The sequence below is a fragment of the Dendrobates tinctorius genome, unplaced genomic scaffold, assembly GCF_039654945.1.
Source record: "Dendrobates tinctorius isolate UK_male_01 unplaced genomic scaffold, ASM3965494v1 ptg000021l, whole genome shotgun sequence".
In the NCBI taxonomy this organism is placed as follows: Eukaryota; Metazoa; Chordata; class Amphibia; order Anura; family Dendrobatidae; genus Dendrobates; species Dendrobates tinctorius.
Genome location: NW_027361689.1, coordinates 21,400,179 through 21,976,894, shown reverse-complemented (window position 1 = coordinate 21,976,894; position 576,716 = coordinate 21,400,179). Strand labels below are relative to the sequence as shown.

The following is a 576,716-nucleotide window of genomic DNA, read 5'->3' as shown; positions in this document are numbered from 1 at the left end:
CTGGGCCTAACACCGTCTGAGCCTGCCTCATGCTGTATAGACATATATTTTGAATGTGTACGCTATCCATACATGTTATCCGGGGATACGGTACCCTTTCTAACCTTTGTGCAATGACGTGCAATCCATACTGGGCCTAACACCGTCTGAGCCTGCCTCATGCTGTATAGACATATATTTTGAATGTGTACGCTATCCATACATGTTATCCGGGGATACGGTACCCCTTCTAACCTTTGTGCAATGACGTGCAATCCATACTGGGCCTAACACCGTCTGAGCCTGCCTCATGCTGTATAGACATATATTTTGAATGTGTACGCTATCCATACATGTTATCCAGGGATAAGGTACCCTTTCTAACCTTTGTGCAATCACGTGCAATCCATACTGGGCGTGAGAACGGCTGGCGAGCTGTTAAGCAAGCTACAGCACCTGTCCAGACAAGTACAGGGATTCCCTAGCGAGGAGACTTATTTGATTGTTTTCTATGTTGGGACAGCAATTTTTGGGGAGCACTATACTCTGGAGAATGATAGATGGGGCCCACCATACACTGGAACATTCCAAAGGTGGACATCAGACACTGGAGCAGCATTTACAGGGCCCATTATACACTAGAGCATTAGAAATGGGGCCCATTATGTTTGGAGCATTATTTGGGCCCATAAGACAGTGGAGCTTCATCCATGGGGACCAACATATACTGTAGCATTATGTGGAGCTCATCATATACTGTTTCAAACATTATATGGGACCAATGATTTTGTATGGAGAAATAGATGGGCCTCGTCATGAGATGTAAAAAGTGAGGTATTTTTCATTGTACTATACCGCTATTTCTCTGCCGTATCGGAGCATGATGAGTTGTGGTATGTGTTAAAGGGGCGCTCTTTCACCCAGGGCACATGAAAACCTGCAGCCAGCCCTCCCCCCCCACAAATTTAGCCAAATAACCCCCATTTTTCAGTGCGTAACTTGTATTATGAAGTTAATTAAGGTTGACAAGCTTAAGTAAGAAGAATTGATGCTTTTGGCATTCAAATGAGCACTGTAGGTGTGTTTCCTGTCCTCCTCTCACTGCCGACTTTTATTCCCCATTGACTTACATTGGGTTTCGTGTTTCGGGACGACCCCGACTTTTCCCTATAATCGGACGATCTTGCTCGACCCGACTTTTGGAAACGTCGGGTTTCACGAAACGAAACGCGACCCTAAAAATGCAAAAGTCGCTCAACTCTACTCTTCACGACCCTTTGCCAAGATGGGTAAAGGTTGTTCCGTCTTGTTGTCACTCGGGCTTGGCCGCTGTAAATCTTCGTCCAAGCTCTTCTCCCGCAGAAGACCTTTTACTACTCCTCTGAGTTCTTCCATCTCATCCCTAAGGGTCTTGTTCACGTTTTGCCATGTTGACAGGTGACCTCTGAACTCCAAGACTTCTTTCTCGAGCCCGTCCACCCTGTGCTCAGCAGCTTGTCTCAGGGCCTTGACTGCCGAAAGCTCGGACTTTAGGTGGTGCAGCCGCTCCAACTGCGCGGACTTGGCAACTTCCATACTCGCCACCTTCAAACTCTCCTTCGCCAGCTGTTGACACGTCTCTTCACGCCCTTGCTCCAAGCTTGCTCCAGCTTCTACCTGGTGAAAACTGTCCTTCCCTTGTGTCTGAGTTTCAGTCTGCACAGCATTAGACTCAGTCCTAGTGGTTGCTACTGGCAATAACCTGTCACAGTCACACCACACAGTATGGTGAACCCCCAAGGTACTCTCTAACTGGGTGTCAGCTCCACTGTCATATACTTCCGGGGAACTCAGGTCAATAAGTTGGGCCGACGCATCCCATCTTCCGGTCACTTCTACAACTGAATTGTCCACTTTAGCAAGCGTCACCATCTCAATGTCTGTTAGCACAACAGTAGAAATGTATCCATCCCCCTTATACCTCTCATTAACAGGAACCCCAACCTCTGAGCAACCTACCAGATCTGCAAAGCACACAAAGTCCTGGTTCCTCTCAAATGAGAACGACGAGTCTAGTGTTATACCGCCATCTTAGCACTCGTCACTTCTGGACATATTCACAAGCACTCTGTCCACAGTATAGTCCATAGTGACCCCATGGATACAGCGCACCTTATCCTTTTTTTTGGTCAGGCAGAGAACGAGAGTTTTTCCCATTAGAGTCACCTGACTCTTTGAGTCCAGTGGTCCAGAGACTCCTTCACGGCATAATATCACTGTACACACCTGCGGCGTGTCATCATCCGGAAAGTCTATGCCGCACACGGAATAGGTATAACAGACACACGGTTGTCCCTCAAACATGTCCGCTGCAGTAAGCTATGCCACCCTTTTATAGCTCCACCCCTTTTTGGGCCACTACTCTCTTTTGGGTTACCACCCCGATTTGGGTCACTGCCCCCCTCTGGGACTCCACCCCTTTTTGGCTTACCACCCCAATTTGGGCCACCGCCCCCTTTCGGGATTTCCCCATGTCCTTTCTACAGACCACAGTTCACACCAACATAGTTTGTCTCTTGGGCCCTTACTGGACCTTTAAGTATGATACCACACAAGTTCTTGCTGGCACCACCACAGCTCCTGCTGTCACTGATCTCCGACACCTCCTGCTGCCACTCACACACAGCTGCTGGTGTCACCTTCGTAACCCCACCGAGTTACAGCAAGCCGCTTGTCACCTTTGTAACCCCGCCGAGTTACAGCAAGCTGCTTGTCACCTTCTTGACTCCCCTGAGCCACCACAAGCTGAGTTGAGAAGAGAGAAGAAAAAAAAACACAACACAAAACTCACGTGTCCTGTCTGTGTGCTATTCAGGACGTCCGTCTCCTCCTGAGACCGTCCAACACACAGGGCGCACCGAGTGTTATTCAGGGAGCCGACCATCCTCCCAGGGTTTCCCAACACGCCGGCCTCACCAGGTACAGGGGCTCAGTGGGTGCTGTTCAGGACATCCATCTCCGCCTGAGACTGTCCAACACTCACACCTCACCAGGTCCAAGGTCACAGCACATGTTCCAGGGATCCGATTCTTCTCCCAGAACCTCCCAACACTGACCCTCCAGGACCTTTGCACACTGAACCCTCAAGGTACACAGTCTTTCTCAATGACCCCGGTCAGTACAACACACGGCTTTCACGATCGTCAGCCCTCCTGGCTCAGTGTTGCCAGCACTGCAACATGTGCTGTTGGAAGCGTTGCACTTAGCAACCGAGTTTTGCAGTCCTCATCCGTTGCCCCTAGCAACAAGGCTACAACACTGCCCGCATCCTCCATCAATTGTAAGGTAGCGCTTGTCATTAAGGTAGGGGATACTCGCTAGGCAGCCGATAAATCAGGTCCGGCACAGGTTTCTCAACAAAACTCAGTCCATTCGGTTTATTATGCAGCATAAACCAAAGCAATATGCAACAGAAAGTTCATATTAAACAGCATAGCATCCATGACAGAGCTTTGCTCTGTTAACCCTGTGGTCACACAAGCGTTGCTATCTCTGGTACACAGGCTCTCAAGCCTCACAGGTGTATCGCCTGTCCGGGTTACTCACAGCTGCTTGTCAGTGCAGACATTCATTCCCTCCCCTGGGGACTTTCAGACATGTGCAGCCATTACACACAGTCTCTCCAAGTGCTGTTGGAGCGGCTGCCACATCTTCCTCAGCACAGTCAGGCGAGACCTTCCATACGGACCAATCGGGTCCAAGCATTCACCCATGTGACCTCCCTGGCCACCTTATATGGTGCGTAGCCACGCCCACCACATGGCTATGACCTCATTGCAGGTCCTTCAAGCACACTCACATAGTCTTTACTATAGGCATTTTTAGACACACCCCTAGGTGGATTTGTAGGTAGCTGTTTCGCCCATCTCACCAGCTACCTGAAGACTTCCCTAATACATTGAAACAGAACCTCAGCAGTATCACTGCTGATCAACACATAAATAAGTCTTCATCCCAAGGCCACCTACCTTGGGATACATACCGATCATTCAGCTACATTCCACTCAACCTCTCTCCTGGGACACCCACACAGCACCCCCTAGCGGACACAGTGGTCACTACACCACAATGGATAGAGTATGAATATCCCAGTTCTGGAAAATCCATTTAACATGAGGTAGACCTTTCAGAGAGTTTTTAGGATTATCAGTTTGATAGATTGGCTAATGTCTTCAATAAAGAAAATGGATTGAATAAAGCAATCAAACTTGTTTTTTAAGTGTATGCCAAAAAAGACAGCATTTACATTAGACTGCTGCCTATTAACATTTTTTTCATATGTGAACCAACATACTCACAAAAAGGCAACTTTTTTAATCTTTTGGTGTGAAGAGTTCTTCTTTCCTAATTGTAGTTGCTCATGCTCACTCATTTCCCAAATTCTTATGTAGGCTTCTTGAATCTACAACTGGGCTTTTGCAGACTTTAACATCCTCGTTCTCCTCTGCTTTTTTTCCTCTTTAACCCCTTCACCCCCAAGGGTGGTTTGCATGTTCATGACCGGGCCAATTTTTACAATTCTGACCACTGTCCATTTATGAGGTCATAACTCTGGAACGCTTCCATGGATCCCGGTGATTCTAACACTGTTTTCTCGTGAAATATTGTACTTCATGATAGTGGTAAAATTTAATTCAAATAACTTGCGTTTATTTGTGAAAAAAACAGAAACTTGGCGAAAATTTTGAAAATTTCGCAATTTTCCAACTTTGAATTTTTATGCCCTTAAATCACAGAGGTACGGCACACATAAAACTTGATATGTAACATTTCCCACATGTTTACGTTTCATCAGCACAATTTTGGAACCAAAATTTTTTTTTGTTAGGAAGTTATAAGGGTTAAAAATTGACCAGCGATTTCTCATTTTTGCAACACCATTTTATTTTTACGGACCACATCACATTTGAAGCCACTTTGAGGGGTCTATATGATAGAAAATACCAAAAAGTGACACCATTCTAAAAACTGCAACCCTTAAGGTGCTCAAAACCACATTCAAGAAGTTTATTAACCCTTTAGGTGCGTCACGGAATTTTTCTGAATATTTAAAAAAAAATGAACATCTAACTTTTTTTCACAAAAAAAATACTTCAGGTTCAATTTTTTTTATTTTACCAAGGGTAACAGGAGAAATTGGACAGCAAAAGTTATTGTGCAATTTGTCCTGAGTACGCTGATACCTGATATGTGGGGGGGGAACCACTGTTTCGGCGCATGGCAGAGCTCAGAAGGGAAGGAGCGCCGTTTGACTTTTTCAATACAAAATTGGCTGGAATTCAGATCGGACGCCATGTCACGTTTGGCGAGCCCCTGATGTACCTAAACAGTGGAAACCCCCCACAAGTGACCCCATTTTGGAAACTAGACCCCCCCAAGGAACTTATCTAGATATGTGGTGAGAACTTTGAACCCACAAAGGCTTCACAGAAGTTTATAACGTACAGCGGTACAATTAAAAAATCATATTTTTTCCACAAAAATGATCTTTTCACCCCCAATTTTTATTTTCCCAAGGGTAACAAGACCCTAAAAGTTATTGTGCAATTTGTCCTGAGTACGCTGATACCCCACATGTGGGGGTAAACCACTATTTTGGCGCATGGCAGAGCTCGGAAGGGAAGCAGCGCCATTTGACATTTTTGGCTGGAATTGAGATCGGACACCATGTCGCGATTGGAAAACCCCTGATGTACCAAAACAGTGGAAACCCCCCACAAATGACATCATTTTGGACACTAGACCCCCCAAGGAACTTATCTAGATGTGTGGTGAGCACTTTGAACCCCCCCAGTGCTTCACAGAAGTTTATAACGCCCGGGAGTGAAAATAAAAAATTTGTATTTTTTCCACAAACATGATCTTTTAGTCACCAATTTTTCTTATTTTCCCAAGGGTACCAGGAGAAATTGGGCCCCAAAAGTTGTTGTCCAATTTGTCTTGAGTACGCTGATACCCCATATGTGGGAAAAAACTACTGTATGGGCACATGTCGGGGCTCAGAAGGGAAGTAGTGACATTTTGGAATGCAGACTTTGATGGAATGATCTGCGGGTGTTATGTTGCCTTTGGAGAGCCCCTAATGTACCTAAACAGTAGAAACCCACCACAAATGACCCCATTTTGGAAACTAGACCCCCTAAGGAACTTATCTAGATGTGTGGTGAGCACTTTGAACCCCCAAGGGCTTCACAGAAGTTTATAATGCCTGGGCATGGAAATAAAAAAATTGTATTTTTTCCACAAACATGATCAATTAGTCCCCAATTTTTTTATTTTTCCAAGGGTAACAGGAGAAATTGAAACCCAAAAGTTGTTGTCCAATTTGTCCTGAGTACGCTGACTCCCCATATGTGGGAGAAAACTACTGTATGGACACACGTTGGGGCTCGGAAAGGAAGTAGTGACATTTTGGAATGCAGACTTTGATGAAATGGTCTGCGGGTGTCATGTGCATTTGGAGAGCCCCTGATGTACCTAAACTATTTAAACGCCCCACAAGTGACCCCATTTTGGACACTAGACCCCCCACAGAACTTATCTAGAGGTGTGGTGAGCACTTTGAACCCCCAAGTGCTTCACAGAATTTTATAACGCTCGGGCGTGAAAATAAAAAAATCATTTTTTTCCACAAAAATGATATTTTTGCCCCCAATTTTTTATTTTCCTAAGGGTAACAGGACAAATTGGACCCCAAAAGTTGTTTTGCAATTTGTCCTGAGTAGGCTGATACCCTACATGTAGGGGTAAAATACTGTTTGGGCGCATGGCAGAGCTTGGAAGGGAAGGAGCACCATTTGACTTTTTCAACTCAGAATTGGCTGGAATTGAGATCAGACGCCATGTTGCATTTGGCGAGCACCTGATGTGCCCAAACAGTGGAAACCCCCAATTCTAACTCCAACCCAAACCCCCAACACACCCCTAACCCTAATCTCAGCCCTAACCCTAGCCCTAACCCTAGCCCTAACCCTAGCCCTGACCCTAACCCTAATGGGAAAATGGAAATAAATAAATTTTCTTTTAATTTTATTATTTTTCCCTAAGTAAGGGGGTGATAACGGGGGGTTTGATTTACTATTTATGGCGGTTTTTATTTTTGGCAGCTGTCATACGCTAAAAGACGCTTTTTATTGTAAAAATAGTTTTTGCATCACCACATATTGAGAGCTATAATTTTACCGTATTTTGACCCACTGAGTCATGTGAGAACTTATTTTTTCCGGGACGAGTTGACGTTTTTTTTGCTACCATGATTGGGCACGTGACATTTTTTGATCGCTTTTTATTCCGATTTTTGGGGCGCAGAATGAACAAAAATCAGCGTTTCATGAATTTCTTTTGGGGGGGTGCATTTACACCGTTCCACGTACGGTAAAATAGATAAAGCGGTTTTATACTTCGGGTCAGTACGGTTACAGCGATACCTCATTTAGGTTATTTTTTTATGTTTTGTCGGTTTTATGCAATGAAAACTATTTTAAATAAAAAATAATTATTTTTGCATCGCTTTATTCTGCAAGCTATAACTTTTTCATTTTTTCGCTGATGATGCTGTATGGCAGCTCGTTTTTTGCGGTACAAGATGACGTATTCAGCGGTACCATGGATATTTATATGCGTCTTTTTGATCGCGCGTTATTGCACTTTTTGTTTGGCGGTATGATAATAAATCATTATTTTTTGCTTCATTTTTTATTTTTATTTTTAAGGGGTTCGCTAAAGGGGTTAACTAATGGGACAGTTTTATAGGGCGGGTCGTTACGGATGCGGCGATACCTAATATGTGTACTTTTATTGTTTTGTTTTTTTATTTAAAAAAATGGATTTATTGTGGGAATATTTTTTTTTTTCTAATTTATTTGGCGATTTTTTTTAAATTATTTTAACACTTTTTTTTTTTTTAACTTTATTACATAGTCCCAGGTGGCACATCACTGTCCTGTGACAGATCGCTGATCTGTCACATCACAGATCACTGTGACAGATCAGCGATCTGTCATAGGCACTGCTGCAGACTTCCTCATGCCTGCGCTTTGCAGGCACTGAGGAAGTCAGCTCCCTGCAGGCCCCCGAAGGCCCCCGTCGCCATCTTGGATTCGGGGGCCTGCAGGGAAAGAGCCCCCCGCAGCAGCGCTGCACATTGCGCTGCGGTGGGGGGCTCGGGGAAGCACGGAGGGAGCCCCCTCCCTGCCGATGCTTCCCTTTAACCCCCGGTACACCGCGATCATGTTTGATCGCGGTGTGCAAGGGGTTAACGTGTCGGGGCGGTCCGTGACCGCCCGACACATTGTGCCGGGTGTCAGCTGTGATAATCGGCTGACACTCGGCCACGATCAGCGGCGCTCACCACGTGGGTGCCGCTGATCGCGCTAGACGTACTATCCTGTCCATGGGCATAGGGGCCCGGGTCGCATGGACGGGATAGTACGTCTGATGTCAGAAAGGGGTTAAAGATACAGGTCTTCTAATTCTGAGGAAAGTGTGAGTTGGGCTTTTTAATTAATCTCTTCTAATTCCATCCCTTATAGTATATTATCATCTAATCTAGTTTTGCAGGACATTCATGTCACCCAGTTAGTCTAGCCCTTCACTTGTCCAAAACGTCTGATGAACAGGAGCAAGCAATGACAAATTATTTTTTGTGGTTCATGTCTTTGCTATAAGTAATAATATAACTTTTTTAGATGTTTAGCGGAGGTCATTGGGTTGTTTGTAGCATCAACACCATCACGAATCTAATCTCACTTGTATTTTTAAAGTTTCTGCATCTGTAAAGGTGGGCTGTTTCTAGAGGAACATAAGTAACAGCAGATGATGATGAAGAGGTTAACTTCTAAGCCATGTACTGTATACTCCTAGCAGAAATGGCCGCTTTGATTGGGATAACAGAGAAAAAAGTATTAGGTTATGTGCGCACGTTGAGTGTTTGCTTGCAGAAATTTCTCCAAGGTTTCTGAATCTCTTGGCAAGAAAAATGCTGTGGCAAAAATTCACGTTCATGCCATATTTTTGGTGCAATTTTGTATATGTTTTTTGTATGTGTTTTTGCATGAGTTTTTGTACAGCAGTGAAGGCTTTTTTGAGCTAAATAAATATATTTTAAAAAAAGCTTTGTGATGTAATTTCTTGGTTCAATGCCACATTTTTCATGCTAATGCAGTGTGGCATCTGGGTAATGGGATGAGGGATTGGTGTCAGCAGCTGTCATTGACACCTAGCCCTAGGCTTAGTAATGAAAAGGTGTCAGCTTGACACTACTAAGCCCATAATTAAACACAAACACACACAAACACACACACATTGCCACCAGCCTATGTAGAAAGTTCTCACGCAGTGATGCCATAAGTGAGAGCACCAGAGCTGATCAGCTGATGTACTCCAGTGAACTCTCTCACGGCAGTGTATCGCCAGTGGCTGGGTAGAGCGATCACATCTCCCGATGTGACTGTTCTGCACGTGATATCGCTGTGCAACACTCAGAATTATGTGGACTATGGCAGACGGGGGGGTATATGTTGGTTTATTATTTTATATTTTTTCTAGGAGACGAGGGCTTTGTAAATTTGGTGCTAGGTAAGTATGATGGGTTTTTATTTTATTTTTATTGGAATATGTATGTAATTATTTTACTTTTTTTAACAGTGAGCACAGGTGCCGTCTGATAAGACTGTGTCTCCCATCATTGGCGCCCGCTGTCACTGCTATCAGTGACAGCAGACATAGCCCGATGGGAGCAGTAGTCTTATCAGCCCATGCCGGCTGACGTGCGGTAACCTTTTTACCACAGGTCACTGCTGCGGGTCACAGTCACAGCTGCAGGGTCAATGTTAAGGGCAATGAAAAAAGCTTACCTGGACTGTAAGCTCGCTTTAGCAAAACATTACCAGAAAATCCCATAGTTTTTAAGGTTCACTGGAGAACACAAATATTCCTAGTATCATGGGACAACACTGGTCTTTTGCAATTATCTTTTCAAGAAAGGTCTTCAGGAAGAAGGGATCACTAACTACTGGAAATACTCAACATAATGCGTTTTGGAAAAGTGACAAATTTCACTATTATTTCCTACCCTGTAGGTTAGCTTAGCTTCAGACCCTTAAAAGCTCTATTGCTTAGCAAAAGGAAGCTATTTCCAAAATGCCACTTGGAGGAGGATGCTACCCTGTAAGACAGTGCCCGATCCTTAAAGGGAACCTGTCACCCCCCCCAGGCGCTTTTAAGTAAAAGAGCCACCTTGTGCAGCACTAATGCTGCATTCTGTCAAGGTGGCTTTTACTTAGCGTCCCTTCCACCGCAGAAATAATCATTTTTAAAATTGTTCAAAAATACCTTAATTTTGACAGGGGGGCAGGTCTTTCCCAATCTGACAAACTCCTCGCATCCATCAGTCATTTCTTTCTTCAGTATTTGGCGCCACCTCCTCAGTGTTCTTTTGAAATGCTGGCGCCTGCGCTGTACTATAGGTTCGTGGGCATGCGTAGTTAGCGCTGCCCGATGTACCCATGCTCTCAGATCACATCCCGGCCTTCATATCGTGTGGCCAGAGATCCCGCTGCGGGGCTGGGAATCTTGGTCATACGCAGTAGTTCTCTGCCCTAGGGGGCAGGTCACTGATGGATCAGTTCCCTGTCAGAAGCCATACACATCAATACATCAGAGCACCACATGAAGACCATACCATAGGCCGCCCCAGAGCACAAGCATATCATTAACTCAAAACTGAAAATAAAGATTAAACAACAACTACAAGACAGATTTCATCAACTCAGGTATCCTTTTAATCAGTATAACGGAGCCGACCTGACACTGTCTGTAGGTTACTTGTGATGACACCTGTGGTGTCACTGGTGCTATCAGGGGGCAAGCAAAAAAGTGCAGGGAGTGCAGGAACAAGGCAGGCAGTGCGAAAGGACCTGAGACTAATAAGTGAGCACAGGACCTGGCACTAAGCAGTGACGTGACCAGGGGGCGGAGTCACCACCCGTGAGTGCAGGGAAAGAAACTGATCTCACATAGTGCAGGACACAGTCAGTAAACATGGTCAAGGAGAGCTGAGGGTCAAAAGCCAGATGAGAGCGTAGTACCTAGGGATAAGACAAAGAGTAAACGGAGATAAGCCAAGGGGTCAGATAACCAGAACTGACAGGGAAGTACAAAGCAGGATGCAGAGGCAAAAGTCATGTAATAAACGTGCTGGAATGGTATGTCACCACGGAACAGATGGACCCACAGTTAAAGGGGAGGTTTATCTACAGGGAATTATACAGGCAGAATAACGGTGTAGTATTGTTATAATATGAAACAAGTTAAGCAAGCAACCAAATGAACAGTAATAAAGATAATTGTCCTATGGGGAACTTATCAGACTGCAGGGGTCTTGACTGAAGGGATCACTCTTCTCCAACGTTGTCGATGAATCATCAGCAGCGCTTGTAGTCTGAAGTTCTCTGTATCCTGTGCCTATAACAATGTCCAGCCGGAATATGCGCGGTTACTGCGGGAGCCAGAGGGGCATGAGACAAACAATATCCCCTATGCTCCAAGTCCTTCCTTACAACTCCACGGCACGGTGCTTTCCCACCGGAATCAGGGGCTCTGCATTAACACTCTCTAAGCAGGTCACAGCCCTGTCACTGGGCACAGTCTCTTTGCAGGGAGACGTCTTATCACAGCACACAGTCTCTCCCAGGGGAAACAACACTCCGTCCAATGTTAGATCTCTCAGCACGGATCACTGACTCTACACGTGCTGCTGTCTTCACACTAGCTGCCACCTTCACACTAGACACACTTTACACTGGGGACAGGACACACCTCATCTGTCACTGCAGACTCCAGCTTTACGTAGTCACGGGCCATGGTCTCTGCTCTGGCCTCAGTCTCTTTACAAGGCCTCCGCTTTTCTGTGGGTCTCAGTCTGTCCACAGGTGTCAGGACGCACCACTGCTGCCTCCGCAGTACATAGTTTCACATATTCACGGTCTGCTGTCTCTGCGTGCGGTACCCCAGTCTTTACTCTGTGACCGGGAGCTCTGTCTCTTTCCCAGTCTATGTCAGCGTCCTCTCCCTTCAGCTGCCCAGGCTGCTCTGAGGAAAGCCCGCGCTGTTTTCCCGCTCTCTGCTCTGCTTGCTCCCTGTGCTCAGCCCCTCCCCTGTTCAATGGTTCTGGGCATGGAGCAGAGGAGGCAGCCCTCCCCTGGCTCTTCCTACACTTCACCTCCTTACAGTCAGGGGACAAACCAGGTCATACACAGCAAAGAACAAAGGCACAACGTTTACAGAAGGGTAACCTGGGTCAGAAACCACAAATCGAGTATACGGAATTATCACCGACACCAAATCCAGGAACTGCCAACATTAAATAGCCACCCCAGAACAAAAGCGAGGCAAACTAAAACTAACCCTGCCCTGACCAGGATGGAGGCGGAACAATCCTCTCCAAAGTCATAACAGTACCCCCTTCTCAACGGGGGCCACCGGACCCTCAGGTTTCCCAGGAAACCGGGCATGAAAGTAGAGCACCAGATGATCGGCATGAACCGATCGGGCAGGAACCCAGGATAATTCCTCAGGACCATACCCTTTCCAGTGCACAAGATACTGGAGGGAATGACTGACCAACCTGGAATCCACGATGCGCTCCACCTTGTACTCCTGACTATCCACCAATACAGGTGACGAGGGACTCATTGATGCTTCTTCCACAGCCCCCAGTGGTTTCAGCAGGGCCCTATGGAATACATTGAGGATCCAATGACACTGGAAGATGCAAACAAAACGCCACTGGGTTAACCTACTCCATGATCTCATAAGGGCCAATAAACTTAGGTCCCAATTTTGCCGAAGGAACCTTAAGCTTAATATTCCTGGTAGACAGCCACACTTTATCCCCATCTGAAAAGGTGGGTCCCACAGTCCATGTCCTCTGATCCTCCTCAATATTCTTTTGGATCTCCCGCCATAAATTCCCCGACTGTTGTGCAGCAATAACAGCCCCCAGGCAACCAGAGTCAAGTTGAGAAAACTCCCCAAATTATGGATTACACCCATAATTACAGAAGAAAGGGAAGGTACCTGTAGAATGGTTAACACGGTTATTGAACGCAAACCCTGCTACAGACAATGCACCGGACCAGTCCTCTTGACTGAAAGTGGCAAGGCAATGCAAAATTTGTTCTTACAACTGATTGATCCATTTCGTCTGACCATTGGTCTCTGGATGGTAATCTGATGAAAAGGACAGCTCAATACCCAACCTTTTACAAAACGCCCTCCAAAACCAGGTCACAAACTGCATACCACGGTCAGACACCACATTCAAGGGCACACCATGCAAACGAACCACATGTTGAACGAATAACCAAGACAAGGTCTCACCAGAGGGTAGTGCCACTAAGGGTACAAAGTGTGCTTGCTTCATAAACCTGTTCACCACCACCCAGATGACAGTATTATCCTTGGAGGGAGGAAGATTGGCGTTAAAGTCCATGGAAAAATGTATCCATGGTCTATCAGGAACTGGCAAAGGCACCAATTTCCCAGCCGGCCGGTTATGAGAGCTCTTTGTGCAGGCACAAACTTCAAAGGCAGACACAAACTTCATCACAGCAGATGTAAGCGAGGCCCACCAAAAACCCTCGCGATGGCTCCATGAATAGCCGAAATTCCCAGATGTCCACTCAGTGCCGAATCATGGAACTCCTGGAGGACTCTGAGTCGATGTTGAACCGGAACAATTTTCCCGCCAGCTTGGATGGTGGAGCCTGAGACTGGGCTTCGCGCTTCCCTAATCTCCCATTCCCAACCTGCAGACACATCAGGCAACACCACCCCTGGTTGACGAATGGAGGATAGAGGCTCAGGGGGAGAAACTGGGTCCAGACTTCGAGACAAGGCATCGGCTTTCACATTCTTGGATCCCGGATGAAAAGTGATTGAGAACTGGAACTGGGAAAAAAAGTGCCTGGCGGGTCAACCTTTTAGCAGACTCAATATACTCCAGGTTCTTGTGGCCCGTAACTACAGTAATGGGATGAACTGCCCACTCCAAAAAATGTTTACATTCTTCAAAGGCCAACTTAACCACAAGAAGTTCCCGATTACCCACGTCATAATTTCTTTCCACCGGGGTGAACTTCTTGTAGAAGAAGGCGTATGGTCTCAAATTTGTCAAGGTGGCGGGCCCCTGGGACAACACCGCCCCCACCTCCAAGGCATCAACCTCCACCACAAAAGGTTCAGATGGATCAGGTTGAACCAGGACCGGGGCAGTCATAAAGCAATTTTTCAGAGTAAGAAACGTCGCTACCACTGAGGCAGACCAGTTCTTAACATTAGCCCCCTTCTGTGTCAAGTCAGTGAGGGGCTTGACCACCTGAGAGAGCCCTTTAATAAATCTCCAGTAGTAATTGGCAAATCCCAAGAAGTGCTGAAGGCTCTTCTGGTCCCAGGGTTGAACACAATCTACAATGGCCTGCACCTTTTTTGGGATCCATACGAAAACCGTTACTAGAGAAAATGAACCCCAAGAATGGCAGTTCCTGGATGAAAAATGAGCATTTCTCTAACTTAGCGAAAAGTTGGTTCTCCCTGAGTCTCTTAAGAACCGCCCGAAGGTGACCAATTTGTGTCTGCTTATCAAGTGAATAAACTATAATGTCATCCAAGTATATAACCACAAACCGCCCAGCAAAATCAGAGAACACATGATTGATGAAGTTTTGGAAAACCGCAGGGGTATTGGTTAGACCAAACAGCATAACTAAATTTCAAACATCCCTTCTGAGGTGAGAAATGCAGATTTCCACTCATACCCCTCCCGCACCCGGATGAGGATATATGCCCCTGCAAGTCTAGTTTTGAAAACCATTTGGACCCGGATACATTTTTACACATATTGGGAATGAGTGGGAGGGGAAATGTGTTTCTTACAATAATCTTATTCAGTTCCCGAAAGTCAAAGCATGGGCTTTTTTATTTACAAAAACAAAACCTGCAGCAACAGGAGACACGGAAGGGCGAATATGCGGAGACTCTCAGATATGTACACCTTCATGGAGACCCGCTCGGGACCAGAAAGGTTAAACAATCAGGCCTTAGGCAATTTAGCCCCAGGAATCAGGACAATGGCACAATCAAAAGGGCAGTGAGGTGGTAACCACTCAGCCTGACTTTCCCCGCTCGGGACCAGAAAGGTTAAACAATCGGGCCTTAGGCAATTTAGCCCCCGGAATCAGGTCAATGGCACAATCAAAAGGGCGGTGAGGTGGTAACCACTTGGCCTGACTTTCGGAAAACACGTCCTCGAAGTCCTTTAGGTATTCCGGAATACCCTCCAGATCAACGGACTACACAGACACAGAATTCAGACATTTGTTTTCACAGTTGGATCCCCATTTAACAACCTCCCAGGCCTCCCAGTCAATGACTGGATTATGACATTGCAGCCAAGGAAACCTCAAAACTAAACCAGCAGGGAGGTTGTCCAGAACGAAACAGGCTATATGCTCCAGATGAACAGACCCCACCTGAAGGATGAACTCTTTAGTAACAGAGTGGATCCCGTCCTTGGTGAACGGGGTTGAGTCAATAACCACCACTCTCATGGGTTTGTCCAACCTGACTGTCCCTATCTCACAGTGGGCCACCAACCTCAAGTCAATCAAGTTCAGTGAAGGCCCACAATCCACAAAAGCAGAAGAAGGAAAAAAAACAATTGTTCACACCAACTTCCACTTGTAACAATAGTTTGAAGACTGAGGAAAAAAAAACCTGTGGGTCTGGTTAACCTCCTCGGCAGTTACCCAGACCCAGTCATTTCCCGAGACCTTGGAATTTGGTTTACAGGAGGGACAGTCCTTTATCAAATGACCCAGCTCTCCACAATAGAAACAGAGTTTTTTTTATCTCTGTGGCATCTCCTCTCCTTTTCCTTCATGGAGACAGCCCCCACCTCCATGGGCTCAGACAAAGAGGAAGGCACCAGTTTCACTGGCAACAGAGGAGCACCTCGTTGCACAATACCTTTCTCTCTCAGCCTGTGGTCCATACAGATGGCTGGGGTCATGGCCTCCTCCAGAGAGTCGGGCAGTGGGTGCATGGCCAAGGCATCCTTTAAATGCTTGGAGAGACCTCATCAGAATAGCCCCCTGAGTGCCGAGTCATTCCAGGAAACCTTAGGTGCCCATCGCCTGTACTTGGAAGAGTACCACTCAGCTGAGCGCTTTCCCTGGGTAAGACTCATAATCGTGTCCTCTTCCAATCCCACTCGATCAGGTTCACTGTAAATAAGATCCAATGCCTTGAAGAACCAATCAACAGACATTCTCTCAGGGAAGGTAGGAGATAGAAAGAAAGCCCAGGATTGCAGCCCCTCACGTAATAGGGAAATAACTATCCCCACCCTTTGACTCTCATTACATGGAGTGCAGGAACAAGGCACGAAGTGCGCAAGGATCTGAGACTAAGCAGTGAGCACAGGACCTGGCACTAAGCAGTCACGTGACCAGGGGGCGGAGTCACCACGCGTGAGTACAGGGAAGGAAACTGAGTGCTCAGAGTGCAGGGCACAGGCAATAAATGTGGTCAAGGAGAGCCAAGGGTCAAAATCAGATGAGAGCGTAGTACCTAAGGATAAGACAAAGAGTAAACGGAGACAAGCCAAGGGGATCAGATAACCAGGAGGGACAGCGAAGTACAAAGCAGGATGCAAAGGCAAAAGTCAGGGGACAAACCGGGTCATACACAGCAAAGCACAAAAACACAGAGGCACAACGTTTACGGACGGGTAACCTGGGTCAGGAACCACAAACCGAGTATACGGAAGTATCATCGATACCAAATCCAGGAACTGCCACCATTATGCTACTTTCACATTAGCGTTTTTTTGCGCAGCGCATCGTGCACAATAGAAACGCATGCAAAAAGTGCAGCATGCGTTTTTGCATGCATTTGCGTTTTTTATGCGCATTCGTTCTCTAGGGGTTTAAACCAGTGTCTACACATTTTGATGCCAAAAACGCATGCGCATTAAAACGCAGATGAACGCATGTCCATGCGCACGCCTGCGTTCCCACAGACTGTAGTGCATTTTGTTGCATTCTGTGTGCAAGCGTGCGCATGCATTTTTTTACGCCTTTCGGCGGACCCAAAAATGCAACAGGTTGCGTCTGGCAATTGGCATCTGGCAATTATCTCCAATGCAATACTAAGGAAATGCAAAAATTATGAACCTTATGGATACATGGGAACTGAAGATAAAGAGTTAGGCCACTACTAGGCTAGAAATTCTTTGATACTGCCGCCAAACAAAGGATCTATCAAAACTATGCTGGCTGTGGCTGGGTACTATAGATCCACCCCTATTCATTTAAATAAGGGGTCTGTATTTGGGTCTGGATCTGTAGTACCCAGGTTGCTACCATTATAGAAATGACAGACATAATCTGAGAACTTCCAGCAGGTAGAAATGAATGCACAGTGCCAAGTGTCGCACCCACACAGATCAGATATTGATGGCCTACCCTAAGAATAGACTACCATTAAAAAGCAGTGGCTAACATTTTTAACTTTTTCTAACACCTTCATGACATACACCTACATGGACAGCGCATGTCAGGTCTCTCCATTTGATGTCAGCTTCGGCGCTGAGCCCACATCCTTTGCGGCACATGTCAGCTGATTTCACCAGCTGAAGTGTGCCTCCAAAAGCAGCAGATGGAATTGTGATTCACCTGCGGTTGCTAACCTGTTAAATGCCACTGTTGATCTCCGAATCACTAATCCCGCCCGTGCCACTAATCCCACCCATCAAACATCACTAATCTTGCCCATTGTTGCCCGTTACTAATTCCGGCCATCGGCGCCAGTGTCACAGTCGGGTGGCATGAGGACCCGGGGTCCACAGCAGACCCAAGTGGTTGTCAGTTCTGGATTGCTATAAGTAAGCATTTCTGCTACACAGAGCGGGTCATATTAGTATAATGGCAAATAAAGTCAAAATGCCAGAATTATGTGTTTTTGGTTGCCACAACATTAGATTAAAATGCAATAATAGGTGATCAAAGCATCATATTTATACCAAAATGCTATCAATAAAAACTTCAGCTCGACACACAAAAAATAAGTCCTCACCCAACCCCAGATCCCAAAATAATGGAGATGCTATGGGTCTCAGGAAATTATGCAATTTTTTTAAAACAAATTTTGGAATTTTTTCACTACTTAAATAAAAAATAACCTTAACATGTTTGGTATCTACGAACTCGTAATGACCTGGAGAATCATAATGGCAGGTCAGTTTTAGCATTGGTTGAATGTGGAAAAAAACAAAACAAAAAACATTTGTGGAATTCCACTTTTTTGCAATTTCACCGCACTTGGAATTTATTTCCTGTTTTGCAGTACGCAATATGGTAAAACCAATAGTGTCATTCAAAAGTACAACTTGTCCGGCAAAGAACAAGCTTTTACATGACCATATTGACAGAAAACTAAAAAAGTTAGGGCTCTGGGAAGAAGGGTAGCAAAAAACAAAAATGCAAAAATGAAAATGGGCTGCGACGTGAAAGGGTTAAGAGACACTGGATTTAATTTGGCTTCCCATCCTAAGCCATTTGTTAGTGAATATTTCTCTATTAAGGTCTTAGGTAAACCAAAATTACAAAAAATTAACGAAAATTACAGGAGAGCTGGATTTTCCAAAATGAAAAGTTTTCTAATCTCCATATAAATACTGGAAGATAAGTGTATACATTTTTGGACGATTAAATTATTGAGATAGCTAGCGCACCTCACAATTACCAGCACTTAGTACAATTATCATGGTTGCAATTACAGTCATTGTTGTGATGAGCCGAAGGGTTTTCGCATTCTAAAAGATGGAGAAAGAACATCTTCAAAAACAGCTGAATTGACTCCAGCAGCGCAATATCTGAAGTGACATTTCTGAAGCAGTGAGTGATAATGAAAGCACATTTGACAATGTTTTGTTATGATTAGATATACTTCAAGAGCTTTACGAAAGATCCTGATTTACATCTCTACATGAAAGCTTGAGTTGATACCTCAGCATAATAATGCAGAGAAAAGCAAAACAAATAAACTACATTAAGATGATGATATGTAGCAAGTTTGACACCAAGTATAACACATGCCACTTTGTAATTACGTTTTCGTATCTCATGCGCAGGTTTTCTTAACACATCTTGATGCTTTAGAATATATTTTAAAGAAATCTATTTTTCTAAATGCATTGGATTTTGAAATGTTTTAGGCTTTAGGCACTATTTTTAAATTACTTGGAAATTAACCAGTTCAGAACTGGGCTATTTATCCCTGTTCCTAGCCAGGATAATGTTTAAGTTTTTTTCATAAAGTTTAACGACCAGAGGTATTTCAGATTTTCAATTTCCTTTTTTGCTCCCCTTCTTCCCAGAGCCATAACTTATTTTATCTTTTGGTCAAAATACCTGTGTTAGGGTGTGTGTTATGAATGAGTCACCGTAGGAGGCAAAAGCAGAAATGCAAGCTAAGTCCAGAAAACCAGAGAAGTTGGCAACTATCAGATTGCAGACCCCTGAACCTATCAACACAACTAGCAGTAGCCGTGGGGGGTTCCTACGATGCCCTAGACCCCTCGATCACAGCCGGAGAAATACATAGGCCTAAAGAAAGAAAGGGGAAATCTAAACTGCCCCAGAGCAGACCCCAAAGCAATAGGCAGCCCCCAACATATAATGACGGTGAAGCAAGATGAAAATACTAACACAGACAGAAAGATAGACTGAGCAAAGACGGGGCCCCAAAACTACCTAGACAGGAAAGGACAGGAAGGCTGCTGTCTGCAATCTGCCAAAACCCTATCAAAGACATAAGCCAACCAGCTGATATGAAAAAGGCCCTGAAGCAGCTAGACTTCAAAAACTGAATCAGCACTCAGGTATTTTCAGAAGACAGAGCTAAATGAATTCAGCACACCCCAGCAGGGAATGGCAGAAATCCAGAAAAACAAAGCAAAAACAAAGTCAAAGCACAAAAGCAAAAGGCCGAGCAGCAAACTTAGCTTTGGAGGAGCAGGAATTCAGACTGGTTTCCAAGGATCCCACAGAGAACTCACCCGCAGGGCAGAAGGGCGTCGGCAGCATTATATCCAGTCCGTAACTCCACTCAGCCAGTCACAATCATCAGCCTCAGGTGTTTGACAATCAGGCTCACTACCTTTCTTTACCAGAAGAGGGAGTTCCTCGGGCCTCAGTAATGAAGGGGAAAATGAACTCACAACAGTACCTCCCCCTTGAGGAGGGGTCACCGAACCCTCAACTATGCCACCAGGGCGATCAGGGTGAGCCCGATGAAAGGCACGCACCAATCGTTTGGCATGAATATCAGAGGCGGAGACCCAGGAATTATCCCCCTGACCATAACCCTTCCACTTAACCAAATACTGGAGTCTCCGTCAAGCCAGACGGGAATCCAGTACTTTCTCTACCTCATACTCAATGTTACCTTCAACCAATACAGGGTCTGGAGGTGCCACCCCCCGGAACAACAGGTTCAACAAACCTCTTCAACAAAGATTTATGGAACACATTATGGATTTTAAATGTGACAGGAAGAGCCAAACGAAAAGAGACCGGATTAATAATCTCCACAATCTTGTAAGGTCCAATAAATCTAGGCTTAAACTTAGGAGAAGCCACCTTCATAGCAATATTTTTTGATGATAACCACACCATATCACCAACCTTAAACTGGGGACCAATGGTCCTATGTCGGTTGGAAAACTGCTGGGCCTACTCCTGGGAGAGAGATAACTTATCCACCACTTGGTCCCAGATCTGGTGCATTCTCTCCACCACAGTGTCAACACCTGGGCAGGCAGAGGGCTCCACCTGCCCTGAAGAAAATCGAGGATGAAACCCAAAGTTACAAAAAAAAGGTGACATCAAAGTGGCAGAACTAGCTCTATTATTCAAAGCAAATTCGGCCAAGGGCAAAAATGAAACCCAATCATCCTGATCAGCAGAAATAAAACATCTCAAATATGACTCCAAGGTCTGGTTTGTTCTCTCTGTCTGCCCATTGGTCTGAGGGTGAAAAGCAGAGGAGAAGGACAACTGAATTCCCAGCCTGGAACAGAAAGTTCTCCAAAATCTAGACACAAACTGCACTCCTCTGTCAGATACAATGTTCTCAGGAATCCCGTGCAAACGAACCACCTGTTGTAAAAACAGGGGCACCAACCCAGAGGAAGACGGCAACTTAGGGAGTGGTACAAGATGAACCATCTTAGAGAACCTATCACAAATCACCCAAATAACAGTCATCCTCTGAGAGACAGGCATATCAGAGATGAAATCCATTGAAATATGGGTCCATGGCCTCTTGGGGACAGGAAAGGACAGGAAGGCTGCTGTCTGCTGTCTGCAATCTGCCAAAACCCTATCAAAGACATAAGCCAACCAGCTGATATGAAAAAGGCCCTGAAGCAGCTAGGCTTCAAAAACTGAATCAGCACTCAGGTATTTTCAGAAGACAGAGCTAAATGAATGCAGCACACCCCAGCAGGGAATGGCAGAAATCCAGAAAAACAAAGCAAAAACAAAGTCAAAGCACAAAAGCAAAAGGCCGAGCAGCAAACTTAGCTTTGGAGGAGCAGGAATTCAGACTGGTCTCCAAGGATCCCACAGAGAACTCACCCGCAGGGCAGAAGGGCGTCGGCAGCATTATATCCAGTCCGTAACTCCACTCAGCCAGTCACAATCATCAGCCTCAGGTGTTTGACAATCAGGCTCACTACTTTTCTTTACCAGAAGAGGGAGTTCCTCGGGCCTCAGTAATGAAGGGGAAAATGAACTCACAACAGGTGTGTTTCCATGTAGCAGAAACATTCAGGATTTAACGATGCGTTCTGCCGCAGCATTCAGTCCAGTCCTCAGCGGCCATATGTTCCTGCATAGTGGAGGGGATTTTATGAACTCCCGTCTCCACTATGCGTCCGAATACGCGGGTGACACACCCGCTAAACCGAACATGCGGCGCATCTTTTTAGCCCGCAGCATGTCTGTTTACCTCGTGGAGACGCTCAGTCTCCGCAAGGTAAACAGTCTACTCTATGGCTACCCTGAGGCGATTCTGGATGTGTTCAATGAGCACATCCGGAATCATCGTGTGTACAGAAGGGGGCGGGGTGGATTTTCCGCTCCGTCCAAAGCGCTGCCATTACAGTATGTTGAAACGTACCCTTAGGGCTTGTTTTTTGTGGGACAAGTTGTCCTTTTGACAAGGTGCCAGGAAGGGCGCCGAAACGCGTAGGAGGAAATAAAGGAGTACACTGCTACAACATCTTGTATCCCAGGTGATTTGTGAATCTCGGCTAGCGCGGACTGCAACACACCCTGCTTCCCACAACTTTCTGAAAGTTGTCCTTTTGACCAACACCATTGGTTTTAAAATATTGTCTACTGAAAATGAGAAATAAGTTAGAAGTGCTATGAAATTGCAAAAAAAAGCGTAATTACACGGTTGTTGTTTTTTTACCATGTTCACTAGATGGTAAAACTGCCCTGCCATTATGATTCTCCAGGTCATAACGAGTTCACAGACACCAAGCATGTTTAGGTTATTTTTTAGTTAATTGCTGAAAAAAAATGCAAAATTTGTAAAAAAACAAAGGCACCATATTCCGATACCTGTAGCATCTCCATTTATCAAGATATAGGGCTGGGTAAGGGCTTTTTTTGTGCACTGAGCTGATGTTTTTATTGATACCATGCTGGTGTACATACAGTTTTTTCATCGCCCGTTATTGCATTTTATAGGAATGTAGTGGCAACCAAAAGAAATTAATTCTGACACTGCTGGGAACGCAGCATCAGTGACCGGCAGTGACATCATAGAGGTTACCTCCAGTCACTGAGGCTCTGTTCCCAGCCGGCTGAGCTGTGGTGAGATCCGGTGACATCAATGAAGTCACCGCAGCTCAGCCCAGATGGAAGCGGAGCCTCAGTGACCGGAAGTAACCTCTATGATGTCACCGCTAGTCAATGAGGCTGAATTCCCACCAGTGGATCTCAGCCTGGACAGTTGCATTTAGGACCATCCAGGTTGAAAACTAATTATCCCCCAGATATGGATTACGGTGTGGGACAGAATGACTGACAGGTGAGGGATATTGTTGTTTTCTATTTTATTTTTTATTACTGGAGAATGACGGCTTTGGTGGAATATGCGTTAGGTGAGTAGAACTGTTTTTGTTATTTTTAAATAAATAAAAAAGTAAAACTGTTTTGTTTTATTTCTAACTAGCTGAAGAGCCTGGCATTGCCCGGGCATAGCAACTAATTACGGTTAGTTATTACAAATTATAATGTTTATATATATATGTAAATATATATAAAGCTGAGTGTAGAGCCCCACCCACGCTGCATAGCCACACTCACTCTAATGTTCCACAACATCCCGTCAGCCAGAGCTACCGGACTACTACCCCTAATATCCCACATCATCCTGTCAGCCAGAGCCACCGGAATAATCCCCCTAATATCCCACATCATCCCATCAGCCAGAGCCATTGGCCTACTACCACTAATATCCCACATAACCCCATCAGCCAGAGCCATTGGACTACTACCACTAATATCCCACATAAACCCATCAGCCAGAGCCACCGGACTACTACCCCTAATATCCCACATCACCCATGAGCCTGAGCCACTGGACTACTACCGCTAATATCTCACATCGTCCAATCAGCCAGAGTCATCGGACTACTACCACTAATATCCCACATCATCCCGTCAGAGCCACCGGACAACTACCCCTAATATCCCACATCATCCCGTCAGAGCCACCGGACTACTACCCCTAATATCCCACATCATCCCATCAGCCAGAGCCACTGGACTACTACCCCTAATATCCCACATCATCCCGTCAGCCTGGGGTCAGAACCAGAGCGCTGAGTGGAATGGTCCTAACTTCCATACCGGGGATCCCTTTAAGAGAGGTCTGGCCTCAGAACCAGAGTGCTGAGTGGATTTGCCATGACTTCCATATCGAGGATCCCTTTAAGGGAGGCCTGGGTTCAGAATCAGAGCACAGAGTGGATTTGCCCTCACTTCCAAACCAATGAACCCTTTCGTAGAAGTCTGGGGTGAGAATCAGAGCGCTGAGGGAGTTAACCTAACTTTCATACTGGAGATCCCTTTAAGAGATGCCTGGGGTCAGAATCAGAGCGCAGAGTGGAATTGCCCTCACTTCTATACCGGGGAACCCTTTAAGAGGGGCCTGGGGTCAGAACCAGAGCACTGAGTGGAATTGCCCTAGCTTCTATACCAATGATCTCTTTAAGAGACCCTGGGGTCATAACCACAGAGCTGAGTGGAATTACCCTAGCTTCCATACCAATGATCTCTTTAACCCCTTCAATACCAAGGGTGGTTTGCACGTTAACTTCTGGACCAATATTTGCAATTCTGACCACTGTCCCTTTATGAGGTAATAACTCTGAAACGCTTCCATGGATCCCAGTGATTCTGACAATGTTTTCTCGTGACATATGGTACTTCATGTTAGTGGTAAAATTTCATTCAAATAACATGTGTTTATTTGTGAAAAAAATGGAAATTTGGTGAAAATTTTTAAAATTTTGCAATTTTCCAACTTTGAATTTTTATGCCCTTAAATTACAGAGATACAGCACACAAAAAAATTGATAAGTAACATTTCCCACATGTTTATTTTACATCAGCACAATTTTGGAGTCAAAATTTTTTTTTGTTAGGAAGTTATAAGGGTTAAAAATTGACCAGCGATTTCTCATTTTTTCACCACCATTTTATTTTTACGGACCACATCACATTTGAAGCCACTTTGCGGGGTCTATATGATAGAAAATACCAAAAAGTGACACCATTTTACAAACTGCACCCCGTAATGTGCTCAAAACCACATTCAAGAAGATTATTAACCCTTTAGGTGCGTCACATGAATTTTTTGAATATTTAAAAGAAAAATGAACATTTAACTTTTTTTCACAAAAAAAATACTTCAGGTTCAATTTTTTTTTTTTTACCAAGGGTAACAGGAGAAATTGGACTGTAAAAGTTATTGTGCAATTTGTCCTGAGTACGCTGATACCTGATATGTGGGGGGAACCACTGTTTCGGCACATGGCACAGCTCAGAAGGGAAGGAGCGCCATTTGACTTTTACAATGCAAAATTGGCTGGAATTCAGATCTGACGCCATGTCGCGTTTGGAGAGCCCCCGATGTACCTAAACAGTGGAAACTCCCCACAAGTGACACCATTTTGGAAACTAGACCCCCCAAGGAACTTATCTAGATATGTGGTGAGAACTTTGAACCTACAAGGGCTTCACAGAAGTTTATAACGTACAGCGGTACAATTAAAAAATCATATTTTTTCCACAAAAATGATCTTTTCACCCCCAATGCTTATTTTTCCAAGGGTAACAGGACCCTAAAAGTTATTGTGCAATTTGTCCTGAGTACGCTGATACCCCACATGTGGGAGTAAACCACTATTTGGGCGCATGGCAGAGCTCGGAAGGGAAGCAGTGCCATTTGACGTTTTTGGCTGGAATTGAGATCGGACACCATGTCGCGTTTGGAAAGCCCCTGATGTACCAAAACAGTGGAAACCCCTCACAAATGACACCATTTTGGAAACTAGACCCCCCAAGGAACTTATCTAGATGTGTGGTGAGAGCTTTGAACCCCCCAGTGCTTCACAGAAGTTTATAATGCCTGGGCGTGAAAATAAAAAAATCGTATTTTTTCCACAAACATGATCAATTAGTCCCCAATTTTTTTATTTTCCCAAGGGTACCAAGAGAAATTGGACCCCAAAATTTGTTGTCCAAATTGTCCTGAGTACGCTGATACCTCATATGTGGGAGAAAACTACTGTATGGGCACACGTCGGGGCTCGAAAGGGAAGTAGTGACGTTTTGGAATTCAGACTTTGATGGAATGGTCTGCGGGTGTCATGTGCGTTTGGAGAGCCCCTGATGTACCTAAACTATTGAAACTCCCCACAAGTGACCCCATTTTGGAAACTAGACCCCCCACGGAACTTATCTAGATGTGTGTTGAGCACTTTGAACCCCCAAGTGATTCACAGAAGTTTATAACGCCCGGGCGTGAAAATAAAAAATCATTTTTTCCACAAAAAATAATATTTTTGCCCCCAATTTTTTATTTTCCTAAGTGTAACAGGAGAAATTGGACCCCAAAAGTTGTTTTGCAATTTGTCCTGAGTAGGCTGATACCCTATATATGGGGGTAAAACACTGTTTGGGTGCATGGCAGAACTTGGAAGGGAAGGAGCACCATTTGACTTTTTCAACGCAGAATTGGCCGGAATTGAGATCCGACGCCATGTTGCATTTGGAGAGCCCCTGATGTGCCCAAACAGTGTAAATCTCCAATTCTAACTCCAACCCTAACCCCAACACACCCCTAACCCTAATCTCAGCCCTAACCCTAGCCCTAACCCTAGCCCTAGCCCTAACCCTAATGGGAAAATGGAAATAAATACATTTTCTTTTAATTTTATTATTTTTTGCTAACTAAGGGGGTGATAACGGGGGGGTTTGATTTACTATTTATGGCGGTTTTTATGTTTGGCAGCTGTCGCATGCTAAAAGACGCTTTTTATTGTAAAAATAGTTTTTGCATCACCACATATTGAGAGCTATAATTTTTCCGTATTTTGACCCACTGAGTCATGTAAGGTCTTATTTTTTGTGGGACGAGTTGACGTTTTTATTGGTACCATTTTCGGGCACGTGACATTTTTTGATCGCTTTTTATTCCGATTTTTGGGACGCAGAATGAACAAAAACCAGCGTTTCATGAATTTCTTTTGGGGGGTGCGTTTACACCGTTCCGCGTGTGGTAAAATTGATAAAGCGGTTTTATTCTTTGGGTCGGTATGGTTACAGCGATACCTCATCTATGTCTTTTTTTATGTTTTGGCGGTTTTATGCAATGAAAACTATTTTATATAAAAAAATAATTATTTCTGCATCGCTTTATTCTGCGAGCTATAACTTTTTTATTTTTTCACTGATGATGCTGTGTGTTGGCTCGTTTTTTGCGGGACAAGATGTCGTTTTCAGCGGTACCATGGATATTTATATCCGTCTTTTTGATCGCGTGTTATTGCACTTTTTGTTCGGCAGTATGATAATAAATCATTATTTTTTGCTTCGTTTTTTAATTTTAATTTTTAAGGGGTTCTCTAAAGGGATTAACTTATGGGACAGTTTTATAAGGCAGGTCGTTATGGATGCGGCGATACCAAATATGTGTACTTTTATTGTTTTGTTTTTTTTCCAAAAAATGAATTTATTTGGGAATATTTTTTTTTCTAATTTATTTAGCGATTTTTAAAAAAATATTTTTACACTTTTTTTTATTTTTTTAACTTTATTAGGTTGTCCCAGGGGGGACATACCTGTCATGTGACAGATCGCTGATCTGTCACATCACAGATCACTGTGACAGATCAGCTATGAGCAGGCACTGAGGAAGCCGCCTCCCTGCAGGTCTCCGAAGGCCCCCGCAGCCATATTGAATCCGGGGGCCTACAGGGAGGAGACCCTGGGAGCAGTGCAGCACATTGCGCTGCTCCGAGGGTCTCAGGGAAGCACGCAGGGAGCCCCCTCTCTGCATGATTCTTCCCTATGCCCCGGTACACTGCGATCTTGTTTGATCTCAGTGTGCTGGGGGTTAATGTGCCGGGTGTGGTCCATGACCTCCCCTGGCACATAGTGCCGGGTGTCAGCTGTGATAATCCCCTCGTGAGCGCCGCTGATCGTGGTGACGTACTATCCCGTCCCCAGTCATACGGGCCCAGGTACCGTGGACTGGATAGTACGTCGGATGTCAGAAAGGGATTAAACAGCTCTAGTGAAATGAAAGATGCTTAGTGATTGGTTGCAAGGAAAACTGTTGCTCATAGCAAGCAATCCATAGCTCAGCTTCTTTTAAATAGCTCTGGTGAAAAGAAAGATGCTTTGTGATTGGTTGATGATAGACACATACATACACACATACATTCAGTTTTATACATTTAGATTAAAAGACTTTATTCTGGCTGTATATCAAGATTTGTCCATATATTTCAACAACTGGCACTTCATAAAATAATAACCAACAAGATCGGACTTAAATTAGATTAGCCAAAGAAGAGATCCAGATAATGATACTAAAATCATATTTTATTATACATACTATTAAAAACAAACATAGAATATAAATCAAAAATAGCAGAATGCCCTGAATGGGGGATTTAATCTGCCATCAAAATATCAAAGATGGAAGTATAACTGTGCAAACTGAATGAACCTATTAAATAAACAGCGTTCCACACAATATATCAAAGGTTATCAGTTCAAAGGAACATATTCTAAAATCACACACGAAGATGGGTTAACTGCCTGCCGAATGTTTCTTGAGGCCAATGGGATCCCCTCTGAGTCTGTAATAACACTCACCAGATTCATCCTCACACACAACTTTTTCTCTTTCGGTGAGGAGCTATACCTACAATGCACCGGCACCGCTTTGGGAAGTAAAATGCACCCCAGTACACCAACCTCTTCATGGCTAAAGTGGAAATTGACTTTTCAGCATCCTGCTCAATCAAACCCTCTGCCTATTTCCGTTTCGTGATGACATCTTAATAATCTGACCTGAGCCTGAACAAGAACTTCTAAATTTCCATGACAATTTCAACAAATTTCATCCAACCATAAACTTGACATTGGACCACTCAAAAACAAAAATCAACTTTCTAGACACACCATAAAAGTCCAAAATGGCTCATTCCAAACATCAGTGTACCGGAAACCAAATGACCGTGCCACATACCTCAGATGGGACAGCTTCCATCCTAAACACATTAAAAAGTCCATTGCCTACAGCCAGGCCCTCAGGTATAACCGTATCTGTTCCAGTCCTAAGGACAGGGATGAAAACCTAACCCAGCTTAAAATGTCATTTTTAAATCAAGGTTACCATCCCACTTCCATTGATGATCAGATCATTAGGGCCACAAGGATCCCTAGAAGTCAAGTACTTAAATATAGAAAAAAAGAGGAAAATCATCGTGTACCTCTGGTAGTGACCTACAACCCACAGCTTGAAATACTGAGAAAAACGGCTAATAAACTTCACCATAGCCTACACAAGGATGACCGGTTAAAAATATTATTCAAAGACCCCCCTTGCTATGTTACAGGCAACCTCCTAATCTAAGAAACATCATTATCCGTAGTTCAATGCCCTCAGATTCACCAAGAGGGACACATCCTTGCAATGAGAGAAGATGCAAAACCTGCATTCATATAGAGATCAATGACAAGATCCAAATCCTCAACACACAGCAGGACTATAAGATCCCCTGGACATTCACATGTTCCTCTTCCAATGTGGAGTATTTAATTCTATGCAATATATGTCCTGTGGGTGGCCTCTATGTTGGAGAAACAGGACAGAGACTGAGAGCAAGGATGAGGTCTCACCGTCATACAATTACAGACAAAAAAAACCATTTACCAGTGGCTAAACATTTCTGCGGTCCAGGACACAACATAGACAATATGAAAGTTGTAATTTTGAAAGGCAATTTCACATCACAGAAGCATCTCAGTGTCTGCGAATACAAATTCATTACAATCTTTGATTCTGTTCACACAGGATTCAATTTGTCAGAAGTAGAGTTGAGCGATACCAGCCGATACTTGAAAATATCGGATCAGAATGGATCGGCCGATCTTAAAAAAAAATATCGGTATCGCCGATTCCGATACCGGGAACCAATGCAAGTCAATGGGGCCAAAATATCGGAATTAAAAAAAACCCTTTCTTTCCTTGTAGGTTAATTCTACATGAAGAAAAACAACTAAGAATAATGTAGAATGTATTGTGGGAGGTGGAGGAGACATTAAAGCCATAGAGTTTTAGCCCAATCAAAAGGAATAGCAGGAATTAAACTTTTTTTTTAAAGACGTTAGGAGTTACAAAGATATTGACTATGTTAGCCTCATTTATATTTTGCCAGACATGTATGTCTTGTTCTTCTTTCTTCTTTCTTATTCTTCTTCCCTTTTTTACCTTCTTCTTCTTCTTCTTCTTATTCCTTTTTTTACATTCTTCTTCTTCTTCTTCCTTTTTTTACATTCTTCTACTTCCTTTTTTTACATTCTTCTTCTTCTTCCTTTTTTTGCATTCTTCTTCTTATTCCTTTTTTTACATTCTTCTTCTTCTTCCTTTTTTAAATTCTTCTACTTCCTTTTTTTACATTCTTCTTCTTCTTCTTCCTTTTCTTACATTCTTCATATTCTTCTTATTCAACAATTATTATTCTACATATTCAACTTCTTCATCTTCTTCCTATTCTTCTTCATCATATTCTTGTTTGTGTCAGGCATTCCTGTAGTTGTTATCTAGAAAAGTTAGAAGTTTACACCTTCCGTTCTGCCTGTCACAAAAGATTTACAACAGGATTTGTCCGCGTTCAGTTTGGCCTGCAGCAGCAGGCCTTTTCCAGGGGCACCACGAGGAGGAACGGACTCACCCCCATACACTGCTTAGTCTTCTTCTGCTTATAAATAAGATAATATCATTTGCTCAGAGTATTAGTCTTATGCTTAATGTTCTTCTGCTTTGTTTTTTTTATGCTTCTTTGTCTTCTCTCTCTTGTTGTTCTGCATCTTGGTGGTTGTCTTCCTGTTCCTTGTCCTCTTGAACCAGCTGACGGTACTGGCACCCGGAGGGGCAGCAGAAGGAACAAGAGCCAATGGCACTACCGAGGACCAGCTGACGGTGCTGGAACCCGGTTACTAAGCAGGAGGTACCTGTGCTACAAAGCACTACCAAGGACCAGCAGACGTTGCCGGAACTCGGATACCGAGATGGAGGCACCTAGGCCAAAGGCTCTGACGAGAACCAGCTGACGGTGCTGGAACCCGGAGGGGTAGCATAAGCTGCAAGAGCAAATGGAAATAGCGAGGACCAGCTGACAGTGCTGGCACCCGGAGGGGCAGCAGAAGGAATAAGAGCCAATGGCACAACCGAGGACCAGCTGACGGTGCTGGAACCCGGTTACTAAGCAGGAGGTACCTGTGCTACAAAGCACTACCAAGGACCAGCAGACGTTGCCGGAACTCGGATACCGAGATGGAGGCACCTAGGCCAAAGGCTCTGACGAGAACCAGCTGACGGTGCTGGAACCCGGAGGGGTAGCATAAGCTGCAAGAGCAAATGGAAATAGCGAGGACCAGCTGACAGTGCTGGCACCCGGAGGGGCAGCAGAAGGAATAAGAGCCAATGGCACAACCGAGGACCAGCTGACGGTGCTGGAACCCGGTTACTAAGCAGGAGGTACCTGTGCTACAAAGCACTACCAAGGACCAGCAGATGTTGCCGGAACTCGGATACCGAGATGGAGGCACCTAGGCCAAAGGCTCTGACGAGAACCAGCTGACGGTGCTGGAACCCGGAGGGGTATCAGAAGTTACCCCTGAAAAGCAAAGTTGGCATGCCGCAAGCTGGCCGCAGTTACCGAATCACACAGTCCTACAGGGGGTGCTTGTCCTACTGGCACTATGGAACAAGCCTTTCTTACCAGAACCCGCAGTCCACATAGGAAGCACCTAAACTGCTGGCACCCTAGCCTCGGCTAACCCAACCGCAACACGACATGGCAACTTGGGGTGGCAAACTGACATCGACACTTCCCGGAAACAGCAGGCAGGGCTGGAACCAAGCTGGGCAGGAGGGAGTACCCGTGCCAAAGTCAGTTATGAGCAGCAACTGGCGATGTTGGAGCCCAGGACAAGCACTTAGCAGGCTGAGGCCTGATGTGCTGTCAATTGGGAGGCAGCAGGACAGATTGCCATCAAAACAGCAGGGGAACAGCTGACGTTACTGAACCCCACAAACACAGGAGCTAGTGTTTTACTCTGTGAAGACGGCACTTCCGAGCAACAACTGGCTGTGTTGAAGCCCAGGGACAAGCACGGAGCAGGCTGAGGCTGCATTGAAGAAATTTTAAGATCGGTTGTAGACTACTAATTTTAACCAAGCTCCACTTAGGCCTGTGGCTTCACTGATTTTCGTATTTCCCCTGTCCTCCAACCCCGCCAGTTACAGCTCCGAAGTGGCGTCTGCACAATCCACACTTGTTGCTGTGTTACAGGTGTTCAGTCCGGTCAGTTAATCCCCTGATGTGTGTCCGGCAATGTCGCCTGCTCTGTCCACATTCCCATAATGGGAATGTGGACAGAGCAGGCGACATTGCCGGACACACATCAGGGGATTAACTGACCGGACAGAACACCTGTAACACAGGAACAAGTGTGGATTGTGCAGACGCCACTTCGGAGCTGTAACTGGCAGGGTTGGAGGACAGGGGAAATACGAGAGACAGTGGAGCCACAGGCCTAATTGGAGCACGGTTAAAAATCAGTAGTGGTACGACTGTGTAGGCAGCAGGAGACTTTGCCATCTACACAGCAGGGGATCAGCTGACGTTACTGAACCCCACTTAGACACGGGAGCAAGTGTCTCTTTCCGTGTGGACGGCACTTCCGAACTACAACTGGCTGTGTTGAAGCCCAGGAAATTGGAGGGTGTAGGCAGAGGCCTACTGTATTTTGAATGAGGTGACAGCAGGAGAGACTGCCATCCACACAGCAGGGGATCAGCTGACGTTACTGAACCCCACTGAGACACGGGAGCAAGTATCTCTTTCCGTGTGGACGGCACTTCCGAACTACAACTGGCTGTGTTGAAGCCCAGGAAATTGGAGGGTGTAGGCAGAGGCCTACTGTATTTTGAATGAGGTGACAGCAGGAGAGACTGCCATCCACACAGCACGGGATCAGCTGACGTTACTGAACCCCACTGAGACACGGGAGCAAGTATCTCTTTCCGTGTGGACGGCACTTCCGAACTACAACTGGCTGTGTTGAAGCCCAGGAAATTGGAGGGTGTAGGCAGAGGCCTACTGTATTTTGAATGAGGTGACAGCAGGAGAGACTGCCATCCACACAGCAGGGGATCAGCTGACGTTACTGAACCCCACTGAGACACGGGAGCAAGTATCTCTTTCCGTGTGGACGGCACTTCCGAACTACAACTGGCTGTGTTGAAGCCCAGGAAATAGGAGGGTGTAGGCAGAGGCCTACTGTATTTTGAATGAGGTGACAGCAGGAGAGACTGCCATCCACACAGCAGGGGATCAGCTGACGTTACTGAACCCCACTGAGACACGGGAGCAAGTATCTCTTTCCGTGTGAACGGCACTTCCGAACTACAACTGGCTGTGTTGAAGCCCAGGAAATAGGAGGGTGTAGGCAGAGGCCTACTGTATTTTGAATGAGGTGACAGCAGGAGAGACTGCCATCCACACAGCAGGGGATCAGCTGACGTTACTGAACCCCACTGAGACACGGGAGCAAGTATCTCTTTCCGTGTGGACGGCACTTCCGAACTACAACTGGCTGTGTTGAAGCCCAGGAAATTGGAGGGTGTAGGCAGAGGCCTACTGTATTTTGAATGAGGTGACAGCAGGAGAGACTGCCATCCACACAGCAGGGGATCAGCTGACGTTACTGAACCCCACTGAGACACGGGAGCAAGTATCTCTTTCCGTGTGGACGGCACTTCCGAACTACAACTGGCTGTGTTGAAGCCCAGGAAATAGGAGGGTGTAGGCAAAGGCCTAATGTATTTTGAATGAGGTGACAGCAGGAGAGACTGCCATCCACACAGCAGGGGATCAGCTGACGTTACTGAACCCCACTGAGACACGGGAGCAAGTATCTCTTTCCGTGTGGACGGCACTTCCGAACTACAACTGGCTGTGTTGAAGCCCAGGAAATTGGAGGGTGTAGGCAGAGGCCTACTGTATTTTGAATGAGGTGACAGCAGGAGAGACTGCCATCCACACAGCAGGGGATCAGCTGACGTTACTGAACCCCACTGAGACACGGGAGCAAGTATCTCTTTCCGTGTGGACGGCACTTCCAAACTACAACTGACTGTGTTGAAGCCCAGGAAATTGGAGGGTGTAGGCAGAGGCCTACTGTATTTTGAATGAGGTGACAGCAGGAGAGACTGCCATCCACACAGCAGGGGATCAGCTGACGTTACTGAACCCCACTGAGACACGGGAGCAAGTATCTCTTTCCGTGTGGACGGCAATTCCGAACTACAACTGGCTGTGTTGAAGCCCAGGAAATAGGAGGGTGTAGGCAGAGGCCTACTGTATTTTGAATGAGGTGACAGCAGGAGAGACTGCCATCCACACAGCAGGGGATCAGCTGACGTTACTGAACCCCACTGAGACACGGGAGCAAGTATCTCTTTCCATGTGGACGGCACTTCCGAGCTACAACTGGCTGAGTTGAAGCCCAGGAAATAGGAGGGTGTAGGTAGAGGCCTACTGTCTTTGGAATGCGGAGACAGCAGGAGAGACTGCCATCTCCACAGCAGGGGAACAGCTGGCATTGCTGAACCCCACTAACACTTGAACGAATGTGTTTGGCTCTGTGGAGACGACACTTCTGAACACCAACTGACGCTGTTGGAGCCCAGGATTAGGCGAGGAGCAGGCTGGGGCCTACTGGATTTTGGCAGGTGAAGGCAGCAGGAGACTTGCCATCTCCACAGCAGGGGAACAGCTGGCAGTGCTGAACCCCACTAACACTTGAACGAATGTGTTTGGCTCTGTGGAGACGACACTTCTGAACACCAACTGACGCTGTTGGCGCCCAGGATTAGGCGAGGAGCAGGCTGGGGCCTGTTGTTTTTGGCAGGTGAAGGCAGCAGGAGACTTGCCATCTCCACAGCAGGGGAACAGCTGGCAGTGCTGAAACCCACTAACACTTTAACGAATGTGTTTGGCTCTGTGGAGACGACACTTCTGAACACCAACTGATGCTGTTGGAGCCCAGGATTAGGCGTGGAGCAGGCTGGGGCCTACTGGATTTTGGCAGGTGAAGGCAGCAGGAGACTTGCCATCTCCACAGCAGGGGAACAGCTGGCAGTGCTGAAACCCACTAACACTCTAACGAATGTGTTTGGCTCTGTGGAGACGACACTTCTGAACACCAACTGACGCTGTTGGAGCCCAGGATTAGGCGAGGAGCAGGCTGGGGCCTACTGGATTTTGGCAGGTGAAGGCAGCAGGAGACTTGCCATCTCCACAGCAGGGGAACAGCTGGCAGTGCTGAACCCCACTAACACTTGAACGAATGTGTTTGGCTCTGTGGAGACGACACTTCTGAACACCAACTGACGCTGTTGGAGCCCAGGATTAGGTGAGGAGCAGGCTGGGGCCTGTTGTTTTTGGCAGGTGAAGGCAGCAGGAGACTTGCCATCTCCACAGCAGGGGAACAGCTGGCAGTGCTGAAACCCACTAACACTCGAACGAATGTGTTTGGCTCTGTGGAGACGACACTTCTGAACACCAACTGACGCTGTTGGAGCCCAGGATTAGGAGTGGAGCAGGCTGGGGCCTACTGGATTTTGGCAGGTGAAGGCAGCAGGAGACTTGCCATCTCCACAGCAGGGGAACAGCTGGCAGTGCTGAAACCCACTAACACTCTAACGAATGTGTTTGGCTCTGTGGAGACGACACTTCTGAACACCAACTGACGCTGTTGGAGCCCAGGATTAGGCGAGGAGCAGGCTGGGGCCTACTGGATTTTGGCAGGTGAAGGCAGCAGGAGACTTGCCATCTCCACAGCAGGGGAACAGCTGGCAGTGCTGAACCCCACTAACACTTGAACGAATGTGTTTGGCTCTGTGGAGACGACACTTCTGAACACCAACTGACGCTGTTGGAGCCCAGGATTAGGCGAGGAGCAGGCTGGGGCCTGTTGTTTTTGGCAGGTGAAGGCAGCAGGAGACTTGCCATCTCCACAGCAGGGGAACAGCTGGCATTGCTGAACCCCACTAACACTTGAACGAATGTGTTTGGCTCTGTGGAGACGACACTTCTGAACACCAACTGATGCTGTTGGAGCCCAGGATTAGGCGAGGAGCAGGCTGGGGCCTACTGGATTTTGGCAGGTGAAGGCAGCAGGAGACTTGCCATCTCCACAGCAGGGGAACAGCTGGCAGTGCTGAACCCCACTAACACTTGAACGAATGTGTTTGGCTCTGTGGAGACGACACTTCTGAACACCAACTGACGCTGTTGGAGCCCAGGATTAGGCGAGGAGCAGGCTGGGGCCTGTTGTTTTTGGCAGGTGAAGGCAGCAGGAGACTTGCCATCTCCACAGCAGGGGAACAGCTGGCAGTGCTGAAACCCACTAACACTCGAACGAATGTGTTTGGCTCTGTGGAGACGACACTTCTGAACACCAACTGACGCTGTTGGAGCCCAGGATTAGGCATAGAGCAGGCTGGGGCCTACTGGATTTTGGCAGGTGAAGGCAGCAGGAGACTTGCCATCTCCACAGCAGGGGAACAGCTGGCAGTGCTGAACCCCACTAACACTTGAACGAATGTGTTTGGCTCTGTGGAGACGACACTTCTGAACACCAACTGACGCTGTTGGAGCCCAGGATTAGGCGAGGAGCAGGCTGGGGCCTGTTGTTTTTGGCAGGTGAAGGCAGCAGGAGACTTGCCATCTCCACAGCAGGGGAACAGCTGGCAGTGCTGAAACCCACTAACACTCGAACGAATGTGTTTGGCTCTGTGGAGACGACACTTCTGAACACCAACTGACACTGTTGGAGCCAAGGATTACGCATGCCGCATGCAGAGGCCAATGGGCAGCGGTTTTTATGGAGGTTGTGGACTACTACTGATTCTAACCATGCTCCACTTAGGCCTCTGGCTCCACTGTCTCTACTATTTACCCTGGCCTCCAACCCCGCCAGCTACATCTCTGAAGTGGTGTCAGCACAATCTACACTTGTTCCTGTGTTACTGGTGCTCAGTCCCGTCAGTTGATCCCCTGATGTTTGTCCGGCAAGTTCGCCAGCTCTGTCCTCATTCCCACTACTGGTTATGGGAATGTGGACAGAGCAGGAGACCTTGCCGGACACACATCAGGGGATAAACTGATGGGACTGAGCCACAGGAACACAGGAACAAGTGTAGATTGTGCTGACGCCACTTCAGAGATGTATATGGCGGGGTTTGAGGTCAGGGGAAATAGTAGAGACAGTGGAGCCAGAGACCTAAGTTGGGCACGGTTAAAAATCAGTAGTGGTTTGAATGTTGATGGAGCTGGTGACTTTGCCGTCCACACAGCAGGGGATCAGCTGGCATTACTGAACCCCACTAACACAGGAGCTAGTGTGTTTCTCTGTGCAGACGACACATCTGAGCGACAACTGGCTGTGTTGAAGCACAGGGATTATAGTTCAGGTGGTAGAAAAATGAACACACCAGCAGACCTGGATACAGTTGCCAACCACTAATTTAGTCTGTAAGAGGAATGGCAAAGTCTTTGGAGATCCAGGCCTTGTTCATTTTCAGAAAAGTCAGCCGGTCAACATTATCGGAAGATAGTCGCGTGCGACGGTCTGTTAGTACACCACCTGCGGCACTAAAGACACGTTCCGATAATACACTGGCAGCAGGGCAAGCCAGCACCTCCAATGCATACTGGCTAAGCTCTGGCCATGTATCCAGCTTAGAGACCCAAAACTTGAAGGGGGAAGAGCCATCTGGGAGTACAGCGACAGGGCAAGACATGTAGTCTGACACCATCTGACGGAAGCGTTGCCTCCTGCTGACTCGAGGCGTCGCTGATGGTGTAGACAATTGTGGTGGACACACAAAACTTTGCCACATTTGGGCCATAGTGGTCTTGCCTTGTGCTGCGGCGCTGCCTCTGCTCCCTCTTTGTGCAGAGTTTCCTCCACTGCCTCGACGCACAGAGCTGCTTTTTAAAGCACTAGCAACAATGCTGTCGGGTGGAATGGAAAACATTATGGACTGCACCAGTGACTCTTCGTACTCCCGCATTTTACGCTCCCGGTTCAACGTTGGTATGAGCCTTTGTACGCTGTCCCGGTAGCGAGGATCTAGGAGGGTGTACACCCAATAATCAGCCGAGACGAGAATGTGGGCGATGCGGCGGTCGTTTCTCAGGCACTGCAGCATGAAATCAACCATGTGCTGCAGACTCCCAACTGCCAAAGAACCGCTGTCCCCTGTTTGAGGCGTGACCTCGGCCTGCTCTGCATCACCCCACCCTCGCTGTACATACTGAGTAGAGGTTTGTGTACCTCCCTCCTCTGGAGAGATGTCTTCCTCCTCCATCGACTCCTCCTCATCCTCCTCACAAAGTGTCCCCTGCCTAGGCCTTTGTGAGGAAACACGTAGCGCAGACTGTCCAGAAGCAGATGGCATTTGGGACTCCTCATCCTCCACCTCTTCCGAAACCTCATCCCTTAGTGCTTGCAGTGTTTGTTGAAGCAGGCAGATAAGGGGGACAGTCATGCTGACTAGTGCATCATCTGCACTCGCCATCCGCGTGGATTCATCGAAGGCACGCAAAACGAGGCAGATGTCCTTCATAGAGGCCCACTCAATGGTGCTGAAGTGTGAACGGCGCACAGTGCGACTTGTTTGCGCCTGATGCAGCTGGTACTCCATGACTGCTGCCTGCTGCTCACACAACCGCTCCAACATATGTAACGTTGAATTCCACCGGGTGGGTAGGTCACATATGATGCGATGTTCCGGAAGGCCAAATCGTCGCTGCAGAGCAGCGAGGCGCGATCTTGCCGTGCTGGAACGTCGCAAGTGAGCGCACTCTATGCGGACCTTGTGCAACAGTGCATCAAGATCCGGATAGTCCCTCAGAAAGCTCTGTACGACCAAGTTAAGAACATGTGCCAGACATGGGATGTGTGTGAGGTTGCCTAGGCCAAGAGCTGCCACCAGATTTCGGCCATTGTCACACACTACCAAGGCCGGCTGGAGATTCGCTGGCCCAAACCACACATCGCTCTCCAGCTTGATAGCATTCCAGAGCTCCTGCGCTGTGTGGCTTCGATTCCCCAAAGAAATTAATTTGAGTACAGCCTGTTGACGTTTGGCCACGGCTGTGCTCATATCGGTCGTAACAGGCTCCTGCTCTGCTGTTTCTGAGGAACTTGAGTAGGAGGAGGAGTCTATGTGTACAGACTGGAGTCCTGCAATCCGTGGCGTTGGAAGAACACGTACAGCGCCACTCTCCAGATCCGTACCCGGCTCCACAACATTGACCCAGTGGGCAGTGAGGGAAAGGTATCGTCCCTGTCCATGGTTACTGGTCCACGCATCGGTGGTCAGGTGGACCTTGCTACTAACGGCGTTTAGTAGCGCATGTTTTATTTTGCCCTCAACATGTTTCTGCAGGGCAGGGACGGCTCGCCTGCTGAAATAAAAGCGGCTGGGCACGTTGTATTGGGGGACTGCCAATGCCATTAAGTCCCAGAAGGTGTCAGTGTCCACCAGCCTGAATGACAGCATTTCAACTGCCAGAAGTTTGGCAATGCCAGCATTCAGAGACTGTGCTCGGGGATGGTTTGCCGAGTAAGGGCGCCTTTTATCCCATGCCTGTGCTACCGATGGCTGTGATGGATGGGAACGTGCTGCTATGGGTGTAATCTGACAGGGTCTCCGGACAACAGTGGCAGAGGTTCTTCCTTGGCGATCCTGTGAGGAAGCCGAACCAGCAGTGTGTGAGCTGGAGGAAGAGGCCCCAACACGAACTGAAGAGGTGGTAGGTGGTGCTGTACGTTGGCCTACGTCTTCAGGGTGTCTCTGCAACTCCAACTCGTGCTTGGTGCGCACATGTTTCCACATATTTGTGGTATTGAGGTTGCTGACATTTCTCCCTCTTTTGACTCTCTGATGACACAGCTTGCATTTGACAAAGCAAATGTCATCTGCAACTGTGTCAAAAAAGGACCACGCACTGCAACTCTTGGGAACGCCCGGTTTGCCTTTGGAATGAGGAATGCTCCTAACGGGTGCCGAAGTGGAGGGTACAGGCAACCAAGTCTTCCCCCTCCCTCTGCCTCCTGTTTTGGCCGGTAGGGGAATCTCTTCCTCCGAGCTGCTCCCACCACCTTCCTGTTGCTCACGCCATGATGGGTCAAGGACCTCATCATCTTCCCTCCCCTCTTCAAACAGCTGCTTCTCCGGGGTTGTCTCGCCAGCACCGTACGCACCAGAAAGTGGCAACTGAGTCTCGTCATCATCTGATGCGTACTGAGGTGTGCTGACCATAGGCACTGGCCCACTCGCCTCTTCAGATTCAGAGGGACAAAGAAGTTGCGCATCACTGCATACTCCCTCTTCTTCACATTCAGGAATGCTGCTTGGCTGGCCCCCTCTTTCCAAGCCAACAGATTCCGAGAACAGAAGTAGAGACTGTGATGGCTCCTGTCCATGTCTCTCTGACTGCCTGGGCACTTTGGCAGGTGGTGAAGAGACAGATGGTTGCTCTTCGGTGCTCTGACCCTGAGAGGATGCGGAAGTAATTGAAGTCGATGCGTTAGCTGCCATCCATCCGACAACGGCTTCAATTTGTTCCTCCCGCAGCAGTGGGGTACGTTGAGGTCCTACAAAGCTGCGCATAAAGGACTGTTGCCTGCTAAAACTGGGGGATGCTGATCCACTGGTGCCCGCAGCAGGCCCAGAATCCCCACGTCCTCTACCTGTAGAATCCCCACGTCCTCTCCCTGCAGAATCCCCACGTCCTCTCCCTGCTGAAACTCCACGCCCACGCCCACGCGCCTTACTCCCTGCCTTCTTCATCTTGCAAGACTGCTTAAGATAGGCAGAAAAGTACAAAGGGGGGCCTTAGTGTGCTTATTCCTGAACAGCTGGTTACAGGTACAAGAAACACTAATTTTATGAAGTGTGTGTGTGTGGACTACACTTTAATAGGAGCTGATGTGGCCTACACAAGTTCCAAATGTAGTGTTTGGTGAACTTTTTTTGTGGTTTCTTTGTTGGAAACAAACTCAAAGTATGTGAACAAAGAATTGAAACTGATAGTATCACCAACTTTTTGGAGCTATTACAATGCAGGCAGGTAACCTACAATGCAAAAGATGAGGCTCCAAAAAAATTGGGTAATACTAATCTGGCTGCGCCGGCAGGGCACAAGCCAGAAAAAAAGGCTCCTCTATCTACTCCTATATAGTGTTTGCAACCAACCAATGTTGATGGATACGGATGGATGCACACTAATAGGAGAAGAAAAAATGAGCTGCACTCAAAGACAAATATGTGTGAGGCAGTGACGCACGTTGAGCGTCCTACAACCAGACGTAGCTGCAGGACACTCTACTCAGCGTGAGCTGCACTCACACACAGTCAGAGACCTCTCAGACAGCCGTCAACAGTGCAGCTAAGTGGGCACTGGCACTGACAGGCTGCAGAAAGGCTCCGCTGTGTACTCCTATATAGTGTTTGCAACCACCGTAGATGGAGACGGATGGATGCACACTAATAGAAGAAAAAATGAGCTGCACTCAAATAAAAATATGTGTGAGGCACTGACGCACGCTGAGCGTCCTACAGCCAGACGTAGCTGCAGGACACACTACTCAGCGTGAGCTGCACTCACACACAGTCAGAGACCTCTCAGACAGCCGTGAACAGTGCAGCAAAGTGGACACTAGCACTGAAAGGCTGCAGAAAGGCTCCGCTGTCTACTACTAGTGTTTGCAACCAACGTATATGGATACGGATGGAAGCACACTAGATTGAAATTATGTAAAAAATGCAGCTCAAAAAATAAAAGATGTATGAGGCAGCAGTGATCACACTGGGTGGCCTACAGCCTGACGTGGCTGCAGGACCCACTCCACAGCGTGAGCTGCACTCACACAGCCCTTGCAGACAGCTGTGAACACTGCTGCTAGGGCAAAGAAGGCTACAGTGGTGGTTTATGTAGCCTGGGTAAAGCACTAGATGTTTGGTGGAATCGCTATTTCTAACTGTCCCTCACAGTCTTCAACAGCAGCCTGTCCCTAACTGAATTCACAGCAGAGTGACCAGAAATGGCGGCTGCGGTGGCTTTTATAGTGCATCATGACATCATTTCGGCAGCCAATCACAGCCATGCCAATAGTTAACATGCCTACATGCCTAACAGGATGTGCCCACACTTCGGAGGATTCCCATTGGCTTAATCAAAGCAAGCAGGCTCATAGCATGATGGGAACTTCCGATTCCGATTCCGGAATCCGATATGACAAAAGTATCGGAAGTCCGTATCGGAATTCCGATACCGCTAATATCGGCCGATACCCGATACTTGCGGTATCGGAATGCTCAACACTAGTCAGAAGCATTTGTGGCCCACTACCAAATCTGAGCTATTTCCTCCAAAAACAATCTTACCTAACTAAGGATTCTCTCTTTAAGCTCAGTGTTTGTTTATTGAAATGTCCATGTATCACACCATGCCTGTACTCTTTACTGTATATAATTAGGTTTCTTCAAATATTTTGTTATATCAGCCTGATGAAGAGACGTAAGCAGTCTCGAAAGCTTGCTTTGTAACATCATTCACTATATTATTATTATTTATTATTATAGCACCATTTATTCCATGGTGCTTTACATGTGAGGAGGGGTATACATAATACATACAAGTACAGTAATGTTAAACAATACAAGTCATGACTGGTACAGAAGGAGAGGACCCTGCCCGCGAGGGCTCACAATCTACAAGGAATGGGTGAAGATACAGTAGGCGAGGGTAGAGCTGGTTGTGCAGGGGTTTGGTGGATCGGTGGTTACTGCAGGTTGTAGGCTTGTCGGAAGAGCTAGGTCTTCAGGTTCTTTTTGAAGGTTTCCATGGTAGGCGAGAGTCTGATATATTGTGGTAGAGAGTTCCAGAGTAGGGGGGATGAGCGGGAGAAGTCTTGTATGTGATTGTGGGAAGAGGAGATAAGAGGGGATTACAGAAGGAGATCTTGTAAGGATCGGAGGTTTCGTGCAGGTAAGTACCGGGAGACGAGGTTACAGATGTATGGAGGACTCAGGTTGTGGATGGCTTTGTATGTCATGGTTAGGGTTTTGAACTGGAGTCTTTGGGTAATCGGGAGCCAATGCAGGGATTGACAGAGGGGAGAAGCCGGGGAATAGCGAGGGGACAGGTGGATTAGTCGGGCAGCAGAGTTTAGAATAGATTGGAGGGGTGCGAGAGTGTTAGAGGGGAGGCCACAGAGCAGGAGGTTGCAGTAGTCAAGGCGGGAGATGATGAGGGCATGGACTAGGGTTTTTGCAGATTCTTGGCTGAGGAATGTACGGATCAGTGAAAAATTTTTAGTTGAAGTCGGCTGGAAGTGGAAAGGGCTTGGATACGTGGTTTGAAAGAGAGATCAGTGTCAAGGATAACCCCGAGGCAGGGAGCTTGTGGGACTGGAGAGAGTGGGCAGCCGTTTACTTTAGTGGATAGGTCCGTTGGGGGGGTCACGTGAGATGGGGGAAAGATGATTAATTCTGTTAAGTCCATATTAAGTTTAAGAAATCTAGTAGAGAAGAAGGATGAAATAGCAGACAGACATTGAGGGATTCTGTTTAGTAGGGAGGTGATATCTGGTCCAGAGTTGTAGATCTGTGTGTCATCAGCATAGAGGTGATGCTGAAAGCCATGAGATTCTATGAGCTGTCCGAGGCCGAAGGTGTAAATGGAGAAGAGCAGGGGCCCTAGGACTGAACCTTGCGGGACTCCGATGGATAGGGGGCGCGGTGAGGAGGTGGTGTGTGAGAAGGAGGTGCTGAATGTCCTGTCTGTTAGGTATGATGCAATCCAAGATAGGGCGAAGTCTGTGATACCAAGAGATGAGAGGGTCTGTAGTAATAGGGAATGGTTCACTGTGTCAAAGGCAGAGGACAGGTCTAGGAGGAGGAGAACATTGGTGAACTTAGTTAGGGCGGTTTCAGTGGAGTGGTGTGGCCGGAAGCCAGATTGTAATCGGTCACTATATTTTGTTAGCCATTCAAAGGTATCACACCCACAAGATTCCTATTTTGTTTCTCTCACTGAGAGCACTTTATATATTTTGTTCTACTGGCTAACACGGTACCAAACTACTTTCATGATGTGAGATACTCGCACGAGTCTCTCGCATCAACATCCGGCACTGCCGCCGGCACTCGGATTGGAGCTGCGGCTGCCGGCAGCAGTGCTGGGTGTTGATGCGAGGGACTCGTGCGAGTTTCTTACATCACACACCATAGTGTGATCCCGGCCTAAAGTGGATGAAAATATAAGACATAGTTTATGCACAGCGTTAAATCAGTTTTCATCTATTTCCATTTTTCACTGATATACTGTTCTGAGTCAATGGAAAAATAAAAGTTATGTCCTTTAGTTCTTAAAAATAGATAAGAAAAATGGGTTTAACACACATGTAAAATGGATGAGATATAGATGAAAAACAATCTTTTGCGCGCATGTGAAAATTGAATAGAAAATAAAGCGGGGAAACCAACAATATTTTCAGATAAAGGAAGTTGCTATAAATATGAAAATGGCTATATAGCTGAAGTAATAACGAATATATAATAGTGTTTCCACTTACATTTGCATAATGTAGACCTATCGGATCGCCATCCTGATTATTTAAAGAGATTAAAACCTTTCTAAATGGAAAATAGTTGAAGCCATCTGAATACACAAGTTCATTACAATCAAACCCTCCAATGCCTCTTAAAGACATAAAGACAATTTTAGTGTATTTACTTTGTCTTTTTTTCTTTCAAAAATTACAAAGAAACATAGAAATGACTAATTAAGGTTACGTAGAGAATGTGCTAATTAATTGCTTACAAGTTTGTTCCATCTTCATTAAAATGTTCATTATCTGCGCTGCTTTGATATTGTAAAATATTGTTTCATTTTCCAACTATTTTGGGACATATTTTAGATTTGAAATGTCACAATGATTTATAAGACTTATGAAGTGTGCAAATGAAAGCATTTTTGGCAACTATGGAAAATGTAGTTTTTTGCATTTAAAGGATGCTAAGAGCAGGGGATAATTTTGGGTTAGATAGGATTTTTGTCACCTGAATATGCTGTTTAACCCCTTAGTGCTACATGTCATACAGACTAATTATGTGAAATTATGTCCAATTTGTCCTTTTTCTGTTTTTTTTTTGTGTTTATCCAATACACATAAAGGAAGTAATCATGTGCATAACAAAACATGTGTAATTGCTATAGTTTTCTGGGATAAATGCTTCATTTTCTGGAACTATATTAAGGGTTCCCTTACTTTTGTCCATGGCTCTATATACCAGTCATGAGTGCTTGTTAGTTAGTGCTAAAGTAGACAGCTGGGGGCAGGTATTCTTATACTGGGAAGGGACTGTGGACATCGGCACTCCCCAGCTTAAAAATAGCAGCCTGCGACCGCTCCAGAAAAGGTGCATCCATTAGATTTGCCAATTCTGGTGCTTTGCCCAGCTCTTCCCGCTTGCCCTGTGGCGGTAGCAAGTGGGGTTAACATTTGTGGGGTTGACGTCAGCTGTTTTATGTTCGCTGGCAACAAGCCTATGGGTTATTAATGAATAAGCATCTATTAGACATCTTTATTATTAACTCAATAGTCAAATTTAATAAAGACACACAGAGTAAAGCCCTTTCATTGAAATAAGCACACAAAAGCCCTTTATTTGAAATAAAAACTTCCCGACCCTCTTTTACCAATTTATTCAGCAAAAATAAATAGAAAAACAAAACTATGCTCACCTTTCCACTGATAATTAATGACCATGTCTCATGATGATCCGGATTGTTTGGTGAGCAATTACATTAATGATGCAGCCGTTCTTCACTCCAGGTAGAACACACTGAGCAGAGTGTGAAATCGCAGCTGCAGTGACTGGCAGTAACCTTAATGATATCTGCACCGGTCACAGGCAGCAGCGTTCTTATACTTTGCTCAGTGTATTCTTGCTGGCGTTGTGAAGGGTCACATTACTGATGTGACTGCTTAGCAAACAATCCAAATCATCGTGGGATATGGTCATTAATGGATTATCAGCGGAAAGGTGAGTATAACTTTGCATTTTTATTTTTGTTGAATAAATGGGTAAAATAGGGTCGAGGGCTTTATATTTCGAATAAAGGACTTTGTGTGTTTATTTAAATTAAAGAACTTTACTCTGTGTCTTTATTATATTTAACTATATTGTTTGTAATGGGGGTGTCTTATAGATGCCTTTCCATTACTAACCCCTGGGCTTGATGTCAGCTGACATTATAAAGCTGGTATCAACCTCAGTACTATTACTCCACTTGCCACTGCACCAGGGCAAGTGTGAAAAGCAAGGCAAAGAGCAAAAATTGGCACATCTTATGGAAGTGCCTTTTCTGGGTGGCTGATGGCTAATGTTCTTAATGTGGGAGGGGGCCAATATCTGTGGACTCTTCCTATCTGCTTAGCCTATTGATAACTTTATATCACAGCCTCCAGGTGTTACAGCAGCTGGAAACTCAAGTTATCTTAAAGTGTCCCTCAACATTTACCATGAGGTTTCCGGATCGGGAGACTCATTGGCTATGAACTCATAAATGCCGGAGTGCCAAGTGCCAGACTTAAAGGGGTTGTCCGCCCTATTTTTGATAACCAGCCAAGCTAAAGCAGACAGCTGGGGGGCTGGTATTCTTAGACTGGAAAGGGGCCATGGGTTTTGGTTCTCTGCCGCATAAGAATAGCAGCCCACAGCCGAACCCAGAAAAGGCACATCTATTAGATGCATCAATTCTGAAGCTCTTAACACTTTTTGAAATAAAAACTACACAACCAATTTTCACCCATTTTAGAAAATATTAAATGGGTAAAAATGGGTTGGTGAGTTTTTATTTCAAATAAAAGACTTTTCTCTGTGTTTGTTTTTTTCAGTTAAAGGAATTTTTTCTCTTTGTGTTTTTAACTTAACCTCTTCACGGCACAGCCCAATTTCTTTTTTGCGTTTCTGTTTTTCGCTCCCCATAACTTTTTTATTTTTCTGTCAATATGGCCATGTGAGGGCTTGTTTCTTTTGGAATGAGTTGCAGTTTTGAATGACACCATTGCTTTTACCATATAGTATACAAGAAAACGGTAAAAAATTCCAAGTGCGGTGAAATTACAAAAAAAGTGCAATTCAGCAATAGTTTTTTTTTTACCATGTTCACTAAATGCTAAAACTGACCGGCCATTATGATTCTTCAGGTCATTCCAACTTTATAGATTCCATAAATGTATAGGTTCACTTTTATTTAAGTGGTGAAAAAAAAATTCAAAATTTGTTAAAAAAAATTGAATCACTTTCCGAGACCCTTAGCACCTCCATTTTTCATGATCTGGGGCTGGGTAAGGGCTTATTTTTTGATCGCTGAGCTTATGGTTTTCTTGATATGATTTTGGTTTACATAAAATGTTTGGATCATCCATTTTTGCACTTTAATACAATTTTGCGGCCACCAAAAAAATGTAGTTCTGGAGTTTTTACTTTTTTTCTCATTATGCTGTTTACCGATTGGATTCATTCTTTTACATGCAATTCTGAACACGGCGGTACCAAATATGTATATTTTTTATTTTAATTGCTATAATTTGAATGGGGCAAAAGCGGAATTATGTTTTAATTTTTTTAATATTTTTAAAAACTTTTTTAACTTTTCTTTTGTTTCAATAGTATACATGGGAGACTAGAATCTGCGATCATCCAATTGCTTGTGCTGCACAGAGTGAAGCCCACATCTAAGGGTGAGACCCGACACCCGCTGTACATGTATGGTGCATGTCGAGAAGAGGTTAAAAATGGAGGCATCTGATAGAGGCCTCTCTATTAGTAATTTCTAGGCTTGATGTCAGAGGTCCTTACAAAAGCTGACATTAACCCCAATACTATTAACCCCTTTCTGACATCAGACGTACTATCCCGTCCATGGGACCCGGGCCCCTATGCCCATGGACGGGATAGTACGTTTACCGCGATCAGCGGCGCCCACGTGGTGAGCGCCGCTGATCGCGGCCGGGTTTCAGCTGATTATCACAGCTGACACCCGGCACAATGTGTCAGGGGCGGTCACGGACGGCCCCTGACACGGTAACCCCTTGCACACTGCGATCAAACACGATCACGGTGTATCGGGGGTTAAAGGGAAGCATCGGCAGGGAGGGGGCTCCCTCCGTGCTTCCCTGAGCCCCCCACTGCAGCGCAATGTGCAGAGCTGCTGCGGGGGGCTCCTTTCCTGCAGGCCCCCGAATCCAAGATGGCGACGGGGGCCTTCGGGGGCCTGCAGGAAGCTGGCTTCCTCAGTGCCTGCAAAGCGCAGGCAAGAGGAAGTCTTCTTCAATGCCTGTGACAGATTGCTGATCTGTCACAGTGATCTGTGATGTGACAGATCAGCGATCTGTCACAGGACAGTGATGTCCCACCTGGGACTATTTAATAAAGTTAAAAAAAAAAAAAGTGTTAAAATAATTAAAAAAAAATCGCCAAATAAATTAGAAAAAAAAAAAATAATATTCCCCCAAATAAATCCATTTTTTGGAAATAAAAAAAACCAAAACAATAAAAGTACACATATTAGGCATCGCCGCGTCCATAACGACCCGCCCTATAAAACTGTCACATTAGTTAACCCCTTTAGCAAACCCCTTAAAAAATAAAAATAAAAAACGAAGCAAAAAAAAATGATTTATTATCATACCGCCAAACAAAAAGTGTAATAACGCGCGATCAAAAAGACGCATATAAATATCCATGGTATCGCTGAAAATATCATCTTGTCCCACAAAAAACAAGCTGCAACACAGCATCATCAGTGAAAAAATGAAAAAGTTATAGCTCGCAGAATAAAGCGATGCAAAAATAATTATTTTTTTATTTAAAATAGTTTTCATTGCATAAAACCGACAAAACATAAAAAAACGACCTAAATGAGGTATCGCTGTAACCATACTGACCCGAAGAATAAAACCGCTTTATCAATTTTACCGCACGTGGAACGGTGTAAACGCACTCCCCCAAAAGAAATTCATCAAATGCTGGTTTTTGTTCATTCTGTGTCACAAAAATCGGAATAAAAAGCGATCAAAAAATGTCACGTGCCCGAAAATGGTACCAATAAAAACGTCAACTCGTCCCGCAAAAAATAAGACCTCACATGACTCGGTGGGTCAAAATATAGAAAAATTAAAGCTCTCAATATGTGGTGATGCAAAAACTATTTTTACAATAAAAAGCGTCTTTTAGCGTGCGACAGCTGCCAAACATAAAAACCGCCATAAATAGTAAATCAAACCCTCCGTTATCACCCCCTTAGTTAGGGAAAAATAATAAAATAAAAAAAGTATTTATTTCCATTTTTCCGTTAGGGCTCAGGTTAGGGTTAGGGTTAGGGCTAGGGTTAGGGTTAGGGTTAGGGCTAGGGTTAGGGTTAGGGCTAGGGTTAGGGTTAGGGCTAGGGTAAGGGTTAGGGTTAGGGCTAAGATTAGGGTTAGGGGTGTGTTGGGGTTCGGGTTGGAGTTAGAATTGGGGGTTTCCACTGTTTGGGCACATCAGGGGCTCTCCAAATGCAACATTGCGTCTGATCTCAATTCCAGCCAATTCTGAGTTGAAAAAGTCAAATGGTGCTCCTTCCTTTTCAAGCTCTGCCATGCGCCCAAACAGTGTTTTACCCCCACATGTAGGGTATCAGCCTACTCAGGACAAATTGCAAAACAATTTTTGGGGTCTAATTTCTCCTGTTACCCTTAGGAAAATAAAAAATTGGGGGCAAAAATATCATTTTTGTGGAAAAAAATGATTTTTTTATTTTCACGTCCGAGCGTTATAAACTTCTGTGAAGCACTTGGGGGTTCAAAGTGCTCACCACACATCTAGATAAGTTCCGTGGGGGGTCTAGTGTCCAAAATGGGGTCACTTGTGGGGAGTTTCAATAGTTTAGGTATATCGGGGCTCTCCAAACGCACATGACACCCGCAGACCATTCCATCAAAGTCTGCATTCCAAAACGTCACTGCTTCCCTTCCGAGCCCCGACGTGTGTCCATACAGTAGTTTTCTCCCACATATGGGGTGTCAGCGTACTCATGACAAATTGGACAACAACTTTTGGGGTCCAATTTCTCCTCTTACCCTTGGGAAAATGAAAAAATTGGGGACTAATTGATCATGTTTGTGGAAAAAATACGATTTTTTTATTTTCATGCCCGGGCATTATAAACTTCTGTGAAGCCCTTGGGGGTTCAAAGTGCTCACCACACATCTAGATAAGTTCCTTAGGGGGTCTCGCTTCCAAAATGAGGTCATTTGTGGGGGGTTTCCACTGTTTAGGTACATTAGGGGCTCTTCAAAGGCAACATGACACCCGCAGAACATTCCCTCAAAGTCTGCATTCCAAAACGTCACTGCTTCCCTTCCGAGCCCCGACGTGTGTCCATACAGTAGTTTTCTCCCACATGTGGGGCGTCAGCGTACTCAGGACAAATTGGAAAACAACTTTTGGGGTTAAATTTCTCCTGTTACCCTTGGGAAAATAAAAGAATTGGGGACTAATGTTTGTGGAAAAAATACGATTTTTTTATTTTCATGCCCTGGCATTATAAACTTCTGTGAAGCCCTTGGGGGTTCAAAGTGCTCACCTCACATCTAGATAAGTTCCTTAGGGGGTCTAGTTTTCAAAACGGGGTCATTTGTGGGGGGTTTCCACTGTTTAGGTACATTAGGGGCTCTCCAAAGGCAACATGACACCCGCAGACCATTCCATCAATGTCTGCATTCCAAAACGTCACTACTTCCCTTCCGAGCCCTGACATGTGTCCATACAGTAGTTTTCTCCCACATATGGGGTGTCAGCGTACTCAGGACAAATTGTACAACAACTTTTGGGGTTCAATTTCTCCTGTTACCCTTGGGAAAATAAAAAAAAATTGGGGACTAATTGATCATGTTTGTGGAAAAAATATGATTTTTTTATTTTCATGCCCTGGCATTATAAACTTCTGTGAAGCCCTTGGGGGTTCAAAGTGCTCACCTCACATCTAGATAAGTTCCTTAGGGGGTCTAATTTTCAAAATGGGGTCATTTGTGGGGGGTTTCCACTGTTTAGGTACATTAGGGGCTCTCCAAAGGCAACATGACACCCGCAGACCATTCCATCAATGTCTGCATTCCAAAACGTCACTACTTCCCTTCCGAGCCCCGACGTGGGCCCATACAGTAGTTTTCTCCCACATATGGGGTATCAGCATACTCAGAACAAATTGGACAACAACTTTTGGGGTCCAATTTCTCCTGTTACCCTTGGGAAAATAAAAAAATGGTGACTCAAAGATCATGTTTGTGGAAAAAATACGATTTTTTATTTTCACGCCCGGGCGTTATAAACTTCTGTGAAGCACTGGGAGGTTCAAAGTGCTCACCACACATCTAGATAAGTTCCTTGGTGGGTCTAGGTTACAAAATGGTGTCATTTGTGGGGGGTTTCCACTGTTTAGGTACAACAGGGGTTTTCCAATCGCGACATGGTGTCCGATCTCAATTCCAGCCAAAAACGTCAAATGGCGCTGCTTCCCTTCCGAGCTCTGCCATGCGCCCAAATAGTGGTTTACCCCCACATGTGGGGTATCAGCGTACTCAGGACAAATTGCACAATAACTTTTAGGGTCCTGTTACCCTTGGAAAAATAAGAATTGAGGGTGAAAAGAACATTTTTGTGGAAAAAATATGATTTTTTAATTGTACGGCTTTATATTATAAACCTCTGTGAAGCCCTTGGGGGTTCAAAGTTCTCACCACACATCTAGATAAGTTCTTTAGGGGGTCTAGTTTCCAAAATGGTGTCATTTGTGGGGGGTTTCCACTGTTTTGGTACATCAGGGGTTTTCCAATCTCGACATGGTGTCCGATCTCAATTCCAGCCAAAAACGTCAAATGGCGCTGCTTCCCTTCCGAGCTCTGCCATGCTCCCAAATAGTGGTTTACCCCCACATGTGGGGTATCAGCGTACTCAGGACAAATTGCACAATAACTTTTAGGGTTCTGTTACCCTTGGAAAAATAAGAATTGAGGGTGAAAAGTTCATTTTTGTGGAAAAAATATGATTTTTTAATTCTACGGCTGTATGTTATAAACTTCTGTGAAGCCCTTGGGGGTTCAAAGTTCTCACCACACATCTAGATAAGTTCCTTAGGGGATCTAGTTTCCAAAATGGTGTTATTTGGGGGGGGTTTCCACTGTTTTGGTACATCAGGGGTTTTCCAATCGCGACATGGTGTCTGATCTCAATTCCAGCCAAAAACGTCAAATGGTGCTGCTTCCCTTCCAAGCTCTGCCATGCGCCCAAATAGTGGTTTACCCCCACATGTGGGGTATCAGCGTACTCAGGACAAATTGCACAATAACTTTTAGGGTCCTGTTACCCTTGGGAAAATAAAAATTGGGGTGAAAAGATCATTTTTGTGGAAAAAATATGATTTTTTAATTGTACCGCTGTACGTTATAAACTTCTGTAAAGCCCTTGTGGGTTCAAAGTTCTCACCACATATCTAGATAAGTTCCTTGGGGGGTCTAGTTTCCAAAATGGGGTCACTTGTAGGGGGTTTCCACTGTTTAGGTACATCAGGGACTCTCCAAACGTGACATGGCGTCCGATCTGAATTCCAGCCAATTTTGCATTGAAAAAGTCAAACGGCGCTCCTTCCCTTCTGAGCTCTGCCATGCGCAGAAACAGTCGTTCCCCCCACAAATCAGGTATCAGCGTACTCAGGACAAATTGCACAATAACTTTTGCAGTCCAATTTCTCCTGTTACCCTTGGTAAAATAAAAAAAATTGAACCTGAAGTATTTTTTTTGTGAAAAAAAGTTAGATGTTCATTTTTTTTTTAAATATTCAAAAAAATTCCTGTGACGCACCTAAAGGGTTAATAAACTTCTTGAATGTGGTTTTGAGCACCTTAAGGGGTGCAGTTTTTAGAATGGTGTCACTTTTGGGTATTTTCTATCATATAGACCCCTCAAAGTGGCTTCAAATGTGATGTCGTCCTAAAAATAAAATGGTGTTGTAAAAATGAGAAATCGCTGGTCAACTTTTAACCCTTATAACTTCCTAACAAAAAAAAATTTTGGTTCCAAAATTGTGCTGATGTAAAGTAAACATGTGTGAAATGTTGCTTATTAAGTTTTTTGTGTGCCGTATCTCTGTGATTTAAGGGCATAAAAATTCAAAGTTGGAATTTTCAAAATTTTTGCCAAATTTCCGTTTTTTTCACAAATAAACGCAAGTTATTTGAATGAAATTTTACCACTAACATGAAGTACAATATGTCTCGAGAAAACAGTGTCAGAATCACCGGGATCCATGGAAGCGTTCAAGAGTTATGACCTCATAAAGGTACAGTGGTCAGAATTGTAAAAATTGGCCCGGTCATGAACGTGCAAAACACCCTTGGGGGTGAAGGGGTTAATTCACTTGCCAACCCACCAGGGCAAGAGGGACTAGCCGGGCAAAGTGCCAGAATTGGCACATCTTATAGATGCACCTTTTCTGGGGCAGCTGCAGGCTGCTATTTTTAGGTTGGGGAGGGCCAATATCCATGGCCCCTTACTTGTCTGAAAATATCATTCCCCAGCTGTCTGCTTTAGCTTTAATTAATTTTAAAAAATGGCATTGGGAACCTTCTATTCTTGATGACCAGCCAAGTTAACGCTAACAACTGTGGGGTGCAGCCCGCAGTTGTCAGCTTTATCTGCACTGGTTATCAAGAAAAAAGGGAGCCCCATGCAATTATTTTCTTATAATTATTTATTAACTAAATGCACGTACAGTAAGCTGCACAATTAATTATCTCACTCATATACAGTATTTATTACTATGGACAGGTGCAAGCTGGTGAATTCTCTTATCAGCTTTGCCTGATCTTGTTGCTATCAGTGAGACCAGGAATAGGATAATGAGAGAAGTACACTCATCAGCCAATGCTTGAGACTGGCGGTAACCTTGACTGACTTTGGTCAAAAGCCAGAAGTAGGTAAAAAATGCAGAACTTTTGCACGTCTCTATTATATTTTTCCTCTGATTGTTCCACTCCAGATTTTGGCTTACAGACACAGATTTAAAATACTCATCAAATACTGATCGTGTGAATGTGGCTAGCTAGCCTTGAGTTTGTGAAGCAATCCCATTGCCTAAAAGAGGATTTCATTGCAAAATCATGTTATCCTGATGCATAGGATAAGGTATAACTGTGCATCCAATCTCTGAAACCCACAGCAATCTCTAGAAAGTGGCTCTGGCTCCCAAGAACTGGTTTTGCAGAGCCCTGTCTTAGGGCCCTGTCACACATAGCAATCTCGCTAACGAGATCGCTGCTGAGTCACAAGTTTTGTGACACAACAGCGATCTCACCAGCGAGATCGCTGTGTGTGACAGTGATCAGCGACCGGCCCTCCTGCCGGTATCGCTGTTCGCTGCAAGAAACCTCTTGACTTTTTTTCATCACTGACCTCCCGCTGGCCAGCACGCATCGCTGCGTGTGACAGACGGGAGACCAGCGATCAGCTGGTAACTAACGTACACATCGGGTATCCAAGGGATGCACGTCCCTTGGACACCCGATATGTACGTTAGTTACCAGCGAGTTACAGGTGCCGCCGCCTCACGCTGGGGAACAGGAGCCCGCGGAGTGTGTACCTGCCGCCGCCGCACACTGGGGACCAGGAGGCAGCAGGATGCCACCAGGAGAGGCCAGGGATGCAGGCGCGCCCTCTGCTGGTGGAGGACTGGAACAGCAGGCACACTTGTCCGCTGCTCCCAGGCTCGCTCCTCACCTCGGCGTCGGCGTGCTGATCACTGGTGAAGCTATCTGTGTGACAGCTCACCAGCAATCACATAGCGACTTACCAGCGATCCTGACACGTTGATATCGTCGGGATCGCTGGTAAGTCGCTATGTGTGACTCCAGCGTTAGACTTTGTACACACATCAGAATTTTTGATCAGTATTTCATCAGTATTTGTATGCCAAAAACAGCAGTGTCTCCAAAACACAGAACAGGTGTCATTGTTTTGATATTAGTTTTTCTCTGTGGATTTCACCCCTGGTGTTGGCATAAAAACACTGATGCAAAATACTGACCAACTACTGATCTGACAATAAGCCCTTAAATTGGACACAAGTGCACATGCTGTGCATTTGTCTCTTTAAGGGTATGTGCAAACGATCCGTAAATGCTGCGGGTTTGATGCTTCGTACTTCTGCAGCGCCAACTCACAGCGTCCAGATGTTACAGCATAGTGGATGGGATTTCAAGAAATTCTATGTCCACTATGCATCCAGAGATGCAGCTCACCCACAGAGATGAACATGCAGCATGTCTTTCCACAACGCACCATGTCAATTTCTCTTGCAGAGACGCAAGGCTCTGCAAGATAAATTTCACCCATGCAATGTATTGGACGCTGTGAATCCAAGTGCTTCAGTGAACACATGTGGATTCAACTGCGTTCAATAGCTTGCAGTGCTTTGGACACAGTGAACATGCGCTGTGTCCAATGCGCTGCCAATTCCTGATAGCTTGCACATACCCTTAGAAAGCTAAGTACAGTGCTCTGCTATGTCCAGCAATCCCAATTGCAAAATGGGGTTTAAAGACCAATGTTAGTGGTCTATAACTTAATTCTAGAGATTGCTTAGGGACCCAGCAGTCTCAACACCAGCAATCAGCAATGTAACCCTTTTTCAATGGATAGGGATACCTTGTGCTTTTGGAAAAATATGAAAGGAGAGTCCAGCTTCTGGTAGAAATTTTTTTTTCCTTAAAAATTTCCTTTATTCCAAAGATGATTAAAAATACAAATACAAACAGTGGGGAGCAGCAGAACACATGGCATGGCGTTGTCCATGCATGCTGGACTTCATCGGGCGGTAAGCTGGCTAACTTTTGTTTTTGGAAGAACCCTGTAAAGTAGAGAAAACATGTCAATAAAGCCTTATTCATACCATTGTAATGCAATATTCCCAGTCTAGTAAATCTGAAATCAAGTTAATGAAGAAAAAGAAGTAAGAGACTCCTTAAATTTCTTTACAGAGCACATGAGAAAATTTGGCTTCTTGTGCAATTTGCTTTAATGGTTTGTCCATTACTAGGACAACCTCTTCTTATTCCCCATGTTTGGCCCCGTTAAAGTAAAAACACTTAAGGTACTGTCACACTTAGCGATGTACCAGCGATCCCGACCAGCGATATGACGCGGTCAGGATCGCTGGTACATCGCTAAGTGGTCGCTAGTGAGCTGCCACACAGGCAGATCTCACCAGCGACATCGCAGGGGTCGGGGGTCGCTACTTACCTGTCACACTAGGCGATCCTGACGTCCTCCCACCCGGCTCCACGCTCGTCGCTCGTCTCTCCATAGGAAGCGCCGCAGGAAGCTGACGACGAGAAAAGGTCAAGGACGTTCTCGCGCGATCAGCGATAACCAGCGAGGGAGCCGGTCGTAGGTAAGTATCAGACACAGCGATGTTGCTAGCAATATCGCTATAACGTTACAAGTTATAGCGATATTGCTAGCGATATCGCTTAGTGTGACAGTACCTTTAGAGTCACCTCCCAGGGCTCACGTGAGGTTGTTACGTCACACAAACCCTGCTGCTAATCAGCACTGGCTTCACTCTTCCTGCCATCGAACTTACACAACAAAAAGTGGGTATGATTTTATTTAGTCAGTCATATTAAAATTAAAGTGTTTTTCCACCCCCGTAGTATTTCAAATGAATAGTCACTATACTTATTGGCCTCAGCTCTGCTTCTGGTTCTTTTGCATTCAAAATTGATATCTCTCATATTGTCAAGGACTAAAATGGCCTCTACAGAGGCATATGGAGTGATGTGCAAAGTTTGCACCACGCCTTTCCATTGCTATGGGATGGATCAGGGCCCATGATAATGGTGATGTCTCCAGACTTGCACAGATAAAGACAAGGGAGGTGTGGTTCAGACTTAACATTGTGCTCCCCCAAAAATAAAACTGTCCAATTTGCATGCTGTTAGAAAGTGAAGACTTAGGATTTTTACAGAGAAAGAAGCCGAGCAGAAAGTTGTTGCTATTGGCCGATCCACAGTGAGCAGAGGATCACTACGCAGAGAACTTGCTGTGAGGAGAATGACTAAACATGTGCGTCCACCAGCATTCAGTTCATGAGATGGATGTAAGCTTTGATACAGAATTGGAACACCAGGTGGTGCTATTTTATGAATGCAAAGTTATAACATTTGTGCACTTTTTATGAATGAGTAGTATAATTTCTTTGTTTTTATAAAAAAAAAAATTCTTTTCTGAAATGAAAAGATATTCAAAGACAAATTATCTTTAAATTTTGGCTTTTATATAGAGTTGCTAAAACAGAAAAACAATATGAAAAACACAAGCACTCAGTAGAGATGAGCGAATCTGATCAAATTCAATTTGTTTGATTCTCTCGAATTTGGCCTGAAAATTCCATTTTGTTCAAATGTATTTGATGTAAAATAAATTGCTGGTAAACGTCATTTATTATGTCCTCAATTCTCTCCAGATTCCAAATTATACTATATGTAGAGGTTTAAAAAATAAAAAAAATTTATACTCAGCTCGCCCCCGACAGGTCCTGTTGCCACATCACTCCACCCAGTCCACTGTTGAATCATTTCCTCCTTCTCCAGTCTTCTTTTCAATCTTTATTTTTTCTCGCTCTATGACTTCTTCTGCATTCACTAGTTCTCATGTGATGCCATTACGTGCATTGCCCAGTGACACTGTGGCATCACTTGAAGCCAAATCAGCACCGGAGGTACCAAAGCATTCAGACAGAAAAGAAAACTAGATGAATGGCATAGCGAGCCAGCAAAGGACCAGCAACAGGAGAGGTGGCAGGTGAGGTGACTTTAATGCTTGTTGCTTTTTTCACTAAATCCAGCATATAAATCCAGCTCACCAGAGATAGCATTCCAGCATCAGAGCACGGGACCGATGTGTCCAGGCACCTGATCCAAAGGAATAAAGATAAATGTCCAGCTCCACGATATAGTGAAAATGCAAATCCTTTATTCACTTAGTCCATACAAGTGAGGTTAAAAGCCAGCATGAAATAACAAGGCTTGCGTTCTACGCGTTTCAAGTGACTAGGCACTCTTAATCATGATACGCAGCTTTGTTGCAAAGAGGTCTTATATACTCTATCCGGTCTACACACCGGTAAAATAATTAATTTAACAAGTAAAAGAAAAAAACATATAAAACAAACAGAATAAAATAAATTTTCTTTACAGAATATCAAAGATACTTATGACAAAAAGTGCAATTAGGTCATTTGATGTCGTTAAAAATATTTACAATTGCGATATTATCATGTTAATTTTATTCTCTTTTTATATTTCTTGATTCTTATTTTTCTATTATCATTCATTGCATGAAGCTATTTACCTGGAGAAAGAAAACATGCTTCAATCATCACACACAGAAATTTGCGTGAACAAAGAAGAAAGCAGTTATTTGGAAGAAATGGAGAAAACGCAGCAATCCAAAAAACTTTGCAGCAGCCATTCAAGATATTACTGCAACATTTCGTTAGACAGAAACTTTTTCTCTGACTGAAAAAGCTATAGTTGTTCACTTTTATTTCCTTTTTATGCACAAAATTATGCAAACAAAAGAAGTATAATTTGAGTAAAATTCAATAAACGCCGCGATAAAAAGCTGCAGCTTTTCAACATGTTTCTAGAATTTTCATTGTCTATAGATTTTCGTAGCTGAAAAGAACGAGGGGGAAATATTTCCATTTTTCTTTGCACTTATAAACATATACAAATTCAAGAATACGTACAATTTTAAAGGAAATATACCAAGTTCAGCAAAAAAGTTACACTTATGCAAAATATTTCTACTCTATTCATGGTAACTGCATGCAAACTAGAGGAAAATAAGTGCATGCAACTATTACAATATTTTTAAGAGAAGAGGGGCAAGGAAGCTAATTTAATAGAAAAGCATGTCTCTTTGTCTCTTCCACCATGCCTCCCTGTTCCTGAGCACAGATTCTAAGTCACCACCTCTGACTCGATTGTGAATTTGTTCAACTCCATATACCTTCAATGAGTCTAGTTTCCTATCATGGACCTCAACCAAATGTTTAGACAGCTGAGATATATTTCTATTCATATTAGCGCCTTCTATATCAAGCATATGCTCCCTTATTCTTGTTTTTAGGGTACATTTTGTGCGACCCACATATTTTAATTGGCACAAAGTGCATTCCATGATATAGACTACGTTATTAGAATTGCAATTTATGAAATCCTTGATTTCAAATAAATTGCTATCATCAAACTCTCCAAATTTATTGCATTTCTTAGTGTAGGTACATATTTTGCATTGACTGGCAGCACACTTAAAGAAACCTTTCAATTTTAACCAATTACCTGAACGCTCCTGCGAGGTACGAAGAAAGCTCGGTGATTAGCTATTTTTCAGGGATGGTGCTTTTCTGGAGACTATTCTAAATCCTCTCCTTATTATTTTCTCAATATCTGGATCTTCCTTGAGAATTGCCAAGTTATCCTGGACTATTTTTTTAATACTTGGGATCTGATTACTGAATTGCAACACCATTGTTACAGGATTGGCAGAATTTATAGATATTATTATTATTTATTATAGCGCCATTTATTCCATGGTGCTTTACATGTGAGGAGGGGTATACATAATACATACAAGTACAGTAATCTTAAACAATACACATCACGACTGGTACAGGATGAGAGGACCCTGCCCGCGAGGGCTCACAATCTACAAGGGATGGGTGAGGATACAGTAGGCAAGGGTAGAGCTGGTCGTGCAGCGGTTTGGTGGATCGGTGGTTTCTGCAAGTTGTAGGCTTGTCGGAAGAGGTAGGTCTTCAAGTTCTTTTTGAAGGTTTCCATGGTAGGCGAGAGTCTGATATGTTGTGGTAGAGAGTTCCATGTGCGGGAGAAATCTTGTATGCATTATATGATTCTTTAAAACAAGATTTCTTAGATACAATCTTCTCAGCTCTATCTAAACTCCCTTGATTATACCCTCTTCTGCCCAAACGTTGTCTAATATCAAACACTTCCTTTTTATAATTTGATGGGCAGCTACAATTTCTTTTAGCTTGTGTCATTTCACCCACAGGGATACTTTTAATAGTATGATTGGGGTGATGACTTTTTGGAATTTGGAATCATATAATTTTGGAAGTCACATGAGAAATTACTATATTTTTGCAGATGAAATTGTAACTCATGAATTGCTACTTTATGTGGAATCGATGTATAAAGGGAAATAGCATCAGTAGTTATCCATGAAAATTTAGTATTCCAAATTAGACCATCCATTATACTCAGCAATTCTGTGCTGTCTCTGATAAAACCAGGGACTCTCTGGGCCAAAGGTTGTAAAAGCAGATCTAACCACTCTCCTAATCTCTCACTTACGGATCCTATCCCTGATATAATCGGTCTCATGGGAGGAGGAAAAGTTTTTTTGTGAGTTTTTGGTAACGCATAAAGTGTTGGTGTGACCGGGTTGGAAACCTTTAAATGATCCTGGATCCAGCAGTCAGACACTACCGCTGCTGCTGCTCTTTCATACGGGGGGCTTCACTTCTCTCATACCCCAAGATCAGACAATAGAGCTGGTGGAGGCGTTGGTCTGCTCCTATCAGCAAAATGTACCTTTCAGGTTATCCCTCAAGTACCCTCACTTGTCTTCCCTTCTTTTGAGGTCCATGCCGTCAGACTCTACACCCCCTTCTCCATGCGAGTGGCGGTGGTGTATCGTCCTCCCGGCCCCTCCCATCAGTTCCTGGATCATTTTGCCACTTGGCTTCCACATTTTCTCTCCTGTGACATCCCTACCCTCATCATGGGAGATTTCAACATTCCCATTGCTCTTCCCCTCTCACCATCTGCTACTCACCTTTTATCTCTAACCTCCTCATTTGGCCTTTCGCAGCTTACTAATTCTCCAACGCATGAAGACGGAAACTCCCTCGACTTGGTCTTCTCTCGGCTTTGTGCAGTGGATGATTTTGCAAACTCCCCTCTCCCGCTCTCTGACCACAATCTTCTTTCATTCTCTATCAAGAACTGCCAGGCTGCTCAGGTCACCCCCACTGTCCAGACTTATAGAAACATACAGGCCATTAACACCCAGAAACTTATGAAGAACTTGCAGTCTTCATTGGCCCCTATCTCCTCCCTCTCATGTCCTGATTCTGCATTGAAGCATTACAATGAAACACTTCAAAGTGCCCTGGATGAATTTGCACCCCCTATAAATAGAACACCACAACGCAGACGGCGACAACCCTGGCACACGGTGCAAACACGTTTCCTGCAGCGGTGCTCCAGGTGCGCCGAACGTCTGTGGAGAAAATCCAATCTACCCGAAGATTTCATCCATTTTAAGTTTATGCTTAGAACATACAACACTGCCCTTCACCTCTCCAAACAAACCTATTTCAACACCCTCATCACCTCACTGTCCAATAACCCGAAACGTCTCTTTGACACTTTTCATTCTCTACTCAATCCAAGAGTACAGGCCCCAACCACGGAGCTCCGAGCTGACGATCTGGCCAATTACTTCAAAGAAAAAATTGACTAGATCCGACAGGAAATTATCTCCCAATCACCTCATACCATGCACTGTCCTCCCTCCCCCACTGCATCTAACTCACTCTCTGATTTTGAACCAGTCACAGAAGAAGTAAGCAGGCTCCTTGCATCTTCTCGCCCAACTACTTGCACCAGTGACCCATTTCCGTCACATCTCCTCCAGTCCCTGTCCCCTGCTGTCACCCCTCACCTAACTAAAATATTTAACCTCTCTCTCTCTTCTGGTATTTTTCCCTCCTCATTTAAGCATGCCATCATACATCCACTACTTAAAAAACCATCCCTCGACCAAAACTGTGCCGCTAACTATAGACCTGTCTCTAATCTTCCCTTCATCTCTAAACTCCTGGAACGCCTGGTCCACTCCCGTCTTATCCGCTATCTCTCAGAAAACTCTCTTCTCGACCCTCTCCAATCCGGTTTCCGCTCTTTACACTCCACTGAAACTGCCCTCAATAAAGTCTCTAATGATCTGCTAACAGCTAAATCAAATGGTCACTACTCCATGCTAATTCTCTTGGATCTCTCTGCAGCATTCGACACAGTGGATCATCAGCTCCTCCTCACTATGCTCGGTTCCATTGGCCTCAAGGATACCGTTCACTCCTGGTTCTCCTCCTATCTCTCCGACCGCTCCTTTACTGTATCTTTTGCCAGTTCCTCCTCCTCTCATCTTCCCCTTACTGTTGGGGTCCCCCAAGGATCGGTTCTAGGCCCCCTCCTCTTCTCCTTGTACACTGCCCCTATTGGTCAAACAATCAGTAGATTTGGTTTCCAGTACCATCTCTATGCTGATGACACCCAATTATACGCTTCTTCTCCTGACATCACGCCAGCCTTTCTAGAAAACACCGGCGATTGTCTAAACGCTGTGTCTAATATCATGTCCTCACTATTTCTGAAACTGAACCTGTCAAAGACTGAACTTCTGGTGTTTCCTCCCTCTACTAATGTACCTATACCCGACATTGCCATTTCTGTGTGTGGTTCCACTATTACTCCCCAGCAACAGGCCCGCTGTCTTGGGGTCATACTTGATTCCGAGCTTTCCTTTGCCCCCCACATTCGATCACTGGCTCGCTCTTGTCATCTGCACCTCAAAAACATTTCTAGAATTCGACGTTTTCTTACCTTTGACTCTGCAAAAACTCTTACTGTTTCTCTTATTCATTCTCATCTCGACTATTGTAACTCTCTTCTAATCGGTCTCCCTCTTACCAAACTCTCCCCTCTCCAATCTGTCTTGAATGCTGCAGCCAGGATCATATTCCTCACCAATCGTTACACCGATGCCTCTACCTTGTGCCAGTCATTACACTGGCTACCCATCCACTCCAGAATTCAGTATAAACTTATTACCCTCACTCACAAAGCCCTCCATGGCTCAGCACCACCCTACATCTCCTCCCTTGTTTCAGTATACCACCCTACCCGCGCCCTCCGTTCTGCTGATGACCTGAGGTTAGCATCCTCAATAGTCAGAACCTCCCACTCCCGTCTCCAAGACTTTACACGTGCCGCGCCAATTCTTTGGAATGCACTTCCCAGGTCAATACGATTAGTCACCAATCCCCACAATTTTAAGCGTGTCCTGAAAACGCATTTATTCAGACTGACCTACCGCCTCAACACATTAACCTAATCTATCCCTGTGTGGCAGAGCCAAAAGTTTTACCATAACCAGGTTCCCCGCATCATTCTCCCACATGCTTTATGCATCCATTAGCCCTCTGTGTCCGTACTGTCACACACCTAACATTATGGCTGGTCCATACAATCAGGGCAACTGTTACCACCCACCTTTCATGTCTACCTCTTTCCTCATAGACTGTAAGCTTGCGAGCAGGGCCCTCTTTCCTCTTGGTATTTGTTATAATCTACTGTATGTGATTATTGTTATGCTGTAATGTCTATTGTCTGTACAAATCCCCTCTGAAATGTAAAGTGCTGCGGAATATGTCGGCGCTATAAAAATAAAATTTATTATTATTATTATTATTATCCTTCTCTTTCATGGTAATAAAACACATACTAAATCCTTCATCAATAATTTGAAAAATTCGCTCTTTAATGTTAGAAGAAGGATTCACAGATAAACGTTTGTAAATCATAGGATCATTCAACATATTTTCCATCCAGTTAATATAGACATCTCTATTCATGAGAACGATTGATCCACCCTTATCAGAATTTTTAATTATGATATTCTCATTTTCTTTTAATTCTCGCAATGCCTTTCTCAAAGATGGTTTCAGGTTGCTGTTGGCTAAATTTGCACCATGCGTTTTTTCAGATAATAATCTCAGCTCATTCTCAACAGCACTCTGAAATCTATCCATTACTGGTCTCCTTGCTTTGACCGGATAATAGTTTGGATTAGGAGCATTCATAGTTTTCACTGAAGAAACAGAAGCATCAACATTTGGCATATTTTCATTACAGAAAGTCCTATACCTATTTGCAACAAAGCAGCGTATCATGATTAAGAGTGCCTAGTCACTTGAAACGTGTAGAACGCAAGCCTTGTTATTTCATGCTGGCTTTTAACCTCACTTGTATGGACTGTGAATAAAGGATTTGCATTTTCACTATATCGTGGAGCTGGACATTTATCTTTATTACTTTGCTTTTTTCACTCCCAGCACTAAAAGAATTAAGGAAAATATAAAAAAGAGATAAAATTCTGTGATCCCAATGTATAATCACCTCTCTATAAATCACTTGTGAGTCTACATCTAGTATATGAGATCCAGTTTTGAAATTCATATTTTAAAAAGGAGCAGTCTAGCAATGGGCAACTAGATTATTACAAGGGATGGAAAGTCTCCCATATGATGAGAGGTTGGAAAAGCTGGGCTTGTTTAGCTTAGAAAAAAGACGCTTCAGAGGAGATCTCATTTATATGTATAAATATATGTGTGGTCAGTACAAAAGAAGGGCACATGACTTATTATTTCCAAAAACTATACAAAGAACCAGGAGGCTCTCAGTATGGGTAAAAGAAAGGCAATTAAGGTAACTAAATAAGAAAGGTTTCTTTATAGTAAGAGCTGTCAGACTGTGGAATGCTGACCACAAAAGGTAGTAATGTCAGACACTATAAGGGTACGTTTCCATGTACATTAATGTCTGCACTTTGAATGGAGCAAATGTGACACCCCAGAGTCCGGTTGTCACAGTGACATTACCTCCCTCTAAGAGGTGAAGTCATGCTTGGAGGCAGAAAAGGGACCCCATGCCAGGTAGCATAGATTTAATCACAATTTCCTGCTGCAGGTCAGAGAAGGGAGCTGCCTTACAAACTCTGACCAGCAGAGGGAGTTGGTGAGTCAACTAGAAATCAGCTGAGGGAGTTGTCATGGAAACAAAACGGCTGTGAAGAAAAATGACAGTTAAAACGTGAGGACGTGAGGTAAAAGGAGCTTTCTAGAAGATCCTGTTAGATGAAGACAGGGAGCTGATCTGTGAAGAGGGAAAGGACAAGAGCAGAGACTGACAGACTCTAGGGAAGCTAAAATACTGCATATAGCAGACCCCTGAGTGAAGCGCTAATAAAGAGAAAAGGGACATCAGAGTCCTAGGCTGACAGGATCTCTATGCCCTGATAGCCGAATCTGAAAGTGCAGGGGATTGCAAATTCCTGTGCACATTCATCATCTGAGGGCACAGCAGTGGATAAGGAGGCTGGGGCCGACGGTGAAGAGAACGGTACCTGTGGAATAGGCTCACACTGACAGCCATACAGGTTAGTGAAACCATCACGAATAGAGGGTCGCAGCATAGTTATTATACAGCGGAGACCCACACACAAAGCGCAGAAAGGAAGGTCCTAAATCCCCACCTGGCAAGGTGGATCCCCTGAATGCATCCAGGCAAGCCGGACTCATTCCATCACCTGTATGTGGTACTCCGGACTACAACCTATTACCAGTAAAAGGTAAAGAAACTGCACCTCTCTGTGTCTTTCTCTCATTTCTCTGCACCCCAACATTCACAGCCATTTTTACTATTTATTTAACATCTTTGCCCTGGGACTACAGCCCTACCTGTGGAGGGCTACAACATCATAGCTGCGCCCAACATCCATCCCAGAGCAGCAACACCGCAGCTCTGGTCACCTCTGACTAGAATACCACAGGTTGCGTCACGTAGTTCACCATCTAATAACTTTATTTTCATTTTTACCACATAAATACCACACAATTTTCCCCTATTTTATTATTGGACGCCTCTGGGCCACGGACCGGGCCGCCACCACCATGGTACCGTCCCCCATGGAAGTCGACGGGCCCGGTACTGAGTACCCCCAGGCCCCGCGGGGCGCACCGCAGAAACCCCGCTCCACCCAAAGCCCCGCCCCCTTCTGTACGAGCGGTGATTCCAGATGTGCTCATTGAACACATTCGGAATCGCCGCAGCGTATCCATAGAGTAGACTGTTTAAACAGACATGCCGCATGTCCGGTTTTGCGGGTGTGTCACCCGCGTATTCAGACGCATAGTGGAGACGGGATTTCATAAAATCCCCTCCACTATGCTGTAACATCTGGCCACTGCGCATTAAATGCTGCGGCTGGACGCAGCGCTCAATCCGCAGCAAATACTGAATATTTCTGCTACGTGGAAACATACCCTAACAGCTTTAAATTAACATTGCAGGTTATAGATAATTTAGTGACAAAGAATTTATAATTGATGGAGAAAGTTTGAACTTGATTTACCTAAGTGTTTCTCAAGCTACGTAGCTATGTAAATGGTGGTCAGCAGCCCTTCATTTTGCTTGATTCAAGCTTATCGAATAACGAAAAATTTGGGGTCTTATGAAACAGATTTTTTTTTCTTTAACTTTTTTTTTAGTCATTTTGCAGATTCTCACCATGTAGCATTACTCTCAAGAAAGCCAACTACAGCCTCTGAGACTATCAAACTTTGGTTCACAGTCAAAGAAGGATGCACAGAAGGTCCATTTAATCTTTAAAACTGTGATTTTTTTTTTTGAATTTTACCATTTTATTCTTTCTCATCTCTAACCCTCCCACATTGGCTGAGAGTCCAGGATTATTTTTCGTGCAAGAACATTACCTAGCAAACTGTATTTTTTTATGACCATGTGCCTGGCATATATTACATCGGTTTAATTACGCCATAAAAACATGTACATTTTCGGCACTGTGATATTTGCTTAATAAAATTACATTTTCTTCATTGGTAGAGCTTTATAACCAGACTATATTTTAGGGGCAGGGAAATTTAGATTTAAAATCGGTATCCCATTATAATATAAGAACCTACCTCCCTCGCTTCTCAGAAGGAAAAAAAAGGAAAAAAGGAAACTTTAAACTGCAGAAAGTAATGAAGATATGAAAATACAATAAAGGCTAAAAGCTTTTGCTTCTCACACATAATCACTTACGATGATGAGGGCGATATGTCTTGAGCACCAAACGTTTCTGTTCCATGACTCTCACATAAAGAAGATGAAACCTACTATGAATCTTGTTCTTTATTCGCTTCAATGTTGAGTAATATCCAGTACAGGTAAAATGCTGAGGTAGCTTTTAATTATTCATGTCAAACCGCTTGAGTAGACACATTAAGGCTTGATGTCAATAAAATTGTCTGCCTTTTCTTGCTTCCCATCCGAAACAATGGGGAAGGTAAAAATGAATATTATATATTATAGGGTCATTAATGTCCACAGAAGACGGATACTTTATGAAACATGGTAGAAGACGGCGCGGTGAGGTCCGCTAGTTAGTGTCAAACATATATAGTAATTTGCAATGAAAAATGAAAGACTAAAATAGAAAAGTGACTTGTATTATGGAAGGTCAGGGTCAAGGCATAAATGTAGAAGATCTGTAAATTATATTATTAATAAAAAAAGAACGGATTATTCTCACGCAAGGAAGAAAAGTAAATTACAAAGGGAAGGTACCCAAACCTGAAACGCTGCAGTATACTGCCTAAAAATTGCATGAGGTCATTTAAAGAAAACCTTTGTCTTTATGCTTTACTAGGACATATCAATATCAGACTTATTTCCTCCACTGCTCTATGAGCTGGAGCAGAAAGGCTGACCGGTTACCGATCTGGAAGACCATTCCAGTCATATGATTCACCATTCACGCTGTTTTTGCTGGAAGAATATTAAGATGAGAAAAGCCATCAAACGGGTTTATCTGGGACTATGTGTTACTTTTTTTCTCATGGCGCCAAGAACTGAAAGGCAGATAGTTCCTAAATATCTGCCTGTTATGCCCATCACGGACCACTCCTGCCGGCGATTCTGCAGCTTCATTTGACTTCACGTAAAAAATGCAGCTCTTCCTCGCTGCTCTGTCGACACGACATACAGAGGGTATGGAAAGTATTCAGACCCCTTTAAATTTTTCATTCTTTGTTTCATTGTAGCCATTTGGAAAATTCAAAAAAGTTATTTTTTTTTTCTCATTAATGTACACTCTGCACCCCATCCTGACTGGAGAAAACAGAAAAGTGGAAATCTTTGCAAATGCATCATTCCCAAGAAGACTCATGGCTGTACTAGCTCAAAAGGGTGCTTCTACTCAATACTGAGCAAAGGGTCTGAATACTTATCACCATGTGATATTTCACTTTTTCTTTTTTAATAAATTTGCAAAAATTTCCACGTTTCTCACGTTTTCAGTCAAGATGGGGTGCAGAGTGTACATTAATGAGAAAAAAATGAACTTTTTTGAATTTACCAAATGGCTGCAATGAAACAAAGAGTGAAAAATTTAAAGGGGTCTAAAAACTTTTTGTACCCACTGTAACTGCCAAAGTCATGCTGAATGACAGTTGGCTCTCCGCAGTAGTTAATGATCAGTAAGGTAGTAACATTATTACTGTACATGCTGATGATATGTGGCTATGATCTGGGGGTATGATATGTCTCTTATATTGCATTATTCATGGTAATATTTCTCTTGGTGCAGTCATCTTTGGTAATGATCAGAATTGGGTCATTCTATCTCTATGTGGTGATTATTACTTGGTCATACCATGATCTAACCTTATATAATGGGCTTATTGGTATTAATGGCATTAGAGCAAGCCTTGATTTCCTCCAACATTAAGCATATTTGTAAAAGAGAACCCCATCTGGAGAAGAGGGAGCTGCATGGGCTTGGATGCTTTCAAATGCTAGCATTGAATTTCTATCCTAGTCCGGTCCTGCACATCACTCATCTCAGTCATAGCTGGATGATGTTATCTTTGATAGAGATATCTGTAGAAAAGCCAGGCTATGGTTAAATCCTCTCACTGTATGTCTTGATTAGATGCACCCGACTTGCTTTGACTAAGAACCAGGGTCTGTGTTCACTAGGTGTGTGTCAGTCTGCTGATAGAATCAGTGTCAATTGTACTGAAGCTGGTGAGTGTCCTCTAAAATGTGAGCTTCAGCTGGGAGAGAGGTAAGCCAGGTTCTCTCTCTGAATGGAGACTGCACGGGTCAGCTATGAAAGCTGAGCAGTCTGTGTGTTGGAGCTACAGAATAATGTGTGGAAGCTGCAGTCTTTTCAGTGTGAACTGTGCATAGACCTGAGTACTTCTGATTGGCAATGGAATCTGCTTGAGCTCAGGCTAAAGGAGATACTGAGACTGATATAATCATACCTCTTATTTGAATAAAGTTTGTTCCAGGAGACAGGACTGTAACATTTTTGCATGAGGCAGCACTGACATATATTTGTCTTGCTAAATGAACTGTTTATTTGCTGCTATACCTTTGTGCCCAGAAGAGGCGGTTTTTGGTTTTCAATCCCTACACACCATTACTTTGAGTCAGTGTTCTGCATATTCCTCCTTCTGTGTTTTTGGGACAGTTAATATTTACAGTTATGGACTTTATTTCTATCAATGACATCAGTGCCTTTTCTGACCAATAAGCCACAGCACTCCAGATGTTAAGGAGTGTTGTGTCAGGCAGTGTTTGGACTTTGATGACATGTGGTGAAAGAGGTAATGGGCATAACTTAAATGCCTAGCTGTATTGGTGGTGGTAGTAGTAGTGACACTAATAGCCTTGATGGTAGGGGCAACCGCAGTGGCAGCCAATGTGTTAGTAGCACTCTTAGCTTGGGCAAATCTAGAGGTGAGAAAAGCAGGGGAAGAGAGGACATTACCACACTTAGGGCCCTTTCACACTGCAATTTTGTCCAAAACCGTTGATCATGACGAGCCTTGCATCTGAACCTCCCTGCAAACTGTGATTTGGACATACAGTATGTGCCGACAAGCCCATAGACTATAATGGTGCCGATAGAGTCAATGGGTGCTCTGATGTGTATAATTTTTGGACGTACACACTTACTGGAGGCAGACACTCTGACACAGTCTACAGCTATGGCCCCATCGGCATGTAATGTAGATAACTGGATGCAACACACATAGGACACAAGGAAGGAACAGTCAGTGAACAATATAATTCTGTTTAAATATGTTAGGAGTGACGGAAGGTACTAAATAAAAATATAAATAAAGTACCTTCGCCACTCGGGGTCCACCGTGCAGAAGATGTAATAACTGCTGCTAGGTGACGGCAGAGCAATCTGGCGGTAATGTGCACAGGGGTTAATGGCACCCAATGTGCACTGCTCAGAATCTGTTGAACTCACAGAGTCACAGAAAGAAAACACAAAACGCTGAGTCTGTTTAGGACACAGAACTACAGCGCTGCACCCGCGGTATCTGGTCACAGGAGTAGCACTAGATGGCGGTACTTACTCCGTTTAGACCTACCGACAAGGATCGGGTGTAGAGCGTTGCAACCGAGGACGCACGAAGAGCTGCAACTGCAGCGCGGCAAAGACAGAGCCGCTGTAAATACACTGCTAACTAGCAGGCGCAATGCTGATGCTAGGCTCCTGAGGCAATGGAGCAATAGCGCGCTGGCGCTTATACTGGCAATAACTCAGGCACTCTCACAAACGTAGTATCAGAGGGTAGGGGTTTCCAATGAGTCATTCACCAGTCCATGCATCCATCAACAAACATACAGCAGCAGTATGGCTATACTAGCGCATGGCGGAACAGCCATGCGCGCTTTTTATAGCGAACGGGACCTTCCGGAAATCTCCAGGTCTCCAAGAGGAGCCAATGGGATCCGACACAGGACCTGAACACCGGACTCCCGAACTCCAATGGGAGTTCGTCCCATGCGCATGCTCAGAGGCAGGAGTAGAGGACTTAGCCTCTGGAGAGAGTTGCCGCAAGGCAATCTCCTCTGCAGTCTCCTCTACAGCAGATGAGGAGCAGGAGACTGCACAATGTGAGGATCTAGACTTCAGCAAAGGAGAGGCAGAAATCTGACTCCTAACATTACCCCCCCTCCTAGGCCCCCCCCCCCTCCCTGAGCCTTCCGGACCATCAGCCTGTGCCCTACAGTGGCATAGGGCTCAAACTCGCCCAAAGGCGAGCTTGGTGTCTTAGTGGGTGATACAGTGAACCGGGACACATGGAAGGTGTCAGTGGAGGCAAGGTCACCAGGTTTCAGAAGGGACACCTGGGAGATAGTGGGAGCAGGTGAAGCAACAGAGCGCTGCCGTGAGTCGACAGCCGTCACCACTCTTCGCCTAGGAAGGCTATCCTGAGCACATGAGGCGCAGGCTTGAATAAATGTTTTGATGCCCCGAGCCCTGCGGGGCCACCAATATACGCCTGCCAATAGCTTCATGGTTTGCATATAGCCCCGATGGTTGTGCGCATTGGACGCGTGTGCCCAGGTGAGGACCTGAGCCCTAAGATGAGGAGGAACAAAGTACTCATCGACCGACTCAGAGTCCGACCATTGCGGGGAGCTGGCCTCCTGAGAAGCAGCACACACATGATGACAACCGCAAATGGACACTTGAGCCGGAGCTGTATCAAAACTGGTACAAGCCACCTCCATGGGCTCTGGGGGCAGAACCTCTGGCTCAGGCAGCTCAAGAGGCTTAGAAAATTTGAGAGCCGGACTAGCTCTCCGCTTGGAGTGAGCACGCTCCATACCGCGCTCCGAAAAACGGAGATCAATACGTGAGGAGACAGAAATTAGCTCCTCCAAGGTAGTGGGGATCTCTCTGGTACAGAGAGCATCCTTGACATGCTCCACTAGCCCTCACCACAAAACGGGAATAAGGGCCTTATTGGACCATTCCAACTCGGACGCCAGTGTCCGAAAACGGACGGCATACTGGCTAACCGAGAGGGATCCCTGAGTAAGAGCGAGTAACTGCAGAGAAGTGTCGTGCGTGACCCGTGGGCCGAGGAAAACCTGCTTGATAGCCATTAACAGGTTACCTGCGGTCCGAATATCAGGGTCACCGCGCTCCCACAAAGGCGTAGCCCATTCCAAGGCCTTGCCCGACAGTAGGGAAATAACAAATGCCACCTTGGCCCGTTCCGTAGGGAATTGCATGGCCAGCAACTCCAGGTGGATTGAGCACTGGCTGATAAAGCCCCTACAGGAGGCGCCATCCCCGGAAAACTTATCGGGTAACGGGAGGCGGGTGACTGTCGGTGCGAGGGTAGACACAGACATGCGGCCTACTGCATCAGTTAGAGTCTGTACAGCAGCATCTGTAGCTTGTGCAGCGGCGAGAGCCTTCTCAAGAGTGACTAAACGGTTCTCAAGCTGCCGTATGCATAGCATAAGTTGCTGCTGATCTGCCATCACTAGCCAGACCCTGGCGCTAGTATAATGTTAGGAGTGGCGGAAGGCACTAAATAAAAATATAAATAAAGTACCTTCGCCACTCGGGGTCCACCGTGCAGAAGATGTAATAACTGCTACTAGGTGATGGCAGAGCAATCTGGCGGTAATGTGCACAGGGGTTAATGGCACCCAATGTGCACTGCTCAGACTCTGTTGAACTCACAGAGTCACAGAAAGAAAACACAAAACGCTGAGTCTGTTTAGGACACAGAACTACAGCGCTGCACCCGCGGTATCTGGTCACAGGAGTAGCACTAGATGGCGGTACTTACTCCGTCTAGACCTACCGACAAGGATCGGGTGTAGAGCGTCGCAACCGCGGACGCACGAAGAGCTGCAACTGCAGCACGGCAAAGACAGAGCCACTGTAAATACACTGCTAACTAGCAGGCGCAATGCTGATGCTAGGCTGCTGAGGCAATGGAGCAATAGCACGCTGGTGCTTATACTGGCAATAACTCAGGCACTCTCACAAACGTAGTATCAGAGGGTAGGGGTTTCCAATGAGTCAATCACCAGTCCAGGCATCCATCAACAAACATACAGCAGCAGTATGGCTATACTAGCGCATGGCGGAACAGCTATGCGCGCTTTTTATAGCAAACGGGACCTTCCGGAAATCTCCAGGTCTCCAAGAGGAGCCAATGGGATCCGACACAGGACCTGAACACCTGACTCCCGAACTCCAATGGGAGTTCGTCCGATGAGCATGCTCAGAGGCAGGAGTAGAGGACTTAGCCTCTGGAGAGAGTTGCCGCAAGGAAATCTCCTCTGCAGTCTCCTCTACAGCAGATGAGGAGCAGGAGACTGCAGAATGTGAGGATCTAGATTTCAGCAAAGGAGAGGCAGAAATCTGACTCCTAACAAAATATAGTAGTAATTTACAGTAATGCTAAACAGTTGATGAAAGTAACAAGTCAAATCATCAATAAAACAAATAACGAAAGGCGTGAAATAGCAATGAAAGTTGTCGACTATATAACAATAATATTATCTTTACAAAGGTGTTACACCCATTCATGGACATTAATTTCTTTAACTCTGGCCCTAGAGGGGATCACCAGCTTTTCCTGCTAGGCCACAAGTCATTCTCACAAAGTGTATTAAAGCGCTTCGAGGCTCTCACGCACCAACCAGCCCCCTCCCAACCTGTTGTCCTGACAAGGGCCAATCCGACTTTGGTACAGTATGCTATAGCTGTAAGTGACAGCCCTGCTAACTAGCACTATATCTCTGCAATCACAGTCATGCCTCTCTATTCATCGTCTCCTCTAGTATCTTTGCTGCTTTACCATCAGCGAATGTCTCCTGGACCTGGAGCAAAAAGGACTGGGCCTCGACTCTTGATAAGCGACATCTGGTCTCTTGGCCTTGAGCAGCATAGGGTGCAGGTCCTGGTATCAGGGCCAGCGTCAGCACCCGGCGCACCCGGGCAAGTGCCGGGGCCCTGACAAGACAGGAGGGCCCACTCACGCTGTCTGGGATACCCGCTGGCCGCCGCCACGCCCCCCATGTACTGACCCCATCCTGCGCCCTCCATGAGGGACCCACGCAGCCTTACAGCCAGCAATGATCATCGCTTTCTTCGGCTGTAATCTTGTGTGCGCTGCCGGCACAGGACCTGTGATGAGGTCACAGGAGGGGAGGAGTCAGGGGTCACGTGATCAGGGTGGCTGCAGAACTCTACCGTGCTGGTCGCTTGTCATTATGGTGCTGGTCTGGATGAGGTAAAGTTTATGTGTATGGGACAGTGGGGTCAGGAGGGGTTTACAGGGTGGATGTAGCAGAGCCGTGTGTACTTGTGTGGGGTCAGGAGGGGTTTACAAGGTGGATGTAGCAGAGCCGTGTGTGTACTTGTGCGGAGTCAGGAGGGGTTTACAAGGTGGATGTAGCAGAGCCGTGTGTGTACTTGTGTGGGGTCAGGAGGGGTTTACAAGGTGGATGTAGCATAGCCGTGTGTGTACTTGTGTGGGGTCAGGAGGGGTTTGCAAGGTGGATGTAGCAGAGCCATGTGTGTATTTGTGTGGGGTCAGGAGGGGTTTGCAAGGTGGATGTAGCAGAGCCATGTGTGTACTTGTGTGGGGTCAGGAGGGGTTTACAAGGTGGATGTAGCAGAGCCGGCCCATGTGTGTACTTGTGTGGGGTCAGGAAGGGTTTACAAGGTGGATGTAGCAGAGCCATGTGTGTACTTGTGTGAGATCAAGAGGAGTTTACAAGGTGGATGTAGCAGAGCTGTGTGTGTACTTGTGTGGGGTCAGGAGGGGTTTACAAGGTGGATGCAGCAGAGCTGTGTGTGTACTTGTGTGGGATCAGTAGGGGTTTACAAGGTGGATGTAGCAGAGCCATGTGTGTACTTGTGTGGGGTCAGGAGGGGTTTGCAAGGTGAATGTAGCAGAGCTGGCCCGTGTGTGTTCTTGTGTGGTGTCAGGATGGGTTTACAAGGTGGATGTAGCAGAGCCATGTTTGTACTTGTGTGGGGTCAGGAGGGGTTTACAAGGTGGATGTAGCAGGGCCGTGTGTGTACAAGGTGTACGGAGCGGAGACGTGTGCGTATGAGGTGTACGGAGCAGAGCCGTGTGTGTACGAGGTGTACGGAGTGGAGCCGCATGTGTACGAGGTGTAAGGAGTGGAGCCTTGTGTGTACGAGGTGTACGGAGCGGAGACATGTGTGTACGAGGTATATGGAGCGAGGCCATGTGTGTGCGAAGTGTACAGAGCGGAACCATGTGTGTACTAGGTGTGCGGAGATGAGCCGTGTGTTCAAGGTGTGCGGAGCAGAGCCGTGTGTGTACGAGGCATATGGAGCGGAGCCATGTATGTATGAGGTGTGCGGAACGGAGCCCTGTGTGTATGGAGCTGAGCCGTGTGTTTATGGAGCGGAGCAGAGCCGGGGGTGTATGGAGTGAAGCCGCATGTGTACAAGGTGTACAGAGCGGAGCCGTGTGTGTACAAGGTGTATGGTGGGGAGCATTTATACCTCCCGAGCCCCAACCATCACGGAACCAGCGAGACAGTCCCGATTTTGAGAGACTGCCCCAGCCGGGAGCTTACTTTTCCCGCGGACACAGGAGTACATGGCAGAGCCCCAAGGAGGAATTTAAAACTCGCACGTAACGTTCTACCGGAAGTGATGTGCTGGAATCTGACCAGAAATGAGGTAATTTCGGGAAGAGATTGTGACGGAACCATGGAGGCACTTCAGGGAATGCTTCAGATCCATCACCATGTCCTCCTCTGACAGAGCGGACAGCGGGATCGCCTTGGAATCGGGGATGTTGGCCATGTGAGCGGATCATGATATGTCCTGCACCAGGAGGCTCAGGTGGGCACTACAATGGGAGCTGGGCTGCTATGGTATCTTTATAGAATTTTTCTTTCTCTGTTTCTTTCTCTCTCTCTGTTCTTTCTCTCTAATCTTTTTTTCTCTCTCTCTCTGTTCTCTTTCTTTCCCCTCTTTCTTTGTTTCTTTCTGTCTCTGTTCTTTCTCTCTGTGTCTGTTCTCTCTTTCTTTCTCTCTCTCTGTTCTCTTTCTTTCCCCTCTTTCTTTCTTTTTCCTTTCTTTCTTTCCCCTTTTTCTTTCTCTCTGTTCTTTCCCCTCTCTTTTTCTCTCTACCCCACTGTTCTTTCTTTCTTTACTCTCCTTTTTCTCTCACTCTCCCTGTTCTTTTTTTCTGTCCACTCTTTTTCTCTCTCTGTTCTTTCTTTCTCTGTTCTTTCTTTCCCCTCTTTTTTCTCTCTCCCTTTTTGTTCCTTTTTACCCTTTTTCTTTCTTTCTCTCTCTGTTTTTTTTCTGTCCACTCTTTCTTTCTCTCTGTTCTTTTTCTTTCTTTCTTCTTTCTCTCTGTTCTTTCTTTCCCCTCTTTCTCTCTCTGTTCTTTCTTTTTTTCTTTCTTTCTTTCTCTCGCTGTTTTTTCTTTCTTTACCCTCTTTCTTTCTCTTTCTCTCTGTTCTTTTCTTTCTCTCTATGTTCTTCCTTTCTTTCTCTCTGTTCTTTATTTCCCCTCTTTCATTCTTTCTTTCTCTCTGTTCTTTCTTTCTTTCTCTCTTTCTCTGTTTCTTTCTCTCTCTGTTCTTCCTTTCTTTCTCTCTTTTCTTCTTTCTCTGTTCTTTATTTCCCCTCTTTATTTCTCTCTGTTCTTTCTTTCTCTTTCTGTTCTCTCTCTATGTTCTTTCTCTCCTTCTCTTCTTTCTATCATGCGTACACTACTAATCAGTAGCCTCCTTCACATGAATGTGTTTTGCCACAGTGCAAGTGTCCGTGTGGATCACATGCGTGTCCGTGTGATCCACACGGAGACAAGTCCATTTTTGGCCGTCACCACGGATGTCACACGGCATGAATCGTGGTATGTGTTAAGGGGGGGCCACTGAGACTCTTTCGCCCAGGGCCCTCAAAAACCTGGAGCCGGCCCTGCCTGGTATTGACCGAATCAATCAGAGCTCGAGCTCTTTCTGGGTGTAATCTGAACCTTGTCAGGTGGTGATACACACCCTGATGGAGGAGACTTCCTGCTCGATCACCAGTCCATGTCTGCTCCTCTCATTCTTGGCACCAAATCTACCAGCGATTTGGTGCTCATGACTTTTATATCCTGGACCCTTGTCATTTGAGTCACCTGACCAGGTCTAGCACATGAAGCTGCACCCCCTGCAAATCTTCCAACACAAATTGGTTCCACCCAATGGCAGTCTTTCCTCACTATTATCACATCCTATAAGGTCTTTTCAGGGGTATCACTGCCTCCTCTTGCAGGCACATATGTCCTTATCGCATTTTGCAGGGGAGTTCAGACACAAGCCCCGACAGGACCAATGAGCGTGGACAAAAATTCAATGTAAAAACACCCTTTGACAACTGTCTACTGATGTTGCTGATGATTGTATGGGGAACAGGACCTGTGAGTCATATCTTGGTGGCAAGTAGATGATGTAATCATAAGAGTAGAGTGGTGGCATTGGAGATAAAAAGTTTAGTAGACATACAGCCAAAAAAATCTTCCAGGGGCAGACTGCTTCTTCTGCGAGCAGCTTGGGAGCAGGTAATGCTGTGACTGTTGGTGGTGGGGGGAAGCTCAACAGCTCCACAAAGCTCTGGTCATGATGTTGTTGGTGACGAGTCCTATATGCAGTCACCTTTGCTGTGGGAATTGTTTTCTATGTTACTGGAGGACCAGTCTATTGCAGTTTTCAGGCTATGTAGTCCAAAAATAAGATATTGACGTCCTGGCACAAATCAATTAAGAACTACAGCTCTAGGTCTGGTTCAAAAACCAGGTGTTACTTATGCATCTCCTTCACATCCTACTCAATAGACACTATATATACCTGTCATAAACTGGACAACTTAGCCCGTGACAATGGCAGAAATAATTACTATTTTCTTTACCATCTTCTTACTTTTAGAAAAATTTGCCTTTTGTGGCCATTAAATAGAGTAAATTTCCACAGCAGATTCTTACATATGATTGAGCCCCTGCGCAGGACTAAGCACAAAAGTCTAAAATGTAAAACAAAATAAGGAAATAATTAAAAACAGATGGCTTCACGATTACTTTTTATTTTTAACATAATCCTCATTTTTTTTTAGAAAATCAGGATTTTATTGCAATTAAATAATGAGAAATTCTCGAACAGGGCTTTCCCTCAGTACCCTAACATAAAGAAAATCTCCACACAATGCTCTACTTTACATGTAGAATATTTTGGTGTATTAAGTATTAAGTAAAATATTCAGGATTGAGAGTCCTCAGTAGTTGATACCTTTTAATGGCTAACTGAAAAGATGGTAATACATTGCAAGCTTTCGAGACTACTCAGGTCTCTTCATCAGGCTAGACTAATACAAAATCTGAGTAGTCTCGAAAGCTTGCAATGTGTTACCATCTTTTCAGTTAGCCATTAAAAGGTATCAACTACTGAGGACTCTCAATCCTGAATATTTTTCTATCCACTGGCTAACACGGTACAAAGATATACATCTTTTAAGTATTAAGTTGCACTTATAAAAATATAAACATCTTTACAACAGATACTTTCACCATACTGACCCACGGTGTATGGCATTCCAGGGAGGATGTATGAGTTGGGTTTCCATAAGAACAATCATCACATATTGACTACACTGAGATGCTGCAAGATGGATAAGACTGGCTGCACACCTGTGCGATATTTTCGGGGATGTCCCCTTCTTCAAGCATGTGCAGGTGACACTGTTTCCTTGTTATATAGCCATTTCCACTTAATAAACCAAAATATTTTACATGACTTAAAAAAGTAGATATTGAACTGTGCATGTCTGTTTTTGCACACCTAGTTTACTAGTCCGATTTGACAACTTTGCATACCAAACTGGTGCCTGGTGTCACATTTTTCTTTCTATTCCTATGTAGTAAAAGAAAAAGTGGCAATGGTTGGGGTATAGCAAAAGAAAATAAAACATACAATGCTTAAGATTGTAGGAGCTGCTAGCAGCAGCAGAAGCAGCACCACCACCACTGGCACCAATCATTCATTAAGTGGTACTACCAATCGTAGGTCACAACTGACCTCCTTTGCTTCTGGTGTATTAGTGAGAAGTCGTATGTCAAGGTCAGTAGCACAGGCAAGAGACCTTGATTCAGCAGAGTTGGATAAGCCAGATGGAATGTGGAAATGCAATGAACAGTATTATTATTATTATTATTTATTTATATAGCATAATTGATTCCATTGTGCTGTACATGAGAAGGGGTTACATACAGATTACAGATATCACTTACAGTAAACAAACTAACAATCACAGACTGATATAGAGGCGAGAGGACCCTGCCCTTTCGGGCTTACATGCTACAGGATGGTGGGGAAGGAGACAGTAGGTTGGGGGGTTGCAGCAGTTACGGTGCTGGTTGAAGCGACATCTCCGGTAGTGGTGAGGAGTACAGCTGAATTTTCTGGAATCCACATAGATAGGCAGAGCTGGGTATGCTGGATGGCATATGGAACAACATGCAGAGTACCACCTTGGAACTGCAGAGCTAGATTGTCTGAAAAGCGCCTTGAAATAGCAGAACTGAATGTGAGGACAGCAGCTTGGAAAAGCAAAGCCCGATTGGTAGATAGTCACCTTGATATCGATAGTAGCAGAGCCCAGCAGTAGCAGAGTTAGACTTGATGGGAGACTCAAAATTTTGTGAGACACATAGGTTAAAAATGCTTACTATACCCATATATGAATACCAAATTGCTTAAGCAGTGAAGTTTCCAAAATGGCGTAATTTGTGGGAGGGTTTTGCTGTTCTTGTTTCTTAAGGGCTCTGATAATATCACCCACAATCTATTCCATCAAAATCTTTGTTCCAAAAACAAAATAGTGCTCCTTCCCTTCATTTCTGTGAGCTCAAATAGTAGCTTACAATCACATATAGGGTTTTATCATGTTCGGTAGGAATTGTGTAACAAATTGTGGAGTCCATTCTCTCCTAATACCCCTCATGTTAATTAAAACTTTGAGGCTACGGAAACATTTTAGTGGTAAAACCTGAAATTTTTCAGTTTCATGACCCAACCCTAAAAAAAATTATGTGATGTAGTTTGTGGGATAAAAATATTCACTTCACCCCTAATTCCACATGGGGTTTAGTTTTCTAAGTAGGGTCACTTGTGAGTGTTTCAGCTGTTTTGGCACCTCAGGGGCTTTGTAAATGCAGCAAAGTCAAATATGATACTTATGTTTTCTGAGCCCTACCATGTGTTCAAAAATTAGTTTTCTACCACATATGGATTATCACTGTTTTCAGGAGAAATTATGCAACAACTTAACTCTTGTGAAAACTACAAATTTGGGAAAATAGGAACAGGAAAAGTCTATCAGTGCCGAGTGTCACCTTAATGTAATGCTATTTTCTCAAATGCGAGAATCGAAGCACAAGTATGGAGAAGACTGAGAACTTAATTTTTCCATCTTCTCCGCTGTCTCTGTGGGGATCGGAGTTCGATGTTTCACATGCACCTATAGACTTGTATGGGGGCGTGTGATCCGATTTTCGGATGTACTCGCAGCATGCTGCCATTGTTTTCTAATGCCGAATTGGCATGTGAAAAAATTGCAGATCTGCACTGCTCCATAATATGACTTTGAACCGAATGCTTTCCTATAAAACATCTGATAGCCCTCAGCCATGTGATATGTCAGTGTGAGTGAACCTTAAGTCTGACACTGTGTAATACATGTATGATAAAAGCAACATCTTGTTGCTTTTTAATAACCGTGTAGAAGATTACATGTAGTGAGTGAATGACATCGTATTAGCTTCCCTCAAATACCACAAGTAATTCTAGGTTTTGAGCTTTTTGTTCCTTGAACAATTAACTATAAAATTATGAGACACAATAGAATTACAAATCCAAATCTATTATTCATACGTCTACAATAGAAATTAACAGAAGAGCAGAAAAAATATAAACATATTATTAAGCGTAGTGTTGCAAAATGCAGAGAATTGTATGAGCACCATTCAATTCAAAGTGACCTTAACTCCTACATTCTGTTCCATAGCATCCATGAGCCTTCGCAATTACTATTAGAATTATGGAAAATATAATATAAATGTGGGTGGACATTTCTTCACTGCAGAATGAGTATTTCATGGTTCTGACGACCAGGATAATTACTACTTATGCAGCTTGTCAACTCTTGAATACAGGGGAAGAAACACAGATTCATGTGCAACCCAATTTTACTGCAGGCTCGACAGTATGTACTTAAAAATCTTTAAAGTACTTTAAAAGTGGATAGAAAGTGACAATTTGTGCTACAGCTTCATTGTTAATGCTGAAATACTATAAAAATTAAACAGCAACCCACATTCAACGTCAATGGATGTTTATGATCACTGCAACATTTCCATTATTTACATCACAGGTTTACTGCGGCAGAGAGGAACCAGAAAACCGCAGCGCCTGATTTCTCTGACTCCTGCACTGAATAGAGGCACTTCACCTTCATATTAACTGATGTCAGTTTCTTTTAGCAGTGCAAGGGTTAATCTGCTCAGATGAGAGCTCCTGGAAGCTTTACTGTGTTAAGGTTCTCAGCTGTGCACTGTTAGCTACTCCCATCTCCTATGTAAACTGGGCCCTAGCTAGCACTCATTGTAAGAGGATAGCTTATGCTGCATGGCTGGAGATTGTTGGTAGATGTTGTTGGAGAAGGTGTTTGGTGGATTTATCTGTGACTGTTGATAGGTTTTGAGTGTGTTATATTTCCTTTTCTTCTCCTAACCTGATTTAACCCTATCCTCCACTCCACCCCATCCTCTGTTGTTTATGTCTGTATATTTGTACAATAGGTATTTTCCTTTATCACTGCTTGTATTACCTTGTGAGTGTGGTTGGTATATTAAGGTACACTACTACTCCCCTCTTTCCTGGGTGGGAGAAGGGTATGGACTGAAGGCAGATTCAAGAGCAAAAGTAAGGTACAATACATGCCCTTGTCATCTTCACCATCAGAAGTAATCCAGGGAACAGGGCAAGCTAGGTTGCCCCTAGTTTTAGGAACAGGGAAGGAGATACTGGTCCCGGGACAAAACAGAGTCATTACATATCCCCATGTATGATATGTTTACGTTCAAATCAGATGCAGACATAAAACGACTAAAAGAGGTTGTCCACTACTTTAGCATTGATGATGTATCCTTGGCATAGGACATCAATGTCTGATTGGTCAGGGTTTCAAACCCGGCACTCATGCTGATCAGCTGTTATCAATGTCAGAGGCAGAAACACACACCTGTGGAGCTGCTCCATCTTCTGATAGCAGCTGAGGCAGGGTTCTGCAGATCCTTGTCCTATTGATTTGAATCTCCCGGGACCCCTAGACTGGTAAAGCCAATGGACTAAGTGCAAGGGTTGAAAAGCATTTTCCCTGGAGGGTAAATTATATACTATATATGAGACAATTGTAGATGTAGGCTTAAAGCATATCTTGTAAAAATTATGAGCGAGGGACGCCAGTTTACTCTCTTAAAATTATGACTGAGGTTCACATGATGGCCCTCTAAGTATAATAATAAAGGGCCATATGATGAGTCTCTAAAAATTTGGCGCAAGGCCAGTATGTTGACCCTGTTGGTGTGGTGGAGGAGGACAAGACAAAAAAAACCCAAGAACCTTATACCCTTTTTTGGATGGGAAGGGATGCATGGGAATACACAGCAAATAAAAGGAACATTTTCCTGAACTGCTTCCAGAGGAGAGTGTGCCGAGCATTGCATCACAAAGACTTATATAAGACCCGATGATGCAATGCCGTGACCAATCACAGTGATGCCAGTAGTCAACATTTCTACAGCATTGCCATAAATGGCAGACACTCCTCGAATGTTTATTGAGTGTCTAACAACCGCAATTTTGATACAGGAAAACTCTCATTCTAAATATTTTTCTAACAGCCACAAAACATGAAGGGAGGGGACTTGAGTATGATGCTTGAGCACCTATGATATTTGATTGAGTAATGAGCGTATCTGAGCGCCCTGATGCTCAATCAAGTATCGAGCAGTGTCAAAGCATGCTTGCTCATCTATAATCTAGATGTATGGTGATCACCTTGAACCCGAATGTGCTTCACAGAATTTGAAAATATTGAGGATTGAAATACACTTTTTCCTACATATTATTTATTTTGCCCCAAATTTTTCTTTTTCGCAAGAGTAAACAAATGAAAATGGACCCCCAAATTTAATGTGCAATTTCTCCTGAATACTCCGATATCCAATATGTAGTGGGAAACCACTGTTTGGGTGCACTGCAGGGCTCGGAAGGGAAGGATTGCCATTTGACTTTTGGAGCGCAAAAATGGCTGGAATAGACACCATGTTTGAAGAGTCCCTGATGTGTGGAAACCCCCCTCCATTATGGAAATTACATCCTTCACGGAATGAGAATTTTATAATTTTGAGCTGTGAAGAAAAAAAAATTAAAATTTTCTCACAAAAATGTTGCTTTTGCCCCAAATTTTTCATTTTCACAAAGGTAAACAGAAGAAAACAAATGGTACAATTTGCTGCACATATCCTCTTGTTTATGTCAACAGCCCATGTATGGTTAAAAGATACTTTTGAAGCACAGTGCAATGCACAGAAGGGAAGGAGCACAATATTATAAGGCAGAATGTGCTGGTTTGCGGGTGTCATATAATATTGGCTGAGCCCCTGAGGTGACAGAACAGAAGAGCCCTCTCATAAGTGGCCCCATTTTACAATTTACACCCTCAATAAATTCATCTAAGGGTGCAATGATCATATTGACACCACGGGTGTTCACAGTACCTTATATCATTGAAGAAGTGAAGAAAAAATAATTATATTACTACCATAAAAAATTGTTTTTGTCCCAGATTGTACAAGGAAATTAGTAAAAATGGCACCAACATTTTTCACACAATCTCTGCTGAATGTGGCAATACCCCCTATGTAGGTGTACAGCTCTGCTTAGCCACAAGGCGAGACTCTGAAGGGATGGAGTGCTACTTGATTCCTCAAACAGAGCTTCCTAGAACAGTTTGTGGATTCCATAAGTTCCTCTCAAGTGACCCCATTTTGGAAATACCTTCAGAAAGTTGTGGGAAGCAGGGTGTGTTGCAGTCCGCGCTGCCGAGATTCACAAATCACCTGGGATACGCTACAACATCTTGTATCCCAGGTGATTTGTGAATCTCGGCAGAGCAGACTGCAACACACCCTGCTTCCCGCAACTTTCTGAAGGTTTTTCCACGTGCGAGTGGTTGGTGGAGGTCCTGCAGCAGCTGATTCTGTGTTATGCTCTCAAGCCAGTTGTGGGTTACACAACTGGAATAGGTGAGTGGAACTGTATTATACCGCTCATACTTCAAGTGTCACTAGTGATAGGGCACTATTGCGCCTCTTGTTCCCCCCACCATTTTTGTATTGACCCATTTTGGAAATGACACCCCTCTTGTAATTTATCTACAGATGTAGTGACAATTTTGACTGTATGGCCAGCGTCACACTTGAAAGAAATACGGATGAGTATGAGGCGCTGAAACCACGCATTGCACAAGGACCAATGATTCTCTATGGGGCAGCTCCCAACATGTGTATATTTCTCTGCCGTATTTTACAGGCGAGACATTCGCAGCACAATGTGATTGTCAGCGTACTACGGCCGACATACGCCAATACAAGTCTATGGGTGCACAAAAAATATGCATTACACATGGACCACATATGTGACTTGCGAGAAATACGCAAACCTTTTCCAGGTGAAAGGAAATGGGCCAATCCATTATCAGGAAGCTTAGACATGCTAATTAGCTCAAAAAGTGTTCCAAACATCCCAGGAGAATGCCTCCACGGAGTCCAGCAGTAGAGTTGAGCGACTTTTGGTTTTTAGGGTCGAGTTTCGTTTCATGAAACCCGACTTTTCCAAAAGTCGGGTCGAGCAAAATCGGCCGACTATAGGGAAAAGTCGGAGGTCCGACCGAAACACGAAACCCAATGTAAGTCAATGGGGAATTAAAGTCGGCAGTGAGAGGAGGACAGGAAACACACCTACAGTGCCCATTTGAATGCCAAAAGCATCAATTCTTATTACTTAAGCTTGTCAACCTTAATTTACTTCATAATACTAGTTACGCACTGAAAAATGGAGGTTATTTGGCTACAGTTGTGGGGGGGTAGAGCTGGCTCCAGGTTTTCGTGGGCCCAGGGACAAAGAGCGCCCCTTTAACACATACCACAACTCATGATGCTCCGATATGGCAGAGAAATAGCAGTATAGTACAATGAAAAATACTTCACTTCTTACATCTCATGACTGATATCCATTTTAAGTTCTCCAATACCTCCAAAAACGGACAGTATATAACTCCATACAGTATTATGGCCAGCTCTTAGTGCGCTATACAGAGTAATGAGGCCCATATATTTCTCCATATGGAATCATTGATCCCATATAATGTTTCAAACCGTATATGATGAGCTCCACATAATGCTACAGTATATGTTGGTCCCAATGGATGAAGCTCCACTGTCTTATGGGCCCAAATAATGCTCCATATATAATGGGCCCCATTTCTACTGCTCTAGTGTATAATGGGCCCTGTAAATGCTGCTCCAGTGTCTGATGTCCACCTTTGGAATGCTACAGTGTATGGTGGGCCCCATATATCATTCACCAGAGTATAGTGCTCCCCAAAAATTGCTGTCCCAACATTGAAAACAATTACATAAGTCTCCTTGCAAGGGAATCCCTGCACTACTCTGAACTCCTTGTCGTCCCCATCTTCCATCCTACTGCACTTGGCTGTTTAGGCCCTCCCACCGGCAGAGACACTTTGCGTACTATGCGGTGCCCTGTGCCAGTGCCATCGCCCATGAGTATGCCACCCCACCTGCTCAAGGAACCTGCACTTTCATCTGCACCTTCCTCTTTGTCACCGTGTAAGGTGGTATAGTATGTGGGAAGGGGAACCTGAGTTTCCTCTGGGTCAGATTCTGGCAGTGTAGAGTGCGAGGGGAATGTAGTGGTCTGGGTCAATGTACCAGCAGCATCATCCAGCAGTGGCTGGGCCTCAGTGCACTTGTGGCGTCCCCAAGAGTACGGTCGCCACTGTGGCATTACCTTCCTCCTAGGGAGTGTGTTGTCAAGCTTGGGAGCAACGAAGGATCTCTCTAGCAGTGAAACCAACATACAACACATTTCCCACTCCTGGCTAGCAGGGAGACCTCTGAACCTGACTGCTGAGGAGCTGCTCTCTGTGGTCGGGAGGAGGTAAGTTAGGGCACTCTGTGCAGGGAAGGGGAAGTGTGTGGACGTGAGAAGGGGAGCTGGAGGATGAGCAGAGTTAAGGCTCACTCCTGGCTGGAGCGCATGGTTCTGATTCTGGTCTCCGAGTTTGTAGGGACACTGACGTTCCTGCAGCAGAAACCGGGGAAAGTAGCAGCTATAAATGCTCTGTACTCAACTAAGACTCAGAGGCCCCAGTATCGACGTGTGGGAGCCAGAAGGAAAAGGCTACAGCTGTCTGCCATACAAGTGTTATGGAAATATATATGTATTTCATATAGATCTCACTTGCCTGCTATAGGCTATATACTCATGTACTCTTTTATAGGCTATATACTGCTATATACTCATATATACTGCACACAGATACATATTCACAGTTTGAACCTTGTAACTAGTTGGTGGAAATAACCTGCTACCCAGTCATCTCATTGTCTTGTGACTTTAGAAATATCTAGCAGACAGGGAATGAGGAACTTAGGCCAGGTGGTCCGGCCGATATTGGAGACTTGCTGACAAGTGCAAGACTCCGGACAGTAAATCACGTGGTGTCTGAATAACCCCAGGTCGGACACCATATACAGTGGGGCAAAAAAGTATTTAGTCAGTCAGCAATAGTGCAAGTTCCACCACTTAAAAAGATGAGAGGCGTCTGTAATTTACATCATAGGTAGACCTCAACTATGGGAGACAAACTGAGAAAAAAAAAATCCAGAAAATCACATTGTCTGTTTTTTTTTCATTTTATTTGCATATTATGGTGGAAAATAAGTATTTGGTCAGAAACAAGCAATCAAGATTTCTGGCTCTCACAGACCTGTAACTTCTTCTTTAAGAGTCTCCTCTTTCCTCCACTCATTACCTGTAGTAATGGCACCTGTTTAAACTTGTTATCAGTATAAAAAGACACCTGTGCACACCCTCAAACAGTCTGACTCCAAACTCCACTATGGTGAAGACCAAAGAGCTGTCAAAGGACACCAGAAACAAAATTGTAGCCCTGCACCAGGCTGGGAAGACTGAATCTGCAATAGCCAACCAGATTGGAGTGAAGAAATCAACTGTGGGAGCAATAATTAGAAAATGGAAGACATACAAGACCACTGATAATCTCCCTCGATCTGGTGCTCCACGCAAAATCCCACCCCGTGGGGTCAGAATGATCACAAGAACGGTGAGCAAAAATCCCAGAACCACGCGGGGGGGGACCTAGTGAATGAACTGCAGAGAGCTGGGACCAATGTAACAAGGCCTACCATAAGTAACACACTACGCCACCATGGACACAGATCCTGCAGTGCCAGACGTGTCCCACTGCTTAAGCCTGTACATGTCCGGGCCCGTCTGAAGTTTGCTAGAGAGCATTTGGATGATCCAGAGGAGTTTTGGGAGAATGTCCTATGGTCTGATGAAACCAAACTGGAACTGTTTGGTAGAAACACAACTTGTCGTGTTTGGAGGAAAAAGAATACTGAGTTGCATCCATCAAACACCATACCTACTGTAAAGCATGGTGGTGGCAACATCATGCTTTGGGGCTGTTTCTCTGCAAAGGGGTCAGGACGACTGATCCGGGTACATGAAAGAATGAATGGGGCCATGTATCGTGAGATTTTGAGTGCAAACCTCCTTCCATCAGCAAGGGCATTGAAGATGAAACGTGGCTGGGTCTTTCAACATGACAATGATCCAAAGCACACCGCCAGGGCAACGAAGGAGTGGCTTCGTAAGAAGCATTTCAAGGTCCTGGAGTGGCCTAGCCAGTCTCCAGATCTCAACCCTATAGAAAACCTTTGGAGGGAGTTGAAAGTCCGTGTTGCCAAGCGAAAAGCCAAAAACATCACTGCTCTAGAGGAGATCTGCATGGAGGAATGGGCCAACATGCCAACAACAGTGTGTGGCAACCTTGTGAAGACTTACAGAAAACGTTTGACCTCTGTCATTGCCAACAAAGGATATATCACAAAGTATTGAGATGAAATTTTGTTTCTGACCAAATACTTATTTTCCACCATAATATGCAAATAAAATGAAAAAAAACCAGACAATGTGATTTTCTGGATTTTTTTTTCTCAGTTTGTCTCCCATAGTTGAGGTCTACCTATGATGTAAATTACAGACGCCTCTCATCTTTTTAAGTGGTGGAACTTGCACTATTGCTGACTGACTAAATACTTTTTTGCCCCACTGTATGTTCATGCATTTAAACTGACCAATTAGCTAAGAAGTAAAGCCTTTATGTTAATGAGTAACCACTCCTTTATATGAACTGATAAAAGACCATATAATAATAAAGTTTCCAGAGTTCTGCTGGAATGAGTTGTTGCTAACTAAGTGTAGCTTCCTCTTTTCCTTTGAGCGCTCAATAAGACTCTGTCTAATCAGAACAGGCCACAGTACGCACAGGGGTAAATCTACCCAAATCAAAAATAAATCCACATCAAGTGGCGCCCAACGTGGGGCCGTGGACGAAAACGCAAGGGGATCCTGCTGACCGGAGAGGACAGAGGTGCCGGCCAAGGTCTTGGCTCATGGGAATGGAGATTTGCGCTACTCCATAAGTAAGGTAAGAAAATCTAGTTATCTTACCTGAATGTTCCCTGTGCCCAGTCCGGGTCAGCAACTCAATCCGGTCAGTGTGGTCACCAAACCCAGGTAGTGTTAAAAAGTCCACGCGCAAATCCAAACCCTGGGATAAGCTAAGTGTCTACTGTGGTCCTGTGTGTCTAAGATCCAGGTGGGAGAGTTGGTGGGAAATTGTGACAGATTTGTGTTTATGGTTGATGGTAGACCGATAACGGGGGAGTTTGACCCACTTAGATAGGTCCTCACAAATACACCTGGACACAGGGGGAGGACAGGTGAAGCCTTGCCCAGGGACAGGTGGTGGGGGCCTTACGGAGATATCACAAGGCAAATCTCACATCAAGCTATCACAACAAACACCTGTGCACAGGAAGGGACAACAGCGCCCACCCCAGGCCACGCGGTGGTGTTAGCTTAGGGGAGATCTTGCGAGCCAAACCACTTGACAGGTTGCCACCAACACACCTGGTCACAGGGAAGGACAGGAGAAGCTGGCCCAGGTATCAGGTGGTGGCAACATAGTGGGAGTTATCACATTACTGATACTGACAAGCCAGCCAGGACGTCCGGTACAGCGTGTTAACATTCCCGGGTCACCAGCGCAGTGCACCCAGTGTGGTTAGCAGTTATCGGTTACCAGCAGCTGTTTCACATATGCGTCACAAGACAAGGGCTTTCGATCTCTCTCCCCGGACGTCTATATGTGAATTCATTGCAGGTTTCCGTGAAGATCTGAAGCAGAAAGTGTTTTTTTTTCTTTTGTCTTGTAAACTTCCTCTTTTGCCTACAGGGTGTGCCCCTGATATATATTTTTTCATATTGTTATATTTTGGACTCTGTTTTTCCCTATTTTATGTTTTATTTTGCATTTTTGGTAGTGGTTTTTGTTACTGTAGTATGAAAATTTTCGGCAAAGCTGGGTCATTTTGAGTATGCCACTGTAGTCACAGTCTGTTTTGTTTTTGGTTTTCCATTGTTCTCAGATTTTACAGAGACGCAGGCATAAAAAGAGGAAGTTGGGTGCCTGCATTCTGCATTAACCCTTTTATTATTGGAAGTGTAGTCGTATATGTTTTTTTTAATTTTTCTAAGTGTTTTTTTTTAAAGTTTATATACTTTTTGATTTTATCAATTTTTTGGGTTTCATCCTTTAAAATTCTTTTTTAGGAAAAAAAAAGGAAAGAAAATCATTTTTCCCTTTTTATCTCTTTTTAGTTTTCTTCCACTTTTTGTGACATTTTCAGTTTTTTAGGTTTAGTTTTCACTTCTTTCTTTCAGTTTTGTTAAAAAGAGAATTTTTACCTGCGTTGGGTTATTCACTAAATACTCTTGTTTTGTTCCCTTTTAAGCAGGTTAAAAGGGGTTGCAAAGTGTTTAAAGGTTTAATTACTCACTTTTTTGAAGTTTTTGGAACAGACACAGTAGGTGTTATTCAGAAAGTTAAGCATGTCATTTTCTACGGGCAGCTCTGTATGCTGCAGCATGGTATGATGTACTGAAAGGAAAAAGGGAAGTAGCTAGTTGAGCTCAATTACTGTCTGCATTTTGTTAAAGTGACAGAGGATTTTAACAGCGCAGAAGGTGATAGCAGATAGTGTGAACAAGAAAGGATTGTTTTTTTGTTTTACGTGTAGGGAAAGTGTTTTCAGCGTCATACTAATCTGTGCCATCTGAGAAGGACCACAGGTCTAAGAATGCCTTCCGTGACGGCAGGGGGGGAAGCAGTCCACCCCCTATCTCCTCTCTCCTCACTCTTCCCTCCTCCCATCTCTCTCCTCCCTCTATCTCTGCTATTCTCACAATCCAAAATCTCCTCCTCTCTCTCATCTATCTCTCCTCCTATCCCTCCTCCTCCTCCTTTTCTCTCTCCTATCTCTCCTCCCTTTCCATCTTCATCACCAACGCCCACCTCTCATCCCTCTCATCCACCGCACCCCTCTCCTCTTCCCTCCTCCTTGTCTTCACCATCTCCTCCCTTTTTGTCTCCTCCCCACTCTCCTCCACTATCTCTCACTTATCCTCCTCCCATCTCTCTCCTCCACCCTTCCCTCTCTTTCTTTTTCTTACCCACCTCTCAGTTCATCGTCACCCGCTGGTCCAGTGCCAGATCCAGACAATGAAGTGTCCCTAGTTCCACAGGGCACTCTCTATAAAGAGACAGTTATAACACCGGGAGAAGAAAGTGAATCACCCCCCACACATTACAACACAGGTGCCCTCCCGATACAACAGATAGCAGAAGGGAGGTGTGGGCCATCAGACACTGCACTTGCAGAGACTGAAGATCCTATGTGCCACACGGAGCTCCAGTCTCGGGGGGGGGGAAGTACACACACACAGAAAGACAAATCACACAGTGGCACAGTTACTCCTCTGATGAACATGAAGAGGAGATTTTGCTGCATAGTACTAGGGGCAGATAGAGCCAGAACTCTTACACTATGTGCCCTTCACCCCTAGTCAGGTGTTCAGTATTCTAAAATCATGAAGGAACACTTCAAGCTTCCATCAGAATTAGATGTGCATTCCTGGGAATCAGGATCAAAGCTAATTGAACAGCTTAGAGAGTGTGCCAACGCCAGACAAGCACTCAGCCTGCATAACGTGAGCCAAGCCGAGACAGAGTCTGAAGGCGAGTTTCATGGCAGAGTGAGGCAAGTATTCCAAATTTTAGGCTTCACTATTCATGATCAGATACACGGACAGATGTTGGCACAGGCCTTTGTGCATGGACTAAGAGAACCAATCAAGAAACTACTGATAGTGGCCAGACCTGAGTACAGGACAATAGCAGTAGATGTCCTGCTTACAGTAGCCAGAAGAATTGAGTCCCTCCCAGGAGTACGGAGGACAGGCCCTCCCGTGATGGCCACTATCGTGGAGGAGCAACCACCCTGCAGAGACAGAAGACCTGTCAGGTGTTTCAACTGTGGCAACTTTGGCCATTTCCGGAACCAGTGCACAGCACCCCGGCAACCCAGGTCATCCCGCAGAGGAGTAGGCCAAGAAAGAAACACAGAAGACAATGAAGAACCCTGTCCATAGGACAGAGGCAAACCAGGTCCGCCAGACGTCACGCCCCTGACATGTGAAACCCCATCAGCGGACCCAATACCTCAAATCACTGGGGGCTGTCATATCTTTCCTTGTGGACACTGGTGCAGTCAGAAGTGAAAATCCCCGACCCCACCAGTCTATCAGAACACTCTGTGTCTTGTATGGGGATTTAAGATCAAGACAGACGTTCCCCAGCTTGCAAGCCCCTGAGCATGTGGACACAGCCTGGACACTCCATCCTGTTCCAGTTTACGGTGGAGACCTGCCCACCCCACCTGATGAGCGCAGACCTACTGCAGGAACTGAAGGTGACCAAAGTGTCCCATGAAGATGTGACCTTGACCTCTTCTCCACCTCAGACCCAAGAAGAATCAATCATGCCCATGCTGGAGGTCCTACAAGAGCCTCGCTCGAATAACCAGTGCAAGCCTACCCAAGGAGGTGCTGGACATAGCACCCAGAAGCCTATGGCCCAAGGGAGACTTCAAGTTGCGCCAGTGCAGGTGTCACTCAAGTCTATAACCCCGGACGCTCCGAAGGCCCAGCATCCGCAGCTCATCACCCAGAGCTAAACTGCCTCTGACCAACTGGAAGTCTAAGTGGAACTGCTGTTCAAGAAACGGCCTAAGAACTTTGGCATGGGCCAGGAAAACTCTCAACCCAGAGGGACCACGCCCGCTTTGTGATATGGCTGCACTGCTTCCGGCTCCAGCACCACAGGATCATCTTGGACAAGATTCTGAAGGTGCTCCCTGAAGTTAATCCAGGCCCTGGACCAGAAGGCAGCCACTCAGCTCCTCAAATTGGTTAACAAGATGCTGACCTGAAATCAAGCTGGGTGAAAGGAACTGCTGCTGGCTGGTAAAGAAGATGCCCCAGCAAAAAGACCCCCTGTGAGAGCAAGAAAGCTCGGCTGAACGTCACCTCTGATGAAAAAAAAGGACCCCAGCAAATGGTTTGGTTTCCTGCCAGCCCTGTGCCAGAAGATGGGAGTCACTCACGGCACTGTGAAGAGCAAGGCCAGATTGAGCCGCCTCACCCACGGGAATCATCATGCGGTCCCAGCTTCTCTCGATCAAGAGGAAGACTGTGAAAGGAGAACCAGACCAGATTGAATGGTGCATAACCTAGGGCTGTGAGCGAAGCAACCGTGTTTGAAACCCCAGTTGTGCCAGATCTGCACACTCTGCTGACAAACGTGCCAGCCACAGCAAAGGCGCTCACGGCAATGGATCTGCCAGAAGCTCCCCTCAATGTTCCTCCTCACCTGGACGACCAGTTCCTGAAAACGCACAAGGCGGGTGAGGAACAAATGGACAGTGATGACTAAGAGGGCCCGGAACGGCCTTTCACAGCTCACCAGAGCATTGCCCTCCATCTCCATTAACTGGATTGCGGAGCATGCAGAAGTCATCAACACCGCTACCAGCACAGCGCTTTCCATGTCTCCTCTACTCTGCCTGACGGAGCAGCAACGTAAGTTCTGCAAAAACAGAGTCCAGTGGTGTCAAAAGCAAGTTCCTGAAGACACCATATCGCCCACTGGGCGAAACACTTGACAGATGACCGGAAGACCACGGAGGAGAAGATGGCTCCCTCAACAACTGCGAAGATGCAGGCCTTCCTTAGTCTAGTCTCATACTGCAGAACTTGGATCCCTGGTGCTCCAGACTTAATGCAGCCTCTGTACAATTGCATCAATGCATTGAAACCTTCATCTCGTACAGGAAACTGAAAGACTTCATAGTCTCTGCGCCAACTCTAGGCCTTCCTGACTACGAGAAGCCATCCCGTCCTGACCAAAACGGAAAAAGAAGGACCAAGATGGAGAAGGTCATGCTACTGGCCAGGCTTAAAACAGACCCACGGAGGAAAACCAGAAGGCCTCTAGACTACCTCTCAGACGGCCTGGATCCAGTTGCAAGCGGGGGCCCTCCTGCATGAAAACAATACCCGCAGCACACGCCCTCCTGACAAGGCTGCTCTCCACCACTCTTCAGTGCTCTCAGCCGTTACCTTTCTCTACTCCCACTCTCAAGGGGGGATGCGGATACGGACCCTCAGATGAAAAGTCTGCAAGATACCGTAGATGGCTGCAGTTTTGCAAATGATGAAGGAAGGTTCCACACGGGATGTGCAGCGACCAACAATAAAGACTTTCTATGGTCAAGAAGGTTGCCAGCACAAGAGCCCAAGAAAAGGAGCTGATAGAGCTGACAAAAAGACCTGCCAGATTGCGAAGAACAAAAACTTCCAGGTACTCGCATGACATGGCACCCGACTTCGGACCCATCTGGGCTGCAAGAAACTTCATCACAGCAAGCGGATTGACCGTGAAGCACCATGAAGCCATCAGAGACCTGCTGGACGCCTTTCAACTACTAAAAGTGGTGGCAGTGTTGAAGGTCAAGGCATACGGAAAACTGATCACAGTAGAGACAAGGGGTATCAACATGGCAGACGTGGCAGCCAAAAAAGCAGCCGGAGGAAGACAATATGGAAAATGGGAGAGGTCGTAGAGCCGGACGGCTACTACATGACGACTGAAGACGAGAAAACCTGGCAAACAGAAGTCAATGGGAAAACCATTGAAGATGCCATCTCTGAATTGGACAGAAGTGCTGCCTCCTCCTCCACCAGCCAACAAGCTGAATCACTTCCAGGATGAAGACTCTGACGTGGATATGAATTCTGAGGCAGAAGAATGGTGCCCACCTTTACCAGAAAGGACGTATTTGATGGAGAACATTTCAGAAGATTGTCCTCCACCACCCTCTCGTGGGGAAGCTTCCTCTCCAGCACAGTCCTACGATTGGCAGTCCACGGCAACACTCCCCGAGACGAGCTGCATGAGTCCGAAGGCATCCCAAGGCTACAACAGTTTGACCTTCCCCCTCATCCCCGGAGAATGTCGGCTGGATCGGTACCAATGCAAAGAGTCCCAAGTCCTCCTCTGACATAGTCTAACCCGAGTCTTCATACAGAGGGAGGCGCGGACAGAGACAAAACCTCAGCTAAAATCCAATAATCAGCTCAGAGAATGTCAATTACCACAACCCAGTCAACTAAACCTGACAAAATGACTTCCTGAAACCTGTACAAGAAGTAACAGGATCAGACTCGGAAGGAGGAGAAAGAAAGCTGGACGCTGAAGGCTAAAAGCACTGGGCTCCAAGAAACCGTTTACCTCAAACCGTCTACCTCAAGACAGACCCAGTCTATCTCAAAGTGTGTACCCTACAGTGGTTCAATGGGCACATGGCCCCCACACAGAATTGAAGACACAGATGAATGACCTGATTGGACTCAACTCACACCTCAACAGCGAAGATTCCCAGCAGCTGTTCGGCCACCGACAAATTTAACATCGGAAAAGCGGGAAAAAGTTCCCCCGCATCGTCTGGCCTGAAGACTTCCCAGTAAGGAACCGGTTGGCGAAGACTACTGTAAAGAAGCTACTCTCAAAAATAGTGTGCAGATATGGGGTTTCCAGAAGCAATAGCAAGTGATCAGGGACCCGCATACACACCAAACCTAACACAAGAGACCTGATCAGCAGTAGGGTCAGACTTAGGCCTACACACTACTCACCATCCCACACCATAGACTATGTGGGACACTTAAGAGCAGCATGCTAAAAAATTTGCCCAAGAGACAGACAAACCCTGGCATTAGACACTCCCGTAGGCTCAGAAAAAAGCTGTCACCAATATACTACTTTATTTGGGTAAAAAACCCAGTTTAGGGGTATTCTTTACTTAGCTGTTGACTATGCAATATGATACTTTGTCTGCATGTGTAATTGAATTTATCAAGAATTTTGCTAATGTCCATTCTCGAGTTTTTCTCCCTCATTGCCAGGTCCAGATTCGGTGCCTGGTATGCACGCCCTGAAGTCAGGAGACTGCTGAGTGTTGGTGAAAAAAGTCCGTAAAGAGAAGCACTCAATCCCAGATCCGATGGCCCTTCTCCAAGTGCTGACGCCACCGACCTGGAGGGAAACCCCACCTGGATCCACGCATCGCATTGCAGGAAAAGGCCTTCATACCAGAAGATACACCTGAGCTGGAATGATGCTGTGGATGACCTACCTGACTGAATAAATTACCTACCTGACAGAGAATACACATGCACTGACTGCATAGACTGCTAACTAAGAGACTTTGATCACATTGCACCACACCCCCTTTAGGGACAGATCTCCTGACCGCCCATTTGTGAAAGTCTGTACAGAGGAGAATGTATGCACTAGGCATATGTCAGTCCACTGGCAGCATAAAAGAGTTGCAGCGCTTTGGGCCAGGAGCAGGATTTTAGGGCAAGTGATATCTAAGGGGGATTGTTATGGAAATATATATGTATTTCATATAGATCTCACTTGCCTGCTATAGGCTATATACTCATGTATACTCTTATATAGGCTATATACTGCTATATACTCATATATACTGCACACAGATACATATTCACAGTTTGAACCTTGTAACTAGTTGGTGGAAATAACCTGCTACCCAGTCATCTCATTGTCTTGTGACTTGAGAAATATCTAGCAGACATAGGGAATGAGGAACTTAGGCCAGGTGGTCCGGCCGATATTGGAGACTTGCTGACAAGTGCAAGACTCCGGACAGTAAATCACATGGTGTCTAAATAACCCCAGGTTGGACACCCACATATGTTCATGCATTGAAACTGACCAATTAGCTAAGAAGAAAAGCCTTTATGTTAATGAGTAACCACTCCTTTTTACGAACTGATAAAAGACCATATAATAATAAAGTTTCCAGAGTTCTGCTGGAATGAGTTGTTGCTAACTAAGTGTAGCTTCCTCTTTTCCTTTGAGCGCGCAATAAGACTCTGTCTAATCAGGACAGGCCACAGTACGCACAGGGGAAAATCTACCCAAATCAAAAATAAATCCACATCACAAGTAAAGTCTGAGGAACATCTGTTAGACAGGAGGTGCTTCAATGAACCACGGTCCTGTGAGTGCTTCCCCACAAGCGCTAGAAAGGAGACGTTCAGGAAGGTACATGTTGGCGGAGTGTTGGAAGGGAGCTTTCCATTTTGGTCCCGGAGGTTGGCTGAGGTCCTGACCCGGAGGACACAGCACGGAGGCAGGCATCTGTGTAACCTGCAGACTGTGAGTAAAGCTTTGGAACTGCATGCTCTGGTGTCCTACAGTTATTCCAGCATCGATACATCTGGGTACCAGCACCTACACCGTCTGTGCCTTTCCCCCATCACTACATCTACACTTCCCTGGGACTACAGCTCCACCTGTGGGGAGCTTCACCATCTTTGTGTAAAAAAGAAGAAAGAGGTACATCCAACAAGGGAACTCCAGTACAAAGTATCAAAGTGAAAAGCATGTATAAATTTTATTGAGAGCATGTACACAACACAGCAAGATAAAAACACTTAAAAACACACAAAGAGCATGTCACAATCATATGATGCTGAAAAAGTGACTTTCCCACAAAAAATACCCCTATGAGGCAACAATTTGATTTAGGTATAAGTATAGCAGACAACTGGCCAAAAAACCAAATATGAAATATCTATAACGCTCAACATATGAACATAGATAATATATTGTAAAAAAGCCCCAAAAAGGGCAACACATTAAACACAGCACCATGCAGCAAAGGAACCCAGTAGTTCAGAACAGCCAAAAGATTATATTAAGGCTGTGCAAGGATTGATAACCTTTAAGTTAGAGAAAGGAAAAATGGGAAACCCTTACATATCCAGAGGTGAAGTGTTGATAATGAGCGGTCAAAAAGGGGAAATAACCCAATAACAAATAAAGCCAGTAATCTGCGGGGTATATCAAAGAGGGAACCGCACCCCACGCGTATCGCCACGTAACGTGTGGCTTTCTCAAGGGAGGATGAAGCGCTAGTGGTGTGCATGCATTGTCGTTATTATATACACAGAAACATGACTAATTAATAAGCAATCAAAGTTACAAACCTATGAAGCAAGGGGGCACGGTGTGGCAGCAGCCATCTTGTCAGCGTTCTCAGTGTGGGAATAAAGTTGCTGACACCTAATGAAAGCGCAATTGAATACTACTGCGCAGGCGCGATGTAACGGCGGCCATCTTGTCTATCCCCTGTTTTAATAAAGTTGATGACGTGTAGTGTGGGCACAATAGGAAACTAACGCGCAGGCGCAATATGGCGGCCGCCATCCTGTCTGTTCCTTATTTAAATAAGATCAATGATGTATGGTATGAGCAAAAAATAATGAAAAAACAAAAAAGCAAAAAAACAAAACAAAATAACACAAAATAAATACACAGGCACAGTACGGCGGCAACCATTTGTTATATTCATTATTTAAAAATAAACAAATAATCTTATGTGCAAAAAGAGGAATTCAAAGAAAATCAAAGAGCCCCCCCAAAAAACAATGATGAAAGCACCGCATCTAGAAGCGCATGCACAACTCAACATTAGCTCATTGATCACCAGACCAAAAAGGGGGCTAGGGAAGGATAAATTATTTTAAGGATACAGACAAGTACCCGCGTGCCATATAACCCTTGTAGTTTCCACTACATGTACCCCATCAAAACCAGCCTGCACATTATGAACGGTATTTAGAGCATTTATGCGCATGCATCATGTGCCAATCAGCCATCCTATGTGTGCCCAAGTGGGTAAAAAATGTTGTTACTGCCCAAAACATGATGATACCGCAACTGGCACATATAGAGGCTGAGAAACGTGGATTGTGGAACATTTGTTAAAACACAAAATGTCAATCACCCACCTAAACACATACAGAGATAAACACTACTGTTAATTGTACACCAGGTGCACAAATAAGGACGAGAAGATAGTAAATATAGATCCAGCATTAACATTCCTTTCTAGAGGGGCATGGTGCTGCGAATAATGGAATATCAAAAATGACCATAAACATACTAATCTCAAAAAATATATATATATAAGAGATAACACTCACAAAGTATTGAGATCAACAATACCGTGCCAAATAAAGGCACGGAAATCAAAGCCTAATAAAACATGAGAAATGAATATCCTAAAATCCTCGACAAGAAGAAACAATTCAGAATGAAAAAGGTCATATCTTGATTCGAAATTGGATCAAATTCAAAGTAAAGTCCACAGAGGGCCCACAGATGCAGAAGGGCCAGTCGGTGTCCAACATAGATTTAGCAGGAACAAGCAAGCCCACAGTTGTGGCTATCCAACGATGGAATCTGCCAAATTCATAGGTAAGGGACTAACAGATGGCCAAAGGGATGTATCCAGATTCAGTATCCCAAAGGAGAAATCCTTAACTGGAAAAATCATCACAGCGCAGAACCAAAATCCCAGGATGGCAACAGAAGGATCGACAATCGAGATAACCCTAAGAAAAAGGGGAAACAACATGGATTAACCATAAAACCCAGTAAACAGAAGTTCCTCATTGAGACCTTCTGGAGCTGAACTCCTCAAATTATAGATCCATCGTGCCTCTCTTCGGAGTAGTTCTTTGGTGAGATTGCCACCACGTATATTACCCAAAACCTGATCCAACACTAAAACTTGCAGGTTGAGACATCTGCTGGCATGACAATCAAGGAAGTGGTTTGCCACCGAGGAGATTGGCTTACCCTTTTCACGATCTATCTTGGCTTTATTGATGTTAGACACATGCTGCTGTACTCTGCGTCTCAATTCTTGGCCCGTCTGACCCACATAAATCTTTGGACAAGGACAAATAAGAGCATAGATCACGTTCTTAGATTTACAGTTGGAATAATGTTTCAACTTGATTTCTCCTGGAAAAACAGAAAGAGTCACCGAGTCTGAGGCAATCATAAATGGACAGATAGTACAATTCCCACAAGGGTCTGATAAACCGAAAATGGTGGCTAAGAGAGCAAAAAATCTTAAGGATTTTCTTACTACTAGCCATTTTAAGAGACCTACTACCAGAATTGGCACAGGCCACCGACTAAATGGTTCTTACCCTTGTGGGAATTGTACTATCTGTCCATTTATGATTGCCTCAGACTCGGTGACTCTTTCTGTTTTTCCAGGAGAAATCAAGTTGAAACATTATTCCAACTGTAAATCTAAGAACGTGATCTATGCTCCTTTTTGTCCTTGTCCGAAGATTTATGTGGGTCAGACGGGCCAAGAATTGAGACGCAGAGTACAGCAGCATGTGTCTAACATCAATAAAGCCAAGATAGATCGTGAAAAGGGTAAGCCAATCTCCTCGGTGGCAAACCACTTCCTTGATTGTCATGCCAGCAGATGTCTCAACCTGCAAGTTTTAGTGTTGGATCAGGTTTTGGGTAATATACGTGGTGGCAATCTCACCAAAGAACTACTCCGAAGAGAGGCACGATGGATCTATAATTTGAGGAGTTCAGCTCCAGAAGGTCTCAATGAGGAACTTCTGTTTACTGGGTTTTATGGTTAATCCATGTTGTTTCCCCTTTTTCTTAGGGTTATCTCGATTGTCGATCCTTCTGTTGCCATCCTGGGATTTTGGTTCTGCGCTGTGATGATTTTTCCAGTTAAGGATTTCTCCTTTGGGATACTGAATCTGGATACATCCCTTTGGCCATCTGTTAGTCCCTTTCCTATGAATTTGGCAGATTCCATCGTTGGATAGCCACAACTGTGGGCTTGCTTGTTCCTGCTAAATCTATGTTGGACACCGACTGGCCCTTCTGCATCTGTGGGCCCTCTGTGGACTTTACTTTGAATTTGATCCAATTTCGAATCAAGATATGACCTTTTTCATTCTGAATTGTTTCTTCTTGTCGAGGATTTTAGGATATTCATTTCTCATGTTTTATTAGGCTTTGATTTCCGTGCCTTTATTTGGCACGGTATTGTTGATCTCAATACTTTGTGAGTGTTATCTCTTATATATATATATATATATATATATATATTTTTTTTTTTTTAGATTAGTATGTTTATGGTCATTTTTGATATTCCATTATTCGCAGCACCATGCCCCTCTAGAAAGGAATGTTAATGCTGGATCTATATTTACTATCTGCTCGTCCTTATTTGTGCACCTGGTGTACAATTAACAGTAGTGTTTATCTCTGTATGTGTTTAGGTGGGTGATTGACATTTTGTGTTTTCACAAATGTTCCACAATCCACGTTTCTCAGCCTCTATATGTGCCAGTTGCGGTATCATCATGTTTTGGGCAGTAACAACATTTTTTGCCCACTTGGGCACACATAGGATGGCTGATTGGCACATGATGCATGCGCATAAATGCTCTAAATACCGTTCATAATGTGCAGGCTGGTTTTGATGGGGTACATGTAGTGGAAACTACAAGGGTTATATGGCACGCGGGTACTTGTCTGTATCCTTAAAATAATTTATCCTTCCCTAGCCCCCTTTTTGGTCTGGTGATCAATGAGCTAATGTTGATTTGTGCATGCGCTTCTAGATGCGGTGCTTTCATCATTGTTTTTTGGGGGGGCTATTTGATTTTTTTTGAATTCCTCTTTTTGCACATAAGATTATTTGTTTATTTTTAAATAATGAATATAACAAATGGTTGCCGCCGTACTGTGCCTGTGTATTTATTTTGTGTTATTTTGTTTTTTTGTTTTTTCATTATTTTTTGCTCATACCATACATCAATGATCTTATTTAAATAAGGAACAGACAGGATGGCGGCCGCCATATTGCGCCTGCGCGTTAGTTTCCTATTGTGCCCACACTACACGTCATCAACTTTATTAAAACAGGGGATAGACAAGATGGCCGCCGTTACATCGCGCCTGCGCAGTAGTATTCAATTGCGCTTTCATTAGGTGTCAGCAACTTTATTCCCACACTGAGAACGCTGACAAGATGGCCGCTGCCACGCCGTGCCCCCTTGCTTTATAGGTTTGTAACTTTGATTGCTTATTAATTAGTCATGTTTCTGTGTATATAATGACAATGCATGCACACCACTAGCGCTTCATCCTCCCTTGAGAAAGCCACACGTTACGTGGCGATACGCGTGGGGTGCGGTTCCCTCTTTGATTTACCTCGCAGATTACTGGCTTTATTTGTTATTGGGTTATTTCCCCTTTTTGACCACTCATTATCAACACTTCACCTCTGGATATGTAAGGGTTTCCCATTTTTCCTTTCTCTAACTTAAAGGTTATCAATCCTTGCACAGCCTTAATATAATCTTTTGGCTGTTCTGAACTACTGGGTTCCTTTGCTGCATGGTGCTGTGTTGCCCTTTTTGGGGCTTTTTTACAATATATTATCTATGTTCATATGTTGAGCGTTATAGATATTTCATATTTGGTTTTTTGGCCAGTTGTCTGCTATACTTATACCTAAATCAAATTGTTGCCTCATAGGGGTATTTTTTGTGGGAAAGTCACTTTTTCAGCATCATATGATTGTGACATGCTCTTTGTGTGTTTTTAAGTGTTTTTATCTTGCTGTGTTGTGTACATGCTCTCAATAAAATTTATACATGCTTTTCACTTTGATACTTTGTACTGGAGTTCCCTTGTTGGATGTACCTCTTTCTTCTTCTTTTTTACACAATGTTTTCTTGTACATCCGTGGTGAACCCGTGTTATCGTTAGCTGTGCCCTCCATACCTCATGTTTTTCTAGTTTAGTTTATTTGTGGTTGTCCACGAATGTTCTCCTTTGGAGTTGTGGCACGCTGTATTATTGTATTTATTTGTTATCATTAACCAGTCATTGTCTGGTAATTCTATTTTTTATATTGTTTTTATACTGTTTTTTCTGTTTTTCATATTTTTTCAGTATGAATCTTGAAGCCAGAGAATTGGCTTGGCGGGGCCAGATTGAAGGCATTTTCAGCAGTGGGGTGGTGGCAGGTGCACAGGATAGTTCCTTTCAACGTCTATCATCTGACCTCATTAATCTCCACAAGAACCTAACTAAGACTTGGTGGAATATAAAGAGCCTAGATGAATATGTAAAACTCGGTATTGTCCCTAGGGGACTCCGGATTAAGCTTTTTCCCGCCTGGGAAGCAGATCCTGATTTCAAGGCCACTTGGGAATCTGGTCTTTTAAAGTGCTCGTCCATCTTAATTGGTTTACTAATTGAACATGATCGTAAGCTCCTGACTAGGTTAAAAGAGGATATTCAAGATAAGGAGTCCCAGATGCAGTCTTTTGATGAAGCCACTCTTGTCAAGCCTTTTCAACTGCGTCTTAAGGACATTGTTGATAATTTTGAAACAGAGATTATCCAGAAAAAGAAGAAAAAATTTCTTCGTGACAAGAGTGACTTTGAGAATAAGCAAGTTTTCCAATGGACTCATCATGGAAATCGGAGATTTGTTAGATCGAACAACTTCAGAGCCAGGAATCAAAATTCTATGGTCTCCAATTCGGGGGCAGGCACTGGTGAATCCTCTATGAGTGATTTTTTATCATCAGGAACAAGCGACCCAGAAAGCATACCAGAAGGGGCCAGCGGAAACGTCCAAAACCTCAGAAAGAGGGGACGTCGACATCAGGTCTGGTCACCGACATACAAGAGACAGCTGAGGCAGCCCAAGCAGAAATAGGAACATTTACAGATGTGGCAAGTATGGATCTTGAGTGTCACAAGGTGGGTACTGCTAACACGACTACTACTGATGGAAACTTACAAATAATCAATTTATCTAGTTATGTTTTGTCGGACATAGAGATATCTGTCTTATCAAAAGGTCTTTCCTTTGCCCCTATGGGAGCTTTGGATAAATTTATTTATCCAAGGACTTTATTTACCAAGGACTTGTATCTTTTTTGCAGACAGCTTTCTTTTAAAATGCTGTATCATCAACCGTCCATACTTGATTCTTTGCCGCAGGACGAGAGACAAGCTTTTAATGACCTTTTGGATTTGCTACAAGAAAATGGTCTAAGAAGTAAGGTTTCTCCTTGCGGAGAGTGACATGCCAGCTGTGGCTTGTCAAGGTAAGGAGACTTATTCGCCGTGCAATGCTCCTCTGGGAAAATAATATGCAAATTGCCTCTTCAGAAAGAAAGAGGACTTTTACTCTACAGCGCCACCTATTGGTAGTAGCGATCCTACAAGTCACAATCAACCCTTTAACGAGTCTTGTAGTATGACTTAGGATACAAGCCAAATCAGAATCTCAATTTGCAGACACGGTGTTTCGAGCTGTTAGCTCTCGTCAGTGCAAAGTATGAGATCTGATTTGGCAAGGTGAGAGGCTCTGGACTAGGGTCTAAGAATTAAGGTTTCTCCTTGCGGAGAGTAACATGCCAGCTGTGGCTTGCCAAGGTAAGGAGACTTATTCGCCGTGCAATGCTCCTCTGGGAAAATAATATGCAAATTGCCTCTTCAGAAAGAAAGAGGACTTTTACTCTACAGCGCCACCTATAGGTAGTAGCGATCCTACAAGTCACAATCAACCCTTTAACGAGTCTTGTAGTATGACTTAGGATACAAGCCAAATCAGAATCTCAATTTGCAGACACGGTGTTTCGAGCTGTTGGCTCTCGTCAGTGCAAAGTATGAGATCTGATTTGGCAAGGTGAGAGGCTCTGGACTAGGGTCTAAGAAGTAAGGTTTCTCCTTGCGGAGAGTGACATGCCAGGGTTGATTGTGACTTGTAGGATCGCTACTACCAATAGGTGGCGCTGTAGAGTAAAAGTCCTCTTTCTTTCTGAAGAGGCAATTTGCATACTACAAGAAAATGAGAATCCAAAAAAAGTGTCTGACAAACTGTGGCATCTGCCTTCACAAGCTACGCCGTCTTTTGCCTTGTTTCCTACCATTCAAATTTTCTATAATCTTGTTAGCAAGGACATTGCTAAATTGAACATTACCAGCTTACAAGGTGAGAATTTTGGAAAAAAGGAAAGATTAGCGGTTAATAAGCTTAAAGACAATCCCTCCTTTATAATCAAGGAAGCGGATAAAGGTGGGAACATAGTGTTATGGCCTATGGATATATATTTGAAGGAGGCTAAACGCCACCTTAACAACATCTCTTGTTATCAGGTCCTACCCTCTGACCCTACGAGTGTCTTCAAGAAGAAACTTGACCGGTTTCTTCTGTCCGCCAGACATAATGATATTTTGAGTAAAAAGGAACACACTTTTTTAACCACGCATTATCCTGTTGTCCCTACGCTATATCTTCTTCCCAAGGTGCGCAAATCCACCTTGGAGCCACCAGGTAGGCCTATTGTGGCTGGCATTGATAGCCTGTTTGAGCGTCCTTGTATCTATTTAGATCACTTTCTGCAACCATTTGTCTCTTCTTTAGGTTCCTTTGTGCAGGATTCTTCTCATTTAATTCGGCAACTTCAGGATTTATCAGTGCCACAGAACACTATTCTTGTGACAATGGATGTGGAATCCCTTTACACCTGCATTGGGCATACCTTGGGGATTGAAGCAGTTGCATATTTCTTCAATCAGCAATTTACAGGTGATCGTCGCCATCATTTTTTTTTATTGGATTTACTGCACTTTGTGCTTTCCAATAACTATTTCATCTTTGATCGTGTCTTTTACCAACAAATTTCTGGTACTGCCATGGGGGCACGCTGTGCACCCTCGTACGCCAACCTCTTTCTGGGGTGGTGGGAGGAGACACAGGTGCGCCCCATGGCAGTTTTCCAAAATCATGTTTTTCATTGGTTCAGATATATCGATGATATTCTGATCCTTTGGACTGGCTCAAGGGCTGACTGTTTATCCTTTGTGGATTCTCTTAATATTAACTCTCTCAACATATCTTTAACAGCTTTCATGTCAGAGGTATCAGTCGATTTTCTGGATTTGGAAATTATGAAAGTCGGTACTGAAATAAGGACCAAGCTTTTTCGTAAACCAACTGCGGCAAATAGTCTCCTTCATTTTTCAAGTTTCCATCCCTGGCACTTAAGGAAGAATATACCAAAGGGACAATTCTTAGGGGTGAGGCGCAACTGTAGTAGCGACCAAGATTTTCGCAACGAGTCTAAGAAATTGTCTCGTCATTTTAAGGATAGGGGATACCCACGTGGGGTTATTTCCAAAGCCTTTCAGGATTCACTTGGGGGTGATAGGCTTTCTCTCTTACAACCCAAATCTCGGGGCACGGATAGGACCATTAATTTGATTACGCCGTATAATAATCAATGGCGTGAGATCTACAATGTGTTAGCTAAACATTGGGGGATTTTACTCAACGAACCCAAATTAAAATCATTCTTGTCTGATAAACCGAAAATGGTGGCTAAGAGAGCAAAAAAAATCTTAAGGATTTTCTTACTACTAGCCATTTTAAGAGACCTACTACCAGAATTGGCACAGGCCACCGACTAAATGGTTCTTACCCTTGTGGGAATTGTACTATCTGTCCATTTATGATTGCCTCAGACTCGGTGACTCTTTCTGTTTTTCCAGGAGAAATCAAGTTGAAACATTATTCCAACTGTAAATCTAAGAACGTGATCTATGCTCTTATTTGTCCTTGTCCGAAGATTTATGTGGGTCAGACGGGCCAAGAATTGAGACGCAGAGTACAGCAGCATGTGTCTAACATCAATAAAGCCAAGATAGATCGTGAAAAGGGTAAGCCAATCTCCTCGGTGGCAAACCACTTCCTTGATTGTCATGCCAGCAGATGTCTCAACCTGCAAGTTTTAGTGTTGGATCAGGTTTTGGGTAATATACGTGGTGGCAATCTCACCAAAGAACTACTCCGAAGAGAGGCACGATGGATCTATAATTTGAGGAGTTCAGCTCCAGAAGGTCTCAATGAGGAACTTCTGTTTACTGGGTTTTATGGTTAATCCATGTTGTTTCCCCTTTTTCTTAGGGTTATCTCGATTGTCGATCCTTCTGTTGCCATCCTGGGATTTTGGTTCTGCGCTGTGATGATTTTTCCAGTTAAGGATTTCTCCTTTGGGATACTGAATCTGGATACATCCCTTTGGCCATCTGTTAGTCCCTTTCCTATGAATTTGGCAGATTCCATCGTTGGATAGCCACAACTGTGGGCTTGCTTGTTCCTGCTAAATCTATGTTGGACACCGACTGGCCCTTCTGCATCTGTGGGCCCTCTGTGGACTTTACTTTGAATTTGATCCAATTTCGAATCAAGATATGACCTTTTTCATTCTGAATTGTTTCTTCTTGTCGAGGATTTTAGGATATTCATTTCTCATGTTTTATTAGGCTTTGATTTCCGTACCTTTATTTGGCACGGTATTGTTGATCTCAATACTTTGTGAGTGTTATCTCTTATATATATATATATATATATATATATATATATTTTTTTTTTTTGAGATTAGTATGTTTATGGTCATTTTTGATATTCCATTATTCGCAGCACCATGCCCCTCTAGAAAGGAATGTTAATGCTGGATCTATATTTACTATCTGCTCGTCCTTATTTGTGCACCTGGTGTACAAATAACAGTAGTGTTTATCTCTGTATGTGTTTAGGTGGGTGATTGACAATTTGTGTTTTCACAAATGTTCCACAATCCACGTTTCTCAGCCTCTATATGTGCCAGTTGCGGTATCATCATGTTTTGGGCAGTAACAACATTTTTTGCCCACTTGGGCACACATAGGATGGCTGATTGGCACATGATGCATGCGCATAAATGCTCTAAATACCGTTCATAATGTGCAGGCTGGTTTTGATGGGGTACATGTAGTGGAAACTGCAAGGGTTATATGGCACGCGGGTACTTGTCTGTATCCTTAAAATAATTTATCCTTCCCTAGCCCCCTTTTTGGTCTGGTGATCAATGAGCTAATGTTGATTTGTGCATGCGCTTCTAGATGCGGTGCTTTCATCATTGTTTTTTGGGGGGGCTCTTTGATTTTCTTTGAATTCCTCTTTTTGCACATAAGATTATTTGTTTATTTTTAAATAATGAATATAACAAATGGTTGCCGCCGTACTGTGCCTGTGTATTTATTTTGTGTTATTTTGTTTTTTTATTATTTTTTGCTCATACCATACATCATTGATCTTATTTAAATAAGGAACAGACAGGATGGCGGCCGCCATATTGCGCCTGCGCGTTAGTTTCCTATTGTGCCCACACTACACGTCATCAACTTTATTAAAACAGGGGATAGACAAGATGGCCGCCGTTACATCGCGCCTGCGCAGTAGTATTCAATTGCGCTTTCATTAGGTGTCAGCAACTTTATTCCCACACTGACAACGCTGACAAGATGGCCGCTGCCACGCCGTGCCCCCTTGCTTCATAGGTTTGTAACTTTGATTGCTTATTAATTAGTCATGTTTCTGTGTATATAATAACGACAATGCATGCACACCACTAGCGCTTCATCCTCCCTTGAGAAAGCCACACGTTACGTGGCGATACGCGTGGGGTGCGGTTCCCTCTTTGATTTACCTCGCAGATTACTGGCTTTATTTGTTATTGGGTTATTTCCCCTTTTTGACCGCTCATTATCAACACTTCACCTCTGGATATGTAAGGGTTTCCCATTTTTCCTTTCTCTAACTTAAAGGTTATCAATCCTTGCACAGCCTTAATATAATCTTTTGGCTGTTCTGAACTACTGGGTTCCTTTGCTGCATGGTGCTGTGTTTAATGTGTTGCCCTTTTTGGGGCTTTTTTACAATATATTATCTATGTTCATATGTTGAGCGTTATAGATATTTCATATTTGGTTTTTTTGCCAGTTGTCTGCTATACTTATACCTAAATCAAATTGTTGCCTCATAGGGGTATTTTTTGTGGGAAAGTCACTTTTTCAGCATCATATGATTGTGACATGCTCTTTGTGTGTTTTTAAGTGTTTTTATCTTGCTGTGTTGTGTACATGCTCTCAATAAAATTTATACATGCTTTTCACTTTGATACTTTGTACTGGAGTTCCCTTGTTGGATGTACCTCTTTCTTCTTCTTTTTTACACAATGTTTTCTTGTACATCTGTGGTGAACCCGTGTTATCGTTAGCTGTGCCTTCCATACCTCATGTTTTTCGAGCTTCACCATCTTTGCTGCACAACACCATCAGTCCCAGAGGATCTGCATGCAGCGTCGGCCTAACATCTATGTTGCCGAACACCACAGGTGGCGTCAAACTATCTATATAAACTCTTTACCATTATACCACGCCATTTACATGGGCGCCCAGGGCCACCGTCGGGGTCACCGCTGCTGTGACACATCCCACTGACACCGGCCCGGTACTGAGTACCCCACAGCCCTGGGAGGGCGACCCATATGCCGACTGCTGATCGGGCGGCGTTATTCCCACGAACCTCCAAACAGCGTCCATGAAGGCAAAGTTTTTGGTTTCCGGGGGCAGTATGATTGCAAAGCTGAACCTTAAAGGAATGTCCAAAAGGGCACCACCAGGAGTGGAGCCTGTGGCTTAATTGGACTCCACCCGGGAAACCACAACCATGCCATCTAAAGAAAAGATGCACACTTTGAAAGCTTTGTCCATTCTGTGTGTGGTGTGGTATGTGTGTTTGTAGTTGTGCTAGCGATTTCTCAGCTTTATTCCGTTAACAACCCAGACTCCGGCATGCCCCAGCAGTACGCGTCAAGCTTACTAGAGGGATAAGCGAGGCTCTGGCACGTGAGATCGAGCAATAACAGGTCTAGCATTCCCGTACATTTCCAGGGCTGCATGCACGCTACACTGAAAGGACCAGCTTTTGTCGCTTACAGGTGCAGATAACCTGCTGAACTCCGTTAGTGATGGGGATCTGGGATTCAGATTATTCCCCGCGAACGATGATTTTCCAGTAAGTTCAGGTCAACCGCAATTGTGGAGTTAGGCCTAACCGTCATTCCTGAAAAAATTAAGTGTCCAAACCACAGGTGCTGTAGCTTGCTTAACAGCTCGGCAGCCATTCTCAGGCCCAGTATGGATTCAACAACATTGTAGAAAGTTGATAAAGGGTACAGTTTCACCAGATAACACGTATATACAGTGGGGCAAAAAAGTATTTAGTCAGTCAGCAATAGTGCAAGTTCCACCACTTAAAAAGATGAGAGGCGTCTGTAATTTACATCATAGGTAGACCTCAACTATGGGAGACAAACTGAGAAAAAAAAATCCAGAAAATCACATTGTCTGGTTTTTTTCATTTTATTTGCATATTATGGTGGAAAATAAGTATTTGGTCAGAAAGAAAATTTCATCTCAATACTTTGTGATATATCCTTTGTTGGCAATGACAGAGGTCAAACGTTTTCTGTAAGTCTTCACAAGGTTGCCACACACTGTTGTTGGTATGTTGGCCCATTCCTCCATGCAGATCTCCTCTAGAGCAGTGACGTTTTTGGCTTTTCGCTTGGCAACACGGACTTTCAACTCCCTCCAAAGGTTTTCTATAGGGTTGAGATCTGGAGACTGGCTAGGCCACTCCAGGACCTTGAAATGCTTCTTATGAAGTCACTCCTTCGTTGCCCTGGCGATGTGCTTTGGATCATTGTCATGTTGAAAGACCCAGCCACGTTTCATCTTCAATGCCCTTGCTGATGGAAGGAGGTTTGCACTCAAAATCTCACGATACATGGCCCCATTCATTCTTTCATGTACCCGGATCAGTCGTCCTGACCCCTTTGCAGAGAAACAGCCCCAAAGCATGATGTTTCCACCACCATGCTTTACAGTAGGTATGGTGTTTGATGGATGCAACTCAGTATTCTTTTTCCTCCAAACACGACAAGTTATGTTTCTACCAAACAGTTCCAGTTTGGTTTCATCAGACCATAGGACATTCTCCCAAAACACCTCTGGATCATCCAAATGCTCTCTAGCAAACTTCAGACGGGCCCGGACATGTACAGGCTTAAGCAGTGGGACACGTCTGGCACTGCAGGATCTGAGTCCATGGTGGCGTAGTGTGTTACTTATGGTAGGCCTTGTTACATTGGTCCCAGCTCTCTGCAGTTCATTCACTAGGTCCCCCCGCGTGGTTCTGGGATTTTTGCTCACCGTTCTTGTGATCATTCTGACCCCACGGGGTGGGATTTTGCGTGGAGCACCAGATCGAGGGAGATTATCAGTGGTCTTGTATGTCTTCCATTTTCTAATTATTGCTCCCACAGTTGATTTCTTCACTCCAAGCTGGTTGGCTATTGCAGATTCAGTCTTCCCAGCCTGGTGCAGGGCTACAATTTTGTTTCTGGTGTCCTTTGACAGCTCTTTGGTCTTCACCATAGTGGAGTTTGGAGTCAGACTGTTTGAGGGTGTGCACAGGTGTCTTTTATACTGATAACAAGTTTAAACAGGTGCCATTACTACAGGTAATGAGTGGAGGAAAGAGGAGACTCTTAAAGAAGAAGTTACAGGTCTGTGAGAGCCAGAAATCTTGATTGCTTGTTTCTGACCAAATACTTATTTTCCACCATAATATGCAAATAAAATGAAAAAAAAACAGACAATGTGATTTTCTGGATTTTTTTTTCTCAGTTTGTCTCCCATAGTTGAGGTCTACCTATGATGTAAATTACAGACGCCTCTCATCTTTTTAAGTGGTGGAACTTGCACTATTGCTGACTGACTAAATACTTTTTTGCCCCACTGTATGTAGCCTAGTTTACACATTAAAAATATATGTCTATAGATCAGGAGGCAGACTCAGATGTTCTCAGACCCAGTATGGATTTGACCAGATTGTACAAAGTTGAGAAAGGGTACTTTATCACTGGATAGCAGGTATATATAGCATAGTTTAAACATGTAAAATCTCCGTGTTCTCAGTATGGATTACACAGCAATCTAAAAAGTGGAAAAAAGGAAATGCATTTGAGGCGTACACAACTATATACTTTTGGTGTTATTTTTAAATCTTCAGATATATTTCTGTCTCAGTAATACAGTCCAGCCTCTCCGCAGTAGGAAATGAGATGCATACAATTACTGACATAAAGGCTAGTGATTGCAGAAATCTAGGAATTACTATTCACGGGAAAAACTTCCATCACAATTCTCAGAGGAGATGCTGACCCTCAATTAATTTGTGTGTTGAGACAGTGGAAACATTTTTTGTGAATAAAGTTTTGCTGTATCGCATTTCCGTTGATTCCATCACTGTTACTCATCTCAATCAAATTGTTATCACAGGGAGGGATGTAAACATGGTGCTCACTGGCTATCATGATCTGTCACGTAACTTTGGAGTGCAAAAGACAGAAGCCACAGGCCGTAGGCAATTCTATTTGATTGGCATGAGAGGGCACATTTTAAAATGTGCACCGGAATGTCACACGTTTGTGAGTAGGAAAACTGTGAAAGCTGATGATAAACCACCACTCCATGTCATTGTGAGTTGACGTCCATAAGAAATGGAAGCCATTGATCGTCTGAAGCTAGAGCCCGGCCAGCAGGACAGGGCATAGCTACATCTTAACCATCATCTTTCAGTTCAATCAATTTGTAGTGGCACTCCCAGTGAAGGATTTGACAGCCCAGACTACACAGCGGAGGAGCAGGGAGAGGTAAACATTGCAAATGCTGGGGCCCTGCCCAAGCAAGGGGGGCACACTCGTGGGAGTCGGTACTGGCACTGGGCCCTTCATAGTACGGCGGTGTGTCTGACGGCGGGTGTACACCACCACCGTCAGAGACACTTGATTGCACTATGAGGGACCCTGTGCCAGTGCCCGCACCCAAGAGTCGGCCTACCCACCTGTCCAGGGCAACGGCACTAGCACGGTTTCATGCGCTAGGTGGTGACCCCGGCCATGGGGGGGGCAGCCCAGTTAGGGTGGTTTACAAAGTGGCATATGTTGATGTGGGACATTCAGCTGCTGCAAAAGGCAAAATAAGTCAAGTTCACGGAATAGGAGGAGGACCAAAGCAAGCCATTTTTCTGGCAACCTATGCGTCATCAAGGGAAGGTGGGACAAAATCCTTGGAAACCCATGCATGGTTCATTTTAATGAAGGTTAGATCATCCACATTTTGGGTTGACAGATGGGTCCTTTTTTCTGTCAAGATTGATCCAGCTGCACTGAAGACTCTTTCCAATAGCACACTTGTAGCTGGGCAAGAGAGCTCCTGTAAGGCATATTGTGCCAATTCAGGCCAGGTGTCCAGTTTAGCGGCCCAATAGTCAAAGGGGAATGACTTGTGCGGGAGAACATCGATATGGGAGGAAAAGTAGTTTGTAACCATAGTTGACAACTGCTGTCTCCTGTCACTTTCCATCGATGCAGTATTACCAGTTGTGTGAGCGGTACTTGAAAAATCAGTCCACAACATTGTCATGAAACCCGTGTCTCCAACGCCACTTCTGCTGTGTGCACCACGGACACCTCTGCCAAGCTGCCCCGGCCAGTATGGCTCATGTGAGAACCATCACCGCTGCTGTGTGCTGGGAATGCCTCAACCAACCGGTTTACCAGAGTTGCTGGTTTATTAGCCAATATTAGGTCAAGGTTCTCCTGTGGCATGATGTTTTGTAATTTGCCATTATAGCGTGGATCCAGGATGCTGGCCAACCAGTAGTCGTCATTAGAGTTGAGCGACTTTTGGTTTTTTAGGGTCGAGTTTCGTTTCATGAAACCCGACTTTTCCAAAAGTCGGGTAGAGCAAAATCGGCCGACTATAGGGAAAAGACGGGGGTCCGACCGAAACATGAAACTCAATGTAAGTCAATGGGGAATTAAAGTCGGGAGTGAGTGGAGGACAGGAAACACACCTACAGTGCCCATTTGAATGCCAAAAGCATCAATTCTTATTACTTAAGCTTGTCAACCTTAATTTACTTCATAATACTAGTTACGCATGGAAAAATGGAGGTTATTTGGCTACAGTTGTGGAGGGGTAGGGCTGGCTCCAGGTTTTCATGGGTCCAGGGCCAAAGAGCGCCCCTTTAACACATACCACAACTCATGATGCTCTGATACGGCAGAGAAATAGCAGTATAGTACAATGAAAAATACTTCACTTCTTACATCTCATGACTGATATCCATTTTAAATTCTCCAATACCTCCAAAAACGGACAGTATATTACTCCATACAGTATTATGGCCAGCGCTTAGTGCGCTATACAGAGTAATGATACGTTTAGTAGAAAAACCGTGTGCACTACTGTAGTGGTGCCAAGTTAGGTTCCCAAACCATATATGATAAAATGAAAACCTGGCACTCAACTTAATGCTTGGTGAGGCAGTTTATTGTAGTACCAGAAAACGTTTCGGTCGATATAGACCTTCATCAGTTACTACAGTGTGAAAAAAAATAAATAAATAAACAAAAATAAATAAAGTATGTACAAAAATCACATAGAATGATATATACAATATTATACAAGAAATACTACAACAGAGACCAAAAAATATATCTTGGGTGCTCAGATTGAAGGAGAAAAGGATAAGACATACCGTGCTAGTATGTTTGAAAGTAGCTTGAAGGAGGGCTCTTTTTATGTTATTCACTGCTAACGCCTAAAAAGAAGTGATTAGCGCTGTTAAAGTGTATACATAAGGTCAATGAGGTGGTGTTACAGGATGGTACATACCAGTAATCAAATGGTCAGAAAGCTGCTGTAACGCAGGATAATCTGTAAGGTAAACGTCATGTAGGATGACATAAGACAGCGGTAAAATATGCAGTATATCAAAGTTGTGAGTGTCGCTATAAATGGCGAGGTAGTTACAGTACCTTAATAGTTGAAAATATCAGCGCAGCCTGTTCCTCCTGGACGTGGTAAACACCACTTGTCAGTGGAGACAGAGGCGAGCTGAGCTTAAGTGGAGGAAGGGCGGGTCTATGGCCTTGACGGACAGGAGGGTAGGGCCAATGGGAGAGAGCTGGGTGGTGACGTCAGCTGAACTAAGATGGCTGCGCACTCATAAGCAAAATAGGATGCATTGTAGTGTAATAAAGGGTTATAGAGTCAGGATGCACTGTTTTTCTGTGTGAAATTCATAGTGGTATAGGGGGGGAGACTATGAGGAATGTGCATACATAAGAATATATTAATTATGTGACACTGTTTTTATCCATATGATGGGTGATTATGTATCACTATGTGGGGGAAGAAAATATATGTACATGAATACATGAGAGACATTATTACATATGGAAACAAGTGGGAAAGAGGATGAATAAATAAATACACCAAACAAGGATACTGAGGATGGATCCAAGAATAGAGATGAAATTTCAGCTTTGACTAGGCTGACATAGGCACTACTATTCATAACACACAGCGTTTTCTACAGAGACCAAAGACAGGTACTTTCCCCTGTCTGCATTGTATGCAGTGCAGCAACGTGCTTAAAGGCAATAAATTCCATCATCCCCTTACAGGAAAAAGCTTCCCTATAAATGGATTTTTCACATGCGACACCTCATTTGTCGTGTACCTTATAAAGTGTCCGTGCGGACGACTATATGTTGGCGAGACTACCCAGGCCATTCGGGATAGGATCTCGAAACATAAATCCACCATTCGGTGCAAGAACCTTCTGCTTCCCATTCCTTCTCATTTTATCACCTTTGGCCATAATATCTCCCAGTTACAGTTCCAGGTCATTGAACACGTCCCTCAACCCAGACGAGGTGGCAATAGGATCACCACTCTAAAATGCCGTGAGGCCTTTTGGATACACACCCTTGAGACACTGGAACCTAAAGGTTTAAACCGAGATTATGATTTATTATCTTTTGTATAATAATTTTGTACCATTGTCTCATAAGAATGTTGATTATGATTACGTTTCAAACATGACTAACTTTTATCTCTTTTTTATAGAGTCACTTATATTGATGTGATCTGCACTTATGGTACTGTTGGACTGCACCCATCTTATACTATATGCTTTCCATGGAAAATTTCATCTCTATTCTTGGATCCATCCTCAGTATCCTTGTTTGGTGTATTTATTTATTCATCCTCTTTCCCACTTGTTTCCATATGTAATAATGTCTCTCATGTATTCATGTACATATATTTTCTTCCCCCACATAGTGATACATAATCACCCATCATATGGATAAAAACAGTGTCACATAATTAATATATTCTTATGTATGCACATTCCTCATAGTCTCCCCCCCTATACCACTATGAATTTCACACAGAAAAACAGTGCATCCTGACTCTATAACCCTTTATTACACTACAATGCATCCTATTTTGCTTATGAGTGCGCAGCCATCTTAGTTCAGCTGACGTCACCACCCAGCTCTCTCCCATTGGCCCTACCCTCCTGTCCGTCAAGGCCATAGACCCGCCCTTCCTCCACTTAAGCTCAGCTCGCCTCTGTCTCCACTGACAAGTGGTGTTTACCACGTCCAGGAGGAACAGGTTGCGCTGATATTTTCAACTATTAAGGTACTGTAACTACCTCGCCATTTATAGCGACACTCACAACTTTGATATACTGCATACTTTACCGCTGTCTTATGTTATCCTACATGACGTTTACCTTACAGATTATCCTGCGTTACAGCAGCTTTCTGACCATTTGATTACTGGTATGTACCATCCTGTAACACCACCTCATTGACCTTATGTATACACTTTAACAGCGCTAATCACTTCTTTTTAGGCGTTAGCAGTGAATAACATAAAAAGCACCCTCCTTCAAGCTACTTTCAAACATACTAGCACGTTATGTCTTATCCTTTTCTCCTTCAATCTGAGCACCCAAGATATATTTTTTGGTCTCTGTTGTAGTATTTCTTGTATAATATTGTATATATCATTCTATGTGATTTTTGTACATACTTTATTTATTTTTGTTTATTTATTTATTTTTTTTCACACTGTAGTAACTGATGAAGGTCTATATCGACCGAAACGTTTTCTGGTACTACAATAAACTGCCTCACCAAGCATTAAGTTGAGTGCCAGGTTTTCATTTTATCATACAGAGTAATGAGGCCCATATATTTCTCCATATGGAATCATTGATCCCATATAATGTTTCAAACCGTATATGATGAGCTCCACATAATGCTATAGTATATGTTGGTCCCAATGGATTAAGCTCCACTGTCTAATGGGCCCAAATAATGCTCCATATATAATGGGCCCCATTTTTACTGCTATAGTGTATAATGGGCCCTGTAAATGCTGCTCCAGTGTCTGATGTCCACCTTTGGAATGCTCCAGTGTATTGTGGACCCCATATATCATTCACCAGAGTATAGTGCTCCCCAAAAATTGCTGTCCCAACATTGAAAACAATTACATAAGTCTCCTTGCTAGGGAATCCCAGCACTACTCTCACTCCTTGTCGTCCCCATCTTCCATCTCACTGCACTTGGCTGTTTAGGCCCTCCCACCGGCAGAGACACTTTTGCGTACTATGCGGTGCCCTGTGCCAGTGCCATTGCCCATGAGTATGCCCCCCAACCTGCTCAAGGAACCTGCACTTTCATCTGCACCTTCCTCTTTGTCACCGTGTAAGGTGGTATAGTATGTGGGAAGGGGAACCTGAGTTTCCTCTGGGTCAGATTCTGGCAGTGTAGAGTGCGAGGGGAATGTAGTGGTCTGGGTCAATGTACCAGCAGCATCATACAGCAGTGGCTGAGCCTCAGTGCATTTGTGGTGTCCCCAAGAGTACGGTCACCACTGTGGCATTACCTTCCTCCTAGGGAGTGTGTTGTCAAGCTTGGGAGCAACGAAGGATCTCTCTAGCAGTGAAACCAACACACAACACATTTCCCACTCCAGGCTAGCAGGGAGACCTCTGAACCTGACTGCTGAGGAGCTGCTCTCTGTGGTCGGGAGGAGGTAAGTTAGGGCACTCTGTGCAGGGAAGGGGAAGTGTGTGGACGTGAGAGGGGGAGCTGGAGGATGAGCAGAGTTAAGGCTCACTTCTAGCTGGAGCGAATGGTCCCGATTCCGGTCTCCGAGTTTGTAGGGACACTGACGTTCCTGCAGCAGAAACCGGGGGAAGTAGCAGCTATAAATGCTCTGTACCCAACTAAGGCTCGGAGGCCCCAGCATCGACATGTGGGAGCCAGAAGGAAAAGGCTACTGCTGTCTGCCATGCAAGTAAAGTCTGAGGAACATCTGTTAGACAGGTGGCGCTTCAGTGAACCACGGTACTGTGAGTGCTTTCCCCATAAGCGCTAGAAAGGAGACGTTCAGGAAGGTACATGTTGGTGGAGAGTTGGAAGGGAGCTTTCCATTTTGGACCCGGAGGTTGGCTGAGGTCCTGACCCGGAGGACACAGCACAGAGGCAGGCATCTGTGTAACCTGCAGACTGTGAGTAAAGCTTTGGAACTGCACGCTCTGGTGTCCTACAGTTATTCCAGCATCACTACATCAGGGTACCAGCACCTACACCACCTGTGCCTTTCCCCCATCACTACATCTACACTTCCCTGGGACTCCAGCTCCACCTGTGGGGAGCTTCACCATCTTTGCTGCACAACACCATCAGTCCCAGAGGATCTGCATGCAGCGTCGGCCTAACATCTATGTTGCCGAACACCACAGGTGGCGTCAAACTATCTATATAAACTCTTTACCATTATACCACGCCATTTACATGGGCGCCCAGGGCCACCGTCCGGGTCACAGCTGCTGTGACACATCCCACTGACACTGGCCCGGTACTGAGTACCCCACAGCCCTGGGAGGGCGACCCATATGCCGACTGCTGATCGGGCGGCGTTATTCCCACGAACCTCCAAACAGCGTCCATGAAGGCAAAGTTTTTGGTTTCTGGGGGCAGTATGATTGCAAAACTGAACCTTAAAGAAATGTCCAAAAGGGCACCACCAGGAGTGGAGCCTGTGGCTTAATTGGACTCCACCCGGGAAACCACAACCTTGCCACCTAAAGAAAAGATGCACACTTTGAAAGCTTTGTCGATTCTGTGTGTGGTGTGGTATGTGTGTTTGTAGTTGTGCTAGCGATTTCTCAGCTTTATTCCGTTAACAACCGAGACTCCGGCATGCCCCCGCAGTATGCGTCAAGCCAACTAGAGGGATAAGCGAGGCTCTGGCACGTGAGATCGAGCAATAACAGGTCTAGCATTCCCGTACATGTCCAGGGCTGCATGCACGCTACACTGAAAGGACCTGCTTTTGTCGCTTACAGGTGCAGATAACCTGCTGAACTCTGTTGGTGATGGGGATCTGGGATTCAGCTTATTCCCCGCGAACGATGATTTCCCAGTAAGTTCAGGTCAACCGCAATTCCGGATTTAGGCCTAACCGTCATTCCTGAAAAAATTATGTGTCCAAACCACAGGTTCTGTAGCTTGCTTAACAGCTCGGCAGCCGTTCTCAGGCCCAGTATGGATTCAACAACATTGTAGAAAGTTGATAAAGGGTACAGTTTCACCGGATGACACGTATATATGTAGCCTAGTTTACACATTAAAAATATATGTCTATAGATCAGGAGGCAGACTCAGATGTTCTCAGGCCCAGTATGGATTTGACCAGATTGTACAAAGTTGAGAAAGGGTACTTTATCACTGGATAGCAGGTATACATAGCATAGTTTAAACATGTAAAATCTCCGTGTTCTCAGTATGGATTACACAGCAATCTAAAAAGTGGAAAAAAGGAAATGCATTTGAGGCGTACACAACTATATACTTTTGGCATTATTTTTAAATCTTCATATATATTTCTGTCTCAGTATTACAGTCCAGCCTCTCCGCAATAGGAAATGAGATGCATACAATTACTGACATAAAGGCTAGTGATTGCAGAAATCTAGGAATTACTATTCATGGGAAAAACTTCCATCACAATTCTCAGAGGCAATGCTGACCCTCAATTAATTTGTGTGTTGAGACAGTGAAAACATTTTTTTGTGAATAAAGTCTTGCTGTATCGCACTTCCATTGATTCCATCACTGTTACTCATCTCAAACAAATTTTTATCACAGGGAGCGATGTAAACATGGTGCTCACTGGCTATCATGATCTGTCACGTAAATTTGGAGTGCAAAAGACAGAAGCCACAGGCCGTAGGCGATTCTATTTGTTTGGCATGAGAGGGCACAGTTTAAAATGTGCGCCTGAATGTCACACGTTTGTGAGTAGGAAAACTGTGAAAGCTGATGATAAACCACCACTGCATGTCATTGTGAGTCGACGTCCATAAGAAATGGAAGCCATTGATCATCTGGAGCTAGAGCCCGGCCAGCAGGACAGGGCATAGCTACATCTTAACCATCATCTTTCAGTTCAATCAATTTGTAGTGGCACTCCCAGTGAAGGATTTGACAGCCCAGACTACACAGCGGAGGAGAAGGGAGAGGTAAACATTGCAAATGCTGGGGCCCTGCCCAAGCAAGAGGGGCACACTCGTGGGAGTCGGTACTGGCACTGGGCCCACTCATAGTACGGCGGTGTGTCTGACGGCGGGTGTGCACCACCACCGTCAGAGACACTTGATTGCACTATGAGGGACCTTGTGCCAGTGCCCGCACCCAAGAGTTGGCCTACCCACCTGTCCAGGGCAACGGCACTCGCACGGTTTTGTGCGCTAGGTGGTGACCCCGGCCAAGGGGGGGCAGCCCAGTTAGGGCGGTTTAAAAAGTGGCATATGCTGATGTGGGACATTCAGCTGCTGCAAAAGGCGAAATAGGTCAAGTTTGCGGAATAGGAGGAGGACCAAAGCAAGCCATTTTTCTGGCAACCTATGTGTCATCAATGACCTGTGCGGGAGAACATCGATATGGGAGGAAAAGTAGTTTGTAACCATAGTTGACAACTGCTGTCTCCTGTCACTTTCCATCGATGCAGTATTACCAGTTGTGTGAGCGGTACTTGAAAAATCAGTCCACAACATTGTCATGAAACCCCTGTCTGCAACGCCACTCCTGCTGTGTGCACCACGAACACCTCTGCCAAGCTGCCCCTGGCCCGTACGGTTCGTGTGAGAACCATCACCGCTGCTGTGTGCTAGGAATGCCTCAACCAACTGGTTTACCATAGTTGTCTGTTTATTAGCCAATATTAGGTCAAGGTTCTCCAGTGGCATTATGTTTTGTAATTTGCCTTTATATCGTGGATCCAGGATGCTGGCCAACCAGTAGTCGTCATCGTTCATCATTTTGGCAATGCGGGGGTCCCTTTTTAGGATCTGCAAGGCATAATCTGACATGTGGGCCAATGTTCCCGATGTCAATGATGCACTGCGAGTGCTGGTTGGAGGAGCACTTTCTGGCAAATCCACATTCCTCCAGTCACGCACAAACCCTGTACCAGACCTTGCCACGCCAACATTTTCACTTGCCCCATGAGATGCATCCTCCTCCCCTAAGTAATCATCCCCATCATTCTCCTCCTCCTCTTCTTCCTCCACCTCGTCCAGGAGAGGTCCCTGAGCATACAATGGCTGACTGTCATCAAGGATTCCCTCCTCCTCTTCCTCCTCTTCAACATTGGCTGCAGACGCCTGCTCCTTAAGGTGCGTCAAAGTTTGCATGAGCAGACGCATAAGTGGGATGCTCATGCTTAGGATGGGGTCATCTGCGCTTACCAGCCATGTGCATTCCTCAAAACACTGAAGGACTTTACAGAGGTCTTTCAGCTTCGACCACTGCACACCTGTCAACTCCATGTCTGCTCTCAAAGTGCCTGGCCGTGTATCCTCCCACAAATGCATTATGGCCTGCCTCTGTTAGCACAGCCGCTCAACCATGTGCAGGGTGGAGTTCCACCTTGTTGCAATGTCGATAATGAGGCGGTGGTTGGGAAGATGGAGCAATCGCTGCAGCTTCTGCATACGAATGGAGTGTACAGGCCACCGGCGGATGTGCACGCACAGTCTTCGCACCTTCTGGAGCAGGGCTGTTAACTACGGATGATTGTTGAGGAAGCACTGCACCACCAGGTTCAAGGTGTGAGCCAAGCAAGGTATGTGGCTGAGTTTTGAAAGGGCTATGGCTGCCACAAAATTACGGCCGTTATCACTAACTACCTTGCCTGCCTCAATATGTATACTGCCTAGCCATGACTGTTTGTCGCTGAAAGTACTGGGCCAGCAGCTCCGCGGTGTGTTTGTCGCCCAAACACATCATCTGCATCACAGCCTGCTGACGCTTTCCACTAGCTGCTCGATAGGAGGACACCTCGTGTGCAACAGTGGCAGCTGCAGATGGAGTGCTCGTATGACTGCGCTCTGTGGACGAGCTTTCGCTTCTGGAGGAGGAGGAGGGTCGAACGCCTACAGCCAACTGTTTCCTATACCGTGGGCTAGGCAGCACTGTCCCACCACCGCTGCCCCCTGTGGACCCTGCATCCACCACATTAACCCAGTGCGCAGTGATGGACACGTAATGGCCCTGGCCATGCTGACTGAACCATGCATCTGTTGTGAGGTGCACCTTTCCACTCACTGACTGCTTGAGTGCATGGACAATGCGGTCTTTCACATGATGGTGGAGGGCTGGGATGGCTTTGCGAGATAAGTGGTGACTGGGTAGGTCATAGCGTGGTATTACATAGGCAATGAGTTCGTGGAAAGCTGCGCTTTCCACCAACCGATAGGGCATCATCTCTAACGAGATTAGTTTGGCAATGTGGGCATTCAAACCCAGTGTACGCGGATGAGAGACTGAGTACTTTCTTGACCTACTCATAGTCTCTGGGAGGGTGAGCTGGACTTGAGAGCTGCATATGGTGGAACTAGCGGTGGACAGGGCGGACTGAGAGAGGGTTGATGATGGTGATGGAGTTGGTGTTCTTTCTGATGGCCTAGAATCAGTCTTTCATTGATATAACAGTGGGATTCCCTGACTGCTTTGGCCTTGCAACGACACCTCAACATTTGCTTCTGTGCTAACCGGTGGGCTTACAGTGGGGGAAACAATGTAGCATTGCTGACTACCTTCTTTGTAATCAGTTGCGCATGTGGTACTTGAGGTTTGGTGTTGTGTCCACGCTTGCAAGTGCATGCTGGTTAAATGTCTAAGCATGCAACTGGTATTCAAATTTTTCAGATTTTTCCCTCGGCTAAAGGTCTTTGCGCACTACTTACAAATAACCTTGGCCTGATCATGAGGATTTTGTTCAAAAAAGTGCCACACTGCACTCTTCCTACTTTGGAAGACATTTTGCGGCCTAGCACGCTGTGCTATTTTGACCGTATGGACAAGCTGTCCAGCAACTCTTTTGATTTTTGGAACCTGTCTTTGGAGTGCTCCGGGCCTGCCAGATAACAGCTGTTGCGATGTCGATGTCTGCTGTGGATGCTCCTCCTCCTCATCTGAGCTATTGGAAGCAGCACCCTCTTCCCCCAATGGATGCCAATCTGGGTCAACAACTGGGTCATCCATCACCTCCTCTTCAATGTCATGTGCACCTTCCTCTGTGTCACCGTGTATGGTGGTATAGTATGCGGGAAGGGGCACCTGAGTCTCATCAGGGTCAGAATCTGGCTCATTACACTGCGAGGACAATGTAGTGCTCTGAGTGAATGTACCAGCAGAATTATCTATCAGTGGCTGTGCATCAGTGCACTCCATGTCACATTCATCTTGGCCTGGGTAATTCACCATTTCACTTGATAACCCATGCATGGTATGTGAAAACAGCTCCATGGAGTAATCAGTTGTACGGCCTGCGTCTTCCTTCATTCTTGGTTGGGGTGAAGGACACAAGGAAAGGTGTTGTTCATGAACATGAGCCTCCAATGACGACTCAGTGCTTTTATTTTTTACAACTTCAGAAGAGGAGGCGATAGAGCTGGAGGCTGAGTCAGCAATGTAAGCCAAAACTTTTTCCTGAAGCTCTGGCTTTAAAAGCGGTTTGCCAACTCCTAGAAAACTAAGACTTCGAGGCCTTGTGGAGCCAGATGATGACGCAGGCTCAACACCTCCTGCATTCGGTCCTATTTTGCTTTTGCCACTACCATCAGATCCACCATCATTACCAGCTGGCAACCCCCGCCCAATTCCACAGCCTCTTCCACCAGCCTTCCTCATGTTTGGTAAAAATGTACACAAAATACCACAAACTATATAGTAATGTAAAACAAGGTACAAGGTGTATATAGGACAGGGGAGATGTAGAATTTCTGAACACACTTGTGGACTCTGTTGGATTGTGTGAGGCCCAGTGAATATCACACCGCTATGTCACAGTCTCAATGTCGCAGGTGTGAAAAATGTCACTATAGGACAGGGGAGATGTAGAATTTCTGAACACACTTGTGGACACTGTTGGATTGTGTGAGGCCCAGTGAATATCACACCGCTATGTCACAGGCTCAATGTCGTAGGTGTGAAAAATGTCACTATAGGACAGGGGAGATGTAGAATTTCTGAACACACTTGTGGCCACTGTTGGATTGGGTGAGGCCCAGTGAATATCACACCGCTATGTCACAGGCAGAAATTGGCTAGTGCATGACAAACTACAAGGTGTATATAGAATTGGGCAGAAAAGGAATCTCCCTAGAGTGTAGCTCTGTAAGAATGCAACAAGTCCTCGACTTATCCTTACAGAGTCACACACAGATAGCTTCACTGTGGCCGTGATAACAGCCGTTACACGGTACTGAGAGAGGAGCGTACACCGCTGTATGGCGTGAAAAAATGCACGCTCAGTACCTTACCAGGACAAAAATAAAAAATTTGGATTGTTTTTAAAAAAGCAGTTTGCAGAGCAGTGGGAAAACAGCAATGCAGCTATCAGGAAGCCTTATAAGGCAGCCTAACAGCCAACACAGCTGATCTAGCAAAATATAGCCTCCACTTGCACTGCACACACAGTGACTGGTGTGTTGTACAGGCAAAATCACTAGCAGCAGAAGCAGTTTTTGGTGTCTTCTTCCCTGCCTAACGCTCTCCCTACAGAATCATCATCAGCAGCAGCTCTCCCTATTCTGAGATCAGCATGAGTAACATGGCGGTCGGCGTGCACGCCCCTTTATACCCCCTGTGACGCCCCCCAAAGCAAGCCAATCACTTGCATGCCCTTCTCAAAGATGGTGGTGACCCCTGCCTATGTCATCACGTTGCCCACAGTGTCCGTGGATCCTAATTGGCTGAAAAACGGCGGAAAACAAACTTTTGAAATGCGACTTTGGCGCTAAAGTCGCCGAGCTCGTGGCCGACCTCACCCTAGGGTCGGGTTTCGTTTCATGAAACCCAACTTTACCAAAAGTCGGCGACTTTTGAAATTTTTCGACCCGTTTCGCTCAACTCTATCCAGCAGCATGTCTCCACACATCAATGTGGAGATGTTAATTGTTTTGGTCCAGGAAAGGCCAGAAATTTGAGACCAAAGGGCTGCACATTATTTCGACCGGGCCAGAAAAGAGGTGGCATGGAGGCGTTTCTGTGGGCAGATGTTTCCTGACTTTGTGGAACGTCCACGTGAGAAGCAGCAGGTGTCCTCAATTACCTGTCCAGGGCTGCCCTGGATGAGGGTGAAGAGGCTTATTCCAGAAGCCTGGCCCGGTACCTTCGTCCCCTACCTCGTGAGGTGAGGCTATGTGTGCGAGGATCCATTCAGATCCTAATTGATGCATGCACACACCCCAATACCCTATATGAGGTATCTGAGTTTCTTGAGAGGTGGCAGCTCTCTCCCCTTAACCATCTCCGCCTTACCCCACACCCAGATGTGCATGCTCAATTAGGATCTGAAGCACCTACACCTTAACACATTCCCCCCAAAACCAACCTTTGCCACAAAAGGCCCAAATTGCGGCCTATAACCAACCTGCCCAATATGGCCACTTGTACAGACCCTGTGTTGGAGGCTGGCCCCAACCTGGATTTGCTCGACATGGTCATATTGGGAGTTTGATGGACGGGCCTACAATCAGCCACAGGAGTATAATCTCCATTCACCATATAGCCACTTTGGCGCACAGCAACATGACCTCAGCCACATATTACCATAGGGCCAAGATTATCCACCCCAACAAAGTGATGGTCAAGCTGGGAACCCCACCCACCAACAAAGAGATGAAGCCCTCCCACCCTCGCCTCCACTAACATACCAGCGATTCTAAAAAAAATAAGTTATGTATTTTTTTGCGTTAGCAAATGGTTATTTTTGTTTATATATTTGGTTTGCCAAATAATGTATAAAATATAAATGCCCACATTTTAAGGGCAATATATGCCATATGAAAAAAATATGGTAACCACTATCACAAGTTATCTTTTGCATTTATAAAAAAGATGAAAAAGCAACATTTGGACTCTTTTTTTCATTATTTTAAGAAATGGAATAATTTTCACTTCTTTAAGACAAATTCACAGAATACACAAACCATAATAAAGGGAACAAAAAAATGTATATATACACACATAAGAACATCACAACATAGATACAGCCTGATTTTGCGAGGTAGTAGCACCCTGATGTGAGTCCTGAGAGAGGACGACGTAAAGGGAGCACATGTGGCCTAGGCCTATCCCCATTGTCCACCACACCCTCAGCAACATCAGATGAGGACCAATCATGCAGTCTAGTGAAGTTATGGAGACCACACAAGCTTTGATGACGTCATTGACATTGGCTTCACTCAGCTGAATGGCAGACCGGAGGACCGCCATTTGGCACAAAGAATGCCGAAGGGCATGTGATAGGCGCAAGTTAAATATCATGCGCCGGTGGTCAAGGTTTCTGCACGGGTATGGCCTCATTACATGCCTGGTCAATTGATAGGCCTCACCCCCCACTAGGACATTAGGCACTGCTTCTTGATTGGAGCCTGGAAGCTGACGTGGTGGTGGAAGATCTAACTGGTTATTGCGCAGCCGCCGACGCATAATGGAAGAATTGAAGATAGGGCTGAGCGAGTACTGAAGTTTTCGGACTCGCTATGCTCGTACCGAGTATACCCTAATACTCGGGTATTCGGTACGAATAGCGAGTCCAATGATAGTCAATGGAAAATGCAAGTAATTGTCTGCTGGATCCTTCAAAGCGGTCTGGGGGCTGAGGAAAACATTGAAAAATGTGTAAATGTTAAAAAACGTATGCTGTAAACAAATGTATATAACATGGGGGCACCTGGTCAGGGGCTGCACAATTGTTTTTACACCACTGCTTCACTAGAATGTACAAACACTATTTTAAGTCCTTTAGTTTTTTGCCGGAAGAGCGGGACTCATACGCCACTTACGCATTGCCAGTGATATATCAGAAGAAGTACCGTAAGAGCGAGTGATGATGGAGGCAATCTACTTACACCTAAGTGTGTAAGTGGTGTAAGGAGAGCAATCTGCCCTAAAGGTAGGGGCTGTGTTATGGTTAACGCAGGAAGAAGCCACCCATCATCATCATCATCTTCATCACAAGGGATTCACAATTATAAAGCTTGGACTACTGTCCTTGTTGTGCCACTTCCCAATGTGTAGGCATAGATTTAGTGTCTTCCAAACATTAGCCCTAGGGGCTGTATCATGGTTGATGAAGGAAGCAAGGCAGGTCTGAACAATTAAAGCCAGGACTACTAGCATAGAGGTGGCTGTGCACAGTGTCCAGGTATAGCCATAGTGTCTCCAAAAATTAGCCCAAGGGGCTGTATCATGTTTGATGAAAGAAGCAAGGCAGGTCTGGAGGGCCAAACAATTATGATTAGGAGTCGGACTACTAGCATAGAGGTGGCCATGCCCAGTGTCCAGGCATAGCAATAGTGTCTCCAAAAATTAGCCCATGGGGCTGTATCATAGTTCATGAAGTAAGCAAGACAGGTCTGAAGGGCCAAACAATTATGATGAAGCTAGGAGTTGGACTACTAGCATAGTGGTTGCCGTGCCCAGTGTCCAGGCATAGCAATAGTGTCTGCAAAAATTAGCCCAAGGGGCATGATAGCATGGTTGATGACGGAAGAAGGGTTTCACGCTCATCACAAGTGCCTCCGATGGGAAATATTAATTAACGTAACATTGTTTTTAGCTTATTGACCATGAGGTACATGTGTCAGAAGCAGGTTTTGAAAACATGTGTAAGAAGAAGAAAAGGGGCTTGTATGGGAAGGGAATGGGATGGATGTGATCACCAATTTTTTTTAAAAAAGTGACTTTAGGTTGGGATACTGTCATCTGGAGGGCTTAAATACTGTTGCGAAATCCAGTCCTTGTTAAATTTTATCAGAGTCAGCCTGTCTGCATTCTCTGTAGTCAACCGTGTGCGTGTATCTGTGATGATTGCCCCAGCGGCACTGAAAACACGCTCTGACATTACACTAGCAGCAGGGCAGGCCATCACCTCCAAGGCATAGGAGAGGTCGGGCCAACTATGCAGCTTGGATACCCAGTAATCAAACAGTACAGAAGCATCAGGAAGGACGCAGGTATGGTCACTTAACCCTCCGTCAGGCGCAATATAGATTCTCCTCAGTTCATGCGCAATGTGCCTGACAAGCACAGGTCAGAAAACCATCTATAGTAGCTACATATTTCAATTTCAGGACTATAGAAGTAGTCAGTGACCTTCATAGGAATGTATTAAAAGAGATTACACCAAATCAGATGCAAAAAAAAACATTTGTTAACCATAAACTTATTAAAACTAAAAGTACCACTTTTCGGTAGTACCGCCAAATAGGCTCCAGTTATCTTTACTTAACTATTGCTTAAATATAAAATTATGGAAAAAAACTTAAAGGATATTGCACTTAGATGTTACTTAATTATTTTCTACTCATCTTCAGTGGTTTCAATTGCAGCAGAAGCAGCACAGGTACACTTAGAAAAGCAAGGCTGGCAGACGAAAGTTGCATGGGAAAGGCAGATTGATTCTTTACATATTTTGCAGTCATATTTAGAAAGCCTTCTGAAACCAGATACAAATGAGCAGGTAGTACAACTGCATCTTTTAGAAGGTGGTAGAGTCGGTGTTTGTTCTGGAACGTCCTTGGGACGTCCTTTGTATTTTTATCTTTGCCCAAATAATAAGCTAGATCTGTGTCTGTTTCCTCTGTATCAGTGTCATCACCATCCTGCTCTGTTCCAGAATCAGTGTTACATTCTGCTACCTCATCTTCAGATGAAATGTCACTAGATTCCTCTAAATCCTCAGTTACTGCTGGTTCTTCCTCATCATCTTCTAGCAAAAAAATCTTCATTTCTTCTAAATGAAGGGGTTTAGATGAATCATACTGTTTTCTGGCCATTGCAGCAGAAAATCTGAAGCAAGAGAGAAAGAGTATGTGTTAGGGCGCAATGTGCCTTAGAAGCCACCCTCCTTTTGTCTAAGAAAACAGTACTTATGTACACTAACTTAGCATTAATCCTTCATAAAACAAGCTAAATACACAATCGTGATGAATAAAAAAAGAAAATACTAACCTTTCAATTTGTGTTGAAATCAGGCGCAATGTGCCTGAGAAGCCAAAGTGTTGATATCTGCTCACTAGAAGGTCTGCTGAGTCACTGTGATATCAGGTTTCACAGAGCCTGTAGAGTCAGGAGATAACTAGGAGGGGTGGGGTTTTCTGATAAGTGGGCAAGGAGAGAGAAGTGAAACTAATTACTGTGTGCCTGTCAGATCTATTGCGCCTGAAGGAGGGTTAAATAGTCGTTGACCATCTTGTTCAACTTCTCCCTCCTTGACATTGCTACTGTTGCAACTAGTCCTTGGTGATGAGCCGGTTTATTGAAGATGGCCCAGTTTGTGGACATTTTACCACCACCTCTTTTGGACCTGCTTGGCGTACCTCTCCCCATTAATGCATGCTGTTGCACAGAGCTGGTATCTCTGCTAGCAGTGGTATCTGAGGGTGCTGTTGCCATCAAATTATCGACAACGACCTTCTTGAAGGATTCCATTGTGAAAACCCTTGGTGATTGCAACAGTAGCGAAGAAAATTTTTTCTTGTACCGTGGGTCTAGAAAGGTGGCCAACCAGTATAGGTTGCTATTGAAAATGTGGATTACGCGAGGGTCTTGGCACAGACAGTCAGATATGAAGTGTGCCATGTGTGCCAAGCTGTATAGAGGCAAATTTTCTGTGACCCCTGAAGGAGGAACAATACCCATCCTCTCTTCAGACTGACTTTCCTCCTCCACCTCCTCCTCTTCAGCCCACCCATGCTGGACAGACATGAAGCTGGGGTTTGGATTCGCCTCTGTAGCATGACGTGTCCCCTTGGTACCACTGAAAAAGGAGTCCTCTCCCTCCTCATTTTCATCATCCTCTTCATCCCCCAATGTTACCTGATGATATTGGCTGGGCTGGGTAGGATCACCCATTGTGAAATCTTGCTCCATACCCAGCTGCTGGGCACGCAAAGATTCCATTTTTTGATTCTGCAGCGATTTTTTTTCAGCAGACATGGCATAGGGATGGTTACTCTGATAATAGCCTGATCACCGCTCACAAGCTTGGTGCAGTACTCAAAGTTATCAAGCACCTCACAAATATCAGCGATCCACACCCACTCGACAGTTGTTATGTGTCTTGGCTGAGTCTCAGTGTGATGGGCATGTTTAAGCTGGTATTCAGAAAGTGCCCTCTGCTGCTCACTTACCCTTGCCAACATATGATATGTTGAGTTCCACCGTGTTGGCAGGTCGCAAATCAGTCTTTGGTTTGGCAAATTAAATTGCTTTTGAAGCCCTGCAAGACCGGCAACAGCGCTTGAGGAGTGGCGGAAATGGGCGCAAATGCGGCGCACCTTCTCAAGTAGGTACGACAAGTCAGGGTATGTTTTTATAAATTTCTGCACCAGCTGGTTCAGCACGTGAGCCATGCATAGCACGTATACCAGCTTCCCGAGCTTTAAAGCCACCACCAGGTTACGCCCATTGTCGCAGACAACCAAACCAGGTTGGAGTTGCAGTGGGGAGAGCCACTGATCGGTCTGTTTTATTCCTTACCAAAGCTCTGCTGCAGTGTGTGGTGAGTCACCTAAGCAGATCAGCTTCAGCAGAGCATTTTGCCGATTTGCCTATGCGCTGCTGCACAGGTCCCAACTTGGGAGTGATGTGGAGGGTAATTCAGCATAGGATGACGAGGCGGAGGAGGAGGAAGAGGGGAGACTGGATGTATATTATGAGGCGGAAAGCCTGATTGAGGTTGGGCCCGCTATTCACGGCGTGGGTAGGATATGTGTTGATGGTTCACTTTGAGACTTTGTCCCACCCTCCAGCAGGTTCAGCCAGTGTGCCATGACAGAGATGTATCGTCCCTGGCCACAAGTACTTGTCCAGGTGTCTGTTGTAAGATGGACCTTCCCAGTTATGGCGTTAGTGAGAGCACGCTTTAGATTGTTTAAGACGTGCTGGTGTAACGCGGGGACAGCAAAGCGGGAAAAATTGTGCCGACTGGGAACTGAGTATTGTGGGGCAGCCACAGCAAAAATATTATGGAAAGACTGTGTCCCCACAAGCCTAAACGGCAACATCTCCACGGCTAGCAACTTGGCAATGTGCACGTTCAGTATTTGTGCTTGTGGGTGCGTGGCTTGGTATTTACACCTCCTTTCATACATCTGGGGCACGGACAATTGGAAACTTTCCTGGGACAAACAAGTGGATGAGCTTGTTGTGACCTGTGTCTGTACAAACGCAGCTTGTGAGCAAGAGGTATGATGATCACCTGCTTCCTGCCCAGCAGATTGGTGAAGCCGTACCCTGTTGTTCAGCCCACCGACTAGCGTGCTTGGCTGCCATGTGTTTCGCATACTGGTGGTGCTTTGGTTGCCTTTGCCCTGGTCTCTGCTCAGCTTTCTATGGCAGATGCTACAGATAACAACATTTGGTTCAGAAGGACTATCGGAAAAAAATTTCCAGACAGGGACTGAACGCACCCTTGCCTTGACTTGGGGCACAGAGGGATTGCTCTTGGCAACAGTTGACACACTTCACACTCTGCTCACACCAGTAGCCCTTGGTGCCTTTGTTGGTGTTACGTATCCACCTTCATCCTCTGTGCTGCTGTGCTGGCTATGCATGCCAACGGCCCAGATCGGATTGGTGGTCTCATCATCGACCACCTCATCGTCCATGTCATCCTCCTTCTGTGTTGATATTGGCGACTGGACAGATGGCAACTGTGTGTCATCACCATCAGCCTCCACCTCTTCACCCGGTATATCACGTGGATGAAAGTGGCTTTCTTCTGGATGTGGGGTTTCAAATATTTGGCCATCTTCAACAGATGATACCCCCTCATGCTCCTCTTCAATGTCACGTGGTGAGAGGCCAGAGGCAACGAAAGGAAATGGACCAAACAGATCCTCGGAGTGACCAAGGTTGGGGTCAAATGTTTCCTGTGACTCCTGACCGGGTGATGAACTATGAACAGGTTGAGAATAGGATGACCCAGCGTTATCTGTATGGACAGTAGACTGTTTTGTCATGGATGATTGGGTGCTGCTAGAACATTTCGTGGAGGCCTTGTCAGCCATTCAAGACAGTATCTGCTCTTGTTCTTCTGGCTTCCAGGCCCGTTTATGTTCCAGACTAGGAAATGTCACTAGGAAACTAGATGCATCAACCTTCTTCAATGTCCCAGACTCTGTGCCTTGTTGGGCACCAACGACCCCACGTCCACGTCCCTGCCCTTCACAACAGCCTTTTTAGGAATTTTGGATTTTTTTGCCATAGTTGCAGATGTTTAGCCTAGTACTGTACAGCCTAGAACTGCTTTGTGTTTTACAAACAGCACTGCAGCAGCAGAAAAAAATTGCCCTGAGGTTCAAGGTGAGATTACGCACCCCAGGAACCACACAAGACAGCGGTGCTGCCACTAAAAAATTGCCCCGAGGTTTAAGGCAAGAATACGCACCCCAGACACCAGACAAGACAGTGGTGCTGCCTGCGTGTTAGTTGTGCAGTACGGTGCGCGCCTACTATTTGCTGTTATTATGTGAATGCAGCATGGTAGCAGCACAAAAAAACTGCCCTGAGGTTTAAGGCAAGAATACGCACCCCAGACACCACACAAGACAGCGGTGCTGGCTGCGTGTCAGTTGTGCAGTACGTGCGTACTATTCGCTGTGAATGCAGCATGGCAGCAGCACAAAAAAGCTGCCCTGAGGTTTAAGGCAAGAATACGCACCCCAGACACCATACAAGACAGCGGTGCTGGCTGTGTGTCAGTTGTGCAGTACCGTGCGTGCTATTCGCTGTGAACGCAGCATGGCAGCAGCACAAAAAAACTGCCCTGAGGTTTAAGGCAAGAATACACACTCAAGACACCATACAAGACAGCGGTGCTGGCTGGGTGTCAGTTGTGCAGTACCGTGCATGCTATTCGCTGTGAATGCAGCACGGCAGCAGCACAAAAAATCTGCCCTGCAGGGGTAAATGTGACCTAAAAAAAAGCTGGGAAAATGGTCACTACTCAGTCCCTTACCTTATTCTTTCAGCTCTGAAAAGAGCTTTTGGGTTTCACAGGGGATTTCTGGCTGATTTGAATAAAAAAACACAACTCTCCCTAGCAGCTGCTCACACTCTCCCTACACTAGCTGTGTTCTGCATACAATGTGCTGCAGGCAGGTCTTAGTGCCAGGCTATGATTGATGACTCATAGGAAGCTGGGCAGCCAGCCAATCATAGTAATGCAGCCCACAACCAAGAAGGGTGTGGCATTACTGTGATTGGCAACTGCTGGGTGGGAGAACCGAATAGCGAGGCAAGTAGTGAAATACTCGCTTTGGTTCGAGTACCGTGGGTACCGCATTACTCGCCGAGTAACGAATACCCACGAATATGCTCGCTCATCCCTAATTGAAGACTCTAGAGTCTCCAGATCTTCCATAAGCTCCAATGTCTACAATTATAAACCTGTAGTTACTGTCAACCATAACCAACAAACTACAGATAAATATTGCTTATAATTATAGAATTGGGACCCTAAGTTTGGCGGCTTATGCACACGGATGTGCTTCCCATCCAGGGTTCCAATACAATTGGGAAATTGGCTGTGCGCCTCAAATCCCATAGCAATCCTCAACCAGTCTCCTATCTTGGGCTCAGGCATGACCACTTGACGAAGTCTGTTCCAGATTTGAGAACATGTATCCTGGACTATGCCAGATATGGTCGATCTCCCAATCGAAAACTCCAGATGGAGTGAGACGTAAGAAAACCCAGTTGTGAGGAACCTACAAATAAACAAATGTAGCAAAAATATACATTACAACATGCAAATGTTTGCATACATTACATATAGATCACACAAACAGTGTGTAACTAAGAAGCAAGGCTTACACTACATATACACACATAACATGGCTATGTAATTTGTGCTCAAACATCATAGTATTGTTACTTAGACAATAGATTAAGGATATATTAAGAAGGTAACTCAGCAAAAAAGGGGTCACTGACTAAGAGAATTATTTTTAAAACGAATCATCTACATACAGTCTGCAGCTGAGGAATACATACCGTAACATTAGAAGAAGGCGCTCCTCAGCAGAGATACATTTGTGCATCCTGGTGTCCTGGAAGGTGATCCCTGGGCGCACTGTCTCCAACAAAACATCAAAGGTGGAAGTGCTCATCCGACAATAGAGGACAAACTTGCTGGGATGTGTCTAAAGAGATGCATAAAACCTGTGAAAGTGGTCTTTATTGAGGCGTTGTCTCAAATGCGGATGCACCCACATTCATCTCCTCCTCAGATTCACAATCACTGGGTATGGATGCCCAAAGTTGAGGGACAAAACCCAGTTGTATAGAACACGGTCAGTTGGGGTGAACTGAAGTGTGTCTGACATGTTTGCAAACAACCACCAAAGCACCACCACAAGCACAGCACCAAAATGGGCAGATTGGAGGCTGCCACCTGATGTTGAGGCAATAAATAGGGTTGCTGATGATGATTTAAATTATGTTCAGGCCTCAAAACCATTAAATGTCCATTTTGCAAGATTGCAAGAAAAATACGCTATACGGCTCAAATATGGATTACTTACGGATGCTTACATGAGAAAAATACGCGGCCACACCCTGACAACGGATGACATACGGAGCACTGTTCAGGGACCATTTCTGCGTATTACGACCGTACAATACGGACCGCATTTTTAAACGTTAAGTGTGAATCCAGCCTGTGATTGTTTTCCTGAAACAAACGGCAATATATTTTGCTGAGTGAAAAGTGCAAATCTGTCATTGTGGTGCCCAGTACGGAGTAGTGCCCAGTACATTGTAAAGCTTGAAAAGACATGCATCCCGTAAATTAAGTAGGCTTTCATCGCTACAGTACTGACAAACAATTGGATGCTAAATATGGTGTAGGCACACTGGGACTCGGTAGGGAGCTCAGAATTTTCTTGATTTCTTTTAGGGGAATCAATTTTGCTTTTCCAAAGCCATTTTGTTACCAGCAATGTGGAAGCTTACTACATGCAGTATCCTTTAACATGTGACAGGCCTGAGAGGAGGCAAGAAAGGAAGAACACAAGTCCACTACAAAATAGTATAAATTTTTATTTAGATAATACAAAAAGACACATACGAGAGCAAAAGCCATAAAACCATCAAATACATAGTGTAAAGTGATGAGGGCAATCAGAAATCACTACCCAGAAGTGATATAGACCAGTTGTTAACCCAAAAGTCAAAAGTACAAAGCCAGTAGAGCAAAAGGTCATGAAAGAGTTAAACTGCAACTGGACAAGCATTAACCACTATGGGACTCAGGGGATAAAAACCCCTACTGAGAGAGCAGTAGTGCATACCTCCAGAAATAACAAATACATGCAAGTGTGTCTCATAGCATTAAACCCCATACAGGGAAAATAGTTTAACAATAAAGAAACAGGGAAGGGGCATTAAACTGCTATATACCAGTAGCCCTATGCGTAACAAATTCCCCAAATACCTGCATGTCTTAAGGAAATAAATGACCCTTACCCATTGTGACGCTGACTTAGGGCCCACCTGTCTGACCGGGACGCAATACACATTGCGTCTGTGCGTAAGGAAGGTCCTGTGTCATCTAGCAAGGCATGTACGGCATATGCGCGGAATCACATGATATTCGCCAACCAATGGGAGGAATGATTAGCGGTCACGTGGTCCGGGTAGCGCCAGGTCCTGTCAGGACACTAGCGAACCGGGAAACACCACAGCCCACAGCATATTCCTCAAGGCGGCTCAAAATACCAGCATGCACACTGCCTTTTAATGCTACAACTCCTGTCTTGATAACGGGAACTACATATCGGACAGGAAGAGTAGACACAATAACCCCAAATACATATTGGAAAAAAAGGAATTATGAACACAATAACCCCAATGCATATAGTGCATAAAGTGACAAAATGACCTAGAAAAGTACATCATATTTCATCTATATATAACTAAAAAATCCCATTTCATTATACAAGTAATCATATATTTATATTGCAATTACCTATCACTAACATTAATATCCCTATATAAGAGACTAAAACATTTATAAATAATGCAATAAATACAATATATTTAACATAGCCACCATTATTAAATTTATAAATAATGCAATACATACAATATATTTAACATAGGCACCATTATTAAAATTAAGTGCCACGAAAGATAATGCCACGTTGAAAATACCACAAAATTTTCTTTGTATATACAAATTTCAATATTTCCCCTTTCTTTGTATGCAACCTTTTTCTTAACCACTGAATATCGGTGCCCTCCAATAAAATCAAATCTATAAATATATGGTGACACCGCCCCAAAAATACCATAGATAACACAGATAGCACATATAGGTATCTATAGCCTTGTCAATAATATTTGCAATCATCCACTACCAACAATGGATTATAAAACATATGTTAAGATGATGAATTTAGGTTACAACAAAGGTGATATTGTTGTTTCGTGGTATGTCACCCTTTATTGGGGGTTTAAAATTGAATTGGGCATTTTTTATGAGGATAATCAAAAGCATACAGTCAGACTTGGTTGGATCTCAATAGCATTAGTATATTGCTCCTGCAGTGTAACTAGTCCATCTGAGGTGGGCAAATTTTCCTGTGATAGTAATACTACAATATTTTCTCAACAGGGGTATATCATACATAATTTAAAATGGACAAGGTGCATGGTAAGGGATAGGGAACTGAACATGATGCTGATGGTGAGCGCAGAGGCCGAGGTCGTGGGCAAGGTGAAACTATGCATGCCACTGAAGCACAACAAACACACACATCATGTCGATCTAGCTTCCTTTGCCACTTTGTAAGGGGACATGGAACAACACTTTTGAAGCCAGACCAATGTGAAAAGTTTTTTTGGATATAGAGAATAATCCCTTGGATAGGGAGCCATCTCGGTGAGCAAAATCTTTAAATTTTGCTAAAACATATGGTAGCATTGAGCCTAGGTAGGAGAGAGAGAAGAGATGGTGATTAAGATGGTCACTGATGTATGGATAAAAAACGATATGAGTACAGGTAGTAGAATGTTTCAGAAGGATGATACCGTCATGAGTAAGCATGCAGACAGGTAGAAGAAAAGAGAACAGAAATAAAGGAAGAGAGAAAAAAAGAAGAATGGAATGAGAAAAACTTTTAAGAAAAAAATTAAATAAAAAAGAAGCGAAATGTAAAAAAATGTAAAAAAGTCAAAAAACAAAAAAAAAAATAAAGTAATAAAATGATACATGAAAAAATGGAAAAAAGAGAAGAAAGAAAAAAGGGAGGTAAAAAAGGGTATAAAGTGAAATTGATAATGAAAAAAAGGCTGTAAAGGGTAGGGTCACAAGATGCAAAAATGTAACACTTAAAGAAAATCTGTCTCCCCATTTTCGGTCTATAAGCTGCGGCCACAGCCATCAGGGGCTTATCTACAGCATTCTGTAATGCTGTAGATAAGCCCCCGATGTAACCTGAAAGATAAGAAAAACAAGTTAGATTATACTCACCGAGAGACGGGGTCGGGGCGGTGGGTGTCGCGGTCCGGTCTTGCGCCTCCCATCTTCTAGCGATGGCATCCTCCTTATTACTTCTGCCGCGTCTCCTGCACAGGCATACTTTCTCTGTCCTGTTGAGGGCAGAGTAAAGTACTGCAGTGCACAGGCGCCAGGAAAGGTCAAAGAGGTCCGGCGCCTGCCAACAGGGCAGAGCAGTGAGCCTGCACCGGAGCCGCATCGAGAAGCAAAGAGGACGTCATCTCTACAAGATGGGAGATGCAGGATCAGACCGCAAGACCCATTGGACCCGGGACCGTCCCTGGGTGAGTATAATCTAACTCATTTTTCTTATCTTTCAGGTTACAGAATGCTGTAGATAAGCCCCTGATGGCGGTGGCCGCATCTTATAGGCCAAAAATGGGGTGACAGATTCCCTTTAAGGCACCAAAAGATTGTGCAAAATAGGAAGGGTAACAAGGTACTGGCCAAGTAGAAACTATGCAGCATCAATCACAAGCACTGCAACACTGCCTTGGCCAAACGGTACCAGGCTCTGCTGAAGCTAATCTACTTAAGTGACAAACTGCATACAACTGTAAAGTTGTTGAAAAGTCTATCAGACCAGACTGATCTATGGCTCTCATTCTTGAACCTATAACCAGGCATGGTTGTGTGTGATAATGGCCATAACCTGTTGGCTGGTAGCTCTGAAGCTTGCAACATCGCACACATACCATGCCTGACCCATGGGTTCAACTTTGTGATTTAGCGGTTTTTCATAACCTATCCAGATATATCTGAGCCACTTGTGGCAGTATGCCACTTGTGTGCCCATTTCCATGAGTCAACTATAGCTGCCAACGAGCTAGCAGCACTGCAACTTTCAGATCATCGACTGGTGTGCGATGTCACCACGCATTGAAACTCAACGTTACATATGTTGTTTTCTGCAGGACAAGATGACATTTTCATTGATACTATTTTTATTTTGAGAGGAAAAAAAAAAAAGTTGTCGGATCACACAGGGGTTTCTGGCTGTCAGCCCTTAGTCATAGAATGTGATCCTACAACTTTTTTTTTTCCTCTCATTGTGATCCGACGATCAGATGGAATTTTTTGGATCGCTGCTGCCAAATTCAAGGCTACCAAGCACATTGACACGGTGAGGTATTCCGTTTTTCCCTGTATTTTTATTTTGATTTGATTTTTTGATCATGCTTTATTACACATTTTTTTTTGTATGATGAAAGAGCATGTGTTTTTGCCATTTTTTCTTTTTTTTTACAGTGTTCACTGAAATGGTTACCTAAGGCTACAGTTTTATACATCAGGTTGTTCTGGCTGCGGCAATACCAAATATGTGTACATTTTTATGATTTGCTGCTTTTGCTCAATAAAAACAATTTTTGAGAAAAAATAATTGTTTTTGCATTCTTAAATTCTGATAGCTTTAGCTGTTTTATTTATTTTTGTGGGACAAGATGGCCTTTTCAGTGCTACCATTTTTATTTATATTTGACTCTTTGATCTAATTTTATTCCACTTTTTGTTCAGAGGTATGACCAAGTATTGAGTGATTTTACTGAAAATACATTTCAGTAGGACACAATTTCAGATTTTAAAATGATTTTTCAAGCTGGTGTTATAAAGTATTCTAATTTACTGAGATAATGACTTTTTGGTTTTCATTGGCTGTAAGCCATAATCATCAATATTAACAGAAATAAACACTTGGAATAGATCACTCTGTCTGTAATGACTATATAATATGAGATTCACTTTTTGTATTGAAGAACTGAAATACATTAACTTTTTGAGGATATTCTAATTTTGTGAGAAGCACCTGTCTGAAAAAATCAAAGTACATGCTAGTCTGATCCATTTTTCAGTTCAGACTCAACTTTGTATTTCAATGGGTGAGTAAAATAAAATCTAATGCCATCCATATGCCATCCATATGCATCCCTTTTAAATTGCTCCAATCAAATTTTTAACATAGGAAATTGTATTTGGCCTTCAATATTGTTTTAATTGTTGATGAGTCAGAAATGGACTTAAAGGGAACCTGTCACCAGTTTTGTGACATAGCAGCTAAAAATATCACCTTATTCAGCATCTGCTATGCTTTCCCTAAATCCTTATATAACCCTCTGACTCCCCTTCTATACCCCCGAAAACCTTTTTTAATTGCTTCTGCGCTATATGGTAATTTTCTCAGTCTGATCCGATGGGTGTGGTTTCGGAACTCTACATCCCTCCTCCTCTCATCTTCTGCTCACCGTCCTCCTGACACGGATAACGAACCACATCGCCATGTGACATATGGCACCTGCTCAGAAATATCACGTTTTGCACCTGCAAAGTATGCTTTGCCCAACTGCGGGCAAAGCCGAAAAACAGAAGTGCTCATGAGCTGGCAAACGTAGTTCCGGTACATGAGCCGCGTTTACGTGTGCTGGCGCATGATGCTTCTGTATTTTGGCTTTACCCGCAGTTGGGCAAAGCATACTGAGCAGGTGCGAAACGCAGTATTTCTGAGCAGGCGCAAGACGTCGCACGGCGCAAGAGGCTTCATGCACGAAGTAGAAAGGCGAGCAATAGCCAATGGGAGAGAATAAGAGCCCAGAAACCACGCCTATCGGACCAGAGAGAGGGAGAAATTAAAAAGTTTTTTGGGGCGTATACAAGGGGAGTCAGGGAGTTAAAAAAGGAATTAGGGAATGCAGTGGAGATGCTGAATAAGGAGATATTTTTAGGTACTATGTCACAAAACTGGTGACAGGATCCCTTTAAAAATGGCATTCATGTTGCATATGGTTTTCATTCAAAAGATAAAATGGATGAAAAGTTAGCTTTCCATTTTTTTCCTGGAATTTTAAAAAGCTTGTTTGAATTTGATTGACATTATCCATTTTTTAAACTTTCCTGCTATAACCAGTTGGATCTTTTCACTTAAGCTGATATCAAATTGCTATAAGCTCCGTTATTGATTTTCTGCGAGTCTATTTTTTGACGTGTGACCCTCTTTCTTTAATCAAAGCATCCTCACTGTAATTTTTTTCTGCCTCTGCCGTTCTTTTTATCCCACGACATAATTTTCTACAAGCTCCCCTCCCCTACCATTCCAGCAAGTGATTTCAGAAAACTCACTCGAAAGAAAAATCGACACTGCTCTTTCAAGACCTTGTCCATCAGTGACTTCATGACCCCGGCCAGTCAGTGAATTCAACATTTCTTAAATGTTTCCTTATTTCAATTGTTTTTTAGAAAGAGCAAAGTCGAATCCCAGGTGTTTCAAACATATTTCAATAGCAAATGCAACAAGGCAATTTTTCTGATGAAAGAATTATTGTTTTATAAGGTCACATTAAGTGCACACTGAAAGGTCAAGCTGCAGACAATGCAAGGGGCCGTTTTCTTAAATTACAAAAAGTAACATTTTTCCTTTTTTACAAAAATGTAAAGTCTACAGATTTTTCATTTTCTTATGTTTTGATGGCAATAAATTGGAAACTTTGAAAATGTACTTTCTAGATGAAATTATCTACATTTATCACTATATATAAAATGTTTCCTTTTTCTTTTATTTTCGCCAAATGTCTCCCCGAGGGATCATTTTCTGTATTTTATCATTTGTGGCTTAAGTGAACATTTACAATACATGCTTGGAGTTGACTGCTAATCTTTTGTGTGATTTTATTTTTTGTTCTTCTTAAGGAAATAGGAAGTTACAAGGGTCCAAAAAAGTGAAAGCACTTTACAATTTAAAGATTGCATCGGTTTAAATCAGAGAAATATGGATGTGAGGGACATTCATTTTATGAATATAGGTTTAGCAAGGATTTGTCCTTTCATGACGCTCTACTGTTCTAGGTAACAATCTGCTGGTTTTAGAATATTATTATACATATTGTACATTTTTATGAGCTCGGGTGAATGGTTGTGGCTTTCTGCAGTCTAAAAAATTGAATTATAGTCATGGAATTTCAGAACATATGCAATGCACGGCATACACAATGGATATTACTCAGTAATAGCTAGAAAGTGGTAATGCCATTTGTCACTCATACTTAATAACAATATTTCTTAAGTAAATAAAATGAAATATGGCCGTGTACACTGCGCATTCAGGGATAAGTTAATTTGCTGTACAAGAGGTGGTCATGTTATAGATTTGTGTTGCTAATGTAAATGATGACTTTTGCACACCATCGTGGTGGCATCAGTTCCAGCTCATCCGGCTTTACATTATTTTAATTTTTTAATTTCCTCACTTATATAGAGCCATCATATTCCACAGCACTTTACAGACATAATCATCAATGTCCCTATTGGTGCTCACAGTCTAAATTCCCTATCAGTATCCTTTTACAGTGTGGGATGAAATGCTCATAACTACAAGGAGAACATACAGCTTTTAAAAAAGGGTTGGATGACTTCCTTGATACACATAACATTGCGGGTTATAGTTAAATTAGTGATGAAATGTACAATAGGTGGAGATAGGTTGAACTTGATTGACCTAGCTCTTTTTTTAACTTACGTAACTATGTATACAAACCTCTTGCAGTTGTCATTGGAAGTATTTGAGCCCAAGATCTGAGCATTGCAAAATAACCACCACTGAGCACTATGCTGCCAAATATATGTATGTTTTGCCATTTGTTTTATTTTGCTCCAGTTAATTTTTGTTTTCATTCAGTATGAAATCTGTGGGCCAAAGCTACGGTCTTTACCGCAGGTGCCTTCTCCATCCTTATCGGTGACATCTGTTTCAGGTACAGTGCTGATCTTTGCTTTTCCAGAAGACTGCAGTCTCTCCTTTTCAATGCGTACTGACAGTGCTCTTTTTTGCCAGAGCATCACTTTTCATTAGAGCAATCAAGTGAGCGCACTGTCACTGCTCATTGAAAAGGAATATTGCACAGTGAGCTGGCAGCTCATACTGATCAAACATCGGAATTGACAGCTGACACATGTTCAGTAGAGCACAGACTGGCAAAGCCCTTGAATCAGAGGTTACTGTTCACACATTGCTTCAGGGTGTTGAAAGCAGCTGTGGCAATGACCAAAACCCCGGCCCCCCGATGACATCCCATTTGTGTGTTCCAGTATGTACTAGGGATTCTCAAATGAAATGTAATCAAAACCGAAGTTAAAAAAAAAAAAAAGAATAAATAAAGTGCTTAGGTTAAATAGAGAGAGAATTGTAGGGACTTTCCATTTATGCTATGTTAGAGAAGCAATTAAATGATTGCATTAATTAGATATTTAGAATTAAAATTAACCTTAGTTTCAGACCACCCTTTTAATGTCTTAAAATCCAACACAGCCCTTAAGGATGTTGACATTTTTTGGTTTTGCAGTTGTAATATTTTTCTCTTCTTCCAAGACTCATACTTTTATTTCTATTTTGTATTGTCTTAACCATATGAGGGCTTGTTTCTGGTGAGACATATTTTAGTTTTGAATTATACCATTTTCTATTCCGTATAATGTCCTGAAAAAAATCTAATTCTAGGTAAAATCCAAATTTACTTATTTATTTAAACATTTATTGTATAGACTTTTTTTCCCATGAAATAATAATAAAAAAAATCTATTATTGCAAATCACTAGGGATTAGAGATGTGCAAACATATTTGGAAAACATTCGCCAATCTCAAATTCTCACCAAGCAAGATTTACTCTTTTACTGCACTTAGATAGCGCTCTCTCTCTCTTTCCCCTCATGCTCTATTTCCCAGGGCCTAATTTACATTTACCAAAACTCAGGAGAGGTCTAATAATACTCACTGTACCATTCTATGCCCAAAAAATGTCTTGGGAATACTGGATACTAAAGAAATTTTAATAAAGATTAAAAATGGATACCAAGCTGACTTTTTTCTTAACTATCTTTCTAAAGATGTTGATCTTTCTTTTAAGGATATATTTTGAATGCAGAACCACCAAATATATGCCCCCGAATCTGCTCAACTTGAAGTCCTCAAATGTGTCCATGAGTCTAAACTTGTAGGACCCTGGAGACATGAAAACTCAAGAACTACTGCTTCGTTCTTTTTGGTGGCATAATTGTAGGAAGGATGTGAGAAAATATGTTTACTCCTGCTTAACATGTGCATGGAACATGTAAGAAAAAGTTCTTACTGAGAGCTGGAAGAGCCGGACAAAAATGCAAACGATCCTCTTATCAAGCTGAGGTCGAAGTTTATTAGGAGATACATGGCAGAACAGGTACAGATAGCCAGTAAAGTCGAAGAATGCGGGCACAAAAACAGGAATTCAGATGGGCAGAGATTCGCTGTCAAGTCTGACGATGAAAAGGCCCCTTGCCCTGGCCATGGTGTGGCACAGCAGCATAATGGTGGTGGGATGGTCCCGAGCAACAGTAACAGGGGCTTCCTTTACATAATGCTAACAAAGAAAGCTGCATTTTGCCGCAGAGGGCGTTTACATGATAATTCGAGAGAAACGAGAGAAACATGTGGTTCAGAACAAAGAATATAATGACATAATACGAAGACATTAATTAACGTTTCCCAAACAACACTAAAACCCATAAAAGTCATTGGAATCTATAGCTACTGTCCTTAATCTTATCCCTGCTTCCAGGCTTGATCCATAAATTCATGCATTTGACATTTTAATGAGTTTGTTCTCTACCATCATTATCATATTTACACACATTGAACATATATTTGTTAACCCTATTCCCCTATTGATCCATTTTTCCTTTATGCTCACCTGCCAGATTTGCTAGCAGACATGATCTCCTTTTATATCCTCCATTTCAAAGTACATTTTATTAGTTCTTTTGTAAAAGTTGAGTCTGTATCCTAACTTTTACAAGATGGCTGCCTGGTTCATCATGGCAGCTCAGTATATTATAGCTCTCTTACAGAACAAAACACCAAGATATTCTCATTTAGGATGACTTCTTCAACCTCTTCCAGTTCCATCAAGGCCATGGGGATCAATCTGAATGGATTTTATCGTAGTCCTGCATCCATCCAAAGAAATGACTGTTATCCTGGCTGTAGTGGTTCGGCTGACAAAGATAGCCAATTTTATTACAATTAAAGAGATTCCTACAGCTGAACATACCACAGAATTAATGGTAAGAGAGATATCTAGGCTGCATGGAATTCCTGACAATGTAATTTCCGATACAGGTGTTCAGTTTACATCAAGATTTTGGAAAAGCTTCTGTACAGCATTAAAACTTATTGTCAATTTGTCTACTGCCTTCCATCCACAATCCACTGGCCAGACTGAAAGAACTAACCAAACTCTGGGACAATACATGTGCTGTTTTATTTCTTACCTGCAGGATGACTGGGTGGACTATTTGCCAACAGCAGACTTTGCCTATAATAATTAGAAACACAATTGTACATCCTAAAGTCCATTTTTGGCTAATTATGGCTTGCGTCCAGTACTTATTCCTAATCTTCCATTTAATAATTTGGTTCCTGCTGTTACTTGCAGACTTACAAAATTGCAGAAAGAACTAATCGATATGTTACAAAAGGCCCAAAAAGATTATAAAAAGCAGCAGATAAACATTGCAAAGACCCTCATGCCCTTCTGGTGACTGACAAGGTTTGGCTAACTACAAAAAATCTGAAAACGAACTTACCATCTTCTAAGGCCGGTTACAGACATGCGTTGAGGAGGGCTGCGGATGGCAGCCTACTTCCTCCTTTCTTCCTCCGTGAAGCTCTGCCCACGCTCTGCCTATTGCCATATGCATCCAGCGTTTCCCTGCATACCTACCATTAACATTGGGTATGCAGGGACATGCGTTGTATGTGGATAAGTCTGCATGCGGCGATTGGACGTGTGCGGTGACGGCATGGAAACACAAAATTTTGCAGCAGCTCTGACATATTTATGTAAGTTTTCAGGGTTGTGCGTCAAACCAGCTAGGCCCAGTGCTGCTACAAGATTTTGCCCATCATGCACCACCAGGTCAGCCTTGAGTTTTGTTGCTACCAACCACACATCTGTATATTATTAGATCCCTATTCACAGCTCCTGTGCAGTGTGAGATTTTTCCCCAAACTGCTCTACTTTTCCCCTGACTGTGCTGAAGTTGTGCTGACCGGATGAGTAGACAGATCCACAGCTCCTTCGTGGTGTGGGATTTTTGCCCAAATAGATCAGTTTCAGAAAAGCCTGCTGTCATTTCCAATTATCTATGCTGAAGTAGGTCGTGCAGGGTTTACGTTGACCGGATGAGAAGGAGGCGGTGGAGGAGGCTGTGGAGGAAGAGGAGTCAATATGTAGAGAGAAACATCCAGCTATCCTCGGTGGTGATAGGATGTGCACCAAAACACTACATGCCTCAGGTCTAAACACTAGAGTTGAGCGAAATAGCTTGGTCAAATTCATAAGTCACCGACTTTCGCTAAAGTCGGGTTTCATGAAACAAAACCCGACCATAGCGTGAGGTCGGCCATGAGGTCGGCAACCAGAGCGCCAAAGTCGCGTTTCAAATGATGCTTCCAGCGCCCCTTTTTCAGACAATGATGGAGGACGCACACTGTGGGCAACGCAATGACATGGGCATCGGTCACTACCATCTTTAAGAAGGGCATGCAAGTGATTGGCTTGCTTTGTGTGGCGTCACAGGGGCTATAAAAGGGCGTGCACGCCGACCGCCATCTTACTTCTACCGATCTTAGCATAGGGAGAGGTTGCTGATGATGATTCTGAATAAGGGAGAGCGTTAGGCAGGGAAGAAGAAAAAAAAAACTGCTTCTGCTTGTAGTGATTTTCTCTGTACAACACAACAGTTTGTGTGCAGTGACAGGTGAGGATATATTTTTGTGCATCAGCTCTGTTGGTTATTAGGCTGCCTTATAACGCTACCTGATAGCTGCATTGCTGTTTGCACACTGCTGTGCAAACTGCTTTTTTAAAAGCAAAAATACTTTTCTTCCTCTTTTCTGCACAGTTACCAAGCGTTCATTTTTCCACACTTTTGTGTGCAGCAGTCCTGCTTATTAGGCTGCCTGCTGCCATACTTGGACAGAGAGCATCATTGTCAGCCTCCTAAAATCTCTAGGGAGATTCAGATTCTCCCCAATACTATATGCACCTTGTACCGTGTCATACACCAGCCAATTTCAGCCTGTTCAATTGAGGTGTAATCTATAGTGGGCCTGAGATAATAGTTCAGCCTCCTAAAATCTCAAGGGAGATTCAAATTCTCCCCAATACTATATACACCTTGTACCTTGTCATACTCCAGCCAATTTCAGCCTGTTAAATTGAGGTGTAATCTATAGTGGGCCTGAGATAATAGTTCAGCCTCCTAAAATCTCTAGGGAGATTCAAATTCTCCCCAAAACTATATACACCTTGTACCTTGTCATACACCAGCCTATTTCAGCCTGTTCAATTGAGGTGTAATCTATAGTGGGCCTGAGATAATAGTTCAGCCTCCTAAAATCTCTGGGGAGATTCAAATTCTCCCCAATACTATATACACCTTGTACCTTGTCATACACCAGCCTATTTCAGCCTGTTCAATTGAGGTGTAATCTATAATGGGCCTGAGATAATTGTTCAGCCTCCTAAAATCTCTAGGGAGATTCAAATTCTCCCCAATACTATATACACCATGTACCTTGTCATACTCCAGCCAATTTCAGCCTGTTAAATTGAGGTGTTATCTATAGTGGGCCTGAGATAATAGTTCAGCCTCCTAAAATCTCTAGGGAGATTCAAATTTTCCCCAATACTATATACACTTTGTACCTTGTTTTACAGGACCATATAGCTGGTGGTATTTTGGTTACATTTTCCCAAAAATGAGGAAGTATGGTGGAAGAGGCCGTGGAAGTGGGCGGGGGTTGCCAGCTGGTCCTGATGGTGGTGGTGGTGGTGGTAGTGGTGCATATGCTGGTAGTGGCAAAAGCACAATAGCACCTAAGGCAGGAGGTGTTGAGCCTGCATCATCATCTGGCTCCACAAAGCCTCGAAGGCTCCCTTTTCTGGGAGTAGGTAAACCGCTTTTAAAGCCGGAGCTTCAGGAACAAGTTTTGGCTTACTTTGCTGACACAGCTTCCAGCTCTCTCGCCTCCTCTTCTGAAGTTTCAAAAAATAAAAGCACTGAGTCGTCAGTGGAGGCTCCTGGTCAGGAACAACACATTTCCTTGTATCCTTCACCCCTACCAAAAGTGAAGGATGCGGCAGGCCACACTACAGATTACTCCATGGAGTACTTTTCACATACCATGCCTGGGTTATCAAGTCAAATCGTGAATTCCCCAGTCGAAGATGAATCTGACATAGAGTGCACTGATGCACAGCCACTGCTAGATTTTTCTGCTGGTACATTCACTCAGAGCACTACATTGTCCTCGCAGTGTACTGAGCCAGAATCTGACCCTGATGAAACTCAGGTGCCCCTTCCCACATACTATACCACCTTACACGGTGACAAAGAGGAAGGTGCAGATGAAAGTGCAGGTTCCTTGAGCAGGTGGGGGGGCATACTCATGGGCGACGGCACTGGCACAGGACCCCTCGTAGTACGCAAAAGAGTCTCTGCCGGTGGGAGGGCCCTGTGCCAGTGCCGTCGCCAATGAGTGGGCCCCCCTGCTTCCTCAGGATCACAGCACTTGCAAAGTTGAAATACTTACATCTCCCTGCTCCACCGCCGTGACGTATTCCGTGTTTCCTGACAGTGACATTCTGGTCAGAGAGTGCAATGACATCACGTCTGTACGCCCTCTGCCTAAACAGTCCAAGTGCAGAGAGATGGAAGATGGGGACGATGAGGAGTCCAGAGTACAGGGAATCCCTAGCGAGGAGACGTATTTAATTGTTTTAAAGGTTGGGAGCAATTTTTGGGGATCACTATACTCTGGAGAACGATATATGGGGCCCACCATACACTGGAGCAATCCAAAGGTGGACATCAGACACGCCCATTATATACTGGAGCATTAGAAATGGGGTCCATTATATATGGAGCATTATTTGGGCCCATAAGACACTGGAGCATCATCCATGGGGCCCATCATATACTGGAGCATTGTAAATGGGGCAGATTATATATGGAGCATTATTTGGACCAATTGTACACTAGAGCATCATCCGTGAGGCCCATCATATGTTGGAGCTTTCCAAATGGGGGACATCAGACACTGGAACCGCATTTAAAGGGCCTATTATACACTGGAGCATTAGAAATGGGGCCCATTATATATGGAGCATTATTTGGGCCCATAAGACAGTGGAGATTCATCCATGGGGACCAACATACACTGTAGCATTATGTGGCACTCATCATATACTGCATCGAACATTATATGGGACCAATGATTCTGTATGGAGAAATATATGGGCCTCATTACTCTGCATGGCGCACTATGCGGTGGCCATAATACTGTATGGAGTAATATACTGTCCGTTTTTGGAGTTATTGGAGAATTTAAAATAGATATCAGTCATGTGATGTAAGAAGTGAAGTATTTTTCATTGTACTATACCGCTATTTCTCTGCCGTATCAGAGGATCATGAATTGTGACATGTGTTAAAGGAGCCGAGTGACACTCTTTGGCCCTGGGCCCACGAAAATCTGGAGCCAGCCCTACCCCCCCACAACTTTAGCCAAATAACCCCCAGTTTTCAATGTCTAACTATTATTATAAAGTAATAATAATAATAATAATAATACATTTTATTTTTATAGCGCCGACATATTCCGCAGCACTTTACATTTCAGAGGGGATTTGTACAGACAATAGACATTACAGCATAACAATAATCACATACAGTAGATTATAACAAATACCAAGAGGAAAGAGGGCCCTGCTCGCAAGCATACAGTCTATGAGGAAAGAGGTAGACACGAAAGGTGGGTGGTAACAGTTGCCCTGATTGTATGGACCAGCCATAATGTTAAGTGTGTAACAGTACAGACACAGAGGGCTAATGGATGCATAAAACATGTGGGAACATGATGCGGGAAATCTGGTTATGGTAAAACTTTTGGCTGTGCCACCCAGGGATAGATTAGGTTAATGTGATTGAGGCGATAGGCCAGTCTGAATAAATGCGTTTTCAGGGCACGCTTAAAATTGTGGGGATTGGGGACTAATCATATTGACCTGGGAAGCGCATTCCAAAGAATTGGCGCGGCACGTGTAAAGTCTTGGAGACGGGAGTGGGAGGTTCTGACTATTGAGGATGCTAACCTCAGGTCATCAGCAGAACGGAGGGCGCGGGTAGGGTGGTATACTGAAACAAGGGAGATGTAGGGTGGTGCTGAGCCATGGAGGGCTTTGTGGGTGAGGGTAATAAGTTTATACTGAAATCTGGAGTGGATGGGTAGCCAGTGTAATGACTGGCACAAGGTAGAGGCATCGGTGTAACGATTGGCGAGGAATATGATCCTGGCTGCAGCATTCAAGACAGATTGGAGAGGGGAGAGTTTGGTAAGAGGGAGACTGATTAGAAGAGAGTTACAATAGTCGAGACGAGAATGAATAAGAGAAACAGTAAGAGTTTTTGCAGAGTCAAAAGTAAGAAAAGGTCGCATTCCAGAAATGTTTTTGAGGTGCAGATGACAAGAGCGAGCCAGTGATCGAATGTGGGGGGCAAAGGAAAGCTCGGAATCAAGTATGACCCCAAGACAGCGGGCCTGTTGCTGGGGAGTAATAGTGGAACCGAACACAGAAATAGCAATGTCGGGTATAGGTACATTAGTAGAGGGAGGAAACACCAGGAGTTCAGTCATTGACAGGTTCAGTTTCAGATATAGTGAGGACATGATATTAGACACAGCGTTTAGACAATCACCGGTGTTTTCTAGAAAGGCTGGCGTGATGTCAGGACAAGAAGCGTATAATTGGGTGTCATCAGCATAGAGATGGTACTGGAAACCAAATCTACTTATTGTTTGACCAATAGGGGCAGTGTACAAGGAGAAGAGGAGAGGGCCTAGATCCGATCCTTGGGGACCCCAACAGTAAGGGGAAGGTGAGAGGAGGAGGAACCGGCAAAAGATACAGTAAAGGAGCGGTCGGAGAGATAGGAGGAGAACCAGGAGAGAACGGTGTCCTTGAGGCCAGTGGAACGGAGCATAGTGAGGAGGAGCTGATGATCCACAGTGTCGAATGCTGCAGAGAGATCCAAGAGAATTAGCATGGAGTAATGACCATTTGATTTACCTGTTAGCAGATCATTAGAGACTTTAGTGAGGGCAGTTTCAGTGGAGTGTAAAGAGTAGAAACCGGATTGGAGAGGGTCGAGAACAGAGTTTTCTGAGAGATAGCGGATAAGACGGGAGTGGACCAGGCGTTCCAGGAGTTTAGAGATGAAGGGAAGATTAGAGACAGGTCTATAGTTAGCGGCACAGTTTTGGTCGAGGGATGGTTTTTTAAGTAGTGGATGTATGATGGCATGCTTAAATGAGGAGGGAAAAATACCAGGAGAGAGAGAGAGGTTAAATATTTTAGTTTGGTTGAGGGGTGACAGCAGGGGAAAGGGATTGGAGGAGATGTGATGGAAATGGGTCACTGGTGCAAGTAGTTGGGCGAGAAGATGCAAGGAGCCTGCTTACTTCTTCTTCTGTGACTGGTTCAAAATCAGAGAGTGAACAAGATGCAGTGGGGGAGGGAGGACAGTGCATGGTATGAGGTGATTGGGAGATAATTTCCTGTCGAATCTGGTCAATTTTTTCTTTGAAATAATTGGCCAGATCGTCAGCTCGGAGCTCCGTGGTTGGGGCCTGTACTCTTGGATTGAGTAGAGAATGAAAAGTGTCAAAGAGAAGTTTTGGGTTATTGGACAGTGAGGTGATGAGGGTGTTGAAATAGGCTTGTTTGGAGAGGTGAAGGGCAGTGCTGTATGTTCTAAGCATAAACTTAAAATGGATGAAATCTTCATGTAGATTGGATTTTCTCCACAGACGTTCGGCGCACCTGGAGCACCGCTGCAGGAAACGTGTTTGCACCGTGTGCCAGGGTTGTCGCCGTCTGCGTTGTGGTGTTCTATTTATAGGGGGTGCAAATTCATCCAGGGCACTTTGAAGTGTTTCATTGTAATGCTTCAATGCAGAATCAGGACATGAGAGGGAGGAGATAGGGGCCAAAGAAGACTGTAAGTTCTTCATAAGTTTCTGGGTGTTAATGGCCTGTATGTTTCTATAAGTCTCGACAGTGGGGGTGACCTGAGCAGCCTGGCAGTTCTTGATAGAGAATGAAAGAAGATTGTGATCAGAGAGCGGGAGAGGGGAGTTTGCAAAATCATCCACTGCACAAAGCCGAGAGAAGACCAAGTCGAGGGAGTTTCCGTCTTCATGCGTTGGAGAATTAGTAAGCTGCGAAAGGCCAAATGAAGAGGTTAGAGATAAAAGGTGAGTAGCAGATGATGAGAGGGGAAGAGCAATGGGGATGTTGAAATCTCCCATGATGAGGGTAGGGATGTCACAGGAGAGAAAATGTGGAAGCCAAGTGGAAAAATGATCCAGGAACTGATGGGAGGGGCCGGGAGGACGATACACCACCGCCACTCGCATGGAGAAGGGGGTGTAGAGTCTGACGGCATGGACCTCAAAAGAAGGGAAGACAAGTGAGGGTACTTGAGGGATAACCTGAAAGGTACATTTTGGTGATAGGAGCAGACCAACGCCTCCACCTGCTCTATTTTCTGATCTTGGGGTATGAGAGAAGTGTAGCCCCCCGTATGAAAGAGTAAAGTAAATTAAGGTTGACAAGCTTAGGTAATAAGAATTAATGTTTTTGGCATTAAAATGGGCACTGTAGGTGTGTTTCCTGTCCTCCACTCACTGCCGACTTTTCTTCCCCATTGACTTGTATTGAGTTTCGTGTTTCAGTCGGCCTTCGACTTTTCACGATAATCGGCCAATTGCGTTCCACCCGACTTTTGCGAAAGTCGGGTTTCATGAAACCCGACTCCACCTGAAAAAAGCAAAGTCGCTCATCTCTACTAACCACCACTACATTTACCAAGTCAGCAGTTAAGGAGAGAAGGAGGTCTGGGGAGGACTAGAGATTATTTGGTGGGAGATATCGGGAGATTAATTCATAGCTCTATGGGGAAACAGATTATGAACAGCTTTGTAGGTCAGTGCTACTATCTTGAAGTGGATGCGTTGTGGAATTGGGAGACAATCAAGCGATTTGCAGAGGGAAGAACAAATGGAGGGCTAACTCAGGAGATAAGGCAAGGGTAGCGGCCCCAACATCTTCACCTTCAGACGTATCCCGGGGAATAGGGTGAGCTAGGGCGCCTCCTAATGGTAGGGGCAGGGAAGAAACCCCTGGCCCCAGGTCACCCAACTGCTGAGTCATGATGCAAACACCTTCAAGACTTCTCCCGAGTATTCCTCAACCTGAAGGATTCTGTGGCCCTACACATCCCAATTATCCCCTACATTCAGAACTTTAAAGTGGAACATGAAAACCCATGTATTCTGAACAGCTTACAGCCTGCAAGGACCACACTGACATCTCACCAATACCAGAGCTGCTGCAACCCCCAAACCTACTATCTCCACATTATCCTGTAAAATTTAAGGCCCCAAGGGTTCTCTTCCCTCTGTACCTGATTGTCACTATTAGTTTGTTCATTGTAATTTCTATTTGTTTTTTGTATGTAACATTTCCTCATGTACATTACCATGGAATAAAAAACTAAAATAATAAAAATAAATTATAAGAATAATCCTCCACATGATGTTCCACCCAGTCTTCACTCCTGACAACCTTGATGGTGTACACACAGCAGAAAGCTTCAGCAGTTGGCACCAGTGTTTTGTTATCGGCATCATCAGAGCTGCCCTGTGGTGGTCCGCTGGCTGTTTGCACTACCCCTCCCATGTACTCATCTTACAACAGAACAAGTAGTTGGGCATCAGTGTACTCAATCTCTTTCAATTGTGGGGCAGGGCCAGGTGGATGGCCCATGGAACCACAGCCAGCAGCGTAAATATAAAGCAGAAGTGACTGCTGCATAACTTGTGGTTCAGACTGCCTGCTTTGCAAGGGCGTGAGGTGGGAGACAGATGACCAAGGGCCGCAGGCGCAAAATCTGCACTTTCAGCAGGAGACCAGGTGGAAGACAAAACAAAAGAACTGAAGGCATACTGTCATGTGATTGCAGCAGAGGAAGGTGTGCTCTCTCTCCATGCAGCAGCTACATCACCAGCAACACGGTCACATCTCTTATTTGATGCTCTGCTCATTGTTTTCACCACAAAAAATTGCAGACTATTGCACAGCCTATATACTGAGAGAGAGTGGCCAGCAGATTATTTCACTGCTTGTTTTCAGAGTATCTCCCCAAAAAATCAATAAAAAACCCACAAAAACAGTGTTGGCTTCCTCCTCCTCATATGCCTCTTCCACCTACACCGCCACCTCTTCCTCCTCCTACTCCACTATTCCACTATGAACTCCACCTCCTGGTTCAAGAATAGAACTTTTTATTCTAAGTCATTTCCCTTTCCACATTTGTTTGTAGTTATCTCCATTTAGCTTCCTTTTGCAGCCCCTTAGCTCTTACCATGACCATCTTACAGCCATTTTAACACACTAACGTTCGGGTTCCCTTTGACTTCTATTTATTTTGGATCTGGGGTCAAGATTGGACCAAAACTGAACTTTTAACTCTAGTTCAGCCGAACCTGATGATCCCGAACATCCACGGGTCCCCTTATCCCTGCAATTCACCATTTGATCTCTTATGTTATTCTGTCAAGTTATTAAAAAATGCTTCCATTATAAATCTGGAGGCCGGTTCAGGCAGGATTCCATCATTGGCCATGAAGTGTTTGGACATGTCAGTTCATCCTCCCTCTCCCTGCATAGTTGTGAATGCATAGCCATAAAGCATGCCCACAACACAGCCATTGAAGTTGTGGGCATGCTTTGGATTGAAGTTTTTTTCGGGTTCCTTCTATATATCAAAAATCATTGCAGCTACATTAAAAAAATAAAAAGTATTCTACCATGATGAATTTTAATAAAAAAAAAGTAATGTGATTAACATGTTCATAGAATTAAATTGTAGATTGTGGAAGCGCCATGACAATTACATTCTTTGGTTCCCTCAAGATCACGTATGTGTCCAACTTTTATTTTTATTACTCACATCGGCGTGAACATTTTATTATTCCTGGGGAACATTTCTGAGACATTGGTATTCTGTAAACTCTTTGTTGGGTCATAGACATTTTGATCCTGTATGTGACATTCAGAACTGTTCCTTTAGTTTACTATTGGTTTATATATTTCAGCTTTCTTAGCCACCAGCTCATCTCGGGAAATTTGTAGAAAACCAACTGACATTGACTGCAGACCAATATCTTATATTATAGTCTTCTGCTTCTTTTAAGATGCCAGCTCAGGCTACTCATAGAGAAAGAGTCCATGTGTCTCCCCTCAGTCAAAGGTAGCTCTAAAATGTCCGTGTACAATATAACTTGCACAAAGTGAAGAGTGTGACATGTTTTATTCATCCGCCTTAAATAATTCAGCTGCTTCAGCTGGATGTGATTTCAATAATTCTGGGAAACTTCACTACATGAGCCTTCATATATAGTAGATGTGCTGGAAGAAAAAGAGAAACATGTGGAACATATAATTGGGAAGACATGTGATATCACTGTCACTCAGGTAGCTGGAGGTTTAAAAGAGGTAGCACAAAAACCCCAAATATCTGTGACTGTCAGAATTCACTACTTATGAGTTGGGCTGAAAATCAAGCATTATGGCAAACATCCAGAATTAGCACATCTGTCAAAGGCACACAAAGTTAGGAAAACTTTTATTGCAAAATGAACAAAACTGATGAAAGTGACAAGTGAGAGAAAATAAGACTAGACTTGCATCTAATGATATATCTCATTATATTCTTGTGTTTATTGCCGTCCAAAAAAAGTAACAAGATGACAAGATGTAAACTTACTGATACTTTAATTAATTTATAGTTGGTTCTATGATGGAGCGCGCAGGGTTAGAGATTTGACTACAGCTCGCATTGGCAGATATAAGGTAGTAATGGATTATACATGTGGCAAAAATTTTTAATAATGCAAAGTTAATTCTATTCTGTTTTCTTTTGGCAGGTCTTGAATATTCTGGAGAAATTGGATTTTGCTGCTCGTTTTCATAATTTATTTGTATATATCTCAATCCATATATTTCTGCTGTCTATCGGTCTACGAAAAAAACTGCAAAAATAAAAAACAAAGACTGATCAATCAGCATCTCGTAACAGAATAAATCAAATGTGAACAAGTGCAAGGGGCTCTGACTGCAAATACACAACCCAAAGAATACATCAGACACTAGGTGTCTTCCTCTTACTCACAAAGCAATGCTAAAATAAAATGTAAGTCATGCAAGACGTAAATCTAATACTAGTTGATTTCCAAATTGACTCATTTATTTAATCATTTTTATAGACTTTTTTCCTGTGAAACAAAAAAAATCTGTTGCTGCAAATTATTCATGCATTTATTGAATATATGACAATTAAAAAAGGCTTTACTGCAGTATAGGAAATACTTATAAGGGCTCACACTCATCTGTGTGAAAAATGAACAAATGCAATCCGATAAAAAATTGGATTGCACTCTGACTAATGTTATTCTATGATTCCCTGCTCATCTGCAATTTTTTTCGCAGCTCAGATTGGACTGAAAACAAAATTGCAGCATTCTGTGATTGGCCAATTATATCAGATGAGACTCACAAATGCAAGTCAAAGGGTGTGAGAAAAAATTGAACAGGACATGGACCATGCATGTGCCGTTCACTTTTTACTCATACATCTCCTAGAAAATCCAACATTTCATCAGTCGTGTACAGTAATTTAACTGTGTGACCCATCAGAATAGAATATATAGATAGACAGATAGTTAGGTAGATATCAGTGACATATATAATTAGTGCATTGCATGTGTAGTTGAATTTTCACGTACAGTATTGAGCTAATAATTCAATAATGTAAAGAAAAAAATGGTGTGGGGTCCCCTGACAATTTAATACTCAGCTGACGGAAAGTGGACAGCTGGGGGCTGATGTTTATAGCCTGGAAAAGGGGTAATAAACATGGAGCTTTCCAGGCTATTTGTTATGATTGAGTCACCGTAGGAGGCAAAAACAGAAATGCTAGCTAAGTCCAGAAAACCAGAGAGGTTGGCAGCTATCGGATTGCAGACCCCTGAACCTATCAACACAACTAGCAGTAGCCGTGGGGGGTTCCTACAATGCCCTAGACCCCTCGATCACAGCCGGAGAATTAAATAGCCTAAAGACGGAAAGGGAAATCTAAACTGCCCCAGAGCAGACCCCAAAGCAAAAGACAGCCCCCCACAAATAATGACGGTGAAGCAAGAAGAAAGAACACAACACAGACAGAAAGATAGACTGAGCAAAGACGGGGCCCAAGCTAACTAGATAGGAAAGGACAGGAAGGCTGCTGTCTGCAATCCGTGAAAAACCCTGTGAAAATAAGAGCCAACAGATTGACAGTGAAAAAGGCCCTGAAGACGCTAGGCTTCAAAAAGACTATGTCAGTACTCAGGAATATTCTGAAGACAGAGCAACCGGCAAAAGGAGAATCAGCTCACCCCAGCAGGGAATGGCAGAATCCAGAAAAGCAAGGCAAACAAAAACAAAACACAAATGCTAAAAAGCAAAGCAGAAAACTTAGCTTTAGAGGAGCAGGAATCAGACTGGTTTCCTAGAAGTCCACAGAGAAATCACCCGTAGGGCAGAAGGGCGTCGGCAGCCTTATATCCAGTCCGTGACTCCACTCAGCCAGTCATCATCATTAGGCTCAGGTGCCTGATAATCAGGCTCATTACCTTCCTTTACCAGAATAGGGAGTTCACCAGACCTCAGTGACGAAGGGGAAAATGAACTCACAACAGCTATTATTATCAGCTCACAACTCTATACTTAGCCTTTACTGATTATTAAAATTGGGACCACCCAAAAAAAAATGACGTGGGACCCCCTTATAATTAATAACCAGCAAAGTCTAGGCAGACAGCTGCAGGCTGATATTAATAGGCTAGGAATGGGCCATTTGAATTGACCTCCTCCCAGACTAAAAACATCAGCTCTCAGTTGCCCCTGAAATTGGGAATCCATAAGATGAACCAATTCTGGCACTTAGCCTCTACTTTTTCCACTTGCCCTATTATCAGGTGACATCAAGCTAAGGGGTTAGTAATGGAGAGGCGTCAAAAAGATGCCACCATTACTAACCCCATAAGCAAATTGTAAAAAACACCACCTCAATAAAAGTTCTGCATTTGAAATAAACACACCCCCTCTTTCACCTATTTAATTGTAAAAATGAAAAATAAAAAAGCAATCTTTTACTCACTTTTCCGAAGAGAAGATAATCCCCTGATGCCCATGTCCCCTGTAAAAGATAAAAAATAATAAATCACCATATTCCTCACCTGTCCAACAAGAATATAAGCTATTTGTCCCTTGACAAGTCTAGCTCTTCTCCATCTAGATGCCATGCTGAAAGTTGGCATGATGCAAGTGTTCAGAGACTCTGAGCTGCACATGATTGTCTTGTGTCACTGACGTCACCATTAGCAAGAAAAAAATCCTTACTTACTTTTTCTTTTTTCTCTTTTCCTTTTTTCCTGTCCTTTCTTCTTTTTTCATTCCTTCTTACTTCCTCCTCCCTTGCCTTCTATCTTGCTTCTGTTTCCTCCTTTTTCTTCTTCAATACATTCCTTCCATCTTTTTTCAGTAACATTTTTTCTTTTTCTCAAATCAATCTTTTTACCTTTTTTCCCAGAACAGTGCTGCTCCTGTCAAAGGGTTTTCAGGTTCAGGTACAAAGGGAGTCAAGGGGTGTCAAGTTTATTGCAATAAGCATGCTTTTTGCCTTATGTTGTTATATGTGAGTCTTGTATACCCCTATATAAAAATCATTAAAAGGTATTATTAAAAGGTAATCATTAAAAGGTATCTTGTATCATTAAAAGAAATATCCTTATATTTGTTTGTGTGTAGGATGATAGAAAATCATAGCCACCATGACAGGGGTCAGTCATTCCATACACTTTGTTCAATATCTTAAATCAATTTTGTATTTTTGATTATTATTTTTATTAATGAACAACTCCAATGTTGTCAGTCAACCAAACGGTTAATAAACCGGAAGTTGGAATATTTAAGGAAGTAATAGTGAGCTTTTGTCTTTCTTAGGCCCCCTTCACTTGTTTGATTTTTGTTTCTGTATCCAGTCCATTTTTTAAGGCTCATGCTCAGCATCATGCCACCGCTCAGCCATGCAATCCAGATGAAGCAAAGTTGGGCTATTCATGAGACAAATAGATTGTCGTAGGACAGGTGATGAATATGATGTTTTATTAATTTTAATTTTACAGTAATAAATGGGAGTGCTTATTTCAATTAAAGGACTTTCCCCCTTCTGTGTCTTTTTAACATTGTGTTATGGGGTTAATAATGAGGTGTCTTATAGACGCCTCCCATTACTAAGCCCTGGGCTTGATCTCAGAGGAGATAAAACAGCTGGCATCAACCCCAACCCTATTGCCCAAATTTCCACCGCACCAGGGAAATTGGGAAGTGCAGAGGCTAAGAGCCAGATTTGATGCATCTTATGGATGCCCCCATTTCTGAAGAGGCTGAGGGCATCAGTGCCTTGTGGTGATGTGAATAAGGTGAGCGGAGTTCATAGCCAAAGATATCCGTGGCCCCTTCCCAGGATATTAATATCACCTCATTGCTTTCTGTTTATCCTTTGCTGGTTTGTAATTATAGGGGGACCCTACATAATTTTTTTTCTGGGATCCCCTGTAAACTAACAAGCAAAGGCTTAGCATACAGCTGGAAACCTGTAGGGCTATTAGCCCATTTCTCAGAATAGTAAAATAAGTTCCCTGGCTTTCCCTCTGCTGGTTATAAAAATTATGTGGGATCTCATGTGTTTTTTTTAATTAATTAATTTATTTAAAAATAAAAAACAACTACAGAAAGAACAACACACAAAGCACTGATTAGGTAGCACACTGACATAATTCTATCTACAGTCATGTCCAAAAGTTTAGAGAATGACACAAATATTATATTTTCACATGATCTGCTGCCCTCTGGTTTTTATGTGTGTTTGTCAGATGTTTTTATCACATACAGAAATATAATTGCAATCATATTATGAGTAACAAAAGGTTATATTGACAGTTAGAATGAGTTAATGCAGCAAGTCAATATTTGCAGTTTTGACCCTTCTTCTTCAGGACCTCAGCAATTCTCCCTGGCATGCTCTCAATCAACTTCTGGATCAAATCCTGACTGATAGCAGTCCATTCTTGCAAAATCAATGCTTTTATTTTGTCTGAATTTGAAGGTTTTTGTTTGTCCACCCGTCTCTTGATGATTGACCACAAGTTCTCAATGGGATTAAGATCTGGGGAGTTTCCAGGCCATGGTCCCAAAATCTCTATGTTTTGTTCCCTGAGCCATTTAGTTATCACCTTCGCTTTATGGCAAGGTACTCCATCATGTTGAAAAAGGCATTGTTGATCGCCAAACTGCTCTTGGACGGTTGGGAGAAGTTGCTCTCGGAGGACATTCTGGTACCGTTCTTTATTCATGGCTGTGTTTTTAGGCAAGATTGAGAGAGAGCCCATTCCCTTGACTGAGAAGCCACCCCACACATGAATGGTTTCAGGATGCTTGACAGTTGGCATGAGACAAGACTGGTGGTAGCGCTCACCTGGTCTTCTCCGAATAAGCTGTTTTCCAGATGTCCCAAACAATCGAAAAGGGGATTCATCAGAGAAATTGACTTTTCCCAGTCCTCAGCAGTCCACTCCCTGTACCTCTTGCAGAATATCAGTCTGTCCATTATGTTTTTTCTGGAGAGAAGTGGCTTCTTTGCTGCCCTCCTTGAGACCAGGCCTTGCTCCAAGAGTCTCCGCCTCACAGTGCGTGCAGATGCACTCACACTGCCATTCCTGAGCAAGCTCTGCACTGCTGGTAGCCCGATCCCGCAGCTGAAACACTTTTAAGAGACGGTCCTGGCGCTTGCTGGTCTTTCTTGGGCGCCCTGGAGCCTTTTTGGCAACAAGGGAACCTCTCTCCTTGAAGTTCTTGATGATGCGATAGATTGTTGACTGAGGTGCAATCTTTCTAGCTGCGATACTCTTCCCTGTTAGGCCATTTTTGTGCAGTGCAATGATGACTGCACGTGTTTCTTTAGAGATAACCATGGTTAACAGAAGAGAAACAATGATGCCAAGCACCAGCCTCCTTTTAAAGTGTCCAGTGGTGTCATTCTTAATTAATCATGACAGATTGATCTCCAGCCCGGTCCTCATCAACACCCACACCTGTGTTAATGGAGCAATCACTGAAACGATGTCAGCTGGTCCTTTTAAGGCAGGGCTGCGATGATGTTGAAATGTGTTTTGGGGGATAAAGTTAATTTTCTAGGCAAATATTGACTTTGCAAGTAATTGCTGTTAAGCTGATCACTCTTTATAACATTCTGGAGTATATGCAAATTGCCTTAAGAAAAAATGAAGCAGTAGACTTTGTAAAAAATATTTGTGTCATTCTCTAAACTTTTGGCCATGACTGTATCTACCATGTTCCTCATCACTATTTCTATATCTGAACATTTTTAATACATAATACTCTAGTTTCTTTCCTGTATTTCATTCCATATGGGTCCTACTGATCAAAAAGCAAAAAAAGAGTACAAAGACCTGTATATAATATCAAAAAGTATCAAATTTTATTAATATTACATCATAAAATATTAATAGGACAATACATTGCTCAAAATAACACATGAAAGCTGAAAGCTGAGCAGTGGAGACCTTGATGCCGTGGTAGAGCATTGTCCTGCATAAAAATCATGATTGTGTTGAAAGACTTTTTCCTGTACCGCTGGCTGAAGAAAGTGTATTCTAAAATCTGGCAGTTGATTTTGAGTTCATCTTCAAACTAAAAAGGTCCAACCAACTCATCTTTAATAATAGCAGCCCATAACAGTACTCCACCTCCACATTGCTGGAGTCTGATTGAAGCGGAGGTCCGTGCCCAATGTTTATCCAACCACTAGCCAATCCATATGGTCCATCAAGAGTCATTCTCATCTTATCAGTGCATAAAACATTTGCACAATTTGTCTTCAGATATTTCCTAGCCCAGCCTTGATGTTTCCAATTCTATGTCTTGCTAAGTGGTGGTCGGATTTCAGCCTTCTTTACCTTGGCTATGTATCTGAGCACTGAACACCTTGTACTTCTGGGCCCTGCATCCAAGGTTGCCGTTGTGAAATATGATAGCACTGGTGGTAATTGCTTCCTGGCCATTTCACATTTTATTCTTCTCACATCTTTGGCAATTAAAGTGCAGCTTTTTTTTTTCAACACGTTTTTTGCAACTCTGTTGACTATTTGCAACAAAACTTTTTATGGTTCTCTGATTATGTCGCAATATCTTAGCAAATTCAAGAGTGCTGCATCCCTTCATAAGATTTGCTATAATTTTTGACTTTTCAGAATCAGTTAAATCTCTTTTTTGGCCCATTTTATCTGAGGAAAACAAGCTGCCTAACAATTCTGCACACCCTGAAAAAAGTTGTTGTATCTTTGGCCGCACCCTCCTCATTGTATAAATATACATCACCTGATCGGCTTCTTCCAATTAGAATTCAGGTTTATAAAACTTGGAATTGTACAATCTGCATAAAAATGATGATATGGTCAAAATGCTCAATTGCCTAATAATTGTTCATAGAGTGTAGCTGTTACAATACCAACATTTTTTTTATCATGTGAAGGGAGAAAACTGCTAAAAAACATCAGGGATAGAACATGCTGAGAAGGTTGGAAAACAAGAAAACGAAAAATCTCTGTAGGGGCTCAAAGAGCACAGAGGACTATTACACAGTGCACATTATGAATTCATAAAGTCCCATTCACTCACATATAACATCTGACCAGAGCAGTATTTGATATGTCAATTCCCACAAACAACTTCCAAATACCCTGTGTGAACCCAGCCCTTTGACCTTTAGTAATTTCAATTTTCCTTGTTGCTTACAGAGAATGAGATCTAAAGCTTTTTATGTATAGAAAAAAAATAAGGGAATGTGCAATGTGCACAAAAGACTGTATTATTTTTTTGCAGCAAAGTAAAAATATCAAAGCAGTTTGTAAAAAAAACTCTTGAAAATCTTCGTATGATTCTTTCAGCTGTAAAAAGCTGTCCCATTGGGGCAACCCCTGTCCATTTTATATGGCTGAGTGGTGAGAAACAGTTGCTTGGTACTATCTCTACAAAATTATGATCCATGCACCAGTTTTTTAGTCTCATTCACTACCAATCTGGTATCTGAGGAAAAAGTTGGATCAACTTTGAAATTCATATATAATAACAGCTCTTCATCTACTTGATTTTGGACATTGTTCATCCACTGGCAGCACCCGGAATATATATAAGTTTTTTTTGATTCTCAAACATTAGTCTCTATCAAGTTGCAGTTCTTGGCAGTATTTTATTTTGAGGTTCAAGTTTGGCAACTAATAGTGTTGAGCATTCCGATACTGCAAATATCGGGTATCGGCCGATATTCGCGGTATCGGAATTCCGATACTGAGTTCCGATACTTTTAGCATATCGAATACCGGAATCGGAAGTACCCATAATGCTATGAGCCAGTTTGATTTGATTCAGCCAATGAGGAATCCTAAGAAGTGTGGGCACATCCTGTTAGGCATGTAGGCATGTTAACTAATGGCGTGGCTGTGATTGGCTGCTGAAATGATGTCATGATGCACTATAAAAGCCGCCGCCGCCATTTTGGGTTCACTCTGCTGTGAATTCAGTTAGGGACAGGGCGCTGCTCTTCTGACTCTGAGGGACAGTTAGACATAGCGATTTGCTATATTGTGCTTTACCCAGGCTACTCTAGCAACCCCTGTGTGAAGCTTTCTTTTGCCTTGCAGCACTGTTCACAGCTGTCTGCAAGGTCTGTGTGTGTGAGTGCAGCTCACTCTGTAGTGTGTTCTGCACCACCTCTGGTTGTAGGCCACTCAGCGTGCGTCACTGCCTCATACATATTTTTTTTTTTATTGCTGCTCATTTTTACTGATTTCTCCTATTAGTGTGCATCCATCCGTATCCATCTACATTGGTTGGTAGATAGCGGAGCCTTTCTGCAGCCTTTCAGTGCTAGTGCACAGTTCTCTGCACTGTTCACGGCTGTCTGTGAGGTCTCTGTGTGTGAGTGAAGCTCACGCTGTAGTGTGTTCTGCAGCCACCTCTGGTTGTAGTCCGCTCAGCGTGCGTCACTGCCTCATACATAGTCCTTTTTTGCTGTAGTGCTGCTTATTTTTCCTGAATTTCTCCTATTATTGTGCTTCCATCCATATCCAGCTAGATTGGTTGCAAACACTATATAGGAGTAGATAGAGGAGTCTTTTTGCTGGCTTGTGCCCTGCAGCCCCAGCCAGATTAGTATTAGCCTATTTTTTGGAACCTCATCTATTGCATTATAGGTTACCTTCCTGCATTGTAATAGCTACAAAAAGTTTGTGATACTATTGCTTTAACATCTTTGGTCACATACTTTTTGTTTTTTTAAAAAAAAAACACGTAAATAAAGTTCACCAAACACTCCACTTTACAGTTGTGTAGGCCACATTAGTTCATATCAAAGTGTAGACCACACACTTTATAAAATTAGTGTTTCTCATACCTGTTAGCAGCTGTTCAGGAATAAGCACACTAAGCCCTTAGTACTTTTCTGCCTATCTTTATCAGTCTACCAAGATGAAGAAGGCAGGGAGTAAGGCACGTGGTCATGGGCGTGGAGTTTCAGCAGGGAGAGGATGTGGGGATTCTGTTCCTGCTGCGGGCACCAGTAACTCAGCATCCCCCAGTTTTAAGAGGGAACAGTCCTTTATGCGCAGCTTTGTAGGAGCTCGCCGTACCCAACTGCTGCGGGAGGAAAAAATTGAAGCCGTTGTCGGATGGATGACAGCTAACGCATCGACTTCAATTACTTCCACATCCTCTCAGGTCCAGAGCCCTGAAGAGCAACCATCTGTCTCTTCACCACCTGCCAAATTGCCCAGGCAGTCAGAGAGCCCAGGACAGGAGCCATCTCATTCTCTACTTCTGTTCTCTGAATCTCTTGGCTTGGAAAGAGGGGGCCAGCCAAGCAGCATTCTAGAATGTGAAGAAGAGGAAGTATGCAGTGATGCGCAACAGCTTTTTCTCTATGAATTTGAAGAGGCGGGTGGGCTAGTGCCTATGGTCAGCACACCTCAGTTCGCATCTGATGATGAGACTCAGGTGCCACTTTCTGGTGCATACTGTGCTGGCGAGACTACCCAGGAGAAGCAGGTGTTTGAAGAGGGTAGTGTAGATGATGAGGTCCTTGACCCATCATGGCATGAGGAACAGGAAGGTTGTGGGAGCAGCTCTGAGGAAGAGATTCCGCGAATGGCCAAGGCAGGAGGGAGAGGGAGGGGGCAGACTCGGTTACCTGTAGCCTCCACTTCGGCACCCATTAGGAGCATTCCTCTTCCCAAACCCAAAACAGGCGCTCCCAAAAATTGCAGTGCGTGGTCCTTTTTTTACACAGTTGCAGATGACATTTGCTTTGTCAAATGCAAGCTGTGTAATCAGAAAGTCAAAAGAGGGAAAAGTGTCAGCAACCTCAATACCACAAATATGTGGAAACATGTGCGGACCAAGCACATGGTGGAGTTACAAAGACACACTGAAGGCGTAGGCCAACCTACAGCACCACCTACCACCTCTTCAGCTTGTGTTGTAGCCTCTTCCTCCAGCTCACACACAGCTGGTTCGGCTTCCTCGCAGGATCGCCATGGAAGAACCTCTGGCACTGTTGTACAGAAACCCAGTGTAATTCCACCCACAGCATCACGTTCCCAGTCATCCTCACACTCCCAGGCCACTCTACAGCCATCGGTAGCACAGGCATGGAAAAAAAGGCGGCCATACTCGGCAAACCATCCCCGAGCACAGGCTCTGAATGCTGGCATTGCAAAACTACTGGCCCTTGAAATGCTCTCATTCAGGCTGATGGAGACTGACACCTTCTGTAACTTCATGGCATTGGCAGTCCCACAATACAATGTGCCCAGCCGCTTTTATTTCAGCAGGCAAGCCGTCCCTGCCCTGAAAAAGCATGTGGAGGGAAAAATTAAACATGCGTTACTAAACGCCGTCAATAACCATAGACAGGGACGATACCTTTCCCTCACTGCCCATTGGGTAAATGTTGTGGAGCCGGGTACAGATCTTGAGAGTGGCACTGTACGTGTTCTGCCAACTCCAAAGATTGCAGGAATCCAGTCTGTACACACTGACTCCTCCTCTTACTCCAGTTCCTCAGAATCAGCGCTGCAGGAGCCGTCACAGTCTACCTCCACATGGACCCGTGAACGCTTACCTGTTACGACCGATATGAGCACAGCCATGGCCAAACATCAACAGGCCGTACTGAAATTAATTTCTTTGGGGAATCAAAGCCACACAGCTCTGGAATGCCATCAAGCAGGAGAGCGACGTGTGGTTTGTGCCAGCGAATCTCCAGCCAGGCTTGGTAGTGTGTGACAATGGCCGAAATCTGGTGGCAGCTCTGGGCCTAGGCAACCTCACTCACATCCCATGTCTGGCACATGTGCTCAACTTGATCATGCAGTGTTTTTTAAGGGACTATCCGGATCTTGATGCACTGCTGCACAAGGTACGCATAGAGTGTGCTCACTTGCGGCATTCCAGAATGGCAAGATCGCGCATTGCAGCTCTGCAGCACCGATTCCGCCTTCCGGAACATCGCATCATATGTGACCTACCCACCAGGTGGAATTCAACGTTACATATATTGGAGCGGTTGTCTCAGCAGCAGGCAGCAGTAATGGAGTACCAGCTGCATCAGGCGCAAACAAGTCGCACTGCACGCCGATCACACTTCACCACCACTGAGTGGGCCTCTATGAAGGACATCTGCCACGTTTTGCGTGCCTTCGATGATTCCACGCGGATGGCGAGTGCAGATGATGCACTAGTCAGCATGACTGTCCCCCTTATCTGCCTGCTTCAAAAAACACTGCAAGCACTAAGGGAGGAGGTTTTGGGAGAGGTGGAGGATGAGGAGTCACAAATGCCATCTACATCTGGACAGTCTGCGCAACGTGGTTCCTCACAAAGGCCTAGGCAGGGGACACTTTGTGAGGAGGATGAGGAGGAGTCAATGGAGGAGGAAGACATCTCTCCAGAGGAGGGAGGTACACAATGCTCTAGTAGAGCGAGGGTGGGGTGATGCAGAGCAGGCAGAGATGACGCCTCAAGCAGGGGACAGCGTTTCTTGGCCAGTTGGGAGTCTGCAGCACATGGTTGATTTCATGCTGCAGTGCCTGAGAAACGACCGCTGCATCGCCCACATTCTCAACACGGCTGATTATTGGGTGTACACCCTCCTAGATCCTCACTATGGGACAACTTACAAAGCCTCATAACACCATTGAACCGGGAGCGTAAAATGCGGGAGTACCAAGACACACTGGTGCATTCCACCATGTTCTCCATTTCACCCGAGAGCAGTGCTGCTAGTGCTTTACAAAGCAGCTCTGTGCGTCGAGGCAGTGGAGGAAGCTCTGCACATAGAGGGAGCAGAGGCAGCGCCTCAGCACAAGGCAAGACCAGTATGGCCCAAATGTGGCAAAGTTTTCTGTGCCCGCCACAAATGTCTACACCATCACAGACGGCTCCAGTCAGCAGGAGGCAACGTTTCCATCAAATGGTGACAGACTACATGTCTTGCCCTCTCAGTGTACTCCCAGATGGCTCTTCCCCCTTTAAGTTTGGGGTCTCTAAGCTGGATACATGGCCAGAGCTTAGCAAGTATGCATTGGAGGTGCTGGCTTGCCCTTCTGTTAGTGCATTATCGGAACACGTCTTTAGTACGGCAGGTGGTGTACTAACAGACCGTCGCATGTGACTATCCTCTGATAACGTTGACCGGCTTACTTTTCTGAAAATGAACAAGGCCTGGATCTCGCCGGAATTTGCCAGTCCTCTTCCAGATTAAATAATTGGTTGGCAACAGTATCTAGGTCTCCTGTAGTGTTCATGTTTCTACCACCTGAACTGTAATCCCTGGGCTCCAACACAGCCAGTTGCTGCTCAGAAGTGCCGTCTGCACAGTCAACACTTGCTGTTGAGTTATTGGGGTTCAGTAACATCAGCTGATCCCCTGCTGTGTGTCCGGCAATGTCTCCTGTTCTCTCCACATTCACCCAACATCAGATATTAAACTTGCTACAATTAGGCCTCAGCCTACTCCATGATTGCCCCTGGGCTCCAACACCGCCAGTTGGTGCTCAGAAGTGCCATCTGCACAGAGAAAAACACTAGGTCCTGTGTTAGTAGGGTTCATTAATACCAGCTGCTCCCCTGCTGTGTGTCCGGCAATATCTCCTGCTGCCTACACATTCATCCCAACATCAGATATTAAACTTGCTACAATTAGTCCTCTGCCTTCTCCATGATTGTCCCTGGGCTCCAACACAGCCAGTTGCTGCTCAGAAGTGGGTCTGCACAAAGAAAAACACTAGCTCCTGTGTTAGTGGAGTTCAGTAACGCCAGCTGCTCCCCTGCTGTGTGTCCGGCAATATCTCCTGCTGCCTCCACATTCATCCCAACATCAGATAATAAACTTGCTACAATTAGACCTCAGCCTACTCCATGATTGCCCCTGGGCTCCAACACTGCCAGTTGTTGCTCAGAAGTGCCGTCTGCACAGAGAAAAACATTAGCTCCTGTGTTAGTGGGGTTCAGTAACGCCAGCTACTCCCCTACTGTGTGTCCGGCAATATCTCCTGCTCCCTCCACATTCACCCAACATCAGATATTAACCTTGCTACAGTTAGGCCTCAGCCTACTCCATGATTGCCCCTGGGCTCCAACACCACCAGTTGTTGCTCAGAAGTGTCATCTACACAGAGAAAAACACTGGCTCCTGTGTTAGTGGGGTTCAGTAACGTCAGCTGCTCCCCTGCTGTGTGTCCGGCAATATTTCCTGCTGCCTCCACATTCATCCCAACATCAGATATTAAACTTGCTACAATTAGTCCTCTGCCTTCTCCATGATTGACCCTGGTCTCCAACACCACCAGTTGTAGCTCAGAAGTGCCATCTGCACAGAGAAAAACACTAGCTCCTGTGTTAGTGGGGTTCAGTAAGGTCAGCTGATCCCCTGCTGTGTGTCCAGCAATATCTCCTGCTGCCTCCACATTCATCCAAACATCAGATATTAAACTTGCTACAATTAGTCCTCTGCCTTCTCCATGATTGACCCTGGTCTCCAACACCGCCAGTTGTAGCTCAGAAGTGCTGTCTGCACAGAGAAAAACACTAGCTCCTGTGTTAGTGGGGTTCAGTAACGTCAGCTGATCCCCTGCTGTGTGTCTGGCAATTTCGCCTACTCTGTCCACATTCACGCTACTACAGATCTAAAACTTGCTCCAATTAAGCCTCTAGCTACACTCTGTTTCTACTGTAATCCCTGGGCTCCAACACTGCCAGTTGCTACTCAGAAGTGCCGTCTGCATAGTCAACATATGCTCCAGTGTTATTGGGGTTCCGTAACGTCAGCTGATTCCCTGCTGTGTGTCCAGCAATTTCTCCTGCTCTGTCCACATTCACACTACTACAGATCTAAAACTTGCTCCAATTAGGCCTCTGGCTACACTCTGTTTGTACTGTAATCCCTGGGCTCCAACAATGCCAGTTGCTGCTCAGAAGTGTCTTTGGCACAGGTATTCCCTCCTGCCCAGCCGGCTGTCAGCACGCCAGCTGTTTCCAGGAAGTGTCAACGTCACTTTGTCACCAATACGTTGTCCTGTCGTGTTACGGTCAGGTTAGTCGACTCTATGGTGCCTGCAGTTTAGGTGCTTCCTATGTGGGCTGCGGGTTCTGGCAATAAAGGCTGGTTCCGTAGTGCCAATAGGACAAACACCCCCTGTAGGACTGTGGGTTTCGGTAACTGCGGCCGGCTCGCGGCCTTGCAACTTTGTTTTTCATGGGTACCTTCTGCTACCCATCCGGGTTCCAGCACCGTCAGCTGGTTCTCGGCAGTGCCTTTGGCTTAGGTGCCTCCTTCTCGGTATCTGAGTTCCAGCAACATCTGCTGGTCCTTGGTAGTGCTTTCTAGCACAGGTACCTCCTGCTTAGTTACCTGGTTCCAGTACCATCAGCTGGTCCTCGGTAGTGCCATTGGCTCTTGTAGCTTCTGCTACCCATCCGGGTTCCAGCACCGTCAGCTGGTTCTCGGCAGTGCCTTTGGCCTAGGTGCCTCCATCTCGGTATTTGAGTTCCAGCAACGTCTGCTGGTCCTTGGTAGTGCTTTCTAGCATAGGTACCTCCTGCTTAGTAACCAGGTTCCAGTACCGTCAGCTGGTCCTCGGTAGTGCCATTGGCTCTTGTTCCTTCTGCTGCCCCTCCGGGTTCCAGCACCGTCAGCTGTTTCCGGGAAGTGTCAACGTCACTTTGTCACAGATACATTGTCCTGTCGTGTTGTTGTCGGGTTAGCCAACTCTATGGTGCCTGTAGTTTAGGTGCTTCCTATGTGGGCTGCGGGATCTGGCAATAAAGGCTGGTTCCGTAGTGCCAATAGGACAAGCACCCCCTGTAGGACTGTGGGTTTCGGTAAATGCGGCCGGCTCGCGGCCTTGCAACTTTGTTTTTCATGGGTACCTTCTGCTACCCATCCGGGTTCCAGCGCCGTCAGCTGGTTCTCGGCAGTGCCTTTGGCTTAGGTGCCTCCTTCTCGGTATCCGAGTTCCAGCAACGTCTGCTGGTCCTTGGTAGTGCTTTCTAGCACAGGTACCTCCTGCTTAGTCACCGTGTTCCAGTACCATCAGCTGGTCCTCAGTAGTGCCATTGGCTCTTGTTCCTTCTGATGTCCCTCCGAGTTCCAGCAAAGTCAGCTGGTCCTCGGTAGTTCCATTGGCTCTTGTTCCTTCTGCTGCCCCTCTGGGTTCCAACACCGTCAGCTGGTTCTCGGCAGTGCCTTTGGTTTAGGTGCCTCCAACTTGGTATCCGAGTTCCAGCAACATCTGCTGGTCCTTGGTAGTGCTTTCTGGCACAGGTATCTCCTGCTTTGTAACCAGGTTCCAGTACCATCAGCTGGTCCTCGGTTGTTCTGTTGGCTCTTGTTCCTTCTGCTACCCATCCGGGTTCCAGTACCGTCAGCTGGTTCTCGGCAGTTCCTCAGCCTTCTTGTACCTTCTGCTACATTTCCAAGTTCAAACTTTTTGAAATGTTTTTTTGGTAATCACTCTGGATCTCCCTGACGACAACCCTGAAGACCACCCTAAAGAAGAGCATAAAGATGACCCTGAAGAAGATGACCAAGAGGACAAAGAACATGAAGACAACCACCAAGATACAGCACAACAAGAGACAGAAGAAACAAGAAGCAGAAGAACAAAAAGCAGAAGAACATTAAGCATAAGACTAAAAATCAGAGCAAAAGGTATAATCTAAATTATAAGCAGAACAAGACTAAGCAGTGTATGGGGGTGAGTCCGTTCCTCCTCATGGTGCCCCTGGAAAATGCCTGCTGCTGCAGGCCAAACTGAACGCGGACAAATCCTGTTGTAAATCTTTTGTGACAGGCAGAACGGAAGGTGTAATCTTCAAACTTTTATAGATAACAACTACAGGAATGCCTGTCACAAATAAGAATATGATGAAGAAGAAGAATAGGAAGAATATGAAGAAGTAGAATATGAAGAATGTAAAAAAAAGAATAATAGGAAGAAGGTGAAGAAGAAGAAGATGTATAAGGTGAAGAAGAAGTTGATGAAAAAGATGCTGCTGCTGAGGATCATGAAGGAGAAAGTGTGGGAGAAGTAAAAAAGAAGGTGAAGCGCATGGAAGTACTGAAACATACATATCTGACAAAATATAACAAAGGTTAACATAGTCAATATCTTTGTAACTCCGAACGTCTTAAAAAAAATAAATAATAATTCCTGCTATTCCATTTGATTGGGCTAAACCTCTATGACTTTAATTAGAGTTGAGCGACATTTGTTTTTTTATGGTCGAGTTTCGTTTCGTGAAACCCGACTTTTCCAAAAGTCGGGTCGAGCAAGATCGGCCGATTATAGGGAAAAGTCGGGGTCGTCCCGAAACACGAAACCCAATGTAAGTCAATGGGGAATAAAAGTCGGCAGTGAGAAGAGGACAGGAAACACACCTACAGTGCTCATTTGAATGCCAAAAGCATCAATTCTTCTTACTTAAGCTGGTCAACCTTAATTAGCTTCATAATACAAGTTACGCACTGAAAAATGGGGGTTATTTGGCTAAAGTTGTGGGGGGGTTGGGCTGGCTCCAGGTTTTCATGTGCCCTGGGCGAAAGAGCGCCCCTTTAACACATACCACAACTCATCATGCTCCGATACGGCAGAGAAATAGCGGTATAGTACAATGAAAAATACTTCACTTTTTACATCTCATGACGAGGCCCATCTATTTCTCCATACAGAATCATTGGTCCCATATAATGTTTGAGACAGTATATGATGCGCTCCACATAATGCTACAGTATATGTTGGTCCCCATGGATGAAGCTCCACTGTCTTATGGGCCCAAATAATGCTCCAAACATAATGGGCCCCATTTCTAATGCTCTAGTGTATAATGGGCCCTGTAAATGCTGCTCCAGTGTCTGATGTCCACCTTTGGAATGTTCCAGTGTATGGTGGGCCCCATCTATCATTCTCCAGAGTATAGTGCTCCCCAAAAATTGCTGTCCCAACATTGAAAACAATCAAATAAGTCTCCTCGCTTGGGAATCCCTGTACTAGTCTGGACTCCTCGTCGTCCCCATCTTCCATCTCACTGCACAGTATTTCAACCTTGCAAGTGCTGTGATCCTGAGCAAGCAGGGGGGGGCCCACTCGTTGGCGACGGCACTGGCACAGGGCCCCTGATAGTACGGTGGTGTGTCTGATGGCGGGTGGGCCGAACCTGCACTTTCATCTGCAGCTTCCTCTTTGTCACCGTGTAAGATGGAACTGTATATGGGAAGGGTAACCTGAGTTTCATCAGGGTCAGATTCAGGCCGGGTAGTGTGCGAGGGGAATGTAGTGGTCTGGGTCAATGTACCAGCAGATTCATCGAGCAGTGGCTGGGCATCAGTGCACTTGTGTCGCCCCCAGGAGTACGGTCACCACAGTGGCATTACCTTCCTCCTAGGGAGTGTGATGTCATGCTTGGGAGCAACGAAGGATCTCTCTAGCAGGTTAACTGATTGGGCGGTGTTATTCCCACGAGTCATGACCCTCCAAACAGCGTTCATGAAGGCAAAGTGTTTGTTTTACATGGGCAGTATGGTTGCAAAGCTGAACCTTAAAGGAATGTCCAGAAGGGCACCACCAGGAGTGGAGCCTATGGCGTAATTTGACTCAACACGGGCAACCTCAACCATGCCAGCTACAGAACAGATGCACACATTGCAAGCTTAATTCCGTTAATGAACGAGACTCCGTCATGCCCCGCGGTCTGAGTCTGGCTTACTAGAGGGACACGTGAGGCTCTGGCACATGAGATTGGCCAATAACTGGTGTGTCATGCCCTTACATGTCCGTGGCTGCATGTGCGCTACACTGAAAAGGCCAGCGTTTGTCGCTTACAGGTGCAGATAACCCGCTGAACAACGTTAGTGATGGGGATCACTGATTACAATTATTACTCGCGAACGATGATTTCCCAGTAAGTGCAGGTCAACCACAGTTCCGGAATTATGCCTAACCGTCATTCCTGAAAAAAATGAAAAACTTACGTGTGCAAACCACAGGTGCTGTAGCTTGCTTAACAGCTAGCCAGCCGTTCTCACGCCCAGTATGGGTTACACGTGATTGCACAAAGGTGAGAAAGGGTACCGTATCCCCGGATAACATGTATGGATAGCGTACACATTCAAAAGATATGTCTATACATCAGGAGGCAGGCTCAGATGGTGTAAGGCCCAGTATGGCTTGCAAGTGATTGCACAAAGGTGAGAAAGGGTACCGTATCCCCGGATAACATGTATGGATAGCGTACACATTCAAAAGATATGTCTATACATCAGGAGGCAGGCTCAGATGGTGTAAGGCCCAGTATGGCTTGCAAGTGATTGCACAAAGGTGAGAAAGGGTACCGTATCCCCGGATAACATGTATGGATAGCGTACACATTAAAAAGATATATCTATACAGAAGGAGGCAGGCTCAGACGGTGTAAGGCCCAGTATGGCTTGCAAGTGATTGCACAAAGGTGAGAAAGGGTACCGTATCCCCGGATAACATGTATGGATAGCGTACACATTCAAAAGATATGTCTATACATCAGGAGGCATGCTCAGATGGTGTAAGGCCCAGTATGGCTTGCAAGTGATTGCACAAAGGTGAGAAAGGGTATCGTATCCCCGGATAACATGTATGGATAGCGTACACATTCAAAAGATATGTCAATACATCAGGAGGCAGGCTCAGACGGTGTTAGGCCAAATATGGCTTGCACATGATTGCACAAAGGTGAGAAAGGGTACCGTATCCCCGGATAACATGTATGGATAGCGTACACATTCAAAAGACATGTCTATACATCAGGAGGCAGGCTCAGACGGTGTAAGGCCCAGTATGGCTTGCAAGTGATTGCACAAAGGTGAGAAAGGGTACCGTATCCCTGGATAACATGTATGGATAGCGTACACATTCAAAAGATATGTCTATACATCAGGAGGCAGGCTCAGACGGTGTAAGGCCCAGTATGGCTTGCAAGTGATTGCACAAAGGTGAGAAAGGGTACCGTATCCCCGGATAACATGTATGGATAGCGTACACATTCAAAAGATATGTCTATACATCAGGAGGCAGGCTCAGACGGTGTCAGGCACAGTATGGATTTGACGGCCCAGACTACACAGCGGAGGAGCAGGGAGAGGTAAAGATTGCAAATGCTGGGGCCCTGCCCAAGCAAGGGGGGCCCACTCGTGGGCGTCGGTACTGGCACTGGGCCTCTCATAGTACGGTCGGTGTGTCTGATGGTGGGTGTGCACCACCACCGTCAGAGACACTTGATTGCACTATGAGGGACCCTGTGCCAGTGCCCGCGCCCAAGAGTCGGCCTACCCACCTGTCCAGGGCAACGGCACTCGCACGGTGTCGTGCGCTAGGTGGTGACCCCGGCCATGGGGGGGGGAGGCAGCACAGTTAGGGAGTTTTAGAAAGTGGCATATGTTGATGTTGGACATTCAGCTGATGCAAAAGGTGAAATAGGTCAAGTCCCAGGAAGAGGTGGACCAAAGCAAGCCATTTTTCTGTCACCCTATGTGTCATCAGGGGAATGTGGGACAAAGTCCTTGGAAACCCATGCATTTATCATTTTAATGAAGGTTGGATCATCCACATTTTGGGTTGACAGACGGGTCCTTTTTTCTGTCAGGATTGATCCAGCTGCACTGAAGACTCTTTCCGATAGCACACTTGCAGCTGGGCAAGCGAGCTCCTGTAAGGCATAATGTGCCAATTCAGGCCAGGTGTCCAGTTTAGCAGCCCAATAGTCAAAGGGGAATGACCTGTGTGGGAGAACATCGATATGGGAGGAAAAGTAGTTTGTAACCATAGTTGACAACTGCTGTCTCCTGTCACTTTCCATCGATGCTGTATTACCAGTTGTGTGAGCGGTACTTGAAAAATCAGTCCACAACATTGTCATGAAACCCCTGTCTCCAACGCCACTTCTGCTGTGTGCACCATGAACACTTCTGCCAAGCTGCCCCCGGCCCGTACGGCTCGTGTGAGAACCATCACCGCTGCTGTGTGCTGGGAATGCCTCAAGCAACCGATTTACCAGAGTTGCTTGTTTATTAGCCAATATTAGGTCAAGGTTCTACTGTGGCATGATGTTTTGTAATTTGCCTTTATAGCGTGGATCCAGGATGCTGGCCAACCAGTAGTCGTCATCGTTCATCATTTTGGCAATGCGGGGTCCCTTTTTAGGATCCGCAAGGCATAATCTGACATGTGGGCCAATGTTCCCGGCGTCAATGATGCACTGCGAGTGCTGGTTGGAGGAGCACTTTCTGGCAAATCCACATCCCTCCAGTCACGCACAAACCCTGTACCAGACCTTGCCACACCAACATTTTCACTTGCCCACGAGATGCATCCTCCTCCCCTAAGTAATCATCCCCATCATCATCCTCCTCGTCCTCTTCTTCCTCCAACTCGTCCAGGAGAGGTCCCTGAGCAGACAATGGCTGAATGTCATCAAGGATTCCCTCCACCTCTTCCTCCTCGTCAACATTGGCTGCAGACGCCTGCTCCTTAAGGTGCGTCAAAGTTTGCATTAGCAGACGCATAAGTCGGATGCTCATGCTTAGGATGGCGTCGTCTGCGCTTACCAGCCGTGTGCATTCCTCAAAACACTGAAGGACTTTACAGAGGTCTTTCAGCTTCGACCACTGCACACCTGTCAACTCCATGTCTGCTCTCAAAGTGCCTGGCCGTGTATCCTCCCACAAATGCATTATGGCCTGCCTCTGCTCGCACAGCCGCTCCACCATGTGCAGGGTGGAGTTCCACCTTGTTGCAATGTCGATAATGAGGCGGTGGTTGGGAAGGTGGAGCAATCGCTGCAGCTTCTGCATACGAACGGAGTGTACAGGCGACCGGCGGATGTGCAAGCACAGTCTTCGCACCTTCTGGAGCAGGGCTGTTAACTCCGGATACTTTTTGAGGAAGCACTGCACCACCAGGTTCAAGGTGTGAGCCAAGCAAGGTATGTGGCTGAGTTTTGAAAGGGCTATGGCTGCCACAAAATTACGGCCGTTATCACTAACTACCTTGCCTGCCTCAAGATGTACACTGCAAAGCCATGACTCAGTTTGTCGCTTCAAGTACTCGGCCAGCACCTCGGCGGTGTGTCTGTCGCCCAAACACATCATCTGCAACACAGCCTGCTGACGCTTTCCACTAGCTGCTCGATAGGGGGACACATCGTGTGCAACAGTGGCAGCTGCAGATGGAGTGCTCATACGACTGCGCTCTGTGGACGAGCTTTCGCTTCTGGAGGAGGAGGAGGAGGGTGGAACGCCTACAGCCAACTGTATCCTATACCGTGGGCTAGGCAGCACTGTCCCACCACCGCTGTCCCCTGTGGACCCTGCATCCACCACATTAACCCAGTGCGCAGTGATGGACACGTAACGGCCCTGGCCATGCCGACTGGACCATGCATCAGTTGTGAGGTGCACCTTTCCACTCACTGACTGCTTGAGTGCATGGACAATGCGGTCTTTTACATGATGGTGGAGGGCTGGGATGGCTTTGGGAGAGAAGAAGTGGCGACTGGGTAGGTCATAGCGTGGTACTGCATAGGCCATGAGTTCGCGGAAAGCTGCGCTTTCCACCAACCGTTAGGGCATCATCTCAAACGAGATTAGTTTGGCAATGTGGGCGTTCAAACCCAGTGTACGCAGATGAGAGACTGAGTACTTTCTTGACCTACTCATAGTGTCTGGGAGGGTGAGCTGGACTTGAGAGCTGCATATGGTGGAAGTAGCGGTGGACAGGGCGGACTGAGAGAGGGTTGATGATGGTGATGGAGTTGGTGTCCTTTCTGATGGCCTAGATTCAGTATTTCGTTGATATAACAGTGGGATTCCCTGACTGCTGTGGCCTTGCAACGACACCTCAACATTTGCTGCTGTGCTAACCGGTGGGCTTACAGTGGGGGAAACAATGTAGCGTTGCTGACTGCCTTCTTTGTGATCAGTTGCACATGTGGCACTTGAGATTTGGTGTTGTGTCCATGCTTGCAAGTGCATGCTGGTTAAATGTCTAAGCATGCAACTGGTATTCAAATTTTTCAGATTTTTCCCTCGGCTAAAGGTCTTTGCGCACTTCTTACAGATAACCTTGGCCTGATCATGATGATTTTGTTAAAAAAAGTGCCACACTGCACTCTTCCTACTTTGGCAGACATTTTGCGGCCTAGCACGCTGTGATGTTTTGACCCTCTGGACAAGCTGTCCAGCAACTCTTTTGATTTTTGGAACCTGTCTTTGGAGTGCTCCGGGCCTGCCAGATAACAGCTGTTGCGATGTTGATGTCTGCTGTGGATGCTCCTCATCTGAGCTATTGGAAGCAGCACCCTCTTTCCCCAATGGATGCCAATCTGGGTCAACAACTGGGTCATCCATCACCTCCTCTTCAATGTCATGTGCACCTTCCTCTGTGTCACCGTGTATGGTGGTATAGTGTGCGGGAAGGGGCACCTGAGTCTCATCAGGGTCAGAATCTGGCTCTGTACACTGCAAGGACAATGTAGTGCTCTGAGTGAATGTACCAGCAGAATCATCTATCAGCGGCTGTGCATCATTGCACTCCATGTCAGATTCATCTTGGCCTGGGTAATTCACCATTTCACTTGATAATCCAGGCATGGTATGTGAAAACAGCTCCATGGAGTAATCAGTAGTATGGCCTGCGTCATCCTTCAATCTTGGTTGTGGTGAAGGACACAAGGAAAGGTGTGGTTCATGAACATGAGCCTCCAATGACGACTCAGTGCTTTTACTTTTTACAACTTCAGAAGAGGAGGCGATAGAGCTGGAGGCTGAGTCAGCAATGTAAGACAAAACTTTTTCCTGATGCTCTGGCGTTAAAAGCGGTTTGCCAACTCCTAGAAAACTAAGCCTTCGAAGCCTTATGGAGCCAGACAATGACGCAGGCTCAACACCTCCTGCATTCGGTCTTATTTTGCTTTTGCCACTACCATCAGATCCACCACCAACACCATCATTACCAGCTGCCAACCCCCGCCCAATTCCACGGCCTCTTCCACCAGCCTTCCTCATTTTTGGTAGAAATGTAGACAAAATCCTACAAACTATATAGTAATGTAAAACAAGGTACAAGGTGTCTATAGGACGGGGATATTTAGATTTTCTGCAGACACTTGTGGACACTGGACACTTGGATTGTGTGAGGCCCACTAAATATCACAGCGCTATATCACAGGCTCGATGGCACAGGTGTGAAAAAAGTGACTACAGGATAAGGGAGATTTTGAATTTCTGGGAGATTTTGAATTTCTGCAGACACTTGTGGACACTGTACACTTGGATTGTGTGAGGCCCACTGAATATCACAGCGCTATGTCACAGGCTCGATGGCACAGGTGTGAAAAAAGTGACTACAGGATAAGGGAGATTTTGAATTTCTGGGAGATTTTGAATTTCTGCAGACACTTGTGGACACTGGACACTTGGATTGTGTGAGGCCCACTGAATATCACAGCGCTATGTCACAGGCTCGATGGCACAGGTGTGAAAAAAGTGACTACAGGATAAGGGAGATTTTGAATTTCTGGGAGATTTTGAATTTCTGCAGACACTTGTGGACACTGGACACTTGGATTGTGTGAGGCCCACTGAATATCACAGTGCTATGTCACAGGCTCAATGGCACAGGTGTGAAAAAAGTGACTACAGGATAAGGGAGATTTTGAATTTCTGCAGACACTTGTGGACACTGGACACTTGGATTGTGTGAGGCCCACTGAATATCACAGCGCTATGTCACAGGCTCGATGGCACTGATGTGAAAAAAGTGACTACAGGATAAGGGAGATTTTGAATTTCTGCAGACACTTGTGGACACTGGACACTTGGATTGTGTGAGGCCCACTGAATATCACAGTGCTATGTCACAGGCTCGATGGCACAGGTGTGAAAAAAGTGACTACAGGATAAGGGAGATTTTGAATTTCTGCAGACACTTGTGGACACTGGACACTTGGATTGTGTGAGGCCCACTGAATATCACAGTGCTATGTCACAGGCTCGATGGCACAGGTGTGAAAAAAGTGACTACAAGATAAGGGAGATTTTGAATTTCTGCAGACACTTGTGGACACTGGACACTTGGATTGTGTGAGGCCCACTGAATATCACAGCGCTATGTCACAGGCTCGATGGCACAGGTGTGAAAAAAGTGAATTGTAGAATTGGGCAGAATAGGAATCTCCCTAGAGTGTAGGTCTGTAAGAACGGAACAAGTCCTCCACTTATCCTTCCACAGTGACTCACAGATAGCTATACTGTGGCTGTGATAACAGCCGTTACACGGTACTGTGTGAGGAGCGTACACCGCTGTATGGTGTGAATAAATGCACGCTCAGTACCTTAGCAGGACAAAAAAAAAATTGGGATTGCTTTTAAAAAAGCAGTTTGCAGAGCAGTGGGGAAACAGCAATGCAGCTGTCAGGAAGCCTTAGAAGGCAGCCTAACAACCAACACCGCTGATCCACCACAATATAGCCTCCCCTTGCACTGCACACACAGTGACTGGTGTGTTGCACAGGCAAAATCGCTAGCAGCAGAAGCAGTTTTTTTGTCTTCTTCCCTGCCTAACGCTCTCCCTACAGAATCAGCAACCTCTCCCTATGCTAAGATCGGCAGAAGTAAGATGGCGGTCGGCGTGCACGCTCTTTTATAACCCCTGTGACGCCCACCAAAGCAAGCCAATCACTTGCATGCCCTTCTGAAAGATGGTGGCGACCCTTGCCTATGTCATCACGTTGCCCACAGTGTCCGTGGATCCTGATTGGCTGAAAAAGAGCACTAAACAAACTTTTGAAACGCTACTTTGGTGCGTAAGTCGCCGACCTCATGGCCGACCTCATCCTAGGGTCGGGTTTCGTTTCATGAAACCCGACTTTGCCAAAAGTCGGCGACTTTTGAAATTGTTCGACCCGTTTCGCTCAACTCTAACTTTAATGTCTCCTCCACCTCCCCCAATACATTCTACATTATTCTTAGTTGTTTTTCTTCATGTAGAATTAACCTACAAGGAAAAAAAGGGTTTATTTTAATTCCGATATTTCTGTCCCATTCACTTGCATTGGTTTCCTGTATCAGAATCGGCGATATCCGATACTTTTTGGGTATCGGTCCGATCCAATCCGATCCGATATTTCACGATATCAGAAGGTATTGCTCAACACTAGAAACTACTCATAAACTTTGGCCCAACTCTTAATCAGTTACTCACACAATAATGGTCAGAAAGCTTAGCACTTCTCCAATGGGATACAGTCTATACAGCTGAATGCTGCAGCTTGGATCATATTCCTCACCAATCGTTATACCGATGCCTCTACCTTGTGCCAGTCCTTACACTGGTTACCCATCCACTCCAGAATTCAGTATAAACTTATTACCCTCACCCACAAAGCTATCCATGGCTCAGCACCACCCTACATCTCCTCCCTCGTCTCAGCCTACCACCCTACCCATGCCCTCCGCTCTGCTAATGACCTGAGGTTAACATCCTTAATAATCAGAATCTCCCACTCCCGTCTCCAAGACTTTTCACGTGCTGTGCCAATTCTTTGGAATGCACTACCCAGGTTAATACGATTAATCCCCAATCACCACAGTTTTAAGCGTGCCTTAAAAACGCATTTGTTCAGACTGGCCTACTGCCTCAATGCATTAACCTACATATTCCTGTGTGGCTCATTCAAAATTTTTTACCATAACCACGTTCCTCGCATCATGTTCTCACATGCTTTATGCATTTAATAGCCCTCTCTGTCTGCACTGTTACATATTTAGACTGTTAACTGGTTCATGCAGCAACAGGAACACCCGATTCTTACACTATGGCAGGTCCAAACAATAAAAGCAATTGTTACCATCCACTTTTCGTGTCTCCCCTTTTTCCTCATAGATTGTAAGCTTGCGAGCAGGGCCCTCATTCCTCTTGGTATCTGTTTCGATCGATGTGTTTATTGCTATGCTGTAATGTCTATTGTCTGTAGAAGTCCCCTCTATAATGTACTGCAGAATATGTTGGCGCTATAGAAATAAAATTATTATTATTTTTTTTTTTTTTACTATGGGTCCAAAAACTAACAGGTTGGTAGATGATATCTACCTGCCTGTTGTGTCCAATGCCGATCTCTGCCGACACAGAGTAGTCACTGACTGCTCCTGCTGGTGATTCGATGGATTCTGCTTGTTACGGTTCTAGCCTTTAGTGTGTTTGGGATGCAGTTACTGACAGCTCAGCCGTCCACTCTAGTACAGGATCGTGTTAAAGGTGTCAGCACTTTGATTTGACAACTCAGTTGTCCAATTGTCTCAGTTGGTGCAGGGAGGTGTTGAATTTTCAGTGTGTAGCAATTTTCAAAAATTTCATTTGTATGCCTTTAAACCAGATAATTATATCACACAAAATAATTAATACATAACCTTTACCACATGTCTACTTTACATAAGTGTCGTTTTTTGAACATTTTATTTTTAGGAAGTTAGAAGTTACAAATTTATTAACAATTTGTCATTTTTCCAACAAAATAAAAAAATATTTAGTTTTTAAGGACCACATTACATTTTTTTAAATATCTTTTTATTGATTTTTAAATGCAAAACAAGAAGAACATTCTTTGAAATGTATATAGTCTTACAATGGAGTATTGAAAGCCCTTTCTTGATTAATCATAGGTAAGCATGTCCTTAATCATATTCGTTCAAATATACCGTAATAATTCCTCAGCAGAAATCCGATATCCTACTGTAAAGCAATGTAGTTCGGTCTCCTGTACAATTATTCTCTAGGAAACTAATTCTTTTACATACATTTCTAAAAGCTAAACATTCTAAAATACAGATATAAAAAGAATAAACAGACGATAGGAATGGGGTGATAGAAAAGTTCCCACGGCTGGGGAGGGGGGCGGAATGATGCCTAAATTCAGACTATCTCAGAAGGATTTCAGAGATAGTGTTATCAATGCCTTAGAATCTGGTCTAGTTTTAGTATAAGATGAAGATCATTTTCTTGAATCTTTCAACTTACTATCTTTGAAGAAGTCCATAATAGTCATCAGTCTCTCTAAATGATACCCATGGAGCCCAAGTTTCCCTAAATTTAGCATGGGAGAGGTTTGTATATGCGATTATTTCTACAACTGATCTACTTTTTGTATCCACTCTGAAGTCCACGGGCAACTCTGGGAGTGCCATTTTGGAGGAATAAGTAATTTAGCTGCCGCCACCACAAATAACAATAAGGATTTATACTTTGTTTGCGGGAAATCACTGGACCAGTTCAGGAAAATAAGATTCGGTTGTAGAGGTTTTGTAAGCTTACACAATTTAGTAATAATTTTCTGGACACCTTCCCAGAACGGCTTTATCATATTGCACGACCACCATAAATGAAGTAATGCTCCCTTATCTGTAGCACATCTCCAGCAAATTGGAGGAATATTGGGATACCATCTATGTGTTATCACTAAAGTGATGTACCACCTTGTAACATTCTTATAGGAGTTTTTTTGGACTCTCACACATCCTGACCGGCCATATGAATTTTTATAAATATGTTCAACTTCCCAGTCCTGCAGTCTGATGCCCAGTTCTTTCTCCCATGCCAGTATATACGCTCTTTTAACGGAGATTGAATTCGTCATGAGTACATCTGGTACAGTTTTGCCAGAATACCTCTTGGGAGTTTGGTCTGGGTTATTAATGATTCAAAGACCGTTAATCTCCTGACTGGGACTCCAGGTTTCAAATACAATTCCATGGCTTTTTTGAGTCTGTGATAGTTAAGAAAATTTAGATGGTAATTTGGGGACTTATTTTGTAATTCTGGTAATGGGAGTAGGGTGCCCTCTGCCAAAAAAAATCCTATTTCATCTCTAATTCGGTGCAAGGAGTCAATAGACTTAGTTTTGACCTGATCCAGATACAAACCCGGCAAGTCCACAATTCTGGCTAATGGTGATGGGAGTGGCATTAGTGAAGTCGAATGATTCGCCCAAGTTTGCACTATATTCCTAGTAATAGCAATGGGTATGTCTAATTTATAGATAAATTCCTTGGAGGCGTGGAGTATGGTGGAAATCGGCATGGATATTGATTCCTTTGCTACCTGTACCCATAATTTATGTTCGTAATTTCTCGCCCAGTCAACTACCAGAGACAGCTTTGCTGCTATATGATACCTCTGTGGATCAGGAGGTCCCATGCCTCATTTAGAACGAGGGAGCGATAGTGTCTTAAAATTAAGTCTAGATTTGGAGCTTTTCTATATATACCTCCCAAAAATGGAGCGCACCCTTTGGAAAAAGGTGGCAGGAATTTTAATAGGAAGCATTCTGGAAACATAGATGAACTTGGGTAAGATGAAGCGTTTTAATAAATTCTTACGTCCCATCAAGGATACAAAAGGTGCCTTCCATGCTTTGATCGATTCTAAAGTAGAATTAAGTAGTGGTACGTAGCTAAGTGTAAACACTGAGTGCCAGTGGGGGCTTTGTTTAATTTCTAGATAACTAATGTGGCTCGAGTTCCACTTAATTGGGAATCTGGATTTAATGTCCTGAAGGGACGAATTTTGGATATTCATACTCATTGCTTCTGACTTATCAAGACTCACTTTGAAATTCGAGAGATCCCCAAATTTTTCAAACAGTTCCAGTACCGCTGGAATTTCTCTGTTTGGGTTAGGTAATAGAAATGAGATATGTGTTTCCAGCGTCTGTTTCGGGAAAGTCGCTCCCGCTAGCACTTCCTTGCACAACTTCAGAAGGTGGGGGCTTAAGATCTCATGAAAGGTTTTGTAGTAGAAGGCAGGTGTCAAGATCCTGCCAGCGTCGGCAAACTGCCACGGCTGAGCAGGGTGACTTACCCACACTACGGGAGGGCCCGGGGTCCGATACTGCAGTGAAAGTTCAAGCAGACAGGACCTGCGACACTGAAAGTAGTAAGGAGTACCAGGACCTACGATCATGTGACTGCAGGGGGCGGGGCTTAACGTCCTACTGCTGCTGATGATGAAATATACTAACTGCAGGGATACTGTAGTAGAGGAGAGGGAAGCGCAGGTCAGACAAGCAGAGGTCATACAAGGAGAGGGCGGAGTGGTATCAGAGGGATGAGCAGAGATTAGTCAAGTCACAGGCAGAGAGTCATACACAGAGAGGTAGCACAGTACAAGAAGGACAGGCAGAACTCGCAACAGGGACGGAACCGGATCAAAACCAAGCAAGCAACAAATTATCAGGCACAAGGCACATGTATGCAAGAGGTCAACTAACTCGGCCGAGGGCAGGAGTATAACTGACACCGGACCTAGGTCGAGTGGCCACTAAACAGCCGCCCTCTGCCAGAGAGAGGCAGAAACAATTAACCACTGTCTGACCAGGACGGGCCAATGACAAAGCCCCGTCCTGGATCATGACAGTACCCCCCTTTCAACGGGTGGCCCACTGGACCCCCGGGTCTCTCAGGATACTTGGCATGAAAGGCCCGGACCAACCGATCCGCATGAACCGATCGGGCAGGAACACATGACCCGTCCTCAGGACCGTAGTCTTTCCAATGCACAAGATATTGAAGAGCACGACGGTCCGACCTAGAGTCAACAAATCGTTCCACCTCGTACTCAGACTGCCCGTCTACCAAAACCGGTGGCAGGGAAGACATTGATCCCTCCCCACAGGACACCACAGGTTTCAAAAGGGCCCTATGGAACACATTGGGGACCCGTAGAGACAGCGGGAGACGCAACCAAAAAGCCACCGGGTTAACCGCTTCAGTAATTTCATAGGGACCAATAAATTTAGGTCCAAGTTTCGCAGAGGGGACCTTGAGCCTTATATTCTTGGTAGACAACCATACCTTATCCCCAACCTGGAACACCGGCCCCACGGACCGTTTTTTGTCTGCAAAAAACTTGTATTTAGCCTGAGCCTTCGTAATGTTACTCTGGACCTCCCGTCATACCTCCCCTACCTGCTGGATAGTCTCATCTGCCCCAGGACAAACGGGAGAACTCTCCAAAATGTGGATGAATCCCATAGTTCCAGAAAAAGGGAGATGTACCCGTAGACTGGTTACTGCGGTTGTTAAACGCAAACTCGGCCAAAGGTAACGCAGTACACCAATCATCCTGTCGGGCTGAGGTCGGGCAACGAAGAATTTGCTCCAGAGACTGATTGGTCCGCTCAGTCTGCCCATTAGTCTCTGGATGATAAGCAGATGAAAAAGGCAGACCAATACCCAAGCCTCTTACAAAATGCCCTCCAAAATCTGGAAACAAATTATACCCCCATATCAGACACCACATTCAAGGGTACCCAATGCAACCGTACCACATGCTCAACAAACAATCTGGACAACGTTTCCACATTAGGTAGAGCCGCCAAGGGTACAAAATGTGCCTGCTTACTAAACCTGTCCACCACTACCCAAATGACGGTATTACCCTTGGAAGGGGGAAGATTGGTGATGAAATCCATGGACAAATGGGTCCATGGTCTATCAGGAATTGGCAGTGGCACCAATTCAACGGCCGGCCGGTTATGGGGGGTTTTCGCACGGGCACATACACCACAAGCAGACACAAATTCCCCAACATCAGAGGCTAAAGAAGACCATCAGAATATCCTAGTGATGGCCTTCCGGGTAGCTGAGATCCCTGGATGTCCACCCAAAACTGAGTCGTGGAACTCCCAAAGGACCTTGAGACGAAATTGAGCTGGTACAAAAAGTTTATCCACTGGCTTAGCCGGAGGGGCAAGAGACATCATGCCCTGATGAAGTGAGCTGGGACAGCTCAGGAAACGCGTAGGCACCAATAAAGTTCCTTGAATTATACCTACAGCAGCGCAGTGTATCATTGCACCTTAAAGCCATCTTCACTTACATGTCTTTGGACCCTGTGCAGACTGCAGCAGCTGTTTCATGCGTTTGTAGGTGTTGTGACCGAAGTTTCACAACCCTATCAGGTGAGTCTCTCCTTGCCTCACCATTACAATTGTGTTTTAAAGGTTTCACACAGTGGATGTGCCCTGTTTTGTTTCTTTTATTAGCTCCAACACATTAGAAATACCTGCTACCACCACCCCAGGCTGAAGAATGGAGGATGGAGGTTCGGGGGGGACACTGGATCCAGACTGCGTGACAAGGCATCAGCTCTGACATTTTTGGATCCTGGCCGAAAAGTGATGGAGAACTGGAATCGGGGAAAAAAAGTGACCATCTAGCCTGTCTAGGAGTCAACCTTTTAGCTGACTCAATGTAAGCTAGGTTTTTGTGGTCCGTAATTACGGCTATAGGATGGACAGCTCCCTCCAAAGAATGCCTCCATTCTTCATAGGCCAACTTCACGGCCAGAAGTTCTCGATTCCCAACATCATAGTTTCTCTCCGCAGGGGAGAATTTCTTAGAGAAAAAGGCACAGGGTCTCAAATTAGTCAAAGTGGCGGGTCCTTGGGACATCACCGCCCCCACCACCACCTCTGAGGCATCCACCTCAACAATAAATGGTTCAGACGGGTCCGGTTGAATAAGAAGTGGAGCAGGCATGAAACATTTTTTTAAAAACTGAAACGCTGCTATCTCTGCGGCTGACCAATTCTTAATATTTGCCCCCTTTTGAGTCATATCTGTGAGAGGTTTAACTACCTGTGAGAACCCCCTTATAAGCTTGCGATAATAATTAGCGAATCCTAGGAAATGCTGCAGAGCCTTCAAATCACAAGTTTGAACCCAATCGACAATGGCCTGCACCTTATTTGGATCCATGCGATACCCCTCAGGAGACACAATGAATCCTAGAAAAGACAATTCCTGAACAAAAAATAAACATTTCTCTAGCTTAGCAAAGAGACAGTTCTCCTGAAGCCTTTGGAGAACTGCCCGAATATGACCAATGTGAGCCTGTTTATCAGGTGAGTAGATAAGTATGTCATCCAAATACACAACCATAAAACGTCCAACAAAATCAGAGAACACATGATTGATGAAATTTTGGAAGACTGCTGGAGCATTGGTCAGACCGAAAGGCATGACCAAATTCTCAAACAACCCTTCAGTAGTGAGAAAAGCAGTCTTCCACTCATCTCCCTCCCGGACCCGGATAAGGTTATGCTCCCTGTAGATCTAATTTTGAAAACCACTTAGCCCCAGACAACTGGTTGTACAAATCAGGAATAAGTGGGAGGGGGTAAGTATTTCTCAGTTATTTTGTTTAACTCTCGAAAATCGAGGCATGGGCGCAAACCACCATCTTTTTTCTTCGCGAAAAAGAACCCCGCCGCCACGGGAGAGACAGAAGGATGAATGTGTCCTTTATGAAGACTCTCGGAAATGTATTCTTTCAAAGCAGCCCGCTCGGGACCCGAAATGTTATACAAGCGGGCCTTGGGCAATTTAGCACCTGGAACCAGGTCAATGGCACAATCAAATGGGTGGTAAAACTTCAGCCTCTTTTTCGGAGAAAACGTCAGCATAGTCCTTCAGTTACTCCGGAATACCTTCCAGACCAATGGACGACACAGACACAATAGCAAAACATCTTTCAGAACAATTAGGTCCCCATTTAACAATATCCCGGGAACCCCAGTCAATAATCGGGTTATGCCGTTGCAGCCAGGGAAACCCTAACACCAGGCCTGCAGAGAGGTTATCCAAAACAAAACATGACATACGCTCCTGGTGAAGGGCCCCCACCCTGAGGGTGAATTCCTCAGAAACAAAATGGAGACCATCCTTAGTGAGAGGTGTTGAATCAATGGCCATTATTTTTATAGGAGTCTCCAACCTAACTGTCCCTAATCTACAGCTGGCCACCAGCTTGGAGTCAATCAGGTTCAAGGATGATCCACAGTCAACAAAAGCCGAAGTAGGGAAAAAACAGTTCTTAACACCAAGTTCCACCTTTAATAGTATCTTAGAAAATGAAGAAAGGGGTATCTGAGAGTCTGTGTGACCTCCAAGATGATCACCCAGACTCAGCCGCTTGTTAGTCAGTGGGCAGGAGGGGAAGTCCTTTTTCCAATGTCCAGAATCACTGCAGTAAAAGCACAATTTTCCAAAGCGCCGTCGTCTCCTTTCTTTCTCTTTGAGGTCGATGGTTCCCATCTCCATGGTTTCCAATGTAGGACTGGCTCCCCTTCCTTGGGAGAATAACGGGGTCTCAATCTGCATCACTCCTCTCGCCCGTAGCCTGCGATCCATTCGGATGGCCTGTGTCATAGCATCCTCCAGAGAATCAGGCGGAGGGTGGAGTGCCAAGGCATCTTTCAGATGTTCAGACAGGCCTCTACGGAACAAGCCCTGGAGGGCGGCATCATCCCAGAAGACCTCAGCAGCCCAGCATCTTAACTCTGAGCAAAACCACTCGGCTGAGTGCTTCCCCTGACATACACTCATCACCATGTCCTCAGCCATACGCACCCGATCAGGCTCATCATAAATATGCCCCAGGGCCTCAAAAAATGCATCCACAGTCATACGCTCAGGGGCAGTGGTCGGAAGGGAGAAAGCCCAAGCCTGGGGGGCTCCCCTTAACAGAGACATAATGACCCCCACTCTCTGACTTTCATCCCCAGAAGAGTGCGGCCTTAATGAGAAAAACAGCTTACAGCCCTCCTTCAAAACTTTAAATTCCTTTTTATCTCCAGAAAAGGTATCCAGTAATTTAACCGGGGACTCAGGGGGAACTAATGTAACATCTTGAGCCCTCGATGATAAAGCCCCCTGCACAGTGTCAGCGATTAGCTGCTGAGACTGAGCCAGGACTCGTTGTTCCCCAATGAGTTTCTGAGACATCTGAGTCAGATGCTTTACCTGCTCAGGTATATATTTAGACACACATAAACCACAAAATTAGAACATAGATAAAGCATGCTCTTGCCAAGACGTTTCCCCCTCAGGTGACATAAAGTAATTTGTGAAAATATCATGCACTTTGAGGCCAGAGAGCGGTCTATGTTGAGGGTTGATAGGTGGTGTCACCCTATGCACATTGGCCAACCCACGCACAACACCACCAGAGGAGGAACAATCATCTATCCTGGTGAAGTTATGAAGAACCACACAGGCTTTAACTACTTCATTAACATTTTGTTCACTCAGCTGAATGGCAGACTGGAGTACCCGCCATTTGGCACAAAGAATGCCAAAGGAACACTCCACCAGTCGCCGAGCACATGATAGGCGCAAGTTAAAAATTCTGCGCCTGTGATCAAGGTTGCGCCGGGGATATGGCCTCATGACATTGCGCGTTAACTGAAAAGCCTCATCTGCCACAAGGACATAAGGGACAGATTCTTGAGTGGAGCCTGGTAGCTGGCGTGGTGGTCGTAGATCCAACTGGTTGGTGCGTAGCCGCCGAGCCATAATGGAAGTATTGAAGACTCGAGAGTCTCCCGTCCTTCCATAGGCCCCAATGTCAACAATTATAAACTTGCATTGAGGGTCGGCCAGAGCCAACAATACAACAGAAAAGTATTGTTTATAACTGAAGAATTGGGAGCCAGAGTTTGGCGGCTTACGCACCCGGATATGTTTGCCATCAAGGGCCCCAATACAATTAGGAAACTGGCATTCCTCCTCAAAGTACCTTGATATCCTCAACCAGTCTTCCATCCTGGGCTCGGGCATGACGAGTTGATGTAATCTTGACCATATTTGACTACATGTCGACCTGACTATGCCAGAAATTGTAGATCTTCCAATCAGAAACTCATGGTGGAGGGCGTCATAAGACAGGCCAGTGGACAGGAAGCTGAGGAACATTTTAGAATGCACAAATTAAAAAAAAAGGTACATACATACCAAACTTGTTATGAATTCACATCTAATAACACACAAATTTTGTTGCACAATGACTAAGTGATATTCAGTGCTTCTTACACATAACATTCTGGTCTGTAAGTTTCAACATATCTGGAATAAGATGAGGGCTTTAAAATTAGTCCATGAAGCAAAAAATACATACTTTGGGCAACACATCATCAACATAGAGAATGTGGTTGTGTAGTACATACCGTAATGCATGAGACCGATACATGAGACCGTGACAAAGATGTGCAGTACTGTCAGTGACCGGCTATTTCATCCTAAATGTGAGAGGGAGCAATATTGAAAGTCCTTCCTTCCTGCTGCAGTTAGGCTGTATAACCAGCACTGTCCAAAGCGGAGAATGACCCAAACAGTGAACTGATAGATCCAAAGCTGTGATCGTCCAGTTATATATTTTTTTTTTTTTCGTATATGTACCTACCTACTGTCAATGTAATGCCTTTATGCATCTGTATCTGTTCTTGTTCCTGCCTTGCTTCTGTAATGCTCTGAATTTCCCCATAGTGGGACGATGAAAGGATTATCTTATCTTATCTTATCTTAATGTGAGTAGAAGTCGCTCCTCTGCAGATATAGCTTTGCGCATCCTTGTGTCCTGAAAGGTTATCCCAGGGCGCACTGTCTCCAAGAGTCGATCAAATGTTGCAAGGCTCATGCGACAGTATTCGTAGAATTTAGCTGGATGCTCCCGCAGAGAAGAATAGAGGCGGTGAAAATGACCTCTTGTGAGTCGTTGCCTCAAAAGTAGATGGACCCACATGCATCTCCTCCTCCGCGGATCCACTATCACTGGGTATTGTTGACCAAAGCGGCGTGACAAAAGCCAGTTGAAGAGAACCTGCTCAGTTGTGTTGAAAGTCAGACTGTCTGTCATGTTGCACATACAACAGCAACACACCTAGTGAAGGCAAGGTCACAAATGGACTGAATGGAGGCAGCCATCTGTTCCTGAGGCAATAAATAGGGTGCAGGCTAATGATCTAAATAGGTAGCAGGCCTCAAAACCGTTAAATGTCCATTTTGCAAGCCGGCGAGAAAATCTCGCAATACGGATGCCATACGGATTACATACGGATCACATACGGATGCTGACATGCGCAAAATACGCGACCACACCTTGCTTATGGATGACATACAGAGCACTATTTAGGGGTCATTCATCTGTATTACACATGTAAACTACGGACCGTATTTTGCGTCAGTTAGTGTAACCCCGGCCTTAGGCTGTGTGCACACGCTGCGGAATCTGCTGCGGATTGATCTGGGCGGATTTTGCAAAATCCGCAGGTAAATATCTGCGGATTAACCTGTGGTTTTGCCCTGCAGTTTATCATCTCCACAATGGAGGAGATGGTAAACCGCTGCGGAATCCGCAGAAAGAATTGACATGCAATTTTTTCTGCAGATTAGAAACCGCAGGCAAAACCGCGCTGAAAAATCCGCAGCATCTGCACTGCGGTTTCCATTTCCCATAGGGAATAATGGTACTGTACACCGCAGCAGAAACTGCTGCGGATCTGCAGGGCCAAAACCGCTGCGGATCCGCAGCAGAATACGCAGCGTGTGCACACACATCCTTAGGTGAGTATAACAGTGTTTGTTAATTTTAAATAAAATGGAAAGCTGTATTTAGTCTTATTTCTAAAAAAAGGACTTTATTTTGTCTGTGTCTTTATTTACCATGTAACTATAGGATTAGTAATGGATGGGTGTCTTATAGATGCCTCTCCATTACTAAGCTGTCGGCTTGGTGTCACCTGACAATATAAAGGTGATATCCACTTCACAAATACAAACCTCACTTGCCACCACTACAGGGCAAGTGGGAAGAGCACCATAATTGGCGCATCTAATAGATGTGCCTTTTCTGGGCAGCTGGAGGCTGCTATTTTTAGTCTGGGGGTACCAATATCCTGGCCCCTTACCATGTTGAGAGCACCAGCCCCCAGCTGTGAGCTTTAGCAAGGCTGGTTGTCAAAAATGGGGGAGACCCCATGCCATTTTTTTAAATTATTTATTTAAATAATTAAAAATAAGGCGTGGGACCCCTCTATTCTTCATAACCAGCCTTGCTGAAGCCTTGCTCACAACTGGGGGTTGCAGCCCCCTGCTGTGAGTTTTGCCTGGCTGGTTATCAAAAATACAGGGGAACCCATGCAGGTTTTTTAAAATTATTTATTTACAGCGCAGGAGCAGTTGATGAATTCTCCCATCATCAGCTCCTGTTCTCACTCTTATTAGCGACAGCAGGTGTCTGTTGATAGGAGCTGTAGTCCTATCAGCTGACACCAGTGACTTGAGGTAAACTTTACACCTCCAATCACAGCTGAGTGCTCATGCTGTCTTTTGACAGTGTGGGAACCATAGCTCTTTGACCAATGGGGATGATTTCACCACCAATCAGAAGCGCTATGCCGGTGTTTCCCATGCTGTCACACAGCATGGGAAACACCATCTTTTGTTCTGTGTATGTTTGGCTATATTCGGTGATTGAATCGATGATTAAGTTGGTGATTATTGCAAATTCAATAATCATGAGCTGAACCGAATATTGAAATATTCGCTCATCTCTTGTCATAAACCAAAGACCAAAACTGGTAGCAGAAAACAGCCTTTCTGGCTTAAATGAAAGTAAAAAGTTTATATACAGTAAAGTCCTGCCCAGTATTTCTGGGACAACACCTATGGCAGCTCTCGCAAGAGCTCCAGTCTGGAGTCTTCCTTCCACTACACATCACAGACAGAAAAAAAATGCTGGCTGGACATTTAACAACCCAGTTACATCCTTGAGGTGGAGATGGGGTGAGTAGGTGTCCCACCTGTCTCTTACCTACTCACCTACAAACCCACTCCTGAAGTGCAGGAGTGGATTAAGGGTAGCCAGGGCTCCGGGCTGTTCAGACTCTGTGGGCCCCCCGGTCATGTGACGGGGTCGGGAAGTCACTAGTTTTCATGATGCATACGATGCGTCAAGGGGCAGGAAGGGGTTAAATACTGAGGTAAATAACTCAGCAAATACACAACGTGTGCACGAGGCCTCACATACTGAGGTAAAAAACACCAAATACTCAGCGTGTCCATGAGGCCTTACAAATACTGAGCAAAAAACTCACCAAATACTCAGCGTGTGCACAAGGCCTTATAAATACTGAGGTTAAAACTCACCAAATAGATTGTAGCTTGCAAGCAGGGCCCTCATTCCTCTTGGTATCTGTTATGATCTATGTGATTATTGTTATGCTGTAATGTCTATTGTCTGAAATGTAAAGTGCTGCGGAATATGTCGGCGCTATAGAAATAAAATGTATTATTATTATTATTACCAAATACTCAGCGTGTGCACGAGGCCTTATAAATACTGAGGTAAAAACTCACCAAATATTCACCGCGTGCATGAGGCCTTACAAATACTGGAAGGCTTCCACCCAACAACTAGTCCTGACTCACCTGTACCCAACATCGAAACCAGCTAATAGTCTGCAATCACCTGCTGACATGGACCCATGACCTGTCAGACAAGTTCCTTCACATGAGTCACACAGAGGCTTCTGCTTCATGAACTTCCCCAGATAGAAGAAGCAGCCTCCGGTGTGCAGCCTGTGGCCGGATACACAGGAAGAGACGCTCCTCGTCACAGGCTGTGCCCAACATGGCAGCAGAGGTGTTAACGCCACATACAAGTCACCGTCTCTTCACATAATGGACACGACGCTGCATCTGGTGACGAACAAGCGCACATTGCGCAATGTTAATCATGTCCCAGATGTTCAGCATGTGGAGGACCAAGGGGGGACAAAAAAAGACCCCAGGATTGGAACAGGAGCATGGGAAATTGGACGGCGGTCGGAGGGGCAGGGTTTATATAGGGGTCGGAGTAAGTAAATATATATATATATATATATATATATATATACACACATATTACTACATGCGGGCAGTGCACACATGAACAATCCCCTGGTTTTATAACTTTTAACTGGTCAAAACATTTCTCTCAGTAGGCCAAGAAAGAAATGTGGCAGGAATAGAGTACACCTCATAGTAACTTATGTGTGAGGCAAAGGTGACAAGACCCACCATCTCATGCCCACCTTACTAGAGGTGCCCACATATAGCAAAGTTAATGGAAACAGTCGACTTCCACTATGATGATTGGTTACTGGCTGTCTGTGTATGGACACCTTCCCAGAGAAAGGGGTAAATCCTGGCTACAATGTAACAATGTTACGACCCCTCAGTGTCACCGGCTACTACTGACCCCAGGACCTCCCCACCACTCACTATGGAGATGACTGGACTCCCTGTATAATGCTATTCCACACTGAGGTACCTCCATGACTCGGCTGAGATACACCCTAGAAGAGTAGCATCGCAAGAAGTATCTCAGCCTGAAGTGAGTGAACTTGCAGCTACCACCCCCCTGAGCAGCATGGAGCGGCCAGGTCTTACCTGCACCCCTGGCAGGCCGGGCAGCTCCAGGGACTGACTTATCCTGCTGTACCATGAAACCCTCTGCACAGCCCTGGCCTTGAGCTCCACACTGAGGAGGGGATCCCTCCTACACGCCCGAGCGCCCCTCTCCCTGACAGTCCGGGAGCAGCAGAGATTGCAGGGGGCAGAGAGTTTGGCAGCAAGAAGAGATTTGCTGTATTACTGAGCCTATGATGATGATTTCCGGCTGCGAAGACAACATGTATGACAGCTTGTTCTGGCCGTCGCTCACTGTCATCTCTGCGCTGCTGCTCGATCACAGAAAACTACTGTAGACCAGGAAACAAGGAGAGGGTAAACAAACATTAGGCAGCCATTCCCCGCCTCCTCACTGCCTCTTCCCCTCTCATAGCTCCTCCTGGTAACTGCCTGCATCCATGGCCCTGCAGTGATGTGCCAGAGTTTACATGGGGGAGACATAGTACATCCATTATACTATGTACACTCCAGCTGACTTTCCGCCATAGAGGCGGTGGCGGATTATAATGGGGCAATTTACCTTGAGCCGGTGGGCCCCCCACACCACTGGGCCCTTGGCTGCCACCCAGATTGACCTCATTATAATCCACCACTGCTGAAGAGGAACATATGGGTTTCTAGATCATGGAAAAGAGCAAAGTTCATGACAGATATCTCCCCTCAAATACTGTGCCAGTGACCCTGTCACAGTTAATACTGACAGACATGTGACACTTAGGTTGCACACAGGTGGAATTCCTTTCACTAAGCTTGTGGCTTTTGAAGGTAATTGCTTGCACCAAGTGTTTTTAGGGGCTTCATCGCAAAAGGGATGAATACATACGCACATGCCAATTTTTAGCTGTTTCATCCCATGAATTTAATTTATGTCTATATTTTTTCACTTCACAACAGCAAGTTAGACTCTTTAGTGCTGAATGCTGATGCATCGCACACTGGTCAGATTACAAAAATATTTATACACAGGTACACTGATTGTAAGATTGTAATGTAACAAAATAGGTGAAACCTAAGGGGGTGAATACTTTTGCAATCAACTATATATACTGTATATATACACTATATATATATATATATATATTATATATATATATATACACACAGTATATGTGCAGTATTTGTCATATTTTATACATTTTGTGCTGAATCCTCTTTTAGATTTTTCCGTTTCTGTCATTCATTATGAAATATAGTACCATTCAGGTGATATTGTGTAGAATGACACCATAAAAGTTGAAATCATCTTAAAAGCAATCAATTTTCTTTATTTCAGGTATGTGTTTCAGAATGCAAGCACCATGCACTATGAAGCTCAAAAACTTTTGAGTGACATCTTAACAATCTCATTTTTTACCATTATATGTCACACTTCAGTTTGAATAGCTAAAGTGCGCTTTACATGAGCTGCTTCTAGAACGTCTCAAACCTTTTTCAGCGATCTCATCCTTCTGCTTCATCTGATAACATTGATTTCCTTAAAATGGTTTTGTTTTAATTCCTCTTTAAGACGCCTACTGTATCTGAAAGGCTGGTTTCACATTTGCGTTTTTTAGCGCTGGAAAAAAACGCACACCTGCGCATGCGTTTTTTCCCCTATATTTAACATGGGTGCGCATACCTGCGCGCTGGTAAGCGCATGTATGCGATTTTCATGCGCTGCGTTTTTTTGGGGTGTGCGTTGGGATTTTCCAGACGCAGCATGTTGCATTTTTTGGCCCTGCAAAAAAGCGCATGCGCACATATGCGCACGTTTTGCGCTAAAAATGGCCATTATAGCCTATGGATGCGCATATGTGCGCACTGGCATGCTCATGTATGCGTTTTTTTGCATATGCGTTTTTTTTTTTAAAACCATGGAATTTAGGGGTTTGGGTTAGAGTTAGGGTTAGTTAAGGGGGTTTAGGGTTAGGGTTATGGTCAGGGTCAGGGTTAGGGTTGGGGTTTGGGTCAGGGTTAGGGTTAAGTATGGTTTTGTTAAGGATTAGGGTCATGGTTAGGGTCAGGATTAGGGTTAAGTATGGTTTTGTTAAGGGTTAGGGTCAGGGTTAGGGTTAGGGTTAGGGCCAGGGTTAGGGTTAGGGTTAGGGTCAGGGTTAGGGTCAGGATTAGGGTTAAGTATGGTTTTGTTAAGGATTAGGGTCATGGTTAGGGTCAGGATTAGGGTTAAGTATGGTTTTGTTAAGGGTTAGGGTCAGGGTTAGGGTTAGGGTTAGGGTCAGGGTTAGGGTTAGGGTTAGGGTTAGGGTTAGGGTCAGGGTTAGGGTCAGGATTAGGGTTAAGTATGGTTTTGTTAAGGATTAGGGTCAGGGTTAGGGTCAGGATTAGGGTTAGTATGGTTTTGTTAAGGGTTAGGGTCAGGGTTAGGGTTAGGGTTAGGGTTAGGGTCAGGGTTAGGGTCAGGATTAGGGTTAAGTATGGTTTGGTTAAGGGTTAGGGTCAGGGTCAGGGTTAGGGTTAGGGTTAGGGTTAGGGTCAGGGTTAGGGTTAAGTATGGTTTTGTTAAGGGTTAGGGTCAGGGTTAGGGTTAGGGTTAGGGTCAGGGTTAGGGTTAGGGTCAGGGTTAGGGTTAGGGTTAGGGTCAGGGTTAGGGTTAGGGTTAGGGTTAGTTAGGGTTTAGGGTTTGGGTTAGGGTTAAGTATGATTTGGTTAAGGGTTAGGGTCAGGGTTAGGGTTAGGGTTAGGGTCAGGGTTAGGGTTAGGGTTAGGGTCAGGGTTAGGGTTAGTAAAGTCATGGTTTGGGTAGTGTGAGGGGCCACCTAAAAATGTTGGAAAAAAACGCAAACGCGGTAAAAACGCGCTAAAAACGCATACAAACGCATAAAAACGCTGCGTTTTTTTCATGCATGCTCATAAAAATGCTTGAAAAAAACGCAGCAGTTGTATGCTTATGTATGCGTTTTTTCAATGCGTTTTTTTGCGGGAAAAACGCGCTGCAAAAAAAAACAAGTGTGAAACTAGCCTAAGAAACTCAAAAAATAGGGTAATTGAACATGAGGACACAAGAAGTAGCACGTCAGCAGTGCAATGTAAAAAAAGAAGAAAATTGTTCACAAAAATGTAACATGGACCAATGGTGACCAATGTACCTTTCAGACCTCTGCCATTCCAGCACTCGTATGCCAACTTTATTTTGCTTCCATTTTGTATATCAGATGTCTAGTAACTGGTGCAGTCAATCATCAAAGAAGAAACACAAAGCCTGGGAGTAAGGTAAACCCCAGCTACCACGAGAGGTAGTGAGTTCTCCTAAAATGGAAGTCTTCAAACAGAGGCTGTGCAGACATCTGTCTGAGATGGTTTAGTGAATCCTAAACTGCACTGAGCAGGAGGTTGTACACGATGACCCAGGAGGTCCCTTCCAGCTCTAACATTCTCGGATTCTTTGATAATTAGGAATTGAGGTACCCAGGAACTAAAATAGATAACTATATTTTAAATATGAAATACAGTAAAAAAAACTTTAAATAGATGCCACAAACCATGTGTTAAAACTGGAAATACATGTATTTCCCCCAAAAGTATATAGTCCACTTAATATAACAATGCTTACATGCAGTATGGTCATATATATATTGTTGGCATACATTTTTTAAATTTCTGTGGAAGCATGGTTGAAAAGCAATGTCTGACTTTCATTTGTTCATTTTCATAGATTTTGATTTATTATTACTTTTGTCAGATTCAAGTTATTTCTGTGACCATTTGTGGGTTTTTCTGTCATTAAACGAGGGGCACCAACAATTTTGACCCCATGTGTACTAATAAGGGAAATGCCCTGCATTGGGCAAATACATGTATATCCACTTTGGACACATGCTTTGTTTCCCCTGCCAGGAATAACAGATTAATTAACATCATAGTTTTTCAGTATTCCAGCTATATCTGTGTCTATATTTTTATAGTGCTTTTATTGTATTTCATATTTATTAAATACTAGCTGAAGAGCCCGGCGCTGCCCGGGCATAGTAACTAACAGTGGTTAGTTATAGCAAATTATAATTATCCTCCATCCCATAGTCCCGTGCCCATATACCCATCATACATATCCTCCATCCCATAGTCGAGTGCCCATATACCCATCATACATATTCTCCATCCCATAGTCCCATGCCCATATACCCATCATACATATCCTCCATCCCATAGTCGAGTGCCCATATACCCATCACACATCCTCCATCCCTTAGTCCCATGCCCATATACCCATCATACATATTCTCCATCCCATAGTCCCATGCCCATATACCCATCATACATATTCTCCATCCCATAGTCCCATGCCCATATACCCATCATACATATCCTCCATCCCATAGTCGAGTGCCCATATACCCATCACACATCCTCCATCCCATAGTCCCATGCCCATATACCCATCATACATATTCTCCATCCCATAGTCCCATGCCCATATACCCATCATACATATTCTCCATCCCATAGTCCCATGCCCCTATACCCATCATACATATTCGCCATCCCATAGTCGAGTGCCCATATACCCATCACACATCCTTCATCTCATAGTCCCATGCCCATATACCCATCATACATATCCGCCATCTCATAGTCCCGTGCCCATATACCCATCATACATATCCGCCATCTCATAGTCCCGTGCCCATATACCCATCACACATCCTCCATCCCATAGTCCCGTGCCCATATACATATCTGCCATCCCATAGTCCCGTGCCCATATACCCATCAAACATATCCTCCATCCCATAGTCAAGTGCCCATATACCCATCACACATCCTCCATCCCATAGTCCTGTGCCCATATACATATCCGCCATCCCATAGTCCCGTGCCCATATACCCATCATACATATCCTCCATCCCATAGTACAGTGCCCATATACCCATCACACATCCTCCATCCCATAGTCCTGTGCCCATATACATATCCGCCATCCCATAGTCCCGTGCCCATATACCCATCACACATCCTCCATCCCATAGTCAACCATTATGACATCATAATGAGCGGCGGCAGGGCTTGCAACCTATGATGACATCAGGGTCGCCATGGCAACCATTGTGACATCATAATGAGGGGCGGGGCTTGATACGCACACACTGTTTCCCCAGTATGCAAATAGGGGCATTATGACATCATAATGAGGGGCGTGGCTTGACACGCACACACTTTTTCCCCAGTATGTAGACGGGGGGCAAATTTGTTTGGTGAATTGGAACGTGCGGGGTTAAAATTTCACCTCACAACATAGCTTAGGACGCTCTCGGGGTCCAGACGTGCGACTGTGCCAATTTTTGTGGCTGTAGCTGCGACGGTGCGGATGCCTATCCCCGACATACACACATACATACATACATACATACATACACACTTTGAGCTTTATAATATTAGATGAATCTATTTTATTTACTAGCTCACTTCCTTATTTTTCTAGGATTTACATTACTCCCAAGCTTTGTGATTGTTGTCTCATTTATGTGGAAGTGCAATGATGTAGTGCTTTTGTTCATGAAAAGGACTTTACGTTGTTTGCAGTCAATCATTGCCAAAAGATTGCTTTAGCCAGTCATGTTCCATCTAATCAAGAAGGGAGAGCTAGGAGACTATTTCTTAAATCTGGATAATAAAACAGAAGAACATTGTAGCACAGCTATGACAGTGGTGGGTGTTGAACCACTGTGCCACTGGTCAGGCTTACCCTAGAGGGACGTAACTAAGTGATTACCTGGTCTTTGATGATGGGGATAGGCTTGAGCCATTAGGTATCATCAACTACAACTGCACAGCAGTGACCAGACCTGCAGCAGCTGACCAATGAGTCAAAGGTACAAATCCGAAGCACAGAGTGTATAGACAGAGACATGCTCATAAAGTCCAAGGTTGGGGCAGCACAGTTACAGAATGCGAAGCAGAAGTCAAGTGTGAGATTTGTGTTGGCTCACGCCTGAGTAATCTCTGTACTTTTTGTAAAAAGATTTGTTTCTTTATAGTTAATGTTGTAAGCTGGCTATAAGATGTTGCTGTTGTTTGGACATAGTTAAAAGACTATGATATGCCTATAAGATGTGAGAGGAGGGATTACAAAAGTGAAACACAGGAAAAGGAAGTGCGGCCATCTTGTGCATTGTCTGCAAGAATGAGGGATGAGTGAGTTTGTGCTGGAGAGTAATCCGATGACATCCTCTTTTGACAGCACCCCACTGAGTTAAAAGCAGTGACAGATTAGACCTGAACTGGTCCGGGATCCGGACCTGTGCGGATTCAGTGGAATTCCTGGAACAGAGGAGACCAGAACTTGAAGTGAAAGATGCTGCACCCCATGAAAGAGATAAACCACAAGCATCATCTGTATTGCAAACCACTGTGCTGAACTGCAGGCGAGCCCGTGCTTTGCACTCATTTAATTAATCCAGACATCCTAAGGGTTTAACCAGCTAATGGGCAGCCGGTTCAGACAGGCACACCAACAGGTAAAATTATATAGAGAATATAGCAGAATCAGTTTTCTTGGATGCAGAGCTGTTCATAAGGGATATAGCCTTCAGGCAAAATGTTTGCTTCATGTGTTCTCTTTGTGTGTTTATCAAAAATGAGTAGAAAGGAATATCTTGATTCCTAAGTAAAATAGTTACAGAAAGTGGAGTGTGTGGAAATTGGTTGTTTTCTCGCCCTTGACTCCGTTGTATCTTGAACAACACCCTCGGTGCATGATTTACAACTTGGTGTAGTCAGCAGGATACAGCGATCGTTATGGACAGGAAAATGTCAGGAAACAATTCCTCAGAGTCAGCTCAGAGTTCCATTCAAGGTTCTCCAGCCCAGCAGGGTCAGCTAACCCAGCACAGCCAAGCCAACCAGCCCCTGTGTCACCAATATTGCCTGATTCCATGGTGTCAGCCCAGGTAGGGTATCTTCCAGCAGGAACCCTGCCTCACCACATGGCCAAATCACAACATGGGCCTTCAGGATTGGATAGAGAGGGTTCGAAGTCCAGTCAAGGTGTGTAACCTGACCCCGAAGATACAAGCGGAGGTACTGTAGCTCTGAATGCGATGGAGGGTGATGTCAGATGGACATTGATGGTGCACTATGAATCTGAAAGGGACACCATAGAAAAGATATTAGCTCTGCTGGAAAGTTTCCATGGGACCCATGTGCAGGTGGCACAGCTGAGGAGTGAATTCTTTAACTGGCCACCGTGCGAAGAGGAAACACTGATGTGGTACATTAACGTCATTCATGAAGCAATACAAGAGATCCGGAGATGCAACCCAACAGGCATGGGTGCCTTTCAAGAGCTGGAACGGCTCCTGGAGATGAGTTCATTGCTGTAATTGCTAATACGTCCTTACAGAACAAACTCTGAGTGATGGCTCAAAGTAACGCCACTCTGATGCTTTATGATATTTTCCTAGCTACCCTAGAATGGGAAGAATAGCCAAATCCTGTTATCAAGAAATCTGTAAGCAGTGCTCGAGTCATAGAAGGCCGGAATGGGTCAGAGGAGGCAGCGACCTTGAGATAAGCGGTCTATACTCTGACGACATCAATGCAAGAACAAGTATGGGAGCTCCGCTTAGAGGTAGTTCAGATAAGGACTTAGCCAAACGATGCACTGAAAGCGGTACCATGGCCCCAAGGCCATATGGCAAGACCAACCAGTACGCAAAATCCCGTGGGCCACAGGATTGAATTGGATGTGACACTGTGTATGAACGTGTTCAGGGATTAGGACCACCATCTATATGCTAAAGAAGGGCCTAAATATTGGCAATGGGCTACCACACACCAGCCAAGTTAGAAGATTCTGCAGCAGATGGTGAGAAGCTGAAGCCTGCATAAGAGCACTATGTGTGACCGGTCCATCAGACGGTTGAGAGTGCCGCTTAAGACATCGGTAAAGATCCTACCGCCAGGAGCAGATATTGATGTTGCCAGTGGGAGCAGGATTCCGACTGAGTGAACTTGAGGTCCTGATCGAGCTCATCGCTTGGGAGAGGATGTTGAACAAACCGCTGTTAGGCAGGGCCCTCGTCACTGTGAATGACGGGTGCGTGCCCATACATTGTATTAATGTTTTGGACAGTGAGTTGACCTTTCCCGAAGGTAACCTACTGGCCGAAGTCTATGTGTCTGATAGAAAGTTTTACCTAGAAGAGACTTCATGTAAAAGCCAGACAGGAGATTGGCCTGGACATATGCCATACATGTCCAGAGAAAACAGGCTCCAACTGTGGAGTGGAATGGCCGGGCGATCATGGATCTGATGTGAGTGGACTGCTGGACATTGACTCCATGGCAACAAAAGTTTATCGAAGAAACTTTTTGGGAATATCAGGAGGCATTCTCAAGACATGACGAGGACTTCGGGTGTGCTACTCCTATTGAACATGAAATCGCTACCGGCGATGCTGCATCAATACGAGAGGTATCGACAAATCCCGCCGAAGATGTACCTATAGGTGAAAGACATGGTGTCCAGTATGTTGGAGAATCAGGTCAATCAAGAGAGCCAGAGTCCTTAGGCTGCTCCAGTGGTTATGATGCAGAAGAAGGACCGGTCTCTCTGGTTCTGTGTGGATTACCGGAAGATGAATGCCCAGATCATCTGTGATGCCTATCCTCTTCCATGAATCAAAGAGTCTTTATCCACTCTGAGTCATGCAAAATTCTTCTCAACTCTTGATTTGGCCAGCAGATACTGGCAGGTACCGATGGCTGAGAAAGACAATGCGAAGACGGCTTTCATTCTATCCATGGGACACTATGATTTGAACAGGATGCCATTTGGCATGTCCAATGCCCCAGGAACATTTCAATGGTTGATGGAGCATTGTTTGGGTGATCTCAACTTTGAGTTGGTTTTGATATACCTGGAAGATGTGGTGATACTTAGGGTCTCCTTTGAAGATTACTTGCAGAAGTTGCGGCAAGTCCTGAGGCGGTTGCGAGATCATGGTCTCAAGATCAATCCCAGGAAATGTCAACTTTTTCAACACCGGATAGAATACTTGAGACATGTGATTACTCCAGAGGGGGTGCAATCAGCTACCAGCAAGGTGGATGCCATCTGAAAATGGCCTCGGACGAATAACCTCTGAGAAGTGTGTACTTTTTTAGGTCTGGCCAAATACTATTATTGGTTTACACCCAAGTTTGCTCATTTTGCTGGCCTACTAAATGAGCTACTGAAGGGCACGAAAGCGGAGCCCAAAAATCAACCCATCAAGTGAGGACAGCAGCGGCAAGAAGCCTTTGAAGCTTTAAAGAAGGCCCTGATCTTGGCATATGCACGGTTCGATGCCCCATTATTGTTGTACATGGATAGAAGCTTACATGGACTGGGTTCTGTGCTATCTCAAGTTAAAGATGGATGTGAGAGAACTTGAGAGTGATTGCTTATGGCAGCCGATCTTTTAGAGAGTGATTGCTTATGGCAGCCGATCTTTGAGAGAGTCAGAGCACAACCCTGACAACTATAGCTCCTTTAAATTGGAATTTTTTCACTAGTATAGGTCATGACCAAAAAAGATTGTGGAGTATCTGACAGGTGCCGAAGTGGCTGTAATGACAGACAATAACCCACTAGCCCACCTAGAAAACACCAAACTAGAGGCTCTTGAACAGAAGTGGATGTCTCGCCTTTCCAAGTACCAATATTGCATCTGGTTCCGATCAGGAAGAGAGAACGACAATGCTGATGCACTTTCCTGAGTTCCAGTAGGATCGCCAATTCAGGATAATGACGAGGAGCTGGAGGACAGTCAAACCTCAAATCTCTCTTGTCGCTTGGCAAATCGGAGTTTCAACTCCCTCCATATGTTTTCTATGGGATTAAGGTCCGGAAACTCACTAGGCCACTCCATGACCTTAATGTTCTTCTTTTTGAGTCACTCCTTTGTTGCCTTGGCTGTATGTTTTGGGTCATTGTCTTTCTGGAAAACCCAGACACAACCAATTTTCAATTTCCTGGCTGAGGTAAGGAGGTTGTCACTCAGGAATTTACAGTACATGGCTCATCCATTTTTCCATTGATGCAGTGAAGTAGTCCTGTGCCCTTAGCAGAGAAGCACCCCCAAAACATAATGTTTCCACCTCCATGCTTGACAGTGGGGACTCTGTTATTTGGGTCATAGGCAGCATTATTCTTCCTCCAGAAATGGTGAGTTGAGTTAATGCCAAATAGCTCAATTTTTGTCTCATCTGACCACAGCACCTTCTCCCAATCACTCACAGAATCATCTAGGTGTTCATTGGCAGACTTCAGACGGGCTTGCACATGGCACATGTGCCTTCTTGAGCAGGGGGACATTGCGAGCACTGTAGGATTTTAAACCTCTAGGCTATGTGCACACGTATGCAGAAAATTTCTGCATAAAAACAGGACTCCTTCCCAGAAAACGCGTGTTTTTTTCCATGCGTTTTTGCCTCGATTTTTGCGCGTTTTTGACACGATTTTTTCCGCGCTTCCACAGACACATACAAAATAGCCAGAAATGCGGAATTTTCCGCAAAATTAATGAGCATGCTGCGTTTTTTACCGCGAATCGTTTTTTTCACGGAAAAAAGCGCATCAATATGCACAAAAAGTGCAAAATGCATTAAAATGAATGGGAAGCTTCTTATAAGCGTTTTTAAGTGGATTTTTTGGTAAATCCGTGAAAAAAACGCAAAAAAAAGCTATGTGTGAACACAGCCTTACAGCGTAATGTGTTACCAATGTTTTTTTGTGATTGTGGTCCCAGTTGCCTTGAGATCATTAACAAGTCCCCCCATGTAGTTTTAGGCTGATCTCTCACCTTCCTCATGATCAACGATAGCCCACGAGTAGTGTTGAGCATTCCGATACCGCAAGTATCGGGTATCGGCCGATACTTGCTGTATCGGAATTCCGATACCGACTTCCGATATTTTTTCAATATCGGAATTCGGCATCGGAATCGGAAGTTCAGTGGATTGACGGCCTGACGTCATCATGATGCGCGGTGTGTGCGCATCATGATGCGCCGTCATTTCGGGCCTTCCGGGGGTCTCTGCCGGCCTGCCGGGGGGCTGTGCCGGCCTGCCGGGGGGCTGTGTGGACTGCCCGGGGTCTGTACCGGCCTGCCGGGGGGCTGTGCCGGCCTGCCGGTGGTCTGTGCACCCTGTGGGGGTCTGTACCGGCCTGCCGGGGGGCTGTGCCGGCCTGCCGGGGGGCTGTGCACCCTGTGGGGGTCTGTACCGGCCTGCCGGGGGGCTGTGCCGGCCTGCCGGGGGGCTGTGCTGATGTCCGGGGGTCTGTGCAAGCATCGTCCGATGGGACTACAAGTCCCATCGGGCGATGCCTGCTACCATGACAGTGATTGACACATTAGCCAATGATGGGACAGTAGTAGTCCCATCATCCGGCTAATGTGTTAAATGTTAAAAAAAAAAAAAAAAATACTACATGCATGCTACATACATACTACATGCATGCTACATACATACTACATATATACTACATACATACTACATACATGCTGCATGCTACATACATACTACATACATACTACATACATGCTACATGCATGCTACATGCATACTACATACATACTACATGCTACATACATACTACATATATACTACATACATACTACATACATACTACATGCATGCTACATACATACTACATGCATGCTACATACATACCACATACATACTACATGCTACATACATACCACATATATACTACATACATACAATACATTCATACAATACATACATAGACATACAGTACATATAACATAGAGTAACATACTTACCAATACTTGTCACATTGTTCCCCGAAGCCATTGTCTATTCCGGGATAAATATTAACATAACAAACCACAAAAATACTCACCCACGATCCGAAGCAGTCCACGAGTGTGTCCCACGACGATCTTGGGTAGAGAACTGCAGCATCAGATGATGCTGCCGTTCTCTACGGGCTGCAGGAATCCAATGACGGAAGGTAGGTATCCTTCCGCACTGTATTCCTCCGCCACTTAAAAAAAAAAAGTCCCTAGTCTCACTTTATGCCATTGCTGTGTGGGAAATTCCCACACAGCAATGGCATAAAGTGAGACTAGGGACTTTTTTTTTTTAAGTGGCGGAGGAATACAGTGCGGAAGGATACCTACCTTCCGTCATTGGATTCCTGCAGCCCGTAGAGAACGGCAGCATCATCTGATGCTGCCGTTCTCTACCCAAGATCGTCGTGGGACACACTCGTGGACTGCTTCGGATCGTGGGTGAGTATTTTTGTGGTTTGTTATGTTAATATTTATCCCGGAATAGACAATGGCTTCGGGGAACAATGTGACAAGTATTGGTAAGTATGTTACTCTATGTTATATGTACTGTATGTCTATGTATGTATTGTATGAATGTATTGTATGTATGTAGTATATATGTGGTATGTATGTAGCATGTAGTATGTATGTGGTATGTATGTAGCATGCATGTAGTATGTATGTAGCATGCATGTAGTATGTATGTAGCATGCATGTAGTATGTATGTAGCATGCATGTAGTATGTATGTAGTATGTATGTAGTATGTATGTAGCATGTATGTAGCATGCAGTATGTATGTAGCATGTATGTAGTATGTATGTAGTATATATGTAGTATGTATGTAGCATGTAGTATGTATGTAGCATGCATGTAGTATATATGTAGTATGTATGTAGCATGCATGTAGCATGTATGTAGTATGTATGTAGTATGTATGTAGCATGCAGCATGTATGTAGTATGTATGTAGTATATATGTAGTATGTATGTAGCATGCATGTAGTATGTATGTAGTATGTATGTAGCATGCAGTATGTATGTAGCATGTATGTAGTATATATGTAGTATGTATGTAGCATGCATGTAGTATGTATGTAGTATGTATGTAGCATGCAGTATGTATGTAGCATGTATGTAGTATATATGTAGTATGTATGTAGCATGCATGTAGTATGTATGTAGTATGTATGTAGCATGCAGCATGTATGTAGTATGTATGTAGTATATATGTAGTATGTATGTAGCATGCATGTAGTATGTATGTAGTATGTATGTAGCATGCAGTATGTATGTAGCATGTATGTAGTATATATGTAGTATGTATGTAGCATGCATGTAGTATGTATGTAGTATGTATGTAGCATGCAGTATGTATGTAGCATGTATGTAGTATATATGTAGTATATATGTAGTATGTATGTAGTATGTATGTAGTATGTATGTAGCATGCAGTATGTATGTAGCATGTATGTAGTATGTATGTAGTATATATGTAGTATGTATGTAGTATGTATGTAGTATGTATGTAGTATGTATGTAGCATGCATGTAGTATATATGTAGTATGTAGCATGTAGTATGTATGTAGCATGCATGTAGTATGTAGCATGTAGTATGTATGTAGCATGCATGTAGTATATATGTGTTATGTATGTAGCATGTAGCATGCATGTAGCATGCATGTAGTATGTATGTAGTATATATGTGGTATGTATGTAGCATGCAGTATGTATGTAGCATGCATGTAGTATATATGTAGTATGTATGTTGCATGTAGTATTTATGTAGTATGAATGTAGCATGTATGTAGTATGTAGTATGAATGTAGCATGTATGTAGTATGCATGTTGTATGTATGTAGCATGTAATTTTTTTTTTTTTTTTTTTTACATTTAACACATTAGCCGGATGATGGGACTACTACTGTCCCATCATTGGCTAATGTGTCAATCACTGTCATGGTAGCAGGCATCGCCCGATGGGACTTGTAGTCCCATCGGACGATGCCTGCACAGACCCCCGGAGCCTGCACAGACCACCGGCAGGCCGGCACAGCCCCCCGGCAGGCCGGCACAGCCCCCCGGCAGGCCGGCACAGCCCCCCGGCAGGCCGGCACAGCCCCCCGGAGCCTGCACAGCCCCCCGGCAGGCCGGCACAGCCCCCCGGCAGGCCGGCACAGCCCCCCGGAGCCTGCACAGACCACCGGCAGGCCGGCACAGACCACCGGAGCCTGCACAGACCCCCTGGCAGGCCGGCACAGCCCCCCGAAAGGCCCGTACAGACCCCAGAGAGGCTGTACAAGGGCAGGAAAGGGTTTTTCTTATTCCGATACCGGAAGTCCCATAGACTTGAATGGGACTTCCGGTATCGGAATCGGCGATACCGATACTTTTTTTAAAGATCGGCCGATACCATCCGATACGATACTTTGAAGTATCGGACGGTATCGCTCAACTCTACCCACGAGGTAAGATTTTTGCATGGTGCCCCAGATCGATGTCGATTGACTGTCATTTTGTATTTCTTCCTTTTTCTTACTATTGCACCAACAGTTGTCTCCTTCTCACCCAGCATCTTACATATGGTTTTGTAGCCCATTCCAGCTTTGTGCCGGTCTATGATCTTGTCCCTGACATCTTTAGAAAGCTCTTTGGTCTTGCCCATGCTGTAGAGGTTAGAGTCTGACTGATTAATTGAGTCTGTGGACGGTAGTCTTTTATAAAGGTGACTATGTAAGACAGCTGTCTTTAATGCAGGTAGCAAGTTGATAAGGAGCGTCTAACTGGTGTGTAGGAGCCAGAACTCTTAATGGTTGGTAGGAGATCAAATACTTATTTCTCACTGCAAAATGCAAATAAATGTATATAATTTATACAATGTGATTTTCTGGATTTTATTTTTGATATTCTGTCACTCAATGGTAAAATTAACCTACCTTTAAAATTATAGACTGTTCATGTCTTTGTCAGTAAGCAAACTTACAAAATCAGCAAGGGATCGACTAATTATTTCCTTCACTGTATATATGGTTAGTTTTGGAATATTCTCAATATAGCCAAGGATGGACTTTTCCTCTAGTTTCTTGAGATTACCCTGGCATAGGAAGGGAATATTTCGTTGGAAAATATGAACAGAAGTATATATTCTTAAGCTTGTGTACCATTATGCTGAACTGCAGGTGAGCCCGTGCTATGCACTTATTTAATTAATGCAGATATTTTCAGGGTGTAATCAGGTAACAGTTGGCTTGTTCAGACAGGCACGCCAACAGGCACTGGGGATATAGACTCCTGGCAAAATGTTTGTTTGATATGTTCTCTTCGTGTGTTTATCAAAAACCGAGTAGAAAGGAATGTCTTCATTTCTAAGTAAAATAGTTACAGAAAGTGGACTGTGTGGAAATTGGATCTTTTCTCGCCCGTGACTCCACTGTATCTTGAACCAAACCCTCGGTACATGATTTACACAGGAACAGAAAGATCAGACAAAACAAGTAAACAAAGGTGGGTCAGTAGCATTAGAGACAAAACAATAAAACACCTCGAGATGGAACTAGTAATGAGTTGCAACTAGGACCTAAGGGTCCCATTACATTTAGCGATGCACCAGCGATCCCGACAATGATAGGACCTGGTCAGGATCGCTGGTGCATCGCTAAATGGTCGCTAGTGAGCTGCCAAACAAGCAGATCTCACCAGCGATGCAGCAGCGATAAGTGATTCGTCGGGGGTCGCTCTTACCTGTCACACCGCAGCGATGTTGACAACTTCCGACCTGCGTCCATGCATCACTAGTCAGCACCAGCAGGACGCCAATGAGGAAAAATTGGCCCAGGACATTCCAGCGTGATCTGTGATATTCAGCGGGGAGGCCGGTCGCAAGTAAGTGTCACACAAAGCGAGATCGCTAGCGATGTCGCTATGTGTGAAAGGTCCTTAAGATCAGGCAAATTGTGAAGAGAGAAGCTGTCTAATGTATCTACTGCTGGCAAGGGATAGACCAGGGAAGCAAAACTGTGCTTCACACAGTGGTTTTTATATTTATGCAGATTTTGGCCATGATTCCCTAAAGCCGGATGGAGGCTGGAAGTATTGCACGAGGCTGCTCAGTGTGATGATCTGACCCTGGGAGGAGCAGAGCAGTGCACACAGTGAGTAGGACATCGCTTATAAATCATGCAAGTCACCAGTATGACAGCAGCACAAAAAAATAAACTAAACAATTGCTAAAACAAAGTAAGCTGGGGAAGGGATTGTTAAGAAGACTATGGTATAAGGCTTTACCTGAGCGAATAGTACTTTAGTGAGTGGTGGTCCTTGAAACAAAGAGAATAGGCGCCCATGAGTGTTGATTCAGTAAGAAATTTGCAATTGCAATATGGATATCGGTCATAGAAGCCCCATGAAAACCTATGGGAACACTCTAATCCTAGTCAGACTAGGAGTTAGAATCAAAATCTAATGGTTCAGACTTTTCAGTATTTTTTGTGATATATGTTATGCTTTAATCATTACTAAGTGTGCTACAGAAAACTAGTGCTTGCATGAGATTTACATACGTTTTAGTGGACATGCCACTTATGTTATATATTTTTACAGTTAAAAAAATTGACTAAGTAGATGAGTGCACAACAGAAGATTGTTTGTTTCTCAAAGAATAAATAGTTAATTGCAAAAAAAACAAGAATGAAATGATTTGCAAATCTCTTACAATCATTTTTAAGTTACCACAGAACATAAAACACTGATCAGAAGTTGATTACACATTTTTCCAGCTGCGACAGCTATGGAAAAGGACATCGTGCATCATTGGAGCGGGAGAAGGTAAGAAGAATTTTTAATCTTTATAAATATGTTGGAGAAAAGCAGCCAAACAGGGGACATTATTACTGAAAGGGGTTCAGTATGGGGGACATTTTATAGGAAGGAGCTCAGAATATGGGACATTAGACCAGGATGGGGACATTATACGAGGAAAAGGTCCAGGATTTGGGACAGCATACCAGGAAGGGGCCCTGGAAAGGACCAGGATGCCAGGATGGGGGACATTAATACGAGAAGGGGCTCATGAGAGGGGACATTGTTACCAGAAGGGGCCCATGATTGGGGGAGATTATTACAGGAAGAGGCACAAGATGAAGGACATTATTAATGAATGAGGCCAGATTGGGTAACATTAGTACATGAGGGTGTGAACACATATGTCTTTATAGGATCAAGAATGCTACAATGACCCATATATCTATCCAACATGCAAGTGAGGTCACAGATCCAAATTTTGCATCAAAGTTCATCGTATGCTAGTTATAACACTGCTAGAAATTATTGTTTATGAAAATGCTCTTTGAGCATAGTTCACCATGAAATCCTTTAAAGCAAATTGAAGCTCTATCAAACAAAGAAGAAGCCATATATCAACCTAATTCAGAAAAGCTGCCAAAATCTCTTGGCCAAAGCTCAATTACCATGGAGTGAAGAAAAATGGAAAACTGTTTTGCAGTAACATGAATCAAGATGGCAAAATTCTCTAAACCTCAGACTCTGTGATCTGTGGACTCAGGAGTAGAGATCGGAGAACCCGTACAGTAAAGTTCTGGTTCCATACCAGACAGCTAATGTCCATGCACAGACCCCAAACCCACGGACCCCGGGATGTGGGGTCTTGTTTATTTTTTTCAGCTACTTTTAGGCTGTGGAGGGCCAATATCCATGGGCCTTTTCCAGTCTGAGAGTGCCCAAACCCCAGCTAACAGATTTATCATAGCTGGTTATTAAAAATAAAGGGGTCGCCACAAAGTTTTCTTTAATTATTTAAATAAATAACTTTAAAAAATGGTGTGGGGTCCCTCCCATTTTTGATAACCAGCCAAGCTAATTCAGACACCTGGGAATGAGTTTTCTCATACTTGGAAGGGGTCATAGATATTGGCCCTCCCCAGTCTAAAAGTAGAAGCCCACAGCCGCCCCAGAAAAGGCACACCCAGTAGATGCGGCGATTGTGGCAATTTGCCTGGCTCTTCCCACTTGCCCTGGTGGGGTTGTACGTGAGGTAATATTTTTGAGGTTGATGTCAGCTTCGGAATGTCAGCTGACATCAAGCCCATGTGTCAGCAATTTAGAGATGTCTATCAGACTCCCCCATTACTATCTTCGTAATCAAAGGTAACACACAGAAAAAAATCCTTGACCATGGGGTTAGTAATGATTGTGTCTTATAGACACCTCTCCATTACTAACCCCTGTACTTGATGTCAGCTGACATTTTAAAGCTGACATTAACCCCAATATTAGTACCCCACTTGCCACCACAGCAAGACATGTGGGAAGAGCCCAGGCTGTTACCCAGATTTGGCGCATCTACACTGCGTTCCAAATTATTATGCAAATTGGATTTAAGTGTCATAAAGATGTAATTTTTTGTTTTTCAAATAAACTCATAGATGGTATTGTGTATCAGGGCTCTTTGGATCACTGAAATCAATCTCAAATTCCTGTGATAATTAGTTTACCAGGTGAGACCAATTAAAGGAAAACTACTTAAGAATGATATTCCACATTATTAAGCAGGGCACAGGTTTCAAGGAATTTAGGAAAGAAAAGGGACCTCTCTGTTGCTGAAAAGCATCAAATAGTGCAATGCCTTGGTCAAGAGATGAAAACATTAGATATTTCCCAAAAATTTAAACGTGACCATCGTACTGTTAAGAGATTTGTGGTTGATTCTGAGCACAGACATGTTTGTGCTGATAAAGGCAGAATGAGGAAGGTTTCTGCCAGGCAAGTTCATCGGATTAAGAGAGCAGCTACTAAAAAGCCATTACAAACCAGCAAACAGATATTTAAAGCTGCTGGTGCCTCTGGAGTCCCTCGAACCTCATGGTGTAGGATCCTTCAAAGGCTTGCTGTGGTGCATAAACCTACTATTCGGCCACCCCTAAAAAGTGTTCACAAGCAGAAATTGTAGCAGTGTGTCCAGACATACATGAAGACTATTTTTCATACAGTCTTGTTTACTGATGAGTGTCGACCAACCCTGGATGGTCCAGATGGATTGTTGGTGGATGGCCACTATGTCCCAGCAAGGCTGCGACTTCAGCAAGGAGGAGGAGGAGTCATGTTTTGGGCCAGAATCATGGGGAAACAGCTGGTAGGGCTCTTTAAGGTTCCTGAAGGTGTGAAAATGACCTCTGCAAAGTATATAGAGTTTCTGACTGACAGCTGTCTTCCATGGTATAAAAAGCAGAAATGTGCCTTCAGTAGAGTTGAGCGACTTTTGGTTTTTTAGGGTCGCGTTTCGTTTCGTGAAACCCGACTTTTCCAAAAGTCGGGTCGAGCAAGATCGTCCGATTATAGGGAAAAGTCGGGGTCGTCCCGAAACACGAAACCCAATGTAAGTCAATGGGGAATAAAAGTCGGCAGTGAGAGGAGGACAGGAAACACACCTACAGTGCCCATTTGAATGCCAAAAGCATCAATTCTTCTTACTTAAGCTTGTCAACCTTAATTAACTTCATAATACAAGTTACGCACTGAAAAATGGGGGTTATTTGGCTAAAGTTGTGGGGGGGAGGGCTGGCTGCAGGTTTTCATGTGCCCTGGGCGAAAGAGCGCCCCTTTAACACATACCACAACTCATCATGCTCCGATACGGCAGAGAAATAGCGGTATAGTACAATGAAAAATACCTCACTTTTTACATCTCATGACGAGGCCCATCTATTTCTCCATACAGAATCATTGGTCCCATATAATGTTTGAAACAGTATATGATGAGCTCCACATAATGCTACAGTATATGTTGGTCCCCATGGATGAAGCTCCACTGTCTTATGGGCCCAAATAATGCTCCAAACATAATGGGCCCCATTTCTAATGCTCTAGTGTATAATGGGCCCTGTAAATGCTGCTCCAGTGTCTGATGTGCACCTTTGGAATGTTCCAGTGCATGGTGGGTCCCATCTATCATTCTCCAGAGTATTGTGCTCCCCAAAAATTGCTGTCCCAACATTGAAAACAATCAAATAAGTCTCCTCGCTAGGGAATCCCTGTACTTGTCTGGACTCCTTGTCGTCCCCATCTTCCATCTCACTGCACAGTATTTCAACTTTGCAAGTGCTGTGATCCTGAGCAAGCAGGGGGGGCCCACTCGTTGGCGATGGCACTGGCACAGGGCCCCTGATAGTACGGTGGTGTGTCTGATGGCGGGTGGGCCGAACCTGCACTTTCATCTGCAGCTTCCTCTTTGTCACCGTGTAAGATGGAACTGTATATGGGAAGGGTAACCTGAGTTTCATCAGGGTCAGATTCAGGTCGTGTAGCATGCGAGGGGAATGTAGTGGTCTGGGTCAATGTACCAGCAGATTCATCGAGCAGTGGCTGGGCATCAGTGCACTTGTGTCGCCCCCAGGAGTACGGTCGCCACAGTGGCATTACCTTCTTCCTAGGGAGTGTGATGTCATGCTTGGGAGCAACGAAGGATCTCTCTAGCAGGTTAACTGATTGGGCGGCGTTATTCCCACGAGTCATGACCCTCCAAACAGCGTTCATGAAGGCAAAGTGTTTGTTTTACGTGGGCAGTATGGTTGCAAAGCTGAACCTTAAAGGAATGTCCAGAAGGGCACCACCAGGAGTGGAGCCTACGGTTAAATTCGACTCCACCTGGGAAACCTCAACCATGCCAGCTACAGAACAGATGCACACATTGCAAGCTTAATTCCGCTAACGAACGAGACTCCGTCATGCCCCGCGGTCCGAGTCCGGCTTACTAGAGGGACACGTGAGGCTCTGGCACATGAGATTGGCCAATAACTGGTGTGTCATGCCCTTACATGTCCGTGGCTGCATGTGCGCTACACTGAAAAGGCCAGCGTTTGTCGCTTACAGGTGCAGATAACCCGCTGAACAACGTTAGTGATGGGGATCACTGATTAAAATTATTACCCGCGAACAATGATTTCCCAGTAAGTGCAGGTCAACCGCAGTTCCGGAATTAGGCCTAACCGTCATTCCTGAAAAAATGAAAAACTTACGTGTGCAAACCACAGGTGCTGTAGCTTGCTTAACAGCTCGCCAGCCGTTCTCACGCCCAGTATGGATTACACGTGATTGCACAAAGGTGAGAAAGGGTACCGTATCCCCAGATAACATGTATGGATAGCGTACACATTCAAAATATATGTCTCAGGAGGCAGGCTCAGACGGTGTTAGGCCCAGTATGGATTGCACGTGATTGCACAAAGGTTAGAAAGGGTACCGTATCCCCAGATAACATGTATGGATAGCGTACACATTCAAAATATATGTCCCAGGAGGCAGGCTCATACGGTGTTAGGCCCAGTATGGATTGCACGTGATTGCACAAAGGTTAGAAAGGGTACCGTTTCCCCAGATAACATGTATGGATAGCGTACACATTCAAAATATATGTCTCAGGAGGCAGGCTCAGACGGTGTTAGGCCCAGTATGGATTGCACAAAGGTTAGAAAGGGTACCGTATCCCCAGATAACATGTATGGATAGCGTACACATTCAAAATATATGTCTCAGGAGGCAGGCTCAGACGGTGTTAGGCCCAGTATGGATTGCACGTGATTGCACAAAGGTTAGAAAGGGTACCGTATCCCCAGATAACATGTATGGATAGCGTACAAATTCAAAATATATGTCTCAGGAGGCAGGCTCATACGGTGTTAGGCCCAGTATGGATTGCACGTGATTGCACAAAGGTTAGAAAAGGTACCGTATCCCCAGATAACATGTATGGATAGCGTACACATTCAAAATATATGTCTCAGGAGGCAGGCTCAGACGGTGTTAGGCCCAGTATGGATTGCACGTGATTGCACAAAGGTTAGAAAGGGTACCGTATCCCCAGATAACATGTATGGATAGCGTACACATTCAAAATATATGTCTCAGGAGGCAGGCTCAGACGGTGTCAGGCCCAGTATGGATTGCACGTGATTGCACAAAGGTTAGAAAGGGTACCGTTTCCCCAGATAACATGTATGGATGGCGTACACATTCAAAATATATGTCTATACATCAGGAGGCAGGCTCAGACGGTGTCAGGCACAGTATGGATTTGACGGCCCAGATTACACAGCGGAGGAGCAGGGAGAGGTAAAGATTGCAAATGCTGGGGCCCTGCCCAAGCAAGGGGGGCCCACTCGTGGGCGTCGGTACTGGCACTGGGCCCCTCATAGTACAGCGGTGTGTCTGACGGCGGGTGTGCACCACCACCGTCAGAGACACTTGATTGCACTATGAGGGACCCTGTGCCAGTGCCCGCGCCCAAGAGTCGGCCTACCCACCTGTCCAGGGCAACAGCACTCGCACAGTGTCGTGCGCTAGGTGGTGACCCCGGCCATGGGGGGGGGAGGCAGCACAGTTAGGGAGTTTTAGAAAGTGGCATATGTTGATGTTGGACATTCAGCTGATGCAAAAGGCGAAATAGGTGAAGTCCCAGGAAGAGGTGGACCAAAGCAAGCCATTTTTCTGTCACCCTATGTGTCATCAGGGGAAGGTGGGACAAAATCCTTGGAAACCCATGCGTGGTTCATTTTAATGAAGGTTAGATCATCCACATTTTGGGTTGACAGACGGGTCCTTTTTTCTGTCAGGATTGATCCAGCTGCACTGAAGACTCTTTCCGATAGCACACTTGCAGCTGGGCAAGCGAGCTCCTGTAAGGCATATTGTGCCAATTCAGGCAAGGTGTCCAGTTTAGCGGCCCAATAGTCAAAGGGGAATGACCTGTGTGGGAGAACATCGATATGGGAGGAAAAGTAGTTTGTAACCATAGTTGACAACTGCTGTCTCCTGTCACTTTCCATCGAAGCAGTATTACCAGTTGTGTGAGCGGTATTTGAAAAATCAGTCCACAACATTGTCATGAAACCCCTGTCTCCAACGCCACTTCTGCTGTGTGCACCACGAACACCTCTGCCAAGCTGCCCCCGGCCCGTATGGCTCGTGTGAGAACCATCACCGCTGCTGTGTGCTGGGAATGCCTCAAGCAACCGATTTACCAGAGTTGCTTGTTTATTAGCCAATATTAGGTCAAGGTTCTCCTGTGGCATGATGTTTTGTAATTTGCCTTTACAGCGTGGATCCAGGATGCTGGCCAACCAGTAGTCGTCATCGTTCATCATTTTGGCAATGCGGGGGTCCCTTTTTAGGATCCGCAAGGCATAATCTGACATGTGGGCCAATGTTCCCGGTGTCAATGATGCACTGCGAGTGCTGGGTGGAGGAGCACTTTCTGGCAAATCCACATCCCTCCAGTCACGCACAAACCCTGTACCAGACCTTGCCACTCCAACATTTTCACTTGCCCCACGAGATGCATCCTCCTCCCCTAAGTAATCATCCCCATCATCATCCTCCTCCTCCTCCTCTTCTTCCTCCACCTCGTCCAGGAGAGGTCCCTGAGCAGACAATGGCTGAATGTCATCAAGGATTCCCTCCTCCTCTTCCTCCTCATCAACATTGGCTGCAGACGCCTGCTCCTTAAGGTGCGTCAAAGTTTGCATGAGCAGACGCATAAGTGGGATGCTCATGCTTAGGATGGCGTTGTCTGCGCTTACCAGCCGTGTGCATTCCTCAAAACACTGAAGGACTTTACAGAGGTCTTTCAGCTTCGACCACTGCACACCTGTCAACTCCATGTCTGCTCTCAAAGTGCCTGGCCGTGTATCCTCCCACAAATGCATTATGGCCTGCCTCTGCTCGCACAGCCGATCCACCATGTGCAGGGTGGAGTTCCACCTTGTTGCAATGTCGATAATGAGGCGGTGGTTGGGAAGGTGGAGCAATCGCTGCAGCTTCTGCATACGAACGGAGTGTACAGGCAACCGGCGGATGTGTGCGCACAGTCTTCGCACCTTCTGGAGCAGGGCTGTTAACTCCGGATAATTTTTGAGGAAGCACTGCACCACCAGGTTCAAGGTGTGAGCCAAGCAAGGTATGTGGCTGAGTTTTGAAAGGGCTATGGCTGCCACAAAATTACGGCCGTTATCACTAACTACCTTGCCTGCCTCAAGATGTACACTGCCCAGCCATGACTCAGTTTGTCGCTTCAAGTACTCGGCCAGCACCTCGGCGGTGTGTCTGTCGCCCAAACACATCATCTGCAACACAGCCTGCTGCCGCTTTCCACTAGCTGCTTGATAGGGGGACACATCGTGTGCAACAGTGGCAGCTGCAGATGGAGTGCTCGTACGACTGCGCTCTGTGGACGAGCTGTCGCTTCTGGAGGAGGAGGAGGAGGGTCGAACGCCTACAGCCAACTGTTTCCTATACCGTGGGCTAGGCAGCACTGTCCCACCACCGCTGTCCCCTGTGGACCCTGCATCCACCACATTAACCCAGTGCGCAGTGATGGACACGTAACGGCCCTGGCCATGCCGACTGGACCATGCATCAGTTGTGAGGTGCACCTTTCCGCTCACTGACTGCTTGAGTGCATGGACAATGCGGTCTTTCACATGATGGTGGAGGGCTGGGATGGCTTTGCGAGAGAAGAAGTGGCGACTGGGTAGGTCATAGCGTGGTACTGCATAGGCCATGAGTTCGCGGAAAGCTGTGCTTTCCACCAACCGAAAGGGCATCATCTCAAACGAGATTAGTTTGGCAATGTGGGCGTTCAAACCCAGTGTACGCGGATGAGAGACCGAGTACTTTCTTGACCTACTCATAGTGTCTGGGAGGGTGAGCTGGACTTGAGAGCTGCATATGGTGGAAGTAGCGGTGGACAGGGCGGACTGAGAGAGTTGATGATGGTGATGGAGTTGGTGTTCTTTCTGATGGCCTAGAATCAGTCTTTCGTTGATATAACAGTGGGATTCCCTGACTGCTGTGGCCTTGCAACGACACCTCAACATTTGCTGCTGTGCTAACCGGTGGGCTTACAGTGGGGGAAACAATGTAGCGTTGCTGACTACCTTCGTTGTGATCAGTTGCACATGTGGCACTTGAGGTTTGGTGTTGTGTCCACGCTTGCAAGTGCATGCTGGTTAAATGTCTAAGCATGCAACTGGTATTCAAATTTTTCAGATTTTTCCCTCGGCTAAAGGTCTTTGCGCACTTCTTACAGATAACCTTGGCCTGATCATGAGGATTTTGGTCAAAAAAGTGCCACATTGCACTCTTCCTACTTTGGCAGACATTTTGCGGCCTAGCACGCTGTGATCTTTTGACCCTCTGGACAAGCTGTCCAGCAACTCTTTTGATGTTTGGAACCTGTCTTTGGAGTGCTCCGGGCCTGCCAGATAACAGATGTTGCGATGTCGATGTCTGCTGTGGATGCTCCTCATCTGAGCTATTGGAAGCAGCACCCTCTTCCCCCAATGGATGCCAATCTGGGTCAACAACTGGGTCATCCATCACCTCCTCTTCTATGTCATGTGCACCTTCCTCTGTGTCACCGTGTATGGTGGTATAGTGTGCGGGATGGGGCACCTGAGTCTCATCAGGGTCAGAATCTGGCTCTGTACACTGCGAGGACAATGTAGTGCTCTGAGTGAATGTAACAGCAGAATCATCCATCAGCGGCTGTGCATCAGTGCACTCCATGTCAGATTCATCTTGGCCTGGGTAATTCACCATTTCACTTGATAATCCAGGCATGGTATGTGAAAACAGCTCCATGGAGTAATCAGTAGTATGGCCTGCGTCATCCTTCAATCTTGGTTGGGGTGAAGGACACAAGGAAAGGTGTGGTTCATGAACATGAGCCTCCAATGACGACTCAGTGCTTTTACTTTTTACAACTGAAGAAGAGGAGGCGATAGAGCTGGAGGCTGAGTCAGCAATGTAAGACAAAACTTTTTCCTGATGCTCTGGCTTTAAAAGCGGTTTGCCAACTCCTAGAAAACTAAGCGTTCGAGGCCTTATGTAGCCAGATGATGACGCAGGCTCAACACCTCCTGCATTCGGTCCTATTTTGCTCTTGCCACTACCATCAGATCCACCACCAACACCATCATTACCAGCTGCCAACCCCCGCCCAATTCCACGGCCTCTTCCACCAGCCTTCCTCATTTTTGGTAGAAATGTAGACAAAATCCAACAAACTATATAGTAATGTAAAACAAGGTACAAGGTGTCTATAGGACAGGGGAGATTTTGAATTTCTGCAGACACTTGTGCACACTGGACACTTTTGGATTGTGTGAGGCCCACTGATATCTGAGTGCTATGTGACAGGCTCGATGGCACAGCTGTGACCAAAGTGACTAGAGGATAAGGGAGATTTTGAATCTCTGCACACACTTTTGGACACTGGACACTTTTGGATTGTGTGAGGCCCAATGAATATCTGAGCGCTATGTGACAGGCTCGATGGCACAGCTGTGACCAAAGTGACTAGAGGATAAGGGAGATTTTGAATCTCTGCACACACTTTTGGACACTGGACACTTTTGGATTGTGTGAGGCCCACTGATATCTGAGCGCTATGTCACAGGCTCGATGGCACAGCTGTGACAAAAGGGACTAGAGGATAAGGGAGATTGGATTGCTTTTAAAAAAGCAGTTTGCAGAGCAGTGGGTAAACAGCAATGCCAGCCTGTCAGGAAGCCTTAAAAGGCAACCCAACAACCAACACCACTGATACACCACAATATAGCCTCCCCTTGCACTGCACACACAGTGACTGGTGTGTTGTGCAGGCCAAATTGCTAGCAGCAGAAGCAGTTTTTTTTTCTTCTCAGGACAAAAAAAAAAAATTGGGATTGCTTTTAAAAAAGCAGTTTGCGGAGCAGTGGGTAAACAGCAATGCAGGAATGTCAGGAAGCCTTAGAAGGCAGCCCAACAACCAACACCACTGATACACCACTATATAGCCTCCCCTTGCACTGCACACACAGTGACTGGTGTGTTGTGCAGGCCAAATCGCTAGCAGCAGAAGCAGTTTTTTTGTCTTCTTCCCTGCCTAACGCTCTCCCTACAGAATCAGCAGCAACCTCTCCCTATACTGAGATCGGCAGAAGTAAGATGGCGGTCGGCGTGCACGCCCTTTTATACCCCCTGTGACGCCCACCAAAGCAAGCCAATCACTTGCATGCCCTTCTGAAAGATGGTGGTGACCCCTGCCTATGTCATCACGTTGCCCACAGTGTCCGTGGATCCTGATTGGCTGAAAAACAGCGCAAAACAAACTTTTGAAACGCGACTTTGGCGCGTAAGTCGCCGACCGTGTGGCCGACCTCATCCTAGGTTCGGGTTTCGTTTCATGAAACCCAACTTTGCCAAAAGTCGGCGACTTTTGAAATTTTTCGACCCGTTTCGCTCAACTCTAGCCTTCAGGAGCAAAATCCTCTTCATGCATGACAATGCACCATCTCATGCTGCAAAGAATACCTCTGAGTCATTGACTGCTATAGGCATAAAAGGAGATAAACTCATGGTGTGGCCACCATCTTCCCCTGACCTCAACCCTGTAGAGAACCTTTGGAGTATCATCAAGCAAAAGATCTATGAGGGAGGCAGTTCACATCAAAACAGCAACTCTGGGAGGCTATTCCGACTTCATGCAAAGAAATCCAAGCAGAAACTCTCCAAAAACTCCCAATTTCAATGGATGCAAGAATTGTGAAGGTGATGTCACAGAATGGTTCCAATGATAGCATGTAACTTGGCCTGTTAGGATGTTTTGGAGTTAAATAGCTTTTTTGTTCAGTTAATGTGACCTCCTAATGCTGCAAATTCCACAAATGAACATTTTCAGTTCTTTAAAACAGATCAAATGTTTAGAAATTCTACTGTGCCTAATAATTTGGAACAGTGCAATTTGAGTTTTTATTCATTTTGGAGATTATACTGCTATCATTGGGAGGTTTCTTCAATAAAATTTGATGTATACTCTAACGGGTGATGACTTTTATTAGAATGACTGTCATTTGTACTGACTATTTAGGAAAATCATAGAAAAATATCATTTGCATAATAATTTGGAACACAGTGTAATGGAATACATATTAAAAAAGGCGTCGGGTTCCTCCCAGTTTGGTAACCAGCCAAACTCAAACAGTCAGCTTGGCAGTGTAAGGCTGGGAAGGGGCCATGGATATTGGCCCTCTCCAGCCTAAAAATAGCAGTCCACATCCACCCCAGAAAAGGCATATCTATTAGGTGTGTCAAATATGGTGTTTTGCCAGGATCTCTGTGTGTGTGTTTTTATTAATTTTGACTATGGGGTTACGAGTGGGGGTGTCTGATAGATTCCTCTCCATTACTAATCCCTAGACTTAATGTCAGATAACATTACAAAGCTGGCATCAACCCCAATACTATTACCCCACTTGTCACAACACCAGGATAAATGAGAAGAGCAGAGGCTAAGTGCCAGAATTGGCACATTTAATGGATGAGACATTTCTGGGGTAGCTGATGGATGGTGTTAGAGACTAAAGTCAATACATACTGCAGTGCCTATGCAATGACAGCCACGTTGCCTGTACTGTCACAAGTGCAGGTTACTGGGTGGCCACCCTGCTGGATTCTTGCTACAAGGACCATCATTGCTTCCATCACTGGAGCGTGATCGAAAAATGTGTCAATACAAGAAGATGCTGGTAGAGAAGCTACTGATGACTTTCCCACCTGACAACGTTGGCTCAGTGGAACAACAAGGCAGAGATGGAGGGGGAAGTCATCATCAGAGATGGGGCACCACCACCTCTAAAGGCAGAGTTAGCATTGCCACAATTTGTCAAAACTTTATGAGCACGCGACAACATACACCACCAACATCTGATACTGCCCATATCAGCAGGAGGTAGCGTTTCCACAACATAGTAGAAGAGTATGTGCCCACACATATCCACGTACTAACTGAAGGGTCTGCCCCATTTAGCTATTGGTGACCAAACTGGACACATGACCAGAGCTTGCCCTGAAAACTTTGGAGGTGCTGGTCTGCCCTACAGCAAGTGTCATGTCACAGTGTGTCTTTAGTACCTCAAGTGGCATCATCACAGAGGGCGCATCCGCATGTCCACAGAAAATGTGGGAAGCTATCATTCCTAAAAATGAATCAGGTTTGGATCACACACGACTTGTCCATCTTTGGCTGACTAGACAATTATACCAGCAACACCCAGCCATGGTACACTCTATTTTGCATTTGTTTCATTTTGGTCAGTCAAATTTAAACTAAACAAAACAAAAAAAATATTGTTGGCCTCTTCCCTTCCGCCACATACACTACCACGCCCACCTCCACCCCCCTTCTACACTTGGACCTTATTAGTAGTAAATAAATAAATAAAAAAAGGCTTTGGATTCACTCCATTTTTGATAACCAACCAAGGGAAAGAAGACAGCTGGGAGCTGCAGCCCTCAGCTGTTTGCTTTTCCTTATAGCTGGCTACTACTAATAGGGGAACCAGCACCCTTTATTTATGTATTTCTAAGTAATAATAAATTTAGCAATAAATGTATTTAACACAAAAATGAAAATTAAAATTAAAAGTTATACTAACCTTTTCTCCGATAATCCATTAATGCCCATGTCTCATGATGATCTGGATGGTTTTGTGAGTGGTGAAATCAGTGATGCAACTGCTCATCATGCCAGTCTGAAAACACTGAGCTGAGTGTGAGAACGCTGCCTGTGTCTGTCGGTAAACTTAACAATGTCACCGCTGGTCCACAAAGCAGCGCTCTCACGCTCAACTCAATGTGTCCCGGGTGACATGTTGAGCAGTCGCATCACTGATTTCACTGCTCAACAAACCATCCGGATCATCATGGGACATGGGCATTAATTAATTATCAGCTGAAAGGTGAGTATTACTTTGCTTTCTTATTTTAAGTTTTTGGTGAATATATGTGTAAACGAGGGTCGGGGACTGTTTATTTTAACTAAAGGACTTTACTCTGTATGTGTCTTTGTTAAATTTGACTATGGGGTTACTAATGGGAGTGTCTTATAGATGCCTCTCCATTGCTAACCCCTGGGCTTCATGTCAGCTGACTTAAAACAGCTGACATCAACCCCACAACTAATAATTTCATCTTCCATCTTCCTTATTGTTATCTATATTTATCTTATAACATCTTTAATACATAAAAGTCTTTACGCTCTATGCTGCATTTCATTCCATGTGTGTCATGCTGACAACAAACTGACAGCACCCGGACACGCTGACACATACAGCACACACATGGATGACACATGGACATGAACCATGGATCTCACCAGTACAGTTTTTTCCAGTACCGGAATTACCAGGACTTGTGAAGGGATTTCTAAGTGTTTTGCTCATATTCCATACTGAAAAAGTAGAAATGCTTTGAAAATTTCATTTAATTTTTTCTTCATTTACATATTATTAATATGCTATCCTGGGATTCACATATTTCCATGACTTTTCTTTCTTGTTACAATTTCGATGTTGATGAGTGTACAGTATGTATATACTGTATGTATATGAGAACGCTAAATATTATATAGCATATTCATACACACACCAACTACATCATACCAAATTGGCTCATACTTCTGCTATCATTTCTTTTCTTCACCTTTTTACATTTATACTTCAGCTCACTGTTCATATTCCCACTGACCAATTATGTAAATTCTGCTCTAATTCTCCTCCATGTGAATCTAGAATTCCTGTGTAGATATAACAAATCACAGAAGATTCAGTTCAGAACTTTATCTATTATAAACGCCCGGGGATCCTAAATTCATATAGAGAGGTATTACAGCAGGATTTGCATAATTAGACAATGGGGATGTGTGCAGTTTAGTGACAGAAATGGGCTAGTGTTATGACTGTAGAAAAACAACTGGTAGTACCATTTTCACTGCAGCTTTAAGAGAACAACTAATTACTTAAACTACTTTTTTTAAATGTAAAACAATAGTTTCAAAACATTTCCGAAATTGCTGATTGGAAGACTACAAATGCCATACTGTAAGCGAGGGCTGCTGAGAGGAGCGAGGGCTGCATCTTAAGTTCAGGGCTACAGGTAAGTGCATAGCTAAGCACAATATCATAGTTTAACTCAAGAGCATAGTTTGGTGTTTGTCTGCCTTTATCTTTACGGTTTATCCCCATTAGTATGAGCTCCATGGACAATACTACCAGGTGTGCATATTGTGAGATGTTTACATGCCTTGAACAGCCGTTTGAGGGTGAATATATCTGCACTCGATGTCAACTATGTCAACCCCCTTCTCATGTACAGCACCATGGAATTAATGGCGCTACAGTTGTGGCTAAAAGTATTGCCACCCCTGCAATTCTGTCAGATAATACTCAGTTTCTTCCTCAAAATGATTGCAAACACAAATTCTTTGGTATTATTATCTTCATTGAATTTGTCTTAAATGAAAAAACACAAAAAGAATTGTCCTAAAGCCAAATTGGATATAATTCCACACCAAACATAAAAAAGAGGGTGGACAAAAGAATTGGCACTGTTCGAAAAATCATGTGATGCTTCTCTAATTTGTGTAATTAACAGCATCTGTAACTTACCTGTGGCAGCTAACAGGTGTTGGCAATAACTAAATCACACTTGCAGCCAATTGACATGGATTAAAGTTGACTCAACCTCTGTGCTGTGTCCTTGTGTGTACCACATTGAGCATGGAGAAAAGAAAGAAGACCAAAGAACTGTCTGAGGACTTGAGAAACCAAATTGTGAGGAAGCATGAGCAATCTCAAGACTACAAGGCCATCTCCAAAGACCTGAATGTTCCTGTGTCTACCGTGCGCAGTGTCAACAAGAAGTTTAAAGCCCATGGCACTGTGGCTAACCTCCCTAGATGTGGACAGAAAAGAAAAATTGACAAGAGATTTCAACGCAAGATTGTGCGGATGTTGGATAAAGAACCTCGACTAACATCCAAACAAGTTCAAGCTGCCCTGCAGTCCGAGGGTACAACAGTGTCAACCCGTACTATCCGTCGGCATCTGACTGAAAAGGGACTGTATGGTAGGAGACCCAGGAAGACCCCTCTTCTTACCCCGAGACTTAAAAAAGCCAGGCTGGAGTTTGCCAAAACTTACCTGAAAAAGCCTAAAACGTTTTGGAAGAATGTTCTCTGGTCAGATGAGACAAAAGTAGAGCTTTTTGGGCAAAGGCATCAACATAGTTTACAGGAGAAAAAAAGAGGCATTCAAAGAAAAGAACACGGTCCCTACAGTCAAACATGGCGGAGGTTCCCTGATGTTTTGGGGTTGCTTTGCTGCCTCTGGCACTGGACTGCTTGACCATGTGCATGGCATTATGAAGTCTGAAGACTACCAACAAATTTTGCAGCATAATGTAGGGCCCAGTATGAGAAAGCTGGGTCTCCCTCAGAGGTCATGGGTCTTCCAGCAGGACAATGACCCAAAACACACATCAAAAAGCACTAGAAAATGGTTTGAGAGAAAGCACTGGAGACTTCTAAGGTGGCCAGCAATGAGTCCAGACCTGAATCCCATAGAACACCTGTGGAGAGATCTAAAAATGGCAGTTTGGAGAAGGCACCCTTCTAATATCAGGGACCTGGAGAAGTTTGCCAAAGAAGAATGGTCTAAAATTCCAGCAGAGCATTGTAAGAAACTCATTGATGGTTACCGGAAGCGGTTGGTCGCAGTTATTTTGGCTAAAGGTTGTGCAACCAAGTATTAGGCTGAGGGTGCCAATACCTTTGTCTGGCCCATTTTTGGAGTTTTGTGTGAAATGATCAATGTTTTGCTTTTTGCTTCCATCTCTTTTGTGTTTTTTCATTTAAGACAAATTAAATGAAGATAATAATGCAGGGGTGTCAATACTTTTGGCCACAACTGTATATAAATAAATAATAATAATAATAATAATAATAATAATAATAGCGAGTTACATGTTTGGAAGCCCAGATACTGAATCTAAATGTCCAGTTTGCAACACTCAGGAGCATTGCAAACCTGGAGAGGAGTTTAGATCTCACTGAGCGTGTATTGGCTGGGGCCAGTGATACGGAGAAGGGTGGAGGTGGGGAAAATCAGGTCCCAGAAGTACGTAGCTCGGTGACAGTTACAGGGATAGGAGGAAAAGTGCCAAGGAGCTCATTTGTGATCTGCCTCAACATAGTAAATACGCCTGTTTGGTTGATATTAGGAATGAAAGCCCATTGCTAGGTTCCCTACAGCAGGATGTTGCTCCTAGCAACAAAGAAAACAACTGTTCTAGTAAGAAGGGAGATAGGAGTGCAGAAAAGGCAAAACAGATGTTGGTGGTAGGGGTCTCTAAAATTAGGACAAACAGGGTCATCTGCCGCTGAGACCGTGAATGCCGATCAGTGTGTTGTCTGCCAGGTGCTCAGGATCGGCATATTGTGGATCGGATAGACAGATTGCTAGGTGGGGCTGGGAACTATCCATTGGTCATGGTACACATCGGTACCAATGACAAAACCAGAGGAAGATGGAAGGTCTTAAAACCGATTACAGATAACTAGGAGAGAAGCTGAAGGTCAGAATCTTCAAGGTGGTGTTTCCAGACATTCTGCTGGTGCCATGACCATCACTAGAAAGAAAACGGGAGCTTAGGGAGATAAATAAGCAGCTTAGAAATTGGTGCAGGAAGGAAGGGTTTGGGTTCATGGAGAACTGGGTCAACTTCTCTGTCGGCTATAAGCTCTATGGTAGGGATGGGCTGCATCTCAATTATGAGGATGCAGCTGTGCTAGGGAAAAATGGTCAGATGGATGGAGGAACTTTTAAACTAGGATCTGGGGGAGGAAGGATAGTTGTGCAAAAAAGGGGATAGATAGAGTAGACAGAGAGCGTGAGAGCAGGATTAAATGAGGATTTAGGGGAGGCTGGGACATGCAAAGAACATAGGAAGATGAGAAGGAGTAATAAAATTGCTAATAATATTAAATGTCTGCTGGCAAATGCAAGAAGTCTTGCAAACAAAATGAATGAACTGGAGACCCTTATGTCGGAAATAGAATACGATGTGGTGGGCATTGCGGAAACCTGGCTGGATGAAAGCCAGGACTGGATGAAAAACGTATAGGGTTACACTACATTTAAAAAGGATAGGAAAGACAAAAAAAATGGGGAAGGGGTGTATATTTTTATTAAATATGACTTAAGACTCGTGCTCAATGATGATTTTGGGGGAGCTGTGACAATATTGAGTCAGTGTGGGTAAATGTATATGGGGATGGCTATAATGGAAAGCTGCTAATTGGAATTTGCTTCAAGCTTCTTAATATAGCTGAACAGGATGAGAGGATGAAATGCTGCAACAAATTAAAAAGGTAGCAATTAATAATAAGGTCCTTATCATGGGGGTATTTCATTATCCAGCCATTCAGTGGGACATAGAATTTTCTGATGGTGCTAAAAGCTGTAAGTTCTTATGTGCAATTCAGGACAATTACCTCTCTCAGTTGGTAGATGAACCAACCAGGGGGAAAATCTGCTGGATCTGGTTCTGTCAAATAAACCAGATTCAATTTCAGATCTACATCATTTGGGATGCAGTAACCATAATATAGTAAGTTCCAAAGTAATTTTCAATCAAACATTTACAGTAAAAGGGGAAATGCCAACACATGGAACTTTAGGAAAGCTGATTTCAAATTACTCGAAGAGCTTAAGCGTGTAGACTGAGACCATATTATGGTAACTGGGAATACCGACCATAAATGTGGCATATTTAAGGATATACTACTAGAATCCCATAGAAAACTTATATCCTCTACTAATAAAATGTACAGGAATAAAAATAAACTATTTTGAATAAATGAGAGTACTAAGTTTATTAAGACAAAAACATAGACTTTTCAAACTCTTAGAGGCTGAGAATTCAGAAATTGAATTTCAGGTGTATAAAGATCTTAATAAGAAATGTAAAAAATAAATCAAGCTAGCAAAGTTATGAACAGAGAAACAAATCACCAGCAACATTAAAATAAATTGCCCCAAATTTTATAAATATATCAATGCCAAAAAGAAAAAAACAGATGGTATCGGTCTCTTAAAAGACGTTACTAAGATAATTAAAAGGGACAAAGAAAAGGCAGAGCTATTAAGCAGGCACTTTTCATCTGTGTTCACCAATGAACTGACTCCTTCCAGGGATCATTCAACAAGGAAAGTATCCAAGTTCACCACCTGATATAATTAGTATAACAAAATATGGGATCCAGTTTTGGGCTCCACATTTAACAACGGATATTCATAAGTTAGAGTCAGTTCAAAAGCGGACAACTAGAATATTACGAGGGATGGAAGGCCTCCCATATGAAGAGAGGTTGAAAAAGTTGGGCTTGTTTAGCTTAGAAAAAAACGTCTGAGAGAAGAAATCATTTACAGTATGTGTGTCCAGTGCAAAGGACTACCACATGACTTATTCTTTCCAAACTCCATACTGAGGACCAGGGGGCACTCATCACGGTTGGAAGAAAGTAGATACTGGCAGCTATATAGGAAAGGGTTATTTACAGCTAGAGCAGTTAGACTGTGGAATGCCCTACTACAAGAGGTTGTAATGGTAGACACTATAACAGCGTTGAAAAAAGGACTGGATGATTTCCTCGATACACATAACTTTGCGGATAATAGTTAAATTAGTGACAAAATGTACAATTGGTGGAGGAAGGTTGAACTTGATGCACCTAGTTCTTTTTTTTCAACTTATGCAACTATATAAGAGTTTTACAATTTTTCAGTCATTCCCTGTTTAAATTCCTAAATATTTCAGTTTTCTATTTGATTACTGAGCCTCATAAGTTATACTTCCTGTTCTGAGCTCACTTTCAATAGTCAGCCTATTATCATCCCGAGCAGGGAAAGAAAGGTGACAGCTATATACACTTCTCAAAAAAATAAAGGAAACACTTAAACAACAGAATATAACTCCAAGTAAATCAAACTTAAGTGAAATCAAAACTGTCCACTTAGGAAGCAACACTGATTGACATCTGTGGACGTCTGACACTCAGACCATCCCTATGGAGTCGGTTTCTAACCGATTGTGCAGACACATGCACATTTGTGGCCTGCTGGAGGTCATTTTGCAGGGCTCTGGCAGTGCTCCTCCTGTTCCTCCTTGCACAAAAGCTGAGGTAGCGGTCCTGCTGCTGGGTTGTTGCCCTCTTATGGCCCCCTCCGCATCTCCTGGTGTATTGGCCTGTCTCCTGGTAGCGCCTCCAGCCTCTGGACACTACGCTGACAGACACAGCAAACCTTCTTGCCACAGCTCACATTGATGTGCCATCCTGGATGAGCTGCACTACCTGAGCCACTTGTCTGGGTTGTAGAGTTCATCTCATGCCACCATGAGTGTGAAAGCACAACCAACATTCAAAAGTGACCAAAACATTAGCCAGAAAGCATTGATAATGAGATGTGGTCTGTGGTCCCCACCTGCAGAACCACTCCTTTATTGAGGGTGTCTTGATAATTGCCAATAATTTCCATGTGCTGTCTATTCCATTTGCACAACAGCATGTGAAATTAATTGTCAATCAGTGTGGCTTCGTAAGTGGACAGTTGGATTTCACAGAAGTTTGATTTACTTGGAGTTATATTCTGTTGTTTAAGTGTTCCCTTTATTTTTTTGAGCAGTGTAAAATGTAGATAACACAGGATCCACCATATGCAATAGGTAATGTCCATAGTTCACATCCTCCCCCTCTTTGCACAGCGACCCCTGTACAGATCACAGAGCATGCGCACAACATCAGTCAATGAGTCATTTTCTTATGTTTATGTGGTTCCTCTAAAAGCCTTGGGGCTCTGAAGAAAAACAATTATCGAAAAACTAGTCCCTATTCATATACATTTTCACATATTCAATTATTTTTTTCTCAGATATAACTCTCATCTTTTGGATTATATCCCATACTCATTTCTATTTTTCATACCTGATGATCCACAAAAAAAACAAAGACACGTCTGATTTTGATCCAATTTGCAGATCAAACTCCCCATTCAAGTGAATAGTTTGGCTAAAAAGACAGCACAGGAATGTCATCCCTAGGAAAAGTTAGAAAACTTCCGTTAATTTTTTTTCTGATGAGAAAAACAGATGCCACAAGGATGGTAAAAATAGACACACACAAGCAAAAAATTGATTAAAATTGGATCCACTACGCTGATGAAAAACAAACACTTTTTTTGGCTGTAGAAAAAAAATTGACTTGTGAATTCGCAAACGTACTCTGCTCTGATTGGAAGACCCTGTCCAACCCAGTCATATTAATATATACATGAGGTCTGGAGTCACGGTGGTCAGGCCAGGTTTTCCCATATAGACATGAAGCATGTGAAGTCTTCCAAGAATTGCTGTACGTAAGCAAAAATTGTCAGATGAGTTTGTGCATCCCCTGGAAACTTCACAGTTAATTCCCCATTGTTCCTCTCCTAACGTTATCTCAGAATTCTGACTTATTCATCTCTTTTGAGATTTTTTTTCTTAATCGCCCCACGGCTATTCCTCAGCACTGAAGCAAATCTCTTGAACTGTTCCTCAGCAGCTCAGGTAAGACGGTCTCCCAGGTAATCGTACAAAGAACACAGAATTAAAAAGAAACAGGATCAGAAAATAAAAACTAATTGTAAAAAAAATATGATTCAAAGTCTAATTTCAATTAATAATGGGAAGGATCGAAATGAAACTAGTGTATTGTTTAACCCCTTCATGACCAAGCCTATTATGACCTTAATGACCAGGCCATTTTTTGCAATTCTGACCAGTGTCCCTTTATGAGGTAATAACTCAGGAACGCTTCAACGGATCCTAGCGATTCTGAGAATTTTTTTTCGTGACATATTGGGCTTCATGTTAGTGGTAAATTTAGGTTGATAATTTTTGCGTTTATTTGTCAAAAAATCAGAAATTTGGTGAAAATTTAGAAAATTTTGCAATTTTCAAATTTTGAATTTTTATTCTGATAAACGAGAGAGTTATGTGACACAAAATAGTTAATAAATAACATTTCTCATATGTCTACTTTACATCAGCACAATTTTGGAAACAAAATATTTTTTGTTAGGAAGTTATAAGGGTTAAAAGTTGACCAGCGATTTCTCATTTTTACAATAAAATTTACAAAACCATTTTTTTAGGGACCACCTTACATTTGAAGTCACTTTGAGGGGTCTATATGGCAGAAAATACCCAAAAGTTACACCATTCTAAAAACTGCACCCCTCAAGCTACGCAAAACTACATTCAAGAAGATTATTAACCCTTCAGGTGTTTCACAGGAACTAAAGCAATGTTGAAAGAAAAAATGGACATTTTAATTTTTCCAACAAAAATTTTCTTTTAGCATCAATTTTTTCATTTTCACATGGGAAACAGGATAAAATGGATGCTAAAATTTGTTGGGCAATTTCTCCTGAGTGCACAGATACCTCATATGTGGTCATAAACCACTGTTTGGGTGCACGGCATGGCCCGGAAGGCAAGGAGCACCATTTGACTTTTTGAATGGAAAATTAGCTCCAATCGTTATCGGACACCATGTCGCATTTGGAGAGCCCCTGTGCACCTAAACATTGGAGCTCCCCCACAAGTGACCCCATTTTGGAAACTAGACCCCCTAGGAACTTATCTAGACATGTAGGGAGCACTTTGAACCCCCAAGTGCTTCACAAAAGTTTATAACACAGAGCAGTGAAAATAAAAAATATTTTTTTTCCTCAAAAATGATTTTTAGCACACTATTTTTAATTTTCACAAGGCTAACAGGAGAAATTGGACCACAAATCTTGTTGTCCAGTTTGTTCTGAGTTCGCTGGTACCCCATATGTGGGGGGGAACCACTGTTTGGGCACACGGCAGGGCTCAGAAGGGAAGGAGCGCCATTTGACTTTTTGAAATGCAAATTACTTCCAATCGTTAGCGGACACCATGTTGTGTTTGGAGAGCCCCTGTGTGCCTAAACATTGGAGCTCCCCCACAAATGACCCCATTTTGGAAACTAGACCCCCTAAGGAACTTACCTAGATGTGTAGTGAGCACCTTGAACCCTCAAGTGCTTCACAAAAGTTTATGACGCAGAGGGTACCAGGATAAATTAGACCCCAAAATTTGTTGTCCAGTTTGTCCTGAGTACGCTGGTACCCCACATGTGGGGGGGAACCACTGTTTGGGCACACGTCGGGGCTCGGAAGGGAAGTAGTGACATTTTGAAATGCTGACTTTGATGGAATGGTCTGCGGGTGTCATGTTACATTTGCAGAGCCCCTGATGTACCTAAACTGTTGGACCCCCCCACAAGTGACCCCATTTTGGAGACTAGACCCCCCAAGGAACTTATCTAGATGTGTGGTGAGCACCTTGAACCCCCAAGCGCTTCACAGAAGTTTATATCGCAGAGCCGTGAAAATAAAAAATATTTTTTTTTCCACAAAAAAAAAAAGATTTTTAGCCAGCAATTTTTTTTTCACAGGGGTAGCAGGATAAATTGGACCCCAAAAGTTGTTGTCCAGTTTGTCCTGAGTACGCTGATACCCCATATGTGGGGGATGACCACTGTTTGGGTACACGTCGGGGCTCGGAAGGGAAGTAGTGACATTATGAAATGCTGACTTTGATGGAATGGTCTGCGGGCATCATGTTACATTTGCAGAACCCCTGATGTACCTAAACTGTGGAACCCCCCCACAAATGACCCCATTTTGGAAACTAGACCCCCTAAGGAACTTATCTAGATGTGTGGTGAGCACCTTGAACCCCCAAGTGCTGCACAGAAGTTTATAACGCAGAGACGTGAAAATAAAAAATATTTTTTTCTCCTCAAAAAAAATGATTTTTAGCCAGCAATTTTTTTTTTCACAAGGGTAGCAGGATAAATTGGACCTCAAAAGTTGTTGTACAGTTTGTCCTGAGTACGCTGGTGCCCCATATATGGGGGGGAACTATTGTTTGGGCACACGTAAGGGCTCGGAATGGAAGTAGTGCCGTTTTGAAATGCAGACTTTGATGGAATGGTCTGCGGTCGTCATTACGTTTGCAGAGCCCCTGATGTGCCTAAACAATAGAAACCCCCCACAAGTGACCCCATTTTGGAAACTAGACCTCCCAAGTAACTTATCTAGATGCCTGGTGTGTACTTTGGACCCCCAAGTGCTTCACAGAAGTTTATAACGCAGAGACGTGAAAATTAAAAAAAAAAATTTTTCCACAAAAATATTTTTTAGCCCCCAATTTTTTATTTTCCCAAGGGTACCAGGAGAAATTAGACCCCCAAAGTTGTTGTGCAATTTTTCCTGAGTACGCTGATACCCCATATGTTGGGGTAAACCACTGTTTGGGCACACGTCGGGGCTTGGAAGGGAGGAAGCACCGTTTAACTTTTTGAACGCAAAATTGGCTGGAATCAATGGTTGCACCATGTCGCGTTTGGTGACCCCCTGATGTGCCTAAACAGTGGAAACCCCTCAATTCTAACTCCAGCCCTAACCCCAACACACCCCTAACCACAGCCCTAAACCCAACACATCCCTAACCCTAATTCCAACCCTAACCATAACCCTAACCCCAACAGACCCCGAACCCTAATCCCAACCCTAACCATAACCCTAACCACAAGCCTAACCCTAATTCCAACCCTAATTCCAAACCTAACCCTAATTCCAACCCTAACCCTCTTTCCAACCCTAACCCTTTCCAACCCTAACCCTCTTTCCAACCCTAACCCTCTTTCCAACCCTAACCCTCTTTCCAATCCTAACCCTAACCCTCTTTCCAACCCTAACCCTCTTTCCAACCCTAACCCTAACCCTCTTTTCAACCCTAACCCTCTTTTCAACCCTAACCCTCTTTTTAACCCTAACCCTAACCCTCTTTTCAACCCTAACCCTAACCATAACCCTCTTTTCAACCCTAACCCTAACCCTAATGAAAAAAAAAAAATATATATTATCTTTAATTTATTAGTTCTGCCTACCTATGGGGGTGATAATCGGGGGGTTTATTTACTTTTTTTTTCATTTTGATCACTGTGAGAGTGATCAAAATGAAAGAATGGAATCTGCAGCCGGCAAAGATGGCGGCGCCCATCATCCGGACCCGAGGGACACCGGAAGGGACGGGGGGACACCGGAGGTACCGGGGGGGGTGAGGGGGGGATCGGAGGCTGGCAGGGAGCAGAGGGAATGGGAGGGGGGCAGATGATGACAGCGGCGGCAGATCGCCGCTGTCATTCAGTTGCGGGGGGGCGATCGCCGGTGGGGGGGGTGGAATCGGTGTCTCCAGCCATGTCCGATGCTACAGCAGCGTCGGACATGGCTGGATTGTAATATTTCATCAATTTTCATTGATGAAATATTACTATCGCTCTGATTGGCTGTTTCACTTTTAACAGCCAATCAGAGCGATCGTAGCGATGTGGGGGTGAAGCCACGCCCCCTGTGGTGAATTACAAAGCCCCCTGTATCTGCGGGTCGGGTGACCTTTCAGTGACCCCGGTCACCCGACCCGCAGGGGGGCTTTGAAGTCATGACGCCACATAGGCGTCACTGGTCAGATTTGAACCAGGTTTCATGACGCCTATGTGGCGTCATTGGTCGTGAAGGGGTTAAAGGGGTTGTCCGGGACTTTAACACAGATGCCCAACCCTTAATATATATCATTAATGTGTGATCGGTGGGGGTGCGACACCCAGCACCCCACCCCCGATCAGCTGTTCCCGATGTCAGCGGAGACCGGAACTTCTCAGTTGCGGAGTTGTACAGTACAGCTCTGCCGACAAAATAATGGCCTCTGCCGAGTAATGCACATCCACCCCTATGGGTTTGACTAGGTGGCGGATGTGCAGTACCCTGCTGAGACCACTATACAGTTGACAGAGCTGTGCAGCTCCATAACTGAGCAGTTCTTGCCCCCGACAACAAGGGAAACAGCTGATCAGCTGAGGTGCCGGGTGTTGCACTCCTACCAATCAGACAACGCTGACCTATCCTAAAGAGAGGCCATTAATAATGAAGTCCCAGATAACCCCTTTAAGTCACTTTTTTATGTTAAGATAAGATTTTACTTACATTTTTTGGCTTTTTTTAAAACTCAAGTTCCCATATCAGTTCTTAGTGTATATACAGTGGGTACGGAATGTATTCAGACCCCTTTACATTTTTCACTCTTTGTTTCATTGCAGCCATTTGGTAAATTCAAAAAAGTTTATTTTTCTTCTCATTAATGTACACTCTGCACCCCATCTTGACTGAAAAAAAGCAGAAATGTAGAAATTTTTGCAAATTTATTAAAATAGAAAAACCGAAATATCACATGGTCATAAATATTCTGACCCTTTGATCAGACACACATATTTTAGTCACATGCTGTCCATTTCCTTGTGATCCTTGATATGGTTCTACTCCTTCATTGGAGTCTAGCTGTGTTTAATTAAACTGAGAGGACTTGATTTCTAAAGGCACATACCTGTCTATATAAGACCTCACAGCTCACAGTGCTTGTCAGAACCAAATGAGAATCATGAGGTCAAGGAACTGGCAAAGGAGCTCAGAGTCAGAATTGTGGCAAGGCACAGATCTGGCCAAGGTTACAAAAGAATTTCTGCAGTACTCAAGGTTCCTAAGAAATCTTCCTATACAGCCAAACTGAGCAATCGTGGGAGAAGAGCCTTGGCAAGAGAGGTAAAGAACTATTACTGCAGCCCTCCACCAGTTGGGCCTTTATGGCAGAGTGGCCTGATGGAAGCCTCTCCTCAGTGCAAGACATATGAAAGCCTGCATAGAGTTGGCTAAAAAAACACATGAAGGACTCCCAGACTATGAGAAATAAGATTCTCTCGTCTGATGAGATGAAGATAGAACTTTATGGTGATAATTCTAAGCAATATGTGTGGACAAAACCAGGAACTGCTCATCACCTGCCCAATACAATCCCAGCAGTGAAACATGGTGGTGGCAGCCATCATGCTATGGGGGTGTTTTTCAGCTGCAGGGACAGGATGACTGGTTGCCATTGAAGGAAACATGAATGTGGCCAAATACAGAGATATCCTAGATGAAAACCTCTTCCAGAGTGCTCTGGACCTCCGACTTGGCGGAAGGTTCACCTTCCAACAAGACAATGACCCTAAGCACACAGCTAAAATAACAAATGAGTGGCTTCAGAACAACTCAGTGACCATTCTTGACTGGCCCAGCCAGAGTCCTGACCTAAACTCAATTGATCATCTCTGGAGAGACCTGAAAATGGCTGTTCACCAACATTCACCATCCAACCTGATGGAACTGGAGAGAATCTGCAAGGAAGAATGACAGTGGTTCCCCAAATCCAAGTGTGAAAAACTTGTTGCATCATTCCCAAAAAGACTCATGGCTGTACTAGTTCAGAAGAGTGCTTCTACTCAGTACTGAGCAAAGGGTCTGAATTAGTGATGAGCGAGAGTACTCATTGCTCAGCCAGGGTACATGTGAGGAATGCCTGCTTGTTAGGAATTCCCACATATATTCAGTCTGTCTAGCAGCCGCAAATCACGCAGCTGTGGCGACGAAAACTAAATCCCAGAGCACGCCAAAATACTCGGAAACCAACCGAGCATGCTTGGGAAAACCCGAGCAACGAGTATACTCGCTCATCACAAGTCTGAATACTTATGACCATGTGATATTTCATGGGGGTTTTTTTTTTAGAAAGTTGCAAAAATTTCTATATTTGTTTTTTTCAGTCAAGATGGGGTGCAGAGTGTACATTAATGTGAAAAAATTAACTCTTTGGAATTTACCAAATGGCTGCAATGAAACAAAGGGTGAAAAATTTGCATTGGTCTGAATATTTCCGTACCCACCGTAAAACTATTATTGAACTGTTGCAATTCTCCCCAGGGCAGCACAAAACAAATTGTTCATCTCTATATTTACTAAAAGAGACATGTCAGCCATCAGGTCCTCTACTCTCCAAATGTTTAATTCGGCCATCCCCAAAAATTACTTTTATTTTAAGAAAAAGTTTGCTATGCCTTTAAGAAAGCATGATACATTGTATCTATATAACAAAAAGTTAATAATCAAAGCTAGTAAGCAATATCACAGTTTACAAGGCTAATATAAAAGTTTAGAAGTAGTCATAAAATGAATATACAATGATTGGATGATTATTAGCACAATTTACTGTTCATATGAAAAAAGCGAATAGTCCAATTATAGCCTATACCTGCTATAAGTTAATCACTGCAAGTGAAAAATGTAAAATAATGAATTGTATGGTAAAGCTTTACCTTCATAATATATTTTTTTGATTTTTTAGAATTTGTTATTCTTTTTTTATTTTATTATTTTATATATATTTTGTAACATTATTATACTGGTGTTCTCTTTTACTCAGCAGAACGATTACAGAAAAAAAAAACGAGACTGGTGAGCAAGTCTTAAATCATACACTGTGACACAGCACCATCTAGTGGACAACGCACAATAAACACAATGAGTGTTGTACAGCACACAATCTGTTTTTCGTGAGCTTGTCATAACCTCATATATTTTTAATCTGATTACTTTATATCCTTGATATGATAGAATCGACAAGGAGATGACGAATTCTCATATTTTCCATAGATTGTGTTTTTTCCCCCCAAAGGCAGTTTGAACATTTAGAATTACTCCTATACGTACTATGGACTCATTCACTTCATTATATTATTAATCAATTAGTTGGAAACACCCATCATGCACTGCTCATGTAGTAATAATGGATTGAAAAAAATTGATGTCTCCGATTTTATACAGAGTTTTTTTCACTCAATTTGATCCCTTATTGCATAATTATCTCCTTTAGTTATTGCTTCCGGGGAGGAATATTTCAGTATTCAGTGCTGTATTGTGGCACTAAATGGCGTCATTATATGGCCGCATATGAAATGTCAATGGCTCCAAACTAGAGACCTATAGGACAACAAGTACTGAGTGCACATGACTATGCTATATGTATGACACCTTAAAATGTTACTAGATTTTAGGAGAAATGTATCTTTGGACCCAGGAAACATAGTAGTTCAGAAGGAATTTTCTGAGAAGTGGACAACCCATTTAATACAAATCTGTATTATTCCCTTGACATATTTGTGGTACATACAGAGAATTATCAGTTACCCAGGAGAACGCATTAGGAAACCCACACACACGCAGTGAGAACATGTGAGCTCTTTGCAGATCTTGCCATTGGTGGGATTTGAACCCAAAACCCCAGCACCGCACTGCACAAGGGTCTTCTTTGAACCTTAAATCTATGAAAATATGAACCTCCAAATCTGAAGATATCAGAAATTGAGGGAAGGTCACTGGTAGTTACAGGCACAGGTACATACACAGGTTGATGACTTACGTTTGATCAGAGCTTAACATGGTGGAGAACAGTCTAGCAAATGGAAAAAAGAAAATTGAAGACTATTGTTACACTCCTCATGAGTGGTCAACCAACAATATCACTCCAAGTGCAAGATGTATAATTGTCTGTGAGGTCAGAAAGGAACCAAAGATAACCACTAAGAAACTAAAGGCCTCTCTCACATTATCTAATATTAATTTTCATGAGTACATCATGAAAAGGAGACTGAACTACAGTGGTGTGCATGGCAGAATTTCAAGGAGAATGCCAATGGCTCTCCAAAAAGAACATTACTGTCCAGCACAAGTCAGAAGAATATTTCAGAGTTTTGAGGACAGATTAGCACTAAACAAAGGGATTTTTTATTATTTAAATGAGAAGCATTTTGTTTGGAGAAAAAAAAGACATTGCATTACATAGCATAAAAACGTTATAGTATCTGTGAAACACAGAAGTGGTAATATAATTGTTTGGGCTTGTTTTCTTGCCTCTGAGCCAGGACAGTTTGTCATGTTATCATTGATGGAACAGAGAATTCTGAATCATACTAGCAGATCCTCAAGGAAAATGTAAGGACATCTATCTGTCCATGAGCTGAATCTCAAGACAATGTAGGTCATGCAGCAAGACAAAGACCCTAAGCACTCAATTCGCTCTACAAAAGAATGGTTGAAGAAGAAAAAAGATAAAGTTTTGAAAGAGCCAAGTCAAAGTCTTGGCCTAAAAGGGAAACTATCAGCAGAATTTCACAGTCCAAACTCCTTATATTTGAATGTAGCTCTTTCAAATACAAGTACAGCAATAACTTTACATGGTCAATCCATTCCTTCGTTACTGAGAAGTTAGCTAACATAGAAAAAACTCAAAAAAACACATCATGAAAAATAGCCTCACCAAAACCTTGTCAAATGACAAATGCACTAGCAGGATGCAGCAGGCCCCCACTGATAAAGGCTGAGCAGCACAGGTGCACTCTACTGATGAGGACAACCACTCACTCACCTAAATAATGGAGGGGTTTGCTGCCTAGTAGAAAAAATGCACACAGATAAGGTTTACATAGGACGCTAGTCACACAGGTAAGCGTGATGCAAAGTGTCTGGATAACAGCCTATTGATCACGCCCATAGTATTAGCAGGCGGGCTGTCCAGCACCACATATATGCACCACTCAGAAAACCAGGCAAACATAAAGGGGCCTAGCCACATCCTGCTGCAAAAAATGATAAAAAATGTTAGGATGTTAGTCAAACCAGAGGTGGCAGCTCTGGATGGGGAATAGAAATGGAGTGACAGAGCTTTAGATTAGATCTACAAACAGCTCTTCAGCCTCATTTGCATATCAATTCAAAAGCTGATTGCTCAGTAATGGATGCTCATACTGGCCATGTAAAGATAACACTGGAGTTATCTGTCTCCTTTTTCCTGGACCAGAACTCATCAGGTGACAGAAAACATGACTCATTCCTGTTGGATCTGCTCTTTTTTATATTCCATGAAAAATAACATGGAACAAAGAAGAGATCCCAATAATATTATTAAAAAATCCTTTTATTCAAAATAGTTATAAAATGACAAAAGCATAATGCCATATAGGGGACGCTATGCACACTCACAAAATCATCATGAGGAGAAAATACATAAACCCAGACTAGAACATGTGTAAGCCAATCACATAACAATACATGTCAATGATCCAGATTACATTCTATAAAAGACCATGAGTAATGTCCAAAAATAGATAATATTTAAACAATGTCACTCCCCAAAAGTGAGAACAGTCTCTCTGTAAACTAGAGGCAAAAATACTTAGAGACCGTGTGAGAATGACACAGTCACCATATAAGGCAACCTAATCAAGAAAGTGCCATAGTGCACAGAGAAAATGATGTATCATTACCTATATACGAGAGTGTAGTCCAGCGTCCCCTCACACCGACGCGCGTTTCGCCGCCTGCTTCTTCCGGGGGCGTGTCCAGGGTGGGGGGCGGCAGAGCCTAAATAAGAGTAGAAATTAGGATGTGACCAATGAAAATCAACGGCGCATAATGTTATAAAACACGCCTCCATCACCAATCAGATGAAGCGGCGCATGACGCCGCCGGACACGCCCCTATGACGTACTTCCCCCAGCGCTCAATGAACCGCAAGCTTAAGCTATGCCTGTCAATGTCAGAGCATCGACATTGACATGCATAGCTTAAACCACTTGATCTTTGATCCACTACAGGCAAGTTACAGGCACTGCGATGGGCGCACGTTGTGCACCCTCATATGCTAATCTTTTTTGGGGTGGTGGGAGGTCACCAGGGTGTTCTGTCTTGAGTTGTTTTCCACGCATGTTATACAATGGTACCGCTACATTGATGATATTTTGTTTCTCTGGACAGGCACCCTGGAAGATTGCCAACACTTTGTGGAGAAGCTAAATGATAACCCCTGGAATATATGGTTAATATCACATTTCTCACAAACTGAGGTCGAATTCTTGGATCTCAAATTACGTCTTAGTGGCTCCCGCATCACCACCTCATTATACCGCAAGCCCACGGCTACTAACAGCCTGTTACATTTTTCAAGCTTTCACCCACAGCATCCCAGGAATGGGATCCCAAAGAGACAGTTCTATTGTGTGAAAAGAAATTGCAGTACGCAGGAAGATTTTTTGGTTCAAGCACAAGATTTGACTTGCCATTTCAGGAACAGGGGTTACCCGAAAAAGGTAATTTCATGGGCCTTTTTTGCGGCAAAAAATGTGGACAGGGATCGCCTTTTACATCCTCGGGCTATGGGCCCCCCAAACCATTGGGGGTCATTACTAGAGTTGAGCGATACCGTCCGATACTTCAAAGTATCGGATCGGAATGGATCGGCCGATCTTAAAAAAAAGTATCGGTATCGCCGATTCCGATACCGGAAGTCCCATTCAAGTCTATGGGACGTCCGGTATCGGAATAAGAAAAACCCTGTTTTTGCCTTGTACAGCCTCTCTGGGGTCTGTACGGGCCTTTCGGGGGGCTGTGCCGGCCTGCCAGGGGGTCTGTGCAGGCTCCGGTGGTCTGTGCCGGCCTGCCGGGGGGCTGTGCCGGCCTGCCGGGGGGGCTGTGCAGGCTCCGGTGGGCTGTGCCGGCCTGCCGGGGGGCTGTGCAGGCTCCGGTGGGCTGTGCCGGCCTGCCGGGGGGCTGTGCCGGCCTGCCGGTGGTCTGTGCAGGCTCCGGTGGGCTGTGCCGGCCTGCCGGGGGGCTGTGCCGGCCTGCCGGGGGGCTGTGCAGGCTTCGGGGGTCTGTGCAGGCATCGTCCGATGGGACTACAAGTCCCATCGGGCGATGCCTGCTACCATGACAGTGATTGACACATTAGCCAATGATGGGACAGTAGTAGTCCCATCATCCAGCTAATGTGTTGAATGTAAAAAAAAAAAAAAAATTACATGCTACATACATGCTACATTCATACTACATACATGCTACATTCATACTACATATATACTACATGCAACATACATACTACATATATACTACATGCATGCAACATGCATACTACATACCGGACGTCCCATAGACTTGAATGGGACTACATACTACATAAATGTGTTGTCTTCCAGGTGCAAAAATTAAAGATGTGTCTGACAGGATATCAGGACTCTTCAGACCTACAGATGACTACCCATTCCTGCTACTACATGTGGGGACAAATGACACTGCAAGAAACGACCTGGAAACCATCTGCAGAGACTTTGAAGACTTAGGCAAGAAAGTGAAAGAACTGGGAGCGCAGGTGGTCTTCTCTTCCATCCTCCCAGTGGATGGCCATGGAACAAGGAGGTGGAATAAGATTCTGCAGGTGAACAACTGGCTACGTCGATGGTGCCGTCAGCAACGATTTGGATTTCTGGATCACGGAGTGAACTACTTATACGATGGACTACTTGCTAGAGATGGGGTGCACCTTACGAAGACTGGTAAGCATGTATTTGGAAGTCGCCTTGCTACACTTGTAAGGAGAGCTTTAAACTAGAACAACATGGGAAGGGAAGCAAAAGACCAGAAAAAGCCATACACCTGACAAATGCTATTGAGAACTCTGCTATTAGAAGTGGAAAGGAAGAACAAAGAATACAATTACAATTACAATACATACATAGAATAGAATACAATAGAATAGAATACAATAGAATAGAATAGAATACATACATAGAATACAATTACAATTGTAAGAATACAAGGACAGAACAATGGAAAGGACACCATTGTAGGCATTTACTACAGGCCGCCTGTGCAAGCTGAAGCTATGGATGAACTCTTTATGCATCAAATGGCCAAGTTCTCCAAAAAATATGACATAGTTGTCATGGGAGATTTCAACTATCCAGACATTTGTTGGGAATCTCTCTCAGGCAAAACTAACAGGTCAAGGAAATTCTTATCCTCTCTTGCTGACAACTTTATCTTCCAAAAGGTAAGGGAGAAAACAAGGGGAACTGCTACCTTGGATCTAATCCTTATAAACAGGGAGGAAATGGTTGAGGAGGTAAAAGTGGCTGGGACCCTAGGAGGTAGCGACCATGCTATTTTAGAATTTTGGATAACTAGAGGCGGAAGACCTGTGAAGACTCAGACATCAAGGTTAGATTTCAGAAAGGCAGATTTTAAGGGATTCAGAAAGAGAATTGGAGGGATCCAATGGCTGGATATCCTTAAAGACAAAAATGTCCAGGAAGGATGGGAAATCTTGAAAAATGAAATTCTCAAAGCACAGTTGTTAACAATTCCGAAAAGAGGGAAGAATAGGAAGCAGTTAAGGAAACCAGGATGGATGAACACAGAACTTAAGCACATGCTAAAAAGGAAGAAAAAAATGTTTATAAAATGGAAAGAGGGAGGCATATCTAAAGAAGAATATAATGCTGTCTGCAGAACCTGCAGGGCACAAATCAGATTATCTAAAGCTGAAAATGAATTGAGGCTTGCAAGAGATGTCAAAAGCAATAATAAAGGATTTTGGGGATATGTCAAAAGTAAAAGAAAAGTCAAAGATGCTATAGGATTTTTACAGGATGAAAATGATGAAATGGTAAGACAGGATGTTGAGAAGGCTGAACTTTTAAATTCCTATTTTGGATCTGTTTTCTCTCAGAAAGGAAATGTAACATCAACTGTTATTCACTGTCCTATTAAGGGAATAGAAGAATCCAGGATATCTATAAACAGAAAGATAGTGAGGAAACACTTAGCTAGCCTAAATGAATTCAAGTCTCCAGGTCCAGATGAATTACACCCCAGAGTACTGAAGGAGATAGCAGAAGAAATTTTTGAACCCCTCTCTATAATCTTTGAAAATTCTTGGAGAACAGGAGAAGTGCCAGAAGACTGGAGAAGAGCAAATGTAGTTCCTATCTTCAAAAAGGGGAAGAAGGTGGACCCAGGTAACTATAGGCTGGTGAGTCTGACTTCTATACCAGGAAAGATCTTTGAACAAATTATTAAACAACATGTATGTCAATACCTGGATAAGAATGAAGTGATTAAACAGAGTCAGCATGGGTTTGTAACTAATAAGTCATGTCAGACTAACTTAATTTCCTTCTATGACGGTATCACTGATTGGGTAGATCAAGGAAATGCTGCAGATATAGTATATCTTGACTTCAGCAAAGCATTTGACAAAGTCTCTCATACAATCCTTATTGAAAAAATGATTAAGTATGGAATGGACAAGGCAACTGTTAGGTGGATTCATAACTGGCTTAGTGATCGGACCCAAAGAGTGGTCGTAAATGGCTGCACATCCAGTTGGAAGAATGTCTCAAGTGGGGTACCACAGGGCTCTGTCCTGGGCCCTGTATTGTTCAACATCTTTATCAACGATTTAGATGAAGGAATTGAGGGTAAACTGATTAAATTTGCTGATGACACAAAGCTAGGAGGGATAGCTAATACTAGAGAAGAGAGAGAGAGGATTCAAAAAGATTTAAATAAACTGGAGAAGTGGGCAGCAACTAACAGAATGGTTTTTAACAGGGAGAAATGCAAAGTACTACATCTGGGCAATAAAAATGGAAAAAGCATATATAGAATGGGAGGAATAGGGCTAAGTGACAGCACATGTGAAAAAGACTTGGGTATACTAATAGATCACAGACTGAATATGAGTCAACAGTGTGATGCAGCAGCAAAAAAGGCAAATGCAATTCTAGGATGTATTAACAGAAGCATACAGTCTAGATCACGTGAAGTCATTATTTCCCTCTACTCCTCTTTGGTCAGACCTCATCTGGAATATTGTGTCCAGTTTTGGGCACCACATTTTAAAAAAGACATCAACAAACTGGAGCAAGTTCAGAAAAGAGCGACCAGAATGGTGACCGGTCTGCAAACCCTGTCTTATGAGGAAAGGTTGCAGGATTTGGGAATGTTTAGTTTGCATAAGAGAAGACTGAGAGGAGACTTAATAGCTGTCTACAAATAACTAAAGGGCTGTCACATTGTAGAAGGATCAACTTTATTCTCATTTGCACAAGGAAAGACTAGAAGCAATGGGATGAAACTGAATGGGAGGAGACACAGATTAGATATTAGAAAAAACTTTTTGACAGTTAGAGTGATCAATGAGTGGAACAGGCTGCCACGAGAAGTGGTGAGTTCTCCTTCAATGGAAGTCTTCAAACAGAGGCTGGACAGACATCTGACTGGGATGATTTAGCGAATCCTGCTTTGAGCAGGGGGTTGGACCAGATGGCCCAGGAGGTCCCTTCCAACTCTACGATTCTATGATTCTATGATTCTATGATATACTACATGCATGCAACATGCATACTACATATATACTACATGCTACATACATACTACATATATGCTACATATATACTACATGCATGCTACATACATACTGCATGCTACATACATACTGCATGCTACATACATACTACATATATACTACATGCATGCTACATACATACTACATATATACTACATACATACTACATGCATGCTACATGCTACATACATACCACATACATACTACATACATACTACATACATACTACATGCTACATACATACTACATATATACTACATGCATGCTACATACATACTACATGCTACATATATACTACATGCTACATACATACTACATGCATGCTACATACATACTACATACATACTACATGCATGCTACATACATACTACATGCTACATACATACTACATATATACTACATGCATGCTACATACATACTACATGCTACATACATACCACATACATACTACATATATACTACATGCATGCTACATACATACTGCATGCTACATGCATGCTACATACATACTACATACATACTACATGCTACATACATACCACATATATACTACATACATACTACATACAATACATTCATACAATACATACATAGACATACAGTACATATATCATAGAGTAACATACTTACCAATACTTGTCACATTGTTCCCCGAAGCCATTGTCTTTTAAAGGAATAAATATTAACATAGCAAACCACAAAAACACTCACCCACGATCCGAAGCAGTCCACGAGTGTGTCCCACGACGATCTTGGGTAGAGAACTGCAGCATCAGCTGATGCCGCCGTTCTCTACGGGCTGCAGGAATCCAATGACGGAAGGTAGGTATCCTTCCGCACTGTATTCCTCCGCCACTTAAAAAAAAAAAAAGTCCCTAGTCTCACTTTATGCCATTGCTGTGTGGGAATTTCCCACGCAGCAATGGCATAAAGTGAGACTAGGGACTTTTTTTTTTTAAGTGGCGGAGGAATACAGTGCGGAAGGATACCTACCTTCCGTCATTGGATTCCTGCAGCCCGTAGAGAACGGCGGCATCAGCTGATGCTGCAGTTCTCTACCCAAGATCGTCGTGGGACACACTCGTGGACTGCTTCGGATCGTGGGTGAGTATTTTTGTGGTTTGTTATGTTAATATTTATTCCTTTAAAAGACAATGGCTTCGGGGAACAATGTGACAAGTATTGGTAAGTATGTTACTCTATGTTATATGTACTGTATGTCTATGTATGTATTGTATGAATGTATTGTATGTAGTATGTATGTAGTATATATGTGGTATGTATGTAGCATGTAGTATGTATGTAGTATGTATGTAGCATGCATGTAGTATGTATGTAGTATGTATGTAGCATGTAGTATGTATGTAGCATGCATGTAGTATGTATGTAGTATGTATGTAGCATGCATGTAGTATGTATGTAGCATGTAGTATATATGTAGCATGTAGTATGTATGTAGCATGCATGTAGTATATATGTGTTATGTATGTAGCATGCATGTAGTATGTATGTAGTATGTATGTAGTATGTATGTAGCATGCATGTAGTATGTATGTAGTATGTATGTAGCATGTAGTATGTATGTAGCATGTATGTAGTATGTATGTAGTATGTATGTGGTATGTATGTAGCATGTAGTATGTATGTAGCATGCATGTAGTATATATGTAGTATGTATGTAGCATGCATGTAGTATGTATGTAGCATGCATGTAGTATGTATGTAGTATATATGTGGTATGTATGTAGCATGTATGTAGCATGCAGTATGTATGTAGCATGCATGTAGTATATATGTAGTATGTATGTAGCATGTAGTATGTATGTAGCATGCATGTAGTATGTATGTAGTATGTATGTAGTATTTTTTTTGTTTTTTTTAACATTTAACACATTAGCCGGATGATGGGACTACTACTGTCCCATCATTGGCTAATGTGTCAATCACTGTCATGGTAGCAGGCATCGCCAGATGGGACTTATAGTCCCATCGGACGATGCTTGCACAGACCCCCGGACATCAGCACAGCCCCCCGGCAGGCCGGCACAGCCCCCCGGCAGGCCGGTACAGACCCCCACAGGGTGCACAGACCACCGGCAGGCCGGCACAGCCCCCCGGCAGGCCGGTACAGAGCCCCACAGGGTGCACAGACCACCGGCAGGCCGGCACAGCCCCCCGGCAGGCCGGTACAGACCACGGGCAGTCCACACAGCCCCCCGGCAGGCCGGCACAGCCCCCCGGCAGGCCGGTACAGACCCCGGGCAGTCCACACAGCCCCCCGGCAGGCCGGCAGAGACCCCCGGAAGGCCCGAAATGACGGCGCATCATGATGCGCACACACCGCGCATCATGATGACGTCAGGCTGTCAATCAACTTTGAACTTCCGATTCCGATGCCGACTTCCGATATTGAAAAAATATCGGAAGTCTGTATCGGAATTCCGATACAGCAAGTATCGGCCGATACCCGATACTTGCGGTATCGGAATGCTCAACACTAGTCATTACCACTTATAACAACCAGTGGCGAGATGTCCGTGGGATCCTGGCTAAACACTGGGGGATTCTCCTCAGTGAGCCCAGGTTGAAACCCCATATTGCTGTACAGCCCAGTTTGATAGCAGGAATTTTAAAGATTGTTTAAACCACAGCCACTTTAAATGACCAGTCACTAGGTTGAACAGGGGTATACGACTCATTGGTACATTTCCTTGTGGAACTGCAATATTTGCCCATTCGGCATTGGTGGTAGTGTTCTTACTTTACCCTTTTTTCTGTTTCAGATTGTGACTAAAACTTATTTCAACTGCAAATCTCGCAATTTGGTCTATGCTCTCATCCGTCCATGTCCAAAAATTTATGTTGGACAAATAACTCAAGAGCTGAGAAGGAGGATGCAACAGAACTTTTCCAATATCACAATGGCCAAAAAAAGATATGGAGAAGGGCAAGACGCTCACATCTGTGGCCTCACACTATCTGGCTGCACACAGCTCCCAATGGAACGGAACCAGGATCATGGGACTGGAATCTGTCCAACCGGACATCAGGGGTGGGGACATCACTCTTGAATTTCTTACATGTGAATCCAAATGGATTTTCAATCTTAATTGTTTAGTGCCCTCTGGCCTAAATGAAGACCTATTGTTTACAGGGTTCTATAAACAAATGTGATGTCCCCGGTTATGTCCCCTGTTGGACTATTGTTTTTATTATCTCTTTTGCCCTGTTTGTGGTTCTCTGCCATGGGTTTCCGTATAGTCTCATAGGATTGGATCTATATACCTTACTGTTGTGAGTTCATTTTCCCCTTCACCATTGAGGTCTGATGAGCTCCCTCTTCTTTTTGAAGGAAGGTAGTGAGGCTGATTACCAAGCACCTGGGCAGGATGATGATGACTGGGTGATGGAAATTACTGACTGGATATAAGGCAGCCGACGCCCTTCTGCCTTGCTGGTGATTTCTTTTAGCGATTCTAGGAGACCAGTCTGATTCCTGCTCCTCAAAAGCTAAATTTCTGCTCTACTTTTTGCATTTGTATTTTGGTTTTGTTTTGCATTGTTTTCCTTGATTTCTGCCATTCCCTGCTGGGGTGAGCTGAATTCCTTTTTGCTCTGTCTTCAGAAAATACCTGAGTACTGATATAGTCTTTTTGAAGCCTAGCGTCTTCAGGGCCTTTTTCCCTATCAGCTGTTGGCTCTTGTTTTGATAGGGTTTTGGCGGATTACAGACAGCAGCTTTTCTATCCTGTCCTATCTAGTTAGCTTGGGCCCCATCATTTGCTCAACCTATCTTTCTATCTGTGTGAGTGTTTTTTCATCTTGTTTCACCGTCATTATATGTTGGGGCTGCCTATTGCTTTGGGGTCTGCTCTGGGGCAGTTTAGATTTCCCTTTCTGTCTTTAGGCTATGTAGTTCTCCAACTGTGATCGAGGGGTCTAGGGCAACGCAGGAACCCCCCACGGCTACTGCTAGTTGTTGTTGATAGGTTCAGGGGTCTGCAATCCGATAGCTGCCAACTTCTCTGGTTTTCTGGACTTAGCTAGCATTTCTGTTTTTGCCTCCTACGGTGACTCATTCATAACACCTTACCCTGTATGGACTTTCGTTTCTATCTCTGGTGGCATATATAAACAGCATACCAACTGTTTCTTTCTTCTTTTTGTCCGCTGAGTATATTCATTTGTATGTACAGTTATATCTGTTGCGGCTTATAGTCACTTGCTCTATGTCTGTATTTTGATCGGGCGCCCTCATGTGGATATTAATTCCCTGTACTATTATTACTTCATTATGATATATTTGGTCATCAGCATTGTGCCGTGTCGTATTTATTACAGCTATCTTTTAATAGGTTGCACTGCATGGCAGTCTATCGCATCGAAAGGTTGCTCTTTTGGATTAGCCTATCTTTGGGTCCCATACTGGTCAGGTCTATCTTTATACTCTTTATGAGAATCTACAATTGGTCTATTTCTCTTTTTATGCTACATCTCAGGTATTTCACCTATTTGGGATTTTTGAGGATCAAGTGCTTCTGTGTGATTGATCGCTTACTTGCCATATGGTGCATGTGCGAGTCTCGCCTTTTGGGCTAAGCATCGACACTTAGATAATTTTGCTCTGCCAATAATTCTTGTATTTTCCACCAACACGTTGGCTTCTAAATACGTGACGGCATTTTTTGCTACCTCAATCGGTCTTCTATACGTGTCTAATCAGTCTCTTGACGGGCTCTGTATGAATATTTTCATCTGTAAGCTTTCCGGTTACGGACTTTTTTATATACATTGTGTACATTGTTCACATTCCATCTAGCCTGTAGTGCGCTTTCCCGTATAGCGGGTTTATCTATTTTGAACTTATACCTATAGGTGTGCATTGTGTATATGATGCGGCATATTATCGCATTATACCGTTCCGTGTACCAGTGAAAGCGCATGCGTTTTGGCCTTTTTGTCTACTCTTTTGTGTTGACGAAACAAAGCACTGCTTGGCTATTTTACTATGTAGCGGGTTATTGTACTAGCACTGGAGATGTTTTAATTAGTCCAATTTTTTCTGTCTTGATCTAATTCCTGATATTTGTCCATGTTTGGTTATTAGATACATTGTATCTCTATTTGGTCTTCGCTTTTACCATATATGCTGTTGTATTGCAACTCAATTCATTTGTGGCCATACAACATAGCATTATCTGCTCATTATATTATGCAGATGACTAGATTGCCAGTGCTGGATTAGTTCAATTGGCTCACTGTGTGAGCCGTCGTATTTTAACATCTGATATTTGCTCATGCGAGATTATCAAGGATTCCTGTATTTTTTCCTGTGTTAGCTCGTCCTTATACGCGCTGTTAGCATTTTCCACTTCATTCGCCGCCGCATAACAGTGCTCTACTCATGTGCCTTTTGATGTGATTATGACGCATGTGCAACTATTCTATTGACTCTATATATTAGTTATTATAACAGCTGAGTTGTCTATCTGAATCTATGCCTTTGGTCTCATTACGTTCAGCTCATGCGCAATAGGTTAAGTGGTCTGCTGTGTTTTTTTTATCACGACTTCACTGATATGCGTTGGGTGTGATCAGAGAAGGAAGGGAGCAGGATGAACCCTTCTAGTAAAATGAACAAGCCTGGGAAAGGCTCCTTGAGGCGGCTCCAGCTCAGGATACCATCCCTGAGAGATCGGACTATTCTTGGGGTTCCCCACCTCCTATGCAGTAGCAGGCAATGGTGCAAGTGACACAGTGCGTTGTCACCTATTTCTATATGTAGTGGTCTCTGGCACTACCTGAAACTGAGTCACTTACAGCCCAGGCACCTGGGAGTCAAGCTACATGAAGAATGTGGAGACAGTCGCCCAACCTCCCGAGGAAGGAGAAGAAAAAGTGGTCACTTGGACAGGATTTTGCTCTGTTAGGCGCATTTATACCTGTTGAACAGGAAGGAACCACTGAGGAACTGTTCTAAATTCCTAAGGGCAGGAGGCATTAATGTGTGCCAGGGATCCGAGTGTTGGCCATATCTTATTAAAAGGAACTATTACCAGCAAAAAGGGGAGGGGAGGAAATGATTGACTTGATTATCTAGACAGGTCAGGAGTCTTTATCCCTCTATGGACTGTGTTAATTACACCCCTGTTTTAAAGAACGGTTGAGGGACTATATGTACTGTGCTCATGGACTATTGGGCATAATGTTATGTTGGCCAATGAATGTCTTCTTTATTCTGAGGGTCAGTGAGCAGGACGTGAACCCTATATACTTCAGGAAGAAAGGTTACTAAGATTTTGTGTTGGAATGTATTTGTGGTGCCCCTGAGGCTCAGTCGCCACAGAGGTACTGCACCTTTTCCTAAGGTGTAGTGCCCCACCTCCTAGGTAAGTTGGATGCTCCTTTCCACACTCCAACACTTGCATCCCACACAACAGGGTAGTTCTGCACATCTACAGTGAGGTGTCTCTCTCCTCCTAGACATTAGGAGTGCCTTGGTGGTTCCCTGCATGGAACACTGGATGTGCTGGGAGGTGGGTGGAGTTAAGATCCATATAAAAGGTTTGGAAGGTTTAGAATTACAGGTCAGTCTGAGGGGAGTCTGGACAGTCAGTCAGGAGAGTCTGAGGACGGGTCCGAGAGGAAGGAGATCCCTAGAAGAGGGAGAGAAGAAAGAGTACTGCAGCTGCCTCAGTGATCTGAGCCAGCTGGCACGGGGAAGGAACAGAAGGAGAAGGACGTAGAACTGCAACTTAAGCTTCCATAGGAAAGAGGAGTAGAGAGAACAGAGAGGAGTTGTGGGTTGGAAGAGGAACCCTGCCTATAGGTTCTCAGCGCAAGGCCAGGGCCCAGTCCCCGAGGTTGTATGGACACTTATGGTTCTGCAGCAGACACCGGTGGAGTAGTTGGCTGTAAATGCACTACTCCCATCTAAGACTTGGGGCACAACAGCAACTGAATAGAGAGCCAGGACTCCGGAGAAGGGAGTCCCCAAGAGAGGCTACAGCTGTCTGCCATACGAGTAGAGTTGTTAGGAACATCTGACAGGAGGAACTCACAACCCCCCGAGGAAGCCAACGTGAAACGCGCGTTGGCGCTACGTGTTCTGGGATTCTGAGTAGAGGTACTATGGGTAAGAGTGGTGCTACCAATATTTTGTGGCTACTTTTTGTGATTTATGGGGAGATTACTTGTTCCTATTGGCTTTTTTAGTCATAAGGTTTTTTCCTATACTAAGCCTTGGGTATTGGTCTCTTGTGACTTTACTCCTTATTTGTTATTTTAACACAAACTTTGGCCTCATTTCATATGTGACTTTTTTGTAATCTATGTGTAGTAGTTGCCGCTCCCCCACCTCTTTACATATCCATTCAGACCTGGTGTGACATATACTTTTGCTTTCCCTTCCCCTGTATTATGTAACTAGTCATTTTTGTGATATTGTATTACCTTTTCCAATAAAGTATTGTATTTTTATATGTATGGGATCTACACCTTGTTTTTTTGGTCTTCTAATATCTATGGGTGTCCCGAATGTTAGTTCTGGTCCTGTCTCGTTCCAGTATACTTGATTCTGGGATTGGGAATATGTTTACATTATGGAGTCTGTTCTAATTTGTTTCTGCATACGAGTAGAGTTGTTAGGAACATCTGACAGGAGGAACTCCAGAGTACCACGGTACTGGAGCTCTTCACACCTTAAGGCGCAATAGAGGAGTAGTTCAGGAAAGGTACATGTTGGCGGAGTGTTGGAGAGGAGAACCCTGACTTGCCCGGGAGGTTGACTGAGTCTCTGCCCCGGAGGACACAGCATGGAAGCGGGCACCAGTGTGTACCACGAACTGTGAGTAAAGCTTTGGAACTGCAAGCCCTGGTGTCTGCCATTCATTTGTGCGCTAACACCGTCAGCACCGCTACATCTGGGTACCAACATTCCTCACACCGCCTGCGCCTATCCTCATCCATTGCAATTACACTGACCTGGGGTTACAGCTTCACCTGTGGGGAGCTGCACCATCTATACTGCACACACCATCAGCCCCAGAGGATCTGCATGCAGCGTTGGCTTAACATCTTGCTTGCCAAACACCACAGGTGGCGTCACAAACTATTCTATTTCATTAACTACAAACCACCATTGATTTGGGCGCCCAGGGCCACAGACAGGGTCACCGCCGCTGTGACACCTTCCCATGACACCGGCCCAGTACCGAGTACCCCACAGCCCTGGGAGGGTGACCCATATTAATGTATTAGAACTGTGTGGTTGTCTTGCAGGTTTCCAGATGGTTTAGGATGACCATGTTTAAAGAAGGGAGGAATGTGAGGACTGTCTTACCCCGTCCCTCCATTACTATAGTTATTATTAAAAGCTTGCTACCTCAGAAATCTTCTTCCTTTAACACACCCAGTAAGTGCCTAAACTTCTTTGTCTTCCACTCAGTTCACTCTAAACTACTCTAACCAGTATATAGGCCTCTTCTCACTACCAAAAAAAAAAACGCCACCAAGTTCGTTAGAAAGCTATAACCCCTTCTATCCATGCTCTCTGTTACTATACAGCCCAACATCAGAAGAATTTGAATAAAGCACTGCAAACAGTATGCAGCATCTCTATACAATTAATGAGAACATATGAAAACATTCATATAGCAAATCACAGTATCAAAATAACCATGTCTGCAGAAGGTGTCAGACATTTTTAACTCCTTTACACAGTTTCAGACTGATGATGACTATGCAAAACAGCTGGCATCTGCTTGTCATTTTTACATTTTTTTTTATCATTGTTCTATTAATGTAGGGAGGCAATTAGTATGGCAGATTGATATGTCAGAGGAATTGTATAGGGCCTATGGTTTAAATAATCAGTTGACATATAAGCACGCATAGCTTGTTCAAAGAGGAAGCCAGAAGTCTAAACCCAGAGTCGGGCAGAAGCTGTAGTATTGTGTGCTTGACATATTTTTACATGATTTTAATCTCATTTATTGTTGTGAGTAAAATAAAAAAAATGGAATCTAATTGTCTGAAAGTGCTGCTTTATATGTGGTTGTTCTTTAAAGTAAACTTGTGACTGTAATTTTGGTGGTGATCAGCTGTGAAACTACAATTCTCAGCAGAACTGATAACAACATCAATGGATAAATATGGTGAACCCAGGTGTATGAAGAAGAGGGAAGATTACAAATATTGTGGATTCTGCTTTAAAGATTGTTAATGCGATGAAGTTGTAATAGTGGTTATCCTATATAATACCAGTTCCTTCACAGGTGGTGAACAGGCCTGTGGACATGACTGTCTATTCCACCTATTCCTACTCTCTCTTTCCTAGCTATGAACTTGTAATATCACTTATCCAAATGTACAATGGGTACAGAAACTGTTTAGACCCCTTTAAATTTTTCACTCTTTGTTTCATTGCATCCATTTGGTAAATTCAAGCAAGTTCTTTTTTTCTCATTAATGTACATTCTGCACCCCATCTTGACTGAAAAAAACAGAAATGTAGTAATTTTTACAAATTTATTAAAAAAGAAAAACTGAAATATCACATGGTCATAAGTATTCAGATCCTTTGCTCAGACACTTATATTTAAGTCACATGCTGTCCATTTCCTTGTGATCCTCCTTGAGATGGTTCTACTCCTTCATTGGAGTCCAGTTGTGTTTAATTAAACTGATACGACTTGATTGGGAAAGGCACACAAGTGTCTACATAAGACCTCACAGCTCACAGTGCATGTCACACCAAATGAGAATCATGAGGTCAAAGGAACTGGCCAAGGAGCTCAGAGATGGAATTGTGGCAAGGCACAGATTTGGCCAAGGTTACAAAAGAATATCTGCAGTACTCAAAGATCCTAAGAGAACAGTGGCTTCCATAATCCTTAAATGGAAGATGTTTGAGACCACCAGAAGTCTTCCTAGACCTGGCCGTCCAGCCAATGAGCAATCGTGGGAGAAGAGCCTTAGTGAGAGAGGTAAAGAAGAACCCCAAGATCACTGTGGCTGAGCTCCACAGATGCAGTAGGGAGATGGGAGAAAGTTCCACAAAGTCAACTATCACTGTGGTATGTATGGAGAAATCCAGGTACTGCTCATCACCTGCCTAATACAATCCAAACTGTGAAACATGGTGGTGGTAGCATCATGCTATGGGGGTGTTTTTCAGCTGCAGGGACAGAAAGACTGGTTACAATTGAAGGAAATATGAATGTGGCCAAGTACAGAAATATCCTGGTTGAAAACCTTTTCCAGAGTGCTCTGGACTTCAGACTTGGCCGAAGGTTCACCTTCTAACAAGACAATAATCCTAAGCACAAAACTAAAATAACAAAGGAGTAGCTTCAGAACAACTCTGTGACCATTCTTCACTGGCTCATCCAGACTCCAGACCTAAACCGAATTGAGCATCTCTGGAGAGACCTGAAAATGGCTGTCCACCAATGTTCACCATGCAACTGGACGGAACTGGAGAGGATCTGCAAGGAAAAATGGCAGAGGATCCCCAAATCCAGGTGTGAAAAACTTGTTGCATCATTCTCAAGAAGACTTATGGCTGTACTAGCGCAAAAGGGTGCTTCTACTCAATACTGAGCAAAGGGTCTGAATACTTATGACTAGTGTTGAGCATTCCGATACTGCAAATATCGGGTATTGGCCGATATTCACGGTATCGGAATTCCGATACTGAGTTCCAATACTTTTAGCATATCGAATACCGGAATCGGAAGTTCCCATAATGCTATGAGCCAGTTTAATTTGATTCAGCCAATGAGGAATCCTAAAAAGTGTGGGCACATCCTTAGGCATGTAGGCATGTTAACTAACGGCATGGCTGTGATTGGCTGCTGAAATGATGTCATGATGCACTATAAAAGCTGCAGCCGCCATTTTGGGTTCACTCTGCTGTGAATTCAGTTAGGGAGAGGACGCTGCCCTTCTGACTCTGAGGGACAGTTAGAGATAGCCATTTGCTATACTGTGCTTTACCCAGGCTACTCTAGCAACCCCTGTGTGAAGCTTTCTTTTGCCTTGCAGCGCTGTTCACAGCTGTCTGCAAGGTCTGTGTGTGTGAGAGCAGCTCACGGTGTAGTGTGTTCTGCAGCCACCTCTGGTTGTAGGCTGCTCAGCGTGCGTCACTGCCTCATACAATTTTTTTTTTTTTATTGCTACTCATTTTTACTGATTTCTCCTATTAGTGTGCATCCATTCGTATCCATCTACATTGGTTGCAAACACTATATAGGAGTAGATAGCAGAGCCTTTCTGCAGCCTTTCAGTGCTAGGGCACAGTTCTCTGCACTGTTCACGGCTGTCTGTGAGGTCTCTGTGTGTGAGTGCAGCTCACGCTGTAGTGTGTTCTGCAGCCACCTCTGGTTGTAGTCTTCTCAGCGTGCGTCACTGCCTCATACATTGTCCTCTTTTGCTGTAGTGCTGCTTATTTTTCCTGAATTTCTCCTATTAGTGTGCTTCCATCCGTATCCAGCTAGATTAGTTGCAAACACTATATAGGAGTAGATAGAGGAGCCCTTTTGCTGGCTTATGCCCTGCAGCCCCAGCCAGATTAGTATTAGCCTATTTTTTGGAGCCTCATATAATGCATTGTAGGTTACCTTCCTGCATTGTAATAGCTCCAAAAAGTTCGTGATACTATCGATTTAACATCTTTGGTGACATCCTTTTTGTTTTTTTGAAAAAAACATGTAAATAAAGTTCACCAGACACTCCACTTTACAGTTGTGTAGGCCACATTAGCTCATATTAATCTGTAGTCCACACACTTTATAAAATTAGTGTTTCTTATACCTGTTAGCAGCTGTTCAGGAATAAGCACACTAAGCCCTTAGTACTTTTCTGCCTATCTTTATCAGTCTACCAAGATGAAGAAGGCAGGGGGTAAGGCACGTGGTCGTGGGCGTGGAGTTTCAGCAGGGAGAGGACGTGGGGATTCTGTGCCTGCTGTGGGCACCAATGACTCAGCATCCCCCAGTTTTAACAGGGAACAGTCCTTTATGCGCAGCTTAGTAGGAGCTTGACGTACCCCACTGCTGCGGGATCAACAAATTGAAGCCGTTTTCGGATGGATGGCAACTAATGCATCTACTTTAATTACTTCCCATCCTCTTAGGGCCAGAGCACTGAAGAGCAACCATCTGTCTCTTCACCACCTGCCAAATTGCCCAGGCAGTCAGAGAGCCCTGGACAGGAGCCATCTCATTCTCTACTTCTGTTCTCTGAATCTCTTGGCTTGGAAAGAGGGGGCCAGCCAAGCAGCGTTCTAGAATGTGAAGAAGTGGGAGTATGCAGTGATGTGCAACATCTTTGTCTCTCTGAATCTGAAGAGGCGGGTGGGCCAGTGCCTATGGTCAGCACACCTCAGTACGCATCTGATGATGAACTCAGGTGCCACTTTCTGGTGCGTACTGTGCTGGCAAGACTACCCAGGAGAAGCAGGTGTTTGAAGAGGGTAGTGTAGATGATGAGGTCCTTGATCCATCATAGCGTGAGGAACAGGAAGGTTGTGGGAGCAGCTCTGAGGAAGAGATTCCCCGAATGGCCAAGACAGGAGGGAGAGGGAGGGGGCAGACTTGGTTGCCTGTAGGCTCCACTTTGGCACCCATTAGGAGCATTCCTCTTCCAAAACCCAAAACGGGCGCTCCCAGAACTTGCAGTGCGTGGTCCTTTTTTTACACAGTTGCAGATGACATTTGCTTTGTCAAATGCAAGCTGTGTAATCAGAAAGTCAAAAGAGGGAAAAGTGTCAGCAACCTCAATACCACAAATATGTGGAAACATGTGCGGACCAAGCACGTGGTGGAGTTACGAAGACACACTAAAGACGTAGGCCAACCTACAGCACCACCTACCACCTCTTCAGCTCGTGTTGTAGCCTCTTCCTCCAGCTCACACACAGCTGGTTCGGCTTCCTCACAGGATCGCCATGGAAGAACCTCTGGCACTGTTGTACAGAGACCCAGTATAATTACACCCACAGCACCACGTTCCCTGTCATACTCACACTCACAGGCCACTCTACAGCCATCGGTAGCACAGGCATGGAAGAAAAGGCGGCCATACTCGGCAAACCTTCCCTGAGCACAAGCTGTGAATGCTGGCATTGCAAAACTATTGGCCCTTGAAATGCTCTCATTCAGGCTGGTGGAGACTGAGACCTTCCGTAACTTCATGGCATTGGCAGTCCCACAATACAATGTGCCCAGCCACTTTTATTTCAGCAGGCAAGCCGTCCCTGCCCTGCAAAAGCATGTGGAGGGAAAAATTAAACATGCGCTACTAAACGCCGTCAGTAGCAAGGTCCATCTGACCACCGATGCGTGGACCAGTAACCATGGTCAGGGATGATACCTTTCCCTCACTGCCCATTGGGTAAATATTGTGGAGCCGGGTACAGATCTTGAGAGTGGCGCTGTACGTGTTCTGCCAACTCCAAGGATTGCAGGAATCCAGTCTGTACACATTGACTCCTCCTCATACTCCAGTTCCTCAGAATCAGCGCTGCAGGAGCCGTCACGGTCTACCTCCACATGGACCCATGAACGCTTACCTGTTACGACCGATATGAGCACAGCCATGGCCAAACATTAGCAGGCCGTACTGAAATTAATTTCTTTGGGGAATCAAAGCCACACAGCGCAGGAGCTCTGGAATGCCATCAAGCAGGATAGCGACGTGTGGTCTGTGCCAGCGAATCTCCAGCCAGGCTTGGTAGTGTGTGACAATGGCCGAAATCTGGTGGCAGCTCTGGGCCTAGGCAACCTCACTCACATCCCAGGTCTGGCATATGTGCTCAACTTGGTCGTGCAGAGTTTTTCGAGGGACTATCCGGATCTTGATGCACTGCTGCACAAGGTCCGCATAGAGAGAGCTCACTTGCGGCGTTCCAGTATGGCAAGATCGCACATTGCATCTCTGAAGCGCCGATTCCACCTTCCGGAACATCGCATCACATATGACCTACCCGCCAGGTGGAATTCAACGTTACATATGTTGGAGCGGTTGTGTGAGCAGCAGGCAGCAGTAATGGAGTACCAGCTGCATCAGGCGCAAACAAGTTAGACTGCTCGCCGTTCACACTTCACCACCACTGAGTGGGCCTCTATGAAGGACATCTGCCACATTTTGCGTGCCTTCGATGATTCCATGCGGATGGCGAGTGCAGATGATGCACTAGTCAGCATGACTGTCCCCCTTATCTGCCTGCTTCAGAAAACACTGCAAGCTCTAAGGGAGGAGGTTTTGGAAGAGGTGGAGGATGAGGAGTCACAAATGCCATCTGCTTCTGGACAGTCTGCGCAACGTGGTTCCTCTCAAAGGCCTCAGCAGTGGACACTTTGTGAGGAGGATGAGGAGGAGTCAATGGAGGAGGAAGACATCTCTCCAGAGGAGGGAGGTACACAATGCTCTAGTTGTCAGTATGTAGAGCAGGCAGAGATCACGCCTCAAGCAGGGGACAGCGGTTCTTGGCCAGTTGGGAGTCTGCAGCACATGGTTGATTTCATGCTGCAGTGCCTGAGAAACGACCGCCGCATCGCCCACATTCTCAACACGGCTGATTATTGGGTGTACACCCTCCTAGATCCTCGCTACCGGGACAACTTACAAAGCCTCATAACACCGTTGAACCGGGAGAGTAAAATGCAGGAGTACCAAGACACACTGGTGCATTCCATCATGTTCTCCATTTCACCTGAGAGCAGTGCTGCTAGTGATTTACAAAGCAGCTCTGTGCGTCGAGGCAGTGGAGGAAGCTCTGCACAAAGAGGGAGCAGAGGCCTTGCCTTAGCACAAGGCAAGACCAGTATGGCCCAAATGTGCAAAGTTTTGTGTGCCTGCCACAAATGTCTACACCATCACAGATGGCTCCAGTCAGCAGGAGGCAACGTTTCCATCAAATGGTGACAGACTACATGTCTTGCCCTCTCAGTGTACTCCTAGACGGCTCTTCCCCCTTCAAGTTTTTGGTCTCTAAGCTGGATACATGGCCAGAGCTTAGCCAGTATGCATTGGAGGTGCTGGCTTGCCCTGCTGCTAGTGTATTATTGGTACGCGTCTTTAGTGCCGCAACTGGTGGACTAACAGACCGTCACATGCGACTATCCTCCGATAACGTTGACCGGCTTACTTTTCTGAAAATGAACAAGGCCTGGATGTCGCCGGAATTTGCCAGTCCTCTTCCAGATTAAATAATTGGTTGGCAACAACATCCAGGTCTCCTGTTGTGTTCATGTTTCTACCATCTGAGCTGTAATCCCTGGGCTCCAACACCACCAGTTGCTGCTCAGAAATACCATCTGCACAGAGAAAAACACTAGCTCCTGTGTTAGTGGGGTTCAGTAACATCAGCTGCTCCCCTGCTGTGTGTCCGGCAATATCTCCCGTTCCCTCCACATTCACACTACAACTGATTTTAAACTTGCTCCAATTAGGCCTCAGCCTACACCATGATTGACCCTGTGCTCCAACACCGCCAGTTGCTGCTCAGAAGTGCCGTCTGCACAGAGAAAAACACTAGCTCCTGTGTTAGTGGGGTTCAGTAATGTCAGCTGCTCCCCTGCTGTATGTCCGGCAATATCTCCTGCTCCCTCCAAATTCATCACAATATCAGATATTAAACTTGCTCCAGTTAGGCCTTAGCCTACTCCGTGATTGACCCTGGGCTCCAACACCGCCAGTTGCTGCTCAGAAGTGCTGTCTGCACAGAGAAAAACACTAGGTCCTGTGTTAGTGGGGTTCAGTAACGTCAACTGCTCCCCTGCTGTGTGTCTGGCAATTTCGCCTGCTCTGTCCACATTCACACTACTCCAGATTTTAAACTTGCTCCAATCAGGCCTCTGGCTACACTCTGTTTCTACTGCAATCCCTGAGCTCCAACACTGCTAGTTGGTGCTCAGAAGTGATTTTGGCACAGATACTCCAATATACCCCAATAATCCTTCACTTTCTGCTAATTCCCCTAATCCCTACTCCTAGTAAGGAACTGTTCATCTCTTCTTCAATCCTCCCCATCCACCTCACCTCCGCCTCAAAACTGTTCCTTAACATACAATCCTCTGTCTCCAAACACAGACAGCCCCCTCATGCCCTCTCCTGCTCCCACCTGCTAACACTTTCTCTGCTCCTTCTCACTGCTGGTGATATCTCTCCAAATCCTGGTCCTCCTCACCACATTCCCACAGTCATTTCTACCTCCCATCCACGCTCTATCACAACCTTCCGTAACCTCTCCAACCTTATACCCATTCACCCAGCCCCCGCTTCCCCAGTCCCACTAACAGGAGCTCTGTGGAACGCTCGCTCTGTCTGCAACAAGCTTTCCTACATCCATGATCTTTTCGTTACTACCAAACTCTCCTTCCTCGCCATCACCGAAACCTGGCTCACCCCTTCTGACACAGCCTCTCCTGCTGCACTTTCGTATGGCGGCTTCCACCTTTCTCACACCCCCCGCCCCAGCAGCAAACATGGTGGAGGAGTTGGTTTTCTCCTGTCAGATACCTGCTCCTTCACCCCAATCCCACTGCCACCCTCTGTTACCCTCCCTTCCTTTGAGGTGCACTCTGTGCGCATCTACTCCCCCTCCAACCTCCAACTGGCTGTCATCTACCGCCCCCCAGGGCCAGCCACCACCTTCTTTGACCACTTCACCACCTGGTTACTTCATTTCCTTTCCGCGGACATCCCTACTATCATCATGGGCGACTTCAACATCCCCATTGACACTTCCCTCTCAGCTGCCACTAAACTTCTATCTCTCACTTCCTCCTTCGGCCTCACTCAATGGTCTTCTACAGCCACCCACAAAGATGGCCACACACTGGACCTCATCTTCACCCGCCTCTGCTCCCTATCTAACCTCTCTAACTCACCTCTTCCTCTCTCTGACCACAACCTGCTCACATTCTCTTCCCTCTTCACTCCATGTCTACAATCCCCACCCCACAAACTTTCACACCCTCGCAGGAATCTTAAACACCTTGACCTACACTCATTCTCCGAATCCCTCCTCCCTCTTACAGATATAAGTTCCTTACACAATGCGGATGACGCTGCCGCTCTATATAACACCACAATAGCTGTAGCTTTGGAATCCGCTGCCCCACTTACACATACCAAAACTCGCAAAATCAACAGACAGCCCTGGCACACCAGCCTGACCAAAGAGCTGAGGCGAGCTTCCAGGGCTGCTGAGCGCAGATGGAAAAGATCCCACTCCAATGAGCATTTCATCGCATTCAAACAGTCCCTCACTACTTTCAAGACCACACTCGCCACAGCTAAACAAACCTACTTCTCATCTCTCATATCCTCCCTGTCTCACAACCCTAAACAGTTATTCAACACCTTCAATTCTCTCCTCTGCCCCCCAGCACCTCCTCCCTCCCCACTCATCTCAGCTGAAGACTTTGCCTCATTTTTCAAGCAGAAAATTGATAACATCAGGGACAGTTTTGGTCAACAACCCCCAGAGCCCTTCCTCCCGACTTCCCAGCCCTCCACCTTCAAAACCAACTTCTCCACCATTACAGAAGATCGACTCTCCACTCTACTCTCAAGATCACATCTCACCACCTGTGCACTCGACCCGATCCCATCCCACTTCATCCCAAACCTCACCACAGTCTTCATCCCAACCCTAACCCATCTCTTCAACCTATCACTAACAACTGGTGTTTTCCCCTCAAGCTTTAAACATGCCTCCATCACACCTATCCTCAAAAAGCCCTCTCTTGACCCATCCTCTGTATCTAGCTATCGCCCTATATCACTTCTCCCATACGCCTCCAAGCTACTGGAACAACACGTCTACCTTGAACTGTCCTCCCATCTCTCTTCTTGCTCCCTCTTCGACCGCTTACAATCTGGCTTCCGGTCACACCACTCCACTGAAACTGCCCTTACTAAGGTCACCAATGACCTCTTAACTGCCAAGAGCAAGCGACACTACTCTGTCCTCCTCCTCCTGGACCTGTCGGCTGCCTTTGACACAGTGGACCATTCCCTATTATTACAGACCCTCTCATCCCTCGGCATCACAGACTTGGCCCTCTCCTGGATCTCATCATACCTAACAGACCGGACATTCAGCGTCTCCCACTCACACACCACCTCCTCACCTCGCCCCCTATCTGTCGGAGTCCCACAAGGTTCAGTCCTAGGGCCCCTGCTGTTCTCTATTTACACCTTTGGCCTGGGACAGCTCATAGAATCTCATGGCTTTCAGTATCATCTTTATGCTGATGACACACAGATCTACATCTCTGGACCAGATATCACCTCCCTACTAACCAGAATCCCTCAATGTCTGTCCACTATTTCATCCTTCTTCTCCACTAGATATCTGAAACTCAACATGGACAAAACAGAATTCATCATCTTTCCCCCATCTCACGTGACCCCCCCTACGAACCTATCAATTACAGTAAATGACTGCCCACTCTCCCCAGTCCCACAAGCTCGCTGCCTCGGAGTAATCCTTGATGCTGATCTCTCCTTCAAACCACATATCCAAACCCTTTCCACTTCCTGCCGACTTCAACTCAAAAATATTTCACGCATCCGTTCATTCCTCACCCAAGAATCTGCAAAAACCCTAGTCCATGCCCTCATCATCTCTCGCCTTGACTACTGCAACCTCATGCTCTGCGGCCTCCCCTCAAACACTCTCGCACCCCTCCAATCTATTCTAAACTCTGCTGCCCGACTAATCCACCTGTCCCCCCGCTATTCCCCAGCTTCTCCCCTCTGTCAATCCCTTCACTGGCTCCCAATTGCCCAGAGACTCCATTACAAAACCCTAACCATGACATACAAAGCCATCCACAACTTGTCTCCTCCATACATCTGTGACCTCGTCTCCCGGTACTTTCCTGCATGCAACCTCCGATCCTCACAAGATCTCCTTCTCTACTCCCCTCTTATCTCCTCTTCCCACAATCGCATACAAGATTTCTCTCGCGCATCTCCCCTACTCTGGAACTCTCTACCACAACATATCAGACTCTCACCTACCATCGAAACCTTCAAAAAGAGCCTGAAGACCCACCTCTTCCGACAAGCCTATAACCTGCAGTAACCACCGATCGACCAAACCGCTGCACGACCAGCTCTACCCTCGCCTACTGTATTATCACCCATCCCTTGAAGATTGTGAGCCCTCGCGGGCAGGGTCCTCTCTCCTCCTGTACCAGTTATGACTTGTATTGTTTAAGACTATTGTACTTGTTTTTATGTATACCCCCCTCACATGTAAAGCGCCATGGAATAAATGGCGCTATAACAATAAATAATAATAATAATAATAATACTCCCTCCTGCCCAGCCTGGTTCCAGCACGCCAGCTGTTTCCGGGTAGTGTCAACGTCACTTTGGCACCAATACATTGTCCTGTCGTGTTACGGTCGGGTTAGCCGACTCTATGGTGCCTGCAGTTTAGGTGCTTCCTATGAGGGCTGCGGGATCTGGCAATAAAGGCTGGTTCCGTAGTGCCAATAGGACAAGCACCCACTGAAGGACTGTGGGTTTCATTTACTGCGGCCGGCTCGCGGCCTTGCAACGTTGTTTTTCAGGGGTATTTTCTGCTACCCCTCATGGTTCCAGCACCGTCAGCTGGTTCTCGGCAGTGCCTTTGTGTCCGAGTTCCGAGTTCCAGCAACTTCTGCTGGTCCTTGGTATTGCTTTCTAGCATAGGTACCTACTGCTTAGTAACCGGGTTCCTGTACCGTCAGCTGGTCCTCGGTAGTGCCATTGGCTCTTGTTCCTTCTGCTGCCCCTCTGGGTTCCAGCACTGTCAGCTGGTTCTCGGCAGTGTCTTTGGCATGGGTACTCCTTCCTGCCCAGCCTGGTTCCAGCACGCCAGCTGTTTCCGGGAAGTGTCAATGTCACTTTGGCACCAATACGTTGTCCTGTCGTGTTGCGGTCAGGTTAGCCGACTCTATGGTGCCTGCAGTTTAGGTGCTTCCTATGTGGGCTGCGGCATCTGGCAATAAAGGTTGTTGTGAGCTCTAGAGTTGAGTGACTTTTGCTTTTTTAGGGTCGAGTTTCGTTTCATGAAACCCGACTTTTCCAAAAGTCGGGTCGAGCAAAATCGGCCGACTATAGGGAAAAGTCGGGGGTCCGACCGAAACACGAAACCCAATGTAAGTCAATGAGGAATTAAAGTCGGCAGTGAGAGGAGGACAGGAAACACACCTACAGTGCCCATTTGAATGCCAAAAGCATCAATTCTTATTACTTAAGCTTGTCAACCTTAATTTACTTCATAATACTAGTTACGCACTGAAAAATGGGGGTTATTTGGCTAAAGTTGTTGGGGGGTAGGGCTGGCTCCAGGTTTTCATGTGCCCTGGGCGAAAGAGCGCCCCTTTAACACATACCACAACTCATGATGCTCCGATACGGCAGAGAAATAGTGGTATAGTACAATGAAAAATACTTCACTTTTTACATCTCATGACGAGGCCCATCTATTTCTCCATACAGAATCATCTGTCCCATATAATGTTTGAAACAGTATATTATGAGCTCCACATAATGCTACAGTATATGTTGTTCCCCATGGATGAAGCTCCACTGTCTTATGGGCCCAAATAATGCTCCAAACATAATGGGCACCATTTCAAATGCTCTAGTGTATAATGGGCCCTGTAAATGCTGCTCCAGTGTCTGATGTCCACCTTTGGAATGTTCCAGTGTATGGTGGGCCCCATCTATCATTCTCCAGAGTATAGTGCTCCCCAAAAATTGCTGTCCCAACATTGAAAGCAATGAAATAAGTCTCCTCGCTAGGGAATCCTTTTACTAGTCTGGACTCCTCGTCGTCCCCATCTTCCATCTCACTGCACAGTATTTCAACCTTGCAAGTGCTGTGATCCTGAGCAAGCAGGGGGGGCCCACTCGTTGGCGACGGCACTGGCACAGGGCCCCTGATAGTACGGTGGTGTGTCTGACGGCGGGTGGGCCGAACCTGCACTTTCATCTGCAGCTTCCTCTTTGTCACCGTGTAAGATGGAACTGTATATGGGAAGGGTAACCTGAGTTTCATCAGGGTCAGATTCAGGCCGTGTAGCGTGCGAGGGGAATGTAGTGGTCTGGGCCAATATACCAGCAGATTCATCGAGCAGTGGCTGGGCATCAGTGCACTTGTGTCGCCCCCAGGAGTACGGTCGCCACAGTGGCATTACCTTCCTCCTAGGGAGTGTGATGTCATGCTTGGGAGCAACGAAGGATCTCTCTAGCAGGTTAACTGATTGGGCGGCGTTACTCCCACTAGTCACGACCCTCCAAACAGCGTTCATGAAGGCAAAGTGTTTGTTTTACGTGGGCAGTATGGTTGCAAAGCTGAACCTTAAAGGAATGTCCAGAAGGGCACCACCAGGAGTGGAGCCTACGGCGTAATTTGACTCAACACGGGCAACTTCAAACATCCAGCAACAAAAAAGATGCACACATTGCAAGCTTAATTCCGTTAATGAACGAGACTCCGTCATGCTCCCCGGTCCGAGTCCGGCTTACTAGAGGGACATGCGAGGCTCTGGCACGTGAGATTGGCCAATAACTGGTGTGTCATGCCCTTACATGTCCGTGGCTGCATGTGCGCTACACTGAAAAGGCCAGCGTTTGTTGCTTACAGGTGCAGATAACCCGCTGAACAACGTTACTGATGGGGATCTGGGATTACAATTATTACCCGCGAACAATGATTTCCCAGTAAGTGCAGGTCAACCGCAGTTCCGGAATTAGGCCTAACCGTCATTCCTGAAAAAATGAAAAACTTACGTGTGCAAACCACAGGTGCTGTAGCTTGCTTAACAGCTCGCCAGCCGTTCTCGGACCCAGTATGGATTACACGTGATTGCACAAAGATGAGAAAGGGTACCGTATCACCGGATAACATGTATGGATAGCATAGTGTACACATTCAAAATATATGTCTATAGATCAGGAGGCAGGCTCAAACGTTGTCAGGCCCAGTATGGAATACACGTGATTCAACAAAGGTGAGAAAGGGTACCGTATCCCCGGATAACATGTATGAATAGCATAGTGTACACATTCAAAATATATGTCTATAGATCAGGAGGCAGGCTCAGACGGTGTCAGGCCCAGTATGGATTACACGTGATTGCACAAAGGTGAGAAAGGGTACCGTATCCCCGGATAACATGTATGGATAGCATAGTGTACACATTGAAAATATATGTCTATAGATCAGGAGGCAGGCTCAGACGGTGTCAGGCCCAGTATGGATTACACGTGATTGCACAAAGGTGAGAAAGGGTACCGTATCACCGGATAACATGTATGGATAGCATAGTGTACACATTCAAAATATGTCTATAGATCAGGAGGAAGGCTCAAACGGTGTCAGGCCCAGTATGGATTACACGTGATTGCACAAAGGTGAGAAAGGGTACCGTATCCCCAGATAACATGTATGGATAGCATAGTGTACACATTCAAAATATATGTCTATAGATCAGGAGGCAGGCTCAGTCGGTGTCAGGCACAGTATGGATTACATGTGATTGCACAAAGGTGAGAAAGGGTACCGTATCACTGGATAACATGTATGGATAGCAAAGTGTACACATTCAAAATATATGTCTATAGATCAGGAGGCAGGCTCAGACGGTGTCAGGCCCAGTATGGATTTGACGGCCCAGACTACACAGCGGAGGAGCAGGGAGAGGTAAAGATTGCAAATGCTGGGGCCCTGCGCAAGCAAGGGGGGCCCACTCATGGGTGTCGGTAATGGCTCTGGGCCCCTCATAGTACGGCGGTGTGTCTGACGGCGGGTGTGCACCACCACCGTCAGAGACACTTGATTGCACTATGAGGGACCCTGTGCCAGTGCCAGTGCCATAGTGCTCCCCAAAATTTGCTTTCCCAACATTGAAAACAATGAAATAAGTCTCCTCACTAGGGTATCCTTGTACTAGTCTGGACTCCTCGTCGTCCCCATCTTCCATCTCACTGCACAGTGTTTCAACCTTGCAAGTACTGTGATCCTGAGCAAGCAGGGGGGGCCCACTCGTTGGCGACGGCACTGGCACAGGGCCCCTGATAGTACGGTGGTGTGTCTGACGGCGGGTGGGCCGAACCTGCACTTTCATCTGCAGTTTCCTCTTTGTCACCGTGTAAGATGGAACTGTATATGGGAAGGGTAACCTGAGTTTCATCAGGGTCAGATTCAGGCCGTGTAGTGTGCGAGGGGAATGTAGTGGTCTGGGCCAATATACCAGCAGATTCATCGAGCAGTGGCTTGGCTTCAGTGCACTTGTGTCGCCCCCAGGAGTACGGTCGCCACAGTGGCATTACCTTCCTCCTAGGGAGTGTGATGTCATGCTTGGGAGCAACAAAGGATCTCTCTAGCAGGTTAACTGATTGGGCGGCGTTACTCCCACGAGTCACGACCCTCCAAACAGCGTTCATGAAGGCAAAGTGTTTGTTTTACGTTGGCAGTAGAGTTGAGCGAAACGGGTCGAAAAAATTCAAAAGTCGCTGACTTTTGGCAAAGTCGGGTTTCATGAAACGAAACCCGCCCCTAGGAGGAGGTCGGCCACGAGGTCGGTGACTTACGCGCCAAAGTCGCGTTTCAAAAGTTTGTTTTGCGCTCTTTTTCAGCCAATCAGGATCCACGGACACTGTGGGCAACGTGATGACATAGGCATGGGTCACCACCATCTTTCAGAAGGGCATGCAAGTGATTGGCTTGCTTTGGTGGGCGTCACAGGGGGTATAAAAGGGCGTGCACGCCGACCGCCATCTTACTTCTGCCGATCTTAGTATAGGGAGAGGTTGCTGCTGATTCTGTAGGGAGAGCATTAGGCAGGGAAGAAGATAAAAAAACTGCTTCTGCTGCTAGCGATTTGGCCTGCACAACACCCAAGTCACTGTGTGTGCAGTGCAAGGGGAGGCTATATTGTGGTGTATCAGTGGTGTTGGTTGTTGGGCTGCCTTCTAAGGCTTCCTGACACGCTGGCATTGCTGTTTACCCACTGCTCCGCAAACTGCTTTTTTAAAAGCAATCCAATCTCCCTTATCCTCTCGTCACTTTGGTCACAGTCAGCTGTGCCATCGAGCGTGTCACATAGCGCTCAGATATCAGTGGGCCACACACAATCCACAAGTGTCCAGTGTCCAAAAGTGTACGCAGAGATTCAAAATCTCCATTATCCTCTCTTCACTTTGGTCACAGGCAGCTGTGCCATCGAGCGTGTCACATAGCGCTCAGATATCAGTGGGCCGCACACAATCCACAAGTGTCCAGTGTCCAAAAGTGTACGCAGAGATTCAAAATCTCCATTATCCTCTCGTCACTTTGGTCACAGGCAGCTGTGCCATCGAGCGTGTCACATAGGGCTCAGATATCAGTGGGCCGCACACAATCCACAAGTGTCCACTGTCCACAAGTGTACGCAGAGATTCAAAATCTCCATTATCCTCTCGTCACTTTGGTCACAGGCAGCTGTGCCATCGAGCGTGTCACATAGCGCTCAGATATCAGTGGGCCGCACACAATCCACAAGTGTCCACTGTCCACAAGTGTACGCAGAGATTCAAAATCTCCATTATCCTCTCGTCACTTTGGTCACAGGCAGCTGTGCCATCGAGCGTGTCACATAGCGCTCAGATATTAGTGGGCCGCACACAATCCACAAGTGTCCAGTGTCCAAAAGTGTACGCAGAGATTCAAAATCTCCATTATCCTCTCGTCACTTTGGTCACAGGCAGCTGTGCCATCGAGCGTGTCACATAGCGCTCAGATATCAGTGGGCCGCACACAATCCACAAGTGTCCAGTGTCCAAAAGTGTACGCAGAGATTCAAAATCTCCATTATCCTCTCGTCACTTTGGTCACAGGCAGCTGTGCCATCGAGCGTGTCACATAGCGCTCAGATATCAGTGGGCCGCACACAATCCACAAGTGTCCACTGTCCACAAGTGTACGCAGAGATTCAAAATCTCCATTATCCTCTCGTCACTTTGGTCACAGGCAGCTGTGCCATCGAGCGTGTCACATAGCGCTCAGATATCAGTGGGCCGCACACAATCCACAAGTGTCCACTGTCCACAAGTGTACGCAGAGATTCAAAATCTCCATTATCCTCTCGTCACTTTGGTCACAGGCAGCTGTGCCATCGAGCGTGTCACATAGCGCTCAGATATCAGTGGGCCGCACACAATCCACAAGTGTCCACTGTCCACAAGTGTACGCAGAGATTCAAAATCTCCATTATCCTCTCGTCACTTTGGTCACAGGCAGCTGTGCCATCGAGCGTGTCACATAGCGCTCAGATATCAGTGGGCCGCACACAATCCACAAGTGTCCAGTGTCCAAAAGTGTACGCAGAGATTCAAAATCTCCATTATCCTCTCGTCACTTTGGTCACAGGCAGCTGTGCCATCGAGCGTGTCACATAGCGCTCAGATATCAGTGGGCCGCACACAATCCACAAGTGTCCAGTGTCCAAAAGTGTACGCAGAGATTCAAAATCTCCATTATCCTCTCGTCACTTTGGTCACAGGCAGCTGTGCCATCGAGCGTGTCACATAGCGCTCAGATATCAGTGGACCGCACACAATCCACAAGTGTCCAGTGTCCAAAAGTGTACGCAGAGATTCAAAATCTCCATTATCCTCTCGTCACTTTGGTCACAGGCAGCTGTGCCATCGAGCGTGTCACATAGCGCTCAGATATCAGTGGGCCGCACACAATCCACAAGTGTCCACTGTCCACAAGTGTACGCAGAGATTCAAAATCTCCATTATCCTCTCGTCACTTTGGTCACAGGCAGCTGTGCCATCGAGCGTGTCACATAGCGCTCAGATATCAGTGGGCCGCACACAATCCACAAGTGTCCACTGTCCACAAGTGTACGCAGAGATTCAAAATCTCCATTATCCTCTCGTCACTTTGGTCACAGGCAGCTGTGCCATCGAGCGTGTCACATAGCGCTCAGATATCAGTGGGCCGCACACAATCCACAAGTGTCCAGTGTCCAAAAGTGTACGCAGAGATTCAAAATCTCCATTATCCTCTCGTCACTTTGGTCACAGGCAGCTGTGCCATCGAGCGTGTCACATAGCGCTCAGATATCAGTGGGCCGCACACAATCCACAAGCGTCCAGTGTCCAAAAGTGTACGCAGAGATTCAAAATCTCCATTATCCTCTCGTCACTTTGGTCACAGGCAGCTGTGCCATCGAGCGTGTCACATAGCGCTCAGATATCAGTGGGCCGCACACAATCCACAAGTGTCCACTGTCCACAAGTGTACGCAGAGATTCAAAATCTCCATTATCCTCTCGTCACTTTGGTCACAGGCAGCTGTGCCATCGAGCGTGTCACATAGCGCTCAGATATCAGTGGGCCGCACACAATCCACAAGTGTCCAGTGTCCAAAAGTGTACGCAGAGATTCAAAATCTCCATTATCCTCTCGTCACTTTGGTCACAGGCAGCTGTGCCATCGAGCGTGTCACATAGCGCTCAGATATCAGTGGGCCGCACACAATCCACAAGTGTCCACTGTCCACAAGTGTGTGCAGAAATTCTAAAACTCCCCTGTCCTATAGACACCTTGTACCTTGTTTTACATTACTATATAGTTTGTTGGATTTTGTCTACATTTCTACCAAAAATGAGGAAGGCTGGTGGAAGAGGCCGTGGAATTGGGCGGGGGTTGGCAGCTGGTAATGATGGTGTTGGTGGTGGATCTGATGGTAGTGGCAAGAGCAAAATAGGACCAAATGCAGGAGGTGCTGACCCTGCGTCATCGTCTGTCTACATAAGGCCTCGAACGCTTAGTTTTCTAGGAGTTGGCAAACCGCTTTTAAAGGCAGAGCATCAGGAAAAAGTTTTGTCTTACATTGCTGACTCAGCCTCCAGCTCTATCGCCTCCTCTTCTTCAGTTGTAAAAAGTAAAAGCACTGAGTCGTCATTGGAGGCTCATGTTCATGAACCACACCTTTCCTTGTGTCCTTTACCCCAACCAAGATTGAAGGATGACGCAGGCCATACTACTGATTACTCCATGGAGCTGTTTTCACATACCATGCCTGGATTATCAAGTCAAATGGTGAATTACCCAGGCCAAGATGAATCTGACATGGAGGGCACTGATGCACAGCCGCTGATGGATGATTCTGCTGGTACATTCACTCAGAGCACTACATTGTCCTCGCAGTGTACAGAGCCAGATTTTGACCCTGATGAGACTCAGGTGCCCCTTCCCGCACACTATACCACCATACACGGTGACACAGAGAAAGGTGCACATGACATAGAAGAGGAGGTGATGGATGACCCAGTTGTTGACCCAGATTGGCATCCATTGGGGGAAGAGGGTGCTGCTTCCAATAGCTCAGATGAGGAGCATCCACAGCAGACATCAACATCGCAACAGCTGTTATCTGGCAGGCCCGGAGCACTCCAAAGACAGGTTCCAAACATCAAAAGAGTTGCTGGACAGCTTGTCCAGAGGGTCAAAAGATCACAGCGTGCTAGGCCGCAAAATGTCTGCCAAAGTAGGAAGAGTGCAGTGTGGCAGTTTTTTGAACAAAATCCTCATGATCAGGCCAAGGTTATCTGTAAGAAGTGCGCAAAGACCTTTAGCCGAGGGAAAAATCTGAAAAATTTGAATACCAGTTGCATGCTTAGACATTTAACCAGCATGCACTTGCAAGCGTGGACACAACACCAAACCTCAAGTGCCACATGTGCAACTGATCACAACGAAGGTAGTCAGCAACGCTACATTGTTTCCCCCACTGTAAGCACACCGGTTAGCACAGCAGCAAATGTTGAGGTGTCGTTGCAAGGCCACAGCAGTCAGGGAATCCCACTGTTATATCAACGAAAGACTGATTCTAGGCCATCAGAAAGAACACCAACTCCATCACCATCATCAACCCTCTCTCAGTCCGCCCTGTCCACCGCTACTTCCACCATATGCAGCTCTCAAGTCCAGCTCACCCTCCCAGACACTATGAGTAGGTCAAGAAAGTACTCAGTCTCTCATCCGCGTACACTGGGTTTGAACGCCCACATTGCCAAACTAATCTCGTTTGAGATGATGCCCTTTCGGTTGGTGGAAAGCACAGCTTTCCGCGAACTCATGGCCTATGCAGTACCTCGCTATGACCTACCCAGTCACCACTTCTTCTCTCGCAAAGCCATCCCAGCCCTCCACCATCATGTGAAAGACCGCATTGTCCATGCACTAAAGCAGTCAGTGAGCGGAAAGGTGCACCTCACAACTGATGCATGGTCCAGTCGGCATGGCCAGGGCCGTTACGTGTCCATCACTGCGCACTGGGTTAATGTGGTGGATGCAGGGTCCACAGGGGACAGCGGTGGTGGGACAGTGCTGCCTAGCCCACGGTCTAGGAAACAGTTGGCTGTAGGCGTTCGACCCTCCTCCTCCTCCTCCTCCTCCAGAAGCGACAGCTCGTCCACAGAGCGCAGTCATACGAGCACTCCATCTGCAGCTGCCACTGTTGCACACGATGTGTCCCCCTATCGAGCAGCTAGTGGAAAGCGGCAGCAGGCTGTGTTGCAGATGATGTGTTTGGGCGACAGACACACCGCCGAGGTGCTGGCCGAGTACTTGAAGCGAAAAACTGAGTCATGGCTGGGCAGTGTACATCTTGAGGCAGGCAAGGTAGTTAGTGATAACGGCCGTAATTTTGTGGCAGCCATAGCCCTTTCAAAACTCAGCCACATACCTTGCTTGGCTCACACCTTGAACCTGGTGGTGCAGTGCTTCCTCAAAAATTATTCGGAGTTAACAGCCCTGCTCCAGAAGGTGCGAAGACTGTGCACGCACATCCGCCGGTCGCCTGTACACTCCGTTCGTATGCAGAAGCTGCAGCGATTGCTCCACCTTCCCAACCACCGCCTCATTATCGACATTGCAACAAGGTGGAACTCCACCCTGCACATGGTGGAGCGGCTGTGCGAGCAGAGGCAGGCCATAATGCATTTGTGGGAGGATACACGGCCAGGCACTTTGAGAGCAGACATGGAGTTGACAGGCGTGCAGTGGTCGAAGCTGAAAGACCTTTGTAAAGTCCTTCAGTGTTTTGAGGAATGCACACGGCTGGTAAGCGCAGACGACGCCATCCTAAGCATGAGCATCCCACTTATGCGTCTGCTCATGCAAACTTTGACGCACCTTAAGGAGCAGGCGTCTGCAGCCATTGTTGATGAGGAGGAAGAGGAGGAGGGAATCCTTGATGACATTCAGCCATTGTCTGCTCAGGGACCTCTCCTGGACGAGGTGGAGGAAGAAGAGGAGGAGGAGGAGGAGGATGATGGGGATGATTACTTAGGGGAGGAGGATGCATCTCGTGGGGCAAGTGAAAATGTTGGCGTGGCAAGGTCTGGTACAGGGTTTGTGCGTGACTGGAGGGATGTGGATTTGCCAGAAAGTGCTCCTCCACCCAGCACTCGCAGTGCATCATTGACACCGGGAACATTGGCCCACATGTCAGATTATGCCTTGCGGATCCTAAAAAGGGACCCCCGCATTGCCAAAATGATGAACGATGACGACTACTGGTTGGCCAGCATCCTGGATCCACGCTATAAAGGCAAATTACAAAACATCATGCCACAGGAGAACCTTGACCTAATATTGGCTAATAAACAAGCAACTCTGGTAAATCGGTTGCTTGAGGCATTCCCAGCACACAGCAGCGGTGATGGTTCTCACACGAGCCGTACGGGCCGGGGGCAGCTTGGCAGAGGTGTTCGTGGTGCACACAGCAGAAGTGGCGTTGGAGACAGGGGTTTCATGACAATGTTGTGGACTGATTTTTTAAATACCGCTCACACAACTGGTAATACTGCATCGATGGAAAGTGACAGGAGACAGCAGTTGTCAACTATGGTTACAAACTACTTTTCCTCCCATATCGATGTTCTCCCACACAGGTCATTCCCCTTTGACTATTGGGCCGCTAAACTGGACACCTGGCCTGAATTGGCCCAATATGCCTTACAGGAGCTCGCTTGCCCAGCTGCAAGTGTGCTATCGGAAAGAGTCTTCAGTGCAGCTGGATCAATCCTGACAGAAAAAAGGACCCGTCTGTCAACCCAAAATGAGGATGATCTAACCTTCATTAAAATGAACCACGCATGGGTTTCCAAGGATTTTGTCCCACCTTCCCCTGATGACACATAGGGTGACAGAAAAATGGCTTGCTTTGGTCCACCTCTTCCTGGTACTTCACCTATTTCGCCTTTTGCATCAGTTGAATGTCCAACATCAACATATGCCACTTTCTAAAACTCCCTAACTGTGCTGCCTCCCCCCCCATGGCCGGGGTCACCACCTAGCGCACGACACCGTGCGAGTGCCGTTGCCCTGGACAAGTGGGTAGGCCGACTCTTGGGTGCAGGCACTGGCACAGGGTCCCTCATAGTGCAATCAAGTGTCTCTGACGGTGGTGGTGCACACCTGCCGTCAGACACACCGCTGTACTATGAGGGGCCCAGTGCCAGTACCGACGCCCACGAGTGGGCCCCCCTTGCTTGGCCAGGGCCCCAGCATTTGCAATCTTTACCTCTCCCTGCTCCTCCGCTGTGTAATCTGGGCCGTCAAATCCATACTGTGCCTGACACCGTCTGAGCCTGCCTCCTGATGTATAGACATATATTTTGAATGTGTACGCTATCCATACATGTTATCCGGGGATACGTTACCCCTTCTAAACTTTGTGCAATGACGTGCAATCCATACTGGGCCTAACACCGTCTGAGCCTGCCTCATGCTGTATAGACATATATTTTGAATGTGTACGCTATCCATACATGTTATCCGGGGATACGGTACCCCTTCTAACCTTTGTGCAATGACGTGCAATCCATACTGGGCCTAACACCGTCTGAGCCTGCCTCATGCTGTATAGACATATATTTTGAATGTGTACGCTATCCATACATGTTATCCAGGGATACGGTACCCTTTCTAACCTTTGTGCAATGACGTGCAATCCATACTGGGCCTAACACAGTCTGAGCCTGCCTCATGCTGTATAGACATATATTTTGAATGTGTACGCTATCCATACATGTTATCCGGGGATACGGTACCCCTTCTAACCTTTGTGCAATGACGTCCAATCCATACTGGGCCTAACACCGTCTGAGCCTGCCTCATGCTGTATAGACATATATTTTGAATGTGTACGCTATCCATACATGTTATCCAGGGATACGGTACCCTTTCTAACCTTTGTGCAATGACGTGCAATCCATACTGGGCCTAACACCGTCTGAGCCTGCCTCATGCTGTATAGACATATATTTTGAATGTGTACGCTATCCATACATGTTATCCGGGGATACGGTACCCCTTCTAACCTTTGTGCAATGACGTGCAATCCATACTGGGCCTAACACCGTCTGAGCCTGCCTCATGCTGTATAGACATATATTTTGAATGTGTACGCTATCCATACATGTTATCCAGGGATACGGTACCCTTTCTAACCTTTGTGCAATGACGTGCAATCCATACTGGGCCTAACACCGTCTGAGCCTGCCTCATGCTGTATAGACATATATTTTGAATGTGTACGCTATCCATACATGTTACCAAGGGATACGGTACCCTTTCTAACCTTTGTGCAATGACGTGCAATCCATACTGGGCCTAACACCGTCTGAGCCTGCCTCATGCTGTATAGACATATATTTTGAATGTGTACGCTATCCATACATGTTATCCGGGGATACGGTACCCCTTCTAACCTTTGTGCAATGACGTGCAATCCATACTGGGCCTAACACCGTCTGAGCCTGCCTCATGCTGTATAGACATATATTTTGAATGTGTACGCTATCCATACATGTTATCCAGGGATACGGTACCCTTTCTAACCTTTGTGCAATCACGCGCAATCCATACTGGGCCTAACACCGTCTGAGCCTGTCTCATGCTGTATAGACATATATTTTGAATGTGTACGCTATCCATACATGTTATCCGGGGATACGGTACCCCTTCTAACCTTTGTGCAATGACGTGCAATCCATACTGGGCCTAACACCGTCTGAGCCTGCCTCATGCTGTATAGACATATATTTTGAATGTGTACTCTATCCATACATGTTATCCGGGGATACGGTACCCCTTCTAACCTTTGTGCAATGACGTGCAATCCATACTGGGCCTAACACCGTCTGAGCCTGCCTCATGCTGTATAGACATATATTTTGAATGTGTGCGCTATCCATACATGTTATCCAGGGATACGGTACCCTTTCTAACCTTTGTGCAATGACGTGCAATCCATACTGGGCCTAACACCGTCTGTGCCTGCCTCATGCTGTATAGACATATATTTTGAATGTGTACGCTATCCATACATGTTATCCGGGGATACGGTACCCCTTCTAACCTTTGTGCAATGACGTGCAATCCATACTGGGCCTAACACCGTCTGAGCCTGCCTCATGCTGTATAGACATATATTTTGAATGTGTACGCTATCCATACATGTTATCCGGGGATACGGTACCCCTTCTAACCTTTCTGCAATGACGTGCAATCCATACTGGGCCTAACACCGTCTGAGCCTGCCTCATGCTGTATAGACATATATTTTGAATGTGTACGCTATCCATACATGTTATCCAGGGATACGGTACCCTTTCTAACCTTTGTGCAATGACGTGCAATCGATACTGGGCCTAACACCGTCTGAGCCTGCCTCATGCTGTATAGACATATATTTTGAATGTGTACGCTATCCATACATGTTATCCGGGGATACGGTACACCTTCTAACCTTTGTGCAATGACGTGCAATCCATACTGGGCCTAACACCGTCTGAGCCTGCCTCATGCTGTATAGACATATATTTTGAATGTGTACGCTATCCATACATGTTATCCGGGGATACGGTACCCCTTCTAACCTTTGTGCAATGACGTGCAATCCATACTGGGCCTAACACCGTCTGAGCCTGCCTCATGCTGTATAGACATATATTTTGAATGTGTACGCTATCCATACATGTTATCCAGGGATACGGTACCCTTTCTAACCTTTGTGCAATGACGTGGAATCCATACTGGGCCTAACACCGTCTGAGCCTGCCTCATGCTGTATAGACATATATTTTGAATGTGTACGCTATTCATACATGTTATCCAGGGATACGGTACCCCTTCTAACCTTTGTGCAATGACGTGCAATCCATACTGGGCCTAACACCGTCTGAGCCTGCCTCACTCTGTATAGACATATATTTTGAATTTGTACGCTATCCATACATGTTATCCGGGGATACGGTACCCCTTCTAACCTTTGTGCAATGACGTGCAATCCATACTGGGCCTAACACCGTCTGAGCCTGCCTCATGATGTATAGACATATATTTTGAATGTGTACGCTATCCATACATGTTATCCAGGGATACGGTACCCTTTCTAACCTTTGTGCAATCACGTGCAATCCATACTGGTCCTAACACCGTCTGAGCCTGCCTCATGCTGTATAGACATATATTTTGAATGTGTACACTATCCATACATGTTATCCAGGGATACGGTACCCTTTCTAACCTTTGTGCAATCACGTGCAATCCATACTGGGCCTAACACCGTCTGAGCCTGCCTCATGCTGTATAGACATATATTTTGAATGTGTACGCTATCCATACATGTTATCCGGGGATACGGTACCCTTTCTAACCTTTGTGCAATGACGTGCAATCCATGCTGGGCCTAACACCGTCTGAGCCTGCCTCATGCTGTATAGACATATATTTTGAATGTGTACGCTATCCATACATGTTATCCAGGGATACGGTACCCTTTCTAACCTTTGTGCAATGACGTGCAATCCATACTGGGCCTAACACCGTCTGAGCCTGCCTCATGCTGTATAGACATATATTTTGAATGTGTACGCTATCCATACATGTTATCCGGGGATACGGTACCCCTTCTAACCTTTGTGCAATGACGTGCAATCCATACTGGGCCTAACACCGTCTGAGCCTGCCTCATGCTGTATAGACATATATTTTTAATGTGTACGCTATCCATACATGTTATCCGGGGATACGGTACCCCTTCTAACCTTTGTGCAATGACATGCAATCCATACTGGGCCTAACACTGTCTGAGCCTGCCTCATGCTGTATAGACATATATTTTTAATGTGTACGCTATCCATACATGTTATCCGGGGATACGGTACCCCTTCTAACCTTTGTGCAATGACATGCAATCCATACTGGGCCTAACACTGTCTGAGCCTGCCTCATGCTGTATAGACATATATTTTGAATGTGTACGCTATCCATACATGTTATCCATGGTTACGGTACCCCTTCTAACCTTTGTGCAATGACATGTTATCCATACTGGGCCTAACACTGTCTGAGCCTGCCTCATGCTGTATAGACATATATTTTGAATGTGTACGCTATCCATACATGTTATCCATGGTTACGGTACCCCTTCTAACCTTTGTGCAATGACGTGCAATCCATACTGGGCCTAACACTGTCTGAGCCTGCCTCATGCTGTATAGACATATATTTTGAATGTGTACGCTATCCATACATGTTATCCGGGGATACGGTACCCCTTCTAACCTTTGTGCAATGACGTGCAATCCATACTGGGCCTAACACCGTCTGAGCCTGCCTCATGCTGTATAGACATATATTTTGATTGTGTACGCTATCCATACATGTTATCCGGGGATACGGTACCCTTTCTAACCTTTGTGCAATGACGTGCAATCCTTACTGTGCCTAACACCGTCTGAGCCTGCCTCATGCTGTATAGACATATATTTTGAATGTGTACGCTATCCATACATGTTATCCGGGGATACGGTACCCCTTCTAACCTTTGTGCAATGACGTGCAATCCATACTGGGCCTAACACCGTCTGAGCCTGCCTCATGCTGTATAGACATATATTTTGAATGTGTACGCTATCCATACATGTTATCCAGGGATAAGGTACCCTTTCTAACCTTTGTGCAATCACGTGCAATCCATACTGGGCGTGAGAACGGCTGGCGAGCTGTTAAGCAAGCTACAGCACCTGTCCAGACAAGTACAGGGATTCCCTAGCGAGGAGACTTATTTGATTGTTTTCTATGTTGGGACAGCAATTTTTGGGGAGCACTATACTCTGGAGAATGATAGATGGGGCCCACCATACACTGGAACATTCCAAAGGTGGACATCAGACAATGGAGCAGCATTTACAGGGCCCATTATACACTAGAGCATTTGAAATGGGGCCCATTATGTTTGGAGCATTATTTGGGCCCATAAGACAGTGGAGCTTCATCCATGGGGACCAACATATACTGTAGCATTATGTGGAGCTCATCATATACTGTTTCAAACATTATATGGGACCAATGATTTTGTATGGAGAAATAGATGGGCCTCGTCATGAGATGTAAAAAGTGAGGTATTTTTCATTGTACTATACCGCTATTTCTCTGCCGTATCGGAGCATGATGAGTTGTGGTATGTGTTAAAGGGGCGCTCTTTCGCCCAGGGCACATGAAAACCTGCAGCCAGCCCTCCCCCCCAACAAATTTAGCCAAATAACACCCATTTTTCAGTGCGTAACTTGTATTATGAAGTTAATTAAGGTTGACAAGCTTAAGTAAGAAGAATTGATGCTTTTGGCATTCAAATGGGCACTGTAGGTGTGTTTCCTGTCCTCCTCTCACTGCCGACTTTTATTCCCCATTGACTTACATTGGGTTTCGTGTTTCGGGACGACCCCGACTTTTCCCTATAATCGGACGATCTTGCTCGACCCGACTTTTGGAAAAGTCGGGTTTCACGAAACGAAACGCGACCCTAAAAAAGCAAAAGTCGCTCAACTCTAGTTGGCAGTATGGTTGCAAAGCTGAACCTTAAAGGAATGTCCAGAAGGGCACCACCAGGAGTGGAGCCTATGGCGTAATTTGACTCAACACGGGCAACCTCAACCATCCAGCAACAAAAAAGATGCACACATTGCAAGCTTAATTCCGTTAACGAACGAGACTCCGTCATGCTCCCCGGTCCGAGTCCGGCTTACTAGAGGGACACGCGAGGCTCTGGCACGTGAGATTGGCCAATAACTGGTGTGTCATGCCCTTACATGTCCGTGGCTGCATGTGCGCTACACTGAAAAGGCCAGCGTTTGTCGCTTACAGGTGCAGATAACCCGCTGAACAACGTTACTGATGGGGATCTGGGATTACAATTATTACCCGCCAACGATGATTTCCCAGTAAGTGCAGGTTAACCGCAGTTCCGGAATTAGGCCTAACCGTCATTCCTGAAAAAATGAAAAACTTACGTGTGCAAACAACAGGTGCTGTAGCTTGCTTAACAGCTCACCAGCCGTTCTCAGGCCCAGTATGGATTACACGTGATTGCACAAAGGTGAGAAAGGGTACCGTATCCCCGGATAACATGTATGGATAGCATAGTGTACACATTCAAAATATATGTCTATAGATCAGGAGGCAGGCTCAAACGGTGTCAGGCCCAGTATGGATTACACGTGATTGCACAAAGGTGAGAAAGGGTACCGTATCCCCGGATAACATGTATGGCTAGCAAAGTGTACACATTCAAAATATACGTCTATAGATCAGGAGGCAGGCTCAGACGGTGTCAGGCCCAGTATGGATTACACGTGATTGCACAAAGGTGAGAAAGGGTACCGTATCCCCAGATAACTTGTATGGATAGCATAGTGTACACATTCAAAATATATGTCTATAGATCAGAAGGCAGGCTCAGACGGTGTCAGGCCCAGTATGGATTACACGTGATTGCACAAATGTGAGAAAGGGTACCGTATCCCCGGATAACATGTATGGATAGCATAGTGTACACATTCAAAATATATGTCTATAGATCAGGAGGCAGGCTCAGACGGTGTCAGGCCCAGTATGGATTACACGTGATTGCACAAAGGTGAGAAAGGGTACCGTATTCCCGGATAACATGTATGGATAGCATAGTGTACACATTCAAAATATATGTCTATATATCAGGAGGCAGGCTCAGTCGGTGTCAGGCCCAGTATGGATTACACGTGATTGCACAAAGGTGAGAAAGGGTACCGTATCCCCGGATAACATGTATGGATAGCATAGTGTACACATTCAAAATATATGTCTATAGATCAGGAGGCAGGCTCAAACGGTGTCAGGCCCAGTATGGATTACACGTGATTGCACAAAGGTGAGAAAGGGTACCGTATCCCCGGATAACATGTATGGCTAGCATAGTGTACACATTCAAAATATACGTCTATAGATCAGGAGGCAGGCTCAGACGGTGTCAGGCCCAGTATGGATTACACGTGATTGCACAAAGGTGAGAAAGGGTACCATATCCCCAGATAACTTGTATGGATAGCATAGTGTACACATTCAAAATATGTCTATAGATCAGAAGGCAGGCTCAGACAGTGTCAGGCCCAGTATGGATTACACGTGATTGCACAAATGTGAGAAAGGGTACCGTATCCCCGGATAACATGTATGGATAGCATAGTGTACACATTCAAAATATATGTCTATAGATCAGGAGGCAGGCTCAGACGGTGTCAGGCCCAGTATGGATTACACGTGATTGCACAAAGGTGAGAAAGGGTACCGTATTCCCGGATAACATGTATGGATAGCATAGTGTACACATTCAAAATATATGTCTATAGATCAGGAGGCAGGCTCAGTCGGTGTCAGGCCCAGTATGGATTACACGTGATTGCACAAAGGTGAGAAAGGGTACCGTATCCCCGGATAACATGTATGGATAGCATAGTGTACACATTCAAAATATATGTCTATAGATCAGGAGGCAGGTTCAGACAGTGTCAGGCTCAGTATGGATTTGACGGCCCAGACTACACAGCGGAGGAGCAGGGAGAGGTAAAGATTGCAAATGCTGGGGCCCTGCCCAAGCAAGGGGGGCCCACTCGTGGGCGTCGGTACTGGCACTGGGCCCCTCATAGTACGGCGGTGTGTCTGACGGCGGGTGTGTGCCACCACCGTCAGAGACACTTGATTGCACTATGAGGGACCCTGTGCCAGTGCCCGCGCCCAAGAGTCGGCCTACCCACCTGTCCAGGGCAATGGCACTCGCACGGTTTCGTGTGCTAGGTGATGACCCCGGCCACGGGAGGGGGCAGCACAGTTAGGGACTTTTAGAAAGTGGCATATGCTGATGTTGGACATTCAGCTGATGCAAAAGGCGAAATTGTTCAAGTCCCAGGAAGAGGAGGACCAAAGCAAGCCATTTTTCTGTCACTCTATGTGTCATCAGGGGAAGGTTTGACAAAATCCTTGGAAACCCATGCATGGTTCATTTTAATGAAGGTTAGATCATCCACATTTTGGGTTGACAGACGGTTCCTTTTTTCTGTCAGGATTGATCCAGCTGCAATGAAGACTCTTTCTGAAAGCACACTTGCAGCTGGGCAAGCGAGCTCCTGTAAGGCATATTGTGCCAAATCAGGCCAGGTGTCCACTTTTGCGGCCCAATAGTCAAAGGGGAATGACCTGTGCGGGAGAACATCGATATGGGAGGAAAAGTAGTTTGTAACCATAGTTGACAACTGCTGTCTCCTGTCACTTTCCATCGATGCAGTATTACCAGTTGTGTGAGCGGTACTTGAAAAATCAGTCCACAACATGGTCATGAAACCCCTGTCTCCAATGCCACTTCTGCTGTGTGCACCATGAACACCTCTGCCAAGCTGCCCCCGGCCTGTACGGCTCGTGTGAGAACCATCACCGCTGCTGTGTGCTGGGAATGCCTCAACCAACCGGTTTACCAGAGTTGCTTGTTTAGTAGCCAATATTAGGTCAAGGTTCTCCTGTGGCATGATGTTTTGTAATTTGCCTTTATAGCGTGGATCCAGGATGCTGGCCAACCAGTAGTCGTCATCGTTCATCATTTTGGCAATGCGGGGGTCCCTTTTTAGGATCTGCAAGGCATAATCTGACATGTGGGCCAATGTTCCCGGTGTCAATGATGCACTGCGAGTGCTGGTTGGAGGAGCACTTTCTGGCAAATCCACATCCCTCCAGTCACGCACAAACCCTGTACCAGACCTTGCCACGCCAACATTTTCACTTGCCCCACGAGATGCATCCTCCTCCCCTAAGTAATCATCCCCATCATCATCCTCCTCCTCCTCTTCTTCCTCCACCTCGTCCAGGAGAGGTCCCTGAGCAGACAATGGCAGAATGTCATCAAGGATTCCCTCTTCCTCTTCCTCCTCATCAACATTGGCTGCAGACGCCTGCTCCTTAAGATGGGTCAAAGTTTGCATGAGCAGACGCATAAGTGGGATGCTCATGCATAGGATGGCGTCGTCTGCGCTTGCCAGCCGTGTGCATTCCTCAAAACACTGAAGGACTTTACAGAGGTCTTTCAGCTTCGACCACTGCACACCTGTCAACTCCATGTCTGCTCTCAAAGTGCCTGGCCGTGTATCCTCCCACAAATGCATTTTGGCCTGCCTCTGTTCGCTCAGCCGCTCAACCATGTGCAGGGTGGAGTTCCACCTTGTTGCAATGTCGATAATGAGGCGGTGGTTGGGAAGGGGGAGCAATCGCTGCAGCTTCTGCATATGAATGGAGTGTACAGGCGACCGGCGGATGTGTGCGCACAGTCTTCGCACCTTCTGGAGCAGGGCTGTTAACTCCGGATAATTGTTGAGGAAGCACTGCACCACCAGGTTCAAGGTGTGAGCCAAGCAAGGTATGTGGCTGAGTTTTGAAAGGGCTATGGCTGCCACAGAATTACAGCCGTTATCACTAACTACCTTGCCTGCCTCAAGATGTATACTGCCCAGCCATGACTCAGTTTGTCGCTGAAACTACTCGGCCAGCACCTCTGCGGTGTGTCTGTCGCCCAAAGACATCATCTGCAACACAGCCTGCTGACGCTTTCCACTAGCTGCTCGATAGGAGGACACCTCATGTGCAACAGTGGCAGCTGCAGATGGAGTGCTCGTACAACTGGGCTCTGTGGACGAGCTTTCGCTTCTGGAGGAGGAGGAAGGTCGAACGCCTACAGCCAACTGTTTCCTAGACCGTGGGCTAGGCAGCACTGTCCCACCACCGCTGTCCCCTGTGGACCCTGCATCCACCACATTAACCCAGTGCGCAGTGATGGACACGTAACGGCCCTGGCCATGCCGACTGGACCATGCATCTGTTGTGAGGTGCACCTTTCCACTCACTGACTGCTTGAGTGCATGGACAATGCGGTCTTTCACATGATGGTGGAGGGCTGGGATGGCTTTGCGAGAGAAGAAGTGGCGACTGGGTAGGTCATAGCATGGTACTGCATAGGCCATGAGTTCGCGGAAAGCTGCGCTTTCCATCAACCGATAGGGCATCAATCTCTAACGAGATTAGTTTGGCAATGTGGGCGTTCAAACCCAGTGTACGCGGATGAGAGACTGAGTACTTTCTTGACCTACTCATAGTGTCTGGGAGGGTGAGCTGGACTTGAGAGCTGCATATGGTGGAACTAGCGGTGGATAGGGCGGACTGATAGAGGGTTGATGATGGTGATGGAGTTGGTGTTCTTTCTGATGGCCTAGATTCAGTCTTTCGTTGATATAACAGTGGGATTCCCTGACTGCTTTGGCCTTGCAACGGCACCTCAGCATTTGCTGCTGTGCTAACCGGTGGGCTTACAGTGGGGGAAATAATGTAGCGTTGCTGACTACCTTCTTTGTGATCAGTTGCACATGTGGCACTTGAGGTTTGGTGTTGTGTCCACGCTTGCAAGTGCATGCTGGTTAAAAGTCTAAGCACGCAACTGGTATTCAAATTTTTCAGATTATTCCCTCGGCTAAAGGTCTTTGCGCACTTCTTACAGATAACCTTGGCCTGATCATGAGGATTTTGTTCAAAAAAGTGCCACACTGCACTCTTACTACTTTGGAAGACATTTTGCGGCCTAGCACGCTGTGCTATTTTGACCATCTGGACAAGCTGTCCAGCAACTCTTTTGAATTTGGAACCTGTCTTTGGAGTGCTCCGGGCCTGCCAGATAACAGCTGTTGCGATGTCGATGTCTGCTGTGGATGCTCCTCCTCCTCATCTGGGCCTCACACAATCCAACAGTGTCACCACTTCTTCTCTCGCAAAGCCATCCCAGCCCTCCACCATCATGTGAAAGACCGCATTGTCCATGCACTAAAGCAGTCAGTGAGCGGAAAGGTGCACCTCACAACTGATGCATGGTCCAGTCGGCATGGCCAGGGCCGTTACGTGTCCATCACTGCGCACTGGGTTAATGTGGTGGATGCAGGGTCCACAGGGGACAGCGGTGGTGGGACAGTGCTGCCTAGCCCACGGTCTAGGAAACAGTTGGCTGTAGGCGTTCGACCCTCCTCCTCCTCCTCCTCCTCCAGAAGCGACAGCTCGTCCACAGAGCGCAGTCATACGAGCACTCCATCTGCAGCTGCCACTGTTGCACACGATGTGTCCCCCTATCGAGCAGCTAGTGGAAAGCGGCAGCAGGCTGTGTTGCAGATGATGTGTTTGGGCGACAGACACACCGCCGAGGTGCTGGCCGAGTACTTGAAGCGAAAAACTGAGTCATGGCTGGGCAGTGTACATCTTGAGGCAGGCAAGGTAGTTAGTGATAACGGCCGTAATTTTGTGGCAGCCATAGCCCTTTCAAAACTCAGCCACATACCTTGCTTGGCTCACACCTTGAACCTGGTGGTGCAGTGCTTCCTCAAAAATTATTCGGAGTTAACAGCCCTGCTCCAGAAGGTGCGAAGACTGTGCACGCACATCCGCCGGTCGCCTGTACACTCCGTTCGTATGCAGAAGCTGCAGCGATTGCTCCACCTTCCCAACCACCGCCTCATTATCGACATTGCAACAAGGTGGAACTCCACCCTGCACATGGTGGAGCGGCTGTGCGAGCAGAGGCAGGCCATAATGCATTTGTGGGAGGATACACGGCCAGGCACTTTGAGAGCAGACATGGAGTTGACAGGCGTGCAGTGGTCGAAGCTGAAAGACCTTTGTAAAGTCCTTCAGTGTTTTGAGGAATGCACACGGCTGGTAAGCGCAGACGACGCCATCCTAAGCATGAGCATCCCACTTATGCGTCTGCTCATGCAAACTTTGACGCACCTTAAGGAGCAGGCGTCTGCAGCCATTGTTGATGAGGAGGAAGAGGAGGAGGGAATCCTTGATGACATTCAGCCATTGTCTGCTCAGGGACCTCTCCTGGACGAGGTGGAGGAAGAAGAGGAGGAGGAGGAGGAGGATGATGGGGATGATTACTTAGGGGAGGAGGATGCATCTCGTGGGGCAAGTGAAAATGTTGGCGTGGCAAGGTCTGGTACAGGGTTTGTGCGTGACTGGAGGGATGTGGATTTGCCAGAAAGTGCTCCTCCACCCAGCACTCGCAGTGCATCATTGACACCGGGAACATTGGCCCACATGTCAGATTATGCCTTGCGGATCCTAAAAAGGGACCCCCGCATTGCCAAAATGATGAACGATGACGACTACTGGTTGGCCAGCATCCTGGATCCACGCTATAAAGGCAAATTACAAAACATCATGCCACAGGAGAACCTTGACCTAATATTGGCTAATAAACAAGCAACTCTGGTAAATCGGTTGCTTGAGGCATTCCCAGCACACAGCAGCGGTGATGGTTCTCACACGAGCCGTACGGGCCGGGGGCAGCTTGGCAGAGGTGTTCGTGGTGCACACAGCAGAAGTGGCGTTGGAGACAGGGGTTTCATGACAATGTTGTGGACTGATTTTTTAAATACCGCTCACACAACTGGTAATACTGCATCGATGGAAAGTGACAGGAGACAGCAGTTGTCAACTATGGTTACAAACTACTTTTCCTCCCATATCGATGTTCTCCCACACAGGTCATTCCCCTTTGACTATTGGGCCGCTAAACTGGACACCTGGCCTGAATTGGCCCAATATGCCTTACAGGAGCTCGCTTGCCCAGCTGCAAGTGTGCTATCGGAAAGAGTCTTCAGTGCAGCTGGATCAATCCTGACAGAAAAAAGGACCCGTCTGTCAACCCAAAATGAGGATGATCTAACCTTCATTAAAATGAACCACGCATGGGTTTCCAAGGATTTTGTCCCACCTTCCCCTGATGACACATAGGGTGACAGAAAAATGGCTTGCTTTGGTCCACCTCTTCCTGGTACTTCACCTATTTCGCCTTTTGCATCAGTTGAATGTCCAACATCAACATATGCCACTTTCTAAAACTCCCTAACTGTGCTGCCTCCCCCCCATGGCCGGGGTCACCACCTAGCGCACGACACCGTGCGAGTGCCGTTGCCCTGGACAAGTGGGTAGGCCGACTCTTGGGTGCAGGCACTGGCACAGGGTCCCTCATAGTGCAATCAAGTGTCTCTGACGGTGGTGGTGCACACCTGCCGTCAGACACACCGCTGTACTATGAGGGGCCCAGTGCCAGTACCGACGCCCACGAGTGGGCCCCCCTTGCTTGGCCAGGGCCCCAGCATTTGCAATCTTTACCTCTCCCTGCTCCTCCGCTGTGTAATCTGGGCCGTCAAATCCATACTGTGCCTGACACCGTCTGAGCCTGCCTCCTGATGTATAGACATATATTTTGAATGTGTACGCTATCCATACATGTTATCCGGGGATACGTTACCCCTTCTAAACTTTGTGCAATGACGTGCAATCCATACTGGGCCTAACACCGTCTGAGCCTGCCTCATGCTGTATAGACATATATTTTGAATGTGTACGCTATCCATACATGTTATCCGGGGATACGGTACCCCTTCTAACCTTTGTGCAATGACGTGCAATCCATACTGGGCCTAACACCGTCTGAGCCTGCCTCATGCTGTATAGACATATATTTTGAATGTGTACGCTATCCATACATGTTATCCAGGGATACGGTACCCTTTCTAACCTTTGTGCAATGACGTGCAATCCATACTGGGCCTAACACAGTCTGAGCCTGCCTCATGCTGTATAGACATATATTTTGAATGTGTACGCTATCCATACATGTTATCCGGGGATACGGTACCCCTTCTAACCTTTGTGCAATGACGTCCAATCCATACTGGGCCTAACACCGTCTGAGCCTGCCTCATGCTGTATAGACATATATTTTGAATGTGTACGCTATCCATACATGTTATCCAGGGATACGGTACCCTTTCTAACCTTTGTGCAATGACGTGCAATCCATACTGGGCCTAACACCGTCTGAGCCTGCCTCATGCTGTATAGACATATATTTTGAATGTGTACGCTATCCATACATGTTATCCGGGGATACGGTACCCCTTCTAACCTTTGTGCAATGACGTGCAATCCATACTGGGCCTAACACCGTCTGAGCCTGCCTCATGCTGTATAGACATATATTTTGAATGTGTACGCTATCCATACATGTTATCCAGGGATACGGTACCCTTTCTAACCTTTGTGCAATGACGTGCAATCCATACTGGGCTTAACACCGTCTGAGCCTGCCTCATGCTGTATAGACATATATTTTGAATGTGTACGCTATCCATACATGTTACCAAGGGATACGGTACCCTTTCTAACCTTTGTGCAATGACGTGCAATCCATACTGGGCCTAACACCGTCTGAGCCTGCCTCATGCTGTATAGACATATATTTTGAATGTGTACGCTATCCATACATGTTATCCGGGGATACGGTACCCCTTCTAACCTTTGTGCAATGACGTGCAATCCATACTGGGCCTAACACCGTCTGAGCCTGCCTCATGCTGTATAGACATATATTTTGAATGTGTACGCTATCCATACATGTTATCCAGGGATACGGTACCCTTTCTAACCTTTGTGCAATCACGCGCAATCCATACTGGGCCTAACACCGTCTGAGCCTGTCTCATGCTGTATAGACATATATTTTGAATGTGTACGCTATCCATACATGTTATCCGGGGATACGGTACCCCTTCTAACCTTTGTGCAATGACGTGCAATCCATACTGGGCCTAACACCGTCTGAGCCTGCCTCATGCTGTATAGACATATATTTTGAATGTGTACTCTATCCATACATGTTATCCGGGGATACGGTACCCCTTCTAACCTTTGTGCAATGACGTGCAATCCATACTGGGCCTAACACCGTCTGAGCCTGCCTCATGCTGTATAGACATATATTTTGAATGTGTGCGCTATCCATACATGTTATCCAGGGATACGGTACCCTTTCTAACCTTTGTGCAATGACGTGCAATCCATACTGGGCCTAACACCGTCTGTGCCTGCCTCATGCTGTATAGACATATATTTTGAATGTGTACGCTATCCATACATGTTATCCGGGGATACGGTACCCCTTCTAACCTTTGTGCAATGACGTGCAATCCATACTGGGCCTAACACCGTCTGAGCCTGCCTCATGCTGTATAGACATATATTTTGAATGTGTACGCTATCCATACATGTTATCCGGGGATACGGTACCCCTTCTAACCTTTCTGCAATGACGTGCAATCCATACTGGGCCTAACACCGTCTGAGCCTGCCTCATGCTGTATAGACATATATTTTGAATGTGTACGCTATCCATACATGTTATCCAGGGATACGGTACCCTTTCTAACCTTTGTGCAATGACGTGCAATCGATACTGGGCCTAACACCGTCTGAGCCTGCCTCATGCTGTATAGACATATATTTTGAATGTGTACGCTATCCATACATGTTATCCGGGGATACGGTACACCTTCTAACCTTTGTGCAATGACGTGCAATCCATACTGGGCCTAACACCGTCTGAGCCTGCCTCATGCTGTATAGACATATATTTTGAATGTGTACGCTATCCATACATGTTATCCGGGGATACGGTACCCCTTCTAACCTTTGTGCAATGACGTGCAATCCATACTGGGCCTAACACCGTCTGAGCCTGCCTCATGCTGTATAGACATATATTTTGAATGTGTACGCTATCCATACATGTTATCCAGGGATACGGTACCCTTTCTAACCTTTGTGCAATGACGTGGAATCCATACTGGGCCTAACACCGTCTGAGCCTGCCTCATGCTGTATAGACATATATTTTGAATGTGTACGCTATTCATACATGTTATCCAGGGATACGGTACCCCTTCTAACCTTTGTGCAATGACGTGCAATCCATACTGGGCCTAACACCGTCTGAGCCTGCCTCACTCTGTATAGACATATATTTTGAATTTGTACGCTATCCATACATGTTATCCGGGGATACGGTACCCCTTCTAACCTTTGTGCAATGACGTGCAATCCATACTGGGCCTAACACCGTCTGAGCCTGCCTCATGATGTATAGACATATATTTTGAATGTGTACGCTATCCATACATGTTATCCAGGGATACGGTACCCTTTCTAACCTTTGTGCAATCACGTGCAATCCATACTGGTCCTAACACCGTCTGAGCCTGCCTCATGCTGTATAGACATATATTTTGAATGTGTACACTATCCATACATGTTATCCAGGGATACGGTACCCTTTCTAACCTTTGTGCAATCACGTGCAATCCATACTGGGCCTAACACCGTCTGAGCCTGCCTCATGCTGTATAGACATATATTTTGAATGTGTACGCTATCCATACATGTTATCCGGGGATACGGTACCCTTTCTAACCTTTGTGCAATGACGTGCAATCCATGCTGGGCCTAACACCGTCTGAGCCTGCCTCATGCTGTATAGACATATATTTTGAATGTGTACGCTATCCATACATGTTATCCAGGGATACGGTACCCTTTCTAACCTTTGTGCAATGACGTGCAATCCATACTGGGCCTAACACCGTCTGAGCCTGCCTCATGCTGTATAGACATATATTTTGAATGTGTACGCTATCCATACATGTTATCCGGGGATACGGTACCCCTTCTAACCTTTGTGCAATGACGTGCAATCCATACTGGGCCTAACACCGTCTGAGCCTGCCTCATGCTGTATAGACATATATTTTTAATGTGTACGCTATCCATACATGTTATCCGGGGATACGGTACCCCTTCTAACCTTTGTGCAATGACATGCAATCCATACTGGGCCTAACACTGTCTGAGCCTGCCTCATGCTGTATAGACATATATTTTTAATGTGTACGCTATCCATACATGTTATCCGGGGATACGGTACCCCTTCTAACCTTTGTGCAATGACATGCAATCCATACTGGGCCTAACACTGTCTGAGCCTGCCTCATGCTGTATAGACATATATTTTGAATGTGTACGCTATCCATACATGTTATCCATGGTTACGGTACCCCTTCTAACCTTTGTGCAATGACATGTTATCCATACTGGGCCTAACACTGTCTGAGCCTGCCTCATGCTGTATAGACATATATTTTGAATGTGTACGCTATCCATACATGTTATCCATGGTTACGGTACCCCTTCTAACCTTTGTGCAATGACGTGCAATCCATACTGGGCCTAACACTGTCTGAGCCTGCCTCATGCTGTATAGACATATATTTTGAATGTGTACGCTATCCATACATGTTATCCGGGGATACGGTACCCCTTCTAACCTTTGTGCAATGACGTGCAATCCATACTGGGCCTAACACCGTCTGAGCCTGCCTCATGCTGTATAGACATATATTTTGATTGTGTACGCTATCCATACATGTTATCCGGGGATACGGTACCCTTTCTAACCTTTGTGCAATGACGTGCAATCCTTACTGTGCCTAACACCGTCTGAGCCTGCCTCATGCTGTATAGACATATATTTTGAATGTGTACGCTATCCATACATGTTATCCGGGGATACGGTACCCCTTCTAACCTTTGTGCAATGACGTGCAATCCATACTGGGCCTAACACCGTCTGAGCCTGCCTCATGCTGTATAGACATATATTTTGAATGTGTACGCTATCCATACATGTTATCCAGGGATAAGGTACCCTTTCTAACCTTTGTGCAATCACGTGCAATCCATACTGGGCGTGAGAACGGCTGGCGAGCTGTTAAGCAAGCTACAGCACCTGTCCAGACAAGTACAGGGATTCCCTAGCGAGGAGACTTATTTGATTGTTTTCTATGTTGGGACAGCAATTTTTGGGGAGCACTATACTCTGGAGAATGATAGATGGGGCCCACCATACACTGGAACATTCCAAAGGTGGACATCAGACAATGGAGCAGCATTTACAGGGCCCATTATACACTAGAGCATTTGAAATGGGGCCCATTATGTTTGGAGCATTATTTGGGCCCATAAGACAGTGGAGCTTCATCCATGGGGACCAACATATACTGTAGCATTATGTGGAGCTCATCATATACTGTTTCAAACATTATATGGGACCAATGATTTTGTATGGAGAAATAGATGGGCCTCGTCATGAGATGTAAAAAGTGAGGTATTTTTCATTGTACTATACCGCTATTTCTCTGCCGTATCGGAGCATGATGAGTTGTGGTATGTGTTAAAGGGGCGCTCTTTCGCCCAGGGCACATGAAAACCTGCAGCCAGCCCTCCCCCCCAACAAATTTAGCCAAATAACACCCATTTTTCAGTGCGTAACTTGTATTATGAAGTTAATTAAGGTTGACAAGCTTAAGTAAGAAGAATTGATGCTTTTGGCATTCAAATGGGCACTGTAGGTGTGTTTCCTGTCCTCCTCTCACTGCCGACTTTTATTCCCCATTGACTTACATTGGGTTTCGTGTTTCGGGACGACCCCGACTTTTCCCTATAATCGGACGATCTTGCTCGACCCGACTTTTGGAAAAGTCGGGTTTCACGAAACGAAACGCGACCCTAAAAAAGCAAAAGTCGCTCAACTCTAGTTGGCAGTATGGTTGCAAAGCTGAACCTTAAAGGAATGTCCAGAAGGGCACCACCAGGAGTGGAGCCTATGGCGTAATTTGACTCAACACGGGCAACCTCAACCATCCAGCAACAAAAAAGATGCACACATTGCAAGCTTAATTCCGTTAACGAACGAGACTCCGTCATGCTCCCCGGTCCGAGTCCGGCTTACTAGAGGGACACGCGAGGCTCTGGCACGTGAGATTGGCCAATAACTGGTGTGTCATGCCCTTACATGTCCGTGGCTGCATGTGCGCTACACTGAAAAGGCCAGCGTTTGTCGCTTACAGGTGCAGATAACCCGCTGAACAACGTTACTGATGGGGATCTGGGATTACAATTATTACCCGCCAACGATGATTTCCCAGTAAGTGCAGGTTAACCGCAGTTCCGGAATTAGGCCTAACCGTCATTCCTGAAAAAATGAAAAACTTACGTGTGCAAACAACAGGTGCTGTAGCTTGCTTAACAGCTCACCAGCCGTTCTCAGGCCCAGTATGGATTACACGTGATTGCACAAAGGTGAGAAAGGGTACCGTATCCCCGGATAACATGTATGGATAGCATAGTGTACACATTCAAAATATATGTCTATAGATCAGGAGGCAGGCTCAAACGGTGTCAGGCCCAGTATGGATTACACGTGATTGCACAAAGGTGAGAAAGGGTACCGTATCCCCGGATAACATGTATGGCTAGCAAAGTGTACACATTCAAAATATACGTCTATAGATCAGGAGGCAGGCTCAGACGGTGTCAGGCCCAGTATGGATTACACGTGATTGCACAAAGGTGAGAAAGGGTACCGTATCCCCAGATAACTTGTATGGATAGCATAGTGTACACATTCAAAATATATGTCTATAGATCAGAAGGCAGGCTCAGACGGTGTCAGGCCCAGTATGGATTACACGTGATTGCACAAATGTGAGAAAGGGTACCGTATCCCCGGATAACATGTATGGATAGCATAGTGTACACATTCAAAATATATGTCTATAGATCAGGAGGCAGGCTCAGACGGTGTCAGGCCCAGTATGGATTACACGTGATTGCACAAAGGTGAGAAAGGGTACCGTATTCCCGGATAACATGTATGGATAGCATAGTGTACACATTCAAAATATATGTCTATATATCAGGAGGCAGGCTCAGTCGGTGTCAGGCCCAGTATGGATTACACGTGATTGCACAAAGGTGAGAAAGGGTACCGTATCCCCGGATAACATGTATGGATAGCATAGTGTACACATTCAAAATATATGTCTATAGATCAGGAGGCAGGCTCAAACGGTGTCAGGCCCAGTATGGATTACACGTGATTGCACAAAGGTGAGAAAGGGTACCGTATCCCCGGATAACATGTATGGCTAGCATAGTGTACACATTCAAAATATACGTCTATAGATCAGGAGGCAGGCTCAGACGGTGTCAGGCCCAGTATGGATTACACGTGATTGCACAAAGGTGAGAAAGGGTACCATATCCCCAGATAACTTGTATGGATAGCATAGTGTACACATTCAAAATATGTCTATAGATCAGAAGGCAGGCTCAGACGGTGTCAGGCCCAGTATGGATTACACGTGATTGCACAAATGTGAGAAAGGGTACCGTATCCCCGGATAACATGTATGGATAGCATAGTGTACACATTCAAAATATATGTCTATAGATCAGGAGGCAGGCTCAGACGGTGTCAGGCCCAGTATGGATTACACGTGATTGCACAAAGGTGAGAAAGGGTACCGTATTCCCGGATAACATGTATGGATAGCATAGTGTACACATTCAAAATATATGTCTATAGATCAGGAGGCAGGCTCAGTCGGTGTCAGGCCCAGTATGGATTACACGTGATTGCACAAAGGTGAGAAAGGGTACCGTATCCCCGGATAACATGTATGGATAGCATAGTGTACACATTCAAAATATATGTCTATAGATCAGGAGGCAGGTTCAGACAGTGTCAGGCTCAGTATGGATTTGACGGCCCAGACTACACAGCGGAGGAGCAGGGAGAGGTAAAGATTGCAAATGCTGGGGCCCTGCCCAAGCAAGGGGGGCCCACTCGTGGGCGTCGGTACTGGCACTGGGCCCCTCATAGTACGGCGGTGTGTCTGACGGCGGGTGTGTGCCACCACCGTCAGAGACACTTGATTGCACTATGAGGGACCCTGTGCCAGTGCCCGCGCCCAAGAGTCGGCCTACCCACCTGTCCAGGGCAATGGCACTCGCACGGTTTCGTGTGCTAGGTGATGACCCCGGCCACGGGAGGGGGCAGCACAGTTAGGGACTTTTAGAAAGTGGCATATGCTGATGTTGGACATTCAGCTGATGCAAAAGGCGAAATTGTTCAAGTCCCAGGAAGAGGAGGACCAAAGCAAGCCATTTTTCTGTCACTCTATGTGTCATCAGGGGAAGGTTTGACAAAATCCTTGGAAACCCATGCATGGTTCATTTTAATGAAGGTTAGATCATCCACATTTTGGGTTGACAGACGGTTCCTTTTTTCTGTCAGGATTGATCCAGCTGCAATGAAGACTCTTTCTGAAAGCACACTTGCAGCTGGGCAAGCGAGCTCCTGTAAGGCATATTGTGCCAAATCAGGCCAGGTGTCCAGTTTTGCGGCCCAATAGTCAAAGGGGAATGACCTGTGCGGGAGAACATCGATATGGGAGGAAAAGTAGTTTGTAACCATAGTTGACAACTGCTGTCTCCTGTCACTTTCCATCGATGCAGTATTACCAGTTGTGTGAGCGGTACTTGAAAAATCAGTCCACAACATGGTCATGAAACCCCTGTCTCCAATGCCACTTCTGCTGTGTGCACCATGAACACCTCTGCCAAGCTGCCCCCGGCCTGTACGGCTCGTGTGAGAACCATCACCGCTGCTGTGTGCTGGGAATGCCTCAACCAACCGGTTTACCAGAGTTGCTTGTTTAGTAGCCAATATTAGGTCAAGGTTCTCCTGTGGCATGATGTTTTGTAATTTGCCTTTATAGCGTGGATCCAGGATGCTGGCCAACCAGTAGTCGTCATCGTTCATCATTTTGGCAATGCGGGGGTCCCTTTTTAGGATCTGCAAGGCATAATCTGACATGTGGGCCAATGTTCCCGGTGTCAATGATGCACTGCGAGTGCTGGTTGGAGGAGCACTTTCTGGCAAATCCACATCCCTCCAGTCACGCACAAACCCTGTACCAGACCTTGCCACGCCAACATTTTCACTTGCCCCACGAGATGCATCCTCCTCCCCTAAGTAATCATCCCCATCATCATCCTCCTCCTCCTCTTCTTCCTCCACCTCGTCCAGGAGAGGTCCCTGAGCAGACAATGGCAGAATGTCATCAAGGATTCCCTCTTCCTCTTCCTCCTCATCAACATTGGCTGCAGACGCCTGCTCCTTAAGATGGGTCAAAGTTTGCATGAGCAGACGCATAAGTGGGATGCTCATGCATAGGATGGCGTCGTCTGCGCTTGCCAGCCGTGTGCATTCCTCAAAACACTGAAGGACTTTACAGAGGTCTTTCAGCTTCGACCACTGCACACCTGTCAACTCCATGTCTGCTCTCAAAGTGCCTGGCCGTGTATCCTCCCACAAATGCATTTTGGCCTGCCTCTGTTCGCTCAGCCGCTCAACCATGTGCAGGGTGGAGTTCCACCTTGTTGCAATGTCGATAATGAGGCGGTGGTTGGGAAGGGGGAGCAATCGCTGCAGCTTCTGCATATGAATGGAGTGTACAGGCGACCGGCGGATGTGTGCGCACAGTCTTCGCACCTTCTGGAGCAGGGCTGTTAACTCCGGATAATTGTTGAGGAAGCACTGCACCACCAGGTTCAAGGTGTGAGCCAAGCAAGGTATGTGGCTGAGTTTTGAAAGGGCTATGGCTGCCACAGAATTACAGCCGTTATCACTAACTACCTTGCCTGCCTCAAGATGTATACTGCCCAGCCATGACTCAGTTTGTCGCTGAAACTACTCGGCCAGCACCTCTGCGGTGTGTCTGTCGCCCAAAGACATCATCTGCAACACAGCCTGCTGACGCTTTCCACTAGCTGCTCGATAGGAGGACACCTCATGTGCAACAGTGGCAGCTGCAGATGGAGTGCTCGTACAACTGGGCTCTGTGGACGAGCTTTCGCTTCTGGAGGAGGAGGAAGGTCGAACGCCTACAGCCAACTGTTTCCTAGACCGTGGGCTAGGCAGCACTGTCCCACCACCGCTGTCCCCTGTGGACCCTGCATCCACCACATTAACCCAGTGCGCAGTGATGGACACGTAACGGCCCTGGCCATGCCGACTGGACCATGCATCTGTTGTGAGGTGCACCTTTCCACTCACTGACTGCTTGAGTGCATGGACAATGCGGTCTTTCACATGATGGTGGAGGGCTGGGATGGCTTTGCGAGAGAAGAAGTGGCGACTGGGTAGGTCATAGCATGGTACTGCATAGGCCATGAGTTCGCGGAAAGCTGCGCTTTCCATCAACCGATAGGGCATCAATCTCTAACGAGATTAGTTTGGCAATGTGGGCGTTCAAACCCAGTGTACGCGGATGAGAGACTGAGTACTTTCTTGACCTACTCATAGTGTCTGGGAGGGTGAGCTGGACTTGAGAGCTGCATATGGTGGAACTAGCGGTGGATAGGGCGGACTGATAGAGGGTTGATGATGGTGATGGAGTTGGTGTTCTTTCTGATGGCCTAGATTCAGTCTTTCGTTGATATAACAGTGGGATTCCCTGACTGCTTTGGCCTTGCAACGGCACCTCAGCATTTGCTGCTGTGCTAACCGGTGGGCTTACAGTGGGGGAAATAATGTAGCGTTGCTGACTACCTTCTTTGTGATCAGTTGCACATGTGGCACTTGAGGTTTGGTGTTGTGTCCACGCTTGCAAGTGCATGCTGGTTAAAAGTCTAAGCACGCAACTGGTATTCAAATTTTTCAGATTATTCCCTCGGCTAAAGGTCTTTGCGCACTTCTTACAGATAACCTTGGCCTGATCATGAGGATTTTGTTCAAAAAAGTGCCACACTGCACTCTTACTACTTTGGAAGACATTTTGCGGCCTAGCACGCTGTGCTATTTTGACCATCTGGACAAGCTGTCCAGCAACTCTTTTGAATTTGGAACCTGTCTTTGGAGTGCTCCGGGCCTGCCAGATAACAGCTGTTGCGATGTCGATGTCTGCTGTGGATGCTCCTCCTCCTCATCTGAGCTACTGGAAGCAGCACCCTCTTCCCCCAATGGATGCCAATCTGGGCCAGCAACTGGGTCATCCATCACCTCCTCTTCAATGTCATGTGCACCTTCCTCTGTGTCACCGTGTATGGTGGTATAGTATGGGGGCACCTGGGTCTCATCAGGGTCATAATCTGGCTCATTACACTGCGAGGACAATGTAGTGCTCTGACTGAATGTACCAGCAGAATCATCTATCAGTGGCTGTGCATCAGTGCACTCCTTGTCAGATTCATCTTGGCCTGGGTAATTCACCATTTCACTTGATAACCCAGGCATGGTATGTGAAAACAGCTCCATGGAGTAATCAGTTGTATGGCCTGCATCATGCTTCAATCTTGGTTGGGGTGAAGGACACAAGGAAAGGTGTGGTTCATGAACATGAGCCTCCAATGACGACTCAGTGCTTTTATTTTTTACAACTTCAGAAGAGGAGGCGATAGAGCTGGAGGCTGAGTCAGCAATGTAAGCCAAAATTTTTTCCTAAAGCTCTGGCTTTAAAAGCGGTTTGCCAACTCCTAGAAAACTAAGCCTTAGAGGCCTTGTGGAACCAGACGATGACGCAGGCTCAACACCTCCTGCATTCGGTCCTATTTTGCTTTTGCCACTACCATCAGATCCACCACCAACACCATCATTACCAGCTGGCAACCCCCGCCCAAATCCACGGCCTCTTCTACCAGCCTTCCTCAATTTTGGTAAAAATGTACAGAAAATCCCACAAACTATATAGTAATGTAAAACAAGGTACAAGGTGTATATAGCACAGGGGAGACATAGAATTTCTGAACACACTTATGGACACTGTTGGATTGTGTGAGGCCCAGTTAATATCACACCGCTGTGTCACAGGCTCAATGTCGGAGGTGTGAAAAATATCACTATAGGACAGGGGAGATGTAGAATTTCTGAACACACTTGTGGACACTGGTGGATTGTGTGAGGCCCAGTTAATATCACACAGCTATGTCACAGGCTCAATGTCGAAGGTGTGAAAAATGTCACTATAGGACAGGGGAGATGTAGAATTTCTGAACACACTTGTGGACACTGTTGGATTGTGTGAGGCCCAGTTAATATCACACCGCTATGTCACAGGCTCAATGTCGCAGGTGTGAAAAATGTCACTATAGGACAGGGGAGATGTAGAATTTCTGAACACACTTGTGGACACTGTTGTGTGAGGCCCAGTTAATATCACACAGCTATGTCACAGGCTCAAAGTCGCAGGTGTGAAAAATGTCACTATAGGACAGGGGAGATGTAGAAATTCTGAACACACTTGTGGACACTGTTGGATTGTGTGAGGCCCAGTTAATATCACACCGCTATGTCACAGGCTCAATGTCGCAGGTGTGAAAAATGTCACTATAGGACAGGGGAGATGTAGAATTTCTGAACACACTTGTGGACACTGTTGTGTGAGGCCCAGTAAATATCACACCGCTATGTCACAGGCTCAATGTCGCAGGTGTGAAAAATGTCACTATAGGACAGGGGAGATGTAGAATTTCTGAACACACTTGTGGACACTGTTGGATTGTGTGAGGCCCAGTTAATATCACACCGCTATGTCACAGGCTCAATGTCGCAGGTGTGAAAAATGTCACTATAGGACAGGGGAGATGTAGAATTTCTGAACACACTTGTGGACACTGTTGCGTGAGGCCCAGTTAATATCACACAGCTATGTCACAGGATCAAAGTCGCAGGTGTGAAAAATGTCACTATAGGACAGGGGAGATGTAGAAATTCTGAACACACTTGTGGACACTGTTGGATTGTGTGAGGCCCAGTTAATATCACACCGCTATGTCACAGGCTCAATGTCGCAGGTGTGAAAAATGTCACTATAGGACAGGGGAGATGTAGAATTTCTGAACACACTTGTGGACACTGTTGTGTGAGGCCCAGTAAATATCACACCGCTATGTCACAGGCTCAATGTCGCAGGTGTGAAAAATGTCACTATAGGACAGGGGAGATGTAGAATTTCTGAACACACTTGTGGACACTGTTGGATTGTGTGAGGCCCAGTTAATATCACACCGCTATGTTACAGGCTCAATGTCGCAGGTGTGAAAAATGTCACTATAGGACAGGGGAGATTTAGAATTTCTGAACACACTTGTGGTCACTGTTGGATTGTGTGAAGCCCAGTTAATATCACACCGCTATATCACAGGCTCAATGTCGCAGGTGTGAAAAATGTTACTATAGGACAGGGGAGATGTAGAATATCTGAACACACTTGTGGACTCTGTTGTGTGAGGCCCAGTTAATATCACACCACTATGTCACAGGCTCAATGTCACAGGTGTGAAAAATGTCACTATAGGACAGGGGAGATGTAGAATTTCTGAACACACTTGTGGACACTGTTGGATTGTGTGAGGCCCAGTTAATATCACACCGCTATGTCACAGGCTCAATGTCGCAGGTGTGAAAAATGTCACTATAGGACAGGGGAGATGTAGAATTTCTGAACACATTTGAGGACACTGTTGGATTGTGTGAGGCCCAGTTAATATCACACCGCTATGTCACAGGCTCAATGTCGCAGGAGTGAAAAATGTCACTATAGGACAGGGGAGATGTAGAATTTCTGAACACATTTGTGGACACTGTTGGATTGTGTGAGGCCCAGTTAATATCACACCGCTATGTCACAGGCTCAATGTCGCAGGTGTGAAAAATGTCACTATAGGACAGGGGAGATGTAGAATTTCTGAACACACTTGTGGACACTGTTGTGTGAGGCCCAGTTAATATCACACCACTATGTCACAGGCTCAATGTCACAGGTGTGAAAAATGTCACTATAGGACAGGGGAGATGTATAATTTCTGAATACACTTGTGGACACTGTTGGATTGTGTGAGGCCCAGTTAATATCACACCGCTATGTCACAGGCTCAATGTCGCACGTGTGAAAAATGTCACTATAGGACAGGGGAGATGTAGAATTTCTGAACACACTTGTGGACACTGTTGGATTGTGTGAGGCCCAGTTAATATCACACCGCTTTGTCACAGGCTCAATGTCGCAGGTGTGAAAAATGTCGCTATAGGACAGGGGAGATGTAGAATTTCTGAACACACTTGTGGACACTGTTGTGTGAGGCCCAGTTAATATCACACCACTATGTCACAGGCTCAATGTCACAGGTGTGAAAAATGTCACTATAGGACAGGGGAGATGTAGAATTTCTGAACACACTTGTGGACACTGTTGGATTGTGTGAGGCCCAGTTAATATCACACCGCTATGTCACAGGCTCAATGTCGCAGGTGTGAAAAATGTCACTATTTGACAGGGGAGATGTAGAATGTCTGAACTCACTTGTGGAAACTGTTGGATTGTGTGAGGCCCAGTTAATATCACACCGCTATGTCACAGGCTCCATGTCGCAGGTGTGAAAAATGTCACTATAGGACAGGGGAGATGTAGAATTTCTGAGCACACTTGTGGACACTGTTGGATTGTGTGAGGCCCAGTTAATATCACACCGCTATGTCACAGGCTCAATGTCGCAGGTGTGAAAAATGTCGCTATAGGACAGGGGAGATGTAGAATTTCTGAACACACTTGTGGACACTGTTGTGTGAGGCCCAGTTAATATCACACCGCTATGTCACAGGCTCAGTGTCGCAGGTGTGAAAAATGTCACTATAGGACAGGGGAGATGTAGAATTTCTGAACACACTTGAGGACACTGTTGGATTGTGTGAGGCCCGTTAATATCACACCGCTATGTCACAGGCTCAATGTCGCAGGTGTGAAAAATGTCACTATAGGACAGGGGAGATGTAGAATTTCTGAACACACTTGTGGACACTGTTGGATTGTGTGAGGCCCAGTTAATATCACACCACTATGTCACAGGCTCAATGTCGCAGGTGTGAAAAATGTCACTATAGGACTGGGGAGATGTAGAATTTCTGAACACACTTGTGGATACTGTTGTGTGAGGCCCAGTTAATATCACACCACTATGTCACAGTCTCAATGTCACAGGTGTGAAAAATGTCACAATAGGACAAGGGAAGATGTAGAATTTCTGAATACACTTGTGGACACTGTGGGATTGTGTGAGGCCCAGTTGATATCACACCGCTATGTCACAGGCTCAATGTCGCAGGTGTGAAAAATGTCACTATAGGACAGGGGAGATGTAGAATTTCTGAACACACTTGTGGACACTGTTGGATTGTGTGAGGCCCAGTTAATATCACACCGCTATGTCACAGGCTCAATGTCGCAGGTGTGAAAAATGTCACTATTTGACAGGGGAGATGTAGAATGTCTGAACTCACTTGTGGAAACTGTTGGATTGTGTGAGGCCCAGTTAATATCACACCGCTATGTCACAGGCTCCATGTCGCAGGTGTGAAAAATGTCACTATAGGACAGGGGAGATGTAGAATTTCTGAGCACACTTGTGGACACTGTTGGATTGTGTGAGGCCCAGTTAATATCACACCGCTATGTCACAGGCTCAATGTCGCAGGTGTGAAAAATGTCGCTATAGGACAGGGGAGATGTAGAATTTCTGAACACACTTGTGGACACTGTTGTGTGAGGCCCAGTTAATATCACACCGCTATGTCACAGGCTCAGTGTCGCAGGTGTGAAAAATGTCACTATAGGACAGGGGAGATGTAGAATTTCTGAACACACTTGAGGACACTGTTGGATTGTGTGAGGCCCGTTAATATCACACCGCTATGTCACAGGCTCAATGTCGCAGGTGTGAAAAATGTCACTATAGGACAGGGGAGATGTAGAATTTCTGAACACACTTGTGGACACTGTTGGATTGTGTGAGGCCCAGTTAATATCACACCACTATGTCACAGGCTCAATGTCGCAGGTGTGAAAAATGTCACTATAGGACTGGGGAGATGTAGAATTTCTGAACACACTTGTGGACACTGTTGTGTGAGGCCCAGTTAATATCACACCACTATGTCACAGTCTCAATGTCACAGGTGTGAAAAATGTCACAATAGGACAAGGGAAGATGTAGAATTTCTGAATACACTTGTGGACACTGTGGGATTGTGTGAGGCCCAGTTGATATCACACCGCTATGTCACAGGCTCAATGTCGCAGGTGTGAAAAATGTCACTATAGGACAGGGGAGATGTAGAATTTCTGAACACACTTGTGGACACTGTTGGATTGTGTGAGGCCCAGTTAATATCACACCGCTATGTCACAGGCTCAATGTCGCAGGTGTGAAAAATGTCACTATAGGACAGGGGAGATGTAGAATTTCTGAACACACTTGTGGACACTGTTGGATTGTGTGAGGCCCAGTTAATATCACACCGCTTTGTCACAGGCTCAATGTCGCAGGTGTGAAAAATGTCGCTATAGGACAGGGGAGATGTAGAATTTCTGAACACACTTGTGGACACTGTTGTGTGAGGCCCAGTTAATATCACAACACTATGTCACAGGCTCAATGTCACAGGTCTGAAAAATGTCACTATAGGACAGGGGAGATGTAGAATTTCTGAACACACTTGTGGACACTGTTGTGTGAGACCCAGTTAATATCACACTGCTATGTCACAGGCTCAATGTCGCAGGTGTGAAAAATGTCACTATAGGACAGGGGAGATGTAGAATTTCTGAACACACTTGTGGACACTGTTGGATTGTGTGAGGCCCAGTTAATATCACACCGCTATGTCACAGGCTCAATGTCGCACGTGTGAAATATGTCACTATAGGACAGGGGAGATGTAGAATTTCTGAACACACTTGTGGACACTGTTGGATTGTGTGAGGCCCAGTTAATATCACACCGCTATGTCACAGGCTCAATGTCGCAGGTGTGAAAAATGTCGCTCTAGGACAGGGGAGATGTAGAATTTCTGAACACACTTGTGGACACTGTTGTGTGAGGCCCAGTTAATATCACACCGCTATGTCACTGGCTCAATGTCGCAGGTGTGAAAAATGTCACTATAGGACAGGGGTGATGTAGAATTTCTGAACACACTTGTGGACACTGTTGTGTGAGGCCCAGTTAATATCACACCGCTATGTCACAGGCTCAATGTCACAGGTGTGAAAAATGTCACTATAGGACAGGGGAGATGTAGAATTTCTGAACACTCTTGTGGACACTGTTGGATTGTGTGAGGCCCAGTTAATATCACACCGCTATGTCACAGGCTCAATGTCGCAGGTGTGAAAAATGTCACTATAGGACAGTGGAGATGTAGAATTTCTGAACACACTTGAGGACACTGTTGGATTGTGTGAGGCCCAGTTAATATCACACCGCTATGTCACAGGCTCAATGTCGCAGGTGTGAAAAATGTCACTATAGGACAGGAGAGATGTAGAATTTCTGAACACACTTGAGGACACTGTTGGATTGTGTGAGGCCCAGTTAATATCACACCGCTATGTCACAGGCTCAATGTCGCAGGTGTGAAAAATGCCACTATAGGACAGGGGAGATGTAGAATTTCTGAACACACTTGTGGACACTGTTGGATTGTGTGAGGCCCAGTTAATATCACACCGCTATGTCACAGGCTCAATGTCGCAGGTGTGAGAAATGTCACTATAGGACAGGGGAGATGTAGAATTTCTGAACACACTTGTGGACACTGTTGTGTGAGGCCCAGTTAATATCACACCACTATGTCACAGGCTCAATGTCACAGGTGTGAAAAATGTCACTATAGGACAGGGGTGATGTAGAATTTCTGAACACACTTGTGGACACTGTTGTGTGAGGCCCAGTAAATATCACACCGCTATGTCACAGGCTCAATGTCGCAGGTGTGAAAAATGTCACTATAGGACAGGGGAGATGTAGAATTTCTGAACACACTTGTGGACACTGTTGGATTGTGTGAGGCCCAGTTAATATCACACCGCTATGTTACAGGCTCAATGTCGCAGGTGTGAAAAATGTCACTATAGGACAGGGGAGATTTAGAATTTCTGAACACACTTGTGGACACTGTTGGATTGTGTGAAGCCCAGTTAATATCACACCGCTATATCACAGGCTCAATGTCGCAGGTGTGAAAAATGTTACTATAGGACAGGGGAGATGTAGAATTTCTGAACACACTTGTGGACACTGTTGTGTGAGGCCCAGTTAATATCACACCACTATGTCACAGGCTCAATGTCACAGGTGTGAAAAATGTCACTATAGGACAGGGGAGATGTAGAATTTCTGAACACACTTGTGGACACTGTTGGATTGTGTGAGGCCCAGTTAATATCACACCGCTATGTCACAGGCTCAATGTCGCAGGTGTGAAAAATGTCACTATAGGACAGGGGAGATGTAGAATTTCTGAACACATTTGAGGACACTGTTGGATTGTGTGAGGCCCAGTTAATATCACACCGCTATGTCACAGGCTCAATGTCGCAGGAGTGAAAAATGTCACTATAGGACAGGGGAGATGTAGAATTTCTGAACACATTTGTGGACACTGTTGGATTGTGTGAGGCCCAGTTAATATCACACCGCTATGTCACAGGCTCAATGTCGCAGGTGTGAAAAATGTCACTATAGGACAGGGGAGATGTAGAATTTCTGAACACACTTGTGGACACTGTTGTGTGAGGCCCAGTTAATATCACACCACTATGTCACAGGCTCAATGTCACAGGTGTGAAAAATGTCACTATAGGACAGGGGAGATGTATAATTTCTGAATACACTTGTGGACACTGTTGGATTGTGTGAGGCCCAGTTAATATCACACCGCTATGTCACAGGCTCAATGTCGCACGTGTGAAAAATGTCACTATAGGACAGGGGAGATGTAGAATTTCTGAACACACTTGTGGACACTGTTGGATTGTGTGAGGCCCAGTTAATATCACACCGCTTTGTCACAGGCTCAATGTCGCAGGTGTGAAAAATGTCGCTATAGGACAGGGGAGATGTAGAATTTCTGAACACACTTGTGGACACTGTTGTGTGAGGCCCAGTTAATATCACACCACTATGTCACAGGCTCAATGTCACAGGTGTGAAAAATGTCACTATAGGACAGGGGAGATGTAGAATTTCTGAACACACTTGTGGACACTGTTGGATTGTGTGAGGCCCAGTTAATATCACACCGCTATGTCACAGGCTCTATGTCGCAGGTGTGAAAAATGTCACTATTTGACAGGGGAGATGTAGAATGTCTGAACTCACTTGTGGAAACTGTTGGATTGTGTGAGGCCCAGTTAATATCACACCGCTATGTCACAGGCTCCATGTCGCAGGTGTGAAAAATGTCACTATAGGACAGGGGAGATGTAGAATTTCTGAGCACACTTGTGGACACTGTTGGATTGTGTGAGGCCCAGTTAATATCACACCGCTATGTCACAGGCTCAATGTCGCAGGTGTGAAAAATGTCGCTATAGGACAGGGGAGATGTAGAATTTCTGAACACACTTGTGGACACTGTTGTGTGAGGCCCAGTTAATATCACACCGCTATGTCACAGGCTCAATGTCGCAGGTGTGAAAAATGTCACTATAGGACAGGGGAGATGTAGAATTTCTGAACACACTTGAGGACACTGTTGGATTGTGTGAGGCCCGTTAATATCACACCGCTATGTCACAGGCTCAATGTCGCAGGTGTGAAAAATGTCACTATAGGACAGGGGAGATGTAGAATTTCTGAACACACTTGTGGACACTGTTGGATTGTGTGAGGCCCAGTTAATATCACACCACTATGTCACAGGCTCAATGTCGCAGGTGTGAAAAATGTCACTATAGGACTGGGGAGATGTAGAATTTCTGAACACACTTGTGGACACTGTTGTGTGAGGCCCAGTTAATATCACACCACTATGTCACAGTCTCAATGTCACAGGTGTGAAAAATGTCACAATAGGACAAGGGAAGATGTAGAATTTCTGAATACACTTGTGGACACTGTGGGATTGTGTGAGGCCCAGTTGATATCACACCGCTATGTCACAGGCTCAATGTCGCAGGTGTGAAAAATGTCACTATAGGACAGGGGAGATGTAGAATTTCTGAACACACTTGTGGACACTGTTGGATTGTGTGAGGCCCAGTTAATATCACACCGCTATGTCACAGGCTCAATGTCGCAGGTGTGAAAAATGTCACTATAGGACAGGGGAGATGTAGAATTTCTGAACACACTTGTGGACACTGTTGGATTGTGTGAGGCCCAGTTAATATCACACCGCTTTGTCACAGGCTCAATGTCGCAGGTGTGAAAAATGTCGCTATAGGACAGGGGAGATGTAGAATTTCTGAACACACTTGTGGACACTGTTGTGTGAGGCCCAGTTAATATCACAACACTATGTCACAGGCTCAATGTCACAGGTCTGAAAAATGTCACTATAGGACAGGGGAGATGTAGAATTTCTGAACACACTTGTGGACACTGTTGTGTGAGACCCAGTTAATATCACACTGCTATGTCACAGGCTCAATGTCGCAGGTGTGAAAAATGTCACTATAGGACAGGGGAGATGTAGAATTTCTGAACACACTTGTGGACACTGTTGGATTGTGTGAGGCCCAGTTAATATCACACCGCTATGTCACAGGCTCAATGTCGCACGTGTGAAATATGTCACTATAGGACAGGGGAGATGTAGAATTTCAGAACACACTTGTGGACACTGTTGGATTGTGTGAGGCCCAGTTAATATCACACCGCTATGTCACAGGCTCAATGTCGCAGGTGTGAAAAATGTCGCTCTAGGACAGGGGAGATGTAGAATTTCTGAACACACTTGTGGACACTGTTGTGTGAGGCCCAGTTAATATCACACCGCTATGTCACTGGCTCAATGTCGCAGGTGTGAAAAATGTCACTATAGGACAGGGGAGATGTAGAATTTCTGAACACACTTGTGGACACTGTTGTGTGAGGCCCAGTTAATATCACACCGCTATGTCACAGGCTCAATGTCACAGGTGTGAAAAATGTCACTATAGGACAGGGGAGATGTAGAATTTCTGAACACTCTTGTGGACACTGTTGGATTGTGTGAGGCCCAGTTAATATCACACCGCTATGTCACAGGCTCAATGTCGCAGGTGTGAAAAATGTCACTATAGGACAGTGGAGATGTAGAATTTCTGAACACACTTGAGGACACTGTTGGATTGTGTGAGGCCCAGTTAATATCACACCGCTATGTCACAGGCTCAATGTCGCAGGTGTGAAAAATGTCACTATAGGACAGGGGAGATGTAGAATTTCTGAACACACTTGAGGACACTGTTGGATTGTGTGAGGCCCAGTTAATATCACACCGCTATGTCACAGGCTCAATGTCGCAGGTGTGAAAAATGCCACTATAGGACAGGGGAGATGTAGAATTTCTGAACACACTTGTGGACACTGTTGGATTGTGTGAGGCCCAGTTAATATCACACCGCTATGTCACAGGCTCAATGTCGCAGGTGTGAGAAATGTCACTATAGGACAGGGGAGATGTAGAATTTCTGAACACACTTGTGGACACTGTTGTGTGAGGCCCAGTTAATATCACACCACTATGTCACAGGCTCAATGTCACAGGTGTGAAAAATGTCACTATAGGACAGGGGTGATGTAGAATTTCTGAATACACTTGTGGACACTGTTGGATTGTGTGAGGCCCAGTTAATATCACACCGCTATGTCACAGGCTCAATGTCGCAGGTGTGAAAAATGTCACTATAGGACAGGGGAGATGTAGAATTTCTGAACAGACTTGTGGACACTGTTGGATTGTGTGAGGCCCAGTTAATATCACACCGCTATGTCACAGGCTCAATGTCGCAGGTTTGAAAAATGTCACTATAGGACAGGGGAGATGTAGAATTTCTGAACACACTTGTGGACACTGTTGGATTGTGTGAGGCCCAGTTAATATCACACCGCTATGTCACAGGCTCAATGTCGCAGGTGTGAAAAATGTCGCTATAGAGTCACACACAGATAGCTTCACTGTGGCCGTGATAACAGCCTTTACACGGTACTGAGAGAGTAGCGTGCACGTACACCGCTGTCCAGTGTCCGTAAAATTGTCTAGCTCTGTGTTTTTCTAAGTATACGGACTGACACACGCTGTCTCTCTATAGTTTTGAATGTGATCAAACAGCAAGCATACTTAACTATTTGAAAAGCAGACAAAACTAGAAGGTGGAGTTCTGTTACAACGGAACATGTCCTCGACTTATTCTTACAGAGTCACACACAGATAGCTTCACTGTGGCTGTGATAACAGCTGTTACACGGTACTGTGTGAGGAGCGTACACCGATGTATGGTGTGAAAAAATGCATGCTCAGTACCTCACCAGGACAAAAAAAAAAATTTGGATTGCTTTTAAAAAAGCAGTTTGCAGAGCAGTGGGAAAACAGCAATGCAGCTATCAGGAAGCCTTATAAGTAGAGTTGAGCGATACCGTCCGATACTTCAAAGTATCGGATCGGAATGGATCGGCCGATCTTAAAAAAAAGTATCGGTATCGCCGATTCCGATACCGGAAGTCCCATTCAAGTCTATGGGACTTCCGGTATCGGAATAAGAAAAATCCTGTTTTTCCCTTGTACAGCCTCTCTGGGGTCTGTACGGGCCTTTCGGGGGGCTGTGCCGGCCTGCCAGGGGGTCTGTGCAGGCTCCGGTGGGCTGTGCCGGCCTGCCAGGGGGTCTGTGCAGGCTCCGGTGGTCTGTGCCGGCCTGCCGGGGGGCTGTGCCGGCCTGCCAGGGGGGCTGTGCAGGCTCCGGTGGGCTGTGCCGGCCTGCCGGGGGGCTGTGCCGGCCTGCCGGGGGGCTGTGCAGGCTCCGGGGGGCTGTGCCAGCCTGCCGGGGGCTGTGCAGGCTTCGGGGGTCTGTGCAGGCATCGTCCGATGGGACTACAAGTCCCATCGGGCGATGCCTGCTACCATGACAGTGATTGACACATTAGCCAATGATGGGACAGTAGTAGTCCCATCATCCGGCTAATGTGTTGAATGTAAAAAAAAAAAAAAAAAATTACATACATACAACATGCATACTACATACATGCTACATTCATACTACATACTACATACATGCTACATTCATACTACATATATACTACATGCAACATACATACTACATATATACTACATGCATGCTACATACATGCTACATACATACTACATATATACTACATGCATGCTACATACATACTACATGCTACATACATACTACATATATACTACATACATACCACATACATACTACATACATACTACATACATACTACATGCTACATACTACATATATACTACATGCATGCTACATACATACTACATGCTACATACATACTACATATATACTACATACATACTACATACATACTACATGCATGCAACATGCATACTACATATATACTACATGCATGCAACATGCATACTACATATATACTACATGCTACATACATACTACATATATACTACATGCATGCTACATACATACTACATGCTACATACATACTACATATATACTACATACATACCACATACATACTACATACATACTACATACATACTACATGCTACATACATACTACATATATACTACATGCATGCTACATACATACTACATGCTACACACATACTACATATATACTACATACATACTACATACATACTACATGCATGCTACATACATACTACATGCTACATACATACTACATATATACTACATGCATGCTACATACATACTACATGCTACATACATACTACATATATCCTACATACATACTACATACATACTACATGCTACATACATACTGTGTGGGAAATTCCCACGCAGCAATGGCATAAAGTGAGACTAGGGACTTTTTTTTTTTTAAGTGGCGGAGGAATACAGTGCGGAAGGATACCTACCTTCCGTCATTGGATTCCTGCAGCCCGTAGAGAACGGCAGCAACAGCTGATGCTGCAGTTCTCTACCCAAGATCGTCGTGGGACACACTCGTGGACTGCTTCGGATCGTGGGTGAGTATTTTTGTGGTTTGTTATGTTAATATTTATTCCGTAAAAGACAATGGCTTCGGGGAACAATGTGACAAGTATTGGTAAGTATGTTACTCTATGTTATATGTACTGTATGTCCATGTATGTATTGTATGAATGTATTGTATGTAGTATGTATGTAGTATATATGTGGTATGTATGTAGCATGTAGTATGTATGTAGTAAGTATGTAGCATGCATGTAGCATGCAGTATGTATGTAGCATGCATGTAGTATATATGTAGTATGTATGTAGCATGTAGTATGTATGTAGCATGCATGTAGTATATATGTAGTATGTATGTAGCATGTAGTATGTATGTAGCATGCATGTAGTATGTATGTAGTATGTATGTAGTATATATGTAGTATGTATGTAGCATGTAGTATGTATGTAGCATGCATGTAGTATATATGTAGTATGTATGTAGCATGTAGTATGTATGTAGCATGCATGTAGTATGTATGTAGTATGTATGTAGCATGTAGTATGTATGTAGCATGCATGTAGTATATATGTAGTATGTATGTAGTATGTATGTAGTATGTATGTAGTATATATGTGTTATGTATGTAGTATGTATGTAGTATATATGTGGTATGTATGTAGTATGTATGTAGTATGTATGTAGTATGTATGTAGCATGTAGTATGTATGTAGCATGCATGTAGTATGTATGTAGTATTTTTTTTTTTTTTTTAACATTTAACACATTAGCCGTATGATGGGACTACTACTGTCCCATCATTGGCTAATGTGTCAATCACTGTCATGGTAGCAGGCATCGCCAGATGGGACTTGTAGTCCCATCGGACGATGCTTGCACAGACCCCCGGACATCAGCACAGCCCCCCGGCAGGCCGGCACAGCCCCCCGGCAGGCCGGTACAGACCCCCACAGGGTGCACAGACCACCGGCAGGCCGGCACAGCCCCCCGGCAGGCCGGTACAGACCCCCACAGGGTGCACAGACCACCGGCAGGCCGGCACAGCCCCCCGGCAGGCTGGTACAGACCCCGGGCAGTCCACACAGCCCCCCGGCAGGCCGGCACAGCCCCCCGGCAGGCCGGCAGAGACCCCCAGAAGGCCCGAAATGACGGCGCATCATGATGCGCACACACCGCGCATCATGATGACGTCAGGCTGTCAATCAACTTTGAACTTCCGATTCCGATGCCGACTTCCGATATTGAAAAAATATCGGAAGTCGGTATCGGAATTCCGATACAGCAAGTATCGGCCGATACCCAATACTTGCGGTATCGGAATGCTCAACACTACTTATAAGGCAGCCTAATAACCAACACAGCTGATCCAGCAAAATATAGCCTCCACTTGCACTGCACACACAGTGACTGGTGTGTTGTACAGGCAAAATCGCTAGCAGCAGAAGCAGTTTTTGGTGTCTTCTTCCCTGCCTAACGCTCTCCCTACAGAATCAGCAGCAGCAGCTCTCCCTATTCTGAGATCAGCATGAGTAACATGGCGGTTGGCGCCCTTTTATACCCCCTGTGACGCCCCCCAAAGCAAGCCAATCACTTGCATGCCCTTCTCAAAGATGGTGGTGACCCCTGCCTATGTCATCACGTTGCCCACAGTGTCCGTGGATCCTGATTGGCTGAAAAAGGGCGGAAAACAAACTTTTGAAGCGCGACTTTGGTGCTAAAGTCGCCGAGCTCGTGGCCGACCTCACCCTAGGTTCGGGTTTCGTTTCATGAAACCCGACTCTACCAAAAGTCGGCGACTTTTGAAATTTTTCGACCCGTTTCGCTCAACTCTAGTGAGCTCATTTTCGGGTTTGCCTCTGGCTTCTGGTGAGGGTTATGGAGCTGGCTGTGCTGACAGAGGAGTAGTGAGTTCTCTATCTGGACTCCCTCTGTTGCTGAAGGGAGGTAATGAAGCTGATCTAAATGGCAGAGACCGGCCACCTGAGGACGAGGACTGCGATTGGAAATCAGGAGTTTCAGATTGGATTTAAGGCAGCCGACTCCCTAGTTTCTTGCTGGTGATTTTTCCTGACTGTGGCTCCTGGTTTCCAGTTTGGTTCCTGCCTTCCTAAAGCTAAGTTTTCTCTGCTATTGTTCATATGAGTTTTTGTCTGGTTTACTTACTTTTTGTGTTCAGCCAGCCCTGGCTGGGACTGGGCTGAATCCCCATTTTGTCTCTGATCAGTTGATCTCTTTTGCTCTGTCTTCAGATTATACCTGAGTGCTGATATAGTGATTTGAAGTCTAGCGACTTCAGGGCCTTTTTCTATCAGATGTGTTGGACATTCTTTTTGGCAGGGTTTTTTGCGTGATTGCAGACAGCAGCTTTTCTTTCCTGTCCTTTCTAGTTAGCGAGGGCCCCATCGTTTGCTCAGCCTATCTTTCTACCTGTGTCTGTGTTTTCATCTTGTTTCACCGACAATACATGTTGGGGGCTGTCTATTGCTTTGGGGTCTGCTCTGGGGCAGTTTAGATTTTCCCTTTCTTTCTTTAGGCTTATTTAGTTCTCCGGCCGTGACGAGGCGTCTAGGACCACCGTAGGCACGCTCCACGGCTACTGCTAGTTGTTGTGGATAGGATCAGGGGTCTGCAATCTGCTAGTTACCAACCTCTCCGGTTTTCTGGGCTTAGCTTGATTTTTGTTTTTTCCTCCTCGGTGACTCATTCATAACAAAAGGCTGGTTCCGTAGTGCCAATAGGACAAGCACCCCCTGACGGACTGTGGGTTTCGGTAACTGCGGCCGGCTCGCGGCCTTGCAACGTTGTTTTTCAGGGGTACTTTCTGCTACCCGTCCGGGTTCCAGTACCGTCAGCTGGTTCTCGGCAGTGCCTTTGGCTTAGGTGCCTCCATCTCGGTATCCGAGTTCCTGCAACGTCTGCTGGTCCTTGGTAGTGCTTTCCAGCACAGGTACCTCCTGCTTAGTAACCGGTTTCCAGTATCGTCAGCTGGTCCACAGTAGTGCCATTGGCTCTTGTTGCTTCTGCTGCCCCTCCGGGTTCCAGCACCGTCAGCTGGTTCTTGGCAGTGTCTATGGCACGGGTACTCCCTCCTGCCCAGCTTGGTTCCAGCACACCAGTTGTTTCCGGGAAGTTTCAACATCACTTTGGCACCAATATGTTGTCCTGTCGTGTTGCGGTCGGGTTAGCCGACTCTATGGTGCCTGCAGTTTAGGTGCTTCCTATGTGGGCTGCGGGATCTGGCAATAAAGGCTGGTTCCATAGTGCCAATAGGACAAGCACCCCCTGTAGGACTGTGGGTTTTGGCAACTGCGGCCGGCTTGTGGTCTTGCAACATTGTTTTTCAGGGGTACCTTCTGCTGCCCCTCCGGGTTCCAGCACCGTCAGCTGGTTCTCTGCAGTGCCTTGGCTTAGGTGCCTCTATCACAGTTTCCGAGTTCCAGCAACGTCTGTTGGTCCTTGGTAGTGCTTTCTAGCACAGGTACCTCTTGCTTAGTAACCGGGTTCCAGTACCGTCAGCTGGTCCTCGTCAGTGCCATTGGCTCTTGTTTCTTCTGCTGCCCCTCCAGGTTCCAACACCGTCAGCTAATCCTCGGTAGTTCCATTGGCTCTTGTTCCTTCTGCTGCCCCTCTGGGTTCCAGCACCGTCAGCTGGTTCTTGGCAGTGCCTTTGGCTTAGGTGCCTCCATCTCGGTATCCGAGTTCCAGCAACGTCTGCTGGTCCTTGGTAGTGCTTTCTAGCACAGGTACCTCCTGCTTAGTAACCGTCTTCCAGTACCATCAGCTGGTCCTCGGTAGTGCCATTGGCTCTTGTTCCTTCTGCTGCCCCTCCAGGTTCCAGCACCGTCAGCTGGTCCTCGGTAGTTCCATTGGCCCTTGTTCCTTCTGCTGCCACTCCAGGTTCCAGCACCATCAGCTGGTTCTCGGCAGTGCCTTTGGCTTAAGTGCCTCCATCTTGGTATCCGAGTTCCAGCAACGTCTGCTGGTCCTTGGTAGTGCTTTCTAGCACAGGTACCTCCTGCTTAGTAACCGGATTCCAGTACCGTCAGCTGGTCCTCGGTAGTGCCATTGGCTCTTGGTCCTTCTGCTGCCCCTCCGGTTTCCAGCACCGTCAGCTGGTCCTCGGTAGTGCCATTGGCTCTTGTTCCTTCTGCTGCCCCTCCGGGTTCCAGCACCGTCAGCTGGTCCTCGGTAGTTCCATTGGCCCTTGTTCCTTCTGGTGCCCCTCCGGGTTCCAGTACCGTCAGCTGGTTCTCAGCAGTTCCTCAGCCTTCTTGTACCTTCTGCTACATTTCCAAGTTGAAGCTTTTTGAAATGGTTTTTGGTAATCACTCTGGATCTCCCTGACGACGACCCTGAAGACCACCCCAAAGAAGATCAAAAAGATTACCCTGAAGAAGATGACAAAGAGGAAAAAGAACATGAAGACAACCACCAAGATATAGAACAACAAGAGACAGAAGACCAAGAAGCAGAAGAACAAAAAGCAGAAGAATATTAAGCATAACACTAAAAATCAGAGCAAAAGATATTATCTAAATTATAAGTAGAAGAAGACTAAGCAGTGTATGGGGGTGAGTCCGTTCCTCCTCGTGGTGCCCCTGGAAAATGCCTGCTGCTGCAGGCCAAACTGAACGCGGACAAATCCTGTTGTAAATCTTTTGTGACAGGCAGAACAGAAGGTGTAATCTTCATACTTTTATAGATAACAACTACAGGAATGCCTGTCACAAATAATATGATGAAGAAGAATAGGAAGAAGATGAAGAAGTAGAATATGAAGAAGAATAATAGTTGAATAAGAAGAATATGAATAATGTAAAAAAAAAGAATAATAGGTAGAAAGTGAAGAAGAAGAAGATGAATGAGGTGAAGAAGTTGATGAAAAAGATGCTGCTGCTGCTGCTGCGGATCATGAAGGAGAAAGTGTGGGAGAGTAAAAAAGAAGGTGAAGAGCATGGAAGTAGTGAAACATACATATCTGACAAAATATAACAAAGGTTAACATAGTCAATATCTTTGTAACTCCGAACGTCTTAAAAAAAAAAAAATAATTCCTGCTATTCCATTTGATTGGGCTAAACCTCTATGACTTTAATGTCTCCTCCACCTCCCCAATGCATTCTACATTATTCTTAGTTGTTTTTCTTCATGTAGAATTAACCTACGAGGAAAAAAAGGGTTTATTTTAATTCCGATATTTCTGTCCCATTCACTTGCATTGGTTTCCTGTATCGGAATCGGCGATATCCGATACTTTTTGGGTATCGGTCCGATCCAATCCGATCCGATATTTCACGATATCGGAAGGTATCGCTCAACACTACTTATGACCATGTGATATTTCAGTTTTTCTTTTTTAATAAATTTGCAAAAATTTCTACATTTCTGGTTTTTTTCAGTCAGGATGGGGTGAAGAGTGTACATTAAAGAGAAAAAAATGAACTTTTTTGAATTTACCAAATGTCTGCAATAAAATAAAGAGTGAAAAGTTTAAAGGGGTCTGAATGCTTTCCGTACCCACTTTATATATTCCATCAGTTTGATTCTTCGAAACCAGACCTTAAAATGGGTGGGTCTTATTCAAACCTCACTTCAAAGGGGGATTACTTATAGCTTGGAAATATTCTGGTTTTAGGAAAAAAAAATCCAGATTTTGGAAATGTAAATGTTAGCAAGTATGCAAAACAAGCAAAACAACAGATATTACAGTTCTTAACCCTTTAACATCATATGATATGCAGTGTCCGTCATTGGATGTCTCCCCCTGTTTGGTGGGGGCTTCGGTGATGATCTGATCAGCTATTATGTGCCCCTAACTGCTGCTTGTACATTCCCAATCTACCTGTGGCAGTTACCATGTTAAATGCCGCTGTCAAACTCTGACAGCGGCATTTAACATGCACGCGCAAGAAGCGCATCATTAGCCCCACCCATTGGTGCCCGTGTCACATGAACGCGGGTGGCCGATGGGTTGGCATGACAACCCGTGGTCTGCAGGAGTCCCCTGTGGTTGCCAAAGCCGGATAGCTATGAGCGCCACCCAGCGGTCGGCGCACATAGCAAGTGTGCATTTCTGCTCTATGTAGCACAAGCGATAGGATGATCGCAGCGTCTCACATGGAGACAATTTAAGCAAGTAAAAAGTAAAAAAAAGTTTTTACAAATATAATAAAAATGTAAAACATTTTAAAAGTTCAAATCACCCCCATTCGACCCACACAAAATAAAACAATTTAAAAAAAATCAAATATACACATATTTGGTATTGCCGCATTCAGAATCGCCAGATCTATCAATGTATAAAAAGAATTAATCTGATCGGTAAACGGTGTAGCAAGAAAAAAAATCAAAATGCCAGAATTACATTTTTTTGGTAGCTGCAACATTGCAATAAAATGCAAAAACGGGCAGTCAAAAGATCATATCTACATCAAAATGGTACTAATAAAAGCATCAGATTGGCACACAAAAAAGCCCTTACCCAGCCCCAGATCCCAAAAAATGGAGATGCTACAGGTCTCAGAAAATGGCGACATTTTTTATTTATTAATTTTTTTTACAAACGTTTGATTTTTTTTCACCACTTAAATAAAAAAGAACCTAGACATATTTGATGTCTATGAACTCAAAATGACCTGGAGAATCGTAATGGCAGGTCAGTGTTAGCATTTAGTGAACATGGCAAAAAAATATCAAAAAAACAATTGTGGAATTGCATTTTTTTTGCAATTTCACCGCACTTGGATTTTTTCCTCACTTTCCAGCACATGATATGATAAAACCAATGGTGCCATTCAAAAGTACAACTTGTACTGCAAAAAATAAGCCCTCACATGGCCATATTGACAGAAAAATAAAAAAGTTATGGCTGTGGGTAGAAGGGGAGCAAAAAAATGAAGATGCAAAAATGGAAATACCCCTGATCCTTAAGGGGTTAAATCGATTACTACATAGTATTTCCAAACTAAAATAATCAAACTGTGTATGCATCACCAGAGAAAAGTGCCAGGGGTTGGGGTTAGCTCTGATCACAGCAGTTTAACCTCTTAGATACCTCTGTCAATAGTGACAACAGTATCTAAGAGTTTAGAAATGGGAGGTGTCTGTTCCTCCTCCCACTTACTGATGTGTGCTGATATGAAAGGGTGGAGAGGATGGCGTTCCACCTCTCTGACAACTCCTGACATTTTATATGTATGAAAGAGTGTGTAAAAATGTATCCATTTCCATTTTGCCACAAACGGATGACACAGGATCCATTTTTTGACGGATCCGTTTTTAGCTGAATTTTCATAAATTTAAAGTGACATGACTCTGGAAAAGGAGAGAGAGAGGGAGCGAGAGAGAGATTTTTTTGCTGCCAGAACAGAATATGGGGTTAAAAGCGGATCTGTTTCTATTCGCTTTTTTGACGCACACAAAAAAGTTTCATTGTCCGTCCACTCAAGACAGCGGACGCCAAAATTTTGATGGATCTGTCAAAAAACGGATGCAACGGATGACCATCCGTCAAAATCCGACGCAATGCAGGTCAATGGGAAAAAAAAACGGATCCGCCAAAAAAAATGGCGGATCCGTTTTTTTTGCAAAATGACGTATTTTGACTGACGTCAAAAAACTGAAGTGTGAAACAGGCCTTAACTGTAAGACCAGCCCATAGTTGGGAGGAAGATTGGGGATGAGTGAGTTCCTGTTGTTTAGAAGTTGGACAGTGAGTTAGTTGGTGAGAGAGGGAAAAGGAAGGACACCCATAGAGAGGAAGAAAAATCATCATTGGGTGTGTGTGGGATGAAATCAGTGGCAAAGGAAGCAAGTTTCATCAATAGAGCTTCAGTGGCGGCAGTTTTCTCCTTTACACAGGCAAGTCATGGGAACTACAGTAAGGCTACTTTCAGACATCAGTTTTTTAGCATCAGGCGCGATGTGGCGAAAAATGTAAAAGCCAGATCCGGCACCGGTTGCCACCGGATCTGGCTTTTATCCCATAGACTAGCATTATCACTGCATTGCGCCTGATGGCCATGCGGCGTGTCTGGCTTTTGCCGGATACGGCAAAAAATGCCTGTCCAGCGTCTGCAAAAAACATTCCCTTCAATGTTTTTTTGCAGTGCCGGAACGGCTTTTTACACAGCGCATGCCCGGACACTGTGAGTGTTAACCCCACAAGTGCCCGGCAAGAGAGAGATCTCTCTCTCTCACCCGGACACTTGTGAGAGATCTCTCTCACCGGGCACTTGTGGGTTAACACACACAGTGTCCAGGCAAGAGAGAGAGAGGTCTCTCTCTCCCGGCATTTGTGGGGTTAACCCCACAAGTGCCAGGAGAGAGAGAGATCTCTCTCTTTGTCGCCCGGACACTGAGTGTTAACCCCACATGTGTCTCTCTCTAACCGCCACCCCTTCCCCTCCCCTCCACCCATACCCTTCGGCAGCTGTCTCTCTCGTCCCCGATGTATCTTCCTCCTGCAGCTCCTTTAAATCCTGTCTGAGCCGTATCAGACGCCGCATACACATCCGGTGTCACCGCTGCAGGCCCGATCCGGCAGCTCGGCTTTTTGCCGCACGCTGCCGGACCCCACACACCAGATGTCAGAAAGTAGCCTAAGAGAATATAGTAACACCTTTAGAAGACTGATGGTAATGGCCCTAGTGCTGGACAGACCTGGAAGCTGCAGTCAGTGAGACACTGCCAGCAGGTTTGAACACGTATAGAACAAGGCCGTGAGAAAATCTGCCTTATGTCTGTTCCCAGGGAAGATTAGTGGGAGTGCAGTGCCACAGTGCAACACATTGACCAAAGTGGCGCTACACTCTTATTATGGAGGTCCTTAGATTAGACATTGAATTTACAGTAACATACATCCCAAGGAGGAAAGCAAAGTCTATTGCCTGCTATATAGGTATAAGCAAGCATTAAAATGCTTTGATGCTCATTACTTGAACTGAGCAATTCCTAATGCTCGGATGCCGTATTTGAGTAATGAGTATAATGGGAGATGGTTTTAGGAAGTTTCGTCCCCAGCAGTTCGCCCCCAGCATTTCACCCCCAGCAGTTCGCCCCCGAATATTTCGCCCCCAGCATTTCGCCCCCAGGTTGTTTTGCCCCCGCACATTTCGCCCCCAGCAGTTTGCCCTCGGATGTTTCGCCCCCGGATGTTTCGCCCCCAGCAGTTCGCCCCCGGATGTTTCGCCCCCAGCAGTTCGCCCCCGGATGTTTCGCCCCCAGCAGTTCGCCCCCAGCAGTTCACCCCCGGATGTTTCGTCCCCAGCAGTTCGCCCCCAGCAGTTCGCCCCCGGATGTTTCGCCCCCAGCAGTTCGCCCCCAGCAGTTCACCCCCGGATGTTTCGCCCCCAGCAGTTCGCCCCCGGATGTTTCGCCCCCAGCAGTTCGCCCCCAGCAGTTCACCCCCGGATGTTTCGTCCCCAGCAGTTCACCCCCAGCAGTTCGTACCCGGATGTTTCGCCCCCAGCAGTTCACCCCTGGATGTTTCGCCCCCAGCAGTTCACCCCCGGATGTTTCGCCCCCGGATGATTCACCCCCAGCAGTTCGCCCCCGGATGTTTCGCCCCCAGCAGTTCGCCCCCGGATGTTTCGCCCCCAGCAGTTTGCCCCCGATGTTTCGCCCTCAGCAGTTCGCCCCCGGATGTTTTGCCCCAGCAGTTCACCCTCAGCAGTTCGCCCCCGGATGTTTCGCCCCCAGCAGTTCGCCCCCAGCAGTTCGCCCCCAGATGTTTCACCCCCAGCAGTTCGCCCCCGGATGTTTGACCCACGGATGTTTCGCCCCCAGCAGTTCGCCCCTGGATGTTTCGCCCCCAGCAGTTCGCCCCCGGATGTTTCATCCCCAGCAGTTCGCCCCCAGATGTTTTGCCCCCAGCAGTTCGCCCCCAGATGTTTCGTCCCAAGCAGTTCGCTCACAGCAGTTCGCCCCCGGATGTTTCGCCCCCTGCTTTTTGCCCCCATATGTTTCGGCCCCAAATTAGGCAGGAAATTTTGGCCTTGTGCTTTAGCCCTAAGACTGCTTTCACAGTAGCCACTTTCCCAAGTGCTAAGCACTGGAAAATCGCTAAGAAGATTGCCAATTTTGAATATACTACATGGTGGCCCGATTCTAATGTATCGGGTATTCTAGAAGGCACAGCCACGTGGTATGCTGCACAGGTTATGTAGTATATTGGACAGTCCACGTAGTACATTGTACAGGCCACGTAGTATATACGACAGCCGACGTAGTATTTTGGACAGCGCACGTAGTAAATTGCACAGTCCACGTAGTAAATTGCACAGCGCACATAGTAAATTACACAGCGCACATAGTATATTGGCCAGCCATCGTAGTATATTGCACTGGTCACGTAGTATATTGCACTGTCCAAGTAGTCTAGGAATGTGGGCACTATATTCGTGTTTAAAAAAAAATAATAAAGATATACTCACCTCAGCCACGGGCCCTGAAGTCCTCGCGCCTCTCTGCAGTGCTGGCGGTGGCTTCCGGTCTGAGCGTAGGACCTGCGATGATGTCGCGGTCACATGACCGTGACATCATCGCAGGTCCTGGATGGTGTGCATTGGAGAGAGGCGCGGAGGACAGCGCGACGTTGGAGGGGGTGAGAATAACTTTTTTTTTATCATTATTATTTTTAACATTACATCTTTTCACTATTGATGCTGCATAGGCACCATCAATAGCGAAAAGTTGGTCACACAGGGATAATAGCAGCATTAACGGAGTGCGGTACACCGCGATCCGTTAACGCTGGCATTAACCCTGTGTGAGCGGTCAGCGGTGAGTGCAGGGCAGTGAAGCAGCGGCCATTTTTATGGCAGACTGTGACCATCGCTGATTGGTCGTGGGCGTTTTGCCACGACCAATCAGCGACTTGGATTTACATGACAGACAGACGCCGCGACCAATGGATATACGAATAAAACGTTACAGACAGAAAGACGAAAGTGACCCTTAGACAATTATATAGTAGATAAGTCAATGGCTAGAAAAGCGAGGTGTTGTTTCGGCCAGCTCTTTTAATTTTATTACAGGAGCTATTTTTGAGCACTTAGCCTTCATCAATAGCCTGTATCTTATGGGTCATTACCGAGAGCGCTCACAAAAGCGCTCTGAAAAATGCCAGTAAAGCACGTGCTTTGGAGTTCTAAAACAGTGGCAGCATAAGGGTGCTTTCAAACTTCCGCTACATATGCACTACAGGCCGCCGTTCGCTTCTGTAATGCCGCATTCCGCTAACCTGCAGCGGAACGAAAAGAAGAAAATGCTCTTCTTTTTGTTCTGACACTGATAGCGGAATGCGGCATTACGAAAGCGAACGGGCATCTGCAGATCGCGGAACCCAGCCGTTCACTTCTATGGGCAATGCAAGCGGAATGCCAGCATTCAGCCAGCATTGCCCTGGGGTCAGCTGGATGTCAGATCCAGAGCGGATCGACCTCTGGCGGCCACAAACACAAGTGTGAAACCACTCTAAAATTACAGTGTGCAAGAGGCCTAAAATCTAAACAATTTTGAACTTTTACCTGACCCAGCACTGACCTGCTTTGTTGCAAGTTTTGTTGCAGATGTAACAAGTAGCATGGTCACATGTCCTGCAAGTTACATTAGACTAGCTTTTATTCCATCTGTATATCAGAATATAGCAGTGTCTGAAATCTCCACAAAGAGAGAAGTGTACTGCCACAAAAAATCAGTCAGCTTCCACAGCAATTCACTTTCTACAACTATGAATTCAGTTCTGTCCAAACGTGGAAGGAGGAAGTTGGTCCATGAGAATCACAATTACTTATTTTCCAAACGAACCACTGATGATGTTCATTCCATCTGGGTATGTGAAAAACGGTCAACTTGCAAGGGACGTGTTTGGACAATGAAGAATTTGGCGAAGTTGTGAAAGTAGTCAATCTTCACAATCACGCAGCACAAGCTGCAAGACCTGAAGCAATCCGACTTGGCAATGAGGCACTCACCAGGGCAAGGACAACACATGAGACACCACAACAGATTCTCACAGACGTCGTTTCAGGAGCCTATTCTAATGTTGCAGCACTTCTCCCAAGGAAAGCATCACTGAAGAGGACAATACGATTAGCAAGGCAACTTGGCAATATCCCAAGGTTACCTCAAACCCTTGATCAACTTGTTATCCCCCTCGAGTTCCAGGAGATCAGTATTGATGGTGTCCAGCAGCAGTTCCTTCTGTATGACTCTGGTAAGCTACTTAACCATTTAACATTGTATTAAAACAATTCCATTATGCATAATTATTGTAAAGTTTATTTTGCACAAATGTGAAAAAAGGCTACACTATAAGGTGCTGATATAAAATACTATGTGATTTTTGCCTTCAAGGGAAACTTTGAGGGTAATATAATGTAGTGAGGCCTACTGATTCCAACTAGTGTTGGCCGATCACTGGAAAGATAGGATCAGATCGGGCTGATCATACCGAAAGATTGGAATTAATTCAGATCCAATCTCCAGAGCTAGATGTAGATATATATATATATATATATGCACACTGTACGCCCGAACAGTGTGTGTATGTATATATATGCATATATGTGGGTGGGTGATGGTGGTCTGGCACTTTTGGAACTTTAAAATGCAATAAAGGATGTGTATAGGACTTCAGGAGCGCGGAGGTCTTTCTTCATGGATGCATGTTAAGTACAGGCGGAAGCCAACCCCTGCTCTAGCAGCACACTGAGTCCTCAGCAACAATCTCAGTTGAGCCACTCTTCTTCCAGCTTTCTTGCATATATATAATGGCCTCAAGCTGCGCTGTTAAAAAATAAACAAACCCAGTTATTCAACTCTCTCTCCGGTGTCCAGCGCTGTCTCCGGCGGTGCAGGGAATTCCGAAATCCCAATGCTATGCATTCTGGGTTGTGCATCACCACCTCTGCACATGTGCCGGGCTGTTCTGTGACGTGATGTGGTGCTTTCCCAGGACCGTCTAGTGAGCGGTCCTGGGATCACTCTCCACTGTAGTTATAGTACGGCAGGCACAGAGGCGGCGATGCGCCGCCTGGATTTCGGGATTCCCTGCACTGCTGGGCTAGGAGCCGGAGCCAGTACTGGACACTGGAGAAAGAGGTGAGTAACTGGTTTTGTTTATTTTTTAACAGCGCAGCCTGGAGCCATTTACTAAAGCTAAATATGCACACACGCTGTACACCCGTATAGTGTGTGTGTGTGTGTGTGTGTGTGTGTATATATATATATATATATATATATATATATACACGCACACTGTTCGGGAGTGTATGCCCGGACAGTGTTTTCAGATTACGGAGGATTCCGATTTCTAATTCAGATCATCACCATGATCTGGCTACAAATCGGATCGTAATTTAAAATAACGATCAGCCTGAAAATCGTAATAAATTACGATCTTCAGTGATCGGACCGGCCAACACTAATTCCAAATATGCAGCATTGTACTGGCCATACCTGTCCTGGATGCTGCCCCGGAGTTCAGCCTCGCCTGTCTGCGGCATGCACGGACTGAACTGCCATCGCTGGCTGATTCCTCGGCTCTCGTAGTTCAGTCCTGCAGATCCGTGGACAGGTCGGGCTGAACTCCAGAGCTCAGGTGAGATATGCCATAATTTGCAGATGCGTTTTGCCTGCTGCTTCCAAGCACTTTTTAAGCACTTTGCAAGCGCTTTGGCAAAACGCTTCTGAAAATAGGGGACGTGGCCAAGCTCTGCTATGGGCGTGGCCATGCCCTGCTATGGCCTAAACTGAGCGTATTTGGCGTGGTTTGCAGGCATTTTTCGGGAGGTTTCCCTCTTGCCCATTCCCATTCCTTCCGGGATCCGCCGGAAAATAGCTTTGAAGCTATTTTCCGGTGGGGCGTTTTCCGGCCCCGGCCGGAATCCGCCCGTAACCCGCACCATAGACATGAAAGGGCGGGTTTCAGGCAGGAAACACAGCACGGAATACGCCTGTAAATCCAGCTTGTCTGGATAAAGCCTGAGGCCTCGTGCCCACTGACGGAAGGGGATTGTGGAGCGGCATCTCCGCAGCGGCTGTATTTGCGGTAGCAATTGGAGATCCCACAGGAATCTATTTGTGCCTGCAATTGTGGCCACTATTGTGGTACCCTAATTCTGTATCAAAATCTTCACTTAACTCTATGGATTTAGGTGCAGGTTTTAGTGCAGGATTTCAGCCCCTTGTCTGAATGGCTGGAATTTTGTTTGTATAATGGCAGCATACATTGACATGCTGCACTGCATGTTTTTTTTTGTAAACAAAATTTTTTCATCAGCATGTGGATGGGATTTACACATTAATGCTGCATATGACCCCAGCCTAATGGACCATTCAGTTATGCCTTAGGCCAAAAGCACACTGGTGATTTTACTGGCGTTTTTTGCGTCCTGCACAATCCTCTTAATGAGACAGCATAGGCAGCGCGGACGTCACGAACGTCCGCGCTGCCCACCCGACGACTAGCGCGCCCATCCGCCTGAATGTAATGCCCCATTCAGGCGGGTGGACCGCCCAGTCGTTCATTCAGACGTCCAGCCACACGCAGCATCTGGATGCGGCTGTCAACTAGAAGGCCCGTTCAGCATAGTGGCGATCGGCCGTGCTGAACGGCCGTCTAGTTGAAGGGTCTAAAGGTACCCTAAAAATGTGACCTATTTCAAGTTTGGAAGTAATTTTAATTTTAAACAAAAATATATAATTTTCCACTGGGACAATATATGTTGTAAAAAACTATTGGTTGGCCCCTTCACACTAGATTTTGCTTCAGTTTTTTTATTATGAAATCAGAAAATCTGGAGCAAAATGTGAGTATTTAATGTGAGATATGAACAGAGTCTTCTGATTAGGATATTTTTTTTGTGAATTTATCCCAAAACTCTGTCTGCTGCTTGTTACACTTTTCCTGTTATTTCCTCTACTAATACTTTCATTTTAAATTAGGAAATGGACACAGCCGTATGTTGATATTTGGAACAAGAGACAATCTCCATCTACTGGCACAAAGTAAAGAGTGGTTTGCTGATAGCATGTTTTTCACTACACCAGCCTTGTTTAAGCAACTTTACACAATCCATGTAGTCCACAGCGGCCTTGTTGTTCCTGTAGTGTACACCTTGCTGACAGACAAGAGCCGTTCTACATACCAGAGGTTGCTGCAAGAGCTGAAGAACTTGCAGCCTGGACTGCAACCAGACAACCTGATGTTGGATTTTGAACTAGCTGCAATACAGGCATTTGAAAGTGAATTCCCCAACCTTGTGAAGACTGGTTGCTTTTTCCACCTATCACAGTCGGTTTGGCGTAAAGTTCAAAATGAAGGACTCAAGATGCAATACCAAGGTGACCATGAATTTGCCCGTTGGATACGCATGATACCTTCCCTGGCCTTTCTACCACCACAGAATGTTGTGCAATCATATGAAGAATTGGTGGAAGATCCTGACTTTCCACAAGAAGCCATACCCATTGCCAGCTATTATGAAGATACGTATATTGGTTGAATGACTCGCAGAGGACGTCAAGCACCTTTGTTTCCAGTTCAATTCTGGAATCTGTATGAACGAACATTGAATAATCAACAGCGAACAAATAATGATGTCGAAGGATGGCACCGTAGCTTTCGAGAAACATGTGGTACTCTTTTCCAAAATATATACCAGTTCATTAACTGTCTGAAACATCAGCAAGAGCTCCATAGTTTTGAAATTATTCAGATAATAGCAGGAAATCCCATCGCTGCAAGAAACAAAAAGTATGCTGCAATTTCAGCAAGGGTTAAACGTATCGTGCAAGATTTCGATAATAGAAGCTTGATGGATTATCTGAGAGGCATTGCCTACAGCTTTGATTTTTAGTTCATGGTCACATATTGTATGTTTTGAGAGCAGTGTTTTTAGCTGTAAAATAATTCAAGCATTATAACCTGCAATTTGTATTTTCTCTTTTTCTCTAATCCTTCCCCTCTATACCTTTTTATGTTTCTTGTTAAAACAGTTTTGATAGATACAGTTAAAGCATAACTCTGCAAAAAACATGTTATGTTATAGTACCTGTGCCCATAATATTCATTTCCAAAGGAGACCTTCCAGCAGCTTCACTTCTGTGTGAAAAGTCTCATCCAAGTTAAAGCTCCATGTGCTGCAGGATTTCAGTGGTTGCTAAGGAGGTTGTTTCTCCTTAGTAGCAGTACTTGTGGATGGATTCTAGAGGGCGTGGCTGCACAGGAGCATGCAGCTAACAATATATTCCCTATGATGTATAAAGGGCTGCTGGTTTACAGCCCTCTGCAAAGCCCCCCCTATGTGTTCCGTCCTGTAACGGCTTTACACAGGCAGGGGGGAGCCCTCCTCTTGTCCAGGACAGAGAACGTGAGCGGAGGGTGAAGGGGAGCTTTGCAGAGGGCTGTGAACAAGCAGCCCTGAATGTATCATAGGGAGCCAGGATCCGTTCTGCTCCCAAGGGGGCACGACCTCCTTAGTAACCAATGAAATCCTACTATTTTCCTGTCTGTTTGTAAAATTACTCATCTAGAAAACAAAGTTTGAGAATAAAAAACTAATTTGATCAGAATTGTATATCTTAGACTCATATGGTGTATTATTAGTGATAAGCAAACCTGCCAATGTTCAGTTCAGGCAGGTCTTTCCCGGATGCGAAAGATCCAGGAGCAAATTGCTAGAGGCAAAACATCCAGGGATGAACTGCTGGGGGCGAACTGACAGGGGGTGAAACATCCGGGGGTGAAACATCCGGGGGCGAACTGCTGGGGGCAAAACATCCGGGGGCGAACTGCTGGGGGCGAAACATCCGGGGGCGAACATCCGGGGGTGAACTGCTGGGGGCGAAACATCCAGGGGCGAAACATCCGGGGGCGAACTGCTGGGGGCGAAACATCCGGGGACGAACTGCTGGGGGCGAACTGCTGGGGGCAAAACATCCGGGGGCGAAACATCCGGGGGCGAACTGCTGGGGGCGAAATGTGCGGGGGCAAAATGTGCGGGGGCGAAGTGTTCAGTTCAGGCAGGTCTTTCCTGGATGCGAAAGATCCAGGAGCAAATTGCTAGAGGCAAAACATCCAGGGATGAACTGCTGGGGGCGAACTGACAGGGGGCGAAACATCCGGGGGTGAAACATCCGGGGGCGAACTGCTGGGGGCGAAACATCCGGGGGCGAACTGCTGGGGGCGAAACATCCGGGGGCGAACATCCGGGGGTGAACTGCTGGGGGCGAAACATCCAGGGGCGAAACATCCGGGGGCGAACTTCTGGGGGCGAAACATCCGGGGACGAACTGCTGGGGGCAAACTGCTGGGGGCAAAACATCCGGGGGCGAAACATCCGGGGGCGAACTGCTGGGGGTGAAACATCCGGGGGCGAAACATCCGGGGGCGAACTGCTGGGGGCGAACTGCTGGGGGCGAAACATCCGGGGGCGAAACATCCGGGGGCAAACTGCTGGGGGCGAAACATCCGGGGGCGAACTGCTGGGGGCGAACTGCTGGGGGTGAAACATCCGGGGGCGAACTGCTGGGGGCGAAACATCCGGGGGCGAACTGCTGGGGGCGAAACATCCGGGGGCGAAACATCCGGGGGCGAACTGCTGGGGGCGAAACATCCGGGGGCGAAACATCCGGGGGCGAACTGCTGGGGGCGAAATGTGCGGGGGCGAAATGTGCGGGGGCGAAACAACCTGGGGGCGAAATGCTGGGGGCGAAATGTTCGGGGGCGAAGTGTACCTGGGGGCGAACTGCTGGGGGCGAACTGCTGGGGGCGAACTGCTGGGGGCGAAATGCTGGGGGCGAACTGCTGGGGGCGAAACTTCCAACTCCCATGGGAGATAATGGGACATCTGAGCATTTTGCCAGCAGATCCTATAAGGAGGTCTGGGGGTAGTGAAAATGTTGAAATGGATGGATAAAGTGCTGAATGGAAGAAGACCCTTGGAAGAATCTCTGACTTCTCTGACTCCAAGATTGCTGCTGACTGCTGAGAAAAATGGTGTCACACTTTTACTCTGCTTTAGGGACTGACAATAATGAGACGCCCTTGAGGGTTCAGTCACCACAGAGGTACTGCACCTCCTCCTGAAGTGTAGTATCCCACTCCTTAGGTAAGATGGTGACAACTGACCAGACTCCAGCACCTGCACCCAGCACAGACACCTTAGAACAGCAGAGCACCCTCTATGGCCCCTGCTTTGGTTCATGAAGGGTGCTGGGAGATGGGTGGAGCTTAAATTACACTAGAGGGGAGAGCTGACAGGAAGTTAGAGCAGAGTCCCAGAGAGGGATGGAGTGAAAGGACGTATTTGCAGCAGCCTCCTATGAGCTGGAGCTGATGGCAAAAAAGAAAGAGAAAGATCAGTTCTTCAGAAGAAAGAGAGAAAAGAAAGGAACATGAAGAGGAGAGAACTGGGATCGGAGCTAGAGCAGAGCCCTTTCCTAAGTTTAATGCGCCAAAGGCTGGGCGCCGGTATCCAAGGCTGTGTGTGATGCTAATGATCCTACAGCAGAAACCAGAGGAATAGAAGTTGAGACCACTTTATTCCCACCTAAGACTCGATGACACAGTAGCAATGTGTGTGAGCCAGGACATGGTTGTAATGAGTCCCCGAAGTAGGCTACAGCTGCCAGTCATGTGAGTGGAGTTCTAAGTATCAGCAAGAAAGAGGAACTTGAGTGTAATTCATAACTACAAGTATTTCAGATTAGTGCTAGTAAGGAGACATTTAGAAAAGGCACATGGAAGGGAGTGCTGGAAGGGTGTATTCCATCTGCCTGGGAGTTGGCTGAGCACCTCACCTGGAGAAAGCAGCACTGAAGTGGGCACCTGTCTATGCCAGAAACATGAGTAAAGCTTTGGAATTACATTCAGCTGTGTCATTGCCTTCTTCCTGCACCAACACCTTCAGCACTGCTACATTTCTGTGCCTAACACTACACCATCTACCTCAACATCTACCACTGCTGCCCTGGGACTACAGCTCTGCCTGTGGAGAGCTATTACATCTCTGCTGCATTCCACCATCTGTCCCAGAGGATCTGCACTGCAGCGCTGGTCACCTCTGACCAGATACCACAGTTGGCGTCACAAACTTATCTAAACATAAACGTTATTCATTCCATCTATTTTACATGGACACCCAGGGCCACGGACCGGGTCACCGCCACCGCGACACTTCCCCCTTAAGAGACCAGCCCGGTACTGAGTGAGTGAACCCCACATGCCTTGGGGGTGCTTCAATAAAACATTCAAAATCGTCAAGAAATTGAAGTTTCCATGGAAAAAATTAAGTAAACTAAAATTTAATGTTTTAGCAATTCTTATAAAAATGTTGTATTTTTATTAAAAATTTGGAAATGTCAATGTGATTTATGAAGAAAGCAAGAGCTGGCAAAAATTAGATGTAAGAGGGACTCAGATACACCCTGTATTAGACATATAGGAGGGCCTCATGTTCAAATTGTAATGTAGTGGTGCTCCTAGACTCGTAAAGGCTATGGACTAAGGGCAAAGCCTGCCAAAAAAAACAAGCAGGGTCATCCATACACCCTTGAAGGCACCAACTGTAGTGGCTCATTAAAATATTGTTAATAAAGTGTTGTTGTGGTACTCCTACACTCCTAAAGGTTATGCACACAGTGCAAAGTCAGAAAATAATTATAAGGAGGATCATCCATACACCATTGGAGGTGTCATATAGAGAGCCTCATAAAGAAAATACCAGTGTAGTTGTTGCACTGTTGCATTCATAAAGGCTTTGCATGCAATGCAAAGCCAGAAAAAAATTATTAGGAGGGCCATCCAGCTATCTATAGACCTTTGAAAGCAAAAACTGGAGGGCTTTATTCAAAACTTTTGAAAATGTAGCTGATGTTCTCCAACACTCATAAAGGCTTTGCACAAAGTGAAAAAAATTGAAAAAAATATAAGGACACAAATACATAATCCTCTTTAGATGTCCACTTCTTCTTCCTCAGTAATCTGGAGGGACTGCCTCCACCTTCTTCTAGGAGCCCGAATCTCAGGTGCTTGGGCTGTAAGTGACCCATCTTCAGGTAGTGCTGGAGCCCCTGACTTGCCATGTAGAAATGGGTAACAGACCCCTGTGTCACCTGTACCATCGAATACTCCCACATAGGAGGTGTGTGTCATGATCTGCTTAGTTCATGGGATTAGGTAGTTCAGAGGTTAATCTGGATGGCCTCATTCTGAGATTCTGGGAGGCTTTTTATAGCCTCATTGTGGACTCATTCCTCGTCGCTTATACTCTGATCCTTGGCAGAGTGTTTGTGACCCTGGTGTGCTTTGTGTCTGTGATACTTTATGCTTGTTTGGTTTTGACCCGGTTCTGTCCCTGTTACGAGTTCTGCCTGTTCCTTTTGTACTGCTCTGCTATTCCCTTGTATGACTCTTTTGCCTTGGACCTGACTACTCTCTGCCTGCCTCCCTTGTACTGCGCTGCTATCTCTGTGTATGACTCATTGCTGACATTCTGATTATTCTCTGCTTGCTCCTCTGGTACCACTCTGCCCTCTCTGTGTATGACCCCCCCACTTGTCTGACCTGAGTTCCTCTAATCTTCACTCCAGGATTCCTGTAATAGAATTCTACAGTCATCTACTGCAGCAGGATGCTAAGCCACGCCCCCTGTGGTCACATGATCGTAGGTCCTGGTACTCTATACTACCTTTAGTGTCGCAGGTCCCGTGCTCAGAACTTTCCCTGCAGTTTCGGACCCTGGACCCTCCCGTAGTCTGGGTGAGTGACCCTGCTCAGCCGCGGCAGTCCGCCGGCGCTGACAGGATCCTGATAGTGTGGAACTCCAAGGACAGTATCATCTCTTGGGTTGGTAGCCATGTCTTAAGCCACCTAGAGGAGACTTTCCCAGGCCCATTAATTTCTCAATGAGGGTTCATCCTGCTCCCTTCTTTCTTGGATCACACCCATCGTATATTAGCAATGTTGCCCCTCCAGTTTGAGGAATGTGACCCTGATTCCAGCCTTCAGCTCTGGGAGCTTTTGAGGCAAGGGTTCTCTCTCTTATGCCCGCTGGTTGACCAAGATGTGATGACGGGTCCCAAACTCTTCTATGAACCCACATCTTTGCTGCCTGTCATACGTAACAACCTCCCCCCGTGGTACTCTCAGGACATTGCGGGTATCGGGCCCACTAGTATGTCTCCAGCCCTGGTCCGGGCTTGCCTCCCTTTCTCTTCTGACCAGACTAGGCTCAGCAGTCTACTCACTAGTTGCTGGATCCTGGCTCTCCCAACCGCAGTCCACAAGAACTCCAGTGGTGAACACTGAGGACTGGATTCGGGCCTTTCTGGTTCAGGGAAAGGCTTCTGCCACCTCTGCTGTAGCAACAGCTAGGTCTGGTTCTGATATTCCTCTGGTCACTTCCTCGGTAGTCTCACAAGATTCTGCCACCTTTGTCACCTTGTTGTCCACTAAGCACGGTACACTGCCTGGATTACTAATTCTATCCAGAAAAATTTGTGAACTTTTTTTGAGTGTTATATACCACAGGCATGCAACACAAAGCACACAATACTCTGTGGATAACAGTATAGTCAATTTTTTCACTAAAATCAAACAAAAAAAGAATGGGGTCCTATGCAGTAGCTATATATTTAGCAATGGACTGCAAAGCCCTAAACCCTGCCTAGAGGCTTTTTTTCTGCCACTCTCCCTGCTCCTGCAACTTTCTATATTTAGCAATGGACTGCAAAGCCATAACCCTGCCTAGAGGCTTTTTTTCTGCCACTCTCCCTGCTCCTGCAACTGTCCCTAGGCTAAATGCAGAATATATCTTATGCAGACAGCAAAGCACAGGATTAGCCCTTAGAGGTACTATTAGTTTGGTGATTCAGCATCAGCATCACAATTAATACTAGAGGACTCTAATTAATTAAACTATGCAAACACAGGTAGGGATGGATAACTGTTCTCTCCCTCCAATCAGAACTGTCCTTGAGCTGTGCAATAGACTAAGTGAAGTGAGTGTGGCAAAGCCAGACGCTTTACAACTTTTGATGAGGTAATGTGGCCAGCAAATCACAGAAATGCCACTACAAAGATGGCTATAGCATTACAGTGTCTGGCTGGCAATCCCTGCATGCTTATTGGCTGCGTAATGGGTGTCAAACATGCGGGGCAGGGATTCAATCTTCAAATCAGAGCACCAGCCAATGCTCATCGAGTGCCGAGCATATCAGAGCACCCAGATACTCGAGTGAAATCCGAGTATCACTGAGCATGTTCGCTCATCCCTACTGCTAGCCTTTGTATGAGAGTTGGTTCATTAATAAAAAAGGATTTTGTTTATAACAAATTGTCTGTTTTTTTCATCCTGGGAATAAAAAGGGGTGCGGCCCAAAATGGATCATGTCAAAGCTGAACCTGAAAGTTTCTGCAGCAACATCCCCTTCACACCCCAGGGCCCCCTTTTTTCCATAGTGGGCCAGAACTTCACCTGCTACTACCACAATGATCTTCATTACAAATAGATTTCTAATAGCAGCCAGGTGGTAAAATGAAGGTCCTCATGGTTGCTAAGTTTATATTCCTCTGAAGTAATGGCTTGGTAATTTTACAATGCAATGTAATGTATAAGTGATCAACTGATCCCTGCTTCAACAAATAATAAGCGTTAAAAAAGCATTAATTATTTTTTTTTTTGAAAATTGTATGTTCATATCACGCTCCTTTTGTTAAAGCCAAAATAAAATCTAATAAATAAATAAATAAAATGAACATACAGTATATGTTATAGCCTTGTGTGAACCTGTCCAAATGAATAAAATGTCAGAATATACAGTATGCCAGTATGCACCATACTGCAAATGTCAAAAGGAATGGAAAAATGTCGATTTTTAGTGACTTTGCCTCCCCCAAAAAAACTAAAAATAAACAGATCAGCAAGCTGTATGGACCCAAAATTCCAAAAAATACAAGCTCCCATATAAATCTACTGACTCAAAATAAAAAAGTTATAGCTCTTGGAAAGCGATAAGGAAAAATCCAAAGAAAAGAGAGGCCCACTGAAACTGGCCCAGTGGTTCCGCTTAAACAAGGAGCCGCCCGCATTCAGATTATTTTGTCCATGTATCACTGAATTTTTAAATTCTCAGCGCAAATGCTATTTCCGTCACAGATTACAGATAGTATAAGAGTATTTAAGCTTACAGGCCACACGAGGGCAGCAGCAGTACACTGTGACCACAACACTGGCACAACATAATTCAATGCGGCTTGTGTTAAGACACTTAGCAAGTATAAAGTACTGTAGTAAGCAAGAACTATTTCATCATGCTAAAATATAAGATTGACAGCTTGTCAACTTTTCATAAAAAAAGGGTTAAGGAAAAGGCTGTGTCTGATTTGGAGACATGATCTACTTACATTTCCAGGCACACAATCTATGGTAAACAGTTTGTAGATAATTCACAGGTTTTTTATCCAGGTCCTGGGAGTCAATAACAATGGTATTTTCATATTTATTATGACAAGTGGTCAAATCCAATGATATATTTGCCATTTACAGTTGTCATTTAGAATTGACATTGTCTTTATTTACCTTAACACATTCCTGTTTTTAGAAACCTCCATGAAAATGATTTTTGTAATTCCATCTCTCCTACTACAGGGTGGGCCATTTATATGGATGCACCTAAATAAAGTGGTAATGGTTGGTGATATCAGCTTCCTGTTTGTGGCACATTAGTATATGGGAGGGGGGAAACCTTTCAAGATGGGTGGTGAACATGGTGGCCATTTTGAAGTCGGCCATTTTGGATCCAACTTTATTTTTTCCAATGGGAAGAGGGTTAAGTGACACATCAAACATTGAGAATTTCACAAGAAAAGCAATGGTGTGCTTGGTTTTAATGTAACTTTGTTCTTTCATGAGTTATTTTCAAGTTTATGACCACTTATAAAATGTGTTCAAAGTGCTGCCCATTGTGTTGGATTGTCAATGCAACCCTCTTCTCCCACTCTTGACACACTGATAGCAACATCACAAAAAAATCCCACTTCCACCCTCTGTTACCCTCCCTACATTTGAGGTGCAGTCTAGGCACATCTACTCCCCCACCAACCTCCAACTGGTTTTCATTTACCACCCCCCAGGGCCAGCCACGACTTTCCTCGACCACTTCACCACCTGGCTACTTCATTTCCTCTCCGCTGACTTCCCCACTATCATAATGCGTGACTTTAACATCCCCATTGATATTTCCCTCTCAGCTGTCACTAAACTTCTATCTCTCATTTCCTCCTTTGGACTCACTCAACGGTCTACTGCAGCCACTCACAAAGATGGCCACACACTGGACCTCATCTTCACCTGCCTCTGCTCCCTATCTAAGCTCTGTAACTCACCTCTCCCTCTTTCTAACCATAACCTACTTACATTCTCTTCCCTCTCCTCTACACGTCCACAATCCCCACCTCACAAACTTGCACACCCTCGCAGAAATCTTAATCACCTCAGTCCACACTCACTCTTTGAATCCCTTCTCCCTCTTACAGACCTAAGTTCCCTACACAGTGCGGATGCCGCTGCTTCTTTATGTAACACCAAACCGCTGCACGACCAGCTCTACCCTCGCCTACTGTATTATCACCCATCCCTTGAAGATTGTGAGCCCTCGCGGGCAGGGTCCTCTCTCCTCCTGTACCAGTTATGACTTGTATTGTTTAAGACTATTGTACTTGTTTTTATGTATACCCCCCTCACATGTAAAGCGCCATGGAATAAATGGCGCTATAACAATAAATAATAATAATAATAATAATAATAATAATAACACTACAGTAGCTGCAGCTCTGGAATTGGTCACCTCTCTCACACATACAAAAGCTTGCAAAATCAGCAGACAACCCTGGTACACCAGCCTGACCAAAGAACTGAGACTGGCTACCAAGATGGCTGAGCAGAGATGGAAAAGATCCCACTTCAACAAGCACTTCATCGCATTCAAACAGTCCTTCACTACTTATAAGGCCATACTCAACACAGAACAAGAAACATACTTCTCATGTCTCATATCCTCCCTGTCTCACAACCCTAAACAGCTATTCGACACTTTAAATTCTCTCCACCATCCCTCAACACCTCCTCCCTCTCCACTCATCTCAGCTGAAGACTTTGCCTCATTCTTCAAGCAGAAGATTGATAGCATCAGAGAAACATTTGGCCTACAACCCCTCTTCCTAACTACTCAGCCCTCCTCTGTTTTCCCCTTATGCTTCCAACATGCCTCAATCACACCAATCCTCAAAAAGCCCTGTCTTGACTCATACTCTGTATCTAGCTATCGCCCCATATCACTTCTCCTCTATGTCTCAAAACTACGCGAACAACACTTTCATTTTGAACTGTCCTCCCACCTCTTTTCATGCTCCGTCTTCAACTGCTTACAACACGTAAATGTTCCCGAGTTCTTGTTTTCAATTCCCTGGATGTGAGCCCGATGTAGATGAGGGAGCAGGGACATGTGGCATAGTAAATAACATGTGTTATATTACAAGTGATGAAATCATGAATTACATATTCCCTTCTCCCATCTGAAGATACCAAGCACCCACACCTCGTGTCTGTTCAAAATCTTATGGATCCGATACCAGTGGCAATTAGAGGTGGAAAAGAAACTCAGTTCAAAATTATTGCTCCCTACACCCATCTCCTGCCTACTTTCATGTCTCCTCCATCTGTTTGTACTGTATTTACATGCATTTTGTCTAATCTGTTTTTATTGTGATCTTTAATAAATACTACATGTTTATTCATTCATTGTGTTTTTTTCTAAGTTATTGATACTGCATTTGGAGTACTCTACTGCATCTACATCTTGATTATATTGTGGGAGACCAGGTGCTTCACAGGAATTAATGCAATGTGGAAGAAAAAACTAACATTTTTGTTTTTTTTTTCACAAAAATGTTAGTTTAGCCCCAAATTTTAATTTTCAACAGGAAAAAATGTGCCACAAAATGTATTAAGCAATTTTTCATCGGTATACCAATGCACCATATGTGGGGGAAAACTTCTGTTTAGACGCAAGAGACGGCATGGAAGGGAAGGAGCACTGTTTGACTTTTGGAATGCAAACAGCTGACTCCATGACGCAATTGGAGAGACCCTGATGTGCTTAAACAGTGGAAACTTCCCACAAGTAACCACAAGAGCACCTTGAACAAAAAAATTTTTCATCCTCAATTTTTTTTTATTTTCACAAGGGTAACAGAAGAAAATGCACCATATAGTTTGTTGTGCAATTTCTTCTGAGAACTCTGATACCCCAAATGTAGGTGGAAATGTGCACTCACCAGTGATTTATAGAGGGGTTGCAATACTTTGAGATTGCAGGATTTTATCTCTCTTTTTATACATTCTAAAATCATAATAATAATAATAATCTTTATTTATATAGCGCCAACATATTCCGCAGCGCTTTACAGTTTAACAGTTTCAAAACACAAGTCATAAGTAACAACGTTAGCAATACAATAATTAAAGCAAAATAAGACAACCCTGCTTGTGAGAGCTTACAATCTACAATGAGGTGAGGGAGATAAAAAGTACAGGTGTGTATTTACAATTGTGTATTTACAATGAAGGTCCATCCATCTTGAGGGAGTGAAGGATGGATGGAGATATTGAATGGGCTACACACGCACACTTTCAATAATCAAAGTCATTCTATGTGTATGCTATGAACAAATGTGTTTTGAGGGAGCACCTAAAACTATGCAAATTGTGGTTAGTCCTAATTTCTTGGGGTAGAGCATTCCAGAGGATAGGAACAGCATGGGAGAAGTCTTGGAGTCGGGAGTGGGAGGTACGGATTAGTGCAGAGGTTAATCGAAAGTTGTTTGCAGAGCGCAGCGATCGGCTAGGCCGATAGACAGAAATGAGGGAGGAGATGTAAAGGGGTGCCGCACTGTGGAGAGTTTTGTGGGTGAAAACAAGTACTTTGAATTGGATCCTATAATGAATGGGAAGCCAGTGTAATGACTGACGAAGAGCGGACACGTCCGAGTACCGATTAGCCAGATGGACGACCCTGGCTACTGCATTAAGTATGGACTGAGAGTGGATAGTCGAGTGACGGGGAGACCAATTAATAGAGCGTTGCAGTAACCCAGGCGGGAGTGGATCAATGCTACAGTGAGGGTTTTTGTTGTTTCCATGGTGAGAAAAGGGCAGATTCTAGAGATGTTCTTTAGGTGTAAGCGGCAAGAGCAGGCAAGAGATTGTATATGGGATGTGAAGGAGAGATTGGTGTCAAACATAACACCCAGACAGCACTCCCGCTGCTGGGGTGTTATTGTGGTACCACCCACGGAGAGGGAAATGTCAGATTTAAGGAGGTTAGTAGACGGCAGGAGCAGAAGAAGTTCAGTTTTGGAGAGGTTGAGTTTCAGATAGAGAGTGGACATGATATTGGAGACTGTGGAGAGACAGTCACTGGCGTTCTGCAGTACAGCGGGGGTGAGGTCGGGGGAAGATGTATATATTTGTGTGTCATCAGCATAAAGATGGTACCGAAAGCCAAACCTGCTGATGTCCAATTGGGGCCATGTAGAGAGAGAAAAGAAGGAGGCCAAGGACTGAGCCCTGAGGTACCCCAACAGCAAGAGGTAGAGGAGATGACGTGGAGCCAGAGAAAAAAACACTAAAGGAGCTGTCAGAGAGATAGGAAGAGAACCAGGAGAGAGCAATGTCCTAAATGGCTAGTGACTGGAGCCTAGAGAGTAGGAGATGGTGGTCAACAGTGTCGAAAACTGCAGATAGGTCAAGAAGAATGAGCAGAGAGTGGTTACCATTGCGTTTTGCTGTCAGAAGGTCACTGGTCACTTTGATGAGTGAAGTTTCAGTCGAATGTAGGGGGCGGAAGCCGGACTGTGAAGGGTCTAGAAGGGAGTGAGTGGAAAGGTAACGGGTAAGGCGGGAGTAAACTAGGCTGTTATGAATGAGTCACCGATGAGGAAAAAACAAAAAGCAAGCTAAGCCCAGAAAACCGGAGAGGTTGGTAACTAGCGGATTGCAGACCCCTGATCCTATCCACAACAACTAGCAGTAGCCGTGGAGCGTGCCTACGGTGGTCCTAGATGCCTCGTCATGGCCGGAGAACTAAATAAGCCTAAAGAAAGAAAGGGAAAATCTAAACTGCCCCAGAGCAGACCCCAAAGCAATAGACTGCTCCCAACATGTATTGTCGGTGAAACAAGATGAAAACACAGACACAGATAGAAAGATAGGCTGAACAAACGATGGGGCCCTCGCTAACTAGAAAGGACAGGAAAGAAAAGCTGCTGTCTGCAATCACGCAAAAAACCCTGACAAAAAGAATGTCCAACACGTCTGATAAAAAAAGGCCCTGAAGTCGCTAGACTTCAATTCACTATATCAGCACTCAGGTATATTCTGAAGACAGAGCAAAAGAGATCAACTGATCAGAGACAAAATGGGGATTCAGCCCAGTCCCAGCCAGGGCTGGCTGAACACAAAAACTAAGTAAACCAGACAAAAACTCATATGAACAATAGCAGAGAAAACTTAGCTTTAGGAAGGCAGGAACCAAACTGGAAACCAGGAGCCACAGTCAGGAAAATTCACCAGCAAGAAACTAGGGAGTCGGCTGCCTTAAATCCAATCAGTAACTCCTGATGTCCAATCGCAGTCCTCTTCCTCAGGTGGCCGGTCTTTGCCATTTAGATCAGCTTCATTACCTCCCTTCAGCAACAGAGGGAGTCCAGATAGAGAACTCACTACTCCTCTGTCAGCACAGCCAGCTTCATAACCCTCACCAGAAGCCAGAGGCAAACCCTAAAATGAGCTCACAACACTAGGCGCTCCAAAGGTTTAGAGATGAAGGGGAGATTGGAGACTAGTATGTAGTTGTTTGTGCAGGATGGGTCGAGAGCGGGTTTCTTTAGTAATGGAGTAGCGATGACATGTTTGAAGGAGGATAGGAAAATGCCCGAGGAGAGGGAGAGATTAAAGATTGTAGTTAGGTGGGTTGTGACGACTGGAGATAGAGACTGGAGGAGATGTGAGGGAATGGGGTCGGTAGTGCATGTAGTCGGACGAGAAGAAGAGAGGAGTCTGGAGACTTCTTCTTCTGTGATGTGATCAAATGTGGAAAGTGAGCCAGGGGAGATGCAGGAACGGATGGGAGTCACAGCACTTGTTGGTTGGGAGCAGATTTCCTGACGGATATTATCTATTTTTTCTGTAAAGTGGGAGGCTAGGTCATCAGCACAAATGTCTGTGGGCTTGTGCTTTTGGCCTGAGGAGGGAGTGAAAAGTGTCAAAAAGTTTCTGGGGTTGTTGGCTAGTGAGGAAATCAGGGTGGTGAAGTAGGTCTGTTTGGTGAGGTGAAGGGCAGCGATATAGGTTCTTAACATAAATTTGAAGTGGATGAAGTCTTCTGGTGTGCGGGTTTTTCTCCATAGGCGTTCAGCACTCCTAGAGCATCGCTGGAGAAGTTGAGTTTGCGATGTGAGCCAGGGCCGTTTTACTCTGTGCTTGGAGGATCTGAGGGTGAGGGGAGCTACTTGGTCAAGGGTGCTTCTAAGAGTGTCATTGTAGTGAAGAACAGCCAAATTAGGACAGGAAAAAGAGGAGATTGGGGACAGTGATGAGTGTAGAGAATCTGAAAGTGTCTGAGGGTTAATGGCTTGTAGATTTCTGACTATGTGGTAGGTAGGAGTGAGCTGGGGTGGGCGAGGATTTGTGAGGGTGAAGGAGAGAATGTTGTGGTCAGAGAGTGGAAGCGGTGAGTTATTTAGGTTGGAGATTGAACAGAGCCGGCCAAAGACCAGATCAAGGGTTTTACCGTCCTTGTGTGTCTCAGAGGCTGAAAGCTGCGAGAGGCCTAGAGAGGTGGTTAGTGATAGAAGCTGGGATGCAGATGTGGAAGTAGGGCTGTTAATGGGGATGTTGAAGTCTCCCAGGATAAGGGTTGGAAGTTCTGAGGACATGAAGTGCGGCAGCCAGGCTGAAAAGTGGTCAAGGAAGTGGGTGGGTGAGCTTGGGGGCCGGTATATGACCGCTACTCTCAGGGAGAGGGGACGGAAGAGCCTGATGGTGTGGACCTCAAAAGAAGGGAATTAGGCTGGTTTCACATTAGCGCTTTTTAAGCGCACGCACGGCCGGGGGTAGCTCCGCCCCCGAGCCGGCTCTCTGCCCGGCGTGCCCGCCCCTTGCTTGTAGCGCCACCTCCTAGCGCACAGCGGCGCCTGCGATCAGCGCACCCTATCTTTAGCATAGGGTGCGCAGATCGTGCGCAGGCCGTGCGCTAGTTGTGCTTTGACCTGCGCTGCACACTTTTGACGGTGCGCCGTGCGCGCCAAAATCCGAAAAGTTTGATTTTGGCGCGCACGGCGCACCGTCAAAAGTGCGCAGCGCAGGTCAAAGCGCAACTAGCGCACGGCCTGCGCACGATCTGCGCTCCCTATGCTAAAGATAGGGTGCGCCGATCGCAGGCGCCGCTGTGCGCTAGGAGGCGGTGCTACAAGCAAGGGGCGGGCACGCCTGGCAGAGAGCCGGCGCTTAAAAAGCGCTAATGTGAAACCAGCCTAAGAGTGATGAAACTGGGGGGGATGACCTGGAAAGTGCATTGTGGGGACAGGAGTATTCCGACTCCACCACCATGTCTGTTTGTGGGTCTCGGGGAGTGAGAGAATTGTAAGCCACCGTAGGAAATGGCAGCAGGAGAGACAGTGTCAGAATCCTGAATCCAGGTTTCAGTGAGGGCCAACAGATTAAGAGAGTTGTTCAGAAAGTAGTTGTGTAGGAAAGGAAGCTTGTTACAAGCAGACTGTGGATTCCAGAGGGCACAATTAAAAGATGGAGATGAGGGAGTGCAAGTAATATTAATAAGATTATTATGGATTCAATATGAGGTAAGGTAGGGGTTGAGGTTGGGGGATGGTGGACCAGGGTTGGGGGAGATGTCCCCTGAAATCAGTAGGAGTAGGAAGATAAAGAGCAAATAGTTGTTGGAATTGTAAGTAGTTTTTTTCTGCGATGTGTTTGGGCAAGATGGGCTGAGGTTTCTCAGGAAGGTGAGTAGTGCTTGGGAGCTGTACATGGGAAAGGGAAGTATAGAGGGGCTGATGTGTATGAGTCGTGATGGAGGGGGGATAGGGTGGTCAATGTGGATGGCAAGGGAAAACAGGAGGATAAAAATAAAGCACATGGTTAAAGGGGAGAGCAAAGTGTGGGTTACCTGACTCCTGCCCTGATTAACTGCCATTTATAACTGCCATTTTCCTGATGCTTAGCTTCTGGGATGCTTGCGTGCTGCACCCCACACTGCATCTGCACCCCACACTGCGTGCTTCCCCTTAGGAACTACTACATATTTAGGCCACACTACAAGGTCAGGAGAGAGGGATTGTGGGAGCTGGTTGGGTATAATTTGGCAGCTGGGGCCAGCACACCAGGGGATGGTTAGATGATCAAAGGCACTAGACCAAGATGTGTCAATATGCTATAGCACCTTCCACCTGATAAGATCTAGAGAGGTGCCAGTCATGTTAGCTTTTGCAGCTGCTGCTTGACATTGAGTAGTGCTGCTCAGCTTACTTTTAACTAGAATACCAAATTTTATCTCCTGCTCTGTAGTCCTGAGTATACTCTCATTGTGAAGTACAGTATTCAGATGTACGGGACATCTTGTTCTCCAGACTCCATTATTGTGCTTGCGACGCCATTTTGTTGTTTACGAGTTAAATTTTGTAACTTAACTAGATGAAAGTTCACAGTTGTTATGAAACCAGACTGTTCCAGCTTGTACAAGATATGAGACCCTGAAGAATGTGCTGTTGTTCTATTTTCTACGTCACGCAACTAGGGACATATTCCGATTTTCTTGCAATACTATTGGTTTATAAAGTGAATGTGTCACTACGATGTTATTGGTAGCTATGTACTTTGCAAAATTAAGCAAAATACTATACAAAGAGGTGACAAAATAAACAGGCTTAGTGATCTGCCTTGATCCTCCCATACAGAGACCCCAGTCTCCGTCTGGTCATTCCCAGTTGCTAGCAACGCCCCGTGGATTAATTTGGAAATCACTTGGTCAACCGTGAAGGGTTAATTTAGCCCTCCCTCAAAAGCTCCCTCAACACCATTTAATGTGTGTGCAGCTATAGGATTGCTTTGTCCTGGGTGCATTACTCTACATTTATCTATATTAAACCTCATTTGCCAAGTGTTTGCTCATTCTCATATCATATCCATATCGTTTTGCAATATTATAATGTCAAAAAGTCAGATTTTAATAACCTACAGTTGTGGCCAAAAGTCATAGTACGGGTTGACACCCCTGCAATTCTGTCAGATAATACTCAGTTTCTTCCTGAAAATGATTGCAAACACAAATTCTTTGGTATTATTATCTTCATTTAATTTGTCTTAAACGAAAAAAACACAAAAGAGAATGAAGCAAAAAGCAAAACATTGATCATTTCACACAAAACTCCAAAAATGGGCCAGACAAAGGTATTGGCACCCTCAGCCTAATACTTGGTTGCACAACCTTTAGCCAAAATAATTGCGACCAACCGCTTCCGGTAACCATCAATGGGTTTCTTACAATGCTCTGCTGGAATTTTAGACCATTCTTCTTTGGCAAACTGCTCCAGGTCCCTGATATTTGAAGGGTGCCTTCTCCAAACTGCCATTTTTAAATCTCTCCACAGGTGTTCTATGGGATTCAGGTCTGGACTCATTGCTGGCCACCTTAGAAGTCTCCAGTGCTTTCTCTCAAACCATTTTCTAGTGCTTTTTGAAGTGTGTTTTGGGTCATTGTCCTGCGGAAAGACCCATAACCTCTTAGGGAGACCTAGCTTTCTCACACTGGGCCCTACATTATGCTGCAAAATTTGTTGGTAGTCTTCAGACTTCATAATGCCATGCACACGGTCAAGCAGTCCAGTGCCAGAGGCAGCAAAGCAACCCCAAAACATCAGGGAACCTCCACCATGTTTGACTGTAGGGACCGTGTTCTCTTCTTTGAATGCCTCTTTTTTTCTCCTGTAAACTCTATGTTGATGCATTTTCCCAAAAAGCTCTACTTTTGTCTCATCTGACCAGAGAACATTCTTCCAAAACGTTTTAGGCTTTTTCAGGTAAGTTTTGGCAAACTCCAGCCTGGCTTTTTTAAGTCTCGGGGTAAGAAGTGGGGTCTTCCTGGGTCTCCTACCATACAGTCCCTTTTCATTCAGATGCCGACGGATAGTACGTGTTGACACTGTTGTACCCTCGGACTGCAGGGCAGCTTGAACTTGTTTGGATGTTAGTCGAGGTTCTTTATCCAACATCCGCACAATCTTGCGTTGAAATCTCTTGTCAATTTTTCTTTTCCGTCCACATCTAGGGAGGTTAGCCACAGTGCCAGGGGCTTTAAACTTCTTGATGACACTGTGCACGGTAGACACAGGAACATTCAGGTCTTTTGGAGATGGACTTTTAGCCTTGAGATTGCTCATGCTTCCTCACAATTTGACTTCTCAAGTCCTCAGACAGTTCTTTGGTCTTCTTTCTTTTCTCCATGCTCAATGTGGTACACACAAGGACACAGGACAGAGGTTGATTCAACTTTAATCCATGTCAACTGGCTGCAAGTGTGATTTAGTTATTGCAAGCACCTGTAAGTTACAGGTGCTGTTAATTACACAAATTAGAGAAGCATCACATGATTTTTCGAACAGTGCCAATACTTTTGTCCACCCTCTTTTTTATGTTTGGTGTGGAATTATATCCAATTTGGCTTTAGGACAGTTCTTTTTGTGTTTTTTCATTTAAGACAAATTAAATGAAGATAATAATACCAAAGAATTTGTGTTTGCAATCATTTTCAGGAAGAAACTGAGTATTATCTGACAGAATTGCATGGGTGTCAATACTTTTGGCCACAACTGTACATAGTTTGGTGTCATCAGTAAAGACTGACATTTTACTCTCATCCACTAGGTCATTAATAAGAGGTTAAAATAATTGGTCCAGCACAGATCCCTGCGGTCCCCACTGCTGACTATATCCCATTTAGAGAACGTACCATTTATGACGACTCTTTGTTTCCTGTCATTTAGCCAATTTCTTAACCATCTGCATATATTTTCCACCAGTCCTTGCTTCCTTAGCTTCAGTATAAGGCTGTTATGTGGTACAGTGTCAAATGCCTTTTCAAAGTCCAGATAAATCACATCAGCTGCATTACCGACATCCAGATTTGCACTTACCTCCTCATAGAAACCCAACATGTGATTTTGAAAAGACTTATTTTTAACAAACCCGTGCTGGCTGAAATTTATTATTTTATTATCTGCAATATATTTCTGCAGGTCATCTCTTATAATGCCCTCAAAAGCTTTGCACACAACTGATGTCAGACTTACCTCATGGTAGTTGCCTGGATCCACCTTCTTACCTTTCTTAAATATCGGTACCACATCAACCATTTTCCAAGCCTATGGAACCACCCCTGCTACAGGAGAGTCTAAGAATATGAGATACAGCGGTCTGTCAGCTACAGAGCTCAATTCCCTCAGTATCTGGGGATGAATGCAATTTGGGCCAGAGATTTGTCAGTTTTTTATTTTTTTCAGATGCAAGCGTACTTGCTTGTGTTAAACTATTTATATCAGGTGGTGAACTTTGATTTTTGCCTTGTTGAAAGATCACTGGAAAAGACAGATCATTGGTGAACATGGATGAAAAGTGTTTGTTTCTCATCCTTTTCTTTGTGCTCTATAATTATCTTGTTATTATGATCTTTTAAGGAGCCAATACCATCTGTTTTTTTCTTTTTGGAATTGCTGTATTTATAATATCTTTGGGCTTTATTTTAGTGTTGCTGGGGATTTTTTTCTTGGTAGATAAGTTTGCTAGCTTGATTTCTTTTTTTACATTTCTTATTTTTTTATGCTCCTGAAAAGCTATTTCTGTATTCTCTGGATAGGAAATGTGGATTAAATCCGTGCTGACTTGACAATAAGATTCCAAAAGATGATGAAATTAAACAGTGGTTTATTCAACGCGTTTCAAGGTCATTATGACCCCTTCTTCAGGAAATACCACATACGATCTCTCCTGAAGAAGGGGTAATAATGACCTTGAAACGTGTTGATTAAACCACTGTTTAATGTCATCATCCTTTGGAATCTTATTGTCAAGGCAGCGCGGATTTAATCCACATTTCCTACCCAGTATATAATTTCATATGGTTGTTGATCGACTCGTGGATCTGCAGCAGCCTACATCTATATATGCTTTTATTCAACACTATTAGGTGACCAGTTTTCTTGGAAGCTCTCTTGCCTATTTGTTGGATAAGACCCTATTTTGAGCTTTGTATCTCCCTCTTTTCAAATAACTTCTGTATTCTCGGCCTTCAGGATTTTGAATTTCCTTTGTTTTTGTCTTATTAAATTTTGCAGTGTGTTGTTTATTCATAATTTTTGTTTTATTCCTGAACATTCTATTATCAAAGGGTATAAGTTTTCTACAGGATTCTAATAGTATATTCTTAAACATGCCCCATTTATGTTTGGTATCCCCAGTTACCATAATATGGTCCCAGTTTATTCAATTAAGCTCTTCCCCTAATTTGTTGAAATCAGGTTTCTTGAATTTCCAGGCTTTTGCATTTCCCCTTTTGAGTATTTGATTGAAAATGAGTTTGAAATGTACCATATTATGGTCACTGCTTCCCAAATACTGCCTGACTTGTAGATCTAAAATCATATCTGGCGTATTTGACAGAACCAGATCCAGCAGATTACCTCCTTTGGTTGGCTTATCTACTAGCTGAGAGAGGTAATTGTCCTGAATTGTGGCTAAGTACTTGCAGCTTTTAGCACAACCAGAAGATTCTTTGCCCCATTAAATGTCTGTATAGATGAAATCCCCCATAATAAGGCTCCTATTATAATTTGCAGCCTTTTTAATTTGTTGCAGCATTTCATCCTCTACCTGTTCAGCTATATTAGGAGTAGAGTTGAGCAAAACGGGTTGGTCAAATTCAAAAGTCGGCGACTTTCGCTGAAGTCGGGTTTCATGAAACGAAACCCGACCATAGTGTGAGGTTGGCTATGAGGTCGGCGACCCGAGCGCCAAAGTCGCATTTCAAATGCTTCCAGCGCCCTTTTTCAGCCAATGATGGAGGACGCACACTGTGGGCAACGCGATGACATAGGCATCGGTCACCACCATCTTTGAGAAGGGCATGCAAGTGATTGGCTCGCTTTGTGTGGCGTGACAGGGGCTATAAAAGGGCGTGCACACCGACCGCCATCTTGCTTCTGCCAATCTTAGCATTAGGGAGAGGTTGCTGCTGCTGATTCAGAATAAGGGAGAGCATTAGGCAGGGAAGAAGAACCAAAAAACTGCTTCTGCTGTTAGCGATTTCCACTGTGCAACACAACAGTTTGTGTGCAGTGACAGGGGAGGCTCTATTTTTGTGCATCAGCTTTGTTGGTTATTAGGCTGCCTTACAAGGCTCCCTGATAGCTGCATTGCTGTTTGCACACTGCTGTGCAAACTGCTTTTTTAAAAGCAAAAATACTTTTCTTCCTCTTTTCTGCACAGTTACCAAACGTTCATTTTTCCACCCTTTTGTGTGCAGCAGTCCTGCTTATTAGGAAGCCTGCGTCCATACTTCGACTGAGAGCATCATTGTCAGCCTCCTAAAATCTCTAGTGAGATCCAAATTCTCACCAATACTATATACACCCTCCACCTTGTCATACACCATCCAATTTCAGCCTGTTACATTGAGATGTAAACTCTACTGGGCCTGAGACAATAGTTCAGCGTCCTCAAATCTCTAGTGAGATTCATATTCTCACCAATCCTATAGACACTCTCCACCTTGTCATACACCATCCAATTTCAGCCTGTTACATTGAGGTGTAATCTCCACTGGGCCTGAGACAATAGTTCAGTGTCCTCAAATCTCTAGTGAGATTCAAATTCTCACCAATACTATAGACACTCTCCACCTTGTCATACACCATCCAATTTCAGCCTGTTACATTAAGGTGTAATCCCTACTGGGCGTGAGACAATAGTTCAGCATCCTCAAATCTCTAGTGAGATTCAAATTCTCACCAATCCTATAGACACTCTCCACCTTTTCATACACCATCCAATTTCAGCCTGTTACATTGAGGTGTAATCTTTACTGAGCCGGAGACAATAGTTCAGCGTCCTCAAATCTCTAGTGAGATTCAAATTCTCACCAATACTATATACACCTTCTACCTTGTTTTACAGTACCACATAGCTGGAGGTAATTTGGGTACATTTTCACAAAAATGAGGAAGTATGGTGGAAGAGGCCGTGGAAGTGGGCGGGGGTTGCCAGCTGGTCCTGATGGTGGTGGTGTTGGTGGTGCCTCTGTTGGTAGTGGCAAAAGCACAATAGCACCTATGGCAGGAGGTGTTGAGCCTGCATCATCGTCTAGCTCCACAAGGCCTCGAAAGCTCCCTTTTCTGGGAGTAGGTAAACCGCTTTTAAAGCCGGAGCTTCAGGAACAAGTTTTGGCTTACATTGCTGACACAGCCTCCACCTCTCTCGCCTCCTCTTCTGAAGTTTCAAAAAATGAAAGCACTGAGTCGTCAGTGGAGGCTCCTGGTCACGAACAACACCTTTCCTTGTGTCATTCACCCCTACCAAAAGTGAAGGATGCGGCAGGCCACACTACAGATTACTCCATGGAGTTCTTTTCACATACCATGCCTGGGTTATCAAGTCAAATCGTGAATTCCCTAGTCCAACATGAATCTGACATGGAGTGCACTGATGCACAGCCACTGCTAGATTTTTCACCTGGTACATTCACTCAGAGCACTACATTGTCCTCACAGTGTACTGAGGCAGAATCAGACCCTGATGAAACTCAGGTGCCCCTTCCCACATACTATACCACGTTACACGGTGACACAGAGGAAGGTGCACATGAACTTGATGAGGAGGTGATGGATGACCCAGTTGTTGACGCAGATTGGCATCCATTGGGGGAAGAGGGTACCGCTGCCAATAGCTCAGAAGAGGAGGAGGAGGATCCACAGCAGGCAATGACATCGCAACAGCTGTTATCTGGCAGGCCCGTAGCAGTCCAAAAATGGTTTACAAAAACCAAAAGAGTTGCAGGACAGCTTGGCCAGATGGTCAAATTAGTACAGCTTGCAAGGTCTCAAAATGTCTTCCATAGTATGAAGAGTGCAGTGTGTCACTTTTTTGAACAAAATCCTAATGATCAGGCAAAAGTTATCTGTAAGAAGTGCGCAAAGTCCTTTAACCAAGGGAAAAATCTGAGAAATTTGAATACCAGTTGCATGCTTAGACATTTAACCACCATGCACTTGCAAGCGTGGACAGACTACCAAACCTCACATACCACATGTGCACCTGCTCCGAATGAATGTAGTCAGCAATGCTACATCGCTTCCCCCACTGTAAGCCCACCGGTTAGCACACCACCAGCTACAAATGTCGAGGTGTCATCGCAACGGCAAATCAGTCATGGAATCACAATTTTATTGCTACGAAAGACTGAATATAGGCCATCAGCAACAACACCAACACCATCACCATCACCAACCCTCTCTCAGTCCGCCATGTCCACCGCTAGTTCCACCATATGCAGCTCTCAAATCCAGCTCACCCTACCAGAGACTCTGAGCAGGACAACAAAGTACTCATCCTCTCATCCGCATACACTGTGTTTGAACGCCTACATTGCCAAACTAATCTCATTAGAGATGATGCCCTACCATTTGGTTGAAAGTGAAGCTTTCCGCGAGCTCATGGCCTGCACAGTCCCACGCTATGACCTACCCAGTCTGCACTTCTTTTCTCGAAAAGCCATCCCTGCCCTCCTCCGGCATGTGAAAGTCCGCATTGTCCATGCAATCAGTGAGTGGAAAGGTGCACCTCACAACGGACACATGGTCCAGTAGGCATGGCCAAGGCCGTTACGTGTCTATCACTGCACATTGGGTTAATGCGGTGGATGCAGGCTCCACAGGGGACAGCGGCGGTGGAACAGTGCTGCCTAGCCCACGGTATAGGAAACAGTTGGCTGTAGGCTTTCGACCCTGCTCCTCCTCCATAAGCGAAAGCTCGTCACAGAGCGCAGTCGCACGAGCACTCCATCCACAGCTAGCAGTGTTGCACACGAGGTGTCCCACTATCGAACAGCTAGTGGTACGCATCAGCAGGCTGTGTTAAAGATGATGTCTCTGGGTGACAAAAGACACACAACGGAGGTACTGGCCGACTACTTGCAGCGACAAACTGAGTCATGGCTGGGCAGTCTACATCTTGAGCCAGGCAAGGTAGTCAATGATAACGGCCGTAATTTTGTGGCAGCCATAGCCCGTGCAAAACTCACACACATACCTTGCCTGGCTCTTACCTTGAACCTCGTGGTGCTGTGCCTCCTTATTAATTATCCAGAGTTAACATCCCTGCTCCATAAGGTGCGAGGACTGTGATCGCACATCCGTCACTCAAAAGTCCACTCCAGTCATATGCAGAAGCTGCAGCGACTGCTCCACCTCCCCAAGCACCGCCTAATCATAGACGTTGCAACAAGGTGGAACTCCACCCTGCACATGGTTGAGAGGCTGTGCAAACAGAGGCAGGATGTAATGCATTTGTGGGAGGATACACGGGCAGGTAGTTTGAGGGAAGACATGGAATTGTCGGGTGTGCAGTGGTCAAAGCTGAAAGACCTCTGTAAAGTCCTTCAGTGTTTTGAGGAATGCACACGGCTGGTAGCGCAGACAACGCCATCATAAGCATGAGCATCCCACTTATGCGTCTGCTCATGCAAAGTTTGACGCACATTAAGGATCTGGCGTCTGCAGTGGAGGAGGAACAGGAGGAGGAGGAGGAGGGAAGCCTTGCTGACAGTCAGCCATTGTCTGGTCAGGGAACTGTCCTGGACGATGTGGAGGAAGAAGAGAAAGAGGAGGAGGAGGAGGGGGATGATTATTTTGGGCAGGAGGATGATTCTCAGGGGGCAAGAGAAAATGTTGGCGTTCCAAGGTCAGGTACAGTGTTTGTGTGTGACTGTAGGGATGTGGATTTGCCAGAAAGTGCTCCTCCACCCAGGAGTGGCAGTGCATTATTGACACCTGGAACATTGGCCCACATGTGCGATTATGCCTTGCGAATCCTAAAAAGGGACCCCCGCATTGCCAAAATGATGAAGGATGACGACTACTGGCTGGCCAGCATCCTCGATCCACGCTACAAAGGCAAAATACACAACATCATGCCACAGGAGAACCTAGAGATAATATTGGCAAACAAGCAAGCAACTCTGGTAAACCGTTTGTTTGAGGCTTTCCCAGCACACAGCAGCAGTGCTGGTTCTACCATGAGCCGTAGTGGGCACAATGGAAGAGATGTTCATGGTGCACACAACCGAAGTGGCGTTGGAGACAGGGGTTTAATGACCATGCTGTGGAATGATTTCTCACATGACTGCTAATACTGCATCGATTACAAATGACAGGAGACAGCAGTTGTCAACTTTGGCTAAAAACTACTTCTCCTCCCATATCTATATTCTCCCTCACAGGTTATTCCCCTTTGACTATTAGACCTCTAAGCTGGACACCTGGCCTGAATTGGCACACTATGCCTTACAGGAGCTCGCTTGTCCTGCTGCTAGTGTGTTATCTGAAAGAGTCTTCAGTGCTGCTGGATCAATCCTGACAGAAAACAGGACCCGTCTGTCGACCCAAAATGTTGATGATCTAACCTTCATTAAAATGAACCATGCATGGGTTTCAAAGGATTTTGTCCCACCTTCCCCTGATGACACATAGGTTGCCAGAAAACTGCCTCGCTTTTGTACTCCTCTTCCTCGGACTTGCCCAATTCCGCCATTTGCAGCAGCTGAATGTACAGCCTACACATCAACATATGCCATTTTTTAAACCTCCCTAACTGGGCTGTCACCCCCCAAGGGCTGGGGTCACCACCTGGTGCACCCGGGCAAGTGCTGTTGCTCTGAACAGGTGGATGGGCCCACTGATGGCCGATGGCACTGGCACAGGGCCCTTCCTAGTACAATACAGTGTCTCTGATGGTGGGGGGCCCACTCGCCGTCAGACACACCAGCGTACTATGAGGGGCCCTGTGCCAGTACCGTCGCCCATGAGTGTGCCCCCCCTGCTTGGCCATGGCCACATCACTTGTAAGTTGCAATACTTACCTCTCCCTGCTCCACCGCTGTGTAGTCTGCCAGTTAAATCCTTCACAGGGACGGCCACTAGAAATTTGGTGTATTGATCGATGATGGTTAAGATGTAGCTATGGCCTGTCCTGCTGGCCTCTACCTTCAGATGATCAATGGCTACCATCTGTAATAGACGTCAACTTACAAGCAGATGCAGTGGTGCTTTATGATCACCTTTCACAGTTGTGATAGCCACAGACGTGTGACATTCCTGCCACCATTTTTCAATGTCTCCTCTCATGCCAATCCAATAGAATCGTCTACGGCCTGTGGCTTCTGTCTTTTGCACTCCAAAATGACCAGACACATCATGATAAGCAGAGAGGACCATGTCTACATCTCTCCCTGTGATCACAATTTGATGGTGATGAGTAACGGTGATGTGATCCACGCTACTGCGATAAAGCAATACTTTCGTTTTTGCTGTCTCCACAGACACAGTAATTTAGGGTCTGCATTGCCTCTGCAACATCTACCGGGAGGTTTTCCCGCGATGAGTAATTCCCAAATTTCGGCTTAGACTCAACTTTCCGTCTGTACTTGTATCCATGTAGTTTCCAGGAGTGGAGAGTCTGGACTGGATTACTGAGATTGAAATATATACAAAGATTTAAAAGTACCACAACACTGTATACTGTTTTTCACTTTGAATACCTTTCCCTTTTTCTACTTTTTAAATTCTGGTGTAATACATAGTGAGCCTGTGAGTGTCTGTGTCTGACTTCAGAAGTATAGACGGAAATTTACAATTACCCCTAGACTGGATACACCTGGTATGTGCTAATACAGTATCTTTGTTCAAAATTTTTTATTACGGTATCATCCATAGTGAGTGAGCATGTGTGGTTTACGCTTTCTATATATACGGTGAATCGGAGATACCAATTTTTACCCGATATTCGATACAGCTTGTATCTTGTTATACAGTACCTTTGTTTGACATTTAGTATTACGGTCAAATCCATACTGAGTAAGCATCTGAGAGTGACTACGGGACTATGTATACGGAGATTTCAATTATACCCTATAATATATATACTTGCTATCTTGTTATCCAGTACCTTTTCTACAACATTTTTTATTATGGTCAAACCCAGACTGAGTGAGCGTCTGAGGGTGACTCCGGAAATATATACCGAGATTTCAAATTTGTCCAACACTGAATACAGCTGTATGCTTCTGATACAGTAACCTTTTTTGCTATTTAGATTCTGGTGTAATCCATAATGAGCCTGTGAACGTCTGTCTGTTACTCCGGAAATATTTTTGGAGCTTTAAGATTACCCCAACACTGTATACAGCTGTATGCTTGTGTTTCATTACCCATTTACAGCTTTTCATATTCTTGTGTAATCCATACTGGGCCTGAGAGTGTTTGTGTCTGCCTCCTGAAATATATACGGAGATTCCTAATGTTTACACTATACTATATATTCCTTGTATCTGTTGATACTGTACCCTTTTTCAACTTTTTATTTTAATCCATACTGAGCCTGTGAGCGTCTGTGTATGACTCATGAAATATATATGGAGATTTACTGTTATCCCTAGACTGTGTAGAGCTGTACACTTCTGATACAGTACCATATATCTGCTGGTATTTTGGGTCCATTTTCTAAAACATGAGGAAGTATGGTGGAAGAGGACGCGGATGTGGGCATGGGGGGCCACCTAGTACTGATGGTTGTGGTGGTGCATCTGCTGGTAGTGTCAAAAACACAATAGCAGCTAAGGCAGGAGGTGTTGAGCCTGCATCATGGTGTAGCTCTGGAAGGCATGTAAGGCTCCCTTTTCTGGGAGTAGGTAGACTGCTTTTAAAGCCGGAGTATCAGTAACTGTTTTTGGCTTACATTGCGGAAACAGCCTCCAGCTCTATCGCCTCCTCTTCTGAAGTTTAAAAAAATGCAAGCACTGAGGCATCAGTGCAGGCTTCTGGTCAGGAGCAACCCCTTTCCTTGTGTCCTTCACCCACACCAAAAGTGAAGGCTGCGGCAGTCCACACGTCAGATTACTCCATGGAGCTCTTTTCACATACCATACCTGGGTTAAATAAAAATGGGGCCCATCATATACTGGAGCATTCCAATTGGGGGACATCAGACACTGGAGCAGCATTTACAGGGCCCATTATACACTGGAGCATTAGAAATGGGGCCCATTACATATGGAGAATTATTAGGGCCCATCATACACTGGAGCATCATCCATGAGGCCCATCATATACTGGAGCATTCCAGATTGGGGACATCAGACACTGGAGCAGCATTTATGGGACCCATTATACAGTGGAGCATTAGAAATGGAGCCCATCATACGGAGCATTATTAGGGCCCATCATACACTGGAGCATCATCCATGAGGCCAATCATATACTGGAGCATTATAAATGGGGCAGATCAGACACTGGAGCAGCATCAATGGGGCACATTATACAGTGGAGCATTAGAAATGTAGCCCATTAAATATGGAGCATTATTAGGGCCCATCATACACTGGAGCATCATCCATGTGACCCATCATATACTGGAGCATTATAAATGGGGCAGATCAGACACTGGAGCAGCATCTATGGGGCACATTATACACTGGAGCATTAGAAAAGGGGCCCATTATATATGGAGCATTATTTGGGCCCATCATGCACTGGAGCATCATCCATGAGGCCCAACATATACTGGAGCATTATAAATGGGGCAGATCAGACACTGGAGCAGCATCTATGGGGCACATTATACACTGGAGCATTAGAAATGGGGCCGATTATATATGGAGCATTATTTGTGCCCATCATACACTGGAGCATCATCCATGAGGCCCATCATATGCTGGAGCATTATAAAAGGGGCAGATCAGACACTGGAGCAGCATCTATGGGGCACTGTCACGCTCGCACCTTGGCTGAATGGTGCGAGCTGGGGGGTTGTGGCCCCACTGTGCCACTAACCAGACTACCCTGGAAGGGGCGTGACTACGACAGCTACCTTTGTCTTCACTGGAGCCACTGATGGTGAGGTCAGGCTTGTGCGGCAGATAGCTGTCGGGTGCCACTCCAGGGTGGTGTCTGGCTGTGGCTGCTGATCCCACTCAGGGACAAGTCACTTGGATAGATAGAAGCTACAGACAGGCAGGCACGTAGACACGACAGGCACGGCTGAAACACTGGGCAAGCAGGCGTGGCTTGGAGACACTGGGCAAGCAGGCATGGCTTGGAGACACAGGGCAAGCAGGCACGGCTTGGAGACACAGGGCAAGCAGGCATGGATTGGAGACACAGGGCAAGCAGGCATGGCTTGGAGACACAGGGCAAGCAGGCACGGCTTGAAACACAGGACAGGCGGGCATGGCTTAAGACACAGGACAGGCAGGCGCAGCTCAAGACACAGAGCAGGTAGGTGTGGCGTGCGAAGGAACAGGTAGGGTCCTGTTCACACAGCAGGAGCGGGTACTGGCAGGAAGGAAATGGAATATGGAGGAACAGGTAGGGTCCTGTTCAAATAGGAGGCGCAGGTACGGGTATGGATAGGAGAGTGGAATATGACAAAAGCAGGAGTGCGGAGTAGGCGGAGCCGCAGGAGTGCAGAGTAGGAGGAGCTGCAGGAGTGCGGAGTAGGCAGAGTTTGCAAGAGTGCAAGGTAGGCGGAGCTTGCAAGAGTGCAAGGTAGGCGGAGCTTGCAAGAGTGCAAGGTAGGCAGAGCTTGCAAGAGTACAAGGTACAGGCAGGAAGGACACAGGGAAAGACACAGCAGGGAAAGGAACCACAGACAAGGAGACTCACAGACAGAGGTAAGACAGAGTTCAGACAGAGACACACTACAAGACAAGGTACTGCGGCCAAGACTCAAGGGCCAGGATATTCATCCTCCTGGCAGGCAGACAAGGTACAAAGCAAGACAAGAAGTATTCCTCCAGAGAAGGAGGAGATACACAGGACATGGCCTGGCTTCCTCAGCAGCAAGATACTAACTGAGATTAGACATTGCACAGGCAAGGGTTAGTGGGTGTGCGACCCTATATAGTAAAGGGCTCCAGGTGATTGGTCGAGGAACAGATTTGACCAGTGCACTCTGACTGCATAAGAAGCAGAGAGTTCAGGCACCGCCCCCCCATAAACACAGTCAGGAAATATGAAGAGAGCAAGCAGGAAAACAAGAGGCATAGCGCATGGAGCTTGCAGCAGGCAGAAATCACCGCATGACCTGGAGCAGCGAGTAAGTTGGTGTGCGGGGATGGGAGGCCATGCCGTGATGCCATCAGGGTTGTTACAGGCACATTATACACTGGAGCATTAGAAATGGGGCCCATTATATATGGAGCATAATTTGGGCCCATCATACACTGGAGCATCATCCATGAGGCCCATCATACACTGGAGCATTATGTGGAGCTCATCATGTACTGTATGGAACATTATATGTGACCAATTATTCTGTATGGAGAAATATATGGGGTTCATTATTCTGTATGGCGCACAATGTGGTGGCCATAATACTCCATGGAGTAATATACTATCATTTTTGAGCTATTGTACAATTTAAAATAGATCAGTCATGTCATGTAAGCAGTGAAGTATTTGTCATTGTACTATACCTATATTTCTGTGCCGTATCGGAGCATCATGAGTTGTGGTATGTGTTAAAGGGGCGCACTGACACTCTTTGGCCCAGGGCACACGAAAACCTGGAGCCACCCCTACCCCCCTACAACTTTAGCCAAATAACACCCAGTTTTCAATGCGTAGCTATTATTATGAAGTAAATTAAGGTTGACAAGCTTCAGTAATAAGAATTGATGTTTTGGCATTGAAATGGGCACTGTAGGTGTGTTTACTGTCCTCCACTCCCTGCCGACTTTGCTTCCCCATTAACTTGCATTGGGTTTGGTGTTTCAGTCGGCCTCCGACTTTTCCCTATAGTCGGCCGATTTTGTTCGACCCGACTTTTTCATGAAACCCGACTCGACCCTAAAAAAGGCAAAGTCGCTCATCTCTAGTTATATATATTCACCATCCCTTTTCAAAGCCAGTTAAAACATGCCCATTTGAATTTTGGGCTTTGCCCGCCACCACCACCATGTCCACCACTATGTCATTATGCGGCCCTCGCTTCCCATTTTCAGAGGGCCAGCAGGTGCTGTGAAACATGAGTTTTGTGAGCTCCACAGTTCATTTTGGACACCGGATCCCAATGGAGCCACTGTCACTGCAGGTGAAGCCACTGTAAGGTGAATATAATACAGGAGTTGGGGGAGCTATATGATCAATGTCAGTAAATTGGATTCTACCAGACAAAATAGCATTAAAATTAAATTCTTAATACAGTGTATGCGAACGAGGGTCCGCATTGTGCTCAGTCTGTCATCCGTCAGGGCTGAAACCAATGTTTTCTCTTTTGAAAATTCCATATATCACCAGATCAAGGGCTGTGCGATGGGGACCAGATTTGCCCCAAGTTATGCAAATCTTTTCATGGGTATCTTTGAATCTGTCTTCATCACGCAGTCCCCTCTGGCTCAGGGGCGAATAGCTTTTTATCATCATTTCATTGATGATTTATTCTTTATTTGGACAAGCTCGAAGCATGAGGCTTTGGAGTTCATTGAAACTCTTAACAAAAATCCTTGAGGTCTCTCCTTTTCAGCCTCCATGTCTGACACTACCCTTCAGTTCACTACCCTTCTACTTAGGGTGTAAGTGGATGAAACAGGCAAATTCTTGACTTCAACACATTTCCAATGGGTTGATGTGAATGGCTATCTTTGTTTTAATATTGCGCATCTCCCTAAATGGATTACTAACATACCGTATGGGCAATATTGGCAAATATGAAAAAGTTGTACTAGCCAAGGTCGAATCCAAGACTCTAAATAAGCGGTTTCAACAAAAAGGTTACTCTAAAAAAACTACTTTGGGATGCTTTCCACAAGGTAAAATCTTTTTCCCAAGAGGACTGTGTGAAGATCTAGAGTTGTGGATGTTAGTAATCACCTAGGCAGGTTAACGATGCAACAAGTTTTATTTGTATCCATACAAGCATTTCAGTAAGTCCAGGTAGATGACCCCAATGTAATGCCCCCAGTCCACGGGATCAGTAATAAGTCAGTAAAAGTAGTCCATGGGATAATTCCTAGGGGAATATAGATCTCACGACCGAAGCCCGAGAAAACTTAGTTCCAAGTTCGATAGTCCATTCATGGGTTCCAGGAGCGGCCTTAACTCTGCTCCTTTCGCTTCAGATCCCCAGACACAACTGCACTCCCCCATCAAGTCTCTCAACTCTCCTTTCAACCCCCTTCACCAATGTACATGTAATTCACACCCAGTGAAGTCTCCGGCCAGTCTGGAGTGGAATGAACCCGAGTGGCCCCCCTGCCGAGAGAAAGAAAGGCACATATTCCCCCACCAGATAAGGTCATTGCATGTAAATACAACATAAATTGAGGTAACTAGTCATCTGTGCTGGAAAAGTATTTCAGTTCCTCACAGACTGCATCAACAAAATCAATTCTAAAGTCGGTAATGTTAGTACTACCTCTGAATTGGTTAAATGGAGTTTTGTCACTACTTATAATCAATCCCATGCATCCATTCAGAATTTGCTCAAAAAATATTGGTTTACTTTGAAGGGAGACCCTGTTCTAAGTGTCTTCCTGAAAAATCAAAAGTCATTTTTAGAAGGAATCGTAATTTACGCAATTTAGCTGCTCCTAGCAACACCTCATTAAAACCCCTAGGAACTAATGTCATCCTAAATCCAGGATGTTTTGCATGCAGAACTCCTAAATGTCTATGTTGTTCTTCCATACTGACTGGTGCAAAAATGCTCACATCGAACACAACAGGCACTAGTTACTGCATTAACAGTCATGTTGACTGTCAGTCGATTTACAATGCACATGAGGCCTTTACTATGTAGGCCACACTATCCAAACCATGCATGCCCGGCTCAATAAGCATCACCACCATATCCGCAACTGTTATTTATTGCATAGTGTACCAATCAAATTTTTGAGTCTTATTATTATTGACCAAATTACTGATAATGTTCCAGATCGGTTGGGAAGCCTCATCAACAGAGAAAGCTACTGGATTTTTAAATTGGGTACTCTGGCCCCAGATGGCTTGAATCTTACTATACATAATGTTAGCTAGCAAATTAGTTTATGATATTTCATATGTATTTTTATATTTTATTTTTTAGGTGTTTTTAATTTATTTCACCTTGTTTTATCTATTATTTGTCGTATTGCCTGTGGTTCTTATATATTTCCCCTGGCACCTTAAGAGTGCTTTTGCAGTCGAATTGATTGCTTAATTGATTGCTTCCATTCATTGGTGCCCCTTTTTTTAAATATGTTACCATTCCTCCATTTTTCTATGCCACCTAAGTGCTGTTGAAACGCGTTGTAGATAACAATAAAGGTTTGTGCTTTTTAATCCCATTACTTTCCTTCATCTCTGCCTTAGCGCTCCATAAAGACCGCGTTGTTTCCTTTTTTCCTTTACACATCCCTCTTTGAGGGGGAGCGTCAGGAGCTGCTTTGGGTGAGACGCTAAGAAGAAAACATCACGGACTTACAGCCACAGGACCTGCGGTCACGTGTCTTCAAGACCTACGATCACGTGATCCCAGCCTGCATCTCAGCAATATCCATTGCCAGCAGCGTGTCACACCACCGTGCTCACAGCGGTTGGAATCGCGACCTATACGGTGCCACAGCCATTTTCCTTGCTCTTCACCGAGGTTATGCAGGGGTGCATAACCATTGAAGGCTAGTGGCCTCTCGGCTGGGGTTTCCTGCACACCTCGAATGTTCTTACTTGTCCTGCTCATGTGCACTCCCCTTTTCTTGTCTTTCACATCTTTCAATTAAAGGACTTTTTCTGGGTGTCTATGTTTTCATACAATGTGACTATGGGGTTAGTAATGGGAGCTTCTTATTGACACCTCTCCACTACTAACCTCTGGGTTTGTTGTCACCTGACAATATAAAGGTGACATCAACCCCCCCAACTATCACCACACTTGCCATCGCAACAGGGCAAGTAGGAAGAGCAAGGCTAAGTGTCAGAATTGGCACATCTTAGAGATGCGCCTTTTCTGGGGCAGCTGAGAGCTGATGTTTTTGCCTGGGGGAGGCAGTATCCATGACCTCTTCTTAGACTATTAATATCAGCCCTCAGCTGTCTGCATAGCTTATGCTGTTTATTAATTATAGGTGGACCCTACGTCATTTTTTTAGGCTCCCCCCTTTTAATAGCCATTAGAGGTTAATTATACAGCTGTGAGCTGATATTAATAGCCTGGGAAGTTCCATGGGTATTACCCCCATTTCCAGGCTATAAACATCTGCTTTCCCTCTGATGGTTATGAAAATTGTGTGGCAGCCCACGCCATTTTTATTAAAAAAGAATCTTTTATTAATTAAGTACAAGTCCAGTAATTTGTACACACACTGTAATAATTGTATTTGTCACTGACATCTATATATCAGCCTATTCTATTTGTATTTACTGTATGTAATCCATCTCTTCTATCCTGTCGACTCCTGCAGTGATTTTACAGAACACGGCAGATGATTTGTCGGCTTTTCTTCTATGTATCTATCTAATATAAATACATGTATATATGTGTATGTGTGTGTGGGTTACTGACATCTATATACCTATGTACTCTATGTGTATATATGTATACTATCTATTCTATTCTAACCTGTCAGTGTAATTTTACTGTATGCGGCACATGAATTCCTAGCTTTTCAAAGGACACCAGTGCATAAAAATTGGACAGCCCTCCGATGGTCCGACTGCTGTGCGATTTTTTTTTCTCACATGCATTGACTTGCATTGGGGAGTCTTGTCTGAGATATGCAGCAAATCACAGCATTCTGGGAATTTTTTCTCAGTACAATTTCAGCTGAGAAAAAAATTGCATGAGATGTAACCCATTGAATAACATTTTTTATCGGATTGCACTTGTCCGTTTTTCTTGCAAATGAGTATGAACCCAAAGATAAACACTTGTCCAAGTGCTATGCAATGTTTTCTCGCATAGAACTCGCTCATATTCTATGGTAGTATGATGCCGGCCTTAATCAGCTGCTCCTGTGCTGTAAAAAGATAATTAAAAAAAACCTGAGTGGTTTTTCCCCAGTATCTTTGATAACCAGTCAGGCAAAACTCATAGCTGGGGGCTACAACCCTCAGCTGTCAGCTTCAGGCTGGTTAAGAAGAGAGCAGTCTCCACGCTGTATTTTTTAATTAAATAAATGATTTAAAAAAAACGGCATGAGGTTCCCCCCATTTTTGACAACCAGCCTTGCTAAAGCAGACAGCTGGGAGCTCATATTCTCAGGCTTGTAAGGGGCCATGGATATTTGTCCCCGCAACCTAAAAATAGCAGCCCGCAGCCACCCAGAAAATGTCCATCTATTAGATACACCAATTCTGGTGCTTTGCCCGGATCTTCCAACTTGCCCTGTAGCCGTGGCAATTGGGGTTCATATGTGTAGGGTTAATGTCACCTTTGTATTGTCAGGTGACATCAAGCCCACAGATTAGTAATGGAGAATTGTCTATAAGACACTTTTTCCCACGGTGCTGAGGTCACGGCAGATCAGCCCTGCTGGGAACGCAACCTTAGCGACCAGAGGTAGCCTCGATGATGTCAACTCTAGTCACTCAGGCTACGATCGCAGCAGCTCATTCACCAGTGGTTCCCAGCATGGACGTTCGCATCTTGGCAATATCCAGGATGAAAAATATAAATCCCCCAGACATGGATTAAAGCATGGGGCAGAATGACAGACAGATATGGCATATTGTTGTTAATTTTTTTTTGTTTTATTGCAGGAGAACGAGGGCTTCAGTGGAATTAGACGTTAGGTGAGTATAACAGTGTTTGTTATTTTTAAATAAATTAGAAAACTGTGTTAAGTCTAATTTCTAATAAAAGGTGTTATTCTGGCTGTGTATTTACCATACAACTATAGGATTAGTAATGGATAGGTGTCTTATAGACACTTCTCCATTACTTATCTGTAGGCTTGATGTCAACTGAAAATACAAAGGTGACATCAGCCCCACAAATATGAACCCCACTTGCCACCACTACAGGGCAAGTGGGAAGAGCCTTGCTTTTTCTGGACAGCTGCGGGCTGCTATTTTTAGGCTGGGGGGCCTATATCCATGGCCCCTTGCCAGCCTGAGAATACCAGCCCCCAACTTTCAGCTTTAGCAAGGCTAGTTGTCAAAAATGGGGGCCCTCTTGCCTTTTTTTAAATTTTTTATTTAAATTATTAAAACTATGATGTGGGGACCCCACAGCTGAGCGCTTTCACTGTCTTCTGACAGCATGAGAACCGTGGCTATCTGACTGGCGGTCATGATTTCACTGCCGATCAGAAGTGATACACCAATGTTTCCCACGCTGTCACCGGCTTTTGTGCTGTGTATGTTCTGCTATATTCGGAGATTTATTCGACAATTAAATCGGCGAATATTACAAATTCAGCGATCGTGAGCTGAATGAACATTGAAATATTCACTCATCTCTAATCACAATATACTTTGCAGTTATTGCAAGAAGTAGAGATAGGAAGTACAAGTTTCACCATTGCACAATGTGCAAAGTTTTCCAAAAATTACCGAAGGTGGTCTCTATCAAACCAGCTCTAAGACGACATGATGGGGACATCACAATACACTTTGCATCTATTACAAGAGGTAGAGGAAAAAGTAAAAAGTAAAAAACATTACCCACATGGGGTATACAGAGATTACCACTAAGTACTTGTTGCAGAAGAAGGAGGAAGTGATTTTCTGAAGAAAACGGGTTTGGATGCTCAGGGTTAGATGTTAAGACAACTTCCAAAGCAAAACATTTGGTCTGCATTTACATTATGTTGATGTCATCTGTAGGGCTTACAAAGTCGGAGGAAATCCAGCCCTTGTTCAATGTTAGAAGTCAACCTCTCTGCATTATCCCTTGACCGCCGTGTGCGCCTATCTGTTATGGTTGCACCAGCTGAACTAAAAACCCACTCAGACAACACACTTGTGGCATGGCATGGCAGCACCTCCAAGGCGTACAAGGAGAGGTCAGGCCAAGTGTGCAGCTTGGACAACCAATAGTTAAAGGGCACTGAAGAATCAGGAAAGATGCTGGTATGGTCACTTAAGTACTCCTTCACCATCTTGGTCAACTTCTCCCTCCTTGTCATATTTACACCCACAGGTAACCCTCACTGATGTGATGGTTTCATGAAAATGGCCCAGTTGATGGATATTTCCCCCCTGAGTTGCACCAGTTGTGTTTGGCCCTCTCCTGTAATCCTTGTGGGTGAAAAGAGTCGGTATCTCTGCCAGCAGCGTTGTCTAAGGCCTCTTTCACACATCAGGTTTTCGCCGTCAGGCGCGATCCGGCGCTTTTGACAAAAACCGGATCCGGCGAAATGCAATGCCGGATCCGGTTTCCCCCCCATTGACTTGCATTTGCGCCGGATGGCCATGCGTTTCATCCGGTTTTCGCCGGAATCCGGCAATGTGTCTCAATCCGGCATCTGGAAAAAACGGCTACTGTAACGTTTTTTGTCTCCGGCAAAAAAGCCGGACACGCCGGATCCGGCGCGTCCGGCTTTTTCACACAATGAAAGCCTATGAGCGCCGCAATGCGCCGGATCTGTTTTTTTTGGTCTGAGCATGCTCAGTAGCTCTGCCCACAAGACATATATAAAAGCAAGACAGTGGGACCCACAGCCACACCCAACATGCCACCCAAGACAGCAAACAGGCGCAGGAGAAGGCAGGAGACATCTGCAGCAGCACCATCAGCACCACCCCAATTGGAGCAGCATGCTGAACAACGGGAGGGGAGTCCAGCAGCAGATGAGAGACGGTAATTATCAAATCCCCCATTCCTCCAAACTAGGGCCATGGAATATCAAGATATTCATTGGCCCTTTGTTTCTCTTTATTCAACAGCCGCCCAAGAGATGCAGCAGTAGCAGCACTGGCAGCACTGGCAGCAGCTGTAACACCACCCACAGGCATGGAGTCTGGCCAGCAAGAGGACAGCACATCTTCTTCTGGGAGCCCTCCCTCGCATCGTCAGTGTTTGACGGTAAGTTTTTATTTCCAAAATCCATCATCTCTGTAATATATGTCTATTCATTGCCTTTTATTTCAAAACAGGAATCACAAGATGAAGAGGAGCTCCCAGAAGAAGAAGGAAGGGGTGAACAGACACCTGGAGTGGGCTCACAATTGGTAAGTTTTTGGCATCAAACGCAGAAACACAACATCACACTACACACAACACATAGAAAACAATGTTCTGCAGACCACACACAGCAAACAAATGCCTACATCCAAAGACATAACATTTTTTGTTTTCTTCTCTAGTCTTCCCAATCTGGTGCTCGGCCAAGAGGTCCTCGCAGTGCCTCCCAGGGTCGTCGGCGACAGCAACGCGGCGGTCACCAGCGTGTAAGTATAAATATTTTTGCTTTGTTTTTTTGCACTCTTTATTTCATTTCTTTTGTGGAGGCTAATTATGTTATTTTTGTCTTTTTCTTTAACAGCCTTCACAGTGTGCTCCCGACTCTGATGGTGAGGATGGAGGAATCGATGTGGACCACCTCATCGATCTCGTCAGAGAAAGGGAGCCGCTCTGGAATATGGCTGACCGCCGCCACGCTGACCTGATCGTTACCCGACGACTCTGGGAGGAAATCTGTTCGCTCCTTGTGGACCGCTGGGAGGACCTCGATGCTCGGGCCCAGATTAAAGAGCGTAAGTATATACAGTACCGGTTGCTTGATGTAAACCAGTGTTTCCCGAACAACAGTCCTCGTGGTCCCCACGGATCATGTGTTCAGGATTTCTATTTACTATGGAAATCCTGAAAACATGACCCCTGGGGACCATGAGGACTGGAGTTTGGGAAACACTGATGTTGTATACTAACCACTCCTTTCTCGTTTCAGGTGACAGAATTGTGAAGCGGTGGCGGTCTGTGAGGGATCGTTTCAAGAAGGAGTTCAATAAAGTGATGCGGGCCCCGAGTGGATCTGGAGGACGCAGGAGCAAGTACAAGTACGCACAAGCCCTGTCGTTCCTCCGGGATACAATGGTCACCAGAAGGTAAATATTACACACCACATGTGAAAAAAAAAATGTTTAGATGTAACAATTTTTTTTCAGCCAGGGCCATGCCATGTCACTTTTTTAATTGTTTTTTTTTCTCTTTATTCCACAGCACGGTGAGCAGCACTCGGGAGCCTGCACGGTCGGACCCTTCTGAGGCGATCCCTGAGGAGACCGGCACCAAGGGACACTTCGACCGCCCCGGTACATCTGCACCTTCACAGCCTTCCCACACATTCGACCCCTCTGTCCCATCCACCAGCACAGGAGCATCGTGGCCGCCTACATTACATGAAGCTGCTGGTGAGGAGATCGCTTTCCCTTTACCCCACCCTTCTGCCCCTGCCACCTCTAGTACACCTGCGGGTACTGGGCGGCAGCGGCAGAGGGGTCAGGAAAAGACTTATGCGCCAGAGTTCTTGCATCTGAATGCATCTTTCCAGAACTGTCTAAAAGTCTTGTCAGAGCAAATCTCCGCAGGCTTTCAGCAGATCAACTCCAGCATTCTGGAGGTGAAGACACTTCTGCAAACCATGCATTCAGAAGCAAGATCTTCGTCAAACCACACCTTTTTCAGGTCTGTTGTGGAGCGCATGGAAACGCTATCTCCTACCCAGCAGATGCATGTCATGCATTCATGCCACGGTGCTCTCCAGCACGTTACCTCCCAACCTCCTCTTCCCACCCCAGTAGTTCCTCCACCTGCACCCCCTCCAGCCACTTTCCATCCTCCCCCTCCCATTACATACCATCCACCTCCCCAGTACCAGCAACCTCCCCAGTACCAGCAACCTCCCCAGTACCAGCAACCCCCCCAGTACCAGACATCTCCCCACTTCCAGCAACCTGCCCCATACCAAACTCCTTCCCCATACAACTTGCCATCAACATCATCTGCTCCTACAGTCCCTGCCCAACCCTCCACTCCACCGCCCACCACCTCTTCTGCCTCCCACATGTCCACCCATTCTGTAGCTTTTTCCACACCTTCACCTCTAACTGTTCCTTCCCCACCACGATCCCAGTCCTCTCTCCACACTCCCAGTGTCGAAGTGTCCCGCAGCCCCTCCAGCAGTATTTCCACCCCACACTACACAGATTTATAATATGTGTGTATTTTAATAAAAATGACCAGTTTTATGGTTTCAAAGCTTTATTAAAAAAGTTTACTAAAAAAAACATTTTTCAATAAAAGTTAAATTATTTTACACTGGTTGTCTGTCATTTCTTTCTGCGGCCAAAAAAGTTAAATACATTAAATACAGTAAATTTTAGCTTTTTGCCACAGTTGTGTTCCTGGTTGTGTTTGAAGCAAAGTATTTCACCTAAAAAGTTGTGTTTATTGTTGGTGATTTCCTAACAATGTACACAACTTTTGTTAAAAGGTGAAATACTTTGCATAAAACACAACCAGCTACACACCTGTGGCCTAAAGCTAAAAATAGTAAGACCATGACAAGATAGCCTACTTTGGTTGACAAAGGTATATACTGTTGGTACAGAAGGTACACAATTTTGGTTAAGGGCACAAATCTTTCACACTCTGTCATCCTGCCAGTGTACTCTGCCTTGAGGTGACATAAAGTATAGTGCAAAATTGTCCCTCATTACTGAAACTGTCACAGAACTTCTAGTGGTAATGTCATGGTAATCTTGCAAGGTGGTTTCTTCAGAGGTGTCCTCAATGGAAATGGGTTCCTTGCAGATAACAAAATTGTGGAGTACCACGCAAGCTTTGATCACCTCGTCCACAGTTTCTGTCTTGAGGTTGATCGCAGTCAATAGGACCCGCCATTTGGCTGTCAGAATACCAAAGGTACATTCAACCATTCTTCTTGCTCTTGTGAGGCGGTAATTAAAAATGCGTTTTGTTCTTGACAATCCTCTGCTAGAGTACGGTTTCAAAAGGTGTTCTGACAGCTGGAAGGCTTCATCCCCTACACAGACAAATGGCATAGGTGGACCAGATGTTTGCGGCAGCGGTCTAGGGGGTGGGAACTGGAAGGTGTTTCCATACAGTTTACGCCCCATGGCAGACAGTTTGAAAACTTGAGAGTCATTGGAGCGGCCATAGGCCCCAATATCAACAGCAATAAATTTGTATTCCGCATCAGCGATGGCCATGAGGACAATTGAAAAATATTTCTTGTAATTGAAATATTCCGATCCCGATCCAGCTGACTTTACAATGCGGATATGTTTCCCGTCCACAGCGCCCAAGCAGTTGGGAAACTGACATATCTGTTGAAACTTTTCTGAAATTTCAATCCACCTCTCTGTTGTGGGCTCTGGTAAAAACTCTTCAGCTAAGGAGTCCCACAGTGCACGGCATGTGTACTTCACTATTCCAGATATGGTGGAAATCTCGAGTCTGTACTGGAAATGCAGTGACGAAAGGGATTCTCCAGTTGCAAGAAATCTGTGGGGAATTAAAAAACAATCAATTAGTTTTAAATCACAGCATTACATACCAAAACTCAGCTATAACACTTGGAGATACAAACTACCACCAACAAGATTGCAGTGAAAGTGTGCTCTGATGCGAGCATATCCAATAAATGTGGCTTACCTTAAAGTCACCATCAGACGCTCTGCGGGTGAAACAGAGAAGCGGCAATAGGTGTCTGCTTTTCTTATGAGGTGTGCAATGCACTCCACCAAGTAATCAAAATTCTCCATTTTCATCCGAACATATCCAAAAAATTTATCCGGGTTTCGTCGAAGGTCCATGCAGAGTGTAGAATAGACCCCACGCGTCATTCTCTTGGCTGTGATGGGGTGGATCCACAAACATCGTCTACGATGCCTGATGCGCTGCTGTCTCGCTCTCTCCTTCTCCAGAACAATCACCCTCAAACGATTCGCCTCCGCTGTAAAATCCGCCAAATTCTTCAAAATATGTCCAATGACAACATCCATCTTCGCCAGTAACTTGCCCTTCTCTCCAACCTGCACTTTCTCCTCTACAACCTGTCAAAGAAGGGCTGTAGGAACATGCTATATATAGTTTTCCAGTAGCCAATCCCGTTCGGAAGGCCACAAGGGGTGTTTTTAAAAACCGGATCCGGCGTAATCCATTGAAAAACGGATCGAAAAAAGGATGAACCGGATGAGACGGATCCGGTTTTGTCTGTCAAGAACAAGACGGATCCGGCAGAAAAACGGATCCGTCACATCCGGTTTTATGAAATATTTGCCGGATCCGGCGCTCCGGCACGACGCCGGATCGCGCCTGACGCCGAAAACCTGATGTGTGAAAGTAGCCTAAGGGTAATCTTTTTTGGCATGCATGCACTGAAAATGACACGTCTGCCTCTGACATGATAGAAGCAAATTACTCCTTGTACCATGGGTCAAGAAAGGTGCACAGCCAGTATTTCATGTTGGACAAAATGTGTTTCACGTGAGGGTCTTTGGAAAGGCACCTGGACATGAACTCTTCCATGTGTGGCAGACTAGTATCAAACTGGAGAAATTTGTGGATGTCTCCCGCGCTGCTGTACAAATCACGATCTACATGGATGTAGGAAAGAATTGATGATTTATTCATTCAACACATTTCAAAGTCATTATAACTTCTTCTTCAGGAAATCTCCTGAAAAAGTCATAATGACTTCAAAACGAGTTGAGTGAATAAACCATCAATTCTTTCCTACAACCGTGTGACATGTCCTGAAGAAGAAGTCATAATGACTTCGAAACGTGTTGAGTGAAGAAGCCATCAATTTTTTTTCTTACAACCGTGTGACACCTCTGTGCAGGAGGCTCGGAGCACAGTCGCATGACACTCGGTTCCTGCTCGCAGCAGAGCAGGAGCCGAGGGTCATTTGCATATCGCATCGGATGCCATATGCAAGTATGACCCCAGCATTACTTGTACATCACCACGTCCACCTTCACCTCCACTTGGACCTTGGCCTCCTGGTTCCAGATTATTATTTTTTTTATTTTATTCTAAATCAGTGCCCTATCACTGTTTGTAGAGGAGGTCAACAACTTTTGTACCTCCTCACAACAGAACCCCTGGAAGTAATTTCCCTTTCCACATTTGTCTGCAGGGCAATTGCCCTGCTTTTACCCCATTTTGCTTCCTTTTGCAGCACCCAAACCCTCACTACCACCTTTTTACAGCACAAATTTTCAGACACTCATTGCATCTCAGGGTGAAATTTGAATCAGCGTCTGAGGGTTTCCCATGCTCTGAGGCTAAAATTTTTAAACTACTTGGGCATTGTTCACCATCTTCTGTGGGTTAAAATTTAACCCCTTAATGACCAGAGGTATTTTTGGTTTTGCATTTTCATTTTTTGCTCCCCTTCTTCCCAGAGCTATAAGTTTTTTACATTTTGGTCAAAACGGCCATGTGAGGGCTTGTTTTTTTGCGAGATGAGGTGTGCTTTTGAAAGACTCCATTGGTTTTACCATGTTGTGTAAAAAAAAAGTGCAATCCCACACTTGTTTTTGTTTGGCTTTTTTACTAGGTTCACTAAACGCTAAAACTGACCTGCCATTATGATTCTCCAGGTAATTACGAGTTCATAGACACCAAATAAAGGAAAAAAAAGGGGCGCCATATTGAGATATCTGTAGCATCTCTATTTTTCGTGATCTCGAGTTGGGTGTGGGCTTATTTTTTGTGCGCCAAGTTGACATTTTTAATGATATCATTTTGATGCAGATACAATCTTTTGATCGCCTGTTATTGCATTTTAAAAACGTAATTCTGGCATTTTTAATTTTTTTCTCGCTACACCGTTTAACGATCAGGTTAATCAATTTTTTTATTGCTAGATAGGGTGATTCTGAATGCGGCGATACCAAATATGTGTATGTTTGATTTTTTTATTGTTTTATTTTGAATGGGGCAAAAGTGGGGTGATTTTAGCTTTTATATTTTTTTCAGATTTTTAAAAATATTTTTTTTTCACCTTTGGCATGCTTCAATATTCTCCATGGGAGACTAGAAGCTGCCCTAACCCGATTGGCTCTGCTACATACAGGCGATGATCAGATCACTTGTATGTAGCAGAATTGCTGACTTGCTATGAGCGCCAACCAGCAGGCTGCGCTCATAGTAATTTGGCATTGACAAACATAGAAGTCTCCAGGTGACCTCTGGTTAGCATGCCAACCCATCGGTGACCCACTATCATGTGACGGGGGTCACCAGTGGGCGAATGTCCAGCACGATTGCCGGAAGCGCATGTTAAATGCCGCTGTCAGGGTTTGACCGTGGCATTTATTGGGTTAATAGCCGCGGGTGGATTGCGATTCCACCCGTAGCTGTTCTGGATACATGTCAGCTGTTCAAAACAACTGACATGTGCTGGGAAAGATGTGGGCTCACCGCCGGAGCCCACATCAAAGGGAGGGAGTCCGACATCGGCGCTTGAAGGAGTCCTACATATACGCCTGATGTCGGAAAGGGGTTACGGGGACAAAATGAAAAGTTTGCAAAATTGTCTAATCCAGATTGGTGCTAAAGGCAGTAACTCTGGCGTGGTTGCCTGCTTTGAATACTAAATATTTAAAGGTAAACTTTGCAGGATTCAGGACCTGCTAGCTTTTCCTTAGATTCATTTGCAGTACAGTACTGGAACATAAATGTTTTAACATTTGAAGTATCATGCCCCATGCTCTCTGGCTAAAATTTAGTGTAATCTTCTGTGGGGTTATTGCTCCTTATCTGTGCTCCATGGTCCAAGGAATGAAGTTTGTAAGCTTCTTTTGTGGGGATACTCTCCCTCATGCTTTTGGGTGAAAGTTTTAACTAGGCTGGTGGTAGCAAGCCTCAGTCTCCATGGCGCTACTGTTAAGCTTGTTATGTTATTGATTTATTTCCTATTTCACCATGATTGCTATGGTGAAATAACCCATTTAAGTCATTTTCTTATCCACATTAGTTTGCGGAGAAATTGTCTTGCTCTTACCTCATTTTGCTTCCTTTTGCAGCTCTCTAGCCCTTACTATGACCATTTTAGAGCCACTTTATAGCTCTGAAGTTCGGATCCTCATTTACTTACACAAGGTTCGGGTTCAGGGTCAAGTTAAGGTCGAGTTTGTGACCTGAAGCAGACTTTTAAAAAAGGGATGCCCAATCCAGGTAAACATGAACATCCACAGGTTCGCTTACCCCTACTGCTGATGTAAAATGAAAGATATGCTATGATTGAATGCTATGTACACCATCACACATTTTGGTAGCTGGGTCAAGACAACCTTCTCTGCCCACAGCAGCCAATCACAGCACAGCTCCCTTTAATTTCTATCCAATCTAATGACACCAAAATCATCCAGCAAAAGGGGTCAAAGTATGGTGCAAGAAAAGGACTATGTAGTCAGTGTTTGTGAAAAAACTATAAGTGATGGATTTTTTTTTCAATATTTTTACTGAGTTCAGTGATCAAAAGTATATAAAAATCACATCTTACTTTTCAAACAATTTTACTCTTGCAGACCTGTGTTATTATTGTTATTTATAATAGGTCAAAAAAATTATGGTTACTGAATATGAAAAATATTGTTTTTTTCTTCTATCTGTGATATCGTGGAATCAGCCTTTCCTAGTTTTTGCTACACAAGTAATATTGGAGACAGGAGGAGGTAGAATTGCATGGGTGAATAATTTGCTGCAAAACACTCATGGCAGACATCCCCTTGTGTGTCTAAGAAGCTGACTCAGAGGAATGCATTGTGCCCGAGGCAACTATTCTCTGTTAAATAATATCTTCTCATCATTTAGAGCCTTGATAATTTTGCAGAAGTAGTATTACTCGGGTTACATTATGCACTGGCATTCATTGTCACTAGCTTTCGGTCGTTTAAACCAGAACACGGCCATTGGGTTCTATAAATCGGTTATTGCACAGATTGGAAAGATCTGTAAATTACAATCATTGACTTGCCCTTGTCTAGTATTCATTATTCTGAGCTCTTTCCCATGAGCCATCCAAGTTGTGATGATGCCAGGGGCAAGCTGACAAATTGAAACTAGGACATATCATTAAACACAAGTTACATCACTGCCCTTGTACCGGTCATCCAATTCCTACACCCATATAACACTAGATATCTTACCACTAGACTCCCAAAAATCAATTAGCCCCTTATACAGTAGATACTAGCTAGAATATTTTTTTCTATTTTATTCTTTTTTTTAGAAATTATTTTCATGTTTACTCTTAATCCAATTACATTACATTTTCTATACAACTGGAGATGTCAGCAGAAATCTATCTCTCCAATAATTAGGGTATGTTCCCACGGTCAGTAAACACTGCAGGTTGGATGCTACGTACATCCGCAGCGTCCAACCTGCAGTGGCCAGATGTTACAGAATAGTGGATGGGATTTCAAGAAATCCCATGCCCACTATACGTGCACTGACGCCCACACCTTACCTGTGGAAACGCACATGCGGCGCGTCTTTCCAGACCGCAGCATATCTAGATATCTTGTGGAGACACGAGTCTCCGTAACATAAATATCACCAGTGCAATGTATTGGACGTGGTGATTCCGCACGGTTCAATGAACACATGTGGAATCACCTGCGTTCAAAAGCTGGCAGCACTTTAGACGCAGCGGACATGTGCTGTGTCCAAAGCGCTGCCGGTTACTGAACGTGTGGATGTAGCCTAAGGCTAGTTTCACACTTGCTTTTTTTTGCAGCGCGTTTTTCCCGCAAAAAAACGCATTGAAAAAACGCATACATAAGCATACAACTGCTGCGTTTTTTTCAAGCATTTTTATGAGCATGCATGAAAAAAACGCAGCGTTTTTATGCGTTTGTATGCGTTTTTAGTGCGTTTTTACCGCGTTTGCGTTTTTTTCCAACATTTTTAGGTGGCCCCTCACACTACCCAAACCATGACTTTACTAACCCTAACCCTGACCCTAACCCTAACCCTGACCCTAACCCTAACCCTGACCCTAATCCTTAACCAAATCATACTTAACCCTAACCCAAACCCTAAACCCTAACTAACCCTAACCCTAACCCTAACCCTGACCCTAACCCTAACCCTAACCCTGACCCTAACCCTAACCCTAACCCGACAAATTGAAACTAGGACATATCATTAAACACAAGTTACATCACTGCCCTTGTACCGGTCATCCAATTCCTACACCCATATAACACTAGATATCTTACCACTAGACTCCCAAAAATCAATTAGCCCCTTATACAGTAGATACTAGCTAGAATATTTTTTTCTATTTTATTCTTTTTTTTAGAAATTATTTTCATGTTTACTCTTAATCCAATTACATTACATTTTCTATACAACTGGAGATGTCAGCAGAAATCTATCTCTCCAATAATTAGGGTATGTTCCCACGGTCAGTAAACACTGCAGGTTGGATGCTACGTACATCCGCAGCGTCCAACCTGCAGTGGCCAGATGTTACAGAATAGTGGATGGGATTTCAAGAAATCCCATGCCCACTATACGTGCACTGACGCCCACACCTTACCTGTGGAAACGCACATGCGGCGCGTCTTTCCAGACCGCAGCATATCTAGATATCTTGTGGAGACACGAGTCTCCGTAACATAAATATCACCAGTGCAATGTATTGGACGTGGTGATTCCGCACGGTTCAATGAACACATGTGGAATCACCTGCGTTCAAAAGCTGGCAGCACTTTAGACGCAGCGGACATGTGCTGTGTCCAAAGCGCTGCCGGTTACTGAACGTGTGGATGTAGCCTAAGGCTAGTTTCACACTTGCTTTTTTTTGCAGCGCGTTTTTCCCGCAAAAAAACGCATTGAAAAAACGCATACATAAGCATACAACTGCTGCGTTTTTTTCAAGCATTTTTATGAGCTTGCATGAAAAAAACGCAGCGTTTTTATGCGTTTGTATGCGTTTTTAGTGCGTTTTTACCGCGTTTGCGTTTTTTTCCAACATTTTTAGGTGGCCCCTCACACTACCCAAACCATGACTTTACTAACCCTAACCCTGACCCTAACCCTAACCCTGACCCTAACCCTAACCCTAACCCTGACCCTAACCCTTAACCAAATCATACTTAACCCTAACCCAAACCCTAAACCCTAACTAACCCTAACCCTAACCCTAACCCTGACCCTAACCCTAACCCTAACCCTGACCCTAACCCTAACCCTAACCCTGACCCTAACCCTAACCCTAACCCTGACCCTAACCCTTAACAAAACCATACTTAACCCTAACCCTGACCCTAACCCTAACCCTAACCCTAACCCTAACCCTGACCCTAACCCTAACCCTAACCCTAACCCTGACCCTAACCCTAACCCTAACCCTAACCCTGACCCTAACCCTTAACAAAACCATACTTAACCCTAATCCTGACCCTAACCCTGACCCTAATCCTTAACAAAACCATACTTAACCCTAACCCTGACCCTAACCCTAACCCTGACCCTAACCCTAACCCTAACCCTGACCCTAACCCTAACCCTAACCCTGACCCTAACCCTTAACAAAACCATACTTAACCCTAATCCTGACCCTAACCCTGACCCTAACCCTTAACAAAACCATACTTAACCCTAACCCTGACCCTAACCCTAACCCTGACCCCAACCCTAACCCTAACCCTGACCCTAACCCTAACCCTAACCCTAACCCTGACCCTAACCCTTAACAAAACCATACTTAACCCTAATCCTGACCCTAACCCTGACCCTAACCCTTAACCAAACCATACTTAACCCTAACCCTGACCCAAACCCCAACCCTAACCCTGACCCTGACCCTAACCCTAACCCTAAACCCCCTTAACTAACCCTAACTCTAACCCAAACCCCTAAATTCCATGGTTAAAAAAAAAAAACGCATATGCAAAAAAACGCATACATGAGCATGCCAGTGCGCACATATGCGCATCCATAGGCTATAATGGCCATTTTTAGCGCAAAACGTGCGCATATGTGCGCATGCGCTTTTTTGCAGGGCCAAAAAATGCAACATGCTGCATCTGGAAAATACCAACGCACACCCCAAAAAAACGCAGCGCATGAAAATCGCATACATGCGCTTACCAGCGCGCAGGTATGCGCACCCATGTTAAATATAGGGGGAAAAACGCATGCGCAGGTATGCGTTTTTTTCCAGCGCTAAAAAACGCAAATGTGAAACCAGCCTAAGGGATTACTACAGTCAGGGGTGAACCTAGCCTCTCTGCTGCTGCCTGAGGCGAACAGCAAAATGACGCCCCCCCCTCCGCACACAACATAAATTTTTATATCTATATTGTAAAACTGAGTACAATAGTGGACATTTTGATCTAGATAAATAGAAAAAAAAGGTTTCCAAACAAAAGGATGTCAGCGCCATCACACGCACATGCAAGAACAACACAGAAGTATCCAGAAGAAGGATCATTAATGGCAATGGTAGGCCTGGCACAGGGCCGGACTGCCGGACTGGGACAAAAATGCAGCCCTGCCACACAATTCCCACCAGCCCACAAACTATAACACTCATCAGCCCCAATCAGTGAATTTCTGCTATACTTTGTCGTCCCCTCATCATTCTCTTAAAGGAGTTATTTGAAGAGCCATATGTGAATGGCACCACAGTGCGTATGACTGACTACAGCTCCATTTACATGGTGCTCTGCAAAGCTACATTTCCCAGGATCATGTGGGTCACAGCGGTCAGATCCACAACAAACAGAAAGTCATCCCCTATCCCCATAATGCTCCATACAGTATTATGGGCCCCATATATTACTGCATACAGTATTATGGGCCCCATATAATGCTCCATACAGTATATTGTGCCACATATATTACTTCATACACCAAAATGGGCCCCATATATTACTTCATACAGTATAATGGGCCCAGTATATTACTTCATACAGTATAATGGGCACCATATATTACTTCATACAGCATAATGGGCCCCATATAATTCTTCTCACCATACCCCACTGCTCTGGTCTCCTCAGTGTATTCTGATCCTCCGCACTGCTTGGCACAGGGACATCATTAACTTTATGTACATAATTGTCCACTTGAACTGATAGTAATAGTGATTTGTTTGTACCCTGTTGTCTGGGGCTGGCCCACTTTATGGGGGTGCTCAGGGCATATGATTATATACCAGTAAAAAGTATGAAAGGCTCAATGTGACCAGTGACACCTAGTTTCCTACCACTCTTATTCTACCGGTACTGTGGGCACACTGACTGGTACTGAGGAAAAGAAAGAACAGAGAGCAAGAGAAAAGAAAACAGAGAGAGAAAGAAAGAAACAGAAAGAAAGAAAGAAAGAAAGAAAGAGGGGACAGAAAAATAGAACAGAGAGAGAGAAAAAAGAAACAACAGAGAGGGAGAGAGAAAGAAAGAAAGAAAGAAAGAAAGAAAGAAAGAGGGGAAAGAAAGAACAGAGAGAGAAAGAAAGAGGGGAAAGAAAGAAACAACAGAGAGAGAAAGAAAGAAAGAAAGAAAGAAACAACAGAGAGAGAGAGAGAAAGAAACAACAGAGAGAGAAAGAAAGAAAGAAAGAAACAACAGAGAGAGAGAAAGAAAGAAAGAAACAACAGAGAGAGAAAGAATAGAGAAAGAAAGAAAGAGGGGACAGAAAAAAAGAACAGCAAGAGAGAGAGGAAAAAAGAAAGAGGGGAAAGAAAGAACAGAGCGGGAGAGAGAAAGAAAGAGAAGAAAGAACAGAGAGCGAAAGAAAGAGGGGACAGAAAAATAGAACAGAGAGAGAGCGAAAGAAAGAGGGGACAGAAAAAAGAACAGAGAGAGAAAAAAATAAACGGGAAAGAAAGAACAGAGAGGGAGAGAGAAAAAAAGAAAGAACAGAGAGAGAAAGAAAGAGGGGACAGAAAGAACAGAGAGAAAAAGAAAGAAAGAACAGAGAGAGAGAAAGAACAGAGAGAGAGAGAAAGAATAGAAAGAGAACAGAGAATGAAAGAAAGAACGGAGAGAAAGAAAGGAAGAACAGAGAGAGAGAAAGAAAGATTGCAGAGAGAAAGAAAGAGGGGAAAGAAAGAAAGAAAGAACAGAGCAAAAGAAAGAACAGAGAAAGAGGGGAAAGAAAGAACAGAGAGAAAGAAAAAAGAAAGAAAAAGAACAGAGAGAGAAAGAAAAAAAGAACAGAGAGAAAAAAAAAGAAAGAGGAGAAAGAAAGAACAGAGAGGAAGAGAGAAAGAGAGGGGAAATAAATAAAAAACAGAGAGAGAAAGAAATAGGCGAAAGAAAGAACAGAGAAAGAGAAAGAAAGATGGGAAAGAAAGAGATAAAGAACAGAGACAAAAAGAACAGAGAGAGAAAGAGAGGAAAGAAAGAACAGAGAGAGAAAGAAAGAATGAGGGGAAAGAAAGAGAACAGAGAGAGAAAGAAAGAACAGAGAGAGAAAGGAAGAACAGAGAGAGAGAAAGAAAGAAAGAACAGAGAGACAAAGAAAAAGCAGAGAGAAAAAGAAAGAAAGATTAGAGAAAGAAAGAGGGGAAAGAAAGAAAGAACAGAGACAGATGAAGGAAGAGGGGAAAGAAAGAAACAAAGAACAGAGAAAAAGAAAGAAAAGAGAGAGAAAGAGGGGAAAGAAAGAACAGAGAGAGAGATAAAGAAAAAAGAAAGATTAGAAAGAGAAAGAAAGAACAGAGAGAGAAAGAAAGAAAGATTCTATAAAGATACTATAGCAGCCCAGCTCCCATTGTAGTGCCCACCTGAGCCTCCAGATGCAGGACATATCATGATCCACTCACATGGCCGACATCCCCAAGTCCAAGGCGATCCCGCTGTCCAAGCTGTCAGAGGACACGGTGATGGCTCTGAATCATTCCCTGAAGTGCCTCCATGGTTCCGTCACAATCTCCTCCCGAAATTACCTCATTTCTGGTCAGCTTCTAGCACGTCACTTCTGGTGGAATGTCATGTGCGAATTTTAAAGTGCTCCTCAGGGTTCCACCATGTACTCCTGTGTTCATGGGAAAAGTAAGCTCCCGGCCGGGACAGATTCTCTCTCAAAATTGGGACTGTCCCGCTGGGAGGTATGGATGCTCCCCACCATACACCTTGAACACGTATGGCCCCGCACACCTCATACACACACTGTTCCACTTTTTATGCCTCGCACACACTCGACTCCACTCAGTATACACATGGCTCCACTCCGTAAACCTCGTAGATATGCGGCTCTGCTCCATACACCTTTTACACACGTGGCCACACTCTGGACATCTTGTACACACATGGCTCCACTCCGTAAACCTTGTACACATGCGGCTTTGCTCCGTACACCTCGCACACACGCGGTTCCACTCCATACACACGCGGCTCCACTCCATACACACGCGACTCCACTCCTTACACACACGGCTCAGCTCCGTACACTTCGTACACACAGGGCACTGCTTTGTACGCCCCATACACACACAGCTCCACTCCGTACAACCCGTACACACGTGGCTCCATTCCGTACTACTCGCACACGCGTGTTTCCGCTCCGAACAACTTGTACACATGGGTCTGATCCATACACCTCGCACACACACTGCTCCACTCCGTACACTTCGCACACACATGGCTCTGCTCCATACACCTCGCACATGTGCAACTCTGCTCCGTACACCTCACACACACATGGCTCTGCTCCACACACCTCGCATAAACACGGCTCTGCACCGTACACCTCGCACACACAGCCCTGCTCCGTACACCTCACATGCGGCTCTGCTACATCCACCCTGTAAACCCCTCCTAACCCCTCTGACTTCCCTCATTCAGCACGATGACAACCAGCACAGCAGAGTCTTGCATACACTGGGGCAAATGATCATGTGACCTCGACTCCTCCCCTCCTGTGACCTCATTACAGGTCATGTGGCAGAGAATAGAACATAGTGGCAGAGCAGGGATGGAGAGGATCGATAGAACAAGGGCTGATGCGCACAGCACAGGACCTGTGATGAGGTCACAGGAGGGGAGGAGTCAGGGGTCGCATGATCGGGGCCCTGACTCCTTCCCTCCAGTGACCTCATCAATTACAAGCCTTTGCACGCTAACAGCAGCACCAGAGTGCAGGCTAAATTGTAGGTGCTGCAGGTAGCAGAGCGCATAATGCTGCCCCCTGCGCACAGCAGCTGTCTGCCACCTGAGCCACAGGCTCAAATGGCCTCATTATAGGTGCAGCCCTGACTACAGTTCACAGAAGAGCTTTAGAGACTTAATTGCCTGGGATTTTCGCTGTTTAAAATGTAACAACTAGAGTTGAGCGAAACGGGTCGAAAAAATTCAAAAGTTGCCGACTTTTGGCAAAGTCGGGTTTCATGAAACGAAACCCAACCCTAGGATGAGGTCGGCCACGAGGTCGGCGACTTACGCGCCAAAGTCGCGTTTCAAAAGTTTGTTTTGCGCTCTTTTTCAGCCAATCAGGATCCACGGACATTGTGGGCAACGTGATGACATAGGCACGGGTCACCACCATCTTTCAGAAGGGCATGCAAGTGATTGGCTTGCTTTGGTGGGCGTCACAGGGGGTATAAAAGGGCGTGCACGCCGACCGCCATCTTACTTCTGCCGATCTCAGTATAGGGAGAGGTTGCTGCTGATTCTGTAGGGAGAGCGTTAGGCAGGGAAGAAGACAAAAAAATTGCTTCTGCTGCTAGCGATTTGGCCTGCACAACACACAAGTCACTGTGTGTGCAGTGCAAGGGGAGGCTATATTGTGGTGTATCAGTGGTGTTGGTTGTTGGGCTGCCTTTTAAGGCTTCCTGACACGCTGGCATTGCTGTTTACCCACTGCTCCACAAACTGCTTTTTTAAAAGCAATCCAATCTCCCTTATCCTCTCGTCACTTTGGTCACAGGCAGCTGTGCCATCGAGCGTGTCACATAGCGCTCAGATATCAGTGGGCCTCACACCATCCACAAGTGTCCAGTGTCCAAAAGTGTACGCAGAGATTCAAAATCTCCATTATCCTCTCGTCACTTTGGTCACAGGCAGCTGTGCCATCGAGCGTGTCACATAGCGCTCAGATATCAGTGGGCCTCACACCATCCACAAGTGTCCAGTGTCCAAAAGTGTACGCAGAGATTCAAAATCTCCATTATCCCCCCATCACTTTGGTCACAGGCAGCTGTGCCATCGAGCGTGTCACATAGCGCTCAGATATCAGTGGGCCTCACACCATCCACAAGTGTCCAGTGTCCAAAAGTGTACGCAGAGATTCAAAATCTCCATTATCCTCTCGTCACTTTGGTCACAGGCAGCTGTGCCATCGAGCGTGTCACATAGCACTCAGATATCAGTGGGCCTCACACCATCCACAAGTGTCCAGTGTCCAAAAGTGTACGCAGAGATTCAAAATCTCCATTATCCTCTCGTCACTTTGGTCACAGGCAGCTGTGCCATCGAGCGTGTCACATAGCACTCAGATATCAGTGGGCCTCACACAATCCACAAGTGTCCAGTGTCCAAAAGTGTACGCAGAGATTCAAAATCTCCATTATCCTCTCGTCACTTTGGTCACAGGCAGCTGTGCCATCGAGCATGTCACATAGCGCTCAGATATCAGTGGGCCTCACACAATCCACAAGTGTCCAGTGTCCAAAAGTGTACGCAGAGATTCAAAATCTCCATTATCCTCTCGTCACTTTGGTCACAGGCAGCTGTGCCATCGAGCGTGTCACATAGCGCTCAGATATCAGTGGGCCTCACACCATCCACAAGTGTCCAGTGTTCAAAAGTGTACGCAGAGATTCAAAATCTCCATTATCCTCTCGTCACTTTGGTCACAGGCAGCTGTGCCATCGAGCGTGTCACATAGCGCTCAGATATCAGTGGGCCTCACACAATCCACAAGTGTCCAGTGTCCAAAAGTGTACGCAGAGATTCAAAATCTCCATTATCCTCTCGTCACTTTGGTCACAGGCAGCTGTGCCATCGAGCGTGTCACATAGCGCTCAGATATCAGTGGGCCTCACACAATCCACAAGTGTCCAGTGTCCAAAAGTGTACGCAGAGATTCAAAATCTCCATTATCCTCTCGTCACTTTGGTCACAGGCAGCTGTGCCATCGAGCGTGTCACATAGCGCTCAGATATCAGTGGGCCTCACACAATCCACAAGTGTCCAGTGTCCAAAAGTGTACGCAGAGATTCAAAATCTCCATTATCCTCTCGTCACATTGGTCACAGGCAGCTGTGCCATCGAGCGTGTCACATAGCGCTCAGATATCAGTGGGCCTCACACAATCCACAAGTGTCCAGTGTCCAAAAGTGTACGCAGAGATTCAAAATCTCCATTATCCTCTCGTCACTTTGGTCACAGGCAGCTGTGCCATCGAGCGTGTCACATAGCGCTCAGATATCAGTGGGCCTCACACCATCCACAAGTGTCCAGTGTCCAAAAGTGTACGCAGAGATTCAAAATCTCCATTATCCTCTTGTCACTTTGGTCACAGGCAGCTGTGCCATCGAGCGTGTCACATAGCGCTCAGATATCAGTGGGCCTCACACAATCCACAAGTGTCCAGTGTCCAAAAGTGTACGCAGAGATTCAAAATCTCCATTATCCTCTCGTCACTTTGGTCACAGGCAGCTGTGCCATCGAGCGTGTCACATAGCGCTCAGATATCAGTGGGCCTCACACAATCCACAAGTGTCCAGTGTCCAAAAGTGTACGCAGAGATTCAAAATCTCCATTATCCTCTCGTCACTTTGGTCACAGGCAGCTGTGCCATCGAGCGTGTCACATAGCGCTCAGATATCAGTGGGCCTCACACCATCCACAAGTGTCCAGTGTCCAAAAGTGTACGCAGAGATTCAAAATCTCCATTATCCTCTCGTCACTTTGGTCACAGGCAGCTGTGCCATCGAGCGTGTCACATAGCGCTCAGATATCAGTGGGCCTCACACAATCCACAAGTGTCCAGTGTCCAAAAGTGTACGCAGAGATTCAGAATCTCCATTATCCTCTCGTCACTTTGGTCACAGGCAGCTGTGCCATCGAGCGTGTCACATAGCGCTCAGATATCAGTGGGCCTCACACAATCCACAAGTGTCCAGTGTCCAAAAGTGTACGCAGAGATTCAAAATCTCCATTATCCTCTCGTCACTTTGGTCACAGGCAGCTGTGCCATCGAGCGTGTCACATAGCGCTCAGATATCAGTGGGACTCACACCATCCACAAGTGTCCAGTGTCCAAAAGTGTACGCAGAGATTCAAAATCTCCATTATCCTCTCGTCACTTTGGTCACAGGCAGCTGTGCCATCGAGCGTGTCACATAGCGCTCAGATATCAGTGGGCCTCACACAATCCACAAGTGTCCAGTGTCCAAAAGTGTACGCAGAGATTCAAAATCTCCATTATCCTCTCGTCACTTTGGTCACAGGCAGCTGTGCCATCGAGCGTGTCACATAGCGCTCAGATATCAGTGGGCCTCACACAATCCACAAGTGTCCAGTGTCCAAAAGTGTACGCAGAGATTCAAAATCTCCATTATCCTCTCGTCACTTTGGTGACAGGCAGCTGTGCCATCGAGCGTGTCACATAGCGCTCAGATATCAGTGGGCCTCACACAATCCACAAGTGTCCAGTGTCCAAAAGTGTACGCAGAGATTCAAAATCTCCATTATCCTCTCGTCACTTTGGTCACAGGCAGCTGTGCCATCGAGCGTGTCACATAGCGCTCAGATATCAGTGGGCCTCACACCATCCACAAGTGTCCAGTGTCCAAAAGTGTACGCAGAGATTCAAAATCTCCATTATCCTCTCGTCACTTTGGTCACAGGCAGATGTGCCATCGAGCGTGTCCCATAGCGCTCAGGTATCAGTGGGCCTCACACCATCCACAAGTGTCCAGTGTCCAAAAGTGTACGCAGAGATTCAAAATCTCCATTATCCTCTCGTCACTTTGGTCACAGGCAGCTGTGCCATCGAGCGTGTCACATAGCGCTCAGATATCAGTGGGCCTCACACCATCCACAAGTGTCCAGTGTCCAAAAGTGTACGCAGAGATTCAAAATCTCCATTATCCTCTCGCCACTTTGGTCACAGGCAGCTGTGCCATCGAGCGTGTCACATAGCGCTCAGATATCAGTGGGCCTCACACAATCCACAAGTGTCCAGTGTCCAAAAGTGTACGCAGAGATTCAAAATCTCCATTATCCTCTCGTCACTTTGGTCACAGGCAGCTGTGCCATCGAGCGTGTCACATAGCGCTCAGATATCAGTGTCCCTTTTTAGGATCCGCAAGGCATAATCTGACATGTGGGCCAATGTTCCCGGTGTCAATGATGCACTGCGAGTGCTGGGTGGAGGAGCACTTTCTGGCAAATCCACATCCCTCCATTCACGCACAAACCCTGTACCAGACCTTGCCACGCCAACATTTTCACTTGCCCCACGAGATGCATCCTCCTCCCCTAAGTAATCATCCCCATCATCCTCCTCCTCTTCTTCCTCCACCTCGTCCAGGAGAGGTCCCTGAGCAGACAATGGCTGAATGTCATCAAGGATTCCCTCCTCCTCTTCCTCCTCATCAACATTGGCTGCAGACGCCTGCTCCTTAAGGTGCGTCAAAGTTTGCATGAGCAGACGCATAAGTGGGATGCTCATGCTTAGGATGGCGTCGTCTGCGCTTACCAGCCGTGTGCATTCCTCAAAACACTGAAGTGTACGCAGTGTATATATAGACATATATTTTGAATGTGTACGCTATCCATACATGTTATCCGGGGATACGGTACCCTTTCTAACCTTTGTGCAATGACGTGCAATCCATACTGGGCCTAACACCGTCTGAGCCTGCCTCATGCTGTATAGACATATATTTTGAATGTGTACGCTATCCATACATGTTATCCGGGGATACGGTACCCCTTCTAACCTTTGTGCAATGACATGCAATCCATACTGGGCCTAACACCGTCTGAGCCTGCCTCATGCTGTATAGACATATATTTTGAATGTGTACGCTATCCATACATGTTATCCGGGGATACGGTACCCTTTCTAACCTTTGTGCAATGACGTGCAATCCATACTGGGCCTAACACCGTCTGAGCCTGCCTCATGCTGTATAGACATATATTTTGAATGTGTACGCTATCCATACATGTTATCCGGGGATACGGTACCCCTGCTAACCTTTGCGCAATGACGTGCAATCCATACTGGGCCTAACACCGTCTGAGCCTGCCTCATGCTGTATAGCCATATATTTTGAATGTGTACGCTATCCATACATGTTATCCGGGGATACGGTACCCTTTCTAACCTTTGTGCAATGACGTGCAATCCATACTGGGCCTAACACCGTCTGAGCCTGCCTCATGCTGTATAGACATATATTTTGAATGTGTACGCTATCCATACATCTTATCCGGGGATACGGTACCCTTTCTAACCTTTGTGCAATGACGTGCAATCCATACTGGGCCTAACACCGTCTGAGCCTGCCTCATGCTGTATAGACATATATTTTGAATGTGTACGCTATCCATACGTGTTATCCAGGGATACGGTACCCTTTCTAACCTTTGTGCAATGACGTGCAATCCATACTGGGCCTAACACCGTCTGAGCCTGCCTCATGCTGTATAGACATATATTTTGAATGTGTACGCTATCCATACATGTTATCCGGGGATACGGTACCCTTTCTAACCTTTGTGCAATGACGTGCAATCCATACTGGGCCTAACACCGTCTGAGCCTGCCTCATGCTGTATAGACATATATTTTGAATGTGTACGCTATCCATACATGTTATCCGGGGATACGGTACCCCTTCTAACCTTTGTGCAATGACGTGCAATCCATACTGGGCCTAACACCGTCTGAGCCTGCCTCATGCTGTATAGACATATATTTTGAATGTGTACGCTATCCATACATGTTATCCGGGGATACGGTACCCTTTCTAACCTTTGTGCAATGACGTGCAATCCATACTGGGCCTAACACCGTCTGAGCCTGCCTCATGCTGTATAGACATATATTTTGAATGTGTACGCTATCCATACATGTTATCCGGGGATACGGTACCCTTTCTAACCTTTGTGCAATGACGTGCAATCCATACTGGGCCTAACACCGTCTGAGCCTGCCTCATGCTGTATAGACATATATTTTGAATGTGTACGCTATCCATACATGTTAACCGGGGATACGGTACCCCTTCTAACCTTTGTGCAATGACGTGCAATCCATACTGGGCCTAACACCGTCTGAGCCTGCCTCATGCTGTATAGACATATATTTTGAATGTGTACGCTATCCATACATGTTATCCGGGGATACGGTACCCTTTCTAACCTTTGTGCAATGACGTGCAATCCATACTGGGCCTAACACCGTCTGAGCCTGCCTCATGCTGTATAGACATATATTTTGAATGTGTACGCTATCCATACATGTTATCCGGGGATACGGTACCCTTTCTAACCTTTGTGCAATGATGTGCAATCCATACTGGGCCTAACACCGTCTGAGCCTGCCTCATGCTGTATAGACATATATTTTGAATGTGTACGCTATCCATACATGTTATCCGGGGATACGGTACCCCTTCTAACCTTTGTGCAATGACGTGCAATCCATACTGGGCCTAACACCGTCTGAGCCTGCCTCATGCTGTATAGACATATATTTTGAATGTGTACGCTATCCATACATGTTATCCGGGGATACGGTACCCTTTCTAACCTTTGTGTAATGACGTGCAATCCATACTGGGCCTAACACCGTCTGAGCCTGCCTCATGCTGTATAGACATATATTTTGAATGTGTACGCTATCCATACATGTTATCCGGGGATACGGTACCCCTTCTAACCTTTGTGCAATGACGTGCAATCCATACTGGGCCTAACACCGTATGAGCCTGCCTCATGCTGTATAGCCATATATTTTGAATGTGTACGCTATCCATACATGTTATCCGGGGATACGGTACCCTTTCTAACCTTTGTGCAATGACGTGCAATCCATACTGGGCCTAACACCGTCTGAGCCTGCCTCATGCTGTATAGACATATATTTTGAATGTGTACGCTATCCATACATCTTATCCGGGGATACGGTACCCTTTCTAACCTTTGTGCAATGACGTGCAATCCATACTGGGCCTAACACCGTCTGAGCCTGCCTCATGCTGTATAGACATATATTTTGAATGTGTACGCTATCCATACATGTTATCCGGGGATACGGTACCCCTTCTAACCTTTGTGCAATGACGTGCAATCCATACTGGGCCTAACACCGTCTGAGTCTGCCTCATGCTGTATAGACATATATTTTGAATGTGTACGCTATCCATACATGTTATCCGGGGATACGGTACCCTTTCTAACCTTTGTGCAATGACGTGCAATCCATACTGGGCCTAACACCATCTGAGCCTGCCTCATGCTGTAAAGACATATATTTTGAATGTGTACGCTATCCATACATGTTATCCGGGGATACGGTACCCCTTCTAACCTTTGTGCAATGACGTGCAATCCATACTGGGCCTAACACCGTCTGAGCCTGCCTCATGCTGTATAGACATATATTTTGAATGTGTACGCTATCCATACATGTTATCCGGGGATACGGTACCCTTTCTAACCTTTGTGCAATGACGTGCAATCCATACTGGGCCTAACACCGTCTGAGCCTGCCTCATGCTGTATAGACATATATTTTGAATGTGTACGCTATCCATACATGTTATCCGGGGATAAGGTACCCTTTCTAACCTTTGTGCAATGACGTGCAATCCATACTGGGCCTAACACCGTCTGAGCCTGCCTCATGCTGTATAGACATATATTTTGAATGTGTACGCTATCCATACATGTTATCCAGGGATACGGTACCCTTTCTAACCTTTGTGCAATGACGTGCAATCCATACTGGGCCTAACACCGTCTGAGCCTGCCTCATGCTGTATAGACATATATTTTGAATGTGTACGCTATCCATACATGTTATCCGGGGATACGGTACCCCTTCTAACCTTTGTGCAATGACGTGTAATCCATACTGGGCCTAACACCGTCTGAGCCTGCCTCATGCTGTATAGACATATATTTTGAATGTGTACGCTATCCATACATGTTATCCAGGGATACGGTACCCCTTCTAACCTTTGTGCAATGACGTGCAATCCATACTGGGCCTAACACCGTCTGAGCCTGCCTCATGCTGTATAGACATATATTTTGAATGTGTACGCTATCCATACATGTTATCCGGGGATACGGTACCCTTTCTAACCTTTGTGCAATGACGTGCAATCCATACTGGGCCTAACACCGTCTGAGCCTGCCTCATGCTGTATAGACATATATTTTGAATGTGTACGCTATCCATACATGTTATCCGGGGATACGGTACCCTTTCTAACCTTTGTGCAATGACGTGCAATCCATACTGGGCCTAACACTGTCTGAGCCTGCCTCATGCTGTATAGACATATATTTTGAATGTGTACGCTATCCATACATGTTATCCGGGGATACGGTACCCTTTCTAACCTTTGTGCAATGACGTGCAATCCATACTGGGCCTAACACCGTCTGAGCCTGCCTCATGCTGTATAGACATATATTTTGAATGTGTACGCTATCCATACATGTTATCCAGGGATACGGTAACCTTTCTAACCCTTGTGCAATCACGTGCAATCCATACTGGGCGTGAGAACGGCTGGCGAGCTGTTAAGCAAGCTACAGCACCTGTCCAGACAAGTACAGGGATTCCCTAGCGAGGAGACTTATTTGATTGTTTTCAATGTTGGGACAGCAATTTTTGGGGAGCACTATACTCTGGAGAATGATAGATGGGGCCCACCATACACTGGAACATTCCAAAGGTGGACATCAGACACTGGAGCAGCATTTATAGGGCCCATTATACACTAGAGCATTAGAAATGGGGCCCATTATGTTTGGAGCATTATTTGGGCCCATAAGACGGTGGAGCTTCATCCATGGGGACCAACATATACTGTAGCATTATGTGGAGCTCATCATATACTGTTTCAAACATTATATGGGACCAATGATTTTGTGTGGAGAAATAGATGGGCCTCGTCATGAGATGTAAAAAGTGAGGTATTTTTCATTGTACTATGCCGCTATTTCTCTGCCGTATCGGAGCATGATGAGTTGTGGTATGTGTTAAAGGGGCGCTCTTTCGCCCAGGGCACATGAAAACCTGCAGCCAGCCCTCCTCCCCCACAAATTTAGCCAAATAACCCCCATTTTTCAGTGAGTAACTTGTATTATGAAGTTAATTAAGGTTGACAAGCTTAAGTAAGAAGAATTGATGCTTTTGGCATTCAAATGGGCACTGTAGGTGTGTTTCCTCTCCTCCTCTCACTGCCGACTTTTATTCCCCATTGACTTACATTGGGTTTCGTGTTTCGGGACGACCCCGACTTTTCCCTATAATCGGACGATTTTGCTCGACCCGACTTTTGGAAAAGTCGGGTTTCACGAAACGAAACGCGACCCTAAAAAACCAAAAGTCGCTCAACTCTAGTAACAACCAACAGTGAGCATGGAAATTTGACAAACTAAAACATTAATAACATACTAAAAACATACAGCATTAATAACAGGAAGATGAAAATGGCATTTTAACATAAAGATACACATTCTTCCACACAAAAACTCTTCAAATCCTGATGCCTCTGTGGGCTCCGTCTATGAACTCTGAACTTTTGTTCCTTCATTAAATTTACTATTGGAATTACTCATAGTTCAGCTTTATTTTCTTTCTCTGAAACCAATTGACAGTTTCCTTGGCGGCCTGTTTGTGATTATTGTGCTTCTGAAATGTCCATATGATACATCAAAGCAGATTATTATCAAGAATTTCTTTGTACATTTGGACATTCATCCTTACTTCCATTATATGAAATTTGCCAGTGCTGTATGCTGAAAAACAGCTCCACACCATGATGTTCCAACTTACAAACTTTACTATTGGAACAATGTTTTGGGGTGACATGCAGTGCCTTTGGGCTTCCAAACATGGTGTGTTATTGCATCCAAATAATTCAATTTTGGTCTCTTCTGAGCAGACTATATTCTCCCAGTATTTCACAGGCTTGTTAAAATGTTGTTGAGCAAGCTTTAAACACGCTTGATAATCACGAGAATGGGGAAAGCAAACCTAGCCGTCAGGAAAAAGCAATTTGATAACAATATAATTAAACCTGAGGCTCAAGAGAATATTTTTGATTTTGCAAGTTTATTAGAACAGTCAGTCACACAGAATCCCAACTTTTCGGCCTAACAGGCCTTTATCAAGGGTTTTATCTAAATGAATAATGTGAGCTGGTGCACTTCTAATACCTCAATGAATATAGGGTGGAGGTGCAAACCAGTGATCAATACATGAATTCAAAACGAGAAAAAAGGCAGACCCCTGATAGGAATGCACACTGCCAGTATATCATAAAAAGAGATGACTTTATTGATAACAAATGATTAAAAACATTAAAAAAAAAACACACAGTGAAAACTGCATAGGTCCTGTGCACACCATAAGTATTATAAAGATAGTACAAATAACAGCTCCATAAGAAAAAGCCAAGTATGAATCAAATACAATCATATAAATGGCAATTCAGTATGCAGTAGATTTCAAACAGACATGTGATCACTAGATAAAGAGCTGCACAATAAACCCCCCATGGAAAAGCGGACCACTATACCACATCAAACAGCTACAGGCATAAATCGGCCTGGAGAAAGGAATGCACACCATAGCATGCTGAAATGAGTATGCCAATGAAGCCAATGCAACAGCCAAATATATCAATCTGTAAGAGTGCAAAAGCACATACAAGTGGCCCAAAAAAAATTTAAAAAAATGCTAAGATGAAAGCATCCACACAAAAAGAAGGCACAAGGCCTAACATAAGGGTGGCGGTCCCTTGAACATTCAGAAAAAGTCCGTTATATACATGCCATAAACGGAGCCATGGGAGACCAGTTGGTGAGCACAGGGCGCAGAGGCGGGAACCCAATGCGTGTCGCCGTTACAAGGACGGCTTTGTCAGGGGAAATGGGTGTTGTTATCCACACAGCCATTAAATACCTCAAATATAAGTGGTAACCATCAACATGTGTGCAGGAATCCGTCGGATCGGAAGCGGAAGTGACGGCTGATATATAGTGCTGGCAGACGTCTTTGCCAGCACAAGCCCAGTGCGCACGCGCCGGTACAACCAGCGCGATGCACGGGACCAGATGCAGGAAAAAAAACCTATAGCGCATGCAAAATATGTAAGGACATCCATAAGTACACATCTAATATTGTATATACTGTACATATATCATGTACATGCAAACATCTAATATATAAAGCTCAATGTGTGTGTGTGTATGTTTGTGTGTATGTCCGGGATTGGCATCTGCACCGTCGCAGCTACAGCCACAAAATTATGCACAGTCACACGTCTGGACCCCGAGAGCGTCATAGGCTATGCTGTGAGGTGAAATTTTAACCCTGCGCGTTCCAATTCACCAAACAATTTTGCTCCTATCTACATAATGGGGAAAAAGTGTATGTATGTATTGGCATCTGCACCGTCATAGCTACAGCCCCAAAATTTTGCACAGTCACACGTCTGGACCCGGAGAGCGTCATAGGCTATGTTGTGAGGCAAAATTTTAACCCCGCCCCTTCCAATTCACCAAACAATTTTGCCCCTATCTACATAATGGGGAAAAAGTGAAAGGAAAAGTGTTGGAGGCAAATTGACAGCTGCCAGATGTGAACAAGGGGGACTTAAAGAATGAGAGCGATGGCACCAAAGAGTATATACCGTACAGTTGCTAAGGTGGGGCCCTGACATGAGATACTCACCACACACGGGGATATGAACACACACACAAAATGCGCCACACACTACCACGTGCTTCACCACATATACCACCCTCAGCACACATTTCACCACACATACACCAACCTCGCCACATAAAAGTCGAAACACAAAAGTCGCCACTCAAAACTCACCACGCTGTCCCAGAGCTGTTTAAAAGATGAAAAATGAGCTGTGATTGGTTGCTATCAGAAACGGTTTTCTTTGTAGACATTTGTGGTAACTGAGGCCTATTATTCTTATCATTTCTATGGTGTTATCGTCCTTCTGTAAAGCTGGAAACGGTCCATTGGATCTGTCACGGTCCATTTTTGGAGCCGTGGCAGAATGTGGATTCTTATAGAAACCTTTTTCCTTTTTCCCCCGGTGGCCGCTGGGATTTACCACAACTGTAGTTGTTGTGGTGCTGGTTTTGCCCCCGGTGGCTGCTGGGGTTACTACACGGTTGAATTAACCAACAGGAGATGACTACTCCCCCCTCCTTTCTATAAAAGGTCATCATGTGCAGTGAATCACGGTTGGTAATATTGTTCATTTGTTATCCAAACGTGGTGAAGACTGGACCTACCTGGTGGAGAGGGGGTTCAGCTTATCTGGAGCAGTGGAGTTGCTGCTGGATGCTGAATCGGATCCTTACTCTATTGCTTGGAGCACTTGCAGCAGAACAAAGCTAAGTTTTGGGTTTTAGTTGCTTTAACCCCATGGTGTCTGTTTTCTTTTCCTTTGTGAGTTATTGGGTGCAGTTCACTTTATTCCCTGTCTCCCCTCCTGGGGAGGAGGTTGGTGGTTTAGCTCAGGGCTAAACAGGAGATAGGGGCAGGTCGGGGACTTGGGCCTCACTACCTTCAAGTGTACCCCCAAGTTAAGGAGAGTCAGGGCACCCCCTTAGCCTGAGGGGCAGTTCAGGGGCCCAGGTTCCACGTCTCCTGCTTTGTCCCAACTGCCCCGTGACAGGATCCAACACTTTACCCTTCAATTTTTCCCCATATGTGGGGAGGAGGACTTCCAGGCAGTGACCGGGCAGGTACCCAGGGGACCGCCATCAGAGATCCTGAGGGAACGATACTGGGAGGACAGTAAAGGGAGAGGCTTGACTGAAGTTGTCAGGGAAACAGGGGGCGGGGCAAGGATAAAAGGAGCAGGGGGCACGCAGAAGTGGCAGTTGGGAGAGAGTGTGACAGGAGGCAGGAAGCCGGGTGACTTGGAGGGACACCGACAGGAGCCTGTGAGGAGGATACTGCGCAGTCACCGACAGGGGAAACGTGAGAGACTTGTACCGGAGGCCACTTCCCGCCCTCGTTCGCAGAGAGACACGTCCGGCGCCCCCCGCCTTTGTGAGACAGATCCTTTGCCTCAGGTCGCGGACACTGACTCCCGGCCTGCTCCCACCGCGGCAACCCTGTCATCACCGGCCTCAGGGGACACCACCTCGCCCTAGGCGACATTAGAGGCCCATTTCCCAGCTGTGGAGGGACCCTTATCAGAGGACAGCTACTGGTCATTTGGGGAACTGCATCATTACCACGCCCCACCGACATCGTTTCTTCAGGACCTGTTGCGCCCCACCGTCATCGTTTCTTCAGGGCCTGTTCCGCCCCACCGACATCGTTTCTTCAGGACCTGTTGCACCCCACCGTCATCGTTTCTTCAGGGCCTGTTCCGCCCCACCGTCATCGTTTCTTCAGGGCCTGTTGTGCCCCACTGACATTGTTTCTTCAGGGCCTGCTGCGCCTCACCGGCATCGTTCCTTCTGGGCCTGTTGCGCCCCACCATCATCGTTTCTTCAGGGCCTGTTGCACCCCACCTGCATCGTTTCTTCAGGGCCTGTTGTGCCCCACCGCCATCGTTTCTTCAGGGCCTGTTGTGCCCCACCTGCATTGTTTCTTCAGGGCCTGTCGAGCCCAAATCTTCCCGGAATATTGAGGCATCAAGACAGCCGCATCAACGATCTCTAAGAGGCCGCATCTGTGATCCCGAGTGACGCAAGGAAGGATAATTGGACTATAGCCATAAGTACTATAGTTTGGCCACGTTCCGGCTTTCTACACCCGGACTAGCCAGGGTACTCCCAGTTTCCTTAGAAAAGTATTGTTTATTTTATTCAGTCCCTGCAAGGACATATTTGTGTTTACCCCTTTCTGTCTGTTCAGCATAGCCCTAGGTGCTCCAATTTATAAAAGTTGATTATACAAGTTATACCCTGTCTCGTATCTTGTCACTGCATCCTGAGAATCTGCTGGTCACTACACTTGGCGCAGTCGGCAGGATGCAGTCTCCGAGCGCAGACAGTGGTGCCCCCGATCAGGGTGGAGCTGTCAACTCTTTAGAAAATGAGGGTCCCCGCTCCAGCATTTCATTGGGAGCCATGCTGAACAACCTGTCTAGATTTTCCGGCTCCAATACTATGTTATGTAGCTGGACAGAGCGGATGCGGGGGCTCTTTCGGATGCACTCAATGACCCCTGATCTGGAAGCCAAGGTGGCACTCATGGCACTGGACGGGGAGGTGCGGAGGTCAGTGATGTTGAAACCTCCGGGGCACCGCAACACTTTTGAAAAAGTGTTACAGATAGTAGAACAGACCCATGGGGACCCAACTAATGTGGGAGAGTTAAGAACCCGTTTGTTTAGTCAGATGCAGGTAGAGGGGGAGACAATCACAGAGTATATGAATGTCCTCCAGGAATTGCATATGGCTATAGAAATAAAGGACGGGGTAGGGGTAGGACCTGTTGACATTATCCTACATGACCTACTGGTGACTGGTTTGCGAGATCCATTAGTCAAACAGGCACTGCGGGAGCAGATCAGAATGAATCCCCGAATAGACTTTTCAGCTGTGCGAAGTCAGGCACGTGCTTGAGAGCAGGAGCAGGGGATGGCGGTCCCCGTGGGGAAAGTCCGAGGTGTGGAGGCCTCCGCGAATGTAGTCGAGGAGCCTCAGTGGGTGGAGGAGATGAAGCAAGAGCTGAAAAATATTAAGGGCGAGTTGGCCGAAGTAAAGAGAAGAACCGAGATCGGGACTGGACAACCTAGCTTTTACCCCAGCTCCTGGGGATCACGCTCCCCGCGGGATGGTAAGCCTACACAGGCCCGGTGTTTTGAGTGTGGAGAACCAGGCCACTTTGCCCGAGCGTGTCCGCGGCATGGGAGATACCCACCCCGGCGTCCATTAAACTAAAGGGCTCCAGGCTGGGGGGACGCCGCTCGGAGCCGAAAACCACAACTAGTGGTGGTGGAAGTCCCGAAGATTTGGTAGCAAAGTGTCCGGTGGTTTGGGCAGAAGTGGAGGGCCGGGCCGTCCGGTGTCTGGTAGACACGGGGTCACAGGTAACCACCATGCCTGCAACGTACTTTCAACAAAACTTCCCGGAGGCAGCAAGACCCCAGTGGGGGCCCATGATTAGGCTAATAGCCACCAACCAATTGCCGGTCCCGGTTGCCGGGGTAGTGTGGGTGCAGGTGACGCTGTGTGGCAATTCCCTTGGTCACAGAGGGGTGGTGCTAACTCAAGGAGAAGCTGATCAGTGGCACCCCGTTACCCTAGGCATGAATATTTTACAAGAGTTCGGCCACTTACTACTAAATGATCCCACACAGAAGATCCTGAAGCAGTGGGGTTCTCGCACAGCTCAGGGACAGGTATTCCAGCAGCTGGTGCAAGGTGCGCGGGTGCATCAGGACTGCCGGGAGGGCGAGGCTCTGGGCAAGGTCATCGCGTCAGCGGCTCCCCTGCTTGTGCTACCTCCTGGACAGACAGTGGTGGCCCTGCCAATTCTAGCCCCGATACCTTTGGAGGGCGTGGATGTGCAGGTGGAGCCGTGTCACTCAGAGCGCTTACCTCCTGGCATACTGGTGGCCCGTTCCCTGGCTACAGTGCAAAAAGGAACCGTCCTGGTACGCTGCGTAAACCTTGAAGACCGAGACACCGTTCTGAAAGCACAGACTGTACTGGACAAACTAGCAAGGCCGTTAGAAGAAGTGTTGCCAGCTCCTGTGGTTCAATTACGAGTACACCCCGAGGAACCTTGCAGGCCCACGAAGTCTCGGCACAAGAGAAGGGCCGAAATATTTTGGAGCAGATGCGGGCCAAGCTTTCTGGATTAACTGCAGCCCAACTCTCAGATAAAAACATTGCTTGGACAATACCATGAAGTATTTGCTAGTCATGAGGACGATTTTGGGTGTACCACCGCCATCACTTATGAAATCCCCACAGCAGGAGCAGCCCCTATCCGGGAACAATATTGACAGATTCCGCCACAACTCTATCAAGAGGTGAAAACTTTGCTGGCCCAAATGCTGCGAAAAGGGGTGATACGGGAAAGTCAAAGCCCCTGGGCGGCCCCAATCGTGTTGGTCCAGAAGAAAGATGGTACACTACGATTCTGTGTGGATTATCGTAAACTGAATGCTTGCACTATTAAAGACTCATACCCACTGCCCCGCATAGAAGAATCCCTGTCCGCCTTGGGGATGGCAACATATTTTTTGACCCTGGACTTGGCCAGTAGGTACTGGCAGGTGCCCATGTCAGAAGAAGACAGAGCCAAGACAGCATTCATATTGCCCATGGGACTGTTTGAGTTTAAACGGATGCCGTTTGGGCTGGCCAACACCCCCGGGACCTTTCAGCGATTGATGGAGCAATGTCTGGGAGATCTCAATTTTGAGGCCACGTTGATCTACCTGGACGACATCATTGTCTATGCCGCCTCCTTCGAGGACCACCTGAAGCGGTTGGGACAGGTACTCACCCGGTTGCAAAAGTACGGGTTGAAGGTGAAGCCTCAGAAATGCCACCAATTTCACTCTCAGATTGAGTATCTGGGTCATGTTGTTTCGGCAGAGGGTGTGAGGCCATCCCGGGAGAAGGTTGCTGCTATCCAGGAATGGCCTACCCCCGAGACGGTGAAAGATGTGCGGGCTTTTCTGGGGTTAGCCGGATATCACCGTCGCTTCGTAAAGAATTTTGCATGTCGAGCTCGAGCCCTGCACGACCTGCTGAAGGGGGCTCCCGCTGGGGCCAATGGGTGAAAAATCCAGTGGCAACACCCTCAGGAAGAGGCCTTCCGAGACCTCAAGGCTGCGCTCTCGGATGCCCCAGTGTTGGCTTATGCAGATTTCTCTCAACCGTTCATCTTGCACACTGACGGGAGTCTTCACGGGCTGGGGGTTGTGTTGTCACAGGTTCAGGATGGCCGGGAGAGGGTGATCGCATATGGAAGTCGCTCACTCCATGACTCCGAGAGTAACCCTGACAATTACAGCTCCTTTAAGCTCGAGCTCCTCGCAGTGGTGTGGGCTATGGTGGAGAGATTCGCAGAGTACCTAGCGGGCTCCGAGGAGGTAGTGCAAACTGACAACAACCCGTTGGCTCATTTGGAAAACGCCAAATTGGGGCGCTCTGGAACAGCGATGGGTGGCCCGGATGGCGAAGTACAATTATAAGATTATCTACAAAAGAGGGGCCGAGAATGTCCATGCAGACGCCCTCTCCAGGATTCCACATACAACTCCAGGACAGAATTGAGACGAAGAATTAGAAGAAGAGGAAATACCGTTCGCTCTCACTGCTGCCATGCTCACAACTGACAATAAAAAATATCTTCCTCTGAGACCCCAAGGGGCATACTGGAACAATCCCGGGATAAGTGGATAGAACAGCAACAAGAAGATGAAGAAGTTGGCCTTCTCAGGACATGGGTCGCCACTGGGCAATTACCCACTGACTCTCAACGGCAAAATTTGACTCAAGAGACCTGTTGCTTATGCTGCGACAATGGGAGAGGTTGGTTATCTGAAAGGGATTATTGTATCGTAAAATAACATCACAAACAACCTCGATGACGGTTTGGCAGGTGGTTACGCCAGGAGCCCAACTTCACGCACTGGCTCGGGAGGCTCACGAAAAAGGGGCCCATTTTGGAACAAAAAAAACTTTGCAATGGCTGCAACAGAAAGCTTACCACCCGCGCTTGCCGGCTGTTGTGGACGAAATTTGCCGGACCTGCCGCTTGTGTGAATTAGCCAAACCACCCGCTCAGCAAGCCGCAACACAGACTATTGTGACCTCAGCGCCCCTTGAGCTCCTGACGGTGTATTATCTGACCATCGGGCCCGCATTTGAAGGATACGAACACTGTCTCGTTATGGTAGATCCTTTCACCAAGTTCGCTGTGGTCACCCCCACTCGGGATTAGACCGCAGAGTCAGCTGCCTCCGAAATTTGTAGAAACTTTACACAAGTATATGGCTGTCCTCATCGAATACATTCTGATCAGGGAGCATGTTTGTTGGGAAAAGTCATGGAAGAACTACATCACCTCTAAGGAATTGACAAATCCCGGACCACACCGTATCACCCGCAAGGGAATGGGGCTTGTGAACGATTTAATCGGACATTGATTCAGATGTTGCGCACTCTGGAGAGTGACAAGAAGGCCCATTGGCCCGAATATGTTTCTGAATTAGTTTTGGATCTAAAACAATAGGGTACATCGAGTGACTGGCTATACCCCCTATTCCCTGTTATTCGGACGAGAAGGTAAAGGGATCAAGGAGGTGGAGTTAGACCCCGAAGAGCCTCAGCCATGGACTGGAGTGTCGTCTTGGGTCCGAAATCATCGCCACAGGCTGCAAACTCTTCACCGAATTGTATAACACCAAGCTCCGAGACTGGGAGCACCAATGGATGAATGCAACCCCACCTCCTCACCTCCAAAGCGGGGACAGGGTGCTTGTACTAGATCAACGCCCCCAGAACAAACTGGAGCTGCTTTGGGAAGAAAGTCCTTATCGGGTCTTACGCCGTATCCATCCAGACAGACCGGTGTATGAAATACGACCCGAGGAGGGTGAAACACTGCCCACTCATATTGTGCATCGTAATATGTTATGCCCATGTAATTCCTCCGACCCGAAGAAACTGGAGCCTACCCCGTCGACATCCGAACCGTCTTCCGTATGTTGGGACCCGGACGACGATGAAGATTGCCTCCCAGGACACAGAGGCCCTCCACTCAGTAACGAATCATCTGACACAATTAGCCTGCCCGCACCAATCAGCCCACCGATGTCCACCACCCCAGACGACTCTACCCCAGTTGAACTTAGACGCTCCGAGCGGTCAACAGCCGGCAAACCCCCTGAACGATATGAGCAAGATCAATTCATATGGCAACGAACATTGAAACTCCTACAGACCGATCTCAATAGACTAAGGCCCTCGCCCGAGGACTGGCGAGCTTACAGGGTGGAGGAGTGTGGGGAGGAGAACTTCCAGGTAGTGACCGGGCAGGTACCCAGGGGACCGCCATCAGGGCTCCTGAGGGAACGATACTGGGAGGAGAGTAAAGGGAGAGACTTGACTGAAGTTGTCAGGGAAACAGGGGGCAGGGCAAGGATAAAAGGAGCAGGGGGCGTGCTGAAGTGGCAGTTGGGAGAGAGTGTGACAGGAGGCAGGAAGCCGGGTGACTTGGATGGACACTGACAGGAGCCTGTGAGGAGGATACTGCGCACTCACCGACAAGGGAGACGTGAGAGACTTGTACTGGAGGCCACTTCCCGCCCCCCATTCGCAGAGAGACAAGCCTGCCGCCCCCCGCCTTGGTGAGACAAATCACTTACCTCAGGTCACGGCTGTGACTACACGTAAAATGGCCACAGAGGCCTGGACACTGCCCCCCCCGACCTTATCCCACCGCGGCAACCCTGTCATCACCGGCCTCAGGGGACACCACCTCACCCTAGGCGACATTAGAGGTCCATTTCCCGGCTGTGGAGGGACCCTTATCAGAGGACAGCTACTGGTCATTTGGGGAACTGTGTCATTACCACGCCCCACCGACATCGCTTCTTCAGGGCCTGTTGTGCCCCACCATCATCGTTTCTTCAGGGCCTGCTATGCCCCACCCATCATCGTTTCTTCAGGGCCTGTTGTGCCCCACCGGCATTGTTTCTTCAGGGCCTGTTGCGCCTCACCGACATCGTTTCTTCAGGGCCTGCTGCGCCCCACCGACATCGTTCCTTCAGGGCCTGTTGCACCCCACCGTCATCGTTTCTTCAGGGCCTGATGCGCCCCACCGGCATTGTTTCTTCAGGGCCTGTTGTGCCCCACCACCATCATTTCTTCAGGGCCTGTTGTGCCCCACCTGCATTGTTTCTTCAGGGCCTGTCGAGCCCAAATCTTCCCGGGATATCGAGGTGTCAAGCTGCATCAACGATCTCCAAGTGTCCGCGTCTGCGATCCCGAGTGATGCAAAGGATAAGTGGACTATAGCCATAAGTACTATAGTTTGGCCACGTTCAGGCTTTCTACACCCGGACTAGCCAGGGTACTCCCAGTTTCCTTAGAAAAGTATTGTTTATTTTATTGAGTCCCTGCGAGGACATATTTGTGTTTACCCCTTTCTGCCTGTTCAGCATAGCCCTAGGTGCTCCAATTTATAAAAGTTGATTATTCAAGTTATACCCTGTCTCGTGTCTCGTCACTGCATCCTGAGAATCTGCTGGTCACTACACATATGTAAGGACAAAATTGTTTGGTGAATTGGAACATGTGAGGTTAAAATTTCGCCTCACAACATAGCCTATGACGCTCTCGGGGTCCAGATGTGTGACTGCATAATTTTGTGGCTGTAGCTGTGACGGTGCAGATGCCAATCCCGGACATACACACATACATACATACATGCACTTTTTCCCCATTATGTACCTAGGGGCAAAATTGTTTGAACTGGAATGCGCAGAGTTAAAGTTTCACCTCACAACATAGCCTATGACGCTCTAGGGGTCCAGACATGTGACTGTGCAAAATTTTGTGGCTGTAGCTGCGACGATGCAGATGCCAATCCCGGACATACACACATGCATACACTTTTTCTCCATTATGTACCTAGGGGCAAAATTGTTTGGTGAATTGGAAGGCGTGGGGTTAAAATTTCACCTAACAACATAGCCTATGACGCTCTCGGGGTCCAGACGTGTGACTGTGCAAAATTTTGTGGCTGTAGCTGAGACGGTGCAGATGGCAATCCCGGACATACACACATACATACAAACATACACACACATTTAGCTTTATATATTAGATTACTGATGGAGTTCAGATGGTGTCATGACTTTCCATGACTTTTTGCATCTCTCTAGCTTCATGTGTTCAATACTTTTTCCCTATATCAATGCTCATTATTACAAATAATTTATGGACATGTATCTACACATGTTACAAGAATGGCTTATGCCATAGATGGAATATGTGTGGAAGACTTTCCTTTACCAGAAATATGGTACCAGTTGTATATGGACACCAGCATACTTATAAAAATACTAATTAACTAAATTGGAACATTTTTGCCACACCATTGACATTGCACAATACTGCCCCGAGTAGTTCAGGAATGCTCACTTTTGAGCACCTCTTGTGCTCGAGCTCTGTGACTGTCCTGGAGAAATTTAGACCATGGTCAATCTTATGTGGAGTCAAATTGGCCCAGAAACTCCGGTACTATAAACATCATGTCACGATTCCTAGAGTGGACCCTCTGTGCCGTGATACCAACCCACCCTGAGCGAGCTGACCTAATTAGACTGACCCCTATACAGGGAGCATCTGGGGCAGGCCCAAGGGGATAATGTGCCACAACAGCTGATACAGGAAGATGGCACATAGGAGACGTAGGAGGCTATGTGAAAATGGAGTCAGACAAGGGACACAGAGGATCGGAGATAGGAGATAGGGACTAACAGGGAGCAGGGTACTGAGGCAGGAAGCGGAGATGAAGGAGCGGGGTCTGAGGACCAGAGACTGGGGAAACTGGACCAGATCCAAGACCACCAGAGCCCTGGCGAAAGCAGCCGCTGTAAAAGAGGAAGGCAGAGCTGCGATCAGTTCAGAGCTGAGAATGTACAGGTAAGCACACTGGAAACAGGAGTGAGCAGAGTGTGCACTGGGAAGCACACTAGGATCAGGAGTGAGCAGAGCGTGCACTGGGAAGCGCACTGGGATCAGGAGTGAGCAGAGCGCGCATGGACCTGAGTTATAGAAATATCACCCGTACTGGTACGCAGACTGTCCCCAGGACAGACACTAGCGCAATAATCAGGCGCTTCCTCTTGCAGGAGGCGGCCTGATATACCTGGTATTCACCACCACGCAGGGAGAAAGCTTCCAGGTCAGGATCTTCTGGCCGCATAAAGCGTTGAGGAAGCGCGTGGCTGCGACCTAAGTTGCCCAGCGCGTGTGCGCTGGCGGCGGGATCCTTGACATGGCTGAAAAGTAGGAAGTACAGGAGAGATGCTAGGAGGCCCCCAGTCAGTGGCACGCAGGAGAGTGAGGTGAGTATCGTGGGACCGGGGGGCAGGTGCGTAGCTCATAGTCCCTATTTTAAATTTTACCTAAGAGACTTCAGGTTATACCTCGATGTGTATTCCTACCTGCATAGAGGCTTTTTCTGCATTCAGTGTACATCTACAAAAATTATTTATTTTTTTAATTTATTGACAACTCTAAGATTTTTTCGTTATTTTCTGTTACTAAGCATATAGCTACCCAGGTGATAAAGACCTAGGGACACTCATAACTCATCCCCACAATGCAACTACATCTGTGTGTTAAATCAATGTGGACAACCTATAATTACACTTTTCCCTAAGAAAGTAAACCAAGCAACAAATACTATTGGGGACATAGAAAATCTCACAGATGGGAGAATAGGATATAAACAAAATATGCCAAACCTTTTGAAAAAGAAAAAAAGAAAGAAAATTAATAAATAAATGTGACCAGCATTAACTAACAGAATGAAGCAAATGTGAACAGGTGCAAGCTGCGCAACTACAATATATTCAAGACAACCACTTTGTGCGCCAAGATATAGGCAAACATTGAATATATCAGTATTATAGGGAACTTGTCACTTAAAAAACGCTTTTAACACCTTCAAGATCTTTGATGTATAGGTACGTCATAAGTCGTGTCGTCGTGTCCCTACTTTTGATGTTGGCTCTGATGCTGAGCCTGCATCTTTTCCCCGCACAAGACAGCTTATCTAATCTGTTGTCATGTGCATCTAACAGCTATGGGTGGATCCAAGATCCACCTGTGACTCTTAACCAGTTAAATGCTTAACCAGTAATTGACTGTGACATCTAACACTTGACGGGGGACGCCAATGGGTTGTTATGACAGCTGGGGTTCTGCAGAAGACCCCCGTGCCTGTCATTGCAAACCTCCTGTGAGCGCCAGCCCCTGGCCTGAATTCATAGGAGATCATAATCTTTGCTACACATAGCAAGGCTGAAGACCTGCTATGTGTAGCACAGGCGATCAAGTAATCACAGCTTCAAGTCTCCTAAAGGGACTATTGAAGCCAGTAAAAAGTAAAAAAAAAAGTTTTGCAAAATATATAATACATTTTTTTTTAAAAATTTAAATCACCCACTTTTTGCCCCACTGAAAATAAAACAATGACAAAGCATAAAAAATGCACATATTTGGTAGTACTGCATTCAGAAATGTCCGATCTATGAAAATATACCATATTTTTCGGACTATAAGATGCTCTGGATTATAAGACGCACCCCAAATTTTGAGACGAAAAATAGGAAAACATTTTTTTTTTAATAAAATGGTGGTGTTTCTTATAATCCATGCATCTTATTGCTTACCGGGGGTGGTGGCTGCGGTGAAGTGGGGTTCCAGGGTCGCTTCTGGAGGAGGCAGGAGTGAGGTGATGCTGCAGGCCACAGGCTGGGATGAGGGGGTGTCCAATGTGTATTGCGCTGCTGCAGGTGTCCAGTGCTGCGGGTGTCTCTGGCGCTGCTGCCCGGGGTGTCCGAAGCTGCTGCCCGGGATGCCCGGCACTGCTGCCTGGAATGTCCGACGCTGTTATCTGGGGTGTCCGGTGCTGCGGGGGTGCTCTGACAACATTTTGTGAAAGGCCAGAGTCTTCCACAGTTCCATAGTTTCCTCCTGTGCGGTGGACTCCGGGAAAATTGCCGTCGGGGGTCAGTGCATGCGCAGATGGAAATCTCGGCATCAAGATCTAGGGAGATGAGATTTCAGTGCTGAATCATGGAACTGCGGGGGGCTCTGGCCTTTAATATTAATAATAATAATACATTTTATTTCTATAGCGCTGACATATTCCGCAGCACTTTACATTTCAGAGGGGACTTGTACAGACAATATACATTACAGCATAACAATAATCACATAGATCATAACAGATACCAAGAGGAATGAGGGCCCTGCTCGCAAGCTTACAATCTATGAGGAAAAAAGGGGAGACACGAAAGATGGGTGGTAACAGTTGCCCTGATTGTATGGACCAGCCATAGTGTTAAGTGTGTAACAGTACGGATGCAGAGGGCTAATGGATGCATAAAGCATGTGGGAATATGATGCGGGGAACCTGGTTATGGTAAAAAACTTTTGGCTGTGCCACATAGGGATAGATTAGGTTAATGTGTTGAGGTGGTAGGCCAGTCTGAATAAATGAGTTTTCAGGGCACGCTTAAAATTGTGGGGATTGGGGACTAATCATATTGACCTGGGAAGTGCATTCCAAAGAATTGGCGCAGCACGTGTATAGTCTTGAAGACGGGAGTGGGAGGTTCTGATTATTGAGGTTGCTATCCTCAGGTCATCAGCAGAACGGAGGGCGTGGGTAGGATGGTATACTGAAACAAGGGAGGAGATGTAGGGTGGTGCTGAGCAATGAAGAGCTTTGTGGGTGAGAGTAATAAGTTTGTACTGGATTCTGTAGTGGATGGGTAGCCAGTGTAATGACTGGCACAAGGTAGAGGCATCGGTGTAACGATTGGCGAGGAATATGATCCTGGCAGCTGCATTTAAGACAGATTGGAGGGGGGAGAGTTTGGTAAGAGGGAGACCGATTAGAAGGGAGTTACAATAGTCGAGACAAGAATGAATAAGAGAAACAGTCAGCGTTTTTGCAGAGTCAAAAGTAAGAAAAGGTCGAATTCTAGAAATGTTTTAGAGGTGCGGATAACAAGAGCGAGCCAGTGATCGGATGTGGGGACAAAGGAAAGCTCGGAGTCAAGTATGATCCCAAGACAGCGGGAATGTTGCTGGGGAGTAATAGTAGAACCACACACGGAAATGGCAATGTCAGGTATAGGTACATTGGTAGCGGGAGGAAACACAAGGAGTCAGTCTTTGACAGGTTCAGTTTCAGATATAGTGAGGACATGATGTTAGACACAGCGTTTAGACAATTGCCAGTGTTTTCTATAAAGGCTTTCGTGATGTCAGGAGAAGAAGAGTATAATTGGGTGTCGTCAGCATAGAGATGGTACTGGAAACCAAATCTACTGATTGTTTGACCAATAGGGGCAGTATACAAAGAGAAGAGGAGGGGCCTAGGACTTATCCTTGAGGAACCCCAACAGTAAGGGGAAGATGAGAGGAGGAGCCAGCAAAAGATACAGTAAAGGAGCGGTCCGAAAGATAGGAGAACCAGGAGAGAACGGTGTCCTTGAGGCCCATGGAACGTAGCATAGTGAGGAGGAGCTGATGATCCACAGTGTCGAATGCTGCAGAGAGATCCTAGAGAATAAGCATGGAGTAATGACCATTTGATTTAGCTGTTAGTAGATCATTAGAGACTTTACTGAGGGCAGTTTCAGTAGAATGTAAAGAGCGGAAACCGGATTGGAGAGGGTCGAGAAGAGAGCTTTCTGAGAGATAGCGGATAAGACGGGAGTGGACCAGGCATTCCAGGAGTTTAGAGATGAAGGAAAGATTAGAAACAGGTCTATAGTTAGCGGCACAGTTTTGGTCGAGGGATGGTTTTTTAAGTAGTGGATGTATGATGGCATGCTTAAATGAGGAGGGAAAGATACCAGAGGAGAGAGATGTTAAATATTTTAGTTAGGTGAGGGGTGACAGCAGGGGAAAGGGTCTGGAGTAGATGTGACAGAAATGGGTCACTGGTGCAAGTGGTTGGGCGGGAAGATGCAAGGAGCCTGCTTACTTCTTCTTCTGTGACTGGTTCAAAGTCAGAGAGTGAGATAGATGCAGTGGGGGAGGGAGGACAGTGCATGGTATGAAGTGATTGGGAGATAATTTCCTGTTGGATCTGGTCAATTTTTTCTTTGAAGTAATTGGCCAGATCGTCAGCTCGAAGCTCCGTGGTAGGGGCCTGTACTCTTGGGTTGAGTAGAGAATGAAAAGTGTCAAAGAGACGTTTAGGGTTATTGGACAGTGAAGTGATGAGGGTGTTGAAATAGGTTTGTTTTGAGAGGTGAAGGGCAGTGTTGTATGTTCGAAGCATAAACTTATAATGGATGAAATCTTCGGGTAGGTTGGATTTTCTCCACAGACGTTCGGCACACCTGGAGCACCGCTGCAGGAAACGTGTTTGCAGGGTGTGCCAGGGTTGTGGTGTTCTATGTATAGGAGGAGCAAATTCATCCAGGGCACTTTGAAGTGTTTCATTGTAATGCTTCAATGCAGAATCAGGACATGAAAGGGAGGAGATAGGGGCCAATGAAGACTGCAAGTTCTTCATTAGTTTCTGGGTGTTAATGGCCTGCATGTTTCTATAAATATGGAGAGTGGGGGTGACCTGAGCAGCCTGGCAGTTCTTGATAGAGAATGAAAGAAGGTTGTGGTCAGAGAGTGGGAGAGGGGAGTTTGCAAAATCATCCACTGCACAAAGCCGAGAGAAGACCAAGTCGAGGGAGTTCCCATCTTCATGCGTTGGAGAATTAGTAAGCTGCAAAAGGCCAAATGAGAAGGTTAGAGATAAAAGGTGAGTAGCAGATGGGGAGAGGGGAAGAGCAATGGGGATGTTGAAATCGCCCATGGTGGGGGTAGGGATATCACAGGAGAGAAAATGTGGAAGCCAAGTAGCAAAATGATTCAGGAACTGACGGGAGGGGCCGGGAAGACGATATACCACTGCTACTCGCATGGAGAAGGGGGTGTAGAGTCTGACGGCATGGACCTCAAAAGAAGGAAAGACAAGTCAGGGTACTTGAGGGATTACCTGAAAGGTACATTTTGATGATAGGACCAGACCAACGCCTCCACCTGCTCTATTGTCTGATCTTGGGGTATGAGAGAAGTGTAGTCCCCCATATAAAAGAGCAGCAGCAGCGGTAGTGTCTGACTGCTGGATCCAGGTTTCAGTAAGAGACAGGAGGTTAAGAGAATTAGAAAGGAAAAAGTTGTGAGTGAAGGAGAGTTTGTTACACACTGAGCGAGAATTCCAAAGTGCACAATTAAGAGAGACAGATGGCAAGCAGGGAATATCAATAAGATTAGAGGGGTTTCTGAGTGTAGCAGTTGGGGGGTTTGACTTTCTATAACATGGGGGACCAGGGTTGGGAGCAATGTCTCCTGCAACTAGGAGAAGGAGGATATAAAGAGTGAGCAGATGGTTAAGTGATTTGTGAGAGCGTCTCTGATGTCGAATGGTGGGACTGACTGGATCTGTGCAATTTAGCAATGTGAAAAGAGCATGAGTGCTATACATAGGAGAGGAAAGGAGTAAGGGGCCAATATGGACGGAGTGTAGAGAGTTAATACCAGGGCGGTGGATGTGTGTAAATGCAGCTGCCAGGATATAAGTTATACAAATGCATATGGTAAATATTTGTGGCAGTCCAAATGTACAGGGAATAGATTTATTTATTTGTCTTACCTTTCTCCTGCCCTGTCTAACTGCCATGTTATAACTGCCAGCGTACTTAGATACATGTACTTTGATTACATGTACATAAATGCCACCCCTGCATAAAAAAGACTACACACAGGAAGCATGTGTGCTCTTAAGTTCTTTTCCTTCAAAATGAAATATCCCTTTGACAAAGATTCTGGGTCATCTTGGGATAAAGCCCCAAAATTAGATGTGGCTGTTTCAAAGGTGTTTAAGAACTTAGCATTGCCCTTTGAAGATACAAAGATGCTTAAGGATGCCATGGGCGCTGAGCCCACATCTTCCCTGGGATATGTCAGCTGTTATGAACAGCTGACATGTGCCCGGCCAGAACAGCCGCTGGTGGAATCGTGATCCACCCACGATTATTAACTCGTTAAATGCGGCTGTCAAACTGACAGCTGCATTTAACGCGCTCTTCCAGCCATCGGGCCGGAAATATGCCCAACAGTGACCCCCGTCACGTGATCGCGGGTCACTTTTGGGTTGGCACGATAACCAGAGGTCTCCTGGAGACATCTAAGGTTTTCACTGCCGGATTGCTGTGAGTGCCACCTAGTGGTCGGCGTTCATAGCAAGTGAACAATTCCACTACATACAGGTGATCTGATCATCGCCTGTGTGTATCAGAGCCGATCAGGTTATGGCAGCTTCTAGTCTCCTATGGAGACTATTGAAGCATACCAAAAGTAAAAAAAAAGTTTTAAAAAATAAAAAAATACAAAAGTTCATATCACCCTTCTTTTGTCCCAAAATAAATAATAAATAAAAATCAAATATACACATATTCGGTATCGCCGCGTTCGGCATCGCCCGATCTATCAATAAAAAAGAATTAACCTGATAGCTAAACAGCGAGCGACAAAAAGTCAAAACGCCAGATTTACATTTTTTGGTCGCTGCGACATTGCATTAAAATGCAATAATGGGCAATCAAAAGATCGTATCTGCACATAAATGATATCAATAAAAACGTCAGTTCGGCGTGCAAAAATAAGCCCTCACCCAACCTGAGATCACGAAAAATGGAGACTGAGGGTACGTGCACATGCTGCGGATTGCACTGCGGATTTGGCCGCTTGGATTTTGTAAAATCTGCAGGTAAATCCGCAGGTCAAAAGACCTGCGGTTTTACCTGCGGATTAGACTGCGGTTTTGCCCTGCGGTTTTTCATCTCCTCAATGGAGGAGATGGCAAACCGCAGCGGAATCCGCAGAAAGAATTGACATGTCAATTCTTTCTGCGGTTTCAAAACCGCAGAAAAACCGCGCGGAAAAGTCCGCACCGTCTGCACTGCGTTTTTTTATTCCCTTAGGGAATAATGGTACTGTACACCACTGCAAAAACTGCTGCGGAACCGCAGCAAAATCCGCAGCGTGTGCACACACCCTGAGTGTCTATGAACTCGTAATGACCTGGAGAATCATAATGGCAGATCAGTTTTAGCATTTAGTGAACATGGTTAAAAAAAAAAAAATTCAAAAAACCGTTGTGGAATTGCACTTTATTTTGCAATTTCACTGCACTTGGAATTTTTTTTCCCGGTTTTCCAGCACACGATATGGTAAAACCAATGGTGTTTAAAAGAACTCGCAAAAAACAAGCCCTTTACATGGCCATATTGACAGAAAAATAAAGTTATGGCTCTGGGGAAAAAGGGGAGCGAAAAACAAACACAAATCAAAAGGACAAGGTCTTGAAGGGGCTAAAATGACTATCTCCCAAAAGTAGCTTTCAGGTTATATATGGGTCAACAAGTGGTTCTTCCCTCCTCAAGAAGAGGAGAAACTTAATATACTAGATGTCAGAAGATGTTTGAAATACTTTATTGGTTACAGAATCCTGGAGACAGTCAATAGCAGTTTGTTTCCTTTCAGGGTCATAGGAAGAGGCTGAAAACATTTAAAATATCCTAGCTAGCTAGATTAATAGATTAAATAAACCATCATATTAGTTCATTCCATAAGTGGTATTTCAGGGGATATAAGGGTTCACTCTGCGAAAGCTGTTGCAGTCTCCTGGGCAAAGAGGATGGATTTATCCACTGAGCAGATGTGTAATGTGGTGGTGATGTGGTCCTCTCCCTCTAACTTTTTGTAAACACTCAAGTGGAGTTACTAGACCTACAGGTCTAGTAAGTAGTAAGTAGTCTACAGGTCTAGTCTAGTCCAAAGAAGCGAACCATAAGTAGTAAAAACATTAGATTTTATTGAAATCTAATGTTGGCAGAGTCCCCCCCCCCCGCAGCACCGGACACCCTAGGTAGCAGTGCCAGACACCCCGGGCAGCAGCGCCGGACACCCCAGCAGCACCGCCGGGCACTCCCTCATTCCAGCCTGCAGCAATGGTACCGGTAACATATATATGCATTATAAGACGCACCTCCATTTTGCCCCAAATTTGGGGGAAAAAAGCGCATCTTATAATGAGTAAAATATGATAAATTTAAAGTTATAAATTAATCAGATCGGTAAACAGCATAACAAGAAATAAAATAGTAACTTCAGAATTACTTTTTTTTGGCCTCTGCAACATTGCAATAAAATGCAAGAATGGGTGATCAAAACATCGTATCTACCCCAAAATGGTATCAATAAAAACATCAGCTTGCGGTGCAAAAAAAACAACCTGTCACAGGTCACAAAAATGGAGACCCTTCAAGTCTCGGAATTAAAATCAATGGTATTATTCAAAAGTGCAACTCAACCCGCAATAAACAAGACCTCATGTGACTATATTGATGGAAAAATAAAAAAATGTATGGCTCTCAGAAGAAGGGGAGCAAAAAAAACTAAAATGCATAAACGGAAAATTGCCAGGTTGTGAAGGGGTTAACCTGCAGTTAAGAGGTTAATCTGCAGGTTAAAAGCGTTCTGAAGTGTCCTGACGCCCACACTTAGGCCCGTTTCCCAAGTCCAGATAATTCCAGCTATCCGTGTCTGTGTGTCCGTGTGGATACGTGGTACGTCCGTGTGGCACAGGTGTGGCAACTATGTGCCGCATCAGGGCCACACGGATGGCCACCGAGAATAAGCACTACAGTAAGCGCTGTTCCCGGCGGCTGGTGCTGAATGCAGCTGTGATTCTTCTCTCCTGCTCTGCCGGCAACAGCGAGCAGGAGAGAAAGAATGAATGAAAACCTGACATGGGGGTCCCCCTCTGTTTGTGAACCAACCAAACGAAACTTACAGCTGGGGGCTGCAGCCCTCAGCTGTCAGCTTCATCAAGGTTGGTTCTCAAGAATAGAGGGGTCCCCACGCTGTTTTTTTGTTGAATAATTGAAATAATTTAAAAAACTGGTGTGGGGTCCCCCTATTCTTGACAACCAACCTGACTAAAGCTGACAGCTGAGGGCTGATATTCTCAGGCTGTTAAGGGGCCATTGATCTTGGCCCCCCACAGCCTAAAAACAGCAGCCCCCAGCTTCCCAGAAAAGGCGCATCTAATAGATGCGCCTATTCTGGAGCTTTGCCGGGTTCTTCCCACTTGCCCTGTAGAGGTGGAAAGTGGGGTAATATGGGGTTAATGTCACCTTTCTATTGTAAGGTGACATTAAGGTCGGATTAGTAATGGAGAGGTGTCAGTAAGACACCTATCCATTACTAATCCCAGCAAAGAGCAAACAGATGAACGGCATACTAGGGCACACAAATCACCACATTACCAGACGGAGCTATTTATCTGAAGTATTGCGGCATATAATTCAGTCAAAAAATGGAGGTGCTTGCAAGAAAAAACATGAATATTTCAATGTGAAGCAAAAAAAAGAAGAAATATGCAGCACTCACCGATGTAGCTGAAAAACTGTGCGTCTTTATTTCACATAAATACCATCAAATGTGTGGACATGCAGGACGCTAGAGGAATGCTAGGGGAGGGAGGTGTTGGACAACGGCCGTTTCGCGATTACTCGCTTCTACGGGTCCAATATGAGTGGATGGGGAGTGTTAGGCGTCTGGTTCCTGCAGCTGCACAGCAGGAATCCAGAGCCATACATCCAGCGGATGAAGAAAGAATGAGGGCATCAGCCAACACACATCGGCGACCCGCTCCAACCTTTTCCCCCGGCGACTTGGTGTGTGCCCAGCAACAGCACCTGTTTGGAAGGGTGGACCAAAATCCCTGCTGCAGTGTGTTCAAACTTGGTCAAGAACTACAGGAAATATCTGACCACTGTAATTGCAAAGAAAGTTTTCTGTACCAAATAATAAGTTCTGTTTTGTATTGTATCAAATAAGGCTAGTTTCACACTAGCGTTTATTCCACGCAGCGCACAGCACCGCTAAGCACCGCCCCCTGCCGACTCCCTGCCCGCCCCATCCGGTCATCGCCGCCTACTATCGCACATGGATGCTTGCGATCTGCGCACCCTATCTTTAGCATAGGGTGCGCAGATCGTGCGCTGGCCGTTCGCTAGTAGGATTTTGGTGTGCGCTGCACACTTTTGAAGGTGCACCGAGCGCGCAGAAATGCAACATGCTGCGTTTGGCGCACCCAGGTGCACCTTCAAAAGATAGGTCTTTTCTGTAAATACAGAACCCCAGACTAAACCCTTATATAAATTCAGACCCCCAAATCAGAGCCTGGAATTAATTTAGACCCTATTTGAGACTCAAAATAGTTCAAAACTCCAAATTAATTTACATACGAGATAAGTCCCAATGCTTTTTCCAAAAAAAATAAAAAAACAAAATAGTTAATTTGCAAGGGTCCAGAATCATTTGATCCCTTCTCCAAACAGCTACATTTGTGCACTCCTTATTACTGGTGTTCAGTATGGTTACTGTCACGAAAACTGCAGCCACAGACGCTGCCCAGCCCAAAAATGCCCCCAAGCCGACCGACCACGACGGCATGGGGAGGGGGTCCCCCGGGGATGCAATATGGATCCTCTATACTGCAGAGGGGGACCCGGGCCTACCCGAACTAGGGAAGAGCAGTGTACGGGATTCTGCTGGCAGCTGAGCATGTGTACAAGGACACGTAGGACTTGATTACACCGCACAACTTCAGGTATAGAGAACGTAAAGTTTACTGAAGTAAAGTCACACAGTACATAAACTAAACATGACTATGCCAGGCTCCCGATTCCACACCTCCCAGAAGGGTACCACCCAGTGGACCCCAAGGCACCAATGGATCACCGAGGAACTCATAGTCGGGACATGGGGACATCAATATACAGGCAGGACATCAGGGTACACGAGTTCATCAGGATGCAGGCAGGACATCAGGGTACACGAGGACATTAGGATGCAGGCAAGACATCAGGATACACAAGTACATTAGGGCATCAGGACACAGGCAGGACATCAGGGTCACCCACAGGACATCAGACAGGAGTCCTTCAGTTCCGGACATCTGACACGACCTACAGGCACCACTGTGGTCAGCAGGCTCCATGCTCAAGGCAGCAGTCATCAGGCTCCGGGCATCAGACCTAGGAATGAACTCGAGTGTGATGGTGCAAGAACCACAGGATTTCTGGGCCTGCATGGCGCTAACACCGCATGGTAGTCAGAGCACAGGATAGTAGATGCTCAGCAGGAACACAGGTTGCAAGAGACTCAGAGTCACTGGGTGCGAGGCTCCAGACACAGAAGGATTCCAGGAACATAACACTGCATACACAGTTCAGACAGGGTCAGGTACAGGATCAAGGATTCAGGACTGGATTTACCGCCTCAAGGACAGGCGCCAGAACAGGACAAAACAGGAATCAAGGCAAGGACTTTGGTACCAAAACACAGAAAGGAGAGGTCCAGGAACACAAAACACACATGACAAAGCTTAGGGGCTTTGTGAGTATCTCAGGCCCAGTCCATAGGGCAGGGGGACTTTATATAGGTGCTGCCCCTCAGCAATTGGCTGGGGACAGCATTTCAAGAACACCCACTAACCCTGATAAAAGCAGAGGAGGTGTGGCCGCGCATGCCCTAAGCACAAACAAACTATTACAGCACAATCAGTGCAGGAACTGAGGCTCAGGGCACCTGGCAGTGGCTGCATGCCGAGACACATGTGGAAAGTCATGCACCAGCTGCAAATGACTTCGCAACCCGCAGACAGCTTCCATAGTGGTAACCAGGGACCACACATGCGGATGGTCATGCAGCAGAGCAAAGACCTAACAACACGTGTACGGCTGCGCAGCAGAGCAGGGAACTGTGCAGGCTCCATACAGGTAGCAGCCAACAGTATCCTAGCTCAATTAGGGGGAAAGGAGCAAAGGGTTAAAGCAAAGACATGCATTGTAATGCCAACAACCAGGTACAGACAGAACGGCATGACAATTACTGTGTGATCTGGGTACATATGCGCTTTGGAATTGGGAACATATGGATACCAAATACTTTTGTATGTTGCCATATGACGTGTATGAAAGACGTTTACTTTTGCATAATTACACATGGTGTTCAGCAAGGGTACCATATGATTCCTGTGGTTCTAAAACCAGTCCTCCATGCTCGTAGTCTGAGGAGCCTTGGGTACCAGTACAGTGGAATACAAACAAAGCCACCTCCGAACAAATGGGAGCTCACAGAGATACAGCATCTGCCATAAAATAACATTAAAACCATATTATACTATACATTCATGCCACTTCAAAGTAGTATAGACGTTCCTGTCCATGAGCAATAAGAAGTAACAGAACACTTTTTTTTATAAAAAGGCTGAATAATATTTAATGGGCTTTTTTCATTTCTATGTTCAGATCATCTTACATATTTAGTAGAGAGAACATATTGTACAACATACTGTATGCAAACATCATCTTGATGAGACTTTAAGTCCCTGTCACGGTAATGTATGGAAGTCAATTAGTTAGATATATTTCACCCATCTCAACCTGTTTAGAAGGAATCAATGTGCCTATAATGTCACGTTACTGACCACAATTTGCATGAAAAATTACACATTAGGAGTCCGGGAGATGCCAGGGTACATTACATTAGTGTACAGGCTGAATGGAGGTAATCGTTCTTCTTTAGCAAAAAGATGAAGCATAGGGGAGAAAAATTGGTCAAATGCATTTAAAGATGACCTTTCACCATAAGACTGGCCGCATGATGGAATAGTGGCTGCACAGCTGGATAATCAGTCGCTTATTTTCTTTCATCTGCGTTGTAGAGACATTACCTTGAAAAGTCTAAATTCTAATTTTTGTTAAGATCAAGAGAGCTTCCTCGCCGTGGATTATTTATGCATGACATTGAACAATCAAAAGGGGTCATGTAATTCTCTAGTGGCGTGTTCTTTTTTTTCTCCAGTAAGACGCCTACTTATGATTGGTCAATGTTATACAGGGCAAAAAGATACTGCCTCAATAGACAAATCTCTGTTAACAACCTCTTGATCTTAGCAAAAATTTGAATTAAAACTATACAAACAAATTTTTGCAAGTCTTTAATAGTATTGGTCTTTTCATATAGGTCATTGGGACTTTTAGGGAACCCTTAGGCTCCAAGACCCTGGTGCAGTTGCAACCCCTGCACTATTGTACTTACACCTCTGTATGCAGGTACATTTCTACACTGAAAACTTCCATGAGTTGGTTTGGTTTATAGATTGCTTTTTTGCCATCAGTCACAATCCGTCAAAGTGTTAAAAAAAAACGGATCCTGTGCAGATTGCAAAAAACTGATGCACCAAATGCGTTTTTTTTTGGAAAATGCAGTTAAATTAAAGGAACAAAAATTATTCCGGGCATGCTCAGTTTTTAAAGACAGAATCCGTCACTGGATTACATTTTTTGACGGACAGCGATGGATCCTGTGCCCATAGGCTTCCATTATAGACAACGATGGATGGCGCTGGATCCTTCGCTGTCAGACTTTTCAACGTACACAAAAAACGTCGGATGAACCGTGTGGCCATCCGTCACAATCTGTCACTAATACAAGTCTATGAGAAAAAAACGGATCCAGCACAATGAGTTGCTGGATCTGTTTTTTTCACAAAACGACGGATTGTGATGATGGCAAAAAATTGACATGTGAAAGAAACCTAAGTCAACAAGTCAGTGGGACCAGTGTACAGAAGAATAATACGGGGTTTTGGATGAAGTCACTGACCCAATCTGGGAAGATGTCATGCTGAGCAAGGCCAGCAGCTCAGATGGGGAGGTATCCACAGCACCGAAACAGACAGGAAGAGGCAGTAGAGTGGCCAGAAGGAGATAGCACACAATTGTTCCCCACAGCACACACATATGTTCAAAGGGAAAGGGTTGGGTGTTCCTGAGTCTGGCGCTTTTTTAAAGATACTGTGGACAATAGGACAATGGTCATTTGAATCCTGTGCCATACCAAGATAAGCAGGGGTCTGACCACTGCCAGCCTGATGGCCACAAGTATGCTCAGGTACATGGCATCAAAGCACCCAAGTGCCTGAATCCACATTCAATGTCGGAGGGTGCACCATTGCCTCATGGCCTGTGCTACATGCTTGCCAATCCCATTTCTGTAACTTGCACATTTGCAAGCACCATCATCAACCATGTCCAATTCCTACTTCCAGCACAGTTTTCAGCTGCCCCTATCCCAGGCCTTGGAATGATAGTGAAAATACCCAGCCACCTTCAGGCCAAAGGAGTAAACCCCACATTTCCAGACTGCTTGCCCTGGAAATGTTGCCATTTAGGCTTGTGGACACTGGGGCTTTCCGCAACCTATCCTCATGGCGGCAACCATCCCTTGGTATTCAGACCCCAGCCATTACTATTATTCCCGGTGTGTCATCCCCGTCTTACACCAGTACATGTCTAATATCATCAGCCGTACTCTGTCCGAGGTAGTTACTGGGAAGGTTCACTTAATGACCGACACATGGTCAAGTGGTTGTGGCCAGGGATGCTACATTTCTCTATCGGCACACTGGGTAAACCTTGTGAAAGCAGGAGCCGATTCGCACCCTGGAATGGTACACGTGCTACTGAGGATTGCAGGACCTAGTTTCCTGCACCTTCTACACCAGTTGCTGCAACCCCTCCTCCTCTTTATCCTCCATCTCTGTATGATCACCTGCAGCATTGCCTAAGTTAAGTGGCAATTGTCTCTGCTAAAACTAATTTAGTTAGGTGACAAACAGCACACCGCTGTAGGGTTGTGGAAAGGTATAACAGATGAGACAGAGCTGTGATTCTCATCTCTGAGCCTACAAACAGGCATGGTTATGGGTGATATTGGCTGTAACCAAGTGGCGGTTCTAAAGCCTGGCAAGCTCGCACATGTACCATGCATGGCCCACGTGCTCAACTTAGTGGTTCAGCAGCCAACAGTACCAGTCCTCCGTGATTTCTCTGTGCTGAATACCGTAACTATTGGGCATCCAAGCTGGACACATGACATGAACAGTCCCTCTACACTTTGGAGGTGCTAGCCTGCCCTGCCGCTAGCATTTTGTCAGAGTGGATTTTTGGTGCCATTGGAGGCATAAAAACTGATAGGCGTATCTGCCTATCAACTGAAAGTGTTGACAAGCTTACACTTATCAAAATGAACAAGGTCTTTTTTGGCCAAGATTTCCAAACCCCACAGGATGACAGCAGCAGAATATAAAGCTAAATCAAATGTAGGGTCATAAAGCGGCCCTCCCTCAAAATCTTTGTAGGGTTATTAGGTGACCCTCACTCAAAATCTTTACAGTCATTAGGCGGCCCTCATTCAAAATCGTTATAGGGTTATCAGGCAGCCTTCACTCAAAATCTTTAGAGGGTCATAAGGCTGCCCTCACTCAGCCCTTGTGCCTAGTGCATATGCTTTACCAGTCTAGGAGTTCCACTCATTAAAATTATAAAAAAAATTTTTTTTCGAAGGCCCTACTTGAGGTGTCTTCCAGGGTGTATTGCAGTTCCTCCTAATTTTTTGACAGTCCTTGCACTTAGTGCATAGTCTTTATAAGTGTTGGAATGCCACTATCTACCAATTTAAACAAAATTTGTATGCGGCCCTCCTTTATGTCTAATACAAGGTGTATCGGAGGCCGTCTTCCATCTACTTATTGGCAGTTCTTGCATTGCCCGCCACTATTTAAAAATTTTAACATAATGTGTATACGGCTTTCCTTTATGTCTAATACAAGGTGTATCGGAGACCCTCTTCCTTCTAATTATTGGCAGTTCTTGATTTGTCTGCATAGTCTTTGTGAGTTTCAGAGTCACTCCTTCATAAATTAAACATTATACTTTCTACTTATACTTTCTACTCAGAATTTGACCTTTCCTTACTTTTGACTCCGCAAAAACTCTTACTGTTTCTCTTATTCATTCTCGTCTGGACTATTGTAACTCTCTTCTAATCGGTCTCCCTCTTACCAAACTCTCCCCTCTCCAATCTGTCTTGAATGCTGCAGCCAGGATCATATTCCTCACCAATCGTTACACTGATGCCTCTACCTTGTGCACTGATGCCTCTACCTTGTGCCAGTCATTACACTGGCTACACATCCATACCAGAATTCAGTATAAACTTATTACCCTCACCCACAAAGCCCTCCATGGCTCAGCACTACCCTACATCTCCTCCCTTGTTTCAGTATACCACCCTACCCGCGCCCTCCGTTCTGCTGATGACCTGAGGTTAGCATCCTCAATAATCAGAACCTCCTACTCCCGTCTCCCAGACTTTACACGTGCTGCGCCAATTCTTTGGAATGCACTTCCCAGGTCAATACGATTAGTCCCCAATCCCCACAATTTTAAGCGTGCCCTGAAAACTCATTTATTCAGACTCGCCTACCGCCTCAACGCATTAACCTAATCTATCTCTGTGTGGCACAGCCAAAGGTTTTACCATAACCAGGCTCCTCGCATCATGTTCCCACATGCTTTATGCATCCATTAGCCCTCTGTGTCTGTACTGTTACACACCTAACATCATGGCTGATCCATACAATCAGGGCAATTGTTACCACTAGTGTTGAGCATTCCGATACCGCAAGTATCGGGTATCGGCCGATATCAGCGGTATCGGAATTCCGATACTTAATTCCGATACTTTTTTCATATCGGATTCCGGGATCGGAATCGGAATAGGAAGTTCCCATCATGCTATGAGCCTGCTTGCTTTGATTAAGCCAATGGGAATCCTCCGAAGTGTGGGCACATCCTGTTAGGCATGTAGGCATGTTAACTATTGGCATGGCTGTGATTGGCTGCCGAAATGATGTCATGATGCACTATAAAAGCCACCGCAGCCGCCATTTCTGGTCACTCTGCTGTGAATTCAGTTAGGGACAGGCTGCTGTAGAAGACTGTGAGGGACAGTTAGAAATAGCGATTCTAAAAACAATATTGTGCTTTATCCAGGCTACATAAACCACCACTGTAGCTTGCTTTTCCCTAGCAGCGCTGTTTTCACAGCTGTCTGCAAGGGCTGTGTGAGTGCAGCTCACGCTGTGGAGTGGGTCCTGCAGCCACGTCAGGCTGTAGGCCACCCAGTGTGATCACTGCTGCCTCATACATCTTTTATTTTTTGAGCTGCATTTTTTAAATAATTTCAATCTAGTGTGCTTCCATCCGTATCCATATACGTTGGTTGCAAACACTAGTAGTAGACAGCGGAGCCTTTCTGCAGCCTTTCAGTGCTAGTGTCCACTTTGCTGCACTGTTCACGGCTGTCTGAGAGGTCTCTGACTGTGTGTGAGTGCAGCTCATGCTGAGTAGTGTGTCCTGCAGCTACGTCTGGCTGTAGGACGCTCAGCGTGCGTCACTGCCTCACACATATTTTTATTTGAGTGCAGCTCATTTTTTCTTCTATTAGTGTGCATCCATCCGTCTCCATCTACGGTGGTTGCAAACACTATATAGGAGTACACAGCGGAGCCTTTCTGCAGCCTGTCAGTGCCAGTGCCCACTTAGCTGCACTGTTGACGGCTGTCTGAGAGGTCTCTGACTGTGTGTGAGTGCAGCTCACGCTGAGTAGAGTGTCCTGCAGCTACGTCTGGTTGTAGGACGCTCAACGTGCGTCACTGCCTCACACATATTTGTCTCTGAGTGCAGCTCATTTTTTCTTCTCCTATTAGTGTGCATCCATCCGTATCCATCAACATTGGTTGGTTGCAAACACTATATAGGAGTAGATAGAGGAGCCTTTTTTTCTGGCTTGTGCCCTGCCGGCGCAGCCAGATTAGTATTACCCAATTTTTTTGGAGCCTCATCTTTTGCATTGTAGGTTACCTGCCTGCATTGTAATAGCTCCAAAAAGTTGGTGATACTATCAGTTTCAATTCTTTGTTCTCATACTTTGAGTTTGTTTCAAACAAAGAAACCACATAAAAAGTTCACCAAACACTACATTTTGAACTTGTGTAGGCCACATCAGCTCCTATTAAAGTCTAGTCCACACACACACACTTCATAAAATTAGTGTTTCTTGTACCTGTAACCAGCTGTTCAGGAATAAGCACACTAAGGCCCCCCTTTGTCCTTTTTTGCCTATCTTAAGCAGTCTTGCAAGATGAAGAAGGCAGGGAGTAAGGCGCGGGGGCGTGGGCGTGGGCGTGGAGTTTCAGCAGGGAGAGGACGTGGGGATTCTGCAGGGAGAGGACGTGGGGATTCTACAGGTAGAGGACGTGGGGATTCTGGGCCTGCTGCGGGCACCAGTGGATCAGCATCCCCCAGTTTTAGCAGGCAACAGTCCTTTATGCGCAGCTTTGTAGGACCTCAACGTACCCCACTGCTGCGGGAGGAACAAATTGAAGCCGTTGTCGGATGGATGGCAGCTAACGCATCGACTTCAATTACTTCCGCATCCTCTCAGGGTCAGAGCACCGAAGAGCAACCATCTGTCTCTTCACCACCTGCCAAAGTGCCCAGGCAGTCAGAGAGACATGGACAGGAGCCATCACAATCTCTACTTCTGTTCTCGGAATCTGTTGGCTTGGAAAGAGGGGGCCAGCCAAGCAGCATTCCTGAATGTGAAGAAGAGGGAGTATGCAGTGATGCGCAACTTCTTTGTCCCTCTGAATCTGAAGAGGCGAGTGGGCCAGTGCCTATGGTCAGCACACCTCAGTACGCATCAGATGATGACGAGACTCAGTTGCCACTTTCTGGTGCGTACGGTGCTGGCGAGACAACCCCGGAGAAGCAGCTGTTTGAAGAGGGGAGGGAAGATGATGAGGTCCTTGACCCATCATGGCGTGAGCAACAGGAAGGTGGTGGGAGCAGCTCGGAGGAAGAGATTCCCCTACCGGCCAAAACAGGAGGCAGAGGGAGGGGGAAGACTTGGTTGCCTGTACCCTCCACTTCGGCACCCGTTAGGAGCATTCCTCCTTCCAAAGGCAAACCGGGCGCTCACAAGAGTTGCAGTGCGTGGTCCTTTTTTGACACAGTTGCAGATGACATTTGCTTTGTCAAATGCAAGCTGTGTCATCAGAGAGTCAAAAGAGGGAGAAATGTCAGCAACCTCAATACCACAAATATGTGGAAACATGTGCGCACCAAGCACGAGTTGGAGTTGCATAGACACCCTCAAGACGTAGGCCAACGTACAGCACCACCTACCACCTCTTCAGTTCGTGTTGGGCCCTCTTCCTCCAGCTCACACACTGCTGGTTCGGCTTCCTCACAGGATCGCCAAGGAAGAACCTCTGCCACTGTTGTCCGGAGACCCTGTCAGATTCCACCCATAACAGCACGTTCCCATCCATCACAGCCATCGGTAGCACAGGCATGGGATAAAAGGCGCCCTTACTCGGCAAACCATCCCCGAGCACAGTCTCTGAATGCTGGCATTGCCAAACTTCTGGCAGTTGAAATGCTGTCATTCAGGCTGGTGGACACTGACACCTTCCGGGACTTAATGGCATTGGCAGTCCCCCAATACAACGTGCCCAGCCGCTTTTATTTCAGCAGGCGAGCCGTCCCTGCCCTGCAGAAACATGTTGAGGGCAAAATAAAACATGCGCTACTAAACGCCGTTAGTAGCAAGGTCCACCTGACCACCGATGCGTGGACCAGTAACCATGGACAGGGACGATACCTTTCCCTCACTGCCCACTGGGTCAATGTTGTGGAGCCGGGTACGGATCTGGAGAGTGGCGCTGTACGTGTTCTTCCAACGCCACGGATTGCAGGACTCCAGTCTGTACACATAGACTCCTCCTCCTACTCAAGTTCCTCAGAAACAGCAGAGCAGGAGCCTGTTACGACCGATATGAGCACAGCCGTGGCCAAACGTCAACAGGCTGTACTCAAATTAATTTCTTTGGGGAATCGAAGCCACACAGCGCAGGAGCTCTGGAATGCTATCAAGCTGGAGAGCGATGTGTGGTTTGGGCCAGCGAATCTCCAGCCGGGCTTGGTAGTGTGTGACAATGGCCGAAATCTGGTGGCAGCTCTTGGCCTAGGCAACCTCACACACATCCCATGTCTGGCACATGTTCTTAACTTGGTCGTGCAGAGCTTTCTGAGGGACTATCCGGATCTTGATGCACTGTTGCACAAGGTCCGCATAGAGTGCGCTCACTTGCGACGTTCCAGCACGGCAAGATCGCGCCTCGCTGCTCTGCAGCGACGATTTGGCCTTCCAGAACATCGCATCATATGTGACCTACCCACCCGGTGGAATTCAACGTTACATATGTTGGAGCGGTTGTGTGAGCAGCAGGCAGCAGTCATGGAGTACCAGCTGCATCAGGCGCAAACAAGTCGCACTGTGCGCCGTTCACACTTCAGCACCATTGAGTGGGCCTCTATGAAGGACATCTGCCTCGTTTTGCGTGCCTTCGATGAATCCACGCGGATGGCGAGTGCAGATGATGCACTAGTCAGCATGACTGTCCCCCTTATCTGCCTGCTTCAACAAACACTGCAAGCACTAAGGGATGAGGTTTCAGAAGAGGTGGAGGATGAGGAGTCCCAAATGCCATCTGCTTCTGGACAGTCTGCGCTACGTGTTTCCTCACAAAGGCCTAGGCAGGGGACACTTTGTGAGGAGGATGAGGAGGAGTCGATGGAGGAGGAAGACATCTCTCCAGAGGAGGGAGGTACACAAACCTCTACTCAGTATGTACAGCGAGGGTGGGGTGATGCAGAGCAGGTCGAGGTCACGCCTCAAACAGGGGACAGCGGTTCTTTGGCAGTTGGGAGTCTGCAGCACATGGTTGATTTCATGCTGCAGTGCCTGAGAAACGACCGCCGCATCGCCCACATTCTCGTCTCGGCTGATTATTGGGTGTACACCCTCCTAGATCCTCGCTACCGGGACAGCGTACAAAGGCTCATACCAACGTTGAACCGGGAGCGTAAAATGCGGGAGTACGAAGAGTCACTGGTGCAGTCCATAATGTTTTCCATTCCACCCGACAGCATTGTTGCAAGTGCTTTACAAAGCAGCTCTGTGCGTCGAGGCAGTGGAGGAAACTCTGCACAAAGAGGGAGCAGAGGCAGTGCCGCAGCACAAGGCAAGACCACTATGGCCCAAATGTGGCAAAGTTTTGTGTGTCCACCACAATTGTCTACACCATCAGCGACGCCTCGAGTCAGCAGGAGGCAACGCTTCCGTCAGATGGTGTCAGACTACATGTCTTGCCCTGTCGCTGTACTCCCAGATGGCTCTTCCCCCTTCAAGTTTTGGGTCTCTAAGCTGGATACATGGCCAGAGCTTAGCCAGTATGCATTGGAGGTGCTGGCTTGCCCTGCTGCCAGTGTATTATCGGAACGTGTCTTTAGTGCCGCAGGTGGTGTACTAACAGACCGTCGCACGCGACTATCTTCCGATAATGTTGACCGGCTGACTTTTCTGAAAATGAACAAGGCCTGGATCTCCAAAGACTTTGCCATTCCTCTTACAGACTAAATTAGTGGTTGGCAACTGTATCCAGGTCTGCTGGTGTGTTCATTTTTCTACCACCTGAACTATAATCCCTGTGCTTCAACACAGCCAGTTGTCGCTCAGATGTGTCGTCTGCACAGAGAAACACACTAGCTCCTGTGTTACTGGGGTTCAGTAATGCCAGCTGATCCCCTGCTGTGTGGACGGCAGAGTCACCAGCTCCATCAACATTCAAACCACTACTGATTTTTAACCGTGCCCAACTTAGGTCTCTGGCTCCACTGTCTCTACTATTTCCCCTGACCTCCAACCCCGCCATCTACATCTCTGAAGTGGCGTCAGCACAATCTACACTTGTTCCTGTGTTCCTGTGGCTCAGTCCCATCAGTTTATCCCCTGATGTGTGTCCGGCAAGGTCTCCTGCTCTGTCCACATTCCCATAACCAGTAGTGGGAATGAGGACAGAGCTGGCGAACTTGCCGGACAAACATCAGGGGATCAACTGATGGGACTGAGCACCAGTAACACAGGAACAAGTGTAGATTGTGCTGACGCCACTTCAGAGATGTAGCTGGCGGGGTTGGAGGCCAGGGTAAATAGTAGAGACAGTGGAGCCAGAGGCCTAAGTGGAGCATGGTTAGAATCAGTAGTAGTCCACAACCTCCATAAAAACCGCTGCCCATTGGCCTCTGCATGCGGCATGCGTAATCCTGGGCACCAACAGCGTCAGTTGGTGTTCAGAAGTGTCGTCTCCACAGAGCCAAACACATTCGTTCAAGTGTTAGTGGGGTTCAGCACTGCCAGCTGTTCCCCTGCTGTGGAGATGGCAAGTCTCCTGCTGCCTTCACCTGCCCAAATCCAGTAGGCCCCAGCCTGCTCCTCGCCTAATCCTGGGCTCCAACAGCGTCAGTTGGTGTTCAGAAGTGTCGTCTCCACAGAGCCAAACACATTCGTTCAAGTGTTAGTGGGGTTCAGCACTGCCAGCTGTTCCCCTGCTGTGGAGATGGCAAGTCTCCTGCTGCATTCACCTGCCAAAATCCAGTAGGCCCCAGCCTGCTCCTCGCCTAATCCTGGGCTCCAACAGCGTCAGTTGGTGTTCAGAAGTGTCGTCTCCACAGAACCAAACACATTCGTTCAAGTGTTAGTGGGGTTCAGCACTGCCAGCTGTTCCCCTGCTGTGGAGATGGCAAGTCTCCTGCTGCCTTCACCTGCCAAAATCCAGTAGGCCCCAGCCTGCTCCTCGCCTAATCCTGGGCTCCAACAGCGTCAGTTGGTGTTCAGAAGTGTCGTCTCCACAGAGCCAAACACATTCGTTCAAGTGTTAGTGGGGTTCAGCACTGCCAGCTGTTCCCCTGCTGTGGAGATGGCAAGTCTCCTGCTGCCTTCACCTGCCAAAATCCAGTAGGCCCCAGCCTGCTCCTCGCCTAATCCTGGGCTCCAACAGCGTCAGTTGGTGTTCAGAAGTGTCGTCTCCACAGAGCCAAACACATTCGTTCAAGTGTTAGTGGGGTTCAGCACTGCCAGCTGTTCCCCTGCTGTGGAGATGGCAAGTCTCCTGCTGCCTTCACCTGCCAAAATCCAGTAGGCCCCAGCCTGCTCCTCGCCTAATCCTGGGCTCCAACAGCGTCAGTTGGTGTTCAGAAGTGTCGTCTCCACAGAGCCAAACACATTCGTTCAAGTGTTAGTGGGGTTCAGCACTGCCAGCTGTTCCCCTGCTGTGGAGATGGCAAGTCTCCTGCTGCCTTCACCTGCCAAAATCCAGTAGGCCCCAGCCTGCTCCTCGCCTAATCCTGGGCTCCAACAGCGTCAGTTGGTGTTCAGAAGTGTCGTCTCCACAGAGCCAAACACATTCGTTCAAGTGTTAGTGGGGTTCAGCACTGCCAGCTGTTCCCCTGCTGTGGAGATGGCAAGTCTCCTGCTGCCTTCACCTGCCAAAATCCAGTAGGCCCCAGCCTGCTCCTCGCCTAATCCTGGGCTCCAACAGCGTCAGTTGGTGTTCAGAAGTGTCGTCTCCACAGAGCCAAACACATTCGTTCAAGTGTTAGTGGGGTTCAGCACTGCCAGCTGTTCCCCTGCTGTGGAGATGGCAGTCTCTCCTGCTGTCTCCGCATTACAAAGACAGTAGGCCTCTGCCTACACCCTCCTATTTCCTGGGCTTCAACACAGCCAGTTGTAGTTCGGAAGTGCCGTCCACACGGAAAGAGATACTTGCTCCCGTGTCTCAGTGGGGTTCAGTAACGTCAGCTGATCCCCTGCTGTGTGGATGGCAGTCTCTCCTGCTGTAAACTCATTCAAAATACAGTAGGCCTCTGCCTACACCCTCCTATTTCCTGGGCTTCAACACAGCCAGTTGTAGTTCGGAAGTGCCGTCCACACGGAAAGAGATACTTGCTCCCGTGTCTCAGTGGGGTTCAGTAACGTCAGCTGATCCCCTGCTGTGTGGATGGCAGTCTCTCCTGCTGTCACCTCATTCAAAATTCAGTAGGCCTCTGCCTACACCCTCCTATTTCCTGGGCTTCAACACAGCCAGTTGTAGTTCGGAAGTGCCGTCCACACGGAAAGAGATACTTGCTCCCGTGTCTCAGTGGGGTTCAGTAACGTCAGCTGATCCCCTGCTGTGTGGATGGCAGTCTCTCCTGCTGTAAACTCATTCAAAATACAGTAGGCCTCTGCCTACACCCTCCTATTTCCTGGGCTTCAACACAGCCAGTTGTAGTTCGGAAGTGCCGTCCACACGGAAAGAGACACTTGCTCCCGTGTCTCAGTGGGGTTCAGTAACGTCAGCTGATCCCCTGCTGTGTGGATGGCAGTCTCTCCTGCTGTCACCTCATTCAAAATTCAGTAGGCCTCTGCCTACACCCTCCTATTTCCTGGGCTTCAACACAGCCAGTTGTAGTTCGGAAGTGCCGTCCACACGGAAAGAGATACTTGCTCCCGTGTCTCAGTGGGGTTCAGTAATGTCAGCTGATCCCCTGCTGTGTGGATGGCAGTCTCTCCTGCTGTAAACTCATTCAAAATACAGTAGGCCTCTGCCTACACCCTCCTATTTCCTGGGCTTCAACACAGCCAGTTGTAGTTCGGAAGTGCCGTCCACACGGAAAGAGACACTTGCTCCCGTGTCTCAGTGGGGTTCAGTAACGTCAGCTGATCCCCTGCTGTGTGGATGGCAGTCTCTCCTGCTGTAAACTCATTCAAAATACAGTAGGCCTCTGCCTACACCCTCCTATTTCCTGGGCTTCAACACAGCCAGTTGTAGTTCGGAAGTGCCGTCCACACGGAAAGAGATACTTGCTCCCGTGTCTCAGTGGGGTTCAGTAACGTCAGCTGATCCCCTGCTGTGTGGATGGCAGTCTCTCCTGCTGTAAACTCATTCAAAATACAGTAGGCCTCTGCCTACACCCTCCTATTTCCTGGGCTTCAACACAGCCAGTTGTAGTTCGGAAGTGCCGTCCACACGGAAAGAGACACTTGCTCCCGTGTCTCAGTGGGGTTCAGTAACGTCAGCTGATCCCCTGCTGTGTGGATGGCAGTCTCTCCTGCTGTAAACTCATTCAAAATACAGTAGGCCTCTGCCTACACCCTCCTATTTCCTGGGCTTCAACACAGCCAGTTGTAGTTCGGAAGTGCCGTCCACACGGAAAGAGATACTTGCTCCCGTGTCTCAGTGGGGTTCAGTAACGTCAGCTGATCCCCTGCTGTGTGGATGGCAGTCTCTCCTGCTGTAAACTCATTCAAAATACAGTAGGCCTCTGCCTACACCCTCCTATTTCCTGGGCTTCAACACAGCCAGTTGTAGTTCGGAAGTGCCGTCCACACGGAAAGAGACACTTGCTCCCGTGTCTCAGTGGGGTTCAGTAACGTCAGCTGATCCCCTGCTGTGTGGATGGCAGTCTCTCCTGCTGTAAACTCATTCAAAATACAGTAGGCCTCTGCCTACACCCTCCTATTTCCTGGGCTTCAACACAGCCAGTTGTAGTTCGGAAGTGCCGTCCACACGGAAAGAGATACTTGCTCCCGTGTCTCAGTGGGGTTCAGTAACGTCAGCTGATCCCCTGCTGTGTGGATGGCAGTCTCTCCTGCTGTCACCTCATTCAAAATTCAGTAGGCCTCTGCCTACACCCTCCTATTTCCTGGGCTTCAACACAGCCAGTTGTAGTTCGGAAGTGCCGTCCACACGGAAAGAGATACTTGCTCCCGTGTCTCAGTGGGGTTCAGTAACGTCAGCTGATCCCCTGCTGTGTGGATGGCAGTCTCTCCTGCTGTAAACTCATTCAAAATACAGTAGGCCTCTGCCTACACCCTCCTATTTCCTGGGCTTCAACACAGCCAGTTGTAGTTCGGAAGTGCCGTCCACACGGAAAGAGACACTTGCTCCCGTGTCTCAGTGGGGTTCAGTAACGTCAGCTGATCCCCTGCTGTGTGGATGGCAGTCTCTCCTGCTGTCACCTCATTCAAAATTCAGTAGGCCTCTGCCTACACCCTCCTATTTCCTGGGCTTCAACACAGCCAGTTGTAGTTCGGAAGTGCCGTCCACACGGAAAGAGATACTTGCTCCCGTGTCTCAGTGGGGTTCAGTAACGTCAGCTGATCCCCTGCTGTGTGGATGGCAGTCTCTCCTGCTGTAAACTCATTCAAAATACAGTAGGCCTCTGCCTACACCCTCCTATTTCCTGGGCTTCAACACAGCCAGTTGTAGTTCGGAAGTGCCGTCCACACGGAAAGAGATACTTGCTCCCGTGTCTCAGTGGGGTTCAGTAACGTCAGCTGATCCCCTGCTTTGTGGATGGCAGTCTCTCCTGCTGTAAACTCATTCAAAATACAGTAGGCCTCTGCCTACACCCTCCTATTTCCTGGGCTTCAACACAGCCAGTTGTAGTTCGGAAGTGCCGTCCACACGGAAAGAGATACTTGCTCCCGTGTCTCAGTGGGGTTCAGTAATGTCAGCTGATCCCCTGCTGTGTGGATGGCAAAGTCTCCTGCTGCCTACACAGTCGTACCACTACTGATTTTTAACCGTGCTCCAATTAGGCCTGTGGCTCCACTGTCTCTCGTATTTCCCCTGTCCTCCAACCCTGCCAGTTACAGCTCCGAAGTGGCGTCTGCACAATCCACACTTGTTCCTGTGTTACAGGTGTTCAGTCCGATCAGTTAATCCCCTGATGTGTGTCCGGCAATGTCGCCTGCTCTGTCCACATTCCCATTATCGGAATGTGGACAGAGCAGGCGACATTGCCGGACACACATCAGGGGATTAACTGACCGGACTGAACACCTGTAACACAGGAACAAGTGTGGATTGTGCAGACGCCACTTCGGAGCTGTAACTGGCGGGGTTGGAGGACAGGGGAAATACGAAAATCAGTGAATCCACAGGCCTAAGTGGAGCTTGGTTCAAATTAGTAGTCTACAACCGATCTTAAAATTTCTTCAATGCAGCCTAAGCCTGCTCCGTGCTTGTCCCTGGGCTTCAACACAGCCAGTTGTTGCTCGGAAGTGCCGTCTTCACAGAGTAAAACACTAGCTCCTGTGTTTGTGGGGTTCAGTAACGTCAGCTGTTCCCCTGCTGTTTTGATGGCAATCTGTCCTGCTGCCTCCCAATTGACAGCACATCAGGCCTCAGCCTGCTAAGTGCTTGTCCTGGGCTCCAACATCGCCAGTTGCTGCTCATAACTGACTTTGGCACGGGTACTCCCTCCTGCCCAGCTTGGTTCCAGCCCTGCCTGCTGTTTCCGGGAAGTGTCAATGTCAGTTTGCCACCCCAAGTTGCCATGTCGTGTTGCGGTTGGGTTAGCCGAGGCTAGGGTGCCAGCAGTTTAGGTGCTTCCTATGTGGACTGCGGGTTCTGGTAAGAAAGGTTTGTTCCATAGTGCCAGTAGGACAAGCACCCCCTGTAGGACTGTGTGATTCGGTAACTGCGGCCAGCTTGCGGCATGCCAACTTTGCTTTTCAGGGGTAACTTCTGATACCCCTCCGGGTTCCAGCACCGTCAGCTGGTTCTCATCAGAGCCTTTGGCCTAGGTGCCTCCATCTCGGTATCCGAGTTCCAGCAACGTCTGCTGGTCCTTGGTAGTGCTTTGTAGCACAGGTACCTCCTGCTTAGTAACCGGGTTCCAGCACCGTCAGCTGGTCCTCGGTTGTGCCATTGGCTCTTATTCCTTCTGCTGCCCCTCCGGGTGCCAGCACTGTCAGCTGGTCCTCGCTATTTCCATTTGCTCTTGCAGCTTATGCTACCCCTCCGGGTTCCAGCACCGTCAGCTGGTTCTCGTCAGAGCCTTTGGCCTAGGTGCCTCCATCTCGGTATCCGAGTTCCGGCAACGTCTGCTGGTCCTTGGTAGTGCTTTGTAGCACAGGTACCTCCTGCTTAGTAACCGGGTTCCAGCACCGTCAGCTGGTCCTCGGTTGTGCCATTGGCTCTTATTCCTTCTGCTGCCCCTCCGGGTGCCAGCACTGTCAGCTGGTCCTCGCTATTTCCATTTGCTCTTGCAGCTTATGCTACCCCTCCGGGTTCCAGCACCGTCAGCTGGTTCTCGTCAGAGCGTTTGGCCTAGGTGCCTCCATCTCGGTATCCGAGTTCCGGCAACGTCTGCTGGTCCTTGGTAGTGCTTTGTAGCACAGGTACCTCCTGCTTAGTAACCGGGTTCCAGCACCGTCAGCTGGTCCTCGGTAGTGCCATTGGCTCTTGTTCCTTCTGCTGCCCCTCCGGGTGCCAGTACCGTCAGCTGGTTCAAGAGGACAAAGAACAGGAAGACAACCACCAAGATGCAGAACAACAAGAGAGAGAAGACAAAGAAGCATAAAAAAAACAAAGCAGAAGAACATTAAGCATAAGACTAATACTCTGAGCAAATGATATTATCTTATTTATAAGCAGAAGAAGACTAAGCAGTGTATGGGGGTGAGTCCGTTCCTCCTCGTGGTGCCCCTGGAAAAGGCCTGCTTCTGCAGGCCAAACTGAACGCGGACAAATCCTGTTGTAAATCTTTTGTGACAGGCAGAACGGAAGGTGTAAACTTCTAACTTTTCTAGATAACAACTACAGGAATGCCTGACACAAACAAGAATATGATGAAGAAGAATAGGAAGAAGATGAAGAAGCTGAATATGTAGAATAATAATTGTTGAATAAGAAGAATATGAAGAATGTAAGAAAAGGAAGAAGAAGAAGAAGAAGAAGAAGAAGAAGAAGAAGAAGAAGAAGAAGAAGAATGTAAAAAAAGGAAGTAGAAGAAGAAGAAGAAGAATGTAAAAAAAGGAATAAGAAGAAGAATGTAAAAAAAGGAAGTAGAAGAAGAAGAAGAAGAATGTAAAAAAAGGAAGTAGAAGAAGAAGAAGAAGAATGTAAAAAAAGGAAGTAGAAGAAGAAGACATACATGTCTGGCAAAATATAAATGAGGCTAACATAGTCAATATCTTTGTAACTCCTAACATCTTTAAAAAAAAAAGTTTAATTCCTGCTATTCCATTTGATTGGGCTAAACCTCTATGGCTTTAATGTCTCCTCCACCTCCCACAATACATTCTACATTATTCTTAGTTGTTTTTCTTCATGTAGAATTAACCTACAAGGAAAGAAAGGTTTTTTTTTAATTCCGATATTTTGGCCCCATTGACTTGCATTGGTTCCCGGTATCGGAATCGGCGATACCGATACTTTTTTTTAAGATCGGCCGATCCATTCCGATCCGATATTTTCAAGTATCGGCTGGTATCGCTCAACTCTAGTTACCACCCACCTTTCGTGTCTACCTTTTTCCTCCTAGATTGTAAGCTTGCGAGCAGGGCCCTCATTCCTCTTGGTATCTGTTATGATCTATGTGATTATTGTTATGCTGTAATGTCTATTGTCTGTACAAGTCCCCTCTGAAATGTAAAGTGCTGCGGAATATGTCGCCGCTATAGAAGTAAAATGTATTATTATTATTATTATTATTATTATTACTCAAGCCGAGCCTATTCAACCTTCCGACCTGATCGATTTGAGTAACAAGCATTCTAGCATTTTAGTGCTCGAGAAACACTAAAACTACTAAAAAGAATTGTAGAAAACTCTTACTTGTAATAAGTGTTCAGGAGTAGAAGGTTCTTTTTTATTACAGTAAGCAGAGAAATTTAAAATAATGAACACTTAAAACACATCTTTATTATAAAGTGATTAAAGGGCTTATTCAAGATAATAAAGTTGTTTTATCCAGAAATAATGTTGTTCTTGTTTATAGGCTGTGTTCGGTACTGCAGCTCATCACTAGTCAGTGGAATGCGAATTTCTCTGTATACACATGGAGCTTTAGTTCACAGCTTTATATACTACTCATGGGCCTTAAAAATTGCTAAAAACTTTCTAGGATTTATTATGCATTATAAGTGAGCGGTACCAATGACCTTACAACCCGACCCATCAGCAGAGAAACATGCATGATCGGAAGAAAGCAAACAAGTGTCTTATTTTTGCAGTGCAAATTCCCTCTTCAAAGAGGAAGAGGACTTGAGCTCTAGTGCCACCTACTGGAAGTAACAATCCTAAGAGTCAATATCAACCCACTAATGAGCCTTGCCACATGACTTAGAATAAAATCCAAACCAGAATCTCTAATTGCAGAAATGTGTTTTGGGGTGTTACCTCTCCTCAGTGCAAAGCAAGAGATCTGATTTGGCTGTATGAGAGGCCTCTGACTGGGATCTAGGGTATAACATGTCTCCTTGTAGAGAGTGACATGCCAGTGTAAAGAGACTTACAGGCCATGCAATGCTCCTTTGGTAAATTAAAAATGAAAATTGATACAATAAAGAAGGAGGACTTGACATCCAGAGCCCCATATTGAAAGCAGTCATCCTAAAAGTCAAGATTGACCGTTTACTGAGCTTTGCCACATGACTTAAGATAAGCTGTGGATGTCTCCTAACGACAGTGTCCATTTTAGGACATGTGAATAAGAGTCAGTGATAAGCGGTCATAGAGGAGCGCTTAGGAAGCAACCCAGGGGCAGACAAAAATGTCAGATCTCCACTGCAGCTCCAGCCGAAAACCTCCAATGGAGGATAGGAGCAATGAGAATGTGGAAACGGTCTTAGGAGTGCAGGAAAGAGACTCAGACAAGAGATGGGGTTAAACCACAATGCGTTTAGACGGAGAATCCGTCTTCATCAGGTGGAAGTTTCACCTGATGAAGACGGATTCTCAGTCGAAACGCATTGTGGTTTAACCCCATCTCTTGTCTGAGTCTCTTTCCTGCGCTCCTAAGACCGTTTTCATTTTCTCATCATTTTAGGACATGATCACATATCAAATAAAATGGACACTCTACCTAACAAGCCTTTTAAGTGTTCACTTAAAAAAACAAACTACAAATCCTATCATGTCCAGATGGGCAATCACCTGCTTCATCATCATGCCTGAGCATTTTATATGGCGGAGGTTCTATTGGTGGTTGTCTTATCTTCTTCATACATGTCAGATTGATCCTGACAGCTCTTAGTACATCACACGGTCTAATATCAGAGCATAACTGTAAAAATAAGCAGAATCACCAGGGGGTTTGGTGCACTGTGTGTTTTGTCATTACAGGATGCTTCGGTTGCGGAAAAGATAACGGCATCCATAGTGAGTTGTTAGGCAACAGTAATATGTAACTAGGCGACCATCAAGCAGGGCGCATCTGCATTTTTTATCATAATTTCCCATGATTAGGCGAAGCATATTTACTGAGATGTGCTACGTACTGAAATGAAACAAATATGTGCACGTTAATCATTGTAAGTCTATGGCAGCGTGCGTCCACCATAATAATTGTCCTACTCTATGGAAAGGATCGGGAACATTAAGGTAAACAAAATGCATGGCAGATCCAAACGGTCACAGTCCATAATCACCCAGGATACACGTACAGGCTTTTGCCATTAATCAAATCCAAATTATAGATGAAAACAATAAAAGACAGTGGGGCATGAAGTGGAAAGTAGGCAAATCAAAGGTGGGATTAGGAGATCTTCACTGCAGCCGAGGAGCCTATATAGAGATGTCAGTTTCTACATTTTATATGGTGCATCAAAGGGTGTTTGTCTTTTTTGCACAATGTACTGTAGGTGTATATATGGCGGCTTGAGGAAGGTTCAAGGTGGAACTGAAATGTTGTTGTCATGGATGAAATAAAGGCATATTCATGCTTACGTTTCTGAGTTTTGAGGTGCTGTCATTTCTTCAGCATTATAGATATACAGGACTGCGCAAGCGTTTTAGGCTGTTATTGGGAAAAAAATGCTGCAAATTGAGAACGCTTTAAAAAATAGAAGTGCAAAAGAGTTACCGTTGTTGTAATGCTTTTCTCCTATCTCAGTAATGGGAAGATATGTCTTCACTCAATCCAGATTTTACATCAGAATTGAGAATTTTGAAAATGAATGAAAAATTCTATCAGAAAAAGAAGCAGATTTTACTGAGAAGATGTACAAAGTTACTTCTTTTCACTTATACTATTGAGTTATGAAATTCAAAATTAAAACAGCGGATACTCTTTTACCGCTTTCTGACATCTGACGTAATAATCTGTCCATGTGCCCTGGGGCAGATTATTACGTCATCGCAATCGCCGCTGGATGTCAGCTGATTCACACAGCTCCCGGAACTTTAACCCCTTGAATACTGCTATGAACACAATTGCACCATTCCAGGAGCCGACAGAGGGGTGACAGCCGCCCTGCCTTTGGATCGGAGACAGTGTGGCGTGACGTAGGATCCTGATCGTTGCCATGGTGACCCAATGTCAGACGACATCGGAGACACCAGAGCTAGGAAAGTTGCTTTATCATGCGCACACACACATTTCAGAACAAACAACACCAGGTGTTTGGGCAACTGAACCCGAACAGTTGCACTGCCTTCCTGGTGAAGTCCGTGTTCGATGTCCGTGCCCGAACAGCAGTGTTTGGTAGGGACGCCGAACTTTACAGTTCGGCTTCCCCCATCTCTAATAGCATCCACATGTTTGACACTTCTGAAGCGATGAGAGCCCATCTAACTTACGGGTGCATGTCTCCAGAAGCATGGGCTGGGCATAATGTAATGATGATTGCAATGCACTGGTCACTACAGTGTACTGGTCACTACAATGGCACTTTGCAATTTTCACTCAGCAAAATTCATTGCTGCTTGTTTCTGGAAAATACCCATGTAGTCAAAATCGTCACTACACCTGTAGATAAATTTCCACAGGGGTATAATTTCCAAAATGGGAACACTTGAGGGGGGATTCTGCTCTTCTAGCAATTAGGGTCTTTGTATATGGAGTCCTCAAACTGTTGTAGGAAAATCTGCGCTCCAGGAGGCAAATAGCGCTCCATTTCTCCCGAGTCTCTCCGTATGTCTCTCTCTAGTACTGTACAGCCACATATGGGATATTTCCACGTTCAGTAGAAATTGTGGGACAAATTATGGTGCCATTTTTACCCACTTCTTGCTTGAAAATGTAAAATCTGGGGCTAAAACTAAATTTTGGTGGTAAAAATGTAGTTATTTTTTCTTCACTGCCCAATGGTATAAAATTCTGTGACAAAACCCATGGTGTCAATATCATCACTGCACCCCTAGATGAATTCATTGAGAGGTGTAGTTTGTAAATTGGGGTCACTTATGGGGATATTCTGCTGTTCTGGCACCTCATGGGCTCTCCCAGTTGGTTATGGCACCTACAAACCATAACAGTAAAATCTGGCACTCCTTGCTTTCCGAGCTTTGCACTATGCCTAAAAACTATTTCCCGATTACATGTAGGGTATTGGCGTACTCGGGAAAAAATGGACTTCAGTTTGTTGTAAAAAAATGTCCTATTAGCTATTAGAAGAATTAAAAACTTGTGGCTAAAACAACATTTTCGTGGTATTAATGTAATTTATTCTTTTCTTCACTCAATGGTATAAAATTCTGTGAGGGACATGTGGTGTCCATATGATCACTGCACCCCTAGATGAATTCATTGGGGAGTGTAGTTTGTAAAATGAGTTCACACATAGGGGATTTCTGATGTTCTGGCACCTAGGGGCTCTCCAAATGGGACAGGACATCCGCTAATTATTTCAGGAAATTTTACATTCAAAAAGTCAAATGACACTCCTTTCCTTCTGAGACCAAACAATAGTTTTCTCCCTCATATGGGGTATTGGCATACTCAGGAGAAATTGCACTACAAATTGTATGGTGCAATTTCTCCTGTTACCCTTTATTATTTTCATGGCTCAACATTATAAACTTCTGTGAAGCACCTGAGGGTTCAAGGTGCTCGCCACTCATCTAAGTACATTCCTTAAGTGGTCTAGTTTTCAAAATTGGGTCACTATTGGGGGGTTTCCACTGTTTAGGCACATCAGGGGCTCTCCAAATGGAACATATACTGCTCAAAAAAATAAAGGGAACAAATAAGCAACAGAATATAACTCCAAGTAATTCAAACTTCTGTGAAATCAAACTGTCCACTTAGGAAGCAACACTGTTTGACAATCAATTTCACATGCTGTTGTGCTAATGGAATAGACAACAGATGGAAATTATTGGCAATTATCAAGACACCCTCAATAAAGGTGTGGTTCTGCAGTTGGGGACCACAGACCACATCTCAGTACCAATGCTTTCTGGCTGATGTTTTGGTCACTTTTGAACTTTGGTAGTGCTTTCACACTCGTGGTAGCATGAGACGGACTCTGCAACCCACACAAGTGGCTCAGGTAGTGCAGCTCATACAGGATGGCACATCAATGAGAGCTGTGGCAAGAAGGTTTGCTGTTTCTGTCAGAGTAGTGTCCACAGGCTGGAGGCGCAACCAGGAGACAGGCCAGTACACCAGGAGATGTGGAGGGGGCCATAGGAGGGCAACAACCCAGCAGCAGGTCCGCTACCTCAGCCTTTGTGCAAGGAGGAACAGGAGGAGCACTGCCAGAGCCCTGTAAAATGACGTCCAGCAGGCCACAAATGTGTATGTGTCTGCACAAACAGTTAGAAACCAACTCCATGAGGATGGTCTGAGGGCTCGATGTCCACAGATGGGGTTGTGCTCACATGCCAGCATCATGCACGATGCTTGGCATTCGCCACAGAACACCAGGATTGGCAAATTTGTCACTGGCGCCCTGTGCTCTTCACAGATGAAAGCACGTTCACACTGTCACGTCTATCACATGTGCTCAGAGTCTGGAGACGCCGTGGAAAGCGATCTGCTGCCTGCAACATCCTTCAGCATGACCGGTTTGGCAGTGGGTCAGTAATGGTATGGGGTGGCATTTCTTTGGAGGGCCGCATGGTGTTGGGCTGTGAGCACAACCTCCATCTGTGGACGTCGGGCACTCTGACCATCCTCATGGAGTCAATTTCCAACTGTTTGTGCAGACACATGCACATTTGTGGCCTGCTGGAGGTCATTTTGCAGGGTTCTAACAGTGCTCCTCCTGTTCCTCCTTGCACAAAGGCTGAGATAGCGGTCCTGCTGTTGGGTTGTTGCCCTCCTATGGCCCCCTCCATGTCTCCTGGCGTACTGGCCTGTCTCCTGGTAGCGCCTGCAGCCTCTGGACACTACGCTGACAGACACAGAAAACCTTCTTGCCACAGCTTGCATTGATGTGCCATCCTGGATGAGCTGCACTACCTGAACTACTTGTGTGGGTTGTAGAGTCCGTCTCATGCTACCATGAGTGTGAAAGCACTACCAACGTTCAAAAGTGACCAAAACATCAGCCAGAAAGCATTGGTACTGAGATGTGGTCTGTGGTCCCCAACTGCAGAACCACTCCTTTACTGTGGGTGTCTTGATAATTGCCAATAATTTCCATCTGTTGCCTATTCCATTTGCACAACAGCATGTGAAATTGATTGTCAAACAGTGTTGCTTCCTAAGTGGACAGTTTGATTTCACAGAAGTTTGATTTACTTGAAGTTATAGTCTGTTGTTTAAGTGTTCCCTTTATTTTTTTGAGCAGCGTATATATATATATATATATATGTCATTGACACACATATATATATTTATATTTCATAGAGATATAGATAGCAGAATAGGTGATAATTCAATTGTCAGCTTCTGAAAAATCATTACAGAACCCGACAGGATATGAGACATGGCTTACATACAGTAATGATGGTTCCATGGCCTCAAATATTCATGAAAACATATATACAGTCTATCTAATATATAAAGCTCAAAGTGTGTATGTATGTATGTATGTATGTATGTATGTATGTGTGTGTGTGTGTGTATGTCCGGGATAGGCATCCGCACCGTCGCAGCCACAAAATTTGGCACAGTCACACATCTGGACCCCGAGAGCGTCCTAAGCTATGTTGTGAGGTTAAATTTTAACCCCGCGCGTTCCAATTCACCAAACAATTTTGCCCCTGTCTACATACTGGGAAAAAGTGTGTGCATATCAAGCCCCGCCCCTCATTATGATGTCATAATGGTTTCCATGGCGACGCTGATGTCATCATAGGTTGCAAGCCCCGCCGCTCATTATGATGTCATAATGGTTGACTATGGGATGGAGGATGTGTGATGGGTATATGGGCACTGGACTATGGGATGGAGGATATGTATGACGGGTTTATGGGCATGGGACTATGGCATGGCGGATATGTATGATGGGTATATGGGCACAGGACTATGGGATGGAGGATGTGTGACGGGTATATGGGCACGGGACTATGGGATGGAGGATGTGTGATGGGTATATGGGCACTGGACTATGGGATGGAGGATATGTATGACAGGTATTTGGGCATGGGACTATGGGATGGCGGATATGTATGATGGGTATATGGGCACGGGACTATGGGATGGAGGATATGTATGATGGGTTTATGGGCATGGGACTATGAGATGAAGGATGTGTGATGGGTATATGGGCACTTGACTATGGGATGGCGACTATGTATGATGGGTATATGGGCATGGGACTATGGGATGGAGGATGTGTGATGGGTATATGGGCATGGGACTATGGGATGGAGGATGTGTGATGGGTATATGGGCACGGGACTATGGGATGGAGGATAATTATAATTTGCTATAACAAGCCACAGTTAGTTACTATGCCCGGGCAGCGCCGGGCTCTTCAGTTAATATATATATATATATATGTCAGTGAGATTAATTCACAAAAAAAACTGGCGTGGGCCCCCGCGCAATTTTCTCTGCCAGAGAGGGAAAGCCAGTGACTGAGGGCAGATATATTAATAGCCTAGAGAAGGACCATGGTTATTGACCCCCCAGCCACCCTAGAAAAGGCACATCTGTAAGATGCGCCTATTCCGGCACTTAGCCTCTCTCTTCCCATTGCTCTGTAGCGGGTGGCATATGGGATAGTAAGGGGTTAATGTCACCTTGTATTGTGGAGGCTTGAGGCAGATGTTTTTATCCAGGTGGGGCCAATAACCATAGTCCCTCTCTAGGCTATTAATATCTGCCCTCAGTCTCTGGCTTTCCCTATATGGCAGAGAAAATTGTGCGGGAGCCGTCGCCAGTTTTTTCCGTGAATTAATCCTTTAATTTAACACCTACAGCTCCAAAATTTTACACACACATTACTAACTTTATTAGTGAGGGACATACAGTAAATAAATCTAAGGGATATGCAATGGTTTACTGTATGTAATGATTTTACATATATATATATAGTACAGACCAAAAGTTTGGACACACCTTCTCATTCAAAGAGTTTTCTTTATTTTCATGACTATGAAAATTGTAGATTCACTCTGAAGGCATCAAAACTATGAATTAACACATGTGAAATTATAAAATTAAAAAAAGTGTGAAACAAATGAAAATATGTCTTATATTCTAGGTTCTTCAAAGTAGCCACCTTTTGCTTTGATTACTGCTTTGCACACTCTTGGCATTCTCTTGATACTGTATATGTGTATCTCACTGACATATCTATATATATAACTAGCTGAAGAGCCCGGCGCTGCCCGGGCATAGTAACTAACTGTGGTTAGTTATAGAAAATTATAATTATCCTCCATCCCATAGTCCCGTGCCCATATAACCATCATACATATCCACGATCCCATAGGCCCGTGCCCATATACCCATCATACATATCTTCCATCCCATAGTCAAGTGCCCATAAACCCATCACACATCCTCCATCCCATAGTCCCATGCCCATATACCCATCACACATCCTCCATCCCATAGTCCCGTGCCCATATACCCATCATACATATTCGCCATCCCATAGTCGAGTGCCCATATACCCATCACACAACCTTCATCTCATAGTCCCATGCCCATATACCCATCATACATATCCTCCATCCCATAGTCCCGTGCCCATATACCCGTCATACATATCATCCATCCCATAGTCCAGTGCCCATATACCCATCACACATCATCCATCCCATAGTCCCGTGTCCATATACCCGTCATACATATCATCCATCCCATAGTCCAGTGCCCATATACCCATCACACATCCTCCATCCCATAGTCCCATTCCCATATACCCATCATACATATCCTCCATCCCATAGTCCGGTGCCCATATACTCATCACACATCCTCCATTCTATAGTCGAGTGCCCATATACCCATCATACATATTCTTCATCCCATAGTCCCATGCCCATATACCCATTATACATATCCTCCATCCCATAGTCCCATGCCTATATACCCATCATACATATCCTCCATCCCATAGTCCCGTGCCCATATACTGATCATACATATCCGCCATACCATAGTCCCGTGCCCATATACCCGTCATACATATCCTCCATCCCATAGTCCCATGCCTATATACCCATCATACATGTCCACCATCCCATAGTCCTGTGCCCATATACCCATCACACATCCGCCATCCCATAGTCCCGTGCCCATATACCCGTCATACATATCCTCCATCCCATAGTCCAGTGCCCATATACCCATCACACATCCTCCATCCCACAGTCAACCATTATGACATCATAATGAGCGGCGGGGCTTGCAACCTATGATGACATCAGTGTCGCCATGGCAACCATTGTGACATCATAATGAGGGGCGGGGCTTGATACGGACACACTGCTTCCCCAGTATGCAAATAGGGGCATTGTGACATCACAATGAGCGGCGGGGCTTGACACACACACACTTTTTCCCCCAATATGTAGATAGGGGCAAAATTGTTTGGTGAATTGGGACGCGCGGGGTTAAAATTTTGCCTCACAACATAGCTTAGGACACTCTCGGGGTCCAGACATGTGACTGTGCCAAATTTTGTGGCTGTAGCTGCGACGGTGCGGATGCCTATCCCGGACATACAAACATACACACACACACATATACATACACACATACATACACACTTTGAGCTTTATATATTAGATTGTCTTATCATGTCAGTCTGTAGCCGAAATCCTGCATCGCTGATTGGTCGCGGCAGTTATGCCATGACAAATCAGCGACAGTCGCTTAGTCGTCGCTGCAACATGGCCGCATCGCTTATTGTACAGGCACATTACAGCCGTTAAAGGCATCACTGCTGTGTCGCTCATTACACAGGCATAGTCCTGTACATATTCTGGAGTACAATACATTAGGTAAGAGCAGAACAGTGACTGCAGCTCTGGGTGTAACAGAAGTACATTAGGTAACAGCAGAACAGTGACTGCAGATCTGGGTGTAACTGGAGTACAATACATTAGGTAACAGTAGAACAGTGACTGCAGCTCTGGGTGTAACTTGCATACAATACATTAGGTAAGAGCAGAAAAGTGACTGCAGCTCTGGGTGTAACTGGAGTACAATACATTAGGTAAGATCTGAACAGTGACTGCAGCTCTGGCTGTAACAGGAGTATAATACATTAGGTAAGAGCAGAACGGTGACTGCAGCTCTGCATGTAACTGGACTACAACACATTAGGTAAAAGCAGAACAGTGACTGCAGCTCTGGGAGTAACTGGAATACAATACATTAGGTAACAGCAGAACAGTGGCTGCAGATCTGGGAGTAACTGGAATACAATACATTAGGTAACAGCAGAACAGTGGCTGCAGATCTGGGTGTAATTGGAGTACAATACATTAGGTAACAGCAGAACAGTGACTGCAGCTCTGGGTGTAACTGGAGTACAATACATTAGGTAAGATCTGAACAGTTGCTGCAGCTCTGGCTGTAACATGAGTATAATACATTAGGTAAGAGCAGAACGGTGACTGCAGCTCTGGGTGTAACTGGACTACAATACGTTAGGTAACAGCAGAACAGTGACTGCAGCTCTGGCTGTACATGCTTAGCGAGAAGGGCTGAAGATGACGTCACTCTCGCGAGAGCGCGACGTCATCAGCGGTGTTTCGCGCAAAGCATTACTGGAACTGGAAGATGATGGGAGTGTGGAGAGGAGAGAAAGAGTCCTGGGGCCATCGGAAGGTGAGTATATCACCATTTTTTATTTTAACAGAGACTCTAGAATACCCGATGCGATAGATTCGGGCCACCATCTAGTATATATATATATACACTCACTGGCCACTTTATTAGGTACACCATGCTAGTAAGGGGTTGGACCCCCTTTTGCCTTCAGAACTGCCTCAATTCTTCGTGGCAGAGATTCAACAAGGTGCTGGAAGCATTCCTCAGAGATTTTGGACCATATTGACATGATGGCATCACACAGTTGGCGCAGATTTGTCGGCTGCACATCCCTGATGCGAATCTCCCGTTCCACCACATCCCAAAGATGCTCTATTGGATTGAGATCTGGTGACTGAGGAGGCCATTTGAGTACAGTAAACTCATTGTCATGTTCAAGAAACCAATCTGAGTTGATTCGAGCTTTATGACATGGCGCATTATCCTGCTGAAAGTAGCCATCAGATGTTGGGTACATTGTGGTCATAAAGGGATGGACATGGTCAGCAACAATACTCAGGTAGGCTGTGGCGTTGCAACGATGCTCAATTGGTACCAAGGGGCCCAAAGAGTGCCCAGAAAAAATTCCCCACACCATGACACCACCACCACCAGCCTGAACCGTTGATACAAGGCAGGATGGATCCATGCTTTCATGTTGTTTACGCCAAATTCTGACCCTACCATCCGAATGTCGCAGCAGAAATCGAGATTCATCAGACCAGGCAACGTTTTTCCAATCTTCTACTGTCCAATTTCGATGAGCTTGTGCAAATTTTAGCCTCAGTTTCCTGTTCTTAGCTGAGAGGAGTGGTACCCAGTGTGGTCTTCTGCTGCTGTAGCCCATCTGCCTCAAAGTTCGACGCACTGTGCGTTCAGAGATGCTCTTCTGCCTACCTTGGTTGTAACGGGTGGCAATTTGAGTCACTGTTGCCTTTCTATCAGCTCGAACCAGTCTGCCCATTCTCCTCTGACCTCTGGCATCAACATGGCATTTCCGGCCACAGAACTGCCGCTCACTGGATTTTTTTTCTTTTTCGGACCATTCTCTGTAAACCCTAGAGATGGTTGTGCGTGAAAATCCCAGTAGATCAGCAGTTTCTGAAATTCTCAGACCAGCCCTTCTGGCACCAACAATCATGCCACGTTCAAAGGCACTCAAATCACCTTTCTTCCCCATACTGATGCTCGGTTTGAACTGCAGGAGATTGTCTTGACCATGTCTACATGCCTAAATGCACTGAGTTGCCGCCATGTGATTGGCTGATTAGAAATTAAGTCTTAACACACAGTTGGACAGATGTACCTAATAAAGTGGCCAGTGAGTGTATATATATATATATAGTGATGTAGTGACCACTGTGTCCACTAGGGGGCGCTGTATGGGTGTCCCAGGAGAGTGGATGAATGGCAAGATACTGAATGACCGTTATGTATCTCAAGGTGGGTGGCCTTGAGATGGAGATTTATGTGTGTGATAGTCAGCAGTGATACTGCTGAGGTGCTGGTTCAATGTGTCAGGGACTAGTTACCTACAAACCCACCCAGGGGGTGTGTTTAATAACGCTATTGTAAAGTGTATATGTGTGTGTAAAGGACCTGTGATGAGGTCATAGTCATGTGACCCGGTGGGCGTGGCTATGGACCATATAATGTGGCCAGGGTAGGTCACATGAGGTGAATGCTGGGACCCGATTGGTCCAGTGTGGAAGGTCCCGCTGAGATGGAGCTTCCTGGCTAACAGCCTGTGAAGTGGCTGTGGTGAATGGCTGCACATGTCTGAGAGTTCCCAGGGGAGGGAAAGAACGTCTGCAGTAAGCTGAAGCAGTCATGAGGAAACCCAGACGTGGGTGAGATAAGTGAGGCTAAGAGAGCCTGTATGCTGGACATTGTACAACCTGTGTGAACACAGGGTTTACAGAGTGAAACTCTGCCATGGACGCTCTGCTGTTTATATGTGTTGTGGCTGCTGTGGGTTTATGATGTTGAATGAACCGCATGGACTATGCTTGCTTTATGGAAAATCTGTGCCGGATCTGATTTTGTGGCTGCTGACCGAGTATCCCCTACCCGAATAGTAGCGCTACCTCAAAATATGTAGACTGTATACATGTTTTCATGAATATTTGAGGCCATGGATCCATCATATGTCCATTTTGCAAGCCGGCAAGAAAATCTCGGCATACTGATGCCATACGGTTTTCACACGGATATTAGATGCGAGAAAATCGCATGCTCGCATTGCACACGGCTGACATACGGATCACTGTTCAGGGAAAGTTTGTGCGATTCTCGTCCATGAAAAACGGACCAATTTTTTTATACGGAATATGTGACTCCAGCCTTACACAAATCCTTCTGTCTCTTCTCATAATCACACACAGACTCGATGATGTTGAGATCAGGGCTTTGTGGGGCCGTATCATGACTTCCAGGACTCCTCGTTCTTCGTTGCATTGAAGATATATCTTAATGGCATTGGCTGTATGCTTGGGGTCATTGTCATTCTCCAGAATAATTTTGGAGCAAATCAGATGCCTACCTGATGGTATTCCATGTGGATAAATATCTTTCTGTATTTCTGTTATGACATAGCAGTTGGATGACCTGGACCAGGGGCATCTTCCCTGCCCGTAACACTAGGGGTCACCCTATCTTGCCCTACTCCCTGGAATACTTCTGAAGGTGAAGATGCCAGGGTCTCCACCCTTGCCTTGTCTCCTGTGTTAGCCCTCCATCTGTTCTCTTCCCCCACCCAGGGAAGAAGGGTGGTACAGTGCACCGTAGTACACCAACCAGACAAGCAAGGCAACAAAACAAGGGTTAACAGAAGACTCCAGGCATACAAAATATTTACTCACATATAAAAGAGGAATGCACTGGAATGTGGAGGTAGGGGAATAAACCAAAATAGAGAAGGATAGGGAATTATCACACATACAAACTAAGCAACAGTCACTGATAACTCCTCCAACTCTCCTTCTCATATGAACTCTCTACTCCCTCTGTTAGCCATGCAGAAAATGCTAGCTCTGACAAGGATTTGTATCAGAGCCCAGATTATTATTATAATTCTGGTCACAGCCCCGGGTCACAGTGGGTTACCTCGGACATCTGGATCCTCTCCATGCTGGAACGGATGCACCACACGTCACATGTTGTTGGACCTAACAGTGGAAAATAGGAACTTCCTGCTTCTTTGGATGCTGCTGACCCAGCCCCCTTAATTAACCTCCTGCTGGCCCTAAGCTTCAGACACTACAGTATACAATAACAGAGCACTAGGACAAGTCAAACAGAAACATGCATGAATGCATATAATAAACATCGCAGGACAATATACATTAATGACCACATACAGGGGTGGAGAGAGGGAACAACCGAGGGTTTCTGCCACCTCCTTATGTGGTGCCCCCAGGAGTATGGTCGCCACAGTGGCATTGCCTTCCTCCAGGGAGGGTGATGTCAGGCTTGGAAGCAATGAAGGGTCTCTCTAGCAGTTAACCATAACATGCAACACAGTTCCCACTCCAGGCCAGCAGAGGGAGCTCTGAACCAGAATTGGGGGAGGAGTGCTCTCTGAGGGCCAGGAAGGGAAATTAGTCAGTTCTGTGAGGAGGTTGAAGTGTGTAGACGTGGAGAGAGAAGCTGGGGGACTAAGCAGAGTTGAGAGCTCATTCCCAGCTGGAGCGCATGATCTGGAGCCTGGTCTCCACGGTTGTATGGATACTGAAGATCCTGCAACAGAAACCAGAGTAATAGGAAGCTGTAAATGTTCTCTTCCCTTCTAAGACTCGGAGGCACAACAGCGACGTGTGAGCCAAAGGAGATAGAAGGCTACAGCTGTCTGCCATACGAGGTAGATCCAAAAGGGAAGAAGAAGGAGGAACGTCAGTGTAACACCGTCCTGCATGTACCTCAAGTAAGCACTAGGAAGGAGACTACACAACCTATCTGCATAGAGAGATTCCTAAGTTGCTTCCAGGCTAATCAGCTCCTGTACCATCTGTAATCTGGACCCTGGACTGCACTTACAAAGTAAAGGTAAAGAAACTACATTTCGCTGTGTCCTTGCCTTCTTTCTGCAACTTCTCCAGCATTGCTACATCTCTGTGCCAGACTCTGCACCCTCTTCCCCAACACCGATCTACACTGCCCTGGGACTACAGCCCTGCCTGTGGAGGGCTACACCATCGTTGCTGCACCACACCATCTGTCCCAGAGGATCTGTCTGCAGCGTCGGCTTAACATCTTCATTGCCAAATACCACAGGTGGCGTCACGAATCACTCATAAACTTTATTCCACCACTCTACCCCTTTTACATGGACGCCCAGGGCCATGAACCGGGTCACCGCTGCTGTGACATTCCCCTCTGAGAGACCGGCCCGGTACCGAGTACCCCACAGGCCTGGGAGGGCGACCCACTTGCAATTGCATGAAATAAGTATTTGATACAGTAGAAAAACAAAACCTAATATTTAGTACAGAAACCTTTGCTTGCAATTACAGAGGTCAGACATTTCCTCTAGTTCTTGACCTGTATTAACTGCACCTGTTTTAACTCGGTACTTGTATACAAAAAGCACCTGTCCAAACACACTATTAATCACACTCCAACCTGTCCATCATGGCCACGACCAAAGAGCTGTTTAACCCCTTCACAACATGCATCTCACATGTACTGCAGAAGTCGTGTCCCTCCCTTTGATGTGGGCTCTGGCAATGAGACCACATCTTTCCTGCCGCTGGTGGAATAGCTAAACTGTTAAATGCCACTGTCAATCTCTGACTGTAGCATTTAATGTGATAGCGCCGGAGGTGCGTCACTAATTCTGCCCATCGGCGCCCATGTAACATGACCGTGGGTCACCGATGAGTTGGCATGAGACCCCGTGGTTGTTATTGCAGGATTGCTATGAGCGACGCCCAGCGGTCGGCGCTTATAGAAAGGAGCATTTCTGCTACACACAGGAGATCTGATCATCGCCTGTGTGTAGCAGAGGCAATCAGACAACTGCAGCTTCTCGTCTTCCATGGAGACTGCTGAAGCATTCAAAAAGTAAAAAAAAAAGGTCTTCAAAAATATTTAAAAATATATAAAAGCTCAAATCACCCCCCCCACATTTCCCACATTCAAAATAAAAAATACACTTATTTGATATCGCTGCTTTCAGAATCTCCTCATCTATCAAGCTATAAAAGAATTAATCCAATCGGCAAATGACGTCACAAAAAAATTTTAAAACTCCATAATTAAGTTTTTTAGTCGCCGCAACATTGCATTAAAATGCAATAATGGACGATAAAAAGACTGTATACACATCAAAATGGTATCACTAAAATGTCAGCTTGGCACTCAAAAAATAAGCCCCCACCCAGCTCCAGATCAAGTAAAATGGAGACACTACAGGTTTCCGAAAATGATGCAATTTTTTTTTTTTAATAAATTTTGGGTTTTTTTTTTCACCATATAAATAAAAAACAACCTGTACATGTTTGCTATCTCCGAACTCGTAATGACCTAGAGAATCATAATGGAAGGTCAGTTTTTGCATTTGATGAACATGGTAATAAAATCCAAAAAACAGTTGAGGGATTGCCCTTTTTTGCAATTTCACCACACTTGGAAATTTTTTTTTCCCATTTTCAAGTAAAACCAATGGTGTCTTTCAAAAGTAGAACTTGTCCTACAAAAAAAAGCCTTTACATGGCCATATTGACGTAAAAATAAAAAAGATTATGGCTATGGAAAGAAGGGGAGCGAAAAACAGAAACACAAAAATGAAAAAGGGCTGCAGCATTAAGGGGTTAAGGTTACCAGTGACAAAATTGTAGACCTAGATAATGCTGGGATGGGATACAGGAAAATAGACAAACAGCTTAGTGAAAAGGCAACAACTGTTAGCACAATTATTAAAAAAATGGAAGAAACACAAGATGACTGTAAATTTTCCTCGGTCTGGGGCTCCATGCAATCTCTCTCCTCAAGGGGTAAGGATGATTCTGAGAAAGGTCTGGAATCAGCCCAGGATGGTAATCAATGCTTCAAAATTTAAGACTTACACATCATTGAACAGACCCACCAGATATATGATGGCGAAACTGAAAAGGGAAAGAGTTAATAGAAGGATCAACAGGATAGTGTCCTTTTCAGGCGAAACCAAAACACACCCTAAGGATATCACTAAATCATTCGCAGAATTTTACCAGCGTCTGTACAAACTTAAAGATGACCCTGATGCCCCTGTGGTAAACCACGAATCCATTAATAACTTTCTAGCGGATATCAACCTTCCCAGGTTGACACAATCAGACCTGGAACAAATTGATAGCCCCTTCTTGGAAAAAGAATTATTGGCTGTTATTAATAAATTAAAGACCCAGAAATCCCCGGGTCCGGACGGCTTCTCCTCTGAATATTTCAGGACCTTTTCTAAAGCCTTGATTCCATATATGGTCTCAGTATTTAATGCAGCATCTTCTCGGGGCTCGTTCCCAAAGCTGTAATTGTTCTGATTCCAAAAGCAGGGGGAGACCCGGAGATGATGCAAAATTACAGGCCAATATCGCTTATAAACAACGACATTAAAATTTATTCTAAATTACTGGCAGAAAGGTTGAAAAATATACTCCCTCACTAGCTTTCCGATGACCAGATTGGCTTTGTCAAGGGCCGTCAGGCGGCGGATGGAATGAGGAGAGTTTTGAACTTAATTATCAGGGCAAATCTGTCCAATAGTAGATCGGCATTTCTGGCGTTGGATGCGGAAAAGGCCTTTGACAGGTTGAATTGGTCTTACTTGGAAGCAACTTTAACTAAATTTGGTTTTAGCCAAGGATTCCTGTCATCCGTCTTTGCGTTATACTCTGCTCTCAGCGCCAGAATTTATGCCAATAATAGCCTCTCAAACCCGTTCTCCATTTCGAACAGAACAAGACAGGGGTGCCCCCTGTCACCCCTGTCCTTGGTATTAGCGATGGAGCCACTGGCGGAAAAGATCAGATCTAGTAAAAATATTGCAGGATTTGATCTCCCCTCCCGTCATTTTAAAATAGGGCTATTTGCTGACAACCTCTTTTTGACCCTACTGAAGCCCTTGAATTCCGGCAGAGCTATTGCTGCAGACCTGGAAATGTTTTCAAGGGCCTTCTATTTCAAAATTAACTCTCACAAGTCAAAATTCTTGACCCTCAACATGACAAAAACGGAAATCGAAGAGCTAAAGACCAGTACTGAATTTGCCTAGGAAGAAACAGGGATATTCTATATTGGGATCACTTTGGCTAGTTCTATCAAAGCAACTGTCAAAGCAAACCTAAATGTGATCCTTGCAACTGTCTCTGAGGCCATTTACTTTTTCAGGCAAACTGAACTCTCTATGTTTGGTAGGGTGATGTTTGTGAAATCCATCATTCTGCCCAAAATTATCGATTTTTTTTTTGTGCGCTACCGGTCACTCTTCCATTTCAATCCATACAAAACTTACAAAGCCTACTAAAATCATTTGTGTGGGACAACAGGAGGCCTAGAGTGTCGTCAGAAATTTTATATAAGCATAAAAGCAGAGGAGGTACGAACCTGCCTAATCTGCAAGCATACTATATGGCCTTATTAACAAAGCAGAGCTGGTATTGGCTCAATAACAAATAGAAACCTCTGGCTTGGTTTTGCCTGGAGAGAGGCGTAAGTAAATTTAACTCTATACAAGACTTACTTTTCTACTTCCTGTTTCATGAGCCTTGAAGGATATCTTCTCACCCCCTATTTTCAGTCGAATCATTTCTGCATGGAGATCATTGATCAAACTATGTAAGAAACTTAACAAAGTCAAACAGGCCTTGAGGTTCCGCTTCAATTGGTGGCTTTAATATTTAACTTCCCTCTCTCAGAAATCTGGAGCAATTTAGGTATAAAAAAGTAAAAAATATACATGATGGGTCTAATTTTCTCACATTCAGTGAACTAAAAATCAAATATAATATCCCCTCCTCTGAATTTATTCTCTACTTAATGCTGAAAGATAAGGTACAAAAAATTCTAACAGGTAAATCTTTTAACTATGAAATTGTGTCTTTACTGCTGTGCAACCTTACTAATAAAAATACATGGAGTTTAAGGAATATATATTCCTCTTTCAATAGAGAGTAACTCTCTTGCAAGAACATATATTTAAGGAGATGGGAATCCGACTTTGGGACTGTTGTCTCGGTTGAGCAGTGGGACATCGCCATAAAAATACGTATAAATCTGCCATATCGATGACTCTTCATGAGTCTTATTTCAAACTACTTAACAGGTGGTATCTCACGCCTATCAGACTTTCCCACATTAACCAGGACCACTGCCCCCTCTGTTGGAGAGGATGCGGGCAACAGGGGAATCTTTACCTTACCACATCTTTTGGTGCTGCCCGAAACTAAAGCGTCTCTGGCTCCAGGTTTCTCGTCATATTGTCTCCTTTACAGGAAACTTCACCTTGACTCACCAAATAGCATTGCTTTCTTTGGACTTGTATCAATTGCATCTGTCCGTGAGACAGGTAGTTATACACATCCTTTTGGTAGTTAAAAATAACTTGGCTTTCTTTTGGAAGAAACCTGACCCCCCCCAAAAAAAATTTTCAGACCAACATAATGCTATCGAATGGAGGTTCGCCGTCAGTAATAATAATATTCTCGTCTACACTAATAAGTGGAAGGTCTGGAACAGTAAATTTAGACGAGTTTGAATTTCTTTCATGCACCTCCTTAAGTGGTTGGACTAGACCGCCCTCATGCATCTCCTCTATAAAGGTTTAGTATTATTGTACCTCTTAGTGGTATAAGTATATTGTATAGTTATTAAGGTATGCTTTGTTACAAGGGTTCTATATTTTTTTTATGATCCTCACCCATCCTATGTACATATACCCTTCTCCCTCCCCCTTCCCTTTCCTGTTCTGTTCCCCCTCCCCCTTCTCCTCCCAGTTTTATGAAAAAACTTCAATAAAAATATTTAAAAAGGAATCGGCCCAGGACTGCATGGGAGGACCTGGCCAATACCCAGAAGAGAGCTGGGACTACAGTCTCCATCATTACCATTAGTAACACACTACGCTGTCATGGATTAAAATACTGCAGGGCATGCAAGGTCCCCCCTACTCATGCCAGTACATGTCCAGGCCCTATTGAAGTTTACTAATAACCATCTGGATGATCCAGAGGAGGCATAGGAGAAAGTCATGTGGACAGATGAGACCGAAATAGAACTTTTTGGTATCAACTCAACTCGTGTTTGGAGGAAGAAAAAGGATGAGCACAACCCCAAGAACACTGTCCCAACTGTGAAGCATGCTAGGAGAAATATCATACTTTGTTTTTTTTTCTCCAAAGGGGACAGAATGACTGCACCATATTGAAGTGAGGATGGATGGGGTCATGTATTGCGAGATTTTGTCCAAGAACCTCCTTCCTTCAGTGAGAGCATTGAAGGTGGGTTGTGGCTGGGTCTTTCTGCATGAAAGTAAGCTGAAATACACAGTCAGGGCAACCAAGAAGTGACTCCGTAACAAGCATTTCAAGATCCTGGAGTGGCCTAGCCAGTTTTCAGAACTGTACCCAACATAAAATCTTCAGAGGGAGCTGAAACTCAATGTTACCCAGTGACAGCCTCAAAACCTAAAAAACCTGGAGAAGACCTGTATGGAGGAGGGGGCCAAAATCCCTGCTGCAAGTGTGCAAACTTGATCAAGAACTACAGGAAACGTCTGACCTCTGTAATTGCAAACAAAGGTTTCTGAACCAAATTTTAAGTTCTGTTTTTTTTCTCTATTGTATCAAATATTTGTTTCATGCAATAAAACGTAAATTAATAATGTAGAAATCACAAAAAGTGATTTTCTGGTTTCTATTTTTAGATTCTGTCTCACAGTTGAACTGTACCCACAATAAAAATGACAGACTTCTCCATTCTCTGTAGGTGGGAAAACTTGCAAAATCCTTAGTGTATCAAATGCTTATTTTCCTTACTGTTTATAAAAGCATATTCTGAGAAATCACTTAACCCATTTCTGACATCAGACGTACTATCCCGTCCATGGGACCCGGGCCCCTATGCCCATGGACGGGATAGTACGTCTAGCGCGATCAGCGGTGCCCGCATGGTGAGCGCCGCTGATCGCGGCCTGGTGTCTGCTGATTATCACAGCGGGCACACGGCACTATGTGTCAGGGGCGGTCACGGACCGCCCCCGACACGTTAACCCCTTGCACACCGCGATCAAACACGATCGCGGTGTACCGGGGGGTTAAAGGGAAGCATCGGCAGGGAGGGGGCTCCCTCCGTGCTTCCCTGAGCCCCCCACAGCAGCGTAATGTGCAGCGCTGCTGCGGGGGGCTCTTTCCCTGCAGGTCCCCGGATCCAAGATGGCGACGGGCCCCTTCGGGGGCCTGCAGGGAGCTGGCTTCCTCAGTGCCTGCAAAGCGCAGGCATGAGGAAGCCTTCTGCACTGCCTGTGACAGATTGCTGATCTGTCACAGTGATCTGTGATGTGACAGATCAGCGATCTGTCAAAGGACAGTGATGTCCCCCCTGGGACAACCTAATAAAGTTAAAAAAAAAAAAGGTGTAAAAATAATTTTTAAAAAATCGCTAAATAAATTAAAAAAAAAAAATATTCCCTAATAAATTCATCTTTTGGAAATAAAAAAAACAATAAAAGTAAACATATTTGGTATCGCCGCATCCGTAACGACCTGCCCTATAAAAATGTCCCATTAGTTAACCCCTTTAGTGAACCCCTTAAAAAATAAAAATAAAAAACGAAGCAAAAAATAATGATTTATTACACAGGTCAACGAAAAAAAATTTTTTTTCTGGTGTCCAAAATATTTTAATGAATTTGGGGTATTTTTGGGGTGCTGATTCTGAATATGTCATCAGTTTTGCCAGATTGGCTCAAGTTTTTGAGATTTTTGGTATCTTATTTATAGCACTTGTTGGTAAATGCGACGCATCATCTCATTAATTTCTTTGGATTAGTACTTGAACTGAGCAGTTCTCAATATAGTTTTGTGTTAATTAGTGTTCTAAAAGTTTGTTCATAGCTTGATTTTTGCACTAACTTTATGTTGTTGTCTGTTTTCCAGTGAAAAGCATGAACTCATCATGAAGAAGTTGTCTTAACGATCCAGACTCATTCTGTTACATTTGTGGTGAATATACACTGCCAAAACATAGAAGAAACATAACACACTTCGTAAAAAAAGTGTATTTTGCCTATTTTGGGGTTATGCTTGGGGACCAAGACAAGTTTTGGGCACCACACATAGTGTGCAAAGCATGTATCGAATTATTACGAAAATGGAGCAAAGGACAAAGAAAAAGCTTCAAATTTGGTGTTCCAATGGTGTGGAGAGAGCCAAAAAATCATCATGATGACTGTTATTTCTGTGCAGTGCAAGTGCAAGGATTCAATAAGCATAAGAAACGAAAATGGGAGTAACATGGAATCTGCAAGAAGGCCTGTCCCTCATTGTGAAGATGTGCCTGTACCTGTGTTTACCATAAATAACAGTCATCATGATGATTTTTTGGCTCTCTCCACACCATTGGAACACCAAATTTGAAGCTTTTTCTTTGTCCTTTGCTCCATTTTCGTAATAATTCGATACATGCTTTGCACACTATGTGTGGTGCCCAAAACTTGTCTTGGTCCCCAAGCATAACCCCAAAATAGGCAAAATACACTTTTTTTACGAAGTGTGTTATGTTTCTTCTATGTTTTGGCAGTGTATATTCACCACAAATGTAACAGAATGAGTCTGGATCGTTAAGACAACTTCTTCATGATGAGTTCATGCTTTTCACTGGAAAACAGACAACAACATAAAGTTAGTGCAAAAATCAAGCTATGAACAAACTTTTAGAACACTAATTAACACAAAACTATATTGAGAACTGCTCAGTTCAAGTACTAATCCAAAGAAATTAATGAGATGATGCGTCGCATTTACCAACAAGTGCTATAAATAAGATACCAAAAATCTCAAAAACTTGAGCCAATCTGGCAAAACTGATGACATATTCAGAATCAGCACCCCAAAAATACCCTAAATTCGATGAAATATCTTTGGCACCAAAAATGCTGTTGACCAGTGTTATCATACCGCCAAACAAAAAGTGCAATAATGCACGATCAAAAAGACGCATATAAATATCCATGGTACCACTGAAAACATCATCTTGTCCCGCAAAAAACAAGATGCCACGCAGCATCATCAGAGAAAAAATAAAAAAGTTATAGCTTGCAGAATAAAGCGATGCAAAAATAATTATTTTTTTATATAAAATTGTTTTTGTTGCATAAAAGCGCCAAAACATAAAAAATGACATAAATGAGGTATCGCTGTAACCGTACAGACCCGAAGAATACAACTGCTTTATCAATTTTACCGCATGCGGAATGGTGTAAACGCACCCCCCCAAAAGAAATTCATGAAACGCTGGTTTTTGTTCACTCTGCGTCCCAAAAATCGGAATAAAAAGTGATAAAAAAAGTCACGTGGCCGAACATGATACCAAAGAAAACGTCAACTCGTCCCACAAAGAATAAGAACTCGCATGACTCAGTGTGTCAAAATATGAAAAAATTATAGCTCTCAATATGTGGTGATGCAAAAACTATTTTTACAATAAAAAGCGTCTTTTAGTGTGTGACAGCTGCCAAACATAAAAACCGCCATAAATAGTAAATCAAACCCCCCGTTATCACCCCCTTAGTTAGGGAAAAATAATAAAATTTAAAAAATGTATTTATTTCCATTTTCCCATTAGGGTTAGGGCTAGGGCTAGGGTTAGGGTTAGGGCTAGGGTTAGGGCTCGGTTTAGGGTTAGGGCTAGGGCTAGGGTAGGGGCTAGGGTTAGGGCTAGGTTAGGGCTGAGATTAGGGTTAGGGGTGTGTTGGGGTTAGGGTTGGAGTTAGAATTGGGGAGTTTCCACTGTTTGGGCACATCAGATGCTCTCCAAACGCAACATGGCGTCTGATCTCAATTCCAGCCAATTCTGCATTGAAAAAGTCTAATGGTGCTTCTTCCCTTCCAAGCTCTTCCATGCGCCCAAACAGTGTTTTACTCCCACATATGGGGTATCAGCCTACTCAGGACAAATTGCAAAACAACTTTTGGGGTTCTATTTCTCCTGCTGCCCTTAGGAAAATAAAAAATTGGGGGCAAAAATATAATTTTTGTGGGAAAAAAATATGATTTTTTTATTTTCACGCCGGGTGTTATAAACTTCTGTGAAGCCCTTGGGGGTTCAAAGTGCTCACCACACATCTAGATAAGTTCCTTGGGGGGTCTTTTTTCCAAAATGGTGTCATTTGTGGGGGGTTTCCACTGTTTAGGTACGTCAGGGGCTCATGACACCCGCAGAGCATTCCATCAAAGTCTGCATTCCAAAACGTCACTACTTCCCTTCCGAGCCCCTATGTGTGCCCATACAGTAGTTTTCTCCCACATATGAGGTATCAGCGTACTCAGGACAAATTGGACAACAACTTTTGGGGTCCATTTTCTCCTGTTACCCTTGGGAAAATAAAAAAATTGGGGACTAAATGATCATGTTTGTGGAAAAAATAAGATTTTTTTATTTCCACGCCCGGGAGTTATTAACTTCTGTGATGCACTGGGGGAGTTCAAAGTGCTTACCACACACCTAGATAAGTTCCTTAGGGGGTCTAGTTTCCAAAATGGTGTCATTTGTGGGGGGTTTCCACTGTTTAGGTACATTAGGGGCTCTCCAAAGGCAACCTGACACCCGCAGACCATTCCATCAAAGTCTGCATTCCAAAACGTCACTACTTCCCTTCCGAGCCCTGAGGTGGGCCCATACAGTAGTTTTCTCCCACATATGAGGTATCAGCGTACTCAGGACAAATTGGACAACAACTTTTGGGATCCAATTTCTCCTGTTACCCTTGGGAAAATAAAAAAATGAGGACTAAATTATCATGTTTGTGGAGAAAATATGATTTTTTTATTTTCACGCCCGGGCATTATAAACTTCTGTGAAGCACTGGGGGAGTTCAAAGTGCTCACCACACATCTAGATAAGTTCCTTAGGGGGTCTAGTTTCCAAAATGGGGTCACTTGTGGGGGGATTCCATCAGGTACATCAGGGGCTTTCCAAACGCAACATGGTGTCCAATCTCAATTCCAGCCAAAAAAGTCAAATGGCGCTGTTTCCCTTCCGAGCTCTGCCATGCGCCCAAATAGTGGTTTACCCCCACATATGGGGTATCAGTGTACGCAGGACAAATTGCACAATAACTTTTAGGGTCCTGTTACTCTTGGGAAAGTTCCTTGGGGGGTCTAGTTTCCAAAATGTTGTCATTTGTGGGGGGTTTCCACTGTTTAGGTACATCAGGGGCTTTCCAAACGCGACATGGTGTCCGATCTCAATTCCAGCCAAAAAAGTCAAATGGCGCTGCTCCCTTCCGAGCTCTGCCATGTGGCCAAATAGTCGTTTACACCCACATATGGGTTATCAGCATACTCAGGACAAATTGCACAATAACTTTTAGGGTCCTGTTACCCTTGGGAAATAAAAATTGGGGGTGAAAAGATCATTTTTGTGGAAAAAATATGATTTTTTAATTGTACTGCTGGAAGTTATAAACTTCTGTGAAGCCCTTGTGGTTCAAAGTTCTCACCACATATCTAGATCAGTTCCTTGGGGGGTCTAGTTTCCAACATGGGGTCACTTGTGAGGGGTTTCCACTGTTTAGGTACATCAGGGGCTCTCCAAACGTGACATGGCGTCCGATCAGAATTCCAGCCAATTTTGCATTGAAAAAGTCAAACGGCGCTCCATCCCTTCTGAGCTCTGCCATGCGCTGAAACAGTGGTTCCCCCCACATATCAGGTATCAGCATACTCAGAAAAAATTGCACAATAACTTTTCCTGTCCAATTTCTCCTTTTACCCTTGGTAAAATAAAAAAAATTGAACCTGAATTATTTTTTGTGTGGAAAAAAGTTAAATGTTCATTTTTTTTAAATATTCAAAAAATTCCTGTGAAGCACCTGAAGGGTTAATAAACTTCTTGAATGTGGTTTTGAGCACCTTGAGGGGTGCAGTTTTTAGAATGGTGTCACTTTTGGGTATTTACTATCATATAGACCCCTCAAAGTGGCTTCAAATGTTATGTGGTCCGTAAAAATAAAATGGTGTTGTAAAAATGAGAATTCGCTGGTCAACTTTTACCCCTTATAACTTCCTAACAAAAAAAAATTTTGGTTCCAAAATTGTGCTGATGTAAAGTAAACATGTGGAAAATGTTACTTATTAAGTTTTTTGTCTGCCGTATCTCTGTGATTTAAGGGCATAAAAATTCAACGTTGGAAAATTGCGAAATTTTCAAAATTTTCGCCAAATTTCCATTTTTTTCACAAATAAACGCAAGTTATATGAATTAAATTTTACCACGAGCATGAAGTACAATATGTCACTAGAAAACAATGTCAGAATCACTGGGATCCATGGAAGCGTTCCAGAGTTATTATCTCATAAAGGGTCAGTGGTCAGAATTGTAAAAATTGGCCCGGGAGTTAACGTGCAAACCACCCTTGGGGGTGAAGGGGTTAAAAATACAGATAGGCTTTGTGAGTTTAGTGGCTAGAACCAGCTTTGCAAGTGTCTTTGCTAATCCAGTCTAAATTGTTGATGATTTAGATGTGAAATTTTTTTGACAGGGACTGCCATATAAAACAAAAATGTTTTTCTATGTTTTATTGTGCACATTTTATTGTATGCTAAGAAAAGTATCTTCATGTGACTTTTACAATAAAGATAAATGAGGTTAATGTGTACACAGCTCATAAATTCTATCATTCTTCCTGCATGGAGATTATAGGGGGTTTGTATAGAGATAGTAAAACATGACTTTTTTTTCACCAATAAATCACACCTGTCAAGTCTGTATCAGGTAGTGCAGCTCTGGTTTATTTTAATTAATGTTTTTTGTGATAAAACAATACGTTTCCATGGTAATAACAATTACAAATATTATTAATTAAATTTGTATTATTAACGTAATATGTATTTCCTTTTTCAGACCTCCAATAAAATGATGATACTTAAATGGAATCTGTCACCCTTTTTTTGGACCGGCATTGACATCAGGGACTTATCTACAGCATTTTGTAATGCTGTAAATAAGCCCCCGATGTAACCTGAAAGATAAGAAAAACATGTTAGATTATACTCACCGGAGGGGGCAGCCTGGTCCGATGGGTGTCACGGTCCGGTCCAACGCCTCCCATCTTCATACGATGCCGTTCTCTTCTTCCCTTCCTGTAGTAGCTCCGGCGCAGGCGCCCTGCTGAGGGCAGAGCAGAATATTGCAGTGCGCAGGCGCCAGACCTCTCCCGACTCCTGCGCACTGCAGGACTCTGCTCTGCCCTCAACAGGGCAGAGCAGTGCGCCTGTGCCGGAGCCACTACAGGAAGGGAAGAAGAGGATGGCATCGTATGAAGATGGGAGGTGCCGGACCTGACCGCGACACCCATCAGACCGGACTGTCCCTCCAGTGAGTATAATCTAACATGTTTTTCTTATCTTTCAGGTTACATCGGGGGCTTTTCTACAGCATTACAGAATGCAGTAGATAAGCCCCTGATGTCAATGTCGGCAGCTGATAGTCAAAAAAAAGGGTGACAGATTCCCTTTAACAGTACACATTTTTGCAGCTTTCTTTTTGCACTGTGTTATTAAAAGCATGGAATATTGTTCAAAAAGCCAAACCGTGTGTTTTGTTATTTTGCTTTCAGCCATCCGAGTGGAATTTTACAGCTGTGATTTAAATTCTCTGTATTAAATACACTTGAACAAGCCTTGAGGCTTTACCAAATCGTGACAGTTTGTCACCAGTTTAACAGCCAGTTCATTCTCCTTGTGCAGTTTAATGTTTCTCCTAAGCTCAATGAATCATGCTTTAATTGTTTGCTAGTTTTATTAACATACTTACTACCACAGGGGGCGCTGCTAAACGCCGATGTCGTTAGAGCAGGGTCAGAGAGGTGATCACAAAAACATAAGAATATATAGCATTATTATATTACATATTGCACTATATTTCTACTGACAATCATAGTGTGATTATCCAGTAGGCAACATTGTACGGTGGGGAAAGACTAAATTAACTCCTGACCATGTGAGCCTATTTTCATATTAGAACTTTCAGATTTTCTCTCTCCTTCTTCCAATAGCAAGAACTACTTTACACATCCATCATCTTAGCTGTATGAAACCTTGTTTTTTTTATTTGCAGGATTACATAATTTGCAAGCTACAGTTTTGAATGACAGCATCTGCTTTACAAGGGGGGAGGGAGAAATGGTAAAAAAATAAACAGTATATATTAGTAGTAGTTAAAAAAAGCTGAATTAATAATGGTTTGTGTTGCCATATTCAGAGATCTACACCATTTTTATTTTTCTAGTGTCAGGTCTTTTTTTTGTATCAAGTGAAGAACGGGGAATGCAGCTTTACAAACTCATTAAAAAGGGGTTTTCTTTAATAATAACCCAGCGGAAAAAAAATAACATTTAAAATTTTAGCATAGTTATAGAATGTGCAAAAAAAAAATCCTTGCACCCTTAGTCATAATAAAAAATGAACATTGTTTTTGTCTTAAAGGAGTTGTCCAGTCCAAATTGATAAGTCTGCAGTCACTCTTTCTGACTTAAAGGCTAGGAAACCGCATAGGCATGATGGGCGGAGTTACGGGAACTCGAGAGGGGAATTCCCAGGGAGGGGAATAAATAGGGAGAGAGAGTTCCACAAGGTAGCCAGTCCAGGAGGAGGAGCTGAGCAGAGGAAGCGACTGAAGGAGGAAAAGACGAAAAGTGGAAGAGCTCCAGAGGGGGCTGGAAGGAGAGACGGTCGGGGGGTGGCCCTGACAGGATAGCCAAAGGACAGAGGAAGCCCGGGGGTACCAGACAGACGGACTCAGACAGGCAAAGCGCTGTGGTGGTAGGCCTAGGGCAGCCACAGCAAAAGAACTGTGAGGGACGTCAATTTAAGGAAAGAGAAGGAGGTGAAAGGTATCTGGATCTGTGTGTACGGAGGCTGTCATGTTGCGGAGGTCGTCAGGAGGACGACCAATAAAGAAGACCTGTTGAACGTACATGGGTTTCTGTCTCCAGTCTGTTCGCGGTGCAAAAGGGACCACTCCTCAGTCGGCACACGTACCTACAGAAGCATGTGACACAAAGAAGCGAAAGAATTGACGCAGTCAGCACCCATTTTGCAGGCTCTCAAGTAGCATAAGTATGAAGATGTACATCAAAAAAATTGCTTTTCTCACAGAGAGAACCCCTGTAAGAAATCAGAAGCCCCTTGAAGGGATAAATAGAAGCACTGTGGTGAATTAGAAAAGGAGAACAGTGGTCATGGTGGAGGGCGGCACAATGGCTCTGCAGCCTTGCAGTGCTGGGGTCCAGGGTTAAATTCCCACCAAGGACAATATCTGCAAGGAGTTTGTATGTTCTCCCCATGTTTGCCTGGGTTTCCTCTGGGTACTCAGGCTTCCTCCCACATTCCAAAGACATTGATAAGGAACTTAGATTGTGAATCCCATCGGAGACAGTGTCAATAATGTCTGTAAAGCACTGTGGAATTAATAGCGCAATATAAATAAGTAAAATAAATAAATAAAATAAATTACCTACTGAGATGAACAGGAAACTGCTATCTGTCGACTGGAGAACATTTCCTCACGCGAAGTGTGGTATCTTCCAGCTCAAAGATGTGTCTGATACGGTTTCAAGACTCTTCAGTGCTACAGACGACTACATCCGTCTACTGATATACAGTGGGTATGGAAAGTATTCAGACCCCTTATATTTTTCACTCTTTGTTTCATTGCACCCATTTAGTAAATTAAAAAGTTCATTTTTTTCTCATTAATGTACACTCTGCACCCCATCTTTACTGAAAAAAAATCAGAAACGTGGTAATTTTTGCAAATTTATTAAAAAAGAAAAACTGAAATGATAAGAAGTATTCAGACCCTTTGCTCAATATTGAGTAGAAGCACCCTTTTGAGCTAGTACAACCATGAGTCTGTGTCACGGGGTGATAGGGGGAAAACAGGAACCTGGACCCCAGAACTGCCCCTCAGGCTAAGGGGGGCCTTGACTTTCCTTAACTTGGGGGTACACTTGATGGTAGTGGGGCCCAAGTCCCCGACCTGTCCCTATCTCCTGTTTAGCCCTGAGCTAAAGCTCCAACCCCCTCCCCAGGAGGTGAGACAGGGAAAACACGTACTACACCAAATACACAAAGGAAAGATATAACAGACACCACGGGGTTAAAGCAACTGAACAGCAAAACTTATCTTCCTCTGCTGTCATGCACCGGACAGCAGAGTTAGGCACCAGAAAAGGAAATAGCTGGAGCTCCACTGTAACACACCCTGCTCCTGACTCCAGCTTGGTTGAGGAATAATATCACCAACAGTGAGTGTAGCACCTGATGACCCTTTATAGGAAGGTGGGAATGGTCACACCTGCTGACTGACTAACAGGTGGTAACACCAGCAGCCACCAGGGGAGGAAAAACCCAGCAGCAGACTCACTAAACTTGTAGTAACACCAGCGGCCACCGGGGGCAAAAATCCATATTAACCCCCGAGGACCAGAAAGGAAAAAGGTTTATATACGAGAGTCCAGACTGACACAGATCCAAAAATGGATCATGACAGTCTTCTTGGTAATGATGCAACAAGTTTTTCACACCTGAATTTGGGGAACCACTGCCATTCTTCCTTGCAGATCCTCTCCAGTTCCGTCAGGTTGGATGGTGACCGTTGGTGGACAGCCATGTTCAGATCTCTTCAGAGATGCTCATTTGGGTTTAGGTCAGGGGTCTGGCTGGGCCAGTCAAGAATGGTCACAGAGTTGTGCATCTGTGGAGCTCTGCCACAGTGATCTTGGGCTTCTTCTTTACCTCTCTCACCAAGGCTCTTCTCCCATGATTGCTAAGTTTGGCTGGACAGCCAGGTCTAGGAAGACTTCTGGTGGTCCCAAACTTCTTCCATTTAAGGATTATGGAGGCCACTGTGAAGTTCCTTTGATCTCATGATTCTCATTTGGTCTGACATGCACTGTGAGCTGTGAGGTCTTATATAGCTAGGTGTGAGCCTTTACAAATCAAGTGCTATCAGTTTAAACACAGCTGGACTCCAATGAAGGAGTAGAACCATCTCAAGGAGAATCACAAGGAAATGGACAGCATGAGACATAAATTTGAGTGTCTGAGCAAAGGGTCTGAATACTTATGACCATGTGATATTTCAGTTTTTCTTTTTTAATAAATTTGCAAAATTTCTTCATTTCTGTTTTTTTTTCAGTCAAGATGGGGTGCAGTGTGTACATTAATGAAAAAAATGAACTTTTTAAAATTTACAATGTGCTGAAACAAAGAGTGAAAAATTTAAAGTGAATCCTTTCCATATCCACTGTACGTAGCAACAAATGACATAGAAAAAAAGGACCTGGAGACTATATTAAGAGACTTTGAAGACCTAGGCTGGAAATTCAAGGAACTGGGAGTGCATGTAGTCATCTCATCCATACTTCCAGTGGATGGACATGGACCAAGGAGATTGAACAGGATTCTACAGCTGAACAACTGGCTATGTCGATGGTGCCGTGAGAAACAATTTGGGTTTCTTGACAATGTCGGGAATTACCTGTATGATGGACTGCTTACTAGAGGTTGGTTGCATCTTGTGAAAACAGGAAAACACATATTTGGTAGACCCCTTGCTACACTCATCAGGAGAGGTTTAAACTAGAACAATATTGAATTGGAAAAATAAAGCCAGGATAAAATATGCAGCTATGGAATTCTTTTTAGAGCCCTGCTGTCATGATCCAGACCCCATTTTGAGTCCTGTCTTTCCACATTCCCGGTCTGGTCATTTCAGGGGTTAAATTTTCTCAGCCTCAGTCTGGTCTCAGGTTTGCTATTTAGCCTCCTGCAGGAGGCATCAGCTATAGTTTTGCCTTTGGCATGTGTATCTGACGATGGTATATCCTGATTTAGTCCTGCTGTGATCCCTGACTTGCCCCGTGTCTGTTTAATCCTTCTGCCTGTCCTGACTCAGTGTTTCCCTGCTAGTTTGTTGACTACCTGGTTTTGACTTGGCTTGCATTTGGACCTGCTTCTGTCTTTTGTCTTTGTCTTATCTGATTCCGACTGTTGCTGACCCCATGGTTTGTTTCTGACCACGTGTACTGCTTTGACCTCTGGTACTTCTGCTCCTGACTGTTGCTGACTCGGCTTTTCTGACCACTCTTTCGCCTCTTGGTGGCACTTGTACTGCTACTCAGTGTTGCTATGCTGTGTGTGCAACCTCTCTTCCCTCACCAGCACCCCCTGGTGGAGGTTGCGCTATACTGCACTGTAGTATCATGACACTATAGCTGACCCATACATTTAAAGGGGATTATTCTTTTTTTTTCTGATCATGGATATGCTTTGTACCTTGGCAGATCAGGTATCCAATTTGACCCAAATGAGACAGGATCTGTCAGTGGAACATAGGGCTCTTGCTTTCTCTCACAACCAACTCCAGCGGGAGCTTACTCAGACTGTTAAATCTTTTCAGGGTTCCATGACTAAATCAGCTGTTAGGTAATCTAACCCCACTTATGTGTCCTTACACTCTCTTGAACCTACGGTCAGGCAACTCTGGAGAGAAGGAGAGGTTTTGTGCATTCAGAGAAAGTTGTAAGCTATTTTTTTCCCTTAGACCTAGATCTTCTGGAGATGCGAGTCAACAGGTGGGGATAATTGTTTCATTACTCTGGGAGGGGCCTCGAACCTGGGCTTTTTCTTTACCTGCTTCTGCCCCTGAATGTACATCTGTGGACAGGTTCTTTGAGGCTTTAGGACTGATTTATGATGAACCAGACTGGGTCAGGGTAGCAGAGGACTTGATCATGGGTCATTCCCAGCATAAACTCACTGAACGGTATTGTTCTGAGTTTAGACGGTGTCTTGGGATGTCTCTGCTTTGAGATGCCAGTTCAGGAGAGGACTTTCTGATCATCTCAAGGACATGTTTGCCCTCCACCCGCCACCCAGTTCCCTGGAGGAGGCCATGACTCTGGCCATTCGTATGGACTGGAGGTTATGGAGAGAGGAATTATCCAGCGTGAGATTCCTGTATTGCCTGCCAAGTCTGAGGTGAAGCCATTCACGGAGACTATGGAGGTTGGTGCCACCAACTTCAAGGAGAAAGAGAGGAAGCGATGACGTGATTGGAAATTTTGTTTTTATTGTGGAGTTCCTGGACATTGGAAGAAGGACAACCTCTCTTGTCCATCGAGTAACAAGCTGTCGAGTCTGGGTGATGGTCGAGGAGGTCGCCGAGACGCTCAGGTACGATTTTCATCATTTCAAAAAGTTTTGTTAGAAGTGGAACTCTGTTATGGAGGTGGTTTTGCATCCACTTCAGCTTTTGTGGACTGTGGATCTTCCATGAACTTCATTGACTCTAGTCTGGTGTCCAAGTTAAAGTTAGGGACAGTTAGGCTAGAGACGCCCATCCATATCATTGCCATTGATAAGACACCGTTGGCTCAAAATCTTTTTAAGTTTGTCTCCTAGGAGTTCCTTCTCAAGGCGGGTTCCTTGCACCAGGAACAAATTTCATGATATGTTATGAATAATCTTCCCGTGGGACTGTTGGGGTTCCCCTGGTTACAGAGGCATAATCCTGTTATAGACTGGGGATCTTGTGATATTGTAAAATAGGGTCCTAACTGTTCCAATGGTTGTCTTTATGCTGTTTTTATGTCTTCCATTAGTCCGGAGGGTATTCCGGAGTACCTGAAGGACTATGGGGACGTGTTCTCCGAAAAAGAGGCTGAGGTCTTGCCACCACATCGTCCTTATGATTGTACCATTAATCTTATTCTGGGTTCTTAATTGCCAAAAGCCTGTTTGCACAATCTTTCTGGCCCGGAATGAACCGCTATGAAAAACTATATCTCTCATAGGCTACACAAAGGTCACATCCGTCCCTCTGTCTCACCTGTGGCCGCTGGATTCTTTTTTGTCAAGAAAAAAGATGGTGGTTTACGCCCGCGCCTCGATTTCCAGGAACTAAATAAAATTACAGTGAGAAATACCTATCATCTCCCACTCAGTCCTGATCTCTATAACCAATTTTCTGGGGCTAAGTGGTTTTCCCAGCTTGAACTCAGGGGAGCATATAACCTTATCCGCATTCGGGAAGGGGATGAAGGGAAAACGGCATTTCTTACCTCCAAGGGTCTGTTTGAAAATTTGGTCATGCCGTTTGGTATCACAAAATCGTCCACAGTGTTTCAAAACTTTGTGAATGATGTTTTCTCTGATTTTATCAGGTGCTTTATAGTTGTATATCTGGATGATATCCTTGTTTTCTCACTTGACAAGGAGTCCCACATTGGTCATTTATGTGATGTTCTTCACAGGTTACGGGGAAATTCTCTGTTCGCTAAACCCGAGAAATGTTTGTTTTGTATCCAGGAGCTTTGATTTCTGGGGATCATCCTTTCTGCCAATAGGTTTCAAATGAATCCCGGAAAGGTACAGGCCATTGTTGATTGGGTGCAACCCAGAGACCTCAAGGGTCTGCAGCATTTTCTGGGTTTCACCAATTATTATCGAAAATTTATCTCGGGGTTTTCTCAGGTGGTCAAGCTACTTACCGATCTCACTCGCATGGGGGCTGATCTTAAAGTCTGGTCACCCTTGGTGGTTGAAGCATTTACTACTTTTAAAGAAGTGTTTTATGTCTGCTCCTGCATTGGTTCAGCCCAATCCATCAGAACCGTTCATTGTAGAGGTGGACGCATCAAAGTTAGGAGTGGGGGCAGTGTGGTCTCATAACCCATTACTTTGACAAATTTAAGACCATGTGCCTTTTTCTCCAGGAAGTTTTATTCTGTAGAGAGGAACTATGATGTTAAGAACCAGGAGTTATTGGCCATAAAATTAGCTTTTAAAGAATGGATGCATTTTTTGTAGGGGCCGTTCATCGGATCACGGTCATTACGGACAACAAGAACGTGTCTTACATTGAATCTGCCAAGCGGATAACTCCTAGGCAGGCTATGTGGTCACTTTTTTTTCTCGTTTTCATTTTTTCTATCACTTTTCGGCCTGGTTCCAAGGATGTCAAGGCGGATGCCTTATCTCACAGTTTTGATCCGATATCACCCCCCCGAACCTCCTTCCTCCATTCTTCAGCACAGGGTGGTTGTTGCTGGGGTATTCTCTCAATTGGAGCATGAAATTCAGGAGGCTCAGTCTCTTGCTCCTCCATCTTAGCCTGATAATAAGCTCTTTGTCCCGGTTCAGTACCGGTTGAGGGTTCTCCGGGAGTTCCAAGATTCTGCTATCAGTGGGCACCCGGGGATCTTGGCCACTCGAAACGCCATTGCTAGGCCTCTTTGGTGGTCCTCCATGACCTTTGATGTCGCTAGGTTTGTGTCTGCTTGTGATACCTGTGTCCTTGCTAAGAGCTCCCATAACCGGCCTGCCGGGGAATTTGTGCCATTGTCAATTTATAGAACTTGGACTCATTTGTCCATGGATTTTATCACTGATCTCCCTCTGTTATGAATGAGTCACCGTAGGAGGCAAAAACAGAAATACTAGCTAAGTCCAGAAAACCAGAGAAGTTGGCAGCTATCGGATTGCAGACCCCTGAATCTATCAACAACAACTAGCAGTAGCCGTGGGGGGTTCCTACGGTGCCCTAGACCCCTCGATCACAGCCGGAGAGCTACATAGCCTTAAGACAGAAAGGGAAATCTAAACTGCCCCAGTGCAGACCCCAAAGCAATAGGCAGCCCCCAACATATAATCACGGTGAAGCAAGATGAAAAAACACTCACACAGATAGAAAGATAGGCTGAGAAAATGATGGGGCCCAAGCTAACTAGATAGGACAGGATAGAAAAGCTGCTGTCTGTAATCCGCCAAAACCCTATCAAAACAAGAGCCAACAGCTGATAGGGAAAAAAGCCCTGAAGACGCTAGGCTTCAAAAAGACTATATCAGTACTCAGGTATTTTCTGAAGACAGAGCAAAAAGGAATTCAGCTCACCCCAGCAGGGAATGGCAGAAATCATGGAAAACAATGCAAAACAAAACCAAAACACAAATGCAAAAAGTAGAGCAGAAAACTTAGCTTTTGAGGAGCAGGAATCAGACTGGTCTCCTAGAATCTCTCAGAGAGATCACCAGCAAGGCAGAAGGGCGTCGGCTGCCTTATATCCAGTCAGTAATTCCCGTCACCCAGTCATCATCATCCTGCCCAGGTGCTTGGTAATCAGCCTCACTACCTTCCTTCACCAGAAGAGGGAGTTCATCAGACCTCAATGGTGAAGGGGAAAATGAACTCACAACATCCCTCCTTCCAATGGCAAAACTGTTATCTGGGTAGTGGTTGCAAGATTCAGTAAACAGGTGTATTTTGTAACTTTTACAGGATTGCCTAATGCAGAAACCCTATCTAGGTTGTTTGTTGAGCACGTTGTACAGCTGCATGGTGTACCTTTGAGTGTGGTTTCTGATAGAGGGGTACAATTTGAGTCCAAATTTTAGGTTGGATTTTTGCTTGACCTTCTCCTCTGCCTACCATCACTAGACCAATGGTCAGACGGAGAGGACCAATCAGTCACTTGAACAGATTTTGTGGTGTCTTGCTACATCTCAGCAGGATTATTGATGTTCTTCATTACCTGTAGCTGAGTTTGCATTTAACAATCAGATTAACCAGTCCATTGGCATCTCTCCATTCTTCTGTAACTATGGTTTTCACGCCCATTTTGGTGAATTTTCTAGGCTGGATTCAGGATGTCCAGGGGCTGATACGGCAGTTCAACGATTGGGGGAAGTGTGGAGGGAGGTCCAGAAGAACATTGGGGAGGTTCAGGGCAAACATAAACATTTTGCTGATAAGCGACGGTCTGTAGGACGTATTTTCCTAGTGGGAGATAAAGTGTGGTTGTCTACCAGGAACATTCATCTAAAATTCCTTCTGCTAAGATAGGTCCCAGGTTTTTGGTCCTTACAAGATCATTGAGGTTGTTAATCCAGTTGCCTTTCGCTTACGCCTTCCTCCATCGCTTTGGATTCCCAATGTGTTCCATAAGTCCCTTCTAAAGTCATTTGTACCATCCTCTGCTGGGTCCACATCCCCTCCGCCTCCTGTCTCCGTGGATGGTCAGACCCAGTATGAAGTAGAATGTATTGTAGATTCTCTCATGGTCTGCAGTTCAATTCAGTATTTGGTCCATTGGAGGGGTTATGGTCCTGAGGATCGATCTTGCGTCCAGGTGCGATCTGTACATGCTGATTGATTGGTTCAGGAATTTCATACACGTTATCCTGGGAAGCCTGGGGGTCCGGTGGCCCCCCCTTGAGAGGAGAGTACGGTCATGATCCAGACGGGGTTTTGAGTCCTGTCTTTCCATGTTCCCAGTCTGGTCATTTCAGGGGTTAACTTTTCTCTGCCTCAGTCTGGTCTCAGGTTTGCTATTTAGCTCCGCTGCATCCTGCAGGCAGCGTCAGCTATAGTTCTGCCTTGGGCGTGTGTATCTGACTCTGGTATATCCTGATTAGTCCTGCAATGATCCCTAACTTGCCCCACGTCTGTTTATTTCCTCTGTCTGTCCTGACTGTGTTTCCCTGATAGTTAGTTGACTCCCTGGTTTTGACTCGGCTTGCATTCGGACCTGCTTCTGTCTTTTGTCTTTGTCTTATCCGCTTCTGACCGATGCTAACCCCATGGTTTGTTTCTGACCAAGTAGACTTCTGTGACCTCTGGTACTTTTCCTCCTGACTGTTGCTGACTCGGCTTGTCTGACCACTCTTTCACCACCTGGTGGCGCTTTTGCTGCTGCTCAGTGCTGCTACGCTGTGTGTGCAACCTCTCTTCCCTCACCAGCACCCCCTGGTGGAGGTTGCACTATACTGCACTGCAGTAGCATGACACCTGCTATTAGAACTGGAAATAAATAACAAAAACAACAAATATTGAATGAAAATAGAGGAGTGAGAGAAACTGACTACAAAATAAAATGTGTCTATACAAATGCACAGAGCATGGGAAACAAACAGAGAATTGGAGCTGTTAACACAGGAAGAGAGATATGATGTCTTAGGCATCACTAAAACTTGGTGGGATGATACACATGATTGGAATACAAGCCTTGAAGGCTACAATGTATTTTTTAGAAACAGGATTAACAAGAGGAGAGGAGGTGTTGCATTGTATGTTAGGAAAACATTTATCTCCACAGAGATCCAAGCTTCAGAGACTGGTAGCGCTGTAGAAATTGTTTGGGGAAGAATACAAGGAGAGAAGTAAAGAAAGGACACTATTGCAGGTGTTTACAATAGGCCACCTGGATTGAAGATCTGGATGAACTCTTTTTGCAGCAGATATTTCTGTTCTCAAAAAAGTATGACATAGTTATCATGGGAGATTTTAATTATCCAGATATTTGTTGGGAATCTATTTAAGGTAAAAGTAGTGTGGTCCAGAAAATTCTTATCTTCTCTTGCTGGCAACTTTATCTTTCGAAAGGTAGAAGGGAGAACAAGAGGATCTGCCAGCTTGGACCTAATTCTTACCATCAGGGTGGACATGGTTTAGGAAGTAAAGGTGACTGCGAATTTAGGCCATGTGCACACGATGCATTTTTCCTGCGGATCCGCAGCGGATTTTACCGTGCAGAAATGCTGCAGATCTGCAAAGTGATTTACAGTACAATGTAAATCAATGCAAAAAAAAACGCTGTGCAGACGCTGCGTTTTTTTCTGTGCGGTACAAAAAATGCAGCATGTCACTTCTTTTGTGCGGTTTTCCACCTGCTCCATTCTCCAAATCCGCAGGGGGAAAACCGCAGTGGAAAACCTCACAAAAACCGCTGGAAAACCGCAATAAAAAAGGAAGAAATCCGCAGGAAAAATGCAGGTCATTTGACCTGCGGATTTCTTCAAATCTGCGCGGAAAAATCCGCAGGAGGAAAATCTACGTGTGCACTTAGCCTTAGGATGCAGCGATCATACTATCCTCAAATTTTGGTTTACAAGAGCAAGAAACCAGCGAGGACTCAGACTTTAAGGTTGAACTTCAGAAATTGCAGATTTTAATGGACTCAGAAAGAGGGTAGGAGAGGTCCAATGGCTGGTTATTCTAAAGGTATAGCCAGATCTTCCTCCAGGGAAGGACCCAGCCAAGGGGTGGCTCCTTTCGGAAACCACCATTACCACCATATTAAGTGGCCCTTTAAGTCAATATCCAGCTTTTACGAGTTTACAGATATAACAAGGGAAATACCAAGGCCAGGTATCCATCCACAGACAGCTGTTTCAGGGTGTTGCCCCTCATCAGTGTGGAGTAGAATTCTTGCTAGGTGGGAGCAATGCCTAGTAGACCAACATCACGAAACAATTACTGACCTCAGGGAGACCAGTCAAAGAAAACACTGTGGCAGCTGGCAAAGGCACTCAATCAGTGAAATCCTAGGTGCACTGCCCCCTGGGAAATACAAATATGCAAATAAAGTCTGTGGAGCCTCATTTAAGAGTCTCAAACACGGGACTAACCAGATCTTCCTCCAGGGAAGGACCCAGCCAAGGGGTGGCTCCTTTCGGAAGCCAACATTACCACCATATTAAGTGGCCCTTTAAGTCAATATCCAGCTCTTTACGAGTTTACAGATATGACAAGGGAAATACCAAGGCCAGGTATCCATCCACAGACAGCAGTTTTTTTTTTAGTTTTTTTTAAACCATTCAGGTTAGTTATAAACTCAATATAAGCTCATCAACTTAAACGTCGTTGTTTCAACTCTCATCATCATGGTTCATATTTATTGTAGTCTAACAAACCAATGGTATACACAAAAGACATCCTGAACATCAATAAACATCACTAAAATTCACTGATATTTGATCAGGTGCTGCCATTTTTTAAATTTCCAGACACCCTCTGCATCAGAACCACCACCGCCTTCACTGTCTAATTTATAAATCAAGTATAATCTAGAAAGGACCAGCCCAACACACTTATTCACAGATATATGCTTCTCTTTGAAAATTCCTAAATTCCTCACATCCCACAAACTCTGCATCACACAAGTCATAATTAACCATAGGATTCTATTTTTCACTCGACCACATGCACCAATTCCAAATATTGCAACTCGCCAGTCAATAAAACTCACACCCGCTAACTCCTTACACAACCCACCTACACACAACCCACCTACACACATCCACACACTGCACGCGTAATCACAGTCCCACATAGTATGCCGCACAGTCTCACATCCACCACATCCTTCCCTCGGGCACACATCAGTTCTAGTCAGACCTCGTCTCTTCTGAACCTGTTGCACAGGCAAAATATTGTGCAAGAACATCCATACAATATCCTTTTATCTATTAGACATCCCGTGCGTTCCCAGCTCTTCCATGCAACCGAAACTTCATTCCCTCTCAACCCCACAATATTACATTCCACGTCATTCTTGCGTATTATTTTCATCACATTCTTAGCCATTCTAAAATCATTCATCGGTACACTAAGCAAATCATGCTTCCTCACAAACTTCTCAATCACCTCATACCAGACCGGACACTTGAAAGCAACAGGCACTCTAGCATCCCTCTTTCTCCAACATAAGCCATATAACATCCAACCAGCAGAATAACTTGCCATATACGCGCCCTTATTTCCTTTATTCAGCAAAATAACAACAGTTTTGATATACTGAAGCCCCAGAAAAATCTCAATGTTTGGAAAGGCCATGCCACCATGGTGACACGCCTTGAAAAGACTCTCTCTCTTTAGTTTCACTATTTTACTGCTCCAGAAAAAAAGTAAAAACTAACTTTTTCACTCTTTTTATTTTCCTACATGATGGTGGAAAAACTATTGCAATGAAAAGCAAAATCGGAAGAATCACCACTTTTATGACCAAAGTCTTACCACTCAAGGTCAAGTCTCTCAGTCGCCAAAAATTTAACTTACGCTCTATGCGCAATCCACACTCCTCCCAGCTCTCCTTACCTTCCAAGTCATTATTAAATAATACTCCCAGCACTTTGATAGCACTCTCCTCACACTTACCCCCTCCATTTTAACCCTGTCATCCCCAAAACATTTAAAACTACATTTATTCCAATTCACTCTAAAGCCAGATGCACCACAGAAAAACTCCAGAAGCAACTTAACCCTACTCATAGACGCAACACTTTCACTCACAGCCACAACATCATCCATATATCCAAGAACTTTCACATGCTTCCCACCACTCCCAGATACCAACAAACCTCGCATCATTTTATCACGTCTCACCGAGCACAACAAAGGTTCAATCACACATACAAACAAGACAGGGGACATGGGACACCCCTGCCTTACACCAGACTTAATATTCACTTTCTCACTCAACCACCCATTAACAAGAAACTCACTTGACACACAATCATACAAAGACATTATCCCATTCACAAATTTTTGAGGAAATCCCATTCTCTCCAGAACTTTAAACAAAAACACATGCGAGACCCTATCAAACGCTTTCTCAAAATCAATTGACAGAACCATACACTTCCGTTTCCTTCCCATGCAGTCTCCAATCAAATCCCTTAATAACAATAAGTTATCACTCATATTTCTTCCAGGCACAGCACACACTTGATCCTCATCCACAATACTACCAATCACCTCATGCATACGATTCGCCAACAATTTGCTGTAGATTTTGTAATCTGCGTTCATCAATGTTATAGGTCTCCAATTCTCTAAACACTTTCTCTCACCTTTCTTATGCACAAGCACAACCACCCCCTCTTTCATTGATTCACACAACTTACCACTCTCCCACATATACTTGCATATCTCAGTTAAATCAGCACCCAGAAAATCCCACGCCTTCACATAGAATTCTACCGGCAATCCGTCTTTACCTGGAGTCTTATTCTTTTTAGCACTCCTCATCACATTTTCTGCTTCTTCCATAATTACGTCCTCATTCAAAATATCACATTCTCCACTACCCAACTTGTTCTCTAACCCATTCAGCACTTCTGAAACAAGACCAGAATCAATCCATTTTTTATCATATTACTTGCTATAGAACCTATTCACCTCCTTTATCACATTGTCACCTGACACACACAAACCATTCCAATCCAGGATTTTATCCATATCAACCTTTCTCCCATTCATTTTCTTAAAAAAGAACCTCGTGCACTTTTCATCTTTCTCAAGATGTTCTATTTTGGTGCGATAGATGATTTCTTTCCCTTTTTCATCCATAACACTTTAGTTCACTCTTTGTCTCAGCCAGCAGATAAGACACATCCATCCCACTTTCTCCACACTTCCTTAACCAGTCTAAGTGCCTGTTTAAATCATTACATCTACTCCGATAAATAGCAGCTTTTTTATAGCCCCACTTTTTGAGGAATTTTTTGCAACACACCTTAACCCAGTCCCACCATTCCAGTACACACGCAAAATCCCTCTTACATACTCTCCACTCTTTATACTTTATTTTTAATTCATTCATCACATCCTCATCTTCTAACAATCTTACATTCAGCTTCCAAACCCCACCCCCATACACACGGTCATCAATCGCACTAAACACATGTCTCAAACACTCATGAACAGAAAAAGGTACAGCATTTTGTTCAAAATTCATACACAACATATTTTTGTAAAACAACATTTTATCTATCCTGGATGCAATACCACCCCTATCAGCATGGTACATTGGCGGTGGTGGGATGCCAAATTTCAGAGCAGCAGCATCTAGAAGGGAAAAATCAGAAATAAGATTGGATAACTATTTGCCAGTTATGTCACAATTCCCTTCTGTGGTGCAATTAAAGTCTCCAACTAAAACTGTAGGCATTTTGCCCGGAAGAAACAAACTTAATTTTTCCAAAAGAGCCAGACGCTCCTTTTTCCTGTCGTGTCCTGATGGACAGTACACATTAATAATTCTAGCCCGCCACCCCCTATAGCTAACATGTGCAATTATACATCTACCCACCTCTACCACCGTGTAGCTATCTAAACTAATCTCCCTGTTACCCATTAATATCCCTACACAATCATTCCTATTAACACATGAGCCAGACCATACATGCTGTCCGTAAGGCCAGTCCTTATCGCTTGGAGCATCCACAATCCCACATTCATACAAAAAACAAGATAGGGCGCACCAACTGTGCAATATAACATATTATATATGGGGGACAGGTGCCGCAACAGCGGAATTAATAATCAAGACAAGGAGAAAAAGCACCACTGTATAGAACGCACACTGAGCCCGTATAATGAAACTAGAAAATGTTTATTGATACAAAAGAGTTATACATAAAATCATGATAAAAACATGACAGGCATCCCACAAAACATGGCAATAGAATATAACGCACAAAATGCATATAATGTGCCTATAACACTCTAATCCCACCAATGCAATGTATACATAACCTCCCTGTTATTGGGCTCATGAGGACCAGAAGGCCCTAACTATTCAATAGTTAGATAGAACATGCGTCCATCCCTGCTGACTGGTAAAAGTATGTAGGCCCTAATAAGCCACCGGGACAATGTCCCAGAATAGATAGAACACCCTATAATAGGGTAATACCAAAAGACAGTCAAGCCAGACAATGCATACGTCACCCAAAAAGGTTAAGAGCTGTAGTGAGGAGCAGACAAGTGGGCGCCCAGCCCAGGACCATACCAAAAAATAGGATATCAATCAGCTGCCAATACTATGACTTTTTGATTCACTTTATGCAGACAGCATTTGTAATACATTCAGATATTTTGCAATGGAGGTGCCATATACTGTCTCCATAGTGTCAGCACTCTCCTAATCCCTCAATGATTTTTGGTCTTTGAACCCCCGGAGACATATATATTATCTATTAACATTTCTCTTAGGGGGGTTCTTTATGTACCCATTGTGCCACCTGGTACTATATGTACCTTATGTGTTCATTTGAGTTTAACTTTTAAAGGGAACTAGGGCCCTCTTTAGAGCAGTTTTGTATCTGTCTAGGACTAGGGGTCCATTTTTCAGGGCAGTAAACAAATGCTGGCAAGCCGCCATAGACGATAGCACCAGTACATACATGCTTTCTCTCCTAAACTCCTGCAGGCATATTATATCGGACGTCCGAATCTTCAGGATGTCATAAAACACCATGTTGACCAAATATCCCAGAGAAAAATACAACTTCTTATCTTCAGCGATGTCAATCCTGAATCCATTTTTGACCCGGCTATCACCGGTACCAGAGAATTGAAGTCGGACTCCCATCGTCCACAACTCTTAGGATCTCCTCCCCGAAACCTCCTGGCTATCTCCCAAAAGCAGCAACCGGCTTAAGCCACCGAAGTTTGTCTGCTATCACCAGCCCACCTCGATCGCAGTAAACGACCCATCTTTGTGCCCACAGTCTTAAACTTCAAGACAATGTTATCTCTTCCGCAGCCTCCTCTGCTTCCTCCTCATCTTCTGGGCTCACCATCTCCTCCCGTAGGCTATTCAAAGTCTGCTCCAGCATATAAATGTCAGGAAAAGTGATGCTGATAATGGCGTTGTCAGCGCTAATCATCTTAGTAGTCCTTTCAAAACTGTGCAGAAGGGTGCAGAGGTCCTTAATTTGTGCCCACTCTGTAAACGTGATATGCACCACGTCCATACTGCGTTGGCCCTGGCTATATGATGTGACATACTGCGTCAGGACTCATTGCTGCTTTAACAGTTGCTGCAACTTGTGGAGAGTGGAATTCCACTGTGTTGGCACATCGCATATCAACCTGTTAACTGCCATCCACAAAGACCTCTGAATCAGAGGGGTGCGAATGGTGGAAATGAGCACACAGCTTATGTACTTTCTGGAGCAGGTCACCCAGGCCAGGATAGTGACCAAGCAATTGCTATATCACTAGGTTGAGGGTGTGAGCCATGCAAGGCACATGTGTAAGCTTGCCTTGCTGTAGGGCTGCTACCAGGTTCGCACTGTTATCGACACGGCCTTCCCTGGATGCAGGTTCAGTGGAGACAGCCATTGATCAAATTCAGCCTGGAGAGCTATCCACAACTCGTCAGCTGTATGACTGTAATCTCCAAGGCATATCAATTTTAAAACTGCCTGATTGCAGTGGGCCCTGGCTGTGCAGTACAGAGGTGGTGGGGTGTCGCTATGCACTGTTGGATTGCGTGTCTCCTGAAAGCAGAGGTTGAGGGCACAGGTAGAGGCCATAGAAGAGATGGAGAAGGCAGAAGCAGTGGAGGAAGTGTTAAAGATAGAGGTTTGGCCTGCAAGTCTTGGGGATTTCAAGACTTGTGAAGCAGCACCTGTCCCCACAGCCACCAGAGTCACCCACTGTCCAGTCAGCAAGATGTAACATCCTTGGCCATGCTTAATTGTCTAAGTGTCTGTGGTGAAATGCACCCTGGCAGACAGATTTTGTCAAGGAATGGGTGATATTGCCTGCTACATGCTGGTGTAGCGCAGGCACAACTTTCTTAGAAAAGTAATGGCAACTGGGGTAATTGGAACTGGGGGACAGCGACAGCCATCAGCTTTCGGAAACTGTCGGTATCCACCAGGTGGAAAAGCAGCATTTCTGTGGCCAACAAATTGGAGATGGTGGAGTTCAACCTCTCAGCTTTGTCATGTGTAGGAGGAAACAATCTTTTCTGGGACCACAACTGCGGAACAGTGTGCTGGCTGCAGTGCTGTGAGAGGGCAGAGTATGGTGAACCGGACAAACTGCTGGACCGTGAGAGAAGTGCAGGTGTAGATGTTACTGTGGATTGAGAAACTTGTGGTGTGATCATTCTCTGAGATCGGTTAAAAACAGCAAGCATGTCCGCTTCCGTTAAAGCTGAAGGCGGCTTCTCAGTCAGCATGACTCGATTGGGTAAAAACCCGAGGTTCTGTAGTCAAAAACGTGCCTTTCAATAGTTGGCATGGTAACAGAGGAGGAGGAAGCAGCAGATGCGATTGATGGGCAGACTGATGGTTGTTGATGCTCGCTGGTCCGCATTTTTGCACAATGGGATTCCCACAGTAAAGCATGTTGATTGTGCATGTCAAGGTTCATACATGTAGTAGTCAAATTATTGCAGTTTTTACCATGACTAAGCTTTTTTTGCAAAGTTGGCAGATAACATGAGTAGGCTCATCCTTTGCAGTGTCAAAGAAGGCCCAGGCTAGGCAACCCTTGCCACCTCTGTGAGCTGAATACCCGCGGACGCTGCTGGTTCGAGGTACAGTTGTGGCTGAGGATGCATCGCTCTTTGTGGCTGCATCACTACATGTCTGTGACAGATGGCACAACATAACCTCCTCGTCTTCCTCCTCAGATGACAAACTCAGCTGTGTGCCTCTATGTTCATACCATCTAAGAACTCATCATCAACCTCTGTGTTATCACATTCCTCGTCATTGGATTCACCCTCCTCCTCTTCTTGCCCTGAAAGCACAGTACAGTCCGCTTGAGCCTCAGATATCTGAGTCTCATCAGGATCACCTCCCCCCAGGGGTTAACGTCTGATGACGAAGGTCAGGATGCTGTTTGGACCATACTTCTTCCTGCCCCGAATACAAGCTTAAAAAATTTTGGGCATTGGTGCAGATTTCCTCCTCTTGACTCTGCAAAGCTTTTTCTGATGAACATGGCATAGAATATGTGAACAGCTCTTCAGACTCACCCTCTGTGGTTCTGTACAGTCAGTTGAATGTTTAGATAGTTGGGACGTAGGGAGAAGCAAGAGGAATTTGGGTGTCACTTCTGTGGACTGTACTGGTTGTGATGTTGAGGTGGAGGAAGAGGAAGAGAAGCCACTTGAAGCTGCACTTGCCATCCACTCGAGTACATACTCTTTCTGAGCATCAACAAGGCGTAACGCTGTGCAGCTGCCAAGGAAAAGTAGTGCTGTAGCTTGTCAAGTAATATAAGTTGTCAGTTGTCTTTGCATAGGACTTGACGTTGCTTCACTAGTGCTTTCACAAACTAATTCCCTTTCCACCACGACCTCACTTTTTCCCAGTCATGTTGTTCAGATAGTGCGGTAGGAGCACAGTATTAACAACCAAAAGTTAGATTTTAAACTCTGCACCACCTCTGCAAACAGCTGAATTTCAGCGACAGTAAATTCAAAGTTGAAATATGGGGTGCTGTATCACGTTAGTAACAATTTAGTCTGTTCTTCCTACCCAAATTACTCATAAGACTATACCTCTTACCCTCATTATGTCTCCAAAACATCAGGACATCTGGGCATACCTTGGTTGTGCCGCCAGTCACCTCATATCGATTGGACAACAGGGAGCATACTGGGATGGAGTACTTCATGTGAGGGACAATGCTGTAGGGCCCAAATTCTGATTGTGTCATCTGAGGTCACAACTGACATCACCTCCCTACCTAGACACTGCAGGCAGTATGTGGATGTATTCTCCAAAAAGGCCGCAGAGACTCTTCCTCCTCATCACCCCTATGACTGCCCTATAGACCTCATCCTGGGGACAGAGCCTCCTCGTGGGAGTGTCTACCCTTTGTCTCTCCTGGAGACTGAAGCCATGTCTGATTACATCAGGGAGATTTTGGAGAGGGGGTTTATCAGGAAGTCAGTGTCTCCTGCTGAGGCTGGTTTCTTCTTTTTCCAACAGAAGAATGGAGAGTTATGTCATTGCATTGACTATAGGGGTATGAACGCCATCGCTATTAAGAACAAATATCCTCTGCCATTAATCTCGAAGCTCTTTGATAGGCTGCGGGGTGCTAGGATATTCACAAAGTTGTACTTGCGTGAGGCCTATAATCTTATACGGATACGTGAAGGGGATGAATGGAAGACCGCATTTAATACCCGGAATGGTCATTATGAGTATTTATGTTATTCGGTCTCTGTAATGTCCCTTCGTAAATGACATCTTTCGGGAGTTGTTATCCACGTCTGTGGTAGTATATCTAGATGACATACTCATCAATTCCCCGGTTCTTGAAACTCACCGTAAAGATGTGTGTAGAGTCTTTGAGCTCTTATGCGCCAATTCTCTTTTTGCCAAACTAAAGAACTGTGTGTTTGAGCAGGAGTCTCTACCATTTCTTGGGTACATCGTTTTGGCCAAGGGTTTAGCTATGGACCCTGCCAAGCTAGAGTAGGTGTTGAACTGGCAGGAGCCTCATTCCCTTAAAGCGGTGCAGCGTTTTATTGGTTTCATCAATTATTCCCGCCAGTTCATTCTCCACATTAGCAACTCTGTTGGCAGCCTTTACCTTTCTGAAGTCCCATTTTGCTAGGGTGCCAGTTCTGCATTGGCCCAACATTGATAAGCCTTTCCTCTTGGAGTTGGATGCCTCTTCCGTTGGTGCAGTTCTGTATCAAAAGGATGCTCTAGGTCGGAAGCATCCTTGTTTCTTTTTTTCCAAAACTTTCTCACCAGCAGAGAGGAATTATTCCACTGAGGACAGGGAACTGCTCGCCATGAAACTGGCTTTTTCAGAGTGGAGACATCTTTTGGAGGGAGCTCGGCATCCCTTTAAGGTCTATACGGACCACAAAAATCTCCTATACATGCAGACTGCTCAACGGCTGAATTCTCACCAGGCCAGATGGTCCTTATTCTTCTCTCAGTTCAATTTCACCATCCATTTTTTGTCCGGGGAGAGGAACTTATGTGCTGATGCCCTGTCCCGCTCTGTAGTCTCTTATGAGGATGGGGATGAGCCACATCTAATAGTCCCTTCGGAGAGCCTTCGAACGGTGGCCCCGGTGTCTCTAGAGCAGATACCTCCAGGCAAATCTTAAGTACGACTTGGCCTGCAGCCGGAGGCTCTCTCATGGGCACACACCTCCAAATTGGGTGGTCATTTTGGCATCAACAGGACCACTGAACTTCTTGGGAGGTTTATTGGTGGCCTCGGTTGGCACGAGATGTCAAGGATTATGTGCAAGCCTGTGTCTCTTGTGCCAGGAATCGGCCTTCGAGGCAGAGACCCGCGGACTTGCTCTATCCCTTGCCTATGGGAGATAGGCCCTGGGAGGTGGTCAGGATGGACTTTATAGTGGACCTGACTAAGTCTCATAATAATAAGTTAATTTAGGTGGTCACCGATCATTTTTCCAAGATGGTACACCTGGTTCCTCTTCCTCGTATACCATCCACACGGGCTCGAGCGGTATTGTTTATCAAACATGTGTTCCGCCTTTATGGGATGCCTGACAAGATTGACAGTGACTGAGGTCCCCAGTTTGTATCTTGTTTCTGGAGGGAGCTTTGTCGCCTGCTCAGTATAGAGCTCAATCTAACTTCTGCATATCATCCTGAGACAAATGGGTTGGTGGAGATACCAATCAGACACTGGTCACTTATCTATGGCATTTTGTGACAATTGGTCATTCCTGTTGCCATGGGCAGAGTTTGCCTTAAACAATGCCATCTTCAATTCCACCTGGGCAGACTCCTTTTCTCCTAAACTACGGTCAGCATCTGCACGTTCATGTGTCCAGGCCCGTCTCGTCTTCCGACCCGAGGATGGTAGACTGGGCAGTGGAGGCTCATGACATCTGAGACCGCACACAGGATACAATAAGGGTGTCAAAGGAGAGGACGAGGGCTCTTACTGATGCGCATCGTCATCCCGCTCCAGTCTTTGCCCATGGAGATTTAGTGTGGCTGTCAGCTCGCAACATCAAGCTGCATGTAGAGTCCACTAAATTTGCTCTCCGCTACTTAGGTCCTATCAAGGTCCTTGAGCAGGTGAGTCCTTGAGTTTATCGCCTCAGTCTTCCACCGCACTTGAATATCACCGACTCTTTTCATGTGCCTCTTTTAAATCCTGTATATATGGCCCGGTATTCTGGGACTCCTGCTGGGGGTTCCGATTCGTCTTTGGACAATTTTGAGGTCAATACTATTGTCGGGTCCAAGGTGGTACGAGTCCAAAAATTTTTTCTGGGTTGACTGGAAGGGTCATGGACCAGAGGATAGGTCCTGGGAGCCTATTGAGCACATTCATGCCTCTCAGCTTATTGCGGCCTTCGAGCGTTGCCAAGGGGGATGCTAGCGGGGGGTAATGTTAGGCATCGGGATTCTCCCTCTCCTCAGGTTAAATCCCAAGCATTATCCAGTACTGTGGTCTCTCATTCAGGCCCAGCCGCTGCGATTGCTGCTCAGCATAGACATCAGTTCCAGCATTTTGCTCGGGCTTGTGGCACATGTTTGGTTTCTGCTGGCTCTCCAGCCATGTCTATGGTGACCAGTGATATGTAGGTTCAGCCTTGCACTCTGGAGCCTAAGTCCAGAGATCACCTTACAGAGAACGTCCGTGATGTGGAGTCTTATCATTGGTGGTCGGACGTTAGTTGCTCTGGTGATGGGGCAGTTCCAGATTGGAGCCTAGCGTATAAAAGACTTTCAGTGGCGCATGCAAGTGCGCTAGTGTCATTTATGTTTGGTGTGTGTGGGTGGTTACTGTATCACTCTGTCTGCACGTTTGTGTGTGGCTGTTTATGCGCAGTAAGTGTACACGTTGGCAGGCAGGTTGCACAGCTATATGTCTTTGTACCCGTGGCTCAACGCCTGAGTCTCTAGTCTGCTACATGCTTTGGATACCGGTCAGGTACAGGTTCAGTAGTATCAGGACTGGGGTAACTAGCCACTTGGCTTAGCATCTGTTGCGTTCTTGTGTGCGGTTAGCACAGTTCAGTTACAGAGCAAGCTCAACCCTTACGCTATTTCTCTCTATGAGGGCAACCGGGTATTATACAGTACCTAGCGTCATAAGAGTTCTTTCTTTTGGCTCAACATCTGCTTCATTCGTTTGTGCGGTTAGCACATTATAGTTGCCGAGCTAGCTCTATCCATGTGCTAACTACCCTGTTATGTTAACAGGATCTAGGACTTAGCATACTTTGTTCAGTACCTCTCTGTGAAGTAACAGAGCTTGGTACTCAGCGTTCCAATCCCACTGTGTGGAGTTAACAGTTTGAGTAAGGTGAGAACACTTGCTGCTTTGTTCTGTCATTGTTCTCACACACATTACTTGTGATATTAATTCTTTTCCCACAAAAACTATATATCAATCTGCTCAGCTCCTCATGCTTTTTTCTATAGTGCCTGTATACCAAACCGCCTGCTCACATTTATAAATAAGTCTTTAAACAATCCATACAAGCTTTATCTTGAGTATTTATTTTGCAGACTGCATGTGAGAAAAAGAATTATGACTCCAAAATCATCTAAAGAGCAACTGAACATTCACTTTTAGTTTGCCAAAACTGAACAAAAAGTCAGTACATGAGTCATAGACAAGTTCACAATAGGTAACAATTACATGTAGCACTCTAGAGCAGAGCTGCTCATTGAAATTACAGATTGTAGAACAGGATGAAATGTTCACATTATCAGGGAGCTGGCTCCGCAGGCAGCTTGTAGACAGAGTTTGGTAATCAGTTAGAATAAGTGACATTTTGTTCTTATAACAGTGGATTAACTTATTGTGCTTCAAAAAAGTAGACCCATGTCAACATGTTTTCATTGTTATTGCTTTCCAGAGAATATGTAATAAAAAAAATTAAGCAATTTAAAAAATACTTTAGAATGAAAAAAAATCTACTAATATTTTATGTCTATAACTCATAGGTACAGCGAGAAACCAAACAAAAAAGCATAACGAATGCATGTTGACATGCTCATATACAGTACATTGGAACAAAGTCAGCCAAGATGCACATCCAGCTGAAATAAACTCTGGCATTGGTGCATTCCGCACTCCAACTCCAGGCCCGGCTGTGGTCACACACTCTGCAACCGTGATCGGTTATCATGTCATTTATATTAAAATATCTGTTGCCTAGGCTAGTTGTAGTAGCCCTAGCAATGTCACAGGGTAGGTAATATTGTTTCTTTGGTGAGTAGAGAAGGTTCAGATATGCTACTATGTATCTGCTCTGTAAAATCTTCATTGTACATGGAATATAGTTTGTTAAGGAAATGCTACAAATTTGACTCAAGAGACTAAAAGCAAGACTATCCAATGGTCATCGCTTTTCTGGATGCTTACTATACGCCTACCATCCCGCAAGCAATAGAGCATACTTCCCACCATGCTTGCAGCACAACTTAGGTCACCATTGGTCCACCTTCCACATCCTGCTATAACGTTTAACCATCATGGCCAACTACATTGTCATCATCATCAATATCACATTTACTGTCAGCCTCATCTCCTGCTTAAGCCTGGGATTGTTCAATGTTCTCAACCACATTCACCTGCTGCTGCTCCTCATCTTTCCTTCTCTTTTCCAGATCCTGCTGCATGTAATATTGATCTCAAGGGTCACCAATAGCCTCAAGAATTATTAGGAACAGATCAGTTAGGAATACGTTGACATTGCTGTTCTTCCTTCATTCCTTGTTGATTCATTGTGATTGTTTATTCCAATACAAATGTGAATAAGATGATATCATTGATGCCAGTTTTCCCCATAGCAAATTTAGTTTCCTCTTTGAGAGGCTTCAGGAGACAACATGCATCACTCATCAGCTGCCAATAGCATATCTCAAAGTAACCCAAGCGTCAATTTGCCAGCTGCAACATATGCTCAATAACTATTTTAAGTTCCTTGTACAAGTGATCTAACATAGGAATTCCTGCCTATTGCAGCAAATAAGGTAATACACAAATAATATAATCAAAATCCTTGAAACAGAACACATAAAATAACATAAATCAAACCCTATACCAGGTGGTGAGGGGGGCTATTTTAGCACGGGATACTCCCATAATTAATGAAAATGCAAGAAAAAAATGACCAAAATTTATCCCATAAAAATGTATAAAGTTTATAACAAAAATTAATAATACACTGAAAATTTGATAGCAAAATTCACATAAAGTGACAAAGTGGATAGATGATTTACACAGATGTAAAACACATTGGCCCCAGCAGTTTGTATTGCCTGGGCCCGGGACCAGATGCTTATATTTAATCAAGATTATTTGGAAAGGTACAATATATTCTATTCATTAATACTGGCGTTTTGGTATTTTGAACTGCCATGCTCCTTACCCAAGAGCTGTTATACAAATCTGTCAAAATATACGCTATGGGGTATGGGGTATGCTTGGCCATGCCAAATGCCATCTGAGTGCCACCACCTAAGCTGCGGCGCTGGTGTAAAAATATTAAAAGTTGCAAAATTTTCGTAGAACTTCAAGTTGTGCAAAAGTTTTGTGAGATTTCAAACAGTTTTACTCCAAAAATTTGGTGAAAACATCTCAGGAAAACGTGCCATTTAATTCTATTCCATTGTGGAAGCATTGGGGCAATAAAAAAAAATGAATTGCTGAGATGGACATCACTTTTAATGACTGTTTGCAGGGTTATTATGAACCAAGAACATCCAGTGAAATCTGGAGATATCTTGACATAGCTCGTGCAATGAAGAGTGAAATGTGTAAATTGTCACTCTTATGGAGAAAATTAACTTCAGTGCCACATAATTTCTAATATAATTGTTTTCATCACATTCCTTTGTACATAAGATTCATTCTCCATATGATTCTGATTTATGGGAATTGCTGACCTTGGGGTTCCCATGCATATCATTATTTTCTGGGTCTTGTTTGCATTAAGCCTGTGCAATACCGAGAGGTCAGGACCTCATACGTCAATGCATTTTAGGCTTAATAGTATTTTACTGTTAGTTAAAATTAATTTGCAAATCTTTACGTTGCCTGGAATTAATTATAATTAGCTGCACTCATCGGTGCTAATGTAAATGGATGAATGACAACGCTAAAAATGGTAATTTCAATAAATTAGAATTAGTAACACATTTTCTCTTTGTGAGAGGCAAATTATTATTTTCCATGAGTTCATGGTCAAGGAATTTATATCTAAATTATTCAATTCAATTAATTTAAAGCTGAACAATGAATCTAATCTGACTATCAGGAACGACTAGGTGTAGGATTATTGGTCAGTGACACAAACGGAAAAAATGTAAGATAAAAAAAATAACAAGGAAAACATCAGCAAATACCTTTTTTTCCCTCTTTTTGATTAGCAAAGCATTTTTCTTATCCATTGTTGGCATTTATTGATTTCCTGCTTATATTAATTAATTTACTTTAGAGAAGTCCCAGAGGACTCTACAGGTTTTTCTTCACTGGAGCTGTTCCACCCTCGGGGACCCCTGAACATTGCAAAGCAGACCTGGGAAGCAGAAGTTACACCCCGCATCATCGAGCATGTGGCCCAGATACAAAGTTAATGCCGATTATAAGATAGAGCCTCCTTCAAGCACAAGAGGCCCAGGTAAGAGTCTATAGTCGGTCAGAAGGCTGAGACAGTTTAGCACTGGATTTTTCAGTGATTATTCCCACTGTCAAACTAAATTTCTGGCCAAGTGGCAGGAGCCCCACAGAGTGGTTGAAAAGGTGGGAATTCTCAACTACAAGGTCCAAATGCAAGCAAAAAAAACGGTACCAGGTGTACCACGTCAACCTTTTAAGCCTTGGCGAGACAAGGAACCTGTGGAAGCCACATACCTAGGGGGATAATCCTGAAGCCAAGGTCAAAGATGTCACAGTGGCGAAGACACTGTCACTGACCCTGAAACAACAGTGCAGAGAACTGCTTCAGCCGAACTGAGACCTGTTTTAAGAGTTGCCAGGATGTGCTCAGGTCATTGAGCAAGAAATCCTGACAGAACCTCATGTACGATTAAACCGAAATCATATGGAATTCCCGAAGCATGCCATGAAGTGATTTTGAAGGAGGTTAGGAGAATCCCTAGGCATCATTGTGGACTCAAAGAGTCCTGGTGCTTAAACTCAATGGAGTATGGAGCTATAAAAATGATTAAAGGAAGCTGAATGAGGTGTACAAGTTTAATAGATATTTTATGTCAGGGGTCAATGAGCTCATTGAGAGGCTAAGTTCAACCAGATACATCACCACTCTTGACCTAACAAAATGGTATGGGCAAATTCTCCTGTCACAAAATTCCAAGAAGAATTCGGCCTTCTGTTCACCTGGCAGTTACTTCTAATACACCAGAATGCCTTTTGGACTGCAGGGAGCCCTAGCCACCTTCCAGAGGGCAATGGAACATATCCTAGCCCCTCACAAGAAGTATACTGCAGCTTACCTCGACGATATTGTGATCTTCAGCCCTGAAAGTCATCTGCAGAAGGTACAGGTGGTAGTGTATGCGAAGAGAAGAGAAGGGGTTTACTATAAACCATAAACCCAAATAAGTGCACCCTGGAGAAGGAGGAAAAATACTTATATAGTCAGGAGGGGTAAATTAAAGCTGCACATGAACAACGTAGAGGCGATCCAAACTTGGCACAGTAGATCTCAAAGAAGCAAGTTAGGGAATTTCTGGAAATTGTGAGATACTATCAGCAGTTTATCCTGAATTTCACCATGATAGCCAAGTGGTCTTCTGAAGTGAAAATGGCATTCCAAGAGTTAAAGCTCACCTTGTATAAATAGACGGTCCTGACTTCAATGCGTAGTTTCTAGCACGCTACGACTTCATCTTCCATGTGGAGCATAGGACCGGAAATTGCACAATATTGCATATGCCCTATCTAGACTCGCCTGTTTAGTGACTGAAGGTGCCAAAACTCCTGGCGTTGGGCAGAGGGGGAGTATGTGAGAAGGCCACTGGTAAAATACTGGAGGATGGATATGTGTCTCTCAGGATGTTAGTCTAAGTGTTAAGAACCTAGAAAAAATGCTCTAGCATACAAAGTGCTGAGAAGAATTAATGAGTGTATTAAGGGCTAGGTTTTTGTGAACATCTAAAGAGCGGGTGGGAGGGTGCGCAACATATCTCTACCTCAGGGTGTGATCCAGAAGATAAATTTGGAGCCGTTGGGCTCATTCAGTGTTCGATGTGTCAGTTAATGAGATCTCCAGAGCTGTGTTCTTGTTAAAGAAAATTGAACCTTGTTTTTGTTCCCCTTAAGGGCGGATTCCAGCAGTCACACAGACTATGTATCTATAATATAACACTGTAAGGGTCACTGTGTCTGAAGCCTTTATAGACTGCGCAAGCACGATGCGCCTGTGCAGTCTGGCTCCAGACAGAGTGATGCATCCCCCAGACAGAGTGACGTATCCCCCCAGGAGATTGCGGTATGTGTAAGCACTGAACGCATACCGCGATCTCCTGCACAACACCTTAACAATCCGGTGTTGCTGTTGCCGCGGGGTCTTGCATCTTACTGTGATGTCAGGGGAGGGCGGGTTGTGGCGCCGGAGTCGGTGCATGCGCAGTCCGCGCTTTTCACCGCAATTTTGTAGAAGACACACTGCTGTGTGTCTCCAAGAAAATGGCGATGGAAAGCGAGGACTGCTCAGACGCCGAGTCCGGCACCACAACACGCCCTCTCCAGATATCATGGCACAACAACTTAATGATCGGGTAATAACGCGGGCCCTCTCCTGACATCACGGCGAGACCCCGCGTCAATACCCGATCATTACGTTGTTGGGCCATGAGGTCTGGAGAGGGCGTGTTGTGGTGCCGGACTCGGCAATTTCAAAAATGAAACAGAATAAACAGCTTTTGCAGCAATAAAGGCACACCTAATTTATACTTAGCTACTTACCCTTTGACATTGATGACAGCCTCCAAACATTTCTTGTAGACATCTATAAGCTTCTTGTACTTCTCAGCTGGTGTTTTCTCACACTTGTCCTTTGCAGATTGTTCAAGCTCTTGAATATTTGCAGGTTTATTTTTCTCAATGGCAGATATCAGCTCAACCCAAAGGTGTCTTTGGATTGAGGTCAGGACTCATTGATTGCCAATGCCATTTTAGAACTGTCCATTTTTTTCTTTTTCAACCATTTGTTATGGTGTATAGTATTTGTGGATGCCATGACCCCAGACAGGTTGGCCTTCAGGTCTTTGGGTGTTTGATTTTCACCATTCTCACAAACCTTCGAAGACATCTCTTGTCAATTTTTGTCTTTCCCCCACGTACAGGAAGGATCTTGACTGTTCCATGAATGGCAAACTTCTTAATAACATTGCACACTTTTTAATCTGGGATACCAAGTTCTTTGGAGAAGGCTGTATTCCCTTTGGAAGTCTTGTATTTGCTAATAATAGCAGTTCTGATGTCCTCAGACAGCTCCTTTGTCTTCACCATTATGACAAATGGGCAGGGACCTGCTAACAAGGCTTCATTTTTCCAGGATCTTGTGTGTATTGATTATTACCTGAATTGCACTTTAGTAATAGGTGTTTCATCAGGGTGTTCAGGGACAGTTGATGTGGAGCAGGGGCGCCACTTTGTCACCACAGTAGGGTGCCAACCTACCCTGACAGGTGGGGGAACTCTAGGGTTATTAGGTCCTGTTTATCACATCCGGAAAATATTATGTGATCCTCATAGACCTTGATAATATTTTTTTGTACACACTTCAGATTGATTTTAAGTGGTAACAAGGTTTCTTGGATATGTGAGATAAATGTTAACCCTTGTGCACCCTGGATGTAAATCTGTACAGTCCTTTTGGTCTTTGAGATGGCTATCTTTTGAGTATCTTTATGCCTATGTATACTACCTGGTTGATATGGTTAAATTTGAATTACACATCCAGGTTTTGTTGTATGTGTATATGTGACTACCTGTGCTGCATTTTAGTGATGGGTGATTAATCTATTAACGACCAGGAGTATTTTTTGGTTTTGCATTTTCATTTTTTGCTCCCCTTATTCCCAAAGCCATAACGTTTTTAATTTTTGGTCAAAATGGCGATGTAAGGGCTTGTTCTTTGAGAGACTACTTGTACATTTGAACAATGTCATTGCTTTTACCATGTCATGTAATAGAAAACAGGAAAAAAAATTCTAAGTGCGGTGAAATTGCACAAAAAGTGCAATCCCACACTTGCTTTTTGCTTGGCTTGTTTACTAAGTTCACTAAATGCTAAAACTCACCTGCCATTATGATTCTCTAGGTCATTATGAGTTCTTAGACACTGAACATGTCTAGGTTCACTTTTATCTAAGTGGTGGAGAAAAAGTCCAAAGTTTGTAAAAAAAAGTTGCCATTTTCCGAGACCCGTAGGGTCTCCATTTTTTGGATCAGGGGTTGAGTGAGGGCTTATTTTTAGTGCACCAAGCTGACATTTTTATTGATACTATTTTGGTGCAGATATGCTCCTTTGATTGCCCGTTATTGCATTTTATTGCAATGTTGCAGCGACCAAAAATACGGAATTCTGGCGTTTCAATTTTTTTCTCACTACGGTGTTTACCTATTGGATTATTTCTTTTCATAAATTGATAGATCGGGTGATTCTGAACATGGTGATACTAAATATGTGTGTATTTGATTTTTTTTATGGTTTTATTTTGAATGGGGCGAAAGAGGCGTGATTTAAACATTTTTTTTTTTTACTTGCTTCAATAGTCTCCATTGGAGATTTAAAGCTGCAGCCCTGCTCTATGTTGCAGATATGCTCACTTGCTATGAGCGCCGATCACCAGGCGGTGCTCATAGCGATCCAGCAATGACAACCACAGAGGTATTCCCCGGGTTGTCATGCCAACCCATCGGCGACCCACGGTCATGTGACACTGGCGTCGATGGGAGAAAGCAATGACGCGCTTCCTGCGCGTGCATGTTAAAAGCCGCTCTCAGAGTTTGACACCGGCATTTAACATGTTAACAGCCGCAGGTGAATCACGATTCAACCAGCGGATGTTCCGGGCACATGTCAGCTGTACAGATTAGCTGTCATGTGCCGGAAAAGGTGAGGGCTCATCGCCAGAGCACGAACCAAACAGGGGGAGGCGTCCAGTGACGGACTCTGTCCATCATTGGACATTAACGGGTTAATAAGGTCTTGAAGGATAGCCAACGTGGAGCATAGGTGCCATTTTCATACATTTAGGGTGGCAACCTCTGCTGACAGGTAGGGACACCTTAGGGAATTCTAAGGTTTGTAAGTTCTCATGTACAATTTCCTGTCAAATATTTTTGGAACCCTCATAAGACAATAATTTGTTTGCTTATACCATACACTAATTTTAAGTATTTTTGAGAGTTTTAACATGATTAATTAAGGTTTTATTTTAGAGATCCATTTCTTTGGTCTTGCGAGTTGCAATGAACCATGTTAGTATATGATTATTTAATAGCATGCCTTACACATCTCCACCCATATCTCATAGATATGTGTTGTTTTCGATAAAAGACAGACTGTTTTAAATGAAACATCATGACGGTGGAATTGCTTAGCTCTAAAAAAAACCTATATTTTTAGAAGGGGACATAGTTTGAACACCGCTATTTGATGACCTATCATCAAATCATCAAGTTCTCGTAGTTTTATTTTATAATATTCGCAAAGTTAAATTAACTGTCAGTGAAAGCGCAAATCTCGCTATACATGAGTGAATTATATTTTGGGAAAAGGCAAGAATACCTACAAAATCTTTACGTAATTGTGTTAAAAGGCTAGTGAGTTTGCATCACATTTGAAGGAACCTGCAAAAAAATAATAAGAAAACACAAGATATATTCAAGGGTTGAAGAGAAGAGTATTCAAGCAATTTGAATAATCTATTTGACATTGCACACGGTGATGCACTTCAATTATTGAAAATAAAAGATGATAAGATATTTTTTCAGCATCAGGGAGAGACATAGCTAGAGTAGATAGAAAACTGTCTGAAAAAGAGGAGAGCGCGAGACAGAGGGTTACAAAAGAGGAAAGTTGATAAATAGAGATGAGCAAATTTGTTCGGCTGTGTGGGCTCTCCATGCATGTATTGTGATTGTCACACAGCCGCGACACATGCAGCTGCGCAGAGCCGAACAGCTGATCAGCTGGAGTGCTCCATGTATCTGGGTTCCCACTGTAGCTTATTCGGTAAGCGCTATAGCTTGCCAAATAAGCAAGGACCTGAACAAATTTGCTCATCTCTATTGATGAACAAAAATTTCTCTCTACGGCATCAACATCTTTGGCAGAATGCTATATGACATTACAAACTTACCTGATGATTCATCTTACAGTTCAGCTGGTAATATTAAAAGTTCACAAGAGCAGTTGTCTACTTTGACTGAGAGCTCACAATTTAAGACTCTTGCGAAACGAGGTAGGAAAGATTTTGTTATTCAGTTCACTGGGATGGTATATTGTTACCAGCTTTGCATGTCCTAAATTTCAAAGAAGTTATTCCTACAGTAATTTGATTTGAAAATAGAAAGCAACTGATTGGTGTGCCAAAACTGGACAATTCAATCGGCAAAAAGCAGACACAAGCTGTTTGGAATGCGATCACCAATTGAAATATTGAACATTAAGTGCAGATCCTCTATTGTGATACTACAGCCTCAAATACAGGTCATATCAACGGTGATTGTGTGCTCTTGAAGCAAAAATTCAGCAGAGATTTACTGCTATTCGCCTGCCACCATTACCTCTATGAGCTTGTGTTGAAAAGTGTGTTTGAAGTGAAAACTCACCAAGTTACGACAGGTCTAGATATCCCACTTTTAAGAAAGTTGGAAAAACATTGATCCCAAAAGATACAAGGCTGCAAAGAAACCATGGAAGCGCATTTAAACTATTTAAAAAATGAACACATTGCTAGAGATGTATTCAGCCAAAGAAAAAAAGAAAAGAAAATATAGCAAGTTAATAGAATTCTCCATTATATTCTAAAGTGGAGATGTTGAGCGACAAGAAAATCAGACATCCAGGTACCATGCAGCAAGCTCGTTGGATGGTGAGAGCACTTTTTCTTTCTGAAGATATTGCTATGCAGTTCTCAATTCACAGACTTTCTCAGAAAGACAAGGCAGCACTGCAAGATGGGAGCTTGCTTATCGTCACATGCTATGTTAAGCCATGGCATCAATGCGTTTCCTTAATAAAAGCGCCTTACTAAGATCTATGCTTCCTAAAGAAGGTGAAGGTTTCTAAAATGTGGACAAAAACATCTGAAAACCAGCTTTATAGAAGTTTTGCCAACATTTATGGTATATAACCCCTTTACCCCCAAGGGTGGTTTAGATGTTAATGACCAGTCCAATTTTTACAATTCTGACCACTGTACTTTTATGAGGTAATAACTCTGGAACGCTTCCATGGATCCCGGTGACTCTGACACTGTTTTCTCATGACATATTGTACTTCATAATAGTGGTAACATTTTATTGATATGACTTGCATTTATTTGTGAAAAAAACGGAAATTTGGCAAAAATTTTGAAACTTTCGCAATTTTCCAACTTTGAATTTTCATGCCCATAAATCACAGAGATATGTCACATAAAATACTTAATAACTAACATTTCCCACATGTTTACTTTACATCAGCACAATTTTGGAACCAATTTGTTTTGTGTTAGGAAAGTTGACCAGCAATTTCTCATTTTTACAACGCCATTTTTTTAGGGACCACATCACATTTGAAGTCACTATGAGGAGTCTATATGATAGAAAATACCCAAAAGTGACACTATTCTAAAAAATGCACCCCTCAAGGTGCTCAAAACCACGTTCAAGAAGTTTATTAACCCTTCAGGTGCTTCACAGGAATTTTTGAAATGTTTAAAAAAAATGAACATTAACTTTTTTCACAAAAAATTTACTTCAGATCCATTTTTTTTATTTTACCAAGAGTAACCCCCTAAGTAACTTATCTAGATGTGTGGTGAGCACTTTGAACAACCAAATGCTTCACATAAGTTTATAATGTAGAGTCGTAAAAATAAAAAATCATATTTTTTTGCAAAAATGATCTTTTTACCCCCAGTTTTCTATTTTCCCAAGGGTACCAGGAGAAATTGGACCCCAAAAATTGTTGTACAATTTGTCATGAGGATGCTGATACCCCATATATATAGATGAACCACTGTTTGGGCTCTTGGCAGAGCTCGGAAGAGAAGGAGTGCCATGCTCTCTCATCACATCCTGGCCTTCCTATCGTGCATGCGTGGATGTGCGGCCAGAGAGCCCGCCCCGCAGTCGCTTATGATTTATTCACACTGCGGGGCAGAATCTCTGGCAGCGCATCCAAGCAGGTGTGATAGGAAGGCCAGGATGTGATGTGAGAGCACGGTCAGCGCTAACTGCGCATGCCCAAGAAAATATAGTACAGCGCAGGCACCAGGATTTCAAAAGATTGCTGAGGAGGCAGAGCAAAAACTCAAGGAAGAAATGAGTGATGGATGTGAGGCGTCTGTGTCAGAGGGGGAAAGACCTGCCCCCCTGTCAAACTTCAGGTATTTTTGACCAATTTTAAAAACAATTATTTCTTCGGTGGAAGGGATGCTAAATTAAAGAGCCACCTTGACAGAATGCAGCATTAGTGCTGCACAACGTGGCTCTTTTACTTAAAAACGCATGGGGGGGTGACAGGATCCCTTTAAATAAAAAAGAGCCTAGACATGTTTGGTGTCTGTGAACTCGTAATGACCTGGAGAATCATAATGGCAGGTCAGTTTTAGTATTTGGTGAACATGGTAAAAAAAAAATCCAGAAAACAGTTGTGGAATTGCACTTTTTTTGCACTTGGAATTTTTTCACTTTTTTGAGAACACTATATGGTAAAACCAATGCTGTTGTTCAAAAGTACAACTTATCCCACAAAATACAAGCCCTCACTTGACCATTTTGATAGAAAAATAAAAAAGTTATGGCTCTGGGAAGAAGGGAAGCGAAAAACAGAAACACAAAAACTAAAAAGGTTTCCGTCATGACGGGGATAAAGTATTTCTTACTTTATATATTGTAAAATAATAAATAATGGACAATTTCAATAAATTCTTGCCTTCTTTTCAAACTACATGAAATGTGAAATCATAGCTTAATGACTAAAACCTCCACGCCGCAGCCAATTTGGGTTTTTGTATTTCTGTTTTTTCCTCGCCTTCTTTCCAGAACCATAACTCTTTAATTTTTCTGCCCACATAGACACGAGTGCTTGTTTTTTGCTAGATAAGTTGTATTTTGAATGACACCATTCATTTTACTTCATAGTGTACTCGAAAATGGGGAAAAGAATCCAAGTGCCATGAAATTGAGAAAGAAACCACTACTTTGACAATGTTTTTTGATAATTGTTTTTACAATGTACATTTTGTGGTAAAAATGACCATGCAATAAGATTCTCCTCGTCAATATGATTGTGGGGATACCAAACATGTCCAGTTTTTTTATTATTTTAGCGGTGAAAAAAATCTGAAAAAATTGGGGAGTTGTGCTGCCCTTTTCCGAGACCCGTAACATTTTTATTTTTTCAGCCAATAGCGCAGTATGATAGCTTATTTTTTATGGGGTTAGAAGATGTTTTTAATATTACTATTTTGGGACAGTTGTGACTTTTTTATCTCTTGTTGCAGCATTTTTTGGGGAACTGCGGTGACCAAAAAACTTAATTTTGGCATTCTTGAATTTTTCCATTTGTGGTGTTTACCAATTGGATTAATCGTTTTTATATTTTGATAGATGAGACTTTTATGAAAGCGGCGATGCCAAATATGTGTTTTTTATTTTTTCAGTAGCTTCATTTCCAGTGGGCAAAAAGAGGGGGAATTGAACTAATAGGATTTTTTTTTTTTTTCAGATTTTTTAAAAGTTTTTCTTACTTTTTACTGATCTCGTTAGCCCCCCTGGGGGGACTTGAAGATGTGATTATCTGATTACTTGTGCTATATGCAGCAATGCTACAGCATTTCTGTATATAGCAGAAAATCACAGTCTCCTTTGAAGCCCGGCCAGTGATTCAAATTTGCTCTGTAATGACAAGCACCGGGATCAACAGCTGACCCCCGGCTGTCATGACAACCCATCGGTGACCTGCGATGACATCCTGACCGAGCCGATGGGCGGAGTTAATGACATGCACATGTCACTGCGTGTTAAATGCCACTGTCAGAGATTGTTAGTGGTATGTCCTGGCTGTAATGCACAGCCACAAATAGAAGAAAATTACCAGCACATTCAATCTAGTGTGAACAGGTGCCAGTTAAAAAAATATACATATAGAAAAATATTAAGCTGGAGCCTGAATTGCTAGGAGTGATAACCTTGGAACATCAGCTTCAGGTGATTTTAAGTAGTTAGCTGGTTCTTTCCTGCCCCATAATATGTAGGCTTCTTGCCCAGGAGAGGGGTCATATCAGGACAGGGACCTAATAATGAAGGATGCCTTGACATTGGCTGTTGAGTTCACACATATTGGCCAATCTATGCGCTCAGTACCTTCTTTTTTTCTGTAATATTTCATAGCAATATTGCAGTTTCTTTTTTTCAATATACCAAATGTACATATTGTAGCGGTTTCCTATTTTCTCTGGCAGTAATGCAGTGGCTGTGATCTAGAGTTAACATTCTTGGCAATTCAGGGTGCAACTTAATCTTTTTCTAGGTAATACACCTGCCGTGTATGGGGCAGGCTCGCTGCATGAGCCTGCTCCATACACCCGCTACAGACATGCGCCGTATAGGTCATGAAAGGGTTAATACAAGTTTCCATATAGTAACTTTGGCAGGGTTTGACATTTTCCTTGGGGGATCATATTTAATAAATGAGTGTTTAGGACTAAATGGAAATAATGAAGAGGGTATGTGGATCAGATATCTTAAAAATAAATTTTTGCCAAATATAAGGGGCACCCATATATATATATATATTTGTAGTATTTAAACAAGTTAGGTCGGTTTTACATTTGCGCTTTATGGCGCTGCGACGGCCTGCGCACGGCCGCCGCTAAGCCCTGCCCCCTACTGGCTCCCTGCCCGCCCCATCCGGTCATCGCCGCCTACTAGCACACATGGACACTTGTGATCTGTGCACCCTATCTTTAGCATAGGGTGTGCAGATCGAGCGCTGGCCGTGCGCTAGCAGGATTTTGCCGTGCGCTGCACACTTTTGAAGGTGCACCCATGTGCGCAGAACACAGCATGTTTCATTTCAGCGCGCATGGCGCACCTTCAAAAGTGCACAGCGCATGGCAAAATCCTGCTAGCGCACGGCCAGCGCACGATCTGCGCACCCTATGCTAAAGATAGGGTGTGCAGATCGCAAGCGTCCATGTGCGCTAGTAGGCGGCGATGACCGGATGGGGCGGGCAGGGAGCTGGCAGGGGGCAGGGCTTAGCGGCAGCCGTGCGCAGGCCGTCGCAGCGCCATAAAGCGCAAATGTGAAACCGGTCTTACCTGTATGGCTCGGCCCTCATTGGCTTTACAGCATGTTTTTCTGACAATTGTTTTAAACAATGTATTAAACATTGCATGATTTACATTTTACATCATATTTTTGTATAGCATTTCTGTGGCAGTGTAATGGAATATAACACAATACTTGGTGGCACCTTCCTTCCATTATTGTTCATATCATTTTTAAGAACAGAATTTTGGCAGCAAATTTCAATCAGATATGTACTCCTTGTCCTAATAAAGAAATCTTCGGATCTGGCAACTAATCTTCCTTGTATCTGATTACCAGGAATATTTATACATAATCCGTTCTTTTACTTCTTTATATCTTCTCTATATTCGGGCAGTAAATTTGTCCCCGACCATAGTTTTGGCATTCATGTACTTTACTTCATTTGGCTGCCCTCTACAGTTTTCCTGTTTTATCGTGTGTTTAAAGACATCATAATCTTACAAATATTACATTCATTACGCTATCAATGTAACATTAGGAAATTAGAGAACACACTGGAGGTTATTTAAAAAAGCTAAGCAAGGAAAACACATATAAGAGTGGGGATAATAAAATGTAACATAATTGAGTTCCTAGAAACAGATATTTCCTGTATTTTCTTCCAGTTCTTATTGACCACTGGTTGAGAACCACAATTTATAAATGTGTTTATTTATGAATATTATCATACTAATACACCAATCATCACCATTATAGATCAACTAAATATAGTATATTTGAGAGAAGCCTAAAATCCACTCTACATACCAGGATACATACCCATTTGCGAGAAAAATGGACGAGTGTAATCCGGTAAAAAATTGGATTGCATTCTGACCAATGTTATTTAATAAGTTATATCTCATCAGCGATTTCTTTCTCAGCTAAAATTGGACTGAGAAAAAAAATTGCAACATGCTGCGATTTGCAGCGTATCTCAGACAAGACTTGCCAATGCAAGTCAATGGGTGCGAGAAAGAAATGCACAGCACTCGCACCATGCGAGTGCTGTCCGATTTTTACACAACGGTGTTCTTAGAAAAGCCGGCAATTCATGTACAGTGTACAGTAAAATCACACTGACAGGTTAGAATAGAATAGATAGAGTAGATATATACACATATGTAAGGAGAAGACCCAGACCAGGCCTAACTACTCCATGACGGATCCGGAACTGTCGGGGCTGTCACCCAGGTTTCACCGGGGAAAGCTTAAAGTCCCGAACCGACCTCTGCAACTAGGAGTAGGGACATGGCTAAGATAAAATAGCCACATCACGGTGCAAATCAGTTAGATCAGCTGCATCGCGCAGGAGGGCAGTGTCAGGGCTTCTGCGTGGGGGAGGCAACTGCCAGAGCAGGTAAAAACCAGCAGAGGCAAAAAGCTGTTAACACAGACTGCCGACAATGATGTACCTGGTCCCCGCTGACATCGCTGACCGTGAGTGACAGGATGCCCAGTCAGGACATAAGCCTGCGCACACACTGACGGGAGTATTGGGACACCTGCTGTGAGGGGTTTCCCTTTGTACCTGAATCGAGTTGCTCATTGTCCCTGTACGCTGACAGGGGGAAAGAATGTGCTCTGTCTGGCTCATCGTTTCCTGACACACCGATTACCGACTGGACCACAAGGAATCACTGTTGCCACCAGGATCCAGCACGCCATCTTTTCCAGGACCTTACCGGACCCCTTATGGGTCATTGCTTTGGCGACAACATCCACATCCTGAACTAACCGCATTCTGAAGTCGTCAAACTGATAAGTTTGCTATCCTTCAACTTCCTTCCCTATTCTTCACACCCTCTTCCCCTGAGTTACGTCACCTGTGTTCCTTTATACTTTTTTATCTGTTTTCTCCCTGCTGGGAGTATACCTGTTAAATTAAACCCCACGTTAATACTTGTTCTGAATCCGACCCATTACTGCATCTTCCTACCTGCTCACACATAATAATAATATTAATAATAAATTTTATTTCTATAGCGCCGACATATTCCGCAGCACTTTACATTTCAGAGGGGATTTGTACAGACAACAGACATTACAGCATAGCAATAATCACATAGATTATAACAAATACCAAGAGGAATGAGAGCCCTGCTCGAAAGCTTACAATCTAGGAGGAAAAAGGTAGACACGAAAGGTGGGTGGTAACAATTGCCCTGATTGTTTGGACCAGCCATAATGTTAAGTGTGTAACAGTACAAACTCAGAGGGCTATTGGATGCATAAAGCATGTGGGAACATGATGCAGGGAACCTGGTTATGGAAAAACTTTTGACTGTGCCACCCAGGGATAGAATAGGTTAATGTGTTGAGGCGGTAGGCCAGTCTGAATAAATGCGTTTTCAGGGCACGCTTAAAATTGTGGGGATTGGGGACTAATCGTATTGACCTGAGAAGTGCATTCCAAAGAATTGGCGCAGCACGTGTAAAGTCTTGGAGACGGGAGTGGGAGGTTCTGATTATTGAGGATGCTAACCTCAGGTCATCAGCAGAATGGAGGGCGTGGGTAGGGTGGTATACTGAAACAAGGGAGGAGATGTAGGGTGGTGCTGAGCCATGGAGGGCTTTGTGGGTGAGGGCAATAAGTTAATACTGAATTCTGGAGTGGATGGGTAGCCAGTGTAATGACTGGCACAAGGTAGAGGCATCGGGGTAACGATTGGTGAGGAATATGATCCTGGCTGCAGCATTCAAGACAGATAGGAGAGGGGAGAGTTTGGTAAGAGGGAGACCGATTAGAAGGGAGTTACAATAGTCGAGATGAGATTGGATAAGAGAAACAGTAAGAGTTTTTGCAGTCAAAAGTAAGAAAAGGTCAAATTCTTGAAATGTTTTTGAGGTGCAGATGACAAGAGCGAGCCAGTGATCGAATGTGGGGGGCAAAGGAAAGCTCGGAGTCAAGTATGACCCCAAGACAGCGGGCATGTTGCTGGGGAGTAATAGTGGAACCACACACAGAAATGGCAATGTCGGGCATAGGTGCATTAGTAGAGGGTAGAAACACAAGGAGTTCAGTCTTTGACAGGTTCAGTTTCAGATATAGTGAGGACCTGATGTTAGACACAGCATTTAGACAATGGCCAGTGTTTTCTAGAAAGGCTGGCGCGATGTCAGGAGAAGAAGCGTATAATTGGGTGTCGTCAGCATAGAGATGGTACTGGAAACCAAATCTACTGATTGTTTGACCAATAGAGGCAGTGTACAAGAAGAAGAGGAGGGGACCTAGAACCGATCCTTGTGGAACCCCAACAGTAAGGGAAAGGTGAGAGGAGTAGGAATCGGCAAAAGATACAGTAAAGGAGCGATCAGAGAGATAGGAGGAGAATCAGGAGAGAACGATGTCCTTGAGGCCAATGGAACGGAGCATAGTGAGGAGCTGATGATCCACAGTGTTGAATGCTGCAGAGAAATCCAAGAGAATTAGGATGGAGTAATGACCATTTGATTTAGCTGCTAGTAGATCATTAGAGACTTTAGAGAGGGCAGTTTCAGTAGAGTGTAAAGAGCGGAAACCGGATTCGAGAGGGTCGAGAAGAGAGTTATCAAAGAGATAGCGGATAAGATGGGAGTGGACCATGCGTTCCAGGAGTTTAGAGATGAAGGGAAGATTAGAGACAGGTCTATAGTTAGCGGCACAGTCTTGGTCGATGGATGGTTTTTTAAGTAGTGGATGTATGCTGGCATGCTTAAATGAGGAGGGAAAGATACCAGAAGAGAGAGAGGTTAAATATTTTAGTTAGGTGAGGGGTGACAGCAGGGGAAAGGGAATGGAGGAGATGTGACGGAAATGGGTCACTGGTGAAAGTGGTTAGGCGAGAAGATGCAAGGAGCCTGCTTACTTCTTCTTCTGTGACTGGTTCAAAATCAGAGAGTGAGCTAGATGCAGTGGGGGAGAGAGGACAGTGCATGGTATGAGGTGATTGGGAAATAATTTCCTGTCAGATCTGGCCAATTTTTTCTTTGAAGTAATTGGCCAGATCGTCAGCTTGGAGCTCCATGGTTGGGGCCTGTACTCTTGGGTTGAGTAGAGAATGAAAAGTGTCAAAGAGACGTTTCGGGTTATTGGACAGTGAGGTGGTGAGGGTGTTGAAATAGGTTTGTTTGCATAGAATGCATATACAGTGGGGAAAAAAAGTATTTAGTCAGTCAGCAATAGTGCAAGTTCCACCACTTAAAAAGATGAGAGGCGTCTGTAATTTACATCATAGGTAGACCTCAACTATGGGAGACAAACTGAGAAAAAAAAATCCAGAAAATCACATTGTCTGTTTTTTTTTCATTTTATTTGCATATTATGGTGGAAAATAAGTATTTGGTCAGAAACAAGCAATCAAGATTTCTGGCTCTCACAGACCTGTAACTTCTTCTGTAAGAGTCTCCTCTTTCCTCCACTCATTAACTGTAGTAATGGCACCTGTTTAAACTTGTTATCAGTATAAAAAGACACCTGTGCACACCCTCAAACAGTCTGACTCCAAACTCCACTATGGTGAAGACCAAAGAGCTGTCAAAGGACACCAGAAACAAAATTGTAGCCCTGCACCAGGCTGGGAAGACTGAATCTGCAATAGCCAACCAGCTTGGAGTGAAGAAATCAATTGTGGGAGCAATAATTAGAAAATGGAAGACATACAAGACCACTGATAATCTCCCTCGATCTGGTGCTCCACGCAAAATCCCACCCCGTGGGGTCAGAATGATCACAAGAACGGTGAGCAAAAATCCCAGAACCACGCGGGGGGACCTAGTGAACGAACTGCAGAGAGCTGGGACCAATGTAACAAGGCCTACCATAAGTAACACACTACGCCACCATGGACTCAGATCCTGCAGTGCCAGACGTGTCCCACTGCTTAAGCCTGTACATGTCCGGGCCCGTCTGAAGTTTGCTAGAGAGCATTTGGATGATCCAGAGGAGTTTTGGGAGAATGTCCTATGGTCTGATGAAACCAAACTGGAACTGTTTGGTAGAAACACAACTTGTCGTGTTTGGAGGAAAAAGAATACTGAGTTGCATCCATCAAACACCATACCTACTGTAAAGCATGGTGGTGGAAACATCATGCTTTGGGGCTGTTTCTCTGCAAAGGGGCCAGGACGACTGATCCGGGTACATGAAAGAATGAATGGGGCCATGTATCGTGACATTTTGAGTGCAAACCTCCTTCCATCAGCAAGGGCATTGAAGATGAAACGTGGCTGGGTCTTTCAACATGACAATGATCCAAAGCACACCGCCAGGGCAACGAAGGAGTGGCTTCGTAAGAAGCATTTCAAGGTCCTGGAGTGGCCTAGCCAGTCTCCAGATCTCAACCCTATAGAAAACCTTTGGAGGGAGTTGAAAGTCCGTGTTGCCAAGCGAAAAGCCAAAAACATCACTGCTCTAGAGGAGATCTGCATGGAGGAATGGGCCAACATACCAACAACAGTGTGTGGCAACCTTGTGAAGACTTACAGAAAACGTTTGACTTCTGTCATTGCCAACAAAGGATATATCACAAAGTATTGAGATGACATTTTGTTTCTGACCAAATACTTATTTTCCACCATAATATGCAAATAAAATGAAAAAAAAACAGACAATGTGATTTTCTGGATTTTTTTTTCTCAGTTTGTCTCCCATAGTTGAGGTCTACCTATGATGTAAATTACAGACGCCTCTCATCTTTTTAAGTGGTGGAACTTGCACTATTGCTGACTGACTAAATACTTTTTTTCCCCACTGTATATATATATATATATATACATATATATTACATAGAATGCATATATATATATATATATGTCAGTGACACGCACATATATATATCCATTTATATTGCATAGAGAGATAGATAGAAGAAAAGCCAGTAAAACATCTGCCTGGACTCATCCGTTTTTTCGTTCCTAATATAAGAACATTTTTTTTCACACATATGGGTACGTACCCTTAGTCAAAGTCAGTCAGCCAGTCTCATGTTCTGCTAACTGATGTTTGTGCCTGATTCTTTTGTTCTCAGGACAGATAAGTCACTGCCAGAGGTATCTGGCAGCTTTCTTCCATTTGTCCATTGAAAACACATAAACACTAAACCAATGTATATGAGAAAATCAGGAAAGATACTTGCCAGCTATTGAGCATTTGGAAAACAGCTATCCTAAGTATTATTCTGTCCTCACTAAATGAAGTAAAATTCAGAAACTATGAAGACAATAGAATCTATGGCAAACTGAACATTCTATATATTCTCCAGTAAATCACTGTAAATATAAACAAGCAGACAGTCAAAGGTTATGAATTAGATGTTGGAGACAGAACAAGTATTGTCGACTTAGGAAATGTGTCACCAGAAAATTTTATTATGCTAACTTATATACCCTGATGAAGCATCAGTGAAATGTGCTTCAGATCATTGGCGGGTAAGCCTGCATGTATTCTGTTGATTAGTGATGAGCAAACCCACGGGTGTTATCCAGGTTCGAGCGGACTTTTTAAAAAGTTCATTTCAAGACACGAACTTGACCCCAGACTCCAAGCCCCATTCAATTCACAGCACCCCCACACAATCTTATAAAAAATTTCACCCACAGAGCATGGGGCAGAGTACCCACACAGAATCTTCTTAAATTTTTTACTCACAGGGCATGTTTTCACATTTCTCCAACAGCGCCAATATTTCAGCTCCAGTTGTGTACAGCTGATGAAAAGCTGGTAGTATGATCCATCACGAGGCTTTTAACTGGCAGTCGAGTTAATAATTTCACCCACAGAACATGCAGTAGAGTACCCCTACTGAAGTATTTAACAAATTTCACCCACAAAGCCAAACTTTTATCTTCATTAGAGTACAATAGAGCAGATAGAAAAGCTCATAGTTTGATTCTTCATACAGCTGCCACAAGATTTGCTACCACCAGTCTCTTGGGACACGTCCCCAATGCTGTTTCCTTAGGGTCTCCATTGCCAGAAGTTTTTCCCTTGAAAAGATTAGTGTTCAAAGTAGGTAACTGCATCTGTTTCTTCAAGCTGTGGCCATGATTAATAGTGGACCTGGTAGAACACAAAGTTAAGGAACTGGAGGGACTCGCAGCCATTCAATCTCAAACCGCCCACATGCGGAGTTATACCGTACATTTGGATAACAGAGAATCAGGGTTTTTTTCCAGAGAGGCAGCCTGATAAATGGGTACCACATCCAAGGAAGGCAGAAGTCAAGCAAACTATTCACTTCTCAACAGAGTCAGCCGTTGATATAGTGAGACAAAATAGCCATTCACGACAATTTAAAGGCTCTGTAATTGGAACGAGTAGTGAAATCTGAAATTGAGCATTAGTCACAGCCACAAAGGTAGAGTAAAATTGTTTTTTAGGATCAGTAGTCGTATAGACATAGCTGCAGAGTACACAGAGGCTTTTGGGCACAGTACCCCACAGAAACTGATAACAAATTTAACACACAGAGCATGTTTTCACATTTCCCCCACAGAAGGGGATAACAAATTTCTCCCACAGGGCATATTTCCATACTTCCTCAACAGAATTTAATAACAAGTTTACCCCACGCAGCATATTTTCACATTTCCTTCAGAAAGCTGATTAAAAATTTCACACCCAGACAATAGGGCACAGTAACCCAACAAGGAGGGTTGTAGAGTACACACAGCAGCTTAAAGGCACAGTACTTGCACAGATATGGGTTAAAGAATACACACAGCTCCTTTTAACAAAGTGTCCCCACAGAAGCTAATAACAAATTCACCCACAGACCATAGGGCACAGTACCCCACAGAAGCTGATGACAAATTTCACCCACAGAGCATGTTTCCTCATTTCCCCCACAGAAGTTGATAACAAATTTTACCCACAAAGCATGCTTTCACATTTTCCTTACGGAAGCTGATAAAAAAATTTCACACCCAGATAATAGGGCTTGGTACCCCCATAGGCAAGTTTGCAGACAACACATGGTGGCTCATAGGCGCAGTATTTTCACATATATGGGTTACAGAATACTTGCAGCAACTTTTGGCACAGTACTCCCACAGTTATGAGTTAAATAATACACAGCAGCTTTTGGGACAGTACTATTGTCGAGGTAGCTATTTTGGGAGGGCTAAATTAACCCTTCACGGTTGAGCCAGTGATTTCCAAATTATTCCAGTGTTGCTAGCAACTTAAATGACCACACGGAGACGTGGGTCTCTGTACGGGAGGATCGAGACAGATCACTAAGCCCCTTTATTTTAGTCACTTCTTTTATAATATTTTGCTTAATTATGCAAGGTTCTCAACTACCAATAACATCATGGTAATGCTTCACTTTGTAAGCCAATAATATTGCAAGAAAACCGGAACTGCATACTGTATATGTCCGTACCTAAATAGCTTAGAAAGTAGTATAATGGCATATTCTTCTGAGTTTTACACTCCCGCCTTCCTTATCTTGCACCTGATGGGAACAGTCTGGTTTCATGACAGCCCATGCCAATTACAAAAACTTATTTTACAGCAACAAAAGTAAAGAAACGAAACCTTCAGAGAATGGATAAAACAAAACTTCAGCTTTGATTTTAGTTTTAACCCTTTACATTATCACTGACATGGTTGCATAAGAGTAGAATAATATGTTTAGATGCACATCACTCCCACTGACACAGCTTTTGATTATAAAAACTTTTGGTTATACACGGTGCTATAACAGACAAAAGTGCAGAGTACACACAGAGAATATTTAACTTTATACTGTCCCTCACTATCGCTGCATCTTGTCCTTATACTGATAAAAAAATAATAATCTTGAACTAGGAGGAATATGTCCTAGTGGAGGAGGAGGTGGGCATGGCAGTAAAGGTGGAAGAGGGAGGGAAGGAGTAATCCACCACTGTTTCATTGTTGCATTTTTGTATTTTTTTTCTTTTCTTCATTGTGTTTTCATTTTTATTTGTTTTATATTTTTCTTATGGAACTGTAATTAAGTATTTATTTACCCCACTGCTAGAAAACACAAAAATTATTTCCTTAGCCTATAAATGGCATCGAGATGCCTGGTGCCAATTATTTATTTACGAGACTACTAGAAAACACACATTGATTTAGAAAAAATATTTACCGTATTTTACAGATTATAACATGCTCCGGATTATAAAGCGTACCCCAAATTTGGAGTCGAAAAATAGGAAAAAAAATTTTTTTAATAAAAGGGTGGCGCTTCTTATAATCCATGCGTCTTATTGCTTACCAAGGTTGGTGGAAGCGGTGAAGCTGGGTCCCAGGGTCGCTGCTGGAGGAGGCAGGAGTCAGGTGATGCTGCAGGCCGCACGCTGGGATGAGGGGGTGTCCAATGTGCAGTGCGCCACTGCAGGCTGGGGGTGAAGAGTACACACTGCAGATAAATTAATGTAGGCCATGTAGCCCTTATTTTTAAATAGTGTTGGCACCTTAACTTTGTATTTCTATTTATAAATTATGTTCCTATTTGTTGTGTGTCTATATGTACATACAGTAAAGATAGACATCTTTGTACCGTGTTAGCCAGTCTTCAGTGGTTGATACCTTTTAATGGCTAACTGAAAAGATGGTAACACCTTGCAAGCTTTCCAGACTACTCAGGTCTCTTCATCAGGCTAGACTAATACAACATCTGAAAAAAAAATTAAAGGGATTGTCCATCTACTAAAAATGGCCAGTCCTGCACCAGGAGCTTATTTGGCCCAAAAGATCTGATTTATGTAGAGACTGATTGTCCAGCACTGATAGAAATCAGATATTCTTGGCTAAATAAGCTCCTGGTGCAAAACTGGCTGGAGGACTGGGAGAAAATATAATTCTCATCAGACCCAAAAGTCAGCCACCAGCCAGCTCTGGACCAGAGAATGGAAACATGAATATTTAAAGGGGTTGTCCACTACTTTAACACTGATAACTGATCCTTAGGATAAGTCATCATGTTTGATCGGTGTTGGTGCGACACCTGGCACCACCGCAGGTCAGCTGTTCTCAGTGCTGGCAGGACGTGCACACGTTGCGGATTGTGCTGCGGATTTTTACGCACAAATTTTGCTACATCCGCAGGTAAAATGACCTGCGTTTTATGTGCGGATTTTCTGCAGATTTTGTGCGGATTTCACCTACGTTTTTACACCTGCGGATTCCTATAATGAGAGAAAACAAAAAGCAAAAAACACAAATATCTTGAACTAAGAGTAAAAAATATACTGCAAATAATGCATAAAGGTTACCATTATTTGCAGTATATTTTTTACTCTTAGTTCAGGATATTTGTGTTTTTTGCTTTTTGTTTTCTCTGGTTAATGGTCATGTGTTAATATGCACTTACATTGTGCATACACATTAACTTACTTTTCTCAGTTCAGATTTGTTTTTTATTTTTTTATGGATTCCTATAATGGAAGAGGTGTAAAAACGCTATGGAATATGCACAAAGAATTGACATTCTGCGGAAAATAAACCGCAGCAAATTTGCGCGGAATTTTCCGCAGCACGTGCACAGCGGATTTGGTTTTCCATAGGTTTACATGGTGTTGTACACTGCATGTAAAACTGCTACGGAACCGCAGGGCCAAATCCGCAGCCAAATCCGCAATGTGTGCACATACCCTTACAGAACTGCACAGCACAGCTCAATCTACTGTAAAGTGGCCACAATCGGGTTCTGCATGTCCGCCCCTTTATTTGAATAGATACCAAATGTGCAGCATCTGAGCAGTTCCTGCCAGCACCGAGTACAGCTGATCTGTGGTGGTAGCGGCAGGTGTCGCACCCACACAGATCAGACCTTGATCACCTATCCTTAGAAAAAGTCATCAATGTTAAAGCAATGGACACCTCCTTAAATTTACTAAATTTGTCTCTGGGTTGAGATAGACATTAACTCACCCAGATTGCTACAGATTGGGGCAGGAATGACAACACACCACGGCCAACCGCTAGACTAGAGCTAATTAGGGGAGGCAAGGGGTGTACATAGAAACCATGGGGCCCCAGAGCAAAAGTCCTAATAGCCCTGCACATAATATGATGGCCCCACATACAGTCCTGCACATATTATAATGGCACCACATATAAAGCCCCATATACAGTATCATAGGCGTGTATATATATATCTCATCACCACATGCCCCGCTGCCCAATGAGCCCAGCTCCAGTTTACGCCAGTCGCCCCACTGAGCCCAGCTCCAATTTACGTCAGTCGCCCCACTGAGCCCAGCTCCTGTATACGCCAGCCGCCCCACTGAGCCCAGCTCCTGTATACACCAGCCGCCCCACTGAGCCCAGCTCCCGTATACGCCAGCCGCCCCAGTGAGCCCAGCTCCTGTATACGCCAGACGTCCCACTGAGCCCAACTCCTGTATACGCCAGCCGTCCCACTGAGCCCAGCTCCTGTATATGCCAGCCCTCCTACTGTGCCCAGCTCCAGTACAAGCCAACCGCCCCACTGAGCCCAGCTCCAGTATACGCCAGCCGCCCCATTGAGCCCAGCTCCTGTATACGCCAGCTGCCCCACGGAGCCCAGCTCCTGTATACGCCAGCCGCCCCACGGAGCCCAGCTCCAGTATACGCCAGCCGACCCATTGAGCCAAGCTCCTGTGCACGGCAGCCGCCCCACTGAGCCCATCTCCTGTATATGCCATTCAGCCCCACTGAGCCCAGCTCCAGTATACGCCAGCCGCTCCACTGAGCCCAGCTCCAGTATACAAACAGCCAGCCCCACTAAGCCCAGCTCCTCTGTACGCCAGCCAGCCCTACTGAGCCCAGCTCCAGTATATGCCAGCTGCCCCACTGAGCCCAGCTCCTGTATACGCCAGCCGCCCCACTGAGCCCAGCTCCTGTATACGCCAGCTGCCCCACTGAGCCCAGCTCCTCTATACACCAGCCGCCCCACTGAGCCCTGCTCCAGTATACGCCAGCCGTCCCACTGAGCCCAGCTCCAGTATATGCCAGCCGCCCCACTGAGTCCAGCTCTTGTATACGCCAGCCGCCCCACTGAGCCCATCTCCTGTATATGCCAGTCAGCCCCACTGAGCCCAGCTCCAGTATACGCCAGCCGCCCCACTGAGCCCAGCTCCAGTATATGCTAGCCACCCCACTGAGCCCAGCTCCAGTATACGCCAGCCGTCCCACTGAGCCCAGCTCCAGTGTATGCCAGCCGCCCCACTGAGTCCAGCTCTTGTATACGCCAGCCGCCCCACTGAGCCCATCTCCTGTATATGCCAGTCAGCCCCACTGAGCCCAGCTCCAGTATACACCAGCCAGCCCCACTGAGCGCAGCTCCTCTACACACCAGCCAGCCCCACTGAGTTATACCAAGCCAGCCCCACTGAGCCCAGCTCCAGTACAGGCCAGCCGCCCCCCTGAGCCCAGCTCCTGTGTACGTCAGACGCCCCACTGAGCCCAGCTCCAGTACGCCAACTGCCCCACTGAGCCCAGCTCCTGTATACACCAGCCACCCCACTGAGCTCAGCTCCAGTATACGCCATCCAGCCCCACTGAGCCCAGCTCCTCTATACGCAAGCCCCACTGAGCCCAGCTCCAGTATATGCCAGCCACCCCCACTGAGCCCAGCTCCAGTATATGCCAGCCAGCCCCACTGAGCCCAGCACCAGTAGACACCAGCCAGCCCCACTAAGCCCAGCGCCTCTGTTATGAATGGGTCACCGAGGGAAAAAAACAACAACACAAGCTAAGTCTCAGAAAACCAGAGTTGGTAACTATGCAGACTGCAGATCCCTTATTCTAACCACACCACTAGTAGCAGTCGTGGAGCGTTCCTACATTGGTCCTAGACGCCTCGTCACAACCGGAGAGCTACATAAGCCTAAAGCAGGAAAAGAGGAAAACTAACTACCCCAGAGCAGACCCCAAAGGAAAGACAGCCCCCCACATGTATTGACGGTGAAACAAGATGAAAACACACACAAAGGCAGGAAAATAGACTGAGCAAACGATGGGGCCCGACTAACTAGAAAGGACAGGAAAGGAAAGCCACTGTCTGCAATCTGCCAAAAACCCTGCCAAAAATAATGTCCAACACAGCTGATAGCAAAATTAACCCTGAAGTCACTAGACTTCTCCCACTATATCAGCACTCTGAAATATTCTGAGACAGAGCAAAAAGATGCTAATCTAATAAGGGACAAAAAAAGGCAAATTGGCAAATACAGATAAATAAGAGTGGAAATTCAGCACAGCCCAGCCGGGCTGGCTGACCACACAAAAAACTGAATTGACCAACAAGAGCAAGTGTGAACATTAGCAAAAGCAAACTTAACTTGAGAAGACTGGAACAGAGCTGAGTCCAAGACCTGAGAAGCAGAATGAATCACCAGCAACAGGATAGGGCGTCGGCTGTCTTATATCCAGTCTGATACTCCAGAGATCCAATCATTATCTTCCTCATCAGGTGGCAGATCACTACCAATTAAACCAACCTCACTACCTCCTGTCACCACCAGAGGGAGAACGGAAGGAGAACTCTCAACTGGTGGAGCAGAAAATGAGCTCATAGCACGCCTCTATGCGCCAGCCAGCCCCAATGAGCCCAGCTCCAGTATACGCCAGCTGCCCCACTGAGCCCAGCTCCAGTATACGCCAGCCGCCCCACTGAGCCCAGCTCCAGTATACGCCAGCCGCCCCACTGAGCCCAGATCCAGTATATGCCAGCCAGCTCCACTGAACCCAGCTCCTGTATATGCCAGCTGCCCCACTGAGTCCAGCTCCTGTATACGCCAGCCAGCCCCACTGAGCTCAGCTCCAGTATATGCCAGCAAGCCTCACTGAGCCCAGCTCCAGTATGCACCAGCCAGCCCCACTGAGCCCAGCTCCTGTATACGCCAGCCCCACTGAGCCCAGCTCCAGTATATGCCAGCCAGCCCCACTGAGCCCAGCTCCAGTGTACGCCAGCCAGCCCCACTGAACCCAGCACCTGTATTCACTCACCAGGTTCCAGACACGACTGTCACTCCAATCCTGGCAGGCATCCAGTGATTACAGCATCAGGTGGGCGTGGGTAGGCATGATGTCCTGAACCTCTCGTCTCATCTCCTCAGCACTGCAGCCTGGAGCAGGAGAGCAGAGCATGCACTCTCCGCCCACAAAGAATGTCCTGACGTGCAACGTCAGACATTCTTAACCCCCTCCTGTGCCATTGACTGGTGAGTGATAATGCAGCTGAGCTGCTGCCAGCGCACGTACCTGTGTTAACCGCCGTGCCTGCAGATTTAAAGGGCCGGCAGCAGGAATTTGAAAGGGGCCGGTGACCTCATCGGCGGCGGTCGGATAAGCGGGCACCGCCACTCCAGGGACCCTCAGAGGGACATATATCGTGCCCCAGCGGGAAAATGCCCGGTTGGCCAGATTACCAATCCGGGCCTGACATTAGATGTGATGCAGCTGAAAGCACCTGGCATCTTGTAGTCCTGATGTGAGTTGGGGATCTTTATCTTGTCCGTGGTCATTATAAATGGACAGGTTTTACATTTTTTCTGGTAGCAAGGAAAGGTGTTGTGCGTTCACTCTCTATTCCACCAGTGGTGAGTTCGCCTTCCAGACTCCCTCTGGTGGTGACAGCAGGTGGTGAGGCTGATTTGGTCAGTGGAGATCTACCACCTGATGGTTATGATGACGATTGAACCTCAGGAATCTTAGATTGGATTTAAGACTGCCGACGCCCTAAGTCAGTGCTGGTGATTGCTTCAGGCTGCTCAGGTCTTGGTTTTAAGCTCTGTTCCAGCCTTCTCAAAGCTAAGTGTTTTTGCTAATGTTCACACTTGATTTTGTTGGTCCATTCAGTTTTTTGTGTGTTCAGCCAGCCCCAGCTGGGCTGTGCTGAATTTCCACTCTTATTTATCTGTATTTGCCAATTTGCTTTTTAGTCCCTTATTAGATTGGCCTCTTTTTGCTTTGTCTCAGAATATTTCAGATTGCTGATATAGTTGGACAAGTCTAGTGACTTCAGGTTTAGTTTTGTTATCAGAAGTGTTGGACATTAGTTTGTAGGGTTTTTTGGCAGATTGCAGACAGTGTCTTTCCTTTCCTGTTCTTTATAGTTAGTTGGGCCCCATCATTTGCTCAGCCTATTTTCCTGCCTGTGTTTGTGTTTTCATCTTGCTTCACCGTCAATACATGTGTGGGGGCTGTCTATTCCTTTGGGGTCTGCTCTGGGGCAGTTAGTTTTCTCTTTTCTTGCATTAGGTTTATGTAGTCCTCCGGCGGCGATGAGTCATCTAGGAACATCGCAGGAACGCTCCACTGCTACTGTTAGTTGTGTGGTTAAGATCAGGGATCTGCAATCTGCATAGTTACCAACCTCTCTGGTTTTCTGGGACTTAGCTTTTTGTTGTTCCTCCTCGGTGACCCATTCATAGCAGAATCACCAGCCATACCACAGATTCTAGGGTACTCAAAAGCAGGGAAAGATTGTTTAAAAAAAAAATGTCAGAATTTTTTTTTTATACATATTTTTTCCTTTTTTTTTTTCTGGGGCCGTAAGAGGATTTTTTTTTTCCTAATGGAGATTAAGCAATTGTCTGATCGTGTGGAGCAACTTGCTGCTGAAGTGCGGGGAATTTCCACCTACCTCATTCAGTCACATGCTGCTGAACCTAAGATTCCTACTCCTGATGTGTTTTCTGGGGATCGATCTAAATTTCTGAATTTTAAGAATAATTGTAAATTATTTCTTGCCTTGAAGCCTAATTCATCGGGGAACTCTGTGCAGCAGGTTAAAATTGTCATCTCCTTGCTGCGCGGCGATCCCCAGGATTGGGCTTTTTCTCTGACACCTGAAAATCCTATTTTGACTAATGTGGATGTATTTTTTCAAGCCTTGGGGTTGTTGTATGATAAACCTAATGCTGTTGATCAAGCTGAAAGAACCCTGTTGGCATTAAGCCAGGGTCAGGATTCTGCAGAGTTATACTGTCAAAAATTCCAAAAGTGGGCGGTCCTTACTACATGGAATGATAGTGCCTTGGCAGCTCTCTTTCGGAAGGGTTTCTCAGAGACCGTAAAAGATGTTATGGTGGGATTTCCTGTTCCCTCTGGTCTGGATAATTTTATGTCATTAGCCAATCAAGTTGATCGGCGTTTACATGAACGTAAAACTGCACGGGAGGCGCTTCCACCTTTTGAACAAATGTCTGAACCTATGCAATGTGATGGGGTTTTGTCTAGGGCGCAACGTCAGGAGTTTAGAAGGCGTAATAAGCTGTGTTTTTTCTGTGGAGACGCCTCTCATACTATTTCTGTCTGCCCTAAACGAGAGAAACGTTTTGCACACACATTTGCTGTAGGTGGTGTACAATCTAAGTTTCTTTTGGCAATTACTCTGATCTGCTCCTTATCCACGTTTTCCACTAAAGCTTTTGTGGATTCTGGAGCAGCGTTGAATCTGATGGATTTGGACTTTGCTAAACGTTGTGGTTTGTCCATGACGCCTCTGCGGACGCCTATTCCTTTGAGGGGTATTGATGCTACTCCTTTGGTGGAGAATAAAGCTCAGTTTTTGACCTAGGTGATAATGCAAGTTGCCCCAGACCACCAAGAAAATTGTAAATTTCTGGTGCTGCATAATTTGTATGATACTATTGTTCTGGGATTTCCCTGGTTGCAGGCTCATAATCCAGTTTTGGATTGGAAATCTGAGTCTGTGGTGAGTTGAGACTGTCAGTGTCTTCTTAGAGACGCTCCTGTTTTCTCCACCTCACCTCCGTCTCATGATATTCCTGATTATCTGGCTGATTTTTCTGATGTATTTAGTGAGAGTAAGTCTGCGTCTTTGCCCCCTCATAGGAGTTATGACTGTGCAATTGAGTTGATGCCTGGGTGTAAATTTCCCAAGGGTCGGCTTTTCAACTTATCAGTACCCGAACATGATCCTATGCGATCCTATATTAAGGAGTCGTTGGAGAAGGGTCATATTAGACCATCCTCGTCACCTTTAGGTGCTGGTTATTTTTTTGTGGCCAAAAAAGATGGTTCATTAAGACCGTGTATTGATTATCGTTCCCTTAACAAGATGACGGTTAAATATCAGTACCCGTTACCTCTGATGTCTGATTTATTCTCCAGAGTTAAGAGTGCCTGCTGGTTTACTAAGCTTGACCTCAGGGGGGCATATAATCTTATTCGCATCAAGCACGGGGATGAATGGAAGACGGCGTTTAATACGCCGGAGGGACATTTTGAGCACCTGGTGATGCCTTTTGGGCTCACTAATGCCCCTTCTGTTTTCCAATTCTTCATGAATGATATTTTCTGGGACTTTGTGGATACGTTTTTGATCATCTATTTGGATGATATTCTGATCTTTTCCAGTGTTTGGGATTCTCATGTGGAACATGTTCAGACTGTGTTCCAGATTTTGAGGGAGAATTCCCTGTTTGTTAAGGGATCGAAATGCCTCTTTGGTGAACAGAGGATTTCATTTTTGGGATTTATCTTGTCTCCGTCGACTATTGAAATGGACCCGGCCAAGGTACAGGCCATTTATGGTTGGGTTCAGCCTACTTCTTTGAAGGCTCTCCAGAAGTTTTTGGGTTTTGCTAATTTCTATCATAAATTTATAGGTAATTTTTCTGGTATTGTCAAACCACTGACTGATCTGACCAAGAAGGGCGCCGATGTGCTGAATTGGTCTCCTGAGGCTGTCTCAGCATTTCAGGAGCTTAAGCGGAGATTTACTTCAGCTCCAGTTTTACAGCAACCTGATTTCTCACTTCCATTTCAGGTGGAGGTAGATGCTTCTGAGATTGGTGCAGGAGCTGTTTTGTCCCAAAAAGACCCTGTGACTTCTAAGATGAATCCTTGTGCCTTCTTTTCTCGTAAGTTCTCCCCATCTGAACGCAATTATGACGTGGGGAATTGGGAATTGTTGGCCATGAAGTGGGCATTTGAGGAGTGGAGACATTGGTTGGAGGGAGCTAGACATCAAGTTGTGGTCCTCACCGATCACAAGAATTTGATTTATCTGGAGTCGGCCAAACGCTTCAATCCTAGACAGGCAAGATGGGCCTTGTATTTCACGCGTTTTAATTTTGTGGTCTCTTTTCTTCCGGGCACTAAGAATGTTAAGGCAGACGCTCTTTCTAGGAGTTTCTTTGCTGATTCTCTTAATGTGACCGAGCCTACTACCATCCTAGGTGAGGGGGTAGTTCTGCCATTTCGCCCGATTTGAGACGCACCCTGGAGGAATTTCAGGAGGATAAACCTGAGCATTGTCCTATGGGAAAATTGTATGTTCCTGACCAGTGGAGGAAGAGAGTTATGTCTGAAGTTCATTGCTCCATATTGGCTGGTCATCCAGGTATTTTTGGTACCAGAGATTTGGTGAGTCGGTCTTTTTGGTGGCTCGCCTTATCTCGTGATGTCAGGAATTTTGTGCAGTCCTGTGGGACTTGTTCTCGGTCTAAATCCTGTTCTCGTTCTAGTGGGTTGCTGATGCCTCTGCCGTTGCCCAAGAGACCATGGACCCATATCTCAATGGATTTTATTTCTGATTTTCCTGTCTCTCAGAGAATGACTGTGATCTGGGTGATTTGTGATAGATTTTCAAAGATGGTCCATCTTGTACCACTCGCAAAGTTGCCTTCTTCCGCTGAGTTGGTGCCCTTGTTTTTACAACAGGTGGTTCGGTTGCATGGGATTCCTGAGAACATTGTGTCGGATAGAGGAGTCCAGTTCGTTTCCAGATTTTGGAAAGCCTTTTGTTCCAATCTTGGAATTCAGTTATCCTTCTCCTCCGCGTTTCATCCCCAGACTAATGGGCAGACTGAGAGAACAAACTAGACCTTGGAGTCTTATTTAAGATATTTTATATCTGCTGATCAGGATGATTGGGTTTCATTTTTGCCCTTGGCCGAATTCGCACTGAACAATAGAGCTAGTTCTGCCACTTTGATGTCACCTTTTTTCTGTAACTTTGGGTTTCATCCTCGATTCTCTTCAGGGCAAGTGGAATCTTCATCCTGCCCAGGTGTGGATACTGTGGTTGAGAGAATGCTGCAGATATGCGACCAAGTAGTGGATAAGTTGTCACTCTCTCAGGAAAAGGCCCAGCGATTTTCCAACCGACGTAGGACCATTGGTCTCCGGTTTAATGTGGGTGATATGGTCTGGTTGTCATCTAAGAATATTCCTATGAAGGTTGCATCTCCAAAATTTAAGCCAAGATTTATTGGACCTTATAAAATTTTGGAGATTCTTAATCATGTTTCTTTTTGATTGGCTCTTCCAGTTACGTTCAAGATTCATAACGTATTTCATAAATCACTGTTGAAGAGGTTTGTTGAGCCAGTGGTTCCTATGGCAGCACCTCCTGACCATGTATTGGTTAAAGGCAATATGGAATATGAGGTAGAGAAAATATTGGATTCTCGTTTGGTTAGACAGAGACTCCAGTATTTGGTCAAATGGAAGGGTTATGGCCAGGAGGATAATTCTTGGGTCTCTGCCACTGATATTCATGCCAATAAATTGGTTCGTGCTTTTCACCGGGCCCATCCTGATCGGCCTGGTGGTGTGCATGAGGGTTTCGGTAACCCCTCCTCAAGGGGGGGGTACTGTTATGAGCTCATTTTCTGCTCCACCAGTTGAGAGTTCTCCTTCCGTTCTCCCTCTGGTGGTGACAGGAGGTGGTGAGGCTGATTTGGTCAGTGGAGATCTACCACCTGATGGTTATGATGACGATTGGACCTCAGGAATCTTAGATTGGATTTAAGACTGCCGACGCCCTAAGTCAGTGCTGGTGATTGCTTCAGGCTGCTCAGGTCTTGGTTTTCAGCTCTGTTCCAGCCTTATCAAAGCTAAGTGTTTTTGCTAATGTTCACACTTGATTTTGTTGGTCTATTCAGTTTTTTGTGTGTTCAGCCAGCCCTGACTGGGCTGTGCTGAATTTCCACTCTTATTTATCTGTATTTGCCAATTTGCTTTTTAGTCCCTTATTAGATTGGCCTCTTTTTGCTCTGTCTCAGAATATTTAAGAGTGCTGATATAGTGGGAGAAGTCTAGTGACTTCAGGGTTAATTTTGTTATCAGAAGTGTTGGACATTATTTTGTAGGGTTTTTTGGCAGATTGCAGACAGTGTCTTTCCTTTCCTGTTCTTTATAGTTAGTTGGGCGCCATAGTTTGATAAGCCTATTTTCCTGCCTGTGCTTGTGTTTTCATCTTGCTTCACCGTCAATACATGTGTGGGGGCTGTCTATTCCTTTGGGGTCTGCTCAGGGGTAGTTAGTTTTCCCTTTTCTTGCTTTAGGTTTATGTAGTACTCAGGCGGTGACGAGGCGTCTAGGAACATCGTAGGAACACTCCACTGCTACTGTTAGTTGTGTGGTTAAGATCAGGGATCTGCAATCTGCATAGTTACCAACCTCTCTGGTTTTCTGGGACTTAGCTTTTTGCTGTTCCTCCTCGGTGACCCATTCATAACAGAAAGGTTCCTGCAGCTGTTGGGGAGGATAGGGAGCTTCTGACAATGATGCTTCTTAAATTTGGGGGCTGCGTAAAACACAGCAGTGGGGGGTCTGGAAATATGGATTTTAATCGGGCATCTTTTTGTAGTAAAGGTTGTAATTTCCGTGCAGCCCCCCTTAGCTAAGAGTCTGGGAGTATAAATTTAAGAACAACTTTTGACACAATGCCAGAATGAATGCGTCACATGGATTTATGTCTTTTTACATCGATTAAGGAATTTGCTCTTCAGACCTTCTGGTGTCATCACACAACACAGAACCAGACCCCAATCAGAGGACAATAAAACTTTCACACTCCTTATCTACGAACTGTTCCAATATTTATGTTTATCCTTCTCCCAGAATGACAATTCTGCTTCATGTCACTTGTCTTATCTATTGCGTTATTTCTGTGCTGTTTTGTGTATAAATATGTGATTCTTCAGATGTTGTATTAGTCTAGCCTGATGAAAAGACCTGAGTAGTCTCGAAGGCTTGCAATGTGTTGCCATCTTTTCAGTTAGCCATTAAAAGGTATCAACCACTGAGGACTCGCAATTCTAAATATTCTTATATGTGCATACTAATTTATTGTGTATGCACTTTGCTATTTACCTTTCACCTATACTCTGGTATTTACCATTGTTTTACGAATACTTACCTTGGTTAGATATCAAAGTGCATGCACTTCTTGCTTGTTCACTATGTTGTATAAACCTTACTTCTGAGAGTAATTTTTCTCACTGTATGCTCACCCTCTTGTCATATCTGCATTCACTATACTGGATAGTTATTTTCCCATAACCTACAGTGGCTACGGAAAGTATTCAGACCCCCTTTAAATTTTTCACTCTTTGTTTCATTGCAGCCATTTGGTAAATTTAAAAAAGTCAATTTTTTTTCTCATTAATATACACTCTGCACCCCATCTTGACTGAAAAAAACAGAAATATAGAAATTTTGGCAAATTTATTAAAAAAGAAAAACTGAAATCTCACATTGTCATAATTATTCGGACCCTTTGCTCAGTACTGAGTAGAAGCACTCTTCTGAACTAGTACAGCCATGAGTCTTCTTGGGAATGATGCAACAAGTTTTTCACACCTGGATTTGGAAATCCTCTGTCATTCTTCCTTGCAGATCCTCTCCAGTTCTGTCAGGCTGGATGGTGAACGTTGGTGGACAGCCATTTTCAGGTCTCTCCGGAGATGCTCAATTGGGTTTAGGTCAGGGCTCTGGCTGGGGCAGTCAACAATGGTCACAGAGTTGTTCTGAAGCCACTCTTTTGTTATTTTAGCTGTGTGCTTAGGGTCATTGTCTTGTTGGAAGGTGAACCTTCAGACAAGTCTGAGGTCCAGAGCACTCTGGAAGAGGTTTTCATCCAGGATATCTCTGTACTTGGCCACATTCATGTTTCCTTCAATTCCAACCAGTCGTCCGTTCCCTGCAGCTGAAAAACATCCCCATAGCATGATGCTGCCACCATCATGTTTCACTGTTGGGATTGTATTGGGCAGGTGATGAACAAGTGCCTGGTTTTCTCCACACATACCGCTTAGAATTATCAAAAAAATTTCTATCTTCGTCTCATCAGAGCAGAAAATCTTATTTTTCATAGTCTGGGAGTTCTTCATGTGTTTTTTAAGCAAACAGTATGAGAGATTTCATATGTCTTGCACCAAGGAGAGGCTTCAATTGGGCCTTTCTGCCATAAAGACCCAACAAGTGGAGGGCTGCAGTGATAGTTGTTGACTTTGCTATATTAGACTCATGCTTCCGATCCTTTCAGGAAAATATGTAAACAGGTTTATTAATATTAAATGCAAGATTAAATTGACAGGTAACACCACAATACAAAGCTGATAGCTCAGGATCTACCATCCAGAATAGGCAATATACCAAATACCCCAGAATCCACTCTTTTCAAAATGACCTTTGCACACACATTATAATCATCAATACAAATGATGCAGTCAGAGTCAATCTATTTGTCACGTGTCCCATGACAAGGGGCTCCTTCCCTGTCCCTAACACTAGGGGTGACCCTGTTCACCCTGTTCCCCCGATTACTTCTGATGGTGATGATACCAGGGCCACGTACCTTACATTAGCTCCGGAATCCACCCTCAGTCTGTACCCTGCCTCCACCCAGGGAAGAGGAGAATAGTAAGGTGCCATAATACACCAACTAGACTAACAAGGTAATACAAACAGAAATAAAGGAAAATACCAATCATACAAATATACACACATAAACAACAGAGGTAAACACCGGAGAGTGGAGGTTGGGTGTTAACCAAAGTAGAAGAAGAAAGGGAATTATTACAGATTCAAAACTTAGCAACAGTCACAGATAAATCCACCAAACATCTTCTCCAACAACAACCACCAACAACCTCCAACCATGCTGCATAAGCTGCTCTGACAATAAGTGCTAGCCAGGGCCCAGATTATATAGAAGATGGGAGTGGCTTACTGTCTGAAAGCTTCCAGGAGCTCTCAACTGCACTGCTAAAAGAAATTTAGATGATTTCATATGAAGGTGAAGTGCTTCTAATCACTGCAGGAGTATGAGAAATCAGACGCTGTGGTCTCTGGCTCATCTCTGTCGTAGTAAACACATGACACTATCGATGCTAATATATATGTTTATTTCCTGGAACAAGAGTTGGAGTCTAAAATAGGCCAAACAGCCGGTGTGAAAATTGCAAAATTTCTAATTTTTTTCTTTTAATACATACGAATAGGAAAAAAAAAAAATTGAAAAATAAAAAAAGTACTATACACAAAAATTTGAGTTAAACAATAGATAATTTTATGATGACTCATTTTCTTTCAGCCTCAATAATATATTAAGCAGAAACACAACATCATGGGTTCACCCTCCTTTGATTGTTTTCTATAAGTAAAAATGTAGATACTATGCAATAGTATCAGGTTCCTGACAGCGTCGGCATGCAGCCTCCGCTGAGCAGGGACTCACCAGTGCTGTAGGGGTCCCGGGAACAGTAACAGCTGGAAAGTACAGACGCACAGGACCTAAACACTGAAGTATTAGCAAGCAGGCACGGGACCTATGGTCACGTGACCACAAGGGGGCGGGGCTTAGCGTCCTGCTTACTGAAATGCAAGAACGCTCAGAGTCAGGCAAACCAGAGATCATACACAATACAGGTGAACAAGGTACAGGAGGGACAAGCAGATGGGAGGTCAGACGAAGCCAAAGGTCATTCACAAGAGGGCGGTGCGGTACCAAAGGGATGAGCAGAGAGCAGTCGAGTGACAAGCAGAGGGTCAAACACGAGAGGACAGTGCGGTACAAGAGGGTCAGGCAGAACTCGTAACACGGACAGAACCAGATCACAACCAAACAAGCAACAAGTCATCAGGAACAAGGCACACATATACAAGAGGTCACTTAACTCAGCCAAGGGCAGGAGTATAACTGACAACGGACCTAGGTCCAGTGAGCATTAAAGAGCCGCCCTCTGCCAGAGAGAGGCAGCACAATTAACCCATAGTCTAACCAGGACGGGCCAAAGCGAAATTCCGTCCTGGATCATGACAAATAGTGGATTGTACTGGATCATCACATCCTCTTTCAGCATCTTCATCTTGCGCTGGTGTTTCCAGCACTGAGTAGAGAGCGAGTGAGTGATTGTGATGTCAGAGGGTTTCTTGATGGGAAACTATATCTACGTTTATTATAATCTGGGGTCAAGAGACACCCAATAGCATTCTAAAAATCATTCCATTTCCTGGTCAAATTCCAGATAAATGCTGAATTCAAACTTCGGCAGATTCCTTTAAAGGGGTTGTCTGACCATAGGGTACACATCTGCGGTCACCCTATCTGACCGCAGACTTGTGGAACCTCACATCGTGCGCACTGCGGATTGATAGGATTCTCCGGTGTTGGTGCCAGGAGTGGACAGTCATGTGATGTAAGTATGTGATTTGCATTCTTCCAGCCACATTCCAACTAGACATGTCGGACCTCGCTCAATACACTTGCACTGAGCGAGGTGCACATCTAGTCGGCACATGACCACATGCATGCAAATTACATACTTGCAATACTTGCATATATTTTATTGACATAACTATAAAAACATGACTTTTACCATTTGTGGCAAGAATTTTAGAGTGCTTATAACAAAACCGTAAACAATTCTGCAGCGTTTAGTTCTTCTGTTATTCCTCCTGCATGTTTATATGTAAATTGACAACTAGGAACCCTCAACTTGTAACACCCATTTGTCACTGTATTTACTGTATTTTTCGCATTATAAGACACTCCGAATTATAAGACGCACACCCCAAATTTTGAGGAGAAAAATAAGGAAAAAATATTTTTTATTAAAATGGTGGTGCTTCTTATAATCCTTGCATCTTATTGCTTACCGGGGTTGGTGGCTGCAGTGAAGCGGGGTCCCAGGGTCGCTGCTGGATGATGCAGGAGTGGAGTGATGCTGCAGGACACAGGCAGGGATGAGGGGGGCTCCAATGTGTGGCGCGCTGCTACGGGGGTCTTGTGCTGCTGCGGGGGTCTTGTACTGCTGCGTGGGCCTTGTGCTGCTATGGGGGTCTTGTGCTGCTACAGGGGTCTTGTGCTGCTGCGTGAGTCTTGTGCTGCTGCGTGAGTCTTGTGCTGCTGCGTGAGTCTTGTGCTGCTGCGTGAGTCTTGTGTTGCTGCCGGGTATCTCCGAGTGTTCAGCGGTGCTGCGGGGGTGACCAGCACTGGCCGGGGCTCTGCCGACATTTTGCGACAGGCCATAACCCTCAGGGTCAGCGCATGCGTAGATGGTGATCTCAGGACCAAGATCTCGAGAGATGAGATCTCAGTGCTGAAATCTCATCTCTCGAGATCTTGATCCCGAGATCACCATCTGCACACACGCTGCCTCCGGCATATTTCCGGAGACCACCACACATGGAACCGTGGAAGTGCCAGGGCTCTGGCCTGTCGCAAAATGTTGGCAGCACCAGCTAGCAACCCCCGGGCACCCAGAGACACCCAGACAGCCCCTCATCCCAGCCTGTAGCCTACACCCACGGTATCGGTAAGGCATGTACGCTTTCTAAGACACACCCCCATTTTCCCCCCAAGCTTGGGGAAAAAAGTGCGTCTTACAAAGCGAAAAATACGGTATATATTTTTAAACGGAATAACAAAAAATAATGATGTTTTCTAAAGCAGACTTATCAGAGTGGTTGTGAGTTCCCTTTAAATATCACTGTATGGATTATTATGAGATTATTGTATACATTATTTTTATATGGCATTTGTTATAATGTAAAAACAGTCTAAAACAATTTGCTTTATTACTTTCTTTTCTTTCACATCAACTGCAGCTGTGCCAGCAAGATAACAATGATATATTGATCTAATTTTCCGAATGCCAAGCAGTTAGTTCACATAACATCTTTATATGTCATAGAGTGGGTAGAGTTTATATACTTTTATTGCAGCAATCATCCCCTTTTACTATCCAATGAAAGTATACTATAGGGCATGTACACTGTAAATCTGTTTGCATTTTCATTTTTTCCATGGTTACCCCAAAGCATTATTGTACTATAAAGGCGGGCCATGTACAGTAGCTGCTACAGAAAAGGCCTATTTTTAGCTGGTCGTATCAAAATTTTAATGAGTGGGCAGGACCTGCACAGGGATGCAGATTCCTATGGAGCTAAATACTTGTGAATATCACTTGAAAAGGGTCATATTTTGATCTTTACTATGCACATACTCTATGTTCACCACTGATCACTCCTACTCATCAAAAGAGTGATTGTGATAACATAACAACATACTAAAGCCACGTTCACATGATCAGTATTTGTTCAATAATTTACATCCATATTTGTAAGTGAAAACCAGGAGTGGATGAAAAATACAGAAGTGGTGATATGTTTTTCCTCTGACAGTCACATTCCTGATTTTGGCTTAAAAAAACTGATGTAAAATAATACTGACCAAATACTGAAAGTGTGATCGTGGCCTAAGAAACAGTCACACTTAAAACTCGTTCACATGAGCATATTTTCAGTCTGAGTGCTATCTGTCAAAAAATCAGATGGCACTTGGACAAATGTTACTCAAAGGGTCAGGGCAGATTAACGATTTTTTTCACTGAGTGAATCTGCATGTGAAAAAAAAATCACAGCATGCACAGTTTTTCTCCAAAATTTAGATGAGACTCACCTATTCAAGTGCATAAGTGCCAGAAAAAAAAAAAATCGGATGACATGCAGAGCTACAGTGTAGCATCCGATATTTACAGATACATTGAAATTCTATAGCATAGGAGATGGTAAATGGTTGTGTAAATGATTACTAGCTGCTAGTGTTGAGCATTCCGATACTGCAAATATCGGGTATCGGCTGATATTCGCTGTATCGGAATTCCGATACCGAGTGCCGATATTTTTTCAATATCGGATACCGGTATCGGAAGTCCCCATAATGCAATGAGCCACTGTTGTGGCTGTGATTGGCTGCTGAAAGTCTTAGTTACTCACCGGTTAACGGTATTTTTCGGAGTCCATGACAGCACCACCTGAGAGAGGGGATCCGCCCTTCAGGAACAGGAAACCTACAGATACAAAAGGGCGGCACCTCTCCCACGCATCAGTTGGATTACAGAGCACAGAGGACCACAATGGTTAATAGCATAACATATACAATACTATACACAACTATTTAAATTACCCGTGTACGTATAAGAGGAAGAAGTGCACACCCAAAATAGACTAAAAGGGAGGGAATATACGGGTGCTGTCATGGACTCCGAAAAATACCGTTAACCGGTGAGTAACTAAGACTTTATCGGTCGTCCATGACAGCACCACCTGAGAGAATTACAGAGAGTAATAACTATTTAGGGAGGGACTACAGCCTGCAGCACCCTTATACCAAAAGAGAGGTCTGTGGAAGCACCCAGGTCTAGCCTATAATGACTATAAAAGGTGCTCAGAGAGGACCAAGTAGCCGCCTTACATATCTGGTCGATGGAGACTTCTGATCTCTCGGCTCGCGAGGTCGCCATGGCTCTGGTGAAATGCGCCCTCAGCTTCCCAGGTGGCGACCTGCCTTTTGAAGTGTATGCTACAGAAATTGCTTCTCTAATCCACCTGGCTAGTGTATTTTTTGACACTCTACAACCTTTCCTAGGGCCTTGGTGGGAAATAAATAGGGCATTATCTTTCTTCCAAGGATCGGTAGCTGCCAGATATTCTATGAGGCATTTCCTAACATCCAGGGTATGTAGTTTTTCTTCCTTCTCATTAGCTGGATTAGGGAGGAAGGATGGAAGGACTATTTCCTGAGTCCTATGAAAGTTAGAAACCACTTTAGGTAAGTACGCCGGATCATGTCTGAGTATTACCCGTCCTTAACCTGTATATAAGGAGGACGCCTAAATAATGCCTGGATGTCGCTTACTCTGCGAGCTGAGGTTAGAGCTACCAGGAAGGCTACTTTGAGGGACAGATTTTTAATGGAAGCTGATGAAATAGGTTCGAATGGAGCTTCCGTCATGGCCGTAAGGACTAGATTCAAGTCCCATGGCATGAATCTATCCTTCACTACTGGCCTGGACCTACGTGCTGCCTTAATTAACCTACTGATCCAGTAATTACCTGCGATGTTGCAGCTAAAGAGAGCCCCCAAAGCTGATACTTGTACTTTAAGAGTACTAGTGGAAAGTCCCATATCCAGACCTTTCTGAAGAAACTCTAAGATCTGATTTATTGGAGTTGAACCCCCAGCAACTATTTCAGAGCGCTGCAGGAACTTCTTCCAAATTCTAGCATAGATCTTGGTAGTAATGGCCTTCCTACTCTTAAGTAGGGTGTTAATCAAGTCTGGGGAGAAGTCTTTTTCTTTTAAGAGTGCCCGCTCAAACTCCACGCCGTCAGATGTAGGCCAGCCACCTGAGGGTGGAAGACTGGGCCGTGGGGTAGGAGATCCGGGATGTCCGGAAGAACCCAAGGATCGGACACCGACATGGTCCTGAGGCATGAGAACCATGCCTTCCTGGGCCAAAATGGAGCAATGACTATGACCCTTGCTCTGTCTCTCTTGATTTTTCTCAACACCAAGGGTAGTAGCGATAGGGGAGGGAAGGCGTATGCTAGCCTGAAGTCCCACTTTATCAGAAAGGCATCTACCGCCAGGGGGTTCTCTCTGGGATTTAGGGAGCAGAATAGTCTTAATTTCCTGTTTTCCTTGGTGGCGAAGAGATCTACCTCTGGCTGTCTCCATTTTTGTATAATCAGGTCGAAGATCGAATTGTTTAGGGACCATTCTCCTTATTTTAGTAGGTTGCGGCATCATATTTTCTTTCCCTTTTATGTGTAGTGCTGTCAAAGATAGAAAAAGCTGCTCTGCTTGTTGGAACAACCGTTCTGCCACATTCCTCAGGGGTTTGGAACGAGTCCCACCTTGGTTGTTGACATAAGCCACTGTGACCTGATTGTCGAACACTCGCACATGATGGCCCTGCAGATACATAAGTAACTTCTTAGCTGCCTGCTCTACTGCTGTCAGTTCTTTCAAATTAGATGACATTTTTATCTGGTGATGGTCCCATAGGCCCTGGACTAGGACTTCACCCATATGAGCCCCCCAACCGGAAGGGCTAGCATCCGTAGTGACTATGGGGGATATGTCACACTCCCAGGGAATCCCTCTGGACAAATTATCCTTTTCTAGCCACCACTCTAGGGACTCCCTTGTGCTTCGGGACAAGGTTAGCTGGCCCTCCAAGTAACCTCCAAGGATTTTTTGATGCAGTAAGACCTCGCCCTGTAGTGTTCTTAAATGAAACTGGGCCCACTGGACCGCCGGATACAGGAGGAAAGGGAACCCAGAAGGGACATGGCTTTCCTGAGGGACATGGTGGGGTTATTGGCAGCGTTTAGGATCTGATCGTGTAGGCGAACAAGCTTCTCCGGAGGCAGATGGCATTCCTGTTTCTCAGAATCTAGAATCAGGCCTAAAAATTGCTGAATTCTCATCGGCTGTAACCGAGATTTTTTGATATTAAGCAGCCAACCTAACCACTCTAGGGCCGACATTGCCCTCTGTAGCTGTTCGTTACAATGTTTTGCCGTTTTCCCTATAATCAGGAAGTCATCTAAGTAGGGGACTACTAGAATGTTAGATTCACGTAGATGGGCCATAACTTCCGCCACCACTTTAGTAAACACCCGGGGAGCGACTGCCACCCCAAAGGGGAGGGCCGCATATTGGAAATGTTCAACTGACCCATTTAACTGAACCGCTACTCTGAGGAAGCGCTGATGGGCTGTATGAATGGGTATATGGTAGTATGCATCTTTTAAATCTAACACCACCATAAAGCAGTTTTGAAACAACAACTTTATTGTTGAATTGATTGTTTCCATTTTGAACGGCCGTATTACCAAGAAATCGTTTGAGGGACTTGAGATTAATTATAGTCCTAAAGGAGCCGTCTGGCTTGTGGACCAGGAACAGAGGGGAGTAGAAACCTTTCCCCCTTTCTCCCTCTGGAACCATAGTCAGGACTTTCTTGTGGCAAAGCTCATGAACCTCGGCCTCCAGGGCAGCTTGTTCTGATGTGGAAGACCTGAGAGGGGTGACCTTAAATCGATCTAGGGGAACCCGGGTGAACTCTAGTCGTAAACCCGCAGCTATCACCCCCAGTATCCAGTTGCTGCTAGAGATCAGTGACCAGGCTGGGAAGAAGGCAGCTAGTCTCCCCCCACAGCATCTAGTCATTGGGGCGGTTTTTTAGTGTCACGTGATGGACATTCCTGGCGCCCCCCTCCTCCGAACATGAAACCTGTACCTCTCCTTTTGTCGTCCCATCTGCCCTGATCTCTGGACGGCCTTCTATGGAAATATCCTTTCCTGGTGAAGGGGCGTCTATAAAAAGGATTCGGGAGGCTGGGGAACTTCTTTTTATCGTTCCCGGCTTTCTCTAAAAGTTCGTCCAGGACGGGGCCAAACAGATATTCTCCTCATATGGAATGAAGCAGAGTCGTGACCTGGCCTGGATATCTCCTGGCCAGCATTTTAACCAGAGGGCCCTTCGAGCTGCGTTTGATAACCCAGCTGATCTAGCCGCCATCCTTGCCGAGTCTGCTGAGGCATCAGCCAAGAAAGCCGCAGCACTCTGGATGATCGGTAGAGTTTTCCAAATGGATGCTCTTGGGGCTCCGTCCTTCAGATGGGAATCTAGTTGATCTAGCCAGACCATCACGGATCTGGCTATACAAGTGGCAGCTATCGCTGGTCTTAGGGTGCCTGCTGACATCTCCCATGTTCCCTTTAGAAAGGAATCCGCTTTTTTATCCAGCGGGTCTTTTAAGGAGGCCATATCATCGAACGGTATGGAGGACTTTTTGGAGGCTTTGGCTACTGCCGCGTCCAGCTTAGGGGCCTTATCCCATCTGTTTACCACTGGGTCATCAAATGGGTACCTCCGTTTGAAGGCAGGTGGTAAGGAGCCCCTTTTTTCGCGTCTCTTCCATTCCCTTTCTATCAGGCTCTGGACCTTATCATTTAATGGAAAAGCTTTGTGTTTCCTGGGATCTAGACCTCCGAACATTACCTGTGCCGAAAGCTCTGGCTTTGAGTCTGCTACTGCCATGGTGGACCTTATTGCTTTAACTAGCTTGTCCATCTGGTCTAATGGGAAGCAGAATCGGCTTGAGTCTTCATCCGAAGAGGATGAAGTGGAGGCCGGGGAATCTGAGGAGTAATTGTTCCTAGGGGCAGCTGAGGACTCCGACCCTGAGAAACTAAATTCTCTCCCCCTAGAAGAGTCCCTTTTAGATAGGGCTTTCATCTCTGTCCCTGTAAGGATGGGGGAGAGTGTAAGGGCCTGTTAGTCTATGCCTGGGCCCCCGTCCCCTTCCAACCCCTACCGTCTGTCGCACACATGGCTGACATAGTCTTTTGGGGTGGCCGTCTGGTAAGGGGCAACTACAGAGGGCACATTCCCTGTGCTTCTGTTTTACCGTAGCTTTCCTCCCCTGCGAAACAAGCATAAGGGAACACTGCATCAGGGTACATTCACGGAGATCTCTTACCCATGCAGATGAGGCAGGTACCGGATTATGGAGGGAGGCAGGGGGAATCCTTTAGACTGGAGGAACTTCTGCGGCTCTGCTCACTCGTCCGCTTTCTCTTCTGCTGCCCACTCGTATGAGGCTTCACCGAGGCCTCCTTCTGTGGGCGCTCCTGCACGTCCTGCTGCTCTATGGGGGTTCTGTCATATCCATCGCTGGGCCTTCAGAAACACCCCGGCAGCATCACCTCCTGCCCTTTAAGGCCTCCCAGTATCCGGTCAGCAGGGCACTGGGGCGGCACCTCCCCCAGGAACCCTCCCGCGACCTTCCCCCGCATGATCCATCCCCCCCACCGCCTCGGGTACCGCGCGTCCCCCCGGATCGCCGCGCCCACGCGGCGCACACTAGGAAGGCGGCTGGCACCCGACTTCCGGTTTTGGCGTTCCCGGCCCCGCCCCTTCCGCCGCGTCACTTCCGCCGCGCGTCAGAGGCCGCGGGAGCGCGTGGAAAGGAGCCGGCACGGCGCCCCCGGCCCCGGTATGCCCGCCGCCCCCATGCGCGCCAGCCTGCGCTTGCCGACCGGATGCAAACGCCGACCCGGCCGGAGGGGGTTTGAGACCGGACCCCGGGGGGAGGCGCATCAGGAGGGGCCTGCATACATACCTGGTGCCTGCATTCTGTAGACGGCTGTCCACCGGACCCTTTGCTCCGCCTGCTCTAACCACTGCCATGGCGACCTACCCGGCCCCACCGTGGCGCTTCCAGGTACCCCGAGCTTGACCGAGGTAGGAGATCCCCCCGCTACCTGAGTCGGTCAGCCGGCCTGGGAATCCCTCGACGACTCCATGATGGACTATCTGAAGGAAGTCCCGTCCTCTAGGAACAGGAAACCAACTGATGCGTGGGAGAGGTGCCGCCCTTTTGTATCTGTAGGTTTCCTGTTCCTGAAGGGCGGATCCCCTCTCTCAGGTGGTGCTGTCATGGACGACCGATAAATTATGTCATCATGATGCGCGGTCTGTGCGCATCATGATGCGTGGTGTGTGCCGACTGCGAGGGGTCTGTACGGGCCTCTCGGGGGACTGTGCCGGCTGTCGGTGGTCTGTGCCGGCTATCTGTACGGGCCTCTCGGGGGCCTGTGCCGGCTGTCGGTGGTCTGTGCCGGCTGCCGAGGGCCTGTGCCAGCTGCCGGTGGTCTGTACGGGCCTCTCGGGGGCCTGTGCCGGCTGTCGGTGGTCTGTGCCGGCTGCCGGGGGCCTGTGCCGGTGCAGGCATTGTCCGATGGGACTACAAGTCCCATCGGGCGATGCTTGCTACAATGACAGAGATTGACACATTAGACAATGATGGGACAGTAGTAGTCCCATCATCCGGCTAATGTGTTGAATGTAAAAAAAAAAAAAAAAAAAACATACTACATTCAAACAACATACATACTACATACATACTACATTCATACAACATACATATATACTACATACATGCTACATATATACTACATTCATACAGCATACATATATACTACATATATACTACATTCATACAACATACATATATACTACATATATACTGCATTCATACATATATACTACATTCATACAACATATATATGCTACATATATACTACATTCATACAACATACATATTGTAGGGATTCGCTCTGGTAGGCAATAGCTGGGCGGCAGTAACGAGGCAACACACAGGCATAAAGTCCGATTTCAGAGGTTTTAATGTCACTCAGTAACCAGCAGCTTAACAAAACAGAAGGCAAAGCAAACACATACTCCAGTTCGGAGAACCACTGGTCCCAGACTCACCTCTTGCACGGGACAGGCATAACTAAGTGGCTGTCAGGTCCTGCGGCATCTGCCAGGTGTCATTCCCGGGGTTCTTCCGAGTCTTGCTGCGACAGTCCTGCAGCACGGGAATCCTATATACAAGTTCCAGGCTGAGTCCACACAAGTTCTTGTAGCTTCCAGAAACACACTCACTGTGGCAATCACCAACCTCCATTACATAGGGCCTAACCCCTCCCACCAGTGAGGTAGACATCACATGGGCTGATCACGTGACCCTGACATCATCATAGGTCCCGTCTTTAAGGAAAAACCCGGCCAAACATTAATCTGCTAGGAGAAACATATCTTCCATCCAGTAAAACACCCTTTATTGTACCACAATATATACTACATACTACATACATGCTAAATATATACTACATTCATACAACATACATACATACTACACACTACATACATGCTACATATATACTACATTCATACAACATGCATACATACTACACACTACATACATGCTACATAAATACTAAATTCATACAACATACCTATATACTACATACTACATACTACATACATGCTACATATATACTACATTCATTCAACATACATATATACTACATACTACATACATGCTACATATATACTACATTCATACAACATACATACTACATTCATACAACATACATACATACTACATTCTACATACATGCTACATATATACTACATTCATACAACATACATATATACTACATACATACTACATATATACTACATTCATACAACATACATACATACTACATACTACATACATGCTACATATATACTACATTCATTCAACATACATATATACTACATACTACATACATGCTACATATATACTACATTCATACAACATACATACATACTACATACATGCTGCATATATACTACATTCATACAACATACATACATACTACATTCTACATACATGCTACATATATACTACATTCATACAACATACATATATACTACATACATACTACATATATACTACATTCATACAACATACATACATACTACATACTACATACATGCTACATATATACTACATTCATACAACATACATATATACTACATACTATATACATGCTACATACTGTATATACTACATTCATACAACATACATATACACTAAATACATGCTACATATATACTACATTCATACAACATACATATATACTACATACTACATACATGCTACATATATACTACATTCATACAACATACATATATACTACATACATGCTACATATATACTACATTCATACAACATATATATATACTACATACTAAATACATACTGCATACAATACATTCATACATTCATACAATACATACATATAGACATACAGTACATATAACATAGAGTATATACTCACCATTACTTGTCACTTTGATCCCCGAAGCCAGTGTCATCTATGAAAGAAATTAGAAAATAACAAACAAGCGGTCGCATCAGCTGATGCTGCTGTTCTCCACGGGAAATTGGCGTGGGACACTCGTGGATTTCTGCGGATCAGGGAGTATATTGCTTGTTTGTTATTTTCTAATTTATTTCATAGATGACACTGGCTTCAGGGATCAAAGTGACAAGTAATGGTGAGTATGTACTCTATGTTATATGTACTGTATGTCTATATGTATGTATTGTATGAATGTATGAATGTATTGTATGTAGTATGTATGTAGTATGTATGTAGTATGTAGTATATATGTAGCATGTATGTAGTATATATGTATGTTATATGAATGTAGTATGTAGCATGTATGTTTTATGTAGTATGTATGTATGTTGTATGAATGTAGTATATATGTAGCATGTATGTAGTATGTAGTATATATGTATGTTGTATGAATGTAGTATATATGTAGCATGTATGTAGTATGTAGTATATATATATGTTGTATGAATGTAGTATATATGTAGCATGTATGTAGTGTGTAGTATATATGTATGTTGTATGAATGTAGTATATATGTAGCATGTATGTTTTATATATGTATGTTGTATGAATGTAGTATATATGTAGCATGTATGTAGTATGTAGTATATATGTGTGTTGTATGAATGTAGTATATATGTAGCATGTATGTAGTATATATGTATGTTGTATGAATGTAGTATATATGTAGCATGTATATAGTGTATATGTATGTTGTATGAATGTAGTATATATGTAGCATGTATGTTTTATATATGTATGTTGTATGAATGTAGTATATATGTAGCATGTATGTAGTATGTAGTATATATGTATGTTGTATAAATGTAGTATATATGTAGCATGTATGTAGTATATATGCATGTTGTATGAATGTAGTATATATGTAGCCTGTATGTATGTATGTTGTATGGCTATAGTATATATGTAGCATGCATGTAGTAGGTAGTATATATGTATGTTGTATGAATGTAGTATATATGTAGTATGTATGTAGTGTGTAGTATGTATGTATGTTGTATTAATGTTGTATACAAGTAGTATGTATGTAGTATGTATGTATGTTGTATGTATGTAGTATGTATGTAGTATGTATGTAGTATGTATATATATATATATATATATATATTTTTTTTACATTCAACACATTAGCCGGATGATGAGACTACTATTGTCCCATCATTGGCAAATGTGTCAATCACTGTCAGTGTAGCAGGCATCGCCTGCTCTAACCACTGCCATGGCGACCTACCCGGCCCCACCGTGGCGCTTCCAGGTACCCCGAGCTTGACCGAGGTAGGAGATCCCCCCGCTACCTGAGTCGGTCAGCCGGCCTGGGAATCCCTCGACGACTCCATGATGGACTATCTGAAGGAAGTCCCGTCCTCTAGGAACAGGAAACCAACTGATGCGTGGGAGAGGTGCCGCCCTTTTGTATCTGTAGGTTTCCTGTTCCTGAAGGGCGGATCCCCTCTCTCAGGTGGTGCTGTCATGGACGACCGATAAATTATGTCATCATGATGCGCGGTCTGTGCGCATCATGATGCGTGGTGTGTGCCAACTGCGAGGGGTCTGTACGGGCCTCTCGGGGGACTGTGCCGGCTGTCGGTGGTCTGTGCCGGCTATCTGTACGGGCCTCTCGGGGGCCTGTGCCGGCTGTCGGTGGTCTGTGCCGGCTGCCGAGGGCCTGTGCCAGCTGCCGGTGGTCTGTACGGGCCTCTCGGGGGCCTGTGCCGGCTGTCGGTGGTCTGTGCCGGCTGCCGGGGGCCTGTGCCGGTGCAGGCATTGTCCGATGGGACTACAAGTCCCATCGGGCGATGCTTGCTACAATGACAGAGATTGACACATTAGACAATGATGGGACAGTAGTAGTCCCATCATCCGGCTAATGTGTTGAATGTAAAAAAAACAAGACCCCCAGCAGGCCCGCACAGACCACCGGCAGCCGGCAAAGGCCACTGGCAGTCGGCACAGACCACTGACAGCCGGCACAGGCCCCCGAGAGGCCCGTACCGACCACCGGCAGCCAGGACAGGCCCCTGGCAGCCAGCACAGACCACCGACAGCCAGCACCGGCCCCCGAGAGGCCCGTACAGATCACCGGCAGCCGGCACAGGCCCCCGGCAGCCGGCACAGACCACCGACAGCCGACACAGGCCCCCGAGAGGCCCGTACAGACCACCGACAGCCTGCACAGACCCCGCCCGCACACACAGACACGCACAGTGTCCACCCACACTCTTCCCCCCTGCCAAAAGGGTTTTTTTTAATTCCGATATTTCTGTCCCATTGACTTTAATGGGACTTCCGGTATCGGAATCGGCGATACCCGATACTTTTTTGTGTATCGGGCCGATCCATTCCGATCCGATACTTTTGAATATCGGATGGTATCGCTCAACCCTACTAGCTGCTGTAAAAAAAAAGAGGATTGTAAACGGATAACAATTGAAAAAAAAAATCATCCCACTTTTTGGGATGAAACTGAACAATTTTTTTCATACTCTCATGTGAACCTACCCTTAGGCTATGTGCACACGTAGTTTTAGGTGCTGTGGATTTTTCTATGCAGATTTTGAAAAATCTGCAGGTAAATCCACAGGTCATAAGACCTGCGGTTTACCTGTGGATTAGCCTGCGGTTTAGCCCTGCGGTTTCGCACCTCTACAATAGAGAAGATGTGAAATCGCTGCGGATTCCGCACAAAGAATTGACATGCTGCAGATTGGAACCCGCAGCAAATCCGCACGGAAAAATCCGCAGCATGTGCACAGCGTTTTTCAGTTTACCATTGAAAACAATGGTACTGTACAACGCACCTAAATCTGCTGTGGACCCGCAGGGACAAAACCACTGCGGATCCGCAGCAGAATCCGCACCGTGTGCACATAGCCTTAGGTGTAGTGACCCGGCTGACCACTGACCATGAACCAGATGGTACTCATGTACAGTATATAAATATATCTTTATTGTCACATGATTCCTAAAAGTGTATCTAAACTTATGTGAGCATTTGGGTCCTGAAAATCAGAACCTGTAATGGGTTTACTGTGACAGAAAGGAACCAGAAGATTGCAGCGCATGATTTCTCCTACTATTGCACTGATTAGAAGCACTTCACCTTCATGTTAAAAGGTGTATATTTCTTTTAGCAGTGCAAGGGATAGTCTGCTTAGTTAGGAGCTCCTGGAAGCTTTCCTACATCTTTTATATATTCTGGGCCCTGGCTAGTAATCATTGTCAGAGTTAGCTTATGCTGCATGGCAGATGGTTGTTGGTGGTCGTTGTTGGAAAAGGTGTTTGGTGGATTTATCTGTGACTGTGACTTGGTTTTGAGAGTGTGAAAATTCCTTTTCTTCTCCTACTTTGGTTTAACCGCATTCTACTACTTCCCTTTTCTTTGGGTGGGGGAAGGGTACAGACTGAGGGCGGATTAAGGAGCTAAGGCAAGGGACGTGACCCCAGTGTCTTCATCATCAGAAGTAATCCAGGGAACAGGGTGAGCTAGAGTGCTCCTAGCGTTAGGGACAGGGGAGGAGCCCCTGGTCTCGGGACACCAGACAATAAAATCATGACAGAACCCTTATTCAAAAGCTCATTTAAAAAAATAGCTCAGGAGGTATAAGTGGTCAGCTAATGCCAGAATGCCCAGAAGGAGCATTGTATGGCCTCATAAACATTTTTTTGAACCTATATGCCCACACTGTGTGCTCACTCAGGCAGGAGTTATTGAATTGAATGGTATTTGCAGGTAACGGAAAATTCAAATAATTTGCAAATGGACAAAAAAACATTTCAAACTACTTTTTACACATTGAAAAAGATAACATCATCAACTTCTCAAGCTTTCCGATAATGTTTGGCAGCTGTCACATAACATGGCATAGCACAGTTAATTAGAAGGGACTACCACAGCCTGTAGAAAAGTCTAGCAAGGGTATGCATCCATCATTTTACAGTGATTTAGAATAGTGAGAGGATGTCAGAACTCAGCCATAGAAATAAGAAGAGAAAGCCCTAAAATATTGGACAAATACTCAAGACAGTAATGTGTTCTACAACTGCAGCAGCAACGAAAATTAGAGAGATAGTCTCTGAATAAGGCCGAGATCAGGTGAGTGTAATGAAAAATCATCTAATTTTTATCCAAGTTATTTACATTAACATTTATATTCCATTCGTGTCTCATCTGGGTGTCAATTTTTTATATCCGAGTGACATCCGTGTTATATCCATTTTTATACATCAACAGTTTATTGTACACAATCAAATGCAGTTTCTTTGTTAATAATGGCAATCTATATATATATATAAAATTGAATGTATGTGTGTGTATGTATGTGTGTATTACCAACCAATCATGAAGCATCTTTCATTTCACCAGAGCTGTTTAAAAGAAGCTGAGCTGTGATTCGTTGCTGTGAGCAGCAGTTTTCCCAGTCGACAACACCTCAGCAGACACTGACATGGTGGGAGAAATCTAGCATCCCTGGCAACATAAGCTCCCAGCCATTGCCTGCCACCCAGAAAGGAGCAGAGAGCACATGCCAGAAATGAATCACCACCTCCCTGCCCATATACACATCACACATCCTCCATCCCAGAGGCACATCTTTCCTCTTAAAGGGATCTCCGGTATGGAAGATATGGAAAATCCGTCAGTGCTCTGATACTGACCCCAGGCCTCTCTTAAAGGGATCATTGGTATGGAAGTTAGGGCAAATCCATCCAGCACTTTAGTTTTGACCCCAGGCCTCTTTTAAAGGGATCCCCGGTATGGAATTAGGACCATTCCACTCAGCGCTGTGGTTCTGACCCCAGGGTCTCTTAATGGGATCCCCAGTATGGAAGTCAGTGCAATTGCCTTAAAATGCTCTGGTACTGACCCCAGGCTCTCTTAAAGGGATCCCCTGTATGGAAGGTAGGACCGTTCCACTCAGCGCTGTGGTTCTGGCCCCAGGATTCTATTAAAGGGATCATTGGTATGCAAGTCAGGGCAAATCCACTCAGCACTCTGGTTCTGACCCCAGTCTCTCTTAAAGATATCATTGGTATGGAAGTTAGGGCAATTCCACTCAGTGCTCTGGTTCTGACCCCAGGCCTCTCTTAAAAGGATCCCCGATATGGAAGTGAGGGCAAATTCACTTTGCATTTTGGTATTGACCCCAGGCCTCTCTTAAAGGGATCTCTGGTATGGAAGTTAGGGTAAATTCCTCAGAGCTCTGATTCTCACCCCAGGCTTCTATTAAAGGGATCATTGGTATGGAAGTCAAGGCAAATCCACTCAGCACTCTGGTTCTGACACCAGGCCTCTCTTAATTCCCGGTTTGGAAGTTAGGACTGCTCCACTCAGCACTCTGGTTCTGATCCCAGGCTGATGGGATGATGTGGGATATTAGGGGTAGTAGTCTGGTGGCTCTGGCTGATGGGATGATGTGGGATATTATGGATAGTAGTCCGGTGGCTCTGGCTGATGGGATGATGTGGGATATTAGAGGTAGTAGTCCAGTGGCTCTGAAGGGATGATGTGGAATATTAGTGGTAGTAGTCGGCGGCTGTGATGGGATCATGTGGGATATTAGTGGTAGTTGTCTGGTGGCTCTCCCTGGTGGGATGATGTGGGATACTAGGGGTAGTAGTCCGGTGGCTCTGGCTGACGGGATGAAGTGGGATATTAGGGGTAGTAGTCCGGTAGCTCTGGCTGATGGGATGATGTGGGATATTAGTGGTAGTAGTCCGGTGACTCTGGCTGACAGGACGATGTGGGATATTAGGGGTAAGAGTCCAGTAACTCTGGCTTATGCACTCAGCTTTATATATAATCATTATAATTTGTTATAACTAACCATAGTTTGTTACTATGCCCGGGCAGCGCCGGTCTCTTCAGCTAGTGTATCTATAAAAACCTGATGTAATATGAATGGTTCAAATGAGACCCAATTTATGTTGTACACCCACAGACTTGAATAAATGTGTCTCTTCCAAGATATGGAAGCGCGTACTGCATATAGCATTTTTTTTCACCCTGATGCTCAGTCCATGTGAAAAAACTATAATCTAAATATATCTTTAGAATAACATCATGCTGTCAGTGTGTGATCCGATTTTAACTCGGACTGCACAAATCCCTATTTATTTGCTTGCCTGAGCAACCCATTATAAAAAGATTCAATTGAAAAAAGGGAGACAAAGATAAGAGAGGAGACAGCAGCAGCAGTAAGAGACTCTCTGTCATTGATCAGTGATATGATGTTTCTGACATCTGTTCTGCTGCATAAGAATTACACATTTATTTTCTTCATTCTTAATGCACTAGAAAGCTGCAATAAGGCAGTACAATATTTGTTCAGAAGAAAACAATCTGAAATATGTGTTTGTTAAAGACAATATCCTTGGCTCTGGCAATGATATTAGTGGAGAGGAAGAGAAGGATATTAATGAATGTATGGCATGTCCCTTGTACCAGCAGTATGATGTTACATCTGATAGCGACACCATCAGTTTGATTCAGTGTTCTGCACAAAATAATATGTTGATCATAAATGACTAAAAGGGATAATTTTTGGACTGTTTTTAATTAAAAAAAAATCTGAAAAGTATGTGATTGTATTGTTATTATATGGACTCTTGGTTACCAATAGTTATCATCTGATCCTATGGTGAGGTCACTTTGACTTTTGTAAGTCTATGCTTGTATGAAAGAACATGAGTAGGGTCGGTACAGTCCTATGAGATGTCAATGTTGTTCATATCTATTACGGGCAATGGAGGTTTTGCAGTATTGCGATTCACAGAGAATCAATTCTCTAACTGAATTTTTTAAAAACATTTTGCAAACTTGGCAAATTCTAATTTCAAAACATGCTATAATCTATTGTTTACATATAAAATAATGAAAACAATGTTCAGAAGTTTATACTTTAACATTTTTCTTTTTAGTACAAACGGCTTATAGGACTAGAAAATATAATGCGAGGTAGTTCCTCATATCAGAAGAGGACATGAGATTTTTGTGTCCATTGCCGATAAACAGGGGTCACAAATGGTTAGGTGACCCATTGCCAAATTCAAAATAACTTCTGTCTATTAGACATAGTTGGCAACCTTTCTTAGGGCGCTTAATTCCTCCCCCAACCGCATCCCTAGCCACTCAGGGAACACATCTGAATCAGCCAAGAACAACTACTTTTGGAATGGGAGTTACATAAACCCAGCCAGATTTTAGTCAAGGCATCCATGAAAATCCGGAACAGTTGACAAATATGTTATTAGGCTGCCTGTAAGGCATTGGGCTAATGAATGTGATGGCTGACAATTTATAGGGTATTGTTAGAGATACAGAAAGGGGTTCTCTATGATGAGATAATGGAGTGCATGGAGCCCATATTCTAATAATAAAAATAATTTTATTTATATAGTGCTGACAATTTCCACAGCACTTTACAGTTAAGTGGGGATATGTACAGGCAATAAAGACATTACAAAGTGACACACAGTTCACCAGTTACAGGAGAAGCGAGGGTCCGGCTCGCAAGCTTACAATCTTTAAGGAGATAGGGGGGACATAATAGGTAAAATCCACTTGTCATATGTGATCCAGCCATCATAATAAATAGGGCATGGCACTTAAGCTGTGTGATCCGGTCATCAGCCAGTATCTGCCTTACTACAGTTACCAAGTGATATTGGGCATGTGGATGATGTGAAGACAGATGAGTAAGAAGGGCCAGTGTCTGAAAAAAATTTTGAAAGCGGGAACAGCAAAATGTTACATTAGTCAAGTGAGGTGGTAGGATTGTCTAAGAGATGTGCTTTTAAAGCACGCTTAAAAATGTAGGGGCTAGATATTAATCAAATTGTCTGTTGTAGAGCATTCCAGAAAACTGGTGTAGCATGAGAGAAGTCTTGAAAAGTAATGATTGCCATCTGTGTTTGTCTTAGACCTTTAGAACAAAGCTCTACCAAGAGCAACCAGAGAGTGGAGACAAAAACATATAAATATTTGCAGCTTTGCAAAAAAAAGAAATGAGAAAAACTGTCTAAATAAAGCAAACAGGACATCTACTTTGCTTGCTGTTGAGGACCTCATTTTCTGTAGTGTGGGTTTACTTTATGGGCTGGAGTCTTCAGTTAATCTGAAGCTCATGTGTACAATCATTACACCAAAGCATGCAGTTCGTACATGTGAACTTGTAACCCCATCATATTTCTGGCTCTAAAATACAAGGTAAAGATATTGAAGTGGGTCAGGGCTTGAATCCTACTAACCGCAACCTCTCAAAACATATAATGTTTCAATCCCGAAGTTTGTAATATTAAACAATGAAAACATTAATTGACTACAGATGTGGAAACTGTCTGTGGCTTTTCTTCGCTCTATACCATATTTTTTTCCCCCTCATTTCATTCTCCAAACTTTAAACTTGAGTCTACAAGCTGAAAAAGCATGAAAAAGCCAGACAAATAAATGGAGATTGTTTTAGAAACCACTAAGTGATCTTCCGCGGTATGGCATTTCCTTTCACGTACAATGGAATGTTTTAAGATTCTTGAAGGGATATTTGAGATTAAAATCAAGCCAAATATACAGTAACATCTAGAGGAGAGTAGAAAATTGTGAATGTAATCCATTCCTTAATTAACTTCTCAACATCATGTGCTAGAAATATTAGCTGTTTACTGCTCTTTTCAAGGTTGAGTAAGGTGTAGATGTGCGGTAATCAATTTTAATGTGTAGGATTATTAGTCTATTAAAGTGTCATCAGAAAATAACCTAGTGTGTAAATCGGGTTTTATGTTAAAAGTTTTTTTTTTTTAAATTTTGGTTTGATTTGTATTATATAAAAATAACAGCAATCTTGCTATTTTCACTCTGGCCAATGAGGCCTATCATAGACTCCTGCTTTAAGTTTTTTCAGGAAATCCACAATCGGATGACTCCAACTCTATCTTCTGTGTTCAAGCATCTAACCAGCTTGTCAAAAGTCATTGTGGAGTTAGGGGAAGCTCGGTCAGCTGTGACATTACCTATTCCGAGTGACAAAATCTTTTGGTATCAGCTGTGTTAAATGTTATTGTGCTACTCCCTGTGATGATAATGGGACTCCTGAAAAAGACAAGTTTCAAAAAGCTCCAGTGGCCAATGTGAAAACGGCAAGATTTCAATTTTTATATATAAATTGTGATTTTGGAAAAAAAATAAATAATACATTTCACACACAAATCTGATTTAACCAAGAACTTACTTTCTAATGATACATTCTCTGTAAATGGTTTTTTTTAGGGATTTTTTTATGCTATAGATGTTTGTCGTCTGTTAGGATCCTCATCTTCATGCTAGAGTGGAGAGCAGCTACAAGGAATACAGATAATTCATAGACATGAATAGACAGTGTGTAATAGGTCTTTCCCCCTGTGGTGGCACTACAGGAAAATTGAACACAATGAAATTGACATAATGCCCCATATGGTATCTTATTCTGATCACTGGGGATTATAGCAAGGGAACACTTGCCGGAGTTGCGCAATCTAGCAGGACACCAGTGATGCAGCTGAAATTTTTATTACATGTCCACTTTTCTGATGCGTCAATACCACCAAAAATGATAGAAGCTAGTTACAGCCATATCTTCATCACATATGACTATGATGCCTCTCTGCCCTTCTTTGGGCTAAAAAATACAATAGATATCAAGTATTATGATACCCACACCAGCTACTGGCCTAGACTCAGTCTCTACACAATTTACCAATAAGTCTTCCACTAAAAACTGAGCATTCCAACATCTTGAGGAAGTCACAAATCATACCGACTGGTCAACTACCAGACCGTTATCATATTCTATGTAGTCACAAATGACTTAAATGAACATAACAGATGTCAAAAAGTGACACACCATATGCCAAACTGTGGTCAAATTTACTCATTTATCTTTTTGTATGCTACAATCCAATCTTTTCAGTGTTTGACTTCATGTACCTCGCTTTCAGGAGTTACTCCCATCAATAAAAGAGATAGAAAATTGAAAGGATATGCCATTGCCTTTCGATCAGTGAGTGAGGATCAATTTCTGAGACAAAGGCTCTCAAATAACTAAAGCAAAAATAAAGCAAAACCTGTCAAGCCCACTGACTTTGATGGTGTCGGAGGAAAAAAGGATTGTTGAATTTCAACATGCCTGATCCTTTGTTCTCACAGGAGACAGGTCACAACCACAGGTGTCAGTATTATTATTTATTACTAGCTGAAGAGCCCGGCGCTGCCCGGGCATAGTAACTAACTGTGGTTAGTTATAACAAATTATAATTATCCTCCATCCCATAGTCCCGTGCCCATATACCCATCATACATATCCACGATCCCTTAGGCCCGTGCCCATATATCCATCATACATATCCTCCATCCCATAGTCGAGTGCCCATATACCCATCACACATCCTCCATCCCATAGTCCCATGCCCATATACCCATCATACATATTCTCCATCCCATAGTCCCATGCCCATATACCCATCATACATATTCGCCATCCCATAGTCGAGTGCCCATATACCCATCACACATCCTTCATCTCATAGTCCTGTGCCCATATACCCATCATACATATCCTCCATCCCATAGTCCAGTGCCCATATACCCATCATACATATCCGCCATCCCATAGTCCCGTGCCCATATACCCATCATACATATCCTCCATCCCATAGTCCAGTGCCCATATTCCCATCACACATCCTCCATCCCATAGTCAACCATTATGACATCATAATGAGCGGCGGGGCTTGTAACCTATGATGAATCAGCGTCGCCATGGCAACCATTATGACATCATAAAGAGGGGCGGGGCTTGATATGCACACACTGTTTCCCCATTATGTAGATAGGGGCATTATGACATCATAATGAGGGGCGGGGCTTGACACGCCCACACTTTTTCCCCAGTATGTAGATAGGGGCAAAATTGTTTGGTGAATTGGAATGCATGGGGTTAAAATTTCGCCTCACAACATAGCTTAGGACGCTCTCGGGGTCCAGACGTGTGACTGTGCCAAATTTTGTGGCTGTAGCTGCGACGGTGCGGATGCCTATCCCGGACACACACACACACACATAAATACACACATACATACATACATACTTTGAGCTTTATATATTAGATTATAGCGCCATTTATTCCATGGCGAATACATGTGAGGAGGGGTATACATAATAAATACAAGTACAGTAATCTTAAACAATACAAGTCACGACTGGTACAGGATGAGAGAGGACCCTGCCCGCGAGGGCTCACAATCTACAAGGAATGGGTGAAGATTCAGTAGGCGAGGGTAGAGCTGGTTGTGCAGCGGTTTGGTGGATCGGTGGTTACTGCAGGTGGTAGGCTTGCCGGAAGAAGTACAGTAGGTCTTCAGGTTGTTTTTGAAGGTTTCCATGGTAGGCGAGAGTCTGATATGTTGTGGTAGAGAGTTCCAGAGTAGGGGGGATGCGCGGGAGAAGTCTTGTATGCAATTGTGGGAAGAGGAGATAAGAGGGGAGTACAGAAGGAGATCTTGTGAGGATCGGAGGTTGCGTGCAGGTAAGTACCGGGAGACGAGGTCACAGATGTATGGAGGACTCAGGCTGTGTGGTTGCAGGTTACCACTGTATCACATGCGCACTTGGTTAAGATGAGCATGAATGTGTATTAGGGGTAAGGAGGAAAGGCTGTTCACCGAAAAAGCTGACAACTATTGAAGGTGCATTGGCACTTTAAGAATAGTTGAAATATAACAGAGAATTACAGTTTAAGCAGAAACACAAAGAAGTTTTAGTTCTTAAAACTGCCTTCACTTGCACTAAACATAATCTAATTATATATAACTAAGATTAGAAAAGAACAAGAACATTCCTAAGCTCACCAGGAAACTAGCCGTTCCACAGGCACAGTGCATGTACAACCCAAAAGCTCTCATTATGAGTCAACTAGATTATCAAATTTACTTTCAGAGGAAGAAATATATTAAATGTCCCATTTCCAGAGGATAAATATATTTATTATAGTTTTTGTGGATGTGTTTAACTCAATAAATATCTTTTGAGGCATATATCTTTGACAGGTCAACTAAAGCTTGTGTATGGATATTGAGGTTAAGATGGTGTCATGTGTAAAGATGTCAATGCTTTTGATAACTGTAACAGCAGTCATGTAAGTCATGGGCTGACATGTTATATTCCCAACCTGTGCAGCTACTTTATAGAGCTTTGAGGATCAGCGTTACCTTCATGGCATGGTATGGCACCGGCTCCCTGTAAGGAGACCAGTTGAGTATGGAATCTTGAGGCCAATGATCAGTGGGACAAAATTGCAAATAGGATCTCTCCTAGAAGAAAAATATGGCGCCTATTAAACATAACTGTTCTATAAGTCAAAGTTGAAGACTTTATTCATTAAAGCAAATCTGTCAGTAATATTAACCACCCTAAGCCATCTATATGGGCATTTAGGTCATAGGAATCTGAATAAAAAGATACCTTGATATTTGCGATCCGCTGTCTTATTCCAGAGAAAACCATTTTTTGTTGTTATATGTAAATGTGTAAATGACTGAGCTGTTAAAAGCTATGGGCCGGACATAGATCTACATAAGAATCCATGAGAGCTAATTTTTTAAAAAACGTGGTGTTACAAATGTGAGACATGTAACTAACACAAAACAGTAAAATTAATTTTTGTTTCCCTACAAGCATATTTGTTGCAGCTCTGACAACTCTTCTGCAGTGCAACACTGGATGCCTGTGAGATGAAAGCTGAAGCACTAAGGGGAACCTGCAGATGTGTCAGTTACTATCTCACACAGCTCTGCAGTGAGATCAGGAGAGCAGAGAATGGCCATTACACATTACACTGATACAGTGGGGAAAAAAGTATTTAGTCAGCAACCAATCGTGCATGTTTAGGACTGTAGTCGTGGCCGAGGACTCCGGGGCAGCAGTGTCCTGGCCTCCCCTCACATAGACATGACAGCTTCCTGTCAGCATACCTGCAGCTCCATTCTTCTCAGGGCTTTCGGTAATGCGCTGCACATTCTCCTCAGATGATGTGGAACAAACAGAGTCACAGTCCCGTTCAACTTTAACAATAACAGCTTTACTCATTTTTGTACACAGCACATCCATTTTCTTTACAGCGGTTACCTCAGATTCCACAGTGCACAATTCTGTCACTTTCCTTATGATCTTACTGTCTTTCTTCAGCATATCTCTTGTACGTCCCTTCCCGTTCAGCATCACAGCATCCTCTCTGTCCAGCTTCACCATTTTTGGGAGTTCCCCTGTCTGTTTCACCCCAGACAAAAGGGCATCTGCCCACGTAACAAGCTGCCTCATAATGAGCTATCTGTGCTGCCGTACCGCTGCCAACTGTCTCACTACCATATGTAGTATAGTCATCTGCACTGCTATGTTCTGCGCTGCTGTGACCTGTGCGGCTGTGATCTGTGCTGCTGTTTTCTGCAGTGTTGTCATCTGTGGCCCTCAGGCCCTGGACGGCTGGGCCCGTGTCTTTAATGTTACAGAGCTGACTGCCCTGTCAGGGCGCTCCCGCCCAACTGATTGAAACCTCAGCTGTTCCTCAGCTTAATGGCCATTCGCTTCTCCTACTATAACTATTTACAGGCTGAGTATGCGCTCCACCTCATCTAGTGACCTAACTGGGGTACTACGCTTTCCCTACAACTATATCAATAGTTATACATAGCATTAACATAAATATACATTACACTTTTATCCCTTAAGGTAATACACAGAATAATGTAGCAATACCTATATGACACTCACATAATGGTAATACACATGAACGTGTAGCAGTACCAGTAAAATACAAGAAAGAGATAAAAGATAGAAATATAACATTTTCCATTCCCTTACACAAGTTCTCCCACTTAAAACAATGAGAGAGGCCTGTTATTGACTTCATAGGTAGACCACAACTATGAGAGTCAGAATCAGAAAACAAATCCAGACAATCACCTTGTCTGATTTGGCAAGTTTTTTGGCAAGGTATAAAACCCTCCAATCCAAGGTATTATACTTAGCCAGGTCTCCCCACCCTCCGTTAGCTACATCCATGGAAAAGCTATGCACAGGGTCCCTTTCACTGTCTGAGCGCTCCATTGGTGTATTTTTTTCTATTTCCCAAGAATCCAGACCTTGAGTTCCTCAGCAAACATTACTTTACAGTATAAATCTAAAGGCTTCATTATGTATTAGATTTAAATCACCCAAACTTTTCAATTCAGTCACTCAACCCTTATGTTCTCCAATAGATCCATAGAAAACATACACATATTGCTATGCCTCTGCAATGGCTTGGCAGGCCTTCATCCCCTTTCTCTATGGCTTCTCCCCTCTGCTGTACTGAATGCTTAGTCTGGCATGCTCCCATGTGATCATCTGCTAAGGCCTCTTTCACACTTCAGTTTTTTGCATCAGTCAAGATCCGCCAAAAGGACGGATGGCGGATCCGTTTTAGTACTGATGACAACGTATGTCACCCGTCCGTTTTTTTGACGGATCCGACAAATGAAGAATTTTAAAGGAATCGCAGCCTGGAAAAGGAGAGAGAGAGAGAGAGAGAGAGCAACAGCAAAATTCATAAAACATCATATTTATTAGTAGATTTAAAACATGAAAAGGAAAAATGTAAAATACATGATAACGGTGAAAGCGTTTTGAGCTACACTAACTCTTAGTCATAGGCAATGATTTTGACAGGGCTGGGCAACCATCTAATATATATCAATATGTCCTGATTCTACCTTGATAGCATAAGATCCGGGTATTCGGGTGCCAGGCTCAATTCCCTGCCTTGCATGATTCACATCTGATTTTCAGCCACTAAAAATGCAAGGATTGCCTGCCAGTCACTTTAATGCTGTAGTCATTACGGACTGACACATAGTGTTACTGTACCAGTTGGTGGAACATTTAACCAACAGTCCTTTTCAGGCTACTTCAAATAGATTCTATTCTATAATAACACCGCTCTTAGCTGCAATTAGTGCAGGGTTAGCTGCTGGAGTAGTGACAGTGTATTAGAGGCATTTAGGCAGGGTTCATTGCGTTACAATCCTTGGCACTGCTATGTTAAACCAACACTCTGGTTCTCCTCCTGACTTGTTGACTTAACAACACAACATCACTTGTCAGCTGTGTCCCTTCGTCATCGATTACTTTAGACATTAATTGCCGTTGCACACCATTGTCTTATTCTGACCATGACTGCTAGATTATAAGGACATCACTAAACATGATCCCCTCATGTCTGTTATGATTGAGTCACCGTAGGAGGGAAAAACAGAAATGCTAGCTAAGTCCAGAAAACCAGAGAAGTTGGCAGCTATCGGATTGCAGACCCCTGAACCTATCAACACAACTAGCAGTAGCCGTGGGGGTTTCCTGCGATGCCCTAGACCCCTCGATCACAGCCGGAGAAATAGCTAGGCCTAAAGAAAGAAAGGGGAAAACTAAACTGCCCCAGAGCAGACCCCAAAGCAATAGGCAGCCCCCAACATATAATGACGGTGAAGCAAGATGAAAACACTAACACAGGCAGAAAGATAGACTGAGCAAAGACGGGGTCCAATCTAGCTAGATAGAAAAGGACAGGAAGGCTGCTGTCTGCAATCCATGAAAAACCCTATGAAAATAAGAGCCAGCAGACTGACAGTGAAAAAGGCCCTGAAGACGCTAGGCTTCAAAAAAGCTATGTCAGTACTCAGGAATATTCTGAAGACAGAGCTACAGGCAAAAGGAGATTCAGCTCACCCCAGCAGGGAATGGCAGAATCCAGAAAAGCAAGGAAAAACAAAAACAAAACACTAATGCAAACAGGCAAAGCAGAAAAACTTAGCTTAGAGGAGCAGGAATCAGACTGGTGTCCTAGAAGTCCACAGAGAAATCACCCGCAGGGCAGAAGGGTGTCGACAGCCTTATATCCAGTCTGTGACTCCACTCAGCCAGTCATCCTCATCAGGTTCAGGTGCCTGATAATCAGGCTCATTACCTTCTTTCACCAGAATAGGGAGTTCACCAGACCTCAGTGACGAAGGGGAAAATGAACTCACAACACATGTCCCTCTTGAAATATGCAGGGTGAGAGGCTGGAATAAATAAATAGAATTGTAAAGACTCGCTCTTTGTAGTGTCCAAGTGTGGGACCACTTGTCTGCTGAGACTCCCCACCGGGAGGGAAGAAACATCAGGTTGAGGATTACATAGGACAGATTCTTGGCTAGTGAGACTAGACTGTCTGGATGACAGGGTGGTGCTAAGAAACATGCTGGAAGCATTTTCTGCCATCCAGTCAACCACCTGTTCCCACTGATCTTTATTCAAGAGTATTGTCCCTCGCTTCCCTGCAAAGTGGAAGAGAAGCAAAGTTTTGTGGATGACCTTGTTTCTTGTGCTCCCACCTGAAAATGGTATGGTGTTATTTTTCTAAATACATTTTTTAGCCCTGAAAATGAACTTAGCATGAGGGCTGCCTGATGGCCCTCAAAAAATTACGAGCGAGGGCCGCCTGATGACCCTCCGAAATTTATGACCGAGGGCCACCCGATGGTCACCCAAAATTTATGTGTGAGGGACGCCTGATGACCCTCCAAAAAGTTTGACTGAGGTCCGTCTGATGGTCCTCCAAAATTTATGAGTGAGGGCCACCTGATAGCCCTCCAAAATGTATGACTGATGACCGCTTGATGGCCCTCCAAAATGTATGAGTGAGGGCCGCCTGATGACCCTTCAAAATGTATGACTGAGGGCCGCCTGATGGCCCTCAAAAAATTTGAAGCTAGGATCATGTGATAACCCTGTTGATATGGTGTAGGATGAGGAGGACAAGAAAAATAATAAACCATGAATAGTATACCCTTTTGGGGTGGGAAAGAGTGCATGGGAATAGAAAAAAGGAATATTTGATTTGGCATAATGTTCCACTGCTATCATCTCCTATGGTTGAGAAGTCTGGGCCAATCAAAGCCTTGTTCATTTTGAGAACAGTGAGTTGTCAGCATATTAAGTTGACAGGTGCATTTACCTATCAGCTATTTTGCCTCTAGCGGCACTAACAACCCATAGATTCAAGTTAAGCATAGAGACAGCAAGTCAGTCTGTGGTGACTAAAATTACGAGTGAAAGCCACGTGATGGCCCTCCAAAATGTATGAGTGAGGGCCGCCAAACATTTTCCACAGCATTTTGCAGATGAGTAGAAATCATTAAAGGAGTTGTCCAAAATAGAAAACATGGCTGCTTACTTCCAAAAAAACATTATTCACAGGTTGGGCATGGAAATGCAGCTGAGTCTCATTAAACAGATCTACACTGCAAAGCCAGACACAATTATTGGACAGTTATGGCACAAATTATTAGCAATTATGAAAGGAATTCTACAGAAATATAAATATTGTGTTCCCAATTGTCTACAGAATTATACGAACATCTCAATCGTCCTTATACCGTTACTTGGATTTTTTTATTTTTCTTACTTAAAAAATAAACCCGTTGTCTTCTCCTGATGTTTTCGGTGAATACATTGACCTTGTTAAAAGCCCTGGCTTGTTAATTAATTGTGCAATTATGCAGGGTTAAATTAATGAATCAGGCATTCACTTTTGTTAAATCAATATAAGGTTAATGACCTGGTTTTTCATCATGCTGAACAGTGGAGTTAGCAGATGTGTCAACTAGATAGATAGATAGATAGATATGGGATAGATAGATAGATAGATAGATTGAAAGAGAGAGAGATTGATAGATTTGAGGATATATATTAGGTAGACAGAGAGATAGATAGGATAGATAGATAGATAGATAGATAGATAGATAGATAGATAGATAGATAGATAGATAGATAGATAGATAGATAGATAGATAGATAAATAGATAGAGATGGGATAGATAGAGAGATTGATAGATATGAGGATATATATTAGGTACACAGATAGAGAGATTTGAGATAGATAGATAGATAGATAGATAGATAGATATGAGATAGCTAGATAGATAGATATTAGATAGATATGAGATAGATAGATATTAGATAGATAGACTAATCCTTACATAATTGTTTGGCGGCTCCTTTCTTTATATATCCAGGCTCTGATTCATCAAAGCATTTACAAGAAAATTCTGGCACGAAAAGCTTTGAAAGTTACAACATGTGTCACAATTCCTCCACTCAGTGAGTGATTGTTTTGCTGTCAAATAAAAACTGTGTCTTGCTGAAGTGTTAACAGTTTGATTGACAGCTGGGCTGTACATTCCTATGAAGGGCTTGCTGAGCTGTCGGTGCTTTGAGTGACAGCTCAGCTATCCAATCTGTGACTGGGAGGTGTGGGACTTTCTCAAGGTGTTCGGTGTTCTGGAGATTGTCCATGCTATTTAACTGAGTAGTCTGCCTCTTATCCCTGCCAGATGTAGTTTGTGCTTCTTGGTGAGTGTTAGCCTGATGCTGTGGTTCTGAGTTCTGATTTTCTGTTTCCTGACCTGTTAGACCGTGTTCTGACTACCCCATTGTCTTGTCCTTTGGCTTTGATCTGCTATGTCTTGTTATTGACTCTGGACTGTGAAGCAACTTACGCCTTTGTCTTTTAGTTTGGTTATCTATGTACTCTCTTGGTATTGACCCCGGAACGTCTGACTTTTCTGCCTCACGGTCTGTCCTCGAGTAGTGACTAGCATCACAAAATATTTAAGCAATGCAGAGTTGAGAAAATAATTGCTTCTTTTGATGAATTCAACACTAGAACTACCGATGGAGTCATTTTGAGTCTTCGCAATTTTTATGTCTCTTCTGTGACTACATTTTTCCGAATTCCGGCTTGAGACTCGGTGACTTTTACTCATTTAGGATGCAAAAAAAGATTTTGTAACAATAAATAGTTTTTGAAAAAAATGAGCACCTTTTTTGCAAAATTTACCTTTAATTACCAAATGGAGTCATTTTGACTCCCTACTATAAATATAGTAGGGAGTCAAAATGACTCCCTTTGGTAGTGAAAGGTAAATTTTGAAGAAAAGGTACTCTTTTTTTGCTAGTCTTTGTTGCTAAATATTATTATTTCTTTAGTTTTCATTTACTTGTATGTTTAAAATAAGTTTAGAATAAATGTTGGCTTAGACTTAAAATAATTAGCATTTTTGCAAATATACTTGACATACACATCAGTCAGTGAACCAGTGAACTCTCGAGTGGACTACATAATTTCTGTAGAATAGGGTCTGCAGTTTTGCTAATTGCTAATATGGCTAGAAGAAGTGCGCTAAAGCCTGACAATATTCTTGCTATTTTGCATTCTCTGCCATTCTATAAAATTAAAGTTACAACAATACCAGGAGCAAGAAACTCTAAAAATAAACGAAAACAAGCCAGGAGTCAAAATGACTCCATGTGGTAGTTCTAGGGGGAGTGACCAGTCTGGTAGTCCTAGTGTCAATCCAGTTTCCTCCAGCTTTGCCCAAATGTTCATTAGATCAGAAATATTACTCTAGTCTAGACTGTAGTAAGATTAGTGGTGAGGCTCTTCTTAATGAATCAGGAACATCTGCCTCCAGCATGCTGGTCATGGTAATGTCTCATTTTACATATACAGTGCCTTGCGAAAGTATTCAGCCCCCCTGGAACTTTTCAACCTTTTCCCACATATTATGTTTCAAACATAAAGATACCAATGTAAATTTTTGATGAAGAATCAACAACAAGTGGAACACAATTGTGAAGTTGAACGAAATTTTTTGGTTATTTTACATTTTTGTGGAAATTCAAACACTGAAAAGTGGGGCGTGCAATATTATTCAGCCCCTTTACTTTCAGTGCAGTAAACTCACTCCAGAAGTTCATTGTGGATCACTGAATGATCCAATATTGTCCTAAATGACTAATGATGATAAATATAATCCACCTGTGTGTAATCAAGTTTCCGTATAAATGCACCTGCTCTGTGATAGTCTCAGGGTTCTATTTGTAGCACAGAGAGCATCATGAAGACCAAGGAACACAACAGGCAGGTCTGTGATACTGTTATGGAGAAGTTTAAAGCTGGATTTGGATACAAAATGATTTCCAAAACTTTAAACATCCCAAGGAGCACTGTGCAAGCGATCATATTGAAATGGAAGGAGTATTATACCATTGCAAATCAACCAAGACCCGGCCGTCCCTCTAAACTTTCACCTCAAACAAAGAGAAGACTGATCAGAGATGCAGCCAAGAGGTCCATGATCACTCTGGATGAACTGCAGAGATCTACAGCTGAGGTGGGACAGTCTGTCCATAGGACAACAATCAGTTGTACACTGCACAAATCCGGCCTTTATGGAAGAGTGGCAAGACTAAAGCCATTTCTCAAAGATATCCATAAAAAATGTTGTTTAAAGTTTGCAACAAGCCACCTGGGAGACACACCAAACATGTGGAAGAAGGTGCTCTGGTCACATGAAACCAAAATCGAACGTTTTGGCAACAATGCAAAACGATATGTTTGGTGTAAAGGCACCACAGTTCATCACCCTGAACACACCATCCACACTGTCAAACATGGTGGTGGCAGCATCATGGTTTGGGACTGCTTTTCTTCAGCAGGGACAGGTAAGATGGTTAAAATTGATGGGAAGATGGATGGAGCCAAATACAGGACCATTCTTGAAGAAAACCTGTTGGAGTCTGCAAAAGACCTGAGACTGGGATGGAGATTTGTCTTCCAACAAGACAATGATCCCAAACATAAAGCAAAATCTACAGTGGAATGGTTCACAAATAAACGTATCCAGGTGTTAGAATGGCCAAGTCAAAGTCCAGACCTGAATCCAATTGAGAATCTGAAAGAGCTGAAAACTGCTGTTCACAAACGATCTCCATCAAACCTCACTGAGCTCGAGCTGTTCGCCAAGGAAGAATGGGCAAGAATTTCAGTCTCTCGATGTACAAAACTGATAGAGACATACCCCAAGCGACTTGCAGCTGTAATCGCAGCAAAAGGTGGCGCAACAAAGTATTAAGTTAAAGGGGCCAAATAATATTGCATGCCCCACTTTTCAGATTTTGAATTTCCACAAAATTTAAAATAACCAATAAATTTCATTCAACTTCACAATTGCGTCCCACTTGTTGTTGGTATCTTTATGTTTGAAGCACGATATGTGGGAAAAGGTTGAAAAGTTCCAGGGGGCCGAATACGTTCGCAAGGCACTGTAGCACAAAAAAAAGCCCAAAGGTATGAACTGGGACATAAAGTGGTGTGCATGCCACATGTAAGCGCATGTTCACACTAGCAACTGAGCAGAAAAAACATGACGGAAACATAATGATCAAATATCCTGCAATAAATAAATAGCATAGCGCATGAAAATAATATACAGTATTTAGTTAATGTGCTTTTTGATCAAAAACATGTTAAAGCCATCCCACCTCGTCAAGGCAACCATAATTGGGAAAATCCTAACTCTAATATTAAAACCTTACCATTTGTCAAGTGACATGCAAGTAGATAAGGGCTGGCACAGACTAAGCCCAATTAGTGGATACATAGCCAAGGGAGACCACATGAATAATGCCCAGCTCAAGAGAAAGTCAGGCCACACCTTTTTATGCACATGAGGCAGACAGACAGAAAAAAACCCAATGGTATGGACTGGGATATAAACTGGTGTGCATGCCGCATGTAAGCACACGTTCACACTGGCCACTGAACAGAAAAAACAAAGACAGAAACATAATGATTAAATACCCTGCAGTAAATAAATAGCACAGTTCATGAAAAGAATATACGGTCCTTAGTTAACATGTTTTTTGATAAAAATAATGTGAAAGCCATTCCGCCTTGTCAAGTCGACTTGGCACAGTCTTAGCTCTAATATTAAAACCTTACTGTTTGTCAAGTGATGAGGCACTATGCTATTCATTTATTTACTGCAGGGTATTTGATCATTATGTTTCTGTCTTTGCTTTTTTTATACCTATATAGAGCTACTATTTATATTCCTTTTTTAACTCTGCCCTATAGATTTTTTTTGTAGAGTTCAGCCTCTTGGCACTAGTGTCCTTATTTCAGATGGTGTTTTTATTGATGGAGTGCAGACACAGTGTCAGTGACATGGATCCAAACTTGTGCTGACCTCTTCCTAGTCAGAGCACATGTGTAGTGAGATGGATCGGGCTGAGGCAGCTTCTTGTGTGTCTGGGCTGGAACCATCAGGGCTGTCACCATTGTTGTGGGGGGAGTACTTTCTGACCAGAGCAGAGCTTTGCACCTGACTGCAGGGGGAAGGGTAGGGATAAAAGAAGCTAGCACACGAAAGGGGGACTTCTAGCGGGAAGACAGGTCACTCGCAAGGAGAAGGCTGACTCCGTCTCCACTGTGCCCCGCCAATCAGTTGTCCTTCACTGCAGCTTAACTGCCTCTACACACACTGCCTGCATTGAGATAGAGCCAAGCTCCTGGCAGACTTCCATACCTGAGAGCTCTGATTTGACAGCACCCTTCGCAGTGCCTGACGGTCGTTACAAGACGGACCACGCACAACACGCTGACTCTGTAGGTCCCTCTGCGGCCTCCTCTCCAGAACTTTGTGGCTCACTTGTTTTTCCATCTCTTACTCCCCGTACAACTCCGTGTATCAGAACTGGAAGCCTGCACCTGGAAAATCCAGGAACCTCCTTTTCATTCAAGAGACATTGCTTCGACTTCATCCGAAATCGCTTCAGAGACTTCTCGTGTCACCTGCATCGACATCATAGGATCGTGTAACACTGACCTTCCGGGAGCTACAGACTGATAAGTTGATCCATACTTTTACTGATCATTATTAACGTTATATCTACACTGTTCATCTTTCCTGTATTTGTATTATTGTTTCCGCGATCTCCCTGCGTGGAGTACTGATTGTCGATTAATTTCTGCATAAAATACCCGTTAACTCTTGTCCTGCCTCCTGCTCATCTCTGGATCCCGTGTTCCTGCTAGCAACCTTACATTTGGTGTAGTTGGCAGGATGCAGTCCAACAGCACGGAGGTGGCAGATCAAGTAGTTGAGGGTGGCCCGAGGTCCAGTATCTCGCTAGGGCAATGTTGAATAATTTGCCAAAATTCATGGGTAACAACACCATGTTATGAAGCTGGACTTAGCGATTGCGGGACATGATGAGGATGCATCCCATGACCCCTGCCTTAGAGGCTGAGTGTCATGATACCAGTGCTGGGTGACCGGCACTTCTGGGGTTAATGTTCTGATAGCAGTGCAGACTCTCACCTGCACACCTGGGACCTATTATGGTGGCCTCTCATTGGTTCTGGGGAGGCTTCTTATAGCCTCAGAAAGCTCCCATCCGCCGTCAGTTATACTTTCGCCCTTGGCATTGTGTGGTGACCCCTGAGTGTGTTAGTGCTGTGTTCTGGTTGCTTGATTCTCTGTGTATGACTCGGTCTGTTCTCTGGATATCGTTTTGGATTCTGCTTGGTACCTTCTATGTCTGTTTGGTTTTTGATCTCTGCTTGGCCCTGACTGTCCGTTCTGTCTCATTCCTGGTACTGTATTGATATCTTGTGTATGACCTTTGGCTTTGTCTGACCTTCCGTCTGTTTATCCCTCCTGTACCTTGCTTGTCTGTATTGTGCTTGACCTCTGCTTTGCCTGACTCTGAGTTTTCTTCCTCCTCTGAAAGCAGGATGCTAAGACCCGCCCCCTTGCAGTCACATGACCGTTCACATGACCGTAGGTCCTGTGCCTGCTTTCTAAACTTCTACATTCAGGTCCCGTGCATCTTTATTGTCCGGCTGTTCTTGTCCCCAGGGGTCCCTACGGTGCGGGTGAGTCCCTGCTTAGCGGAGGCTGTATGCCGGCGCTGTCAGGACCCTGACACTGAGGTGGCTATTATGGCCATAGATGGAGAAGCTAGAGACTCAGTGATGTTACGAGCCCCCAGGGAGCGAGACACCTTTACCTGACATTATAACTGACCATTAAGTTTTTGGGGGGTTTTTTATGCAGAGTTATGGATCCCATACAGTCTCTGGCTGACCGGATGAAAAGTTTGAGTCAGATGTTTCAGGGTTTATCTCTGGAGCAGCAAGCTCTGGCTCGTTCTCAGCAGCAGGTTTTGGAGACAGTGCGGGGGGCTTTAGCTGCTGGGTCTCTGGGGGCTGGGGCGAGTGATGTTGTTTTGGTGTCCCCAGAACCACCTGTTAAACTGCCTGACTTTTTTTCTGGAAACAAAAAGGAGTTCAGGGTCTTCATGGAGGGGTGCAAACTTTTTTTTAGTTTGAGACCACGTTCCTCTGGGGACAAAAGTCAGAAGGTTGGAGTCGTTATGTCTCTATTAAGAGGGTCCCCACAAGCTTGGGCTTTCTCCGTTTCTCCCACTGCCCCTGAGAGAGTGTCTGTGAATGCATTTTTTGAGGCCCTCGGGCACATTTATGATGAGCCTGACCGAGTGCGATTGGCAGAGGACATGGTGATGAGTGTCTGTCAGGGGAAACACTCAGCTGAGTGGTTTTGTACTGAATTCCGCTGCTGGGCCACAGAGGTCTCTTGGAACAACGCCGCACTCCGAGGACTCTTTCGCAGAGGCTTGTCCGAGCGGCTGCAGGATGCCTTGGCGTTACATCCCCCACCTAACTCTCTCGAGGACGCCATGACCCAGGCCGTCCGGATGGACCGCAGGCTGCAGGGCAGGGGGGTGATGCAGGTGGAAACTCCATTGTTCCCTAGGGGAAAAGAGACTGCCCCTGAGCTCATGGATGTAGGCGCCCTCTCCCTGAAGGATATGGAGAGGAAACGCCGGAAAGACAAGCAGTTATGCTTTTACTGCGGTAAAACGGGACATTGGAAAAGGGAGTGTCCTGATTGCCCGTCTTCAAACCCGGTTGGCAGGAAACGACTAGGTCTGGGTAGTCAACGGGGAGACTACTCAGACCCTCAGGTACCCTTTTCCTAGTTTTCCAAAGTGTTACTGCCTGTGGAACTGTTTGTGGACGGTAGTTCTTTTTCCTCTACAGCCTTCGTTGGCTGCGGGTCATCGATTAATCTCATTGACTCCCAATTGGTCACACACTGCAAGATAGGGACAGTTAGGCTCAAGGTTCCGATCAAGGTGGTGGCCATTGACTCCTCTCACCTCACTAAGGAGGGAATTCGATTTATGTCTGACTTGTTTTCGCTCAGAGTGGGCGCTACTCATGTGGAAAACCTAAGTTGTTTTGTGCTGGACAATCTACCTGCAGGGTTGGTGTTGGGCATGCCCTGGTTACAACGCCATAACCCAGTTATTAACTGGAAAACGGGGGAGATTGTTCAATGGGGGTTTAATTATTTTGAGTTATGTGATAAATCTGCACTGCTGGTTGAACCTGTTAAATCTGTGTCTGTATCATCTGTCGAGCTGGAAGGTATTCCGGAATGCCTGAAGGACTTCGAAGATGTATTCTCTGAAAGCGAGGCCGAGACGTTACCGCCACATAGACCCTTTGACTGCGCTATTGAGCTGGTCCCGGGGGCTAAATTACCTAAAGCCCGTCTGTTTAATTTGTCCGGTCCTGAGCGCTTGGCTATGAAGGAGTACACTGCTGAAAGTCTGCGCAAAGGACACATACGTCCTTCAGTCTCACCTGTGGCGGCAGGCTTCTTTTTTGTAAAGAAAAAAGATGGCGGGTTAAGTCCCTGTCTCGACTTCCGGGAGCTTAATCAGATTGCTGTACGGAATACGTACCCCCTTCCGTTGATTCCCGATTTATGTAACCAACTATCAGGGGCAAAGTGGTTTTCTAAACTGGATCTTCGGGGGGGCATATAATTTGATAAGGGTCCGAGAGGGGGATGAATGGAAAACCGCGTTCCTCACGACCGAGGGACTATTTGAAAATTTAGTCATGCCGTTTGGTCTTACCAACACCCCCGCCATATTTCAGAATTTCATCAACGTGGTATTCTCGGATCTCATTGGTCGTTATCTATTTAGATGATATTTTGATATACTCCCCCGACAAGCATTCTCATTTGGAACATGTACGAACTGTTCTCCAAAGACTGAGAGAAAATCATCTGTATGCCAAATTGGAGAAATGTGTATTCTGTGTGCAAGAATTGTCTTTTTTGGGGTTAATTGTATCCGGGGAGGGTTTTCGCATGGACCCCAAGAAGGTGCAGGCCATTGCGGATTGGGTGCAACCCCGAGTTCTTAAGGGTCTTCAGCGCTTCTTGGGGTTCGCCAACTATTACCGCAAATTTATCCTGGGGTTTTCGCAAGTGGTCAAACCTCTCACGGATCTAACATGCAAAGGTGCGGATGTGAGAAATTGGTCCTCACTCGCAAAAGAGGCCTTTGCGACGCTGAAAAAATGTTTTATGTCTGCTCCTGTCTTGATACAGCCAGATCCTTCCAAGCCATTTGTGGTGGAGGTGGACGCCTCCGAGGTGGGGGTGGGGGCGGTGTTGTCCCAAGGGCCTGCCACTCTAACCAAACTCAGGCCATGTGCCTTCTTTTCCAGGAAGTTCTCTGCTGCTGAAAGAAATTATGATGTAGGCAATAGAGAGCTTCTTGCGGTTAAGTTGGCGTTTGAGGAATGGAGGCACTTTTTGGAGGGGGCCAGTCACCCGGTTACTGTGATCACTGATCACAAAAATTTGTCTTACATTGAGTCTGCTAAAAGATTAACGCCCAGACAGGCCCGTTGGTCACTTTTTTTTTTCTCGTTTCCAGTTTACTATTACATTCTATCCAGTGTCAAAGAATGTCAAGGCTGACGCCTTATCTCGTAGTTTTCACCCTGTGTCTGTCCCTGAGCCACCATCCTCCATTCTGCACCCTGGGGTGGTGTTAGCAGGGATCTCTTCTGAATTGGAATGGGAAATTGAGGGGGCCCAGTCGCTGGCTCCTGCGGCCAAGCCAGGGGGCAAGTTGTTTGTCCCAGAGCAACTTCGCCTTAAACTCTTGCAAGAGTTCCATGAATCCAAGTTGTGTGCTCACCCTGGTATATCAGCCACGCGACTGGCGGTGGCTAGGATCTTTTGGTGGCCTACTCTGGGTTCTGATATAAAGAAATTCATTTCTGGTTGTGGGGTCTGCGCTCGTTCTAAAAGCTCCCATAGCCGGCCGGCGGGGGAGCTGATGCCCTTGGAAGTTCCCGAAAGACCGTGGACCCATCTGTCCATGGATTTTATTACCAATCTTCCCTCTTCCAGGGGTAATATGGTGGTATGTGTAGTGGTGGACAGATTTTCTAAGCAGGCTCATTTTGTACCCCTGTCTGCATTACCTTCTGCTGAGATCTTATCCAGATTGTTTGTGCAGCATGTGGTCCGCTTGCATTGGGTACCCCTGAATGTGGTGTCTGATTGTGGTGTGCAGTTTGTGGCTAAGTTTTGGCGTGCTTTCTGCAAAAAATTAGGGATATCTCTGTCTTTTTCGTCTGCATACCATCCTGAGAGTAATGGTCAGATGGAACGCACTAATCAGTCTCTGGAACAGATACTCAGATGTCTGACTTCTGCTAGACAGAATGACTGGTGTGATATACAGCCGTTGGCTGAATTTGCCTTCAATAGTCGGGTGAGTCAATCCACTGGTATGTCCCCTTTTTTGATCAACTATGGGTTCAGTCCTCATTTTGGTGAGTTTTCTCGTCTGGATTCGGGGTGCCCCGGGGCTGAGGACTCTGGTCAGCGGTTAAAAGATACATGGGCAGAAGTCCGGCAGCGTATATCTAGGTCTCAAGGCAGGTATAAGTTTTTCGCGGACAGGAAACGAACACCTGGTCCCATGTTTCAGGTGGGAGAGAAAGTTGGGCCCCAAATTCATTGGCCCGTACAAGATTGTGGAAAAAATCAACCCAGTAGCGTACAGGCTGTGCCTTCCACCCTCTTTCAAGATCCCTAATGTCTTCCATAGATCTCTACTGAAGCCGTTTGAAGCAGTCCGGGGAGAATCCGAGTCCGCTGCTCCCCCGGTTTCGGTTGAGGGACATGTGAAATATGAGATTGGTCACATTGTAGATTCTAGGTTGGTACGGCGGTCAGTACAGTACCTAGTTCATTGGAAGGGGTATGGGCCGGAGGACAGTTCCTGGGTGCCGGCCCTGTTGATGCATGCGGATCGTCTGGTTCGGGCTTTCCATGCTAGGTACCCGGGCAAGCCTGGGGGTCCAGTGGCCCCCCGTTGAGAAGGGGGTACTGTCATGATACGAGTGCTGGGTGACTGGCACCTCTGGGGTTAATGTTCTGATCGCAGTGCAGACTCTCACCTGCACACCTGGGACCTATTATGGTGGCCTCTCATTGGTTCTGGGGAGGCTTCTTATAGCCTCAGGAAGCTCCCATCCCCCATCAGTTATACTTTCGCCCTTGGCATTGTGTGGTGACCCCTGAGTGTGTTAGTGCTGTGTTCTGGTTGCTTGATTCTCTGTGTATGACTCGGTCTGTTCTCTGGATATCGCTTTGGATTCTGCTTAGTACCTTCTATGTCCGTTTGATTTTTGATCTCTGCTTGGCCCTGACTGTCCGTTCTGTCTCATGCCTGGTACTGTATTGATATCTTGTGTATGACCTTTGGCTTTGTCTGACCTTCCCGTCTGTTTATCCCTCCTGTACCTTGCTTGTCTGTATTGTGCTTGACCTCTCCTTTGCCCGACTCTGAGTTTTCTTCCTCCTCTGAAAGCAGGATGCTAAGACCCGCCCCCTTGCAGTCACATGACCGTTCACATGACCGTAGGTCCTGTGCCTGCTTTCTAAACTTCTACATTCAGGTCCCGTGTATCTTTATTGTCTGGCTGTTCTTGTCCCCAGGGGTCCTTATGGTGCGGGTGAGTCCCTGCTTAGCAGAGGCTGTACGCCGGCACTGTCAGGACTCTGACACTGAGGTGGCTATTATCGCCATAGATGGAGAAGCTAGAGTCTCAGTGATGTTACGAGCCCCCAGGGAGTGAGACACCTTTACCAAGGTGTTGCAGATTTTGGAAGAGACTCATGGAGACCCCACTGATGTAGGGGAACTGAGGACACATCTTTAGCCGCATGCAGAGGGAAGGGGAGACTGTGACACAGTATATGAATGCATTGCAGGAGTTACATACTGCGATTGTCAGGAAAGATGGCATGGGTGTAGGTCCTACGGACATAATGCTGTGAGACCTTTTAGTGACTGGCTTGCGAGGCACGCTGACGAAGCAGGCCCTGCAAGAGCGCGTGCGGCTGAACCCTCGCTTGACGTTTTTCGAAATAGGAAGCGAAGCATGCAACCGAGAACAAGAGCAGGGGGTGACCGTCCCAGTGGGGAAGGTTCAGGGTGCAGAAGTGTCCGTGAATTCAAATGCTGAACCTCAATGGGTGGAAGAATTATGAAAAGAACTTCTGAATACGAAAGGAGAATTGGCTGAGTTTAAGAAAAAGACTGAGGCTGTTGCAGATCCTTCCGGGGCCAGTGGAGGCCTGGAGTCTCGGCGTGACCCCAGAGGGTTCCGCCAACAAAGGCCTATCACGTGCTTTAACTGTGGAGGACACAAACATATGGCGCGGGAGTGCACATGCGGGGAAGAGTTCAGCCCTAACATCTGTTAAACTAGAGGGCTCCGAGTCAGGGGGATGCCGGCCGGAGACAGGTTAGACAGGGAGGAGTAGTGGAAGTCCTGCAAATTTAGTGTCTACGTGCCCTCTCATCTGGGCTGAGTTTGATGGTCATGCAGTACGCTGCCTAGTGGCTACAGACACTCAAGTGACAACGATGCAAGAGGCCTATTTCCAGCAACATTTTTCTGAAATCGGTTGGCCAGAGTGGAGCCTAGTGATAAAGTTGATGGTTTCCAATCAATTGCACATTCCGGTCGCAGGGGTGGCATGGATGCAGATCTCAATGTGTGGTAAAGACCTGGGACGTAGGGGTGTGATGCTGACCAATAGAGAAGTGAACAACGGACACACAGTTACTCTGGGTATGAACGTCTTAAAAGAATTTGGAAGTCTTCTAATGAACAAACCCTCCAATGAGACCCTGAATCAGTAGAGTTCTCACACCCCTCAGAGAAGAATATTCCAACAGTTGGTCCGTGAAGCTCAAGCGCAGGAGTCATATCAGGATGGAGAAGCATTAGGAAAAGTGATTGTGCCCTCTTCTGACAAACTCATGTTGCCCCCAGGACAAATGGTTGTGACTCTGCCTGTTCAAGCTCGTATCCCACTGGAGGGAGTGGAGATTCAGATTGAGCCCTCCTGTTCACAGATACTGCCTTCGGGAATTTTGGTAGCCCGTACGTTGGCCACTGTGCGGGATGGAGCAGTACCCATATGATGTGTTAATTTAGAGGACCAGGACATCACAGTTTGCCTCAGAAGTGAAGTGGCCTGAGTTGTGGGCATGCCTGAAGAAATAATGCCACCTGTTATGAATGGATCACCGAGTAGGAAGGCAGGAACAAGCTAATCCACCAGGAAACCAGAGAGGCTGGTAACTAAGCATATTGCAGACCCCTGCTCCTAGGATCACAACTAGCAGTAGCCGTGGAGCATTCCTACGATGCCCTAGACGCCTCGGCTCAGCCAGAGAACTAACTAAGCCTAAAGCCAGAAAGGTGAAATCTAAACTGCCTCGGAGCAGATCCCCAAAGGAATAGACAGCCCCCAAATATATATTGTCGGTGAGACAAGATGAGACACAAACATAGGCAGAAAACAGACTTTGCAAATGGTGGGGCCCAAGCTGTTTAGATAGCACAGAACAGAAAAGATACTGTCTGCAATCACGCAAAACCCCTAAAAAATCCAACACACCTGATATACAAAAAACCTGAGGCCACACTACCTCACCACCGCTAGATCAGCACTATGGTGTGAACTGGAAGCAAAGCAAAAGATACTAATATAACAGGGGGCTGAACAAACTGACACAGACTGTAACATATGGAGCGGGGCCCAGCGCTGCCCCCAGCAGGGAGTATGCTGAACCCTTGCAATAATGCAGAAAGCAAAAAAAAGGCACAGCCAGATTAGATGCAAAGGATTAGCAAAAGAATCACTTAACTGAACAATGCAGATCAGGCAGGAGACAAAAGAACTCCAAATGAACAAGGAGGAAATCACCAGCAACCACTAAGGGAAGCCTGCTCACTTATATGCTCCCAGCCAGTAATCCCAGATTCCCAATCATCGTCGTCAGGTGGCAAACTTCCATCAACCTGGCCTGCTCCACTACTCCCATTAACCACCAGAGGGAGCTCTGGCTCAGAAGTCCGAGCAAGGGAATTCACAACAGTACCCCACCCTTGAGGAGGGGTCACCGAACCATCATCCACACCACCAGGCTGATCAGGATGGGCCCGGTGAAAGACACGAATCAATCTCTTGGCATGGATGTCAGAAGCAGAGACCCAAGAATTATCCTCCTGGCTATAACCTTTCCACTTGACCAAGTACTGAAGTCTCAATCTAGCCAGACGAGAATCCAAAATCTTCTCTACCTCATACTTCAAATGACCCTTAACCAGTACAGGGTCAGGGGGCGCAGCCATGGGAACTACTGGCTCCACAAAAAAAGATTTATGAAAAACGTTACGAATCTTAAACGTAACTGGAAGAGCCAAACGGAAAGAAACGGGGTTAAGGATTTCCAAAATCTTATAAGGTCCAATAAACCTTGGCTTGAATTTTGGATATGCAACCTTCATGGGAATATTTTTTGAGGACAACCAAACCATATCACCTACTTTAAAATGGGAACCAATGGTCCTATGCCGGTTGGAAAACCGTTGGGCCTTTTCCTGAGAGTGGGACAACTTCTCCACTACTTGGTCCCATATCTGCTGCATTCCCTCTACCACAGAATCCACACATGGGCAGGCAGAAGCTTCCACCTGCCCCGAAGAAAATCGAGGATGAAACCCAAAGTTACAAAAGAAAGGAGACATCAAAGTGGCAGAACTAGCCCTATTATTTAGCGCAAATTCGGCCAAGGGCAAAAATGAGACCCAATCATCCTGATCAGCAGATATGAAACATCTCAAATAGGATTCCAAACTCTGGTTTGTTCTCTCAGACTGCCCATTGGTCTGAGGATGAAATGCAGAGGAGAAAGACAACTGAATTCCCAGTTTGGAACAAAAAGCTCTCCAAAATCTGGAAACAAACTGGACTCCTATGTCAGATACAATTTTCTCAGGAATCCCGTGCAAACGAACCACTTGTTGTAAAAACAAGGGCATCAACTCAGAAGAAGATGGCAACTTTTGGAGTGGTACAAGATGGACCATCTTAGAAAATCTATCACAGATCACACAAATAGCAGTCATTCTATGAGAGACAGGGAGATCAGAAATAAAATCCATTGAGATATGGGTCCATTGCCTCCTGGACACAGGCAGGGGAATCAACAAACCACTAGCACAAGAACAGGGCTTGGACCGAGAACAAGTCTCACGGGTCTGCACAAAATTCCTGACATCACAAGATAAGTCAGGCCACCAAAAAGACCAACTCACTAAATCTCTCATACCAAAGATACCTGGATGACCAGCCAATGAGGAGCAATGAATTTCAGACATTACGCTTTTCCTCCACTGGTCAGGGACATACAATTTTCCCATAGGGCATCGATCAGGTTTATCCTCCTGAAATTCCCCCAGGGCACGTCTCAAATCGGGAGAGATGGCGGAAAGAACTACACCCTCATTTAGAATGGTAGTAGGCTCTGTCACATCAAGAGAATCCGCAAAGAAACTCCTAGAAAGCGCGTCCGCCTTAACATTGTTAGGCTAGCTTCACACTAGCATTTTGGCCCGCAGCGCACGGCCGCTGCTAAGCCCTGCCCCCTGCCGTGCCCCCTCCGGTTATCTCCTCCTCCTCCAAAAGGGCACAATGCACGCAAAATCCTACTAGCACACGGCCAGCGCACATCAGCGCTCCCTATGCTAAAGATAGGGTGTGCAGATCGCATGCAGCGATGTGCGATACTAGGAGGAGATGACCGGAGGGGGCGCGGCAGGGGGCGGGGCTTAGCGGCCGCCGTGCGCCGTGGGCCAAAAAGCTAGTGTGAAGCTAGCCTAAGTGCCCAAAAGAAAGGAGACCACAAAATTAAAACGCGTGAAAAACAAGGCACACCTAGCCTGTCTAGAATTCAAACGCTTGGCTGATTCAAGATACATCAAATTCTTGTGATCGGTGAGGACCACAACTTGATGTCTAGCTCCCTCCAACCAATGTCTCCACTCTTCAAATGCCCACTTCAAGGCCAATAATTCCCGATTCCCCACGTCATAGTTATGTTCAGATGGAGAAAATTTTCGAGAAAAGAAGGCACAGGGATTCATCTTAGAGGTTACCGGATCTCTTTGAGACAAAACGGCTCCTGCACCAATCTCAGAAACATCTATCTCCACCAGACATGGAAGTGAATCTCTGCTTAAGCCCCTGAAATGCCGAGACTGCCTCTGGAGACCAATTCACCACATCAGTGCCCCTTTTGGTCAAATCTGTCAGAGGTTAACAATACCAGAAAAATTACTTATAAATTTACGGTAGAAATCAGCAAAACCCAAAAACTTCTGAAGAGCCTTCAGAGAAGTGGGCTGAACCCCATCATAAATGGCCTGTATCTTGACTGGGTCCATTTCAATAGCAGACAGGGACAAAATGAATCCCAAAAACGAAATCCTGTGTACACCAAAAAGACATTTCGATCCCTTGACATACAGAGTATTTTCCCTCAAAATCCGGAACACAGTCCGAACATGTTCCAAATGAGAATCCCAATCACTGGAAAAAATCAAAATATCATCCAGATAAATGATCAAAAACTTATCCACAAGGTCCTGGAAAATATCGTTCGTAAAAGATTGGAAGACGGAAGGGGCATTAGTGAGCCCAAAAGGCATCACCAGGTACTCAAAATGTCCCTCCGGAGTATTAAACGCCGTCTTCCATTCATCCCCTTGCTTGATGCGAATAAGATTATACGCCCCCCTGAGGTCAAGTTTGGTAAACCAAATGATATTTAACAGTGATTTTGTTAAGGGAACGATAGTCAATACATGGCCTTAATGAGCCATCTTTTTTGGCCACATAAAAAACCAGCACCCAAAGGCGAAGAGGATGGTCTGACATGACCCTTCTCCAATGACTCCTTGATATAAGATCATATAGGATCATGTTCAGGTACCGATAAGTTGAAAAGCCGATCCTTGGGAAATTTACAACCGGGCATTAACTCAATTGCGCAGTCATAACTCCTATGAGGCGGCAAAGACGCCGACTTACTCTCACTAAATACATCAGAAAAATCAGCCAAATAGTCAGGAACATCTTGAGGCTGGGGAGAGGTGGAGAAAACAGGAGTGTCACTAAGAACACATTGACATCCCCAACTCACCACAGACACAGATTTCGAATCCAAAACAGGATTATGGGTTTGCAAGCAAGGAAAACCTAGTACAAAAATATCATGCAAATTGTGCAACACCAAAAATTTACTATTCTCTTGATGGTCCGGGCCGACCCACATTATCACCTGGGTCCAAAACTGGAGTTTATTCTCCGCCAAAGGGGTAGCATCAATCCCCCTCAAGGGAATAGGGGTCCGCAGGGGCACCATGGGGAAACCACAACATTTGGCAAAGTCAAGATCCATCAGATTCCAAGCTGCTCCTGAATCAACAAAGGCCTTAGCAGAGAATGTAGACAAGGAGCAGGTCAAGGTAACTGCCAATAGGAACTTAGGCTATACACTGCCCACGGCAAATGAGTGAGCAAAACGTTTATCTCGTTTAGGGCAGACAGAAATAACATGAGAGGCGTCCCCACAAAAGAAGCATAACTTATTACGCCTTCTAAACTCTTGATGTTGCGTCCTAGACAAAACCCTATCACATTGCATGGGTTCAGAAGTTTGTTCAAAAGGCAGCACGCCTCTGGCGCACTTTTACGCTAACGTAAACGTCGATCAATTTGAATGGCTAATGACATGGAGCCGTTAAGACCAGAGGGGACAGGAAATCCCACCATAACATCTTTTATGGTTTCTGCCAGACCTTTCCGAAAGAGAGCTGCTAGGGCATCATCATTCCATTTAGTAAGGACCGCCCACTGTCGGAACTTCTGGCAATATAAATCTGCAGTATCCTGACCCTGATTCAATGCCAGTAAGGTTTTCTCAGCTTGATCAATAGCATTAGGTTCATCATACAACAACCCCAGGGCCTGAAAAAACGCATCTACATTAGCCAGAATAGGATCTCCAGGTGTCAGAGAAAAAGCCCAACGCTGGGGATCGCCGTGCAGCAGGGAAATGACAGTTTTAACCTGTTGCACCGAGCTCCCCGATGAATTCAGCTTCAAAGCAAGGAATAATTTACAGTTATTCTTGAAATTCAAAAGGTTTGACCGATCCCCAAAAACACATCAGGAGTAGGGATCTTTGGCTCTAAAGCAGATGATTGAGCGAGATAGGCAGAAATTCCTTGCACTTCAGCGGCAAGCTGCTCAACACGATCAAACAATTGCTTAGTCTCCATTAAGGAAAAAATCCTCCTACGGCCCCAGAGAAAAAGAGGAAAAAATATATAAAAAATTCGGACTTTTTTTTTTTTTTTACAATTCTTTCCTTCTTTTGAGTACCCGAGTCTACAGTTTAAGTTGGTGATTCTGTTATGAATGGGTCACCGAGGAGAAGTACAGGAACAAGCTAAGCCACCAGGAAACCAGAGAGGTTGGTAACTAAGTGGATTGCAGACCCCTGATCCTAGCAACACAACTAGCAGTAGCCATGGAGTGTTCCTACGATGCCATAGATGCCTCGGCACAGCCGGAGAACTAACTAAGCCTAAAGCCAGAGAGGTGAAATCTAAACTGCCCCAGAGCAGATCCCCAAAGGAATAGACAGCCCCCAAACATATATTGTCGGTGAGACAAGATGAGACACAAACATAGGCAGAAAATAGATTGAGCAAATGGTGGGGCCCAAGCTGTCTAGATAGGACAGGACAGAAAAGATACTGTCTGCAATCACGAAAAAACCTTAAAAATTCCAACACATCTGATATATAAAAAACCTGAGGCCACACAACCCTACCCCTACTAGATCAGCACTCTGGTGTGAACTGGAAGCAAAGCAAAAGATACTAATATAACAGGGGGCTGAATAAACTGACACAGGCTGTAACATATGGAGCGGGGCCCATTGCTGCCCCCAGCAGGGAGTACGCTGAACCCTCGCAACAAAGAAGAAAGCAATAAAAGGCACAACCAGATTAGATGCAAAGGATTAGCAAAAGAATCACTTAACTGAACCATGCAGATCAGGCAGGAGACAAAAGAACTCCAAATGCACAAGGAAGAAATCACCAGCAACCACTAAGGGAATCCTGCTCACTTATATGCTCCCAGCCAGTAATCCCAGATTCCCAATCATCGTCGTCAGGTGGCAAACTTCCATCAACCTGGCCAGCTCCACTACTCCCAGTAACCACCAGAGGGAGCTCTGGCTCAGAAGTCTGTGCAAGGGAATTCACAACAGCCACCCCAACCCGTGCAGTTGAAAGTACACCAGGATGACCCCTGGACCGTAACAGTGAATGCTTCGGTGTGATTGGAGCCTCAGCATTTGCAAGAGGGGCGAATTATTCTGGACCAAATGCAAGCTGAATTGTCTGAACTCACCCAGAAACAGATGCAGCAGGTGGAAGCTCTATTAGGTAGATATGGGGACATGTTTGCTCATCATGAAGATGACTTTGGCTGTACCACGGCCATCACACATGAGATACCCATGGAAATACTGCACCTATAAGAGAACGCTCTCGACAAATTTCACCACAATTATATCAGGAGGTGAAAGGTATGCTGGGACAGATGTTGCAGAAAGGTGTCATCAGAGAAATCCAGAGCCCCTGGGCTGCCCCGATAGTTTTGGTAGGAATGAAAGATGGGAGTCTGCATTTTTGTGTGGATTATCAGAAACTCAGCGCCTGTACCGTGAATGATTCCTACCCACTACCCAGGATTGAAGAGTCCCTGTCTGCGCTCGTGAAAACCTGATTCTTTTCAACATTAGATCTCGCTAGCAGCTATTGGCAAGTACCAATGTTTGAACAGGATCGAGCAAAGATTTTTTATTCTGCCCATGGGCTTATTTGAATTCATTCAAATGCTTTTCGGGTTGGCTAGTGCCCCTGGAACTTTTCAACATCTCATGGAATGATATTTAGGTGATCTGAAATTTGAACCAACGCAAATCTAGTTAGACGATATCAAAGTTTATGCTGCTTCATTTGAGGAACACTTACAACGTCTAGTACAAGTGTTGAGTCACTTGCAGAAATACGAGCTGAAGGTGAAACAGCAAAAATGTCATCTGTTTCGCTCTCAGATTGAATATCTGGGTCATGTTGTGTCTGCTGAAGGAGTGAAACCCTCTCGGGAGAAGATCGCAGTGATACAAGATTGGTCCCCTCCAGAAACAGTAAAGGATGTTCGAGCATTCCTAGGATTGGCTGGGTACTATTGTCGCTTTGTGAAAAATTTAGCTTGCCAGGCCAGTCTGCTACAAGAACTGTTGAAAGGAGCACCCTTTGGCACAAACAACTGGAAGATTTGTTGGAAAGAACATCAGGAGGAAGCTTTCCAAGACCTGTAGAAAGCCTTGACAGAAACTCCTGTGCTGGCTTATGCAGACTTTTCTCAACCTTTTATTCTCTACACTGACAGGAGTTTGCATGGACTTGGGGCTGTTTTGTTGCAGATACAGGACGGAAGAGAGAAGGTGATTGCTTATGCGAGTCGGTCCCGTCACGATTCTGAACGTAATCTGGACAACTACAATTCCTTCAAGTTGGACCTGCTTGCGTTGGTGTGGGCTATGACAGAGAGGTTCACGGAATATCTGTCCTGGTCTGATGTTTTAGAAAATGCGAAGCTAGGGGCTCTGGAACATCGAAGGGTGGACAGAATGGTGAAGTTCCGGTATAGAATCACGTACAAGAGGGGAGCAGAAAACATTCATGCTGATGCGTTATCCAGAATAAGACATCGGGAACCTGGAAGGCCTAGAGATGAAGAACTGGAAAGTGAAGAGATTCCCAGGTTTAAAGAGCCTGCCAAGACAGTGGTGGCAATGCAGGACCAGATACAAACACAGTTCCCTGGAGGAGTTTTAGGGCAAACTTGGGATGAATGGGTCTGCTTGCAACAAGAAGACGGAGAGCTTGCTCTATTGAGGCGGTGTGTAACTTCAAGGAGAATCCCCAGTCTGTCAGAAAAGAACACTCTGCAGAAACTCTGCGGAACCTTCGTCTCCAAATGAAAAATGGGTTACTGTATCGGAAAGTGCAACTCCAAAGGGAGCTGGGGGTCACCTTGCAAGTCCTAGTTCCAAAGACTCTGTTAAACGAGGTTTTCATCGAGGCCCATGAGAAAGGAGCACACTTTGGCCCGGAGAAAACTTTCCAGTGGTTACAGTGGTTCATTCATCATCTTAGGCTGAAGGTGGTGGTTGAAGAGACTGAAGGTGGTGGTTGAAGAGACGTGCAGAGCTTGTTGAATGTGTGAAATGGCAAAACGAGCAGAGCAGAAAGCTCCAATACAATCCATTGTGACATCCGCTCACTTTGAGTTATTGATGGTGGACTATTTGACCATCGGACCGGCTCACCAGTGATATGAACATTGCTTAGTAATGGTGGATCATTTTAGAAAATTTGCGGTTGTGACCCCTGCCAGAGAGCAAAATGCAGAATCAGCTGCATATGCTATCTGTAAAAATTTTATCCAGATTTATGGCTGTCCAAAACGGATTCTTTCAAATCAAGGGACCTGTTTCTTGGGAAAGGTGATGGAAGAGCTACATCGCATGTACCGAATTGATAAATCTCGGACTACACCGTATCACCCGCAGGGTAATGACGCTTGTGAACGCTTTAACCGTACATTGATCCAAATGATGAGAACTTTGGAAGAAGATTGGAAGGACCTGTAGCCTGAAGTTGTTTCAGAATTGGTCTGGGTCTATAACAATCGATTGCATAGTACCATGGGTTACACTCCCTACTCACTCCTGTTCGGTAGAGATGGTAAAGGAATCGCTGAGTTAGAGTTAGATCCAGAGGAAAGCGACTCACAGGCAGGGGTGTCTTCATGGGTCCGAGAACATCGACATTATCTACAGACCCTGAATGGTCTAGTACAGACCTGACTCCGAGAATTGGAGCATGCTGGGACAACTCCATCATAGGCAACAGACCTTCAAATTGGGGACCGCTTCCTAGTGTGAGACAAACGTCCATGAGACAAACTGGAAAATCACTGGGAAAAAGACCCCTATCGGGTGAAAAGGCGACTCAGCTCTGAAGGCCCTGTGTATGAGATTCAATCTGAGGGAGACAGAAATTCTGCCACTTGAGTAGTTCACCGGAACATACTTCGGCCTTGCTTGTCCAAAGATCCATTAGAAGTGAAAGAGATTCCAGAAGCCGTCGAGTCAGTTCCAGTTATAAAAGAAGAAGAAGAAGATGAGGAAGGCACAGAACAGGACCTCAGGATCCCCCTGGAGGATGTCTCAGAGAGTACAGCCACGTCTGGGCCTCCGACAGTGCCAATGGATTCTACCAACCCGGAAGACTCCATTACGCCTTCCAATTTATGGCTCTCCGAACGTACAACCCCTGGCAAACACCTCAATCATTATTAGCGAGATCAATTTATCTGGCAATGGAAAATACAGAAGAGAAGAAAACCCCCATGTAGTTCTCAAAATTTCTCGCCCATGGAATGGCGAACGAAAGGAGTGGGGGAATGTAGGGGGATGGACCGGGTTGGGGCAGCATCTTGTGCATCATTATCCATTGATTTACAACTCTGTAATTGTTGCACACTTATTAATTAGCCTTATAAATATGTGTTCCTTGCTTGAGAAGGGCTCATTATTTTTTTCGCTTGAAACGTTGCCACATATAGGATAAGAATGTTCACTTTTTACATACAATATATATATTTTCTGGATTGCAGTCTATTTTCGCATTCTAGATACATATATAAATACACTTGACAACACTTTGGATTACGTCTACTTAGAAGAGATGGGCTGCTGAAAATATCCGCAACAAGTCCACAGGAAGCCACAAGGAAATCCATGCAGTAAATAAGTGAACAATACGGTGCCATTTTTTTAATTGCAAATTTAGCATTGTGAATCGGCTTAAAATGTGAAAAAAATCACAGTGTGTCAACCCATGATATTTTATATTTAAAATTAAGCTCATTTCTCATCAGTTTTGCAGTCAATTTTAAGGTTTAATTTTGCAGATCCCACATTAAAATTTGTAGGACACCCCCGACTTGAAGAGTGCAGATGTGAATACATAGTAAATTACTAAATTATTATGCAATGCATGTATTCTGCATAAAATTGTGAGAGAGCGATTCTAAGTTGTTTGGAAAGAAAATCTGTTTTCTCTACGACACATACATTGACCGGTCCCAGCAGGCGGACATGCGGTGTGTGACACAAAATGCAATCTAATGCAAAGGATAAGTAATGAAAAACATCTCAGGATGTAGCTCAGAACGGCTTTTCTCGAAATGTTGACATGAAGCTGTCCATGGGGACAGGGGATGCAGACAAAAAAATAAATAATCCTTACCTCTTTGAGCAGAAATTATGGGCTTGGAAACATCTCCGGAATAATAATAATCTTTATTTTTATATAGCGCTAACATATTCCGCAGCACTTTACATACAGTACATTATTGGCACTGTCCCTGATAGAGCTCACAATCTAAATTCTCTATCAGTAAGTCTTTGGAATGTGGGAGGAAACCCGCGCAAACACAGGGAGAACATACAAACTCCTTGCAGATGTTGTCCTTGGTGGGATTCAAACCCAGGACTCCAGCGCTGCAATGCTATCCACTGAGCCACCGTGCTGCCCAGAATCTGTAAATGCAAAATAAATCAAAGTCCTAAACAAAAACACACAATCCGCCTACATATCGCTACGTCTGATAAGATTTGTGAAGCCAATATACCCAAGTGGAACAATTGTTGAGCTGAGTGTATTTTAGTCGTGCGCATAGTATGTTCAACATCATAAATGGTTAAAATTGCAAAGTGCTTCTGTAGGGAGGAGGACCTCCACAGAGTGTCCAGGCTGGACCCAAGGGGACCGCCATCTGAGTTCCTAAGGAAACAGTACCCGGGGGACAGAGGAGGAGAGTGGACTGTTGAGAGTGACAGAACAGCAAAGGGAGGGGCGAGTATAAAAGGGGCAGGGAGCGCGCAGAGGAGTCAGTTGGTGATACGTCAGACACGGAGCGGGAGACGGAGGAGGCGTGAGAGAAAGGGAAGGACACTGACAGTTCAGAGAAGAGACCAGCAGCAGAGGGTAGATACGCAGTGGCCCTCAGGAAGGAGGCGCCGAGCTTACCGACAGGGGACTGCATCTTCACCCCAATCCCGGGTTACGATCTGCCCCCGGTCATCCTCGGCCATTACCGCTGAGCTCGAGCCCTCCACAGCCTGTCCGCTCCCTCTCCCGGCTGCTGCCATCCCCCTTCAGCCCACGGTTGCGGTCTGCCCGCTGCCACCCACGGATGCTGCCGTTTCACTTCAGCCGGTGGTTGCTGCCGGTCTATCACCGCTCACAGCCGCCTTCACCCCGCTGCAGTCGGCAGTTGGGGCCTGTTCCTCATCAACAGAGACACTCTGCACACAGCCCCAGGCTGTGCGTGTGGCCAGTAAACCGCCACTCTTGAGCACTGCAACACAACCCTGCTTGGGGACAGGAGTCCCATTGAACTCGCTAACAAGCGCAACCCCGCTGTTACAACAGGGGGTTACTTCATCTCAGGACTCCATCAGGGTCTGTTGTGCCCCAACTCCTCCTTGGCGCTGAAACGTCCGAAGACTACTCCAAATCTTCAGCAGCAGGGCCCAGGGGCTGCGACGCCAAGGCAGCCTCATCAAGGACGCCATAGCAGCCTCATCAAGGACGCCAAAGCAGCTTCACCAGCAAGCAGCTTCCATGGAGACGCTGAGGGACGTCAGGACGGATAAGTGACATTATAGAGTATAAGGACCCGTAGACGGCCATACCGTGGTCCCATAGTAACCGGCCTCGGCCGGGTTAGCCGTGTTCTTTCTAAATAGTGTTTGGTTGTACTGAGTCCCTGCGAGGACAACTGTTGTTATCGCTTTTTGGTTGCTTAGTATAGCCCTAGCGGCTTTAAATTATAAAAGTTTGCTTTTCAAAGTTCAACCACTCTTGCATCTCGTCACTGCATCCTGCGAACCTGCTGTTACCTACACTTCTAAAAGCAAGGGACTTTTCAATTTACCTCTTATTAAAAATCCTCTCTAATCTCAAGAACAGAGGGGGATTTATCTCTTTAGTTTATTGATCATTGCTTAGGTTACCAGTCATCTCTGCATGCAGTCTCTTAGGTAAGGCAATGAGTGCAGCACTTACAAACTCTTTGCTGTAGAACTTGTAAGCACTGCTCTGAAGCCAGATGGGTCACTGGATCTGACCAGTTTCAACGCCTATGTGCTCCTCCAATGGTGCAGATGCAAACCTGCCCATGCTGGCAGCATCGGATAGTGCACAAATTTGGCTAGCCTTGCAAACGTGTCTGTGGTTCAAACTACTGTCAATCAGTCCAGAGCACACAGCTCCAGGCCAGCAGAGTCTGGAGAGCGTTGCACAACCGACATACCCTTTTATGATAAGAACTTAATGTGACGTTGTACCATATGGACGACCATAAATTCATTACTTTTACATTTTCTGTGAAAGTAATCCAGGCTTAACTTTTGCACATGCCCTGGAGTAATCTATAGCTGCATACAGCACACATAGGCACCTAGGTCAAAAAACACATGCTGCCTGTATACTGTTTTTTGCTATGGGCTGCTGTAAAGAAAAGCCCAGCAGAATACATTTTACTATACAGTTAAATAAAGATAAAATCACATATACTGTCCCCATGGATGAAAAAAGGACACTCATGATAAGGATGTATGCAATACACCCCGTAATATTTATGGTAATTGTAACAGAAAGTAATTGCTCCCCACAGATCATTCCCCCTCGATGGACTCCATGCTCCGTGCTTCTGCTCATTTCCCTTTGTCAATAAAGGACGGTAAATGAAAATCTGATGATATGGGGAAACAAGCTCTCAGTCAACCTCTGATGTCTAAAGCTGACTCTCTGACTGATAATATGTTCAGCACATATATGATCTGGAGGCTTCATTGAGGGAAATGTCTATATCCTCATAGAGTGGTGACAAGACAGACTGCAGAGGTATAGGAACCAGTATTTCTCATCTTCACTTATATTCAATGGTTGGGTTAGGTATTTACTGTATGTACAATTGGTGGGTTAAGTATTTAGATACAATGGTTGAGTTGGTACTTACACTGGGGGAAATAAGTATTTGATCCCTTGCTGATTTTGTAAGTTTGCCCACATGGACAGTCCATAATTTTAAGGGTAGGTTAATTTTAACATTGAGAGATAGAATATCAAAAATAAAATCCAGAAAATCACATTGTAGAAATTATATAAATTTATTTGCATTTTGCA

At 45.0% G+C, this 576,716-nt stretch overlaps 1 long non-coding RNA gene across 2 annotated transcripts; it reads right to left on the bottom strand.

Annotated features, from left to right (window-relative positions):
* Positions 1-155,489: 155,489 nt before the first annotated feature.
* LOC141083723 (uncharacterized) lies at positions 155,490-512,384 on the bottom strand. 2 transcript variants are annotated; one of them, XR_012230801.1, is made up of 6 exons: positions 512,277-512,384; positions 507,559-507,702; positions 190,128-190,292; positions 158,234-158,432; positions 157,988-158,026; positions 155,490-155,819 (listed from the first exon to the last, which is right to left on the bottom strand). It is a non-coding gene; the product is annotated as an uncharacterized lncRNA (long non-coding RNA). The 2 variants fall into 2 exon arrangements; XR_012230802.1 differs by having other exon boundaries at positions 507,559-507,682.
* Between the last annotated feature and the right edge of the window lie 64,332 nt (positions 512,385-576,716).